General features: G+C 43.8%; 3 protein-coding genes across 15 annotated transcripts; all 3 read right to left on the reverse strand.

The window, feature by feature from the left end:
* Positions 1-63,216: 63,216 nt before the first annotated feature.
* Positions 63,217-430,494, reverse strand: DISC1 (DISC1 scaffold protein). Of its 9 annotated transcripts, XR_009352717.1 has the most exons (15): positions 430,106-430,474; positions 376,366-377,372; positions 368,381-368,450; positions 317,776-317,926; positions 304,367-304,496; positions 300,118-300,353; positions 280,145-280,199; positions 275,805-275,907; positions 263,477-263,665; positions 144,487-144,547; positions 92,183-92,459; positions 77,514-77,632; positions 68,131-68,270; positions 67,597-67,660; positions 63,217-65,562 (listed from the first exon to the last, which is right to left on the reverse strand). XR_009352717.1 is itself a non-coding variant. In XM_059170453.1 (14 exons), the coding sequence occupies exons 1-13, from the start codon at positions 430,161-430,163 to the stop codon at positions 68,132-68,134; spliced, it is 2,595 nt and encodes an 864-aa protein (XP_059026436.1). In that variant the 5' UTR covers positions 430,164-430,474; the 3' UTR covers positions 66,632-67,660; position 68,131. The 9 variants fall into 9 exon arrangements, 6 of the variants coding, with proteins under 6 accessions (XP_059026436.1, XP_059026437.1, XP_059026438.1 ...); XM_059170453.1 differs by lacking the exon at positions 63,217-65,562 and having other exon boundaries at positions 66,632-67,660; XM_059170454.1 differs by lacking the exons at positions 63,217-65,562; positions 67,597-67,660; positions 263,477-263,665 and having other exon boundaries at positions 67,706-68,270; positions 430,106-430,478.
* A 38,090-nt stretch (positions 430,495-468,584) lies between these two features.
* On the reverse strand, positions 468,585-469,122 carry LOC131830349 (large ribosomal subunit protein eL32-like). The gene has a single exon (XM_059172636.1). It carries the CDS (start codon positions 469,045-469,047, stop codon positions 468,640-468,642), a length of 408 nt encoding a protein of 135 aa, XP_059028619.1. The 5' UTR covers positions 469,048-469,122; the 3' UTR covers positions 468,585-468,639.
* A 24,097-nt stretch (positions 469,123-493,219) lies between these two features.
* Positions 493,220-528,215, reverse strand: TSNAX (translin associated factor X). 5 transcript variants are annotated; one of them, XM_059170462.1, is made up of 7 exons: positions 528,012-528,210; positions 527,730-527,757; positions 527,441-527,545; positions 524,824-524,938; positions 521,789-521,919; positions 498,837-498,964; positions 493,220-495,077 (listed from the first exon to the last, which is right to left on the reverse strand). In XM_059170462.1, the coding sequence occupies exons 3-7, from the start codon at positions 527,454-527,456 to the stop codon at positions 494,700-494,702; spliced, it is 768 nt and encodes a 255-aa protein (XP_059026445.1). In that variant the 5' UTR covers positions 527,457-527,545; positions 527,730-527,757; positions 528,012-528,210; the 3' UTR covers positions 493,220-494,699. The 5 variants fall into 5 exon arrangements, 4 of the variants coding, with proteins under 4 accessions (XP_059026445.1, XP_059026446.1, XP_059026442.1 ...); XM_059170463.1 differs by having other exon boundaries at positions 527,730-527,784; XR_009352720.1 differs by lacking the exon at positions 527,730-527,757 and adding an exon at positions 495,954-496,118 and having other exon boundaries at positions 494,939-495,077; positions 527,997-528,215.
* Between the last annotated feature and the right edge of the window lie 48,501 nt (positions 528,216-576,716).

Here is a 576,716-nt window from a genome sequence, read left to right on the forward strand (position 1 = left end):
ACGGCGTTTCTTTCCTGGAAGTGTATCATTCATTTAATGGCCTCACATTAACGGAAATTCAGGTTGTTCCGGGCATTGGCTTTGACCAGGTGGGGCAGTGAGCACCTTGACACGGGAAGTTGGTGAATTTCCAGCCCCGGGATCATTTGCGTGTGAATGGTGAATTGACTATCACCCAAAGGCATTTGGAGTCCCACCAACCCTCACCCTGTGAGCACTGAGAATTATGTCTAACTTACCTTTTTAAAAATTGTGGTTCAACACACATGACTTACACTTTACCATCTGAAGCATGCGTAAGTGCACAGTTCAGTGGCATGAAGTCCATCCAAATTGTCGATCTACCAACATCCACTCCCCATCCTCAGAACTGTTTCAGCTTGTGAAACTCAAGACCGTACCTGGCTAACTTCCCATCCCCTCTCCCCACAGCCCTGGGCCACCACCATTCTACTTTCTGCACCTATGAATGTAAGTCCTCCAGGGACCGGGTATAAGAGGCATCGAACAGTATATGGCCTTTTGTCGTAGGTTATTTCACTTGGCACCGTGTCCTCAAGCTTCCTCCATACTGTAGCAGGCGTCAGTTTCCTTCCTTGTCAAGGCTGAGTAATACTCCAGTGGTACGGCCATGCCATTTGTGTCTCCACGGTCACTCGTTTAATGCATTTTATTTCTTTCTTTATTTTAAATTTTATGTATTTATTGTAGGTAAAGAGAATGAGTGAGTGGGGCAGGGCAGAGAGAGGGAGAAAGATCTGAAGCAGGCTCTGCACGGCTCATGACTTGAGTTGAAACCAACAGTTGGATGCTTAACTGACTGAGCTACTCAGAAGACCCAAAGACACCTGAATACTGACTTCACAGATAATTTTCTGATACGTTAGTACTCTAAAATGGATAAATTTGAGAAAACCATATACTACGTACATAATTACAGGTCTATCATCCCGCCGCCTGCCCTATGCCCCATCCTTTGCCCAAGGAAGTACCAGAGGCAAACTCTTCCCCATCAGAAAGGCCATCAGCGCCCTCCTCACTGAACCAAAGGATTCTCCCTTCACCCCAGACCCACATGGTGGGCACAGTCCTTGCCACTGAGCCAAAGGAATTCATCTGGGGCATTGTTAAAACTCAAGAAGAAGCCACTGGACGGTGTGATTATTCTGGTATTGTCTTCTGCATTTCTTTTTTAACTTCCATGAAACTTTGCAGAGAAATTGAAGAAATGTAGTCAAAGCAACTGCAATTATATGTTGAGCCCATGGTCTGTCTTTAGAAAGATGTTGTGGGTTTAAGCTACCCCACGACTTTGTCAGCTTAGTCTTGGGGATCTCATTTTGTCAAAATTCCTGTGGGATTTTGTCTGAATAGATCATATTGAGGTTTTTTTCCCCCTAAAACTTTCCCTCCCAAATAGTGACCATTACATAACACAGAATCTTGATTCCTTTTTTCTTAGTGCCCCCAAACTCCCAACTCCACCTCATGGTCAGACTAAGAAATGGCAAAATGAGACGCAACACAGATTACAAACATTCCAGCTCCTGTGAGATGGGAAACAATACATCTGATTTTCAAATAAAGGAAAGAACATTGTATTTTTAGCTATAACTGAATAGAAAGAGAGTACTAGTTAATTATATTTATCGTCCTGAAAGCTCACTCTGTTCTATAGATAGCAGCTCAAAACCTTTTTAAGAGTACCCTGAAATGGATAAGGTACATTAGGGCCGACAGAACCTTTGAGGCTTTGGACAGCACCTGGTATAGAGCAGGAAGCCACCAGATAACTATTTGCCAAAGATAAAGGTGAAATGCATAACATGTCACATTACAAACTATCGAAATTATTTATTCTGCCATTCGGTAAGAATCTCCATATTTAAAGTCACAGGCTTTCTTTCCTGCATATCCATTTTGCCGGAACAGAAGACTTACAAGTAGCTAAATAAGTTCATTAGAAACAATATATAAAGAATGTTCCTAGAAGAGAGCCCTCCCGGCACATTAAAAACATGACTTCATATAGTTTACATAGTTTTTCAGAAATGCTTCTAGTACCCAGAGCAGTACACAATGACACCGCATTTCCTTGCAGATGGTTTCCTGTTCTTGTACAATTTTTTTCTAGTTACCATTTTAATCTCTTATTTAAAGTTTTCTTAGAAAAGCTGATGGTCTTTCTTTCAGGGAAATGAACAAAGTGTACCTTTTTTTCTTTTTAAAGGGCACAGGACTTTCTGGTGAAATTAGGAGTATTTATTTAGATACATGAGTAGAAAAGAAATCCGAAAATTACAATGAAAATGGTTTTCAAGGTCCTCAGGGGTTGGCCAAACTGAGTTAGGCAGAAGGTGGATAAAACTGCTGGAGAGGAACCTGCCAAACACCACAAATAAAAAAGGTATCAACAGACAGGGTCCCTTTCCTCAGCTGGTCAACCAGCAGGCACCCGCGTGCACACGTGCACACACACACACACACACACACACACACACACACAGTCCCTCTATGGCTTTGATACTAGGGATGACTTTGCAAAGTAGTTCCAAAGACAGTGGCCCTTCCACACCGAATGGAGGCAGGTGAGGGAACAGTGGGGGATAGAGGGAACAGGGTCCAGGGTTCTACAGAAATGATCCTGCAAGCCAAGTCCTGAAAACAAAAGAACTCTGAGGGGCACCCACTTAGTAGAAAGCCCCACCAACTTATTTTTGATGGCAGCTGACTCCTCCACAGGGTAGTGAAAGGACAGAGGAATGGGAAGGCACAGCCTATTTCTACCCCCGTTGCAGCAACTAACATTTGCCCAAGTAAACTGTTAAAGGCCATTATGAAAATGGACTCGAAGGCTTCTGTTCTTGCCTACATCAGGGATGGATCGAGGCATTCTTGTTTTAAGAGAGGGAGAGAATCCCAAGTAGGCTCCACACCCAGCATGGGTCCCAACGTGGGGCTCAATCTCACCACCCTGAGATCATGACCTGAACCAGAAATCAAGAGCCAGAAGCACACCCCACTGAGCCACCCAGGTGTCCCAAGGCATTTTTTAAAACAAAACGAAGACATCCAATGAAATTCAACAGATAGGTCCTCTTGATCTCTAGAAGGACAGTCTTTGGGGAACTGTCATACCCAAAGAGAACACCTTATATCCTATCAGAGGGGTCAGGCAGAGGGGCTGTCCATGGTCAGTGGCGTCCAGGGCAGAGGCCACACAGCAGGTGGCATGCCCTCACCTCCCTATGTCCTCCACTGACCTGGCTCTCTCTCCAGTCCTCCCAGAGTGAAGGCTTCCACTACCTCGTCTCCAGAAGGATTTGTTTTCTTAAACCCTTAGGCGTCCTGTGTGTGCATGGGTTTGGGTGTGCGTCTTGCTTCCCTCCTTTAGTCAGGAGCCTTTGCTTAGGATCTGCTCCTGCTCACCAAGAGCCGAGGAGCAAAGGGGATCTCCCTTCCTGGCCAGTGCAAGGACATGGCAGCACTTCCGTGTAGCTGGTGACGGCCCCAGTGATCATACACTGCTCTTGATGGCGATTGCTGGAAATAGTAGGTTCAGGAGGCAAGACCCACCCCCACCACAAGTCTGAAAGTCCAGCATGGCAATCCCAGGGACAGTAATTATGGTAAAGCTCCTTGGAGGGAGAGTAAGACCCATGTAAGCTACTGGCCCAGCAAGTCATCTGCCTGCCTCCCCATCCCCCTCTTTCTCCCAGGATAATAGGAAGTGATTTCATTCAGCACTGGCAACACAGCTCCCCTTGCAGGGCCTGCAGAACCTGATCTCCCAAGAGCCCATCACCCAGGGCAGGACTATAGCTGTGGGTCTCCCTGCAGGGACTGAGGCTGTGGGACTCTGCCACCCCAAGTCCCAGACACCGGTTCTGTGTGACGCTCAGGGGTCAAGCCAGGACAGCAGAGGCCTTCTTAATGGTGGTCACTTTTGCTTAAGATTTTTTTTTTTTAAAGATTTTGTTTATTTATTTATTTCAGAGAGAGCGAGAGTGAGAGAGAGCACAAGCAGGGGGAGCAGCAGACAGAGGGAGAGGGAGAAGCAGACTCCTCGCTGAGCAGGGAACCTGATGTGGGCTGGATCCCAGGACCCTGAGATTGTGACCTGGGCTAAAGGCAGAGGCTTAACCGACTGAGCCACCCAGGCACCCTTTAAGTTTTTATTTCAGTGTTTTATTTGCCTCTCTGGAGAATATCGTATTAACTGTGTTTTTTACTTTCTATATTCTGATGCTCTGACATCTAGGGCCTTGCTGACCCTGGAGGGACTGTCTCTCCCGAGGTTAGGCAGTTCCTGAGGGTAACAAACAACTGACAGGGGAGCAAGGGTTTCAAATACAAACTACCAATCCGTGATCTACACCCCAACTCCCTCCTCCACAGGGTTCTGATTTGGGGCCGTAATCCCCCTGCCCAAATCACCCAGGGCCACGTACCGGACAGTGAGGGGCAGCCCCACACCCAGAGGCTGCCAAAATTATCCAAACCAACCAATCCCCAGCCTGCTCGCCCTCCTCCACCCGTTCCTTCCCGCGGAAGCCACAGTACAGACTCTTACTCGGGAGTCCGCCAGCTCCCTCTGCCTTCCTATGGCACCGGGTGATGCGGCGGGAGCCCCTCCTCTTGGGAACCGCGGTAAACTATCTTCTCAATGGCAGTCATCTCCTGATGTGTTGGCTCTACTGTACCTCATTTTTTTAATTAATATACTGTAATTTAGAACAAATATTAGCCAAAGTACGTCCCTGAGGATGGCTGACGTGTTTCTACAAGAGTCGTCTAGTCTTGGTGTGCCTGAGGTTTAAAACCTGGGCTTCCGCACAGACAGCAATGGAAAACCACAAAAACAAAGCTCAGGGCTGAGAATCAAGGCCCAGCACGCAGAAGGGGCCCAGGGCCAGCGGATCTGCTCACCAGTGCCCAGCCCTGTGAAGGCTGTTCCGTCTTGGTGTCAGAAACAGAGAATGGAGTTGGGGGAAATCGGAGGAGGAGAGGAAGCATGAGGGAGTGTGGACTCTGAGAAACGAACGGAGGGTCTTGGAGGGGAGGGGGGTGGAGGTTGGGTGAGCCCGGTGGTGGGTATTATGGAGGGCACGGATTGCATGGAGCACTGGGTGTGGTGCATACACAATGAACTCTGGAACACGGGAAATAAATTAAATAAATAAATAAAGGAACCTTTTGGTTCATGGGGTCCAACCTTCTCTTGATGGTCCTGGGCTCCCCAGCAAAATATTCCAAAGGTCTTTATTATTATTATTCATAAAAAAGTGTCTTATTATTATTTTCACATGGGTTTATATGAATTTGGTGCTTGGTTCACTATTGTTTGCTTTGGATGTTTGTAAGTCAATTTGAGCATCCCTCTGATGTTTGCCATGGCTCTCTTAGTTTGATTTCCAGATTCACCTAATTAGCGCCTTAGAGGCTGCCTCCTTTCTTTCTTTCTCCCTCCCCTTCTGCTTTGCTTTCTTTCGAACATTTTTCCCATTTTTGAAAACCCTAAAAATGTTAGACAAGTATAGAAAATCCCAAAACAAACATCTGAGTGGCTTCTTCCTAGATTAGCAGTTATTATTTGCAATGTTTGCTTTTTCTTTTTTAGAGATTTATATATTTATTTATTTATTTGAGAGAGAGAGAGAAGAGGGGCAGAAAGGCAGGGAGAGAAAGAATCTCAAACAGGTTCCATACTCAGCGTGGAGCCTGATATGGGGCTCGATCTCACAACCCTGAGATCATGACCTGAGCCGAAATCGAGAGTTGTACCCTTAACCAGCTGAACCACACAGGCACCGCTGTTTCATCTGAAAAAACAAAAAACAAAAAAACAACAAAAAAAAACAAAACAAAAACCCAGAAGAAATGAAACATTTGCCAGCAAAACTACAGATGTCAGGACCCCAAGATCATGACCAATCACTTCCCTTCTTCCTGAAACTAACCACTGTTATCAGCTGGATGTGTTTTTCTAGCCCAGTTTTTATTACTTCATATTGCATATACAGGAATCCCCGATCAAGATAAGTATTGGACTATCAGCTTTTACATCAATGGTTTCAGGCTGCAAGCAGTGCTCTACAGCTTGGTTTAAAGATCTGAAAAACAATCTAAGGGTTTTGAAGAGGTGGGGGTGGGAGGTCTGGGAAGCCAGGTGGTGGGTATTGGGGAGGGCACGTATTGCATGGAGCACTGGGTGTGGTGCAAAAACAATGAATGCTGTTACACTGAAAAGAAATAAATTAAAAAAAAAATCTAGTCTTCTATATCATCTCTCTCCGTAGTTTTGAATGATCAGGTTGTGTTCCGTTAGATGAACTGCCACATAGACTTAGACAGTCCTCCACTGATTCTGCAACAAAAACCCATCTGCATGTCTCACAGGCAGACATGCCGGGGCTTCTCTGGCACCGTCACAGAATTTGAGTTTGCCGGATTGGAAGTTACACCATTTAAAATTTCTGGGAAGCCTGTCAAATTTCTCTCCAAAGGAGTTGTGCTGGTCATTTCTGTGTCCATGACATCTCTTCAAGGTAAATGTCTATTTGAAGGAGGCTGTTAGGCCTCCAAAGTTTTTAGAAAAGAAAGAGAAAAGCAAATGAGTTTGTTAAACTCCAAAGTTTTATCAAATACCGACACAAACATGAATAAGTTACTATTACTGGTGTTTATTATAGAAACCTGTGTCCAGACACAGTGCCCCTAGGGTTTGAAGTTGTACAAACACATAGCACACTTGTTATTCTCTCCAACTCTTACCCACAACCATGTCACTAATGGCTATCCTTTCAAAGGAAAAATCCTTTCTTTTTCCATTCTCGATGTTCTATGTAGCATTTGCACACCCGAGTTCTCACACATATACACAGTATTGGTTGTTTTAACTCTTGGCCACTCAACAAAGTAGGCAAAATATTTGGAGTCAATCAGACAATGACTTTTTTGGCATATATGTCTACATGAATTAGATCTAACCAGAGAGCTTATATTAAAGAACAGGACCTTCATAAGAAGATCAAGAAGCTTTTGATCTATGGATCTCTCTCTCTCTCTCTTTTTAATAGTTTTCTTTTAGTGTCTTTACAAGTGAGGGAAGGGATCAACTTTCCTGTTTTTTTCTGAGACTTCTTTTTTATTTTTTTTTAAAGATTTTATTTATTTATTTGAGAGAGAGAGAGAGAGAGAGCATGAGAGGGGAGAAGGTAAGAGGGAGAAGCAGACTCCCTATGGAGCTGGTAGCCCAGTGTGGGACTCCAGGATCATGACCTGAGCCGTAGGTCAGTTGTTTAACCAATTGAGCCACCCAGGTGCCATTTCTGGGTCTTCTTGAAGAGGTTCCCAGGATTTTCAGTTTTAAAACTGTTAAAGATTCAGGCAAATCAGAATGAGTTGGTTGCTCTATTTATATGATTGTAAATGCAATTAGAAGGTATGCTGCCCAAACCCAACACAGTTCAACTTGGGGATGATGAAAGAAAGTAGGTTGTCTTAAGGCTCTCATGGGGTACTCAGGTCTGATGAGTACTGTGGTCAGCAGTCTGGTTGTAAGCTCCAAAGCAAGATCAGAAAGTTTGGAGAATGATTAGTCAAGATGGAGAGGGAATGAGAGTCAAGACCAGATATGAGCCCAGCTGTGCCCAAGGTGTCAGCAAGAAACCCAGCATCAAAGATAACATGATACCCTTCCATACCCAGGTTTTTCTTTTTCTTTTTCTTTTTCTTCTTTCTTCCTTTACCTGAGGACATGCTCTCAAACATCTAGAGTGGGTAAGCCAGGTGGGCTCACGTGGCAAAGGAAGATTGCTGGGTAGGGAGGGGGATGGGTTAAATGGGTGATGGAGGTTAAGGAGGCCACTTGTGATGAGCACTGGATGTTGCATGTAAGTGGTGAAGCACTGAATTCTACACCTGAAGCTAATATTACACTGTATGTTAACTAACTGAAATTTAAAGAAAAACTTGAAAAAGAAATAGGTAGGGGCACCTGGGTGGCTCAGTGGGTTAAAGCCTCTGCCTTCAGCTCACGTCAGGATGTCAGGGTCCTGGGATCAAGTCCCACATCAGGCTCTCTGCTCCATAGGGAGCCTGCTTCCTCCTCTCTCTCTCTCTACCTGCCTCTCTGCCTACTTGTGATCTCTGTCTGTCAAGTAAATAAATAAAATCTTAAAAAAAAAAAAAAAGAAAAAGAAATAGAAAAAAAAAAAAGGAAAATTGCTGGGCAATAATACACCAGAGCTAGGTTGATACAGTGTATTATACTGATTCATTCTTGGAAAATGAGAATTTATTTCTTGTTGTCTCCTGTAAGACTCTGCCTAGTCTTCCAAAATCTTGGACACATTGAGGTTAGGATGATCGAGGGCTTTAACAATTGGTAATCCCTTACATTTGCCGAATACTTCTAACTCAAGATGGTTTACATTTGTCTTCTTCTATTATTTTCTCTATCACTTCAGGAAGTAGGTAGAGAATTATTAATATCTCCTTTTTGTAGATGGAGCAAAAAAAGACAGAGATGATGATAAACATTATCCAAAACTCAGGACTGCAAACAGAAGTGCCATCTCTGTTTCCTAATTCCTAATCTCCTACACTGGGCTGTGCCTTTGGGAGAAATACAGAAAATAATTTTTTTCACCAGAAAAAAAAATAGAGAGATTATTTAATTCAATGGTTTCAAACTTTTAGATTTGCAGGTTTCAAACTTCTAAATCAGAATCATATTGTCAAATAAAATCTTACATGGGACTCAAATATGTAAAAACACCTAAAATAGAAGCATCTTAGATTGGCATAGGCCAACTGGAACTTCCTCCAGTTCTCCTTTTCCCTCCAGGAACTTCTTCCAAACTCTTTGGAAGTCAGTTTGGAAACCACTGATGAGGTCCAACCCATTCACTCGCCAGATGAGGAAACAGCCAGAGAGAAGTTACTGGGTGGGATGTGCCTCAGGTTCCCAGCCAGGTACAGCAAGAACTCAGATGAAACCCTATGGCTCTAGGTTCTCAATTCATGTCTGTTCATTATTGCTTGCATTTTTTAATATTCTTCCATATCGAAGCAACGATCACAAGTTGTGTTCTTGTTGTTTAAATTCTTTTATTTTCCTGGCTTCATTTGTAATGGTTTATTTTTCTTGTATGGCAAAGCTGGAAAGGTAAATAAGCAAATGACTGCACAGTTCACTCTTTTATTTTGTTGATGGAGCCTTTTTCAGACATTTAAGCAATCCCATGGCTAAGTTGCCATAGTGACTCAAAATATACTGGGCAATATGAGCATATCAGTATCAATACATAGAACAGAGAAACACTTTATCAAGAAAAACATCATAGAGCGTTGTCAGCAAAATGGGAGAGTAGGTGGTTCCAAGCTTGCATCCCTCTCCAGAAACACAGAAAAGCAAGCGGAAGTGCCAAAACCAACTTTGACAAAACTCTGGAAAACTCTCAGAGTTTTACTGAACCATGTGAAGGCTGAATCAAGAAAAAGGCAATTTAGGGGCACCTGAGTGGCTCAGCAGGTTAAGCGTCTAGTCCTCCAACAGGCTCGGGGGGGATCCTGCTTCTGCTGCTCCCTCTGCTTGTGCTTGCCTCTTCTCTTGCTATCAAATAAGTAAATAAAATCTTAAAAAAAAAAAAAAAGAAAAAGGCAATTTAAAAATGGTGGGAAAGTTTTGTGGTTTTGTTGTTGTTTTTGCCCTTATTCTACTTCCTCCCTAGCTTAATAAACATTTCAAGTTGAAGGTAGGATGTATGCTCAGAAAAGACCTAAGGTACTCCTAAAATTCAACTTTATTTAACACCTCGGCTCAGTGCAAGCAGGAAAAGAAGGCTGATGCAGAGTTCTGAAAGAGTGTGGGTAAGTATCAAAAGACTGTGTTGGCACAGAGCCATCTGCAAGACCAGGAGATGTGGGGATGGGGGTCTTGGTTTATGTTTGGTTTTGTTAAGTTTTGGTTTGTGTTTGTTTTAGCTCCTGATATTCAAGAAGATCTCTATAAAAACCCTAGCTGAAAGCTCAAAGAACAGAAATTTCAGGGTCCATACACAACAAAGAATACAGTCTTTGTAAAAACAACTTGAAAGAATCACTAAACAAACAAATGACTGAAACCTCCAATAATCAAAAAGACTATATCCTGAGGAAAGGAGAAATTCTGATTTCAAAGGTTACAATATTATACATTCAAATATTACAGTTTTGGCAAAAAATTATAAAGTGTATAAAGAAACAGAAAATTCTGACCCATTTGCAGGAAAAAAACTAACAGATACAATATTTGAGAAAGCACAGTCATTGGAATTACTACACAAAGACTTTAAGTCAAGTGTCTTCATTATTTTCAAGTAGCTGTAGGAAATCATGGACTAAGACCTAGAAGAAATCAGAAAAACAATATATAAACAAAATGAGTATATCAGGAAAGGCATAGAAATTTTTAAAAGGAGCTGACAAGTAAAATGGCTTTGATTAGAGAGTCTTTTTTTTTATTAGTGGGGGTTCTCTAGAGAAGCAGTACGTAAGTGTAACAGCATAATGGCTCATGCAATGATGGAGGCTGAGAAGTCTCGTGATTGGTGGTGTACAAGCTGGAGACTGAGAAAAGCCAGCTGTGTAGTTGAAGGCCTAAGAGCTAGAGAACTGACAGTGTAGGTGTCAGGCCTGAGAATCAGGAGCACCAAGGGCAGGAGAAAGATTGTTGTCCCAGCTCAATAGCCAAGGACAGGACAATTCAAACTTTCCCACCTTTTTTTTTTTTTCTTTTAATGGTGCCAACCCACACAGGGGAGAATCATCTACTTTAATCAGTTCATCAACTCAAATGCTATTCCCTTCCAGAAACACTCTCACAGATATCCCCAGAAATAATGTCTGGTTGAATATCTGGGCATATCTTGGCCCAGTCAGGATGACACATGAAATTAATGGTCACAGATTTCAAGAAGAAATTAGAGCAGGCTAAAGAAAGACTCAGTGAACACGAAGCCAAGATAATTGAAATTATCCAGTGAAAGAAAAAATGGAGAAGAAAGTAAGCAGAATAAGAGGATCTATGGAGACCCTTAGGCATGTCTCAAAATAAAAGCAAGACAGAAAGGGGCAGAAAGAATATTTGAAGAAATAATGACTGAAACTTTGCTGATGAAAATTTGATGAAAGGCACAAATCTATGTACAAATACAAGAAGCTCAACAGATTCTAAGCTAAATAAACTCAAAGAGAACTCCATCAATGTATGTTATAATAAATCCGGACCCTAAATATACAGAGAGAAACTTGACACAAAAGAGAACCAATCTGGGGTGCCTGGGTGGCTCAGTGGGTTAAGCCTCTGCCTTTGGCTCTGGTCATGATCTCAGGGTCCTGGGACTGAGCCCTGCATAGAGCTCTCTGCTTAACAGGGAGCCTGATTCCCTTCCTCTCTCTCTGCCTGCCTCTCTACCTACTTGTCCTATATCTCTCTCTTTCTCTCTCTCTCTCTGTCAAATAAATAAATAAAACTTAAAGAAAATTAAGATACCTGTGCTAGTGTTAAAAAAAAGAGAGAAAGAGAACCAATCATCAAGGACTAGGGACTGTCAGTAAGTTCAGCTTGTTGGCAGCTGATTTCTCATCAGTTGTCCTGGAGGCCAGAAGGCAGTGGAATGACATAATTAATGTACTGAAAGAACAAAATAACCCTGTAAATCAATAATTTTATATAGAGCAAAACCACCTTTCAGAAATGAAGGAGACATCAGGGCATAGTCAGATAAACAAAAGTTGAGTTTGTTTCCAGTTGACACGTCCTATGACAAAGCCTAAAAAGATTCCTGCAGGTTGAAAGAAAAAACACCGAACAGTAACTCAAAACCACATAAGGAAATGAATATCTACTGTAAGAGTTACTACACAGGTAAACATAAAACAGGTATTACATTTTTTAAAAAAAGATTTTATGTATTTATTTGACAGGCAGAGATCACAAGTAGGCAGAGAGGCAGGCAGAGAGAGAGGAAGGGAAGCAGGCTCCCCGCTGAGCAGAGAGCCAGAACCCTGGGATCATGACCTGAGTCGAAGGCAGAGGCTTTAACCCGCTGAGCCACCCAGGCATCCCAGGTATTACATTTTTTATTTGAAATGACTTTTTGTTTCCTATAGGACTTAAAAGACAATAGCATAAAACAGCTATAAATCTATATTGATAGGCACACCATATATAAGGATGTAATTTGTGGCAATAACACAAAGGGAAATTGTGGTATATAGGAATGGAGTTTTTGTTTGCAATTAAAGCTAAGCTGGAATAATTTCAAGGTAGATTGTTATAAATTGAAGATATAAAACTTGATCACCATGATAACCACTTATATATTTATAAAAATATACACAAAAGGAAATGAGAAGGGAGTGAAAATGGTACTTTATGAAAAAATTAGCTAAACCCAAGGGAGGCAATAATGGAGAAAATGAAGGATATAAAGAGGATAAGACATACAGAAAACATGTATCCAAATGACAAAGGCATATTATATTTTATTAATAACAACTTTCAATGTAAATGGCTTAAATTCCTCCATCAAAAGGCAGAGACTGGTAGATTAGACTTAAAAAAATATGATTCAACTATGTTCTGTCTTTAAAAGACTCGTTTTATTTTTTTAAAAGATTTTATTTATTTATTTGACAGAGATCACAACTAGGCAGAGAGGCAGGCAGAGAGAGGGAGAGGGAAGCAGGCTCCATGCTGAGCAGAGAGCCCAATGAGAGCTCGATCCCAGGACCCTGAGATCATGACTTGAGCCGAAGGCAGAAGCTTAGCCCACTGAGCCACCCAGGTGCCCCTATAAGAGACTTATTTTAGATCCCAGGACACAAATAGGTTGCAAGTAAAGGGATAGAAAAAGATACTTAATGCAAATAGTAATCAAAGGAGAACTGAAATGGAAATTAATTTTTAAATTCTATTTATAATAGCATCAAAAAGAAGAAAATACCGAGGGATAAATTTAACCAAGGAAGTGAAAAATATACACTGAAAAGTATAAAATACTGTTGAAAATTAAGAAAAACTAAATAAAGGGAAAGGCATCCTGTGTTCATGGAAGACTGAATATTTTTAAGATGTCTGATTACCCAAAGTAAGCTGTAGAGTCAATTCAATCTTATCAAAATTTCAACTTCATTTTCTACAGAAATGGAAAAAAATGATCCTCCAAATTCATATGGAATTGCAAGGGGCTTGAAATAGCCAAAATGATTTGGGGGGGGGGATCAAATTTAGAAACCTTATATGTCCTGGTTTTCAAACCACTACAAAACTATATAGTCATCAAAAACAGGTGTGTCGATGGCATAGGATAGACATAGAGATCAATTGAATAGGTTTGAGAATTCAGAAATAAACCCATCTATCCCATCTGACTTTCAACAAGGGTGCCCAAACCATTCTATGGGGAAACAATAGTCTCTTTAGCAAATGTTGCTTGCATAAGTGTTTATCCATGTGTAAGAAAGTGAATTTGAACTTCTGCCTCAGGCCATATACAAACTTCAGCTCAAAATGAATCAGTGGCCTGCACATAAGAGCTAGTACCATAGAACTCTTGGAAGAAGGCATAAATCTTTGATCTTGATCTCAGGCATTGGATTCTTAAATATAACACCCAGCGCACACAAGACGAAAGAAAGACTAGATAAATTGGACTTCATCAAAATAAAAAAAAACTTTTATGACATCAAGAAAGTGAAAAGACAACCTATAGAATGGGAGAAAATATTCACAAATGATGTATCTGATACAAGTTTAACATCCAGAATGTCTTAAGAACTCCTATAATTCAGCCGTCAAAAGACAATGCAATTAGAAATCAAGCAATAGACATTTTTCTAAAGAAGATATACAAATACACACAAAAAAATGTTGAAAATCATTAGTTGGATTTGTGACTCAAAATCCACAGTGTGGTACTACTTCACACCAACCAGGATAGCTGTAATAAATTTAAATAAACAAACAAATAATAAGCATAAATACACCATAAATACACAATAAAAATAAATACACAAATACACAGATAGATGATGAAGATAGATAGAAAGATAGATGATACAAAACAGCAAGGTTGGTATGGGGATGGAGAATTAGAACACGAATATATTGCTGATGGGAGTGTAAAAACAGTGCAGCTGCTATGGAAAAGAGTCTATAAAAAGAGATTAATAGGGCACCTGGGTGGCTCAGTGGGTTAAGCCACTGCCTTCGGCTCGGGTCATGATCTCAGGGTCCTGGGATTGAGTCCCGCATCGGGCTCTCTGCTCAGCAGGGAGCCTGCTTCCCTCTCTCTCTCTCTGCCTGCCTCTGCATCTACTTGTGATTTCTCTCTGTCAAATAAATAAATAAAATCTTTAAAAAAAAGAGAGAGAGATTAATAATTTCGTGTTTAGCTGGCTAATGTGAACAGCTTGGTGGTTTCTCCAGAAGTTAAACATAGACCACACCATTCCACTCTTATGTCTACACCCTAAAGAATTGAAAACGGATGGTCAGGCAAGCACAGTATCTGTACTTGCATTCTCTACTTAGCCAGTGAGGACATTATCTGGTTATTTGGAGAATATATTCTTCCTGATGTTATGTGGGACCCTAGTTGACAATTTTGATGAACCAGATGACTGTGATGGTGGCTGAATCTTGACAGTAATCAAGCATTCCCATATGTACTGGGTTTTGTGGATGTTTACAGGGATTTCATAGAGTTACTTAGACGGCAGCTGCCCCATCGTGTCTTCTATTTCTCTCTTAGTCTGTCAGGTCTGGGTAAGTGTAAGGCTCAAGGTAAGTGTAATCTACATCTCAAAACAATTATCCAAACCAGGTGAATGCACTAACCATGTGCCTTTTCATTTCTGGTGAGGTCTTTTGGGAATTTAGTTATTGTTTCCATCTGTCCTCTCTAGACTTTATTTGCTACCTGCTATCAACAGAGACATGTCCTAACTTTATTGTAACTGGTGTAACACAAAGCAGAATGACCTCGACACATAGTCGGACTCTTGTATCTCCCGCATTTGGTCACCCCATTCTGAACTTGCTTTGCTGTGTCTGTTGAGCGTTGAGTTAATGCCATTGCCAAACAAGGCAGAAATTAGATCTTTTAAAATGATAACCCTTCAATTCCCTTATGAACCAACTGGTCTTCTCTAATTATTTCCCTACGAAATGTCCTAATCACATTCCAAGTAGTGGAAAAACAAAACAAAACCAAACCCTGACCTAGTAGCCAAGAGGCTAAGTGCAAGTTGTATTATTTATGGAATGCAAGTATCATACCAGGAGTCAAGAGGATGAGAGTTTGCTCAGGAAGTGGTGGTGAATAAAAATGCTCAGCAAATTACCTGGGCTCATCAACTTGGTTGGGAACATCTGGTAGGAGATAGTAGTAACGATGATGACCACCACGTATTAAAGTCTTACTTCACGCTGGGTCCTGGGTTAAAATGATTTATTCCACATAATTCCATCTTACAGAGAAAGCAACAGAAAGGTTAAATACTTTACTTTTATGTGGCAGATTCAGGATTTGAACCCAGGTTGGTCTGGCTCCATAGTCTGAATGCTTAACTACCACCAGGTTCCAGAACCTCCCAAACCATAACATTTCTGTTAGCCCCCGGAGAGGTCAGGCATGAAATGCAGTGAGATCGTCTCTTTAGCCAATTTCAGTTTCATTTAAGGAAAGATCATTAGCAACTGAAAGGGCACTTTGTGCAACTAGCTAGAACTTTCAAAATTATCTCAGAGATTCCTCACCACACTCCTGACAAGGTACGGGTAAAAGAGGAAACAAGATCTTTAACATGCTATTAATTGAGTCTCACATTTATCAAGGGTTTGACCTTGCAATGTCCATGGGTTTTATTTGCAGTCAATTTTGAACCATCCCCTGTCGGTTTGGGGTATATGGGCCTGTGACGTCTCAGTTGGTTGAAAGGAGAGAGCTTCAGTTTAGTTTAAGGTTTTAGGTATAGCCAGAGGGCATCTCGGATCCTTGATCAGGTAAACAAATGTCACCACTCTAGCATTTCTTTTATGAAACCACTGAAGAGGGGGATCTAATTCTCAATGCACCTCAAATCCATCCTTATCTAACCCAATTCAGCAGGCATTCACTGTGCCTGCAACAGCTTGACGTCATGTGGAACACAGACATAATAAGGAAAAGGTCTCTGAATTCAAAGAACTCACAAGCAAGTGTTCAAGACAATGAGTCAACATGAATTCCCCTCCAGGAGGCAGAGGCTGAGACAGAGGAAGGGGTACAAAGGACAGGCTGAGTTGTTGATTCAACTGGAAAAAAAGAAGGGATTTCCAGAGAAAGACCTCACAGAGCTGAGTTTTGTAGAATAAGTCAGCCTTCATGGATGGATCCCTCACAGGCCTGGAGGGACCTAGTGCCAAAATACGGCAGGTTGTTCAAGTAAGTAGTTCTGGAAAGGATCCTATTCACAGGGTCCTAACCCATCCCTGTGCCCTTGACTTTGAACTACCTTCTACTGCCTCTACATCTGCAGCTACCATAGTCCCTTCCTGGCTTAGTTCACCCATGGTCATTCACACCCACGCAGAGTGTAGGAATGAATTGGTAGAGACCCAGGGCTCCCAGTGTGGGGCTGGAGAGACTGGGAAAATCTTTACGTTCTATTTTTTTCCTGACCGAGGGAAGATAAAAAGTCTTTCCCAGCAAGATATTATTATTATTCTTGGACAGTTTTCTATTTTTAAAATTTGGGCCAGATCATGCCTTTCGCTTTGGAGTTGGGTCAACTAAGATCATTCTACTTCCCAGACCAACCACGTTATTTTTAAAATCTCCATCTGTACTGAATTTGAACTTGCGCAGGATCTGTTTCTGAGATTGTCTCATGATGGTTAACGAAACTCTGGTGTCCTCTTGCTTTATAGCGGTTGGCTTATTGGGTGTGCTGGTAGGTTGAAAAGCTACCTTTTCGGACTTTTCATTTCTGCAGGTTCTTATCCCTGAAACTCAGGGCAAAAAGGGGTAAAAGTGTCCCAGAGAGAAAGAAAAAAAAAGAAAAGAATAGTTTATTCATCTCAATATGCTTAGTCTGAGAGCAAATAAATATATTTGGTGGGAAGGGGGTGAGAGGAGGATTATACTGTGCACAGAAACATCTTAGCCATCTGTCTGAAACTTCCAACATGATTACATCACACTGTGGCTGATGGCTGGTTGTTGATCGAAATATTTAGAGAAGGAGGCGCTGCCCTCCTGGGATGTCACAGCCCATCCGCTGTCTCCTGCCTCTTGTGGCTTACTGGTTCTCTATCAACAATCAGGATTAGTAGAGAATCCAAGGCTTTCACTGGGATAAATAGTTTCTGACTTGGTAAGTTAAATTAGCAATTGAAGAGGTCTCAAACTAGCAATCTGCAGTTTCAAGATTTCCTTCTTAAGGTAGTGGGAAACAAATTCAACCTGAAAAACACAAGGCCCAGGAAAAACTTAGAAGTGTCTTCCATGACAGCAAAGAGCCATCGTTAAACGCCAGGGTTTACACACCGCGAGCCTCAGCCCGTCTCCTCAGTTTGTTAACAATGAAATGTCCTTTCCCTGCCATCTGCCTCAAAGAAGAAGAGTTTGAGTTTTAATCAGATAGAGTTAAGACAGGAAGAGAGCCAGACTCTCAGCTTTTCCCCCTGGAATTAAAGTCACTTTCTCTGTTCACCTTCGAGACTCTCTGTGAGGCTTGCTACCTCCTGAACTATCTATTGGGCTAAACACCCACCCTCATCGCTACCCCCTTGGCCCCAGAAATGTGAAAGGAAAGCAAGTGAGCTAAATACTCCTAGTTCCTCTGCCTCATAAGAATCCCGCACTCTGGCCTGACCTCCTCACAGCGAAGTTCAGCGTATTATCTGATCATCTTCATCTCTTTATTGACAACTGACCTTATCTGAAATGTTTCTCCCAGGTGAAATTCCTCGTAGTGAGTCAATGAAAGGCAGGGGGCAGAATTTCAGCCCTTTCCAAAGCTCCACTGCCCAATCATCAGGTCACCCTGAATATCCCCCCATGCATAAACATAGGCACAGCATGGTGTGGTGTTGGTGGTAAAGCGTCTTTCTTTCCTCACCCTCCTTCTAGGTCTCTGGCTCTTGACCCACAGCATTCTGCAGTACGCTGGAGGGATTCACAGATAGGACCTGGGACTGCTCAGATGGCCATGACATGAAAAGGGAAGGTCTCCCAGATGTCCCACTGTCCACTCAACTCCTTCTTCTCCACCCCTCTGGGGTATCTTGCCCAGCACACACTCCATGGGCGATGGCAACAGACAATAGTCACCATCACTGCAGATGGTGACCACACTGGGCGGCCACCACATACATGCTTGTGAGAGGGACAGCTGGTTGGTGATGGTGAAGAGGATTGACGTTCTCCCCTTAGAATGATAGAGGAAATGGTCTTAACCCCTGAGGGGAGTGATCACAGCTATGGGTCCATCCCCTTACTCAAGCCAAGTTAGTGGTGCTGGGGCAATAGTGAGCCCAATTCAGTCCTGCTGTCATGTTCTTTCTTTGGTTGTGCTTTGCGCTGCTAGGTCTGAGCTGTGAGCATCATTCCCTTGGTCCATATGGGGTCCAGATGTACGTGGTCAGAAGGAATTGTTGTTGTTTTTTTTCTAGAGACTTTGGGGGGGATCGAGAAATTGCTTCAGATTCCAGTATATTATTTATATGCATTCTTTAGCGCTCCACAATAATGTGATGGGTGTCCTGGGATTTGTGAGTAGAGTCTGTAAAGGAGTGGAGCGGACTCAAGTCAAACAGACAGACTGATAAAAATCCTGAAGGCCCGACAGAGGGTAGACAAAGAGGAGTAAGGAAGAACGGACAGCTGAATTTGGTTGGACCCTTGGTTTGGTCAACTGTTTGTAGATCAGCTCAATGAGAAAATGGGAAGAAAAACATTCTCATTGATTTGAAAGGACTCCATCACTCTGTAAGGATATCCATCCATCAGGTCCTCCCTTCCGGGGACAGTGGCAGCAACAGCAACCTTAGAGTTAAAATAAAAATTTACATTTCCTTAGAACTACTTTCAAAGGGGTCCTTTCTTCTCGTTTCTGTAGACTTTCCCCTGCATCGTCTCCTTAGCATCTTCCATCCTCTGACTCCCCCTCAGAGTTCCTGGAAAGGCACAGAAGGAAAGGGCTGAGAATCAGAGAGACCTCGGGACAGATCTCCACTTTGTCACTTGCTACTTGGGTAACTTGGGGATAATTACTTAATCCGACCTCTCCTGTGTTGCCTCATCTGTAAAACATGGGAAAAACAGTGTGCACTCCATGCTTTGTGGGAAGGTTTTTTTTGTGTTGTTTTTTTAAGTAGACCCCATGCTGGGCATGGAGGGCTTGATGGCTGGGCACGCCCAAGGATGGGCATGAATGTTGGGCTTGAACTCACCATCCTGAGATCAAGACTTGAGGTGAGATCAGGAGTAAGAAGCTTAGCTGAAGGAGCCACCCAGGTGCCCCATTTGGAGGTTTAAGAGGGCAATGCATGGGCACTCGCCAAATGGTAGCTATTAGTTTCTAACCCCATTTTGGGCATGAGGAAATTTATGTAACACCCCTTATGACTCCATAATCCAAGCCAACACTGCTCACTGAGATCTGTTGTCCCCAAGCCTGTGAATTAAAGCAAAATGTGCTCAGAGAAACACTGAAGTATAATTGAATGTTTCATGGTGTGCAGTGAGGAGACCCTGATTTGTCCTAGCTCTTGAAGTGTGTAGAGAATTGAGATAATTCACATAAAGGACTTGCCAGGGCCTAAGAAGGACCTGAAACACAGTCTCTGAGTGTTCTTATTGCACATTCTGTTGGGTAGAAATTCTGTTGGTTCTACCATCTAGATAATCATATATATGTGTGTGTATAAACGTATATTCATATCTCTACACGAACATATGTAAAACTATACATAAATATATTCTAACCCCTTTTCACCACCCTCAGTACAATCATCTGGTCTAGATTCTCTCCTTCTCTGCCCTGTATTATTTACTATAGTCTCCTAACTGGGATCCCTCTATGTTCCCTGTCCTCCTCCTACCTATACTTACTGGCCAGTATAACATTTTAAAACATAATTCAGACTATGCCATGCCTTTCCATAGAGGATTCCAAAGGTCCCACTGCATTCAGAGTAAAACCAAAATTCTTTAACATGACCTACAAGGTCCAGCCTATCCTACCTCCTGCCTTCCTCTCCCCTCCCCACCCGACCTACCTCTGGCCTCTGATCCACCTCTCCCTACCTTCACTTCTACCTCCACTCACTCTGCTGTGGACCCTGGACCTCCTGGCTGTTCTTTAGGTCCATTTCCCAACAGGATTCATCACTGGCTGGTCCTTCTCCCTGGGTCATCTCCCACCCATATCCCCATGGCTCATTCCCACACATCCTTCATGCTCTTACACAAATGTCATCTTGTCAAGTGACCTACCCTGACCACCCTCTTCAAAATACTATCTGCCCTAACTCATAGCATTCCTGATGGCCCTTAACCTGCTCTCCTTTCCCCATGGCACTCATCACTACCATGTGAGTGACTTAGGTATGTATGTATGCATTCTGTCTCCGTACTAAAATGTCAGCTTCATAAAGGTAGAGGCTATTGTGGTCTATTGTGTTCACTGTTATGAACAGTGAAAGAGTGCCAACACACAGTAGGTGCTTCATAAATGCTTACAGAATAAACTGGTAAGTGGTCATCTTTTGAAAGTCTCAACCCTTTGAGTGTTATTAATTCTTTTTTTTTTTTTTCTTCTGAGAATGTGATGGGGAGGGAAATAAAATGAATGACTTCCAACATTTATTTCAGCTCTGGAAGTCAGTTAAAATTTATTCACACATTCATGGATTCATTCATTCATTCAACAAACATTTATTGAACATTGACTAAATACTGGGAATACAAAAATGTTAATGCCATAGATTCTGTAATATCAAGAAATTCTTAGTTGAGGGGCACCTGAGTGGCACAGTCTGTAAAGCATATGACTCTTGGTTTCACCTTGGGTCATGATCTCAGGGCTGTGGGATCAAGCCTTGCATCCAGCTCCACACTTCAGGCAGAGTCTGCTTTCTGCTTGGAACTCTCTCTCCTTCTCTGTCTGTCCTGCCCCTCCTCCACCACGTGCACACACACTCTCTCTCTTTCTAAAATAAATAAATAAAATATTTTTAAAAAAGAAATACCTAGTTTAATAAGAGAAGCAAATTTGTAACCCAATAAATGAAGGACATTGAGGTAGGTGTTACAGAAATGGACGTACGTGGATTCAGAGAAATAAGTCCCTAATTCTTTTGGAGTGAGATATGAGAACTGAAATATGGCGGAGGGGAGAAGAATCAATTTAGGAACACTTCACAGTGGGGTGCCTGGGTGACTCTGTTGGTTAAATATCTGCCTTCAGCTCAGGTCATGATCCCAGGGTCCTGGAATTGAGTCCCGAATTGGGCTCTTTACTCAGTAAGGAGCCTGCTTCTCCCTCTCCCTCTGCCTGCTGCTCCTCCTGCTTGCGTTTTCTCTCTCTCCCTCCTCTCTGGGTCACATAAATAAATAAATAAATAAAATCTTAAAAAAAAAAAAAAAAAAGGAAGACGTCCCGGGCACCTGGGTGGCTCAGTGGGTTAAGCCTCTGTCTTCAGCTCAGGTCATGATCCCAGGGTCCTGGGATCGAGCCCCACATCAGGCTCTCTGCTCGGCGGGGAGCCTGCTTCCTCCTCTCTCTCTCTGCCTGCTTGTGATCTCTCTCTCTCTGTCAAATAAATAAAATTAAAAAAAAAAAAAAGGAAGACTTTCCAATGGAAATTTATCAGTGGATATTGGAAAGATGAGTAAGTTTATAAGTTGACCAAGAGGAATAACATCCTGGGCAAATGTATAGAAGTTCCTGGAACAATGATGGGGGGCGGGGGTAGAAAGAAGAGACTATGGGTAGAGAGGTTGCTGAAGCCACTCAGCCACTGGCGGGAACCCCTAATTCATTTTAAGAAGGGCAGTAATGTGATCATACTTAACTTTCTGATAAGCTACCATGTCAAGAGAGGTTGCAGATGGTGGGGTTGAAGACGGCAAGCTACTGCAATGTGTGTATGTAAAAGTCTTGAGACAGGTGGCCAAGAATCAGAGGCTAAATATACTAAATATATTGTCTTTAGCTTTTCTTTCAGTTAGTCTAAGCATCCTTTTCATGTCAATAGATAGAGACAAACACCACTCTCACCCTTGATAACTGCACTAGAGTCTATCCTCTGGTGTATGTAGTACATTTAACAGGTACCCTAAATCACATTAAGGTATTTTATGATTATTTAAAACATTTATACCTGTATTTTTTATTTTGCTATAACTGTATCAGAATAAAATCTAAGATAGCTAAGATAGTTGAGCTAATTTTGACATCTAGCAACTTGACAATAATTCCTTGAGGTAGGCACCATTTTCTTATTTAATAGACGTAGCAATGAAGGTTTAATGAATAAGTCCTTTGCTTAAAGCCATGGAGTTGCAGATGACCAAGCCAGATTCCAAATCAACCTAACTTTCAAGCTCAGCCCATTGGATTAACATTTAGCAGAAATACTCATGAAATTCTGTACCTGGAAAATAATTTCTAATCATATAATTCATTCTCACCCCAATGCTCTTCATAAGTATCTAAGGATTCAGACCTTTTGTACATTGCCTTTCTTTGTATCTTGTCCTCGTGACCAGCCTGGGGCACCTCACCCTCAGTCTGATGGGAGCTCTGGCCTACAAAGGCTTCACAAAACTCACAAATTTCCTTCAGTTTTCCTCAACAGCTCCTCTGGCTGCACAGAGATGTGCCCAAAAGCAGCACAGACCGGTGGTCTAAAGCAGAAACCAAGAATTCCACGGTATAGGGGCACCTGGATGGCTCAGTGGGTTAAGCATCTGACTCTGGATTTCAACTCAGGTCATGATCTCAGGGTGGTGGGATGGAGCCCTAAGTCAGGCTCTGTGCTCAGCAGGAAGTCTGCTGAGATGCTCTCTCTCCCTCTCCCTTCACCCCCTCCCCCCATTACACATGCACACCTGTACATGTGCTCTCTCTCAGTCTCTCTCTAAAATAAATACATAAATCTTTTTTAAAAATGAGATATTATAGTTATAAGGAAAACATAGTGACCTGTGAGGCCTTGATCCTCAAGCCTGGAAGATGCCTGGGGAGGGGGGTCTTATCACGCAACCTCGCTCAGCCGGACCACTGTTCTCGCACGTCCTTTCCAGGCACAGTTCCTGGCACACACCATCCACTCCGAGCTCCACCATCCAACCCCCGACCACCCACAAAGTGTTGTCAGATGAATTATTCCATCTGATCTCAGCCGGCATCTCGGATTTGAAAACTAGAACTAGATGACATCACGCCTTGAAACACGAGAGGGAAAAGTCAATTTCCATCCACTAAATGTCAAGCAAGCAGCTTGACTGATTGTTTTTGCTGACTTGACCGATCGACAGGCTGTTAGGTTGTCAGGTCATCGCTGACAGAATCGGCGCCGTTGGATTCGGAGGGAAGAAGGCAGGTAACAGTAGGCAACGTTTAAGCAGGGAACATTCTAGAGCTCCTGTGTGTTCAGTGGTCCTCCTGCCTCTTCAGATTCTCTTCTGACCACCACTAACCCTGTGCCGTAGGCACCCTTATCCTGCCTATTCTACAAGCGAGGAATGGGAGTTTGAGAAGATACCATCTTGCCCAAGGTCATCCAGGTAGGGATTGTGCCAAATTGGAGCCCAGTGCTTAACGGTTAGACTCAAGAGCTGTCACTAACTTCTTGGAAAAATCTGCAGGTCCTGTTGCTTAGTGGAGACAGCTGGCTCCTTCCCCCCACCTGCCTTCCAGGTAAGAGCGGGGAAGGAGCCAAAACCTTCCCTGGGTCCTCTAGCGACAAACTCTGATTCATCGGTCAGACCACATTGGCTGTGCCTTTTCTTTCGTTACCTAGCAACAAAAGAGTATCCTGGAAGTCCCACACAAGTCGGAGGGGCTTTATTTATTTGGATTTTCAGTGGTTCAGTGCTTTGAGGCTGGAGGTGTGGGATAGAAGAGTCACAACACTCGCTCTGCTGGACGCCTCCTGGGGTGTGTGATTGTAAATACTTATTTCCTTGCCCGTGTCAGAATCATTTGAGCCCCCATGCTTTGTACTTGAAAGGAGCTTCAAAGGGCGACTTCTTCTCAGAAGTCCAGACTTCAAGCTTCTTTTCGTCTGCCCTTTCTCTGGTTGCCTAACATCACCGAGGGTTTAGAAGGATCATTTCTTCTCCCCCTACTCCATCTGGGATCCAGCTGCTCTGGGAGACCCGGTCGGGCTTTGCATCTGCTCCAAGTCAGACCGTCCCCATGTCCTGTAGGCTTCAGCGGAGGGAGAGAAAAATGATGTTGACATTTTGGAGTGAGCCACTTGAAAATTTTTAGTTACCTCTTCTTTGCTCACTGTTTCTATTGCAAAGTGCAGAGACCTAATTCTGTTGATGGGCCAGTTGCTCTCTGATGTGCTATTTATCTCTCTTCCATCCCCTGCAAAGTTACATTCAAGGAGGAGGTGAGAAAGAGGCTAACCATAAAGAAACTGAGAGGACAACAATTTTTCCAATAAGAATGGGGTTCTAGTGTTATTTCTGCTAATTAGGAAGTCCAGTGCCAGGGAAAGGACCACAAAAAGGACACTCCTCTGAAGTCTGGGGGGACTGCCTGGAGGAAACCTACTTTGTTGTACTGTAACGAAAGAGGGAAAGCCACCTGTGCCAGGAACATGGCAGGATACAAAATTGATGTCTTGCCAGCGCCTTGACAGGGAATAGTGACAGGTGTGACAGCCGGGGAGCATGAGAGGCAGTGGACTGTGGTAGGAATGGTCATGGACGAGGAGACAGAAATCCTGGATTTTAACTGGGGCTCAGCAGTTCCTGTGTTAGTTAAATGCGTGTGCAAACAAGATCAAAGACTGTCAAGAATTTGGTAGTTGAAATCTAAATAATAGTCATCATCCCTCCTTCATGATTATTCTGTGGTTTTGCATTGCATTTTATTTGCATTCTGGGGACTCAAGTGTGGGTAGGTGGCAAGCAAACTTTTTGATGCCTAAGACAGCTAGAGGTCCATCTTGCCCAAACGTTATCCTGGAATCTGCCACTATCCGTGTGATTCTGGGCAACTCCATCCATCTCGCCGTGGCTCGGTTTTTTTCTTTGTTGTGGACCAAGGTTTCAGGAGGTCAAGGAGATGGGTGGAGGTCAGATAAGTTTGAAACTTCCAAAGTAGAGGACCCAATTAGTTTTGAAGGGGTCCCCAATAATCTCGTATGCTTCCTCCAAGAAAGATGACTGATACTTGACTGACTAAAAGGAGAGCCCTGTTCTAGAGGATTACACTGAAAATTTTTCTTCTAAAATCCGTGAACCATTTTAACCTCAGACAGAGGCAGCTTGGTTGGAATTTGGAACCCACCAAGTCTTCAAAAGGGAAGAGAATGGACCTAACCTTGGGAACTATTATTCCCAGATATCTCTTAACACCTCCAGCTGGAGATGTGGGAATGACACTTAAATATTTCCTGTGAGAACTTCCTTGTAGGTTCAGGTCTAGAAAACAAAAGAACACTTGAAAAGAAGACACAGGCCCACAACTGAGTCTCTCGAGTATTGCTATCCTTGTCAAAAAAATACATCAGAGGACCTGGGTCTCCCAACACTTCCTTCAGCAGTTGGGAGAGCTGCAGCTCTTGGTTACAAATGAGACAACTGATCTGGAACGTGATGGAAGAAATTTCTCCTTCTCATGGCCTTATGGAAAAGACTTCAATCTTCATTCCTTTAAAATATAACTTCTGGTATCTTATACACAAAAGAAACAAATTTATGCCAACCCTTTTGGGTTGAACCTTGGAGAAAAGTGAACCCACCTCCTCCTACTTGTCCAACTAGTCAAGGAGTCCCCACAACAGTCAAGAACCCACAAAAAGGATACTCAATAAATGTTGGCTCTCCTTTTGTTATTATTAAACAAGTTAGCTGACATGAGGGAAAGCTACAACAATTGCCATGTGAAATTCCTTTCTCTAAACACGGTGCACTGTTGCAAGGTCTATAAAACCATGGACTTTCTGGGACTGCTGGTCTTTTCTTACTGTCTCTCTTCACACTGAACACTCCATCTTGAACACCCCAGTTTCCTATTTCCCAAGTATGAATTTGATCGTAGCAGAGCAGGACTACCTTCTTGACTCTAGGAAGTTTGTCCCCTGCCTTTTTCGATCGCCACAGAAACACATGTACAGCGCTTGGCAGAAAGTCCTCACAGAGCTCATGGGGAACAATTTTGGTAAATGCTACCAAAGCTAATTAGAACTTAGATACCATTCTCTGCATCATTTCATAATTGTCTCATGTATTTAATCTTCTCTTCTTTACTGGTTTCTATGTTCCACAAAGGTAGACATTTTTTATCCCGTCTTAGGTCCATCTTATGAAGTCCATTCTCCATACCTAGCAAATGAGATAAAACTCTTTATCCCAATGTCCTAGACTTACCATGGAAATGCTCTTGTTCTGTCCTGGCACTTTAGAAGAGATGTCTTCAAATTTACCAGCTCACTGAAAGAATTCAACTGGCCTCGACTTTCGAAAGCAGATCAAAAGCCTTCTACCAAGCCACTCCCACTCCGTCACTCTGTACTCTGGAAGCTGCATTTACTTGGGGTCCGGCTTTAGCCACAACTCCATGTACAATAACTGTGGGCATGCCATGGCAATATATCAAGTAAAGAAATGGGGAAACTGAGGTAAATCAGAAGTCAGAAGACTAAATGCATACGTGACTTCCATCTACACCAGGCACTTGGACTTAGCTGTAGTCTGAGCAGAAGACCAAGGGACAGACCCTGTGCTGTAGGGAAACCTTCACTATGAAGTTCCAGGAGAGAAGCTTCTGTCCTCTTTGGAGATGTCCCCTGCCCACAAAGTACTATGAATGTAAGCAGAACTGAGGCCACTCCATCGTGGAAATACTCACTACTGCACCAGTCTGTTCTCAGCAGTGTGTCTTTATCCTTTCAAAAGTCCCACAAAGTAGGTATTATATTTTTTAAAGATTTTATTTTTATTTATTTGTCAGAAGGAGAGACAAGAAGGGGGAGGGAGAAGCAGGCTCCCTGCTGAGCAAGGAGCCTGATGTAGGGCTTGATCTCAGGACCCTGGGATCATGACCTGAGCCGAAGGCAGACACTTAGGTCACACTGACCTGCCAGATGCTGTCTAACGCATCGTAAGACATCCAGGTCGTAAGGTTAGTACATGTGGGGATGAGGAATCCACCTGAGCCTCCGTGCTCTTTCTAGTCTTTTCTGTCTACCTGTTAGTTATCTCTGCTCAGTCAGGCATCCACTAGGGAGCTTTATGAAGGGGAGGTAGAAAGAGGCATGCATCAGTGTGTGCTCCAGTGTCACACAGGAGAGGACCCAGTCACTGACCTAAACCTATGTTGAAACATGCTGCAGGAGAAAGGTAGCACTATAATTTAGAGGTAAAGAATGACATTTTAGGAGAGGTGCTGGGATGATTGATTATCCACGTGGGTTCAATAAATTTTGAATTCTACTTCACACAATGAAGTTGGAGACGTATTAAAGACCAGACATGAAATATATAACTTGAGGGGCACCTAGGAGGCTTGGTGGGTTAAGTGTCCAACTTCCAGTTTCAGCTCAGATCATGATCTCAGGGTTGTGAGATTGAGCCTCGCGTTGGGCTCCATGCTCGGCAAGGAGTCTGCTTGAAGTTTCTCTCTCTCTATCCCTCCACCTCTCCAAAGAAATAAATCATTTTTTTAAAGGAAATATATAACTTGAAACTTCTGAAGAAAAGAGATTGGATTACAAAAGTGAGATATTTGATCAATGCTTCTTTCTTCTTTCCCGGGTGTGGCGTTGCAGATTCTGGAAAGGATGATACCTGGAGAACGCAGCAGGCAGCCTAACCAGCCACCTCCAGGCAGACAGGAGACACCTGCTTTAGGGGCTAAAATACTGAGGCCCCTCCTAACCTGTGAAGTTTGGGGGAATCAATGAGGTTGAATTGGCTCCCTTGTAGGCACCCCTTCAGAAGCAGCATGGAGGGCACTGGACCCTCACGATCACAGCCACATCACCAGCTCCCTGGTGCTGACGGTGCTTTCTGCATGCTCCTCCTGGTTTACAGTGTGTCCAAGGTCCACCATACAGGACTCGACAGGGACTCAGGGCGCCCTGAGAGGCTGGTAACACTGACTTGAAACTCCCAAGCCTTCCCTAGACGTTCCTCAGGTTTTTCAGATGCTTTGCCCTCAAGGCTGCATTAGACTCTCCTTCTTAGGGCCTCGGTGAGGCATCTTTTCAACTCTGATTTGGAGCCCAAGCTCTCACTCATTTCCCACAAGCAAGCCTTCTCTCTGACACTCCCAGAGTGGCCAGCGGTGGACTAGGCTAACTGAGGTTTGTGGAAAAGAGAGGTTGACCTCCGAGCATCAACCCTTCAGAGGAGAAAGTTCTCTGTGCCTTGGGCCACCCATCCCTGCCCAGATTGACTCCCTCTTACTCAGTCTGTTCTCCCCATCCATCCTCCTCGCTTTCTATGTCCCCTTTTCTCCTCCATTCAATTCCATTTATCTGTGTCTGTATATATGTGTGTATAACATATGGGTTTTTTTTTTAAGATTTTTTAAAATTTATTTGACAGAGAGAGATCACAAGTAGGCAGAGAGAGAGGAGAAAGCAGGCTCCCCGCTGAGCAGAGAGCCCGATGTGAGGCTCGATCCCAGGACCCTAAGATCATGACCTGAGCTGAAGGCAGAGGCTTTAACCCACTGAGCCACCCAGGCGCCCCAACATATGGGTTTTTAATTTATTGGGTTTTTAAAAATTTTTTAATTGTTTAATTTTTTAAAGGATTTATCCATTTATTTGAGAGAGAGAGAGCATGTGCACATGCAGGGGGAGGGGCCAAGGGATCGCAAGAATCTCAGGCAGGCTCCCCCACTGAGTGTGGAGCCGACATGGGGTTCAATCTCACAACCCTGAGACCATGACCTGTGCCAAAATCAAAAGTCAGATGCTCAACTGACTGAGCCACCCAGGCATCCCGGAGGGGTTTTTTTTGTTGTTGTTTGTTTGTTTGTTTTTAGCAGTTTTAGGTTCACAGCAAAATTCAGCAGAAAGTATAGTTGCCCTATACCTCCTGCCCCACAAATGCACAGCTTCCCCCATTATCCACATCCCCTGCCAGATGGGACATTTGTTACCATGGAAGAACCTGCACTGACACATTTTTATCACCCTAAGCCCAAAGTTTACAGCAGGGTTCACTCTTGGTGGTGTATTTCTATGGGTTTTGATAAATAAATAATGGCACGTATCCACTACCATGGTCTCCTACAGAATAGTTCCAGGGCCCTAAACATCCTCTGTGTCTTGTCTGTTCATCCCTCCCTCTCCCCAAGCCCCCGGCAACCACTGAGCTTTTCACTGTCTCTGTAGTTTTGCCTTTTCCAGAAGGCCATATCGCTGGGCTCACACAGCATGTCGCCTTTTCAGATTGGCTTTTCTTTTATTCAGTAATACACATTTAAGGTCCCTCCATGTCTTTTCATGGCTTCACAGCTCATCTCGCTTTAACGCTGGATGATATTCCATTGTGTGGGTGGACCCATTCCTCTACTAAAGGACATTTTTGTCACTTCCAAGTTCTGTCAATTATGAACAAACCTGCTCTAAACACCTCTGTTACTCAGTTCTTTATTAGTAGAAAAATATCAAATAATTCCCCCTTTCCTGTGGGGAGCCCCTTCCTTTGTCCTCTGGAGCCTATGGACAGAGATGTCTCCAGGTCTAATCCCTCTCCCATGTGGGCTTTTCAATAATCTCCTTGAAGATGCCCGGATGCCCTTGGAACCTCTTCACAGCTACTTGCTTCTAAATCCCAGCTCCTGCCCGCTCTGCTGGTCTGGGGAACGCCCATCCCTTTGGAGGGTCCTGTTGGCTCTCGGGAGCCTTGCCCTGCAGAGACCCAGAGGCACCTGGGAATTTTATGTCTCTCCTCCCTTCGGGGGGGAGGGGCACTCAGGGTGACTCTAGGGAGGACCTCAATGAGTTTGGAAACTAAAAGAAAAGAAAACTGACTTACCCGGTAAATGACGTCTATCAAAAACCTATTAAAAAACTTCATGTGGATCTTTTGGACTTCAGAGACCAGGAAGACAGAGACCCCCTTATCACCAATTCTAATGAGCATTGTCCTTGGAGATGTGACTGTTCCAGAAAAGCAGGGGAAAAATACAAAGTAAGAACAAGAAATAAAAAAGAAAAATACTGTCCTTATTTTCGGGTACAATGTCTGTATATGTCATCTAAAGAAACATTAGGGGACCTGGGTGGCTCAGTGAGTTAAGCCTCTGCCTTTGGCTCGGGTCATGGTCTTGGGGTCCTGGGATCAAGCCCCGAGTCAGGCTCTCTGCTCAGCGTGGAGTCTGCTTCTCCCTCTCTCTGTCTGCTTCTTTGCTTACTTGTGATCTCTGTCTCTGTCAAATAAATAAATAAAATCTTTTTAAAAAATTAAATAGTTCAGCTGAATTAATACAAGAGTCTGGTAACACGGTTAAATACAAAGGGTCAAATGTCACCCGCCAGGGAACCCAGAAAGTGATCTAAACGCACCCTGAAACACGACATAGCACAAACAACACTGTAACTTCCAGAATTGTTTTTTCTGGAAAGGTGCTGAGACGACTCTCCACGGGGACTTAAATAAATTTAGATCTCCTATCTCACACCATGCAATCCTAAATATATTAAAGACCAAATATAAAACATACAACTTTCAATTTTTGAAAAAAAAAAAAGGAACATTTTTGTCATTTCTGAGTAAGGAAGTGTTTCTTTAAAACTTTTTTAAAATGAGATATTTGATAACATTTAAAGAGTTTAAATATATTCATAGCAAAAATCCTCCTAATTAAAGTAAAAAGACAAAGTCTGTCAGAAGATATGGCAAGCTATAGAACTGGCAAAGAATTAGTATTTAAGATAAATATACATATATATATGCATGTCTGCACACACATATAACTTAATATATACATAAAATTCAAGATACATAAGTATTTAAGATATATAAAATTAGTTTAAGATTCATGTATATAAGTGTATACATAATAAGAAATGAACAAACCTCATTAAAAAAAAGGGGGGGGGGATAAAACAAAGACTTCACAGAAGAGGAATCCTGAATGCCATGAGGATGTAGAGAACTAAGAATTGGGATGCCCGGGTGGCTCAGTCAGTTAAGTACCTGCCTTCAGCTCAGGTCATAATCCCAGGTCCAGGGATCGAGCCCCACAACCGTCTCCCTCTCAGAGGAGAGCCTGCTTCTCCCGCTGCCTCTGCCTGCCGCTCTCCCTGCTTGTGCTCTTTCTCTGTCAAATAAATAAATAAAGTCTTAAAAAAAAAAAAAGAAAGAGAAAGAAAGGAAACTAAGATGTGTCATGCATGTACACCAATGAATTGATACGATGTTACTCTGGAGAGTAATTAGGCCTTCCTCTAGTGATCAGTCCTGGTTCTCCAGAGAAACAGAACCAATAGGATACAGATATACAGAAACAGAGAAGAAGGGGGAGAGAGACTTACCACAAAGAATTGGCTTATGTGATTATGGAGGCTGGCTGACAAGGTGGGCACCCAGGAGAGCGATGGTACAACTCCAGTCCAAGCCTTAAAACCAGGGTAGCTTGTGGTGGGGGTTTCCATCAGAAGGCAGAAGATCTGTATCTCGACTTGACCTATTGTTTCAGTCAGGCCTTTGGTGGATTGGATGAGCTTTGCTCACGTTGAAGAGAATAATCTGCTTTACTCTATTACTAATTTAATGTTAATCTCATCCAGAAACATCCTCACAGACACACCCAGAATAATGTATAACCAAACATCTGAGCACCTGTGACCCAATCAAATTACATGCAAAACCGACCACTGCAAGTCACCCCCTTGTCAATCTGGTACCTGCTTGATCTCCAAGTAAATACCGTGACACGGTCATAATTGCGCCTCCCATGATGCAACTCTCTGTACAATGAGAAATGCACAAACCCCAGTCTCAGGAGAGGAGGCAAAGTCCTTGAGAGACGTTTACTCTTGTCCTTAATACCCCATAACTTAAATACTCTAATCTAAAGTGAATATATCTTAGGTTACATGATAAGAGAGAGGACAAAACAAAGATAATATATTACATATAGATAATATTATACGTCATAATACAGGATACACATGTGCAAACATGTTCATAAGAAAATGACTCAGCCTATATGGGTGGTTATAGAAAATGTTTGCACATATGTGCAAAGAGACATGCCCAGATTTGCATTGCAGCACTGTTTCTGATAGAAAATCACTAGAAACAACCTCAGTGCCCATCTTCCAGAGATCACAGAATCATCTATGCAAACAGTAGAATCCTATTTAACCATCAAAATTAATAAACAGGCTAAAAATGAATAAATAGGTTAAATAAACTCCCAAAAGTTGAGAAATGTCAAACACTGTATGATACCCTTAATATAAAGTTTAAATAAAGCAAAACATCACAAATTATTTTTGATAATTTCCTATGAAATAATAATATAAAAACCATGTGGAAGTAACAAATAACAAATTATCTTGCTTCTAGGGAGCCAGATGGAGCGTGGTATCTGCAAATGGTAAACAGAGGCTTCAACTTTGTTTATGATATTTTACTACTTAAAAAAAACCCTAAAATAAATATAGCAGAAAAAGTTGGAGGATGGATACCAGGTTTTTATTTCATTATTTTTTATAGTTTTCTGTATGTTTTTAAGTTTTCAAAAATAAAACCAATTTTCCCACACCCTCATACAATAATCTCCTGTGTCCCTGTTACTATTGCTACAAAAAAAAAAAAAAAATCATTTTGTTCTGCTCACAGATTTTGGGATCAAGAATTCAGGAAGGCCACCAAAATGATGTCTTGCCTCTGAGCCTTGATGTCTGGGATCTCCGTGTGGAAGACTGGAAGGCTGGGGTTGCCTCAGGGACGGACTGGATTCCCATGAAGGAGTCTTCACTCTAGTGCCCGTAGCCAGTGCTGGCGGTTGGCCATGTTCCCGGTCATGTCTTCTAACACATACATATAACCTGTCCCTGTGGCCTGAGCTCCTTCACAGCATGGTGATATCATGGAGCAGGCAGACTTCTTACATGGTAGCTTAGGGTTTCAAAAGTGTGTGTTCCAAGGTGCAATATCTTTGTGAGCTCTTCTGACCGGCTTTCCGTTTTGTAGCATCATTTAACCTGGTGTCCACTCCGTGCCCCCTGGTTCAGCCCATATTTACCAACAAGGGACATGGATCTCATCTCAGTGGGAGGAGTGCCAAATAATTTGGGAACGTGCTTTAAAACCAGCAAAATTCACTCTCTGGACAGTAATCATTTACATTGCTTTCATGAGGCAGAGATGTTTAACCTTCTCCCGAACCTTCCAGAAAGTCTCACCGATGTGGCCCAAGGCTCAAGCTTGGATCTGAGATCTCATCATCCAAGTCAGGTCCGTGGGCAGGCGGGTCTCCACAACGTGCGCCTCCTCAGGTTGAGCCCCTCAACCTCAAGTCGGGTTCCTCTCCCCCTAAACACCTGTGCACTTAGGAGACAAACCATCCCATGGGGCCCACCCAGTCCAGGACCACCTCATCTTAACTAATAACATCTGCAACAACTCTCTTTCCAAATAAGGTCACATTCTGGGGTTCTGGGGTTAGGACTTCAGCATATAAATTTTGAGGAGGACACGATTCAACTGATAACAGAACCCTAGGGGAAATTACCAGAGAAGGGACGCCTGGTGGCTCAGTTAACTAAGCATCCAACTCTTGATTTTGGCTCTGATCCTGACCTCAGTGTCCTGAGATCAAGCCCCACATTCGGCCCCATCCTCAGCACAGAGTCTGCTTGAGATTCTCTTTTCCTCTTCCTCTGCCCCTCCTCCCCCTAAAATAAATAAATAAAACCAAAACCAAACAAACAAAAGACTATTTCTTTTTTTTTTTTAAGATTTTATTTATTTATTTGACAGATCACAAGTAGGCAGAGAGGCAAGCAGAGAGAGAGAGGGGGAAGCAGGCTCCCCGCTGAGCAGAGAACCCAATGTGGGGCTCGATCCCAGGACCCTGAGATCATGACCTGAGCTGAAGGCAGAGGCTTAACCCACTGAGCCACCTAGGTGCTCCCAAAAGACTATTTCCATATGTGGTTGTGTTCTGGAGTACTAGAGGTTAGAACCTCAACATGAATTGGGGAGGGGGGTGCAATTCAAGCCACAAAACTTCCCAGGAGTGAATTTCTCCAGGTTGGATACTAAATCCAATTCACCTATGTCTTCACATTCCTCACACAGTTTGGACCCGTGATAGATTCACAATAAATATTTGCTGAATTGACACCCGTCACTAAGATATGATTTTTCCTTGGGCCAAGTGGCGATACTTCTTTGATTCTTTCTTCCTGAATGGATCTGTAAGCATTTGGTTTGTCTGGATCACTATCTCACTATTCATTACTTTGAGAGATAAGATGGCAAAGCAGAAAACTAACACAGTAAAAATCACCAAATGTGCACTGTTTTAAGGGAAATATGATATTACATAAAGTACTAAATTTTACGTCAAGAGTTTTGCATGGTCGAATTTACTTAAATTTTTTCCTATAATGATTATAACTCAGCTATAAAACGCTGTGAACCTCAAGAACTTTGTTTGAATGGAAAGTGAGAATACAAAGTAATTAGCCCATCTCTGGTTTCTATAGGGTTTCTAAAAAGTTTGTTCTCCCAATGGGCCGGTATTGTTTTTCTTAAAGGTGTAAATATCAAGAGCTGAACAAAACCTTGCTTCTGCTATCCTTAGAGTTTTAACTAGGATGTTGCCAGAATTATTCACATCCAGACATAACAACTGGTGTGGAACCACTACAAGGCAAAGTCCTACTATAGAAATGAAGACGATTAAAATGTGGTAATATCCCATTATTTCAAATCCTACTGTCATGAGATCAACAAAGTTAGGTTCTTTTTTTTTTTTTTAAGATTTTATTTATTTATTTGAGAGAGAGAGAATGAGAGAGAGAGCATGAGAAGTGGGAGGGTCAGAGGGAGAAGCAGACTCCCTGCTGAGCCGGGAGCTCGATGCAGGACTCTATCCTGGGACTCCAGGATCGTGACCTGAGCCGAAGGCAGTCGCTCCACCAACTGAGCCACCCAGGTGTCCCGCAAAGCTAGATTCTTATTGGCAGGCTAAGACTTTGATGGAGGACAGAAAAAAAAGAGGGAATGTAAACTAACAAAAAGAATGGAACTATTAAATGAAAGAATGGAGGGCAAGAGTTGGAGAGGAACAGAACAAAAGAGTAGAGAAAATGAGGAGGAGAGAGAAGGGAGGGAGAAGCAGTCGCTGAAAGACGATTATAAAGGAGTCAGAATTATCTGGCAGTAGGTTCTCGATCTGCATCCATGAGACAAGAATTCACGTTTCAGAATGGTCTTTGTATTAAAATTAAAACACGATCCATGTTCCTGTGATGTCCCCTCAGAAACATTCTCTGGAGATAACAGTGTATTGGACTAGTGAAACCCACGAATCCTCTCCCATCGACAAAGTATCTGGCAACAGATAGCCTCAAAAGACAGTCAGCAATCTGATATTCCTCCATTAGCTCCACGAAAGGGGAGTCTTTCAATTAGCGAAAGGAATTACATCTGTGTGCCTGTGGGTTGTGTTCACAGCGTGGAAGTGACTACAATACAGTATATGTCCCTGAAAGCTAAATGATCTGCTCTTTTTAGTTGCTGGTATCAGAAAAAGTAGCAAGACGGTCCAACAGATAATCCCCAAATCATGACAAGTAATAAATCTGCCTGCTGAAAGATCTTTAAGAAAATTTCCTCCAGAGGAAAGGAAGGATGTGGGAGGTAAAAACCACATGTGCAGAGTAGCTGATATCAAAATGGTAATATTGCTCCCAGCTCAAACTTCATATTTCATCCTTGTTAACATATGAGACAGGACAATGTTGTGAAGCCATCTTTATCAAACTGGAATTTGTAATGTGTTCTGGTCTGGGAACGGGACTGAAAGAGAACAGCTGGAAGCCGCACATTTCTGGGCAATTTTGTTTTTGAAAAATAGTGGAAGTAATAAGACATCAAAACGGTCTTTTAAATTTTGTCTTCAGCATGAAGCTTCCCACCCTGGAGTGGGGAAATAGAAAACTCCAACAGACTTTGTTGATTAATGGAAATTTATAATCGCACAATGTCATCCCTAGGAAGAACGGGCACCGTTCTGCTGACGGCAAAATGAAGGTTCGGTCGACCAAGGGGAGGCAGCTTCCTGCCACTTACCTGAGGCACAGGGGATGCTTGGTTGACAGATACAAAACCGCCCTTCTGTGAGTCTCCATCCTTCTGTGAGTCCACCTCAGCTACTTCCTGACTCAAATTTGGGGTTGGAGAGGGAACGTGGAAAGGGAACACTGTCTAGTGTTTGACCTTCCTGGATCATCTCAAGAATCACATGTTTCCCATGAGGTCCTACAGGTCATTCTTCTGTTTCCCCTTCTAAGACAACTGTGAATTTTTAGGTGGATTTGGACTATGTCTATGATTCCATCCATGTTAATGGACAAGTCTCAAGCTTCAAAGAAAAGAAAATTCAAATGACCATGTCTGTCCTTCACTCGCCACCACCCCACCCTACCTCTCTCAGAAACACTCCAAAGCTGAAGGTTCTCTTTAAGTCCTCTCCTCCAACTTTCCCACCATTAACCTCTTCCCTGGCTCCCTGGAGGCTGCCAGAGGAGTCACTTGCCATGTCTTTGAATGTTTTTTTTGTCTGCACCCAACTGAAATCATCCCCTCATTCTTTGAGTAAAATGGAACCCCCAGGAGGACGTAGTATATCCAGGCTGCTCATTTGAATTTTCCAGATGCACTGGAATATCCACCTCGAGCCTCCATGTTGTAATTTGAAAAAAAAAAAAAAAAGTAGATATAGACAATCATGTATACTACACACTGCTAAAAGAGACCTAGACCAAGGTACACATGACAATGAAAATTCCCACAGTTTTCTGTAAAATTTAAGTAAATAGAAATTCCATAAGTGAGTGAAATGAAGAATCTCCAAATTTATAAACGTTTCCCAGGATGGTAGTGGGTCCAGATGCATGCCAGCAAACCCCCATTCTGAGCCCCAGACACAACCGGCTTGAATGAAGAGTGTTCCTCACTGCAGGAGAACGGGAAGAAGTAATTACTTTTACTTTTGCTTATTTTATTTTATAATGTTCATTTACTCCATAAGGCCTATTGAGCCTCTGTTTTTGCCAGGCACAAAAATTCTTGTATATCCAACAATTCTTCTATTATGAGAATTTTCTTGTTTTGGGAAAAAATTGCAAATTTATCTGAATTTGCCAATTATTTTTATACATGAGGTGAAAGGCAGAATTTAAATTAAATCCATGAAGATGGATTTATGTATCCCCCCTTCCCTGTACACACACATCTATTCTCTTCTAATTTTTTTCTTTTATGGGGAAAGATGGGTAGGATAAGATCCTCGAGAGATGACATGCTGATGTCAGAGATCATTCCAGCAAAACAGTCATAGAACCACTTGCCCTGGGGAGAAAGGAAAGGCATGTCTGCATCGTGCAGCCTTGGGCTCTGCCTGTCCCCTAGACCTTTCATTCCATGTCTCTCAGAAGATGCCCCGCCCAGATCTGAAGGGGAAAAAATGAGTTCAGTTACTCTGAGGAATAGCATGAATTGTAATTCAGCCCCAAATCCTACAGAATGCATTCAAAGTCTCTTCCATGGGTTTATTTCAACTCTCCCAGGAGTGCATGATAACAAATCAGAGGCTGCTCCGGGATCTGCTGTTAATTTGGAGGGCTAGGCACTTTGATTTTTCCAGGAAGCAATGGAGTTCCGTTCTTCCGAACCATTTATCATAAAGTGTGCTACAAGAAACTGCTTTAACAACAGCAGATCTACAGGCCTGGAGCAGGCTGAAAGGGGGAAGGAAAAGCAGTAGATGAGGTGGAGAGGAGCTCAGGGGCCGGACTATGAGGGCCGTGGTCAGGGCTTTGAACTTGAAGCAAAGTGAGGAGGTACAGGTCCCGAGGAGGTATTACTGGTTTGGACCAAGGTGGCCACTGGCGATGGGGAGAAGAGGCTAGATTTGAGAGAGGGTGCTCCTGAGCTACTGGTGAACTGGGTAGGAAAGGGTGACAATGTCAGAAACCAGTGCCTGGCTTTGAACAGCGAATGCCCTTGAAGAGAAAGGGGAGCACAGTCTGTTAGTCTCTATTATGCATGTAGCTTGGAATGAGATGCTTCACCTCCCCGAGTGGGAAGGGCCTTGGGAGTCAGGCAGCCTTGGGCAACACCCCAACTGTCCCTCTTACCTGCTGCGTGACTTTCAAGGAGTCGGGCGGCCTCTCTTGGCTCGGCTTCTCTTTTGCTTAAGGACCTGGACACAATACCTGCTGTGTGAACAATGTGGTGGGAGGCAGAACACTGTGGCTCTCGGTCCACGACTTTAATCCCTGTGTAGCAGCACTTCAGGGAAGGCGATCGTTCTATGGCTTAGATAGAAAAGTAGAGTGGAGCATCAAGGAAGACACTCTCTCTCTCTCTCTCAAATAAATAAATAAGATCTTAAAAAAAAAAGTCTTCTGAAGTTACTTCTCAAAGAACACATGCAAATGGCTATTATGCAGTTGAAAAAGTACAGGAGTTCATCTTTCATCAGGGAAATGCAAATTCAAACTGCACTGAAATTCCACTGCACACCCATTATATTTGCTAACAATCACCGAACGATGACCGAAACGTGGGACAACTAGAATTTTCATAGTTTGCTGGTGGGACAGCAAAGCACTTTGACCATTCTGGAAACCGTTCTAGGACTTTCTTCTAAAGTTAAGTGCATACTTACCCTATGCCACCTTTTATTATTTACCTAAGATAAATGAAAATGTATGCTCACAAAATGACTTGTAGAATAATATTCCTGGAAACTGTGTGCAAAATTGCTCGACACTGGAAACAATGCAAAGTTCTGCTAACAATGAATGAGAAAATAATTGGTAGTACATCTCTCTGTAATATAAAGCTACTTAGCACTAAGTGGAAACACAGTACTAATACACAGCAACTCAGACAAACTTACTAACATCAGTTCTTGCTATTTGCTGTAGTTATGATCTATTAAGTTGCCGTGAACAGTGAATTAGCAAAAACCAAATCAGTTTTAGGGAAAATTTAAGGTTAGATCCCTGGGAGCCTTTGGTCACAACATTTTCTTCCCTATCTCAACACATAACCTTGTCTTATATGCGCAAAACACCTTATGCAATATATATTGTTGATTCATTAATATTGAACTCGTGTGGTGTCTGGGTGGATCAGTCGGTTAAGTGTCTGTCTGTGGCTCCAGTCATGATCTCAGGGTCCTGGAATCCAGCCCTATGTAGGGCTCCCCACTCAGCAGGGAGTCTGCTTCTCCTTCTCCCTCTGTCCCTCCCCCATCTCTTGTTCTCTTTCTCACATAAATAGATAAAAATCTTTTTAAAAAATTGAACTCATGGTCAACAGCATTGCAACTCATGAAAGAAGCTTTTCTAACACATATTTTCTTCATAAGCTACATCACAGCCTCCTCGCACTTAGGGGCACTAGACAGCATTTCAGCATGACTCTTGGGGACTATTCCAAACAACAAAATCACAAATGCAGAATGCAAAGTGAAAATTAAATAAAAGGTTCTTGTTTACACTAGGAGAGATGAAAATAGAAGGCAAGTGTTGCCTTGTTCCGTCACAGCTGTGAACATGTGTCTTAGCTCAACCCAGATTTTTTTTTGCTACTCTATGTATGTCCATGAATGGCTGCAAAAGTGACACTAAAACTACAGCATTTGGGGGTTACAAATGCATTTTTGAGTCAGAAAATTCACAAATACATAATCCACAAAAAGATGAGAATAGCCCACAAATGATTTTACATACACAATGTTCAAGGAGAGGCAAAGCTAATCTCTGGCAAAGTAAGCAGACAGTTGTTGCTTCTGGGACGATGGGGACCAGGGACTGGCTAAGAAGTGTCAGGAAAGATCTTTTGGGGATGGTGCAAGTATTTTATATCTTGATGAGGTTTGTGATTCAGGGGAATATGTTGTTTGTCAGAAATCATTAAGACCTGTATGTATCATCACATGTAATTAAACCCCAGTAAAATAATAAACCTACAAATAAGGAAACTTAACACTCTCTATACAAAGAGCAAACAACAAAATAAAAATGTATCGAGGTTAAAGAAAAATTACAAATTAAGAAAACTACTAGTAAGCATGTAAGAGAGATAAAGAAGTCATACCCTTTTCATGTAAATAGATGTAAATCAATAAAAGCAAACGCTGTAAAAGAAGAAATGAGTAAAAGATATGAAAAATCAACTTACCAAAGGGGGGATACCATATCCCTATGGTGAGGTGACTGTCTCAAGCTCACACAAGCATTTAGTGGAAAAACAAGGACTGAGATTTTGATCTCCTGAGTCATTTTCTATTATATTAAGGGGAGTGCAGCTGGCGAAGGTTGAGAACATTTGAGGACAGGAGAAGACTAAATATGATAATGCTAACCATTCTATCCAAGTGAATCACATGGTTATGTAATATCCATAGAATTGTCTTCTCTTCTTACAGCACAAACAAGAAATTCTGAATTTGATCAGAACAATCCACATGAAAGAATATGGAGACAATTCTGGAAGAAAACTGTAAGAATTGGCAGAGGGCAATGAGTTAGAGACACCTTACAGTGCAATTATAATGAAAGTGTGCTCGTACGAGAATGTACCGATAAGTTCTTGGGATAGAATACATACCCTCTTCGTATACAGAATTTTAAAAAGGAAGGGGACTATTGGTTAATAAGTTGAGTTTGGATAAAAAGTACATAATTTGGGGAAAAAATCAATTTAGAGTCTTGCCACACTATACACTAGTGTAAATGTTTGGCATAAATATTTTAGAGTGTAGAAAACTAGGAGAAAATAGTATCCAATATAAGCAAAATTTGGGGGCGTGTTTAACATTCTAGGCACAGAAGCAATTGAAAAAAATTCTTTATGTAGCATTCCTGATTTGTTAGATTATGATGAGTTCCTGCTGATTGCTCATAAATTCAAAGATGAGAAGACGACGCAGGTTTTGCCATGGAAAGTCTTGGGTTTTTTTTTTTTTTTTTTAGAGAGATCACAAGCAGGCAGAGAGGCACGCAAAAAGAGAGACAGGAAGTGAAGCGGGTTCCCCGCCGAGCAGAGAGCCCGACGTGGGGCTGGATTGGGATCATGACCCAAGCTGAAGGCAGAGGCTTGAACCCACTGAGCCACCCAGGCGCCCCGGAAAGCCTTGTTTTTAAGAAGATTTTGACTTTGGGACACACCCACATGGCTCCGTGGGTTAAGCATCTGACTCTTGACTTCGTCTGAGGCCACGATCTCCTGGGACACAGGATAGAGCCCTGCACTCAGTGGGTAATCTCCTTGAGATTCTCTTCCTCTGGGCCTCCACCTGCTCTCTCTCAAATACATAAATAAATCCTTAAAAAGATTTCAACTTTAATTGAAGGGAAACTTTTATATAGAAAGATGAGCAAATCGTAAGCACACAGTTAACCTCTACTGGAAAGTAAGTGATACTCCAAGTTCTAATACCATAGATTTGGTTTGACCATTTGTTATCTTTATATACATGGAATTATATAGTATATATTATCGTATGGGTGACTTATTTCATCCAACACTATTTTTGTGAAATTCTTCCGTGTTACTGTGGATAGCAGGAATTCATTCATTTCCATAGGTGTGTGGTATCCATTCTATGATTCTCAATTTTCCTGTATTAAAAATAATGCTGCTGGGGCGCCTGGGTGGCTCAGTGGGTTAAAGCCTCTGCCTTTGGCTCAGGTCGTGATCCCAGGGTCCTGGGATTGAGCCCCGCATCGGGCTGTCTGCTCCACGGAGAGCCTGCTTCTTCCTCTCTCTCTCTCTGCCTGCCTCTCTGCCTACTTGTGATCTCTGTCTGTCAAATGAATAAATAAAAATCTTTATTAAAAAAAATAATGCTGCTATAAATAGTTTTGTACTTGCATTTTGTGCCTATATGCATTAATTTCTATCAACATACATCTAGGGTCGAATTGCTGATTTATACAGAATATACAAGATCTGCTCAGATATAGGCATCGAACAGGGTAACAGAGTCTCATTGTTCTATACCCTCTACCTGGCATTTCTGCCATTCAAGAATTGGGTTGGGGAGTCGGGCATGTTGTACTACCTTGTGGTTTTATTTTCCATTTCCTCAGTTAATAATGATGTCGAGCTGCTTGGTATCACCTTTTGTAAATTGTCCATTGAAGTTTGGAGCCCCTTTTTAAATCAGTTCTCTGCCATTTTCTTAATGATTTGTACGAGTTTTAAAAAATTCTCTGGACATGAGGTCTTCGTCACTTACAAATGTTGTATGTATGTACAATACATGTCAGGATGCATACATATCCACGTGTTCAGTGGATATCTCTTTTCACTCTCCGGTCATCTTTTTTTTCCCTCTTATCTTTTGATCAACAGATTGGGTTCTAAATTTCCATGAAGGCCAACTTACCAGTCTTTTACGCTATTTTTGTATGTGTGTCCTTTAAAATCTTTGCTGTGCCCTGGATTATGAAGTTTTTCTCCAGTTTTATTTTTCTAGAAATGTATTGTTTCACCTTACACTTTTAGACCCACAGTTCATCTGGAACTCAGTCTTTATATGGTGTCAAGTAGGATTCAATTTGGTGTGTGTGGGACAGATATTTTTGTTAACAGCTCCCCCCACACACCTGTACAGACTCACTGAAAAGACCCTCCTTTTCACTTGAGCTGCAGAAGCATCTGTGTCATAAATCAAGTGTCTGTATATGTATACGTTTTTTGAAAAGACTAAATCTAGGGGCACCTGGGTGGCTCCGTCGATTAGGCATCTGCCTTTGGCTCAGGTCATAATCCTGGAGTCCCTGGATCGAGTCCCGCATTGGGCGCCCTGCTCAGTGGGGAGTCTGCTTCTCCCTCTAACCCTCCCCCTTCTCATACTCTCTCTCTCTCAGGTAAATAAATAAAATCTTAAAAAAAAAAAAAAAAACTCATCCATCTCTTTAGGCTTGAAGATTTAGTCCATGAAGTTGTTAGAAACTACCAAAATGAGTTTCCCACATTATCCTAAAGTGTCATTTGTTCATATTAGCCCCTATTTCTGCTTACATTTGAATAAAAATCCAATTTTTATTATTTTAATTTTTTAATTATTTATTCAATTGAAAGTTCTAATGGCCTAGCATCGTTCATTGTTCCAGTTTTCCGGAAATGTGAATTCATCACCTAGTCCGAAAAGAATCACTGAAAAAGAAATACTTCTTCTGGTGGGGGAAATGAACTGAGGGGTGGGGAAGAGGAGAATAATCCAGAATAATCCAGAAGAATAATCTCTAGGTACAGTCAGAATAATAACTTCATAAAAAAGTAACTTTGAATTTTCAAATACTCAGAATTGGAAGTGACTTATTAAGTCCAGTATATTAACAGGTGCCAATAAACGTTTCATTCCTGGGGAGCTAAAACATTTTCCAATCCCTCTTCATACCCCACATATGCAATCCAGTCGTTTGTACCTCAGTGTCTACTGTCCAGCATGATCACAGTTCCTTCTCTTCCCAACTCAACTGGCTGTTGACTGGTGTAAGCCCAAGACATATTTTGCCAAAGCTAAAGGTTTGATGCTTTGGGCCCATCTGAATGCTGTTTTTATCAATTCAATCGATCTTCTTTTCTCTGGAACTTCTAGTCACCTGTCTGTTTCCAGTCACTTTGTAAATTTCAAAAATAGCAAAATACAAAATGATGATGATGATGATAATAATAATAATAATGTTCACAAGCAAGATCGATGAGCAAAAGACAGCAAAGTTGCCCACACGGAACCCCTAGTGAACGGATAGCATGCTCACAACACCACCCCTTGAGGGGCCCCGTTTTCGGCCAGTGTGACCTGGGATGGTCAAGGGCATTGCTTCCAGATTGCTTGGAAGCTGATTTTGCACCATTTAAAGTTTCTATGTAATGATGTGCTGTGCTGCCTGGTAAAACTAAGCATCTTCGTCTGAAGTTGTACAAATAGGAGAGGCATGGGGAGCCGCTATATAAGTCCAGGTTCAAAAAGGAGTAATTAGTAGAGAGAAGTATGTTGAGGTAAAGAGGCAGAGCAAAGAATGTGGCAGGAAATGGATTCTAAGCCTCCCGAGAGGAAGGAAGCCTTCCGCTCTAATTTAAAAGGAGGGAAGGGGGTGCCTGGGTGCCCAGCCAGCTAAGCGGGCGACTCTTGATTTCAGCTCAGGTCATGATCTCAGGGTTGTGAGATCAAGCCCTGTGTTGGGGGATGGCTCAGTGTGGAGCCTGCTTGAGATTCTCTCTCTCCCTCTCCTTCTGTCCCTCCTCCATGCATACACACACACACGCACACATGCTCTCTCTCTCTGTCTCTCAAAAATAAATAAATAATTGGAAGGAAAATTTTTATTAACAATGTCTATATAGTTGTACATAGATACATGAAGATAAACATTTATTATGTGTATGTTTATGTGTATATATACATATAAACTGTCTACATAGCTGTATATGTGTATATATACATATAAACTGTCTATATAGCTATATATAGATATATAGATATATGAATATATGATTTGATTATATTATAAATATAATGTATTATATGTAACATGTTTTATACATATAACTGCAAGCACATAATTGTTATATATAAATATATCAATTATATATTATTCTATATAATAAACAACATATATATCAGAGATCTATATATAATATACATAATATATATCTCAGAGAAAGAAGAGAAACTATTTTCTCCATAGCTACTTTATAAGTCAATGTATCAAACTGTTAAACGATATCCCTGGATAATAGAAATATACATGGGGTACTTTCCTCCCCCCCCTTTTTTTGCCTTGAATTTTCTAGATTATGTACAGCAAACAGGTATTACTTTAATAAGAAGAATGCACATAAATTGAATTATAAAATTATTGACCAGGAAAATGAATCTTTAGGGAGTGTTGCTATGTTTTGCATCAGGGAGACTGTATTAGGAGTGGAGAGACTTTCTTTCTTTTGGTAGTGACCCTGGAAAAAGTCTCACACAGAAAAGCTTGGCTATCACAGGGCACCAACAGCTAAATGTTGGCACTTTACTTAATTTTTTTTTTTTTTTTCATTTTCAACCGAGTTCTGTCTGGTTGTAAGTTTTCAATTTGTCAACTTCAGTAAAAGATCCGATCTCTACCATTTTTCAAGAACCCTTCCCTGCTTCTGGTCTCCTTGGGATTTTATAAGACCTTCCCGGCTGACACAGCCCGGGACACTAAAAAAGGCTTTCTGGGTTTCAGGGCTCAGTCTGGCTGGGGATGTGAAGCTGGCCAGCGGGCCCCTCCACCCTCCCTTCCACCCTCCCACCGTCAGACTCTGCTGTGGGGACACGGGGACCACCTCCTGCACCAAAGGGACCATCCAGCTGGAAGCTCAGCCATCTCCCGAGCACGAGAGGAGAAACCGGAAACTGATGGGAAACATCTCCCCAATATTTTAAGGTTGGCAACAAATTTAACTTTTCACATGCATGTAGCCATCAACGTGCCCAGGGGGCGAGTTCAGAATCCAGAGCTCAGATCCCAGTAGCCAGCAATCCCTCCCATAAGGATGAGGCAAACAATTCCATGCTTTCTCTCTCTCTCTTTCTTTTTTCTGCTGAGTCAAAACAGCAAAAACAACTACTCTTAATTTTTCAGTAACTCATCCTGTTCTAAAAGGCAGAATCTGGCTAGCTGGGAAGGTTCGAGGTGCCAGGGAATGCTGGTATCATTCATCTCTGAAATGGGAGTAAAACCCTTGCCTTACAGACTTTACAAGGCTGCCAGAGAGTCAAATGAGTTAAGAGGTGCTTAACAGCCCTCAGTATGTAAACATACTGTACAAATTTTGGATAGTACCTGGCAGAAGAAAAGGACAAAGGGCATGGGGAAAGCCGGTGAATGCCTCCCTCTCCTGCTGTTCCCTAGAGCCACGCTTCCTTCCTTCCTATTTAAAATAATCCCTGGGGACAGTGCACTGCCTGCTCCTGTAGTGTAGCAGGAAAAGGACAGTCCCTTTCCATGTCATGTAGCTTGGAAAGAATTGCACCTACATAGACACAGACCCCAATCTGCATTGCCCAGAAAGCACAGAGCAGTCCCATGGGGCAGCCTCATGCTTGGTGGAAGAAGACAAAATCATGGTCAGCGCTCTCATCCGACTCAGAAGCTGGGTTGGCCAGGTTCGTCCATTGTCGGGTAGAGTGCACAGGCGCAGAGATGTGTCCTTGTCCCCGCCGCTCAGGTCCCGGGGGTCTCACTCAGGGAAACGAAATGGAGCTGAAGAGACTATGAAAACAGATTGTGAGTGTCATACGCACGGACACTTTGCATTTTCCTGTTCGTCTTTGTTGTTGTGCTAACATTATTTATTCATGATCGCAGGTAATTAGATTGTGTCCTTCAGGGCCTGCTCAACTGATGTGAAGGGAGGAAAATGTGATTCTGTGTGTGTGTGTGTGTGTGTGTGTGTGTGTGTGTGTGTACAAATGCACCTAAAATATGTATGGCATGTGAAAGCTTCTCAAGTCACACCCAGAACACTTTATAGGTTTTACAGAGCCTTAAAAATTTCAGAGAACTTTCTTGGGTGTCTTTCCATAAATCTTGCATTTTGCTGAACATCGTTAAGTCGATGGGGTTGGACAAGGGGTCACACAGGTGTTCTGAGGTCCCGGGTCACAAGCACAGGCTAACGGAGTTGAGTCTTTCTTAAAATGGCCACGCGCCCCCCCAGGACTCCCGTGCTGCTTCTCCCCACAACCCACTGCAGCCCTACACCGCCCGCCTCCCCCGAAGGCATAGGCACCACACCCTGAGAAGGGCGGCCAAGGATTAGACAGTGTCTCAGAGCTGCAGGGATGAGCAGGGCAGTCTGGAGACAGCGGGATGCTGATCAGCAGAGGCACACAGAATGTCGCATCCCCCAAGTGCCCGGAACTGCAGGTGGCCAGGACCAGCATCACGTCTCGCCAGGACAGACACAAACAGCTTGTTGGAAATGGGCTGATTGTGCCAGAGCATGCCTCATGCAAACCAGGTCAGCCGGAGCCATCTTCCACCCTCCTCTTCACTTTACCCCTCCCACGAACACGCCCAGACAGACACGGACACGCTCACAGATACACACACATGCAAACCCGATCAGGGCCAGTGTCTTCGCAAAGACTCACCCGGTGTGGACAGCTGGCTGGCTCTCAGGAGGGAGATTCAGAATAGAACAGAACAGATGCTAGCCACGGGAAAATGTGGAAGGAGAAACACAGAAGGACATGCCCAACCGGAGAGGGAGGAGGAAGGAACTTTAGAAACTGCAGTAGCAGTCATGAAGTGGTACCTGAATTTGGGGTATACACCAGCTTTCTGCCAGAGAGCTCAGAGGGCTTTACCAGCATCACCGGAGAGGGCTGTCACTCCTCTTTTGGCCAGAGGGATGCCTTAGGGAGAAGAACTAGATCCATTTGACCAGGAGCAATGAGTAATCCCCGTGGGGAAAGCACCCAGGGTACTTGCTCTGAGCCCTCTCCGTTAAATTAGTTCAAGGGGCTGGGGGTCCCTCCCGCATGCTGGCACCATACACCTCCCTACTCTGGACACCCTAGCACACCAGGCTGTAGAACTTTCCCGTCCTTCAATAATGAATCACATGCCAGAGGAACGGGAGGTTTCCAGTCAAGGGCTCTGTCTGCAGACCTATCTTGCTTAGCATTTCTGATGATTTTTGCAAAACAAAACCAACCTGGCAATCAAATTTGCAGCTTCCAAACATTGGGGGAGATAAGTCACAGCTTGCATGACAGAATTGTATATCCCCACAAAAGCTTTTTTAAAGCTGAAATGGTGGATCCCCAAAATAACAGAATAAGGTTTTAAAGGAATTAATGCAAAATGCTAAAGTCGGGTTCAGAATGTCAATGTCACTGGCATATGACCTAAGAAACCAATAATAGCAATCTCTATGGAAGGGGTCTTACGTGTTCAGTTGACACCAATGTTTCTAGAAAAAGTTCCAAGACAGCTAATGCAATCAAAGTCACATTTGTGGACATATATGATTGTGCAAAGAAAATTATTGATGAAGGTTAACTAGAAGTCATTTGACCTACCTTCATTACATGATGGGACTGAAGTCTTGAGGTTATATCAATGCGTAGATAGTATGGATATAAGATGGGTTCTATCTTGGGTACAAGTGCTATTGAATGGGAAGTCATGGCCTAGAGAACTGATTTTGAGAAGAATTCCAAATCCATGTCTGGGCTCAGCAGAAAGAAGGGCTGGGTGAAGGTTGAGTGGTTCTGCCATGGTCTGGAGAGGGAGCCCAAGGGTTACTGATGCAGGCCATGCTGAACCCCACTCCCTCAGCCCTGGGGAGCCCACCATTCGAGTGTGTTCTGCATTGGGTCCTGCTACAGCACCTGCTTTCTCTGCCAAGCACTCCCTCCTCGTCTTCCCCGGGGCAGGCTGGAATGCTATGAAGTAAGTCCCTCTGGCAGATGAGAGCGGAAGGATAAGTATATCCACTTCCATGCCTGTTGGGGCTGTTCTCTACTCTCCATCCCAGAGTCCGCAGCCAGTATGATCAAGTCTCAGTTGCCCATGGTAGTAGCCTGCTTATAGTATACCTCTGACAGATTCCTTCCTTGTGTGTCTCACCCCATCCCCTACAGGTGCCGCCTGAAATCACATCCCAGATTAACCACCTGCCCTCAAATCCTTATCCCAGGGCCTGCTTCTGGGGAGCTGACCTAAGAAAACCACATGGTCCACGTCCTGATGGAACAAAGGAAATAATGTCTACCCCTCTACCAGTCCATTGACCCCACAGAGTAGAGTGCTGGGGACCAGATGACTGAGGGACAGGACGCAAGCTAAGGACAGAGATCAGGATGGTGGTTCTGGTGTCCCCACCAACGAGGCAGGGCTCAGACAAAAGAAAATGTTGAGGTTGAAAACAGAGATAGATCTTTAATGACACGGAGGTCATTTAGCCCTGAAGTCATAAGCACTGGCTTTGGTTTCAGAGTTCTCGTCCACCTCCTAGCTGTGTGATCTTAGATGAGTTTTTAAAATTTGTTTAAGCTCTATACACTTTATTATCTTTATACTTTAAACTTTAATATCTCGCTACCTTTCCTCGGGCCCCTTCTGCCAGCTCTCTCCCTGACTTCCCTTCCAAGGCCCTAGTGTGTTTAAAATCTCCAGGGACTCCTTTGTTTTCTTTCCTTATAAGCATATTTCTTGCAAATACTAATCTCAAGAGGCTAATTTGGTGCCATCTGGAAACAGCACTTCCGTCCTCCTCGGCCCTCCACCTTGGAGACGTGTTCAAAAGGAGCCCCAGGCAGGAAGCTCGGCAGCACAGTTCCAGGGGAACATATGGTGGAGGGAAGCCACCCACGGGCTCCTCGAGAGAATCTGAGAGAGGACTTCCTTTCTCCAGTGATCTGCTTGTGAACAAGAGGTTGAAGAGCAACTCGTGTGGCGGGCTTGGACAAAACTAGTGTTGGACCGTCGCCACACCGTGAGACCCAGACTCTCGGGACTGGGCAGCTGGAACTGCCCATACCAGCAGCAGGAAGTCACCTCCCTTCCTCCACGCAGTCTGCCTTCATCTCTCCCCTCCCCCCACACCCATGCAAGGCCATCACGTTGTTAGACTGTGTAGAGCAAGCCCCCACCCAACAAGCTGCTACTTCATCAAATGATCTGAAATACAAAAAAAAAAAAAAAAAAAAGGCTTCATATCACACACAAGATACTCCCAACCACGTCAAAATTAGCAAACATTTATTCACATGACATTGTGTCAATCCTATTACACAGTTATCTCTCATAAAAATAGACTGTAGAATATCAAGCTTTACAAGTTCTTGGTAGATGCAAGGATGCTGGACGAAACACAGCCGACCATACACCAAAGGCATTACCTCCAGTCAGCCATGCTTCCGGCCAACGAGCTCTCTGGACGGTCTGCACGCAAGAATTGTTTTAGGTGCTAGAGATTCAACCTTGAACAACACAGACCAACTCCTTGCCTCCACGAAGAAATTCTTTCAGACATAAAATAACATTCAGTGTGGGGTAAAGTTGCCGAACGACGTGGGTGAAGTCTATTTTGAGTCAGAGTGTCTGAGCCCACGGAAGTCTGGACACACCAGCCTTGAGCACTGTCTTGGCCACTTTGCCTGTCGCTGGCTCCAAACTGAGAAGTAGTGGTGATGCATGTTTCATCCAGCAGACGGCCCCTGGAGGGGCGCAGGCAGAGTGAGACATGGGGACACCTCGGAGCAGATGAGAGATCTCATCTGGAGGTGGGGCTGAGCTTGAAGAAAACCCCAGCCTTTTCTTGAAAGTCTTGCCACCCTACTCACTTCCTGTGGTAGTATCTTCACCGAGGAGTTTAGAGTGTGGGAATAGTTCGGATTATTGCCCTGGTGGTAAGAGGTGCTAGAATCCTAACCCTATGAGAAGGTAGTGGGGATTTCTCCAAAAGAAGGATACAATTTTTATTACTTACAATAGAGGACAGTGGTCCTATTTCTGAGGAACGGGGGCAAAGTTCAATGAGGAGGCACACCCCTCCCCTTCAAACACATTAATTTCTTTATCTACTCTCTTAGATGCCAGGAATAGTTGGATTTAGCATCCAGGGTAACTTTGAGCTCCCACTGCCATTGGATTCCCCTAACCCTAGGCTCCCACATGCACAGACTGGCACAGGCGAAGTCCCAGGGCTGAAGGTCGCTGTGTCCCTCCCTCCTCACACCGTGCAGTGTTGGTCTCTGAGACGGGTTCGGGTGATGTCTTTACATCGGAGAACAGGGTAGGCTTTTCCAGGTTTTTGATTCTATCTTCAGGTCTTTCAAGAGTGCTTTCAAGTTGTCCTCACACAGGTCTTACACATTTCTGGTTAAAATACACCTAAGTATTTTATATGTCTTATTATTGTAGATGAAGTTTCTAAATTATATCTTCTAATTGGCATCCTACTTCTATTCTATTCTATTCTATTCTATTCTATTCCTCTCTGTGTATCCCATTTCTGTATATAAAGACTAGTAAATTTCTGTATGTTAAGTTGTTGTCCAAAACCCCAAACACAATGTGAAATAGTAGTGCCTTAATGCTTCTGACTTTAGCAGGAATGTCCATGTTTCCTCATCTAATACGATGCATAAGATGCCAGTTTGGGGGCTGAGGTATTGAGATATTTGTATACTTTTTAATGTGTAGGGAGCTATTTATTTATCAGACTTCTATTTATTTCATGTTTTTGAATCATAAATTTTATGCACGAATTTTTCAAACACCTTTTCAATACCTACAGAAAAAGTCCTATGTTTTTTTTTCCCCTCTCAGATATAGTAATATGTCAAGTTAAATTAATGAATTTAAAGATATTTAACCATCCTTTCATTACTGGAGTAAGAACTACCTGGTCACAACAGATCATTATGTATTCTTTTTTTTTTGTTTGTTTGTTTTGTTTTATTTGTCAGAGAGAGAGCCAGCGAGAGCGAGCACAGGCAGACAGAGTGGAAGGCAGAGTCAGAGGGAGAAGCAGGCCCCCCGCGGAGCATGGAGCCCAATGCGGGACTCGATCCCAGGACGCTGGGATCATGACCTGAGCCGAAGGCAGCCGCCCAACCAACTGAGCCACCCAGGCGTCCCACCGATCATTATGTATTCTTGAAACTATTCCTTGGTCATATATTTTTCTGGGAACAAACATGAAGAAAGGTCTATGTGAACTTACCCATAATACCAAAATAAAATGGAAAAAAAAGGGGGGGATGCCTGGCTGGCTCAGTGGGTTAAAGCTTCTGCCGCCTTCGGCTCAGGTCATGCTCTCAGGGTCCTGAGATCGAGCCCTGAGACAGGCTCTTTGCTCTGCAGGGAGTCTGTTTCTCTTCCTCTCTCTCCGTGGGTCTCTTTGCCTACTTGTGATCTCTGTCTGTCAAATAAATAAATAAAATATTTTAACAAAAAGAAACAAAAGAATTAAATGATAATTCACAATATTTTTCATCCTTTACATGCTAGTCCTTTACCATGTCCAAAGATTACTTCTAGGAGTTCTTGGAAAACTGCTGCCAGCCCCTTGAACAACCTAGGGTGTAAATCATTGGGTCTTATAGATTTGAGGATATTCAATGAACCCGAGCAATTTTTAACAATATTCTTTCCCGATTCATTGTATATGGAAGCCATACAGTCGTTTTTGACACTTCTTAGGTTACTGATAACACAGTGGGTCTTTGGAAAACTTCTATATTTTCAGCCCCCCAAAATCCTTTCCTAAGAAAAGTCTTTCCTTTTAATCTTTTCATCTGTCTAATGCATAAACTGATGTATTTCTATTTTATGCCTCTTGGACAATGCTTTTCACTTTTCAATTTTATTATTTATGTTGCTTCTTGGGTTAGTTTCTTTCCTTACCTTCCTCTTCTTTCTTCTTCATAAGCTATTGCAGGAGATTATTTTATGTTTTCCAAATATTGATCTCCCCTTCGCTATATTGCCCACTCTCTAGGACTTCTGTGCCTCCCATGTGTTGAACTTGGCCATGTGGTGTGCTTGGATCAACGGGTTGTTGTAAGCAGAAGTGACATAAGCCATGTCTGTGCCGAAACTCTGAGTCGTTACAAGTTCCATAATTTACACAGCCACCAAAGCGGTACTGACTCTGTGGGAAGCTTTTTATTTTTTCTAGTGAGGCTGCTTTAACGCAAAGCGTTTTTGAAACTTCTCTTTCTGGAATCACCTCCAGAGTCACTTTTGAAGATCTTTGAGTCAGAGCTTTATTTTGCTGACGGCACATTTACTCTTTGAGAACCACCTAAAGTCAGTCACGGCCAAGGACATCGGAATGGGGAAGAGCGAGAGTTTAGATTAGGGCAAACCTGTATTCAAATCACAGCTCTGCCCTTTTGTTTCTGTTGCAGCTTACTCAGTGGGAGCCACAACAGTGCCAGCTGTTTCTGGTAACTGGCGTTCATTCCCACTGGCTTGCAGTCCCTATACGGTATCACAGGAGAGAACGCCATTTCCCAGTCTACTTTGCCTGCAGGCACCTGAAAGGAATGACATATTCTCATGTGAAATTTGGACAGGGAGGCAGAATCGGTGTTACCTCCCTGGTTGTGGGCGCAGTGCACAGACGTGTGCCCAGGATCTGTGAGGCTCTGGGGGAGTCTCCAAGTCCTCCCCTCCTCACCCACTCCCCGGCATGCTGTAGGTGGACTGTGATATTGGTGGCAATCCTCTGTGGTATCCTGAAGTGGGCTGTAGCAGCAACCTCCTGATTCCCTGAACTGTAGTGGGGGAACCTGAAAGCTAGTGGTGACCTTCTATAACTTCTTCTCCACTAGCTCTCCTAATGGCTCATCTCTTAGAGTAAACCACAAAGTGCTTGGAATACTTCGCAGGGGATTGTTTTTCTGACTGAACCCTAACTGATTTGTCATAGGATTGCTGAGTATATTAAACGATCCAATGTACTTAAAATGCTAAAGATGTTGCCATAAAATAGTCCATAGATATTGTTACTGTTCGGAAAGCGGTCGGGGCACCTGGCTGGCTCAGTCAGATCACGAGACTCTTGATCTCAGGGTCATGAGTTCGAGCCCTATGTTGCACAGAGATTACTTAAATAAACAAAAACTTTTTTAAAAAAGAAGGTGATCAAAACTTTCCCTGCCACTGTCCATGTTATCCTAGAAATACCCTTTGCTACCCTCTATCTGTCTAGGCTTTAAGATCTTATTTAGGTCCTGACTCCTTTGTGATGTTCATACTCCAGCTCCCACCCTGCCCTGTGTAACCCTGCAGTCAGCTCGACTCAGTGCTGACTTGACCCTTCCCACCTGTACTGATCTGGGCTGTTGAACAAACTCTAAGTACCCGTCTTACTTTGTTTGCTTTGCTAGAACAAAAACACCATAGACTGGGAGCTGAAGCAGAAAATATTTGTTTCTCACAGCTCTGGCAGCTAAAAGAAGAAGAAGAGGGGGCATGAGGGGGAGGGGGAGGAGGAGGAGATGAAAATGGGAAATATACATTAAGTCAAAAGAGAAGTGTACCTAGATGAGATTGGTATTCACGCGCGGCGTAGAAATTGGATCTGAAGACAATTTCGGCAGGTGGAATTAAGCTCTAAAGTCAGACCACCTGTCATCTCCTAGAAACCCTACCTTTTAAAGAACAATAGTCACTTTTATGGACCAGTTTTGCTAAACTGATCGCTATACAATCCATGAAGTGTTAATCGTGCTTTGAATTACGCTGCTCAGATCTCCCGTCGATGCTGGAGAACAGACAGACTGTCAGCCAAGGGAAGATAAGTATTTCCTACCACCCCATTGCTCTTCCTCTCCTCCTCCCCCGCAAGACCCAGGCACAGGGAAGAACTGAAGTGATTTGTATCTTCTATTTTCTGTGATTATTGACTTCAGACTCAACAGCACCAGACAAAGATCCAACTACCACTTGCACCTCAGAAAGGGATTTACATCATATTTGATGCACATGCGCAGGCTCCCCAGACAATGAGGAAGGGGTTTGGGGAGCAGAGTTGGCATCATTACGGGCAGATTAGGCTTTCAAGTATCTAGAAATGTGGGGCATCAGAGAACTCTGATCGAACCAAGGATTGAGCACTTGGGTTGAGGAACTGAAGTAACAAAAAAGGAGAGAAAATAACAAGGAAGAAAGAAGAGGGGCCGTAAGAATAAACTTTGAGGGAGCTGTAATCTTACCAGAGATGGGCTCTGCCGCCAAGTACCCCTGCAACTGTTTTCCAGCTGACAGTGGGGCCCTCATGGGCTCCTGTTGTCATTATCGTTTGGGCAACCGCAAATCACTGAGGGGTCTTGAGACTGATCTGACCCCTGACTTAGGAAAATCACTTTGACCATGAATTTAACTAGTGAGAAATCACACGCAGAGAAAACGATGATAAATCTATCACAGGAATTCAAGTCTGTATGGCAAGAATCGGAGCTAGACAGTTGGTAGAGAAGGAGAGAGATAAAATTCTCAATGCTAAAAGCAGAAAGACTCGCTTGATTGGGCAGAGGATGACGAAGGAGGAGGAGCATAAAGCAAACATGAACGTTCCAGTCAGTGTCTCTTGGAGGACGGAAGTGCCTGATGCCAGGGTAAAGAACAGCTGATCGGTAGGTAGACTTCTAGAAGGGAAAAACAATGAAGTTGGTTTCAGACATGTCGAGTTTGAGATGTCTGAAGTGGAGAGAGAGGAATGTCTCGCAGAGTCTAAAGCTCAAAAAAGATTGATTTGAGAATGATTTGAGGGTACAGAACCATGCACAATTTTTAATTTGGGGTCTCACCTAGTAGCCAAGGTATAGCGGGTCCTCGATAAATATTGCCAGTTTAATCTCGTGCCTTTGGGAATAATCACTATCATCATCACTATCAGATTGTTGGAGCATATGAAATCGCCCAGCGAGAAAGGAGATCTTAAGGACAGGGCCTTGGCATGTCCCTTTTCTAAGCCAGAAAGAGGACGATCATGCAGGAGGACTCCTGGAGGATGAGACCACTGGGAAGTGGGGTGTCATGGAACCCAGGAGAGAAGGGAGGTTTGACGAGGAAGAGATGTGCTTCAACACTGGACATGGTCACCAAAATGAAGAACAGAATGAGGGCAGAGGAAATGCTGTTGGATTTGGCAGATCACGTGCCGGAAGATGTTCAATGAATTGACGGAAACAGGAGCCCCACTGCAGAGGCTGAGGAGTGAGTGTGGAACAGGAGAGCCCCATGATACCCTGTCGTCCCAAGTCCTGTAAATGACCGTGGATATCTCCATAGCGGAGCTTCATGGTTGTCTGGTAACTGTGTGGACATTAATAAATCTTCTAGTCCTTCCATCGATGCATATAACCCTTTGTTATGAGCCTGTGAAATGTGCCAGTTATGACCGTTCGCTTCCGCTCTCCATCACGGTTCAAAACCAAAGCGTGAATTTCACCCCAACAGCCTTGTGTGGCTTTGCGGGGGGACTCACGTGTCTGCCCCAGGAAATGTCCGTGGGGATAAAAGCTTCCATTTCCTGTGCCTTTGTAAATGTTGCTCCTAATTTAGAAAGCCTTTCAGCAGCTTGAGAAAAATCCTTTTCTCCACAGGACGGAGAGATCTCTTTATGACTGAGAAAAAAACATCCTGGTAAAGTGAGCCGTGTTCTCCCGATAACGTAAGAGAGTGAAAAATAAGAACTAAGCAGGTTGAGAGAGATTCTAGTAATCTTCTTAGTGGCTGTGCCATCACAAATGAAAAGATGATTTAACAAGAAAGAGGTTTAACAAGAAAGGGAGAATGGCGTTGGGGGTGGGGTGGGGAGAGATTGGTCCCTATCCCCCCCCACTTGAGACGCTTGGAATTCCCCACGAGTGACTCCTGTATCACCCTGGGGTCCTTACTTCAGGTCAGTCCTTCCACTGGCCTGTCCCTGCCTTTACAGTTCTTCCCTGGACTCCTGACATAGCCAAGACCCTAAGGGCAGGGACCAGCCAGACCTGACGCCTCTACACGGCCCAGCCCAAGGGCTCGCTCCTCTCGGGGGTGGGGGGATTGGGCGGTCACAAACACAAAAGGACACTGACCACCAAAAAGCAATTTCCCTGGGATTTTGTGGACCCTCTGAACCTCTCCCTTATAGCTGAGACATGCCTGTGGTGCACCTGTCTTGGTATGTGAAAGGATTTAGGATCTTCCTAGCATCAAATACCCAGACGCCTTTCCTCAGTTCGGGCTCCTCAGAGTTAAGTGTCTCTCTGGTAACTGCCAGCTCCTGGGGTCAGGAAGAGACGCCTTTGCATACTTGCCCTTAAAAGTCAAAACCGCACTTAATGCGACAGCGCTTGGTGCCAGCCCTCAGCGTTTCCGAACCCGGCTGCAAAGCCATGCATCAGAGATCGTCATCCGTGCATTGCGTGGCCCATGCCACTGCACAAAGGACTGCCACATGTCCTTTGCCGTCTCTGGCCTGGTGCATACTCTCTTACTATCTGTCTCCTTCCTCGTAAGAGCTCAGTGTTCTACTGTCCCCTTCATTTCCTTGCACATCTTTCTCGGAGCCCAGAGTGTCATTAGCGACTTCTCCCCGGTTCTCTGGCTCCCCAGTCAGGCAGCTCTTATTCCTTCTACTTGTAAAGGACGGAACTCTCCGGGCCCGCACAAAGCATCAGACGCTTCCATCCTGGTCAAGAGAGCCCGCGGCGTGGGCCTTTCATTGATTGATCAGCTTCCAGGAAAGCCGAGCGAAGTCTCTGAGCCGGTGTCCCCAGCTGTGTGGCTGTTACAGATGTTCCCGTCCTGCTGAGAGCGGGAGCCCCCGCGCCACCGAGGAGCTGAATGCCGGCTTCGATGTGAGTAAATGAAGAGGGTGCTTTAGAATCACGGGGAGTTCGCCCTGGAGCTCTCCAGTAATCAGAAACTGCCACTTTTTCTTTCCCTTCTAAAGAGGAAATGCAAATAAAGGAAGTAAGAAAAAGGGGCTGAAGTAATAAAAACACCAAGTGGGAAGTATCGGTGAAAATGAGGACAAGAGGCCATCGACGCTGGGTGTCGGTAAAAGGGACCAGGGACTCAAGGGTCCTGGTTTTGCCTTTGGCAAGAAGACCAAGGTCTGGGGTAACCTGCGGGGGCCCAGGGTCTGCATTCTTATGTGGCTCCAGGGCCAAGGACGAGAGAGGGGTGGGGAACTGGGCTGGGACAGAGTGCACCGGCTAAGGCCATCGAGAGTCGAGCTCAGGTTGGCACAGGATGCCGCATGTAGGGGGAGGACGCTTTAGGAAAAGAAACACTTTGCAGGGCTGAGTAGATGAAGTGAAAGTTACCCAAAGCAACTTCCCGTTGAACAGGTCATGTTCTCCCGAGTGTCAGAGAGCACCATGGAGTCGGGGGCTGGAGGGAGGAAGGACAGCCAGAGCCACAAATCCAAGACGCTCTTTTTTTCACACGAACAACCACCACCACCCAAAGCCAAATCCATGCCAGGGTGTACTTTGGGATGGGCACTGTGGTCTGGACTGAGTGGGGGTCCCCCTTCCGTTCCTCCTGCTCACGCCCCTGCTAGAAATCCTCCTCGTTTTCAAATGCCTGTATATGTCACGTTACTTTTCAACCATCTTTGCACGGGGCATGGACCCGCAGGAGCAGGACGGGAAAGGGTCAGCGACATACAGCGGCGGACAGAGTCCACACTGCTCATTGTATGTTTTATTTTTTAATTTAAATTCAATTAATTCACATAGAGTGTATTAATCGTTTCCGAGGTAGAAGGGAGTGCTTCATCAGTCTCATATAGTGAGCACCGGGGGTTCGGTTAACACCGCTAGTCTGCAAATGGTGGGAACTGTCCGACTGCGGCCGGCTTCATGGGTTACTGTGGACACGTTCGTGATGAGAGGGCGCTCCACAAAATCAATTAAGCCGATCGATACCAGTTGGGAATTCCCAGGACGAGCTGCTCGCAGGGCTGTTTATCATCCTGAGTTCACTCCCCAGTGCCAACTTCAAGTCAACTTCCTACTTGTCTTGTCTCCTCACTCCTGGGAATTTTTCCTACAGGCATCCTTCAAAGGCAAGAAAAAGCTATGTGCATGAAGATGTCATTGCAGCTTTATTTATCACAGCAAAATATTGGAAAGATTGAATGCCCAGTGACACAGGAGTATCTAAGTTATGGTCGATCGATGGGAGAGACTATTATACAGCAATAAACACAATGATGATAACGATCATGTAGCAAAATGGGAAACACCATAATAGGAAACATAAGAAGCGGAATAAAAAATACGCTGGCTCTAGTTTGGGGAAATGTGTCTTTTATGGACGTAGATTGGAAAAATGAAGATAATGGCTTATGCATGAATCTTTTTAAATAATTTCTTCTAAATGTTGTTTTTACAAATAAAAAATCATACAGGAAACAGAAAATAATAAAGAACCATTGTTCAAGATTAACTGACCCGCTATTGAGTGTCTGTGTGTGTGTGTCTGTGTGTGGTCTAATCATTTGTTTATGTAGATTGAAAACCAAGGGTCCTATGAATCAACACTCAACCCATTTCCAGTACTTGCGGGATGATTTTCACTAAGACTTTTAACCCCTTGTAGTTGTAAATTCAGTTTACAGGCAGAGCAGTGTTTGTAGTAGACGCCCCATGAGTGTTTCTGGAGTGAATGAACACACACGCCATGGGAGAAACAATAGACATGAGGTTTGTTTCTAGCGGATGCTTTTCAAACCCTTGGAAAAGAGAGCTGTCGTGTCGAGATGTTCTTCTGTGTTACTGGAATAACGAAAGGAGGTGAAGGGCTTCTCCAGACTGTACCTCACTCCGGTGTCTGTCATAGCTTCCTTTCTACGGTACGAGTGTGTTTTATACTCGAAAGCACACCTATTTAAACAAAACACTGACTGTGCGAGCAGCTCCCCCGAAGGGACAATGGGGGCAGATATGACTGCGTTTCCGCGCTCCCTACTCTGCGCACACAACCAGCCCACGGGGCTCTTAGGTCTAGTGTTTAGAGGAAGGTGGCTTTTACTGAACTCCCTAACTCAGGACAAGAACTAGGGTCCCAGAGGGGGGCGGAGATTTTGGTAACAAACCACTGACCATAGAGAGTTGTCCAAGAAAATGCCAAAATAAAATTCATCTCTTGTCTTTAAAATGATAATAACTACAGTGATCATGGCAATGACTTTCCTTCCAATCATCGGATCATAAGTCATAGCTGTCCTCTTATGCTGGGCTCACGGTGGGCACTGAACAGGGGATGAACCTTACCTCAGCAACATGGAGACCTGAGCCTGTGTGCCCTGGTCTCCCTAAAGGTCTGTACTCAGCCTCCATGACTTACGGTGTTTTCTTAAAGAAATTATTTTATTTTTCAAATAAGTAAATATAACTTATTTTGCAAATAAGTAAATACATCTGTTAGTTCTCTTAGGTTTTCTAGCTTACAATTACATCACCTAATGTTTCTAGCTTACAATTACATCACCAAAACTAATGTTGTGGAGCACCTGGTGGCTCGGTGGTTAAGCGTCTGCCTTCAGCTCAGGTCATGATCCCAGGACCCACGGATCGAGTCTCACATCGGGCTCCCTGCTCAGTGAAGAGTCACCCTTTCCCTCTCCCTCTGCCACTCCCCCTGCTTGTGCTCTCTGTCAAATAAATAAAATCTTTAAAACAACAACAATTAATGTTGTATTTCTTCCTTCCCAGAACATACCCCTCATTTGTTTGTCTTACTTTACAGAATTAAGCAGGGTCTCCAGTCAAATTTTTCAATTTGTGGTATACAAATTTTTAATGAATAGCAGTATACAAGAAACATTGTCTCCTTGCCATCCCTCAAGTCACCTGGGTCCTCCTTCGGTGGTATCTCTGTAGATACCAGCATATGCACATAGAAAGACTTTGGGGGATGCCTGGGTGGCTCAGTAAGTTAAACATCTGACACTTGATTTTGGCTCAGCTCACGATCTCAGGGTCATGGGATCAAGCCCAATATTGGGCTCCACGATCAGCACAGAGTCTGCTTGTCCCTCTGCCCCCTCTCCATGCTCATACTTTCTCTTCCTTTTCTTTCTTTCTTTCTCCCTTTCTCTCTCTCTCAAATAAATAAGTAAATAAATAAATGAAATCTTTAAAAAAAGGGAAAGAGATTTTTTTAAACAACTTCAAAGTGTTCCATAGTGCAGATTTATCTTTAAACAATTTATTATTGACTCAAAGTTAGGTTGTTTCTCATTGTGGCTCTCACACACCATGGTACTGTTAAAAAATAAGCTGAGGCATATTAAAACATTTTAAGAGTTTGAGCAAATATCCTTTCAAATTAAGCAGCCCCAGAACGGACGTGGTAAGTAGAGGGGATCTCTGGAAGAGACATTTTTTAAATTAATATATAATGTATTATTTGCCCCAGGGGTACAGGTCTGTGGATCGTCAGGCTTACACACTTCACAGCAGTCATCATAGCACATGCTCTCCCCAGTGTCCATCCCCAGCCTCCCCCATCCGTCCCATTTTCCCCCTCCAGCAACCCTCAGTTTGTTTCCTGAGATTACGAGTCTCTTATGGTGTGTCTCCCTCCCGATCCCATATTTCATTTTTTCCCTACCTACCCCCACCTGCCTCTCAAATCCCTCATATCAGAGAGATCATATGATAATTGTCTTTCTCTGATTGACTTATTTCACTTAACATAATACCTTCTAGTTCCATCCATCGTTGCAAATGACAAGATTTTGGTTTTTGATGGCTGGATAGCAATATATATATATATCTATATACAGATATATACCACACCTTCCTTATCCATTCAACTCTTGATGGACATTTGTAGAGAAAAGCCAAGGGGCACCTGGGTGGCTCAGTCGGTTAAGCATCAGACTCTTGATTTCAGCTCAAGCCATGATCTCAGGGTCATGAAATCAAGCTCCCTTGGTCCCCAAGAACCCCACAGTGGGCACGGAGTCTGCTTGAGATTGTCTCTCTCCTTCGCCCTCCATTCCTCCTCCTCTTTCTCTCTAAAAAAAAATAAAAAGATGGAAACGTAGCTTAAAGGCTAGTTTCATGATTGGCTGTCCTAGGTTTCAGTGTTGTAACCTTGACACATTTTCAGGTCTAGATTTTGGTCTGTTTTTGTTGCCTCCGTGGTACATGGGCCACATCAGTCTAATGGCCTCTCTGCTTTATCTATCAACACTGTAATCCATTCTGCACACGTGTAAGCATATCTGAAGCCTGAGTACCCAGATGAGGAAACTTCTAGAAGGGATGGAGCAGAGTAGTTATTGGGGGCTATCTAGATGTCTACGATTCAATTGAGATCAGATAATATCAATGAACAAATTTACAGAAATTTGACAATTTCTGATAACTTCCTGTCCAAAGGTTCATGTATCTGTATATTCAGGTCTTCTCTTGTGTCCTTCATCTTCAAATTTCCTTCATCTAAGACTTAGACATTTCTTACTTAATTTGATTCCTGGCTGTTTTCTCTTTATTTCTGTTCCTATTAAAAATGTGGTCTCTTCTTTATACTCTATCTTCTGGTTATTGTGTGTATATGCAAAGCGCATGGACTTTGATGTGTTAATTATTTATTTTTTTAAAGATTTTATTTGACAGAGTGAGAGAGAGATCACAAGTAGGCAAAGAGAGGGGGAAGGCTTTAACCCACTGAGCCACCCAGGCCCCCCTGATGTGTTAATTATTTAAAAACGTTTCTGTTAGCTCTCTTAGGTTTTCTAGCTTACAATTACATCACCTGTAAAAACTAATGTTGTGGAGTGCCTGGGGGCTCAGTTGTTAAGCATCTGCTTTCAGCTCAGGTCATGATCCCAGGGCCCAGGGATCAAGTCCCACATCGGGCTCCCTGCTCAGTGAAGAGTCACCCTTTCCCTCTCCCTCTGCCACTCCCCCTGCTCGTGCTCTCTGTCAAATAAATAAAATCTTTAAAACAACAACAGCAACAACAATTAATGTTATTTCTTCCTTCCCAGAGCACACCCCTCATTTGTTTTTCTTGCCTTACAGAATTAAGCAGGGTCTCCAGTCAAATTTTTCAAGCGGGTACCCTTGTCTTGTTCCCCCACTTTAGTGGTAATATTATTTTCAATCTCCCCAATCAAGTAGTCCAGAATAGAAAATTCCATTGTTTTCTGATTTGTTGAAACCGAAACACATACACACTTTAAAGCATTGCTTTATTAGAAGTATTTTGTGTGATGTAAGTGTACAATCAATCACCTTATAACAAAGAGATGAAATGGATAAACCTGATAAATTTTTCTATCATCTATACTCGAGGCCAAAAGAAGAAAAAAAAGTTAAAGGTGCTCCATGGTTTAGATATCAGCTTTAATTTCATGTAACAAAAGTAACATTTATGAAGCAATAAATTATATGACAAAATTCAAAGATGAGATAAGGTGCGGATATTAAAAATGAAAGTACTGAACCACTTCTACAAGGAGGCATTGACTAAGGGGTACAGTGTTGCTTTGTCAGATGTTTTTTAAAAAAAATCAAATGGGGATTTTCAAGAAAATCTGCCCATTGCCAGGCAGTAAAAGGCCCCTCCTGGAGTGGCTTTCGTGGTAGATTGGGGATGAATGGTCAGTGAAGACAGCATGCACGTTGGTCACGGGGGGCGGGTGTCTGTTGGAACCTGTCCCAGTGAGCTAGACATCATGACTGCAGCATAGTGGGGCTTAGGTGGGAGCATGGGAAGCCGAGGTTTCCCCAGCACGATCCCCAAGGTGACCATGTTTCCTTAAGTGAATAAGCTTTGTGGCTCGAAGTCTCAGAACGACCCTGAAGGCCCTTTAGGATGCATTCATTCCACTGTGTCTGACCCCTACTGTCACGCCACCCCTTCCCAGCTCTGAGCCTTGAGGAAAGTTCGTTGGTCTCCTAAGGCTCTGTTTGGTCATCTACAGACACCTACCTCATACGGCCGATATGAGAATTCAATGAGATGATGATTATAAAGGTCTTAGGACAGTCCCGGTGCACAAAGGGGGGCCCTTCCATGCTCCCGGGCTGGGGAAACCTGCCTCACCACAGAGGATGACAGGTTTGCAGCATTACATACTAACGTGATCTGAGGGAAGATCATTTTGATCTTGAAATTTCAGGAAGTTGGAAGGCATAGGATGGTTACTGAGCAAGAACATGCCCTACCCCAAGCTGGTGGAAGATGAATGGGCAGCCGTTTGAATGCCAGCCTTGGGGTGCCTGGGTGGCTCAATCAGATAAGCATCTGCCTTTGGCTCGGGTCATGATCACAGAGTCCTGGAATTGAGCCCCGCATGAGGCTCTCTGCTGTGCGGGAAGCCTGCTTCTCCTTCTCCCACTCCCTCTGCTTGTGTTCCCTCTCTCGCTGTGTCTCTCTCTGTCAAATAAATAAATAAAATCTTTGAACACCAGCCTCTCCACCCAGTGGGCAGTGTCATCTGCGATTCATTCTCTCACACTGCGTCACGACAAAATCGGACTCCACGTTGCCATTTTCAGTCGGCGCGTTGGCTTGCAGTCTTGACTGTCTCCATAAAAGCTTCAGTTCGTATTGTGGTTTGGTCACTTTTAAATTCAAGCCCTGACAAAAACTGCCCCATATTCTGGTTTGGGACCCACGGTCCTGGGTTTTCTGAGGTCACAGTGGCTGAAGAGGGGACTTGCCCTGAGGAGGCTGTGTGGCCAGATGATACATCCTGGCCTTTATCAGGCTTCCTGGATGACTCTGATGCCAGCATAGACCAGGGAGGGGTGGTAGCATGTGGTTAAAGCATCATTCACCTACCCCGATACTTAGACCTGTTCAGGCGTCTCAACAAGGAAACAAACACACTGCCCAGCCAAAGGTACCAGAGAACTCTCACATGGCGTATACCTACAACTCTTGTTAGCTTCCAAAATGTTCCAATACATTATGACCTCAAAGAAGTATTCATGATGGTGTCTGAGTCACACAAAACACTGGGTTAGTGACCGTTCGGCTGTCTTGTGTCCAGGGGCCTTTTTAAAAATGGTGTATATCAAAGTAGACATTTGTCATTTCTAATACAGTCAGTCCTGACTCTTGCCAAGTTTGGCTCCATTGGAATTAATCCAAGGATTCGAAGATTCCAAGTGCCATGTGACCAGTACATAATATTTTTGAGACATGATTATAAATAATTCACTAATTTGGTCCATTATTTAAAAAAACAAGAATTCCTAGAAATCAACTACACTTATTATTAAAATATATACAGTATGTATATATATATGTATATATATACATATATATATATATATATATATATACTTTTTTAATGCTCAAGATAAAACTGATGAAACACAGGCAGCAAATTCACATGCTGTGCTTTTGCTTTGTTCCCTGGATGCTGGCCAGCTGCCGGCTGAAGCAGGGCATCTCTTTGAGGACAGAAGTACTGCCCAGCACGGGAGACTCAGCAAAGCACCAGCTGCCTTCTGGAAACAACAGCGTGACTCCAGGAAATGACAAGAACTGTCCGGGGTCCAAAGATCCTAAGGAAAGCAGGACCATCACTATGCTTATAAGAATAAATGAGACAGAAACAAACAAAACCCAATAAATCAATTAGCAGCACAAACAGTAACGTAGCTATTAAGCTCGACACTGTGCAAAAGCTCGAGTCTGGTTGCTGTCACACATGGACACATGATGGAAATCTGTATTTGGACCATTACTTCCCCAGAGAATGCAGGGCTGCATAACACAAGATTGGTGGGATATTCATAGGACTTACATAAAATCTACGATCCATTGAACTTGGGAAGCCTGGGTTAGATAAAAAATTTTAAAAAATCAAGTGGGTTTCTTTACTGAGATCCATCCCAGTCTAATATGCTAATGGGCACTGTGACAACCTGGCCAGGAATTATAGCATGCCAAGTTTCCCTAACGGATTTGACCAAGGGAGACCTGGTCCCTGGTGAGCACCTCTTGGAGGCTGCCTTCCTCCGCCCAACTTGGGAAGTGCTGCCTAATAGAACATGGGCTGTTCTCTAGATGCCTTGGTAGGGAGGGCCTGCAATGCCCCACACTATTGAGTACCCACTGCCGTCCTGGGTACGCACTGCCGTCCTCCTGAGTACTATACTGCCTTCCTGTGTACCCGCTGCTTTCCTGGGTACACACTGCCATCCTGAGTATGCGCTGCTGTCCTGAGTATACACTGCCGTCCTGGGTACTGCACCGTCCTCCTGAGTACTATACCGCCTTCCTGTGTACCCGCTGCCTTCCTGGGTACACACTGCCATCCTGAGTATGCGCTGCTGTCCTGAGTATACACTGCTGTCCTGGGTACTGCACTGTCCTCCTGAGTACTATACTGCCTTCCTGAGTATGCATTGCCTTCCTGAGTATGTGTTGCCATCCTGAGTATGCGCTGTCCTCCTGAGAACTATACTGCCTTCCTGAGTACGCACTGCCTTCCTGAGTACACATCGCCATCCTGGGTACTACACTATACTACCTCCTGAGTACTATGCTGCCCTCCTGAATACGTGTTGCCTTTCTGAGTATGAGCTGCCGTCCTGAGTATGAATTGTCCTCCTGAGTACTATACTGCCTTCCTGAGTACACATTGCCGTCCTGAGTACTGGCTGCCTTCCTGAGTACACATTGCCTTTCTGAGTATGTGCTGCCTTCCTGAGTACAGCACTGTCCTCCTGAGTATGTGCTGCCTTCCTAAGTACTGCAGAGTCCTCCTGAGTACTACACTGCTTTCCTGAGTACGCACTGCCATCCTGAGTACGCACTGCTGTCCTCAGTACTGCACTGTCCTTCTGAGTATGTGCTGCCTTCCTGAGTAGTGCACTGTCCTCCTGAGTATGTGCTGCCTTCCTGAGTAATGCACTGTCCTCCTGAGTATGTGCTGCCTTCCTGAGTAGTGCACTGTCCTCCTGAGTATGTGCTGCCTTCCTGAGTAGTGCACTGTCCTTTTGAGTATGTGCTGCATTCCTAAGTACTGCACAGTCCTCCTGAGTACTACACTGCTTTCCTGAGTACACACTGCCATCCTGAGTACGCACTGCTGTCCTGAGTACTGCACTGTCCTTCTGAGTATGTGCTGCCTTCCTAAGTACTGCACAGTCCTCCTGAGTACTACACTGCTTTCCTGAGTACGCACTGTCATCCTGAGTACGCACTGCTGTCCTGAATACTGCACTGTCCTCCTCAGTACTCTACTGCCTTCCCGAGCATGCACTCTCTTACTGAATACTGCAGTGGACTGAAAGAACGTTTTCACATCCACGTCCTGCCCGGCACTGAGTGAAACATGTTAGGCAGGAAAAAAGGAGAGGCCCAGAAGTTTGAACTTGTCATCTGACCCCTTTATGCCCCTGCTCCCACCCCGCTGTCATTGTGGGCAAATTTCGGGATGTCCTGGCGAAACACCAGGGACCCTTTCGGTAGAAACAGGAGTTGCCGTAATAGGAAAATCAGAAGACGGCGCCTCACTGACAGGTTGTTACTTTAAAGCAATGTCTTTTGGAATTTTTCCTATGCATTCTTCTGAGATTATAGTGACTCACAGGAGAAGGTGAAAAGCTGTTAATTCCAGATCCTGGGGTTAATTAGCTCCCTTAGATCATGCGCCTGTAGGAAAGTATAACAGGTACAGTGAGAGACACTTACGTTCAGTTTCCTCTTAACAAGTTCTTAAAACGGGAGATATTTTAATTGCAGCAGAAAGCAAGATGGTACAGGAAGAGACATTTTGCGAGCAGAATTCAACCCCAGCTTCTGTCGAATGGGAGCGGAGACGGGAAGATTTTCGAGTCCGATGCAGGATCTCCCATGAACGACACGGGAAAAGTGCCCCCAGCTGACACGTGGAAGGCAGTCCGGTGGACTGTCCCCCAAAAGTTCATCGTGCTGTCTCCCCACTCTCAGCCCCAGGACAGAAAAGAGGGACCACTTCTCTATGGGGAGCCCTCGGGTCCCTGTGTCCGTAACAGAGTCGGGCACGTTGGTCAGGCTGGGGAGGTGACGGAGGCCTCCCGTGCACCCATATCGATGACGACGACGTAGCCACGCGCCCTCCCCCGCCCCCCATCCTGTCCCACCTCAGGCCTGCACCTCCCGGACGCCAGCTGTCACACAGGATGCCGTAGCCTCTCTCTCTCCCGCCTCCTTTGCCGGCTGGAGCTGCAGGCTCATGGCCTGCAGAGTTTCCTTCACCATCTGGAGCTCCCTCCTGAGAGACTGTGCATACACGGTTAAGGAACACACGCGAAGGTGAAGGGCGGACCTCGGCAGCCTCCGAGGGAGCTAATAAGAGCACGTGCATCGGCGGGAAGCAGATGGGCACTGACATCTAATTGCAGTTTCAAGTTCTTCCAAATTGTAGGAATTAAATATTAATACAAATTTTACACTTCTTGTAAGAGTGATCGCCATCTCCATGAGGCCTGAGGTTATGAACTACCTTAGGTAAGGTTTCAAAAAGGAAAAGGGAGAGTCGGCTGGTAGACCGAGACAGATGGCGAACTGAGAGGCACGATGATAGAGGGTCAGTGTGACTGGAATTCCTGTGAAGCCCCAGACGGGGGCAGCTTGACAGCCACATCTAAGTGCCCGGATGGCCCAGAGGGCAGAGGGCTGGACCTAAGAGCTTCCTCAAGAATTCCAGTATTGGGGGCCGCCACAGGTCCGGACTCAGAGTTGTGAGGGACCAGAGTCCCTATTGGCCGTCAGCCAGCCTTGTCACCTTGTGCAAATCACTTTGAACCTCTGTTTTCTGTGAAACAATGATTTCTAAACTCCCGTAGTTTCTAATCTGCTGTCCTAGGTTATTATACTTCCCAGGGACTTGTAAAATAGCCAGGCAGGGTGCTCAAGATTTGACGGAGTTCAGGGAGCTTGCCCTTTTGGGCAGGCTGGTTGGTTTTTCCTTAAATAGTTGGGTTCTTAAATCCCTTGCCTTTAAAGTTATTTCTTACCTAAAGAAAACCATCACAGAGAACTTGGCAAATAATCATATGAGATATATAAGGCTGTCATCTTCTCAAGAAACGAGCCTTTTTCTGTGATGCCATTTAACAAATGGTGCTTTTTCTGTCCATGGTCAGATCCCTGTTTCCTTGTGTACCTCTAGTCAGAACAACTCAAAGATAAACAGGACGAGAGACAGATTGAATTCTTTGAGTTTCATAAGCAAATTAGTGTCACTTCATCCAAGAGCAGTGAAGGGGAAGTATGGAAATACGGTACTTAGACATCACGTAAATACTGTTAAATCGTCACATCAGGTCAGACCACTTAAACATTCGTAGATCAGATATGGACAAAACAGGAAGAGAGAGAGCTTTGGGAAAAGCAGCTTGCCGAGATCTTAGCACTCACAGACTGTCGAAGCTACAATATTGTTTTATTTAAGTACAATGTCAATGCAATGTCAAGGGAAAAAGATACCCCCAGGATATGACTGTAGAAAGCTTTCTCTTTCTTTTTTAAATAAAGAACTCCAGAGGATCCTGGGAATTATGCAAATGAACTTCTCCTAAGCAAAATTGCTGAACCATCCTGAAAAGCTTTTGGCAGCTTTTCATCTCGAAGCTTCACCGGACTTCATCATTTGTGTAATTTACATTCATTTACTAGGATGGTTCACTCCTTGCACTTGAACTTGAGGGGAATGAAGGTGGGAGTGAGTGGGTGCAAGGAAAGAAAAAAATCCCATATTTACTTCATTTTTCCTTAAAAAAAATAAAGTCTTCATTTTCCTCCATTTCTCTGGACAACTCTGCTAATCTTTAGTGAAAACACATACGACTTTATAGGAGTAAAAACATACGGGGTCCCAGACTACATACCAAGCTGCAATTTAATCACAAAGTTATGTTACATTTATAAAAAGTAAGCGTAGAGCTTAAGTAGTTTATGAATCCTGACAGATGCCTAAGATTTAATTACCTTTGACGTGCAGCCTGGGACTACACTCCCCCATTTGTAAAAATTATTGCTAAAAGATGACACAGGTTTTTAGAGAGAGGATTGAGCCAAAAAAAGATGCTTCTTAAAGAACTTGTGCAATTCCTGACCCTTATAGAACACACTGAAAGGTTTTTAAAAGGAGACCCACAGAGGAAAAAGACTAAGTTACATAATTAAACTAACGCATCAGCCCTTCATAGAACATTCTGCATCACCCCACGGAGGAATCAGAAGACAGGGATTTAAGCAAATGATCACCAGCTAGGGAAAAGTGGCAAACCACTTGACGCTTTCATTGTCTCACTTGGAAAATGCATAATTTCAGGAGCTTGCCTCCACTAGCTAGAAGGGCGCTGCCCAATTCATGAATTGTTTAATAAAACCAATTAGATCTTCGAATACGTAAAATAAAAATAGAAAATAAAAATAAAGTGCATATTCTCATACCTTCTTCCCAAGGCTAGAGCCAAAAGAAATATTTCTTTGCTGTCAGCATATACGGTCTTTTGTGAGGCGTTATGAGACTTAAGGTTTATTCACTATTTTTTTACTATTACTGGAGCCAACAGCCTAGGTTCTGCCTACGCAGAACCAGACATCAGAAATCCTGGAAACCTCATTTCATGAGCCTAGAGTAACGATCAGCAAAATGATTAAAATCATGTTTTTATTACAAGTGTTGACAAAGATGTGGAGAAAAAAGGAAGCTTCGTGCACTGTGGGAGGGAATGCAAATTGGTGAGCCACAGTGGAAAATAGCACGGAGTTTCCTCAAAACATTAAAAATAGACCTACCCTAAGATGCAGTAATTCTACTACTGGGCATTTACACAAAGAATATGAAGACACTAAATAGAAAAGATACATGCATCCCTATGTTTATTGCATCATTACTGACAACAGACAAATTACGGAAGAAGCGTGAAGTGTCCACAGATAGATGAACAGACAAAGAAAAAGTGGTGTATGTATTATTTATATATATATGTCATATTATATTTATATAATGGAATGCTACAACATATATAATATAGTAACATTCCATTATATATATATATAGAGAGAGAATATAATACTAAGTGACATAATATGATAGAGAAAGACAAATATCATATGATTTCATTCATATGTAGAACTGAAGAAACAAAACAAACAAAAAATATCTTTTTTTTTTTAAAGACTCTTAATATAGAGAACAAACTACTGGTCACCAGGAGGGGGGGGATGGGTGAAACCAGTGATGGGGATTAAGATCACATTTATCATGATGAGCCCCGGGTGATGTATGGAACGGCTGAATCACTATTTTGCACACCTGAAACTAGCATAACACTGCACATTAACTACACTGTAATTAAAAAAAAAAAAAAACCTGAAAAAAATCATGCTTTTATTTACAAAATATCTCTCTCTAACCAGCCTGTCTGTAGGATGCCTTATGAATGTAAGTTCCAAAACACTTTGAATGTGCTGAAATGGGAGAGAATCCAGGATAATATGTGCAGTGGGGGTGGGGAGGACCGAGCAGCAGAACAATTTATATGGAATGAAAAACCGAGTATTTCTGCTAGAAAAGTGCCTTAGGAGGACACAGTGCTTCTAGGTATTGATCCTGGGAGGAATAGGCAGCCTTTTATTTTATTTTTTTTTCATACCTCTCTAGTATTTAAATGGGCATGCATACTTTTATATTTAGATCAATATATTTATAAAAGAAATCACTGGATACATTTCACTGTTAAGCAGTTGGGGAAATAAAAGAATAGTAAGAGACCCTTGTTCTTTCCTTCATACATTCAGATATTCAAACACTTCCTGAGCTCCTATTGTGTGCTAAGAAAGGTTCTGAAAAAAGAAAAGCAAAAGAAAGAGAGAGAGAGAAAGAAAAAGAGAAAAAGAAAAAGAAGAAAAGAAAAAGAAAAAGAAAGAGAGGAAAAGAAGAAGAAAGAGAAAAAGGAAAAAGAAAGGTTCTGGATGTAGGAAGCACAGAAGTGAACAAAGTCATGGCCATCCTGGCATGTAGTGTCAGTGAGGGGAACAGGAAGTCAACTCACACCGGCATGTATGCAGACCGCTAGATGGGGTGGTGGAGGGTTTGGAGCAAGGGAGTGACTGATTACTCCGGCCACTTTCATCACTGGAAGGTTCAAGGCAGGGGGCAAAAGAAGAAGCAGGGAGATGAAAAGAAGTGGTTGCCATCATCCAATAATCCAGGGAAGAAAAGATCACTGAACCCGGCTAGGGGCCATGGAGGTGAGAGGTGAGAGGTGACCAGATTCTGCATATGTTCTGAAGGTCAAGCCAAGGGCATTTGGTGATAGACCAGATGTGGAATGTGAAAGAAGGAAAAGGCATTGAGAATGACTCCCAGATTTTTTATCTAAGCAAAGAACTTGCAGTTTATCAAGGAGAAGACTGAGCACGAGTTGGATGTTTTTGAGGGTGGGGAGGAATTTTTGGAAAAGCCCATTTGTCAGCAGAGGGGAGATGTTGAGTGAGGAGCAGACAGGGTTGTGAGGTTTGGGGTGAGATCCAGCCTGCTGATATGTACTTGGAGGTTATGTCAAAAAATATATTTTTTTAAAAAGTCATACTTCTCAGTTTATTGCATTTGCCACATCTAACCAAGATCTGAAGGCTATTTCATACAGTAGGTCTAGAATCAGTGTTTCTGATTGTTAGTCCAATAAACTCAACGTGGAAGCCCACTGACATATCTGACCTTGGTTTTTATCAAAGCACTGAGCAAATAAAGTACAACTCCATCACTGGATTTTAGGTAGATGTGACAGAGGTGCTCACTGCATCTAAATATAAGAGTAGGTCTCAAAGAGCTGAGTGATTCTGGTGATGCCTGGGCCATTGAGACCTCTCGAGCTAATTATAAAGTTCCCCTGTAAGAGATATGCCACCAGATATCTGTGGCGTCTAAGAAAATGAGCACATTAATTATAATAAAGGCACAAGGATTGACATGCCAACATCTTTAAAAACACCTTTGGAGCCCAAGACTATTCTTTACCACCTTGGGACAGACTAGTCACATACTAAGCAAGTGTGTAACTTCTCACTAATAAAATTATGCAAGCTGGGTTTGCAATTAGTAAAGGGGTAAGGCAGTAAGACAACATTCCCAGATGTCATCCAGGCATACAAAAAGACAACATCACCACTTCGGACAGCTATTGGCCAAGACCCTCAAATTCTTTCAAGGAGGTCTTCTGTTTACGTATAAAAACCACTGAGTGTTTGCCAGTTGGGTTTCTTAGCAATCCTGTTCGCAGCGTAGTCAAAAGTAGATCAGCTCATCAGGTCTGGTTTGGTTCAAGAAGAAACAACAGTATGCCTCTGAAAGGGCTTCTCATTTGCTAAAGTGTTTCTTCGTATCAACAGTGATGCCTTCCCAGGCAGTGAGAGGAAGTTTACCTTCCGGAGAGAGCTGAAGGCGAAGAACGCAGCTGTTGGAGAGCAAGGAGGAAAGCCTCATGCACACACATGACCTGCTTGAATGCCTATGATGCTTTCATAGGGCACTCCTTGGGATGCCCACCTAGTGCCGAGTTTGCATTGTGCCAAGCCAGCAGCAGGACAGCCCGGGGTCCACACCGCCTCCCAGGCTTCCTCTCCCTAGCTCTCTCCCTTTGGCAGAAGACAATGGAAGAAATCCTGGCCACCATATTTGCTTCAGCCCAGCACAACAACCACCTCTCCCGGTCTGTTTCCTTCTCTTTAAGATTTGTTAAGTAGAGTTCTGTGATCCTCATGGCCCCTCTTCCAGCGCTTTAGCTCAAGAGTGGAAAACATGTCCAAGAAGGCACAGCAGCCATCCCAGACCGCTGCTACCTTTGTCTGCTCAAGCCACACTCTGGAAAGTTGAACCAGACAAGGGATCTTAAGGGGACGTGATGTTCGTGCCTGTGCCTGGATACATTCATAGTATTTTCATGCCTTCCAGCACCACCAAAACTAAACGACTGGCCGCCATGCATTCCAAATAAGCAGTGAGAACAGAATTCCACAAAGGTCTCCTGGACATGGTTGCGAGTAGAACCACAAATAGAAGCGGTGTGCCCACATCTGCTCTGCGACCCCGAGGCAGGCAGAACTGTCCTGCAGGCTTTGAAATATGCCCAAAGCGTCCCAATCTTACTTTTTCCCTTCTTTGAAAGTGCGATGTAGAAGTTGAAGGAGGAAAAAAATAAATGAGAAGAAACTTGCTTAAAAATTCACCTCACCTGTATGGTTTTCAGTTGAAGCATTTGCATGAAGGAACCATTCAAAACGGTTTTCGAAACACGACTGCTAATTAGGACCCAAATGACTGTGAAATTGTGCTGGAGACTCAGACTGATGCTCTTGGAAACCCCGGCTTGACCGGCAGGGGAGTCGCACCTCCTGTCCTCTCCTCAGACAGCAGGTACGGGCCAGCCCTCCGACGCCGGGGCTTCCAACTGATGGCTCGGACTTCTTTCAAACACTTGCTACCACCACAGCTGATGGCTTTGTGTTATTCTTTGGTCATGCTACACGTAATTTAGTGAGTCTGTTGGGACGATGAAGAGACACGGGCTGTTTTTTGTGGCTTCTTGGATCTGTCAATCCAGTGTCTTCTTTGTAAAAGACAGGACACTCTCCACAGGCTGCCCATAGCCCTGATATCCAGTCAGGATGCCTAGAGGTTCTGTTGGAAGCTTATCTCCATCCCTGGATGAGTGGTCCACCCCTGACAACACTTCCTCCCACGCATGGCTTACACAGAAGCTCGGTGCCTTCCGCACGAGGTGTGAGCGTCTATAGCCCCCAAGGTTTGAATCTTCTGGACATCTATGTTCATTGTGGACTCACGTTCATCGTGCTCAGGCTACATCACAGGCACTGTGGGCTCTGGCAGAGTGCTTAACGGAATCAAACAAAAATGCGACACTCGCTGTGTAATTCTTTTGTGTTATCGATGGCAAGCTGTTTCTTTCAACCATACACGGCTTTGTATCTTTGATCAAGAATGGAAACACAAACCAGTCAGTTTGGCTGGAGGATTCAACAGCCTCTTTGAAGGGCTAGATAAGCTCTAATTTGAAACAAGGGCTTTGGTTTGTGTGGGGAGGGAGCCTCGCAGAGTCTTGTAACTATGTCTTTCTGTCTTAGGACGCCACGTTCCACTCAAATCTAAGTGCTGTTCTGTAGGAGTTCAAAGACTTGCTTCAGTGTCTTTGCTCTCGATCAGGGACACAGAACAAAGCCTGGGAATCAGAGGAAAGTTTAGGTTGAAATCCATATTGCGGGGCAGATTTGCTTGGAGGGAAGGAGGGTGTCTTCTGTACCTCGTGGTTTTTCAGTCCCGGTCTGACATACCCCCAGTATGTCTCTGCTTAGCTCAACAAGGATCAGCCAGAGTCTCAAAAACAGAACTTCAATAGGCTACTTTTATTATAGCTTAAAACTTTTAGAATAACTGTACATTTCACACAAGAGGCCTGTCCACTTATTTGTAGGCAAAGCTGCTTCCCAAAGGAGCCAACAAGGACCACCCAGCTTGCCACTCATCAGAAATGACCCTGGACCAGTCACTTAATTTCAGTTTTCCCAACTATATCAAGTAGAAAGAACAATCCCTATCTATCTATAGCTGTTTTGTTAGACTTAAATGACATTTTTACATGGGCCACTGTGGGATTACGGATGGACTCATTCAAGCATCTACTACAAAATAATTGAATAAATCTATCTAAATGGGATGTGGCTGGATCTTTTGACACAAACAGTGAAAATGTTGAGTCAAATGGGCTTGGAGAATGTAATTTCTACCTAAAACCAACATCTACCATGTACAAGTCTGTTAAAGAATTTTCCAGAATACAGCCTCGTGTAGTCCTCATGAAAACCTTACAGATCCATGTCACTGTCCACTGTTGCTGAGGAGGAAGCCGAAGGATGAAGAGCCTCTATCAATTGTCCACGGTCCTCCTGCCCCCAAATCGTGAACTGGCTGTGGGGCCACTAAAGGGGGCTTATCTACACACAGCTCTGTCCCCTGTCAGCCTCCTCCCCTGCCCAATTCCCTAGAACCAAACTTGACTAGAAAACTTAGGTCCGGAGACCAGCACAGACCCTGCCTGCAGCACAGACCCCACAACCTGACTCCAAGGTGGCCTGAAGTGTGTCCTACTGGGAAGAGCCCCTGCTTGCTGGGCTGGGGAACCAGGAGCCCCTCTGCATTGCATTGCTCCCAGATGCCCATGCCCGGACAGCCACTTGCCCATTTGCTGGAGCCCCATGTCCCCTTATAAGTCCTTAAATCTAGGTGATTCATGAACATGGAATAAACAAAATACAAGCTAAGGATTCTTCTGCTGTTTCTATGGCCAACTTTGTAGCAAGAGTTTAAACACCAGTTTTGTAAGGGGCAGGAAATTATGAAGAACAGAATGTCTGCTTTTAAAAATCTACCTTGAGCAATGTGAAAGGAATTGCTGATTAAGCTAAGAAATTTCCTGCTATGTTTAATAACCAAGGTCTAAGATTATAAGGTTATAATGAGGAAGGAACAGTGCTGAATCCATCATTAAACTACTGTGGATCTGAATACCTATGATTAAGATTAGTCCTTGGCCATTCAAAGCTGCTTTTACACACACACACACACACACACACACACAGTCACTCAGGATTAAGTGTAAAAAGAAACAAAATTCTGAAAAGTAAGACAGTGATGAGAAGCAAAGACTGGTATAGCTACATTTCCCACCAGCTCCTCTAGGAAGAGTCACACTACTGAATAGAAAGGATGAATAAACGGAGAAGTGTTTTTATCCAGAGACATGTCCACTTCTGATTGAATAATTGAAAAGATACAAGCCGGGGCTCCATACGCCTTCATCCGTGTGCATACCCAACCATTTGCCCTTGAAAGAACTAACCAAAACTGAGTACATCCACGAATTTGCACTGGATGTGGACATGTATGGGAGGTAACAGGTTCTCAGGCCATCTTGCTCAGTGGTGGTTGGGGTTGAGGAAGACATCTGCAAGTGTGACACCAAGTTTATAGAGTCTTGTACAAGAAGAAATTGAAAAGGGATGAGCTGAAGTTTTATTAGTTATGATACTCGACTGCTCCTTCCAGGGCAGAGAGAGAGACAGACAGACAGACAGACAGAGAAAACCCCTAGAAAAACTAAGCTAATCTAAATCCACAACCATCTATGCCCCACAAACCTAGCTTCACGCCCCCTTGAAACCTGCATTTTGTTTTGGCCTCCTATGCATGTCTGAACTTCATGGTGCATTTTTAGTGGTCAGGCTTAATAATCAAAAATGCTAGATTACTTACCAAAGGCTAGAGAGAAAACACTACATACAAGATAATCTTCGAGATCGAAGGTGTGCTATGCTATAAAAAACAGCAGTATCTATTTGTTTCCATCTGCTAGGGCATGGAAAAATTGAGTATATTTTTAAGACTTGCTCTTACAAAACAACTAGCAGGTACTTAACCTGCGGGATGAAAAGGATATGAATGAGATCTTCATCATGGCTGTGGATGGCTGTGTGAAGCTGATCTTCCAAGTACAGTAACTTCTTGTTTATGGCTTCACATTTTTCTCCAAGTTCCGAAGAAAGGAGCCAAGATTCCTGGCCAGAGAAAAATAAAAAGATCGCTCGTAAGCTATCGACTATTTCAGGACCATGAGCACATCTGTAGTGTACCCAGTGGTGCCCAGGGGGGAGATTAACCAGCAGAGTCCTCCCAGCTTCTGCACGCCAGGAGAATCATGCCAGAACCTTAGTCTTCCCTGGAGGTCATTCTTGAGAAGACATGAACCAATTTCAGGTTATTACCGAATGATGAGCTCCACGGGTGACCTCCCTTATCCAGGATGTGCTATTTCTAGGATGTCAACTCCTAACATCAAATGATCAAAGGGGAAGCCTGAGTGTCCCAGCTGCATCCGTGGGCAGACTCACAATGTAATAGGAATTCGAAACGAAGTTGGGTTGGGGCGAATCATGGGAGCAACCCGGTTGAACCTACAAGAACAGAGCTATTCCTTTAAGGACACAGGAGCCCAATAGGGCAGCAGGCGTGTCTTCACACAGTAGTCACAGTGCCTGAAAGTTAGAAATTAAGGAGACTTTAAATGCCACGAGATGGGCTTTAAACATAGAGTTGTCATTGCTACTACCACAGGTGTTAGGCTGCTCTCCCTCACAGCAGAAGCCCCAGAAGAGAAGGACTGCTGAATGACAAGACCCCATAAGAGCAAGGTGGATGGTGGGGTCCAGAGCTCCGACACATGGCAGGCATGGGGTACTCACTGGTTCCATGAATGAACATCCAAGTCTTGGAGTTCCTTCCTTCTCAGATGCTCCCCCTTCCAACTTATATCCCACACATGAACCCCCAAAGTGGCCTATCCTGTTTTCCAGGACAAAACCACCCGCAGAACAGGGTCCAAACTCGGCCCCTTCACAACCAGCCAAGGGGCTCACACCCGTTGTGTCCCCTCACATGCAATCTGATTTTGGCCAACAGGATGGACCCACTGCCTTCAGTCACACTATTCTTCCAGCCATTCTGATATGTGTTAGGTTTTCATGAGTGACAGTAAAACCCTTTAAAGGCATGGGCTAGCCGTTCTTCCTGTACCCTCAAGCACAATAACTGGATTTAGAAGCCCACGGACATGGAAAAGAAAAGAATAAACAAGATTAAAAAAGAAAAAAAAAAGAGGCAAGGAAATAGGGAATCTTAGAACAAAGGGAAAGGGAAAAAGCAGCATTATGCTTAGTGAGATAAGCCAGCCAGAGAAAGACAAATATTGCATGGTATCACTTCTATGTGGAAGCTAAAAAAGCTGAATTTGTTGAAGCAGAGCCTCGAATGCTGGTTACCAAGGGTTTGGGGTGTGGGGGTGGGGAGATGTTGTTAAAAGAGACAAACTTGCACCTAGAAGAGGAATGAAGTCCTGGTTATTATCTAATGCACAGCACGTGATTATAGTCAACAACACTGTAGTATAAACTTCAAAAATGCTAACGGACCAGATAGTGACCGTTCTCACCACAACAAAGAAATGATAATTATATGATGTGACAGTGGTGTTAGCTAAACCAGGACGGTGATCATATTATGATATATAAATGTCTCAAGTCAATACACTATACATCTTTTGAGAGAGAGAGACAGAGACAGAGACAGAACATGCACATGGGCAGGAGTGCAGGTTGGAGGACGCAGAGGGAGGAGGAGAGACAGAATCTCAAGCAGACTCCACTACCAGCATGGAACCAGACATAGGGCTCGATCTCATGCCCCTGAGATCATGACCTGAGCCCAAATCAAGAGTCTGACACTTAGCTAACTGAGCCACCCATGCGCCCCAACAAGTAGTACATCTTAAACTTACATCCTGTCCTATGTCAATTATATTTCAGTAAAAAACCATAATAAAAAGATAGATAAATTAGCAGCAAAAAGCAAGTCATTAAAATTTAACCAAAAATTTTTTAAAATAAAAATAAATACATACATATACATATACATACATACAATGTAACCAAATGTAAAAGTAGTATTTTCTCAACCCGGAGTGAAAGGCTTAGAAGGTATACCAAAAGTAATTTTGTATGAGGGAAAGAATTAAGATATATATTTAGATTAAACTTCAGGGTTACTACAAAAGCTGTAATTAAGACCCAAAAATACAACAAAATACCCAGGTGTGGTGATATTTTCTGTTAAAGAGGCCTTAGAGATCACAAGTTATGTAATATTATAATTGGAGGCCAAGAATAATCATTAAATCCAGATATGTAATTTAATATTCATTATATTAACTCCAGAATGTTTTTTAGTTTATATCCCAATTGGTAAACTCTATTAGAATAGAACCATGCTAAGGGGAACTATAAATAACTATTGCAAATATTGGAGAAGCCTTTTCTATTGCAGGTGAATGTATATACAGAAGAAAAGCATTCACTGACAACATCAAACCATTTCAAGGACAAAGGAACACAAACAAAAAGGCCCAGGACGCGCACAGTGATGGTTTGCCCATCATTGACCACAGCGGTGATGATGAGAAGACAGAGAATATATAAAAATCACATACGCATCCTTATTTTCCTGATCCTAAAAGTAATCACATTATCACTCAAAGATGCAGACAAATCGCATGGAAGCGGAGAGAGTGGACAGTGGGCATCGCCACCGACATGCGGGAAGTAAACGAGACGCTTCGAATTAGAACATCTGTAGGCAAATGACAGGCGGCTGTGAGACCACAAGCCGTACACGGAGGAGAAAAGCATCATGTTCGGGGCGGGGGCTGGAATGCAAACATCTGAAAACACACTTGAAGAGAGGAAAAACACAGGCTTGGAAATCAGAACCGAGGGACTGAAAGCACTTAAGATACAGGCAAATGACTTAATCCTCCCAGTCATGCTAAAACAAATAGAAATTAGAGCTGAATTAAGTTCATTTAAAATTTACATTTGCCCCCTAAACTGATAAGCCACACCTGTTTGCCTTGTAGAATGATGTACAGGTCACCAGTGATTGTGTGAATTTGGGAAAGTGATTTCAGACCATGTAGCAAAAACTAAATTTTTCATAGCCTGGAATCCAAGAATCCCACTTCCTGGAATCTATCACAGAGAAATACATTTTATTTAGATTTAAATAATATTTATTAAAACTTTCTAAATAAGTATAGAAAATGTTACTTACATATGTTAAATAAAAAAGTATCTTAATAATGCAAAAGTATTTACACGAAAAGCATGGGAAAGAAGAAATAAAATGTCCAACAATAAAAGGGGTGATTAAAATAAGTTCTGGTATATTTAATTCATATTTAGCCATTAAAATCATCTTAAGGCAGGAATATACAATGGAAAAAGCACTAAAATATTGACTATTACTATTTCGAGGGCTGGTGTTATTGAAGATTTTTATTTTCTTCTCCATACTTGGTTGTATTTTCCACCTCTCTAAAATATAAGAAAGAAAAAATTTACCGAGGATACTGATTCAAGCCATAATGGATGAATGGAAAAAATACACCTGAATATTGTTTAAAAACGATTTTACAGATTAAAAAGACATAAAAAGGCAAGAAGAAACAAACTCAAAGAACTCATGGTTCCGTGACCACTAATGGGAGACCTGACTGGCCCTCTGCCTCCGGGCTATTTCCCTAATTCATAGAATTTCTACGAGGCTCCTGAACAAACCACAAACCAGACTTCTCTTGGTGGCCCGACAGACTCTGCTCCTGAACTGGTCCTGCATGTGACCCAGGTGGCCGTTATTTGAAGAATGTATGGAATCTTGGGAAGCGAACTCATTTAAGCCCTCACCTGAGCAGTGACAGCCGATGAAGGTCAGATTTATGTATTTCTACCAACCTGCTGAAAAATTCTGCCCTGTCCAAAGGAATCCTATGTGTCCACAGAGGCCAAGGTGGGACCAGTCATGGGTGTAAAGTGAACACAGTTGCGGAGGTCCTGCCTGTTAACCTTAACCTTGAGGGACTTGGCGGAACTTCCTTGTGTTTTCCATGCTATGCCCAGGTATGGCAGAGTATGTGTGTAGCCACAGCAATACAGCCTTCCAGAACCTTATCCCTCTGCTGTTTGTTTCTCCTCCCCTTGAACCTGGCTGGGCTGTTGAGAATCCTTCAGCGAGCAGAACACAGCAAAGGAGACATGCCTGACTTCCAAAGCCAGCTCGTAATAGATGATATGTCTTTTTTGATCACTTGCCCTTGAACCTGGCCTAAGCCCAGAGCCCACAGACAAGCCACGTGTGGGTATCTTATTGACCTGCTGAAAGCCAGGCACGCTTGGGACTTAGTCTTCAGATGATTCCAAGCTCCACGTTCAAGTCATCCTGCTAATAGCCAAACACTGTGGGGGCAGGGACAGCCCTCCCTGCAGTGTCCCATCTGAATTCCTGACCCACAGATCCATGCATATAGTAAACTGTTGTTCCAAATCCCTAAGCTGGGATGATTTGTTGTGCAGTCATAGTAGCGAGCACAGCAGGCAGACAGGTCATACCCTACACAGGATGCTGCGTGGGTAGATAGGACCGGTGCAGAATGCTAGCATGAAGTACACTCTCACTGGTCCCCAGCTAAAAAACCAGCAAGACTGACTAGACCTTGAAGAGCAACAACACGCTAATGCCCGGGCTTGTCTCAGATGGGAAGGTCCCCGCCGTGCTGGAAACTGTGGCTCGGAGCTAAAGTGTGCAAGGAGATTTCCGTGAGCCGCCATGGCCACCAGTGCCTGGTCCCCAGATCCCTGGTTCCTGGCCAGATGTGCAGGCAGGGCTACGGAACAGTGCGGACGCATATTCTGCAATATACTTCTACTTGCAATGTATGTATTTGCAATAAGACCAACAGGGCCCGACCTCCTTCCACCTTTGGGAGAAATGACTCTTTCTTTAGCAGACAGCACAGCAAGGTGCTTCCGCCACAAGAGGCAGAAGGAACAGGCGGGTGGATTTCTGTGTCTCACACTCGTCTGGGGGCACACCCTCCGCATGGGATAAAGGACCATACGGCTGCTCCAGATAAATGGCCATGTCCTTTGCGAATGTGAGTGCGCACTCTCTCCAGTCACAGAGGAAGGCAGAGCCGCTGCAGGGAGCACCAAGTGAGATTTCTCTCTTGCTTTGGGGACCCCTTTTCTGAGTGTGTACTTTTAAGCCAGCAGGTTTTAGGCTTTCCTCTGCAGAGATGCCCTTGGCAGAAGAGCAGGGGGCTTGTCCATAAGCTATACCCCAATTTCTGATTTTATCATTTTCTTTGACTAAGCCATGATGGAAAGCTAAAAACAAGTAAAGGAACGGGAGCTATTAAAGGGCTTTTGTTTGCTTGCTTGTCTTAAAACAAAGGAACCTTCTTTCAAAGCAATTGTCCTTCCATGAAAGCTTTGGCAGTTCTGGCATTTCGGTTAAGTGATCTGTAAGTCAGCTATGAGGGTCAGGAGTCCCCAGCTTGGGATGTGCATAAAAATGAAGCCTCTCATTTGACACCCACCTTGTTTCCCAGTTCATCAAATGCAAGCTTTTATAAAAGGCCACCTCAGGGAGGGCCACTAAGGAAGTCATGAACCCTTCCCCAAGGATTTTAATACCTAGAAGCAGATAGAATTAGAGCTGGCAGGGGCTCGGGAATGATCTGGTTCAGGTCTTCCTTTTAAACACACAGAAAAGCCTCTCAAAGAGTCCTGTGTCTTGCTGAAGGTCACACACTGAGAAAGTGGCGGGCTGGGGTCTGCGACACAGGTCTCCCATATCGAGCCGGCTCTTCCCTCCAGGTCTGACTCAGCCATGCTGAGGGGAAACACAGAAAGGGATTTTTGTTAGGCTGGCCCAGGGTGGGAGTGAGGGAGTCTACAAACTGATGACAGAAAGAGATCAGAGAAGCGGGCGGTGCCTGAAGATATCCCCTCTTTCCTCCCTTCCACACCGGGACTCTGCGAAGTCTGCTCTGATTCCTGGAGGGCTCCGCGTCATTAAGGGGCGTATGCTCCATGATTCAGGTAGGGGAGTGTCTACTGGAGTGGGCAGTGATGGGCACCAGGACCACCCAGCTGCCGTGGGGAGCTGGGAACCTTTGATCCGATTGTCCATAAAACATAAGGCTGGAAGCAGAGGAAAGCAGGTGAGTCACAAGGGAAGGAAGCGAGTTTCTCCTTTCTGAATCAGAATAGGAGAGCCTTGACCTCTCATCTCTTTTATCACCTTGGCAGATGCCAAGTTGAACTCTTCATGCGCCGAGCTTCTCTTCCTTTGAAATCTGTAACCTCTGCTTCCATTTTTATTATTAAAGTAAATGTGGCGGAAAAAACAAAAACAAAAAAAAAAAAAAAAAAAACCAAAAAAACAAAAAAAACTCCAAAAAAACAAAAAACACCATACCAAAAAAACCAAAACCCCACATGAGCACATGACGGACCCTTGGTAATAAAATATCACCCACTACAAAGTCTCCGGTGTTCCTAGCTGAAATGGAATTCTGTAGGGTTGGCAATTCTGAACAGATAAGGTACAGGTTGTTTGGCATTTCAAAGTGGCTTTGAAAACTCTCCAGGAATTTGTCGCTTCAGCAATTCAAATTATGACTTTTGCTTTCCGTACCTCCATCCCCTCATTTAGCCCTAGGAGTATTGTCCCTCTGGGTCAGAATGAAAGAAACGTCACCAGGTAAATGGCCCCATAGCTGAGCGTTTCCCCTTCTCCTTCCGACTAATACCATCTCTCTCTTCAAAACCCCTCAGATTCCACTTCTTCCAGGAACGCTTCTGGATTCCTGTAGCACCGGGGCTCAGTTAGGGCCCAAGCACCGTCCTTCTTCACGGGGCACATACCTTCCTGTCTCTGCTACCAGGAGGGGGCATAATGATGCCCTGTCATTCCTCTACCCAAGTGACTACTGCCCCCGGGGAAGCTATGCTGTTTCTTAGGTTGCATTCCCTGTGGCATCATCACAGCAAAGTGTGAAGAGTCACACTTTGTGGGGATCCAGGGCTGTGAGCTGTCCTCTGTGCCCACCACAGCATTTCCATACGAAAGCGTCCTTCGTGGCCCTTCAGAAAAAGCCCTACATCTTTCCTACCGTCCCTCCACATGGGTATGGTCTGGGAGCACTAACTTGGCCGGGTGGCATTTCATATATAATTTGCCCACCTCACCTTATAATCAAAACCTGGAGACCTGAATGTTTGGGCAGAAATTTTCCCATTAAAATGAGTTCGACAACTCATTACTTACACTCATTGGCAACCGCTGATACTCAGATCCAAACACGCATTCAGGGGCTCCCCCAGACAGATGCCTGAAGTTGAGAGTCTGGTGACAAACCGTCCCCCGCTCCGTGGCCAGGGTCTCCAAGGGCTCTTTTCCTTAGTGATATTTCCCATAAACAAGGCTAAGTCCTCGCCTGTGACATTTGTAGAATATCGACATTTAACGTTTTTAAAACTAGAGCCCATACCCAAAGGGGAGGGAGTGGATTACATCAGAGTAATTGTTTGGAAATGAGCAAGGATCTGATAAAAATATCCCTCAGGCTATCCTTGGAGCCATCAGGAAATCGTATTGGCTATTTTTATGAACAGAAAATACCTACAGAACAGAAAGTCATATAGATTAACTTGCCAGTTACCAGATAGCGCTGCCAACTTTACTTATGAAAGCCTCTCACACCTAACAGAGCAAGCATTTCCAGAAGTGTGGGTCGTCACTGGTGATCTGCACCCATGTGAGCAGATGGGCTACACCTTGGGATGAGTCAGTGGATCGAGAAATTTAAATAGCTGACTTTTTAAAAAATGCTGTCAACAGGCGTTCCCAAGAGAGGGGCGGTGTGATGTTGGAAAGGCAAAAACCTCATAACTGAACGAAGAATTAGTGCTATGATTTTACAATTAACCCGATACGATCAACAAGAACTCTTTAGGTCTCTACTTCAGGTGGGCAATACATTGCACTGGGTGCTCTATACACTCTGAAGTCATCAACGGCTTCGCCCCTTGCTGGGGAATGAGATCCATGATCAAAGGCCAGCAGCTTCCACCTTGGAGACCCTATGTCGTTGCTCTAATTCAACCAGCTTACTTATATCCCTGTTTTCCTTGGCCATGTAATAAGGCATCGGCAATAGTTGCCTATCCATAAAAATATTTAATTCCTGCAGTAAAACTCACAGTCCACATAAGAATGGACAGGTGATAGAGCAGTCTGTCCTTATAGTTGGCAAGACATCTGCATTTGCAGATTACTTACACCATGGCAATATTTACATTTAAAAAAAATTTAACCCCGCACCGCACATATGCATACCAACAAAAAAAATGGGACTTGGTCTCATGATGTTTGTTCCACTGTTAAGTTTCATTCCCTCTCCTATAGCTTGAGGCAAACCAGATGTGATTACCACCATCCATGAGCTGAGCTGATGCATTAAAGCATTTCCTTAGTTCGGTATTAAAATCACAGCCTTAAGTCTGTTCCTTTGGGCTGTTTTCCAAAATATTTGCTTGGCAAATACATTCCCGGAATGCTATATGGTTTTCTTTCTCTTTTTTTTTTTTTTATTTATGGTCCACATAAAGACTATTTATCTACGACAAACTCCTGTCCACACCACAAATAATACCTTGCACATCTACCTGAAATAGACTTCATAAGCACTTGTCTTTGCACATAAACACTCATTCTCTAGTCATTAATGTCAATGAGCAGAGAGGCATGAATGAAGACATGAAAGACATATCTTTACTCCTCCATGATACAAGTATTCCTCCAAATTCCCAAGTTATATGGCTACGCCCTGAGTAAGTGGGTATTTCTTTTAAAAGCATCCAGATGTTGTGAGTAGTAAGGAAAGCATGTGAAATATTTAGATGTCTCAGGGTCAGAGTGAGCAGTAAATTGTCTTCACGTATCTGTCCACTTACTACAGAGGAGGTGCTGGGAAACACGGTTTACACGGAACCATTTAACAGAACAAAAAAATTGATAAAAGAAAGAAGTGGCCGAATTCTAATTTGTATAGGTTAATTGGCCTATGGTCTCTAGTTTATATGAAGGGCAATCTTTGAAATGCTCTATTTTATATCACTTGATCATTCACGAGACCTTGGGTTGTTTTCCTTTCGGCACACATCAGTTGAACATCAAAGTCACATAAGGCCAAAAACCCTATTAGAAACTCCGAGGAAAAATCTATGTGTAACTAACAGTCATATCCACTAGCAGGTACTTAAATAAGCTCTATTTAACATAAGCATTCAGATTTGGGGGGTAGTGACGTCAAATCATAAGAGCCCTTTTGTAATAAGAAAAATGAGAACGGAACACAGCTGGGGGAGTTCCACATCAGGAGAATGGGCTCTGCAAGCTGTTGGTGGCTAAGAACTGCTGAACCACAAAAAGGAAACCAGGAGAACGGAATCAAACGCCAACTTGCATCTGTGTTCATTTTAGATGGAAAGAAAAATTTTGGCGTTTGTCAATATTTTTTGTAAGCTATGCAACTATGAGACTACCAGAATTCTTGTTTTTATTTTTAGTTGTTTTAAGATTTTATTTATTCTTTGACAGAGAGAGAGACACAGGGAGAGAGGGAATGCAACCAGGGGGAGTGGGAGAGGAAGAAGCAAGCTTCCCGCTGAGCAGGGGGCCCAATGCGGGGCTCGATCCCAGGACCTTGGGATCATGACCTGAGCTGAAGGCAGATGCTTAATGACTGAGCCACCCAGGCGCCGAATTACTGTTTTTAAATGCCCGGGTTTCGTCCTGGTTCTGGACTTCTACCCTCCACAGGACAGCATGCTTTACGCTCTAAACACATCCAGGCTTTCTACCAGTGCGAGCGAAAACGGGAAGTGCTGGCAACCAGCTTGTGGAGTACAAGGACGTTCGGGACTTTAACTGCCCCAGCCCCCAACAGGTGAGAGCATCAGATGACAAGGGGGCAGAGGATTCATTTGTTTACCAGAAACGTGAAACCCTGGATTTTAAAAATCTCTCGGCTACTGGGAAGCAACGCCTGCGCCTGCGTAGTCATCAGATAAAGCCTCCTGTGTTATAAATGGCCTAAGTGACTCCTTGACAGTTCTGCGGGGACAATTCTGTATTGATCCCCACCCAGTGAATGACAAGGAATCTCAAGGTGAAAGTGTCTCCAAGAGCCCCTGGGCAGGATTCCTCGGAAGCACTGACCTATTTTTAATTAGTGAAAGAAATGCCACTGTTAGGTCCTGGAGCACAGAAAGTGGTTCCATAATTTTCAAAAAGTAGGGAAAGCAGAGGTATGGCATGGGAAGAGTCCACTTCCTTTCCTTGGGCAGGTGAAGGAGGCTGACAAGCTGACAGTGTTAATTAACTGAGAGAAGCAGCAGGAGGCTGCTAACTGAGCACAGAAGGCCGCCTCCTCCCTACCTTCCAGCTCGCCCTGTGGCTCTGTGGCCTCCCTCGACCTGCAGGACCAGGTCCAGGGCCAAGGCCAGGACGGAGCCCTGGGGAGCCTGCACACTTCTGCTCCTATATGGTTGTGTCGTGCCTATGGGTTGAGTTGTGTTTGTTTCTAATCCTATGTATGCCCAGTTGTACCTGAAATTCTAATGACATGATTTAAACAAATGCCACGGAAAACGGTAAAACGTTCACATGAAAGAAACTCCCTGTCTCCATGTATACCATGTTGAAAATCCTGGGGAAACTCAATAATATTTGAAGGAGAGAAGACAGGACCCGGGGGAGCATCGTTTTTCCAAATGCTCTCTGTGCTTCGGGTCCCCTTTAAAGAAACCCGCAGTGGCAGCTGCAGGAGATGCGCAATTGCTGAGGTTTCTGCAAGATGGGCCCTGTGAAAATGAACGGAGTTTTAGAGACACCTGTACCCTGGAACAAAGCTACACCGTCTGCTCCTGAGTCTTATTGTGAATGTCTTTCACGGCAGACAGCACACTGGCTTTTCTGATGCTGCACAAGATCGCTCAGAGCTCTGGCCTTTTTTTTTTTTTTTTTTTTTGGCCCTTTTAAGCCTCTTTGGTGGCAGCTACTGGCTTGGAAAGGAAGCAGCTGGAGTTAGGGGAGAGTGATCCTGTCCAGGGAACTCCATGGGAGGGGAGCCCACTTAGCAGGAAAAACAGAAAGCACCCCAGCAGGACAGGCTGCAGACAGGAAGGAGAGAATTACGCAGGCATTAGGGCCAGAACAGCGAGTACAAAAGGGCAACTTCACCGCAGAGGAAGCGGGCTCACTGATTTTCCCAGCTCCTGTCTGGCCCCCGTGCAATTTCTGCACCGTCTATAAACCCCGGCCAACAGCGGCTGATTGTTTCCAGAGTCCGCGGAAAAGCACAGAGTTCTTAGGATCCGAGCTAGCTCCTGCTAAAACTGGGCCTGGGCCCTGTTGCCAACTTCCTCCCCAGCCAAGCCCCAAGCAAATGACTCTGCCTCCACGGGTCCAGCTGTAAAATGGGGGACATGGCGCGGAGCAGCCCGGGGAACCATCCACATAGCAAAAGCTTTAATGAAAGATGGCTCATAGCAACAATGTGCCGCGGAAACGCACAGAACCACGTGGGCCACTTACCAAGTCTCTGAGAAGCCGTCTCCCTGGGGACCTCCTTAAGGAGTCAGCAATTTCTCATAGGAGATTCGGGTTATAAAGAAACTGCCTGCCTTCGGGCTGTCATGCTTCAATAGAGAAACCGGTGTGGGACGGCCAGACCCGGCAGGGAGTTCCCAAGCAAAACCAACTCCCAGCTGCAAAGCAAAGAGACACTTTGCTTTGGATAAACACGCAAGGACTCAGACTTCAAGGACTCCCCGGCAGACTGAGGCAGCAAAATGAAGACACCTTCTAATGAGACCCTTGATTATGGTTTCTCTGAGTCTTCGGTTGTCAAGAATCCTCCATCTAAATATGAACCAGATTCTTTCTTTATTAAGCCTTTCTTGTCTGGGATTATCTCCCATTAATTCATTGCTCGCTTCTGCTTCTTGATAAGGAAAGCCAGGCATAATCTCTTTAAAAGGTCTTAGATGTATGTGATTGCCAGAAAGAGTGCTAACACTCTCCCCCCAAAAAATACGAACCCAGTTTTTCAAGCCTTTACTATGTGTTTTCTTAAACCTTTAACTCACTTTTAGATGTGTTATTCTATTTAAAACCTTATAACCTCATGAGATCGATTTTATTGTCCTTATTTGGGGGTCTGGGGGTGGGGGTGCTTAGCAGATGAGTAAACGCAGCCTTCAAGTGTCCTAACTAGGATCTGAGCTCCAGGCTCCTTTTGCCACACTATACCGCCTCCCCATAGCCCTGAGCCAAGAACCACTGATTCCAACATCTATGGCCTCGATCTTAAATAGGTGCGTGTTATTTTTAAAATTGTAGTCACCTTTGTAAAGCAATAAATAAAATTCATTCTGGTGTAAAGTTACAGATCTATGCACACAGTTGTGTAACTACCACCGAAACCAAGATACGGGATGGTTCTATCACACACACACGCACGCACACACATCCAAAGCCTTCATATTGCTTTTTGTGAACAATCTCTTCCCTCACCCCAATTCGGGCAACAACTGATCTGTTTTCGGCTCCCATAATTTTGCCCTTTCCAGACAGTATCTGCTATCTGAACATTTCCACCACTGATGAAGTCGAAGGGTGTTCACCCTTCTCTGTGACTAGAAACCCAGAAAAGCAACGCAGGAACAGTAAGTGGGCTGAGGCCTGCCACAGGACACAAGACAGCACCGAAAGCTAGCGAAAGCTTCAAAATACCCTCTGGCTCTCCCACCCTGAAGGAAGCAGCAAAAAATTGTGGGAAAGCTTCAGGGTTTCAGTAGGTGGAGAGGAGGTGGGGGTTGGGGGCAGGGAGGCCCCGGAACTCAGAAGCAGCCACTGTCACTCTACTACTCCCTGGGGTTACAGTCTTGGCCTCCTCCTCACCAGAAAATTCAAGTATCATTCTATGATAAGGTTCTTCGCTATTCACTCTTGACTTTGCATTTCCTACTTCATAGCTGTTTTCCTATAGTCAGATGGGCAGGTGCTCCTAATCCTATGGGAGAAGAATAATACTCTTAGAGCTGGGAATGTCATCTGCCAGAGAGCCTGGAGGGACAATGGGCATAGAAGGGAGGGAGGGAGGGAGACTCCCCCAACAGGTGGAATTTGCTGAATCAGTCCTGACCCATGTCTCAGCGGACCCTATCCCATGCCTGGCTTGGCTCCTGCCTTGGCTCCTGGCTGTCCTGGTACTGAGTTTCTGGAAGCCCATTGTGGACAGTCAACCCTACTTTCAAAGGCTCAGACCCAGGGCCCGCAGTATTTTCAGCCCAGAGCTGTGAACCCCTGGCTTAGGTGGCACTTCACTCCATAAGAATCTTCTTTCCTGCCAGCCAACTGCAACAGGCGGTGAGTTTTCAACAACTCCACCAACAGGGCTGGTAGCCAGCTAACAAAGGACTTGCGACCATCTAGAGCTCAATTTAAAGCCTAACTTAGAAGGCCAGCAGGATTCTAGGGAGTGACAACAGCCCTATTTCTCATAAGGTTATTCAATTCAAATATGGGATCAAGTATCAATTTTCCAAACAATCCAGAAGGCATTGACTGCAGCCCACGTTGCCAGTGAGTGTCTGGTCTTACAGATAGGACAGGAAGGCCTGCCTGGGGGAGTCGGGGGGCAGGGATTTGTGGCAAAGGTCCAGGGAGGGGGGGGCCACATCTAATGTCACATGTGAGCCGTGAACATTAAGTGATATGTTCCTTCAGCCTCACCAGGATTTTGTTTCCTTTTAATTTAGAACACCTGAGTACCTAGTCAGGAAAAGAGCTTGGAAGCCTCCTGGTGTGGTACTAAAATTAGGGGGGGAACAAGTTGCCAAGAGAACGTTCATTGAAAAGTGTCTTATTAGGGTTGGAGGAGAAAGTGGTGGGGGGAGAGATGGCCCAGGGAGAGAAGTGGGGGGAGGGTGGGAAAAGAGGGGAGCAGAGGGAGGCGGGGGAGGGGGGGTGGGGCACTTCTCTGTTCATTTAGGCCGCCTTGGAGTAAAATGTTAATTAAACAAATCCACATATTAATTATATATGTGATATATACATATGTATATATCATAAGCCAAGTATCAGGGTTTTTTTTAAATGCAAAGAGTATAATATAAATATCCATTACGACATTGTTTGGGCCAAAACAAGGGGATGCATACATACATTTGAATGTTTGATTCTAATCAATACTAATATAGAGGGAGATATTCTAATACTGATATATAGATTCTAAACATATAATTAAGTACACATGTGACACATATAACAGTATACACAACAATGTGTTATATACGGCACATGTGCTGAATGCTATATATATTAATTATATACCAGATTTCTATTCTAACTCTAGCCATTAAATTAGAACATAGAACTAAGTACACCAAAAGTGATTCTTTTTGCTCTTTTTTAACTTCCACAAAAATTCTACATTATTTTGTAATCGTATTCCAGGATTATTAAAACCTTCAAAAGGCTGCACGGTTTGATGGGTCTCCCTCCCAATATTTCCTGTTCCCATCTGCAGCGTGGCCCCAAAATACCCCTCTGAGGGGGCCTCTGTGAGGCTATAGAGATGGACAGACCTCTTTCTGTTCGCTGCCAGCAAAGTACAGAGATGGACTCGGGTGAGCCTTCCAGTCTTCGAAGGCCTGCAAAGGGGTCTTCCTTTCAACTTCAGAGTGGATCCTGGGGGATATGGCAAGAGTGGATGGACAGATGGTTCCCACTAAGTCATCTGTCTGCTTCTCGTCTTCCGCAGACAGTGTGCTTGTGGCCTCCTGGAGCTGTAGGCTCTGGATAAGCAACCGACAAGCTTCCAAGTCAGCTCCCCACACTTTTCCAAGGAGTGGACACTTGCAGCTGAAACAGAGGGGAAACAAAGGCAGGAAGACTTATTCTGTGATGTTTTATCTTACCAAGTCAATAGCCTGTCTACCTGGCTAAAAGTGCGTCATCTTATACCTAACAACTTAATTTCATATACTGGTGGATTGTTTCAACCAGAAGATAGAGAGGGGTCAAATCTTTATACCAACAAGTAGCAGTGAAATAACGAGCGGTCCTTCTTAGCTACTGGTTCTGCAAGGACATCCAAGATCTGGTGTATTTTTCTAGACTCAGTGGTCCAGTACAACACAGCCCCTGCTCCTGCCTGTGCTCCAGCCCAGCTGGCTTCCTTTGAGTCCCTAGACTTTTCCAACTCCCCCAGCTAAGTGCTTTTTCATATGCCTAGGCTGTCCCTCCCCACCATGCCCACCTACCAGTACCTACTCACCCAGGTAACTGAGTGCAGCAGTGCATGGGTAATACAAAGCCTAGCACCAGACCAGTAGCTTCAGTGACAGAAAACAACAGAGCAGAATGGACTCTGGCTAGTAAGAAGAGCATACCCATTTACAAGGAGCCCTTCATCAGCCCAGGCCAACTACAATTTCAATTCCAACTAAAGGAATACAGGTTTGATGTTCACCAAAAAAAATTGTGATTTTTCATGAAAAGTAAAAAACCTGGGATTTTATAGGAAAATACACATTTTTCGCCCATCCATTCAGCTTCCAGCTGGATATTTTCTAGACATCTATCTTCCTTTTAACAACCCCTCCTTCTACTATGTCTAATCTGCTGTTCAATTATCTATTGTGTTCTCAATTTTAGTTACTTTAGTTTTCAGTTCTATAATTTTTATTTCATTTTTTTCTACATTTCAGTTCTATGGTGGAATTAATTATCCATCATGACCTCTAGCTACTTAAACATATTAATCATCATTATTTTAAAGCCTATTCATTTATAAATGATGAATTCAGGAGGAAGAAGAATGAGACAGAAACAGCATTATTGAGATATGAATGAAGGATGTTAAAATATTGACAAGGGACATCAAACTACACATTCAGAAAACACTACAATTTTAAAACAGGGGAGGAAAAAAAATCAAAGAAAAAAAAAAAAGAAATGCACCTGCATCATCCTAGTGAAAACACTGAACACCAAAGAAGCAGGTAGATAAAAGAAGGCATTAACTTCAGAAGAACAATAAAATGAGTAATAGAAGCCAAGAGACAATAAAACAGCATCTTTAAAATGCTATAAGAAAATAACTGTCAATCTATAAATTATACAATCATTTTCAATTTCCTTCAAAAGTAAAAGTAAAATAAAGATATTTGCAGATAAATAAGAACTGAAAGAATTCCTTGACAACACATCCAGCATAAAATGATCCCAGCTGAAAGCAAGGACGTGCATAAAGAAACAAAAAACAATGGGAAGAGTAAACATGTGGATAAATCTAAGTAAATGTAGATGTAAGAAACATCAGTAATTTCTTTTGCAGTCTAAAATATGTGTCAGATTAAAATACAGGACAACCAGCACAAAAGGAAAAAGGGACCTTGTGTTGTCCAGAAAGCAAAAGAGTGCTCATTTATATCAGACTTTAAAAAGTCAAAGATTCAAATGTAATCCTCTATGATAATTGTAAAACAGAGAGGTTAAAATAATGTATAACTGACAAGCTAATATGAAGGAACATTTTAAAAAATAAACATACTTAATTTTTAATCAAAGCAATAAAGGAGAGAGGAATGAACATGATACAGATGGGAAAAATGGTAAAAGTAGAAACATTTATGCCCAAACATATTAAGATTTACATTAAATATAAATAGACAAATATTGTATTTAAAAGGCATAGTTTTTAGACTAGAATTTTAAAAAACCAAAATGTAATTATATGTTGCTTACAAAAGGAATACATTAAATATAAGGATACAAACTGATCACAAGTTAAAGGGTAAGAATGATACATTATGAAATCATTATTAAAGACAATAATTGTCTTCAGTGGGAAAAGGACAGTCTTTTCAATATACTGTACTTATGTCAATAAATATCACTATAGGAAAAAAAATCAAATCATGATTACTGGCTCACTTTACAAACATCAATTTCAGGGGCGCCTGGGTGGCTCAGTGGGTTAAAGTCTCTGCCTTCAGCTCAAGTCATGATCCCAGGGTCCCTGGATCCCTGCACTGGGCTGTCTGCTGTGGGGAGAGCCTACTCCCCCCCATTGCTTCCCTTTCTGTCTACTTGTGATCTCTGTCTGTCAAATAAATAAAATCTTTAAAAAAATCAATTTCAGGTAGATTGTAGATCAAAATGTGAAAGTTAAAACATTAAAACCTCTAGAAGATAATATAGGATAATATCCTTATGATTTCACAGTAAGCAAAGCTCTTTTAAACAGGATATAAAAAGGACAAGCCTTAAAGAAAACAAATGGTAAATTTGACCTCAGTTATATCACAAACTGATATATTCGTGAAAAAACACCACTGAGTGAATGAAACCATAAGCCACAGAGTTGGAGAGATTATTTGTAACACACATAACCAACAAAGTACTGGTTTGAGAATATAAAAGGACTCCTACAAGTCAATTGGAAAGAGACAGACAACTCACTTTTTTAAAAGGGCAAAGACCTAAAAGAGACACTTCACAAAGAGGGCATCTTTGTGGCCAATAATAACTTATGGAAGGATGCTTAACCATTAATCATCAGGAAAATGCAAACTAAACCACAATACAATATACTACACATCAACAAGATGGCTGAAATTTCAAAGTCTTACAATACCAAGTGTCAGAAAAGACACAGAGCTGTTAGTATTCTCATATGCTGATGGTGGGATCGAGCACGAATGCAATGTCTTCGAAATCTTTGTAATGTCAATCTTTAAGACCTAGCAATGCAACTCTTAGGTATATACTCAATGAAATACATACACTGTCAATTCTCATATCCATAGTAGTTATGTTCTATAAAGCCTCCATGAGCACTGAACCAGCTGGTACTAAACAGTTGCTCCCCAGGGAAACAGAGGGTCAAGTTCCTGCCAGCCTCTGGTCACAGCATTTTCATCAACCAATCACTCTAGAACTTTGTTATGCATGCTTCTGCTTGAAGACACCTTATTTAGACTGTGTCATTGATTCACTGATGCCAAACTTTGCTACAGCACTATACCTCATGCCTGGCCATACATTATTTTCTCCATCCAGCACGTAACAGCCTTCTTGCCTGTAGGAGAACTAGATAGGTCCTCATCACCAACTTTGGGAATCATTTTAAATAGTGAAGTCCCCAAGAAAAAGTAAAAACACCTAAAAAACATGACACTAAATGGAGGATGAAAATGACACTTGTTCGTAATATGAGAACTGGACCAAAGCAGAGCATTGCCTTACTTGACCTCAGCAGAGAACATGCACATCAGATGACTCAAATTTTTCATCACTGCATGTGTCTAAATGACAGCAAAACCTCTGTAGGTATTGATTTTGGGGTTACAAATAAAATTTAGTGAGCAGGCAAATTCACAGAATCCATGAATAACGAAGATCAAATGTAGATACAATCATACAGTATTATTTTAATGATCGAAACCTGGGAGAGAAAACAAACATCGGTGAATAGAAGAATGGATAAATTGTGTAGCATTCATTTACTGGAATATCATACTGCCAAGGAGAAGGTGAATAAGTTACCACCATCTGCAACAGTATGGTAATCTCATAAACATAAGGCTGGGCAAAAGAGGAGGCACGATTCCATTTACTTTGTATCTGAGAATATGCAAAACTAATTCATGGTGTTAGAGATCAGGATGGCTACTTTGGAGATACGGGGGGTGGTGACAGGGAGAGGCAAAAGGAGGGTTGCTAGCGTCCTGAAAGTGGTTTATTTTTCCATGGTGGTGATTTATACGAGAGCACTCGTTTCGTGAAAATTCATCAAGCATACATACATGATGTGCGTACTTTCCACTTAGTGTTATGTGGCTATCTAAAATAATAAAAAGAGAAGACAGATTTTCTGAGCCATGTTCTGCAGCAAAAGAACTGGAGTGGAGTCTCATCCACACCAGAAGCGACAGTCTTTAGTGATGCATGCCAGACTCATTTTCTACCTTCCCCGTTGTAGCCAATCTGACAGGTGTAAAGTGGCATCTTGTTCAAGGTTGCAACTCTCCACTGGGCCATTCATGGCCCACTCAGATCATCTCCTGTGAATTGTCCTTTCATATCTCTTTGCCTGCTTATTCTTTTCTTGAGTTCCCCATGCTTTTTCTGAGGCTTTTATAAGACATGTTTTATTACCATTTCAATGTCTTTATTTTCATACTCCACCTAAAATTTTTATTTCTTCTCGGGTCCAATTTAACCCCTTATTTCCTTTATAGAAATCAACCCATTTTCTAATGGATTTCTTATGTATTAGAATGTTTGTTCCTGATTTTTAAAGCAACTTGTTTTCATGCATAAAGGCAATTCTCCTTTTCATTGTGTTTTATGTAGTACTCTTCTTGATTTGTCTTGTTCAGTCTTATCAGAGGTTGGCTATCTTATTAATATTTTCAAAGAACCACCTTTTGTTAATCTTTGATATTGATTTTTGTTCTCTATTTCCTTGATTTCTAATCTTCTCTTTCTATTTCCCTTTTCTCATTTCTTTGGATTTATTATCTTTTTATTAGCTTCCCTTGTTCAAACTTAACTTATTTGTTTCCTTTTATTTTTTATCTTCCTCTCTTGCCACTTTAATTTTCTAGTAAATATATTTAAATCTCTAAATTTTGTCTGAGTCCTACTTTAACTATGCCTAAAATATGTTTAAGTTTTAAAACTATTAAACATTTTAAATGTGCAGAGAAATACGGGAAATAATTTAGCAAACATTTCTAGACCTACTGTCAAACTTACTGATTTTTAATATTTTCCTATAATTGCACCAGATTAACTTCTGGAATTTACAACTTTATTGTCCCACAAATTTTATAGTTAGACTTCCATTGTCTTTCCTCATGATTCCTTTTAAATTCAATGACCACTAAATAGTATGTTTTTCAATTTCTAGAGAGACAAGGTTTTTTCCAGCTCCCATTTCTATTAGGCTGATATCTAATTGTATCGCATAATGGTCAAGAATAAACTTTATAAAATTAGACAAGGTTCCCTCTATCTCCTGCCACTTGATTGCTCTTTCTAACTGTCCCACATGTATCCAAAAGAAATGAGTGTTCTACTGCATCTAAAGTTAAGGCACATTATTAAAATTTTTTATACGTTTGCTTTTTTTCTTGTCTGCTTCATCTACCAGTTTCTGAGACAAGTGTTTTAAATTTCCAACTGTAATTCTCTATTCATTTATTTCTTCCCACCATTCTACTGATTGGTTTATGTATTTAGGATTATGATGTTGGACATATATGTTCCAATCATTACATTTTCTGCTGCTTCTTTTTAGTTTATGATGACCTTTGTTAGTATAATATTTTAGCCTTAAAAACTGTTTAGTTTGCTATTATAATTGTTACTCCAACTTTCTTTTAGTTCAACTTTTTCTGGCTTAGATATTTACCACCTTTATCATCTATCTATCTATCATTTATCTATCTTTTTTTTTTTTTTTTTTTTTCAAAAATCAATCCAGGGGTGCCTGGATGACTCAGTCAGTTAAATATCCAACTCTTGGTTTTGGCTCAGATCATGATCTCAGATTCATGAGATCAAGCCTTGAGTCAGGCTCCATGCTCAGTGGAAAGTCTGCTTGAGATTGTCTTTCTCTCTCTCTCTCCCTCTGTCCCTCCTCTGTTTGCATGCATACTCTCTCTCTCTCTCTAAAATAAATCAGTAAGGGACTCCTGGATGGCTCAGTCGATTAAGCCACAGCCTTCGGTTCGGGTCATGATCCCAGGGTCCTGGGATTGAGTCCTTCATCAGGCTCCTGGCCCAGCAGGGATCCTGCTCCTCTCTCTGCCTCTGCCTGCCACTCTGCCTGCTTGTGCTCTCTCTGACAAATAAGTAAATAAAATCTTTTTAAAAAGTCAATAAATCTAAAAAAAAATAAATAAATCCAATACAAAACATCTTGCTGAATTTTATAAAAATCCTTTCTGGGATTTTATTTTGGGATTGGTACCATTATTGTGTAATTGTTGCTATTTTTCTTATTAATTACAACCAAGATTCTTGATCTTTAGAAAGTTTTATATCTTTATTTCTTTTTTTTTCCTACCTCCCTTTTTCTTTTTATTTAGTTCACATATAGTCATGAAAAAAAAATACAGAGAGATCTCATGTACTTTTTATCAAGTTTCCTGCAATGATAACAGGTTGCAAAACTATAGTACAATTTCACAACCAGGGAATAGACATTGATCCAATGCACTGATCTTACTCAGCCTTCCTCTCATGTGTGTGTGTGTGTGTGTGTGTGTGTGTGTATAGTTCTATACAATTTTGTCACTTGTGTAAGTTTGTGCATCCATCACCACATTCAAGATACAGAGCAATTCCACCATCAGGAGGATCCCTATGCCCCATTTTATAGCCATGCTCACCTGTTCCACCTTGCCCTCCCATCCCTAGACTCTGGAAACCACTATCTGTGCTCCATTCCTAAAAATTGTTTTCACTTCAAAAGAGCTATATAAAGCTATATAAATGGAATGATAGAGTGTGCAGCCTTTGGGACTGGATTTTCCATTCTGCATAGTTCCCTAGAGATTCAGGTACTCCTTTTCATTGGTGCGTAGTACTCCATGATATGTTTATGCCACAGTTTACTTAACTGTTAACCTGCTGAAAGATACCTATGATGTTCCCAGTTTGGGGATTTTATGAATAAAGCTTCTATGAGCATTTGTATATGGGTTTTTGTATGAAATTAAATTTTGATTTCTCTGAAATGACCAAGAGTACAATTGTTGGGTTGTATGGTAATTATGTATTTCGTTTTTTAAAAACTGCCCTATTGTTTTCCAGAGGGACCATACCATTTCACATTCCCTCCTGCAATGTATGAGTGATCTAGTTTCTTTGTGTCATCCCTAATATTGGAGGCTATTATTATTTTTTCAGCTATTGTATAGTGATAGTTCACTGTGATTTTAAGTTGCATCCTCCTCAAGTAAAACAGTGTTGAATCATCAGTTCAAGTGCTTATTTGCCACCTGTACATCCTCTTTAGGGAGATGTCTATTCATAAATTTTGCCTATTTTCTAACTGCATTGACATTTTTTGCCATTAATTTTAAGAATATATTCTTCCTTTATCCTAGACACTAGTCTTTTGTCAGATACATGGTTTGCAAATATCTTCTCACAGTCTGTAGCTTGCTTTTTCCATCCTCTTTACATAGGATTTGAATGAAGTCCAGTTTATCAATGTTTCCTTTTAATGAATCATGCTTTTAGTGTCAAGTCTTCAACATCTAGCCTAACACTACTATATTTTCCCAAAACTTTCATACCTTTATATTTTACATGTAAGTCCATGATCAATTCTAAGATAATTTTTATATAAGGTATGAGATTTAGATTGAAGTTTATTTTTTGTCTTGTGGATATTGAATTTGGGGTTGATTGTTTTCTTTCATCACTTGAAAAATGTGCCACTTCTTTTGTTTATTATGGTTTCAGATGAGAAATCCGCCATTACCCAAAACAATGTGCCCCTGCAAGTAATACATCATTTCTGTCTGGCTGCTTGACCAAGGTTATTTCTTGGTCTTCTAAGTTTTCAGAAATTTAATTCTGATATGTTTGGTGTGTATTTTTTAAAATTTATTCTAAAAAAGGATGTTCTTAGCTCTTGAATCTGTAGGTTTGTGTCTTTCACCAAATTTTGGATGTATATAGCCATTATTTCTTCAAATAATGAATTATTTCTTCACTCTTCTCTTTCTTGGATACAGTGATATGTGTTAGATTTTTTATTATTGTCCCACAGGTCTCTTGCACTCTAACTTTTTTCAGTCCATTTTCTTTTGTTCATATAAGGTTAATTCAGTTGTTCTGTTCTCAAGTTCAGTGATTCTATCCTCTGTCATCTTCACTCTACTATTATATCTTTCCACTGAGATGTTCTGTTTTGTATTTCCAGTTTTATAATTTCCATTTGATTCTTTCTTATAACTTCTCTACCTTTGCTGACATTTTCCTTTTTTGCACTTATTTCAGTAGAATTTGTAATTGCTTATGGAAATTTTTTTTAACTTTTTTTACTTATTTGAGAAAGAAGGGGGAGAGAGAAAGCATGCATGTGTGAGCAGGGGAGTGGGGCCACAGGGAGGGAGAGAGAGAGAATCCTCAAGCAGACCCCCTGCTGAGAATGGAGCCCAACATGAGGCTCAATCCCAGGGCCTTGAGATCACGTCCTGAGTTGAAATCGAGAGTCAGACACTCAACTGACTGAGCCACCCACATGCCTCAGAACATTTTTCATGATGGCTGCTTTAAAATCTGCATCACACCATTCTAACATCTGATTCATCACCATGTTGAGGTCAGTTATTGTCTTTTCTCGTTCAAGCTGTGCTTTTATATTACAAGGGATGGTCAATTGTATTCTGAAAATTTGGGCCATTAGGATATTTTGAGTCCTATTTAAATCCCTTTCTGAATAAATTTAAATTTATTTGAGAAGGCAATAATCCTGTTAGGTTTATCACACAGGTCCCATTCTCTTTTTATGGGCTATGGTTAGAATTACATTTTGTATATATTTTGAGGTTATATTTTAGTTCTAGATTTTTTACTAAAACCTGTTTTGTTTTTTTCATAAGTTTTCTATTCCATCAACAGTAAAATTTACTAAGTTTTTTTTTCAAGTCTTCTTTCACATATCTCATACTGTCCTCCTGGACTTATTTTTCATCTTGTTAAAACACTTCATCTAAGAATGTTTCAAAGAATATTGAGTATGGAAAACCTTTTAAAGACTTTCAGTCTGAGAACATTTTTATTTCACATTGAAACACTAAATAAAAATTCATCTTAATATTCTGGATTCAACACTCTGAAAATATTACTCCATGGCCTTCTTGCAAACTATGTTGCTATTGAAAAGCCCGAGTCTAATTCTTATTTTTTTTTTAAAGATTCTATTTGTTCATTTGAGAGAGAGAGAGCACGTGCACAACAGAGAGAGCACAAGCAAAGGAGAGGGGCAGAAGGAGAGGAGGAGAGAGAAGCAGAATCCCCACTGAGCAGGATGTCCAAAACAGAGCTCATCCCAGAACCCTGAGATCATGACCTGAGCTGAAAGCAGACACTTGACCAACTGAGCCACCCAGGTACCCCTAACTCTTTTTCTTTTATAGTTGATCTTCTCTTAGGATTTTCTCCTTGTCTTTGTTATATATAATTTTTAACTAAAACCTATAGATGTTCTACCTCTCACCCTTTTCCATGCTATCTATTTGTTTGGTACTCTGTTAAGCTCATTTGCCTAAAGCTCTATATCTTTTCCTTCTTCTCGCCAACTTCCAGTGCCTGGTCTCTCCAATATTTCCTCCCTCTCCTCTACTGCTTTCTTTCCTTCTGGGATTCTTTTCATATGAATGTTGATCAAATACCTCTATTCTATTGCTTAATTTATTTTTTTTATTATTTTCCTTCTCTCTGTCCCTGATACATCCAAATGCCTTCTGATAGCCGCTGGTTCACTGAATTCACGGAATTCATTAGACTGCTCAACTCACTTACTGAGAGTTTTTCTTTTAAATTTTATATTTTGCCTTCTCCAAGTTGCCAGTTGGGTTTCTCCTTGACTTCTTGTTTTACTTCATGTCTCCAATATCCTCCCTTATCTTTGGAAAATATTTAATATGTTAACTGAACATTATGCACCATCACAGGTAAGTCCTTCTGTTGCTCTTTTAAAGGAATTACCCTCCTAAGAAGTCTCATTTATTTTCCATATAAGTTCATATTTCCTTGGACATTGGTTACTGATGAGTCTTTGGAGAAGAGGATAATGTCAGTGCCCTGATTTCTGCCCATCCTCATAAGGGTAGGTGGCAGGTGGGCGGGACACCATCTCAGGGAAAAGGTCCTCTAGTGGAACATTCTGTACTCCTGTACTTGCAGAAATACATAGACTCCCTCCATTTTAATTATCCACCCCTCAGGGAACAGGGAGGGCTAGGGGAATTTTCAAGATCCAAGCTATCTGTCTGATGCCCTCCCAAGGCAGTGCTTCTCTGATGCCGGTTTTCCAGTCCTTTCTCCCTGCCTCACCAGCTGGCAGGTGCTTGTCTGTTTCTAGAAGCGATGGGGTAGTCACCGGCCTTCCCAGGCAATGCGTCTGGAAGAAAAGGGCATGTCTGAAAGCTTCTTCTCCACTTTATCATGTTTCTTCCCCACATGGGGCCCAAATCACCTTCAGCTGCCTGACAGGTTCTCAGTAATTTTTTATTGTTAACTTGACAGATCCATCAGCATCTTTCTGACTTCCAGTGGTGAGGCCAGGGCTGCATTCAAGGGACAAACCCAGTAGCCCAGCTCTCATAACTAAGGAAAAAAGTTTGCTGCTTCAATCAACCATTTCCTACATTATAACAATTTGCATATTGTAAGTTCATGTCCATTTGCTATTTGAAAAACTATATTTTGTGTAGTTTTTGAGTACAAGTGGGCTCATCCTGAAATATCTCTGAGAATGTGCACATCAAAGTGTCAAAATCTATAAGCCAATTTTAGAGACTCCTGCTGAATGGTGAGTAAATCACGTAGATGTAAAATTTCAGGGCTTTCTTATGGCCCCTATAATAATTTCATCAAGCTTTAGATTTTTAAAATATCTTTTTATTGATTTCATTTGCACCAAAGAGAATAATGGTTGATTTCAAAGTCTTGAGATGCTTTGCCATTCCTGCTCAGCAGAGTAATTAGGTCATTAATAATAATTCCTTAAATGAATGACTCACAGCTACTTGAGCTATGTGAGATCTTTGGTGATGTTTTACAACCAGTAATGAGGTAATTTAAAGATACAATTTCAGTGTTTGGGGGGAAAGTTCTTGAATACAGAATTGAGATTCATCACTTCTGTTCCTCCAGCTGGAAGTAAAACGAGGTCTAAGAAAGCATCTGATCGTGGCTTGAATCCTTACAGAACCAAAGCATGTGTGTGTCATTTATGACAAATAATAGTAAGAGAGAAGACAGATGGGAAGTTTGCAGGCAAGCTTCTACCCATTTTCAGAATGGAAATAATGCATTCTAACATAGACACCAATGGTTTCAACTCTTGGCACCAAACTTTCTTTCTTGACTTATTAATATTTTCACCTCAAGTGTATTACCATTTTACCTAGTTCTTTGGAAACTTTAAGAATAACCAAGTCTTCTTACAGAATCATAATGGAATAAAATATCAAACAAGTATGTGAATACCCAGTGGTACTAAACTGTCACTGCAAATTGTTTAAACACTTACAGTCCTCATGCTTCTTAAATCTTTTTTTTTTTTTTAAGATTTTATTTATTTATTTATTTATTTGACACAGAGAGAGAGAGAGAGAGAGAGATCACAAGTAGGCAGAGAGGCAGGCAGAGAGAGGGGGAAGCAGGATCCCTGTTGAGCAGAGAGTCTGATGCGGGGCTGGATCCCAGAACCCTGGGATCATGACCTGAGCTGAAGGCAGAGGCTTTAACCCACTGAGCCACCCAGGTGCTTCTGAAATCTTAATCTCTAATCTTAAAAAAATGTTGTTATTAGAAATATGTAAATTTTGCAGGAAGGAGACAGGATGACAGAGAAGTAGGAGGTGCTGTTTCAACCGGTCCCCTAAAATAGGCTGATTATGTACCAAAGACTCTGATCACCCATGAAATCAGCCTGAGATTAGAATTATACACTTCTGGATCTCTACGGGGACATAAGATGCCAGTAGACAGAAGCAATCCAGGGTGCACCTTGCCTGCACTATGGGTGATACATTCAGCTACACATCCCTTCAACCACCTCTCACCAAAATGACTAGGAGGAATGCCCAACAGAGGAAAAATTCAGAGACTGTGCCCTCTCCATCAGAGCTATTGGATATGGACATAAACAGTATGTCAGAAAGGGAATTCAGGCTAACAATTACCCAGGCAATGGCTAGGTTTGAGAAAAACCTTTAATGACAAAATGGAATTGATTAGAACAGAAGCAAAAGACACCAGGGAAGATGTTAACAATGCTCTAAATGAGTTCCAATCTAATCTAAATTCTCTAACAGCTAGGGTAACTGAGACAGAAGATAGAATTAGTGATCTAGAGGAGAAACTGATAGAGTAAAAGGATCAGGAGGAGGCCTGGAAGAAACAGCTTAGAAGGCATGAAAACAGAATTAGGGAAATAAATGATGCCATGAAATGTTCCAACATCAGAATTATTGGAATCCCTGAGGGGCAGGAGAAAGAAAGAAGACCAGAAAATATAGTTGATCAAATTCTCCATGAAAATTTTCCCAATCTGGTGAATGGAGCCAGTGTTTGTGTCCTAGAGGCAGAAAGGTCTCCCCTCATGATCATAGAATCTAGAAAGACCTCGAGACACCTGATTGTGAAAATGATGAATCATAATTTTAGACAGGAGCTCCTGAAAGCAGCTAGGGGGAAGAGATTCCTTACGTACAGAGGAAAGCCCATCAGAATAACATCCGACCTGTTCACAGAAACCTGGCAAGCCAGAAAGGGCTGGCAAGATGTATTCAGGGCACTAAATGAGAAGAACACGCAGTCAAGAATACTTTATCCAGCAAGACTGACATTCAAAATGGATGGAGAGATAAAGAGCTTCAAAGACTGGCAAGGTTTAAAAGCATATGTGACCACCAAGCTGACACTACAAGAAATATTAAGGGGGGTTCTATAAAAGAGAAGAAGGCTTATTAATAAGGTTTATTCTATAAACCCAAGAATATCATTAAACAAAAATTTATGGAGACAATCTATAGAAACAAAGACTTCACAGGTAACACAATGTCAATAAAAACATATCTCTCAATAATCTCAATGTGAATGGCCTAAATGTGCCCATAAAATGGCACAGGGTTGCAGATTGGGTAAAATGATAGGACCCATCCATATGTTGTCTATAAGAGACCCATTTTGAACCTAAGGATACATCCAGACTGAAAGTGAAGGGGCAGAGAAGCATCTTCCATGCCAATGGGCCTCAAAAGAAGGCTGGGATAGCGATTCTCATATCAGATAAATTAGATTTAAATTAAAGACTGTAGTCAGAGATACAGAAGGACACTAAATCATTATTAAAGGGTCTATCCATCAAGAAGATCTAACAACTGTAAATATTTATGCCCCAATATGGGAGCAGCCAATTACATAAGAAAACTGTTAATCAAGATAAAGAGTCATATTGATATGAATACATTAATAGTAGGGATCTTAACACACCACTCTCAGTAATAGACAGATCATCCAAGCAGAAAATCAATAAAAAAACAAGAGCATTGAACAACACATTGGACCAGATGGACCTCATGGATATATACAGAACATTCCACCCTTAAACAACATAATATTCATTCTTCTCAAGTGCACATGGAACCTTCTCCAGAATAGACCACATACTTGGTCACAAATCAACTTATACCAAAAGACTGAGATTATTCCCTGCATATTCTCAGATCACAATGCTTTGAAACTGGAGCTCAACCACAAGAAAAAGTTCAGAAGGAATTCAAACACCTCTAAGCTAAAGACCACCTTGCTTAAGAATGCTTGGATCAACCAAGAAATCAAAGAAGAACTTAAACATGGAAACCAATGAGAATGAAGACACTTCAGTCCAAAACCTAAAAGATACAGCAAAGGTGGTCCTAAGGGGAAAATATATAGCCATCCAGGCCTCCCTCAAAAAAAATGAAATATCCAGAATACACCAGATATCTTCACACCTTAAAGAACTGGAGAATCAACAACAAATTAAGCCAACTCCACACACAAGAAGGGAAATAATCAAGATTAGAGCAGAGATCAATGAGATAGAAACTAGAGATACAGTAGAACACATCAATGAAACTAGAAGCTGGTTTTTTGAAAGAATCTATAAGATCAATAAACCACTAGCCAAACTAATCCAAAAGAAAAGAGAGAAGACCCAAATTAATAAAATTATGAGTGAAAAGGGAGAGATCACAACTAATACCAGAAAAATAGAAACAATCATCAGAAATTATTATCAACAGTTATATGCCAATAATTTAAGAAACCTAGATGAAATGGATGCATTCCTGGAAAACTATAAACTTCCAAAACTGAATCAGGAAGAAACTGACAACCTGAAAAGGCCAATATCTAGTAACAAGATTGAAGCAGTGATCAAAAACCTCCCATAAAACAAGACCTGACAGATTCCCTGGAGAATTCTAACAAACTTTCAAAGAAGAAATAATATCTATTCTCCTGAAGGTGTTTCTAAAAACTGAAGCAGAAGGAAAACTTCCAGACTCTTTTTATGAAGCCAACATTACCCTGATCCCCAAACCAGCCAAAGACCCCACTGAAAAGGAGAATTTCAGACCAATATGCCTGATTAATATGGACGCTAAGATTCTCAACAAAATCCTAGCTACTAGGATCCAACAGTACATTCAAAATATTACCCACCATGACGAGGTGGGATTAATCTCTGGGTTGCAAGGGTGGTTCAACATTCACAAATCAATCAATGTGATAGAACAAATCAATAAGAGAAGAGAGAAGAACCACATGGTCCTCTCAATTGATGCAGAAAAAGCATTTGACAAAATCCAGCACCCATTCCTGATTAAAACGCTTCAAAGTATAGGGATAGAGGGAACATTCATCAACTTCATAAAATCTATCTATGAAAAACCCATAGCAAATATCATCCTTTTTCCAATGGGGAAAAGCTGATAGCCTTCCCTTTGAGATCAGGAACATGACAAGGAGGAACAGAAACATGACAATCAGGAATGTGCCCACTCTCACCACTCTTGTTTAACATTGTACTAGAAATCCTAGCAACAGCAATCAGACAACAAAGAGAAATAAAATGTATTCAAATTGGCAATGAAGAAGTCAAACTCTCTCTCTTCGCAGATGACATGATACTTTATATGGAAAACCCAAAAGACTCCACCCCCAAACTACTAGAACTCATTCAGCAATTCAGTAATGTGGCAGGATACAAAATCAATGTACAGAAATCAGTTGCTTTCTTATACACTAAGAATGAAAATACAGAAAGGGAAATTAGAAAATCGATACCATTCACTATAGCACCAAGAACCATAAGATACCTGGGAATAAACCTAATCAAGGAGGGAAAGGATCTGTACTCGAGAAACTACAGAACACTCATGAAAGGGACTGAAGAAGACACAAAAAGATGGAAGACAATTCCATGCTCATGAATCAGAAGAAAAAACATTGTTAAAATGTCTATACTGCCTAGAGCAATATATACTTTCAATACCATTCCGATCAAAACTCCACTGGCATTTTTCAAAGAGATGGAGCAAATAATCCTAAAATTTGTATGGAATCAGAAGAGACCCTGAATTGCTAAGGAAATGTTGAAAAAGAAAACAAAACTAGGGGCATCACGTTGTCTAATTTCAAGCTTTACTACAAAGCTGTGATCACCAAGACAGCATGGTACTGGCATAAAAACAGATACATAGACCAGATATGGACTCTCAACTCTATGGTCAAATAATCTTCGACAAAGCAGGGGAAAATATACAGTGGAAAAAAGACCATCTCTTCAATAAATGGTGCTGGGAATATTGGACAGCTATGTGTAGAAGAATGAAACTCGACTATTCTCTTACACCATACACAAAGATAAACTCGAAATGGATAAAAAACCTCAATGTGAGACAGGAATCCATCAGAATCCTAGATGAGAATATAGGCAGTAACCTCTTCAACATCAGCCACAGCAACTTCTTTCAAGATATGTCTCCAAAGGCAAAGGAAACAAAAGCAAAAATGAATTTTGGGGACTTCATCAAGATCAAAAGCTTCTGCACAGCAAAGGAAACAGTCAACAAAAGAAAGAGGCAACCCATGGAATGGGAGAAGATATTCAAAACTGACAATACAAAGGGCTGATATCCAGGATTTATAAAGAACTCCTCAAACTCAACACACACAAAACAAATAATCACTTCAAAAAATGGGCAGAAGACATGAACAGACACTTCTCCAGTAAAGACATACAGATGGCTAAGAGACATATAAAAAAATGTTCATCGTCACTAGCCATCAGGGAGATTCAAATCAAAACCACACTGAGATACCACCTTACACCAGTCAGAATGGCCAAAATTAACAAGAGAGTAAACAACGTGTGTTGGAGAGGATGTGGAGGAAGGGGAACCCTCTAACACTGTTGGTGGGAATGCAAGTTGGTGCAGCCACTTTGGAAAACAGTGTGAAGATTCCTTAAGAAATTAAAAATGGAGCCTCCCTATGACCCTGCAATTGCACTGCTGGGTATTTACCCCAAAGATACAGATGTCGTGAAAAGAAGGGCCATCTGAACCCCCACTGTTCATAGCAGCAACCGCCACAGTTGCCAAGCTGTGGAAAGAACCAAGATGCCCTTCAATGGACGAATGGATAAGGAAGATATATACTATCGAGTATTATGCCTCCATCAGAAAGGATGAATACCCAACTTTTGTATCACCATGGATGGGACTGGAAGAGATTATGCTGAGTAAAATAAGTCAAGCAGAGAGAGTCAATTATCATATGGTTTCACTTATTTGTGGAACATAAGGAATAACACGGAGGGCATGGGAAGATGTAGAGAAGGGAGTTGGGGGAAATTGGAGGGGGAGACAAACCATGAGAGACTGTGGACTCTGAAAAACAATCTGAGGGTTTTGGAGGAGTGGGGGTTAGGTGAGCCTGTTGGTGGGTTTTGCATGGAGCACTGGATGTGCTGCATAAAAATGAATTCTGGAACACTAAAAAGAAATTTGAAAAGTAAATAATAATTTTTTAAAAAGAAATATGTAAATTTCATTCTTTGGTCTTCTAGTTTCCAAAAAAGAAAAATTAACATAATTTTTCCCCAAACAAAGATATTTGGACATTTTAGTCTTCTTCCCAAATGCAATATGACAAAAGCAAATGTAATATACAAATGAGCGTTTATCTAGGAAACTGTAGTGGACACTGCTGTTTGCTAAGCCAACACCCCTTCTTATTTTCATCCTTCCTAAAAGAACTCAGGTAGTGTTCAGGTAACCAACCCTCTCCCCTTAGATCATCTTGGATGGTGACCCCTCCCTAGATATTCAAAAGAGTGTAATTAGATGAAAGCAATCAACCTATGACATTCTACCAGACAAGCCTTTATAGTCCAGAGGCTGGTAACACAGATGGCTGAGCTGAACTCAATCTAACCATGTCTTGTCATCCATGCTGGGATGGTAGTCAGTGGGGAGTAGATTTTCATTCCCTCTCCCAACAGCAGTGAATAAAGAAACCACCGTATCTATCTTGTGACTCTAATGAAGCCAGCCTCTAGACAAAGCTACTGCATTATGAATGGAAATGGTTAAAAAGATAAATGGAAAAAATCTGGTTTTAAGTCTGAACTGCTGAATCAACCAACCCAAATGCCCATCCTACTCTTGTTTAAGCCAATCAGAGCTGACGTTCCTATTTATTGTGACCAAATACATAGCTGATTCAACCAAAGTCACATGATTCTGATTGGAGTTTAGCCTCTGCTACAAAGTTTGATGACCTTTGGGAAATACTTTATCTCCATTTGAACTTCTACATTTGTAATATAACATCTCATGCCTCTCGCAGAGTACAGATTATAAAAAGAAAGCTGCAAATTATATATACCACCTATTAAAGATGAGTAGTAGTAGAAAAAGTACATAACTCCTCAAAATCCTGAGTTGTAGAGGCACTAATGAAATGAAAATCACTTTAAAATGTGCATGGTAGGGCGCCTGGGTGGCTCAGTGGGTTAAGCCGCTGCCTTCGGCTCAGGTCATGATCTCGGGATCCTGGGATCGAGTCCCGCATCGGGCTCTCTGCTCAGCAGGGAGCCTGCTTCCTCCTCTCTCTCTGCCTGCCTCTCTGCCTACTTGTAATCTCTCTCTGTCAAATAAATAAATAAAATCTTTAAAAAAAAATGTGCATGGTATATGGTGGCCAAGATGTAGCCGCTGTGGTCCTTACTACTTCATGATTCTTCTATTACTATGTTAAAAATAAAGACTGGATGAGAACAATGATTAATCCCACCCAAGATTCAACCCGCCAACAATAATAAAAGATATTTTGCAGAAGGGTGATGCAATGACTCATCACCATCAACATTGTCTTCATCACTACCACTACTGCCACCATCACTGTCATTAATAGTTATTGGTCAGGAGCTTTTCTAAGGATTGTTAATCCTCAAAACAGCCTTACGAAGTAGGTAGCACTGCTATGTTGTATAAGTTTAAAAACATAATTCAAATTCTTTGACATTCCCGTAGCCCGGAGATTGAGTCTACATGCTCTCCTTTTGATTCTGGTCTGGCCTTACTGACTTTCTTGTTATCAATGGATCGTAGAGAGAGGAATGCCAATAACTTCTGAGGCTAGGTCAGAAAAGGCCATATAGCCTTCACCATGTGTTTTGGGACCCTTGCTCTGAGGGAAGCCAAATGTCATGCAATAAGTCTACCCACTCTGAAATCGCCAAATAGGATAGACTGTCGTCAGTCACCTGGTCAATGGCATTGGGTGCGATCTCAGCTGAGGCCTGCTATCAGCTGCCAACCACGTGAGTGGGCCACCTTGCCTGTCCACAGAGGAGCTCATAGAACGGCCACATCAGCCTCACGTCGCAACCCCGAGCGAGGACTGCCTAATCAAGCCCAAGTTATGACCCACACAATGGTGAACAAAGGAAAACTGCGCTGGGACAGATTTCTGTTTTGCCAGGTGAGAAAATTAAGGTAACTTCAGAAAGCAAAGAGCTATTCTGATCACCAGCCTCATCAGCTTCCTTTTCGTATTGTGAATGCATCCGACAGCCATGGATTCTGGAGGCTAAAATCCACCTCTACAGCCTATTTAAAACTCTAGGTAACAAGTTACTCTTTTCCCCTGCATCACTCAGTAGTAAACATCGGATGAAGGAGGAACAAGAACACTACCAGAAATAACTAGAGAGATAATTACCTGGAACAACTACTGAACACTCCGTTTTAAGACCTGAAGTCAAAGTCATCAGGGATCCCCATCACACCGCTCCTCCTCTTAATTTCCCTACTTATATTCACATTTTCTATTTCTGTCCCACCAACTGCTCTCTTCCAGGTGGCTCACAGAGTGTGACACACACTGGGCCCTCATGTGTTATAAGAGTGAGTTGAATGAAGGCCAGAAAGCACGGTCACTTTCTATATGTTTCTTTTATTCAATGCCCATGTCCAACCACAGACTCTATGTTGAGAATATTGTTCGGGTCTACATTTCCCCTTTATGACTGCTACCCCAAATTAAGCATTTCATTTCTTCACCCCCAGGGAAGTTGCAAAGAGTGATGAGCTTTTCTGCCTTCAAATATTTCACTCTTCCAACCTGTTCCTTCTCCTATCACTCCAGAAATGTTAGTGGTTCTCATTGCTTGCTAAATGGAAAGTAAAGTCCTTCGAGTTCTTTCCCAAGATGACCTCAGGCCTGCCTTGGGCTCCTTCCCCATTGTTCTTCTCTGCGTTCCCAGATGTCAGCAAAGTGGACCACTTGCTCTGGCTGGGATAAATGTACAAGTTTCACATTACAGATGACCATTGTTCATGCCTTTCTTCAGAATTGTCACCCATTAAAAGCCAACCAGTTCATCCAGACCCATCTCAAATGTCACTCTAATAAAGAACTCTTCCCTGATCCCCACACTGTATGTAGTCTCCTCTCTCTGAACCCACAGGGTATTTTGCCATACTCGTAAGACCCTCATTACCCCATGCCTTCATGTCCAGGTTGTGTGTACAGATATCTTCTTCTACTGGCATACTTACTGAGGTTTCAGAATATTGCAGACTCGTTTTTTTAATCCTGTGAAGCATCTAGTTTAGCAAGGTATTAACCACAACCGGAGCTCAGTAAGTACTTAATCATCTGAATGAACTTTTAGGGAAGTTACATTTAAAGGACTCCTCCAATTTGAAGCAAAGAAAACAATTAGGTTTAAAAAAAAAAATCCATCCTAATAAAGATTAACAAGGAAAAGCTTTCTTTGATAAGTGATCCCAGTGGACTGACCACATGAAAAATTAAAGTCACGGGGTAGGTCTCAATATGCCACTGTGATTGTGTAGGTCTCAATATGCCACTGGCTTCTAAGTTGTTTAGTAGCTGAATGGAAATTTTAAATTATTTGACTACATTGAAGTGGGGGAAAGACTTTCTAAGCAAGAAAAAAACCTTGAAGTCAAAAAGGGGGAAAAAAAAAGGTGATAAATCTGAAATCATATAGATTTCTACTTCTACTTGGCAAAACTGCCATAAATGAAAATCAAACTACAAATGGCCTATTAGGAAAAAAGTATTTCTAGCATATGTGGCATAGTCCAAGAGTCAAATTCTTTATTTAACCTTCAAAGGGTTTTGAAAACCAGTAAGAGAAAAAGCAAACATCCCAAGAGAAAACGGGAAGAATGGGCAGAAGAGTAACCCAAGGGGCCAAGAAACACATGACAAGATGACCGGCCACATTCAAAGCAGATATGTACCGTCTGGGAAATGAGAGTCTCCACACGGTATGGTTTGCTCTTTTCGGGGTGGAGGACAAATCAGTGCCCCTTTTTAAAGAAAGTAATTTGGTAATATTTATCAAAATTAAAAGTGCACCTGGTCTTCGAGCTGGTTCTTCCACTTCTCAGCATGTGTCTTACAAATATATTCAGACATGAGAGAGAGAGAGAAAGAGAGAGAACAGTAATTGCATCAAGAGAAATGATGGGAAAACAAATGGAAAAAACTAGAATTGACCACATTCACTGTTGCATACCACGAGACCATTGAAAACAGAAGGCTAAGCTCTATCTCTTACAATGGAGAGATTTCCAAGAAAAAATTAACGGAAAATAAAGCACAGAACAAATAGGATTCTTTCGTGATCCCATTTGAACTTCTTAAAAGTCACAAAAGGCAGGCATATGTATCCAAACACGCTTATGCATGCAAGAGCAAGATATTTCTGGAGGAATATACTTATTTCCTCATGATTGGGGTAGGGACATGGAGTTTTTAATTTTTATTTTACCCCTTTCTGTTGTATTTTTTTTCTTTCAAAAGAAACCACACAAATCCTTTATTTTGATAACAAGAAATAAATGTTAAACTTTAAAAAAAACCTATCCACTTCTTGGGGGCACCAATTATCTGTTTCTTGGCTGGCTCAGTCGGTTAAGCAACCAGCTCCTGATTTCGGCTCAGGTCATGATCTGAGGGTTCTAAGATCCAGTCCGGGGCCTGGGTTCCATGCTTTTGGGGGAATCTGCTTGAGATTCTCTTTCTCCTTTTCTCTCTGCCCTTTTGCCCAACTCACACACTCTCTCTTCCTCTCTCTAAAATAAATAAATAAATCTTTTTTCAAAAGTCATTTACTTCTTTCCCTTCTGCCATTTTGCCAAATTTGGCAAAGTCAAATTTGATGCTAAATTTCCCCCACTTTGCAGAATCCTTGTCATGGATTGTGGGGCCCTGCTTTGATCCATGCAAGCTGGAAGTCAGGGGCGTGGCTTCCTAATCAGAGCCTCTGTGAAGCACAGGGGCCGCATTCAGTCCCAAGAGGTGCAGGATAAATGGAAGCACATGCCCGTGCTGCGGGCAGCCAAGGAATTTTAAAGGGAAACAGGAGCGAGACAAGAAGGCGAGAGCACGCCTTGTAAATCACCTCTCCGTGTACCTCCTGGGTCCTTTCCAAGAGTGCAACTCAGAATGAAAAGGGACGGGTCCGACCAGACCCGGCACTGCAGGTGAAATATCTCACCCTTCCTACCTCTCAGAACATGCCACACTCCAAAGAGAGCTCAGTCATAAGCGCAAGCAGAGCAGATGGAAGATGGACCTGCTGGAGAGCTCATGCCCCAAGTATTTGATCTGATGGGCGTGTGGACCAAAGCGCTAGGGAAGGGAGGATTCCGTGCAGCTGAGCAGATGCATCTATCTAGCTGCTAGGAAAAGAAAATACAGAAATGTCCCCAAACTATCTCATGTTCTAGACAGAAGGGGTTCGCATGCTGCTCTGCGGGTGTGAACCAGCCTGGCCAGACTGGCAGCACCGGGTTGAATGGCAGGGGTGGGGGCCAGGGGAAGCCGCCGGGCCATCCTCTTATTTCCAGCATTGTATATGTGCTTTTCCTGGTGCCTAGACAGAGACGGCAAGGTGGTACCGTTCCCTCCAGTAATCGCGGCTCAGGAGACAGCAAACAGCTGCCTGCAAGGGACGGAGCCTCGTTTCCGACTTTGACGAAGGATCCGCAGCCGGTGATCTTCAACTTCAACAGGCGTGTCTGCAAGCTGAGCTCGCACCCCAAAATGAAGATGGGATCAGCGTCTACTTCCGGCCGAGGGAGCTCAAAAACAGCTTCCGCACAAGAGACGGGCAGGCTGCAGGTGCGAGAAGCAAAGAGCAGGAGGGAGACACTGGTGCTCCAGCTGCCAGCACATACCACAGGTGGCCGGGCAGGGAGAGGACCGCGACGTCGAGGAGCAGGTGCATACCAGCACATCTGCCTTCCTCCCAAACAGTCTTGCCTTGAATGCCTCCCTTCCACCCACCACAGGGTTCCCGTAGCACCAATACCAGTCCCGGTCCTGGCTGGACTGGGCAGGGAGCATGGTGCATGGCGAACTTTGTCCATCAGGCTGCGCTGTGCAATTGCTCTCCATCGTCATTTGTCAAGGCCCTCACTGTCACTTGCCAGGGTGGGCCGGGCTCTCTCCCCTGCTGTGGTGTGGCAGGCTCCTCCGAAACAGAAGGGGAATGCCTGGTGCAGGGTGTGATCAAATTCCCGCACAACAGAACCACCAGACAGCCCAGAGAAATACCCATTTCTCTTTCCCCCACAGCTCATCAGTCCCACACACACACGTGGGTCTATCCCATGCAGACACATGGTGATTGGGGCCGGCTGTTGCACTGATGCCATGAGAACAGTTGGAAAGACAGAGGTGACGGGGGAGGGGGCCAGCAGCTCCCTTCCCAGGCCAGTGTTGGCTGCAGGCCGCTTAGCCAGGTAGGGGGCTCTCTTTGTAGGGGAGACCCGTGCAGGGGCCCCTGGATGGGTTAGAAACCCAGCTTTACCACATGCAGCTGTGCAACCTTAAACAAGCTTCTTAACCTTGCTGTTCATGCTTCCTCATCCATCAAGGAAGGATTATTGGATGGCAAGGACAGCAGTTCTGGGCCGGCCCCATAGCCCACAGCAACAATATGCAAGCTTTTCTGTCTACCTGCTTTCTAGCTGCCAATCACACAACTTCCTCAACTTGACATTCCCAGCTCTGGTTTCTAACAGTGACCATTGCCACAGCCCAGGTCTCAGTCACTGTCATCTTCATCCCGTGAATCCCAGCTCATATCCACACCTCTATATTCACACGTGTCATAGGGTGTAAGCATCCCCATATATTTACTCCCTCCCAAAGCAAGGACTCTTCAAGGTCAGAGCATACCCTTGACAAATAAGTCAGTGAGCGAACAGATTTCTCACAGGGTTTCACCACCAGGGATTAGAGGAAATCAGAGCCCATGGCGGGACTGGAGATGAGCACGGCATTTGGGGTCTCCACCAGCTGTGCCCTCCAGCTCCCCTGCGTGAAGGATCTTACTGAAGTCCGTGGAAACTGTGCTTGCTGGAATTAGATGCAAGATCATGCATTTCGGTGCACTTTCACAGACGCAGGCCCTACAGATTTTATGAGATTCTAAAAAAAAGGCTTGTGATTTAAAAGAAAGAAAAGAAAAGAAAAAAATGATTAATGTGCAGCTGACTCCCTCGGGGAGCTTGTTAAAAGGCAAGTTCTGGTTCCTAAGCCAGGGCAGGGCATGAGGCTCTGGGCTCTAACTGCATCCACGTGATGTCCGTGTTGCTGGTCAGTAGCTCACACCTGCAGCCACAGCCAAAGTAGGAGCCCTTCCTCCTAAAGCCTATGCATTCCCAAGCCGCATGCAGCCACAGAATTCAGTGTGACACAAACTGATCTGATTTTAGCCCATGTGACAACATATACAAGCTGCAGGACAAGCTTGGGCAGGTGTTACTGGCACTTTTTAAGATCCCTTTGGAGTTCAGGACTAGCTCACTACAGTTGGGACAAACCATGAGAACGCCTTCCATCCCCGCCTCAGAAAAGGAAAACCAGGAGTCCCTAGTGTCCGAGCCCTTCTTGTTTGTTCAGACGGAGATTCAGCAAAGCAAGAGTTTTCCCCCTTCTGGCTTTCACCTACCAACTCTGGGAAACTGTCTAGACAAGCGAGGATGGTCAGGTGAACTCACTGTCTTTACGGAGAATTTGTGTGACACTGAATATTTATGCATATAAACATCAGAGTAAATCTTCGCAGGCAAATGGAAGACTTGGTGGCTGCTGGCAGCCGGTTCCACTAAGCACGACTTAGCCCTCTGGGTCTGGCCAGGCTTGAGCCACCAACGGGGATGGTGTGAGGGAGTGCTGCTAAGGTCTGATCCGCGAAAGGAAGCCTACCAGGGGCGGCAGAGAGCGGGGTGTCTTACAGCTGAATTGTGCATCAACAGCTCTATCCCCAGCACACAAAGTATCATAGAGGCTGAAATCCAAATTGAAGTCTAAAAATAGCACAATAAAATTATTTCCTTCTTTCACTCCACCGGAGAGCAAAGCGGCTGACACCAATATCCGCAGGGCACAACTGACTTCTTAGCGTCTACGTGGAAGGAACGATTACACAACTGCCCTTTCTCACCAGCAGACCGACTGCCCCAGAAAATAAGGGAGGGGAAGCAATTACCCTGTTGCCAAAAACCGATAATGGATATTTGATTATGATTATTAATGGAGAGAAACGGAGACAGACCGCTGAGCAGAGACCAAGCACTCAGTGAATCTGCGTGAGATTCCAAGAAGGGGAGTTAATTTTTTTGTTTTCTTTTCACCTCTCATCCCGTCATTTGGATGTGACACCAAACTTTAAGCATGGCCTGTCACATCCTTATCCATATTCAATACCACTGCACTACGGCCACATTATCTCCCCTGGAACCCAAGTGACAGGCTCCTTGCTGCGGGGGATGGTTTTCCCTTTGCCTCTAAATGTGGGGTGGATGTACCAGGGAACTGACTTGTCAGATACAGGAAATTAACTAATTTTCAAGACACCAGAAAGACATTTTGTAGCAAATATTTACTTCTCTGTTTCTTCCCTACTGATACTGAACATACATTATCTAATCTGGAGGAGGCTGGATTTACAGTCTCTGTGAACAAAGGGATGTTACGGCTCATCGTAAAGGAAACAGCGCCATCAATTCCCTCAGCCCCGCGTGAAAACATTAGTGCAGCACGAAGTGCATTTGCCCCGGAAGAATAAAAGAAACAAGAGAGCAAACAACAACAAAGATAAAAACAGATTCATAAATAGAAAGAACAAACAGGTAGTCACCAAAGAGGAGAGGAATGAGGGGACGGATGAAATGCAAGAAGGGGACTGAGAAGTACGACGAGCTTTTGCTATAAAATAAGGAAGTCGTGAGGATGAAAAGTAGCACAGGGAATGTAGTCTAGAGCACCGTAACACACTCGCGGCGAGCACTTTTTAATGCTACATCTGCTGAATCACTATATGGTACACCTGAAACTAATTTAGCATCATATATCAGCTATAATTAAAAATAAGATTTTATTTATTTATCTGACAGAGAGATCACAAGCAGGCAGAGAGGCAGACAGAGAGAGAGGAGGAAGCAGGCTCCCTGCTGAGCAGAGAGCCCGATGCGGGACTCCATCCCAGGACCCTGAGATCATGACCTGAGCCGAAGGCAGAGGCTCAACCTACTGAGCCAGCCAGGTGCCCCAAGAGGGTTAGAGGGAGGGAGGGAAGTAAGCAGTTTCTCTGACTTGATACCACACCCTGAAAAACAATTCCCCTAGGTTGCCTTACCCATCCATTGAGTTTCCAGTTACTGTCTGTCTCAAGGTTCATATAAACATGATCACTTTATCCCAATTTGGTCACTGGCAATTGAAGATCCCCGTAGGGGAAGGCTGGGAGCAGGGAGGGCTGAATTAGAAGATGCTGGGTGAGGTAACAGATGTGGATCGCCCTCTCTGTGCCTTGCAGAGTTCTAGGCACTTTTCATGGGTGCTTTCCACTGTGCAGTTTCACTTGAGGTGAGTACGGTTATGCCGATGGTCTCAACCTTACAGATCAGGACACGGGCGCAGAAGACTCCGGTGTGTGCTCAGTTACCTACCTAGCTAGTCCACGGAGCTCAGCTTGCCTCCCATCCCCATGACAAAAAAACTATGATCGGATGGCACCAGATTTTCACTCATCTTAGGAGAAATATTTAGTCTTCTTGCCACCTGGAAACACAAATTCCTAATGTATATTGAAACCAAACAAAACACTTAGGAGAGTAGGTGACTGACAGCAAACACACAGCCTGAGACCCACAAAGCCACCATCACCTGATGATTTTTTCATGGTAGATCTCAGTCATTTTTGTGCAAATGTAGGAACATTTCTCTCGTGACTGCGAAAACACCAATAGTTGTTGTAAACAGCCACAAAATAGGCATTCATTATTATGTGCAAAATTGAATATGTCCCTATGCTGCCTGTTACCAAAACAAAGGCTTCAACTGGAAACTATTTCAGAATTCTACATGCACACACACACGCAAATGTACAGCATGACACAGTTTATGTCTAATCCTTACTATTCTTCCCAGGACTCTAATCTTCAGCCTCTTCCAATAATATAGAAATAAAAAATATTATTATTAAGTATTCTGTATCTTAGTATGATAGGGATAAAATAGTACACTATTGTAAATAATAATGATGATGATGTCATCAAACACTCACAAGTCTGTGCCTTTACTGGTGAGAACACACTCTACATATCTCATTTAATCTGCATAAAAGCCTGGAAAGGAGGGAACTATTTTATTTCCTTTTATAGACAGGAAAACTGAAACTCAAGTTAAATAATTTGCCCAAGGCCACAAAATTAGGAAGTAGAGAGGAGGCCACAGATTTGATAATCTGACCCCGATCCCATTATTCTTGGTCTCATATTACCCTTTTTCCCCAACTTCCTATCGGGCCAGGTCCCCTCCAGTTACTGGCTTGTACTGGCCCTGAACCGACAGGGTCCTCCTTTCTCCTGCCATCTTGGTCAGCTCCTCATCTGACTCAAATGCTTCCTTTTCTTGGCACTATCCCTTGACCTCTTCCGTGGGCAGAAAGAGTTGCTGTTAGTGGCAGCCATAAGGCAACAAGGTCCTTGAAAGGCCACCACGCTCCCCAGCACAGTGCGTGGTGCAGGGTCAAGTCTCCATACAGAATTGCCTAGAAGCCTATCCACTGGGTGCATGTTTCCACCACTCCCCCCTTCCCACCCACCAGCCCTGATTTAATCAAGAACCTCTGAAAGTCCTCTCTCCACACCCACGACCATGTGTCTCGAACTTGCTTCTCCTGTTTTTGTGAAGCTAGAGGAGCCCAAAGTCCCTGAAACCACACTCAAAATATTATTTCCTAGTATTCCCATCACGTCAATTACCCAATCTTTCCACCTTTCCCTAGGCTACTTAATGTTTCCTGGTCCATTTGTTCCTTGCTTTAAAAGTTATTAAGATCTCTGAATGTATAAATAGTGGAAATGGAGGAAGCTGGTCTGATCACAAGAGAGCTGACTGCAAAGCCCTTTTAGGTACTTCTCTTTCCCGATATGCTTCTGTGTCTGTTCAAGGATCGGTAGTGACTTGAGAGTCTGGCGGCAGATCTGGAGTCAGACTGCTCTGTGGGAATCCTGCCTCCACCCTCGCTAGCATGTGACTGAGGGCAGGGGACTTTGCTTCTCTGCATCTCAGTTACGTCACCTGTACGTGGGGATGATGACAGTATCGACTTCACTGGGTTACGATTATAAACTGAGTGAAAGTATGCAGAGCACCAAGACCAGCACCCGGACATGACAGATACCACCCAGAACTCCTGCCATCACCACTCTCACCGCCACGACCAGGGCCCTGATCACTGAGTCAGGCCCATTATGAGGTTATTTCCTTTCGGCTCCACATTGATCCCTCATCGGCTCTGCCAAAATCTAGCTGGACCCTTTAAACAGTCTTCCTTTGCCAGCTGGCCCAGTACTCAGTTCTGTCAGTGGAGGAAGCTAGAAAGACATGGCCAAAGGAAGGGGGTTCCTTCCCGGTTCCTGGAAAGGGGCTGGTGTCTCACGGGTTCCCTCGTGCCCCGCTCCAGCAGCACAGATGGTTCCGCCAGCGTTTGGCCTCTGCAGCATGGGGCTCACCCAGGGTCTGGCTTCTGCCGTGTGGGCAGCTTCTCTAGCACAAGCCTCTGCGCCATGCACAGCTGGGCCAGCACCTGAATGTCAGCTGCTCGCAGACACCAGCACTGTCCCCCAACACCCCCTCAAGCAGTTTCTTAGAAGACTGCCTCTGGTGAGACAACTCCCTAGGAAAAGTCTTTTTTGGCACCCTGGGAAGTAGATTCCAAAAAGTTCCAGAGAGAGGACGTCCAGCGAGGTACACAGGTTTGCACAGTAGCAACTTTTGGCCTCTCTTGCAGCTGGGGTGCCCTATCTTAGCCCTGTGGGTGGTGGCTGCTGCTTATACTTGTGCTCCTGGACTCCTTACTGGTGATTTCCTCACTATTCCAATCCTCTGTCATCATGAAGAGTCCTTTGTATTATATGGTCTCTGTTCAAATTACTGTGTGGACTCTGTCTCCTGATCAGACCTTGCCTGAAGCAGTCTCTACCCTCACCTCCTTGCCGTTAGTAGGAGCCCTCCAGGACCCTCGGCCTTCTCTGTGCTCTTCACACACTCCAAGTCAATTCTTGTCTTAGGATAATTGTGGGGTTTTTTTCTGCCCAGAAATGCCATCACATCTTCTCATGGCTCGTTCCTTGGACACTTCCTCTGAGACACTCTCCCAGATTTCTAATCAGAGGTAGTCCCATCCAGTACCTATGACCTCAATCACCACATAGCCCTGTTTTACTTCCTTCAAAGCATGTATCACTCATGAATTATCTTGTTCCTTCCTCTGCCTCTCTCCCTAATTAAATACAAGTTCTGTGAGAGCAGAGACTGTGCCTGGATTGTTTGCCACTGAAGCTACGGAGAATTGTTGTCAAATGTGAAAGCACTCGATCCACAGTCATATAAAGAATTGAGAAGGAAAAAGAAGAAAGGTAGTAAGGTTCTAATCTAGAACCCAATCCTAGTGCCGCCGATGCAACAGTTCCTTTAATGAAAGTAATCTCCCAACCGCTGATGCTTAAAACACCGAACTCAGCACTCTTAGTTACACTCCACACTTACCACAAAGACCCACAGAGCTTCCTCTAAACTCCTCCTTATTTTTGCTCCTTCTTCTCCAATGGTTCCATTGTTCTCAAACACAGACATCAGTCCTGTCTCCATGAACCATGACTCTCCCACCTGAACAGCCTCCCTGCTGGCCTCTCTCATCTCATCTCTTTCCCCCTTTTTAATCTGCTCTGAATAATGCTGCCAACCAATCTGTGCCTTTTCATCAAACTCTTCCCCACTTCTGTACACACTCTTGTTCCCCGTTTCATCAGCCCCAATGCATCTGTCCACCTTCTAAGGCCTTCCTACCTAGGCCGCGTGCTTTCTAACAAGCAGTGCTGTCCATAACCCTCGACAACCCATGAATGAGTCAAACCACCCCCGCCCAGGGCCCTTCACTCACAGGCTCTCTCTCCCTCCCGATACTCTGGAAGGGGACCGTTCCCACAAAGTCCCCACTGGCATCCCCAGTCCCATGGATCAGCTTCTTCCCTCAACTCCCATGCTCCAGAAAACAGCTGGATTTCTTTTATACATGTATGTTGTCTCTTCCTCATCTGATCAAGAGAATGTGTATGCTCCATAGTTTTCTGTTGGTTCAGGTCTGGTGCTGAACAAGCAAGGGGAGATGACATGATAAGCAATGGACAGCCTCCTGGAGAAGGATCAAGATGAGCTCTAGGACCTGGAGGACCTGTCTTGTGGCGCTCTAAGGTCCTGTTCCACCAGAACGCTCTAAGACCATCATTTGTCCCAAATCACCATCTTTCTCATTATTCATATACTGAATCGGATATTGACATATCTTGCATGTATCTTGTATGGAAATTTTACTTTAAATTAAAAAAAAAGAAAAAATGAGAAATTTTCACAAAAAATTTTAATATTTTATCTCTCTATTTGGCAGAGAGAGAAAGAGTGCATGAGCAGGGGGGAGGAGAGAGGGGAGAGGACGCCGGGCTCGACCCCAGGACCCCAGGATCATGACCTGAACTGAAGGCAGACGCCTCACTGACTGAGCTACCCAGGGGCCCAAGGTGTTTGTTTACTCAAAAGGGCCTCCTCCCGGCTATCTTCATCCCTTGTACTTCCCATATTTTCTTTCTCTTGAAAGCATTAAGAAAGAAAAAAAAAAAAAGACTTTCTTTACAATTAAGTGAATTGTAACATATACACTCATGGGAACATTAATCACTACTAAAATTATGGTTATAAATATCTTATGGTAACATAAGAAGAGTATTTTTTGGCACACCACCTGGTTGAAAAAAGCAATATTTCCAAACTCAGTACATAAAATTAATTATAAGTGTCGTAAGGCCTGAGAGATCTTAGAGAGGTATACTCAAAGTTTGGGGAGTAGAATACAAATGTCAGCACAGACTGGGTCACAGAGTTCTGCAAAATCAAACCCTAATCTAAATCCAAAGTGGATTCGGGCTCCCAGTTCTTTAGGACATGACACTGATGGGCTTACAACGAGAAGGTGACATGATGGGTTCTGGTTCCTATGCCTAGCAAGGTTTACATTCAGAAGTCATAGTGCCAGGTGCAGAACAGTGTTTTCAGGACTGCACCTTTCATCTAAGGGGGGATAGGGAGTATATATGGCTAGGTTATTAAAAAGCAGTGAAGAATAAACCCTAATTGAATGAAAATATTTTCCTATACAGGAGAGAGGGAAGGACAGCCATATGTCTCTGAAGTTACCTTGCTTTGCACATTTGACTTTAAACCATAAAAAGTCTGTGTTACATTATTTCTAGAAATAGCAACCACTGCCAAATAAAACAGACAATAAATGTGCATTGAGCTAACCATGCATTGAGTGGACAGATAAACTTTACCAAGGGAAATTCAAGTGATTTTAAAACTATAATTTCGCTTTCATCCTTACAAGCAGGAAGAACTGCAAAGAAGTTCTAAGTTGATTTTCTTATTACATTATTAGTAATACTATCAATATAATTATTTTGAAACTATTTATATATATAAAATATGGATATACTAAATAGACTATTATATATAAACATACTATATACATATACTGTACACATACCATACATCCCATGATATATGTAGTCAAACATACTCTTCTCTCTCTCTATATATATATGGATAGATAGATAGATAGATAACTGGCAGATTAAATAATTATATAGTAATATTAGAAACCAAAACTTTCAGTGTCTGAGAAAAGAAATATGAATATTAAAGAATATTAAAGAAGTTAAGTGAAGCCATGTAATCCTAAATTTGGACTGGAAATAACAGTGTGAATCTGTGATATAATTTCTTTGTCTAAAAATATCCTGTGTCTACTGAAGAGGTTCAGAAATAATAACCAACCCAGTATCTATGAGCACTCCCAGGACCCAGACTGTGGTCTCTAAATATTATTTCCTACTGAAAGTAACAAGGACCCCTTGCAGAAAATGCTGATTCCAGATCTGGGGCAGGAAATGTATATGATGGACCTGAAGAATCTTGTTACATCAAAAAAAAACAAGGATGTTAAAATATCCAGGAGTTAGTTGGAAAGGGCTCCTGGCCAAAGATGGGTCCATTTGAAAAAGAAAGATTTCTGCAAAGAACTGAAACATAACAAATATGTTCAAAATCCATGACCTTGTAATGATACACACACACACACACACACTCACACACACACACACACTTTTTGTCACCTTTGGAGCATGCTAGAAAACCAAGTATTACTTTGAAAATTGGTACATCCAGAGAAATAAAATCAAATATTTATCTTGTCTTTCTTTCACAAACTGTTCCTCAGGACAATTAACTGGAGGTTGAAACAAAACTTTTTCTTTTTTTAAATTTTGAGACACGTATCTACTTTCCCTCATCACCCATCATGGGTCACTGTGAGTGAACTGCATGGTGGCCACGCCTAGAAGGAACAGGAAAACAGCACTGTTGAGTTCTGAGGCATCCCATACAGAACTGCAGTCTTTGGTCTTTGGTCACAGTCTTAGAGCTCCTGGTTTCCCAGCCCCACAAGCTGCCTTTCAAATGATCTAAAGAGTTTTCTTCTTTTATAGAAGAATTCTAGCTAAAGAAAATAATGAGGACAGTGTTAGAACCAGAATATTACGGTTCTGAAACCCACTGGTGAAATAACAAATCCAATCAGTAATCACCAGTGAAGGGAAAAGCTGACAGGGAACTTGATACAAAGAGGGTAGAACTCCAGACACCTGAACCCAGGAATCAAGCTCACTGCCTCACGAGAACGACCGCAGTTAGTACTGGCTTCCCTACATGATTCAGCACAAAGTTAAAACACTATCAGTGAAGGTCAGTTGACAATAAAATCAAACCTCAATAAAATCAAATCTCTAGGTTAAACTACCGGGTTATGGGAAATAACATGGAAAAAAAAACATGACAATGACCACAGACACAATCAGACAAATTCTGCAGGGTAGAAAACTTGGTTTCTTCAACAACAACAAAAACAGGCAATGAAAGTAAAAGGAGAGAGAAACTTCAGATTAAGAGAAACCTAAAACACATTTCTTAATTTGAAGAGACAACCTGTTAAAATAAAATCATAAGAGGGGCACCTGGGTAGCTCAGTGGGTTAAACCGCTGCCTTCGGCTCAGGTCATGATCTCAGGGTCCTGGGATCGAGTCCCACATTGGGCTCTCAGCTCAGCAGGGAGCCTGCTTCCCTCTCTCTCTCTCTCTGCCTGCCTCTCTGCCTGCTTGTGATCTCTGTCAAATAAAAAAAAAAAAAAAAAACCTTTAAAAAATAAAATAAAATCATGAGAAAATTCATGGACACTGGAACACTGACTGGGTATCTGGTGATAATAAGAAAGCCTTATTAATATTTTTAGGTATGATAAGGGTGTCACAGTTACTTTTTAAAAGTCTTTTTCTTGTTGAAGATAGGAACTGACATATTTATAGATTAAATAAAATGTCTGAGATTTGCTTCAAAATATTCCTTTTGGGGACTGGTGGGTGTGGTAGGTGGAGAAATGACTCCCCCAAGATGTCCATGTTTTCATCTTCAGAACCTTGGAAGGGGACTCTGCTTCAGGATGGGGACATTATCTTGGGTAATCTGGTTTGGCCCAAAGATGTCTCCACTCTGGTCCTCCCTCATCAGGGGGAGGCAGAAGGATCAGAATCATGGGAGAAGGCAGTATCATGAGCAGCAGAAGATGCATGAAGGGGCCACTAGCAGCTGAAACAGAAAATAAAACCGAGTCTCCCCTTGGAGCCTCCAGTACGAAGGAGCCTAGCCGACCCCTTGAGTTTAGCCCGGTGAAACCAATAATGGACGTCTGAAAGAGAGTAAGTTTGTTTCAAGGTACTAAGCTTGCGCTCATTTGTTTCAGCAGCAATAAGAAACTACCAGAGTGGGAGAGGGGATGGAGGTAGAGCTAAATCAGTTTGGCCACATGTTGAAAATCGTTGAATGCGTGTGATTCGTACATGGGGGCTCGTTATCCTTGTTCATTACATAATTTCTCTGGTTTTGTATAAGTTTGAAATTTTTCATAGTAATTAGGGTTTTTTTAAGTCTTACTAATTAAACCAAAAAGTCTATTTTTAAGATACTATTTCAAGTCTTACACATGTGGCTCATACCCAAGTCCAAAATCTTGTGCCAACATCAGTCGTGAAGAGTGGAGGTTCTAAGGGGGGTTGGAACAGACAGACCCAAACAATATTGCCCGTGGGACCTGGGCAAGATGCTTTTTCTCCCTGAGCCTCAGCTGCCTTATATATTTCAGTTAATAACTGAGCTTCCCTCTCATTGGGTTACTGGGAGGCTTAAGTAAATAAATCATTTAAAGGATTTTGTGGATGATCTGACACAGTATCTCTTCATAAAGGTTAGCTCCCTATTATCATGGCATGTCATTTCCAGCTTCCCAACAAACATCTGAAAAATGTCTCAATCTGTCTCCATCATCATTACCGCGGCCCTCTCAAATGTATCGGTGACATAAATGTTTAGAGCCCATTTGAATCACCCGAATTGCATTTTAAAAGCTCTTGTCTCGGTCTGATGGCTCTGCTCTGATAGTCTCCCGAGATCATGAGCGACACAGAGCCAGGGGTACCGAGGGAAGCCCAGCGGGGAGGCTGTAAAGAAATCTCTATCCTAGGAAAATAACTAGCGGCCTCGCAGGTTCCAGATACTCTCTAATCTGTTCCCACAGGATGAATGCCTCTGCTCCGGGTTATCCTTCAACATAGAAGTAAGAATCGGAACTCTCATGATCCTGTCTAAACGGAAGGGAGAGCTTCCTTTTTCTGTCCCAAAGTTCTCTCTTCCTCTGAAGCAGCTGCAGGAAAGGTCAGACAAGCTCTTTTAGGAACAAGTTTGCACTTGCTGCTCTGAGCCCAGCCCCTTCTCACTGAGTCTTCTGCTCACTGCTCATTGCCCACTGCCGCGGGCTCCTCCGGGGCTGAGAGCTGGAGTCTATGGGCTGAGGCCCAGAGGCTAGCAAATAACCGGCATTTTTTAAAAACACCCCTTCGGGGCGCCTGGGTGGCTCAGGATGTTAAGCCTCTGCCTTTGGCTCGGGTCATGATCTCAGGGTCCTGGGATCGAGCCCTGCATCAGGTTCTCTGCTCAGCAGGGAGCCTGCTTCCCCCCTCCCTGCCTGCCTCTCTGCCTACTTGTGATCTCTCTGTCAAATAAATAAATAAAATCTTTAAAACAAAAAACACCCCTTTCCCTGAACACTGATGTCTCAAGCTCACTGAAGTCCCTGGAGTCACACACACAGATAGAGACGCAACTCACAAGCCCATTCAACACTTTTGCACCAAAATAGTTGGGATGTTGGCTCCCGGGAAGCGGTGGAGGGAGGCAGGCTAGAGACACCAGCAACCTGGCCTCCTCGCGTGTCACAGAAGTCACAGCACTTTGGAGGGACAAGCACTGACCGAGGGAGGGTTGTTTCGACATGTCATAAGTACACTGATGAGCAAAGGCTCCAGTATTTTTTAAATTACCTGATACGCCTTTGAATTTCTTGAAGAAAAGGACAACGTAGATTGGTATTGAAAGACCCGCGGATCCCCTTACCCAAGAATCCAACACTGCCACTGGATGCAAACAGCAAGAGGTTTATTGTCACGCAGGTACCGGCAGGTGGTCGGCAGCTCCAGCTAACCGAGCACACCGACCGGAGTGAAGCAGGGTCTTTTATAGGAAGGTACAAACAAGTTTTGGGTGGGGCGCAACTGATTGGTGGACAGTTTGAACTTTTGAAAAAGGCATACTTGGAGTTTGCGGGTTGGCTCCAGGGACCCGCGCGCGCGAAGAGAGCGGCGGGGAGGGGGGAATAAGCTGATTGGTTATGAGGGCCCGCGCGCTCGAAAGGAGAGGTGGGGAAGGGGAACAAGAAGGGGGAAGGGAGGAGTGCCATCATGGCGTCTCTATTATTTCTATAAGCCACGCGGCTAGAGAAAGGTAAGAGAGCAATTCACACAATTGATAACCTAATTTCATACCTAAAAGCCAGCGGTTTACAGAAAAGCAAACAAGCAGTTAGTTATCCTATCTATCTACTAGGGGAGGGGTCTATCTAGGAGAGGGGTCTTTCATTATGACCCCTTCATTTTATTATGGACTGGACTAAAAAGAGCCATCAAAACAAAACAAAACAAAAAAACCTCCTGGGTGACCAAACGAAGTGTGGCTGCCACTCTTCTCCTAATGTCACCCGGTCTGCCTTGGGCTTCTTGTTACGGAACATAAGACAGAAACAGCCACCAAACTGTGGACACGAGTTTTCCTTAAAATCCATGCAGACTTGGCAGCAATGTCTGCTACCAAGTTTTCATTCGGCTCATTGTTCACACTTTCTGAGGGCCTCGACATAGGGGATGATATTTATGTCCCCACGTAAGAAAAAAAGACCAACAAAATGGTCTAATTGGAAAATGACCAAGAACGTCGATTTTATAGATTATTGGCCTCATTTTACGTGGCTGTCATGGCTGGAGGGTCCATTTTGTTGTCGCTCGTTGAAGCTCAAAGTCGAAGGCAATGCAGAGGCCAGACCTGCAGGGGGAGGCTGGCCTGTGGGACTCTGAGACCACAGGAAGGCTGGCCGAGTGCGCACGAACACGCGGCTTCCCACCCACCCTACAGACGCCGAGCCCTGCTGTCACTCCACTAGACTCTGCATGGCTGTGAGCCCTGAAGATGCCGCCAGGGTCTACAGCTGCAGGAAATACCATTTTGCAGACATAAACATCCACATCTGGTAAGGGGGACAGGCCACTACCAACTCAGAACCACTGAAACGGTCTTAGCTTCAGAGGAAGAAAAATGTTTAGGTTGGGAGAGGAGTAAGGAGGGTCCTCCACGTGGTGACTTGCCTGCCAGGGTTTAAGCAGCTGGCGTGCCTGGCGTTTCACCTGTGGAGCCCTGAAAACACAGAATACGGTCTAGAGGGTCTCACTGTTATTGTTATTAATACAACTGTATTGCCACACAGATGCTTGGCTTCCAATCTGAGTCTCAGTCTCCGCTGGTGAGGAATTGCTAACTGCACAGTTTGGGGCACGGAGGAGCGCAGCTGTGGGACGGGAAAGAGTGTGACTGTATGTGGTTAATACAGATCTGAATTCACGGTTTCAAGAGGCAAGAGAAGCCGACTGTTGTCGATGCCGAAGCGGGTTGTTGACGATGATTATAAATCATGTCCCCAGAGCTGCCCATTCTCCTGTGTGGAAACCAGATTGGCAGTGTCCATGATCTACGTGATGTGGCAGGTTTGAAGGGCATTGGAAAAGGCTACCATGACTGAAATCACTCCCAGACCACCCATCCCTGGCCCCAGGAACTCCTGCTTTTAGACCTTTGAATAAAGTGACACTTGGGTGGCTCAGTCGTTAAACGTCTACCTTCGGCTCAGATCCTGATCCCAGGGTCCCGGGATTGAGTCCCCGCATCGGGCTCCCTGCTGAGTGGAAACCTGCTTCTCCCTCTCCCACTCCCTCTGCTTGTGTTCCCTCTCTCGCTGTCTCTCTGTCAAATAAATAAATAAAATCTTTTTTAAAAATTAGTTATTTGGGACGCCTGGGTGGCTCAGTTGGTTAAGCAGCTGCCTTCGGCTCAGGTCATGATCCCAGAGTCCTTGGGATCGAGTCCCACATCGGGCTCCTTGCTCGGCAGGGAGCCTGCTTCTCCCTCTGACTCTGCCTGCCTCTCTGTCTGCCTGTGCTCGCTCACTCTCTCTCCGTCTCTGACAAATAAATAAAAATCTTTGTTAAGAAAAAATTAGTTATTTATTCTTCCCTAAAAGAGTAGGATGGTGACTTGGGTGTCCTCACAGTCTGTAGTTACAATTGACTAGGAACCATCCCATGAGGGGCGTGAGGCCAGGTTGTTGAGGGGGCTGGAGAGGGGTGTGAGCAAAAGACAGAGCCCAGTATCACAGCCTCACATTGGAAGTAGGGCCCACGTGCCCTCCAAGTGGCATATGGCCACTGGCCCCTGAGCAGCTTGTCTGCTTTTCCCTAAGCCTTACAGCCAGACTTTTCTTCTCTGACTCTTGGGCTCAGGTAGTGAGCATTACCTGTGACAGCAACTGGCTGGTACGTCGTCACCATTTTCTTTATCCACCTCCCAAATCCTCATGTCCTGAGGTCCTATGGCTGTTATCAGGAGTCACAGGGAGGGACGGAGACCAAAGTCAAATGAGTGGCCATTTTGCTCTCATGAGACCACCCCTCAGGGTGTGAATCTCTCTGTGGATACTGTCCCACTGACTCTTAGAGAAGACTCCTTCCTCCTAGATAGACTAAAGCAGCCTGGGACAAAGCCACACTCCCACCGCGCAGCTCCTCTGGAAGGGTCTAAATGCTGACAACTTGGAAAACAAAGTGGGACCAAATTCATTCTGAAGCGTACAGTTATACTTGACTAAACCCTTCTAGTGCGGAGCATTCACAGACACTTCCAGAATCAGGTAACGCATACTTCCCACCAGGCCCTGCCCCTCCGGCAAGCAGGAGGGCAAGGCAAACCTACAGAAACACATTTCCCTTTCGTGCTCCAATAACCCACACGAAGCACCGCTCTAGAACAATTTCCAAGAGCGAACAAACGCCATCATCGAAACAGAAGTAAACTACACTGAATGGCGATACGTCGAGAACATTCCAGTGACAGAGCGTCAACCAAAAGAGACAGACTTGAGTTCACCGACAGAATAAAGAGGTGCAGTGCTGTGACCCATCTACACCAGGGCAACACATCTAACTAAGAAGGGCATTTTGTTTATTTTTCCACTTCCAGAATAATAGAGGAAATCACTCTGTCAAATTGCTTTTGTCATTGTCACAAGTCATCATCTCGGTGATTCTTTTTGCCTCCTTAGGCCACGGAATAATTTCACAATTTCTTCAGGGTTTTGTGTTTTTGTTTTGTTTTTTTAAGAAGCACAACGAAAAGACGCCGTTTTCGTGATGAATGGGAGCTACAGAATTATCTTCTGAGGCTTAGCACACAATTCCGTCACAATAAAATTCTCCTGGCTCAAGAAATGTCATCTTTACATCAGCAGCAACAGAGGGAGGAAAAAAAAACAAAAAACAAAAAAAACCCTGCTTTCTGCCTGAGGCAGTTGTGATAAGGGATTTAGAGCCAGTCCTGGTGTGAGCTCCTGGAGATAATGAGAGGCAGAGAGCCCCGAAAGTGTCTGCCGCTTGCTGCTTTCCAGCTGACGCGTGCACACAGCTGTTGCATGACTGCGGCTGGGGGGGCGGGCGCCGGCTGGGGAGGAACAGGGAGCAAAATAGGTCACAGAAAATGCTGTGTGTCGTATTTTGTCTCACCTACGTTTGCCAGGTCTACTGCAGACCCAGCATCCCGCTCTCCGCAAGATAAGGACACTGAGCCGAGTCTTAGAAACGCCTGCGCGCTGGAAGGGAGTGTCGGAAAAATTCCACGAGGAGTTTCGCTTGCATTAATCATACGGCTGAAGCTAACAGGTTCATACCGTGTTAGCAAATTAAACTATCGTACGATCTTGACAACGCTTCCCTGAATCCTTAAAAGTCTTCTCGTTTTAATTAATGACAAATTGGATATCTACCTACTGGGGTTTCCATTGATACAGCAATGAATCTTTCTTTAAGCTTTCTCAACTCCCTGCCAAAAGGCATCAAAAACACTCAAGCTATAATGGTTTCTCTTGAGTTTGCAAAAATCCCCTTAGCGTGGACGTTCCCTATTGATTCATTATAATCGCCTTTTTAGAAGTGTGACAGGCGGTCTGACGGCGCACACACCCTGAAGCCTGCGGGCCTATCTGGGGGGCCAGCAGGCACAGAGGCTCATGGAGCCTGTTGGACATCACCTCTGTCCAGTGTCCCCTTGTGATCACAAGTCTTGCCTCTCAGCCACCTAAGCCTAACAGAGGCAAGAAACAGGAATCACTGGGCATCTGGCCAAGCCTCGAGCCTCCTTGAAAACTGGTTGATTTCTTAATTGATCTCAGTGGACAGAGTGATCCTATCACATGCTGAAAGCAGAAGAACTTTGGCTTGAGCTGCGCAAACCACCGGAGTACCTGCTGGCAGGTCCTTCTGTTTGAAATTATAATCAATCTCCTTTCTATTCTCCACTCTGTTAGTCAAAATCACAGTCGTCCCTTTGTTGGTTTGTTTTTTTCAGGCTACTTTTGAAACAGCGCTATGTCCGATGAAGCCTGGACGCATCAGAGACAAAGATGGGGCTGACAGGTGTCCGTGACCTCCTCACAGGTATGCCTGTGTTCTTTGAGCTCTGAGAAGGCCATCAAAAATCTGTCTTCTCGTGTACCATGTCGCTCTGCTCCCCAGAGTCTTCCTGCTGCACTGAGAAGTGAAAAGATCCCACACCTCTCCAGAGCCCCTCATTGGACAGGCCCAGAGGGCTTCTGTTCATCCTTTCTCTTCTTCCCTTCTGCCACCCCCTTCTCTAGTGCAACATTGTTGCTTGCTCAATGGAATATGTCAGAGGGAGAGAAGCAAGTATATTGGAGTTGCTTTTCTCAAAAAATGCTATCCCTGAGGTGATTGGGGCACGAGGTCCCACAGAGGGTCAAGGCGAGGTGCCTTGTAGTTCCATGAATTAAAGAAGGGATGGTAAATTCTTCCCAGCCTGAGCTCTGGAGCCTGGGAGCTCAAACCTTTCTAAGTCTCAAACACTCCACAGCCAGCCAGACTGATTCTAAACACAGAAGTTTGCTCCAGGATCCTAGCCACTTGGTCACAGAAACCATGGGAGATTCTAAACCTTTGTCACGGCCATTAACAAGAACACAGCCACCTCATTGCTTTCCCTCCTCACCCCCTCCAGGAGGTCCTAACAGCTGGGTAAGGGGTAAGCGGCGGAAAACAGCTAAGTTTGGGTGATAAGCAAGGGTTGGTAGACCCTTAGTGGAGGCTATTAACTGTAAGCCAACACCTCCCTTCTCCCCATAAATTTACCAGGAAGATAACGGACTCTCTTCTGGCTTCATAAAATAAGGTTGTTTTTGTTTATTTGTGTAGAGATAGAGCATGAGCAGAGGGGGAAGAGGGAGGTGCCGAGGAAGAGGGAGAATCTCGAGCAGGCTCCGTATCCAGTGCAGAGCCCGACACAGGGCTCGATCACGTGACCCTGAGAACGACCTGAGCTGAAATCAAGAGTTCCATGCTTAACTGACTGAGCCCCGCAGGCACCCCTAAAATAAGGTTTTTTTAATGTAGATTTTCTTGGTTTTATACTTTTTAGGGTGCCATAGCTGCTACTAAGCTAATAATAGCTAGTATTTATTAAGCCCTTACTGTATGTAAGCAACATTCTTTATCTTTCTCTACTACCGGTCCATTTTAATAACAGAAAATTGGATCTTGAAGAGATTTCTTGACCTAGTGGCAGCCCACAGCTCAAAAGTAACAGCAATCAAACCCAGATAATAGGGTTGCAGAGCCCATACGACTTTATGACCCAGCAATCACACAGCGGGGAAATCACCCAAAGAATACAAAACACCGGTTCAAAGGGGTCCAGGCACCTCTATGATTATAGCAGCGTTATTTACAGTAGCCAAGATATGGGAGCAGCCCAGATGCCCACCAATTAATGAATGGATAAAGAAGACACGGTGTGTATAAACAATGGAATATTATTCAACCGTCAACAAGAACAGAGTGTTGGCATAGATGGAGCTAGAGCATGTGAAGCAAAGGGAAATATGTCAGTCAGAGGAAGACAAATACTGTAGGGTTTCATTCAGATGTGGAATTTAAGAAACAAAACAAACAAGCAAAGGGGAAAAAATAAGAGAGAGAGAGAGACAAGTTGAGAAACAGACTCAACTACAGAGAACAAAACAAATGTGTGGTTCCCAGAGGGGAGAGGGGTTGGGGGGGATGGGTGAAACAGGTGTTGGAGATTAGGGCGCGCACTTGGCCATGACAAGCACTAGGTGCTGTGTGGAAGTGTTAGGTCACTATATTTCATGCCCGAAGCTAGGGTCATAACACGGTTAACTATGTTGCAGTTAAAATAAAAATTTTGAGGGGCACCTGGGTGGCTCAGTGGGTTAAGGCCTTCGGTTCAGGTCATGATCTCAGGGTCCTGGGATCAAGCCCCACATCGGGCTTTCTGCTCAGCAGGTAGCCTGCTTCCCTTCCTCTCTCTCTGCCCGCCTCTCTGCCTACTTGTGATCTCTCACTGTCAAATAAATAAATAAAATATTAAAAAAATAATAATAAAAAATAAAATAAAAAATAAATAAAAATTTTGAGAAATTTTTAAAAATTGAAATGTCTCAGGTTATTTATATAATCGTCGAGAGAGAATGTTTGAGGATTGTTTTCACAGTCTCCGGGGCAGGGAGACCCTCTGTGTTAATTCTGGCTTCCGGGGGCTGCTGGTCAGTACACGTAGGAGGAAAGAGTGGGTTCTGGTCTCACTCTGTGGACCGGGTAGAGTGGTCAGATGGGACTCAGGTGGTGGCAGCTTTTCTTCTAGCCCCAAAGAAAAGACACCAGATCGGAGGACTTGGGTTTCTAGAGGCAAGAGCTCTGCTCTCTCTTTCCAAAGAACTGTGTTCGGGTCTTTTGCAATTGATCTGAGTGCTTGGGAAACTAATTTCATCATAACAACATTTCCAGGGGAAAAGTTATTTCTGAGCAAAAATTCATTACTAGAGTTCTCAGAAAGTGGAAAGTATGGTAATGACTTGTTAAGGCAAATGTAGACCCACCAGGTTTATTATTAATTACACCATTTACATATACTTATAAAAATGTGACTTCATTTTAAAGACACAACAGTCTTCCTCAGCTTAGTTTCTAAAATAGTAAACTAGGTTGCTGTAGACTCTAATCTCATATAAATTTTTTTAAAGATTTTATTTATTTATTTGACAGACAGAGATCACAAGTAGGCAGAGAGGCAGGCAGAGAGAGGTGGGGGGGAAACAGGTTCCCCGTTGAGCAGAGAGCCCGACGCGGGGCTCGATCCCAGGACCCCGTGATCATGACCTGAGCTGAAGGCAGAGGCTTTAGCCCACTGAGCCACCCAGTGTTTCCCTATCCTTGTTTTTCCGTCTTTTTTTTTGACTGCTCTTTTCAAATTCATGCCATCTTGTTATATTTCGTGTATTATTTTTTCTGTATGTGTGTATCTTCATGTATTTAAGAATTATTATTTTAAATATATTTAAGATTTTTCTGGTATAAGATGAAGTAAGGCTAAAAATTAAGTGTAAATAATCAGGGATTACGTATTAGATTGATCAGGGATCATTGCTTCTCCTGGAAAGTGAGACTATAGGCCAAATTGCTCCAAAATTTAAACGTAGGTGAATCCAATAATGAATTATTTTTATAATGGTTTGCATGTACAGTTGACCCTTGAAAAATGCACAGCTGAAAATCCAAGTAGGAGTTCTGACTTCCCAAAAACCTAACTACCAATAGCCCACTGCTGCCTGAAAGCCTTTGTGATAACAAAAGCAGTCAATATGGGGCGTCTGGGTGGCTCAGTCATTAGGCGTCTGCCTTCATTCAGCTCACGTCATGATCCCAGAGACCTGGGATCAAGCCCCACATCTGTGGGAGGCCTGCTTCTCCCTCTCCCACTCCCCCTGCTTGTGTTTCTGCTCTTGCTCTCTCTCTCTGTCAAATAAATAAATACAATCTTAAAAAGAAAAAAAGTCAATAAACACGTATTTCGTATGTTAGTGTGTATTTGATACCATATTCTTACAATATAGTCTGCATCCCAGAGGGGTTGGTAACAGCCATATGAAGAATGCTTTTGCATTGGTCATGAATGTGTTTATGAGGACTTTCCAGTATATTCTCAGAAAAACTACCTTTAAGGGGCGCCTGGGTGGCTCAGTCGGTTAACCATCAGACTCTGGATTCCAGCTCAGGTCTTGATCTCAGGGTTGTGAGTTTAAGTCCCACGCTGGAGGGGGGAAACAGCACTAAGAAAATCTTAAGGAGGGATACCTGCGTGGCTCAGCCGGTGAAGCAGCTGCCTTCAGCTCAGGTCATGATCGCAGGGTCCTAGGACTGAGTCCCACATCGGGCTTCCCACTCATCAGGGAGCCTGCTTCCCCTTCTCCCTCTGTGGGCCATTCTGTCTACTTGTGCTCTTTCTCTATTTCCCTGGCAAATAAATAAAGTATTTTCAAAAAGAAAATCATAAGGAAGATAAAATATATTTACAGTACTCTACTGGATTTATTGTTAAAAAATCCACATAGGGATGCCTGGGTGGCTCAGTTGGTTAAGCAGCTGCCTTCGGCTTGGGTCATGATCCCAGCATCCTGGGATCAAGTCCCACATCGGGCTCCCTGCTCAGCAGGAGGCCTGCTTCTCCCTCTGCCTTTGCCTGCCACTCTGTCTGCCTGTGCTCACTCTCTCTGACAAATAATAAATAAAATCTTTAAAAAAAAATCCACATATAATTGAACTTGCACAGTTCAAGCCTGTGTTGTTCAAGGGTCAGCTGTGTAGGTGTGTAGGACCCATTTATGTGTTCTTGGAAGGGAAATGTGAGCTTGCTACAAATGTATCAACTGATGGGCAAAGTCCTGAGTGTTTCCTGAGCAGGCCATGGAGATGAGAAGGCAGGACACACACAGTTAAAATGAAAACTCCTGTCCCCAGGCAGTGCCATCAAAGAGCAGGCAGGAGAAAGCCAGAAGACAAGAGAGGAGCCAGAAGAGGGAGAAACTGCTGTGGGCCACATCGACACCAAGAAAATCAGAAAGGACAGACACGGGTCAACCCAGCAGACAGTCTGTTCATCAGGCAGGGATGAAAAGTCTCCTGCTAACGAGAGACCAAGCTGATACTCACAGCCCCCAGCGAGGAATGGAGGTGGATGCAGGAGGGTCACGCCTCATCAGGGGAGGGGAAGGGAAGAAGCTGAGAATCTCCTTCATTCTGAGACAGCAGAGGCAAAGCAGAAAGGGGTCAAGGCCGTGTGCAGAAGCAAGGAGAAAGGCACCGAGCTCACCGTGAGGAAGTGAGGTCCGTGGAGACCTCCTCTGACATGTATCCGTTAGGAAAGAGAGCAGGAAGGCGTATAACAGCCACGGAATGAGAAAGTACGAAAAAAAAAATGGCGGTGTCCACGTGGAGTCTGCATTCCTTTCCTTTGGACCGAGATGGGGGAGGGGGTTCAGCTGCCATTTCTTACACTCATTTCCCTTAACAACTTTTGAAATAAGTTCAATATGGTTGAGAATGGATTGTCCCAGGTGCACAGGAACTTCAAAATTACCTTGCATAATTTGGCATAAAGGGCATTCTATGTGGGATCTAAAAGAATTCCATTCATTGTTCAGGGCGCCCTGCCGCCACGCCTCCCGTGAGAGCTAGTGTCGCTCCGTGGGGTTTGGAACACACCCCTAGGATAAGGGGACTCTTGGGCTTTTAGCTCTTCTACCGCTAAGGGCCAGGCACCTGAATCAGGCTCAGGAATTCTCACCTGAAGTCCCCGCTCAGCTGCCACCACATTTTAGATTCCCGCTTCTCTGCATATTCTAACCCTTCCTTCTCAGTCTCCATGCCCTGCTCTCATCGTCTCTGGGAAGCCTCAGTGCTGACCCCTTTTCTTGTAGAATTAACTCCCTTTTTCCTTCGTGGATGGAGGGGGTGGACGTCTGCCCAATGTGACCTCTGGGAGTGGGGGTAAGGTGAGCCTGGTGGTGGGTATTAAGGAGGGCACGTGTTGCATGGAGCGCTGGGTGTGGTGCATAAACAATGAATCTTGGAACACTGAAAAAAATAAAATAAAATAAAAGAAAAGAAAAAGAAAAGAAGTAGAGGAAGATTATTTGGGGCCCTGTCCCTAATACTTCATGTAATGCAAGCACGAGCAGGCACTACAGTATTTGTTTCAGAACTTGTGTACACATTGCACTACGTACATATAAAACAGTTCAAGGACGAGACTGCTTTCAAGGACAAAAGTTAAGTTGGTAAAATGAAAACGTAAAATCGAATTCTATGATGTGCTTCCCACACCCAAATGGACGCTCGTGTGTGCAGTGGGTAGAAACAAGGGCCCCATCTTCAGCTGGGATTCCCATCCTCATTGGATTGTGGGCAGTCGGTCGCTCATCAGCTCTTGCCCTTGGCCATGACAGACAGGCTCTGGCAGCCGTGGGTGGGGGAACAGACCTTGGTCTCTGAGGCACGCCTGAGAGCGTCTTCTGCACACTGCCTTACACAGAAGGTCGATACCATTTTGCCAGATGGGTACTCCGAACTCCAGCTAGCTGTCTGACTCTCAGCTTCTCCTGACTTCTGGCATGAAACCAGAGCCATCCACACAAGCAAGCTGAGAGGTAGTCAGGGGTCCAGGTAGGAAACCAATAGGACTTCTCCCACCCTGCTCACCTCTGCCAGTCACCTCTGGCTTTTCGTTAGCAGATTGAGTCCTCCCAGCCACCCCTTCCCATCAAACCATCCATATGGAATATTCAAGATAAGTAGAAACTAATCATTAATTTTTTAAAAAAGAAGTAGATCACCTTGTGCAAAATACCAGTCTCTAAATTTCAAAGTACATTTCAGATGAAACCGGTGTGTGTCTGACAGTCCTTTCTAAAACTAAGAAAGCCTTCCAAGATGTATCTAACGATTTCTATATTCAAAACAAATTTCAATGATTTTTCTGTTTTCTGATTACAAAAGTATGATACATACTCCAAGGGGTCGGGGGGGGAGCATTTAAGAAAAAACACGGAAGAGCACGAGGAAACAAAAGTAACCTATAATCCCCGGAACCACACTGACAAAGCTTTCATAGTCAACTGCAGGGGGAAAAAAAAAAGTAGCAAGAGAACTGGAGGAGGCTAGAAGAAAGAGACAGTTTCCCATTAGTCATGCATAGGAGAGATTCCACGAGGTTAAATGGAACCACTGCGCCGTAGCCATAGGGCGGAGCGCTTGGTGCACACCAGCCAGGGACACAGGTTTGCTATTGGACAACAGTGACTTTCTCCAGCACAAAGCTTAGAGAGAGAACATATGGTCAGTAAAAGATGCAACCCATCTATACAACTTTTTAATATTTCTTTTGAGTCTTCGGGTAAGACAGCTAACAGAGAAGATGTAATAATGGAGACAAAGGAAATTAAAGCAAGATTTGACCACAAGGGAAATCATCCAGCCCAAAATAGCACCCTTAACTCTCAACCTCTGGAGACAATAACCCTGAGGGAGTAAGAAAAAGTGAGGAAAGCTCTTTGAGAGTAGATCTGTTGTTGTTGTTCTCTTCTGGTATATACCATTAAGATCTGATGGCAAGACCAAAGGATTTCTGGGGCATTGTACCTCCTTAGGCTGCCTTAACTTTTTGCATCTAATAGTTGAAAATAAAGTATCAAGATACAATTGCTATTCAGCCATTCCTTCCTGCACTAACTGTAATTTTCTTGGATGTTTACCACATGCCACACAGCGTGCCAGCCCCTTGGAATACAAATCATGTACGGCATGGAAGCCATGCTCCAGGACCTCACAGTCTAATAGAATCAGACAGAAATCATTGCAACAAATTGTCCTAAGTCACTCCCACTGTGCATGCCAAGAAGGAAGCAGGAGAAGGCCATAAGCTTTATAGAGAAGGGGTATTGTGCTGAGCCTTGAGGAGAAAGGTGCACCCAGGGGCTGAGGAGAGAGGGCTCCCGAGTCAGAGGCGGTGGCCGTGGGAACGGAGAGGAAAGCCGCAAGGGACTGGGCCTGGCCTTGTGATCCTGGGGGCAGTCACCCTCCTGCCCGTCCAGCGAAGAGAAGGAAGGAGGAACATCCTGGAAAAAGCTGAGCAAGGAAAAATCCTCAAGTAGTGTCTTGTCTGCAGGAGGAGAAACAGGGACATACATGTATCCGACTTATAACTCAGACTTTTTTTTTTTTTTGCTCAGTTCATTTTCTTCTGGAGAACAAGGTTTATTTGCATGTTAATGTCTGCCTTTCGCTGACATAGAGAAATGGTCAGCCATATTCTCCCCAGCGCCTACATCATCCCCTAATAGGAAGGTTAAATATTAAAGGAGAGAATGTGACCCCCTCTAACTGCATAGACTCTGCATAGACTTCCAGTCAATGCATTGTTGCTAAAAGAGAATTTTCAAAATAAATAGAAAAACTAAGAAATGTATTTATTTTTCTATTGCAAATTTGTGTGTTTATTTATGTGTGTGTGTACATGTACATGTATATTTATATATATGTCTATATATTATTCTCATGTGTGTTAAATGAAATGGAGTTTATGAGTGTAATTTACAGATACATGATTTTACTATTTATCTGTTGACAATTACACTCGACTGACTAGGTATCCTAAGCGTGTAAAACAACATAATGATTAAAGCGCCTTCACTATTTTCCAGCTTTAACATAGTTTGATAGCAAATAAAGCCATGATCAAAAAACAAGTTTTGAAAAAAAAACTTTGTGAATTTTTATAAGCATTCAAATTCAGAAGAGAATTTCTTTTCTCCTTATTTTTTTAATTGAACTCGGACTGTTAAAAGGCAAATCTTTGTTTAAATATAGACTAAAAGCCCCTGTTGAATATTTGCATGCTTTGTTTTGTCCCGTGCTGGTATCCCCTTGAACCGCTAATGGGATCAGGTGCTTCCTAATCCCTAATTCACTTGGCTTTCTTGATGGAGAGTGGGACATTGAGTCCACCAGCCTGTCTCAGTGTGTGCTGAGATAGTAACAAAAATATTGCTGTCCCTTAGATTTGTCTCCCAAACCACAACTGGCGCGATCCAAATCTCGCTAAAGCACGGATCATAAATTGTGTCCTCCATACACTCAAATTGGGAAATGAACATTCTTTTCAGTTCTCAGACACTTCCTTTTGAAATCCCCGGAAGACCAAGAGAGGCCATAGGCGAGTAAGCAACAAAGACTTCCACCGGCCTCTCGTCTTGCTCTGGCCTATATCCCGCAGTATTCACTGAGCCCCCACCATGATGCAAACTCTTCGGTGCAAAAAACAGGGTTTGTGTTTTAAGATGCTGGTTTTCATGTTAGAACTGGGACTGTGATGGGATCATGCGACCCTTGTTCCCTGGGCCAGTGGGGAAGACGGTTCTATCGTGGGTGGCGGAGGGGGGGGCGCTGACCATTCCCACCCTTGCCATGGCATCCAATCTGGCCTCCTGCTCTAAGGCAGCGGTAAAGCTCCCTGCACACACCTTAAGGCTCACCTAGCCTCTGTCTGCAACTCTGCCTACAGCCTACTGCCTTCCCTCCAATCCCAGTGTTTCTAACCACACCGGTTCAAGCACATCTGCACCAGATCTCTTACAGCTTCAAACAGCAAAGAGTCCTCAGGAAGTAGGCTGTAGGATGGGTCAGCTGCCTCTCTGGTCATTTGAGGCTGTTGGTGGACCCTGAGTGATGAATGCATGCGATTCAAGCAGCCACGTGACCAGAAGGGCAGGGAAGGAGGCAGAAGATGATGCAAGAATGGACTGGAGTGGGGGGCTATGAATTAGTTGCGTTCACTCAACCATGAGCTCACCGTTTGTTGGATACCCTTACTCTGCTCTGTACCATCACATCACAGAGGATACATGCTCAACAAGATAGACATGACCCGTATCGCTCATTCCGCATTTTGAAAGGGAAAAGAATTCAGGGCAAGCACATTTCTCAGTCTTGGGGAGTCAAGACTCCCCAAGGGAGGCTCCGAAGAGGGTGCAGCGAAAGCATGAAGGGTGAAAAGATGGAGACAGATGTGGGCCATTGGGGGCAGAGCCGGCAGCAGCCACTGGGGCACATGCAAGGGGAACGGTGAGAGGGAGTGTGCCACCGGGAGGACACAGGCCAGGCTCCGGCCAGAGTGTCTGACCCTCCCGAAGTGACTCCAAATCCCTAAATATTGGGTTGAGCTGCAGGAAACCGCCATCTTTCCAGTCAACGTGATCTACTGTCAGTAATTTTCCATGGCTCACCTGGATACTTCCCTGGGTAACAACCCTTGGCCACTCCCCTGTCTCCACTAGTCTCTCCACAGGAGAAAACACACAGTGGCCTTGGGAAACGTACCAGAATCCGTACAAGCGAGTAGGAGGGTGGCAGGGTGATGACGGGTGACACTGACAGACACACAGAGGCCACATGGAAGAGTGCAGGAGCCACAGGTAAGGTGTTTGGGCTTTATCCTTAGGATGATGGGGATGACCAAATTTGTACTTTAACATGCTCCCTCAAGACCACCTGGAGAGTGGAGTGGGAAGGGCAACACGAGACAGAAAAACATAAAAATCTGCTCTTATGGTGGTTCAGTGAGAGAGAAGACAGACCCACAGGAGCAGGGCCAGGTGGGAGGGCTCCAGGGCACCCAAGAGGCCAGCCTGGCAGGACTCGGTGACCCAGAGCAGGAGGTGAGGGCTGGGGGAGGGGAGCCTATGTGCCACCCAGGCAGCAGCCAGGTGCAAGGGCCCGACCAAGCGGGTGATGAACAGTTCTCTGGGCTGGATACCCAGCAGGAGGGGCTGGCATGGAGGGAAATGAATGAGTCTTGGGCAGGACTGTTCACTCCGTTCGATGAAGAGGAGATCGAAGACCAGAAGCAGCAGGAAGCGAAGGGAACAAGTGTTTGCTGACTGTCCGCTAGGTAGCGGATTTATCTCTGCTGCTTATTAAAATCCACACCAACTCCAGGGGGCGGGGACCTGTCCTGCAGAGAGCTGTGTTCTCAAGGGGCATCTTTCCACCGATGCCCAAGTTCCTTCACCTCCGACCTGCCAACCAGCATCCCAGTGGAACATGTGGTGTGTGCAGTGCTCGTGGCTAAAAATGTTAGCTGGATGAGGTCAACAGGGAGATGCTGAAACCTGCCCGAGCACCCAGGGGAGAAGGGGAGCAGCAGAGCACCTGACCCAGATGAGTGTCCTATTTTCGAAGGAGGGGAAACATTCTTTGGAGGATGCTCCTTCCTATGTCCCCTCCTTACCCCCCACTCTCTACGGCCCACCTTTCTCATGGTTCCTCCCCATGTGTATGGTGCCAGAAGCAGGGAAATAGGCAGTGAATGGTTGGAAGAACGTGCTTTGCAAGCTTGAGAACAAATCCCACAGTACCTTCCCTGCCCTACAGAGCAGAACTCAGCAAAGCATCCCATCTCCGTGTCTCTTAAAGCACAAGCATTTTAGCCAATGGCATCATCTGAGCCCCTAGAGGTTGAAGGCATAGCCTAGTTAAAGTGTTATTTAACAATTCCAGAAGAGTAGCAAAAACAGTCCATAAAGCTAAATGACTCCCGGGGAAGAAAGTACACATTACATTTTCATACTTGTTTCCTTAATTAGGAACAGATCCTGGTGGCTGGGATTTATTTCCATGAGCACACACATCCACAAAAATGAGAAACATCTTGACATGCTACAACATCCGTAATGTTTCTCCAATCTGAATTCCTAATTGGGTTAAAAAAAAAAAAAAAAAAAAGGCAACCGCGAATTTTCACGCTGGTTTTGATTTGGGATTCAAAACAGAACCTAAGATGTGCAATTTTTTTATATTGCTCCAAAACACGTATAAGCTGGGTCAAAATCTGTAAGACCCACTTCAGAGTTTGAAAAGAAAAAAAGAAAAAAGGAAAAAACAGACCAAGGCATGAATTCGGAATTTAACATGGCACAGAAGATCCGTCTTATGGAACATGAAAACTAACTTGTGATCTCGCCGAGACACTTCTCAACATCGTCACCTATTACTTTCTATAAAGAGGAGAAAAGAATCGGGTGGGGGAGAGGATGGTGTTTATATGGCACCTGCGTGAATCCTGTCACGGAATTCAAAGGACTCCTTTTTGTGTGTTTTTCTTTGTTCACTTATTACAGAAACTGGCTAGCCTTTCTCGTTGCGGTCACTAAATTCCGTTCCAGTCAAGAACCCGGGCACACGGCGGCGTCGGTCGCGAAGACATTGTGATCCTTACCTACACAGCTTATCCTCGAGCATCTCCATGTACTTCAGAGCACTCTCCTTCACACTCATTTCTGTGAAAACAAAAATCCAAAGTTGATGCAAAGACGGAACAAAACCCAGGAGTGCTCCACTACAAGCCAAACACCAAAGGATCAAAGTCGGACTGGTAGTAAAGATTGCCTCCCTGGTGTGGAAAGCAGGCGAGTTCACGGGGCGAGGCGGGGTGGGGGCTGCCTGGAGGAAGGTGCTGGAAATGCTGTGAGGCCCCCCAGTGCCTCCATCTGGGCACTGTGCTTCCAAAGGAAGCTCCCTGGGTGTTGGGCGTGGACACCGCTTCTCTCTGTGCCTTTCATCTTTCCCAACTGGTAGCCAAGAGCTTGGTGGCAGAGGATGAAAAAAAAGATCCAAGTGGGAAGCAACTCCCATCCTAGGGATGAACCAGAAGCTCACCGGTACAGGAGTAGGGAACTGCAAACCCTTCCACTGAGACCCACATGGAAACGGGATCCTGACAGGACTTGAGTTCAGTTGACTTCAGTGACTCAGTTTCCAAAGCTGGGAGGTCCGTAGCCCCTAGCGATGAACTTGGAGCCTCATAATCACCAAAGGTGGAGGAATCGATGATTTGTGGTGCCCCCGTGGATCAGAGAGGCCCTTCACTCATAAAAACACATTTGGTCTTTTATACGTGAAGAAAATGTTAATTTTTTTCCCCCTCTTAATAGGTTAAAAAAAAAATCAAAATGTTGGGTGCCTGGGTGGCTCAGTCGGTTAAGCATTTGCCTTCGGCTCAGGTCGTGATCCCAGGATTGGCGGGGAGCCTGCTTCTCCCTCTGCCTCTCTCTTTCTATCTCTCTCTCTCTCTCTCTGTCTCACATGAATAAATAAAATCTTTAAAAAAAAAATCAAAATGCTGATTTGACATTGTCACTTTTTTTAAACAGAGGGAATAAGAGGGGGAACTCATGCTGTTTTACTATATAAGTATTTTTATGTTAAAGAGCAAAAGAGAGATTCGGTGCCTTCTGGACAAGTCCTGATAGTCTCTGTTTCCTCCTCTGGAGGAAGAAAACGCCATCCTCTCAAGGTGACCGCCGACTGAGAGAGGACGATGAAGTGCCCAGGAGAGCAGGTGGCATCAGAGCAGTCCCCATCAGAGGGTGGCTGTAATTAGCAATGTTGCTGCCATTTCTACCCTGACCACTATTATCACCACTGTGGAATTTATTAGTGTTTTTATTCCAACCTGTATTCTCAGAGGCAATTCATGCATTGACATTGGGATGTGTGGGGAGCAAAATCCACGCTGTTTGACTCACTGCCCTGAGCCTCTGCCGAGGGGGCTCTCAGGACCCTGTTTTGTCACCATGTACGTGTTAGGGTAAGGGACAGGGCGGTATAGTTGGAACTGGAAAAAGGACCTTGAAATTCCTCATAAAGAAACCAAATATGGATGCAAAAATTAAAACAGAAGTTCTTGTTCATCAGTTCGTAACAGATAAAAACAGAAATGTACCCAGTGAACGCAACTCTTTAAGTGGGTCCCTTAATCTAGTTGACTTGAGTCAACCTCCTTTACAAGTGAAGTTGTGCTAATTTTTTTTTCTCCAAATGTGTGTTTTCAGCACCTACAGTGCATTGGGTACTGCGCTAGCATGGGGAGTAAGGTGTGGGTACATGGCTCCTTGCCACTGAGACCTGTTCCCTGGTTTATCTGGAGCAAGGATTACACATTCAGAATGTCCCAACCGGAAGCACCCTGTTTCATACCCAGAACATACTTTTGTATGCCGCACACCATGATAATCCCTTGGGATAAACCTGTAAACAGAAGCAATAAAGATGCCTGCTTTTGTAAAGCTTCATTCTGGTAGGGACAGGTAGTAACGAATAAACAGAAGAGTCCCATAGAGTACCAGGAGGTTATAAGTGCTACAAAGCAAGAGAAGGGGATCAGAATGGGGCTGCAGAGGGGTCGGGCATCATTGGGAAGGTGACATCTGAGTAAAAGCATGAAGAGGGCCAGGGGGAGCACAGAGCAGCCTTCCTGGGAAGAGCAGGGTGGTTAGAAGGACGAAGCAGGCTAAAGGTCCTAGGGCAGCAGCACACCTGACTACTCCAGCAACATCTGGAGGAGACATTCTCTGGGGAAAGAGATGAGGCAGAGGAAGAGCCCAGCCCCCATCATGCAGGCCACTGTGGCAAACTGTATTTCCAAAACTCGGCCACAGTAATATTCTGGGTCCCACACGCTATTCCAGAACTTGGCCATTCCCCATCAAGCAGTGAATTCTATTTCCTTCCTCTTGAATCTAAACAGGCTATGATATCACAACCAGTAGAGAATGACGGGAAGGATGTTTTTTAATTTCTGAGGCTGGGGTCCAGCTTCTGCCTGGCTATTTCTACTGGGTACCCAGCCTCTGTGTTTGAGGAAGCCCCAGCCACAGGGAGAAACCATGGAGAGATGTTCTGGCCGAAGTCCCAGGTGAAGCTCTCAGCCAACAGACAGATATGGGGGTGAGCAAGCCTTCAGATGGTGTGAACCACAGAGTCCAAGGGGCCCAGACGTCAGGAAACAGAGACAAGCCATCTCGGCTTCTCTGGACCTAAATGCCTGATTCACAGAATGGGCGCACACAACAAACAGCTGTAAGTCATTGGGTTTGGGAATGATTTGTTACATAGCTGTAGTTCCTGGAAAGCCATGCCAGGGTTTTGAGCGCTCCGAGAGAAATGGGAAAACACTGGAGAAAAAAGGCAACAAACTGGGTCACGGTCGCTCTGTTGGACTGGACTCTAGGAAGACACGAGAGACGTAGAGAGAAGCAGGAAGATTAGAGCCATCCTCCAGGACGAGGTAGTGGGGACTGAGACCACGGTGTCACAGGAGTGGGGGATAGGAGGCAGATTTTAGATCTATTTTTATTATTTATTTTTTTAAGATTTTATTTATTTATTTAACAGAGAGAGAGATGACAAGCAGGCAGAGAAACAGGCAGAGAGAGAGGGGGAAGCAGGCTCACCCCTGAGCAGAGAGCCCGATGCAGGGCTCGATCCCAGGACCCTGGGATCATGACCTGAGCTGAAGGCAGAGGCTTAACTCACTGAGCCACCCAGGCGTCCCTAGATTTACTTTAAAGATAGGGACTGCAGGGGTTCCTGACGGATTGAATTCAGGCGTGTGAGAAAGAGACCCAGAAAGAATGACTACATGGGTTTTGCCCTGAGCCACCAGAAAACAGAGTTGCTATCAATGGGGATGAGAAGAATGCATGTGAAACCAGTCTGAAGAGACGAGCAAGCGTTCAGTCTTAGATGGGAATTTGCTAAGATGAGTAGAACTTCAATATTCTCACCAAAAAAAAAAAAAAAAGTCAAACGTGTACGGTGATGGATGTGTGAATTTACCGGATGGACGGGGAGGTAGCTCTTTCACAACGCACTCATGTATCAAATCGTCACGTACCTTACAATTTCATTCATCGATTCTACCTCCAAAAACTGGGAAAAATAAAAGCGGTTGAGAAGCTTCCAAAGTTTTCAAGTTTGAAATCTGACAACCTGGAGTTTATGAGCCGCCCCGGGGGGACGTACAGGACAAAGCTGGGCACGTGGGTCAAGAAGAGGTCTGCGTGCAGAGGGGCACTTGGAAGACGCTGGCGTGTGGCACGAGGAGACACGATGTGTCTCTCAGGGAGTGAGGGTAACGGAAGCAGCCCATGGCGACCGTACGTCCCTACAATTCTATCACGATGGCATCTTTCATCCAAAAGACAAAAATGCACCGCACCTCCCTTGAGGACGAAAACCATATCCGTATGTTTAAAAGTAATCCAGGTAGATTCCATATTAATGATTTTGCTCAGAAATCACTACACACTTGTCTCATCTAAGCATCTGAGGCTCTGGGTAGTGACACGCCTGGCGCCGCACAGGGGCACCCAGGCAGCTTCCCGTGCTTTTCCGCTCGCCTGGAGGCTGCCCTCTGACATGGACACTGCACTGAAATCCCACCTTCCCTAGATCCTGACCCGTCCCCCAGCCAGGCAGCCTGAACTGCCTTTCATGCCTATGAACTAGGTTGACTTACAACCTTCCGGAGAGGCCGGGGCTGTAGACAGGGAGTTTACGTTTTCATCTTCCTAAATAATATGCCCAAGTGGGGACGCTTGAGTGGTTCGGCTGGTGGAGCGTCCAACTCTTGATTTCAGCTCAGGTCACGATCTCGGGGTTAGGAGACCGAGCCCCATGTCGGGCTCCACACTGGGCCTGGAGCCTGCTTAAGATTCTCCGTCTCCCTCTGCCCCCACTAACTTCCCTCTCTCTAGAGAAGGAGATGCACTGGGGAGAGCTCATCTTTTTTTCCTTCCTCATTGTCCCTCTGCTCGTTCCTTTCCTAACCTGACGTTAGAGTGGACACCAAGAGAACGGTAGTGGCATTGAGGCAAGCTTCCAAGAATCGAAAACGTTGCTGCAGAAAGCTGATTACTCCAGGTCGATCGGCCTCCTGACCGGGAAAATGCAGAAACGCCTCCTCTCCTCTCCATTTGCTAAGGGAATCTGACATCCAGAGTCGGGCAATATTCTCAGAATGGAACTCATATAATTAACTTCATGAATCTAATTAAGCAAAAACTGATTGATAATTAAATGCAGTAAATCTGTGAAAACATTAAGGCAAGTGCGAGGTGCAAACACAAATCAAAGTTACAGGAATTTACCCTGGGCCCTACTTCGCGCCAGGCACTATTTAAATCTAAGAGACATGGCTTCGAGGGTCACAGAGAGAGCGGTGGGGCCACCCTCTAACTTTGATGTCTCCTTGGAGCGCCCGGCAACATTTGCCGTAAATTTTCACGATAACCGATAATCCACAAATGGCCCAAGGTACCTGATGAAAAAACACTACCAATTTACCCAGCAATACCCTTTTCAGCACAAACAAGGGAGGTAAAAGAACGTTGAGTTGGAAACAGGGCTGACTAGGTTTTGGTGGATTAGATCCTTTGTTTGTGTCGTAAAAGGACAAAGAAAAAGCAATATTTGTGATGATAATCATACAGGAAATGAGCCACACCCATGCAGAGTTGCAGTGAGATTGAATGAAGCAGCGGCTACTAAGAGATTCAGCCCCAGCGTCTTCTATCGATAAGGGCAGCATCCTGGGGTGATTACGGTACCACCTCAGATTCCACAATGGACGCCAAAGGGACCCCATCAGTCTAGCATTCATCACAGATTTTGTCTAACACTGGCCGTCTTCTTGGAACGTCCCAGTAACATAGTAATTCTAGTAACATAAGGCTTGGCCTCACTTGACGAAAACAAGTCATCGGCTTTCAAGGTTCATTATTCAAGTATCAATTTCAACCCAATTAACTCCCATTAGTAAAATCCTCCCAAAGGAAGATGTGAAAGACAAAGGAGAAAATGCAGAATTCTGAGAAGTTTTCGAACATCTAAAGTATTATTTTTCTACTGCAGGGAATGAAAGAATTTCTGTTTATTTGAGTCATTAAACCATGCATGGGGATGAAGTAGTTAATACTGAGCCAAAAAAGACCCAGGGAAGTCAACAACACAGGAAAGTGAACTTGTGATTTGCTTGTCTTGATATGTGTGATGGACTGGTATTGTCTAAGACCTTGAAAGATGGTGGAATCCATGAAACAATGCACTACACAAGTCAACTTTTTTACCAGAGGACAAGAGGGAAACACCAGCCATGAGTCTCTGCTGATACCACAGTGAACCTGTCACATCGGAAATTCGCTATGAGAAAACCTGATCCCAAGTTAATGATATCAAGGACATTTCCTTGATCCCTTCCTGTGTGTCAGGAACTGTTCTAACCACCTTGTTCTAAATGCTAAACAATGATACTGCCCATGAAGCTGCTCTATGATTATCCTCATTTTGCCCGGATGACACAGAGGGGCGGCAAAGACCAAAGTCACAAAGCCAGTGAGAGATCATCCCAGACCCCATTGTTGTGGAACCCAGGACTTCCATTTTCAATAACCCAGGGCTTCAGGAAATGCACATTGAATAATGCATGTGAAATTTTAGCCACCAACAACATGAAGCTGGAGTTCACAGAGAGAGTAAATTAAAGAGAGACCAAAGACTTCTGTAAAAAGTCAGAGTGGCAAAGAGCATGGACAATTGCAAAGAACAATGCCATTAACAAATGGAAACTCGGGCGCCTGGGTGGCTCAGTGGGTTAAGCCGCTGCCTTCGGCTCAGGTCATGATCTCAGGGTCCTGAGATCGAGTCCCGCATCGGGCTCTCTGCTCAGCAGGGAGCCTGCTTCCTCCTCTCTCTCTCTCCCTCTCTGCCTACTTGTGATCTCTGTCAAATAAATAAAATAAAATCTTAAAAAAAAAAAACAAAAACAAATGGAAACTCGATTGTATGTAAATTGTAGGGGAGAGTGCTGCTAAAATAAATTACCATTGTGTAATATACATGCGTATGTGTGTGTGTGTGTGTGTGTGTGTGTGTGTGTGTGTGTGTGTGTAAAGGGGATAGGGCCAAGGTGATTTCATAGCAGGTCGCACGAGAAGATGATTAATAATTCTCTGAGGCTCATATTCATGTTGGTTCCCTCCCAATAATAAGACACCAGCTTCATGCAGCCTCACAAACAGATTATTACCCGCATGTATACGTTTGTTTATTTACGTCATTTCCTGTTACCACTATGCGTGGTAGTCATTTGAATAGAATCCCAAGCGGAGATCCTGAGTTAAGCTGGAGACAATCTGTGCGGGGATTTAGACAGGCCATTGTCCATTCCCTAGGGTTGGAACCAAAGAAACACACCATCACTCAACTAGCAATGGCTTCGCGTGCCGCTGGCGGGCCATCATTCAGTGTGGCCTTGCTAATTTCTCTCTCTCTTTCCCTCTGACGTCGATAGGAGATTTGCAGAGAGAAGACAAATGGCCAGATACGGATTTGACAGAATTAATAAATGGGACCAGAGAGCAGACTTCTCTTCAGGGGTGCCTGCTTCTCACTCATACATCCATCTCGCGTCTCTTAAACGCCTACCATGTGCCCGATTGCGTGTTGAGCACTGAGGCTGCAGACAGGAGTCAGACGCGGCCCTTAGCCTGGAGAACACCTGGTTTGGGGACAGAAAATGGTCACATAAACGTGTGGTGAATAAAAGCAAGGAGCGGAGTTCCGTGATTGGAACTTAAAGCAGCAGTCTCTTCTGGGACGGTCGCAGAAGAGCCTCTGCCCAGCTTGAGGGGCTTGAAAATGAACTTCCTGAGGAAGTGAACGGAGTAGCTGTCTTAAAGGATTTTCCACACTGGCTAAAGCCCGAGGAGGCATGGGTAATCCAAAACAGCAGTTGCACATAAAGTAAGATTCATGTTTCTGAAAATCGGGCATTTAATGTCATATTATTTTACCCTCTCAGTAATTTCTGAATCATTTTCCCCCCTCAGCTTACATTAAGATTAGTCGATGTGGGCCGGGATCCCACAGCAAAGGAAGGCAAGGTGCCTGCAGGACATGGGCCAGTCCCAAAGCCCCGGATCTGAGCCGTCACAGCCACACCTGGAACTGGACATCCAGGGGTCCTCCTCGGGGGATCTGAGTGAGAATGCTGTGTTGTAATGACCTCACACCAGCAGAGGCACCCAAAGGTCAGAGGGAGGAAAGGCTTTTTCAGAACTGGAGCACCGTCATGACTCCGTCATCCACAAGGAAAGTAAAACTAATTATTCTGAACTATGTTTATGCTTCGCTTGCACTGTTCTGCCCCCAGTGCTGGTGTGCAGCGGCGGCTGTCCCTTGTGGGGCCGCGAGGCTGCCCCGGGGAGCCCCGCCCCACAGCCCTTGAACCCAGAGCGCATCTCAGTGCCTTGTGTCCCATCTTGATCCTCATGTCTGTAGAAGCCACACCTGAGTGGATGGGTAGAGATGGTGGGCAGGTGGGAAGGAAGGAGGAAGGAGGAGGTACACGCCACTAGGTTTAAAAATGTTGCCTCTACAGTGAGAGATTCCAGTCCATAAATGATAAAGCCCGAGTTCCAATTTCCCCTGCTGTGCTCGTCACGAGTTAATTGGGTATCATCTGATACAGTAATTCTCACCTTCCCGGTTCAGACCTGCTCCAACATGCACTCTCCCAGTGCCCTTGACGCACACGGCCTAATCAGCACAATCCCATGACTAGAAGAGAAACCGAGCACGCGTGGTATGGAAAGCAGATGGGGAGAAAAGATAGCTCGGGACGCTAGCAGCCCCAAGCAGCCTCACGCCACAGTCCCAACACATGTGTCCTCGCTAGCCAAATGTTTCCACCAATGGAAAGGCAAGCGCCTCTCCCCAGCTCTCCCGGCAGACAGCAGCCGGCTCAGGTCTACCTTCTTACCTGCCAGTGCGCGTAACTGAAACAGTGGAGGGGCGCCTGGGTGGCTCAGTCGGTTGAGTATCAGACTCTCTTGGTTTTGCCGCAGGTCACGGTCTCAGCTCAGGTCATGGGCTCAAGGTTGTGAGAGCAAGTCCGGCATCAGCTCCCTGCTCAGAGGGAAGTCTACTGTCTCCTACTCTCTCCACCCCTCCCCCTGCTCACGTGTGCTCTCTCTCTCTCTAAAACAAATAAATCTTAAAAATAATAATAATAATAATAATAACTGAAAGAGAGGGGACCTGGAGATCCATTTACATTTTAAAAACTGCTTCAAATATCTACTTACTTACGTTGCCTCATACGGTCCATTCGAGAACACGCACTTCTGTTCTTTACCTCTTGCTCCCTGTTCCCCTCCAACATGGACAGCACATGCAGACACACATGGGTGCACACGGGATTTACTTCTCTTCTTATTGACAGAACAAGGAGTGGAACGTGGGGCTTGGTTTTTAAAATGGAATACTAGTTTGTTACACAATATGTGTTTAAAAAGAAAAAAAAGCCCACATCCACATTGATCTTCGTAAGCGAAGGAAAATGAGCTCACGGGGTGTCAGCGTGATGTACGCATGTGGGCGCCTTATCGCGTTTACAGTAACTCCCTAAATCCTTTTTGAGGATACGGAGGCTGAGGTTGAGGGGAGATCCAGTTCAGTTTTACGACAAAGTCGATGTGTTCTCAAATACATAATCCTGCTGCGCAATTATCATGAAACGTAACTGATGGATTCCACTCAAGGCGCGGAGCGTTTCACAGAAGGAAGGGAGTCCCTTTTCCCTTAACTGTTAAAGGTTTGAAACTGACATCTCTCGGTTGGACACAGAGCACCCGAGGTCTGGTCTGAGTTCTTGCCCTTGGAAGAGAGATCCTGGAATGCTGGCAGGACAGCTCTGAATGTCCCCTGGGGCAAGGAAGGGGAACCGTCTGAAGGTCGTCAGATCCCCAGCTCTCCACGTTGGATGTCCCCTCAGCGCTGTCTGAGGAAGCAACAAAGCAGGCAGCCCGGTTCTGGCCTGCTGCCTGCACCTAGCAGACTTCGGCAGGGTCGTGCTGGGGATACAGAGGGGAAGATTTTAACATCACCAGCTACTCTGCTTCTCAGTCCTACAGGAGAGCGACCCCTGTCCACCACCTCCAGCAGAGGGACTCTCTGCCCAACACCCTTTCCTTTGGAGGTGCTAATCACCCTCCTCCCAGCCCCTGGCTAGCACAGCCTAGCACTTCCTCTTGGCTGAGACTTTTCCCGGATGGAGGAGACAGTCATATAAGCCAGTTGGCTCCTCGCTCCAGAGTTTTCAAACACGCACGAACTGAAGGGGACCTTCCCTCTCCAGTGCCAGCGCTGAAAAATGGCTGGGAGCCGCCTGCAGCCACAGTTTGGTCCCCATGTGAGGGCAAAGCTGAGATGGGTTGACAGAGAAGAGGCGGCTTCCAAGCCCCTGGGCCCAGCATCCTGCTGCCCTCCCACCCCCACTCCCACCTCCACGGTGGTGATTTGAGCCAATACAGCGCCTCTTCTGACTCCTGACACTCTTGCCTCTGCTCTGATGTTTCCTCTGCCTGGAATAGCCTCCCGAAATGTTCTCTGCCCTCCTACCCACTAAGATACTGAGGGGCTACAAGACCCTGCTTTCTTGCCATAGGTCCCCTCTTCCCATGGTGCTCTCACCTCTTCTGGGCGTCTGCAGACCCTTCAGACCTTCCTATAGCCATCAAGTTCATAGCCATCAAGTTCATGTAGGACATGGCTGATCCTCTCTGCTCAACCCTTAGTGCCTAGCGCAATCCTGGGCTCGGGGAAGGTGCCCAGTACGTCCTGTGACACCAGCTCTAGGCCAGGTCCTGTGCCAGCCACCAGGGAAGCTTCAATGAAGACCACATGGTTTCCCTTCCCAAGTGACCGACACCCCGATAAGGAGATGGAAATCAGAACGGAAGATCAGGGTGCCAAGTGCCTGCAGTCATCAAAGAATAACTCGCAGGAGGGTGCAGGAGAGACACAAATGCAACCCAGGCTGAGGGGAGAGGCACGGCTGTGGGGGCTCCCTGGAGAAGAGGACCTGTGAACCGAGAAGGGAATGAATACGCGGACATGCTTCAGCTTCTATTACAAACAGAACAAAGCACACGGAAGACGAGAGGGGGAGGTACAGCGGGCAGTGAAATAAAGACAGAAGGTTGAAAACTCCCACCCTTAGATGCCAAGTCCTCAACCAGGCGTCCTGCAACACAGAGGCGTCAACCTCCTGCTCAGCCATGCTCCTCAAGCTAGTTGGTGGGCGCTCGAACAGCACCAATCCCCGATGAAGCTCACAGACTATCCCGACCTCTTACAGGCTATGACAATGTCCAAAAGTGAACTGGCCTTTTTATCCCCCCCCCCCAAATAAAATTCATTTAACAGCCACCTCCAAACAAAGGGCATGCCTTTACCAAGTAGGAGACATGACTTCCCTCCAAGGCAGGAGACATGATCTCCCTCTGAGGCAGGAGATATGACCTCTCTCTGAGGTAGTAGACATGATTTCCCTCTGAGGCAGGAGACATGACCTCCCTCCAAGGCAGTAGACATGATTTCCCTCCAAGGCAGGAGACATGACCTCCCTCCAAGGCAGTAGACATTATTTCCCTCCAAGGCAGGCGACATGATCTCCCTCCGAGGCAGTAGACATGACTTCTCTCCGAGGCAGGAGAACCACACACTCAGCCCAGAAGACGCAGCTCACAACATCCCCAGCCTCCCCCGCACCGTGCACTGAAAGGAGCAAGTAGATGCCGGCATAGCAATAAGACGCCCCCAAGAAGACAAAATACCTGTGAATGGAAGATCTACGATCCTACCTAGAGTTGTTTCATTGATGTATTCTCTCAAGCCTTGTACAGAAGCGGGGGGAAAGGCCAGAGGAGTCACACCGAGGCACCTACTCAGATGGGAACAATTTTCCATTTGGGGACAATTTCACAAATGCATGAGTGCAGCCGGCTATGAGGTTCCTGCCTCCTACTGACAACCCCCCAACAAACGCACGCAAGTACACATGCATGCAGTGCCCACATCTGGGCCCTCGCTGTCACCCCAACATGGCCCCATGACCAGGCCACACAGGACCAGGTACCTGTTGCCTGTGGACCAAGTCCTCAAGAGGCCCAATGTAAACCAGTGTGCCTCCCTCTCCTTCCACACACGGCCCACGCAGGCACGGGTCACCGAGCCAGGATGTTGAAAAAATGAACAGAGAAAAAATTATGAATAGTTTGCAAACCAGCTACCTCAGGACAAACATGCTCCAGGCGGGACAAACCACACAATATACAATTTGAATGATGCAAGCCTCAGTGCTAAGTGGTGGACAGAGGTTGGACATGCCAGCTAGGGGGTCCATAGGCTTGTATGTGGGGCACTTACAATGAGAGATGACGGAGATGGCAAAGAAGGGAGGTCGCCCTTGAGGGGGGCTAGGGCCATAGCCAACTGCTCTGCAGAAGATCCTGGCACAGATTCCAAGGGATCCAAGAATTCTCAATCCGAACCTAGTCTCCAACCATTAAGAAGTTAAATTGGTCAAGTGTATGAATCATGTTTTTACTTTCTATTTTATTTTTTCTGTTTGTGGCTACTTATGTATTTAATTGATTTATTAATTAATTTTTTTAATGAAAGTACAGTTGACATGCACTGTTATATAAGTTTCGGGTAGGGGCGCCTGGGTGGCTCAATGGGTTAAGCCTCCGCCTTCGGCTCAGGTCATAATCCCAGTGTCCTGGAATCGAGCCCCGCATCGGGCTTTCTGCTCAGCAAGGAGCCTGCTTCCCCCTCTCTCTCTGCCTGCCTCTCTGCCTACTTGTGCTCTCTCTCTCTGTGTCCAAAAAAAAAAAAAAAAAAAAAAAAAAAAAAAAAAAAAAAAATCTTTAATATAAGTTTCAGGTATACAGCACAGTGGTTCAACAATTCTGTACGTTATAACCCTTGCTGGTCCTAGGACTGACTGCCCCTCCCAGGGCTAGCCAGTTCCTAGAGATAGTCAACACCTTGCCTGAGAGTAAGACTTTCCTATGAAAACCAACCGACCCAGAGCCCACCTCCTTCACCCTTACCCTTCTCACCCAGGTACCAGACAACTAGAGGCAGCCTATGCCCCAGAACCCTGAAATTATTCAAACCAGCCAGTTCTCAGCCTGCACACCTGCCACACCTCTTCCCGCTCCCTTGCCCACATTTCCTGCTTGATCCCTCTGCCTCCGGACAGCCCGGCACTTTCCTGCGTGGCCCCCAAGCCCGGGACCTGTGAGCTACCAACTCTTTCCAAGGACAGGCGTCTCCTGCTCTGTTGGCCTTACCATGCCTGAAAAATAATAAAACCTATACTTGAACACCTCAACTTTGGACAACAGAACCTGCTACATTCAGCCATCGACCAGCTAGATTTATGACTCTTAATATTCAGACACATGGTATCTATGCCTCGTGGTGTACCTCTGCCCCAGCCCCATGGGTATTAGAGACGTGCCTGCTCTCACCAACACGTGCCGCTAATTCTATAACAGACAAGGGAAAAGAAAGAGACAAGCCTTATCAGCAATGAACACGGCATTATGAAAGAGCTGAATTCCAGCCTTATCAAAGCAGCCACCAGGGAACAGAATCCTTGCTCTTCCACAGCCCAGGCAGCCGTGTGCAGTAGGAGGCTCCCGGGGCAGCCGTGCCAGGAGAGGCATCACAGATGCAGGCCAGGCAGGGTGCTCATCACGGGGGTGGTAGGGCCAAGAGCGCCCACCCCGGCTGCCCTTCTAGGGGTCCGCCGTGATGCCCTGAACAGAGGTCTGGCCCACCTGGCCACTGTATTTTTCTACTTCCGCTTCGCAGAGGAGACTGGCTGCAGAACTCAGTGGAAACCCTTAGGACCGTCATCGCCGACCCCGCAGCTGGGCCCTCGCCCAGGGAAGGGGCCTGCGAATCCCAACCTCTCCACAGCCGCCCTCTCCCAGAGAAAGGCCAGAGAACCTTGCTTAACACCCTGTGTTGGCTTCCCTTCACCCTTGGAACCAAATTGAAACCTCTCCACGAGTCCTGCAGGTGTGACAGGGTCGGTCCCCCATCTCCCCATCCACACCTCACCCCTGGCACTCTGGCCTGGCCTCGTCCCCTCCACACCAGGCTCTTTGCCCCCCCTCCGCCTGGAGCCCCTGCCCTGCTCCCCGGGCTAGAGGGCAGCACTCTGGTCCTTCATCCCCAGCTTCCATGCTAACCCTTAAAGGGCGCCTCCCGCCCCGATTATTTTCTCTCTGATCCTTGATTGCTGCCTTCACAGGCCTTACAACATCTGGTGCTTATTTTATTTATGGGTTCATTTCCCTGGTGGTGGTGGTGGTGGTGGTAGTAGTGGTGGTGGTTTTTTCTGTTTTTATTTTTCTGTCCCGCCCACAAGTTTCAGGAGAATGCCCTCGCCCCACCTCGCCCTGCGGGGGTTCTCTATGCATCTGTTAGATTACCTGTTAGCTCTGTTACAACGTGCGTCTGATTTCACATACTGGGCGCTGCTGCTGAGTCTCACTGTGGCTTCATAAAGCAGAGAATGGCACACGGGAAACATCCCGACCATGGGCAGGGGCAGTGAGCATTCTGGCATCCCTGGGGAAGGGGAAGGCCAGCATGTGGTAGGAGCATGCGGTAGGAGGCATAAGGGGTTGCTGGTGCCTTATAGGTTCAAGTTCAGTGGGAACGCTCAGCGCCAGCCCCCCAAGGCATCTCCAACTCCCACCCTAGGAGAGCAGAGCAGCTTGATATAGGAAAACGTGAGAGCAGGTTGTGTGCCAACTCTGGATGTGAGAATGGGGATTTGGGACTATTGGTGAAGGGCGCACCTAAGCTCACCTGTTGTCGTGGGTGCCTAGGAGAGCGCAGGGTATGTAAGTCAGGAGGTCTGTGCCCACTGCTGATGCCAGCATCTTGATCAGCTCCCACCTGCTGTCTGCTGTGGGCATGGCGGAGACAGGGGAATGTGTTGGCTGGGAAGCAGAAGCAAGAATGCTGGAACTCCCCACTGTGACTCACAGCGCAAGCTGGCCCTCGCTGCAGTTGGGAACGTAGTGCGGCAAACGCTGCGGCGGAATCCCATTTTCTGTCTTTGACTTTGGAAATTGTATTTGGGGTAATGCTAATGTGGAAACTGAGTGTATTAAAACAAAGTACAATAATAACATGGGGCATTTCTAACAGCTTACAACAGACCCCTCCCCCCCGCCCTCCCCCCTCCCCCTCCCGCCCACCTTCCCTCCCTTCTTCCCCCTCAAACACACCCTAAAGAGCACAAGATCCATGAGAATTTAAAAATAGCCTAACATGGGTTTCAAGTAGAGTAAACTAAATGAGTCCAATTTTCCATGCCTTTCATTTTAAATTATGCACTAAGTGTCTAGAAGCATGAGATGCCAGTGAGGAGGATGGGACATTCAAAATCTAATTTTCAAACATTGGGTCCTAAGGCCGAACAGGGAAAATGCATTTACACATATAATTGTGCCTGCAAATCAATACCGGCAGAACGAGTGCCCCTTTGGCTGCTGAGATCGCCTGGCTTGGGTTCATCAAGCCCCAGGAAGCCAAGTCACCGGTTTGCCGGGGACGCCCCGAGCCCCTGCTAGGTACCAGCTGGTGCGTGCCAGGTGCTGAAGGAGATCACGTGCTCCACCCAGGGGCCTCAAGACCTTTGTGAACCAGCGAGGGAGTGACAAGGGTAAAGAGGTCTTTGCCGCACATCAGGGGAGGGAAGGAGAGAGGTCATGATGGCATAAGCTAGCGAGCACGGGCACTTCCCAGGGTGGAGATGGGTGGAGGTCAGGGAGGTGTCCTGCGACGGAGCCGCTCAGCTGAAATCCAAGCACAGTACAAGGACCAAAGCAGGCAGCATGGCAGAGCGACCAAGGGGGAGGACCCATGGGGCCGGCCAGCTCGGAAGTCAAGGGAGAAAGGGCGCATTGGGGAACGAGTTCAGGTGGCTGAAGATGAATGCATGAGGAAGGAGGAAGAGGGTAAGGCACGTGGGTAGAAAGGAGGGCAGAGGGAGGAAGCCGAGGCACGTCAGGAAGGGCCTCCTCTGTCCCTGTGGGAATATGGGCTTCGTCCTACCAAGGGGGGCCATTCCGGGTTCTACAGAAGAGCTTGACGGGGCAGGTTCCTTGTCCGTGAACACAATGTGACTACACTGCAGAGTGGGTCGTAGGGGAGAGGACTACACGTAGGAGGGTCTCCTGAACGCTACGGCGGTAATGCAAGGGGACTGGACTCAGGATGCGTTCATGGGTTGGACAGAGGGGGCTGATCCAAAGGACAGTAGGGAAATAAGATGAGCAGGAATTAACTTCAGGTTGAATTCATTCATTCATTCTCTCAGCAACTACATATGGCCAACTTCCATGGGCTGGGTGCTTGCTAGTCTAGAAGCCAGAAATACCACAGTGGAAACAAGAGGGTTTAATAAGTGGGTATTTGTACAACTGCTCAGAGAGGTGCTTGATATTTGGGAACCACAGGGTTACTGCTTTCGACAGAATGACTACAATAAAACAGACACGGAGCCTACATTCCAAGTGGAGAGAAAGAGAAGCAAAGAAGTGAGTATAATACACCAGATGTTGATAAGTACACAAAACAATGTGGGGGGCACCTGGGGATCGCAGTTGGCAAGAAGTCCGACTCTTGGTTTCAGCTCAGGTTGTGATCTTGGGGTCATGAGATAAAGCCCCATGTTGGGCTCTACACTCAACATGCAGTCGGCTTAGGATTCTCTCCCTCCGGATCCCTCTGCCCCCCCCCCCCCACACACACACTTTTTTCTCTCTGTTGCTCAAATAAATAATCTTTCTTTAAAAAATTACTTATTTGACAGAGAAAGAGCACAAGTAGGGGGAGCAGCAGGTAGAAGGAGAGGAAGAAGGCAGCTCCCTGCTAAGCGGGAAGCCCAATGTGGGGCTCGATCCCAGGACTCTGGGATCATGAACTGAGCTGAAGGCAGAGGCTTAACCACTGAGCCACCCAGGAGTCCATAAATAAATCTTTAAAAAAAAAAAAAAAAAAAAAAAGACAGTGTGTGTATTGGGGGAGGGCTGCCATCTTAAACAGGGTGATCAGGGGAGCCGTCCTTCAGACTGTTCAACAAGGACCGGATGGAGGTGAAACCACACAAGCAGCAAAACAGAAAGAATCCAGCCTAATGTCAGGTCTCCGGGTTTGTGGATTGGCAATGGAGAAGCCCAGAGAACAAAAAAAAAAAGATTTGAGGGGGAAGAAAATGAGTTCACTTTCTAACAGGTAGGGTTGGGCATGTCTTTAAGATAGCCAAGTAGAGTTGCCCCACAGAAGGCGGTCCTGTGGGGAAGGAATTCAGCAAGGGGGGGAACAGAGATCTGCTGTCCTTTACCCGCTGAATGAAAGCTGGGAGAGTAGATGTGACCATTCAGGGCGGATGTGTTCCTCTCCTACGGCCGCTGCAACAAATTGCTACAAAGTTAGCAGCTGAAAGCAACACAGAGGTATTACTTCACAGTTCTGCAGCCAGAAAGTCTAGCACAGACAGCAGGGATGGCTGGTTCCCTGCTTAGAGCCTCACAGGATGAAATCCAGGTTGGCAGCAGAAGCCAGATCCGTGGGACTCAGGTCCCCACCTCCTTGCTGGCTGTCAGCTAGGTGCGATTCTCAGCTCCCAGAGGTTGCCCACCTTCCCCAGCGGCTGCCTGCCCCCATCCTCAAGGCCAGCGGTCACTCTGCTTTTCAAAGCTCTTGTGATTAGCTTGGGCCCTCATTTTTAATCCAGGATGTTCTCCCCATCTCAAGATCTTTAACCTTGCTCACATCCACACAGCCCCTTTGGCCAGGAACATCACATACTCACCGGTTCTGGGGATTAAGGCGTGAACATGTTGAAGGTCATTACTCTTCCAACATACTAGCCATGGAGCATGGAAAGAAAAGGTGGCCGGAGACAGAATTCCAAGGAATAAAACCTTGGGAAGATGGGCAGGGAAGGAGGAGCTGGCAAAGGTAAGAGTGGGAGAAGAAGCAGGACCTACGAAGGGCCAGGTCTATAGAAGCAAATGAAAAGTACAACGTTTCCGAAGCAGTCAGCAGGAGTAGACGCTACCAAAAGGGCTGGAAAAGATCTGTGGGTTTGGCAATGAAAGGGTTATTGATGATCTACAACTGCCTACACACACACACACACACACACACACACACACACACACACACAATCTCACAAACCACAGCCGGGACATCCCAGGACCTGGCCTGCAGAGCTGCACGGAGGGGACAAGGTTTCCATGTTGTCCCACTGGCTGGGTGCCAGCACCTCATCCGTCAAACAGACACATGCCTGGTTCAGAAATAGCCATCCTGACTTCAATCCCACATGCACATTCTCCCTCCCGTGGAACAAAATGAGAGCTCCCTGGCCAGCAAAGACTGGAGCCCCCTCCTCATCCATCTGCAGAGACCAATCCCCTGACATGCAGAAGACGCTAAATGCCGACGGAAAAATCTATTCTCCAATCCCCACAGTGTCCTGGTATTTGTTTTAAGTATTTAAAAGGCATTAGGCTTGACACGAAAATGGTTAATAAGTTAATGTCCTAGATATTTAGGAGGAGGTAGGTATAAACTTATTGGCTTCAAATGATCCCAGGGAAACCATTTCTTCTGACAAGATCATAAAATGCACTTTCCTGGTGAGTCATACATAACTGACTCACGTCTATAATAAAATGGGGATGTGGGTTTAATGGAAGGCAGAACCTGCTAGACTGTGGATTTAAGGGTAATTTTTTTCTCACATGGCCGGACAGTGGAGGGAGAGATCCTGGTACCTTCTTCCTGTCATCGGCCTCAGAGATAAGCGAGCTGCCTCTCCTTATCACAGGCCACGTTATACATACGGGAGCTGGACGGTGACCCCCTGACCAAATGGAAAAGAAAAGAATGGGGAGGCTAAGCTTCATGTTTGATTTTACGGATAACCTCAGGAAGGCCCTGTTTCCACCTCAGAATCCCCTTAGGTCTTTTCCAGGGAGTTACTAGTGTTCAGGGATTGTGAAAATAAGTTCGTTTTGTTTAAATATCAGAAGATAATGTGGCTGGAACTCCTGTCTGTGGATAGGTGCGGGCGTCCAGAGCCATGAAGACAAGTGGCCTCGGTTCCTGGTACAGACGCAGCTGCCAGATCTTTTGAGACAGGTTTGGTCAGGCCTGGGGGAGGGGGGGTTCTCAACTGTACCACTGGCCCTGTGCAAGTCTTAGAGTCCCCTGCCTCCCACCAGTGAAAACAGGAGAAAAGTCCCCGAAAATGAAAAACGCACTGCTGTCATCTCACCGCTGTCCACGGCACAGTGGCAGGGAGGACGGAGGGACAGACAGATCCCACAGAGCCACATTTGGCCCCGTGGGGCCCAGAAACGAGTCACCGGACTCCTGGACAGAGCGAACAGCTCGCCCTGCAGCGGCGTCCCCACCTCCACTCCCTGTCAGCTGGAGAAGGGGCAACAGCCGAAGTGTCCACGGGGGGTGGGGGTGGGGAGGCAGCTAGTGTGTATGAGGGAGTGGAGCTGAGGGGGCAGGGCTGAGAGCCCGAGGGGACAGTCGCAGCTGCCATACATGCAGCTAGGGGTGCTCTCTATTTATCCAATACTGGAAAATAGACTTCTAATTATGAATTATATTGTTACTATATATCATTCCACTAAGTGTTGTATTGTACACTCATACACACTCAAATTAGTGAAAAGATCCATTTATATACACACACATATGAGATACATATATATATATATATTGCATTTTATGTATTGTATTTTATGTATTTATGTATTTTATGTATTGTATACTGCATTTTATGGGTTATGTAGGAGCTATGCAAGAGAAATTTTAAATACGCTTAAATTTTCACCTTAACTTTACCTCTGGAAGCCAACCCCTATAAAGGTAAAAGTCCCTCTACTTCCTGACTGGCTCTCTACGGCTGCCTGTTTAACACCGGGATTGCACAGGGGTGCAAGTTGTCTGAAGGGTGTTTTCATGACTTTCCTCAATACAGGCGTCATACTCACTCCGTTCTCTGAAACCCGCTGCCGCGGAACGATGCTATATTGCGTGTGAAGAACAATGTGTGCATTTCGAGACATTCCCAACCTTCATCGAAACGTTCCTGCTTTAGAAAATTCAGAATCTGAATTTTGAGAACCACTTTAATAAAATAGAGTGTTTCCCCCTCCCTTTTGTGGATTTATTTCTTTTGTGTTCATGAGGTTGTTAAAAAAAAAAATCTATGTTAAAAAGGGTGGGGGCACCCAGCATTGTTCCCAAGTGGCGTGGCTTCCCCTGGTTGACGCCACTTGCACACTAAACCCTCAGGATAAGCCACAGTCCCCTGAGGCTCGGCTCAGCACTCCCTATAAAGCCCAGGGAACAGACCGGATCACCCTGCTTTATTAAGATGTCCCGAACCCTCTTTAACACAATCCTTCCTTGTCCCGTTTTGGCAAGAGCTCCCTCTGAATGTGAGCACACGAGGGCTGTGTCATTTATCTCTCTGGCTCAGAGCCAAGCACAAGTTAATCCCTGCAGGCTGTTCAAACGAGAGCAGGAAACTCCAAGATAAACCCCTTCCTCTGGTTTCACCAAACCTCTCTCTAAACCAGCTCCCGTGAAAGCAGTACATCTCGCAGTAACCACTGCGCCTCATACAGAGCAGGTGCGGGGACCCCCTTCACTGCCAGGAAGGAGATCACCTGTTCAGAGGTGGAAGTCAAGCCTCAATCGTGAAACTGAAGAGTTTCTATCTGATCAAAATAAGGGACTGCATATCTTCTGTAATTTCATCAGGCAGGTCATTTATCTAATGATTGATTCAGCAGCTTTTCATCCAATTGGCTAATAATACATAAAACGCACCTTTTCCAGCTGAAAGCAGTGTACATATAAGAAAAATCAACACTAAAAAAATTTTGACTTCTACGTTTAATATTTGTATGGGGATTTGTGTTCCTTAAGAAAAAAACAATTCCTTAATCTTGCATCTATCTGTGTATGCGGTGCCCACGAAAACTCAGCACAGACATGCTAAGCGCCCCGGTGCCCGACTGCAAAGCCCTGTCTCCACTAGCAGAGCCTGCAGGAGATGGGCATATGCTGAAAACCACTCCCAGGAAACATAATCTAGCCGAGTGGCTACATTGCCACCACGTTTTTAAAGTAGTTTAGTTTACTCTTGAAGCAAGCAAGGGAGAAGTAAAGGCTGGACCAAGGACAGGAAGAAGATGGAGAGAGAAATGGTGCCCCAGGGCAGAGAGTGTGCCTGATGCTGCTGCGTGGCCCTCACAGCCGCTGTTCTACACAGCGGTTCCTCCTTTCTCTCTCCGTCTCCCATTTGCTTTGCGGTCTCTTGCCTCCATCTTTCCTTCCAGAAGCACCGTGGGATGAACTTCAGCCATGCTGAAGGTTGACAGGACAGGTTGATTGTGGCTGCCCTGCCTTCTGCCTCTTTGTCCAGCGTCATTTCCAACCACTGGAGCTTTGTAGGGTCTGGGCTGTGGAACCTCAGGAGGGATGTGGGTTGGCTCTTCCAAATGGTGCACGTCCCATAGGACGTTCCCGGCAGCCCGCACTCACTCAGATTTCAAGAGAGTGGGAGGCCAGGAGGCTGGCTGCTGAGGGAACTGCTGGATTTTGTCCCCAGCTTTTGGGCTATAACTATATCCCTGCTTAATTTATGATACCAAGTCTCCTCCACTGTCTTAGTCTCTTTGGGCCACTGTAACAAAAATACCATAGTTAGGACAGTTCATAAACAACAGAAATTTGTTTCTCACAGTTCTGGAGGCTGGGAAGTCTAAGAGCAAGGTGTGATCAGGTTCAGTGGCTGGTGAATGTCTGCTTCCTGGTCTTTTCACTGTGTCCTTACATGGTGGAAGGGGCAAGAGATTTCCCTGGGGTCTCTTCTAGAAAGTCACTAATACCATTCATGACGGCTTCACACTCATGGTCTAATCATCTTCCAACAAACACCATCACATCAAGCATTAGGACTGAACATATGAATTCTGGAGGGACGCAAACATTTATCCTATAGCGTCCGTCAGTAATACGCTTGATAAAAATACATTTAGTTTTAAAGGAAGCCCGGTGAAAATGAGATTAGAGAATTTTTTTCTAGACATTCATGAATTATTTTATGAAAATCTGAGATGCCAGGCAATGTCACAAAACTAGGTATAAGAATGAATGTTTTGGGGCTCCTGGGTGGCTCAGTTGGTTAAGCGACTGCCTTTAGCTCAGGTCATGATCCTGGAGTTCCAGGATTAAGTCCCACAGCAGGCTCCGTGCTCAGTAGGGAATCTGCTTCTCTGACCCTTTCCCCTCTCAGGCTCTCTCTCTCTTATTCTCTCTCTCTCAAATAAATAAATAAAATCTTTTTTTTTAATGAATGTTTTTAAGAAGATTAGCTGGTGTGCCACAATCGAAAGGACAGACCCAAAATTGTGTGAGAGATGGCCATAAATGACTAGATTTATTTCATGCAGGATCATTTTTAGAATCATTACTACAGCTACTTACTCGTGTTTGCTTTCAAAGCAAGAACCCAAAGCTCTTCTTAAATTTGAAAGATACTAGAGACTAAATGGTTAAGAGCAAGCCTGTGGATTGAGGCTAGCCTGGGTGAGCTCGGCACCTCAGCAGCTTAGTCAACTCGTGCAAGCTAATTCGTGTCTCTAGACATCATTTCCTCATCTGACAGTTGGGACAACACTTGTATTTCCCTCCTAAGGTGGCCATAAGGAATCCAGGGAATAATGGAGACTCACTAACTCCTACCTTCCATCTTTCCCTGCCTTTGCTATCATCATCAGTTTCACCATCACCATTACTGACGGTGCTGTTGGGGTGGTCCAGGGCCATTCCCTTCCCTTTCCCATATCATTACTTTTGGTTTTTCTTCTTCTCCAGTTTTATTAAGAAACCATAGACATACATCCCTGTGTACGTGTAAGGCATACCACATGACGCTTTGAGTTACGTACGTTGTAAAATGATCATAACCAGCATTTTCTGTAGATATAATATTTAAAAAGAAAAAAAAATTATCCTTGTGATGAGAACTCTTAGGATCTACTCTCTCAACAAGTTTCCTGTGCCTCACCAGGCAATACGAGCCACAGTCTCCGTGCAGCACAGGACAGCCCTTAGGGCTTGTCTACCTTTAGAACAGGAAGTTTATACCTCTTGACCCCCTTCCTCCAACTTCCTCACCGCTCACCCTCCTGCCTCTGCTAACCACATACTTGATCTCTCTTTCTATAAGTTTAAGGTCTTTTTTTTTTTTTTAAATTAGATTCCATGCATAAATGAGATTACACAGATATTTGTCTCTCTCTGACCTGCTTCATTTAGCATAATGCCCTCAAGGTCTGCCCAGTTTGTCACAAATGGTAGAATGTCTTCATTTTTTGTGGCTGAATAATATTCCCATGTGTGAAGTGAAATAACTGCTCTATTTATTCATCCATTGATGGACACTTAGGTTGTTTCCATTCTTGGCTATTGTAATTAATGTAATGTAATGTAATGGTAAATAATGCTGCCTGAACATGGCAGGGGGGTTGGGAGTACAAATCTCTTTTCAATGTGAGAGTTTTTGTTTCTTTTGGATGTAGTCCCAGAAGTGGAATCCCTGGGTCATATGGTATTGTTATTTTTAATTGTTCAAGGAGCTTCCATACTGTTTTCCACAGTAGCTGTACCAGTTTACATTCCCACCAGCTGTGCACAATGGTTCTCTTTTCTCCACAGCCTCGCCAGCATATGGGATCTCTTGTCTTTTCGATATGGCCACTCTGACAAGGCATAAGCTGATATCTCATTGTAGTTTTAATATGCATTGCCCTAAGGACTAACAACGTTGAGCATCTTTTCATGTGCCGCTTGGCCATTCACGAGAAAATGTCTACTTAGGTCCTTTACCTATTTTTAAGTTGGATTATTTGCTTTTTTGCTATTGAATTTTATGACTTCTTCACACATTTTGGATATTAACCCTTTATCAGATATGCATTTGCAAATATTTTCCCCATTCTGTACAGTGTCTTTTTACTTTGTCTTATTTTTTTTCTGTGCAGAAGCCTTTTAGTTCGATGTAGTTCCACCTGCTTATTTTTAATTTTGTTGCTAGTTCTTTAAACAAGCTTTCCTAAAAATCATTTCCAAGACCTCTGTCAAGGAACTTTATGCCTACATTTTCTTCGAGGAGTTTCATGGTGTCAGGACTTACATTTAAGTACTTGACTCCCTTTGAGTTAATTTTTAGGAGTGGTGTAGCAGAGAGGTCAAGTTTCATTCTTTTACATGTGAATAGCCAGTTTTCTCAGCACTGTTTATCAAAGAGACTGTCTTTTCCCCATGGAGTATTCTTGACTGCCTTGTCAAATATTAGTTAACATCTAAGCTTGACTTTATTTCTGGGCTCTCTATTCTATTCCATTGTCTAGATATCTGTTCATATGACACCCTGTTTGGATTACTGCAATTTTTATAGCAAAGCTTGGAATCGGGCATTGTGATGTCTCCTGGTCTGTTCTTCATTCTTAGGATTTCTTTTGCTACCTAGGGTCTTTCGAGGTTCCCCATAATTTTTTTTCCCACTTATACAAAAATGCCCTTGGGGTCCTGATAGAATTGCACTGAATCTGTAGGTGGCTTTTAGCAGTATTGACATGTAATGATATTAATTCTTCCAATCCATGAACACAGGATATCTTTCCATTTATTTAGATCTTCTCTGATTTCTTTAATCAGTGTCTCACAATACTCAGAGAAGAGATCTTTTACCTTTTGGTTAACTAAGTATTTTATTGGTTTGATGCTTTGTAAATGAGATCAGTTTTTTATCTTTCAGATAATTCATTGCTAGTGTATAGAAGTGCTACTTCTATACACTGATTTTTATATGTTAATTTTATATTCTGCAACTTGACTGAATTCATTGATTAGTTCTAAAAGTGTTTTGGTTGAGTCTTTAAAGTACTTTGTATATAAAAATCCTGCCATCTGCACATAGAGACAATTTTACTTCTCCCTTTCCAATTCTGATGACTTGTATTCCTTTTTCTTACCTGATCACTCTAGCTAGACATTCCAGCACTATTTTCAATAGGAGTCGTGAGAGTGGACACCCTTGTCTTATTCTCGATCTTACAGGAAAATGTTTTCAGTCTTTCACCACTGAGTATAATGTTGGCTATGAGCTTGTCATATACAACCTTTGTTACGTTGAGATATGTTTCTACTCTGCCTAATTTGTTAAGAGTTTCTATGGTGAATGGTTGCTGAATTTTGTCGACTGCTTCATCTGTGTCTACTGAGATGATCATATGATCCTTTTCTTTCACTCTATTAATATGATGTAACACATTGATTTGCATATGTTGAACCACCCTTCTATCCCAGGGATAAGTCTCACTTGATCATGATGAATGATCCTTTTAATGTGCTGCTGAATTCAGTTTGCTAACATTTTGTTGAAAAGATTTTTTCTAATATGAGTATTAATTTATAGAGCAGCTTTACAACTTGATCAGTGCTCTCCAGGGCTGAGAATCAGAAGCATAATAGGATTTCTCACAAGTTGTGAGAAGAACAGAAATTTTGAATTGCAGTGTCTTAATGCCAGATGAATGTTCAATACATGCAGTAGAGATAAATTATTCTCCATTTCAGAATTATTTCTAGCCTCAATCACCCATTGGGCTTAGAATACTGAACAGACATGACACGGGCTCCTGGGGAGGCAATGGAGCACAGGAGAAAGAAGACAGCTTCATGTTTCACAATTTGAAAAGCACTGTGCATATGAACTATAATGGGAATGGTGTCCCTGGATTTGGTGGTGTCACTGAGGTTCAGAGAAACAGCATAGCCTTTGAGGTCAGATAAAATGGGATTCAAGCCCAGTCCCATAGATGAGGGCAGGCATGTTACCGAAATTCAGATCCACTTCCTAACATAAAGTGAGAAAGATTATTCCCATATGTTAGATTACCTGAGAATTAGAAATAATAAATATGTAGGGCATGGCGTGTGTGCAAGAGGTGCTCAATACAGAGCAGCTATTAACATTATCATAACTCATCACCTCTATCATTCTATTTAGTTCTAATATTAAATGTGGGACAAATACTTGAGTCTAGATCAGTAGTTTCCAAGTGTTTCCTATAAGCATCTTTCCTCTAACCATTTAATTAGATGGTCCTGCCCGATCGTACAGTGCTGAGAGAAGACAAAAGGCTCAATGTCATTTGGTAGTCTGGTACATTCCCAGGTGGGGTTACCACTCTGCATAACTCCAAGGGCGCCATTCTCATGGAATGGCACACCCTGGTACTGTCACTGCACATGCACCGTGCTTGTAATTTAAGACATTGCCACCAGGGGTCAGTGCTGAGTAACAACCACAGGATACAGACCTGCTGCATCTTCACAGCCAGAAGCCATAGATAATACAGGTTAATGCTGAAACTGAGCCAGACAGTGGGTCGGTTAATCATGAGTCAGTACAGTACAGACATCCTAATTGCTCTGGAAACACTTCTTCGCAACTTTGTTTCACTCATTCGCTTACTGAATCAACAAATATTTACCAACCTTGCCAGGAACTGTTGCGTCAAATTAAAGTTTTATGAGCAAATTTTCTCCTGGTTGCTGTGTCATAAGAAAGTCCCCAAGGCATCTTGTGTAGGTTTGCACCCCAACACAAATGCATCAGGAAAGAGAGGAGCTGTTGGGACTCACGCCTCCACCTGACCCAAGGATGAATCATCTTGAGGAACCCGGGCTGGCTTTGGCTTTTCACATGTGATGGACCACCAGGAAATCAGGATGAATTTAGAGCAGGCAGGAATGGTCTGGCTGTACTCTGAGAGATGGAGAACTGCCTTGTCCTGGGGATCCTCCCGGAACAAAATATGAACCCAGGAGTAAGTAAGTCTCTACAGCATCGCCTTGTTTGAGAGCTGATATGAGAAGTGGACCCAAAGCGGACACCTAAAGGAGAAGCAGCTTGCCCAGTCCTGAGTTTATCAAGTGAGGGACAGAAGGGGGATGGGAGGCTATTCAAGCCACAGGTAGGGAACTTATACTAAATCCAAGTGACCGCCAGGTTTCTGGACCTCTGCCCAGACTTCTGCTCACCAGCAAACCCAAAACCAGACTTGCATCTGGCCTGTGATCTCCTACATTTAGTTCCCCAACCATCAGCACTACATATGATGTCATTCTGTTCTTCTTCCGCCAAACGAGTTCCCGTGGCCCCTCGGTGCCCGCCTGTGTGGGTGGGTGCCTTCTCTCTCTCTATCTGGAACACACATTTCCCTAGGGATACAATGTTATAAACGGTAGTTAGGATCTCAGACAAGCCACCACAACCTGCTTAAGGCTAAGCAGGCCACGTGGGGTGGCAGCTCACGGCAAGGCCCCTGAGGCTCACGTCCCAGCTCTGGTACTCTGGGCAGCAGACCGAACTTCAGGCCCGTTGTGGATCAAAGTTATGACAGCAGCCTTCCACCATCGTGGCAAAGATCACATGTGTTCACATGTGCAAACCATTTAGAGCCATGCCTGGCACACACAAACACTCAGACTGTGTTAGAGAGAAAGTCTTGGAAGAGCCACCAGAAGGACAGGACCAGCCCTGGGCTCCCTGTAAACTTGAACCTTAAGCTGCCAGTGAATTTCTTTGACCTCATATCTCTTATATGTAAGTTAAGTGGTTAAATTACAAGAATGGTTAAATTACAAGATCTCTGAGGTCCTTCCAGTTCAAAAACCAAAGAAAGGCAATATTGGGAATGTTTTGTGAATGTGTTTTCTGAAATTCCTTATTTCAAAAAAAAACTCTTTTCTTTTCACTTTCTTTTCAGTGATGTTGAGAGTGAGAGAGCCTGGTTGATCTCAAAGTCCCTGGGGTGTAACAAGTCCCAGTGGCTTCGAGGCACCCTCTCATTCTAAGTTCCATGCCCAGAGCCCACAGTGGGCCCACGGGCCCCTTTGTCACCCAGACTCCTAGCACCATATTAGCAGTCAGGTGTGATCAGCCGCTTCCCCTCCCATGCTGGTCTCTTGTCCAAAGCCCTTTAGATTACAAGATTAGGGGAAAATCAGAAGTAGTTCTTCCAAAAAAAAAAAAAAAAAAAAGGTGGCGTGTCCTCATGGAGAACAACTTTCTCCAGTCTCAAGAGAAAACCAGCCTTACCCTTCATTGCTTCTTTCTTCCCATCTGGGTTTTAAGCCATTAAAAGCCCCTTTTCTGCCCCCTGAACTCCTGGATCCATACTGGGCTATGTGAACCAGATCAGCTAGAGAATGGCCTGCAAACACACATCTGTTTGCTTGTCCTGAGCAGCCTCCCCGTCATGCACTCGAGGAAGGCTGACGACTTGCACATTTGGAGAGCCGGACTGTCTTTGCCTGAAGCCCGGTGCTGTGCTCGCTGCCACGGGGGGCTCATGAAGCCTGGGGAAAACAACAACACAGCAGCAGACTAACAGACGACAGCGTGAATGATTTAAGCCATTTTCGAAGTCTCGGGGTTAAAAATACATTCTCTTGGCTGTGAGATGGCGCATTGTGATCAAGACTGCTTGGGGACAGGATTTCCATACTTTGTGAGGAGTAGGGGAGGCGAGCAAGAGAGGAAGGATGAAGAGAACAATAATGTGACTCGAGGCTGGCTCTGTGAAAGACCAGCCCGTCGCAGACAGGAGGGCACAGCCTTCCACCCTTCGGAAACAAACAAAACGTCATCCGCAGTCGCCGCTGTCCTTTGCGCGACACCACGTACATCCTTGACCTGCATCCTGAGAAGCTTCGTGTAACCATATCGTCCCTACCTTTGCTTGGAACTGCTTCTCTCGTTTTTTGCTTTTTGGTTTTTTTTGTTGTTGTTGTTGTGTTTTTTTTTTTTTTTTTTTTTTTAGATTTTACTTATTTATTTGACCAACAGAGATCACAAGTAGGCAGAGAGGCAGGCGGAGAGAGAGGAAGGGAAGCAGGCTCCCTGACAAGCAGAGAGACTGACACGGGCTCGACCCAGGACCCTGGGATCATGACCCGAGCCGAAGGCAGATGATTTAACCCACTGAGCCACCCAGGCGCCCCTTCTCTAGTTTTAATATCCTAAGAGAGGGTGTCTTCACCTAATAGGTGCTTTCCCTAACTTAAATGAATAAATGTAAGAATGGAATGTTAGACAGGTGGTACAATCAATTTCCTCTCAAGAAAAAAAAGGAAGAAAGAAACCGTTTCCTAACTCAGAGCCCATACTCCTGGGCCAGGTGGCTTGGATAGAGACCCATGAGACAATGACTGAAGGGAGTTCAAGTAGGCAAGGCGGGTCCCAGTGTGGGACTATAAAAGGCTGGAGTGGCCTGGAAGGGACAGGAGCTACACCCCCAGATTTCAGGGAGACCATTAGAGACATTGAAGGAACATGAGTCCCCTCAACAGGGCCCATTACCAAAGGGGTCCGGCTTTTAGAAACCAGCTCCTAGACCACTTGCCCGTCTTCTCTGTTCCCACAGAAATCCACCTACATAGTTGCTATCACATTTTAGGAGGGCCATCCACTTATGTCTATGTTTTCTCTCCATCACTCGCCTCCTTGCGTCCTGAACGTTTGGCTCAGGTCTTAGTCCAGAATGGTTCCACATGAGTGGAGGACGAGGAAGGGTAAGCTGGGGGCAGGAAATGCTGGTGAGGCACGCAGTGCGGGGGGAGTTTCCAGGAAGCCTTCTCCCACGAAGAGCCAGAGCTCTAACACAGGAGAGCGATAAAGCAAGAATGACACAGCTTCCTAATTCTTGGGACACCAGACATGTTACCAAGATAGGATTCGATATCCAGAACATGACAAGGTCCCAACCACTTCAGCTCCCGTGGGTAAAAAGGAGGTCTTAGGAAGCTGAAGCATCATATTACGCAGAGATCTACCAATAGTGGAAAATGACCTGATTAGCACGAGTTGTAATGTTCCTAACCTAGAAGTGTACATATGTGCCTCGTGCTTTGGATCGAGTATTGGACTTGGACTTACAGGCTAATAAAGAGCTATCCTCGGAGATCATGTGGCCCCAGCCGCAGCAGAGGAAAATCCAAGCAGGGAATACGGATGCTGAATTTTTCCCTCCTCTCTGTCTCAAAGGAAAGGGCACTCTCCTTCGTAGCTGGAGAACATCGAGTTGGAAGGACAATCAGTAAGCTATCACCAGCCCCAACAAACTTGTGATTTGCTTACAGGAACACACTGCAATGAAAACATTGGCCATGACATTATTGGGGAAAAAACACGGCCTTAAAAACGTATTGTTGGACTCTCTGGAATTCTAAGTAAAAATTCCAGGAAACCAGTGGGCTTCTGAGAAAAGTGCATGAAGCGATGAAGACAATGTGTCATCCCCTTGGGAAAGCCTCGTTCCTCAAAGCTGGCCTTCCTCAAAGGAGGTCACGAACGGAGCATGAGAACTGAATTCACATCTGAACCCCGTCTCTAGCAGCCTTTCAGTCCTCAGATTTACTGGAGGATAAATCTCTGCCCCTGCCTTGAAATCCAAAGAGCTTCCTTTCCCTTTTGTTCCCCTTGGCTTTCCTCCTACTGTGCGTGAAAGTGGTCTCACTCTCTCAGCTCGCTCTGTGGTCTGATCTCCGAACATTCAGACTCAAAGGTAACCACTGAAACTGGGTCAGGTACAGACAGGAGGGCCTGCGACCGATCACCAGGTTTAGAAAAATTGTGAGTCGCCACAGCTCCATCTCCAGATCCAGCTGATGGGCACCATGACATAGAAGCTGCTGGAACCAAGGACGCGTGGTAAAGACAGACTTCCGGTAAAGGCTTTGTGCCCCACACACCACTGTACCCGATGTTGTTAACACTTGATCTGGCATTCTGAATTTGACTATCCTGAATTTATTATTATTTTTTTAAGATTTTAGTTATTGCTTTGTCAGAGAGAGAGAGCATAAGCAGGGGGAACGACAGGCAGAGAAAGAAGCAGGCTCCCCACCAAGCAGAGAGCCCGATGCGGGACTCGATCTCAGGACCCTGAGATCATGATCTGAGCTGAAGGCAGACACTTCTCTGACTGAGCCACCCAGGCGTCCCCTGGATTTCATATTCTGGACTTCATGTGGACAACACACTGGTGCTTTTTATGGGTTTGGAATGTAGAGATATTCTACTACCCCAAAGGTATTAATTTGCTCATCCCTAAAGGAACAATTCCTGTTCTCCTAAGTCCTTCCACGAGCTGGGTTTGTAGAAGAGCTTTCACCCTCAGTAAGTCAACTGACAACACCAACCAGGGTTGGGAATGTTCCTGGAAGGGGGAGAATGGATTCCCTGCAGAACACACAGACCCGGGGCCGCCAGTCCCTGCAGCAGCAGCCGGCACAGCCAGCCGGCACTGCCGGCTTCTTGGGGGTCAGGGATCGCATCCGCTTCCCCAGGCTGCTGGAACAGTGTACCACAAGGGCCACTGAAAACAACAGAAACGTGCTGTCTCACAGTTCCAGCAGCCGGACGTTCCAACTCATGGTGTGGTGGGATGGGTTCCTTCTGGAGGCTCTGCAGGAGAGCCCGTCCCCGCCTCTCTCCTAGCTCCTGGCAGTTGCCAGCAACCCTTGGTTTACAAGTGCATCACACCAATCCACTAACCGCACGCAGCCTCCCCCTCTGGATGTCTCTGGGCCTCAAGTCTCCCTGTCCTTTCTCTTGTAAGAATGCCAGTCACTGGATCGTTCAGGGTCTCCCCTAAATCCAAGACAATCCCATCTCCAGATACTTAAATTAATGACGTCTTCAAAGACCCAGTTTCCAAATAAGTTCACATTCACAGGTACCAGGGATTAAAATTTGGAAATACCTTTGGGGGGGGGGGGGACCGTTTACCCTGTTTCAGGTATAACAGGAGGCACTTCGCTTTGTGTTATGTCACCGATGGGGGAAGCCTTTGGGGTCATCTTGTCCCACAACCCATGAACATTCTCGGCACTCGGCCAGGCACCAGCCATTAGCGGCAGTTTGACCATCTCCCGAGCGAGAGGACTCTCAACTCTGGGGACAGCCATGCCAGCTTCAGACAGCTCTAGTGCTCCAAAGATCTTCCGAGATGCCCCATCTCACCACTGAGTTGCTAATTCTAAGAAACGAGGCCAGAGCGGTACGTGACCTGGTTAAGGTTGTGCAGAGTGAGCTGGGATATAGGCTCCGCACCTTCTTACCTACCCCGAACCTTCCTACCTAGAGGCAAAGCTGCCAGACAAGTTCCCCATAAAGATGAACCTTGAAGTCCGGAATAACCTTGCCGTGTATGATGTCATCCCTACCACACCTTTTCCATAAGACAAATGTTGAACCACCTGGTGCCACAGCCCAGTCATCAGAGCAGAAGAATCATTAAAAACAAAACAAACAAGACCAAAAAACGCTGTTGCAAAAGTTGTCATATCCACAGAGCGGTTGCTTTTTCCTTCTGCTTGGCCGTGGACATCCTCATGCGCGTCCCCATAAGGAAAATGAGGAATCCCAATGTCCCCCCTTCTCTTTCCTCCCTCGGACAGCTCATATTATTCTCCTCATGTCACCCACACACGCTGCTGCACATCACACAAACGTTGGCCGTCGATTTTCCGGGGAAATATTTTTGTCCCAGAGCTGCGGGGCTCGTACACGTCGTCTTTGACGGGAATGCTCCTTACTCTTCCGGCTCCCACATGTGAACAAACCCACAGTCTCGCTTGTGTGTACAGCTGCGTGTGCTCCACCGTGAAGGGCCCAGGCACGCCATGAGTGGGCATTCCCTGCGGGGACAGATGACCCCGCGGGAGCTAGGCCTTCCCTCTGTTCCTTCTCCTGGTGCTTTCCTTTTTTTTTTTTTTTTTTTTTAAGATTTTATGTATTTATCTGACAGAGATCACAAGTAGGCAGAGAGGCAGGCAGAGAGAGACAGGGAAGCAGGCTCCCCGCCGAGCAGAGAACCCGATATGGGACTCAATCCCAGGACCCCAAGATCATGACCTGAGCTGAAGGCAGAGGCTTTAACCCACCAGGCGCCTTTGATTGACTTCTGCCCTTCCTCACCCAGGGGGAGAAAGGCCATCTTTGTCGCTTTTCATGTATTTACTTGACAAGCTCCTTAAATTCTGTGACTGAATTGTTATTGAGCTTTCAGAGAAAATAAAGAGACAGCAAAGGAAGCAATGCTTCAGCTCAGAATACAGGAGAGAACAGGGAAAGGGACATGGGCAGGACTTGTCCAATGACTACCAGTAAACGCTCAGATCTAGAACTTTAGAAACCAAACACCTACACCCTCAGCTCCCTTCAGGCCCGCTCGCGTGGGAACGGTGCCCTTGGTGCAAAGACAAAGCCACGCAGAGCAGAATTCTCATTCCTAGCTCCCGGGCTTCTCCAGTTTGCTCCTTCTGACACCCTATCTGAAGTTACCAGGAAGACCTCGTAAGCCAAAGCCAATGGCCAACATCCTTTCCACACCGACGCAGTGCTGGAAATACATCCTGACCCAACCCGCACCCGCCCCAGTGATGCTCTGTTGGGTGCAAGCCCAAGAAACAGCCCGAACAGGCTCTCCACAGGGTGAGTCTGGAAGGGTGTGGGGAATTGGTGCAAAGCTGGTCACTGAAGAAAAACATACCAGGTGAGGTGATGTCTACAGCGGTCACTGCTAAGGGCTCCCTCCAAGGTCCCAAAGCAAAACACTGCAGGAGGAAAGAAAGATGAGGCCAAATTTTCAATCAGAAGTTGGAGCTGCCAACGCCCTTGAACACCTGGTGTCCGGGCGGGGGGGGGGGGGAGGATGAAGCGGCCCCAGGAAACCAGAGCTCAGGAGCGCCATGAGTCACCTGCTGACTTCAGAGTGGAGGCAGTGTCGGTAGATGAATACCACCTTGACTTTTGTAAAAAAAATAAATAAATACTGCATTTCCTGAAGCTTGAGTGGCTTGAGTCCTGGGTGCCACTCAGGTGATGTTTTGTGAGCTGCTTTTCTGAGGAGGCTGGAAGCACAAAAGGTGTTCTGGAAAATGCATCCCAGCTGAGGGCTGGGCTCAGGGGGCTTGAAAGGCATCTCCGAGGAAATTCTGAAGGGAGGGACCTCCAGGGTTGTCCTAGCTGACCCGGGGTCCCCTCCTGCCTCCGTTCCCCGCATGCGTGTCTAGACCCTGTGTTCTTTCCAGAAGCATCATCTCACAGGCTGACATGCGGCTGTGTGTCAGGAAGGCGACTCAGTCTGGAATGAGGATGTCCTGAGGCCAACCCTAGTTCTGCCCAGACTAGACTCGCTTCTGGGTAAACTAAGCCTCTGTGCTTCCCATGCCTCACCTGTGAGAATAGATCATAGTGAAACAGGCCTCCTGGGCTCAGTGTAAGGATTAAAGGCAACCCTACACGGGAAAACTTGAGGCTTGTGCACAGAACACAGTGAGCGCTTAATAAAAGTCAGTAATTGTTGCTATCTTTGTGCTACCAAAGTTTCACCCCAGCTCCACAGCTAAGTCTAGCTGAGGACCTGCCCTGTGCTAGGTGTCCCCAAAGCAGGAGCTGTAGCTCTATTCTTTTCCTTCACCTCTTTAGGTGACACTATTGAAGAAGAGGTCAAAAGACAAAATTCTTTTATCATAGAGGAGGAAACTGAAGTTGAGGTTACGTCAGTGCTTTGCCCAAAGTGAGTGGCAAAGCCAGGGTTCACCCAAGTCCCTGTGCCTCAAACACAAACTTCTAGGTGGCCACACTCAACTGTCCTCGATCAGGTAAGAAATATCTATCAAGTGGCTTTCTCTGGGTGGGTGGCAGGAAATGCAAGAGAGGTCATTTGAAATGGAGACAAGTAGCCAGTAAGGATCCCAACTTGTTTCTTTAACTTGACCCTTCGAAGAATCCAATCATGCTATTATTTTCTCTGCAAACACCTTAATAAACATTAATGTACCAGATAAAGTGGGGGAGAAGCAAACCAAAAAGAAAGGTCAACAGTTGCATGGCTTTTCCCCCACTGAGAGCCAATGGTTGTTGACTCACAAAGTCGGAGGAAGCAACTGCTACGGTACCTGCATTGTTCTGAACAGTGTTCTGCACATGCTGTACTGTGCTCAAAGTCACCGAACAGCCAGGATGTCCACACGCACATTGTATGTGGCAATCCCAAGCTCAACTGCTGTCCATGCCGCCCCAAGCCAAGGCCCTTGAGAAAGGAAGGTTGTGCCCAGGTCATGGTTTTCAACAGGTAGAATTACCCGATAAAATAAAAGACAGGGTGCCCAGTTAATTTGATATCAGATGAATAATGAATAATGTTTAATATAAGTCCATTCCAAAATTGTATGGTATATACTTATCCAAAAAATATCATTCCTAGGCAATACGGTTCCCAGCAGCATTATACACAACAGGCAAAAGGGGATAAACAACCCTACAGGTAAATGGATAAACGAATCGTGGTCTATCCTTACAACAGAGTATTATTCAGCCTTAAAAGAAAGGAAGTTCTGATCCAGGCTACAACACGGATGACCCTCGAGGACATAATGGTGAGGGAAATAAGCCAGTCCCAAAAGGAAATACTGGGGGCTCCTGGGGTGGCTCAGTGGGTTAAAACCTCTGCCTTTGGCTCGGGTCATGATCCCAGGGTCCTGGGATCGAGCCCTGCATTGGGCTCTCTACTCCGCAGACAGCCTGCTTCCCCCTCTCTCTCTGCCTACCTCTCTGACTACTTGTGATCTCTGTCTGTCAAATAAATAAATAAATTCTTTTTTTTTTTTTTTAAAGGACAAATACTACAGGATTTCACCTATACGGGGCTCCTAGGGGAGTTGAATTCATAGAGACAGAAAGTAGAATGGCGGTTGCCAGGGGCCAGGGAGGTAGAGATGGCAAGGAAGTGGAATGTACTCTTTCATGGGTGCAGAGTTTCAGTCTAAGAAGATGAAAAATTTCTGGGGATGGATGGTGGTGATGGTGGCCCAACAAGGGAGTGTACTCAATGCCGCCAAACTGTACCCTTAAAAATGGTGAAAAATAGCAAATTTTATGTCATGTGTATTTAACCACAATAAAAAAAAATGTATAGTTGACTTGAAATTCAAGGGTGTGGTGCATAAACAATGAAACACTGAAAAAAGTAAGTTAAAATTTTAAAAACAGTAACAACCAAAAAATAATAAGTTAACTAAATTAAATTTAATTTAATTTAAAAATATTTAAATTCAAATTTAACTGGGCGTCCTGTGTTTGTGTTTGCTAACTCTGGCAGCCCCATCCCCAGGGACGTTTGGCAAGGGACGTAAGGGACGTTTTTGATCATCATGACTGTGGAGAGGATGCTATTGGCATTTAATAGAGGCCAGTGATGTGGCTCAACATCCTGTGGGGCTAGATGGCCCCAGACGGCAGGAATGATCTGGTGAGGAAGGTCCACAGTGCAAGGCTGAGAAACTCCATCCCCGAAGGAGACGCAGGGAAACCCTCACACATCTTGCCCCGGGGCCTGGAAATGTCAACCCCAGCCACATCCCAAACAACAGACGGCCTCAGGGAAACAAAAGCACTCCTGTCCTATCTGCAGTAAGGCCTACCTAAAAATTATTTGTGATCACTTTGCACATCATTTTCATACATGAAAGTCTGTTTGCAAGAGAGACTGCAATCTGTCTCGTACATTTAAAAAAAAAAAAAAAAAAAAAAAAAAACCCTTACAGAGTTCATCCTGACTCATTCCAATGAAGGTGAAGAGGTCTCTCTGTCCGGTATCAGCGTCTGAAAGTTTGGTGAGGTACTTTAGCCACAAAAACAAAATTAGGAGGTTGGCTGAGAATGAACTCAGAGCAAATCCCCATCGCAAAGTTCCAAGCATAGGCTGGAGGACAGTCACGTAGCCCACTGTGACAACAACACCCAAGTGTGGAGTCTGCGTGCTGGACAGAAGCTTGGCTCTCCCCATTTAACCTGAAATTGACTTGCTAACCCTTTCAAGCATTTGAAGAACAGGAAATCCACCAAGAACTTGAAAACAAGCACGGCAGAGTCTCAAGCACATTTTTCACTATTATTGAAGAGAACACAAAAGGATGGTGTTTTATTAATGCTGAATTAAGAATCAAAGACAAAGTAGCAGCTCATTGTCAGAGCTGTCTTAAGAACAACAACAAAACAAGATTCGTACCACTGAGTTTTGTATAAATTACACTCAGGATCCATCAAGAAAATCAACCAGTGAGGGGGGAAGAAATGGTACTTCTGCTTCTTGAAAACCATCAAGATTCATCCATCAACAAAGACTTCAGCACAACCAAAGAGGAACTAAACTAAATGTCATTTAATGTAAACACTAGAATGAGAAGATCTTTAACATTGAGGGGCTTTATGGAAAGTTATACCAGGGGGGGAAAAAAAAACTTCCCAGAGAACGGAATGTAGAAAACATATAAATAAGAAAGGAAATCTATAACCAAAATTAGTCACAATGGGACAGCTGTGACTGAGGTTTCCGGAGGACGAGCTGGTGCACACCACCTCCTGGATATGGAACTTGGCTTTTGTCTCCTTCTTGATGCTCCTCTTTTTCCTTCCCTCCCGAAATGTCTCTTCCTTCCTGCTGACCTAGGGTCTCACAGACCTTGCAAGGATTCAAAGAGCCATTAAAATATTTCTATATCAAGGAAGCCTCAGACCCAAAGAGAGAGATTTCTCCTAACTGAGGGTCCTACAGGATAATTATAGGTGAAATACAAACTTGGGTTTTACAGATGCTGTATTCCAAAATAACACCAGCTCTGTACCACTCACTTAGAAATGCACGTATAACATAGACGTGCATGCATAGAGGCACCGTGAGGGCTATGCGCTCACTTAGTTAGAACGCAACCCTCAACCAGCTCCCGGGACCTGGAATCCAACCCAGAAGGAGGAACCGAATCGGAACAGTCCCTTTGGAACCAACCAGGGAGGTCAGAGTTTCCGCGAACATTGCTGGCGGGCTACCACTCGGCATTTTTTCCTTGCCACACATAAAGATATAAACCATCCTGCTCCTCTCATTTCTGAGGTCCTAACGGATGAAAACAAGCAGATTAAAAAGGAAAGAGCTGAAATAGACGGGAACATTGCTTGCACAAATACAGCTGGTAGCCCGGATGGGGAAGAGAGGGGCTAAGGAAAATGACAAAGAGAAGATGCAACTCGAGATTCAATGGCAGTCCCCCTGGCCGTTGACTGACAGGGCCGGAGGCCATGCACCACTCCACAGACCCTGAGGCTGTGCGGACTGTCATGATCTTGGAGTTCCGTGTTCCAGTTCCAGTTCTAATTTTTGCTGTTAGAAGTATGAGCACAAAGACCTTCACCTCTTTGAATCTTAGCTTCTTGGATCATAAAATGAAGATAATCACATCGCCCTTCCCGATCTTTTAAATATGAACACAGTCTGAGAATTAAAGTGTGATACAATTGAAGATGATTTCACTAATAATTAGTAAACATAATATTAACCCTAAGGCATCAAGAAGAGGTTAAACTGCTGTCTGTGTCTGGAAATCAAATGCTCTACCTTTTATAGCCATGCAGAAAGGCTGAAGGGGAGGCTTATCTTTCTGGGGTCAGCCACCGTGCCCTCCACCTGCCCTCTCCCATCCCAACTCCTGCCCCATCCCCAGCTTCCTTAGCTTGCAGCATGCTGGAGGAGAAAGCCTTCAAGACCAGGAGTAGGAGGAAACACATTCATCCCTGGTGTTCCCTTGTCTTGCATAATTCAGGAAAGGGAACAAAAATTCTTTATCTCAATTTTCGTCGTTATAAAAACGCCTGCCAGGGCACCTGGGTGCCTCATTGAGTTGAGAGTCTGACTTCAGCTCAGGTCATGATCTCAGGGTCCTGGGATGGGCCCCCCACTCAGTGAGGTGTCTGCTTGTCCCTCTGATCCTCCCCCAGTTCATGGCCCTCTCTCTCTTTCTCTGTCAAATAAATAAATAAAAATCTTTAAAAAAAAAAAAAAAAACAAACAAACAAAGGGGCACTTGGGTGGCTCAGTGGGTTAAGCCTCTGCCTTCGGCTCAGGTCATGATCCCAGGGTCCTGGGATCAAGTCCCACATCGAGCTCTCTGTTCAGCGGGGAGTCGGCTTCCTCTCTTTCTCTCTCTGCCTGCCTCTCTGCCTACTTGTGATCTTTGTCTTCCAAATAAATAAATAAAATCTTTTAAAAAACAAAACCACATTTCTACGGGCCAAGAGGTTGAAGCCACACGTGAAGAAGCAAGAAAGCAGCAGTGTGCTGTGGATGAAACTGTGAGGTGCCACGACAGGGCTGGCATTGCCAACCTGGGCATAATGTGAGAAAACCGATAAGTCAGACCTATTGGAAGAACTATAATTAATGATTATTTGGGATTTTATGTCTAGTTGAACCTAATGCCAACTCACATAAGGTCAGAAACAAGTGGGAGAGAAGAGACAGCTTGAGGTGGGTATTTTGTCAAGGTAACAATACTTCCTCTTTAGAGAGAAGAACCTACAGAATCTTACTAGAGAGAACAGAAATGTTTTTCAACTACCAGCCCCGTGGTGCCTTATCTGTGCCAGTCTTCTCCCCCCTCTTCTGCAGCCAAGCCGGCCTCCTGACCACCACCAGAATCCTATGCACAGTTCTCACACTCTGCCTTCTCCCTCTCTTGACAGGCCTCTCCTTTTGCCTTTGGCCATATCTGCTTCTCTGGAAACCTGACACAGAGATACAGGGAGCCTGTAGCAGCGACCCATTCTCCTCTGTTGTCCTGCTCTCAAGAAGCCATCCGTCCCCCCACGGCAAGGTGAGGACAAGAGGAATAGCTTGTGTCCCCTGTAATCACAGGGGCAGCTGTGCCACCCAAGATAACCAGAGCCCTCCTGAGACTGACATGCAGGAACTGAAAGGAAAAAGGTTCCTCTCTGTGGTGGGCACCCTAAGGCAGGGGATGTAAGTCGGGCCAAAGGCTGTCCTGACAGCCTTTTTCCTTGTCATGTGGTATGACATGGTTGAGGCAAAGCAGAGCTGTGACAAAGACCGCCTGTGACCCACTCAATAGCTATTCTCCCATCATAACCAAGCTCTCACTGGGGATGGCAATGTCTAAAATCAAATAAAATAAAAACAAAACAACAACAAAAGAAACAACACAACGCAAGAAAAACTCTATTTCAGATTTTCTTGCAGATTGAACTACTGAAGAACACAGTAGTGACCAATGGGATATAAGAAATGAGCACCCTTGGGTGCTGACCCTGTACCTGCACCGCCCTGAGAGTGATGTCCCCTTAAATTCTATGTTCTAGCAGCTTCCATGCCTCACTCTCATCCTAGCCCTGCCCTGCTGCAAGCAGAGGAGAAAGGATGCAAATGTAGCTCTTCCAGAAAAAGCCCTCTGTCCAAAGCTTGCAAGACAAGGTAATCAGGAGTCCCATAACTTGAAGCCATTCACGGCTGAAAAGCCAATTTCTTCTCTACCCCAAAGTAAAGCATTAATAAATGTTAGCCATAAAATGACAGCCTTAGCAAGAGATCACGCTGGTGTCACACCAACCATAAGGGGCAAGCTTCCTACCAAAAATGGGAGGTTATATATTGGCTTGGGGGACTGACAAAAGCACAGAAATAAAAGACAAGATCCTTCAGGCACAGGCACAAGAAACTACTTCCAGATAAAATGTTTAAATACAGTTTTTCACTCATGGGATTGACTGGAAGGAAATAAAACAGAAGCCCACTGCTTTTTTTTTTTTTTTTCCTATTTGTGCTTCCTGTTTTCTTCCCAAATACATACACAGCTCCTGTTTGCCTTCAGGGAGCCAAATATAGTTAATAAACATGACCACGAGATCTGCCAAAAAGCATGGTGGAAAAATAACACCAAGGCACCATCTACCTCAACGAGCTTTAGAGACCTGGCTTATCCATTGCAAAGCTCGAGGAAGTACCTCTCTATCACCACAGCTCAGCTCAGACCAAAGTCAGTGGTTATTTTGTTTTGCTTTGTTTTTGTCCTTGTGTTTCACGACCCACCATCCCTACGGAGGGCCCACATTCATCTTGACCTCACCCCATATCGCAAGTGGAGGAAGCACCAGGACCCTGGAATATTTCGAGATTTCCAAACCCACACACACATGTGAGAGAACTTAGTAGCAGTAGGGATGCTAACCTCGAGAATAGGCCAAATAATTAAGCATGGTACCTGCATTTCTTTTACTGATTCATGGATCAAAATTAATGCCCTCCATTAATTTATTTTAAACAAACCCACAAGTTTCAGGAAAGTTGCAAATACAGTACGAATTTTTTTTTTTTTTTTTTTTTTGTCCTGAGCAATCTGAGAATTGTCACGGCCGACCAGATGCCCCAAGTTTCCTGACTAGTTTGGTGGTATTTTCCTACAAACAAGGATGTGACTTATATAACTACAAGACAACTACCAAAATTAGGAAATTAACACTGGTAGGTTACTATCATCAATTCTCAAGCTTCAGCAAAATTTTACCAATTGTCCCAATAATTTTTTTTTTTTTTTTAATAAAAGCCTTCCTTAACCCCTTGGGTAGCACACCACAGGGTTCTGATGTCTCTTTAGCCTCCTTCAGTATGAAACGGCTCTTCAGTCTCCCCTTGACTTTCATGACCTTGGCACTTTTGAGGACTATAGGCCAGTTATTGTGCAGAATGTCACTCTGTTTGAGTTTGTCTGGTCTCCTCGTGAATAGCTTCTGGTCTGCATTTTGAGTAGGAATATCAGATTTGAGGCCACGTTCTTCTCACTGTTTCCTATCAAGCGGCACAAGACTTAGGAGTTTTCTGATGATGTTAACTGTGATCATTCGAACAAGATGGTGCCTGTCAGACTTTTCCACTCTAAAGCTGTTCTTTTCATCTTTGTATTTACTAAGTACTCAAAGGGAATATCATTGAAACTATGGAAATATCCCATTCCTCCAGAAACTTTTCAGTGTATTTATTTGTCTGTATATGGACTCACTCCATTTTATCCTTGGGTTTGGTCCACTGGTATCATCTTCATTTATACTGATGCTCAAATTGTGGTCTGTTTGGCTGGAGGTAGCAGGAGCACGGAGTATACAAAGTAAATTCTGGGTCCTTTTGTCCCACCACTGGTTTTCTACTGAAAACCCTGAGATGGTTTCCCATCTTAATCTAAGTGATCTGTCCCTTCTTCCCTCCCTGTCCTCACCTCCCACCATCCTCCCCTCACTGAGTTTCTTCCACACAGCTCACCCGGCAACTTCTCAGATGCCCAACATGCTCAGACCTCGAGGTGTTTCCTCTGCCTGGAAAATCCCTCCCCAGAATCCAGACTGCTGTTCTATTCCTTTAATTTGGGTCTCTACTCAACTATCACCTTATCAGAAACGCCTTCCCTAACCAAACACTCTAAAATAGAAACACACACACACACCCCACTCCTGTGCCTTGAGGTTGGTTTGGCTTCTTAGTAATTAACATCACTCACATATTAGATAATTATTGTTTATCTATCTTCCTCCACCTCAAGCTATAATACTGTAGGCCTCATGAGTGTAACTGGCTGAGCTGTGTGCCCCAAAAAGATATGTTGAAGTGCTGACCCCAGGATCTGTGAGGATGGCCTCATTTAAAAATGAGGTTTCTGTACAGATAATTAGTTAAGTTACGATGAGTCCATACTAGATCAGCTTGGGCCCTAAATCCAATGACCTATGTCCTGATCAGGGGGAGGGGTGCCTGGGAGGCTCAGTCAGTTAAGCCTCTGCCTTCAGCTCGAGTCATGATCTCAGGGTCCTGGGATCCAATCCCGCATCAGGTTTCCTGCTTCTTTTTCTCCCTCTGCCCCTCCCCCACTCATGCACGTACCCTCTCTCTCTCTCAAATAAATAAATTTACCAAAAAAGAAGAGAAAGGGACACACAAAGACACACAGATACACAGGGAAGAAGAGCATGTAGAAACAGAGACAGAGATTAAAGTGGCATCACTCAGCCAAAGAATGCCAAGGATTGCCTACAGCCACCAGAAACTAGGAGGAGGCAGGGAGAGTTCTTATCCTAGAGACTTCAGAGAGAGCAAGGCCCTGCTGACACCTTGATTTCAGACATCTAGCCTCCAGAACTATGCGAGAATACATTTCTCATGCTGGTGATTTGTTAAGACAACTCTAGGAATCTAGGGTAACTGTATTTGATCATCATTGTGTCTCCAACTGCTTAGAACGGTGCCCAGTACATACGAGGCACGAAGAAAGTAACTGCTGTATGAAGAAGTGAACGACTTTCCAAACCGCCCTGTCACTCATTAACTCCATTGACTCCTCCAGGACCACTGCTAACCTAGGTGGTGCCTACATCAAGACACTTCACTTTTTGTTGAAAAGTTTCCATAACATACTGGATTTATCAGGACAAGACCTAATACACATAATACATGTAATATGATTAATAATTAAAATAACATGATAAGGGTAACAAATAGTCAGTGTGGCCAGTATTGCATGAGATGTGGGGCTCTTGTTCACTGGAAAGCCCGAACAGCCATACACAGTAGCCCTGATTTAGGTCAATCACACTCTGTCAGTTACTTAAGGTGGAAGTAGAATTCAAACAGAACATACAGGAAATAGAATTCAAATAGAACATACAGCCACACCCTCTCTTCTCTTTTATCGGTGAGACAAAATAAACATGGGATAAACTATGAATAGTATTAAAACAACATACTGTGGGATTAAACACATGATACAGTTTGGAAAATAAATGCACAGGCGAGCCAGAATAAAAGGATCAGGTGACGGCATCATCGCCCTGGGGTCAGAGGAAGAAAAAAACACTATTCATCAGTGTCTACCATGTGCCAGGCAAATCTGATTCCATTCAAGGATCACAGAACTCAACGAGCTAAAGGTTTACAACACTGGCACCAGTGTTCTTGCCGGTGAAAGCAGTAAGGCTTAGTAACTTGCCCCAAATAAGGTAGCTAGGAAGTAGCAAATACTGAGATATGAATCTGGATCCAACTGGCTACAAAGCCTGCACTTGTCATGCATCCAGCCACCATATTTGAGCAAGTTTTAAGGAAATTATGAACAAGCAAAATCAGTGAAATGGGAGTTTTTCCAAATTAAGTCTACACAACTTTCAGTTCTGAGTAGGTACAATACATTGACCAATGAATGGATAAAGAACTATCCATGTGCATGCACGCATACACACAGAGAGAAAGAGAGACAGAGAGAGAGAGAGGAATATTACTCAGCCATCAAAAATGAAATCTGTCATTTGCAATGATGTGGATGGAACAAGACAGTATTATGCTAAGCAAAATAAGTCAATCAGAGAAAGAAAATTATCATATGATTTCACTCATATGTGGAAGTTAAGAAACAAGACAGAAGTTAATAGGAGAAGGGCAGAGAAGAGTAAGATAAGTGAAATCAGAGAGGGAGACAAACCAGAAGAGACTCTCAACCATAGGAAACAGATTGAGGGTTGCTGGACGGGAGAAGGAGGGAAGGATGGGGTAATTGGTTGATGAGCATTAAGGAGGGGACTTGATGGAATGAGTACTGGGTGTTACATACAAGTGATGAATCACTAAACTCTATCTCTGAAAATAATAATACACCCTGTGTTAATTAATTGAATTTAAAATAATGAATACAAAAAAATACAAAATAAAATAAAATAAAATAATGAATACATATGTGGGAAAAATAAATAAGAATAATAATGTATAGATAGGCTTTTCTGCGTACTAGTTATCTTCATATTCTGTATCTAAATAAATTTGCAAATTAGTTTTTACCTGATAGCCAGCATGAAGACAGTCAGCTATTTGCAAAGGGAGGGGTTCTCGGCATGGCTTAATGCACACCATTGTAAATAATAAAATTTGAGAACAATTTTGGCATTTGCTACCAGTTGGTTCACTCAAAACCACTCCAGGCCCACCAAACACATTCTCCTCTGCAACAGAGAGCTAAAGGATAATTCCCATAAACCCTCATCAGGAAGGTTCTGCCAGTGGTTGACTTCCGCCCACGGTCATACCCATGGGACCAGGAAGTGACGAGGAATATCCCGAGGCAGCAGTCCCAGGCTCTTCTAGCAGCATGGTTAGAGGTGTCTAGCATTCCTGAAGCAGCTTGGGCATAATACTCTCTGCCCAACGTGTGGCTCTGCAAGGTTCAGCAGCAGTGGGCAGTGGCACACTGCACTGCCCCTTCTGCATGGTGAGGCTGCACAGAGTCCCCGGCCAGATTGCTTCTGGGTGTGAAGCATCCAAGTTCGGTTCTCTGGACCTCATCAGAATTCACAGCAAACTAACATCCTCTAAGAAATCTTTCTTAATGAGCCAGAGTACACTGTGTTGCCTGCGTCTAAGAACATGTATCTATATTTAAAATTCTTCCCCTTACCTACTTGGATAAATGAAAGAAGAATGGTTCTGAATTTCATCGGGAATTACTGTAGGCCTAGAAAACCATTTTTCTAGGTTTGTCTCATTGTATGTCCACCCTACCCTTCAACTCTCACCCCAAGAGACCAGCAGTAACATCCATGAACAAAATAAACTCATCTGGCATGCACAGTCTTTCCCATTTTTGCAGAAGTGACTCTCTGCAAGTCTTTACGAATAAGCCCTTGATTCCGTCCCGAAGAAAGCAACAAAAGAATGTGGCTGTAGTGGAAGAGAATGGATCCCAAAGCCATAATTCTTTACCTGGTCACATTACGAGGTGACCAGGGTGATGACCAGGTGATGCGGGGTTTTAAGTCATTTAGCAAACTAAAGCCTCTAAAGCACACCCCTTGTCTTATTTCTGAAAGGCATAAATGAAAGATCTTCTATTACTAAAGCATGGAGACCATTGAAAAGTATTATTTCTAGACTTCTCCCAGTTATCTGACTGTACCCACTGGTACTGGAGATAACACTTGTTTCCAGCAGACCAGCGGCGGTATTTTCCCCTGTGTGGTAGATGTGTGGTAGCCTGCCCATGGACAATGTGAATGTGAGCTAGCATTTTTAGGAGGTTCAGTGTTAGCTGCTGATGGCCATCTCCCATCGTGAGGCAAGGAGGAAGACAAAGATTTGCCGTAGTCCCTGATGAAAACAGATGTGAAAGGCAGCCTGGGCAAGAGACACTTAAATCCCAAACACACGCTGGACTATTTGGAGGAACACATCTTACGTTAATGCTGTAATAAATTTTTTAAAATTTGTTTTCATTGCAGAGCTTCAGAAGATTTTATTCTGGGAATAAAATCTTTATCCTGGAGACACTAAAATCACTTACATTCCTGTATAAATAATGAAAATCCAATAAATCTAGTCTTATATATAATGTATCTATTTGGGGAAGCAGGAGAGGAGTAGGAAGTACAAAATAACACAGAATGGGAAGTCTCTACATTTGGCCACTGTAGGCAAACTTATTTGGTACAAAACGTACTTATCTCTTTTATTGGAAATTACTGGAACATATGACAAACTCAACAGAAAACAATAATCAAATGTTCATGCTTAGATGCTAAAAATAAACCCGGGTGATTGTGATTTTTTTATATCTAATTTCAGCACTAATGATGATTATTAAAATATATGTATAAAGAAATCAAAACTCAGGCTTTGAAAGGGAAGGGAGCAAAGATCTAACCAAATACTTCCTCCTATAAGAGTAATTCTGTCCTCAAAATTAATCAGACCGCCCAGATGCAGCATTTTAATTAGGTAAAACCTACAGCCATGTTGAATAATGAAAGGAAAGGCACAGATCAAGAAGTAGACAAGATCCCCATACACAGTTCCATTTTCCCAAAGTTCTATCACTACTGATGAGAGTCAAGGGGGTCAACGCAGGAACCTGGAAGTAGGTCAGGGGCCACACCACCTAAAAGTGGTGGTTCTCAAAATGTGGTCCCAGACCAGCAGCATCAATATCGTCTGGGAATTTCTAGATACATACATCCTCGTATACCTGTGGGGTCAGAAACTATGAGGGCCCAGCAATCTGCACCTAACAAGCGCACCAGGTGATTCTGATGCACACTATAGTTTAAGAACCACTGCCCAAGAGCTTCAGCTCTCTGAAAAATGGCGGTGGAAATTTGATCGGAATGGCATTAAAAGTATAGATTGCTCTAGGCAGTATAGACATTTTAACAATGTTTACTCTTCTGATCCATGAGCATGGAATGGTCTTCCATCTCTTTGTTTCTTCTTCAGTTTCTCTCATGAGTGATCTGTAGTTCCTCGAGTATAGATCCTTTACCTCCTTGGTTAAGTTTATTCCCAGGTATCTTATGGTTCTTGGTGCTATAGTAAATGGAATTGACTCTCTAATTTACTTTTTTGTATTTTAATTGTTAGTGCATAAGAAAGCCACTGATTTCTGTACATTGACTTTGTATCTTGCCACATAACTGAATTGCTGTATGAGTTCTAGTAGTTTGGGGATGGAGTCTTTTGGGTTTTCCATATAAAGTTTCATGTCATCTGCGAAGAGAGAGAGTTTGACTTCTTTGCCAATTTGGATACCTTTTATTTCTCTTTGTTGTCTGATTGCTGTTGCTAGGACTTCTAGTACTATGTTGAATAACAGTGGTGAGAGTAGGTTGTCATGTTCCTGATCTCAAAGGGAAGGCTGTCAGCTTTTCCCCATTGAGGATAATATTTACTGTGGGTTTTTCATAGATAGGTTTTATGAAGTTGAGGAATGTTCCCTCTATACCTATATTTTGAAGCGTTTTAATCAGGAATGGATGCTGTATCTTGTCAGATGCTTTTTCTGCATCAATTGAGAGGACCATGTGGTTCTTCTCTCTTCTCTTATTGATTTGTTCTATCACACTGATTGATTTGCAAATGTTGAACCATCCTTGCATCCCAGGGATGAATCCCGTCTGGTCATGGTGGATAATCTTTTTAATATGCTGTTGGATCCTATTAGCTAGGATTTTGTTGAGAATCTTAGCATCCATATTCATCAGGGATATTGGTCTGAAATTCTCCTTTTTGGTGGGGTCTTTGCCTGGTTTGGGGATCAGGGTAATGCTGGCTTCATAAAAAGAGTCTGGAAGTTTTCCTTCTTCAATTTTCTGAAACACCTTCAGGAAAATAGGTATTATTTCTTCTTTGAAAGTTTGGTAGAATTCCCCGGGGAATGTGTCAGGTCCTGGGCTCTTGGGTTTTGGGAGGTTTTTGATCACTGCTTCGATCTCATTACTAGATATCTATCTATTCAGGTTGTCAATTTCTCCCTGATTCAGTTTTGGGAGTTTATAGTTTGTCCAAGAGCTTCAAACAGGGGCCATAAAGCAAAATTCTATTCTTTTGTTGACTTCTTAGAAATGAGTCTGAAAAATCCACAGGACACAAGCAGTTTGTGGAGGAATGGTGGGGAAAATCCACACTGCTTAGCCAGTGTTAGATTTTTCTGGTAATATTTGTCACCTGGTCCTTCCACCTGGTCTAGCTGTTTACCGATGTAGAACCGTCAGCAACTCTTTCCAACTTTCCTTGTTGACTTTCAGCGTCACGTCCCAAATCACATTTTGTTTTGCTGTGTTCTATTTGCTCCAAAACTTTCCATGGTGAAGGAGTAAAAAGCCAGGTTTTCCTCCTCTTTCCCTTCCTTGCAATGGAGTTAAAGAAAATCTTTATTCAGTCAAAGTATCCTTCACCCTGCCCACTGTAGACCCGTAGACCCCAGCCCTTCCTGGCCAACCCTCATCGTCTAGACAATTTCTCCAGTTGAATGACTGCAGGTCCCCCTCCCCATGAAAACATTGGGAAAACAAGAAAATGCCATTTTTTCTTTCTGAAATCTAAAATATATATTTTTTTAGATCCTAAGGACATAGATATGTCTGTGGTTGGATTATTATGTGAGATTATAAGTAATTTTATCATTGCCATTATTTAACATTTACTGGGGATCGAAGTCATGACTGACCTAAATTGAGTATATATAGATTCAACCCTTTCTCTGCTTGCACTTGTGAGTACCTTTTATAGCACTTTAACTCACTTGATGACATCTTGCTATTTTATCTAATATGTATGCATATTTCCCCATGATTCTATTTTAAGTCCCTTGAGGGCGGCAACCACGCCTCCTACTTCTTATGAAGTAGAAGCACTCACAATGAGATTCAACAAACACTCACTCTATAAATTTAATCAAGGGTCCCCTCCCCCACTCCCAGTCCCAGGAATAAGCTGCGGAAACTCTACTTTGGTGGTTTACCACTTGGAACTCAATTTTTGATGATTTTAGGGGGAAAAAAATAGAACACCCTTGGCTTAAGCTAACTCTAAAGGTACAACTGACAGATGAAACTCTACCCACTCCCAAATAAGCCGGCGATTGGTGTGATGTAAATACCATATTATAATGCACCAGGGGGCCTGGTTAACATATCCGGACATGGTCACCAGCTCAAAATCAGCCACATAGCTTTGCTTTCAAGCACGGACAGCAGCCCAAGGCAGCAGACTGTACAATAAATGACTGCCAAATGTCCCTGCCAGAAAGTTTCTCCGGTGCTTCAAATAGGCTGAAAGTTGTCATGGAAAGAGGAAAGGAGAGGACAGTTTAGCCAGCGCCATATATTGGAAAGAAATATATTGGCCTTGTCCCATAAATGATAACTGAAATACAGGCCAGACTGGTCAGTTTATCACAGGAAAATAAAACAATCTGCTGCTGTAACCCAGAAAGGAGAAAAAATAAGGATAAAAGATGAAAAAGCTCCATTCATTTCAAAGAAAAGACACAGTGACAAAGAATCTAGAGCAGGGCTGACTATTAATTCAAGACCGCTGGGGACCCTGGCAGAAGCACGTGCACATCAGTTCTCCACGGTCTGGCCGCAGAATGCCCTCCCTCCCCCGTGAGTGCCCTGCCCCACACCTCCCGTCTGATGAAAGTCCACTCTTCCTTCAAGATTTGTGAAATGCTGTGGGGCAAAATGAATCCCTCCCCCCCCCACCCCCGCTCCCACTGCCCTCCTGATGCTGCACTGTGATCCTGGATCCCAGTCAGTGATGCCAGAAGGCTAGAGACCACTGCTCAGTCCCCTTTGTTTCTCTCACAGGACCGGACAAAAGGCCGGGCACCCAGAAAGTCAATGCTCCAGAAATCTCTTGAATCATTGGACAGAATGATAGACAGTACTTCAATTCCCAGTGGAGGGAACTTTATCTGACGTGTGTTACAGGCATAGCATTTATTGAACAATTCCGTGTGGGACACGATGTTGGTGCTTTACCTCCTGTGGTCTTTAATCCCCCATGTCCATCCTACAAGGAAAGTGGTGCTCAGGAAGAGGAAAACAGGATGCTGAGACCAGGACACTGAGACCCAAACCAAGCCTGACACGGGGCCCATTTTGCATCTCTGTTCAACTACATGATCATATGTACCCCAGGCCACTGACACAACCTCTGTAAGCCTCCAAGTCCTCCTCCATAAAACTGGGATGATTCCATTATAGGGCTCTGGCCCACTTTCTACAAGGGCATGAGGAAGACCAATGAAATCCCACCATTTATTGAAGACGGGAAAACAGTGAAGAAGATACACTAAAATGGAAAAAAAATATATGCCCTTAAAATAGTTATTTTCCAAAAGTTTTGGAAATGACACGTTACCTGCATCTCCTGAAGGCCTAGCTCTCAGTAGAAGCTAGACCTCAGAGGTACAGCTGCCTCTGTGAAGACACAGCTTTTAAATGGGCAGATTTTTAGACCAAATATTTAAACATTTTATCCCTCTTGTAAAAGTCTGCTCTGGATCCCAACTTCAGGAAAAATGCAGAGAATGTTAGGTTGCTGCATTTGCAATGCCATACGCATGACCATTCCCTAAATGTTCTCCATCTAACTAGACCTCAAATCACAACACACAGGTAACTGCATGAAAAATGGCAGTGAGGAGCTAGCTGTTAACAGACACCACTGCGAAACTGAAGCACCACAGGAAGCGGGAAAAGGGTGGTAGAAAAGCCGCCGTGACCCAATACCAGCCAGTACCAGCAGTCACGTGACATCACTTCAGCTTGTGTGATGCTAGAGAAACCCTTGGAAGGAAATAATTACTAAGTTGCTAAAATGAGCCATGAACGGTTTCATGTTTTAGGCATGGGATGTGTGTTTTAGAAAAATCACCACACAGTGGCACATGGACTTGGAGGTAGAAGTATAAGATAAGATGAGAGTAAAGGGGTAAAAAACAGCTCTCAGGCTACTGCACTAGTCCAGGTGTACAGTAGGATGGTTCCCAAAGAATATAAAAGGATGGACATCCTCCCAGTCATGTCGTGAGACTAGTATAATCTTGATACCAAGAATGGAAAAAGCTAGTATAAAGATACAAAATTATAGTTAATTTCACTTATAAATACCAATGAAAAATGCTTTAAAATTAGTAAAATTCCAGCACTGTATTAAAAATAATAATTTATCCTAGGAAAGAGAACAATAATTTAATTTTAAAGCCCTTACTGATTAGCGCTTATAACATATGTAAAAGAAAAAGAATAATAATAGCTACATATGAGTTGTATATATTATTATATATAAATATATAATAATAAATACACATTTATATACATATGTATATATACACATAACTTGGTATAATACTGTTTTAATTAAGACTATTAAAGGTGCATTGTATAAATACCCTAGAGCAACCAGCAAGGAAAATAAAACGAAGTTGGATAATAATAATCCAAGAGCAGAGATCAAATAGAATATTAAAAATAATACTCAATTCTAAAGGAAGACAGAGATAAAAAAAGAAAAAATTACATACGGGGAAAAATAGAAAACAATAGCATGACAGTAGACTTATACTCAAACATATTAGTAACTGCACTAAATGTAAGTGAATTAAAGAGTCCAGTTAAAGAAGGAGATTATCAGCCCGGATAAAAAAAGCAATATCAAACTATAGTATGTTTCCAGGAAACCCACTTGAAACATCAAAGACGTAGATAGGTTAAAATGAATGGGAAAAAAGTTATATCATGCCAGCAGTGATCATAAGAAACCTGAAGTAACTATTTGTAGCAGACAAAGGAGACTTCAGGAAAAAAAGAGTATTGACATAAATAAAGAGGAATATTTTATAACGATAAAGTGGGTATGTAGACAATCCTAAATGTGTATGCTTCTGATAGAGCATGAAAATACTTGGAAGTATCAAAATAGTTAAATAACAGAGAATCGAAATATATTATTTGACGGAACTGAGAAGAGAAACATGTATCTATTAAAGAAATAGAATTTGCAATTTAAAACCTACTTTCAAGAGCTCCATAGTAAAGTGGCTTTACTATTAAATATTATCAAACATTTAAGGAAGAAAAAAATATCAAGTTTTACACAAACTTTCAAGAGAAAGGAATACTTCTCAAATGGTTTATGAGGACAGCAGAAGATTGATCTAAAACACAGGGCACTTTCTCTCATTCGTACTTCACCAAATAGTAAGTAAATCAAATCCAGCGATTTGTAAAAAGTATATTTCATGATCAGCTATAGTCTATGCAGGAAAAAGATGTTACTTAACATTTGAAAATCATCAGCGTAATTAGCCACATTAACACAACAAAGGACAAAAGCAGATCAAACAGACTTCATCAGAATTAGAAACTTGAACTCATCAGAAGACACCATTATGAAAATGAGCAGGAGAAATGTTCGGATGCAGTCAGCGGCTGCCTCGGCGTGTGTGGGAAGACGGCCGAGCAGGTGCGCACCTCAGTGCTGCTGCTGGGTCTGGGCAGCATCTGTCAATCACTCACTGCAGCAGCGATTTTCAGAGAACTTGTAACTGATCAGAATGTTTTGGATACATGGAAAGTAGACAGTGCCACAACATCCAAGCATGAAACAGAAAACCCTCCTGATTATCAAAGGCACAATGGCATGAAGGGGTACAGTACTGCCATGAATCGCGTTGTCCAGGCAGGTGACCAAGAAGACTTTGCTACATTTGATTATATTTTATGTATGGAGGAAAGCAATCTGAAAGATTTGAATAGAAAAAGGAAGCAAGTTAAAAATGGCAAAGCTAAAATTGAACCACATGGAGCTATTATCCATGAAAGTGACATATCAGGGAAGATCCCTATTGTGAGTGACTCCAGCTTCAAGACTATCTACAGCAGTGTACATGGTGCTATAGAACGTTCCTGGAGAAAGTGTGCTGACACTGCATCCGTTCCTTGATGCAGCCAATGGGGCTAGTCCCCCCAGCCTCTGCATCTCCCACACCATGTGTCAAAGTGCAAGACCATTCCACAGCTCAAGCCCACAGCTGTTTCTTTAGTTGACTTGTGCTTTCTTAAAAAATAATTAAAGATGAAACTCAGGCGCTGTGTTTCGCAAAAGAACAAATAAAAATGTTTGATCTAGACCCTGTACGGGGTATATAAAGTCTTCTTAGACTAGCTGAACCTCCTACTCTGCTCCAGTTACAAAAAATGTTGGAACCAACAAAATAGGACATGATGAAATGATTAAGACCCAGTTCAACATCTGAGCCCACGGAGGCTGATGAGTCTTCTGCTCTACTACAACCCTAAGGACAACTTGGTAAGGATGAATGCCCCCTGTTCCCCTGTACTACCTCCTTATACCAGGGCCTTTTACCATGCATGGGAGCTCACAACCTAGACAAAAAATGTTAATTCACACATATTCATAGTGCACACCTGTGGCTGTGGAATTAATCTTAACCTTTTTTTATACCACCTTACACCAGTTAGAATGGCCAAAATCTTAGCACTTTTAATAATCCCTAGCTTTGGTTTATTTGGTTTACTTTATAAGGAAATCGCTTATTTGCTCCCATTTGAACCCCTTTGCCCCTGGAAATTTAATCCCATCCAGAAAACACACTTGTATGCTGGTTTATCGCCTGGTCAGTTTGCAGAACGTGTCTCCTTTTAGTTGTATATATAACCCAAATGTCAAAAATAAATTAGCTGAGGAGGGGAAAATAATTAAAAAGTTAGCAAAAAGTTCTTTTACATTAGAATACCTAAATATTGATATGTGAATAAGCACTCATCAGTGCTTAATTTATAAGCACATATAGGTCATTGTTGTGTACTGTGAGTTAATTAACCTAAAATTCATTTGGATCCATGTCAGAAAAGATTGTTCTCCAAATAAACTGGAGAAATTACAAAAATATAATTTTTTAAAAAAGAAATGACATCTTCCAAGTAGGAGAAAATATAGTAGGAGTAATAATATATACCTGACAAATGACTTGATTCCAAAATATATAAATAGCTCCCCTACAACTTAATAGTTAAAAGACAATCCAACAACAACATCAAAAAAGGGAAAAATATCTGAACAGAAACTTCACAAAAGAAAAATGCGTAAATGACTATTTTTTCATGTGAAAAAAAGGACTTAAAAAGTACTTTCATGTGGGAAAAGTACTTAACCATTAGTCATCCATTCATAGGCACTAGAATTGCTAAAATAAAAAGGAAAGACAACATCTAATGTTGATAAAATATAGAACAACTGGGATTCTCCAACAGTGTGGATAGCAATAATAAATGGTACAGTTTGGGGAGTGTCTCATAAAGTTAAACATATGCCTGCACTACAATCAAATAATTACACTTTCATATATGAACCCAAGTAAAATGAAAACACAGAAAGACTTATGACAAGAATGTTCATAAAAGCTTAGGTCATATTGGTCAAAAACCAGAAACAACCCCCATGTCCATTAAGAGGAAAATGAATAAACATATTATAGTACATTTATGTAATGAAATACTACTTGGTAATAAAAAAGAAATAAACTGCTGATACCCACAACAACATGCTGAATAGAGGATGACAGACGGAAAAGAATGTCTATAGTATAATTCCATCTTTCTAGGGTTTCTAGAATAGGCAATATTTACCTATATGGATAGAAATCAGACTGATATTCGTCTGGCCAGAGAATGGAGAAGAATTAACTGCAAAGGATACCCTGGATGGAAGACATTCCACAGCTCTACAGGGTGTAAATTACATGGATATATACATTTCTCAAAACTCATGAAACAGTACATTTCAAATTTGTGTATTTCACTGTGTGTGGATTATATATGGTCCTATACAACAGAATTTTAACTGTGATTTTAATTTACATTTCAATGTGTTATATGAAATGCATTTAAGTATATGTATAGATAAATACATATACAATTTAAAAAAATTTTTAGAGATTTTATTTATTTATTTGACACACAGAGAGAGATCACAACTAGGCAGAGAGAGAGGGGGAAGCAGGCTCCCTGCTGAGCAGAGAGCCCGATGCGGGGCTCGATCCCAGGACCCTGAAATCATGACCTGAGCCAAAGGCAAAGGCTTTAACCCACTGAGCCACCCAGGTGCCCCCCCAAAATAGTTTTACTGCAATAATGTATCTATCAGATTTACAAACATCATGCATAACAGTCTAACCTTAGGATTTTACCTTTTAATATCAGATAAAACCCAAGGACATCAGGTATCAATGCATCTATGCAATAAGACAAGGGGGAAAGTAATAAGAAGAATAAGAAATAGAAAGAAGAGAACAAAATGGCATTATTTACAAAGGGCATGATTCCTCTATTAAAAAAAAATCAAAGAGAAGCTATAAAAAACTTAGACAATTTCAGCAAAGTTGCTGGAAATACGACCATATAAAACACAATGTAAGACAACAAAAACTGATAGGGAGAGGGTTTGTTTTTTGGTTTTGGTTTTGGGTTTGTTTTTTTTTTAGTTAATTAGCATTTGTAATAGAAAAAAGATTCTGAACTGTACATAGGATAAATTTAACAACAACAACAAAACTGATAAATTATTAACATTCCACAAATGTAGTCATAGGAAGATGTTCATGAAGGCGAAGATCAATAATATAAATTTGGCCTTACTCTCCAATACTTTATATATAAATTCAATGCAATCCAGTTAAAATCTGTCCAGATGCTCCTAAAGGACCATGAATAGCCATGACAACTTTGAAGACAAAGGATGATTAGTCCCACGTGGGGGGAGAAGGAGCAGGCAGAGGAGAGGAGGGGGTTAAGTCCTAACACACATCAAAATGTACCATAAACCATAAAGCCAGAGCAAGTGAGACGAGTGGTATTAGAGCAGCAGACAAACAGATCAATGGAACAGTAGAACAACCTATAAAAGAAGATGCAGGTGTGCGCGCACAGACACACACACGTGGTGCGCACACACACGCGTGGCACACACACACACGTGGCGCACACACACAAACGTGGCACACAGATCAATGGAGATCATGATGCCACTGGATATTCATATGTAAAAAGACAAAATTAGGACTCTACTTCAGGCCGAACACAGCAATAAATCCCAGCTGGAAATTTTAAAAATGTATTTTAAAAAAAAAAAAAAGGTAAAGAGCAAAACTTTAAAACTTAAAAGAAAACACAGAAGATATTTACATGACATGGAGTAAGAAAGAAGGTATTAAACAAAAAAATAGAAAGAAAGAACGATCAAGGACAAGATAAAGTCATCTAATTTAAAATTTAAAACTCTGTGTGACAGAAGGGGGAAAACAAACAGACCCTCTACAGTGCAGGATGTGGTACTTTGGTGTATATGTAATTTTTTCTTAATTAAGAAAATCTTTTTTTGAAAAAATAAAACCAGAGGTTGATGTGAATCAAATGTGGTAAAATGTTGCCCGGGGACCCAGTATGCATGTGACATCTCTATGGATGACCGCAAGGCTCGGGGTTCCCCACTCTCCCTCTGCGTCCTGACTGATCCTGGAGCGTCCGTGGGTGGCCTCAAGGCATGGTGTGCCCCAGGGATCTGTGAGTCACAAAGTATGTTCTCAACGGTTGTTGTGTCATGGTCTGTCGCCCTGACTCTACGTCCCCTCTTCTGTGACTACACTGTACTTGAAGACAGCAGAAGGCAGATCTCCCCTGAGCCAGTGGACAAGGAAGCAGCAGTGGAGAGATGCCCTTCAGCTTCCAGAAGGCTTCAAAGGGGCTGTCAAGCAGATGGCGGGAGATGAATGCACCCCACTTAATTCCTCCCTTTGTCACAGAAGGAAATGTGACATAGCCTTAGCTATTTAAAAAAATTAAAAATCCTGAACATAACACCCAAAGGAAAAGAATAAAAACTGTGTTCATTATGGAAAGAGAATGCATTCTCAGGTGGGATTCTCAGTAAACAGATTTGTCTGAAAATCAGCAGGATAAAGTGTCCTTTCTAATTTTTTTTTTAATTGGGGTAAAATGTATAACATAAAATTGACCATATTACCCATTTTTAAGTGTACAGTTCAGTGGCATTAAGTACATTCACACTGTTGTGTACTGATCATCACCAAATGTCTCCAAATTCTTCATCTTCCCAAATTGAAACTCTGTACCCTTTAAACACAAACCCCCGTCTTCCACTTCTCTCCAGCCCCTGGGAACCCCTGGGAACCACCATTCCACTCCTATCTCCATGAATCTGACTATTCTAGTTTCCTCATAAAGGAGGAATTGTTACAGTGTTTCATTTTTAAGGAATTCTACATTCTCTGTGTTATTGGTTAAAAATTTTAAAAAGCACAACTGATGTGCCTTCTCTCATTAACTTTGACTTCTGCTTCATGAAGCTGGGTTGGTTTGTGCCTGATAAATGCTAATATAGACAATGCTGCATTGTGTATGCTCAGTCCTGAATTTCATAGGGACTTCACTGAAAAAGAACTTTCCATCGTTGTGTTGCGGCAGTCGCTATGCCCCTCACTCACACAAGATCAGAGCCATCCAAGGCACAGATATCACTCCCATGGACAGAATTAAAATATGCATGGTTTGTATTAAAGCTCCGTGCTGTGAAGGGCAACGGTACGACTTAACGGGACTCCTTGAGAAATCCATGAGAGGAAATCAAATTCTTAGCAAATCAAAGAGAAAAAGCACTCCCTAAGCAAATGCTGGAATCTGGGAGAAACAATTTCTCATAACAACAGTTCCAAAAACCAAAAGTACTAGAATAATAACTATGGAACAAACCTCGGCTCCCTTTAGCATTAGCCAATTTTATTCAGTCTTTTGAGCACAACCTGGATTATGGACCACATGTGACATCCTCTTCTAAAAAGCTTCAGGGAAGGTAATTTTCAGAAGGAGCTCCTGGTAACATCTTCTATTACAGCCCCTCCTTGCTTTACAGACTCACTAAGGGCCACAGGCGGGAAGGAAGACAGAAGAAAGAAGAAAGACGGCACAGAGCAGAGCAGGTGCGTGTACGGTGGGGGAACTCGAGGCTGAGAGCTGGAAATCCAGTGGTTTTGCTGCAGTGATATCACTTCCCCACACGCTCAGCCAAGACTTTTGCCTTGCAGGGTCTCACCTACAGAGCAGGAAAGGGCGCTCCTTAAGCTTCCAGGGGCAGGGTGGCCTTCCTCCCTAAAAGGAAAGCTCATCCTTCATAAACCCGCACATTGTCGGCATTCTTTCATGAGCAGGGACTCTTGATGTTTTACTGCACTAACAATGATATGAAAATGGTACCCTATACACAAAATGCTCTGTTCCCTGGCTTTGGGTTCATCTCTGTCTCTTTCTTCCCCTCCATCTGATGTGTGTCTCTGCACTTATAAATACTCCCAAGTGTTGCACTGCTTCAGCCTCCGTCCCGGCGGCGTGGAGCCCACAGTCAGCACGAGGATGGCTCATCCTGCCCATGTGCCCATGTCATCCCACCTTGCCCGTGAGGACGCGGAGTCTGGCGAAGGCCAAACAGCCATCACAGGCAGACCCAGAATTCTGGGCCCTTGCAGAAAACCCATGTGCTTTCCAGCAGGAGCCTGGAAGCCTCGACTCACTGAAGTCCACAGAATTTGCCACCCGACCCGTCCTCCTACTGTGGGGAGAATAGTCAGGACACCATAAACGTGGCCCTGGGGCTCCGACAGCCAGGATGAGAGATGGGGGCTGCCCTGCCTCCCCAGAGGATCCCACGCAGGAGCGGAAGGCTACAGGCTGCGGCAAACTGGCCTTCGCTGGAAATCTGTTTTCTAAACCACAACTCATCACACAGGTTGGGCCAGGGAAGGAGAAAACAATTGTCTAGGCTCCTGAGAGAGCCGTCCAGATGAGGGGCACAGCAGCTCAATAGGGTTGGGGGACCGGGGACAACACTCTTCTCCAAGCTCCCTGGGTCAAGGCAAAGCTGCCTGTGTGTGGACTGTGAGCTCCCCAGGAGAGAGAGAGTTCCTGGCATTTCTCCTCTCCTTCCTCCACCGGGAACCTGCCTTCCCTGACCCCTGTTCGAGCTCCCACACCTTCCCCATCCACGGCCACCTCCCTGTGCCTGGGAGCCTAGGGCTGGCATGCCAAGACTTGGCGGGCGCTCTTCTCTTCTTGACTCACAAATCCATCCATGTGCACTCTCAGACCTTGCCCATTGCCACGGTTTTTCTCTTCTTTAAATGTGTTATGCAACACTGACAATATACAAGGAATAAAGACTGGAGGATAAACACCAGGGACTGGTCATCCTATCTATAAAAGAAAACTTTACTGATCCTGTCAAAGACCCTCAGATCCCATCGCACCCACTGCCTGCCCCAGAGGTGATGATTTTTAGGTAGTTATTACTCCTATACACCCATTGATCCTTTCCCTTGCTATGCGTGCCTCCTTGAAACGCAGAATGATGTTTGGCATGTCTTTAAGTCAATAGCTGGTATCATACTGTACGCGCTCTTCTGGGACTTGCTTGTCTTGCTTAGTTTTATCCACCTTGATATGTGTAGCTAAGGCCCCGCTCACTTTCACCACTGGATAGTATTTTGTTACGTACATAACATATTTGTGTTCTTGTGAAAGAATATACTGTGTATTTGTGAAAAGAAATCCTCCAACCATAAAGCAAGGGGTAGTTCACCTTTGTATATATGTACTGGGTCCTCAAATAAAAATGGAGCAGATAGTAGTCACCAATCCCTGATTTGTACCCACCCCCACACTCCTTCACATGGATTTGATACCCATGATTACTTTAAATGCAAAGTAAATTCAGTTACGTCCATCTCTAGAGTGATGACCTGAGAATAATCCCATGTTTTAAACAACAGAACGAGGTATTCGTGTTACAACACACAGAAGCCAGACCAGTGGCCAGGTCACACGTGGTACTGTAGATTTCACAGCATGACTCACAACATACACGTCTGAGAGAGGAGCTTGGGGAGCAGGACTACACATTGAGTTAAAGGATGCCCCAGAACTCAGATATTCTGCAAAAGGAACTCTTTACATGAATGGAGCAAATCCATCTGTCAATGAATGCAGTCACCCAGTCTGGCACCTTATGTTCATCTTTCCATCATCAAGTGGGAAAGAAACAGTCAACTCTAGATATCTGCTTGGTGCCAGGGAGAACATAGGTTGGCAAGGGAAGGAAAGGAGGCACTAAGAGAAATGGGGGGAAATGGCAGCCATAGGAGAAGCCAATACTTTGGGCAACGGTTGGCCCATCTGTCTTCAAGAGTTGCTTCAAGAAGGAACCAGCTGTCTGATACTGGGGGAAAGTAGAATAAGAACTTGTATTTAAAATAAAATCATATTAGAAAGCAGGCAGGTCTGTTCCATTTTGCTTGTTTCCAAATCACGACCAAAGTCTTCATTCTGTTTTATTGGCTTCTGGGGATGAGCACTGGGTATTTTAGATCATTTTGCAAAATTTAGCTAAGGAGAATAAATTGCCAAAAAAAAAAAAAAAAAACTTGAGAAATCTATATTATTTGTATTCCATAAGACACATGTCTGGAAATACACACGCAAACTTGGACGGACTCGACTGCCATATTCAGTGCCTGGAGGAAGAAAGAAAAAGAAAAGGCCATTTTGGTGGCCTCTGTGTTTGTATTCTTTTCTTGAAAACTCGGACACACCCTGCCTTCCTGAAAGTCCTTTCCTTCACGACTAACCTCACCTGGAATACTAAGCTCACAGAAACCACCCAAGGGTTCTGAAGGCTTAACACACGCAAATTATAATGAGGAAGTCTTGGCAGTGTTGTTTCAGGAGTACAGTCACCGCAAGGGCATTGCGCTGAGGGTAACAGTCATTTGACTCACAGTCTAGGTTCCTCTGACTTCACACAAACTCCCCACAGTTCCTTCTTTTGCTCTTCCCTCTTCCTTTTGCACCAAAAGAGAGATAAACCCTCAGAGGCTCATTTATGTGTATACTGATGCATTTGTAGATTGACCTCCTCAAGAAAGACCCAGAAAATGGTGAGACAGCCCATGTGCTTAATCCCAGGCCGTCCACATGCAGTAGCATGGGAAGGCACTCTTTGAAGCTTTTGAAAGAAGGGGAGCCCAGAATAATCCTGTGTTTTCAGCTGAGGCTTTGCTTCCCCGCCAGCTTGCTCTGGATAGACTACATCAGGCTTGGGTTTTCAGACAAACAAAAATTATCCCTGGAAGATGGCAGGAACGTACTCTCCCGCTGTGCTCCTTCCCCCCGTTTTCACCCAATAGTTCAAATACTAAAAATATAAACTATGACTCAGCCTTTAAAACTTCTGTGGTCTTGTCATCATAAGAGTGGGCCAGACGTGAGGGGGCAAGAGAGAAAATCCAATTAATCCTACCCCCAGGGGCAAACAGCCATATCAGACGTTTTACTCTAGCCCCAGCAGAAGTTTTGCATGAAAGATCCCACCTGTCAGTTTTTCCTTTGTTTCAGCACAAAATCTCTGAGGCAGCATTTTTAACTCAGAGGCGAGTTTTATTAAAAATGCCTGCTCCAGCCAGCTGCTGTCAACCCGTTGGCTTGCTAACCCGGCGTCGACTGAAGAGGCTGCAGTTCTGTTTCGTGAAGGTGAGAGCTGCAAACTGTTAACGCCGACTTCCAGAGCTGGTGTCCCGTGGGCCAGCAGACCAGGGAAGGTGGGGAGGTCTGCAGGAAAGCGAGGGAGCCTCCCCTTTCACTCCCTCTCAAGTCACAACTTTCGATCTTGAATACACCCTTTCCTCTACCCTGGACTGGTTCCTTCTGCAAAGGAACCGCGCAAAGCCACATCTCAAGATGACATTCCGGCTTTCCAGTTGTCGTATTCACTCCATTAGCATAACATATGCTATCAAGCACCAACAACATACGTGTCAGACACAAAACGGCCTGGAAGGACTCAGGTCCTCCACACCCAGAGGGTTTGCACAGAACAGCAGGCCTGGAGAACCCATCAACCCAGACCTCGGCATCCTCGATGGGTGGTAGGGACAGCAGGTGTGGAGCAGCCTCCCCGCCCCAGAGGAGACCATATTGGTCACCCGTCGAAACCTGGATATTGAATCCAGAACGGCCCTTCCCCTACCACACTCCCTGGACAAGGGACCCTCAGAATCACACACGCTTGGTCTCCTGGTGTTGTCATTTATTTGGCTGACTGTCAGCCATTGGCATTCCTGAGGCTCTTTTAGGACAGGAGGACTGGGCTGGTGTCACTGACAATTCCAGTCCCAAGACTCAGAGGGCCCTGGTACCGACCAAGTGGATGTTGTGGAAGAGCACCAGACCCAGAGTCATCCATGCCGGGCTGGAGTCCTAGCTCTCCATATACTGTTTTTTAACATGTGCAAGACTCCGTTTCCTTTCCTTGCAATGCAGGTGTTAACAGTGAGCCCCTTGCAGGCGGATGACATTTAATGTTTTTGACTGAACACGCTGCAAGCCAGCTTCCACAAACCCCCGATGCCCTCTGATATGGGTTCATGCTTCCTTGGTGGTAAAAAGGCCCTCCTATTTCTAGTGCTCTTAGGGGAAGCCAGCAGAATCCTGGAATTCACAAGCAAAGTCCCCAAACCTGCACTTGTCACATTTTGCAGGAACTGACATTCTTCCTCCATCCTCTTCCTCCGTCACTGAGTGGAAGGCTGGAAAGTGGGAGTCATCCTGGAATCCTCTTTCTTGCCTTGCCACTCCCAGGGATCCAACACAGGGTCTCACTCATAATCCTTCCCTAGCATTCGCTGCCGGTGTCCACACCGGCCTCTCCCCGCCCTACCTAAGGCTTATGTCCCGAGGGGGCTCCCCGCCCGCACCCTGACGGTTCTACCCCGAACACAGCTCTCAAGTGCTCTAAGTCTGAGAACATGAACCCCCGCCCCAACCTAAAATCAGTTAGTAGCTCTTCACAGCTTTCAGCAAGAAATTCACATTCCTTGGCTTGGCACACAGGCTCCTCTTTGGGGACTTGGCACCTACCTCCCCTTTGACCCACTCCGTAACCACTCGCACCAAGTTCATATGGTCCCTGCGTCATGGCCCGTCCCACCTGGATGTCTGGTACAAGGATGCGAGCTCCCCAACGGGCAGAGGATGGAGTGGGAATGTTGCAGGGCAGGGGCTGGTTCATTGTTCTGTTTCCTGAACCCAGCACCGAGTCTGATACCTCAGAGCCAAAACCTAGTGAACACGTGACTGATGAATAGCCATTCGAGGCTCAGAGGAAGCACCCTTTTCCCATGGGAGCATTTCGTGGTTCCTCTTCAACAACCACGGGCAATGCTGCATTTGAGTGACTCTTTTGGCCTCATCCCCTGCGTTGCCTGTCTTATAACTTCCGCCGCTCAGTGCCGACGGCTCAGCCGCCCGTGTGTGCTCGGCACTGCGTCCCTGGCCTTGTGAGAGAAGAACTGTCTTGCGTTGGCTCTTGTTCTCGCTCTGTCTCTCCCCTCTTTTTGCCTCTTACCCAGTTCTCTCCTCTCCTGTGTGCCTGATCCAAACAACCACATACCAGGCCCTGCCCCCGGGGAACTGGCACCTCAGCGGGCCCATCATTAGGCTCAGTGACAAACACATAACTGGCCACCCTTCCATTTTAGACCATTCCACATTCACACCCAGAGAAGGACTCGTTTTTCCTGGCTAACCCACAGGCCCAATGTTGCCAAGGACATGGTCAAATACACTCCAGCCGTTCAGTTCCATGGTGCACCTCTGACGGGAGACAGTGACTGTGCCTTTCCTGGCCAGAAATGGGAAACCACCTCATTGTGTAGACAACCAACAGTGCACAGATTACAACACACAAGCGCCACAGTGAGATAGGACATGACAAACCACACCTCCTACTCAACACGTTTCTTTGTTTGAGCCATGTCTGAAGGGTTTGTGTGAGGAGAGAGAGACAGACTCACTGAGGAGGTCAACGGGAAGCAGCTGCTACAGGATATAGACCAGGAAAATAAATCAAACACATTTTCTTTGCAAGATCCAAATCCAATTCCCGCCGAGGCTGCCTCTCTTTATTTCATGAAACAACATGACTGGGGAGTTTCTGGAGATCACTCAGTTTGAGAGGATGGGACCATCACCTTGTGCTTCTTTATCTGCTCCCTTCTCAGGGGCTTGGGAATGTTTACAGATCGTCTCTTTCCCAGCTGTAGGGACCCTGACTTACTAGCTCAGCAAATAAGTCAGCCTGAGTTGGGGAGAAGAGTGCATTCACCCCAAAGGCTACAATTAACGATTGTTGTGCCAATATTGGCTCCATCCAGCTAAGTTGTATTTGTAGAATCTGAGAGAAGAGCAAAGTCCCCCATGTCCTCCGTGGCCTGAGACTGCAGCAGGAAGGGGGAGAAGGAGCCACGGGCATGGGCGCCCGTGCTGAGTCTCCACCGACACAGCGTGTGGCCTGAGGCCCAGCTTCCTCATCGCCTCCACAAGCAGGGAAATAACATCTCCCTCACAGGACAGTTGTGAGGGCTCGGTGTGAATTTGTGAGGATCTGAGGGAAAGAACCTGATCCACGGTGAATGGGGTGATTATTATTATCATGGCTTTGCTTCAATTAAAATGAGGTCATGAGGGTGTCCCTAATCCAATCTCACTGAGGTCCTTCTACGAAGAGGAGGTTAGGACACAGACACACATAGAGGGAAGGCCAGTGGAAACACAGGGAGAAGGTGGCCGTCTACACACCAAGGAGAGAGGCGTCTGAGAGAACCAACCCTGCCAACACCTTGACCTCGGACTTCTGGCCTTCAGAACTGGGAGACCAGAGATTTCCATCGTTGGAGCCTCCCAGTCTGTGACAGTCCCAGGGAACTCCTGCAGAGGACAAACGGATACCCCTGCCAAAAAAACACCACCCTGGGCCACTGTGATATTTTACAGAAAACACAACATGTTTCCTGGATCTCCCTATGACATGGTATTACCATCTCTAGCATCCTGAATAAGCCATTACCTCATCATCTTCCACTTAAAGAAAATTCAAGTTTTTTGAATTTTATAATTCAAATACTAAATTTTGTAAATGTTCAAAGGTTTCATCTAAAAAACTGCCCTGAAACTAAGAAATCATAGCACTTATTTGGATCTTCTCGCCCCAGGCACCTTTCCTCCCCAAGGCTGCTGTGAGGACACCGTGTTATTTGTCCACTAGACTCTCCTAAGTCCAGGCCTCCATGTCTAATTGCCACCCTGATTCCCACGTGGATGTCCCTAATGCACTTCAAAACAGAATGTCCAAAACCAGAATTCGGACCCACCCCTCCCCATCCCTGGTCCATTGTTCAGACAAATACCACCGTCTAACCAGCTACACAAGGCAACGATGTACAGTCTTTCTGGTCACCTCTCCTCTCTCCTTCACCGCTGGTGGATGCCTGAAACCACAGATAGTACTGAACTGTATACACACTTACATATGATAAAGTTCATTTATAAATTAGTCACAGTAAGAGATGAACAACAACAGTTAATAATAAAATAACAATTATAGCAATATACTATAAAAAAGGTTCTGTGAATGTGGTCTCTCTGTATTCACCCTTCCTGTGATGACATGAGATGATAAAATGCCTCCATGACGAGATAAAGTGAGGTGAATGACAGAGACATAGTGATGTAGCATGAGGGTACTACTGATCTTCTGATGGCAGATCAGGAGGAGGATCCTCTACTCCTAGTTGACCACAAGTAACTGAAACCATGGAAAGCTAAACCATGAATGGGGGGGATACAGTACAACCCCTAAAACCAACAACTTCTCCCCCACTACTGTCTCCTGAATCTGTGTACTTCTTTCCATCTGAGCTGACTTCACCCTCTCCCCATCTGCCCCGACCCACTGTAACAGCCCCCCACAGATCTTCCCAGGAATTCCCGCCTCTCCAGTTCATTCTCCTCATAGCAGCCCACGTGGTCTTTGAAAAGCCCAGATCCGGTCATGTCGCTGTCTGCAGAAAATCTGCTAGAAATATCACACACTGTGGGCAAGGGTGCAAATCAGAAAGGCCACCTTAGAGCACGGCTCAGTGTGATCCATGAAAGTTAACCTTACGTATATCTAGACTCCCAGAAACTCCACTGTGAAAACACCCAACAGAACGGGGAACCAGAACACCAAGTAGTTCCTAGTATTACTATTCTAAAAACAGCAAAACACAGGAAACTACCCAATTGTCCATCGACAGCAGAACTGATAAATATGATCAGTTATGTTATATTCACAGAAAATTACTGCTACAAGGAGCAAATGGACTCTCACGGTGTTAAGTGTAGGAAGCCGAGCAAAAAATATAAGAGTATGACTCCATTTACGTAAAGTTCGGAAATAAGTCAAAATTGCTCTACGATCCTATGAGTTAAAAAAGGGGTCTCCCTGGGAGCATGCTAGTGACTGGGGCAGGATCCAGAGGAGTTCTCAGTTGTCAGTAATGCTGTGTCTCTTGAGCTGGGTGCTGTGGGACCAGTCCTAAGCTGATTCACATGGGCACTGGTCCGTATGCACAGGCGTGGACTAAATATTCGTGTCCTTTCCAAATTCATGTGCTGAAACTACGCCCCTAATGTGATGGCATTAGGAGGTGGGGGCCTTTGGGAGGTAATTAAGACTAGGTGAGGGCATGACAGTAGCCTCATGAATGGAAATAGTGCCCTTGTAAGAGGCGAGCGGGCACTGGCTAAGGCTGTGTGAGGACATGACAAGAAATCAGCCGTCTACAAACAGGACCTTGACCTTGACCTGGTCTCACCAGACCTTGACCGCACCAGCACCATGATCTCGCACTTCCAGCCTCAAGAGCTGTGAGGAACACATTTTTGCTGTTTATAAGCCACCCAGTCTGTGGTATATTGTCACAGCAGTCCAGATGGACAAAGATGGCGTGTTATACATAGTAAAAAAAAAAAAAAAAAAAAAAAAAAATTTTAAAGTAAAAAGTAAACAACACGGACAACTTTTCATCCCTCTTTTTTTTTTAATTCTTTTTCAGCATAACAGTATTCATTGTTTTTGCACCACACCCAGTGCTCCATGCCTCTTTATATAAAGATCAAAATCCTAACTTGCTTCAAGAACCATCCTGGCTTGGTTCCTGCTGACATTTGAACCCAGGACATCCACTCCCTTCTCCCCATCTCTGAGCTCTGGCTGTACTGGCCTCACGGATCTCTCTGTCCCTCAAAGCCACCACCTCCCTCTGGCCTTGGGGTCTTTGCACAGACTGTTTGATCAGTCCCTCCCTTCCCCTGCGATTTTCTACTTATCCTTCCAATCTCAACTCACACTTCACTTTGGAGCGATTGGCCCCTGGCCACTGGCTGCAGACAGATCAGGTGTCCGTGTTACACTCTCGTACATTCCTTCGTGGCACTTGTCACAGATTATGACATGTTTGCGTCTTTGATCAATGTCTGTCTCCCCCACTAGACTTAAGGTCTGTACAGTCAGGGTCTCTGCCTGTCTGTTCACCTGCATACCTGCCCCTCCAAGCCCAGCACCTGCCCAGGGTATAAGCTCAATAAATATTTATGGGCTGAAAGAGCGAGCCATCCTAGGACAGCAGTGTCATTTCTCTGCGTCAAACATCTCGAAAGACGAGCGCTTCCAACTTCTGAAGCTTCCTTCCTAGTGTCTAATTCCTTTCTGCTGCAATTTGAGTTCATTTATCTTCCTCTTGCCCTCGGCGAATATGAATTGAGATACTTACCACTAAATCTCCATTCGCCATACACGCTTTTTACATCTTTGAAGTTAGCTGTTAAGTCACTTTTGATTTTCATCTGTTCGGTCAAAATAAGCTGATCCATGCAGATCATTTTTTCCTATTCTTTCCGAGTGCTTTTGCTTAAATGTACGCTCAGCCACGCGGAGTTACATGGAGGGAAAAAAGTGGATCTGAACATGGATGTTTGGCCAAGAACAGTGGGCATCTGCATCACATAAACTCACGGAGCGTATCCAAAACAAGAATAATACGTATCACCCACTGAACACCAAGCAGATGAAGACGAAACTCAGGGCACTCCAGGAATGCATGGAAAGTAAGCCAGCTACTGAGATCCAGAGGCAGGACCAGGAGACAAGCAGCCTAGCCTACACATCTCACCTCTACTCAATGAGAATACAGTACAACTTCTAATTTTTTCCCCACCAATTAAGGAGCCATACAAATACAGAACTTTGAATCACTGCATCTTGACTTTTCTTTAAACAGTGATGGAGATATGTTATAGTCCCAGAATACATCAGATTTAGTCATTAAATTTATGATGATTCACTGAGTAGAACACGATCTTATCCCTTTCATGCCCAGAGCCAAACACGACTTATCCATAACCTAGATCGGAAATACGATCTAGGATGGAAAAGACACCTGGGGCCACCCCACGGATCCTCCCGGGTGTAGGAGTGTGGGCTCTGCCATCAGAACTGCTTCAGCCACTCCTCGGAATAGCAAATGTTACAGATCTCTTTTTTTATCTTTATTTTTAGTTTTCTTTTTATGTCAGCATAGTGAACATACAGCGGCATATCAGTTTTAGGTGAACAATATAGTGATTCACCAATTTCATACACGACTCAGTGCTCATCAAGGTGAGTGTCACAGACCTCTTGATGAGAAAGGGCACTGTCACACTAAACTAAGTGTCCATCCCCTTCTCGTTTTTAATTTATCACCTGTGGGGAAGATTTCTATGTGACTGTTTAACTTTCTGCTGGATCACGTAACCTCCTGTCCGCTCTCCCTCCAGAGGGGCCGTTGTGCTGGGTATAAAAGCAACCCCTATCCCATGGCTCCCACTGGCACTATTCTCCACCCACACGGGACCAACCCCCTCAGCTGGCAACACCCTGTGCACACTCCCTCCATTTCCCTAAGTCTTCCCACTTCACCATTAACAATGGGGGGAACAAAGAGAGGTGGGAGAGATCAAAGAAGTCCACACCCCAGCTCCTGAGATAGCATCAGGCAGAAAAGAATCACAGAGCCATGACTCACCACAGTTGCCTATGTACCTTTCTGGCTTCAGAAACAACCTGTTATTGCCCCCGAAAACCACAGGCCCTTGAGACACTCATTCGCTACACATAATTCTAGATGCTGGAATGCCAAAACCAGTGCAAATGTTCAGACACAGAGCTTTAAAACCCAGACAGCAGCTGCTGTAGGTCAGTGACACCCATACCATTCCTGCAAAAGGCATGTTTGCTTTTCATGGTTGCGAGGACAGCTAAGGTTCACAAGTACTGGTACACAGAGTTAGGAACCCAAGATGCTAAAAGATACACAAGGTAAGAGAAGGTCCTTCAGGGTACCCTCCAACACAGCAGGGCTCTCGGGCCAGCTGGGGACCAATGACCCAGCCATTTACGTACCTTCTGGAGTTGTTTGCTATATTATTTTTCCCCTTTGGTTCTATTGATTTGTGGTCCCGCTTCTAAACCCAAACTAGATTGGGGAATGATGAACTGTCTAGATTCTCCAACACAGACCTTAAGAGGAAGGTAAAAGGAAGAAGCCCAGCATGGGCTATTGTGATAGAAGAGAGAAAAAATGAGCATGGGGTCTTCACCCTTATGTATGGAGTGAGAACAGTTGAGTCACACCAACACATTACATTTAGATGATGACAGATGCATATGAGCTGCGGGAGGACTGGCGCATCATCTCAGCCATTCTACTCATTCACAAATGGGAAAAGAATGAGATCGAGACCATGAAGCTGCCCATGACCCCTCTGTTTGATGCTGTTCACAGTATCAAAGCTGCAGCCTTGGAAGGCAGCTGGCCGTCACCAAGTAGACAGACATCCAGCTGGTGCCCCCAGGCTCCAGTACGAGGTGTCTCCGGTGGCCAATAATCAATGGCAGGTGGCCTTCAGACATCGAGGCCCACAGCCGGCTGCTGGCTTGCTTCCCCCACAGACTTAGCTGCAGCAATCTCTCTCCCGACCACTAAGAGCACCCTGGACCATCTCCTCTAAATATTAGAGCTCTATGGGTTTATCACAGCCTTAATGAAAATTCAGCTTGCCACCACACAGGGCAGACTGATTTCTCTACGTGTCTACACCCAGGCACTAGAGAAGTTTGAAGTCAAAGCGAGGCCAACAAGAACCAGTCTCCTGTGGTCCCATCAGATGATGCTTTGAATGGGCCCTGGGAGTGCTGCCCCCTAGATTCTGATAGAAACCATTTTAGGGCCTTCATTTGTATGTCATTTAAAACTAAATCCTTAGGGGCACCTGGCTAGCTCAGTTGGTAGAGCATGATACTCTTAATTGAAGGGTTGTGAGTTCAAGTCCCACACTGGGTGTAGAGTTTACTTCAAAATAAAATAAAATAAAAATTTCTTAAAATTTAAAAAATACAGAAAACTATATCCTTAACAATTCAGATGATTATTAAAGGGATGAATTGTGGTGTGTGTGTGTTTAATTGGAGGGCTATAGAAAAAAAAGGTTTTGAGTGGGAGAAATAAAACCACACGAGTTATTTACTGAGTGAGTTACTCACTAAGTCCTCAGCTGGGCCATACAAAATGATGCTCAAAGCATCAGTGTTTGAGATTACTTAAATGCTCTCTTCCAGTTGTAGAAATAGAATTTTGGCATTTCAGTTACATTTCCTCACAGAACCCTCCTGCAACATTTGATTCCAAGAGCCCATCTCACATGAAGAGGGGACCACTGCCTTTTCCAGTCTGGCTCTGTAGGAAAGATCCGACTGTGAGGTTGAACCAATTTTCCCTGATAGCTTGAAATTTATTATTTGAATTTTCCCTAATGGGTCTCTTAACATGCTTCGGTAAAACTAGCTCTTGTAACTCTAAACACTTCCATTTCTGTTCCTTAGGTGAGCACTCCACAAAATCCCATGAGTCTCCACTCCCTTTAGTTTTCAATCCACTAAGGGACTATCACACAAGAACTGACCTGTGGGGCCGGCAGAGGGACCGGGGTGGGGGGCTGGGCAAGGGGCACCACAGCAAGGTGCTGGGACACAAGCCCTTGGATGGCTCACCATCCAGAAGCAAAATTCAGTTTTCTTCTGGCCTAGAGCCCTATTATAAATTGCTCACCTGTTCTTGGACTTAAAATCATAACCAGTGGTGCAACTGACCAGGCTCAGTGGGTTAAGAGATTGACTTCTTGGTTTCAGCTCAGGTCATGATCTCAGGGTCTTGAGATCAAGCCCCATGTCAGACTCCAGGCTCAGCAGGGAGTCTGATTAAGGCTCTCTTTCTCTCTCTCTCTCTGTCTCCTTCTCTCTTTCTGTCCTTCTCTGCCTCTAAAATAAATAAAATAATAATAATATAATAAAATAAATAAAATAGAAAAGATAACCAATGTATGTCAATGATATTTCATTTTTTCTAATGGTTAAAATGATTTTTAAAAAATCACCATCAGTAGCCATAGCCAATCATCCTTCTCCCTCTCTTCAGTCCTGATGAGAAAGGACACCCAAATCCTAAATCTTTCCCGGTGACCTGATATTGGATAATGAGCTCTGACTCCTTAGGGCTCTTTAAAACGGCAATTTACGGCTGATCTGGCCAGGATCCAGAGCAGAGAGGGTATCTGTGGGATGGGGCTCTGGGCATGAAGTCCTTTCCATGGCCACATGTTAAGCATGTCAGAGCCCCTCCCCCAGTCTTTTTCCATAACCTTCTCTGTGTGAAATAAACGGGACTTCATGCGGGGGCACCTGGAATGCGTCTTTATGTGCAGTAGTGGGAAATTACATGCAACAGGAGATTATTTTAGAATGTAAAAGGAAATATTAAAAACGAAAGCACATGTCAAAACCAATTTCTTCAATAATTGCTTATCTGGGGTACAAGGACCCTGCCTCAGAAATGTGCCCTTATCTTGAAATGCGCAGTCACCAACAATAGATCGTCTATGGGAAAGGAGTTGAGTAGATGAGTAATTTACCAAGAATTTTCTTCCACTGGTTTCCAAAGCGTTGTCAAGATTGCGCTCCTGTCATCTGGATTGGTTTAAAATAAAACTCAGTTGGTTTTGTTTTTTTTTTCCAAGAACAGATGGAAAGAGGGACATGAAGGCAAGCAGTGTGCAAACAACAGCAGAATTTCAAACAGGAGTGGGTAAAGGAATGGAAAATAAACATACGTCTAGGAAACAGCTACAACTTCCGTCCTAAGAAAGTGCTTTCTGACCTGGTGTGCAGTCGTTTTCAAGAAGAGGACTTGTCATTCCGCCTTCAGTCAACACATCAGACGGCAGGCGGGTCAGGAAACCAGGGTCCTCGGGGCCCGACACGCGGGAGCCGGCCGTCCAGAGCCAGACTTCCAGAAGCTTTTCGTATAGTTAAACCAATAAGGAGAGCAGAGAGTGATAAGAAAGAGAATTTTCAAGCAAATGGAGAGAAATCACCTCACAACGAGAACCTTCATGACACATACATTTTTTTTTCATTACAAGGATGAGAATTTTTTCTTTTTTAAGTGTGAAAGCAAGCCAGTGTTGAAGAGAGTAAGATACCTACGTAATTCAGTAGAATTGATGATCAAGAACCAAAGCAGAATTCTCATTTTTGAGGCATCAGGAGTGATCTGCCCAGGCAATAGCATCTGCATGTACCCCATCAATCAGGAAAGTGGGGTCTGGGGAAGGCTTCCCATGCAACCCCTCCCCCTGCCACAGAGCTACTACTCCAGGGAGGGCCTCGCATGGCCCAGCCCCACGGGAAAACCAGAGGAAGCCCAGGTTGTCCTTTTAGTCGTGGATCTTTTCAAACAATCGGGGGCTGTCCTTTTCCATAGCTGGGAAGGGGGAGACCACAACGAGCAGGCAGCAGCTACCATGGGCAGGGTTTGGTCATGGGGCCGCCAAGGGCCCCGGCCACAATTCCGAATTGCTCACATACCACACACATGCACCATGTGCACATACGTGTACACAACGTACACAGCAACACACACGTGTGCAGGCACACACCACACCTAGGCACATACACGTGTGTGTACACCCTACATGACACACACATGCACACAGACACACATGTCCCATGGGGCACACATATACCGCATACCCCTTGAGATACCACCGCAACCGTTACCTACGACACAGGGGCATCGGCCCCTGTCTAGACGCCCTGCTCTGCAGGAAGACAAAACGCCCCAGGGGTACTCTGGCTATACTAATAAGATGACGTTTGAATTAATTACGAATGGAAGGCTCATTAAGACAAGCCCGGCTGTTCAGATAGATGGAAGGTGGTCATGGACGATCCAGAAATCTTGTAAGGGATTGCTCAGATGTTCTACATTCATATAGTTGATACTGTAAAAAGCTGCCTTTCAGGAAGAGGGTGGTGTAGGAGGGACATCTGGTCCCCCTCTGCTAGCCTTTGTGACTATGTCACAATTATTACTTTCCAAGTGAATGCTAGAATTGAGGCCGGGGTCAGGTGAAGGTGGGCAGCAGGTGCAGATCCCCTGGCAGTCCCAGATTTCAAGTTCAGGAGGCCACCTTGACTGGATCATTCCTAGCCAGCAAAGCCAGGACCCACCTGGATGATGACTGATCTCACGAGAGCAGGGCTGGCCACAGCAGCACACGTGTGTTCAGCCATGTTGCCTAGGGTACAGGGTCATGGGTCAAACAGCTCTGGGCGGCTAGGAATCCGTGAAGTCAGTCCTTGGAGAAAGGTTCTTGCAAAAACCACGTGAGGAGGTGTATTCAGGGCAAGACAAATTAGGGCTCAGGCTCCCCTCCTTGAGCACAGATGCCACCCCGAGGGTCAAGGCTGGCAGAGCCAATGCCAGAGTCAAGCAATGGCAGCGGGGAAGCAGCACGTGGGCTGCACTTAGTCCTTCACTCAACGGTAATCAGCCGGACCAGGCTGTGGGACATTCCTTGTTCGGGAGACTCAGCCTCACACGAAGGCTTGCCCACTCCCCAGCAGGCTTGCAGTGGGCACCCCCAAACAAAAGAGACAGATAGAAGAACCATTCTGACACAGCAAGAGACTGGCAGTCTGTGGGTCAGTGCTGATTTAGGCATCAGGGGTTAGTTTAAGCACAATGACCCCAGATATAAGACTATTTCAGATGCTACCCCAAATGGGGGAAAAGTGCCAGGCCAACACTCCTTGCCACAGAGGCTGGGCCAGAACAGAAGTTCAGGAGCTCAGCCGATGTGGGCAGGTGGGGACCAAGTCATCACCCAGGGGACACCAGGCTCATCAGCTGCCGAGGGGGTATGCAACCCCAAGGACAGAGCATTCAGAGATGAAACGAGAAAGTGAGGCTGTCATCAGGGAGGCCACCAGGAGGAGGAGGGTGTGGTCCTGGTGAGCCGACAGCACGAGGTATCCTCCAACTGGGCATACCAAATGTGGGGCCCCAAAGCAGAAGCCTGTTTTGATTTCTGCTTGCTGATGGTCGAGAGAAAGAGAACATCAGCCAGCGGAAATCAGAATGGAGTCTGAAGGTGCGGACCCCCCGGACATGAGACGTGAAGGACACGGTGACCGCAGTTTCAAACCTTACGGCGGACCCAGAGACTGTGGAAAGTGACCCCCACAGCAGACAGGTTGGCCTACAAAGGCTGCAATTTGGGGTCGACCATCAGGCAAAGAGGGGAGATTAAAGCACAGGCAGCTAACCACGGTAGAACCTGCCACGGGAAGGGACCACCAGCCACAAGTCATTTAGGTTCAATGGCAGTGGACCCTCGAGCAGCATGAGCGTGAGGGGCACCGAGCCCCCGCGCACTCGAAAAACCAGGAGGAACTTTTGACTTTCCAAAATTTTCACTACTCCTAGCCTACTGTTGACCAGAAGCCTTACCGATAACACAAACATATATATTCTATGTTGTATCCTTACAATAAAGCTCAATAAAATAGGATCAATAAAATCACAAGGAAAAAAATACAGTTGGGGCACATGGGCGGCTCAGTGAGTTAAACATCTGCCTTCGGCTCGGGGCCATGAGTCCGGGATCCTGGGATTGAGCCCCGCATCGGGCTCCCTGCTCGGGGGGAGTCTGCTTCCCCCTCTCCCCCAGCCACTCCCCTGCTGTGCTCACTCTCTCTAATAAATAAATAAAATCTTCAAAAAAAAAAAACATTTAAAGGACTGTACCGTATTTATAAAAAAAAAAAAATCTGTGGTAATTGGACCCACACAATTCAAACTCATGTTGTTGAAAGGGCAACGAATACTTCGGCACAAATGGCCCGATTCTGGCCAGAGAGAGAACCACCTCACAACCACCTCCCAGCTGCGGGCAGAAGGGCTGTTAACCAATGGCACCGTCCTGAGGAAATATGAGAGGCAGGACAGGGTGACTGTGTTCCCCCTGGGAACCGCTTCCATAGCCATCTCCCTCTCCCCGACTGGGTCTCCTTTAAAAACCCAGAACTTTCTATTCTTCTCTTACCCCCACCAAGTCCTGCCCTTGGAACCTGCCAAAACTCTGAGGTAAAAAGTGACAACCAGTCAGCAGCCCTGTGCAAAGCAAGTCCAGCCCAATCCGAAGGGAACCTGTGACTCTAGACTCTCAAGGAAGATGGCGAGGTCCTGGGCTGGCTGCAGCCACGTGGGGAGTCAGCTCTGAAGCCCCCGTGAGGAGGCAGGCCCAACCCCCACCCACCCCCAGCAACCAGAGGAAGAGAAAGGTCAGATACGCATCATGAAACCTGAGATTCAGGTTTATTCTCAGAAACTCGATTAGTGGAGCTAAATTAAAGCCACAAACTGCTAAAAATAACTCTGACAAAAATACTTATTCTTTAAAATGTAATTGAGGGACGCCTGGGTGACTCAGTGGGTTGGGCCTCTGCCTTCAGCTCAGGTCATGATCCCAGGGTCCTGGGATCGAGCCCCACATCGGGCTCTCTGCTCAGCAGGGAGCCTGCTTCCTCCTCTCTCTGCCTGTCTCTCTGCCTACTTGTGATCTCTGTCTGTCAAATAAATAAATAAAACCTTTAAAAAAAATTTTTTTAAATGTAATCCAAATCACTTTTTTAAAAATCAGTCATTTCACTGCTTAAAAAGACCACCAGGCATATCTCAAGCTTATGGGGGGAAGACAACGGCATAATAATCTAGGGGGGGAAACATTAATCACTAATCTTTAAAATCAGAGTTTGCAACAAATGAATATGACAGCAGAAGTGAAAACACGTCTATCATTCTTGTTTGTCCTCTTTAACAAGTGTGTGTAGCCCTTTCACTGCCGCCGACTTCCCGAGCTCCTGACGGGAGACAAGTCCGTGCTGCTACTGAGCAAGCTAGAGCTTTGTGGGGCCTGGGCGAGCCACAACTGGCCAACACCACCTGGTCCAGCCGGCAGTGTTCCCAGCATGGGTTCAAGGTCAACAGACAGCTCTGGCCCTCAGAATAGCAGGTTGCAGAAGACCAGCCCAAGCTGGGCAGCTACTGAGCACAAGATGGTTAGATACAGAGCAGGACCATTACCCGTGGGATCAGGCACATTAGAGAGAAAAGAAGGGAAGATGGATGTCTGTAACTAGAACTTTCTGCCTAGCTGAAAGACTAGGACAAAGAAGGGACTTTCAGATGGCAATGGTTGGTCAATGTTTTATAGTGACCATGACATTGGATGTCTATGGAGCCCCATATCTGTGGAGCACCATGTCTATGGAGCCCCATTTTTCAGGCTGGTTCTTACCACTGTGAAGACAAGGGACGATCCTACCCCTTTAGTGATCAGAGCCCATGTCTTTGACACTGTGGAGTCCTGCCTTGGGAATGATGTTCCCACAGCAAAATGGCGGCTGGGCGTTCAGACGTCTCCTGTGCCTTCCCCATATTCCTTCTCTTCTTCCCACCCCCTGGCAGAAACACACCCATGCCCAGACTCCCAGAGCCTCTGGGCCTCCTACACCGACCCTGTATGACTTATGTAGTATCCCCTAGAGGTTGTTCCTTTTCTAACTTTTTCCTTTTCGAAAGTCAGCATTGCGTTCAGCTTGTCAGAGGTGAGCTCTCCTCCAGGAACCAAGGACATGGTACAGATTTCACCCAGGAAATGTGGTGACAGCTGAACAAGGTAGGACCCCTCTCGGGAACAAAGGCCCAAACCATTTCATCTCAAGATCTTTACGAAAAGACTCGAACACTGAAAATTCCCAGGCCTCTGGTTTACACAGCTCTTCTCAGGGGCATTTTGGACCTTTTTCACTCCATACTGGAGACAACCAGCAATCCTGCTTCTGAGTTAAGAAGTGTCTATGAACGTGGATAGACCTAGAGGGTATTATGCTTAGCGAAATAAGTCAATCGGAGAAAGACCACTATCACATGGTCTCCCTGATATGAGGAAGTGGAGATGCAACGTGGGGGGTTTGGGGGTAGGAAAAGAATAAACGAAACAAGATGGGATCGGGAGGGAGACAAACCATAAGAGACTCTTAATCTCACAAAACAAACTGAGGTTGGTGGGGGTCGGGGGGTTATGGACACTGGGGAGGGTATGTGCTATGGTGAGTGCTGTGAAGTGTAAACCCGGTGAGTCACAGACCTGTACCCCTGGGGATAATAATACATTATATGTTAACAAAAAAAAATTTCTTTTTTTAAAAAGTGTCTATGAAAACGAAGATACTCCCCTGTGGTCATACACCTTGCAGACAGCTGATCCACTCAGGCCCAACCATCTGCTTCCTTCACTACTAGTATGTCAGTCACTCCTCCCACCCCATTCATCCCACCAACCTGATACCTTGAGTATTTGGCTTCCTAGATCCTTCAAGATCAACACTGTCCCTACTAACCTAAAGGACGTCCGTCAGGAATCCAACACTACTGCTTCCTCTTTCCCATCGGGGGAGGGGTAGGGAAGGCAGTACATACCTCGGCTCTTGTCCTAATTATTTTCCGGCCCCCATAGCATTTCCCATTACTGGTTCCAAAAATGCATGACTGCTTGCCCTTCTAAAGGCAATAGTGTGTGTAGCCCTGGGTGTGGTTTCATGTTTTGATCTCCCCTCTCTTGCAAAGTTCGATTACGCTAACAGGTGCCTCGAGGCTGTTCAGTGGCGAGAGGCTGACCTAGGCCTGGCCAGGAGCTGGGGAACACCCAGGAGAGCTAGCCTTGCAGCTCCCATCAGAAAAAGGAGGAGAAAAGAGGTAAAAATGCAGGAGATGGGACAGGGAATCAGAGCAGCAGGGTCTGCAGAGAGGAGGGTGATGTGCGGTAGCGGTAGGGGGCGGGTGCTAACCGGCGTTCCCGTGCCCACCAAGGAGCACCAGACTGCATATACGTGGCTTTTTCAAAAGTGGAGACAACTACTTTTTATTCTTCCAGAGATGAATATCCTCTGGGTTTATTTGTTTTTGTTTTCATTTTTTTCCCTGCCTGCCAGCCAGCAAAGCAAAAGCTTTAACGCTCACTCAGTACCAAACCCCACTCATTGTCAAACAAATGGAGTATCCGCAGTGCTAGCCCGGGAATGCTAAGGGGAGGCTGGGGGCTTGCTTCTCTGCCTTCCCCAGAGTGGGGTTTCCAGCATTCTGCTCACTTTCTAGAGACCGCCTTCACCCCAGGAACGACTCAAGACTCAGTGGGTTAAAAGGAGCTCATGCCCTCATATGAAGCCAGACACAGCCTTCTGACTGTTTCCTAACCAGCGCTCCCAGGCCATCAGTTTCTGTTCATTTACAAGGACTTCACGTCTTTTTCCTAAACAAACAGAAGTGTATGGAAAGATCTGGTCTCTGTACCAGCACCCTAGGAGACAAAAGCAGCCAAATGATGGGGACACGACAATACCCCATGGGCCAAGGGGCTGGGTGCCAGAGCCTCATCTTCTCACAAGGCTTGAGGATCATTCCTGCTGTCCTGCACGCCCCAGACGGTTCCCCAGCAGCCTGACAAATCAAAAGCATCTCTCCCTCTGACAGGGACACTCCTAGGTCTTGAAGAGGTGCTCACTGCTTCTCCTGCGTACCCTGCTACTCCCTCTATTACTATCATTTTAAACGTAGTTTCAGCTTGGGCAGAGAGAGCCTTCTCCCAAGCAGCCCCAGCTAGTCCACGCTGCCTGTGCTTATCTGAAGCAAAATGGGAACATCAGTCGAATATTAAACAAGTGCTTTCTTTAAATCTGTCTCACGTCCTGTCCCAAGGAATGGCAGTGTGAAAGCAAGCCACACATGTGAATAAGTAATGAAAGATTAAAAAAAAAGCGGATTTAAATAAAATACCCTTCATTACCGTGCTGCATTCCATCTGCGGCTAAGAAGACAGCCTTCCGGAGCATTACAGCAAGGTGGGCTTAAGAGGCACACGCGCGCCCTAACGTGCTAGGGAGCCAGAGATTGGAAGGCAGGCCGGGGGAAGATGGGTGATGACTATCAAAGAGGAGCATGATTGCGTTGATTTATCTGCTATTTATTCTCTGAATCTTACAGGAATGATGTCCGGTTAACCCAAGTTGATCAATGAAGTCTCGGAAATGCCGTATTTCTTCGGAAGTTTGTCCCGGGCAGCTGTGCCCTTCTCAGGCAGAGGATGCGCAGACCGTAAGCTTTGCCACAGCGCCCTCTTGTGTCCCAAGGACCACAACGACGCTCTTCCCTAACCACCGCTCCCCCAACCCTATTATTATTTTAATTACAGATTAATTACACCCTTTCATCAAGGTTAGAAAAAGATTCCACACAAAGCATGACGGCTAGAGAGTCGAAGACATGCTTTGTGCTTTTTTTCTTCTTATTGTGACATCATTTCGTTTCAGTGCTCTTTCGGGTTGGCGTTTGAAAAGTGGGCTGTGGGGTCAGATGCTCCGTGTTCAAGTCACCCATCTCTGGCTTCCAGGCTGTCCTTGGACAAGTTACCAACGTTAAGGCAAAAGACTTTGAAAGTGTCTGGAAACTTACCAAAAAAAAAAGTTTAGCCAGTGGGTTACTGTTGTCATTATTGATAAATAAATCAGAGAATTATGTTTGTGCTTCAAGTGACTTTGGAGATAAGTAAGTCCAATCTCCTCATTTTGCAGGTGAGATCCAGTTTGCAGGAGCAAAGAGACGTGCCACAGACACCTCTCCACTTTACGGTAGAGCGGGAACAAGAATTCAGGCTTCTGGTTCTAAAAAATCTGAGTCCTTGATCTCCTCATAGAATGGCTCCTTAGAAAGTGTTCCCTTTGCTCTGAGTGTGCAGGGCACACACTGCTGGAGCAGGGCATGTGCTGGGGTCACATGGAACCCATAAGACCAGTACCGAGCCTCACTCAAATATCAGGCAGAGGACTGAGCACAGGAATAATGGGTAATCTACCTGTCTACCTTCTATGAAGATGGTATCAGGGTGCTGAGATCTATCATTGAATATGGAAAGAACTGTGAACTACAGTTTACCCAGGAGTACTGGCCTCACATACTTTCAGGGAGCCTAGTACTAGATTCCCAGTCCTCCACATCTTCTAAGAGAGTATCAGACTCCAACGGGGAAGGTCCCAGAGAGCCTTGTATGAATGTGGAACAAAGAAGCATGTTGGCTGTGGAACTCACTTCTCTCAGTGAAAGTTTCTGCTCATTTTGTTCTTAAAGAAGACACTATACCACAAAAGGACAAATGTGGGATCCCATTCATATGTGGTACCTAGAACAAGCAAATTCAGAGACAGACAGTGGAACAGAGTTGGCTAGAGGCTGGGGACAGGGGGGTGGGGAGATAATGTTTAATGTCTATGGCTAATATTGCCAAGGAAATGTAAGCCAACCTGCAGATTGGTTAGTTCTTAGCCTTTTACATCACAACCTGATGTTTATTTTATAGGGGTAAAGATTCCTGTATCGTGGATGAAGACTTATAATACCACAAAGACTTAATGACGCAACACAACCTCCCCTCAAGTGAACCTCTGTGATTTCTTAACTCCCTTTTGATTTTCTAACAGACCTAATGCTGATGTATAATCACAGGTGTAAACACAATTACTGGTCGATGTGTTTGGCAGTTTGGGGCAAACATGGCCATTAACGAAAGTTACCAGAAAACTCTGTTCTGACGCAAAGATGTGTGAACTCCAAATTTCAAGTATTAGTCTATAGCCATTACCAGATACAGCAAGTCAGCATGTTTGTAGGAAAAGACAAATCGACGTGGGAAGACCAGGTAGCTGACCCAGCTCACCCACTCACTAGCAGTAGGGACTGGGCAAGGAGCATGACTTCCCTGGGCCTCACCTTACTCCCCTCTATGCAGACTTGCTGCGTGATCTCCAAAGGCTTTCAAGTCATCGTCCTGTGATCTGGGCCATGGTTTCCATGGCCATAGTGCAGAGTACTCCCCACAGCTCCATATGTGAAAAACTTCCAGAAAAGATCCAACCGTATTAAGGTTACAGTGTCACGCATCAACTTAAAAAAAATTCTTCCTTCTCTGAATGGAATAATCCGCAGAAAGAAAAATTGAATATAGGATTTCACAGATCAAAACGGCAAGAAAGTTGGAGGAACAATGTACAAGATTTTTGTTTGAGATACTCTCCTTATGTCTACGGCCATAGCACCCTGAACGCGCCCGATCTCGTCTGATCTCGGAAGCTAAGCAGGGTCGGGCCTGGTTAGTACTTGGATGGGAGATACTCTCCTTAACACCCACTGTTCTTTCTAAACACTCATGCATACGGTCCAGTGCCACAAAAAATGGTGTTACATTCCCTCGGGTTTTGGGAGAGTAGCAATATGCAGAAAATAGAGGCAACTCTGGCGAGCCACAAAAATGAAAAACCAAGACTTTCACAAAATCCAGACTGGAAAGCAAGAGCATGATGCAGGGGGGAAAGAATGAATGATGCTAAAGTTTCTATCCGTTTTCATCTGAAATTTTCCCCTCAGAAATCAGATTAATGGGGGCACCTGGGTGGCTTAGTTGGTTCAGTATCTGACTCCTGATTTTGGCTCAGGTCATGATCTCAGGGTCGTGGGATTGAGCCCCATGCCGGGCTCTGCGCTGGGTGTGGAACCTGCCTGGGATTCTCTCTCTGCCTCTAACCCATCCAGGCAGCTCACACACACACACACACTCTCTCTCTCTCTCTTTCTCTTTCTCTCTAAAAAATTAAAAAACAAAATAGATTTTAAAAAAAGAAATCAAGGTAATGAAAAATTATGAGGATCATTTTGGAAGCATGGTGAGTTGAGGTCATTTTGTATGGCGAAAGCTACGTTTGAGCTCAGATATTCGTATCTTGCTGGCTGGTTATGCTCTACCAACAGATGCATGAAAAAGGATCTTCATTTAAAAAATCGACAGAACAAGCCATCATAGTCCTTTTGTATGGACAGGCACCAAAGCCAGAATCCCCCGACACAAGAGCGGGGGCGGTCTTCTCTTCGGGGTATAGTGATGCCCCAAGGAAAGGAAGAACTGAATCCCCCCCCTTTGATTCTGAGTCTGCTCTCATGGATTTCTGATTCAGAGCAGTTCTTTCCCTCCCCACTGCGCCTCAGAGGACTGGCAGAGCACTCGGCACCGGCAGCAGCTTCCTTTTCTTCTCACCGAGAGGAGAGACAAGGGATTCATTACCCTACTTTCTTAAAAAGTCCAGGACAAAGAAACAAATGAACTCGTCTAAGGATTCTGGTATCGGAAAGAAGTTGTGATCTGCCTCCTGACAGTTTTATGAGTTTAATCTACGCAGAGGGTCTGAAGGAAACCATACCGTCTTATTAAAACGTAATGGTTCAAATCTATCTGAAATCCACCCGAAACTCTACGCCTGTTGAAAGAATTTGTATAAACTATGTCTATCACAACTGAATTATTTTATAACTTAATTTTTATTAGTCCACTATTTCCGAGTCAATGAAGTTGCAGGCCCCGTGGACACATCATTCCCAACTTTGTACAAGCTGCTTCTTGACGCTTCTTTACAAGCTAATGAAGATGCATCTGTCATCTGTTATCCCTTATCAAAACGGGGTGACAAACTTTGTCATATGGAAACCACATGCATCTTTTGGAGTCGGGCAAAGCTGGTTCAAATGCTAGTTCTGTCACTCATGAACACGGGCACGTCCTACCCACAGAGACCTTGGCTGCAGCAAACTGCATACATTAGTGTCCATCTTCAAGGAGAAGCAAACGAAATGCTGGGCACACAGGACTCCCGGCTGGGCCTGGCACACAGGTCCCTGGTAAATGGCCGTTGCTGCCATCATCCCCCAACACTGCAAGTCATTACGAGATGATCCCGTCCGTGTTATGAAAATACTGCCCGGCAAGGTGTTTTTTCCAAATGCAATGAAAATGTCCAGATGTTTCCCAGGTCACGCAAAGTGACTCAGGGACATGTATTAAGTCCTCTACAAGGAAATAGGAACGAGGAAGTACCACTGGTTCTGCTTCTACAGCATTGAGGAAGGGTTGCCTGAACGCTGCCTTCAAGTAGTAAAATAGTATCGGACAATCAGACTCAAAATGTGAAGACAAAAATGATGTCCAAAGACCAGAGAGGGAAAAATCCACCAAGCTTTTTTATAAGCAGGCTATGATGTGCTAAGGGTACTCTCAAATAGCTAAAACCAAATAATTTACTAAAGCAATGGAACACTAAATAATCATTTCTAAGTCATTTCTAAGAGGTGCACCTCTTTAGAGTTCAAACATGACGCCATGAAGGGATCTTCACAAGGGGAAGCAGTTGCCATGAGGGACAAAGGCGCCGGGAAGGCTCCGCTCAAAGGCAGAATCCCATTCCCGCTCTGCTACTGACAGCCACCAGCGCTCCTTCCAGTCAATCCTTCCTCCTGTCGACGGTACTCACACAAGGTTATCTTGTAAATCAGAAATGAAATCATGATCAGACAGCATGATTATCTGTAAAGTTATAGAACTATTATTAATCACTGTGTTTTAGAGCCTACTCATACTACCCAGTGAGAGACGCAACTGATAAATCTTCAAGAATTTTTTCTTAAAGATTTTATTCATTTATTTGACAGACAGAGATCACAAGTAGGCAGAGAGGCAGGCAGAGAGAGAGAGGAAGAAGCAGGCTCCCTGCTGAGCAGAGAGCCCAATGTGGGGCTCCATCCCAGGGCCCTGAGATCATGACCTGAGTCGAAGGCAGAGGCTTTAACCCACTGAGCCACCCAGGTGCCCAAATCTTGGAGAATCTTTAAGGCTAATTATTAAACCATGGGTAGCTTAAAGTTAGCCACAATCGGAGCATTTATACCATGGAAATGGCAGACGTTGCAAATCAATGTTTTGTTTTGTTTTGTTTTTTCATTTTTTCTAGAGAGCTGGTTATTAAATATCTACCAACACACCACGGGTTCTAGTTAATATTATAAACACAGGAACTTTCCTAAGCCAACAGATGAGTGAGCAGAAGTCCAAGGAAAAGGAATCTACTGTGAGGTGATAAATGTCGATCAGATCCATAAAGAAGCATTGCGCCAGAGAGAATGGACATGGGGTAACCCATGATTAGACATGTTAAATCAAAAGGTGAGGAAAAAATACTCACTTTATATGAAATGCAAGTAATATGAGAACATGCTGCAAGGTAAAAATGGAAAAATAACACAAGTTAGTACAATCTTTCATACCTCTTATGGTCTGAATTTGCCTTTTTAAGTTCTTTTAGAATATTACACTGCCATCAGAAAAGATGAATGCCCAACTTTTGCATCAAAATGGACGGTACTGGAGGAGATTATGCTGCGTGACATTAGTTAAACAGAGAGAGTCAAGTATCATTTGGTTTCACTTACTTGTGGAGCATAAGGAATAACACAGAGGACATTAGGAGAAGGAAAGGAAAAGTGAATTGGGGGAAATCGGGGAGGGGGGATAAACCATGAGAGACTGTGGACTCAGAAATAAACTGAGGGTTTTAGAGGGGAGGGGGTGGGGGGTTGGGTGAGCCTGATGGTGGGTATTAAGGAAGGCACATACCATACAGAGCACACACTGAGTGTGTTGCATAAACAATGAATCTTAGAACACTAAAAAAAAAATTAAATTAAAATGTTTTTAAAAAGATTTTATTCTTTAAGTGATCTCTACACCCAACATGGGGCCTGAACTCACAACCTCCAGATCAAGAGTCACATGTTGTACAGACTGAGCCAGCCAGGCGCCTTGGTCTAAAGTCAATTTTGAGTGGCATCATCAAGTTGCATAATCATTAAAGATCTACCAAAATGTAAGACAAGTTGAAAAAAAAATAGACAAATGTTACACAAGACTTAGAGATTGCTGCTGTGAAACCAGGGGCTGGAGAATACAAAGAAGTAAATAAATACTAGGCTTTGAGAATGACTCAGTAGGGATGCCCTTTCTGGAAAAGGAGCTTCCAAAGCAACAACAAAAAACTTGTCAAGAACAATATCAGGAAAGTCTCTTAAAGACACCAAAAATGTAAGAAACCTTTCACCTGAAGGACAACCACATCACGGATCTTTGTCGGACAGATGACTGTCTACGCCCTGAAGGATCGCCTTTCCTGCAGGGTCTGCCCCAGAGAGCCCGAATAAAACCCCTAGTGCTGATGTCGGGGGTTAGCACTTAACATGTGCGGACACGAGGAGGAACAGAGGAAATACAGGTGTGACTTTGGGAACGTACAAAACGCAGGAGAAAGACTGTTTTCAGTACTACCATTCAAAGGCAAAAATGCCCTTTGGAAATTGCTGACGAGGTGCAGACCGTCTCCAGAGGCTTGGTCCTCAAACGCCGTCTGGATTTCTGCTAGACTCGTGCTGCATCCTGCCGTCTGCCCTGTTGGGGGGGCCAGACTTAGACCCCACCAGCTCTGCGCCAGGCACAGGTGACTCCGCATCTATGTCATGTGGCAGGGAGATGTCTACGCTCAGGAATGTTTGCCCGATTCAAGGAATGGACAGGTGAGAAATAACTCTCACTCAAGTCAGACTTCAGTTTTTATAAGTACTCCTGAAGACCACAAAAATGAGGGATGAAAGGGACATAACATGCCGGGTAGTGATAAGTCTGAGGAGAGAAGTGAGCTTATTGCCTTCGGTCGGCCAAAATGGAATGACTTGGAAGCAAAGACAAGAAAGAAATGTGAACTTTTCGTATCTGCTCGAGTCTGAGAAGGTTGTTAACAAGCCTCTATCTGTCTCTCTCACACACTTCACAGGCAGACAGACACACACATGCACACACACCCCACAGAGATATTACCACCCCCTAAAAAAATCATTTTTGGCTCTATCATTATGTTGAGTGTGTCTTCGGGTGACAGTACTATACATTCTTAATAAACTAGAAAAATCAGTCAGATGTCAGAGTCCTTAAAGTTTTAGTAGTCTTATGGATTAACTTGCAATAAAAATGGGAACTACTTATAACCCGTTTAGTTTGTAAACATGAAATAGTCAGGAAGGAAAAAAAAACCCACTACCTTTCTTAATGTAAGCACTTACATTCGGGTTCTCTAAAAATCTTTTCTGTCATTGTTTTTGACAATTTCTTAAAGACACCACTACACGGTACCCTTGATTGCCAGATTTCAGTGGCATGGATAGAACATGGCTCCCTAAATCCAGGTGAAAGCACAAAATACAATTTCCTTCAAGACCAAGTCTTTTATAGCTGATAAAAGCAGGGGGTCACCTTGCCATAGGAACCCACATGCCCTCTGACTGAAGTTGGGGGGCTAGATGATGAGATAAAGGGAGGATCCCCAGCTCACAGCCCCTCTGGATCCCCAGACTTTGCCTAACTCAGAATTGGCAGGAGAGCCCCTGCTTCCTGCCTCCCCAGGACTCAGAGAGTTCCACCATCTGATGGTGCTTCTTAAGAAGAAGAAGAAAAAAAAAAAAATCAAATGCAAAAGAACAAATAAATAAGAGGTACGCAGAGATCTGCTTTTCGAGCAAGCCAGAAGAGATTTTAATGCAACAAAAGATTTTGAAATCAGCATAACATGGAGAAACACAGAAATACAGCAGGGTAAACAGACTTAGGGAATTGATAAACAAGCAGGAATATTCACATAGACACAGGGAGCTATGCAAAAGTCTTGGGCAAAAGAACTGTAAACAGAAGGTTGTTTTCAAGCTGAAATTTCTGAAGAATGCTGGTCTCCAGAATGTGTCTGGTAAAAAGATGCAGCTTGCAGAGATGAGACAGTGAGCTCAGACACCGTTCCCCAGGGTCCCTCAGGAGTGGGTTACAAGAGTTAGAGAATGTGTTTTAAAATAGAAAGTGACTTCTGGACATTGAAGGCTTTTCCTGAAAACCACTGACGGATCAATGCCATGCATCAAGGTCACCCCGCAACCCCTCAGTGTCTTATATCCAGGACTCTCTTGCAGGCATTTCCACTTTCTCCAGATACCTGGCAGGAAAACATGCAAGGAACCGCGCAGGAGGCATGAAACTGCCAACAAGGCCAGGGGCGTGAGAGTCAGGCAGCGCCTGCTGTATTCCCCGGAGAACTTGAACATGAGGCGGAAACTTGGACTTTGAAGCACTTTTTTTTTTTTTTTTTTTTAAATAAATGAGAAAAGAGAAATGACAGGACTCGGCTCCAAATTCTAGCCTCGGTTGAACAACAAAAAAGCCACGTGACACGGTGAGTGAGTGGAAGGGGAAGTGGGGAGGCTGGGAAAGAACCGGGAGGCCGGAGCCAAACAGCCAAGCACAAGGATGGGACCTGGGCCACCGGCTCTGCACAGAAATCAGGATGCGGCCCTCTTCCCCAGACTTAATAGTCAAATAGAGCCCCAAGAAAAGTAGCCGGATTTACCCAACTGAGGTTTGGTGATCAGCTGTAAGTTAATTGTCAGCGAGCTAGACCTCAGAGTCATCTGGCGAGCTCTGACAAAAGTGCCAAGTCCCACCGCCAGCCTGGAGCACAGTGCTGCAGGGGGCTGGGCTGCGCCCCGGAACCAGACAGGAGCGTCCAGCAGGCGCTATGTTACAGGGCAATCAAATCACTGATTGTTCGTAAAAACCTGAGCTCTTTTCATTCTTTGTCAAAACAGCCGAATTGGCACAGATGGTTGTTTGTTTTGAGATTTTGCAGGCTCAATGTAAAGGCGCCGAGTGCACAGTCAGACCGTGGGAATGCACTTCTACCCCTGGGGTCTGACCTGGGCCCATCAATGAGCCTCAGAAAGACTTTGACCTCAAAAGGGGGCGCAGCAGGTGCCGGGCACCGAGGCTCCTCTCCATCCACCTTCTAGAGAGCACTTGAAAGCTACAAGCTCAGAAACAGAGCAGCGTTCTTGGACGTGAGGGGCAACCTGCCCAGCGGCCGGGTCTCTGCCTCCCCGTGGACCATGAGAAACCACTTCTGCCCTTGGGCTGTGCCCATTCCAGAAGAGAGGAAAGAGAGTCCAGTCGCCTCCAGGTTCCAGCTCAAAGTTCTAGATTCCTGTTGGCCCATGTGAGCCATAAACTCACAGCATCACCAAATATCACTGCCCAGGTCCTTGTGGAAGATCTGATCCAAACCCTTACTTTTGCTGTGAGAAGACCTAGGTCCAGAGGTTGAAACCCCATGGCAAGTGCTGCCTGGCTGGTTAGGGGTTTAGGGGAGCAGAGCAAGACCCACATGTCGTGGCTCGGCCCTCCCTCCTCCCTCCCCCGTGGACCCTCCACCTCCCATGAAGGAATTGACACCACACATTTCCCTTTTTGGTAGTGGATTCAGTGACAATCATCCGAGTAATCAAATATAAAATTTTAAAATCAATTACATAAACCACGGTTTTCCCTTGAGGCCAGCCTCACTCATTTGGTCCGCAAACAACTCTCGGAAAGCTGTAGAATAGTAAGAGTGCTGTTTTCATTTCTAAGCCGGACTATACTTAAAAGGCTGTGGCTGACCGCGGAGACCCTGGGTCACGGATCGCCACTCGGTGAGGACATGTGAAGGGAAACACCCTGTCTTCAGCTCCCCGCCGAGCAGAGCCGGGCACCTCGAGCACAGCCCGGTCAGAACGTGGGCAGCTCCCCGGGTCGCATCTACTCGAAGACCCCGCAGCTTCCATGGGCTGGTGTCCAGCCAGAAGTTCTTGCCTCCGAGCACAAGGAATGAACCCATAGCAGGAATGCAGGAGGAAATCAATGCATGGGAACTAACCAAGCATGCACTAACTAAAAGAACATATGAGTAAACCATCACTAACATAATGAAGAAAGATGGCCACTGAGTTGCTGGAAACACTGATTTTGAAACAGCCTCTGCATTACCCATAGCACTGGACTCAGTAACCCGGAGAAGCAGGGGGCAGGCACGGTGAGAAGGATGCTGAATGGTCCCCACGCTCCCAGAATCGTCACCCTCTTCTCCCCTCCCTATTCACGGCCCCGAGTTTCCCTCCCATCTTTTACCCTCCCACGGGACAGGACTCAAAGAATTTCAATACACTGTGGCCCATAAATATGGGATCCAGCTAAGAGTGCATAAAGGTCACCCTCCAAATGAAGCAACCCACCTCCCGCCCGATAATTCTAGCAACTAATGAACTGTTTAGGCTCACACAATCTCAACAAACATTGGTATGAATTTAGGTCCTCCGAAGCCTTCACATGCACGTCAAGCCAAAAAGAAAGCTGTAAGTGTGGTAGCTGGATAATTCTAAGCAGAGTTACGGTTAGGTTTGCGATGCTCCCATTCTAAGGGCAAGTTCAGGATTGGACTATAAACAGGGGGGTAGCTGTTTGATTTGGATATTACATCAAACAAATGGCTGACCTAGTGAGGAGGATCTCTTTCAAGAATGTGTGCATGAAGGTGTCCAGTGAGAAAAGATGCAGCCTGGGTTTTGCAGACTTTGCACCAAGTTCCCAACCTGGGAACTTGTGTGATCTGTGAAATGGATCAATCAGAGAAAAAGGAGGAAAAGAGGCACATTTCTTTGGACATGATCATCCATAAGATAATCTCATAGCTAGCAAAAGAAATCATAGTTAGGAATAGAGAGCATACAAGAGTTTTGGCTTAAGGACATGAATCACACCTCAATTTTACTCATATTCCTGACCCCTGCCTTCTAGGACATGTGGCTTAAGGGTTACACGCTGAATACAAGAGGGAGTGCTTAATGAAGTGGGAGCAGAAGGATAAGGGGAATTTCAAGCTTGGCGGGGGGAAAGATCATTTTCACAAAAATCAAGTTTAATTGCTTGTATCAAATGAAGAACATTTTATCACTATGGTTGAAATCACTCAAGCTCATTTATAGAAAAGCACTATTTAAATATGACTTTCTTCTGTGATTATTTACACTCCAGTACAAAATTAATGAAGAAGCCTAGAATAAGGTATGAGGTTTCAGAAGTATCATTCACCAGTTGAAGAATTTGGAAAAAAAAATTAAAAACAGAGCTACCCTATGACCCTGCAATTGCACTACTGGGTATTTACCCCAAAGATACAGATGTAATGAAAAGAAGGGCCATCTGTTCCCCAGTGTTCATAGCAGCAATGGCCATGATCGCCAAACTGTGGAAAGAGCCAAGATGCCCTTCAACAGAAAAATGGATAAGGAAGATATGGTCGATATATACTATGGAGTATGATGCCTCCATCAGAAAGGATGAATACCCAACTTTTGTAGCAACGTGGAACAGGACTGGAAGAGATTATGCTGAGTGAAATAAGTCAAGCAGAGAGAGTCAATTAACATATAGGTTTCACTTACTTGTGGAGCATAAGGAATAACACAGAGGATATTGGGAGATGGAGAGGAGAAGGGAGTTGGGGGAAACTGGAGGGGGAGATGAACCATGAGAGACTGTGGACTCTGAGAAACAAACTGAGGGTTTTGGAGGGGTGGGGGTGGGGGGCTGGGTGAGCCTGGTAGTGGGTGTTAAGGAGGGCACAGATTGCATGGAGCACTGGGTGTGGTGCATAAACAATGAATCTTGGAACACTGAAAAAATAAAATTAATAAAATAAATAATAAAAAAATCTAACATGTGACAAACAAACATTGCAAGTTAGAAGTAAAAAAAAATTTTTAAAAAAGGAAAGGAAAGAAACTGCCTTGACGTTGAAAACTGTAATTGTCCCCAACATTAAAAAAAAGAAAAACCCACTCAGGAAATGCCTTTCCCCATCTAGAAAATTTCTTAGATGCTTCTGTCACATACACCAAGTAAGTGACATACCCCACACAACATGGAATTACAGAAACAACTTTGAAGTCTAGGACGCAAAGCTGAACATAAGAAAATAGAAGACGGTCCTGCAAAGATTCACAAAAGGATGAAAAGCCAAGAGCAGGTGGGATACACAAAAATTCATAATTGCAGCCGGGTGTTTCATTGGGAGTTTCACACGTGTTCGTCTGCATGTTACGTAAGAGAATGACATATATGTAGTAGTGTGACATCACATATATGTCATTGAACATGTAATACGGGTAACAGTGGGTACGCATGCGAGGAGTTACACACAGAATTCACAATCAAACAGGCAACCTCTCAAAAGTTTTACACATTTTACAGTATCCTACATTCTCATCTATACGTCTACATTCTCGTCTATACGCCTCAGTTACTCCTCTCAATGACCGTGCCGGGCTCGCCTCAGTCTATCGGCGTGGGATCTGAGGGTCAGAGAGGAGGAAGTCGGATGACGAGACGCCATCAAAAGACCAGTGGGAGCCTAGCCTGGATCAAAGCTCACTCAGGTCCAGCAGGCAACGAAGCCCGTGGGCAAACTGACCTCCTGCACTGCCTTTATTTCTTAGTTCGTGGGCTGCTTGTCGGCCCAGGGCAACGATCCCCCTGGAGGCTCTGTGGGACCCCACATCCAGCACTGCCACCACCACCACGGGGCTTGCCATGCCAAACACGTGCATGGGTGGCGTGGCCCCTTCTCCGGGGTGCTGCTACACTCCTCCCAACCCTCTGCATTAGATGGCAGATTATTATTGTCCATTGAGCTGTAAAGGAGGTAGTGAAGGGAGGCCTCTCTAGGCTCATCATAGCACTGGGCTCCCCAAACTTCAAGCTCTACCACAAAAATCAGGGACCCAGGCAAGGAAGACACAGAGCCCCCCACCGCCAGCCAGGACAGGGAAGCCCACCTTCAGCCCACCAGCTCTCCCATGATCGGTCCCTCGTCACTCAACCACCTTTAAAATAAGAAGTTAGTGTCTGTTCCCTCCTCACACTCTGCGCTCAGAGGCATTTCAATACTAGTGTTTGATTATTTTGTCTCTGACAAATATTCTTCTCACCTGTCCTTTTCCCAAGGACAGCAGCATTTTATTAGAGAAGTCTAAACACCCCCAGAAATCATGCTAAAGGAAAATATCAGCCAAGATGTCTAGCACGGCTTTCTTGCATCCCCAAACAGCATTACTCTTAAAAGCAGAAAGGACTGGAATTAATCCGGCTCTGTTTAAAGATCAAATCCGGAGGGCATTCTCCAGCGAACTACCGTCTAATCTCTCAGAGTTGCTATAAGGTCAAATATTGGGCCCAAATCCAAAACTATCTGGTATAATCCCTTGTCATTTAAGATGGGATTTGCACAGTGGAGAAACTTAAATTTAGTTACAATTCAATTTCCCTTTCATATAAAAAAAAAAAAAGTGTGTTCTTTCCAGTCGTGGTGATCTGTAGTCTGCAAAAACATGCTTCCCATTACTTCTGACGACCCCAGACGGGAGACAGAACAGGCGGCTGTCTTTATTATGACCAAGCTAATGGCTAAATGCAGCCCCGTATGCTAACGCCAGATGAGCCAAGAGGAACCTAAACTGAAAAACAAATACGGCTGACGTTCAAGTTCAAATCTCAAGCCTGAGACTTAGAATTAGCCCCTCTTGCCCATCCGACCCCTGACTTAAACAAGAGCAGGGGCGCATCACTTCCCCGAACGTCAGAATGTGAGTGCCTTCCAATGTATTAGAAAAATTCATAACGACGCTGACTTGTTGTTGTTGTTGTTAAAGCGAATGCCTATGAGGAAGGTGCCTAGAAAAGCTGTGTATGTTTTTATACCCAGAACCCCTGCTGTATCCATTCCTATGCTAGTGCTATGGTCTCGTCCCTTATGCAGAGAAAAGTGAAACCAATCAATAGATTTTGAGCGCCTTCTAAATCCAAAACCTCAGCTAAATAAAGCTCAGCAATCAGGATCCGGAACAATTGAATAAATGACCAATCCCAGAGGTAACCTCCGGACATTGTGAAATGGGATGTCCCTCGTCTATTCCAGAAGAAAGGTAAAACAATCTGAATTTTTTTTTTGCCAGTCAAAAAAAGGTTCTACCCTTTCCTAGCTGTCAGATCTTCAGCAGCCTCCCTAAGCCTTGTTTTTTCACTACTGTAAGCAGGAGTAAGATCGTGCCTTTCTCATCCCGCTGCTGCTACCACACCAGTAGGATGCCCTGCGCAGGCCGCACACCCTAGAGGAAAGGGTCTCTTCCCAAGCATCCTTTCCAACATAGGACGACATGGCGGGTCCCTGGGAATCACTTGCATTTTCTCCTCCACAACTGCCTTTAATCAGTCTTTTCCCGGGTTACACTGTGTTTCTCCCTCTTCTAACACAATATCTTGATTTTATATTCTAAGCCTTCTGTAAATGGGGGCTCAGAAGACCAGGGGACACCACTCTCCCCGGATGCTGGTCTGAAGGAGCATGCACCCCTGCCGCTGCACAATGCTCCCCCTCTCAGCCTGGCCGGGGCTGAGTGCTCCTCTTCTCATAATCTCCCTCTTCCCTCGTCCTTCAAAACCTATAAAATGGGCCTAACTGGGTTGGCAGACCTTTCTTCTTACCAGTTTGCAGTTCCAGTGGAGGTAGAAAACGGTCATGTTCCTGCCCACTTCGAAGATGGGGGATGTCTCCGCAGCTTGGGTTTGGTGACATGAGGAACAAGGCTCTGTCACCTGCTACTTGGGGATGATCCCATTTTATGCCAGGCTTTGCAGCACACTCAGCTTCCTAGGGGTGAGGAAGGGTATTTCTCTGTGCATTCCCAGTGATCCAAGGACACCGAGCCTAGAGAAAGATGTATACTGGCCGCTCAGAAGACTTGTGAGTATAAAAGCAGAAAGCCCCGCATAGAGAGCTGTCTTAGAAAGATGCTATTCAGGGGCACCTGGGTGGCTCAGTTAGTTGAGCAGCGAACTCTTGGTTTCAGCTCAGGTCATGATCTCAGCATCGTGAGATCGAGCCCCACGTCAGGCTCTGTGCTCAGTGGAGCATGGGGGGAGCATTCTGCTTGGGATTCTCTCCTTCTCCCTCTGCCCTTCCCCCTGCTTGTGTGCCCACTCTCTCTCTCTAAAATAAATAAATAAATCTTTAATAAAAATACTATTCACAAACGTACTCAGAGGCTCTTGTGATCCAAAATACCATCGACGCATTAATATTTAGGTAACAACTACAAGATGAAAATACAAAAACACAGGGAAAGGCAAAACCAGCACCCAGGAGTCTTGCCCTGTGAAAAACAGGGCCCCTTGCAAAGCTGGGGCACACGCAGACCTCACCAGACATTCTGTTGGGAAGCAGCGTTTGACCTTGCTATGACCTTCGCACACCATCATGCCGGTTTCCCTGCAAGGGTGTCTAGGATGCCGAGGGGACAGCCTAAGGAAAGGAGCCTAAGGAAATCTCAAATTAAAACAAGGAGCTATTTGTGGCTCCCCCTCCTACTGACGGCTGACTGAAGTGGAACGAAAAGCCAGGGCCTCCATCAGAACAATCCAGAATAAAAAAAATAAACCGAACTTGCCCCTTTGAAACAGAAGTCTCCCTACTTTTACTGTATTTAAAACAATTCTGGTATATTCCTCTTTTACAACTTTATAAAAGAGAGCGGAAGATCTTTTTTTCTTCTTTAATGAGTGACAGTGAGCTTTTTTGCCCGAACAGTACCAATATCGCTGCTACTTATTTCGGTCCCCATGTCACCATCCAGTCACGTCAGCCTATTCCCTGATAGGGTCAAAGCAAAGGTTCTCTTTTGTTTCTGCACAGCCCTGGAAGGTTTTCATCACCCCAAAGACACAGGAGAGAAATTTATGACTCACTGGAATTTTAAACAACGCAAGTCTGAACTTGCTCGGGACGGGCATTTCACAGATGGGCAGGTCTTTCAAAAGGCAACAGATTTAGTTGAAGGCAAACTCCCTAAGGACTGTCTGTCATAGGATAATGCCTAATGCCTCCGTCTGTCCCTTGATTTAGCCATCAGTGATGCCCGTGGGGACAGAATAAACACGGCGGCAGGGAGCGCACCTCCACCGCCTTCAAGCACCTGATGATTATCCCTCCCTGGATTCCCCCCGCCGCCTCTGTGCCCTGCCTAGAACACCCGGCACGCACGAACAACTCTCGCTCTCCGCAAGCTGCCAGGGTCCTCTGATGTGGGGCCTGGTCCTCCCACAGGCATTTACCCTTTCATAGAAAAACACCATAAATCAAAATTAATCAAGACAGAGAAACCTCCAGCACCCGGAGTTTTGGTGATCTTCGACCCCTTACTGAGCGCTGGGGAAGGAAGGCCTTCGGGTACAGAGGCTTGCCCCCGTGCTTCCCCAATTCTATCTCACTCAAACCGCACGGAAGCCATGATCAAGCACCGCAGGGAATAGGACGGAAAATCAAACCCAGGCCTTGCTCTTAAATAACCTGCATCCCATTAGAAGAAAACTGCATGTGTGCCCACGAGAACATGAACTCAGTAGCTGGAGAGAAGATGGATGGGCTGCAGTGGTTAAAAGGCTCCATTGTATTAGGGACCAAAGAAGGATCTGGAGCCCTGGGCAAGCTTGTAGTTAAGAGCCCGGCCAGCTATGGGTGCGCGACAGGTGGTATCCATGCCTATCTAGACGAGGGTCCTCAGGAGTGGCTCCTGAAGTTCAGGAGGGGCTATCACCTGGTGGAAGCTGCATGTCACTTGGGGACAAACTGGTCCATAAACCCAGGTCTTTTGATGACAGGCCGGTGCAGGGTACTAGTTCTGATCCTGCACAAAGACCATCTGGCCCACACACCGGAGCCCCATGAAGCAAAGGGAGGGTGCGAGGGCCGGCAACAGCGGGATCGCCTGGAAGCTGCTAGCAAGGCAGGCGCTCGGGCTTCTTACACCCCCGTGATCCAGAATCAGCATTTTCATCATTCACCCGATGACTGACACACGTTACAGTTTGAGAAGCATTGCCTTAGGGGATCTTCAAGAGACTGTCCATTCTTACCATTTAACTAGTCACTCATTTATTCATTGTTTCTCTCTGCAAACATTCACAGCAAGCCTGCAGACATTGTAGGGTAGGAAAACAATCTATTCCCTGCATCACAGAATACAGACGCACCGGTAGTTTAATGCTGCCCGGAATTTAAAGCAAGGCATGATATGAAAGGGGGTGCAGAAGAACCGGGGCATTCATACACGTGTCTGAGCCACACGTGTACAAAAAATGTCATCTGCTGGTTACAATAATCGTGGTCACAGAAGGCAAATCATCTAGGCCAGACCAGCCCCAGGACTGTCTCTCCCAGGGGTAGAACTTGGCCAAGTTGCCCACCCAAGATGGGTCTCACCTGAAGAAAGCATACTCAGACTTTAAGAACTCCTAGATTCAGCCCAGCTTTCTTAGTTTTTTCCTAATTTATCTGATTTTATTTGTTTGTTCAGCACATACCTAAGTGATACCATCTTCTGGGGATAGCGTGGGTGCTGGGAACACAGTGGTGACAGGTAAATGAGGTCCTATAAGATGGTGGTAAGGGTTATAGCACCAGCAGGAGCAGGTAGTGAGATCATGTGCTGCTGGGAGGCAGCTGCAGCGGGTGAGCCAGTCAGGGAGGCTTCCTGGAGGAGGAGGAGTTATGCCTAGACTTGAATTGTGAAAACAGACCTGTGTACGACTAAGGGGGAACCAGTTCTGGACAATGGAACAAAACCTGAACATGCAAACAGGCTCAGTGGATCCAGGCCTATAAGACCGAAGAAGGTTCTGGATGAAGAGGGCAGAGGAGGGAGAAACGTGGGGTGCAGTCTAACAGCCAATGAGGGGTCCCTGGCTGCCTGAGTCTGGGCAGGCAAGGTAAGGAGCTGGCTTATTTCCTGTGTGTGACCGGAAGCCCAGGGGAATGTAGGCAGTGATCTGATGTTAAATTCTCTTACTACAAAATGTACAATGGAGTCACATGTTATGTGGATTGCGTACCCTCTCCCCCCAGATTCACTTGTTGAAGTGCTGACCTCCCATACCCCAGCATGGGAGACTATATTTAGAGACAGGATCTTTAGAGAGGTCATTAAGAATAAATAAGGTCACTGGGGTGGGCCCTGGTCCAGTAGGAGTGGCGTTTGTATAAGAAGAGACAATTAGAACACAGAGACACACAGAGGGACAACCCTATGAGGCCACCTGCCCAGCAAGGAGAGACGCTTCGGAATGAGTCAACTGCCAACATCTCGATCTCAGACTTCCAGCCTCCAGAAGTGGAGGAAAATAAATTTCTGTTCGTTCAGCCCCCCACCCCAGGCTGGGGTACTTGCTACGCCAGCCCCCTGAAGACTAACACACACCCAACGTAAATTTAAAAACCACCATCTTTACAATGACATAAAGGAAGCCACACATTCTCCTGCCTTATTCTGTGACTTTGAAGTTGGCCACCAAATCCTCAGGTCAATGATCTAAACTCCTGGTTCTAATTCCCAAGAGTCCTTTTCCAGCAGCTCCTACACGAATCACAGGGAATGTGTGAATTTGCCTCTCAAGTTTTCCTACCACAGTTTCTCCCAGCTAAAACAGAAAAAAACAAAACCTCAGATCTTTCCCTCTGGTTTTAGTTAAAATTGTGTCATTGTTTCAGTTACCATTGCCTAAATTCTAATATACACTTTTTTTTTAAAGATTTTATTCATTTATTTGACACAGAAAGATACAGAGAGAGAGGAAACACAAGCAGGGGAGTGGGAAAGGGAGAAGCAGGCTCCCTGCTCAGCAGGGAGCCCAATGTGGGCCTTGATCCCAGGACCCTGGGATCATGACCTGAGCCGAAGGCAGATGCTTAACAACTGAGCCACCCAGGCGCCCCTAATATACACTTTTTAAAAAGTTTTATTTATTTGAGATAGAGAGAGAGAACATGCACACTGACAGAAGGGCAGAGGGAGAGGGAGAATCTCAAGCAGGCACCCCACTGAGCAGGGAGCCTGATGCGGGGCTCAATCTCATGACCTGAGATCATGACCTGAGCCGAAGGCAGATGCTTAACTGACTGAGCCACCCAGGTGTCCCTAAGATACACCTTTTCTTCCTTCCCCAAAAAATCAAGAGGCAAACTGTAATGAAAGTGAACATCAGACTTCGTGTCTGTGCCCCTGAAAGCCACCATCACGTCCGTGGGGCATCTTACAACCACCGGCATCATAGTCATGAAAGAATGCAGAGACCGTCTGTTTCTTTCATAAAAGTCAGTGAAAAGCCAGGACAGAAGCCACTCCTGGCAATTCTTCTGTATCCCACTGCAGGTATCTCCAAAGTGACCCCTGCAAACGTCCCCTCATCTCAACCCTCCACCCCCGTGACCTTCCTCCTCTTTCATTCTCTTGCTCACGCATTCATTCCGAAACGACCGTGGAGCGGATGCTGAGCCCAGCCTGGTACTAGCACTGGGCCCCTGCTCAGCCAGCGATCTCCTTTTTCTGCCTTCTCCCCGTGCCCTCCACCGGCTCGCTGCCACTAATATCTGAATGTTCCCAAACTATAGCAGCTGAAAAAAAGAGAGAAACAGAGAGAGAAGGAAGAGAGGGAGGGAAGGTGGAGACAGGAAAGAGAGAAGAAATCCCTCACCCCGCTCCCTCATCCCCATTTCCTTTTTCTTTCCCTTCACAACTAACTCAAAGCACTAGTTTTCCACTCACTGCCTCTTCTGCCTTTCCTCCTCACTCTCCCGCCCCGGACCGGATTCTATCCTGCGCCTCTCCCTGGACCCACATGCTTCTGCAGCCCGTGGACACACCCAGGCCCAGGGCACCTTCTTTCTCTGCACTATTTGCCATCACCGTTCTCCTTTTCTTAAATAATATCTTCCTTTCGCTTCTCTATCAGTCAGAATTCTTTCATTGCAGTATAGAACGCTGAAAAAGAAACAACATCACAGCCCAGCTCAAACCTACTGAAGCAAAAATGGATCTACTGCCATTCAAACTGGGAAGGATAATAGGGTCATTCCGGGGCTAGAGGCAAGAAAAGGTTAAGGGCCCAGATTAGTGGCTAAAAGGAGCCAGAGCTTTGCAGCTGCAGGGACTTTGCACCTCCCCATCCATCTCTCATCTCTGCTTGTCTCTTCATGGCTTCATTTTGCATGTGACCTTTCCATGTGGCAGGAAAATGACCCCCCATGAGCCCCAGGTTCTCATCCTCCAGCTTCCCTTATTCCGGCCAGGAGTGGGAGGCCAGGTCCTGACGCACCCTGCTCGGGTCCCATTTCCAACACTTGAACAACCCTCGCTGCCTGTGAGTGATCTATGGTTGCCCACGCCGGGCCACGTGCCACAGCAACGGACATAGTGTTGATGACTATGGCCACAGTCATGCAGGAAATGGGAGGAGTGAGTCCTTAATAAAAGGGAACCAGACAAATAAAAATAACCTGTGCTCCTCACAGCTTCTAGGATGTACCACTCCTGCCTGTTCTCCCTCTTGTCTAACCACAGTCCTTCATGCTTCTATGTGGTTCCCCTTCCTCTGCCTGTCCCCTAAATGTTAGTGTTCCTTAGCATTCTCCCCTATGTTTCCTTTTCTCTGCACTTGCTTGTCCTGTGGTCTCTCCTCTATCCCCATGGCTGTGTCAGCCATATGACGATAACCACCCAGACCCACGCGGTCAGCCCAGCTCTCCTTCCTCAGCCTCACAACCAGCTGTCTGTTGGACCTCTCTACTTGGATGTCACATGAGATGTGCAAAGTCAACTAGCTAAAAGGAAATGTGTGATCTCTTCCCAATATTCTGCAGTCAAATGCTCTACCACTGAGCTATACCCCCTCAATCTTCTGTTCTTATAGCCTTGATTCCAATGAATATGGCCCACCCGTGAGACAGGTCAGGAACCTGACCTTCAAGGCCAACGCCCCCTTGTCATCATCCTGCCACTCCCATCTCTAAATATCCAATACCGCCCCCTGTTGGTTCCAACTGCTAACCATCTCTGCCCTCTACCAACTCCTCCCAGTCCTCACAGCCATTGTCTTGTTTCCAGCCACCTTCCCCCAACGCCTCTCCAGGATACATCCCCCATGCATCTCCCTGAGGAGGAGGGCCTTCATGCCCAGTGTGGATCCCCTCTGCAGCCTGCAGCCAAACCTACTGTGGGCTTTATTTTTCATTGTTTTTCTTTCAGTGCAGATCTAATGAAATCACCCCCTACTTAAATCTATTCAGTTGTTCCATGTTGCTCCTCTGATCATTCCCAAGCTCCTTCAATGGTACATGAGCCCACCTGACCTTCCTTAACTCTGAAACCTAAGCCCTCTCCACTCCTCCATCGCATTTAATAAGTACAAGCATGCTGAACTTCCTACCGTCCTTAATGCCTTAAACCTCCATGCCTTGCTCTTTCTTCTGACTCAAATGTCCTTTCTGTATTTTTCTCCGTTTTAACCTTTCCATGCCCTAAGTCACAGCTTAGACATCATTTAAACCAGCCACCTTGCCCTGGCCCTGCAAGCTGGCCCATCAGAGCACTTGTCACACTGCAGTGCAGTTTGTCTGTTTCCTGCTGGATCCTGCCAGTAGTTCCTCCATCTCTGGAGCTGGGCACCTAGGGGCCCACAGCAAAGTCAGTTGAAAGCCAGGAAAGATTTACAAGAAATCTAATGACACATATGCCTCAGGGCCACTCACCCTCATGGATCCCTTCCAAGCCCTATTACTAATTTTGATTCAGAACTGTATGTGCTTTTTTTTTTTTTTTTTTTTTTTTTACATAAGACCTATCTCCAAATTGTAATAGCTTCAGGACCTATAAACTGTGAATCCACCACTGGTTATATGAGTAAATTGGACATAAAATGAGACTCGCAGCAGTTCAGCATCTACCCCATGCCATGTCCCACTTCATGACATGGCACTACTGGATCTGAATTTGCGTGGGTCTGACCACACAGCTCTACTCTGTCTGGTGTGCAGGCTGAGAAGTCCAGCCCTTCCCTCCTGGCCTCAGTTTCCTCCTTCAGGAAGGAGGATATGTGCTTCACGGGATTTTAAAAGTAATTATTCACATAGTATCTCTAAAAACACCTACACAAGACTTGGCACATGGGTGGCTCTGAATACAGGACTGTTAGAAAGAATACAACACGTCACAAATTCCACTCCGCTCTCCAATTCGGGATCCATCTTATTCGGCAAGCCTTCTCTAAGCCTTTACTCTACATGCAAAGCACAGATGGGGGCGGGCGGATACAAAAGATTAATGGTCTCAAGAAGCTGTTAAAGTGGTTGGGGAAATAGATATTTAAACAAACAAGTATTAAAATATGCAAAAAGAATTAAATTTCTTCCATCTTTCTTACTGTTTCTCTTTATTTAATATCTTGCTCTTTTTCTCTCTAAGGAGTTATCTTCTACCCTGTGGTCTAAGGTTGAGTATGTTAGTTAATTAACAGCTCTACTCAGCCACAGAGCTGCCTTGGGTTACAACCTGAACGATATTTAAGGAGACTAAGTTGAAGCTGTGAAGGGAACAAAAATTGAACAAGGTTTTCGCGGGTGTCACCATTCAAAGGCCCTCTGGGGAGGTAGTAGTTCCTTGAAATGAAGCCAAATTTAACTTAGCCAACAGTACCAGTTAAGAAGTTGGGGATAAAATATGCAATCGTGAACTCCTGTCTGAGACTAAGCATATAGAAAACTCATTTACAACCTTTGCCCATTTGTAAAATTTGAACCACAGGACACAGAGAGACACGTCCACAGGACATGGACGGATCAGCTGGGGAACTGGGTCACTGGGGAGCAGCCTGGCCCAGAGGCCGGGACAAGTGGCTCCCACCCCCACTCCCAGTTCCTTGAGGGGTGGCGTGCAATCCTATGGGCAGGAAAGTAACACACACCTGGCTTGTGCCAGGCTCTGCAACCTTGCACCAAACCTTATGGAATGTCAACATAGTCAATAAAAACAACAGTGGATAATAGAACAGTAGAGAAAAATAGTAACGTTAACCTCGGAGGGCTAGTGGAGGCTTAAATGAGATCGAACAGGATGCAAGATCTGAGCTATAAATTCCAGAGTTCTTTAAACTCTTTCTTCTTCATATACATATAGTAAAATTTACGTTTCCTTTTTTTCTTTCTTTCTTTTTTTTTTTTTTTTTTTTTTTTTTTGTGTGTGTGTGTGTGTGTGTATAGCTCTAGGGGTTTTAATACCATGGATGGATTTTTGTAACCATCATCACAAACAGGATGAAGAACTGTCTCAATGCCTCTCCCAAGGAATTCCCTCCTGCTGCCCCTTTGTAGTCAGACCCTCCCCCAACCCTCTAGCCATGTCCCTAGAGGCCTGCCTTTTCTACAGTGTTAATTGAATTGAATCACACAGGATCAAGCCTTTTGTGTCTGTCTTCTTTGATTCAGCACAATGCATTGGAGATGCATCCGAGTTGTGCGCATTAATAATCCATCCTTTTCATTGCCATGTACTATTCCACTCCGTGGATGTCCAACCACTTGCTGCTATTCCCGTCACCCACGATTATGAATCGTGCTGCTATAAACATTCATTACACATTTCTGTGTGGGCAAAATTATTTCTCTAGGATAAATAAATATCTAGGAATGGAATCTCTGGGTCCCCGTGGCAACAGCATGTTTAAGTTTATGAGAAACTGACAAACTGTTCTCTAGAATGGCTCTGCCATTTACACGCACCAGCAATGGAGGAGCAATCTTGTTGCACTTCTTCTCAACACTTGACGTCGTCAGTATTTTTTACCCAGCCTTAAGAGGCACGCAATGTTAGTTACATTTTTTAAGAGAGAAACATTGATCCATGGATGTAAGATTGTAGGTAGTCATCTATTTTATAAAGTAAGAATGTTCAGGGAGGTTCAGTGGTTACAGCCTCTGCCTTCAGCTCAGGTCAAGATCTCAGGGTCCTGGGATGGAGCCCCGCATCGGGCTCTCTGCTCAGCGAGGAGCCTGCTTCCCCTATCCCCTGTCTGCCTCTCTGCCTACTTGTGATCTCTGTCTGTCAAATAAATAAATAAAATCTTTAAAAAATAAAAATTAAGAATTTCAGGATAGGTTGAGTTTACAAGAACCAGGTTTCTTCAATGACTAACCACCACCTTCAAAAAACCTTGACAACCCCAGCATGGCAAAGAGGTCTCTCATGGTCTGGCTTTTCCCCACTTCTTCAGCCTCACACTCTACCCTTCCCACTCTCGGACCCTTATTATTGGACCTATTATCGGACCTACTACTGGCCAGATCAATAATAATGTTCAGTGAGGTTAATTGAGTCCTTATTACAAGCCACGGGCCAAGCCCCGTGGATCCCACGTGTTATCTCATTTCAGCCTCTCACAGCTCTGTCTAATTACAGTAAGGTGGCCACATTCCTGTGACAAGAGAGGTGACACTGGTGCCTAGAGACATTGGAAGCCTTATCCAAAGTCATGCAGCAGCTATAGGGCAGGGCTGGGATCTGGTCCCTGGTCTCAGCATGTCCCAAACCTGCCTACTCCCCTGACCTCGGCGCCAAACTCTTCTCCAGCCTGGAGGCCTCTAGCACCTCAGCCCTCATCCACCTCCAAGCCACAGCCCATGCCTTGCCCTCTCTGTGAAGCAGTCCCAGGTCTTTCAGGACACACTTAGCTGTCCTCCTCTCTGTGCTCTCTTCACCTTTGTTTCTTTATTTCATCCCTCCCCACACGGAGTTCTGTTTGCTCTGCAGGCCTGCCTCCCCCACCCATGACCGCAAACTTCTCCAGACAGGATCCAGATCTTTCCACCCTTCTTTCCCGGTGCCTGGCACCCAGATGGTGCTCAACACCCGCTGAAGCGTTGAGTGCCAGGTAAGGCTTCGGGGCGACAGACCAGGCAGGTCCTGCGAGAACCAGTGTTTCCCCTGAGCCGACGTGTCCTGCAAACACCTCCATGTAAGGGCATCTTAGACTGAGTCAAATGCACAATCAAAAGAAGCCCGCTACACAGACTGAGACGGACTCCGACAGCCATCCCCATCAGCGTGTGGGTTATAACACGAAATAACAACAGAGACAGACACCCAATGTTAATAGCTTTAGGCCCAAGAGGAAAACTGGAGTGGAAGAAAGAAGCCCTTTTCATATTCATGCTACCATTTTTTTCCTTGTTTACATAAGCATTGTGATTTTTTTTTTCCTTCACTTATGTGTAACAGGACTATTAAAATTGTTTACCCTTCTCTTTCTAGCATTCTCAGTTAACAATGATCATTTTTAATAGTAAAAATAATTAAAATCAGTTCATTTGCCTGGAAATCACCTTGAGGGATGTGGACTAATTCAGTGCCTCTGGCAAGTCTGACCCAAACTATTCTAGATAGACGGTGTGCAGCCACCAGAGCTCAAACCCAAAGGCTGGGAAGAGACATCTATCTGTAGTGTTGGCTGTCCATAAATATATGTTCAATAAATCAATTAATTTTTAAAGCTGAGGCATTCAATTATTAGATGGCAATAATCAGGTGTTTCATGGGCCACAGAATCTTCTCCAGTATTCCCAGGCAAGAAATTTGAAAACTATGGAGACCATAGGCATGTGTGAATGAATCCAAGATGTTCTTACCTGCTTTTCTTACCTCTTGATAAATGTTTGTAAATTCTAAAGGCTTGAATACAGAAGTTTGGTCTGTCACAATTCAGGCAAAGAAACTTGGGGAAAAAGAAGGAAAGGGGGGCGCCTGGGTGGCTCAGTGGGAAAAACCTCTGCCTTTGGCTTAGGTCGTGGTCTCAGGGTCCTGGGATCGAGCCCTGCATTGGGCTCTCTGCTCAGCGGGGAGCCTGCTTCCCCCTCTCTCTCGGCCTGCCTCTCTGCCTACTTGTGATCTCTGTCTGTCTCTCTCTCTGTTAAATAAATAAAATATTTTTAAAAAAAAGGAAGGGAGGGAGGGAGGGAAATGAAGGGGAATTTATACATAGAAATATGTTAATATTTCAGCTATGGCAACCTAGTTTGCTATTCCCAAGCCAGATTAAGAACCGCTGTCCTCCAGCATCAGCTCCCAAAACCATCTCTTCCAAGGATCACCTGCTTCAACGCTAACACAGATTTAGCCTTCTACAAGCTCCGTAAGAAACCTGCTACCCTGACTCATGGCCACCTCCTCACCTTCTCCCCATTCTTTCATCCAAGTTCAGAGGTAGAGAATTAAATACGATGTTATTCCCATCCATTAATGCAAATAAATAATTTTTTAAGCAAGGCAGAAAAAAGATCAGAAACAAGCCAGTGTCTTTATGGCAAATTTCTCTAACCAATGTTTTAGGGGACCCATCACAGCATGCTTAAGGGATGGGGGTTAAAAAAAAAAAACTCACATGATTTAGGCACTGAGAACACAGAGGAGAATTTGCTTTGGAAGTCTCCCTTTCTATGTCCATATATGATGTAAAGTCAAAAGAATAGTGTGTTCCATGTTTGGTAATTAGAGGTAAACTGCTACACTTTGGGATAAGAGGAATCATGTCTTCCCCTTGTATTTGCACACAAGTGCCCTCGTACATCCTGCCCTGACAGCCAGGAGCTGTTTTATATATCTAACAGAACCTGGCAAGACAAGATGACCTTTCTAATTGTCGTTATGAGAAGCACAATTGCAACTAACTTTGAAACATATGGTAAACTTCATTATGCTAAAACAGAATAGCTTCTACTTTGAGGCTCATATGAATATTAATGTCAGAGCTCCTGAGAAAAATGTGCTTTAAATTTTATATTGTATAAACCCCTTTCAAGACCAGAGAGAGTGTTTATTTATAGTCTTCAGGCTTCTTCATAGACGCTATTACATATTCCACTCAACATGGCAAAACGGAATGAATAATCACAGAGCATTAAGGGAAGGATAATGATCACCTTCGCCATCTCAGGCTAAGCGCCAGGCAGGGGGAGAACAAAATGGCGCAAGGAGGACACGGAATGTATGTATGGGAGGGTCTGTGGGTTCCGCAGCAAGAGTAGTTGAGACACAGATGTCACGGGAAGCCAGTTGTGGGGAGATGGTGGGGCGGAGTCACACACTTCATCCAGAGCACATGGAGACCGAGGGAAGTTCAGAGGGTCAGGGGGAGGGACAAGGTGAACTTAGAAGCAATGTAGGGAGTGGGTGCATGGGTGGATAAGGGCATGGGATATTCCAGAGGTGGAGGGAAGAAACCAGAAAAGCATGGGGAAGCCAATGGGAGCAGCAGAAAGCCGTGGGAAGACGTGGTCTGAGAGGCGGGAGCCGCTGATGCCCCATAGCTCCGACAGGCAAGAAGCTGCCTTCTTGAAGCCCAGATCATAGTAATTTACACATCATCCCCGGAAAAGGATCTGTGACTTAATACCCAACGCCGCCTTTTGTCTCAGGAGAGAAGGGGAGGGAGCCCTGGCCAACGCAACAGCTCTCTACGAAAAGCTGGTGACAGTGTAAAAGGTCATCCCATCTGACATTTTCCAGGACAGGGAGGCCCTTTTTCTGCCACGGCCTTTCCCTCTCTCCTTCAAACTGTCCTTTACCGGCCATAGACGCTCTCCCTCCGTCTGTGAATCAACAGCGTGGTTTGGAGGGAAAAATCCCTTACACTTAGAAAATATTTTTCTAATGGATCAATTTAAGAAAACAGAAAACTAAAAAAAAATGGGGGGGGGGTGCCTGGGTGGTGCACTCAGTAAAGCATCAGACTCTTGGTTTCCGCTCAGGTTGTGATGTCAAGGTCGTGAGGTCGAGCCCCATGTCAGGCTCCTTGTTCAGCACAGGTTCTGCTTTGAATTCTCTCTCTGCCTCTCCTGCTCGTGCTCGCTCTCTCTCGCTCTCTCTCTCTCTCCCCCACCAAATAAATAAATAAATCTTAAAAAAAAAAAAAGTCAAAGACGGTGAGGTACTACACATCAGCTGTATCACAAAGGAAAAGGAAGAAGGTGGGTAGGAAGCTGGACCCCCTCACAGTTTGTGTATTTTAATGGATGTAAACATGGAAAACAATGCTTCCCCCAGATGCATTGTAAAAAGTGAAGCCTATTCATTACGGTCCCAATTGCAGCAGTTCCCTAAATGTCGCCTGAGTTTTAAAGGCCAGGCCCAATGAATATTAATGCACAGAGTGGAGACAGACAGCCTTTCCTGGGGAAGACCTGTCTCTGTCGCTGTTTGTGACATTATTTGCACCTGGATGCCTTAAGAAGCTTCAGAATTTATCAGCTCAACATGGTATCATTGTTTGCAAAAATTTCTTCTCTTGCTCTGTTACTAATTATTATATGGGGTTAATTTTACACATGTGCATACACACAAAGGAAAAAATTATAATAACCATATTATATTAAGATGAGGAAACCATCGAGTTCCCTTCCCTTCCCCCCAAGAATGGACAAAGTGCATGGATAAGAAACTGTGAAAAAAATTACAAAGGGACAAGAAGAAGCGAGGTCAGCCTTGCCAATGGTCAAACGTATGCAGAAACAAGGCATGAAATAAATACTCTCTAATTATTGTTGTTACCCTAATAATCTTTTAAGAAATGACAGCAAGTATGGGAACAGATGCATTGGTAGCATCAAGTAAACCGGTATAATTCTTCTGAGCGTCAGTTTGCAACATGTCCTCTGCCAGAAAGCAAATCATACTCTTTGGTCCAGTAATCCTGAACTGGCACTTCATCTTTAGAAAGGAATTCATAAAAAAGATCACAAAACACATCAAGATAAGGACTAAGCAAATCATGGTATATTGAGCCTTGGCATGTTAAAAAGACCATAAATAAGAAACTGGCATGCTCTGTCGCAGTGTGTGTGACGAGGAGCATGGCTCTGGAGCCGGAAGGTCTGAGTCTGAGTCCCACCCGACCGACAACTCCCTTAGCTCACTGGGCCTCAGTGTCAGCATCTGGAGAATGCTGACAAATTTATTGCAACATACAGTTGTGAGGCTTGAGTGACGTGATGCTTTCATTACTGCCACACAAGGCTAATGGCAGGGAGTGAATTCGCAGCATGCAAAAGGGGTGCGCATGCTTCAGACACTGGGGTGACACTAAAAATGAAACCAGGAGCTCCGTTATAGACACTGTATGATGGACCTTTTCTGTTCGGCTTTGAATATTTGTTTTATGCTTATGCTGTTTTGTGGAATAAATTTTAAAAAAAATTTAAACCACTAGAGTAACCCCAAGAATGTGATAAGCTTCACCTTCAGAGGATTCTTATATAATCCACAGGGGAAATCTCTTTGCCTCCAAAGGTCGATGCACTGCTCGGATTCCAGACCACTAGGGAATTGCAGGGTTCGGTGACCGTCTCAGGGCAGACGTGCAATCTGGTATTCAGCCCCTATTGCGCCTCAGTCGCTGGGGGGATGGGGTTTGGTGAAAGGCAAGCAGATATTTGCCAAATTCCAATTTCCTGTCTTGCCAATACAATTGGGACACACGGACCAAAGCCAAACGCTGGGTCACATACAGAGTTAAAGAAAAGCTCAAGACTGCAGTTCCCTTGCTGAGCAAGACCAGGTTTCCTCTCACTAAGGACCCCCTGAAATCACAGTCTATTTACTTTAGGTTCTTCTTAGTTAGGGAAGGGCGATACAGCATTTGGAGATACACGAAGTGTAAGCCAGCCACAGTGACACATACAAAAAGGGAGATCTTCAAATTAGACTAAAATAGCCAAAAGTTAAACATCATTTGGATAAATAAAAGGAGAATTAAAGGGGCACCTGGGTGGCTCAGTGGGTTAAAGCCTCTGCCTTCGGCTCAGGTCATGATCCCAGGATCCTGGGATGAAGCCCTGAGTCGGGCTCTCTGCTCAGCGGGGAGCCTGCTTCCTCCTCTCTCTCTGCCTGCCTCTCCGCCTACTTGTGATCTCTGTCTGTCAAATAAATAAATAAAATCTTTAAAAAAAAAAAAAAAAGGAGAACATAGAAAGGTTGGTTATAATTAAATCTCAAAACAAAGTTTGCAACCAGTTGTTAATGAGTTATGAAGACTTTGGAAAGTATAATGTCAGGACAGAAACACAATTACATTCTGCAACTATGGGGGGCATGAAAAATACAAGCGTATCTGGTTTATAAATTTTTGATACTGTCAAGTCAGTAGATCTTTAAGCAACTCTTGATGGTTTCTGCCATGCTATAAATATTAAACCAGTGCATTAGCTTAGGGTTGTCCGTGGTGATCTAGCCCTCCCCGATTGTCTAAAAATCTGAGGGAAAGCAGATGAGACAGGATGTCTATCCCCAAATACAAACGTATGGTGGGCCCCAGGCAGTCAACAGCAGGACAACAGAGCAATCAGGGAAACACTGATGAGCACACCTCCTCTCTTTTACAAGAGCTACGAAAACCCGAAAAATCAAATTAACAACAAATAATGGTCTCTCAAAAAAAGTATTCCCTCTTGGGTTGCTAAACATATGGCAGCTTCAAAGAAGAGGAAGTAGCCGGGGAAAATGGCAGGAGGCCATGACTCATGGCAATGTCGAGGAGGAAAAGAAGAGATTTCATACAAATTTAATCACTGGGAAAAATTGTGACAGCATAAAACATGTCACAGCACCAATAAAACTGAATTCTGGAAAACCTCGCAAAATTGGACTCAGCTGAAGGAAAAAAAAAAAAAAAAAAACAGTCCTAGTTCCTGAAAGCCCTGAATTACAGAATAGGTTAAACATTTTATTTCAAGTGCAAAAACTCACTCAAAGAAGCTTAGAAAGAAAACCATCACATTCTGTAAGATGGATTCCTTGGGATCAACAGGCTGGCATAGCAGTAAATTCCTAGCAAACAGGGCTTATGGTAGCCAGAAACCCTGGAGAGTATGTCATCCTACTTATGAAGGCCTGTACTTACAAGAACACAGAGGAAAACACTGACATTTAAGCATTTTAGAACAGGAAGCAGAACGATCAATGGTTCTTTTAAAACATATCAAAACGTGGTTTGGAGTTGACCAATGTGTACCCAACTGAAGTGTGATAGTTCAATTTTTTCCCCTATTTTTGTAGAATGCAAGGCCCCTTCCATGACAAAGGATTTCAGTTTTAATACAAAATATGTTGTCATCATAACGGTGATAACCTCTAGGGCCTCCTACCGAGTGAAATGATCTATCTGGTATCAGGATGTTGCAGAGAGCAGGTCACTGTTTCAGGTAGGAAATACAGAAAGCATACTTAGAAATTTCAAAAGTGGAAAAAAAAAAAAAAACACCCAACAGCAAATCACCTATCTTTTCAGGGTATGCAACATCCTCAAGAGATGATTTCCAGGAGGCTTTGTTTTCATGATCGTGACCAGGAGGGCAGGATTTAGGCGGGGTGGTGAGGCCAAGGGATGCATAGAGAAGTTCATGCTACAAGTCAAGTTCACAAGAATCGTGCAACTGCAGAGAAGAAGGAATCAAATCCGGGCTCCTACCCCGCCCCCAGCCACGTGCCCTTGGACAGAGCCTCAGCCTCATCATCTATAAAACGGAGACGGGGCTGGAGCTGGCCACACGCTTTCCGGAGGATTAAGCAGCTATATAGGCATCATGACTCAGCTCAGGGCCTGGCGCAGAGGAAGGGCTTGAGAACAAAAAGAAAAGGAATCCGCGTCTGTTACTGAAGAGAACGTGACAACATACAGGGGATCACTCCCTCCTCTGCGAGAACGTGGTAGACCCGCAGCACCCAGAGTTAATCTGTGCATGCAGCAAGGGGTGCGGTAGGTACATGCTGGACGTCTACAGTGAAAGAGCAGGGGGGGAAGCTTATGAGGACTCATTGTTAAGCCTCTAAGGATCTGTATGAAGTCACAGGAACGCCTACATGAACACCTTCGCATTGAGTCCTACAAGTACTGAGCTCTAATAGTCATAATAAGAACGATACGTTTTCAAGTCCTAACATAAGGTTGAAGTCATTCAGTTAAATGAGGGGGCCACTGCTCCCACCCGGGGACATTTAAAATCGAGGGCAGGAGGAAGAGTCTCACAAAAGACAATGACCCAGACGTGACGCACTCTGCCGTCCACGGTAGGGCCTCTCGCAACAGATCAGCCCTCACCCAACCACAGCCAACAGACGCTCCTCAGGGATTGTGGCCTTCCCACTAACCACTGTCCTTAGCTTAATCTTCAGGAGGGGGCATGTGAGCGTGAGTGTGTGTGTGTGTGTGTGTGTGTGTGTCCATCCACAGGCAAGGGTGAACCAATGTCATTGAAAGCCCAGAATCCCGATGAAATCAAGAAAGACTAGGAAGGATGCTGTTTCCAAGAATGATCCACAAAAATGTCAGAGTCACACGCACGTCCCATCACACCGAATCCTGTTCCCCACTCCAAACCAATCAGCACAAAAAAACTGGGTACAGCGGCTGGGTAGGAAATACAATTGAAATCATCACTGCCTTCCCAGCTAGGGGTCGTGGGACTGAAGTGTTGGGAAGGGAGTAGAGAAAGCAAACGAGGAGACAGGCGGAAAAGAAAGTAACAAGGAAGGACTTCTCGAGTTCACCGGAAATGGCAGAGAGCAAAGGAATGGACTAAGTCTGGGGGCAACTGTGGGAACGTGAGACCAGAGGGACTAGTAAAGGGAGCCTCAGGGACTGTCTGATTTACTCTGGACCACGAAGGCCTCCCACAGAGGCTGGCGTACTGTAAGTGCTCAATAAATGCTCCGAGAAATGACGCATGGGTACAGGATGGTGCTGCGTTGTACGTGAAGCGACTGAGGAGCACGGAAGATACAGTGCCTTGGTCAAGGTCAGTCATTCGTCAAGCCTCACGTGGTGACACCTCTCCATGTCAGGAGCGGCACAGAGGACAAACAAGCAACCAAAGGGAGAGGAAACTAAGGCCTCCTATGTCTGAGCACAGGCTTTTTACACTGCTGGGAAGCAGCCTCCCAAAGGATATCCCAATTTTTTGATAAGAGAGGGAGGAAGTTCACTGTCAATGTCAAGTGCAGAAATTGGCAGGCAAAACGGGTGGCAGAGAAATAACCACACTGACAGAGAGGCAAGGATATAACCAGAAAAGAAAAAAAAAAAAGGAGAGAAACTTAATATGCAAATATATATTTAACTGATAATAATAGTAATAATAATTTTATCAGTAAGATTCATCAGTGATAAATAGAAATGTAGAAGTTCAGTCCATGGAAAAACCTGAGAAAGATTATGGCATTTTTTTTTTAAAGGAGTTCTTCTTCCCTAGTTCGTATTGTCTATGTTCTCAAAATTAAACAAAGATTTCTAATTTAAGAAAAGCAGATGCAAATAGCATATTCTTCATGTAACAATCTAAGTTCTGCCACATACAGAACCCGCAACACCCCTCTAGTTCCAGGACAAACAGCACGGTCCTCAGTCATCAAGAGCTCGATCACTGTTCTGGTCTCAAGAGAGCAAAGTCTCCTACGACACAGACCTTCCTCAAAGCTCAGAGGGAAGAAGGGACCTTCAGTGAATATTCCACATCCCTATTCTCATGTTTGAATCATGTCAGATTACTGGAAGTTTCCATACTTACACATAATTAGCCCAAGCCCTTACTAATTCATCCCCATGGTATTATTATCATTTCATGTGTTTCTCAAAAATTGGGGAGATTTTAGAATGGCTCCTTTCCAAATCCTTTTTGCCAAAACACTGAGTCAGAATTTTTGTGGAAAAATATGTACACACCCACACATCTAACATCTAAGATATGTATACATTTCAGTCTCCCCATGAGCCCCTGCTTGGAAGGCACCCCCTTTTCCAGGCAGGGAAACATGGAGAGCGTTTGTGCATCTGTTATGAATCTGTCCGTGAGGACTTCCCAGTATGCTCTCAAAAAAAAAAAAAAAAAAAAAAAAAAAAGCCTTCCAGGAGCACCTGGGTGGCTCAGATAAGCATCCGACTCTCAATTTCTGCTCAGGTCATGATTTCAGGGTTGTGAGATCAAGCCCTGCGTCTGGGACTTGAGATTCTTTTTCTCTCTCTTCCCCTCTGACCATCCCCTCCCCCATTCACACATGCTCTCTCTCTCTCTCTCTCTCTCTCAAAAAAAAAAAAAAAAATGCCTTTAAGAATTTAACACCACTCCACATTCCTGAAAACTTTGTGCTTTTAGCTGCTTTTGAGGAAGATGGATGACGCTTCAGTTGTCTTTTTCGCTCTGGTTCCTGGGAAGCTCATTATCACATGTTCTCAGCTAGAATAATCAACACTTGTCATTGACTTTTCTTCCATCTCAACTTCCAAATTCTATTTTTGTTTGTTAATTGTGCTGTTTACATCTCCGTTTCCTCCCCACACACACACACACACTCACACACACACACACACACAAGGCATGCGAATTCTATTCTTCTGTTCTAATTTTTCTTGAAAGTTTCCTCTAAAACATCTGATAGACGTGGAACAGGAATTGTTGCCTACACATGCAGATCGTGCAAAGCACAGGATCTCTAAACTGAAGGTCTTTTCATAGTGGGGGAGGTGACTTCTGAAAGAAGTGTCACCTGTGGACTTTCAGAGTTAAAGGAATGCATGTCTCACTAGAGAATGTCCTACTTCCTTTCATCAGCTCTTTCAAGCTCAAAAGTTAGGGGGTAACCCAAAGGTCAGGTCAGGATGGCATCAGCATGGGCCTATAGCCTTTCTAATCTAAAGCAAAAAGCAGGTATAGCAGTTTTCTCTTATGCACAGAGGATGTTTCCAAACCCTCATGGATGCCTGAAACCACAGAGTACTGAGCCCTATGTATTCTGTGTTCTTTATTATACATATAAACCTATGACAAGGTTTAACTTTCAAATTAGGCACAAGAAGGGATGAACAACAATCACCAGTGATAAAATACAAGAATTACACTGCGAGAAAGCTTTCGTGAAGCTGGTCTTGCTCCGTCTTTCAAAATACCCTGTACTATACTCACCCCTCTTGTGATGGTGTGAGAGGGTACAATGCCTACATGATGGGAAGAAGTGAGGTGAGTGACATAGGCGCTGTGACGCGGCATCAGGCTGCTAGCGACCTTTACAGGATTCATTGGGCACCATCTTCCCGATGGGGGTCGATGGTAGGCAACCGAGACTGCAGAAAGCGAACTGTGGATAATGGGGAAGTACCGAACTAGCCCCAAACCATAACTGAAAAATGGACCCCCTCCAACTTTATTACACTTAAAAACTGCTCCTTGTCTGCCCTGTTCTTACTCACTAAAAGGCAAATGAGTTCAAGCTGAACACAGACAGCCATCACTCCCAGTAAAAATGAAATCCTGCCATTGGAAAGCCGCACAGAGAATCCCTTTATGTACATTACGGAGCCTCTACACGAATTCCTGACAGCTCAGTGGGCCACAGACCCTGCCAGATTTTTGAGCTACATCTGCAGTATCTTTTCTATTCAGGCAGCTGGCATAAAGTGGGAAACTTCATTAACATGCTAATGATGTCCTATTTAAAATTCTAGCCCTGATTATTCTGTGATTAAATCTCTCCCCTTGACGTCTGCTTCCTTTATATCTGAGTTATAGTGCGAAATCAACAATATTAATGAAGTACAATACAGATTACCAACGTATACACAAGAGATGGAAGAAGTGATATATTTCTCAGGGTTGTCTTTTTGCTGAAAAACAGATAGAGCAAACTAAAAAAGTTACTGGCTGTTGGTGTTTTTTTAATTCCAGCCTCCCTTAAAAAAATTGAAATCCACAATAATTAAAGGTTTATAGTTAATCTCCATAATTCAGGGGTTGAAAGCTTTTCATTCTCTTTCACTGTGCTTAAAGTTGCTCAATTCCAACGTGTCCTCCTGAAGTCTTACAGAGAGCTGATACAGGTTGAAACACACTCCCTTCTTGCCTCTTCACAGAGGCTGTGTGTCACTGTGACAAAGTCAATGGATTCAGTGATGATTTCTGTCTTCCTTTGCCCTTGATTGCTCTGGCACATTTTGGGACTTTTTCATCATTTTGTTCTGTCTGCTGACACCCCAATACTAATATCCCACTCAGATGACTCAAGCATCTTCCACAAAAGACAATCAAATTTACCTCTGGTCTCACGAAATTAGAAAATGAATTTGAAGAATTAAAAAAGAAGAAAAAGAAGATCCAAGGTCTGGGTCTGTAATTCAAAGTAGAGGAGTAGAGGAACAATATGGAAATAAAGGAATGTTTCGTTTTTAACAACTGGTCCCAGATGTTATATTTGCTATTTTCAAAGACACCATGCTGGACACTGTGACAAAACAAACAAAACATAAGGACAGTGCTGTTCCTTGATCTCAACTGAGCCAGCCACAGAAGAGGTAATAATGCTGTAAATGATCAACAAAGCACCTCCCATTGGTAAGAGTTCTCTGTATAAGAGATACTGCTAACTGCTTCCCAAAACTACAAATCTCTCCTTCCACTATGGAACCAGAACCCTGGCTGCACTTGGATATATGTGTGGCTGGGTCCGCCGTCTTTGACCAAATGTCACCTGTCGAAGGACACAGATGAACACAGGAGAAGGGGGGGGGGGGGTCGCTGTCCATCATGGAGTTGCCTGTCCATTCCCAAATTACCTTCTTCCCATGTGCCACAATCTGCAACTATTGCTGAAAACCAAAATCGGGGGGGAGGGTTAATAATTTTTATTTATTTTTTTTTCTTTTCAGTGTTCCAGAATTCGTTGTTTATGCACCATAGACAAAATGGATGCATTCCTGGAAACCTATCAACTTCCAAAACTGGGTCAGGGAGAAATTGACAACCTGAATAGACTGATATCTAGTGACAAGATTGAAGCAGTGATCAAAAACCTCCCAAAAACCAAGAGCCCAGGACCTGACACATTCCCTGGGGAATTCTACCAAACTTTCAAAGAAGAAATAACACCTATTCTCCTGAAGCTGTTTCAAAAAATTGAAGCAGAAGGAAAACTTCCAGACTCTTTTTATGAAGCCAGCATTACCCTGATCCCCAAACCAGGCAAAGACCCCACCAAAAAGGAGAATTTCAGACCAAAACCCCCGATGACTATGGATGGTAAGATTCTCAACAAGATCCTAGCAAACAGGATCCAACAGCACATTAAAAAGATTATCCACCACGACCAGGCTGGATTCATCCCTGGGATGCAAGGGTGGTTCAACATTTGCAAATCAATCAGTGTGATAGAACAAATCAATAAGAGAAGAGAGAAGAAACACATGGTCCTCTCAATTGATGCAGAAAAAGCATCTGACAAGATACAGCATCCGTTTCTGATTAAAACTCTTCAAAGTGTAGGGATAGAGGGAATATTCCTCAGTTTCATAAAATCCATCTATGAAAAACCACAGTGAATATCATCCTCAATGAGAAAAGCTGACGGCCTTTCCTTTGAGATCAGGAACAAGACAAGGATGCCCACTCTCCCCACTCTTGTTCAACATAGTATTAGAAGTCCTAGCAACAGAAATCAGACAACAAAGAGATATAAAAGGTATTCAATTGGCAAAGAAGAAGTCAAACTCTCTCTCTTCGCAGATGACATGATACTTTATACGGAAAACCCAAAAGACTCCTACCCCAAACTACTAGAACTCATACAGTAATTCAGTAATGTGGCAGGATAAAAAAATCAATGCACAAAAAAACAGTTGCTTTCTTATACACTAACAAAATCTGGTTATTTTTAAAGAATTCTACATACTGCTTATTTCTTAAACAGTTTTATTTTAAAACATTTTATCTAAGAACAAGAAGAGTCAGCTCATGACACATACATGTATGGACATACTACTCCTTTGTATTTGGTCTACATTTAAAGCTCTACATTTAGAGCTCCCTCTAAATCTTTAACTCTCAAAAGCCAACAAATGGCAGACTATGGACTTTGGCCTAGTTTTACTGCATTCCAAAAGATAAAAAGCTTTAATCTACTAAGGAATTCGTTATTTATTTATTTATGTACATATTTATTTATCTCCCATTACTCTCATCAACCCAAGATTATTAACTTGGTTGACCTGAGGCCAAGTCACCTCAGATTGGTTAAGAATTACCGTCAGCTTAAAGCACAGGGAAAAGGGTAGCTGATCAGCAAAATCCAAGTCTAAGACATAAAGAACGCACTCGCCACAGTAACGAGCCGTCTGCAGCTTACAATCACTGGTGGTAACAATCTCTCATCCCATTTGTTTATGTTTTATTCATCATTTTGGAAATACTTAGTAAAGTGACAAGGATGAGATTCAAAAAATACTACATAGCTCTTTTTTTTTCTTTTTAAGAGATATTTATGGCTTTCAAGAGCTCAACTGAAGCTGGACTAAATTTGCTGGACTAAATTTGTCCAAATTGGTTGACATATTCTTTATTCTTAGATACTATGGATTCCCCCATATTGAGCCAAAAGTTATATAATGAAAACAAGAGAAATTTCATAGTGTTTATTGTTTATACATTTTAAAAAGTCTATAGCTAAAATTCATTTAAAATATCCAATGATTTTTGCTATCGTGACTTCATAAAGCACAGCATCCTATCTTAGGAAAAAGTGTTGTTATCCCTCAATACCCTAGTTACATAGTCAGACTCAAATGTAGAGTCTCTACATATTTGGCAAAAAAGAAGCCTTGACCTACAGAAGGGGGGAAAGAAAGATAAGAAGCCCTCGGTTGTCTAGCCAGGTTAGGCCTGCCCATTGCGAAGGAGACACAACCACTTGTAACATTTTGAACCGTTCTAAACAACCGAACATCCCATCTGTGATTCAAATAACTGAAACCTCTTTTTACAATTGAGTAGGCCTTTCAAACAAAATTTATTCATAGTGAAAAGACACCTAATTTCTGCTAACTAATTTCATATTTCTTTATTTGGTTTTGAATACTAATCTTCATTTACTCCAATCTGTGGAGTATTTTCAAATAGCCATATTTCAACTGTGGCTACCTAACAACCCATTCTTTTCTTATTTCTTTTTAAATAAGAATGCTTTGTAAATATAATTATTTATTAGTAGATCGATCTTTCATTTTCCTAGTAAACAGCATTTATTACGGACCATGATATTCTACGTATGACCTCTAGCCTCTAGCAGCTTCTACTTCTAGAAGAAATGCAAGAAGGCAGACACACACACGTGCACACACACCTTAAAAATCTGTGTAAGTTACCCCATTTACTCTGTATCACTCAATCAGCCTATGAGCTGGATATTCTTCTCATTTTACCAGTTTTTAAAAAAACGGGTTCTAGCATCTAACATATTTTAAGTCTGCATTTATTTCTCAGGATTGCTTTCTTCAGATTAGAAACTGAATCACTGTAAATTCTTTACACCTTTTTTTTTTTTTTAAAGAAATAAGTTTTCACTTTATCAGTTCAGACTGAACTAAGACTTGTCCCTCAGGGAGCAATCCTCAAGGTGACCCCAGCCACAATGGGAACAGAAAAGAACGCCAGAGTAAGGTAAGCGCTCCGACAGCCAGAGACTTCGGTCAAGGCAGCATTGGCCGCTCTCGTGTCACTCTTCCTGGAGAAAGAAGCTCTCAGGAAAAGCTCACACACAGAAGAGCCACTTCATGGTCTTCATTCCGTTTTCTGAGTCAGCCGGCTCTCGTCTGTGATTGTGCAAGCCAGAAGACGGAGCCAAGGAACTAAAGGAACATAACTGTCGAACAGAGAATATTCTCAAGCCCTGTGCCAAAGGAAAGATTGCTCTAAATGATCGCAAGGCTATTAGCACATGGAGGGTAGAGGAGGGGACAAAAGACAGCAAAGACAACGCATGTGGATAGTGAAACAAAAGCCGACAGGTAATTCTACCCCATTTGCCAAGGTTCTTGCCAAAAAACAAAATCCTCCAGGAAGAGTGTCCCATGCTCCAGGATGCCCTTCACAGTGATCTCACACGGGGCCCAGAACATCCCACCGGGCCACACAGGACCATCAACAGCGTGAATATTTCACCGGGCCACGGTTGTGACTGCTTACCGTAGGCGGTCTCCCCCTCGTCCAGCTGTCTTCTCAGTCTGCTGTAATCTTCCTTCACATCACCCAGCTTTTGGACATTCCTGGAACTCAGTGCCCGAAGCTTGTCCAGGAGTCCCTCCAGCGCTTCCCTTTCTGATGTTAATGATCTAATCTCCTCAGTGAGCTCCTTGGCTGTAGAGAAATGGTTTCCTGTAGCACATTGCAAGAGAGAAGGAGGGAAAACAAGTTTGACAGCATCCCCACACATGGAAGATTTAGCAGCAGCGAGTGTGCACCGGCAGTATGGAGAAAGAGGGCTGAGCTTTGCAAAGGCATCCAACTGCAGGGATAGCCTTCCGTGGGAAAAAAACACTGACTGTTCCGCAGTGTCTCTTTATCACCTTATTTTTTTTTAAAGATTTTATTTATTTATTTGACAGACAAATCACAAGGAAGCAGAGAGGCAGGCAGAGAGAGAGAAAGGGGGAAGCAGGCTCCCTGCTGAGCAGAGAGCCCGATGTGGGGCTCAATCCCAGAACCCTGAGATCATGACCTGAGCCGAAGGCAGCGGCTTAACCCACTGAGCCACCCAGGCGCCCCTATCACCTTATTTTTGTTAGGTCTGTTTCAAAGCTTCCATTAGTCAGTTCATGTCCTTGTGAAGCACAATGACACAAAAACATCCAAGTGAAATCCAGGGAAACACATGGTATGACCCCATTCAAATATCCCAATGTCAAGGAGGTGAAATATTACAGCAGAATGGAAAGGGACTAGCCATTGGAGTCAGGCTAGACCAAAATTCAAATCCTAGCCCTCCTATTACTCAACCTGCATGACCTTGAGCAAAGAAATTAACAGGGCAAACTTCTTATAAAATACGGTTGTACAAACACCTGCATCACAGGTGGCTTCAAGAATAAATACGATATTCCATAAAGCACTAAGCAAAATACGTCATGTGTTGTGTCTAGCAAGGTTGTAGGATACAAGGGCAATATACAAAAAGCAATTCTTAAATATCAACAGCAAATAAGTAGAAGATGTTTTTTTAAAATACTATTACAAGATATTTTAAGCTCAAAATACTTAAGGATAAATTTAAAGAAACATGTGCAAGACCTCCACACACAAAACCATTTTAAAAACTTCTGGGAGAGGGGCGCCTGGGTGGCTCAGTGGGTTGGGCCACTGCCTTCAGCTCAGGTCATGATCTTGGGGTCCTGGGATCGAGTCCCGCATCAGGCTCTCTGCTCAGCAGGGAGCCTGCTTCTCTCTCTCTTTCTCTGCCTGCCTCTCCATCTACTTGTGATTTCTCTCTGTCAAATAAATAAATAAAATCTTAAAAAAAAAAAAAAACAACTTCTGAGAGAAATTTAAAAAGACTTCAGTAATCAGAAAGACAGAATACTATATATACATATATTGGAAAACTGAATATTTTAAATATTTCTATCTTCCTCAAACTCATCTATTCATTCAAATCAATTCCAATCAACATCTCATAATGGTCTTTTGGAGAAACCAACAAGCTTATTCTAAAATATAAAAGAAAATGCACAAGGTCTAGATCAGCCAAAACAAAAACAAAAACCTTGTAAGGTAGAATGAAGAGAACATATCTTACTTGATTTCAAACTAATGCAGAAGGTATAGATCAAGATAGAATGACACTGGCATTAGACAAATAGATAAACAGATCAATGGAGTAGAACAGACAGTCCAGGAGTGAACCACACTCACACAGTCAACTGATTTTCAACCAAAGTGCCAAAGCAAGTCGATGAGGAAAAGAGAGAACAACTGACCACTGACCACCACAGGTTTGAACGATGCGTGTCCATGTGTATGTGGATTTTTTTAAAATAAATACAGTACAGTACTGTAAATATATTTTCTCTTCATTATGATTTTCTTAATATTCTCTCTTTTTTTAAAGATTTTATTTATTTATTTGACAGACAGAGATCACAAATAGGCAGAGAGGCAGGCAGAGAGTGAGGAGGAAGCAGGCTCCCTGCTGAGCAGAGAGCCTGATGCAGGGCTAGATCCCAGGACCCTGGGATCATGACCTAAGCCAAAGGCAGAGGCTTAACCCACTGAGCCACCCAGGTGCCCCGATTTTCCTAATATTTTATTTTCTCTACCTTGCTTTATTGTAAAAATGCAGTAGGTGAAATATGCAATACACAAAATATGCATTAATCAACCCTCTGTGTTATTGGTAAGGCTTCTGGTCAACAGTAGGTTACTAGCAGCTCCATCGAGGGAGAGTCAAATTTTTGACCCTCAGATTTTTGACAGTGTTGGGGGCTGGTACCCCTGACCCCCACATTGTTCATGGTTCAACTATATTTTCAACAAATGGTAATGGAACAACTACCTACAGAAATGGGGAAATTTTAGCTTTGATCCATACTTCAAACCCTACACAAAGTTTAATTAGAGATGGATCACAGAATTATATGTGGTAGCAAGAACTATAAAGCTTGTAGAAGAAAGCATAGAAGACTTTTCTAACTTTGGAATAAGCAAAACTTTTGTTAGAACCCAGAAAACACTAACAACAACAAAAAATAGATAAGTGGACTTCGTCACCATTAAAAACCTCTATTCATCAAAAAAATACCACTAAGGAAATGAAAAGGCAAGCCACGGACTGGGAGAAAATATTTGTACATAAATCTGACAAAGGAGGGGCGCCTGGGTGGCTCAGTGGGTTAAGCAGCTGCCTTCGGCTCAGGTCATGATCTCAGAGTCCTGGGATCAAGTCCCGCATCGGGCTCTCTGCTTGGCAGAGAGCCTGCTTCCCTCTCTCTCTCTCTCTCTGGCTGCCTCTCCGTCTACTTGTGATTTCTCTCTGTCAAATTAATAAATAAAATCTTTAAAAAAAAAATCTGACAAAGGAGTCAAATCCTATAACCCAATAATTAAAACCCCAATGACCCCGTTGAAAAATGGGCAACTGGTTTAACAGGAATTTTACAGTGTAAGATATACAAATGGCTGGTGATCATATGAAAACTGGTTGGTGGTTATTAGCTGCCAGAAAAATACAAATTAAAGCCATAGAGATTCCATGACAAAACCCTTCCAATGGCTCAAATGAGCAGACTACAGCTGTCGGGCTGGCAAGGACGCAGAGCTATGGAGCTCTCGTACACAACGGGAGTATCGATGGCACTTCTCTCTGTTTCTCCTCAAGTTAAATACACACCTGTCCTTGGACCCAAAAATTCTATTTCCAGGTATTTGTCCGGGAAGAAATGAAAATATGTAACCAAAAAATAGTTGTACTCAAATGTTCATAGTGGCTTTACTCGTGATAGTCCAAATGAAATCTAATGTCCACCAAGGGGAGAAAAGCAGAAACAATGGAAGACTATTCTGCCGCAAAAGGGCACCAGCTCTGCACATACACAGTGACATGGGGGTAGCTCAAAGAAAGAAAAAAGATGTAGAAGAATGCATACCACGTGAATCCACTGATACTCAGTTCTAGCACAGGCAAAACTGATCCGTGGTGAAAGAGATCAGAACGGAGGCTGGCTGGGGATTGGGGGTGATGACTGGGAAGGGGCACCAGGGTGATGTTTCTGGAGGAATGAAAATATCTTGATAGGGTCGCAGACCAAAGGTGTCAAAATTCATACTATTGGGCACTTAAGATCTGCGTGTTTCATTGAATAGAAATCATACCTCAATTAAAAAGGGAAAATACATTAGGGGAAATTTTAATATGAAAGTTACACCATAAATGAATAAGCTTATCACAGTAGTGAGTGCTCCATAAATAATAGTTATTGTTATCAGGGGGCTCCATGATGTTTCCGCGATAGCAGCTATGAAACCTTTCTCCTCTACCTTACCAGCATCCTAGGAGGAAGCTATGCCCTATGTTAACTATTCTGAAATGCACCTTTTACCCCCCGTGTTAACCTCTCTGAGATGGAGATGTGTCTTGCAATTGCCATCAGCCGGGAGGTAGTCAGGATGAAGCTGTTACTACGTGACTGTCATTCTCGGTGGCTTGGTGGACCGTCAGCAAGCCCCTGGCGTTTCAAAGTACACTATGGAGTATTATTCCTCCATCAGAAAGGATGAATAAACCAACTTTTGTAGCAACATGGACCGGACTGGAAGAGATGATGCTGAGTGAAATAAGTCAAGCAGAGAGAGTCAACTATCATATGGTTTCACTTATTTGTGGAGCATAACAAATAGCATGGAGGACAAGGGGTGTTAGAGAGGAGAAGGGAGTTGGGGTAAAATGGAAGGGGAGGTGAATCATGAGAGACTATGGACTCTGAAAAACAATCTGAGGGGTTTGAAGTGGCAGGGGGGTGGGAGGTTGGGGTACCAGGTGGTGGGTATTATAGAGGGCCCAGACTGCATGGAGCACTGAGTGTGGTGAAAAAATAATGAATACTGTTTTTCTGAAAATTAATTAATTAATTAAAAAAAAAAACATTTCAGGATGACTGGGGTCCTGGCCCTTGTCTGAAAACCCCCTGTCGTGATGGTTTTGTAAGATCAGGAAAGTACCATCAGTTAAGACTTGAAGAACCGTGTTGCAGCTTGGCAGAAACTATAGAAAACAGTAGTTCATTCTCGGAGGCGGGGGGGAGGGGAGTTGCGTCACCAACAGTTTCGCGGATGCGGAGGGTGATAATGGATGAAAAAACGTGAGTTCTGACTACTGTGAGTCACATCGTGTTTCAGAACACTCAGACTCCAAATACGAAGACATTTTAGGAAAGCCTTGAGTGATTAAGTCTCCTTTCAAAGATTTTTCAAAGGCCCAAACACATCTAAAAGAACTACTTCAGTAAGTGTAAAATAAAAATTCTCAGCCACAGAAAGAATTATATCATTGTTTAATTGACAGCGATTTTTCTTTCTTCGCAGTGTATACAATAATGGCGCCTTTTATGTTCACTGAAATACATGTTGTTATTTCTGCTTTATAGTGGAGAAAACTGAAACCTAGAAAAAAAAACATCTTGGGGGGTTACATAGCAATAAAATGAAAGGCAGGTTTCCACCTCAAACAGAACTCCTGAATCCTTCTTAGGTTCTAAACTATGCTATTTACTTCTTCATTATTATTATTTAAAAGGGAGATTTCAACCCGGTGTAAGTGGGAGAAATATGACAAAATGTTTTCCCACATTAAAGGCATTCTGGACACCTAGCACATAATGTTTCTGTCACTGAAATGCACAATTCCCAATTCCATGCCTGGATAAGTATCTTTTGAGATCCTGTTTATTGTCTATCACTCAAGTGGGCAGATACAGGGGAGAACTAGTCACTACCCTGCTCTCCAGGAAGCCACCATCAAATAAAGAAGAGAAGACGTGTTCTAAGAAATGGGCAAATTCACTCTAGGAGACCTCAGAGAAGGAAGACTTTTCCAGAAGGGGAGACAGAGGCAGGTTTCATGAGGAAAGAATGTAAGGTTTCCAAAAGAAGAAACGGAAACCTGATTAGAGAACAAAGGGCTTGTCTTCGGCGGGAGGCAGGCATGTGGCCGAGGTGTGCATGAGGCCCACAAAGAAGGTGGATCCAAACAGGAGGGGGTCCAAGATGCCAAGGTGATGGGCTTGACCCATTTTGGAAAAGCCAAGTCCAGAGAAGGAGAGCGGACTGGACCTCCTCAAGCTTTGAGCTATAAATAGCAACACAACTAAAACATTTCCTGGATCCATGGTTCCTTTCTTGTACAATAACCAAGTAGGGGCTGCTATGGAAGGAGCCCCCATGGAGGGCTACCAAGTACTTCAAGTTTGATGGATTCAGGGTTTGGGAAGAGGAGAAAGGTTCTGGAGGTGGATGGCGGTGATGGTTGTATGGAAATGTGGATGTACTTGACACCACTGAGCTGTACACTTAGAAATGGCTACAAGGGTAAATTTAATGTGTGTATATATTTCATCACAATAAAAAGATGTCCCTTAAAAAACAAAAAAAGAATTTCAAGGGACATACCGCCCAGGATGGTTTGGGGAAGACCAGCTCAGAGGTGTGACTGCCTCTAGACAGGGCAGCCACGGGCACAATGTGATGCCTTCTAATGTCCTTTCCCTGCCTGGTTCAGGGAGCCCCAGCCTTTCTGCTGGACCATATTTTCAAGCAAGAGAGGTGATCCCAAGTGAGGTGGGCGCCAATGGTGTCTCCGGGGACACAAAGCAGAATACACCACAGTGTGCAATCTCCTTCTACAAACAGTTCAGAGAGAAAATAAGTCAGAGGGGGCACCTGGGTTGACAGTCGGTGAAGCGGCTGCCTTTGGCTCAGGTCATGATCCGGGGTCCCGGGATCGAGCCCCATGTCGGGCTCCCTGCTCAGCGGGAGTCTGCTTCTCCCTCTGACCCTTCCCCATCTCGTGCTCTCTCAAATAAATGAGTAAAATCTTTAAAAAAAGAAAATAGAAAAGACTACCTAGGCAGGGAAGTGCCTGCACAGAAGGTTTGCTGGGATGGCAGGAAACACGTTCTCAGATGCCCTGCAACTCACAGCAAGCTCTCGAGGCCAGGACCCTTAATAAAACATGAGAGAGATCATGAGTTAAAACCTGGGTCCCTTCCTTGATCCTGAGGGAAAATGTATAGTGAGAGACGTGCACATTTTATATATGCAGAAAGAGTGCAAATTCCCCAAGAGACAGTTACTACCACACCCAAAGCCATGATGAAATGCTACACTGCCCCCGTTACTATTTCATAAGCATTTGGGGCTCTATTCCAAGCCCATGAGGTAAATCATGGCTTGATTTAGTCCTCCCTGATTACTGAAACTGGCCAAGAGCTCTGTGATGAAAATACAGAAAAGTAAACACTGATCCCTGAAGGAAGTCCCATCAGTAACACCGTGACCCCAATCTCTGTGACTCTAATGGGCCCCTTCCTAAATGCCATGGGAGGATTTGTGCAGACGACTGTCCTGCCTTTGCCAACATCCCGCACCTCCACCTGCCTGCTCTCCAGCAAAAGAACCCTACCTGGGCCTGCACAGAGGCTCTTTAAAACACCTGTCAAAATATTTTATTCCACAAAGGCCACCATTAAAACCCTCCAGCTAAAAATTCTAAGGCCAACACTGATTTTATCCACTCTGTTCCTTCTAATTTTATCCTTCATCATGAACTCAAATCTCTCCCTCCTCCACTTCACAATGTCTGGGCTTCCTTTTCTGAGGTCATTATTTGAGAGTCTGACTTGGTTGATAATGGAGCTCTAGTTAGAGCAATGGTCTCACTTGGCCCTTCCAACAAGCCAGGATGGGGATCTTATAATGATTGTCCTTGATTTCCAAGAAGAAACTAAGACCCAGGGAGTCACCCTCTCAAGGTCACAAAGTTTTGGAGTTCTAAGATCCCACATGAGGTTACTGAACTTGAACTGGGTTTTTCCAACCTCGTGTTAGGTGCTATTCTACCAAATACAGCTCAGGAAGTGATTTGTCACCCATAAAGGGAGGGAACACGAAGGGGGTTGGGGAAGGAATCCTGCACCTGGGTAGGCTGTGTCACCCATCAGTCTCCAGAACTCACTATGACTTTCATCTAGGGGGACATGCCACAAACATGCACATGCACACACACTCACACACACACGGTATACTGCAGAAGTCCACAGACATCTCCATCTGTAACGATCCTCCTAAAATCACTCACGTTTACACCCCCAAATTTGAGCTAACCTTCTTTACTGGAAAAAAAAGAATGAAAGAAGGAAATCCAGTACTAAAAATCATCAAACTCCAAAAATAACAGAGTCCTGACTCTTTTTTCTGGCATAACACCGTACCTTTGAGGAACTCCAAGCTCCAGTACATGTGGTTAGGCAAGACCTCACGTTCTGTCACTCAAAGCCTCCCCCTCAGCCATATCAAGGCTCTGTGCTAGGAGCTTGTACCAGCAGAACAAACACAAGTGACCAGCCCCTGGGCCAGCACTCCCCACACCATGCCGCCACCTCGCCACAGAAGCTCTTCCGGCTGGAATTGGCCATTTTCTGTCTGTTTTGTTGCTTTCTTCCCATCACTATGATTTCCTGAGAGAGCAAAAAGCATTTTCTGTGAGCAGAGCCCTTTTGAACATCAGGCATTTTAGATGGCCACATATTTCACAGAGAAGACGGGGAACAAAACACTCAAACACACGGATTTTACGTAAAACACAGACTGCCTCTAACAGTGTGAGAAAGTATGGTACCTAGTGAGAGATAAATGACAATGGCCAGATCATCTCTACAAATTGCACTCTGACCAGCAACCTAACACAATCCTCCTGGGGGACATGAACCCCCATATCTACAAGAACCAGTCCAGGAAGCCAGCCTGCTCCAAGGCAGTCCCTAGGAAGAAAGATTGTTATTCTAGTAATAATCCAGGAAACTGAACAATCATTTCTATAATAATTGGTCCAAAATGGCCAGGATTTTATTAATAACTGACAGCTTCCCTAATTTTTGTCCCTGCTTCCAACTTAGCACCAGCCAGAAAAAGCCAAATACATTCTCTGAAACGATCACACGGGATGCTCTCTAATTAGCCTGCCTCTCACTTCCCCAGCCTCCCATCAGAACATACCTGAAGCCTTCCCCTTCTTCTACTGCAAAGCTTTCCCACTTTTCTGCCTGCCTTTGAGTCTCTGCCAAAACACGGGTAATGGTGGCTGACTCCCTTGCCACCGTAAGTTCTGAAACAGCTTTCACGTCTTCTCATTTGGTGGGTCTCATTTATTTCCACACTGGACAGACATCATCTTTGAAAAATCTCTGCTGGGCATCTCATCACCTCCAGCCATTGATGTAAATTTTTTAGAGAGAGGGAGACATTCTGAGCTTATCTAGAAAACCTTGTTTGTGCCTAGATACGCTTCTATGTAGACACTAAGGTATTTGAATTGCAGCTGATTTTTATTCTCTGTAAAGAAAAATCAAATTGGATAGAACCATCATTTAAAAAAAAAAAAAGAAATTGGCTTGGAGTACCTGAGACATCTTGGTATGCTACTTAGGAATAAATGATGATCTGAACTGTTTGTCCCTTGGAAACAAATGACAGGAAGCAGGTGGGCAAGGAAATATACCACAAACAGAGGGATGACCCAAAGGAAGTATGAAAATAACAGATTCTAGGGATCAGCAATCAACAAATGAGGTGCATTTTTTCTTAACATAATTACTCTTATTGACTGTCTTCTGAGTGCCCAGCAAAGCCAAGGGAAAAATAGCAGAGTGACTCAACAGATGGACGGCATCAACAACAGTGGGTGATCCAAGCAGGGAAAGGCCGGAGCCAGAAATGAACACACCATGTCAGTATCAGGGCAAGACCAGAAGCTGGGCATCAGGGAGCCAGGCTTGGAGTCTAAGGGACAGGAAACAGTCAGAGCGAGGGCAGGCTGCCTGCAGATGAAGACTGGGACACTCATCAGGTTACAGAGCCTGGGTGGCTCAGGCAGTTAAGCATCTGCCTTTGGCTTAGGAGATGATCCCAGCGTTCTGGGATCGAGCCCTATTTCAGGCTCCCATTTCAGGCTCCCAGCTCAGCAGGAAGCCTGCTTCTCCCTCTGCCTCTGCCGCTGCCCCCGCTCCCCGACTCATGCTCTCTCTCTCACTCTGCTCTCTCTCTCAAATAAATAAACAAAATCTAAAAAAAAAAAAAAAGAAAGAAAGAAAGAAAGAACTCACTGTTAAACATAAATGAGCTAGGACTTTGTGAATCTGACTATAAAACCATCTCTTATTCCCAGTCTCTGCAGATAGTAAAGCATTCTTACATTAAGAGAAGGTCTCAGTCTATAAACCAAATCAAGGAGTGAAGCGAAGAAACTTTCAGAAAAAAGGCCCTCTGGGAATCTTTTTTTTAAGATATTTATTTATTTATTTATTTATTTTATTTGACAGAGAGAGACCACAAGTAGGCAGAAAGAGAGGAGGAAGCAGGCTCCCCACAGAGCAGAGAGCCCGATGTGGGGCTCGATCCCAGAACGCCGGGACCATGACCTGAGCCAAAGGCAGAGGCTTTAACCCACTGAGCCACCCAGGCGCCACCCTGCTCTGGGAATCTTAAAAGAACCCTCTAAGACCCTCTTCAATCAAGAGGGCGTCCAACCTTCCTGAGGGCAATGCCCCTCAGCGTTTTCGCAGGCTGACCAAATGGGAAAAGGCTTCTTTCTCTTGGAGAGGTTTGTCATGGCTTTTGTCTAACGGAGTGAGGGTTTGCCATTCTGAACTCACGAAGATAGGTCTGTCAAGACCCGACAGGACGTGCCTTTTCCCTGCTCAGATCCTCCCTGCTGTGGAGCTCAGCTCAAAAACAAACAGAACGCACAATATGTACAGAATGATACCCACTCTGGCACTGGCATGGCCCACAGGGACAGCCTGTGACTGGAAAGCCTGTTTGCCAACAGCCTACAAAGTAATCAGGAACTAGCAAGGTGAAGGGGGGAGTTCTCATCCCAGCTAATTCAGGTCACCCCTCCTCCGATCAGGCCTCACAGGTGCTCTCAGCGGATCAAAGAACTAAACATGAAACACAGGCCCCATAGGCAATGTACCACCAGAAGAATTTTCCCTGGGATTCTTTTTTTTTTTTTTTTAAGATTTTATTTATTTATTTATTTGACAAACAGAGATCACAAGTAGGCAGAGAGGCAGGCAGAGAGAGAGGGGGAAGCAGGCTCCTGCTGAGCAGAAAGCCTGATGCAGGGCTGGATTCCAGGACCCTGAGATCATGACCCAAGCCGAAGGCAGAGAGGCCCAACCCACTCAGCCACCCACTCAGCCACCCACTCAGCCAACCCACAACCCAACCCACTCAGGCACCCCTTCCCTGGGATTCTAAAAGGAGATTATTCACATTGGAGAGAGGGTTTTCTGTGCTACCTTCATGACCATCTCCTCCCTCAGGCTTAACAGAGACCCATCCACCTGTGTTCCTCAGGAAGATAAATGGATTAAGAAAGGCAAAAACACTAACTCAGAAGCAAGATTACGTTCAATCTTTTTTTTTTTCTCTTAGCAAATGGGGCCATAATTTCAAGTAAATGGCATGTGAAGCTGTTGAGAGCCGAGCCCCACACTCTCATTTCGATGTTGCTCTGGTTGTAAATAACATGCCCGACTGCACCAGGAGCCAAATTGCTCGTTAGCTGCCAACATTAGTTGTTTAATGATCTGGAGAGCAGAAGCTGCCAATTATTGTATTCCTTCTTAAAATGCCATTTAAAACCCATACATGTAATTATTACACCTTTTTGTTAAATTTTTTATGATGCTTCTGAAGCCGATGAGCTGTAGGGTCACTCAACCTATCGAAGTCAGGGAATCCTTGGAGGATGTCACGACACAGCTGGATTAAGAAGCTATGAATCGGGGGCATCTGGGTGGCTCAGTGGGTTAAAGCCTCTGCCTTCGGCTCGGGTCATGATTCCAGGGTCCTTGGATCGAGCCCCGCGTCGGGCTTTCTGCTCAGTAGAGAGTCTGCTTCCTCCTCTCTCTCTGCCTGCCTCTCTGCCTACTTGTGATCTCTGTCTGTCAAATAAATAAATAAAATCTTAAAAAAAAAAAAGAAGAAGAAGAAGAAGAAGAAGAAGAAGCTACAAATCGCCTGAACGTGAGCCCTTGCTCTGCCACCACTTAGCTAACTGAGTGAACTTAACCAAAGGACACATCCCAGGGCCTCAATCTCCTAATCTGTTCACTGGGACCCTGCATCTCTTCCACCTACCTAACACAGCTGTTACGAAAATGAAATAAAATAACAGCACAGGGTACGATATTATTTTCAGAGACCTACTAATGAATGGGAAAATGTATCCCTAAGAACTACCAGATGACAGAGTGATGATGATACACCGAGAATCCTCTAGGAATCTACCATCTCCGACTGGGATGGTAAATTAAGTGTATTACTTTAGCTCCAGTTACTCTCTCTCCTTATAGGAAGGGGCAACCACACCCAACAACCTGCGAGCCTCTACAGACACACATGGCAACTACGTAAACATCTGAAACATCTGCTGGGATTACAAGGTCTCCAGAGCGCCTCTCCTGTCTTCAAGAAACAGAAACCAGAAGTCCAAAATAGGATGCAGATAACTTCTTATTTCACTACATGTGCATACACAGTTTTAATAGTCTTACAAGGAGGCCATGCTGCCCAATCAGTCCATGAGTTTTAGGGAGACTTCCCACAAACGCTCTGAAATGTCCAAGTATGACCTAAGTAAGAGGTAGAACATTACTCGAGGTTGAAACCTGGAGACGGAGGCAGCTGGCACTATGCCCCTCCACCGTTTCAGTGTCCCCCACTCCCCTCCACAGCCAGTTACCTGAGACGGCCAGCATTTTGGCTTCAAGCAACACCGGGAGTTGGTCTTCAATGTCACTCACTTTTTTCCTGAGAGTGCTGCCGAGTCTCTCGCTCATACACACCTAGGGGGAGAGGAAGAGCCAGGACACGTCATTTGGTCAGGTAAAAACCAGAAGGCAATGGGGCGGCCCGTCAGGATTTCTGGGTTTAAAAGCAATTGAGGGGGTGATAAAGAGTAATGGAGGGGAGTTATTTAAAAGTAGACAAGGATGGAAGGAAGGAAGGAAAAAGGAAAGAAAGAGCGAAGGGGAGGGAGGGAAGGAGGGAAGAAGGAAGGAGAGAGAGAGGAAGGGAGAGAGAGAGAGAGAGGAAGGAAAGATGGAAGGAGAAAGAAAGAAGAGAGAGAGAAGAAAAGAGGAAAAAAGGCAGGAAGGAAGATGAAGGAAGGGAGGAAGAAAGGAAGGAAGGAAGGAAGGAAGGAAGGGAAGCAGAGACGGAGGGGGACGGCGGGAGGGAGCGAGCACTGGCACACTCCAAGCCTCAGGTCCACACCTTCACCACACCCACCCACAAAAATGACAAGAGCTAACAGACCAGAGCACAACCACAAACCAGAAAACCTCCCCACCCTGCCTACGCCCTCCCCAGGGTTACTCCCTCCGCCTGAAACATTCTGGCTCCAAGTGTAATTAGCCCACTCACACCTTTCGGGGCTCTGCTCAGACGTCACGTGGGAAGAAAGGCCTGGCCGGTTACCCATATAAAATAGCGGGCCCCTCAACCCTGCCTCCCCTTCCTCCCTCCCCTCAAGGGGCCTTTCCCCACATGTCTATCTGTTTTATTCTTGTTCTCCTAGCATCTCTCTCCACGAGGATGCAAGCTCTGCGTGAACAGGGACTTCACTCTATTCCTGGCAAGTCAGACTTGAAAAACAGACAAGGAGACCTCAGCGAGGTTGACAGGTTTTATCATGTATTTTTTCAGGACACCCAAACACTTCCTACATTTTTCTTCGCTCTTTCAAAAATAGCAAAACTGAAATCCCACTTTTCTTTTCCAAATGTCTTGGGTTATCTTTTATTTTGTTTGAAACCAAAACATCACATTTTTTTCTTTTGTTTAAAGCAAAAACCTCATATTTGATTGCTATCTACACCCTCACTAGTGAGCTACCTAAAAAAACATCCAGTTCAACAAAAGCACATAGCTCAGTTGAATAACAACAAATGTGTGTATGGAGACTTTTGGGGTGGTCTACAAAGGATCCCTCTTTTCTTCCTAAAAATTTGATTCCATTCAAAAACTAAAATTAACCCAGTTGGGTTCCTAGAACCCAGAGAAAATGTAAAATTCAATTTCCCCAGAAGAATATAGATCTTAATAGATACCATCAAGTAGAATTGTTTTGCTTATCACAGACAGAAAATGAAATTATTTTTGGAATCCAAGCAGACCTCACCCATCCTGACTAAAATGTTATACTATTTCTTTCATGGCCTTAAATATGTTCTTTTCCATCAAGCAGCTGTAACTTCCCAGATCACAAAACTCATTCTCTGGGTCAAGACCACAGTGTGATGGCCTCCACGCCTCAGCTAACATCAGCAGCGATGAGTATTCCCCTGCCCCAAGTGAGAATTCCAAGACCCTCTAAATGGTCCTGAGATTTGTCGGAAGTCAGAACACCCACATTTGGGTGTTAAAAAGAAGAGGCTCTGGAAACTTCCCCATACCACTGGGTCTTGGGTTGGCCCAGGGCCCGACGGCAGGCCCATCCCCTTCCATCCGTGTAAGAATGTCACTGGATGTCTGAGAACACTTCTGCTAAGCCTGTAACACCACCCATAATTCTTATGTCTCATTCAATGTATGTTCGGTCTTCCTGATTTTAGTTAACAGCTTCTGTTAATCATAATTGGGTCAGCTTCTCCTTTGTTGAGCAAATCTATCCTTCAAGCTGTCACTATTAATAGGAGACTGTCTTTCTAAATCTTATTAAATTGCAATGTACATTCTTTCAAGCACTGCTGGATGTAATCCAGTATCTACCAATCTCCAGATACTCCATTTATTTCCAGCTATTTCTTCCATCTCATTTATCCCTTAATTACCTGGTTTGGGGAACCAAAAGCGCCAAAGAAATGTAATGAATGAAGGAGGGTTCCATCTCTCTTTGAGGGAAGAATCTAAAGAGTATCAGACCTATGTATTTAAGGTCATGAGTCATGAGTCAGTCGAGTCCACAGTATAAAACTGTTTCTGTGTGACTGGGCAGTCGTAATTCTGTGTGGACTAATATATGTCCCCAAACACACACACACACACACACACACACACACGTGAGAGAGAATGCACGCACACACACACTCATGTCTGTACGGACATACACACCCACTTAAACACACACATACATACCCCCCGAAAATCTGCATCTCCTTTATATTTCCAGGTAAAATGGGACCCTGAGGAACTCATTATCAAATGAAGCTTTTAGATTTACATTTTAAAATCTTAGCTATGAATTCCTTAATCCCCTCAAAAAGCAAGGGAATTAGGAGTTATTCATAAGTGCGTTAGAGAAGGTATGCAAACAAAGCCAATCACTTTTGGCATTTGGGCAAATCCAAGAGATTTAGCAGTAGTGGAGATTATCAACAAATCCCACTATCGTGTGCATATGTTAATATATGTGTGTGCATAATATAAAATGTCCTAGAAAATACACTCCCATATCAACACCACACATGTTCTGTACAAGGCACACCTCTCTGCTCACTGCTGGGACAGGGACTCGTTTAGATCACACACAGCATGTTCTTCTACTCAACAAACCCACACGCCAGAGTATTTCCACAAGTTAATTGTGTGTAGCAGTTGGGATGCACCAGATAAATGGCACATGTTTACACCAGAAAATACAGGAGAAGGAATACTCCTGCCCCTGTCCCAGGCAGGAAGCTTTGGTATCTCCAAACCTCCTCAGGGGCTCTGCCTGAAGGTCACGTGGCAGACACCACAGAACATGAGTACTAGTCGGTGACATCATTCAAACATACTGAACAGAAATTCCAGTATGCCCTCTAGCACTTCCCCTCCCGCTTCATGTGACAGAAGGGGTAAACCAAGTCAGTGTCTCTTGAGCAGGGAAGAAAGTCTCTAAGCCCTGTGCAACGGGAGAACCCATGACAAAAGCCCTTTCCTGAAGCCCTGCCTGGGGATTCTGCTCCTCTTGCGGCTCTGCAGAAAGCCGCCCCTTGGATCTCGTCTTGCACGTCTTCGGGCAAGTCTTCTGGTGGGACATCACTGCCTCTCAAACTGCCACCGTATGACTTTGTAGTACAATCATTTAATGTTTTGCTTTGTTTCGTTTTTCAGAAAATGGACACAAAAACTGAAAAAAAAGGGCGAGGAAGACCTGTGGACACTTTTGCCAACAACACAGCCCCAGTCTCAGCCCAGCTGTGGTGACACACAAGCCCGCTGGCAGGTCTCCCTGATCTCACTCCTGGGCGCTGGGGGAGGGCAAGAGAATATTCCTTCCAGGCCAGTGGACTCTCGCCTGCTTTGCTCTCCACTCAGACACCTGTTCTTGGGTACATCCTGACCATCCTATAACCAGCCCTGGCTCCCAGACCTAACATAAATAATTAACGATTCATCCCAGTTCTCTGCTGCCCATTCGGTGATTCACAGAGTAACTGATCCTGCTTCTCAGTGTGTCAATAACTCGCTCACACAGAACTATCTCTGCAGGGAAGAATTTTGTTTTGTAAACTGTGCTTATCCTAACTAACCATGACATTGGCTATTTAATTGAGTTGGCTATGTGTTCCCGGGGAATAATGCAGGAGTGCGCTATCTGTATGCAATCCAAGGTCCTGGCATGAAGTATAAATGGCAGAGAATATAGGCAAAATGATTCTGAAGTCAGCTTAAAACGTTTATAAAAACTCCTGCTATGCCTTTTCCAAAACCTGTTTGTGAGGATCCCAGGAATCTGTCTTCCTGGAAGAAAAACAATTAATGTTTCAGATTACTCCCATCTGCAAAGCCTTTTCATGCAAAGGCATTTGATGGTACCCGAAAGCACTCATTTTCCATTCCCTAACACTGGCAGCTCCGGGGAGGCAAAGGTCGAACCAGTCAATTCCTGGGGGACCAGAAGCCAGGACCTCCACCAGGGCAACAGCCCCCTAACCAGCTCTTTGCGCTCATTGCCTGGCCTGTCGAATGGCTCTATAACGTCCTCACTTCTTTCATAGCCATGAGCTAGCCTGAAATTTCATGCGAGCTAGACATGATATTAAGTCAAAAGAAAACTTGAAAGACTTTAGAAAATGAGAATATAAATGTACTTACCTTAGCAGTGATTTCCTTAAGGGACAAGTTGAGGGATTTTATCTGTTCCTGGAGGCTAGAAGAATGAGAAAGAGGACATCGGTCTTCTTGCAGTCATAGTTCCATACCACAACATACAGAAATACTGTGAAATGGTGAACTTTCCATCAGCGCAAAGGCTGAGGAACAGTGGGAATTTGACTTTGGAATTAGCAAGTTGCTAGGAAGCAGATTTCCCCTTCCTAATTATGCTCCACTTAGGCTAGTACTTAAATCTGTTCTTTCCATAGTAAACATCTCTATAGCCCATAGATAGGGAAAGGAACAACTCAGATGTCCCAGAAGCAAAGGGTGAAAATTTTACATTCTTATAGCCCTACCTTCCAAGAAGGATGGTCTACACAGGGTAGCATTTCATGAGCAGTAATCAGACATTGTCTATCTGGGCCCACTGTTTAATCCAACAAATGTGCACTGAGCGCTTTCCGGGTTTAGCAGCAAAGTAGAGCATATAGGAGATACGTATACTTGAAGTATAGAATATCCTCACTCTCCTTAGGCTTATCCTTTCCTCCTTTTTCTCCTTAGCTCTATTCACCTTGACACATTCATTTATTCAGGTAATTTCTCTCTACCCCACTGGAATGTAAGTTCCATCACTGTAGCAACCATCAGTTGGGTTCACTCCTGTATCCCTACTGCTTAAGACAATTCCTGCAGCTTATAAGGAGGCACTCAGTCAAGATCTACAGAATGGATGGGTGGACGGATGGATGGACAGATGGATAAAACTAAGAATCAGATCTTATTCTCAGTGTTGTTACCTAAAAGAGAGGAAGTACACACAGACAATCAACTACAATACAAAGCAAGATGGAAAAATTACTATCGAGGATAGGAACCCAGTGTTAAGGTCAAACTGCTTCCAAAAAATTGTTACAGGCAAGGGCAGCTGGGTGGCTCGGTCAGTTAAACATCCAGCTCTTGGTTTCAGCTCAGGTTATGATCTCGGGGTCATGGGATTGAGTCCCACGTGAGGCTCGACACTCAGTGCAGAGTCTGCTTGAGATTCTCCCCCCCACCACTCCTCCCCTGTTCAGGCACTCTTCTCTCAAAAATAAATAAATGAAATCTTTTTTTAAAATTTTTTTTTAATTTATTTAACAGAGATCACAAGTAGGTGGAGAGGCAGGCAGAGGGTGGTAGGAAGCAGGCTCCCTGCTCAGCAGAGAGCCTGATGTGGGGCTCGATCCCAGGACCCTGGGACCATGACCTGAGCCGAAGGCAGAGGCTTAACCCACTGAGCCACCCAGGCGCCCCATAAATGAAATCTTAAAATTAAAAAAAAAAAAACTATCACAGGCAGATACTGTCTCCAAGGGCACAGGGGAAACAGTAAGGTGGGTAACAATTTAGAAAACTACGGTATTAGTGGGAGAGCTTCCTGGAAGAGGTGGAAAGTGAATTGGGTCTCAAGGGAAAAGAAGGAATAATGAAAGTCCAGAGAAAAGAGGAGTCCAGCTGGCCCATGTGGCTCACAGAGGTGAACTGTGATGGACAGGAAGGGGAAGGATTGTTTCTAATGGGAAGGGGGAAGTGGGGGGCAGGGATAGAAGGGAGAAATCAGTCCACATCTGCAGTGTGTGCTCGTTTATTTAGGAAAATAAGTGAAGGAAATGCTAATATTTGTTTAATCTCAGTGGTGGGTAAATGAGTATATGTTATATTTTTCAATGTGCTTAGAATATTTACAATCAAAACAATTCTTAAAGGAATATCAAGGGCAAGGTAGAGTCAATATTGAAGGCTGGGCTAAGCAGTTCTGAGCTTTATCCCACAGGCAAGGGGAAATCACTCTAGTTTTGTGCAGGAAAGCAATAGGAAAGAAATGGGGTATTTCTGGAAAATTACTTGGTCAGCACTACGGGAGGTGACTTGGAGGAATCAAGCAGGCACCTTCAGCAGAAGCCCAGCTGCAAGGCCCAAAGCAGGCACAGAGGGACAGAAGGCAGGAAGGAATGGAAGGTGGTGATCCTTTCATTATGTTGATGCTGAGAAACAGTGGAAACATATGCTCTGGATCTTCTTATTCATTCATTCATTCATTCTTCACAAACTCATTAATTCTTTCAACATTTCCTGGGTACCTAGTAAACTGGGAACTCAGAGCATAAGACCTGGTTCTTGCCCTCAACATCTCATTGCTTCAAACAGTAGCCCAAAAGAAAAACATTAAAAAAAAAAAAAAAAGGTATAGGTACTGGAAGAGAAAAGGTTACTTAGCAAAATGGAGAGCTGCAAATACAGGGAAGGTCAGATTTTCTGGGGTCTGTGGGGATTGAGGTCAGAAAAAATTTCTTTGGCAGGGATAACAAAGTATCCAAGGGAGGTGGCCAATTAGCACATTGCTGCTGTTCTTCAGCTGTAAGAACTGGTTTTGAACATCATCACTTCCACCAACTTATGACTTCTGAGTACAAGCAAATTCATTTCCATTCCTTCCCTGAAGCTAGGGCAGGCCCCTTCTATTTTTTTTTAACATTGCAATTTTTCTCTTTAATTATAAAACACTACAGATATACAGATAAAGGGCTAGTATCCAAAATCTATCAAGAGCTTATCAAACTTAACACCTAGAGGACAAATAATCTAATCAAGAAATGGGCAGAACACATGAATAAACATTTCAGCAAAGAAGACATCTAAATGGCCAACACATGAAAAAGTGCTCCACGTTGCACAGGGAAATACAAATCAAAACCACAATGAGATACCACCTCACACCAGTCAGAATGGCAAAAATTAACAAGTCAGGAAATGAAAGATGCTGGTGAGGATGTGGAGAAAGGGGAACCCTCCTACACTGTTGGTGGGAATGCAAGCTGGTGCAACCACTCTGGAGAAAAGCATGGCAGTTCCTCAAAAAGTTGAAAACAGAGCTACCCTACAACCCAGCAATCGCACTACTGGGTATTTACCCTAAAGATACAAAATTAGTGATCCAAAGGGACATGTGCACCCGAATGTTTATAGCAGCAATGTCCACAATAGCCTAAATATGCAAAGAACCCTGATGTCCATCGACATATGAATGGATAAAGAAGATGTGGTATATATATACAATGGAATACTATGCAGCCATCAAAAGAAACGAACTCTTGCCATTTGCAACAACATGGATAGAACTAAAGGGTATTATGCTGAGCGAAATAAATCAATCAGAGAAAGACAATTATCATATGATCTCCCTGATATGATATGGAAGTTGAGAGGCAGGGTGGAGGGTTTAGGGGGTAGGAAAGCAAAAAATGAAACAAGATGGGATTGGGAGGGAGACAAACCATAAGGGACTCTTAATCTCAGGAAACAAACTGAGGGTGGCCGAGGGGAGAGGGGTGGGAGGGATGAGGTGGTGGGGTGATGGACACTGGGGACGGCATGTGCTATAGCGAGTGCTGTGAAGTGTGTAAGCCTGATGATTCACAGACCCGTACCCCTGGGGCAAATAATACCTTCTATGTTAATAAAAGATAAATAAACAAACAAATAATTTTAAAAACTGCAGATATGTAGAATAAAAATAAATATAAATATAAGAGAATCCTGTGTACTCAGCATACGGATTTCACAGATGTTAGTATTTGCTTTCTTTTTTTTTTTTAATTATGTTATTCACCATAAAGTACATCATTAGTTTTTGATGCAGAGTTCCAGGTCCCTTCTAAACTAGTCATCCCCCCTTCAGACGAACATTCAGCGGAAGAGGAGCACCCCCTCGAGCTGACATAGACCAGGGCACGCGGCAGCAGGATGTTCTGGATTCAGGAGTCACAATAGGACCAGCCCGAGTGTGCTTGGTGGGAGAGGTGAGAACGCACATCCGGAGTCCTGCCTGGAGAATTCTAGCCGGCGGCATGCAGGCCAGGTCTTTTGAGAGGATGTAAATTTGAGCACATGGGAGCACGGAGAGCAGGGAGTGGACCCAGCCACTCAAGATGCTGGGGGGAGAAGGACAGAAGGTGTCGAAGAGGCACCGGTACCGGCTCTGCCTCTGATTCTGGAAGCGGCACTAGCTTCATGCTGCTAAGGTCTGCCGTCCATGCTTCAAAGTCCCCGCAGTTCTGCAGAAAGGCACTTTCCCTTACCAGGCTGATGGGAGTCCCTGCAACTCACTGCTTTGCAGGAAACAGTTCACCACAACATCAGTCCTACATCATGATCACTGAATAGTGTTTTATGAGTCGGTGTGTGCGGCCACACACAAGGACTAGTTCGGGCATTAACAATGAAGAGGGACGGATGATGCGTCCACTTACTGCCCCGGAAAATTCAGCGGACCAAACAGCGGTGCCTTTAACTCATGCTCCATAGGTCGAGAACCAGCCTCCCAGGGGCGGACACAATTCACTGGTCTTGGCGGGCTCTGGTCCTGACCCAGAAAGAAAACGAGTCTCCTCTCCAATATCTATGTTAGAGCAGGGAAGCAGTGATGCAGATAATTGAATGCATTGTTTCATATTTGATTTGATTTATATTTAATTTATTTAATTTATGCAGTATTACTTTTTGCAGTAGATTTACCTTCTTAATTATGTTTTGCTCAGGCTAATATTAACATTAGTTGCATCCCTGGGGTATACACGGAATGAAAGCAATGGGGGGCAGAAAGATATGAATAATGTTCATAGTAGGCTAGTGGTTTTCAAGCTATTTTTAGCAGCACAACTCTTCCGGACAAGTTTCACATACAACTGCAACCCCATATATAAAATCCATGACAAGGGGTCCACTCTGACAGAGGGTGGGTGTCCGGCATGGGGTTCCAGCGATGTCACACTGAACCCACACACTTAGTACCCCCCCACCACCCTATGGCCCATGAACCAGAATTCCAGGAGCAGAAATTCAAATTGAAAACCACAGAATTAGGTAAGTTAAATGTTTATTTAAAAAGAGAGAGAGAGAGAGAGAGAGAAAAGGGCTACATGCACTTCAATGATTAAACTAGTCCCCGTGTTTCTTTTAGGCTTGTGTATTATTGATGATAAATGGGACCTGTCTCCTCGGATCGAATACACCGACGCTGGAAAGCACATACACGGTCTCCACAGATAATATTTTAACAAACAGATCAGCCCTAATTTACTCAAACTGAGTATTTTTGTGCAAAGTGGCCATCCTAGGAATCACAGTGTAAAACATTTATTGAGCACTTACTGTGTACCAAATCTCTTCTATATTCCTAATGGACGTGAGCATGTGATAGTCTCACAACTCTGTGAGGTAGGTACTGGCATATCTACATTTTCAGACATGAAAACTCAGTCAATGACAGGTTTAAGTAATTGCCCCAGGGTTACCCAGCTGGTGATGGGGTAAATGTGGACCCAGGCGGTCCTGCTGTCTGTTTTCCTAACCACTCACCGGTACTGCCTCTCCTGGCGGCTTTGTCCTTACTCAAAGCATGCTCTCCCTGTCCAGCCTGCCTTCTAGAATCCCATTTTAGTATTATGTTAAATGTACAGTGCAATCACTATCAGTATCTGTATGCCCACTATTCCTTACTCACAAACTGGTGTTTAAATCATACAACCGACATGTACCTTCAACAAACGAAACCTTAGGAAAACCAAGACCACTGACCAGAATGTGCAGCCAAGAAAGCACATCAGGGGCAGGGGGGCCTGGAGCTGGTGGGCGCAAAAGGACTTGAGGGCAAAGGAGTCACCTCTGAGTTGATTGTGTCCCTCTTCCCTGGATTCATGACATTGATGTCCCAATCGTGGGACCTTATTTGGCGACAGAGTCTTTCCCGAGCCAATCGGGTTATAAAGCAAGGGCACGGTGGGGAACCCTAATCCGACATGGCTGGTGTCCTTATGGAAAAGAAAATCCAGATATAGACACACGCACACACCAAGGGAAGACCATGTGAGGACCTCCCCTGTGAGGACACAAGGGCAGACAGCCCTCACTAAGCCAAGGAGAGGGGCTCCGGAGGAGCGAAAGCTGTCAGTGCCACCTTGCTCTTGGACTTATAGCTTCCAGAATGTGAGCAGCAGATTTCTGTTCCTGAAGCTGCCCGGCCTGCAATACCTTGTTACACTGCCCAGCAACCCAACCCATGGGGGGAACTTCTCAATTTTCAACTGAAACTAACATGCAATTAATTATATGTGCTATTAAGATCCTACATACTGGTACTCTAAGGTCCAACCCTCCCCCCAATAAAAGTCACTTCTCCATAGCAGCAGGCGAACAAAGGACAACACACGGCTCCTTTGTTCACTTCAGACTCACAGACGGTTCCGTGTGCAACCCACCCATGCGGCTGATGGAGAGGCTACCACAGACATGTGCAGAATGGCGAACGCTCTTACTGGTAGCGTGGGGGCTGTGGATTCGAGGGACGGCTTTAAGAAAAGTTTGCATAAGGTGGGTGGCTCAGTCCATTAAGCGTCCAATTCAGGATTTTGGCACAGGTCATGAGATCTCAGGTTTTGAGATCGAGCCCCGCGTCAGGCTCCATGCTCAGCGCGGAGGCTGCTTGAGATTCTCTCCCTCTCCCTCTGCCACCCCCCCATCAGCTCACACTCTGTAAGTAAATTAAATAAATAAATAAAATCCCTTTAAAAAAAAGTTTACATAAAAATGTCTTTGATTTTAAAAACGAAATGAGTATGGGACCCCTGGTTTCGTATAGGAGCGCACAAAGGTCCAAGCCTCAGGTTAGGAACAAGAAGGGCTCTCTGAAACAGCCCCACAGTATGGAGAGAATGCTACACTGCTGTCAAAAACTCTAATAATAAAACATTCAGCTTGGGGAGGGACAGACTGCTTTTCAGCACTAATGAGAAGGGAAGGTGGGGTGGAAATCAATCATGGTAACGAACCTGGTCCAGAGCCAGAAGGAGACCTGCGCAAACACTACCCTCGCTTTGCCCTCACCACTGCTCAGCTCAGATTCGGCTCCAGCACCCGCGGGGAAAGCCGGCGATCGGCGCAGCCAACCTGCCATCAGGTCTCTGGTCGCCTCTCCCACAAACCCCTTCTTCTTGGCTCTGTCCTGCCACAGAGGCCTCCTGACAGTGCCCCCAGTCTGCCTTAGGGGGCACAGGCCCCTCTGCCTGGATGCTCCCCCTGCCCCTGAGACATGCACCAGGCCAGCCAACCCCCCTTCAAGTCCTTGCTCTCATCTTACCCTCTCAGGCAGCCCAGCCTGACTGCCCCATTTAAATCTGCACATTCGTACCCTCTCCTGTTCTGTCCCCACAGTGGTCACTACCTACTAACCTACTATGTGGCCAACTTGGTTATCACATATATTGTTTCCTTCTGCCTCCTCCCCCCAGACAAAAAGCTGTCAATGGCAATGATCTTTCACGGAGAAGATGCCGGCACATCGTAGGTACTTGAGTAATATTTGCTTCCTGTCTTCTTCCTAAAGAATACAGTAGCCCCCGCCTCATTTGTGGTTCACTTTCCATGGTTCCATGGTGTCAGTTACCCGCAGTCAACCAGTCTGGGAGCAGATGATTTCCTGAGCTGTCATCAGAAAGTCAGTTGTCGCCTAACGCTATGTCATATGCCTCCATCATTCACCTCACTTCATCTCCTCCCATGGGTGTTCATCCGCTCACATCGCCCCAAGAAGGGTGAGCGTGGTACCATGAGATGTTTTGAGAGAGAGACCACATTCATGTAACTTTTATTATAATACGTTGTTATAATCGTTCTATTTTATCATTAGTTATTGTTGCCAATCTCTTTCTGTGCCTAATTCCTAACTCAAACTTTATCATAAGTGTATTTAGGGAAGAGCACAGTATAGGTGAGGCTTGGTACTTACTCCCTGTGGTCTCAGGTATCCATTGCAAGTCTTGGAACATTCCCAATGGATAAGAGGGACCTGCTTTAGGTGAAGCATGGTGGACCATCCCCTCCTCTATCGGAGGCACGCTCAAACCACAGGATGGTGGGAGGCACCGTCCCTGTCCCCACCTCCCAGGACTGTCCCAGCACCAGTGAAAATTAAAGGCCATGACTGCTCTTCACCATCTTGCTGTAGGCAGAGCTTTAGATGAGGAAGAAGAGATTAAAAACTTGGAGTCTACTCAGTAAGATCTCCACTCCTTTTCCCAAGTGCCATCTCTTAGAACTCTGCCTCTCTTTGACATCTCTTTTGGCTAGTTTCTCTTCATAGACTCTGTATTGGCTGAACTGTATTCCCCCAAAGTTTGTCCTAACCACCCCGCACTCTGCATCTCAGAATGTGACTGATTTGCAAATAGGGTCATTGCAAATGTAGTTAGTTAGGAAGAGCCTATAAAGGTGGGCCCTACTCCAACATAACTGGTGTCTTTACAAAAAGAAAAATTTTGATTCAGAAACACACATAAAAGGAGGAAGACAGTGGGAAGAGACACAGGGAGAAGATTGTCACCTATAAGCCAAGGAGAAAGACTTGGAACAGATCATTTCCTTCAAGGTCGTCAGAGGGGTCAGTCCTGCCCATACCTTGATCTTGGACACCTAAACATGACAAATGTCTGTACTTAAGCCACCCATCCACAGTACCTCGTTATGGCAGCCCTAACAAACTAATGAAGACTGCATGGGGAGGGAGACGTGTGGAGAGCCAGAAGGTCAGAAGTAAGGACCAGGACTAATCAAAGGGCAGCCACAGGTGTCCGCCTGGAGCCTGTCTCCAGCCAGTGCAAATGAGTCCTCACTGCTGCCAAAGCCAGGGCCACAGGGCCACTCTGTAATATTCAGAGTGACAATGCTTAGAGTATCTTGCTCATCTTCCTCAATGACCTACCACTGCTTTCGGTATCTATTTATTTGAAGACCCCTACACCCCAGTCAAATAGCAACCAACCACTAGTCGTTCCTGTTTCTCCAGACTCAGAGAAGCATAACTCAAAATCTTCATAAGAAACTTGACTCTGTACCCTCTCTTAGTAATTCTTTCAATGGTTCCCATAGGTCCAGGGCCCTTTGATGATCCTCTCTACTCTTGGAGTGAAGCATCCACTGGGCCAAAGATGCATGCCCAACCCGATCTGGACCAGACTGCCTTCCCAAAGAGACAAGAGACTGCTTCTGGACAGGGCTCCTCTCCGGGTGTTCCTCTCCAGGGTGGAACTCCCTGCAGTGGACATACCTGCAGGCCCGAGCACTGGTCAAACAGCAGCTACTCTAAAGGTGTGGATATTTCTTGGACACGCAGGCCAGGTGTCTGCCCATCAGAATCCCAGGGCAGGAAGGACAGATGCCAGGGTGGGAAGACAAGGTCAGGCAGAGATTCCTCTTCCTTTGGGCCGCAGATGTCAGGTGGGCCTGAGCTGACTCCTTTGTGTTCATGTCCTAGAGAAACTCTCTCGTGCTTTATGTGGTCTTCCTTTGTTCTTTATGCTTCCTTCTGCCACTACCACTCTTGGTGCCAGCCCTGGCCCAGCAGATTAGTCCACACCCAAGATGCCAACCGCACACCTGCCCCAAAGACGAGCCTTTGAAGAAGGCTCTCATCTGACCTTTGCTGAACACAGGAATATTAATGACTCTGAAATTCCACCACCCCAACAACTGTCTGCAAGACTCTAAAGAAGTCACTTCTCTCTGGAGAAGAGACTTTCCAGACCCACAAAGTGAGGCAGTTGAGCCAAGTTATTTCTAAGAAACTTAACAATCCTACCATCCAAAGTTCTTTTACTATTCTGCCATTGGAGATTCTCTTACCAATATTATTTTATCTGAAGAGAGCTAGAGAGGCTAAAAGACACATAGACACATAGATTATATAAAGTGCCAGGCGATGTTGGTGATAGAGGCAGAAATAGAGCCCAGAAATCTGTCATTTTTCTAAGTGTGGCACAATTTTTCAGCCCTCAGAACAGAGTTGTGGTGAAAGTCTGCTGTCTGTTGGCAGCTGCCTGTCCATCTCCTGCCTGTGTACATGTGGCCTGATGCTCAAGTCCCATTTTAGCAAAAAGCTCCGGAAAAGGAGGAGTATCAATTTCATCTTCAAACAGTCTTCTCCCTGCTCCTCTGTCTCTCTCCCCATTTGTAGTTCCATCACATGTGTTGTTTAGTAAAAATAAGTTTAAGAAGGAGAGATTGCCGGGGCACTGGGGTGGCTCAGTGGGTTAAAGCCTCTGCCTTCAGCTCAGGTCATGACCCCAGGGTTCTGGGATCGAGCCCCGCATTGGGCTCTCTGCTCAGCAGGGAGCCTGCTTCTCCTTCTCTCTCTGCCTGCTGCTCTGCCTACTTGGGATCTCCATCTGTCAAGTAAATAAATAAAAAATCTTAAAAAAAAATGAGAGATTGCCATTGAAGCAAGTTAGAAAGGACATAAAGGGCAAAATGACAGCCACCCTGGAACAGGTATTATTTGGCTCTTGAATTAAAAAAAAAAAAAAAAAAATACAGGAATCTGTTGACATTAACAACCTTGCCAATTACTGCTTAGTCCTTTAACCTTTGGTCGGGGCAAGTGGTTCAGAAAATGACAGCAAAAGTGAAATAAGTCAATCAGAGAAAGACAATTATCATACGATCTCTCTGATATGAGGGATTTGAGAGGCAAGGCAGGGGGTCGTGGGGGGCAGGCAGGGAAAAAAGTGAAACAAGATGGAATCAGGAGGAAGACAAACCACAAGAGACTCTTAATCTCAGGAAAGAAATCGAGGGCTACTGGAGGGTTGGGGGGAGGGATGGGGTGGCTGGGTGATGGACACTGGGGAGGGCATGTGCTATGGTGAGTGCTGTGAATTGTGTAAGACTGGTGATTCACAGAACTGTACCCCTGAAGCACATAATACATTATATGTTAATAAAAATGACAGCAGGGGTGCCTGGGTGGCTCAGTGGGTTAAGCCTCTGCCTTTGGCTCAGGTCATGATCTCAGGGTCCTGGGATCGAGTCCCACATTGGGCTCTCTGCTCAGTGGGGAGCCTGTTCCTCTCTCTCTCTCTCTCTCTGCCTGCTTCTCTGCCTACTTGTGATCTCTGTCTGTCAAATAAATAAATAAAATATTTTTTTTTAATGACAGTAAAAATAGCTTCAGGAAATACAGAATTTTATCTACTTCACCTTTTTCCTTCTTTGGGCCCTTCTTGGCTCACAGATGATAATGTCACATGCTACCAGTAAGACATGCATGAGGCACAGACAACAAAAATGCCAAGAATGCCTCCAGACTTCAGATGATCTCGAGGAGACATGATAGGACACAAAGACTCATTGGGGCAAGCCATTCTATATGGCTGGAAAAGCTCTCGAGCTGACTACCTGAGACATTGGCTCTTGGGGAAGCCTGCATAATGCAATGGGGGAGATTCGTACCAAGAGCCCAGAGCCCTGGCACCCCGTGGCCATCCCTGCCACAAGCGTGATGCGGTGTCTGCTCATGTAACAGACACTCATACTCATCCCAGGGATCTTGGCTGGAATGATTTATAAAAAGGCTTTTAATAAAGCATTCACACACATAACCATAACTGTATCAGAATGAGAAAGTAGTTTTGAGTAATCTGACAGAAACGAAGCACATGGGTTTTTAACTAGGGTAAATATAGGTGATGTTTCCCTCTCTGCCCCAAGCCGAAAAGATTAAATGAAAGAAATAAGGGAAAATAGGCCAGAGAAATACTCAGACTTTCAGCCCTTTGATTCACTCTCTGGATATGGATGGATCGAATTAGTGACTCATCTCCTTACTGAGGCTTTCTCTGAATTTCAGGGATCCTGAGTCTGAACTCTGACTAAAATACTATACTCAGCTACTCCAGAGTTTGGTGGTGAAGTCCCACTCCTCCAACTAACTCAGCAGACTGTGATTGAGATGTCACATTCTTTAAGACTACAAATTCCTCTTAATAAAATACACCCACAGGGTGCCTGGGTGGCTCAGTGGGTTAAAGCCTCTGCCTTTGGCTCGGGTTATGATCTCAGGGTCCTGGGATCGAGCCCTGCATGGGGCTCTTGGCTCAGCGGGGAGCCTGCTTCCCCTTCTCTCTCTCTGCCTGTCTCTCTGCCTACTTGTGATCTCTGTCTGTCAAATAAATAAATGAAATCTTAAAAATAAAATACATCTCCGTGGCTTGTATAAGTACTTCCACAGGGGATAGCAGAAAGAGAACAAGTGAGAGTGTGTGAGGATTTCCAGCTTCCTAGGAAAGACGTCCTGTCGTCGGGGCACTGATGTGGGAATGTGGGTAGAGGGAGTGAGTTCTAGCACTGAATGGACTGGATTTGCAGTCTTCCAAATTTGATAGGGATCAGACAGAGCACACGTGCACACACACGCACACCATCGTCCCGCTGTCTCTTGCCAGTTCCCACCCCCACTGGGAGACTGCCCGACATCACACGGTCATACCTTGCCTCTGAGGCCAGTTCTATGAAGAATCACAGCTTTATTTTCAACTGACTAACTTGGCATTTGGCTTGCCCAAATATTCCAAGTGTTAATTCCAGCAGACATCTCCGCGTCCCTCAAACCGTCTTACTCCACACTGTAACTGTAATTCGTATGCCAGAAGCGGTCGACTTGCAAGCGTTTGTCCATAAGGGATTTTAAGCTGCCCGATGAAGAGGAAATGAGAGTAAGAGTCACAAATATCCACAGCCTCACGTTCAGATCGTAAGTTCTCTGCTCTCTCCACCCCTTCCTCACAAGTTATTCAGGGATACGTATCCACACACAATGGGGAAACAAATTCCTGGCCTCTTCTTTTTCAAAGACTGGTACCCAAGTGGGCTCCACATGTTCAACTACTACCATAACCCAGATGTATTTAAACATCGAAAAAGATTTCAACTCTGGGCTATAGAGCTTTTCTCCAGCACACTCCCGTGAGGCTAATCCTTAAATCCCTACAATTTAATCCGAGGGGAAAATGAAGCTGCCTCTAGGTTTACTCTGTTAAGTGATCCAAAGGCAATTTCAGATTTCCATGTCAATCACTAATTCTGTTTAATAACAAGTAATGTCCTGCTGGCCCAGAATATTTTAAAGAACTGCCCTGAACTGCTTGCATTTCCTCTTGATAATCCAATATTTTTTAAATGTATGTTGTTTTCCTAAATGTATAAACATGTATACTTTCCATAACTATGAGGTTTGCCCAAAAGGTTATACTTTCTGCTTTGGGTCTATGATGCTTTTCTGAGTCATCTTCAATTATTTATTATTTGCCTAAGAACAAGTACAGCAAAACCTACACAAACAGTTTAAACTTTACATTTCTCTCAGGCTCTTGCAAAACCTGCTGACAAAGCAACAGTTCAGTAGGATTCTTGAAACTGGAGAATATTATATATTGCATTTCCTAAAATGCTTCAGTGAGTAAACTAAAGATTTACACATTTTGCTGGAGAAAGACTGCAAAAATAGACCGAAGCTGAAAGAAAATGAATGAACACCGGGGGGAGGGGGGTCTAGTTTTCTACACAAGTAGCTGAATAAAGAATCAAACACCAACATCAATACAACTCAAAGAGGAAGCTGAAGAAATCTGCCCAAAAGGGTGTACAAAATAGCAATGATATGTCAGCCAAGATGAACGAACTAAGAAAAATGTCCCCAGTGTATACGGCACAGCACTCTCCCCAGCCCCGCAAGCATCTACGGAAACCTGGAGGTTCTGGCTCAGGTCATCCCAGCAGCCTAGGAATCAGCACAAGATGATTCATCATCACCCCTTAGCGCCGTGGGATGGAAGTGTTCTTAACTAACTAAATTCCCACTGAGCAATGAACTGGCATTTCCAGCCTGGGGACAGTCCCTGCAGTCCCTTGAAAAGGTTCTGTCCGAGCAGAACTGAATTACCTTTCCCTGGAGGAGCTCTCAACCTCTGGCTCAAGGTCTAGAGAACAGCCTAGTGGTGTCCAATGAACATTGAGGAGTTCGAGCCGGGAATAGGGACACACAACCTACAAACAGGGAAATGTTCTTGGAACCCATCAGGGATAAGAGAATTTAGTGACAAGGAATAGAAGAATGTAGAAGATACCCAAATAATGCAGCACTGAGGTACGCAACAGTTCTCAAAGTGATAATTATGGACAATAAAAAAATGAAATTGATTAGAGGAACAACTTTTAAAATAAGCCACATGCATTCACGGGTGCCGAGAGATTGCCCACAGCCGTAGTCTTAGAGGAGCTGGCTGCAGTCAGTCTAAGATAATTATGTCCCATCGTTAAGAAAGCCTGGGGCTCTAGCTGAGAACAGTTCATCCGATCCCTAAATTATAAAAGAAGAATGGGTGAGTCTACAATTTACAAGTCTTCCAAGAAGAACCTACCTGAATGATCCCAGACCCAAGTTGGAAACTCCTTGAAGGAAACAACACAGAGAATTTGTAGAATTTGTAAATTTGTAAACTCAATCTAGCACAAAATGACATTTTTTTTTTTTTCTAAATCGGGAAGGAAAAGGAGAGTCCTTCATTAGCACTGCCTCGCCGAGGAAAGACAGGACTCGAACGTCGTGTCCCGCAGATGGTCACAGTCTGCTCAGAGACCTCAGCTAGGGAACACATCTGGTGGCTATCAGGAACGGAATGACTGTGTTTTCAAGCGATGTCTTTTAACTGATTTCACAAAATCTGAAAGTGCAAAGTGTTCCAGATCTGGAAGGAACCTTCAACATCGCCTGGCCCAACCGTTTGTTTTATAAATCAGATTTCCAGTCCCCATAGCGCCAGGCCTGGCTTTCTGGCCATCTCCCCTTCCTCCTACATCCTTCCTTCGGAACTCCCCCAGCACACCTGTCTGACCCGAAGCAGCTGGCTGCCTGGGTGTAGAGACCCGTTGGCTCTGAGCCCTGTCAGGTGACCCCAGGAGATCTGTGGGGCACAGAGACAACCCTTGCTGACCTGGAATGACACCCATTCTCTTCTGCTTGGACCCAAAGACCCCTGCCCTGACTAGAGGGACTTCTTTCCATTCCCTGCCGGGGCATTGAGTTTGAAGCCCTGGTCTCTCCTGGGCTGTCAGCCTTAACCATCTCTCCCCCTGCACGGACACCCCGAGATCAAAAATTAGCCAAAGATGTCAACACTGCTGCTGTGTGACTTGGGGCCCTCAGCAGCCTCATCTGCAAAATGGGCATAAAACCAATATGCTGTCCAGGATAACTCATAGGATTATAGTGAGCAAAATTTAGCATTTTAAACAACAGGAAGGTTAAAATTAATATGTGGTTGTTAATACAAATCTCAGTAAGAAAGCAAGCCATGATCAACATGAGACTTGGGAGACGCACCTGCAGAGCGGTGCCCAGAACCTTGGACAGGCCTAACAAGGGGCTCTGCCTAACACGGCTGCGGGCACACATAGGCCTGCGCCCGGGGACACAGAGCTGCCTCTCTGCACAGACTGTGAGGGTCGCCCTGGATGTGGGGGCCCGTATCCCAATGCAGACCTCGCTGCGTTCATTCACGGTGCCCCCTCACTCCGTAAGATATGGATCTGAGGGCAGAGTGGGAATACTGATTTTGCTCCAGTCAATGGCGAACTGCTGAATTCCATTATTTCACCTCTGTCTTGAAGGGAGCCGTGGTATCGGCCTGGGCTGCTCCCTGTGGGCTGAAGACACCTGTGACGGGCATGGTTGAGCTCCTGAACAGTTGGTTGCCCTCCCTGGGGTGCCGCCAGCCGTACACAGTGGGGAGCAAGGAGCAGCCCCCGCTAGCTGCCCGTGCTGCTCGGTCGTGCTGAGAGCAGTCCCGGACGCGGCCACCACGGTGCCGCCAGCCTCCCTGTAACCTTGGGTTGGTTCCACAGTTTGTGCCAACGGTTTGTAAAGCAATGTGACACGTCCCTTCCAAATGCGCAACAAGAAACAATTCATCCGTGAGCTGTCAGCGCACATTTCCCATGAGGCATGAAAGATTCCAGGAGCTGAGGGATGCCGAGGTCAATCACAGGCTAATAATACGAGCCCGTCACTGGCGTCTGAAGAATGTTACGGAGGCTCACTTCACAGTTGGCCATGTGCTGCTGGACAGGGTCCAGCCCGGCTAGCCCCTGGAGTTCAGAGGCCGGGGAAGCCGAGCCAACGGCACTGGAGAGGGACGAGGTGCAAGTCACACCCTCCCTGATTGATGACATGTAGATGGAAACTCACACCCCACAAGCAGGGACGTGGCCCAAAGAAAACCCCAGAACCCGTCACACCCTTCCTCTCTGTGTCCCATCCTTCCCCACCCCTCACACCCAGTCCTATTATCAGAGCGGAGTCAGTATGGGGCGGAACGAGGAGCCTGGGTTAATGCGGAGGGAGGATCACGCTCCCTGGATAAGAGCGTCCGTCCAGAAAAAAGCTGAGAGGAAACAAAGAGTTCGTTTTAAGGCTGAAGGATTGGAATCCCCCGGATAAAGGAAATTCGAACAAACACATCTTTCCGGTGGCCCCTGTCCTTTCTACGTCACTGCCCTGTCAGCTCCCACACTGTGGAGTTCCAAAAATGGTCTCTTGGTCATTGGAAGAAAACAATGTTGACTCTATCAAGGGCAGCTAGGAGATCTCGGGACAGGAAGCTCTTCGTTCTATCCTGCTAAGATAATTGATCCAAAACAGACACCAGAAAATCCAAACTGCTGCTTTGGTTTCTACTATCATGTCCAAATAAAAAGCCATTGGCTCTCTCCAGCCCAGCGTACCACCTCGGACCTCCAGCCACTCTCCAACACCCACCAGAGGATTCCCAGCGAGCTACAGTCAGAAATGATGGTGCCACGTAAGCACAGAAAGTCTCCACCAGTGATCCGCTGAGAGGGGCCGAGTGCTATTAGGAAGTTCCTTTTCAAACTGAATAGTTATCCAGGGAAAGAGGCATATCTTCCCTTTCAACATGCGCACTACCAAGCTGAGTAAATCAGAAACACCTTCTCCCGAGACAGCAACCTGAGCTTAGAGCTCGTCTCTAGGAAGAATCTTTATGGGTGACGATGATAATAATCGTGATGCTGAGTGGTCTGTTTTCCACATATCTGTAACAACACCAGTCTCTACAACCTCTCTTCATAAGGCTTCCTGATTTGCCAATTTCATTATTTGTCAGGATCTCTCCACCCGGTCTAAGAAGAAACCATTCTCGCAAACAACAAAGACGTTTGTCAGCAAAGCTATTCACGCATATAAGATCCAGTCTTCTGGCTGGGGCATCTCTGAGATAGTCCCCCAAGTCAGCAGCTTCTAAAAGAAAAACCGGCATTGCCTAGGAAAAACTCAGTTAATGCACAATTAATTAAAAGCACTAGACCAAGCAATCTCTGACCCATCGAGCCCCAGGACTCCACATTGGTTCTTTCAAACCCTCTATTTCTGGGCGTCCATGCTGCGGCCCATCAGCTTGGAAAAGGTGTGTCTTCCTTCTTAAACGGGAAGCCCACATAATAATAGTGATTTTTTCCAGCTCATATTTCTGATCAGGAACAGCATGAAGCTTTATCTCCCTAGGGTAGAAGAAAGGCAGCGGAGCTATCAAAACCTGCACCTGCACACCCCAAACTTCCCCAAAGCTGGGAGGTGCCTGCCTGCATCTCTGAGTAAATAAAGGAGATGCCAAAGGCCACCTGTTGCGGGGTCACTCAGACTGTGAGATGTCCCGGGGTGGGGACGGGGTCACTCAGACTGTGAGATGTCCCGGGGTGGGGACTCTCCCAGCAACACCAGACTCCGCTCCGTGCTGTTAGTGCTCTGCTCACCCTAACATCCCCAGCTGAGAACATCGGTGGGATAGGACTAGAGGTGAGAGGATCCAAGTTCAAGGGCCCTGCCCCCTCAGCCTACCACACCGCAGAGAGATCCTTGTTTCAGCCTAAGAGAAAAACTTCCTCGGATCTCCCAAAAGAAACACCCTTTTGTGGGTTCAGACCCAAAGGCAGCTGTGGATGCATACGAGAAGGCCTCTTCGTAGCTGCTTCACCAGGAAACCCTCCTGAGTTTTTGTCTCCTCATCTGTAAAATGCAGACGAGGAGACCGGCCCGCCTGCCCCCCCGCTCCAGGCTGCTCCGAACGCCACGAGCTGGACTGTGAGAAAGCCCGGCTTCTCTGTAGAGCCCAGGGCACACCTGCAGGGGTACTGCCCACAAATTCAGTTCAAAACCCCGAGGCTTTGTGAAACACTACAGTGGATTCTAAGTTAAGCATGCCCTAGCTTTTCCCCCAGCAAAGAGCCGTCACCTGGAGCAAGAGATGAGAGGCGTGTAACAGATCTCTGTGTGGTGAAAAGAAGAAGGAAAAAGAAGTAGGACACATCTGGATGGCAGGACGAAAAAGGGATCGTTTTAAGCCTCAAATGTAAATACACGTATCTGTAAACAGAATAATAAAGTCACGTGTATGTTTCATCTTAGGTATTCCACATCGTATGTATATAAAAATACAATGCACGTTACACGGGCATGTGTCTAATCCTGAATGACAAAGTCTGCGAGGCACAGCGACACTTGTACGTGTGGGTACCTGGGTACCTGGGTACGAGGGTGCGTGGGTGCACATACAGCTGTAGAACGACTTCCACGGGCCAGCTCAGGATGCAGGAGTGGGAAGGAGCCGCAGAGGCAGAGGCAAGAGTATAAGGACATGTCATATAGCACCGCAGGAGAGCACAAGTCGTATCCAACGGTCAGTGTCCTCGGCTGAAATCTGGCAACAATCCAGATCTCTTCTCCTTCCCCCAGGCACGAGCCATGGGATTAGATTGAGGTCAGGGCTGGGAAGGGCATGGGAGGAAGTCCTAAACACCTCCTTAGCCCAGCCTCCAACCGTGGCTTGCTTTCTGTGGCAGGATAGGATATGCTATGTGGCTAAAAGGACATATTCACTCAGTGGTCTAAGACCCATCGGGACAGGCAGTCTGAAGGCCTCAGGAGACTGGGATCCCATGAGAAAAATGACAGGCAGCAAGCAGAGCAAAGTACTTACCACCATCCCGGGATATATATATATATATATATATATATTGACCACCGGTCCACGAAACAGCCCTATTAGCATCATTCCCTCCCCCACATAATAAGTGGTTCCCAGCTGTTCTGTGGCTGAGCAAATCAGGTGGCAGAGCCCACGTCCGCAACCATGGCAGGTGGGAAGTATTGTCTTTGGCACATAATGAAGGAGAATGTGAATCGCTCCCGCAGTCCGTACGACCCGTCTGCGTGTTCATTCTGTCACTCCACAGCGTTTTAGCTAACGTGCACACACATGTTCTGTCTTTCACCAAAACTGGACCATGATCTCCCAGAGAGCAGGACACAGAAGTGTATCCTGTGGATATTCCACAACACAGAGCATCAGGATCCTAGCTTCTCACTCCACAGTAAGTTGATAAGAAACTAGGCTGAGAAGTAATGAATGGGCATTTAAGCATCAATTTTGCCTCTTATTGGGATGGTGGGCAAATTACGAACCTTCTTAAACCTTCTTCTCTTCATCTATAAAATAAATATAAGAGAAGCAACTCATAAGGCTTAGCACAGTGCCTGGCAAAGAGTAAGCACTCAAAAAATGCTCGCTATTCTTCTTAATCATTCACTCTTCCTGATGGACACACGGTGAGTGACTGAGTACCCCCTCGATGGCTCAGCCCCTCCATCAGCGAGAGGTGGCTCCCCTCTTCCCAGATGGTAGTCCTCAGCAAGGCTGGTGTCAGAAACTCTAGCCAGTGGAGCTGCAACAGATCTCAAAGGGAGAGAAGGTGCCCCTGGGAAGGAACTGGAAATGGGGGTGTAGATAGTAGAATGGAGAGGTATACAGGCATTGGGTAGGCTGGGTGGCCAGGATATAATATATCTCCCAACACTCAGGACTGCCCACCCAAGGACAAACTTTCTGGCTCAAAATAATGATGGCGCTTCCATTGAGACACCAGAGCCCTGCTGGGAAAATATTTGTGGCCGAGGGACAGCCAGTAACATCAGTCCCGTGAACCGGTCAAAGAGGTGAGCAATCCCAATTCAGTTAGGAAATCAATACCTCGTGAGAGTTTCAGGCAGTTCTGCACGGAGGGGAATCTGGCTGGCTAAGGCCAACGTGTCCCGCAAGGCCTCGCTGACTTCCCGCAGCTCGCTGGGGGACAGCCCGCACACCAGGGCGGGCAGGTCGCAGTCCTCCCATCGGAGGAGGAGCTCCTGCTCTTCTATGTCCCTTCTCAGCTGCTGGTCTTTTGCTTCCAGCACGGACATTCTTGCTTGGAGAGCTTCGATCTCTTTCTGCAGAGAACGGAGAAACCAGGTTACATAAAGGAACCCTCCTCTTGGCAGACTGCTCTGCTGGTAATGAGCCCTTTAAGTGAGAGCCAGCCACGTGCACGAGCGCCATGAAGTTCCCTTCAGAGGCAGGCAGATTTTTGGAGGTTTGCTGGAGTGGAAAAACCACGCCAGCTTTGTATTTCTGATGTGCTGACATAAGGAAAAACGTTCCCTCCCAAGTACTAAATAACTATGGGGGGTGGGCCAGGGATCTGACTTGGAAGAACCAAGCAAATACATAAATGACTTACTTCGTTTGCAGGCAGAAGACCTGGAACATAGGGAGAAAACACCCTGTGCTTGGGGTACAAGCCAACCAGGGAACGCAGGTCATGAGCTGACAAAGAAAAGCAAACAATCCTCGGTTGGTCTGTCCCCAAACGTGAAAATGCAGTGTGTAGAGAAGACGAAAATCACAGTTTCCTAAGTCTACAAGATCGAAAGAGCAATGGGACGCGGCAGACAGTGCCATGCCGTGTACAGCTCATAAAAATATTAAATAAATTCCATTTTTACTAATGCAGCAAACCAAAATCTGAAGAATCTATAGAGTATCATCCAGTCTTGAGGCCAGAGAATAAAACACGCAGCAGGTTAGTGAACGCCCGTTGTGTGCGCCGTGTAGGAGCAGATGATCATCTCACTGCCCGTAGCATTCTGAATTTAAAATGAGACTCTTTCAATCCCCACACTCCCGAGTCCCGTGCATTGGTTTCTGGCTGACAAGAGCAGAGCTCAATCCCGGGGGTTTCCCCATCTCTTATCTATGGGCTCTCAAACCCAAAGTACAGATCACCTCCAACTTCTACCTCCTGACCCCACTTCCATAGGGGGTGGGGGATAGAGACTGGGGAGAGGCTGAAGATCCAGCCCTGAGACACTCCAAGAAGAAGATAATAGGTCTCCCATCGGCCCAACATTATGATATCAGCACGGTTTCCCCACCTTCACCTCTGCCCACGTCCCATTCTCTCCTTTCTTTCTTTATAACTGTGGTAAATACACATACCACAAAATTCACCATCTTAACCATTCGTAAGGCTGGTTCCATGGCATTAAGCACACCCACACTGCCACACAACACTACCACCAACAACTGTCCAAGACCTCTCCATCTTATAAACCAAACCTCTGTCTCCGTGAAACTCCAGTTCCTCGTGGCCCCTCCTTCCCCCAGGCCCTGGCAACTGCCATTCCACTTTCTGTCTCTAGGAATCTCTAGGAACCATAGTATTTGCCCTCCTATGACTGGCTTATTTCGCTCAGCATGGCGTCCTCAAGGTTCATCCACGTTGTACCACGTGTCACAACTGCCTTCCTTCTTAAGTCGGTGTAATACGCCATTGTGTGGTTGGACCACATTTGGTTCATCCATTCATCTACAGATGTGCACGTGGGTTGCTTTCACCTTTTGGCTCTTGTGCATAATGCTGTTTGGGACACTTCTCTGAGGGCTTGACCTCAGTTCCTGTAGGCGTATACCAAGAAGTGGAATTGCTTTATGGCGTGGTCATTCTATTTTTAATGTTGTGAACACCCACCATGTTTTTCTCTTCCACGGGGGCCCTATATCCTATTCTTTTTTTTTTTTTTCAAGATTTTATTTATTTATTTGACATAGAGAGATCACAAGTAGGCATAGAGGCAGGCAGAGAGAGAGAGAGGAGGAAGCAGGCTCCCTGCTGAGCAGAGAGCCCGATGTGGGACTCGATCCCAGGACCCTGAGATCATGACCTGAGCCGAAGGCAGTGGCTTAACCCACTGAGCCACCCAGGTGTCCCCCTATATCCTATTCTTAAACAGAAGTCAAAGTGAGTCTTTAAAATGTGGTCAGATCATGCTACTTCACTGCTTAACATGGCTCCACAGCCCAGTCACAGAGAAGCCCGAGTGCTTGCTAAAGTGTGCAAGGCCCTCCAAGACCCCTCTTCTCCCTAACCTTCTCCTCTACTATTCTCCCCCACCCTGGCCTGCTGAATGCCCTCCAAATGCATGAGGCACATCCCCACTGCAGGCCTTCACGTGGCTCTTCCCTCGGCTTCCATCTCGATGCACAAGGAGTTGATCTAAGCCTATGCCTTTGGCTCCTACTGCCCTACAACATAGGAAGGTGATAATTTAGGTATTAATTATGTTTGTCATTTCTCATCTAGCTCCCCACGCCCACCCCTACTAGAACATCAACTTCACAGAAATCCTTGGCCTTTTAAACAATATCTGGCACAGGGGAGGCATTCAAATACCTGCTGAATAATGAATACCCACCTTCCCCCAGAGTTCTGCCAAGAACATCCCCCTCAAACACGAAAGATCCCAGGCTGGACTTACTTTCTGTCCACTCTGACATCATCGGGAATGATGCGGACCTTTAACTGGCAAATATCGTTCAAAACCAAAACCAGACTTTGCATTTTCAGCTACCCAAACTGATGTGGAGAACAAAAGCAAAAGAAATGTAGAAAAAATAATCCAATTTCCTTTGCAGCCCACTGACAAGTACTTGAGACTGGCAGGGTGACCTTCCCCCAAGAACTCAACTTCGTCAGTGTGAATACTTTGCTGGAGGCAAAAGGCAACCTTAGCTTGACATTAGCCCCACTTGCAGGATCCTGCAAGTCTTTAACCCAGAAAAATCCCTTTGGAAACTTTCTTTATCTCTCTACCTACACTGCACCCCAAGATATATGTTAGCAATCATCTTTGAAACATATGGCCTGCTGATATACCTCTGAAGGGCTCCTGACTAAGAGTTTAGTAGATAGTAGTAAATGACCTCTCAAGGTCCTGGAAACCTTGCTTCCCGATTCCTTAGAGACTTACACTATCCCTAACCCCTCCAACTTGAAAGTATATAATCAGTCCCTCTTCAAACCCAGTGCACCTCCTTCTGCCCACAGGTCCTGTCCCTATGCTTAAATAAAACCATCTTTTTTGCACTGCAGACATCTCAAGGATTCTTTCTTGACCATTCACTCCCAAAAGTCATACATCACATCACAAACTTTTATGATGATACTCACTGAATATATAAAAGTGTTCAGTTTACTGGAGAATATTTTCCAATTGTGATGACTTTTGCCTCCCTTTGCCACCTTGCTCTTGTGGGGACTTGGGTGCAAACTCAGATAATAAAATACTCTGCACGAGGAAGTAAGGATGGGAGGGCAGTCCACCAACTCATCCAAGCCCCACAAACCAGTCTAAATGCATGCCATTGTTTAGAATTTAAACCAAGATGTTCACTTGGGTGTTAAAGACCTATGCTCTTTCTGGAAATCCCGTTGCCTTCAACCGATGCTCCCTTGTTGTTCCCTATTCCTGCTCCCAAGCCTCAGGCTCCAGCTGGTGTGGACCCAGCTTCAAGGATCCCTGCCTCTGGGGGAGGGGCCCCCCTCAACTTCCAGAGCACCCAATGGCCTCCTGCCTTTAAATCGGTGCTGCACCTGGACTTCTAGCCCCTGACCGGTTCCCACCAACTGTCACCCGCTGCTCTGGGCCAACCTGGAGCTCCCAGGAGATGTCTACCAGTTTTTCCCAGACCGCGAGCCTTGCCCAGTCCACACTTAAAACTCTGCCCCTAACAACTGCTCCTTACACTTCAACTCTATGCAATCTTCCATTAAGGTTTTTCACAGCACAGATTTCTTCCCGCCTTTCCAAAGAACCTCGTAAACGGTCAAAATGATAAAGAGGTGACAAATTGGCCTGGCAGACAAGGAAAGCATATTCGAAAGGTAACGAGGAATATCAAAAACAGGCACAAACAGCAACGAGCTTTCAACCACTGTGTGTAATGAGATTCCTACAAGCCCTCCAGCAACCTCCACCCAGCTCCCCCTTTCGTACTTCACGGGTGGACGGCCAAAGCTCTAATTGCTTCACTTGAGCCGAGCAAAGACCCCTCCCCTGCTGCATTTGGCTTCCATGGGTAAGAAAACACTGGCCTAGTTCCTGAAGGTTCTTCACCTGCTTACCTGCAACTGCTGCTTCTCCTGAAGAAGCCAGTCTCGTCTGGTGACGGACACATGCAGGCTGTCCAGAGCGCTGGGTTCCAACAGCTTCGGCTCCCCCCTGGGTGGGGCGTGGGCGTCTTCACCGCAGGCCCTTAAAGTAAAACGTGCATATGGGTACAGATGTGGAGAAACTGAAATCCTCAGAGCTACGAAAATGTTAAGAGAAGAGTGCCTGGGTGGCCTGCGGAGTCCCGGGTTCAAGCCCCAGGTCGGGCTCCCTGCTCAGCAGGGACTCTGCTTCTCCCTCTGCCACTCCCCCTCCCCACCCCACTCCTGCTTGGCTCTCTGTTTCTCTCTCTCTCTCCAATAAAGAAATAAAATCTTTTTTAAAAATGTTAAGAGAAAGAAATTTCACAAAGTGGCCACCAGCTGTTCTCATCCTTAGGCGGGCCGCACGGATAAGGTCCCTAACTTACGTTTCTGTTTTAATTAAGATCTGTTGGGGCTTTCACTTTTCCACAGAGCCGAACTGCTAATTTTAGGCCTGCGCTGTCCAGCCCCGTGGCCCGTAGCCACATGTGCTCTAGATGTGCTGAAAGTGCAAGATACACACCAGATTTTAAAGACTTCGTATGACAACAAAGAGCATAAAATATCTCAGTATTTTTTATGTCCGTTACATGTTGGAAAGACAATATTTTCGATATATTGGGTTACATTAAGCAGGCTTGTTAAATTAATTTCACCTGTTTCTTCTTCCTTCTATTTAGTGCGGCTACTGGATAATTTGAAATCATGTCTGTGGTTTGCACTACATTTTACCGGACAGCACTGCCTCGATCATCCAGACACAACCAAACGCCAGGGGCTGATCTTGGCTGCGGAGATTAAAAAGAGGTCATGACTGATTCACAGATGCTTGGGTCACAGCTTCTCAGAAAGCGTTTGCTAAAAGACTGTCAAAATCCACTTAAGATCTGGCTGTGTCTTATTCTTGCAGGAGTCGGCACAACTGGCCAAAGCAATGCTGGGGAAATGCAGCCCAGGCTCGACGCTCTGCAGGGGTCTTGTAGACATTTACCCTTAAAGGATGGCAAATTTGTCATTAAAGATGAGCACAGAGGTTAGCTACAAAAATACCACAGCTTTTCTTAGTAGCCACAAACTGAAAACACACAATTGTGGTCCCAAATGAGGACCAGAGCTGTAAATCATGGCACAGCCACACAGCCACTAAAATCAGGTCACCAAAGATGTAGCCACTGATCTCTATTGTTATTCTCCATTGCTAAGTGATCTCTACTTGTATTTTTTCAACCAGCTACGACAATAATAGGTATACTCTGAAACAACTATTGTAAAAAAAAAATTGTGTTTAAAAAATTTTGATGGATCAAAATGTTACCAGCTCTTCCCTCCGGGTGGTAGAATTACTTCTTTCAGCAAATCTCTGATTTTCTAAGTCTTCTTAGTGAGCATATATTATTTCCAATATTTAATGGAAATGCTTTCTGCCACCTACACTAGGTAGCTATACTATTCACTTAAATAATTTCACATAGCCGAACTACTATAGCCCTTGGATAAAACAGGCATGTCTGCATTTGAAACAAATCACATATCATATGTTAATGATCCACGGCCAAGCAGGTGTCTGTAGCTTCTGTCCTCTCCCCTCCCCCACCACCAGGATCTCCTCACAGACAGCTGGAACTGGGCTGCTGCGTGCATGGACGTCGGGGCTCACCAGACCAGAGCATGAAGCTGCGTGCTCTTGTTTGTACATTCACAAAGGGTCTCACTCCCTCCACGTTTCTCACAAAAGAAAATGGGCAACTCATTTTTTTTATTTCCATTTATGAGTAGAATTGTACAGTATTTGTCTTTCTCAGTCTAACTTATTTCATTTAGCATAATACCCTCCATGTCCATCTACTGTCCCAAATGGCACAATGCCATTCTTTTTTATGGTTGCCTAATATTCCCCTGTGTGTGTGTGTGTGTGTGTGTGTGTGTGTGTGTGCGCGTGTGCGTGCTCGCACGCACACATGCACGCTCATGCGTACCACATTTTCTTATCCATTTGTCTATTTATGGACACTTAGGTTGCTTGGCTATCGTAAATAATGCTGCCATAAACACGGGGGTACATATATCTTTCCGAGTTAGTATTCTCGTTTTTTCTGGGTAAACACCCAGTGAATGAATAAACCAAAAGCAGCGTTGGACCTATAAATACAATAAGAATGAACTGATGGTTGCCAGAGGAGAGGGGTGGGGTGTTGGGCAAAATGAACAAAGGAGAGAAGGAGGAGCAGCCCCCCAGTCATGGAATAAGTAAGTCACAGAATAAAAAGCGCAGCATAAAGGACACGGTGGAGGATATGGTACCAGCCACCTGACAGGACGGATGGGAACTACACTGCAGTGAACACAGCCTACTGTACAAACTTGTCAGATCACTGAGTTGTACACCTGAAAGTAACATAACGTTGTGTGTCTGCCATATTCAGGATTCTGGAAGAAGGAAGGAGCGGGGGAGAGAATGAGTAACTGATCTTAACACGTGTTTGGGCTCTGTTCATCTCCTTTCACTTGTACCCCATTTCATGGATTCATTTAGAAAAAGAAAACACTATTACGCCCACCTAAGATGCGCCGTCGACAGTGCCCTCTGCTAGGGACCCAGCAGTAAACAAGGCTCGGTTCCTGCGCAGAGCAGGGAGGGGCCAAATACACCACAAGGAAAATACAAGGCAAAGGACAAATGCTCAACCCGAGGCCCAAAGCAATTACTGGAGTCCCAAGGTGGGAGTGAGTCTCCCACTTCCTAAATCTTAACGTGGCATTTATAACTGAGCGAGCCAACCAACCATGGCAGGGAAGCGGCCCTTCTAGTTTTAGAAACAACGGTAGAAACTATGTTCCCTCAGCTCTTCTCAGCCGGAAAGCTCGCTTGTGTTCCTGGGCCTGACACAGATTCGGATTCTCTGAATATTCTCGAAAAACACTTACTTATTGTAACAGACCATGCAATTTAGACATTTATTTTAAGACCTGGGACTCTCTGATTCGTGTGCGTAACGGCAAATCCCAGAAGGGGTTGTAATAAAAATGCTTAAACTGATGATAATGAACGAGGATGAATGGAGAATTTTCTGTGCACCAGACACGATCATTTTTAGCACGCTCGCTTCTCATGGCATACCTAGAGGCCCATATTATCATGACAGTTTTGTCACTGAGGAAGCAGTGGCCGGGAGATTCAGGGACTCGCTCTCGGTCACCCAGAGAACCAGCAGCACAGCTGAGGCGTCAGAGATGTGTCCCGCTGAACCTCCCTTCCCCGCCCTTTCCTGGACACCCTACGTCATTTGGGCTCTCAGCAAGATTATAAACTTCTGTTTCCTCCTGGCTCCTAGTTCCGTGCCTCCCACAGCCACGGATTAAAGCCCCTTGCTACCTATGGAGCCGAGCCATTGGGGAATGACAGGGAGGGGTCAGCGTGGGGAGGGAGGTGACCATGGCTTGGGCCCCAGTCCTGCCTTTCTCTAGCTACGTGTCCTTGGACTTAATAATGCTCTCTGAACTTACCTTCCTCGTTTTTAAAATGAGGAAGAATGCTGATGCCTTCCCGGTGTGGCTGATGGGGGGTGGGGGGCCATTACCAGTTTATTTGACAAATGAGCACGGTGCACCTACTGTGTGGGCCCCCCCTCCAGTATGAGGGACCCTCTGACCTCCAGGGGCTCCCTGTTTGTCACCCCTCGTGTGTCCATGTTTGCATCAGGAACGTGAGCTCTGTGTGCATGTCCAGTGGACACGACGTCCTACCCAGGGTAATGAGGACTAAAGAGGAAATGTCTCTGGGGATCTTCACACGTATCAGAAGAGGAAGTGTCTGGAACAAAACCAGCATCGGCTATGGTCGTCAGTCAGAAGGGAACGTGCTTCCCCCTCTGGGCTCCAGAGCCTCGGCCTGTCACACAGACACTCTCTGCCGACTGAGAGCCTTGGGAAGGGAGAGACTGAGCTACACACTGAGTAGGGGCTTAGCCCATATTTGTTGAATGATTAAATGAGTCCGTGGCCTAGAAAATCCGGAAGTCGTTTACATTCAGCTTTCTGTTGCATTGGATCATTTCTTTACACTAATTTATTTCCCCATTTGCTTTGCTTATGCAAATATTAAGAGTTTCCTGAATTTCCTAAATAGATACCATCTGGGTCGGGTTGGGAGTCATTGAAGGAAATCAACATAGAATTGGAAATTAGCTACCGAGGAGCTACAGGTGGGGAACTGGGAATTCTCCATATTATTGTTAATCACATTCATTACTTAATCCATAAGAAAAGCCCTAGCGATTAACCAAAACTCTTCTCTCCGTCTTGCACACTGTGACTCGGGGTGTAGAAAGCCATCCACAGATGGCTGAGTGGTGGCCCCAGGACACACCGCGGCTCAGTAATGGCACAGGGGACAGGTTTCCGTCGCTCAGTCCTCTGAGTCATGCTCCCTCTTCCTTCTGCCATGCTGTTTGCTGTTCCCTTTATATTTAATAATTCTCGGTGTGTAATCCCTAATGTCAGTACAAATTAGCATTGCTGCTATAAACTAATCAGTATGTAAAACGAGCAAATCCCTCGGGGGCCAGAATTAAAAACACGAGCGTTGGAATGTTAGAACAGCCCTGGGTACCCACGGGGACTCGGAGCCTCGAACACACTGCCCTCGGCCTCCCAGTGTCACGTCGGGGCTGCACAGTGCTGGAAATACCCTGGCCTTTCTATTTTTGTCTTTTCCCCCAACCACAGAAAGAGGGAAGAATCTGTAAAATGGGATCCTACAGCATTGAAAGCAGCAAGAACACTCCTCATCTCAAGGACCCCACACACCATGGGACTTTTGTGAGTGTGCTGTTCAGTATTACTGGGAAAAGAAGGAAACGCCCTCTGGGCATCGACGTTTCCAGAGCCAAGTGGTTAATGAGTGTGTGCCTGAGATGAACCCACAGGGCTGCCTCCTCCCTAGCAACACCCAGGGACCCAGGGCCTGCCAGCGCCCTCCTCCAGCTCCGAGAGGGGCCTACAGAAGCCGTGCAGTGAGAACATGACAGGGCCGAGGAGATGCCAGACAGTGCCCCCTCTTTGGGAAGGTGGTGAGAAAGAAGTGGTTTGGGCCCATTCACAGAATCGCAGAAGTGCGGCTTAAGTCTAGAAACAGCTCCCTCATCCAACAAAGTGTCATACATGATCAAGGCCACCATGGTAGGACGAGTCCTGTAAAAATGCCGAGTGTAACACCGATGACTTCACGGTTCTGCCTTTGTGCCTGTCTGTGATGTGGGTCAGAAGCTTAAGGGGACTGGAGGGGAGGTCATGTTCCCTAGGAAACGAAGCAGTATTGTTTTATAGAGTCTTATGCCACTCAGAAAAATGACTGCCCCACAAGAGGGGCATGTCAAAATTTCCTTGGGTTTTAAAGTCAGTTATAAACATTTATACTTCTATGTACATAAACACATATACATTTAGTTGGGTTATAAAGTCGGTTATAAGCAGTGATGCCTGGCACAACCAGCTTCAGGACAGACTTCAGGGAAATTTGAGCCAAAAGGATGGCATGGGGGACCTTTCTGTGGAAGAGGTCACTCACAATCCACTAATTCTAGAACAACCTCTGAGGAGTCCTCTATGGCTCACCCCACCTGCTTTCCTCCTCTGTTCCCATCTTGAGGTGAGCACAGGGCGTCAGCTGTGGGTCTCCTGGGAGGGCGGCACAGGCCGTCCTACTAACACTGGCTCCTGACCTTGAACCTGGATTCAGGTTCAGAAACACGCCCTGCTGTGCTTCGGGGACAATGACCATCGTTACATCCTACCACGACGTAGGCACCTCGAATTCTACCTCCGGTTAAAATGGGTTAAACGGTCACTTTCTCGTCTTATGCAGTGTCTCTCCATGCCGGGCGGTGAACGTAGAGCTGGCTGTCTCTGAATTCCATGGTGGGATGCTGCTGCCCCTCGGAACAATTTGTTACTTAAACTGTAACCCCTGGAGGACTTACTAGTTAGCACTAGTAAATGTGCTTTACTAGTAAGCACATTTAGATATGGCCTTAAGAAATACATATACTGGCAACAGGTCTTTGGGGAGAAGAACGATATACGACCGTGAAGCTGGGCAGCTGGGGATGCCCGGCTCTCTCAGGGCGGAACGCCGCCTGCTTCAGGGAAGCCGAGCACCCGGGAACGCCCGGTCAGCTCAGGGTGGAACGAAAGCCGCCTGCTTCCCTTTTTCGTTGTCGCTCCTTTCCCTTCCCAGAAGCGCCCGTTGTTAGTTAGATGAGTCCTTTGAATGTGCTTGGTTAACTATAAACTTTACCCTCCTTCTTGCTGGCCTGCAAGACGTGACTAACGTTTGACCTTCATCAGTTCTTCTGTTGCCTATTGTTTTCTATCTAATAAAAGTGAGACTGTGGAGTTGCTCGTGGCCGCAGTCCTTTTCGGCTGTTGTCCCCTGCTCCCAGTCTTTTGCAGCTGACTTGTATGTGCCTAATTCTCTCGTCGCCGACTGGAAGCGGCAGTGGGAGGGTCCCAACATGGCAACTAAACAACAATAAAGAATCACGGGGTTCAAAGGGAACAGAGGAAGAGCTGGCCGGAGGAAAAATGACTCAGTCCAGAAGCATCATGGACTGCTCCCACCTGAACGGAAGTAAGTGAGCAGGAAATATTTGGACAGGCAAGCCACAGCTCTGCCTTGATAAGCCCCATGGAAAACCATTGTCTATCTCTGTTTTTAAACATTGTTGTATTTTGTCTACTTGTGTTTTAAGTTATCACTGGGCAAAAGTCTTTGATAAAGGACATTTTGCACACACACACCCCTCCGCCCCACATACACACATTTTAAGGTGTAAGAATGACCAATTTTAAGGTGCATATTCCAACGGGAAAATACATAGGATCGGGGCACCTGGATGGCTCAGTGGGTCAAGCCTCTGCCTTCAGCTCAGATCATGATCTCAGAGTCCTGGGATCAAGCCCCGCATTGGGCTCTCTGCTCAGCGGGGAGCCTGCCTGCCCCCTCTCTCTCTCTGCCTGCTGCTCTACCTACTTGTGATCTCTCTCTGTCAAATAAATAAATAAAATCTTTAAAAAAAGAAAAGAAAATTCATAGGATATATAGTCAGAGAAATGCAAGCTATTAATGAGAAAATGATCAGTCGTCTCTGTGGTAGTCAGCCAAACCTCTCTCTTAGGAGAAAGACAAAAATAACTCTTTTATTTTAATACAAAGTCTGAGACAAGGATCTGAGTTTGGGCTGTTTTCTGTAGAAGTGACCCAAGAAACTACAAGTGAGGGAGTGAGAAGCAGGAAAGGTCAATAAAGGGCACAAAAAACAGGTGGAAGGTACCTCAGAACGGCCCCCTAGAGGCTGGGTAGGCTGGCACATTCATCCTCCAACTCCCACCCCAGGGCTTGACCATGGCCTTCAGGGCCATTTCCCACTTCTGGTTCTCACAAAGCTTCAGAGAAAGCCCCGTGGTACATACACCGGTTGGGTGCCTAAGGTGGACAGGAATGTCCATGGCTGGAGCGGAAATCGGGGAGAGGCCAAGGGACTGGGACACGAGGCATGAAGTATCTGTTGCAACAGACGTTCAGATGGATGAGGAGGCCCTCAGCAGGGACAAAGAAGCTGGAGAGCCATGGCAAGGCAGAGAGGGTCTGCAAAGGGGCGGCCTGAGCGCCCACCATTCAGTGTGACAGAGATAGGTGCACTTCCCACAAATCAGGCAGTTATCTTCCCAAAAGTGTGCCCATGGTGCAAGAGGGCCTACAGAAAGAGGCGGAGTGAGATCTGAAAAGGGGTGGTTGCATTTCACATCAGGATCTGGGCAGTGTGGAGGGCCTAGGCTGTTGTCTGGAGAACCCACACCTGACTGCCACAGACAACGGGCACACCAGAGCCCATGAGCACGGTAGCGACAACCAACAAGACAAAGGTTACAGACACTGGACAGGGAGAGATCGGAAGCAGATCTATAATGGAAGTTTCAAATTGGACGGAGCTGGACGAACATCAGTAACTAAAAATGACCAAGACTTGCGTCTTATCCACCCAAGATAGCATTAAACACTGGGAAGATGCATTCAACAGAGCACAACAGAGGCTGGAGAAGAGTAGAACCACGGTGTGTTTGCACCTCCACGGATGAGAGACACCCCCATGAACGAATTGTCTTCCTGATACTGAATCAGTATCTTCTTTACGCTGAGCAGCCCCATGGGACCCACAGCCAAGGCAGGGCACCACACCACATGAGGGCTGGTGCCCACCGTTAGCAAAGCCTACTTAGCCCAGGAAGGTAGCAGCTGAGACTCTCTGGGCTACAGGAGGGACCCAAGAAACTCAGTGTGACTCACAGTGGCATTCTACACAAGACTCCCAGAGCCATGCCCGATCTTAGCCCAAAAGCCAGGAAACGATGAGACTCAGAGAATTACACGGTGGTTTTTTAAAAAGTTGAACGGCACAGATTATTAAGAACAAAACGACAGTAAAAACTAAAAATGAAGTATCATACCAGATTGTACTTCGGTATTTACATTTCCTTAAATCTTACTCTAAACCACTTTCTTAACCTGAGATCCAAAGACCCACCCCCGAAAAAGCCAAAGACCCCCACAAAGAGTGAACGGACAAGCCTCTGAAGACTTTGAGTCTGTTGAAACCGCGTGCAAGCCTTCACGCGGTCGTACACAGTGGTTATCAGGATCCCCAGGAGGCACTCATTTGTATTATTCATTAGTACTGGAAGTTTCCCATGTCAATACAACTATTTCACTTCTGTAGGAAAAGTATCATCCTTTAGAACGTATCCCTGTTTCCTCCTTGACTCAGAGAGAGCCTCTGGCCTGCGAGAAACTTTTTTTTTTTTGGTTCCAGGCCATGTGAGCTTTAGCTCCGACCCGTGGCCCCCTGGTGGCCTCTGTGAGAACTGCAGCCACAGCCCTGGGTTTGGGGGGAAACCCATGAGTCCAGGTGACCCCGCTGATGACAGCCTAGATGGGCAGCTGGCACACTGAAAGGCAACTTTCTGAAGATTATTATGAACTACATAATTCTGTTCGTATCCATTAGAAAAATTTAAGAAGTTGATTTTGAGTCACTATTACCTAATTGCATCAATAATAGGACAGGTATTTTGGCAAAGAAAAGCCACAATTATACACATATCACTGAAGTTTGGAAAATAGTGATCTCATTCAAACCCCTCATTTTCTGATGAGGAGAGTGAGGTGTGGAGAAGTTAAGAAACTATACCAGGTCCTACATAGCTGATTAGTAGAGAAGTCGGACCAGAACTCAGGCTCCTGACCTGTAATCCGCGGTTCTATCAAGAAGAACTGTAGAAGTCCTTGCCAGAAGCATCAGAAAAAAGGCTGAAGGAGCATTTTCTCTAGGGAAACTGAGCCACATTAGAGTGCAGGTTCTCTCTCTCTCTCTCTCAATAGATATCACATATACCTTTCACATATGACCATATTCATTCATTCAGTGAATATTTATGGAATATGTATTTGGGATCAGCCACTGTTCTAGTCTCCAGGAATAAAAGGATAAATACAAACATGGTCTTGTCCTTGAGCTCACCATCTGAAGAGCAGACTGATAGTCCAAGACACAGACTGATTTATTGGAGACCAAGGCAGGGGTGAAGTCATTGAAGGTGCTCCAGTCATTCAAGGGGGGAGATGGTGTGATTTCAGGACAAGGTTTCACAAGGAGGGCAGCTGAGCTGAGTCTCGAAGAATGAACAAGAGGCGGTCACACTGGGCCATGTACAAGATCACAGAATTCAGACACATTACAGGATGCGGGTGACTTCTAAGACTTCAGTGTGTGCGGACTGCAGGGGTTGGTGATGGCTGCTTAGATTCTGGGCTACTGAGAAGCAGGGCAGGAGCTGGACTGGAAAAGCTTTGAACGTCATGCTAAGTAATCAGTACAGATCTCATCTGGAAGATGCTGAGAGCCATTGGACATACACAATTATTACTATCTGTGGTGCTGAGGAGGGTGAGAGACAATGATACTGGAATCAGGAGCACCAGCAAGGGGACCATTGCAGTAATCTAGATGAGAAAATCTGAGGAGCCCCTGGTGGCTCTGTCAGCTGAGCACCCAACTCTTGATCTCAGCTCAAGTCATGATCCCAGGTTTGCAAGATCAAGCCCGAAGTTGGGCTCCAGGCTGAGCACAGAGACTGCCTAAGGTTCTCTCTCTCCCTCTGCCCCGCCTCCAACACTTGTACCTGTGCCACACTCTCTCTTTCTAGAAAGAAACAAACAAACATGAGTGACATGAGTGAGCAAAGTGAGTGGGAATGAGATAAGGTCAGACAGTAGGATCAACAATGAAGTTGGAAGTGAGGCAAAAGAAGGCATCATGTATGTCTCAGAGTTCCCACCTGGGGAACTGGGTCAGTGACGTAAGTGACGTAAGTCATGGAGATTGGAGATATATTAGAAGGGGCTGACAGGGGAGAAGGACAGTAAATCTAATAAATAGTTTAAAGATAAATTTAGTAAAGGCAAGGAAAAAAAAGACAGTACATTTTTTAGGATAAAATAAAGATAAAGAAATAGTAAACTTGTCAAAGATAGGGAGATGCTCATTAAAACCCAAACGGTAGGTTGGAACCCTGGATAGGGATCAGGGCTAAGGACAGAAAAGTGAGGGAAATTAGAATGTTAATAGTACCTGAAGCAAGGGAGTATTTCGTGTCACTATATAAAGTGAGAGACAGGACGGGCTAGAACAGAAGACAGAGGAACATGCATATCAAGGAGACAGGGAGAGGAAAAGGAGCTCACAAGAGATTGCAAAGAACGGCCAGCAAGATAGCAAGAGGACCAGGAAAGGATGAGTCGTGAAAGCCCAGGGGAGAGAGAGTCTAAGGAGGGAATGTGATTGATTAAAAATTCCAGACCATGCAGTGATACAGAGCAGAATAAGAATTGAAAAATGCCCTTTAAATCTAACAGAAAATAACTGCTGACTGCAACAGTGATCGAGATGGAAATCAGAGGACAGATGAAAATCAGGTCAGAAATCAGATCATAGAGGTCAGATCCCATTCACCCCAAAAGTGGACAAGAACTAAAAGGTACAGCATGCAGGTAATCCCTTAGGGAAAATGATAAGGGGATAACAGTTAACAAGGGAAGCCGACAGCTTATATTGGCTTAATAAATGGTTAATAAAGGCCTATAGTTTTATTTAAAGTAGAACTCTATGAAGCTGCCTTCTTCATAAGACACAGTCAGATAGAAGGAATGTCAGATAGTGTAACCTGAGTGACAATGGGTGATACTATGTTCACTGCGTTCCGTGAGAAACTCAGCCAAGATCATAACTAAAGCATCGCTTTCCATTCAAATCACATGTAGGTTAAAGAGATAGTCATTGAAAAGCCTTTGCCAGCTCTGACTCAGGCAGCTCAGCAAGCGAGTTCCAAGCCGGGACTCACGCCAGACCACCAGCCCTGTGTCCGGGCTTGGCACCCACCTGCTGGGGGTTCTGCATGAGCCCTTTAACCTCTCCTGGACCGAGTACAAATATAAATACAGATGACAATGATGGTGACCTCCATGTAGATTATATATAGTACTTCTACCTCCTAGAATTGTCTTGAGGATTAAATGAGTTCCTTCCTGTCCATCGTAGGAAGAATAGGTAAGCAAAATGTGGTCCCTCCTCACAATGAAATAGTACTCAGCCTTCTGAAGGAAGAAAATTCTGACCGACGGCATGATGTGGGTGGAACTTGGGGACATTATGGTCAGTGAAAGAAAGACAAATATTGTGTGATGCCATTTATATGAGATCTCGAGAAGAGTCAAAATCAAAGGGACAGAATGTAGAATGGTGGTAGCCCAGGGCTGGGGACAGGATGGCAAATGGGGAGCGCATGTTTGGTAAGGACCGAATGTCAGTTTGGGAAGATGATGAGAGTTCTAAAGATGGATTGCGGTGATAGCGGCACAGAGCTATTGTGTCTCCAACCTGTACACTTAAAAATGGTTGAAATGGCAAATTATATGTTACATATACTTTATCACAATAAAAATGGAAAAAAAAGTAGTTAGTTTCTAAAGCCCTTGGTAACCATTATGCGAACGTTGTTAAATAAATAGAAACACATTTATTGTGTTTTAAATCATTAAAACACCTTTATTTATTTTGTAACACAACACATCGGCAGATGCTAACCATGACCCAAGACGGGAATGAAGGACCCCAAAGAACAGGAGAAAGAAAGAATTCAGTAGAGAGTCTAGTTGGGAAGGACTCCAAGCGAGAAATGGAGAGCAAATGAGGACACTTCAATGCCGGATAAAATAACGAATAGAAACAGAGAGGTGCAATCCATCTGCCCTTCAAGAAGCCCAGAAGAAGTTCACTCAACAAATATTTCTAAGGAAGCACCTGCCAAGGGTCCGGCACGCAGCTATGAGCTACCAGCAAACTGCAGGGCGAGAATATGCGACAACAATTGGCATCGCTGTTAAGACAGGCTGTAGGGGAGCACAGACTGAAGGAATGATACCGTGCACACTTAACAGGAAGAAGCCAGACAATCGATCTTGCGATTTTCGGGGTTCAGAAGAAGTTGGAAATAAAATGTAATTGCTGTGGCCGTGTTTAAACCTATGCAGAAACAGGCCTGACCTGTGACGAGGCTGCTGGCGTGGGTCACAAATGCCTTCTCTTGAAAGCTTTTACCCCAAAGAGAGGCAACAAGCAGGTGGATGAGAGCAGGGTCCCCAGACTTTCCAGACGTGTCAGTGCCTGGGACCCACCCCCAGAGAGCCTGATCTGGTCGTGTGTGTGGAAGCTGGACATTTAAAACCTCTCCAGGTGATTCAAACAAGCAGCCAGGATTGACAGCCACTGCATTAGAGAGCTCCGTCATGCCTGCAAACCAGCAGTCCCCGGGGACCCCTGTGTAGCAGGAACAGCCAACAGTGATCAGAAGCAGGAAGTGAGTCAGGAGGAGCAAGTGCTCTCGGCCTTCAGGCAGAGACAACCACCTGCAAATCCGGCAGGCTTCTCAGGCAGCTCCTAACAAGAGCGAATGCACCCCACCTTCTGAGAAGCTCGGCTTCCCAGGGCAAGCTTGGCACCCCGACCCTCCGGGAGGGTCTCTCCCTGTCCACGAGCAGAAACGGCTTCACAGGGGAGCGAGACCCACACCAGGCACTCACTCGGGAAGGAGCCCCCACCTGCCCAACCAACCAACCAAAGGGCACATCCCTGGAAAAAGCGACTGGGGGTCTCCCTGGCTGTGTCACGCCCCACTCTTCACCATGTGGGAGCCAGGAGAGGAAAGCGGGGGCGAGGGTGAGTACTCACGGCGGAGTGGCCCTGCAGTGCTCGGCGGCTTGGACCTGGGCGTGCAGGTGGCCCAGCAGGCTGCAGAGCGCCGGCTGCCTCGACGGGAGCTGGAAGTGCAGGTTGCTCCTCTCTGTGTCCAGCTCCTCCAGCCGGTGTCTTAACGCCTCGGCTGGAAACCCAGAACGTGAAAGAGAGGAGTCAAGAGCTGTGACACTTGAGATGGGGAACCCAGCATCCCAGAACCCTGCCCCCCACCGCATTCATCCTAATGACCTAACATGACAGCCCCTGCGTTCACAGCCGCCACCGCTGTCTCTCAGCTGCTGCTTTGAAAAATCTTCTTACCGAGGGCGCAGCCTCCCTGCTTTTTATTCTTCCTAGTGTTAGAATGCACAGTTTATTGATTGTTTCTGATGTCGAAGAGGTTCCTGCCTATGGTCTCCTCTCAGATGTTGACAGATTCCTGTCGCACACTGAGGTCTTTCATCCATTTAGAGTTTACCTTTGTGTGTGGTGTAAGAGAATGGTTGAGTTTCATTCTCCTACACATAGCTCCCCAATTTCCCCCGCACCGTTTATTGAAGGGACTGTCTGTTTTTCATTGGATACTTTTTCCTGCTTTGTCAAAGATTAGTTGACCAAAACCAAAAGGCAACCCACAGAATGAGAGAAGATATTTGCAATTGACATTACAAATAAAGGGCTGGTATCCAAGGTCTATAAAGAACTTCTTAAACTCAACACCCAAAAAATACATAATCAAGTCCAAAAATGGGCAGAACACATGAACAGACACTTCTCCAAAAAAGACATACAAATGGCTAACAGACACATGAAAAAATGTTCATCATCATTAGCCATCAGGGAGATTCAAATCAAAACCACATGGAGATACCACCTTACACCAGTTAGAATGGCAAAAATTAACAAGGCAGGAAACAATGTGTGTTGGCAAGGATGTCGAGAAAGGGGAACCTTCTTACATGGTTGGTGAGAATGCAAGTTGGTACAGCCACTTTGGAAAACAGTGTGGAGATTCCTTAAGAAATTAAAGATAGAGATACCCTATGACCCAGCAATTGCACTACTGGGTATTTACCCCAAAGATACAGATGTAGTGAAAAGAAGGGCCATCTGTACCGCAATGTTTATAGCAGCAATGGCCACGGTCACCAAACTGTGGAAAGAGCCAAGATGCCTTTCAACAGACGAATGGATAAAGAAGATGTGGCTCATGTATTCAATGGAGTATTACTCAGGCATCAGAAAGGATGAGTACCCACATTTGCATCAGCATAGGTGGAACCAGAGGCGATTATGCTGAGTGAACTAAGTCAAGCAGAGAAATATAATTATCACATGGTTTCACCATGCTAGGAATAGCATGGAGGACATTAGGAAAAGGAAGGGGGAAATGAAGGAGGTGGAAATCAGAGGGGGAGAGGAACCATGGGAGACTATGACTCCGGGAATCAAACTGAGGGTTTCAGAGAGGTTGGGGGGGAGGGGGAGGGGGATGGGTGAGCCTCTTGGTAGGTATTAAGGAGGGCACATATTGCAAGGAGCACTGGGTATTATACACAAATAATGAATCATGGAGCACTACATCAAAAGCTAATAAAGTACTGTATGGTGACTAACATAATATCGTAAAAAATATACAGTTCATGTATTTATATCGTGGTCTGTAAGAGGATACATATTTTTTTTCAAGATTAAATTTTTTTTTATTTTAATTAATTTATTTTTTTCAGCATAACAGTATTCATTGTTTTTGCACCACACCCGGTGCTCCATGCAATCCGTGCCCTCTCCAATACCCACCACCTGGTTCTCCCAACCTCCCACTCCCCGCCCCTTCAAAACCCTCAGATTGTTTTTCAGAGTCCATAGTCTCTCATGGTTCACCTCCCCTTCCAATTTCCCCCAACTCCCTTCTCCTCTCTAACTCCCCTTGTCCTCCATGTTATTTGTTATGCTAAGAGGATACATATTAATTATTTTAAAAATCATGGTCTTCACTTGGGAGAAAAGTTACTAATTTTGATGAGTTCCATGTCTTCAGTTGAAAATGTTAATGCCCAAGCTTGGATTTTAAGAACATTTCCTTAGAAACTGCCCATCAAGCTAGAACCGTTGCAATTATTAAAATCATAAAAGCAATGTTCCTGTTCTATGTTACAGATGATTATATATCCACCTCTGTTTTGGGTCCTATAATTTTTTTAATGAACTTAATTTTCCCTAGGATGAGGGACAAACACAGAATCACTGTAAAACAATTCTTCTCTAATAAAGTAAACTTCGGAAATTAGAATCCCCTCAAATAAGAATTCATCTTCATAACCAAACACCTAAAGAATTGGAAAGGCTCCCATAAAACTATTTTTGCAGAAATATGAGGACTGGGTTTAAAAATACCATTCATCAGATCTTCCCTCCTACTGGTCCTTGCCAGGCGAGGGGCAGAAATTTTGATGGGCTCCACATTTGGGCAGTAGGTGGGCCTTGGGGGCTCCCAAGATCTCAAGCGGCCACCCTGGCATGAACGCCTACTGCCTACCCTGGTGTGCAATGCAAATGTTATCCTCTGTGTGTGCGGTGGTGAGAAGATACTTGGAAACTCTACCCTAGATCACATTCCTGTATGTTTCTATGCCCTACAGACCATTTTCCAAGTAGGCCTTTTCTATAAGACCTAATTTTAAATTAAAACACTGTCTCCAACAGGATTTTTTTTTAAAGATTTATTTATTTGAGAGAGAGCATGCAAGCGTGCGCATGAGAGAGAGAGACAGATGGAGAGAGCACATAAGGAGAGGGGTGGAGGGAGAGTGAGAGTGAGAATCCCCAGCAGACTCTGTGCTGAGCACGGAGCTAGACACGGGGCTCAATCCTAGGACCCTGAGATCATGACCTGAGCCGAAATCAAGAGTCAGATGCTCAACTGACTGAGCCACCAAGTACCCCCAAGAAGCTTGTCATTTTTAAAACACTTTGGAGGGATGCCTGGATGGCTCAGATGCTTAACCATCTGTCTTCAGCTCAGGTCATGATCTGGGAGTCCGAGATTGAGTCCCATATCAGGCTCTCTGCTCAGCAGGGAGCCTGTTTTCTCCCTCTCTCTGTTTACTGCTCTGCCTACTCACTCGCTCTCTCTCTCTTTCTCCATAAAATAAATAAAATCTTTTTTTTTAAACACTTTGGACAAAACTTTTTGTCTTCACCCGCAGAGGTCACTGCTAATGCAAGTGCAGCCCTTGACATGACAGTTCCCTCCTGCTGGCCTCCTCCTAAGACACACAGCCTCAGGCATGGTGGGCAGCAACCACCTTCTCCATTAACTTGCCATATTCACTGGGACCAACAGCCAGGAACATGCTAAGAGAATTTTCCAAGGATTCATTCTTATAGCACCAGAAAGGGTCATTTACTGACTTGAAGACCAAGTCACAGGTAACAGCCAAGGGCTCTCAGTCTGTGCCACCTTCATCAGTGTGAGAGCTGGCGCTAATCCAGACACACACCTACAACACACAGTGAAGTCTGGTCTGGCAGTTCTTCCAGAATAACACCAAAACACACCTCTTCCCTTACACTGAGCTTCAAACATCTTTTTAAAAAATATTATCTTATGGGGCGCCTGGGTGGCTCAGTGGGTTAAGCCACTGCCTTCGGCTCAGGTCATGATCTCAGGGTCCTGGGATCGAGTCCCGCATCGGGCTCTCTGCTCAGCAGAGAGCCTGCTTCCTCCTCTCTCTCTCTGCCCGCCTCTCTGCCTACTTGTGATCTCTGTCTGTCAAATAAATAAATAAAATCTTTTAAAAAATATATTATCTTATTTCATGTTAGTTCATTTTTTAAGTTTTAACCCGTTAATTTTACTACCTAGTTATTTACTTAATCCGTGCTCCATAAAATCAAACTGCCATGAAAAGCCATACATTCTTACATCATGTGCTTTAGAATAACATATTTGTGCTTTCAGAACGAGTGGTAAAGCGTGTCGAGACACTGTTACGTAGGAATGGGGACAAAGCCCGAGTCTGCGTCTCTGCCCCACTGCTCCTAGCTGACCTTCCAGCTACTTAACCTTTATACAGGTTAGTTTGCTAATCTGTGGAATCAGGGCTAATAATAATATCTGTGTCCCAAGGTTTCCTGAGGATTAAATGAGATAATCTACTGCAAAGCGTGTAGCGCCAGACCCCGCACACATCATGTGTCCGAAGGGTTGGCTAATGTTAGCAGGGCCTTGAGGTCGTGGCCTTGGAGTGTTGGCGAAGCCGCTAGACACCAGCCTGGCCTCTAAACAGGACCCTCCCAAGGGCCGGGGAAAGGCCCTTGGGCACCTCAAGCCCACCTAGCAAACCAAACCCTGGAAACGGTCAATGTGATGTGGAACATCACATTCACAATGAGTTTTGGGGGAAATACGAATTATCCCAGGAAATATTTGTGATTCACTGTGCTCTGCATTGCCACTCACCTTTGAAAGGATGACCTCAAAAGTTATTTCCGTTTTATGACTGGAAAGGTGCACCAGGACAGTCACTGCGCATGTGAGGGCTTATTGTCCCCAGTCTCTAAATGGCCTCCTATCCCTGCTCCTCAAATGGCTCTCAGCTACCTGGGGTTTCACCTCACACGCTGACATCACTTCTGCCCAGCATGAGGGTGCATTCTCCTAGTCCTCCAACGTGTGCTCCTGTTCGTTAATTCAATATTACAGGCAGAGGGCGCTCCCAACCAGGGCAAAGGCCCTGAGGCAGCTACTGAAGGTGAGTGGGGGTTGGAGTGGGCTTGGTCATCACTAAGGACGGTCTGTTGACCTGGTGGGTGAGGGGAGACCCTGGAGGGTTTTGAGCAGTGGAGTGACATGACTGACTCTTGCCTAACAGGCTAAGCTGGGGGCTTCCCTTGGACGAGACCACTGAGAGCAGAAGGCCTGAGACCAGTTGCACGGTTACTGCAGTTCCCCAGACCTAGAGTGAAATGGGGCTGGTGGGAGGTGACAGGATTTCAGATATTCTCTGACAGATGGAACACCAGGAATGGACAAAGACAGAGGTCCAAGTGACCCCAGTCTTGGTGGCCCGTGAAAAGAGTTATGGACGTGTCTATGTTTGAACTTACATATATTTTCTGTCTTTACCCACCAAGAAAACCTGGAAGCAATGATCCCCAGTAGCAGTGAGGATACCCAGCACACAGACCTGGTTTCCAAACACCAACCTCTGTGAAAGGAACCAGAGCCCTTTGGAGAAACAGCTCATTTTAGGCCTGAAGATGGGCCAGACTCTGAATATCTTGTACCCAAAAATGGGAACATGCTCAAGGACTGACGGAGACATGGCCATTGAATACAAGTCCATAAAATAAAAGGAGCTCCCTCAGATGCAATCTTGGATCATTTGAGAATCAAAAGAGTCATCCTGTTAATGAAGTATAATCCACTGACTAGAATACGAACCCATAATCCACGCTAATAAAATGCCAACTAATAAAGAAGAACGGAGGGAGGCAGGCAGGGGATGGGCTAAATGGGTGATGGGCATTAAGGAAGTCATTTGTGATGAGAACTGGGTGTTGTATGTAAGTGTGAGTCACTAAATTCTACTCCTGAGACCAGTATTACACTATATGTTAACTGACTAGAATTTAAATAAAAATTTGAAGGGAAAAAAAAGGAATGGAGGTTTGGTTAGGTGCAGTGGAATCTTACATTATCTCCCCACAAGACACTAATCAATTTGCAAAGGACAAATGGTAATTTTGTGGTGGAGAGACGGGGAAAGCACCAGCACAACCAGATGGTCAAGGCTACCATCAGCAGTGGCGGCATGACAGGTCTACCTTGTGTGACATCGAGCGAGATACATCAAGAAGTACTCAGTTCGATTTCCATAACGTTCTTGTCAGGGCAGCATGACCTGGACCTCAACATGAGGAGATATCAGTGGATCCGGGTTGAAAGTCATCTGACAAAATGGAAGGCCTACATTCCTTACAACTTCCAAGGACAGAAAAGACTTGGGTGTTGAGAATCATTCCAAATCAGAGTAGACTAAAGAAACATTCCTGCATGCAATGTGTGAACCTTTACTGAACCAGAAAGACAAAAGGAACAACCGTGGCAACGCTGTCGAAATGCGCAGGGTCCATAGACCGGATGGGAGCAGTGTATCAGTGCTGCAACTTGGTGGCCTGTGATTGTCCTTCTTTGGGGGGATAGCCAAGTGCATACGCAGGCCTGAGAGGGCATCATGTCTGCAGCTTAGGCTCAGCAGCTCGGAAGGGGAGAGTGACAATGGCTCTGTGGTATCTGCTTGGGGAATCAGAGCGAGGGAGATATTCAATTCTTTGTACCAGACTCACAACTTTTCTATAAGTGGAAAAATATTTTATTATTTTTAAATTTGTGTTTTTAGGGGCACCTTGGTGGCTCAGTTGGTTAAGTGTCTGCCTTCGGCTCAGGTCATGATCCCTGCGTCCTGGGATGGAGCCCAACATCAGGCTCCCTGCTTAGCAGGGAGCCTGCTTCTCCCTCTCCTACTCCCCCTGCTTATGTTCCCTCTCTTGCTGTCTCTCTCTCTCTCTGTAAAATAAATAAATAAAAATATTTTTAAATTGTATTTTTAATAATAATTTTTTAATATTTATTTTTTAATTATTATTTTAAAAAATAAAGGGGTGGGTGCCTGAGTGGCTCAGTCAGTTTGGTGTCTGACTCTTGGTTTCCACTCGGGTCATGGTCTGAGGATAGTGAGATTGGGCTCCGTGCCGGGCTCTGCACTCAGCAGGGAGTCTGCCTGAGACTCTCTCTTCCTCTCCCCCTGCCACTCCCTGGCTCATGTGCTCACTCTCTCTCATATATAAATAAATAAATAAATCTTTGTTAAAATATGTATAGATGGATAAATAGATAACCACGGCATTACTAAATGCTGTGTTTGTGACTATCATATCCCTTTATTCATATGAATCCTGCTGGGTGTTTAAGATTTCTCCCATCGTTCTATGTGGCCCCTTGGTTGAGGGAAACACAACTCACTTTCTTGGTCTTTTCTCTCTTTCAAACCTCTGCGAGCTTTCTGCCCACATCGCTCATCTGATGTCAGTTTGCAGCTCAGGATCTGAAGCCAGAGCACAGCAGGTGCTGAATAAAGGCGGGCTGCTGACCCTCTGACTGATAGAGCAGCGATGGTTCTAGAAATTTTGGTGGCATTTTGTAAATACAGCTGAATAGTAAAAACAAACAAATACAAAGTAGACCACAGAAGACATTATCATGTGCTAAGCAAAATGAGACATTAAATGATAGGTCCTAATTGAGCCAGTGTATTCTATTTACAGATCTAACATGCCTTACTCGTAGGACCTCCACAATAAAAATGCTAACCATCATCTCATTCCATTTTGGACCAAGTAAATGCATTTTTTGATACCACTACAACATATTTATTAATGTTTAATTGAGGGTCAGTGTTCATCTGTCTTCCTTAGCACATCAGTACTAAATGCTTGTTACTTTGGGTCTATAATTTGGAAACAGAATGAAAGAAAAGTACTTTGTGCATCTATGAATAAATAAGCAAATAAGCATTCACAGAGCAGCAAGAAATCTTCACACATAAAGACATCCTGCTAATAGATTCAATTTCCGCTGCCCCGCTCTGTCTGCAGGATGACAGAATATATGGTGTGAGCCATATTCTTGGCTGAATGGCCATTCTACATTCTGAGGAGGCTCTTTAAAGCAAAGAAGCAATCAGTGTCTCCATAAGTCATTTTCCCTTGGTTTTTACATAATGGCCAAGAAATGCTATTCATTGGGAGCTGAATATTCTAATATTCCCACATTACCATACACATCATGAGCAGATGACCAGCTTACAAAGGAAGCGACTGTAGTAAAGCGTATTTCAGACTAACCTGAGCACATCTGAGACAGTCTCTGACATTTCGTGACTCCGGACTTTGTCGGATTCATTATCATAAAAATCAGCCCCTGTTGGGCACTGAAGACTTCAGGCATAATCGCTTCCGCGCATCTGCTGCACACCCCACACTCTGTGTACGTTATTCCTGACCCTCACAACAACTTGTAGAGCAGGAATGCAAATGCAGGAACTAAACCGCAGAGAACTGGAGGAAGGTGCCCAAGGCCTCAGAACGAGTTAGTTCAAAATCAGAATTTGAACCTTGATCTTGTCTGTGCTGAACTTTTTCTGTTCTACTGCCTGGGAGCCTTCCTTGAAGCAGCACCTGCTCCTAGAGCTTCCCCAGTCACACAGGGTTCCTGTCTGTCTGTTCATCTGTCAGGGTTCCTGGAGGCCAGGGGACCCACAGGGCAAGGTCTGAGCCTCATTCATCTCTGCCTCGCCAATATCTAGAGTTCAGTGCTAGGCACATAACAGGTACTGCATAAATACAGAGCAAATAAATGACCTGTTTCTTCTTAGGAGAAGAACAGTGGAGACACAGAAGAACAGTGACCATATTATGAGCACTGCTATGTACCAAGCACCAACCATTTCATCCTCAGAATGATGTCACGAGGAAGGCAGGGCTGTTCCCACTCAGCAGATCAAAAGACTGAGGCTCATGGAAAGTTCATGAAATTTTTCTAGATTAGTCCTATAGCTCTGCAGATCCAGAAATAAAGCCAATATCCACTGACTCCAAAACCTGTGTTCTTTATTTTTTTAAAGACTTTATTTATTTATTTATTTATTTATCTGACAGGCAGAGATCACAAGTAGGCAGAGAGGCAGGCAAAGAGAGGGAGGAAGCAGGCTCCCTGCTGAGCAGAGAGCCAGATGCGGGGCTCATCCCAGGATCCCAGGATCATGACCTGAGCCAAAGGCAGAGGCTTTAACCCACTGAGCCACCCAGGCGCCCCCAAAACCTGGGTTCTTAACCCCTGTGTCCTTCGGGCCAAATCACATCCTGTCTTGCTCACCATACCCTCAAACACACCCCTGAATGCGTGATATGATACAGCTGCAAACTCGTCTGTCAACTCACCGGCTGCTTCATCCCCCTCTTTCTCACTGGAAGCTGTCAGTTGCCGAAACAAACAAACACACCGCGAAAGTGGAAAGCAGCCTCAGATCCAATTTAAGGCACATGGTTAAACAAGTGCCTATCGGCTCAGGAAATGGTACGTAGCAAGTCAAAAACTTGGGGGAAATATTTTCACAGTACCAGAGAAAAACAAGATACAAAATTGTATGTAGAGATGATCTGGACATTTGTGATTACCAATATGTTTTAGAACAAACAAGCTTGGGTAGGACTGAGTCTGGCCCATCAGTCAGTGTGGCTGTGGGTGACTTTCTTTCAATTTCTTTTCTTACAAAATCAGCTGTGAAATCTTGAGGTATTTATTATTTAGAAAAGTGCTGTATTTTTAAAGTTGCCTACGGCTTCCTTATTCTACCCTTTGATTTCTGCTTAAAAATAGAGATTTGGTTTCTCGAATCTTTAATGCTAAACTGCTTAAGGTAAGCTTGGTTTCCCGGGGTCTTCGATCTTTTCAGTGTACACCAAAAAGGATTTCTAGAAACGTTGTATTTTAAGCCAGCCAATGTGAAAAAGACTGAGAAATCACACTGGTTGTGGAATAAAGGGAAAAACAAACATGCCGGGGAGGTAGAGAAATTTTGACAAGCAGTAATTTCACTGCGGATACGAACGACTCAGCCCTTAGCCTGTCACCTTGTTCTTAATACACATTTTTTTATTTGCTCTGAAATATTTCAGTCGAACATTTGTTTTGAAGCATCTGTTCTTCCCCAGCAAGAATTCACCAAGCAAAATAAACTCTGTGTTGATCAAAATAACAAAAGTTATTAAAGTTCCAGGTTTGGGTGTGTCATATGACCAGCAAGCTCAGTGTGTGTGTATGAGTGTGTTCAAGTGTGCACACGTGCTGTCCATAGGCTTGAAAACAGGGCTTAAAGTGCAGTATTCACACGCATCAGAAAACACACAAAATTCCTCAGGATCAGGAGTTTCTGAAAGGATGAGTGGTTATGGATCATTCCAAAATACTGTCTGCATCAGCTCCCAAAACTAAAATCATAGAAAATGTTTGTTTCGTCTGTCACCAAATGTCCTAGGGAAATAACTGACCGACTGAATTTTGGTTACTTTTTACACAGGCTTCCTACTTTTAGAACTAGAAAACCTTCTCTAAAGTATGCTTCCACAGGTATTGTGGGAAATCACCATATACACGAGGTCCATGTTCACTGTTCCAAAGCTGGAGTGGCTACTCTCCTCGGGCAATTGTCAGTCGTCTACTTCTTTTTAAGTGTCATAGAAGGTGCCCCACCAAACCGTCTACCACTGCCAACATTACTCCCTCCTCTTCTTCCTCCTCCACCGCGACCTCCTCTCCCACCACCATCACCACCAACTCCTACCACGCAGCCATCATCTCTACTGATTATATTAGGAGGGAGAGCCATCCAACTTTCCAGTTGCTTGCTAGGAGATAGGAGTTGAAAGCACTTACCCAAGAAGAAGGAACATTCTTCAGATCGTTTCTAAATAGCCACGATGAAGAGAACCCAAAAGAAAGGACAAGAGAGGAAAAGCCACTGAGCAGCACAGTGAAAAATGTCAGAAAGGACATACACCAAAATAGTAACTGTGGCCATATCTGTGCCATGAAAAGAAAGATGATTTTTATTCTCTTATTTGTATTTCTGAACTTGCTAAATGTTTTTACAGTGATCATGTATTGCTTTAATAATTGGTAAAAAAAGTAACTATTTTTAGAAAAAAAGCAATCATCAGCTAATGCACTAGGGGAAAAGCAAGTGGGGTTCCTACCTGGAGTCAGCTAGCATGGGTTATGAAGTCAGACACTTGGATATGATTTTTTTTCAGCCACGTCAAAATGTGTAAATTCTGAAACAGAAACTGTTATTTATAAAGGAATGGCAGATCCTGCCATATGAAACAATTTTTTTATGCCATGTTCTTTATTTGAATTGAATTTAGATGTATGATCAATCATTACCAAAATGGGTTAATCACTGAAACAATTACTAACTCACTTAGCAATCAGGATGCACAGCTGTTAGCTGAACCAGCCCGGTTCACTAAATATTGAAGTTTATTAGGTACAGTCTAGTTACGAGAGAAATGAAAATAATTCTCTTATAGCAGACATTATGCCAACGAGGCCAAAAAATATTTCTGGCAAGCTAGAATACAACTTAAAGATTTGGCCAATGATTCTTGGGCCTTTTCCACATCAACCATAAACCTGTAAAATGACACCACTGAAAACCCAAATAGCCACTTGAGTTTTTCTTTCAAGAACTCCCTTCTTCTCCACATTATGTGAAAGGGCCTTGGACCATTTAATAGACTGAGGTGCCTCTCAGACATGAGAACGTACCATTGGCACTGAGGCTATTTTTAGGAGTCATACAAATGGAAGACTTCAACTGCCTATTCATTATTTCTCTCTCCTTGTTTTGGCCGCACTCAGTTTTCACTATTAAACTGGACATGGCATTCAATTAGTTCCTATGAATAGACTTTTCATGAGTGATTTACTCTGCTAGTGTTTTCATAAAAAATTAGCTGGACATATCTGTTTGCCGGTGCTCAAAAACCACAGGCTCTCCTGCCTTTGAATGGTCATCATCGTGACCTGCTATCTTTTAAGACTTATCTGTTCTTTGTAAAACATCTCTTAACACATTTACCTCTAATAGAATTCACGACATTAGGGGTTCACTGTTGAGCAACTGCTATCATCATTATTTTTTTTAAAGATTTTATTTATTTATTTGACAGACAGAGATCACAAGTAGGCAGAGAGGCAGGCAGAGAGAGAGGAGGAAGCAGGCTTTCTGCTCAGCAGGGGTTCGATCCCAGGACCCTTGGATTACGACCTGAGCCAAAGGCAGAGGCTTTAACCCACTGAGCCACCCTGGCGCCCCATCAGGATTATTTTTTAAAATGTAACGCAAACCACACTGATGTACATGCTGTCTGCAAAAGACAAACGGAGCACACCAGTGTCGCGACACTCGGCACCAAGAGGATTTTCCTGCATTGATCTCCAACAACATGGCAACACAAACAGCTTAAATTCTTTGAGTGGCAGAAAGGGATCTAGGTAAAATGGCATATTCCAAAAGAAGACTAAGAAGATTAAATAAATTATTTCCACCAGCTGAAGCCATTGCAATTAGGATGAAATCCAATCAGAAGGAATAAAGCACGCTAGAGTATTAGTTCCTTGGCACAAAGTAGAATTAGGCTGTTTTCTTTGAGCAGGAGAACCACAATACAAATAAAATAGTGACCTTCCATTCAAAAGCGAAGTTAATAGAGAGAAATCACTAGACAGCAGCCAAAGATAAGAATGACTAATAAAGAGCATGCTTTTAGCATGCTGCGAAGCTGCATAGGCACTGGTCTCAAGCAATGTTTCTATAAATAGAAATAAGCTAAAAAAAAAAAAAAAGAAGAAGAAGAAGAAAGAAAGAAAGAAAAGAAAAGAAATCAGAAGGCTCTGCAGGATGAGTTTTAAAAGTATCTTCCCAGGTGGGAGGAGTCAAGATGGCGGAGAAGTAGCAGGCTGAGACTACATCAGCTAGCAGGAGATCAGCTAGATAGCTCATCTAAAGATTGCAAACACCTGCAAATCCATTGGCAGATCGAAGAGAAGAAGAACAGCAATTCTAGAAACAGAAAAACAACCACTTTCTGAAAGGTAGGACTGGCAGAGAAGTGAATCCAAAGCGACGGGAAGATAGATCCGGGGGGGGGGGGGGGACCGGCTCCCAACAAGCGGCGGAGCAGCGGAGCACAAAATCGGGACTTTTAAAAGTCTGTTCCGCTGAGAGACATCACTTCAGAGGCTAAACCGGGGCGAAGCCCACACAGGATCAGCATGGCCTCAGGTCCCGCAGGGTCACAGAAGGATCTGGGTGTCTGAGTGTCGCAGAGCTTGCGGGTATTGGAACAGGAAAACTGGCTACAGAGACAGAGCTGACAGTAAGATCACAGCTCGGGGTTACCGTGAACCAGCTTCAGGCTTGGTGAGCTCGGAGCACGGCCAGAGGTCAGGCAGACAGGAGTTACTGGGCGCTGTTCTCTGAGGGTGCACTGAGGAGTGGGGCCCAGGGCTCTCGGCCCCTCCGGGCCAGAGACCAGGAGGCCGCCATTTGTATTCCTGTACTCTGGAACTCTGCAGAAAGCGCTCAGGGAACAAAAGCTCCTGAAAGCAAACCCGAGCGGATTACTCAGCCTGGCCCCTGGTAAGGGCGGTGCAATTCCGACTGAGGCAAAGACACTTGAGAATCACTACACCAGGCCCCTCCCCCAGAAGATCAACAAGAAATCCAGCCAAGACCAAGTTCATCTACCAAGGAGTGCGATTTCAATACCAAGGAGAGCAGCAGAATTCCAGAGGAGGAGAAAGCAAAGCACGTAACTCATGGCTTTCTCCCTGTGATTTTTTAGTCTTGCAGTTAAAGTAATTTTTTTCTTTTTCATTTTTTTTCTCTTCTTTTGCTAAATTTTTTTTTAACCTTTACGCTTTTCCTTTTTAACGTTTTTTAAATAGTTTATCTAATATATATATATATTCTTTTTTTTACTTTTCTTTATTTGTTTTCTTTTTTTAATTCTTTTCTTTTTTTTTTCCTTTCTTTCTTTTTGAACCTCTTTTTATCCCCTATCTCCCCCCTCACGATTTGGGATCTCTTCTGATTGATTACAGCATATTTTCCTGGGCTTGTTGCCACCCTCTTAGTATTTTACTTACTCCTTCATATACTCTTATCCGGACAAAATGACAAGGCGGAAAAATTCACCACAAAAAAAAGAACAAGAGGCAGTAACTGAAGGCTAGGGACCTAATCAATATAGACATTGGTAATATGTCAGATCTAGAGTTCAGAATGACAATTCTCAAGGTTCTAGCCGGGCTCGAAAAAGGCATGGAAGATATTAGAGAAACCCTCTCAGGAGATATAAAAGCCCTTTCTGGAGAAATAAAAGAACTAAAATCTAACCAAGTTGAAATAAAAAAAGCTATTAATGAGGTGCAATAAAAAATGGAGGCTCTCACTGCTAGGATAAATGAGGCAGAAGAAAGAATTAGCGATATAGAAGACCAAATGACAGAGAAAAAAGAAACTGAGCAAAAGAGGGACAAACAGCTACTGGACCACAAGGGGAGAATTCGAAAGATAAGTGACACCATAAGACGAAACAACATTAGAATAATTGGGATTCCAGAAGAAGAAGAGAGAGAGAGGGGAGCAGAAGGTATACTGGAGAGAATTATTGGGGAGAATTTCCCCAATATGGCAAAGGGAATGGGCATCAAAATTCAGGAGGTTCAGAGAACACCCCTCAAAATCAATAAGAATAGGCCCACACCCCATCACCTAGAAGTAAAATTTACAAGTCTCAGTGACAAAGAGAAAATCCTGAAAGCAGCCCGGGAAAAGAAGTCTGTAACATACAATGGTAAAAATATTAGATTGGCAGCTGACTTATCCACAGAGACCTGGCAGGCCAGAAAGAGCTGGCATGATATTTTCAGAGCACTAAACGAGAAAAACATGCAGCCAAGAATACTATATCCAGCTAGGCTATCATTGAAAATAGAAGGAGAGATTAAAAGCTTCATTTATCAAAAAAAAAAAAAAAAAAAAAAAAAAAAAGCTTCCAGGACAAACAAAAACTGAAAGAATTTGCAAACACCAAACCAGCTCTACAGGAAATATTGAAAGGGCTCCTCTAAGCAAAGAGAGAGCCTACAAGTGGTAGATCAGAAAGGAACAGAGACAATATACAGTAACAGTCACCTTACAGGCAATACAATGGCACTAAATTCATATCTCTCAATAGTTACCCTGAATGTTAATGGGCTAAATGCCCCAATCAAAAGACACAGGGTATCAGAATGGATAAAAAAACAAAACCCATCTATATGTTGCCTCCAAGAAACTCATTTTAAGCCCGAAGACACCTCCAGATTTAAAGTGAGGTGGTGGAAAAGAATTTACCATGCTAATAGACATCAGAAGAAATCAGGAGTGGCAATCCTTATATCAGATCAATTAGATTTTAAACCAAAGACTATAATAAGAGATGAGGAAGGACACTATATCATACTCAAAGGGTCTGTCCAACAAGAAGATCTAACAATTTTAAATATCTATGCCCCCACGTGGGAGCAGCCAACTATATAAATCAATTAATAACAAAATCAAAGAAACACATCAACAATAATACAATAATAGTAGGGGACGTTAACACTCCCCTCACTGAAATGGACAGATCATCCAAGCAAAAGATCAGCAAGGAAATAAAGGCCTTAAATGACACACTGGACCAGATGGACATCACAGATATATTCAGGACACTTCATCCCAAAGCAACAGAATAAACATTCTTCTCTAGTGCACACAGAACATTCTCCAGAACAGATCACATCCTTGGTCCTAAATCGGGACTCAACTGGTATCAAAAGATTGGGATCATTCCCTGCATATTTTTGGACCACAATGCTCTGAAGCTAGGACTCAACCACAAGAGGAAGTTTGGAAAGAACCCAAATACATGGAGACTAAACAGCATCCTTCTAAAGAAAGAATGGGTCAACCGGGAAATTAAAGAAGAATTGAAAAAAAAATTATGGAAACAAATGATAATGAAAACACAATGGTTCAAAATCTGTGGGACATAACAAAGACAGTCCTGAGAGGAAAATATATAGCGGTACAAGCCTTTCTCAAGAAACAAGAAAGGTCTCAGGTACACAACCTAACCCTACACCTAAAGGAGCTGGAGAAAGAACAAGAAAGAAACCCTAAGCCCAGCAGGAGAAGAGAAATCATAAAGATCAGAGCAGAAATCAATGAAATAGAAACCAAAAAAACAATTGAACAAATCAACGAAACCAGGAGCTGGTTCTTTGAAAGAAATAATAAAATTGATAAACCCCTGGCCAGACTTATCAAAAAGAAAAGAGAAAGGACCCAAATAAATAAAATCATGAATGAAAGAGGAGAGATCACAACTAACACCAAAGAAATACAAACTATTATAAGAACATACTATGAGCAACTCTACACCAACAGATTTGACAATCTGGAAGAAATGGATGCATTCCTAGAAACATATAAACTACCACAACTGAACCAGGAAGAAATAGAAAGCCTGAAGAGACCCATAACCAGTAAGGAGATTGAAACAGTCATTAAAAATCTCCAAACAAACAAAAGCCCAGGGCCAGACGGCTTCCCGGGGGAATTCTACCAAACATTTAAAGAAGAACTAATTCCTATTCTCCTGAAACTGTTCCAAAAAATAGAAATGGAAGGAAAACTTCCAAACTCGTTTTATGAGGCCAGCATCACCTTGATCCCAAAACCAGACAAGGATCCCATCAAAAAGGAGAGCTATAGACCAATATCCTTGATGAACACAGATGCGAAAATTCTCACCAAAATACTAGCCAATAGGATTCAACAGTACATTAAAAGGATTATTCACCACGACCAAGTGGGGTTTATTCCAGGGCTGCAAGGTTGGTTCAACATCCGCAAATCAGTCAATGTGATACAACACATCAATAAAAGAAAGAACAAGATCTTGGATATCAGCCCTTTGTCTGCACTGTCATTTGCGAATATCTTCTCCCACTCTGTGGGTTGCCTCTTTGTTTTGTTTGCTGTTTCTTTTGGTTTTTGGAAGCTTTAAAAAAAAAGAAAGAAAGAAAGAAAGAAAGAAAGAACAAGAACCAGATGATACTCTCAATAGATGCTGAAAAAGCATATGACAAAGTACAGCATCCCTTCCTGATCAAAACTCTTCAAAGTGTAGGGATAGAGGGCACATACCTCAATATCATCAAAGCCATCTATGAAAAACCCACCGGAAATATCATTCTCAATGGAGAAAAACTGAAAGCTTTTCCACTAAGGTCAGGAACACGGCAGGGATGTCCATTATCACCAATGCTATTCAATATAGTACTAGAAGTCCTAGCCTCAGCAATCAGACAACAAAAGGAAATTAAAAGTATCCAAATCAGCAAAGAAGAAGTCAAATTATCACTCTTCGCAGATGATGTGATACTATATGTGGAAAACCCAAAAGACTCCCCTCCAAAACTGCTAGAACTTGTACAGGAATTCAGTAAAGTGTCAGGATATAAAATCAATGCACAGAAATCAGTTGCATTTCTCTACACCAACAACAAGACAGAAGAAAGAGAAATTAAGGAGTCAATCCCATTTACAATTGCACCCAAAACCATAAGATACCTAGGAATAAACCAAACCAAAGAGACACAGAATCTATACTCAGAAAACTATAAAGTACTCATGAAAGAAATTGAGAAAGACACAAAAAAATGGAAAAATGTTCCATGCTCCTGGATTGGAAGAATAAATATTGTGAAAATGTCTATGCTACTTAAAGCAATCTACACATTTAATGAAATTCCTATCAAAGTACCATCCATCTTTTTCAAAGAAATGGAAGAAATAATTCTAAAATTTATATGGAACCAGAAAAGACCTCAAATAGCCAAGGGGATATTGAAAAAGAAAGCCAAAGTTGGTGGCATCACAATTCCAGACTTCAAGCTCTATTACAAAGCTGTCATCATCAAGACAGCATGGTACTGGCACAAAAACAGACACATAGATCAATGGAACAGAATAGAGAGCCCAGAAATAGACCCTCAACTCTATGGTCAACTAATCTTCAACAAAGCAGGAAAGAATGTCCAATGGAAAGAAGACAGCCTCTTCAATAAATGGTGTTGGGAAAATTGGACAGCCACATGCAGAAAAATGAAATTGGACCATTTCCTTACACCACACACAAAAATAGACTCAAAATGGATGAAGGACCTCAATGTGAGAAAGGAATCCATTAAAATCCTTGAGGAGAACACAGGCAGCAACCTCTTTGACCTCAGCTGCAGCAACATCTTCCTAGGAACATCGCCAAAGGCAAGGGAAGCAAGGGCAAAAATGAACTATTGGGATTTCATTAAGATCAAAAGCTTTTGCACAGCAAAGGAAACAGTTAACAAAATCAAAAGACAACTGACAGAATGGGAGAAGATATTTGCAAACGACATATCAGATAAAGGACTAGTGTCCAAAATCTATAAAGAACTTAGCAAACTCAACACCCAAAGAACAAATAATCCAATCAAGAAATGGGCAAAGGACACGAACAGACATTTCTGCAAAGAAGTCATCCAGATGGCCAACAGACACATGAAAAAGTGCTCCATACCACTCGGCATCAGGGAAATACAAATCAAAACCACAATGAGATATCACCTCACACCAGTCAGAATGGCTAAAATTAACAAGTCAGGAAATGACAGATGCTGGCGAGGATGTGGAGAAAGGGGAACCCTCCTACACTGTTGGTGGGAATGCAAGCTCGTGCAACCACTCTGGAAAACAGCATGGAGGTTCCTCAAAATGTTGAAAATAGAACTGCCCTATGACCCAGCAATTGCACTACTGGGTATTTACCCTAAAGATACAAACGTAGTGATCCAAAGGAGCACGTGCACCCGAATGTTTATAGAAGCAATGTCCACAATAGCCAAACTATGGAAAGAACCTAGATTTCCATCAACAGATGAATGGATCAAGAAGATGTGGTATATATACACAATGGAATACTATGCAGCCACCAAATGAAATGAAATCTTGCCATTTGCGACAACATGGATGGAACTAGAGCGTATCATGCTTAGCGAAATAAGCCAAGCGGAGAAAGACAACTATCATATGATCTCCCTGATATGAGGAAGTGGTGATGCAACATGGGGGCTTAAGTGGGTAGGAGAAGAATCAATGAAACAAGATGGGATTGGGAGGGAGACAAACCATAAGTGACTCTTAATCTCACAAAACAAACTGAGGGTTGCTGGGGGGAGGGGGGTTGGGAGAAGGGGGGTGGGTTATGGACATTGGGGAGGGTACGTGCTTTGGTGAGTGCTGTGAAGTGTGTAAACCTGGCGATTCACATACCTGTAACCCTGGGGATAAAAATATATGTTTATAAAAAAAATTTTTTTTAAAATATCTTCCCACAGTTCTCAGATATGATGCAGATACTAGAAATAAAACTGGTGTTGGTGGGAATATCTTCCCAGAGCAGGAATGGAGGAGAAACAGAAACACCTCGGGTCCTCTACAGAACCAACTGAATTCCCCATGTGGTTCCAGATGGCTTGAAGTCACGGTCCCTTGCCACTGGGATCTTCACTGGTTAAGAACATAACTCCAAAGACAGAGCTCTAAAACCCCTGAACTACGGAAATAAGAGCAGCAGACAGCTCAGTGACCCTCACCTCCATTGGGTAGAAAAGTCGAACTCCTGGACCCAGATGGAGATGGGTGACAAGTGCCTTCCCATAGCAGGAAGACTGTGTTGGAGGCTCCTGAAGGCAGAAGACGATGTTGTCTTGTTGGTGGCAGTCACCCCAGTACCTGATGCGGTGTGTGCTATAAAAGGCACTTACTTAATCTGTATCTATTGGAATGAGTGAATAGTGCTATAGGCAAGCAGTCAAAGTAAACTTTGGCTTTATAATTGTGAAAACTAGAATCTTAAAATAAACACCATAGATTGCATAAGATGGCATCCTAAAGAAAAATATCTAAACACGTGTAGAATAATCACATAAACAATGTAAAGGGACATCTTGTAATTCTCTCTGTGTGTAACAGCCTCTAGTGTAGGAAGAAAATCAACATTTTAAAGCAACTTATTTGCCCAGCTGGGAGCCTGCTTCCCCCCTACTTCTCTCTGCCTGCCTCTCTGCCTACTCGTGAACTCTGTCAAATAAATAAATAAATAAATTTTTAAAATAAATAAATAAATAAACATAACTCAAGGAAATTGCTGGGACAGCCCTACTTGTTGACTCAGATTTAGATCAAGTCAAATGGTGTCACTTTAAAATTCAGCATGCGTTCGATGGGGCCCTGCACCTGGAAAACCGTCAGATCCAGAGGTGTTTCTAGCCAGTCTAACAGCGTCCTGTCCCTCCTCCTGGCTCCCGCCGAGTCCTCCATCCACACATGTGAACAGCACAGGCTGCCTTTAGCTTCCTGGATGCAAGTATTTCTGAACCACCCAGGAGCCACAAAGCCTTTTGAGGGAGGCCATGATCCACTGATAATCCCATCGTACGCAAAGCAGCAGCACCAGAGACAGAAATACCTGGAGGTAGGTAACGTACAATTACAGGGAGGATCACAGGTATCTACGAAGAAAAGAGGCAAAAGCTTTAAGACTTAGGCATGATGAAGAGTTTCTGAGTTTTCCATGATAATCTTGTGTATGTGCTCGTCTACTGTATTATCTTACAGACACAGCAAAAGAGTGGGAGCCGGCACCGATGCACGGGTGCTTCAATAAAAAATTATAAGGTCGTTAACTATGAAGTGCTGACTACCTTAAAGGTTGATTCTACTCCTGGGTTGATTCTGTTAAGGTTGAAAGTCCTCTCTTAATTAGCAATCCCGTATAGTTGCACGCCGAATTCTTGCAAGGAGGGTAAGAGCTCCCTGTTGACCCTGATCCATCAAAGGCTAAGACAGGAGAGGTCTCTGATATTCCCAGAAGGATTGTGCGGTCCTTCCCTTTTCCTTCTCTTGGTGTTGTACTACCACCTCCTGAATGAGGACACAGCTGCAGAGTGACATGCTTGAGACCACAGGATACAGAATTGCCACTAGAGAATCTTTGGGCCAAAATGCATTTTAGAGTGATACCAGCAACCTGCAAGCACTCACCCCCTGCTGTGTAGACTGCTTTCACGTTATGTAGGGAGCCCTCCCTACTTACTCCTGGGTATCCATGACAAGGGTTTGCTTTGCTGGCCCATCCCTCACACCTGCCCAGGCAGATGGAGTAAGTCTCCTGGTTGGTGAGTCTGGGAGCAAGACGGAACAGACGTAGCTCAGCCCCTCACTCCCTCCTCTTTTGCTGGAGGCCAGATGACCTTGCAAAGCACTCATTCTTCTCTGCTCCTCCAAGAACTCAGGTTGACCAGAGGAGACCCCCCAGTGAAAAGGAGCCCACAGCTGGGTGGGTTTGGTATTCGGAGGCCCCTTGTTGCCACAGACCGAAATTCTACACATTCTGCAGGATCCATTTAGAGCTGATATTCGGATCTCCATCTGCTTTACCCCCTGCTGTTATCTCTCAATTGGCTCATAACGTGGAAAACCAAGATGTCACCAGAGCGCTGTGCCAGTCATTAAGCTACTGTCTCACTGTCACCCAGCTCCCATCTTTTACCTTCTGCTCCGTGCTGGGCCGGGGCCTCTGCAGACCAACCCCACTTCTGCCTTTGCCGCTGGCCCTGTCAGCCTCTGCCAGTAAAAGCGGCTAGAGAGAGGTGACAGGCTGGCAGGGGGAGGCACTTGCTCCTTTCCATCTGCTCCCTGCTGTCGCCTTCCTCTTCCTGACTGTGATGACACGTTAGCAATTCCAGGCTACGGCGTTTCTGTCCAGTAGCTCCGGGGAGCAATCTTCCCATGATCACAGGACCAGCCTCATCCCCTTGAAGACACCAGCCCCCATGGGCCAGTACCAGCCCCTCAGCCATCTGCACACAGGAACCCTTAGCCAGCTCAGGCAGCGCCAGCGTGGCTTGTCCCAGCGCACTGGGAAAACATCACCATTACCCTAGGATGTGTTTTGTGGATGTAAAAAAAATGTGAGAATTACCGGAGTCAATACTTGGAAAGCCTCGGTTGCCCGTGACTGTGGCCTCTCCATGGAGCCTGGTCACAGGGGACTTCACTGTAGTCAGCGCAACCCTGGGGAACTCCCCAGCCCTGTTTCTGCATCACTGTAGCCCTGTCTGAGGTCGCCCAGGGGCGAGACCCACGGCAACATGGGTGGAGGGTCTGGTGCCAAAATTGGCCATTAGGGACATGACTCACTGCTTCAAGAAACACACAGCGACCCCAGAAGCAATAAGGATCATGGTGAAGTGGACATGGAAGAACACTAGTGGATGGGAACCAAATTCTGTACAGAAAACCAAGTGGCATCCGGTTTTGTAGCAGCTGGCCATTGGGTTTGTAAAAACAAAGCAATGCTGGGCGCTTGTCACTCAGAGTCAGCTCGGTGACTAGACCAACCAAGCAAGAGCGAGACTCAGAGTGAGTGTCAGACGATTATCATCAAGAACCTTTCCTTCTCGGGGAGAGGTGTAACTGTTCTGAAGAACGTCAAAACCATATCAGAGGTAGGCCACAGTTAAGAAGAAAAGAGATGCAGAGCCTCATCTTTAAGACCAGACTCTGGAGCCACTGATCCCACCACAGACCTAGGAGAAGGAATTCCAGAAAGCCTTCCCGAAAGTCCATACACCAAAGACTAAAGCCAGGAAGTCGGGAGAACAGATTGCCTTTGGCAGAAGCACAGAACTCGAGGCTCCCCGGGGATGCGTGTCCTCTCCTCATCTACCCGGTAAGAGGCATCACACGGTGTTTGTCTCCCCACGGTCAAGGGCCTCAAGGAACCTGACTGCAAGATGGGATGTCTGAAAGAAGGGTCAACTGCATCTTGTTCAGTGATGAATATTTGCCAGGTTCTAGAGCCCACAGGCCGTTCTGTGAGAAGCTTTCAGGGTGAAAGCAAGGAGCACGGGTGGGGAAAAGGCAAAAGTTTCTCCTGGAGCCCTGCCCTTCCTGAAAAGCCAGGGGTTTCTAGGTCTCCCAGGACATTGAGGCAGCCCAGGCATTCTAGGAGACGGCCCAAAGAGGCAGCACTGTCCCAGTCCCAGGCAGAGCATTCAAACTCATCGGGAGCACCAAAGCAGTTCTCTTCCAAATTCTGGCCCAACTCATGAGGGGTGGAAATATGGACTTAAAGGCTGGAGACCAGTATTTACTATTCCTGAACTAGAGCAGAATGAATACCAAGTCAGAGTGGGCTGCATTTTTGTTCCGGGTACATATAGGATCACGGTGTATTTCTTAGTGTGGGTCACTGTCGAGAGTGTAAAAGCCACTGATTTACAGAATTCATCGTGGCGATATCAGCACTGGGTAGACAAACTTGACACGAGACATTAGAAGTTTCTCGGGTCAGGGGATCCAGCCCTTCCCACCCCACTCCCAGAGCCCCCAGAAGAGGGAGCAGAAAGAGGAGAGGATGAAACTCCAGTTCTTATCCTCCTTCCCTGGAGTCTCTGAGTGCCAAGAGCCCAGCATAGCTTTGCTCTTGCAAACAAAATGACCAGCTGCCGCTGAATCGGCCATGGTTGGTTTTCTGTATGGACCATGCAGAAATCTCTCTGTAGGGGGAGGAAATGAGGGGAGGGAGGAAGCCTGGGCTTCCTGGGTTTGAGAATAACACTGAACAATGACTGAGGGTATAAAATAACCTGATTGATGGGACAAAAATCATCAGAGCCAATTATACATAATAAAGTTATGAGCCAGAATGAGACCTTTTCTTAAATGTCTGCTCTGAGCCAACTCTCAGAGCAATCTGATATCATAGACATGTTAAAAAGAAATGTGACCTCCGCTGGAAGTGTCCAAGTGCACAGAAGCAAAGTCTCTCACTTCGGCTGCACCAGAAAGAAGTTCTATAGAAACAGTTAAGACCACGGCCAGTGATCTGATGTCACAGCAACAATTCTGGAAGGGAGGGACAAAGCCTATCATCATGTTGCAGACCTGAGTTTGAAGGCCAGGTGACTTCTTGCCCACATTAGTACATACAGTCACCAAGGGGGAATGGGTGCTTGGTTATGGCCCAAAAGGCCCCAAGAGTTGCATTACCCATGACTGACATCAGTCATGGAATATTTTTCCACTCCCTTTATGGTGGGGTTCTTTCCCTACAAAAATCTAACTGTTCAAACACAGATGTTGAACAACAGTGTTTTTCGTGCCGTGAAAGAGGATGGGGACATTAATGAGACAGGCCTTAGGGTGGGAAGAAATGCCCAAGTGACTTTTCTCCAGCCCATGACTGGCATCCAAACAACTGTTATCCTGAAACAAAAAGAGAGAGCGAGAGAGCACAAGAGAGAGCGAGATGGCACCCTTAACTTCAATGAGCATTTTCCCCCACCTGAATCCTCTTTTTCTTTTTTTATTAATTAATTTATTTTCAGCATAACAGTATTCATTATTTTTTCACCACAACCAGTGCTCCATGCAATCCGTGCCCTCTCTAATAACCACCACCTGATTCCCCCAACCTCCCAACCCCCTCCCACTTCAAACCCCTCAGATTGTCTTTCAAAGTCCACAGTCTCTCATGGTTCACCTCCCCTTCTAATTTCCCCCAACTCCCTTCTCCTCTCTAACTCCCCATGTCCTCCATGATATTTGTTATGCTCCACAAATAAGTGAAACCATATGATAATTGACTCTCTCTGCTTGACTTCTTTCACTCCGCATAATCTCTTCCAGTCCCGTCCATGTTGCTACAAAAGTTGGGTATTCGTCCTTTCTAATGGAGGCATCATACTCCATAGTGTATATGGACCACATCTTCCTTATCCATTCATCCGTTGAAGGGCATCTTGGTTCTTTCCATAGTTTGGCGACCGTGGCCATTGCTGCTATAAACATTGGGGTACAGATGGCCCTTCTTTTCACGACATCTGTATCTTTGGGGCAAATACCCAGCAGTGCAATGGCAGGGTCATAGGGAAGTTCTATTTTTAATTTCTTGAGGAATCTCCACACTGTTCTCCAAAGAGGCTGCACCAACTTGCATTCCACCAACAGTGTAAGAGGGTTCCCCTCCCTCCACATCCCCTCCAACACATGTTGTTTCCTGTCTTGCTAATTTTGGCCATTCTAACTGGTGTAAGGTGACATCTCAATATGGTTTTAATTTGAATCTCCCTGACGGCTAGTGATGATGAACATTTTTTCATGTGTCTGATAGCCATTTGTATGTCTTCATTGGAGAAAGGTCTGTTCATTTCTTCTGCCCATTTTTTGATATGATTGCCTGTTTTGTGTGCGTTGAGTTTGAGGAGTTCATTACAGATCCTGGATATCAACCTTTTGTCTGTACTGTCATTTGCAAATATCTTCTCCCCTTCCGTGGGCAACCTTCCCATTGAGATCAGGAACAAGACAAGGATGCCCACTTTCACCACTCTTGTTCAACATAGTATTAGAAGTCCTAGCAACAGCAATCAGACAACAAAGAGAAATAAAAGGTATCCAAATTGGCAATGAAGAAGTCAAACTCTCTCTCTTCGCAGATGACATGATTCTTTATATGGAAAACCCAAAGACTCCACCCCCAAACTACTAGAACTCATACAGCAATTCAGCAACGTGGCAGGATACAAAGTCAATGTGCAGAAATCAGTGGCTTTCTTATACACTAACAATGAAAATACAGAAAGGGAAATTAGAGAATCGATTCCATTTACTATAACACCAAAAACCATAAGATACCTGGGAATAAACCTAACCAAAGAGGTAAAGGATCTGTACTTGAGGAACTACAGAACACTCATGAAGGACACTGAAGAAGACACAAAATGATGGAAGACCATTCCATGCTGCTCTTCGATCAAAAGAATAAACATTGTTAAAATGTCTATACTGCTTAGAGCAATCTATACTTTTAATGCCATTCCAATCAAAATTCCACCGGAATTCTTCAAAGAGCTGGAGCAAATAATCCTAAAATTTGTATGGAATCAGAAGAGACCCCGAATCGCTAAAGAAATGTTGAAAAACAAAAATAAAACTGGGGGAATCATGCTACCTGATTTCAAGCTTTATTACAAAGCTGTGATCACCAAGACAGCATGGTACTGGCATAAAAACAGACACATAGATCAGTGGAACAGAGTAGAGAGCCCAGATATGGACCCTCAACTCTATGGGCAAATAATCTTCGACAAAACAGGAAAAAATATACAGTGGAAAAAAGACAGTCTCTTCAATAAATGGTGCTGGGAAAACTGGACAGCTATATGTAGAAGAATGAAACTCGACCATTCTCTTACACCGTACACAAAGATAAACTCAAAATGGATAAAAGACCTCAAGGTGAGACAGGAATCCATCAGAATCCTAGAGGAGAACATAGGCAGTAATCTCTTCTATATCAGCCACAGCAACTTCTTTCAATATATGTCTCCAAAGGCCAAGCAAACAAAAGCGAAAATATCTTTTGGGACTTCATCAAAATCAAAAGCTTCTGCACAGTAAAGGAAACAGTCAAAAAACAAAGAAGCAACTCTTTTTCTTTTCATGATGTCCAAAGACCTAGTAGCTGGCTCCGTGTTGCTATCTGTTTTATTACTGCTGTACTAAATTTAAATTTTGTTTTATTTTTCTTATTTAAATTTAAATAAGTATTTATTGTTTTATTTGTTTTATTTAAATTTAAGGACTTGGGTTAGTAGTTCAGATTGTTGAGGTTCCCGTGGTGGAACCAAAGCAATCGGTTCCAGTCGCCAAGAAGAAAATGAATGCCTCTGAGTGGACACAGAATAATGTCCCTGATTGGAACTCACAGTGTCTGAAGCACGCCGCCGCTCCTGCTGGAAAACCACGCTCACGGGAGCAGATCAGAGCGTTTGCTCCAGTGGGGCTAACTGGAAGGATCTGCTTCAGAGCCAAGCCCGCCAGACAACCCTGCCCTCCCCATCTGGGACTGATGAGAGGCAAACGCCATCATCCTTCTAGGCCGTGCACTTCTAGTGGACTGCACGGTTTTGGTCACCCAAAAGTCAAGCTTCCAGGCAACAGCTCCAGAATCTTCCCCTTCTCCATATGGTTTCAGAGTTTCTGGGGTCTCATTTTCAAGTCTTATGGCAATTCTTTCCAAGTACTTGTCTTTGGTTGTTTTTGTCTTGCTCGAACCCTTTTAAAAGATGCAATCTTACTAACAACCAAGCCAAGACACTTGGATACTTGGGATCGTACTCCCTTCCAGCTCCCCTGAAAGATCCCTGTGACCCCTCAGAACAGGGTCTGAAAAGCAGTCTGCCAGCGTTCTGAAAAAAATACACAGATTCAAAACTGCTGAGGAGCTCTAAATGCAGCCGAACCCCTGGGGATAAAAATATATGTTTATAAAAAAATTTAAAAAATTAAAAAAAAATTCAATAGAGATGTTAGAATCTGGAAGAAAAAAAAATAAAAGAATATCATTGAAAAAAAAAAAGAACATGAGGCCAAATCCTCAGCTGTGGGACTGAAGGCTTTTTGAGATTTCTGACTTTCCAAAGCTTGCTGGGGTTTTTTTTATGTATATATTTCCTTGTAATTTTTCCTATTTTTTAAAATCTTATTTTTTTTTCATGTGTAGTATAGGAATGCCTAAGCAGCAGAAAGCATTATATAGCTCCCCAGCCAGAAGCAGGCCTTCCTGTTGGCAGAGTTGGCAGAGTTCTTTCAATCAGGACACTTTTCCTCTTTAACATTTCCTTTGTTTCTCAGATGAGCTCAGCAAGGCAGACAGGGCACACATTACTGTACCCACTTAGCAGATGAAGACAGGATCTCTCACATCACGGCAGATCCGGCTCCAGAATGGCATGCCCACTTTCTACTTGTAATTTTCATGATAAGTCCTAACAGTTTCCATCTACTCCAAATAGAAAATGGAATCTTTCCAGAGCACCTGGGTGGCTCAGTCGGGTAAGCATCTGTCCCAGGGCCAGGGTCCGGAGATCGAACCCTGCGTTAGGCTCCCTGCTTTGTGGGGAGCCCATTTCTCCATCTGCCTCTGCCTTTCTCCCTCTCACATGAATAAAATAAAAATAAAATCTTAAAAAAAAAAAAAATAGAATCCTTCCTCTGACTTCCCAAAGAGGAGAAGTAAATTACCCGTGATTATATGGATATGCACTTAGTATCAGAACTAAGGCTACAACCCAGGCCAGCAGATCCTCAGAACCGATCTCCTCAACCAAACCTGCGAGGCTGAACAGCAACACATCTTCTCCGTTTCCCCGAAAATACTTCTGCACCCACCACTACCTAGGAAAAGGAGCAAACTCAAAAAATTCACATTTTAAAACTCCAGAGAAAAACCTCAAGGGAAAATACCCTGCAGCAGAAAACTAACAGGAAGTAGTAACGTTTACAGAAAGGCAATCATGAAGCAATAGGAGAAAGATTGGCAGAAAATATCCTGCGCGGTTGGGGCCAGGAAGAGAGAAAGAGAGCTAACAAAGACAGGAGAGGCGAAAGAATAGGCTCTGGCCCGTGTTGGGTAATCAAGTCCGTGGCAATAAAGATTCATTATGAACAAATCTCATTTAAAAACAAACTCCCAGAGGAACTAATTACACTAAATGTTCTGGCAGTGACTTAGGGAGTGCTCACTTCTAAGCCACCTGTGGGGATGGGAAAGTCACCACGTTCCGCAGCACGTGGGGCCGCTGGAGTGCCTCTCTCCCGCCAGACAATAAGCTTCTGTCAGGTCCGTGTTCTATCAAGCCTGTCACTTGTAACTTACTTTGTGTCAGGAGACGAGCTGGCATGCTGTAGAAAGGTCAAGTGGAAAACTGTCCCTTCTGCTACATCACTGTCATCAGCCGATAAAGGTCATTCCACCCAATACATCGCCATGACGGAAAATAACTTTGTTTGTCTACTGTGAAATATTTAAAAAGTCCCCTGCTGTGGGCTTTCCGGTTTCTCTCTGCTCTCAGAAGGTATTAACCTAGGCGCTCCAAGGTATTCTGCTGCTGATCTGACAACAACTTGCTTACAAACAGGAACAGAAAAACACAAAGACAGCAGATCCCAAAGACTAGAGAGACTCATAATATTTAAACATTTCACTGGTGATTGTAATTGGAGCAATCATATTCAGCATAATATACAACCCAGATACTCAGCAGGTACCATCGCATTAAATCACAAAACAGCTCTGATATCCCCATTTTACAGGTGGGAGAGATTGAAGCTTGGCAAGATCCTATGATTTGTCTAAGCTTTTGCAGCCAGTAAATGGCAGAACCTAACTTTGTTGGCAGGTTTGTAATGATGTTGACCTGGAAGGTACTCACATCTTATGACCGGACTGTTCGTATAGTTATCAAATACTAATAACAAGATAACAATGACAATCATCACTTGCAGATAAGATTTGTTTTGAACATTCCTTTGTTCATTCAACAACCATGTCTTTTTGTTGTTGTTGTTGTTGTTAAAGATTTTATTTATTTATTTATTTGACAGACAAAGATCACAAGTAGGCAGAGAGGCAGGCAGAGAGAGAGAGGGAGGCAGGCTCCCCACTGAGCAGAGAGCCTGCTCTGGGGCTTGGGATCCTGGGATCCCTGGGATCATGACCTGAGCCGAAGGCAGCAGCTTTAACCCACTGAGCCACCCAGGCTCTCCTGAACAACCATTTCTTAAGAGCTGACTTTGGAGGAACTACAGAACACTCATGAAAGAAATTGAAGAAGACACAAAATGATGGAAGACCATTCCATGCTCTTCGATCAAAAGAATAAACATTGTTAAAATGTCTATACTGCTTAGAGCAATCTATACTTTTAATGCCATTCCAATCAAAATTCCACCGGAATTCTTCAAAGAGCTGGAGCAAATAATCCTAAAATTTGTATGGAATCAGAAGAGACCCTGAATCGCTAAGGAAATGTTGAAAAACAAACAACAACAACAAAAAAAAACTGGGGGCATCACGTTACCTGATTTCAAGCTTTACTACAAAGCTGTGATCACCAAGACAGCATGGTACTGGCATAAAAACAGACACATAGATCAGTGGAACAGAGTAGAGAGCCCAGATATGGACCCTCAACTCTATGGGCAAATAATCTTCGACAAAACAGGAAAAAATATACAGTGGAAAAAAGACAGTCTCTTCAATAAATGGTGCTGGGAAAACTGGACAGCTATATGTAGAAGAATGAAACTCAACCATTCTCTTACACCGTACACAAAGATAAACTCAAAATGGATAAAAGACCTCAAGGTGAGACAGGAATCCATCAGAATCCTAGAGGAGAACATAGGCAGTAATCTCTTTGATATAGCCACAGCAACTTCTTTCAAGATATGTCTCCAAAGGCCAAGGAAACAAAAGCGAAAATGAACTTTTGGGACTTCATCAAGATCAGAAGCTTCTGCACAGCAAAGGAAACAGTTAAAAAAACAACGAGGCAACCCACAGAATGGGAGAAGATATTTGCAAATGACAGTACAGACAAAAGGTTGATATCCAGGATCTATAATGAACTCCTCAAACTCAACGCACACAAAACAGGCAATCATATCAAAAAATGGGCAGAAGATATGAACAGACCTTTCTCCAATGAAGACATACAAATGGCTATCAGACACATGAAAAAATGTTCATCATCACTAGCCGTCAGGGAGATTCAAATTAAAACCATATTGAGATGTCACCTTACACCAGTTAGAATGGCCAAAATTAGCAAGACAGGAAACAACATGTGTTGGAGGGGATGTGGAGGGAGGGGAACCCTCTTACACTGTTGGTGGAATGCAAGTTGGTGCAGCCTCTTTGGAGAACAGTGTGGAGATTCCTCAAGAAATTAAAAATAGAACTTCCCTATGACCCTGCCATTGCACTGCTGGGTATTTGCCCCAAAGATACAGATGTCGTGAAAAGAAGGGCCATCTGTACCCCAATGTTTATAGCAGCAATGGCCACGGTCGCCAAACTATGGAAAGAACCAAGATGCCCTTCAACGGATGAATGGATAAGGAAGATGTGGTCCATATACACTATGGAGTATGATGCCTCCATTAGAAAGGACGAATACCCAACTTTTGTAGCAACATGGACGGGACTGGAAGAGATTATGCGGAGTGAAAGAAGTCAAGCAGAGAGAGTCAATTATCATATGGTTTCACTTATTTGTGGAGCATAACAAATATCATGGAGGACATGGGGAGTTAGAGAGGAGAAGGGAGTTGGGGGAAATTAGAAGGGGAGGTGAACCATGAGAGACTGTGGACTTTGAAAGACAATCTGAGGGGTTTGAAGTGGGAGGGGGTTGGGAGGTTGGGGGAATCAGGTGGTGGTTATTAGAGAGGGCACGGATTGCATGGAGCACTGGGTGTGGTGCAAAAAATAATGAATACTGTTACACTGAAAAGAAATAAAAAATTTTTTAAAAAAAGACTGAATACACACACACACACACACACACACACACACACACAAAGGTGACTTTGACCAGGCATGATGCTAGGTGCTGGAGATAAAAAAGTTAAAATAAATAAAAAAGAACAAGGTCTTGTTCTCTCCTCTCCTGGACAGCTTACCATCCAGCCAAGAGGACATCCAGCAGCTATATGAGAACATAGTATGGATGGGCTAGGGGAATGTGCAGAGAAGCTGAAAGAAGGGACACTGAAACCAAGACTTGACAGTCTAACAGGATCTAAGGAGGAGAGGGCGGGAGTGAATGCAGGCAAAGGTAAAGAAAGTCCAGAACAGACGTGCTGCCTTCAGGAACTACTGAAGCACGGAAGAGAACGTTACTGGCAGTGGGAAGGAAGGGGCAAGAAAAGAAATTAGCAAGCTGGGCAAGGGCCAGGGTGAGATGGGGCGGCTGCCGGCGAAGTTTACCGGTTATCCTGAAAGTGTCCCCACAGAGAGAAGTGAAGCAGGAGCACGATCCTGTAAGCATCAGAGAAAGAAGACTGGCTACAAGGTGAAGCGTGGACGGGAGCCAGGGAAGAATGGAAGCAGGCACCCTGTTCGGGACGAGTGTGTTAATCCAGGCGAAACCCAGATGGAAGGAAGAGATGCCTGGGGGTGAAATCCACAAGATGCAGTGGCTTAAAGTCCAGGGGGAGGGGAGTGTCCGGCAGGACTCCCAGTTTTTCTCTCTCGGCGCCATCCATTGCAGCAGGAACCACAGCAAGAGCAGCTGGGCTGTGCCAGAGATCAAGAATTTCTGGAGGAAGGGATGGATCTTAGGTTTTATACAATGATATTGGGGGTGGGGGGAGAGTGATGTGATGATTGTGAGTCCTTTCCCTTATTAATGGAGAGGTCTGACTTTAAGGAAACAAAGGTACCCTGAAAACCATTCTCAATCTAGAAGGAGCAGGCAAACAAAGCATGGCAGTGGCAAAACTGCTCACAGAACACATGGCGTTTTGTGTTGTGACACTACTCGATCCCCACACTCAAGACGTGCGCTGCCACTCTGTCTACCTAGCCTTGTCAGCCCTTGTCCAAACAAGGCATGATCTCTCACTAATGGCTTGGGGAGGCAGAGGGAGCAGAGAGAGCTGGTTCAAAACTGTGTCGAGGATCCTTGTCATGACCCACGGCCACCAACACCAAAGTCGAGGTGAACAATTACCTCTAGAGCTTTCTGCTCAGAACCCCCGGGATGTCCTTTGCTTCTCCAGAGTTGTCTGCTTCCTTCCCACTGAAGACCATGCAAGATAAACAAAGATTTTCTTTTCCAGGTCTTAAGAGGAAACTTATTCGAATCTTCCTATATAACTTTCTTAAAAAATGGGTCACGATTCCTCTCGAAAAAGCGGGGCCTCCGGAGCCACTGAAAGACCCACACCGTGCTTCCAGCCCTTGCTAATTCAAAGCAGGAGCAACCGCCAGGGAGAGCCGCGGAAGACAGAGTGCAGAGCTTGTTAAATCTGGAGGGAACAGTCATTCAAGGTCCTCTTCGGGTATGACTGTCTGTCGTCCAGAATGCTGGCAGTATATTCATTGTCAATTTCTTATTAGACAGGATGTAATGCCTGGACAATTTGTAAAAACTGAATAACTGTTCCACAAGAAATCACCAGCACCAAGAGCCCCAAGTTGGGACGGGGGCCCTGTAACGTTGCCATTATGCAGAGGAAAGGGTCACCATGATTGTAAACAACCATTCCAAATGGACGGATTAAGTAGTTGTCGGGAAATGGAAACTTAACCCTCTCTGACCCGGGGGGGTACAGGTCACAAGGCAGCAGAGACCCACAGAAAAGTGGCCGGAGCGCAGAATCGATCTGTCTTCACTCTTGCCTTCGCCCTCCATTTGTCTCAATTTCCTCCTCCTCCACGTTTTTCCCACCCACCCTCAAGACCAGGACACCCAATTTTCTCAAAGCCCAAGTAGAGTCTCCATCTCATTTTCTCAATGTCATCCAATGTTATGCTACAGAGAATGAGGAAGAGAACGAGATTCAAGGTCACGAAACTTGCTGCCAAGAGGAAAAATAGTTTGCCGCGGAAGACGTGAAGAGTAGTCAAGGCTTAAGTGCCTCATTATCATTTGCATGTTTTAATATGTATTGCTTTACCTCATTTCGGAATTTTTTGCAGCTGGAAAGAAACCAGGCTATGTGCAAATAAGCTTCTTTCTGCCAAATAGAAAATAAGAAGCCAAATCATCCTATCTTATTTCTTTGCAGGGTACCGCGGCTAACTCCGGGCAGAGACTGCTCAGAAGAAGCCACACTTTGCACGGCGTTTTCAAACCTGTGCACCAAGCTCATCCCAGACACATTATCACCTCGAGCCTCCTGCCCACACAGCATTCCTGTTCCTAGTTTATCCAGGGGCCAACTGGCGCTCAAGGACAGATTACAGGACAAAGGAGTCTGTGGCACTGATACGGAGTCTCCTCCACCCTGTCCTGGGACTTTCCACTCCTGCTGCTGAGCTGACCTCACGCAGAGGGACAGAAGGGCTCATTGTTAAACATTTCACAGCTCCTTGTAGGTAACTCTATCGCAACTAAATACATACAGAAAATTAAAACTAAATATGTAAATAAACACTTGTTAAATCTTCCACAGCTCCCAAAGGTGTTTTTAAGCACTGACTATCCCAGGTTGAATAAGAGCTAATTATTTCTAAGTGCTACTTTGTGTAGAAATAGAAGGGTTAATCCTGCCGGTTGAATTCATCCATCAGTAGATTCCGTGACTGGACGTGGGCCAATCAGCCCCATAAAAACCCACGGAAGGATTGAACATTTCCCTAATCTAACACAAAGCCCCCCCCCCCCCACCCGGACTCTGCCACAGTCAGACACAAATCAAAGGTTACTTGGCTCCCTAGGGAGGATTAGACAAAAGTCCCTGGAAAAATCTCTAAACAAGAGGCAGTCTCCCAACTAATCGGGGACAGTTGGTTTGGGCCGGGGAAGGGCCGTATTAATTCAGCACAGTTTCCCAGCGCCCAGCAGAGTGCCAGGACACAGCAGGCATTAGGTAAGTGTTTCCTGACTAAATGTATGAACTTGTACAGCGTGTTTCCGTGTTCATCTTCTCGGATATTTTTAACATCCCTCATTTTGAAATTCATATGTTGCTCTCAACCATTCTTAATGACTTCGTGTGTGTGTATCTCGTGAAGCAATCAGTGAACTAGGTTAACATGTTTATCTGCTCGCCACCAATTCCCTCATCTCCTCGGCCCGACATACCCACCTTGTCACAGAGGCAGGCAGGGGAACACGCTTGCCTCAGGAAACTGCTACAGCACCCAGAGCTGGGACCTGCCCCCCAGGCACACCCTGAAAGTTTTCATACTGGAGCCATGGAGCAAAGTCCCCTTTCTTTCTCGAGTCACAGGTACTATGAGTATAAGAGTCTTGAATTGCCATGTGGGATAAGGTGATGTGATAGTTCTTAAAAACATTCCTCTGTCAAAAAGTGGCCTATTCTCTGCTTGAAGACGGGCTAACTTCAGTGACTTGCTTCAAATGCAGCACGTGGTGGAATGAGCACTATAGTTCTTTAGATAAAATCAGAAAGGACAAGAGATTGTCCTCTGCCTCTCTCCCTCTCCCCCTCCCCGCCCCCAGCACAGTCACCATCATGCTGTAAGGAAGCCAGAAGGCCACAAAGGGGTGTGCCCGCCACATTTCTGGCCGACAGGCAGTATCAACTGCCCGACACAGAGCAGCCCCAGATGACCGCAGCCCCCCTTGTTCCGGGCGCGGCCCCAGTTACAGCCCAATGGAGTGAAGAACAGTTGTCTCTGCGGAGATTCCCCCAAACTCTAGATTTAGGGGGACAACAGATGTTGTCATTTTGATAAGCCCATAAGATTGGAGGTCATTTGGGGTGACTGGGTAACTCAGAGGGTTAAGCACCTGCCTTTGACTCAGGTCATGAATTCAGGGTCCTGCGATGGTCCATCAGCAGGAAGCCCGTTTCTCCTTCTCCTGCTCCCCCTGCTTACACATGCATTCTCTCTCTCTCTCTCTCTCTCTTTCTCTGTGTGTCAAGTAAATAAATAAATAAATCTTTAAAAAAAAAAAAAAAAGATTCTAAGATGTGGAAAGCCATTTGTGATGACACAGCAACAGATAGCAGGAACCGATCTGGGTGCCATCGTGGGGTTCTCCCATAACAAAGCCCAAAACATGGGGCCACAGACTTGGGACTGGGCAGTCCACGGAAGCTGGAAGGGGCCTAAAGACACAGGAAGAGCACGACTGCTAACGACTTCCAGGAGAGAGAGGAAAATGTCATCTGCAGCTGGACAAAGTAGGAAAGTTTGAACACTTTCCCCCAAGGTGACATGGCAGATCCAGAGGGTACCTACTGAGCCAGGTGGCCTGGCTAAGAAAGTCATTCCCAGGCAGAAGGCTGAAGGAACCACCTGGCTTCTCCTTACTAGCCACAGTGCAAAGTAAGAAGAGAGAAAGAAGCTAAGGAAATGACTTTCTATAGAGAATCCAGGACTCAGGTTGAAATTAACCTGGGCTTGAATTTAAATCTGAAATCAAGCTGGGCTTGAAATGAACACTGTTCCTTATCTCCAGCCTCTTTGGATAACTAACGGTGCTAACTTCAGATGACTTTGGCTTCCCGGCAAAGATCCAAGCCAGAGTGCTGCCTGGAAAATGTGGTCAATGATGAGGCCCAAGTCCGTAGACCGTAAAACCCTTCCTCAGACCTCGGGAAGGTCACGGACCCTTTCAAACAGTCAAAAACAGCCCTGTGAAGAATTTTAGGAGCGTTGTTCCCACCCTACCCGCTGCGAGCCGAACAGAGTGCCTGGAAAAGAGGCACAGCTTTCATCTGATGCAGTTGATTATAAACTGATGTGTATGAAACCAGAAACGTTTTGGAAAGAATTATGTCAACTTGGAAAGAACGCGGACAGTACAAGATGAAAAAAGACGTTTAGACTCCCAAACTTGTAGGGGCGGAAAGCAGGTTGAGAAACTACTTGGCTCCAATTCAGGCTGCTCTCTATGGACAGAGGATGACGGAAGACTGCAGAGCCAGGAGCCCACAGGTCGGAGCTGAGGGCCCTGAAAAATCACTCACAGGCGGTAGGGATAAACCGTAAGGGAGGAACCGATGACAGGGGCCCAGCTGCGTTATCAGAACTGTCCAGACCCGTGGCTGCCGTGTGCCTCCCACTTCCCCAATTTCTGAACAAGAAGCTACAGCAGAGATGCTACAGCTGTCCCACCATCACGTGTCGGGTCCTTGGGGGTCCACAAGCTGTATCTTCAGTGCACAAGCGCTCCAATAGGACATCAAGAGACACTACCCACCAGGCTGTGCTCAGAGAATCCCACCCGAGAAGCCCCACCTGCAGCAGCACCTGAGTTAGACCTGGAGCTCCGGGACCGCAAGCTTGAACCTGGCGCCATAGTGTGTGATGCTGTTGAGGGGTCTGAGAACGGATGCAAAAAAGAATTTTGCAAATGGCAAGAATGTAAAAACACACAAGAAAAAGGGGCAGTCTGTGGCGGACTCAAAAGATGCTGACAAATTCTTTAGCCACTCTTCCCATCAATAGAGGGACGACTACCCTGCCCTCAAGTACGGGTGCCATCACCCATAGGGACTTACATCTAAAGAGAAAAGGCAGCAGTGCTAGGAATCCTTCTACCCAGCTCTCCCAGGATGTCCTCACCATACTCTGAGGAAGCCAAGCGGCCACGGGTTATAGGTGTCCCAGCCCGGCCCCAGCCACATACCCCAGTCAGCGTCAACCAGAAGCCACAAGAAGTGACCCACAGAGCAGGTGATTCCAAGCCCCAGCCTTCCAGCTGCCCTGGTCAATACCGGCTGTGCAAATGAACAGCACCCACTCATCCCTCCCCAAAACGGGGACCCACAAACAAACGAAATACTGTCATCATTTTTCTTAAACAGATTTGTCAAGTGTAATTCACTTTCCATACAACTCACCCATTTAAAGCATACAATTCGATGGGTTTGGGTACATTGCATTAAATTTTTTAAAATTGTGGTAAAATATGTATAATGCAAAATTTGCCATTTTAACCATTTTTGAGTCTATAATTCAGTGGCATTAAGTACATTCACAATGTTGTGCAACCATCGCCATTTACCATTTCTAAAGCTTTTTATCACGTCCAACAGAAACTGTGCAACTATTAAGCAGTAACTCCCCAGTCCCTTCCCCTCAGTCCCTGTTAAACTCTCATCTACTTTGTTTCTGAATTTGCCTATTGTAGGCATTTCATGTAAACAGAATCATACAGTATCTGTCCTTTTGTGTCTGGGTTATTTCACTGAACATCATGTTTTAAAGATTCATCTATGCTGGGGCACCTGGGTGGCTCAGTGGGTTAAAGCCTCTGCCTTTAGCTCAGGTCATGATCCCAGAGTCCTGGGATAGAGCATGGGGGGGGGGGGGTTGTCTCTGCTCAGCAGGGAGCCTGATTCCTCCTCTCTCTCTCTCTGCCTGCCTCTCTGCCAACTTGTGATCTCTATCTGTCAAATAAATAAATAAAATCTTCAAAAAAAAGAAGACTAATCTATGCTGTAGCATGTATCAGGACTTTATTCCTTCTTGTGGCTGAAGAATATTCTATTATATGTATATTCACAATTTGTTTATCCTCTCATCTACTGATGGACATTTGGGTGTGTTGCTATCGTGAGTGATGCTGCATGAACATTAGTGTACAATTATCTGTGTCAGTCCCTGCTTTCAATTCCTTTTGGGAACATACTTAGGAGTAGGATTTCTTGATCATGAGATAATTGCATGTTTTAGTTTCTAAAGGAACTACCACACTGTTTTCCATAGCACTGCACCATTTTACACTCCTACATTGATGTAGGAACGCTCCAGTTTCTCCACATCCTCGCCAACACTTGCCATCGTCCTTTTTTTGGACAGTAGCCACCCTAGTGCGTGTGGTTTGGGTTCACATCTACACCTCAGCCTTGTTGAGGATGTTGGCATCTATATTTATAAGTGATATTGATCTGCAATTTTCTTTCTTGTGATGTCTTCACCTGGCTTTGGTATCAGGATAATGCTAGCCTCGCAAAATGAAGTAGTAAGTGTTCTCTCCTCTTCTGTTCTTCACAGGAATTAGAGAGAATTAGTGTTAAATTCCCTGAAATTGTTGGTAGAATTAACCCAGGAAAACCATCTGGTCCTGGACCTTTCTCTGTTGGGAGGTGTTTGTTTGTTTGGTTTTTGTTTGTTTTTAAATATTTTATTTATTTATTTGACAGACAGAGATCACAAGTAGGCAGAGAGAGAGGGAGAAGCAGGCTGCCTGCTGAGCAGAGAGCCCGATGCGGGGCTCGATCCCAGGACCCCGAGATCATGACCTGAGCCGAAGGCAGAGACTTTAACCCACTGAGCCACCCAGGCACCCCGGGAGGTTTTTGATTACTAATTCCATCTCTGACTCGTTCTTGAGTCAGTGTGGGTAATTTGTGCTTTTCTAAGAATCGGACCATTTGATACAGGCTATGCAATTTGTTGGCATACAGATGTTCATAGTATTCCTCTCATATTCATTTTTATTTCATATGTTTGGTAGAAATGTTCTCATTTTCATTTATAATTTTAGTTATTTCCATCTTCTTTTTTTCTTCCACAATTTTGTTGATATTTTCAAAGAACTGAATTTTTATTTTATCGATTCTCTCTATTGGTTTTCTATTTTATTTATCTCTGCTCTAATCTTTATTTCCTCCTGCTAGCTTTGGATTTAGTTTTCTCTTTGTTTCTGCCTCATCAGTGTGTAAAGTTACTGATTTTGAGATCTTTCTCCTTTTTTAGAAATAGGTACTTACAGGGGTATCTGGCTGGCTCAGTTGGTTAAGCATCCAACTCTTGATTTCGGCTCAGGTCATGATCTCAAGATCGTGAGATTGAGATTCTCTCTCTCTCTCTCTCTCTGCCCCTCATCCCACTCTCTCCCTCTCTAAAAAAATAAAAATAAAAATAAAATAAAATAGGTATTTACAGCTATAAATTTTCCTCTGAGCTCTGCCTTAGTTGCATCCCAGAAGTTCTAAGATGTTGGGTTTTCCTTTTCATTCATTTCTAAATGCTTTCTCATTTCGTTTGAGATTTCTTTTTTACCTATTAGTTCTCTAAGAGTCTGCTTCCTAGTTTCTAAATATTTTATACCTTTTCCAATTGTCCTTCAGTTTTCATTTCTAGCTTCATTGCATTGTGGTTGGAGATGATTCTCTGTATAATTACAATCTTTTAAATTTATTGAGATTTCTTTTGCAGCTTAACATGTGGTCTATCTTGGAGAATATTCCACGTACACTTGATAAAAATGTATTCTGCTGTTGGGTGGGGGTGTTCTATGCCTGTAGGTCTAGTAGGTTTATAGTGTAAGTCAAGCCTATACATCCTTCTTGATTGTCTATCTAGATGTTCTTGCATTATTGAAAGTGGTATATTAAAGGCTCCAACTATAATGGAGAACCATTTCTCCCTTATATTCTGTCATTCGTTTCATATGTTACTTTCATTCTGTAATTTGTTTCAAATATTTGGGGGCTCTGTTATTTGGGGCATATATGTTTAAAATTATTGCATTTCCTGATAAATTGACTCTTCTATCAATCTATAATGCCTCTTTTGTCTCATAACAATTTTTTACTTAAAGTCTACTTTCTCTAACATAAATGCCCCAGATTTCTCTTGATTACTATTTGCACGAAATATCTTTTTCCATCCTTTCACCTCAATCTATTTGTGTCTTTCTGTCTGAAATGAGTCTCTTGCAGATAGTATACAGTTAGAACATTTTTTAAATCCATTCTACCAGTTTCTACTTTTTGATTACAAGGTTTAATCCATTTAGATTTAAAGTAATTACTGATAAAGAAAGACTTAGCTCTGTCATTTTGTTATTCATTTTCTGTGTGTCTTTTTTTTAAGATTTTTATTTGACAAAGAGATCAAGAGTAGAGAGGCAAGCGGGGGTGGGGGAGCAGGCTCCCTGCTGAGCAGAGAGTCCGATTTGAGGCTCAATCCCAAGACCCTGAAATTATGACCTAAGCCAAAGGCAGAGGCTTAACCCACTGAGCCACCCAAGCGTCCTGTGTGTCTTTTTTTTTTTTTTTTTGGGGGGGGGGGTACATCACTGCCTCCATTATTACCTTCTTTTGTGTTTAATCAATTTTTCTTGTACTGAATTGTATTCCTTTCATGTATATTTTATTGACATTTCCTTTGTGGTTGCCATGGGGACTATATCTGCCATTCTAAAGTTATGACACTCCAGTTTGAATCGATACCAATTTAACTTCAATAGAATATTTTAAAAACCCTGCTCCTATACAGTTCCTTTGTTATTGCCATCACAAATTAAATCTTTTTACCCTGTGCACTCAAGGAACATTGGTTCATAATTTATAAATTATAAATCTCACGCATTTGTCTTTTCAATCATTTAGAAAATAAAAAGTACAATTATAAACCAAAAACAGAATAATGCTGGCCTTTATATTTGCTCATCTATTTACCATTACTGAATTATTTCTTCATATGGCTTCAAGTTATTCTCTAATATCCTTTCATTTCAACCTGAAGGACACCCATTAACATCTTTTAGAGCAGATCTAATGGTAATGAACCCCTTTATCTTTTGTTATCTGGAAATTTCTTACTATCTCCCTCATTTTTTGAAGGGCATTTTTGCTGGGTATAGAATTTCTGATCAATAATTTTTTTCTTTCCGCACTTTAAATATACCTGCCTTCTGCCTTCAGGTCTTCATGGTTTTGATGAGAAAATAGCTGTTAATCTTACTGAGGATCCCTTGTATGAATGTAATGAGTTGCTTCTCTCTTGCTGCTTTCTTTGACTTTTGACAATTTGATTGTGCTTCCCTTTGGGTCCCTTTGAGTTTACCTTATCTGCAGTTCGTTGAGCTCTTGAATTTGTAGATTCATGTATTTCACCAAATTTAGGACACAATCAGTCATTCTTTCTTCAAATGTTCTCCTGTTGTTCTCTCTCTTCTCCTTTTGGAACTCCCATAGGTATATGACAGTCTGCTGGATAATGCCCCACTGGCCTCTGAGGCTATCTTCAATTTTCTTCATTCTTTTCTTTCTTTTCATCAGACTAAATTATTTCAATTGTCGTATCTTAAGTTTGCTGATTGCTTTTCTGCCTGCTCAGATCTACTGTTGAGCCCTTCTAGTGAATGTTTAATTTTAGTTATAATTTTCAGCTCCAGAATTTGATTACTTGTTATAATTTCTATTTCTTTATTGATACTCTCATTTTGTGCATACATTGCTTTTTTTATTTCCTTTAGTTCTACATCCCTGTTTTCTTTAACTATTTGGACATCATTAAGACAGTTTTTCTAAAGTCTTTAATAAATCTCATGTCTGGGTTTCTCCAGGGATGGTTTCCATCCATTCGTTTTTCCTCATTCAATGGGTCACGTGTTTCTGTTTCTCTGTATGCCTTGTGATACTTTGTTGAAAACTGGACACTTAAATATGATAATGTGGTGACTCTGAAAATCAGATTCTCTAAATCTCCCAGTTTTCTGGCTTTTCTGTTGTTTTGTTGTTGTTTCCATCATTGTTGAAGGCTGTAGTGGTCCATCAGTTTGGTACTTTTCCAAAGTATTTTTGCAAAGACTGTATTCCTTGAGGAATGTGGTCACTGGAGTCTCTGTTCTTTTAACTTATGTTCACCCAGTGTTTAGACATAGATTTCCTCTGATGCTGGGAGAAAAAGAAAAAAACAGAAAGGAAAACACGGGCAGGGGGTGGGTAGCAAAAAGGAAGAAACACACAGAGACACAAAAAAACAAATTCCTCTCCCAGTTTCTGCAGTGCTGGGGCATCCCTTCAGCTTCCTCAGGATTAGCCTGAGCTGAAACTCTTCTCTGTTCTCTTCTGAGTATGTACCTTGTCCTGAACAAATGGTTTCTAAATTTCTATTTATACACAAGTGCTTTTGAATTTCCCACAGATCTCCCCCAGCTATTGCTCCTGGGCATTAGACAGCCTGTTGTATCTCTCAACCAGTAACATCTGTCCCAGGTGTTTTCAGTTTGTTAGCTTACCCTGTCATGGTTTCAAGCAATGCCTGCCATTTTCCCAGCCTGTCCTGAGTTAACCAAAAGAAAGACAAGCACTTGATGCCAGTCCTTTAGGTAACCCCAGACAGGTTAGAATAGACTCACATAATAATTTTCAAGTACAGTCTGCTCTGTTCCCCCCTGGAATCAGGGCCAGAAGTCCCACACCAGGAATGTGAGCTGTCATCTCCAATGTCAATGCTATACTGGGAAGGAGGAGGACAAGGGCAAGTAAAAATACCACTATTTTCAAGTTGCCTTTTTCTTGGCTCAATGTTTGCTTGGTTGCTCTGAAATTTAGACTAGTTTCCAGAATTCTGAAAATGTTGGCTCTGACAATTTCTACTTCTCTTTTGGTGTTTCTGTGGGGGAATGAGTGCTTGGAGTTTCTTACTCTACTACTTTACTGAAGTCACTCCCTGACATTATTCTAACTACTAAGGTTTATGATTTTTTGTTATGCAGTATATTAGTTTTTTTATGGCTACTATAGCAAATAGCCATGAATTTTGTAGCTTAAAACAACATAAATTCATTCTTTCACAGTTTTGGAGGCTGTAAGTCTGAAATCAGCTTTATGAGGCTGAAATTAAATTGTTTTCAGAGGTGTACTCCCTCCAGAGGCTCTCAGAAAGAAACCATTCCTTGCCTCTTCCAATTTCAGTTGGCTGCCAGCATTCCATGTCTCGTGGCCAGGTTTCTTTGTGGACAAGGAAAGGAACAGTCAGCCCACTCATGTCACAAAATTCTGCTTTTTTTTTTTTTTTTTTTTTTTTTTTTTTTACCTATTCTATCAAATGTCTGCATGTGACAACAGAATAGTCAAATCACATTATTCAAACTTTTACAGAAACATCTGGATGTTCATTAGTATTTAGTTCTTCCCTGAGTCCATTAGGCTCTTATTATAGGCTGAATTGTGTCCCCTCAAAATTCCCATGTTGAAGTCCTAACCCCCAGTACCTCATAAAGTGACTATACTTGGAGATAGAGTCTTTAAAGAGTTATTAAATTAACATGAAGTCATTGGGGTGGGCCCTAAGCCAAAATGACTTGTGTCCTTCTAAGAAGAGGGGATTAGGACACAGACATACAGAGAGATGACCATTTGAAGATACAGAGAGAAGATGGCTATCTACAAGGCAATGAGAGAGGCCTCAGAAGGAGCCAACCCTAGGGGTGCCTGGGTGGCTCAGTGGATTAAGCTTCCCAGGATCCTGTGATCGAGCCCCGCATCAGGCTCTCTGCTCAGCGGGGAGCCTTCTTCCTGCTCTCTTTCTGCCTGCCTCTCTGCCTGCTTGTGATCTCTCTCTGTCAAATAAGTAAATAAAATCTTTAAAAAAAAAAAAAAAAAGAAGAAGAAGAAGAAAAAGGAGGAGGGGCCAACCCTGCCGACACCTTGATCTTGGACTGCCCCTTCCCAGAAGTATGAGAAAATAAATTTTTATTTTCCAAGCCACCAGTCTGCCATACTTTGTTATAATAGCCTGAGTGACTAACACTCTGCATCTCCCATTAAGGGGAAATCAACAATCTGTACCAAAAACTGAGACATTTGGGTCCTGAAATGACTGTGGTGGGAAAATTCAGTCACATTTAGGCTTTTGTCCCTGATCCCAGGCACGCCCCTTCCAGTTCTGTTATCCATTTCTCTGTCTGTAGAACGAGGGGAAGCAATCCTCAAAAATGTTTGATAAATGAAATGAAATTGTTGACATTTCTGAAGTCCTATGTGCCTTCACAGAAAAGGTGATCACTGTATCCCATCAAGCCAGCCCCAGACAATCTCAGTCACTGCTTTGTCCTGTCTGGCTACCTGGAGAGCAGCTGAGTTCCTCGGGCCCAGAAGGAACATCCCCCCCGGTGAACTTGCTCTCCTGGGATCCCAGCTGGCCTCTCAGCCATTGGAGGAGGGTGTCAGGAGCACAGAAAACCTGTGGGAGCCGCTTCAATATCAGTCTTCTAAGCGGGACTCCTGCCCAACTTCCTGCTCCATTCACCAGACCCTACAGCTTGAGAAACTGTGTCACCAGTAGAGTCTCCTAGAAAGATGCTGCATCCATTATTTGCACAACCACCTGCTAACACTCATTAAAAATGTGCTACAGCTCAGCCAGCAGGAAAGTATGTCCAAGCTCCAGCTAAGTACCTAATTAGGGGAAGGGGGTAGAGAAAAAAAGGTATTTTTGTTTGTCCCGGTGTTTTGTGTTGGGCAATATGTCTAGGCTTGGCCATCAGATTTCATTGTGAATAATGTGCTACATTATTGTACACACATGGAGTGTGGCAATTACACTCCACGTAATCCCTGCAGGACTGACTTCTTCGGAGCCAGGAAAAGCAAGGCAGAGGCCCATCAATGTGGGGAACGCACTGTGATGCGGCCACTGACAGAGGACACCCAGTCCCCTGTGCTTCCACCTCCAAAGTTCTGAAAGGTCTAATACATCCCATATCTTGACACCGCGAGGGAGGAGTGTGTCGAGTGTGCACCCAGCCGGAACACCACGGAGAAAAGTTGTCACACTGAAATCACATTCTGGGCTACCAATGAAAGGGAAGTTTGTTGTATGCAAATCAGCCAGCGGACTCTGTGCATAAAGCTCACATCTGAAGTAGGTGTCACAGGATGTAGTACACGCATGAAAAATGCCAATACACGAATTGCAAATATGAACAATGACCTGAAAGCCAGCATTGGCTGAGCTCTTGGACCTTCACTTACAGAATCAAACTCTCCTGTAAACAGGAAAAGAAGCTAAGACAATGCAGCTGAGTGATGTACATGGTGTTGGTCCACGTTCTCTTTCTACGGTGTTTGTTTTCATGGATAGCTCACATCTTGATTTTTAAGTTTTTACTTAAAATAAGAGGAAGCAGACACACAAGCTTTTGCTCTTGTGAGAATAACATTGAAGGTTAACATCAAGATACTCCAAGTGCGAATTTCCTAATAGCCTATGGCTTTAGATAAAATCATGGAAAGTCTTCCTGGTGCATCCCAGTGTGGAGCCCTCCTCGGTCCCTTCCCTGGGTGTCCTGTAAAGAAGAATTTCCAGAGTCCAGACACTCCCTAGCTAGGTTTGGTGCCTACAACTCCAAAGCTCCATTTTCCACATCGGGATATAACATGTTTGTAGACCCAGCGGGGACGGGAGGCAAAGCAGATGGGCGGCCAGAGCACACAGCTGGTACCCTCCGACCAGCTTCTGTGGCCTTGCCAGAGAAACTGGGGCAGTACCAGCTCCTCCCACAGTGATCCTAGAATGTGATCCCGATGTGTGGGCAAGTACCCAGCAGGGAACAGATGTGCAACAGTGCAACATTAACATACACACCACACACAAACCTCCCCTAGAGAAAGAACGCATGGCAACTGCCACATACTTCACTTGGTTGCGTTGCCTTAGCTTTTTTCCCCTGGTACTAACTGCAAGCACCCCTGGGAACAGGAAGGGAGACCCCGGTAGATAGCAGGACGCAGTGTGATGTTTCCAAACCCTGCAGTGCAGGGAGAAAAGGAAGTGTATGAGTGGGAGGAATGCACCACCATTCATATCTGTGCTCAGTGCGGCTCTTTTTGTCTTAAGATTTTATTTATTTATTTGTCAGAGAAAGGGAGAGACAGAGAGAGAGCACAAGCAGGGGGAACAGCAGGCATAGAGAAAAGCAGACTCCCTGATGAGCAAGGAGCCCAATGCAGGACTCAATCCCAGGACCCTGGGATCATGACCTGAGCCGAAGGCAGATGCTTATCAGACTGAGCCACTCAGGAGTCCCAGTGTAGCTGTTTTCTCCATAAATATCTCAACGACCAGTCATGTGTCTCTGAGCAGACACCAACTGCTGCCTACGTTTTCAGTAGGAACACAAAACAGTACAGGCTGCCAAGACTGGCATTTCTGTTCTGTGGACCCCAAATGGCACCTGGCTCCCTTTTTCTTTTTTTTTTTTAAGATTTTATGCATTCATTTGACAGAGAGAGCGAGAGAGCTCCAGCAGGGGGAACAGGACAGGGAGAGGAAGAAGCAGACTCCCCAGTGAGCACAGAGCCCAACGTGGGACTTGATCCCAAGACCTTGAGAATACGACCTGAGCCAAAGGCAGATGCCCAGCCATCTCAGCCACCCAGGTGCCCTCAGCTCCCATTCTGCAAGGGCTCTGTCACATCCACCGCTATGAGAAAAGGAAGCAAAAGCAAAACTTCTGGCTCTAACCCTGTGACTCCAGGAAGCCACTCAGACACCAAACCCTAAAGGAGATAGAGAGTAGGGTCCCCTCCGAAAGACAGGGCTGTCAGCTTGGATGACTCGCACACGCTCACCAAAGAGTAATTGTGGACAGACCAATCTCACTAAAGAGAGAAAAATGAAGATTATGGTAACTTAGGCAAGAGCTAGTCAGTCTCTAGACTGGTTTTATGCTTGGCTTCTGCCATCATCATTCCTCCTTCCAATGTCCCACGTCATACTCACGTTTTGTCGTGATGGATATTGCTTAAGACAAAGGATAAAGCAACCAATTCAGGGCTGGCCACGTTTTGCACCGAGAAAGAAATCCTCAACCAACAAGGGAAAGCCAGCTGTCATTGAAATGGTGAATTCCTGAAACTGTCCTCCTTCTTCCCCATAACGTCACTCCATTTGCTTCAGAAGTGAGCTGTGGCCATGGTCATAGGCGGGGGGGGACGTTCTAGGCCACAGGCCAGTGCAGGAATGGGGGAACAGCAACCACACTGGACATCATTGCCCACGCTGTCCTTCTCTCCCTCCCGTCACAGACCCTGACCCCCCATCTTCCATTTCTGGATGGCAGCTTCTCCTGCTGCAGGACTTGAGATCCCACCACTGCCCCTCAGCTGACCACAGACACGGGACAAGTACTAACGGGATGAAACCAGCATTTTGAGCCTCCGCGGAAAAACTCGAAGCCAGCACCAAATGCTATTACTCTTTTCCTGCAAAGCTCTCCCAGCTCTGTGCGAGAATATAAGGAATTATTAACTTTACTTCCCAGGCGAGGGGGAGATGTAATTAGAGCCCTGAGGTTTCCCCACAAGGCATTAGCAAGTAAATTTGCCAGCACGTTGATGAGATAAAACCTGGAACTTTCTATTCTGTGCCAATTGCTCCTTTGTCGGGAACACAAAGTCGTTTTTATGCGTGAAACTAGAAAGAAAAAGGGAAAAGTAACAAAACCAAGGGAGAGCCCTCCAAATTTTTGTGGCAAAGCTCGTGGGCTCCAGCAGCCGCCTTCCCCGAGACAGAGCATGGCCCCACAGCTGCTGCGAGCACCGATGCAGAAGTGAGTCCACCCGGAGACCGTGAGGGCTGGGATAGAGAAAGTCCCTGTCCTTGAAGCAGTCACTAGTAACCCTTGGTAAACCAAGGGATGAAGGAAATGGTACCCAAATCCTGTTTCGACACGCCGCATTACAATGAATGCTCTACCTCGACATGGACCAAGCCTCCCTAATGACGTGGCTAGCGGTTCACGAAAATTCAGGGACCAGCTGCAGTGGGCCGGTCCCCATACTGGGCCCTGTAGGGATCCATTTCAGACGACGACCAACGCCGCATCCGTGTCAAGACAAGCACGCAATGGCACGGTGGCTTTCACACCTCTCCGCGTTCTCTTAGGTGCCCTTCTAGATGCATCTCCTTGCCCTCAGAGGCCCAGGTCCATTACCTCCTCCTCCACGGGGCTTCCGTCCTACCCACTCCATCTCCCGCAGAAGCAGCTCCTCCAGGGGCGCCGGGGTGGCTCAGTCAGGGAAGCGTCTGCCTTCACCTCAGCTCATGATCCTGGGGTCCTGGGATTGTTGGAGCCCCGCTGAGCAGGGAGCCTGTTTCTCCCTCTCCTTCTACCCCTCCTCCCTGCTTGTGCCCTCTCTCTCAAATAAATAAATAAAATCTTTAAAAAAAAAAAAGTAGTTTCTCCTCTTTTGGAACTTTCTTCTATATATTCTAAGGGACGTGTTATGTGTAACTTTACTACCACTATTCTGTTCTGCCCGACTGCCCCTCCCTGGTCAGAAACTCCCTGAGAAGAAAATCCTAAGGACAGTGCTCGGTGTGTCTTTTAAAATGGCCTTGTGTCCGGGCACCTGGGTGGCTCAGTCAGTGAAGCATCAGACTCCTGCTTTTGGCTCAGGTCATGATCTCAGGGTCGGGACATCGAGCCCCACGTCAGGCTCCATGCTCAGCGGGGAGTCTGCTTCAGATTCTCTCTCTCCATCTCCCTCTGATCTTCCTTTCATTCATGCTAAATAAATAAATGTGTGTGCGCACGCGCGCACACACACATAAATAAATGAAATCTTTAAAAAAAAAAACCCAAGTAAATAAGATGGCCTGTGTCTGCCTTGTATCCCCCCAGCTCTCCAAGGGCCGTTCTCCAGACAGCTGCAGGAGCGTCCTTCAGGATCTTACTGGAAACAGAGAGTCTCGCCCCAGCCCAGACCTACATGGTCAGAATATGCGTTCACCACGTTAGCGGTAGGTACCATTCAGCAGCAAGCACCTTCTTGTCCATCACAAAACGCTGACTGCCCGCCTGCCTCCTACAGGCCAGGCCCTCCGCACATTTCACCAGAACCTTTACCTCTCAACATCCTGAACCAGGTTTGCAGGTTTGGGAGTTTAAACAGACTCTGTGCTAAGTGCCCCCCAGGGTGCTTGTCCCCTCCACAGGCTCCGGGTGGCTCTGGGTCAGGAGGGGCAGAGCCCGGGATGGGCTCCTCACCCCCATCTGCCCCGCCGAGCCAGGATTCAGCTGGCCAGGTCTCCGGGGAGTAAAGCCCTGTGTCGGTGTTTTCTCACAGCCCAGCACATCTCCCGACCGCTGGGAGCTTGAGAAACACCCTGCACAGCCTGCCCCGAGCTTCTCAACCAGGAGACATTCTCATGCCTGACACAGAACCAAGAGAAAGAACTCAGACAGAAACACTAAATAAAGGTGTCTTGCTTCCTTCGGCTTCCCTGACGGGGAGTATCTTATCCAACCTTGTTCTCTTGTGTGTCTCAGAAATATCTGGAGAAAAGACTAAAGAAGTGAGGCCCTTGTTCAATGAAGTTCACTGAGAAAACCAAGTCCAGAAAGTTCCCCAGGCCCGGATCAAAAAAAGAGGGCCTGATTTTCCACCTGTGTCTTCAGCTCACATGTGTTAAAGGACCAAGCCAGAGAAAATTAATCTGGCCAGCGACGGGGAACCTCAGACCTAGGCTCGGTCATGCTTCCCAGACAAAAGTCGGCATTGCTCATTTGCTCTCTGCCTACAGCTGTGCCCCTTCACGGAGCACCCCTTGCCTCAGACTCGCCTCCTCTCTCACAGGCCTCAGCCGTCACCCAGTGCACAGAGAGAATGGGAGAGCTGAGAGTTCCACCTCCGTTCCCAAATTCCTCCCCTTCCCCCCACCCCACCCGGTCATGCTTTAACCCCCACATCACCTCAGTGGTCAGGGAAATCACAACACTACACAGCACCAGCTCCGGGAGTTTCTAGAAGAGGATTTGCAACCTCCTTCTGGAATTCACCCCACTCCTGTAGAGCCCAGTGCCAACAGCCTGAGTATTCACTGGGAATAAGAAAATACAGGTGAGTAAGGTTGAAGACGTGAGCCTCAAGGCTAACCAGCTTCCAGAAGAATCCTCAAGTCTACATCCTATTTCCAGACCCATTCTGAGTGTGCTAAACCTCGTTATCACCAGGACTATCTATCAATTTCATTCGTGTCTGGGGGAAGCTGGAAGTTGTTTTAAACCCTCTCTCTTCCCCACATCTAGTAGAAATGGGTGTGACGTGTGACAATCAGCATCCGAAGTCCCGAAGACTCCTCCCAGGCCAACCATACCTGCAAGACTTCCTTTGACCCCGTCTGCCCTGTGTGCACTCAGCTGCTGTGTCGGTCCTTGTCTGCCACCCTGCCCAGCACATAGGAGGCAGACGACAAATAATTTTCAATGAATGAATAAATGATAGATATGTCACACGTTAGGCAGGAAGGTGGTAAGTTAATGCAGCTTTCATTGTGCAAAATCTTGGAGTATTTCTGGGTAATCAACAAATGCATAACCCAAACAATTCATGTTCATAAAGTGCTTTGAAATCCACAAAATAACGGAGCCGTAAAACAGTTCACTGTTATCAAGTGGAGGTGACCAGAGGAACAGAGCACACAACTCATTTGGGGTGTAGAAAATAGACACGAATAAGGGTAAAACAGAAATGGAGCATTGCAGGGAAAAGAGGAAATAATCAGTAAGCAAAATAAAACTCACCCTTATCATAATCATCATCCTCAACTGCCTTTTCTTGAAGTTTCTGAAGCTTTATTCTTAGGGATTTTACCTATGTCGGTTTGAAGGGGAAGAAAATGAAAGCCAAATTAGGATAGCATTCAAGCAAACTTATTTTTTTTTAAGCTAAAAACATTTAGAAATGATTTCGAAACTGAAGTTCTTTATTCTCCTTTAAAAAAAGAACCACAAATGTACATTTTTCCAATGCCAGATGCATTAGTTTCTCAAAAAAAAGTTATATAAAGAGAAAGTGTAATTTGAGCATAAAATCCACAAAAAGAGCTAGAAAGTTATTTTAAACAAAAACATCACATTGTACCCTTATCTGCATGAAAAAAAAATTTATAATAAAAAGAACGCAAACTTCCTGACCTGACCAAATGGTCTCCCTTCCCAAAAACCACATTAAATTATGAAGAAAAACACACTAAGACTAGAAGAGAAGCCAAGAGAAGAGCGTGAACTTAAACGCAGCAGGGTGTCAGCCAGCTGGGTGAGATTGGCAAGAAGAACCTCACAAAACCCTTCTAGAAAAGGGCACCACCCTATTTAATCCACATATGGACATAACGATCTCACTGTCTGTAGAAGAGTTGCCAGTACTCATTTTTAATTATTTTCCTTCTCGACAGGAGGCCCGAGATTTTCTGAAGATAGATTCTTGGCCTATCCATGAATGGATGTGGACTTTCTCTCGGAAACACAGCTTCCTCCCATCTTCTGCCTGACACCCCCACATCCTTCAACACCCAGCTCAGGGGCCATCCCCTCAAGTCTGTGTGAAATATCCTTCCTCTGTACTGCCGTGTGACCTGTGCGTGCTCCTATTCACGTGACCCATTTAGCAAATATTTACTGAGCGTCTCCTCGGTGTCAGGCACCGTCTGAGGTGTTGAGGATACAGCACAAAATTCTTAGCACTCTCTCTTGATGACATTCTTGAGTAGGAAGACAAAAATTAATATAATAAGTACATTTTATGGAACCTTAGAAAGTTATCAGTTTCGTTGTTGTTGTTGTTGTTTTTAAGATTTTCCTGATTTATTTATTTGACAGAGAGAGACACAACGAGAGAGGGAGCACAAGCGGAGGGGGTGGGGAGAGGGAGAAGCAGGCTTCCTGCAGGGCAGGGAGCCCGAAGCAGGGCCTGATCTCAGGACCCCCGGATCATGACCAGAGCCAAAGGCAGACACTTAACAACTGAGCCACCCAAGCAACCCGAGAGTGATCAGTGTTAAGAAGAAAAACCACAGAGCCCAGTAAGGGGCATCGGGAGTGCTGGTAGGGGGTAGGGCTGTGGTTTTAAATAAGATCTCACTGACATCTGAGGAAAGATTTGAGGGGGAACCCTGAGGCTCCTGGAGAAAACGTTTCAACAAGAGAAGAGTCAGTGCAGAGGCTCGGGCAGAGGCGTTGCTGGTGTTGCCAAGTAAAAGCAGGAGGCCACAGGGTCTGGGGAGGTTTGATTAAGGGGGGGATTGTATATAATGAGGTCAGAAAGGTGATGAGGAATGCATCATGACATGAAGAGGACTGAAAAGTTCTCGTTACTCTGTGGGTGACAGTGGGCAGTCAGAGGGTTTTGAGCACAAGAGTTCATGATCTGATTGAGGTCCAAGCAGCTTCATTCTGACCACTGTGGCCAAGGGCAGAAGTCAGATGGCAGGGGAGGACATGGAAATGACCCAGGATGGAGGTGACCATAGCCTAGATGATCCTGGGCACAGTGAAGATGGTGAGAAGGCAATCCGATCCTGGGCACATTCTGAAAATGGCGTTGAAGGTAGAACCAACAGGATCTGCTCATAGATTGTAGGTGGGGGTGAGAAAGTCAGCATGATGCTGGGGTTTGGGACTGAGCTGCTAGAAAAACATAATTGTAAGAAATTGTAGTACTTGCAAGGCCATGTTACAGCTATTGTTTTATTTTGTTATTTTTGTGCACTCCATTCACACTTGAGTCTCTTGAGGGCAAGAACTCTATTCTACTTGTGTAGAAAATGGCAGGGTGCACCCTTACTTGGCTCCCCACTGCTCTGGGCACACAGAAGGATGACACTTCCCTCCCCACCTTGCTGTGGGTCATGGGGTTAGGGTTAGGGAGTAAGAGTTAGCGGTCACTTCTGCACTGAGCATTTCATTGCTTTTGTAGGATCCCTTACTGTTTTCCTCCTTGTCCCCTTGACCGAGGGGCCGTTTGCTCTGATGCTATAGGCAGGGCTCCTGAGTGACCCTGTGGAGCAGATCTCCCAACCACATCCATGGGACTCGAAGCATTCAGCAAGAAACAAGACCTTGTGTGCGCCTGGGTGGCTCAGTCGGTTAAGCGGCTGCCTTCAGCTCAGGTCATGACCCCAGAGTCCTAGAATCGAGTCCCGCATCGGGCTGTCTGCTCAGCGGGGAGGCTGCCGCTCTCCCTGTTTGTGTGCTCTCTCTCTCTCTCTCTATAAACAAATAATATCTTAGGGGGAAAAAAAGAAAGAGAAAAGAAAAGACAGAAACACAACCATGTCCTTTAAAGGCTGTGATATGTCACTGTCTGTTACCTCTTCTTTTTTTTTTAATTTATTTTTTAATCTTTTTTATTTTATTTTATTTATTTATTTGAGAGAGAGAGTGAGAGAAAGCATGAGAGGGGAGAAGGTCAGAGGGAGAAGTAGACTCCCCACGGAGCTGGGAGCCCCATGCGGGACTCGATCCTGGGACTCCAGGATCACCTGAGCAGAAGACAGTCGCTTAACCAACTGAGCCATCAGGCCCCCTGTCTGTTACCTCTTCTAATACAATCTCTAAAGCCAGGCACAAGAGGTGCATAAATACTTTCTGAAAGAATGAATGTTTATATTAGCCCCTTTATCCTTGAGGTTGCTCCATATTACAGGTGCAAACTGTACCAGGAACCTAGCTATACATATTAGGGACAGAAGAAAGTCTGTATGGGTGGGTCATTGCTATTACCATCATCACACTGGAGCTTACTAGAGCTGAAGCAGAAGAACTACAGGAAAGAAGGCCACAGAAAACTTCATGCAGAGCCAACAGCCACCCCACCTTCTCCCCCTCATCCAATGATCCCTCTAGGTCACTGAAGTGATACCCCAGATGTTTGAATGTCTATCTGTGCTGGAAGCAGAGCCACTGATGGTCATGACCTATCCAGTGACACAACCGTGTGAGGCAGGCAATTTCTCTCCTTCTCCTGCAGGTTCCACAAGCCGAAGTGGGGCTCACTTACAAGATTCTCCCCGCTTCCCTCCTCTGCATACCCAGTTAGCATTTCCTTCCATCACGACTGTCTCAATCCCATGCAGTCCCCGGCAATGTCCCTGGGTGGCTATTTCTAAAGAGCATAAAATACCCTTTCCGCTGATTCTCATTCATGGCAGTTGTGTTCTAGAAAGTCACTGGAAATGCTCAGTTAGCAAACACTAAACCATTGCTTCCAGGGGAAACAAGCGTTTCCTATTTCTCATTCAGAGATGGGTATGTGATTCTGGGATTCTTTCCCACCAATAAAATTTATGGTGTTTCTTCCTAATCTCTCATTCCTATTGAAACAAAATCTGCCTTCCTATAAATCCTATGCCCCGGACAGAGTCCCTCCCATTCGAATTATCGAAAATAGCATCGTGTTTTCTGCTGTCCCGGTGTTAGTTTACCATAAACAAAGATACTTAAACTATAGATAAATGGTGTCCAGATCCTATTACTTGAGACAGGATATGAGTTTAATTTGAACCCCAGGGAGAAGGGCGAATTTGGTGATTTTGGCCCAAATTCACTTATTCTGAGCTCATTCTCTGGTGATAATAATGACCAACATTCCAGGCACTTGCTCAGTGCCAGACCCTGTCTGAAGCTCCCAGCAAGTGCTGAGACATTTCATCCTCATGAGACTCTAATGAGACTCTAATGAGGTGGGTACCATGGTTTATCTCCATCTTCTAACAACAGCGTCTTGACGCACAAAATGATTAAGCAAATCACCTAAGGTCACACAGTCGGGAGAGGAAAATGCCAGGCTATCACCCGGACAGTCCCACAAACCTGCCAGACTGCAGGACATCGTGGGATCACAGGCACACGCACACACACCCCAGCACACACGCACACACACAGGCAGCAGAGCTGACCGCTTCCAGAATGCCCAGGGTGAACCGGCGGCCACTTCACCCTTCTTCCACAAGGAGCACCGCTCTCTGGTGGGCTCTGACCAATCAGTTCTTTTAAAAGCTGCATTAGGGTGATAAAGGTGAAAGGAAGAGATATCTAGGGTTGGTTATATTTCTTAAAACTAAAGATCCGGAAACCCAAAAGGTAAGGCAGGGTGGCCTTCTCCAGCCAGAGCCCCTGGAATGCTGAACTTCAGGCCCTGTGATGACCTGGTGGCTGGGGGGGCTGGCAAGGGGAGCCCGAGGCGTGACTGGACCCCAAGAGACGCAACTGGTTGGGGGCTCACAGACTCCAGTTTGTTAAACAACGAGATTCTCAGGAGGCTGTGAGTTCCCTGCAGGTAGGAGGAGGTAGAAGGCAACCCAAGGAACAGAATCATGGGGACTGCAGACAGATCACTGCCAAGGTAATTCCTATTTGGCTGTTTGGGAGGGAGAGCCACTGGTCATTAGAACGGCGTTCTACTTTTGCTTCACATGCGTCAAAACTTGAATTTTTGACATGGAGAAATACAGATCTGTGGTCAAGATTTTTTTAAAAGAGATCTTGGAAATGAAGTGCTGAATACTGGTATTTACAGTTGGAAAAGGATGACACAACACTCTACTTAGTGCCTGGGACCTTGCAATTCATAATAAGAAATATGTATTTGGTCTTTGTTCATTTCTGACACAGAGAGCCTAAAACCCTAGAAATTTCCTGTGAAGAGGGCAAGAAAGGGGTCTTTTGTTATGTTAATAAGGCGAGTCTTGGAAGACACCTAAGGATGAGGGCTGGTTGCCAGGGGAACCAACCACGTGATTAGAGGACAAGAAACTTACAAACCCATCCCCCGACCTCCAGGGAGGATACAGGGGCTGGAGGTTGAATCAATCCCAAATGGCCAATGATTTAATCAGCCTTGCCTATGTAATAAAACCTCTATAAAAACCCAAAGGACCAGGTTGGTACACATCTTGCCCCATGCATCTCTTCCATTGGCTGTTCCTCAGTTATATCCTTTTGTAATAAAGGTGTAATCTGTTAAGCAAAATGTTTCTCTGAGTTCTGTGAGTCATTGTAGCAAATTAATCGAACCCAAGGAGAAGGTTTCTGTTGGCACCTCTGATCTAGAGCCAGTGGGTCAGAAGCAGACTGGACCTGCAGGCAGGCAGTCTTGGGGGGCTGAGTCCCTCCACTGTGGGAGTTGATCTATCTCTGGAGAGATGGGGTCAAAACTGCCTTGAGTTACGGGACAGCCAGCCAGCACTGGAGAAATTGCTGGTGCGGACAAACACCTCTCCGAGGTTAGGATTGGTGACGAGAACCCCTTCACGCTTTGCCTATCTGTGTCTCTGACTCTCTTCTTTTGCCTTAGCCCGCCAGTCCAAGAAAGCTGTCAACTAGTGATCTGGGGTCCCTCTTCATAAGATGCATCATTACACTAAAAACAAAAATGATCAAGCAACAGCAGAGGGCCAGGATGGATGCAAGACATCAGGCATCCAAAACCATCTAAGAGATGTGACCTCTCGTTATAGAGCTCATGGTCAAGTACAGAACTTGGGCCCACAAACAAATGATTATTACATGTGACGAATGCTACCATGGGCCATGTCCAGAGCACTACGAGAGCAACATGGAAGGAGGGATTCATCTGGACCAGAGGGGGTAGGAGATGTCTAACAAGGAAGTGGCTTCAGACCCATACCAGAGGAATTACAGGAGCTTGGCAGGTGGAAACGTGTAGGAAGGTCGTTCTAGGCAGAGGGAGAACTGTAAGCAAAGGCCCAAGGCACAGCTTTCCCTGGCGTCTGCAGGTACAGGAAGCAGCACCAGATGGCTGAGCCAGCAGGAGTAAGGCACTAGGGCAGGCTGGAGCGGGTTGGGAAAATCTCAATTATCAGGATAAGGAACTTGGATACCATCCCGAGAAGAGCAAAAGGTTTCAAGCCGAGGAGTAACACCATCCCACTGGCATTCTGAAAGACAACTCTGCTGGTCATTCATGGGATGAACTGGAGAAGAGAGACACTGAGGAAGGTAAATAAGCGGAGAATCTCTTACAAAACCCAGGTTAAAAACAACCAGTGTTTGAACCAGGGCAGAGGCCGTGGCCACGAGAGGCAGGTTAGCTGCTGGACTAGGAGGGCCGACCAGATGTTGGGAGTGAGGATGGGGGAGGTGTTGAAGACATCTGCACTTTCTCTAAAGAACTAAATGGATGCTATTAATTAAAATCAACAAATGGGTATGAAGACCAGGGTCCTTTAGAACAGGTTTGGTCGGGGGGCGCCTGCGTGGCTCAGTCGTTAAGGGTCTGCCTTCGGCTCAGGTCATGATCCCAGGGTCCCGGGATCGAGCCCCACATTGGGCTCCCTGCTTGGTGGGAAGCCTGTTTCTCCCTCCCTCCTCCCCTGCTTGTGTTCCCTCTCTCACTGTGTCTCTTTCTCTGTCAAATAAATAAAATCTTAAAAAAAAAAAAAAAAAAGAACAGGTTTAGCGGGGAAGACAATGATATCAGCTGTTCACATCGAATTCCAGGTTTCTGTGCATCACCTGGGAACGGAGAGCTACAAGGAGATCGTGAGAGAGAAATCACATAGCTGGGCTGGGGTCCGCAAGGGCTAAAACAGGGAGATCAGGGCCAGGGCCAGGAACATGAGACCATGTGTAAAGAACAGAAAATAAATGAGCCCAACTGCTGGGAATGAACATGACCTTCACATTTTCAGGTACTTCCGCCAAGTGCCTGATGAGTGGGTGTTCTACTTCCTTATGCACTTGTACAACTGTATGCACACAAACACACACATGCACACTTATACACATACACACACATCACATGCACACACCCCAGAAGGAAAACACAGCCTTTCCGTAGGATGAGCCAAACCGCCCAATGGGGTCAGCGGACCACCTCTGCCTGGGTTTCTCTGGGAACTTTGCGGGTAGAACAACACTGCCTACTCATAGTTATACCCATCTCTCAGGTAACTGGGTGGACAGCACCCTCACGACGCCGGGTTTACATGTATGTTTACATCCTAGCTTCTCACTGCAGCCACAGAACAATCCCAAGCAAGGCTTCCATCTAAGTAAGAAAACTGAGGGGCTCCTGGGTGGTTCGGGGGCCTTCGGCTCAGGTCATGATCTCAGGGTCCTTGGATTGAGCCCCGCGTCGGGCTCTCTACTCAGCGGGGAGCCTGCTTCCTCCTCTCTCCCTGCCTGCCTCTCTGCTGACTTGTGCTCTCTATCAACTAAATAAATAAAATCTTTAAAAAATAATAATAATAATAAGTAAGGAAACTGAGAGCCCAAGAAATGGAACGACCAGGAACAAAGTCTCCTGGCTGTGTCAGGCAGTGCCCCCTGAGCGGGATGACAGACAAGGGGTAAATGCAAATGAAACTCAGCATCACCCCCAATGGGGGCATCACCAACTTCACACCCCTCAACCGCACACCAGCCAGCACCAGCTCCCCTGCCCCTCAGTTTCCTGTTGCAGAGCAGAGCTGGGCAGAGCTAACCACACGTCACTTAGGGCAGGAACCGCAGAGGAGCCTGTGGCCGGAGGGAGAGCAAATCTGAGCATCGAAGTGACAGAGAAGAGGAGAACGGGGACAGATCTGCATTCACCCTGCGCGAGAAGAAACAGAGGCGCAGGGACATGTTTTTGCTGCAGCTACAAAAGGAGCTGCTTCAGCTTCCAGGGGGAAGTCGGTGGCCCTCCCCGAACTCGTTTCCTGCCCTCTGCCCGAAGCGGATCTGAGCCCGTGATAATCAGGGTCCCGGAGGCTGGGGACACTGACCTCCAGCCGCCTCTGGTCGCTCAGCAGGCAGTCCAGCAGCACGGGCTCACACCTCCGGACCAGCGTCTCCCAGCGCTGAGCGTCCCCCAAGCTGCTGCCCTCAGACCCAGAGGGGCCCGGGGAGAAGCAGGAGACGGTGTCCACGTCCAACAAAGTCGGCATCTCCCTCTCCAGCCTGTGGCTGCCCCCTGCAGTCTGGGCAGAGTCTGCCAGGCGCTGAGTAGTCTTGAGATAGAAGTGGGGAGAGAGAAGTCGAGGGTGTTCGTGGGGCCTGTCCAGGCTGGCAGCCTTGGCTTCCATGTCCTTGGGGCTCTGACAAGGGGCCTCGGCCTCTCTGGAGGGCGGGCAGCCTTCCGCTTCTCCACGCTCCCCCGCAGAGCCAAGAGAGAGCCGTATGAAGCTAAAGCTTGAGGTAAAGGTGTCCTGAGAGCTGCCCGGGGCTGAGGGGACCCTGGGATCACTCCCGAGGCCACAGCTGTCACCATTCACCTCCTCTGGGAACAGACGACCTTTTGTCCAGGTGTCTTTTGCTCTTTCACCGCCACCAGCATCCCAGCCAGTGCCGGGGGCCTCAGAACTGTCCATGGACGGGAGCTCGCCCTGCCACCCTGCGTCCCCAGGGCCACACGACCTGGCCGGCCTGGCAGGCAGTGTGGTGCCAACTTGGAACTGAATCCCGAAGAGCCCTGAGGGTCTTCTTGCAGGCGTCCTTGCCAGGCCCCCGTATCCCACAGGGGTCGGAGCTGAGGCTGCTGTGCTCCTAGGAACAGGGCTGCCCACCGAGGGGCCTCGCCACTGGCCTCCAGGATCAAGGCCACCCCGTCCGGCCCTGGACTCAGACTGGTGGGACTCCTCACCGCACGCCCCTCCCTGGGCACGGAGTGCAGTGGCCACTGCTGGGTAGAGGAACCCAATCCGGGGCCCCGCTGTGCTTCTCATGTAGCCGGGCCTCCGCGCCAGCCGCCGCCGCCGCAAGGATGCCGCAGGTGGTAAGCAATCCTGGCCACCTGGGAGGAAGAGAGAACACAGCACTGTAAGCGCGCATTGCTCAGCAGCTCCGAGGAACTGCATCTGGAGAGCATCCTGGACTAGAGGCCACTGCTCTGTGCATTTGTCAGAGACAGAGGCCAGCTCAGGCGTCATGGGGCCAACACAGCATGGAGATCCGAATGGTCCTGTCCCAGTGTTGGCCTCGAACATGTAGCAGCAGCTCAGCGTCTCTGCTCCTCTGCTCAGCACAGCAGCCACGGGGCTGAGTTACGCCAACACGTCCCAGGCCCGTCGGAGACACGGCCTCAGTGACCCCTTCGGCACCCTCTGGCATCTCGCCGGTGGGGCTCCTGGGCACATCAGCATGCATCTCCCAGACTGGGCCTGGAGAGCGAGTGACTGGAAGGCAAAGGCCCGCATCCTCATCCAAACGAGAGCCAATCACTCATTCCAGCGACTTACTGGACAATATGCAAGTTTCCATTATCCGAGCTATCCATGTCCCCCACTCACGTCCAGAGCCTGGAGGGCTGGCTGGAGCACAGCTTATATCCATCAACTCCTCTCACACAGCAGCCCACAGCAGGCCCTGTCTGATGTGCTCTATAAACCAGGGGCTGTGTCCCTCGCCCAGCTACGCAACAGGAATAGAAACAACAAAAAATGCCGATAGCCCTTGGGCAGGTTTGTACAGCGGCTGAGAGCAGGGTCTGGCACTTCACGGCCAGGTTCAAGCCCTGGCTGCCCCATGGCTGACTGTGACCTTCCACACGTTACCTGACCTCTCTGTGCCTCAATGTGCTGATCGGGAAAATGGAGACATGACCAGTACCTCTCACCCAGTGTGGTTGTGTACATTGAACCAAATGAGTCGTGGTGCATAGACAGCCTAGAACAGTGCCTGGCACTCATAATCTGTGTGCCGAAGATGTGAGTTCTTATTTCTCTGTGTCACAGCACATCGTTACTAAGAATATGTGCATAACCTATGCTCATTTCACGTGCTCACTGCCAAAATCATGGGAATCGCCCAGACCAGGAATTGTTTCCTTCTACAGTTAAGAAAACTGAGGCTCAGGGAAACTGAGTGACCAAGTCTCCTGACTCTCCTGGCCCACACAGCGCTCTCACAGGTGCACTCTGCCACACCACGAATCAGATGAAATGCAAAGCGTGCAAGGAAGACCAGGCAGCACTGAACGTGGCCACAGGTACGCTACAGCCTCTGGTGAGGAGTGGAACAAAGCTTCATGCCAGGACCACACATCCCGCTGTGTCCCCAGAACATGAAGGGGCCCAGGATCTTTGTCACAGTAAGTGGAAAGCACTTCGTTTTTGGGGGCCTCCTGTGTTATGATCATGGCACACAGCAGTCTTCAGAATGGGTGTCCATGGTAATCCTGGGGAATGAGCAGTGACCCATGAGCCACCCGTTCCCAGAATTTGAGCATCTAAGGACAAAAGAGCCCAAGACAGGTTCACACAGTGGCCTTCTCTTGCCAGCCGGGCGTGCCGACTGCCTGGTGCCAGGAAAGGGTTAATACCACCCATGTACATAGAATTCCAGAAGCTGGCAGTGGAGGGAGGAGTGAAAGTAAGGGCTATCACGGGTGGGAGAGGAAGTCGGGGTAAAGAAAGGGAGGGAGGTATATAATATACAACCCTAGGCGCTTGCTACCATTTCCACTTCACAAATAATAAAACTAAAGCTCAGAAGGTTTCAGTTTGCCCAAAACTCCCAGATGGTAGCTTACCAAAGCCTGTTTTGGTAAGCTCATAGCTCACCCAAGCTCATTTCAGGACAATAAACCAGCATAATACCCTCCTGTGCCCCTAAGTGGCTTGATAAATGATGTATGAATGGATGCATGGATGGGTGAGGGACGGATGGATGAACCAAGGCCTATCGATTCCAAAACACATGCTCTTCCCGTACCCTTGGCCTCCAGGTGTATCCCTGAGGATGATAACTTGAAATGACAGGAAGTCAGAAGATTGATTTGTCTTATTTCTTAATGACAGAGGCCATGCAAAGCTGGAATCAGTAGAAAAGGACAGGATTAAAAATGTACAGAAGGAATTAACTACTTAGTTAATAGTCCAAATTGGACCACACATTTAGACAGTTACTATCAAAAAAAAAAAAAAAAAAAACCCAGCAGTGATTGAGGAGTGCACTTGTGATGAGCACTGGGCTGGAAGTGTTGTATGAAAGTTTGTACACCAGGAACTGATATTACATTATATGTGAACTAACTGCAACTTTTTTTTTTTAAGATTTTATTTATTCATTTGACAGACAGGGATCACAAGTAGGCAGAGAGGCAGGCAGAGAAAGAGGGGGAATCAGGCTCCCTGCTGAGAAGAGAGCCCGATGTGGGGCTCAATCCTAGGACCCTTAGATCATGACCTGAGGAGAAGGCAGAGGCTTAACCTACTGAGCCACCCAGATGCCCCACTAACTGGAATTTAAATAAAAACTTTTAAAAAAAATTAAGACATTGAAATCAAAATTTTTAAACAGAAAATAACAAGTGTGGATTAGAATGCAGAAAAATTGAAACTAGTGTGCATTTCTTGATGGGTATTCAGAGTAGCTGAAGAGAGTACAGTAGTTCTTCAAAAAGCTAAAAATAGAATTATTACATGGTTCAATAATTCTACTTCTTATTGTATACCCAGAGGTATTGAAAGCAGAAAAAATATCTGAGATAATTGTGCATCCGTGCACAATCACAGCAGCGTGATTCACAACAGTCAACGGTACAAGCAACCCACATGTTGGTCAGTGGGTGAATGGATAAACAAAAAATGGTAAAGTCATACAACGGAACATTATTCAGCCTTAAAAAGGAAAGAAATTCTAACCCAGGCCACAACTTGGATGAACACTGAGGACATCATGCTAAATGAAACAAGCCAGCCAGAAATGGGCAAATATTGTATTTATGAACATGTATACATTTATATAAGGTATCTAGAAGAGGCAAATGCATAGAGCCAGAAAGTAGACTGGTGATGGGCAGGGATGGGGTAGTTGATGTTTAATGTGGACAAAGTTTCAGTTTCAGAAGCTGAAAAAGTGCTGGAAATGGATGGGGGTAATAGTTGTATAATAATGTGGATATACTTAATGACATTGAATTGTATCCTTAAAAATGGTTAAGAGGGTAAATTTTATGTTATATGTACTTATACTGTAAGGACCTATTTAGCCAGAGCGACTCCATCTTGGTTAAAAGCCACTGTGTTGTTTGTGCAGTAAAACTTAAACTGACCATGCGCCCCTGCCCAGAGAAACTTACTTAGAAGCAAGTCTGAGAAACCAGTAAAATATGGTCGGTCAGTTCCTAACAACAGAGCCCAGAATACAAGGATGAGTCAGGCCAGGTGGAGACATCCAATCAGTAAAAAGTACAGATACTGTCTCCCTAACCACCGAAGAATGTAAACCCCGCCTTTTGGGCGCCAAACTTGGGCACCAATTCTGACCAGAGTGATAGGTTAGTTCAAACAGCTACTATAGGGTAAACTGTAATTCAAGTGGCCACCTGCGTATGACCTAACCTGACTATGCAATGTTACAATCTCATTGGCCACCTATGTGTGGCCAGGCTTTTGCTCTATAAAAGTTAGTCTGTGAGACTGGGAGGAGTCACTCTCTTTGGAGGCAGCCCTGACCAGTCAGTCAGTCAATTCTTGAGCTTGTAAGCTGGGGGTGGTAGCTCTCTTCAGAAACGGCCCTGGCTGTTCAGTCTGACTTCTAATGCTAAGCAAAGAATAGAGCTTTGCATAACTTTCACCTTGTCTCACTCTCATCCCCCTGGCCGATCGGTCTAACTTCTAATACTTATCAGAAAATAAAGCTTTAAATAACTTTCACTTTGTCTCAGTTTCGTTTTAATAACGGACCTAACAATCCCAATGAAGATTTTTTTAAAAATCTTGAAAAAGGTCAAATTGGGTCACCATGCTATGTGATCTGAAGGACTCTGCCCTACCCTTTCCCTCAGGGGTTTCACGACCTGAGGGTGTCTCTGACATCAAGGTCCCAACCACAAAGAGAACCAATGTTCTACTGGGCTTCTGGTAAGATGTCCTTGGGCCACAGTGCTGCTGAGCAACAAGCCAAGAACACCAGGCGTGAGAAATATGTTCACCAAATGTGGGACGAGAAAGAAGGGTCAGCTGTGTGGACGGCCCAGCTCCTGCACCCACCAGACCCCTCACACGTCCCATCCCCTGGCGTGGGCCTTCCTAGAAGGTCGCCCAAGGGGCAGAGGCAATCACACACTATTAATCCTAACCCTCAGGAGGGACAGAACTGACAGCTGGATCTGGATGGCACTTCTGGAATGAGCTAGAAGGAATAGAAGAAACTCATATTGGGCAGATGGCAGCTCAGAAATCTCTAGAAAGACTCCCAGGTCCCTATACCCCAAATCCCCCTTTATCAATTTTTTTAAATTTTTTATTTTTTAAGGAAACTTACAATAGCCCTTCTGACCAGAAATCAATTATCACTATCTCTCCTGCCTGAAATCCTACCTCTTAGATTGGTCCAAACCCCAACCTGCCGTCACGCCCTGCAGTTAAGGGTTATGATGCATTCCGACCTCAGAGGGCAAATTTCCTTCCTGACTGATGCATACCCTCAGGGTTGAGTGGGCAGGAAGGACATGGCGAGTTTTAGAGATTTGAGAGCTGACCGGGAAACCAGCTGTGCCTTCTGCTCCTTATAAAACTCAGAGATGGTTTCATTCTGCCCATCTGGCCCTGGAGAGGCTGAGGAGGGAGGCTTGCCTCACGCAGCCTCCTCCATCCCCTACAGCCTCCGGCTCCGGAACAGACTCTAGGGAGAGGAGAGCAGACCTCCCAGTCCGGGTTATGTAGGATCCCCACCTCCACCGCCATCCAGCCCAGTGAGCTCCGGGACGGCAAGGGGAGTGAAAGACAAGAGCTTAGAATAGACCCAAATGACAAAAGACCTCTACACGCAGTCCAGATAAGGTGCCCAGAAACATGTGCTCATCTAACTTATAGAGAAAATTAAGGGAAACCCATGTTAACCAGCAAATATCCTGTCTGCCTGCCTCTAACCTTCTTCTTCCAGACAAATCCTTCCCATCCTTCGGCTTCCAACGCCCTTCCCCATCGGCTGCCTTGTCCTGATGGTGCAGGTCCCAAGTCTCTAAGAACGATCCACACCACTCCTGACCCCCTACTTACTTACCCAGCACTGCTAGCCATTGTCTTCCGTGTATGTAAATTGTTCCCCACTTACGCTATACGTGAGCTTCTGGACACCCTCATCATTTTCCAAAAATCCTAGTATTGGAAAGCATTCCAATACACGTTGGCCAGTAATATTTATTTTTAAATAGGAAATCTTTTAAATCTTTTAAATAGGAAATCTAAAATATGCAATTTTTAAAAACATGATATACATGAATCTACTTGTAAGAACTTAAAACCAAGACACAAAGTTCAAATCTACATGAAATGCCCATGTGGGCTGGGGGAAGTCACCTGGCCACACGGTTCCTCAGTGATTCATTTGGGGAATGACTCATGTGGGGAGAGCATGTCTGTCTCCCTCAGGGCCGCTGCTGAGAACACACAGAATAGTCAGGAAAGAACAAGCACGGAAGACTTTGCAGAGCACAACTTGGATATCAATGTATAGAGAAAGCATAAATGAATGTATTCTTCTCATGGAAGGAATTTTAATCCTATTTGTCATGGTCGGAGCAAAAGTCTTTTCTAAAACATTCAGGTTAACCAAAGATCCTGAATCGTAAGAAAACCGCACATCCCCGTGGATTAACTTGTTTTCAAAGAATCAGGATCCAGTCGAATTCCTACAGAGCATAAACGCTGAACCGAGCACAAGGTCCTCTTTCTCTGACAGTTCAGAGAGCACCTGAGGTTCAGAAGTGGCTCAGGTCATGGTCGTAGCATGGAGCAAGCATGGCGGGTGCTCGTGAGGAATAAATCAACATTTATTGTGTTTCCCTTTAATGCACCATCTGTTTTAATAAAACGACTCCTTACGGAACACTAGCTGCTCCATGGGATGCGGACACAAGCGAGACGCCGTCCCTTCCCCCAGGGGCTCGGGATCTGGGAGGGGACACACGGCGCGCACACAAAAACCGTCAGAGGGCAGAACGGGCTACTTTAATCACAGAGGAGGAGAATTCGATCTGAAATTAAGTGAATGGGGTATTCCAGTTGGCTCTATTGGTTTCCCTCACAGTTCTTTGCAAAGCACAGACTTCATGAGTCCCAGAATACTCCCGAATTTAGGTCACCCCAAAAACGCACCTCTTGGGATTGAAGGGAAGAAGGGTGACAAGACAGGCCTGTTCTGGGGGACCCGGGACGCCTCTAACAAGCAGGTCTGCGCTGTGATCGGAGGCCTCCTTCTCATCTCGCTGGCCGCTCCCCTGCCTTGTCCTGCTCCCCCCTTTATCCTGCACGGGCATCCCCCTCCATCAGCCTCTTGCCTGTGTAACTCCGCGTCTGCCCCTCAGAGAACCCCAACTGTGTCCTAGAAAGAGTCCAGCCAGCAAGCACAGGTGGCCTGCCCGCTAGGGGGTTGCCGTCGTGGGGGGAGCAGAGAGAGGACGGAAGCACACACGCAGGGAGTCCCGCCTGGGTGGTGAAGGACAGGCGCGTGGGGCCGGGCCGCACAGGGCAGGGCACCTGGCTTTGTCTGGCGGGGTCTGGCTGAGCTGCACAGCCGAGCGAGGGTTCGAGAGGCCCCAAGGGAGACTGCAGGACGGAGACTTAGAGGAGGGAAGGAGGCCAGCTGGGGGAGCGGGCTGGAGGACACCGCTGATGGGCCGGGCCAGGATGGAGCCGGAGGCCGCAGGGCGTATGGGCCGCACCAAGCCTGGATCTTTGCCCTGAGCCGGACGGACGAGGCCCTTGAAGGACAGGAAGTAGAGGCGGGGCATGAGCGGATGGGCACGTTTTAAGAGCTCACTCTGCGGAGAACAGACCCCAGGGAGTGAGAGAGGACGCCAGGACAGCAGTTAGAAGGCACCCAACGGAGGCAAAAGTGAGGGAAGTGCGCCTGCTGCAGGCACAGTCAGCCTGGTCCTTTCCCGGGTGAGGTCACGGGGCCAGGAGGCGTCCCATCGCTCGGGCCATCTGTGTGTGTCCTCTGCTGCACACCTCACGTTGACTCTGGGTCTCTTATGTGACAAAGGGCAAGCAGCAGCTCTCCGTAGCACTCTGGACGGCCTCCCGCCTCCACCGCCCTCCCGCAGGCAGTATTTACACACACAAAGATCTGGGGCCAGAAGAGTGATATTCTCAATGAGTCTCTCGGCCAAGCAGTCACCACAGGCTTGCGGATGTGTCATCTTCACAAACGGACACTCTCTGTCCCTCTGAGAGGAAGATCGTTCTCCTAGACGTGACTGCTCACCATGGGCCTTGGTGACCAGAGCCACTTCCTCCCGATCTGGTATTTCCATAATCTTCAAAGCCACAACACGCCCTGTGAGTGTAGATGCCCACAGGTCTGCAGAGCACGGCCCTCTGGCCAACCACCGGCAGTCCCGTGAGAACAAAGCTCTGTGGTTTTCTATCAGCCTCCCGGTCACCCAAACGCAGAGCTCTGACTCCTGGGCCGCAGATCTCACTTCCTCAAACAGCTTCTCCATTGAAAGGGACGCCCCACGCTGAACAGGGGCTTCACTGGCTAGTGTCAGCCCCGAGTCAGGGAAACCGGAAAGACTGTTCTGCCTGGAACACACATGACATGTATGGGCTAAAGGTACGTAGAAAAGAGAAAAAATAAATAAATAAATAGCGCAAGCTGGTCCAGGGAGGAGATGCTGTTGGTGATGGAGGTCAAGGGTACCGGTCATCACTCAAGTGGGTGGCAGGTACATGGCGCTGATAGTCTCTGCAACCTGTGTGTCGGACGAAGTTTATAACTGGGAGATAGTCTGTAAGGAGTTTTCAGAGGCACAGGCCCTGCCCTTAAGGAGCTCACAGCGGTGGGAAAGGGAGACGCACCCGGAGCCGATCCCGCAGCTGGACCCAGAGGTAGAGGCTACAAAGCCACAACGGAGGGGAGGTCCCTGCCCGTGGAGGACGAGCAAGTACACAGCAATGGAAGTGATAGCTCCAAGAGGGCCAAACATCCGTGGCCCAGGCCGGCTGGGCCCCTGCGGATCATGCAGCAGACGGTGGGTCATGAGGAAGCCCAGGAGGCTGGCGGGGAGTGGAGGGACGGCACATGGGGTGCAGGGACAGGCAGAGGCAGGGCCCTGCACTAGAGAGAAGACAGCTGGAAACACAGCTGGCAGGCGGAGATCCTGAAGGGCCCAGGATGCCCCCGGTGGCGGAGAACTCTGGAAGAGGAGGAGGCCGGGGAAAAGAAGTGACAGGAAATGACCCGAGTAATCACGTGTGCTTCCCAGAGGTGTCGCCTGTGGGATATCGGCCTCGGGACATGCAGCCCGAAGCGTCCAGTGTCATTCGTGGGGTGCGGACCCTTGTCACCTGCTGTCCTCCGCGTTCACATTCCAACGGCAGCACTGAGTGGGTCCCAATCATGGCTGCCCGGCAGTCACCGGGGTCTCTTTTCAAAATGAGGAACTCGCCATGCTGGGTGGTGGGACTCGGCACTTGCAAGGTGATCCCAGGGGGATGCCAGGGTTGGGAACGTCTGCTCCAGGTTAGAGTCCTGCTGAAGCTCCTGCTGTGCTCGGAATCTGAGTGCATCACACGCAACACTCATGACCTTGCTGAGGCTGCTGCTTTGCAGAATCTTCTCTTTCCCCTAAACTTCTTTGTTTCTTGAAATGTGGCTTTTCATGGAGAACCTCTAGGCATGGACAAAATGTGGCCTGTATCTACAATGTGTCCCCATACATCTGTTCTGAATCTTCTAGCCTGCATAAAGTTTCCGCTTTTAGTCAGACAATGGGAGTCTTGGGCCCCACAGCACCACCCCCTGGGGAGTGGGGGGCCGGGGGCAGCCGGGAGACAGGCTGCTGCTGGGCACGGTCTCACTGCCCTAACGTGCACGGAGAGGAACGGGGGCCAAACCGCCGGCCAGCATTCAGCACCCTTGGGAGTTTAAGAGTCAAAACCCGTGCGTGGAACAGGTAACTGGATCCTAGAACAAAGAAAAACTATTTTTGGGAAACCTGGTGAAATCCAGGTAAGATCTCTAGTTCAGTTCATTGTGCCAATGTTCATTTCTGAGCTGTCGTAACTGTGCCACGATTACAGAAGCTGTTTGCGGGAGGGGAAGCGGCAGGGTGGGTGGGGGAAGGAACGCTGCCGCATCTTTGTCGCTTTCTATGAATCTGGAGGTATTCCAAAATAAAAGGCTTATTAAAAAAAACAGGTACACAGGAACACCTGGGTGGCTCAGTCAGTTAAGCATCTGACTCTTGGTTTCAGCTCAGGTCATGACCTCGGGGTCGTGGGATCAAGCCCTGTGTCGGGCTCCACACTCAGCACAGAGTCTGCTTGGGATTCTCTCCCTCTCCCTCTGCCGCTCCCCCTGCTCTCTTGCTCACTCACATCTCTCTCAGTTAAGAAAAAAAATCTTAAAACAAAAGCACACGCCTGTGTGCTCACACGATTTGTAGACATGTACTTTGTACTAGAGAAGGGTGTGGACCTGGAGACGGATTGCCTGAACCTGACACTCGGCTCTTCCTCTCCGTAGTGAACGCCGCTGAGTTCCCTGTGACACTGCTTGCCTTGTCTGTTACAGGGGACTCGGGTTCATAGCAGTGCTGGAAAGACAGGTCAGAGTATGAATTTCACTGCCCTATACCGTGCCTGGCACAGAGTAACTACTCAAAAACAATCTTATTCTCAATTCAGGGATAAAGACAAGGATATCACCCTGAAGCAAAGACACCTGCACACGGGCACCTGGAGGCAGAGTTCAAGGCAAAGCGTAACCAAAGCAGCCTCGGGTCTGACTCACAGCCTTTTCCTGTACTAATAAGACTCCTGGAGGCCAGTAGGAATCTATTCTCTCTCTGACTCTCTCTCTGACTCTCTCAGTCTCCCTCTCTGACCCTCTGTCCCTCTCTCTCTGTTTCTTTCTCTGTTTCTCTATGACTCTCTCTGACTCTCTGACTCTCTCCCTCTCTGCCACTCTGCCTGTCTCTCTCTCTCTGTGTCTCTCTCTGCCTCTCTCTAACTCTATCACTAACTGTCTCTCTCTCTCTGCCTCTTTGTCTGTCTCTCCTTCTGTGTCTCTCTCCTGCACCAATCTCTCTCTCTCTCTCTCTCTCTCTCTCTCTCTCTCTCACACACACACACACACGCACACATACACACCCCATCCATCACAGCATCACAGAGACAACCTATACTCTCTTGTCTACCCAGCCCTTCCCATCTCTCTAATCCAGTTTTCTGTGTTTTCTTTCCTTTCTAGGCCTGGATCAACCTCCTGCTCAAGCAGGTCATTGAGGAATTCAGCAGAAAGAGATTCACAGACCACGTGGACATGTTTGCTCTGAAATCACTGGACAGCCTCTCTCCATGGTGCTATTAATTCTCATAAACGATTGTCTTTTTCTTTTCATGTAAAGTGCTACTCAAAACTCTGATCGCCATCTGAACCCCCCTCAGAGTGCTGCTAGCTACAGATGGGTGTCTCTAATGAATTTTTTAACTGCTGCCCTAATAAAATATGGATGAACCAGAAGGAGCCCTCTCTCTAGCTGTTATTTCCAAATAACCAAACAACTTAAGTTCCTGCTCTTATTGCAGCAGCAAAGAGTCGTAAGCTCTCATGTCCACCCTAACAAAAGACAGCTTTTTTCATGCCAGTCCATCTGCAAAGTTCACAGTTACCTTTTTTAATGCCATATTTTATGCATGGGCTTATTTTCATGGCTTTCTAAATGCCCCACTTTGTGTGCCAAATATGAGATGTGTTTATTAAAAAATGATCCCAAATTGTCAGCACTTCACACAGAAGTAGTACCCTCGAGACGGCAGCATCTTTCAAGAAAGTCCCTGCTTTGCACTAAATTTTTATAATACTCAGAATTTAAGCCCACATCAAAGGTTTGTGCCACTTTAAATACCTGACCTTAAAAATGATACAGTGAGAGCATCGCAAATGTACTGCTCCATGGCCCTATTAGAAAACAAGAGGAAATTCAGTACATCCCCCCACCCCGCACTCTAGTATGGAAACCTGGTGCACTGGTCCAAGGGAATAAGAAAGAAATCAGCATCATACGCCTCCTGTGTGAGAAAGATCGGGACCCCGTGACACCATACGCACATGGACAGGCGGTCAGGGGACCCATACCTCGGCTGGATGTGAGATGGAAGGGGACATCCTCTAATAGATCATGACGGTCTTCCGTCCCTCATTTGTACAGCTCCTCGAGTCTCACCGTCTATTGAGGTATAACATATGAATCCCAGTTTTAAGAGGCCACGACTCTATCTAGAAAGCTCAAGTCTCTGACCGATTCAAACCCAGCTGGCATCTGGAGTTGATGACATGAGGCAGGGGTGAAGCGGAGGTAAACTTCGGACTGACCAGCACAGGCTTTGTCTCAACAGTAATCCTTTCCTGAAGATTACCTCAGGGAATACTTAGGGTATTTAAGAGAACAAACTTTTTTCAAGGATCCATTTACATTCATACAGTGAAAATTAATTTTAAGAAATTCCTGTCTCTTCTTGCTTTCATAGTGCCTCCTCACTGTGGAATGATCTCAAACAAAGCGATACATTTCACTGTTAAGAATAAGCCCCCGCAGAAGCTTTGATGTGGGAATGTCTGAAGGGGCTTTGGTTACAGCAATATGTTTCCTCACGATGGAAAGCAACTCATCGCCCTCACTAAACTCCTTTTGAAAGCTTTTGTTCCCAAAGTGGCATGTTTTATGATTTTTAAATTATTAAAATGAGATGCTAGTGTCTCCAGCAGCCACTACTCTGGGACAGACATCACACCCACACTCAGATAGGGGCCATCTGCCAGAGGAGGCCAAGAGCAGGAGGGCTCAGCCTCTCCCCTGGGACTGGAATTCAGAATACGGGGAGGACACACTCGAAGGTGTGTCACAGCCGGGCTCTGGGCCAGAAACCACACGCGAGAGAAATTGCTCATGCCCTCGGAGGCCCTGCTTACGGAGAGGTGGGTGTGCATCAGCGAGGGACGGATGCCCAAGGGCGCACACCTGCGCTGGTAAGCTCCGAGCGCCTCACTCTGTGAGGTCAAGTCCCTCGCGGGACCTGGGGTCCACAATCAACTATCCCCCAGAAAAGAAGCGACTGCCATATATCCCAGGGTGATATTTGTGACGTCCCCAAGAGCGTTGTGTAGTTGAACTGGGTTTCAATGTCCCTCTGGCCCTCTTGGACTTGCCCAAGGGTACCTACCCTGAGCCTCAGCATTCTCATCTGAAAATGTTCCTCATCCCTTCCTTGTAAGGAACGAGCCAATTGTCCACACCACCTTCTCTCGGTGTTTCCACAATCTCACCGCTGCTGGCATCAACCACGCAGACGGAGGGCTGCCTACTGGTTCTCATCTCCCTCCCAGGCCAAGCAGGGCAGAAATGACACCTTCTTCCTCTTTGCCCTGCTGTTCCTGGCTCCATCCCGACCAGCCCCCTCTGGCAGTGCTCCTTCTTCAGATAAGACCAGTACAGTGTTTTCTAGTCAGTTTTCCCATTTACAGTCTCACTCCAGGGCTGCCTGGAAATCACACCAAATCCACCCGGGAGCAGAGGACATATACCGACAAGCCCCGAGTTACCGCCAGAGATGACTCATTTCGTCTATTACGGATGAAGTTCAACAGCTTAATATTCCGAGAGGGGGTTCAGCGGCCCGAAGGAAAGCGGGATCTTGATTCTGTCATCTCCCGTCTGGGTGATGCTGAGCAAGCGGCTTAGCCCGCTGTGTCTCAATGTACTCATGTGTTAAATGGGCATAATCCCCACACCTTGAAGGAATGTTCTGGGGATACAATAAAGTCACTATCCTGTATTTGCAAAAGCCCATCGTAGCTTGTGGCAAGTGGCAATCCAAGCTCAGTAAATTTTAGTTTCTTTCTCTAAGTTCTTCTGGGCATCTGAAGTCATTGCTGAATCCTGATAACATCTTGGAATTTCCCTAGACAGTCTTTAAAAGGAGGGAAGAGCTATCAATTTTCTCCCTTGCCCTCCTTTACATACATGTGGGGTTTTTTTTGAGGGGGGGAGGATGGAATTTGTTAATTGGTTCTGGTATCTTCAACAGTCTGCTTGAAAGCTAGTGTTGTTTGGGGTATTTTTGTTTCTTACCTTTCTAAGACGGTAGAAGACAGAGAAAATAAATGGGTGAGCATAAAGGCATAAAAGTTCATGGGGAAAATAAGTCCAAACTATCAAAAAAAAAAAAAATACCAGACAATCTTTAAGCAATTTCTGACAAATAAAAGAAACTTATTAAAATTTTAGCAGATCTATATTTTTCCCTAAAGCTACAGAAATCCTCTGCATGTACATTCCTTGACCAAATGGTGCTTTGAACATTTCCTCAGTTTCCTTTAGGGAACAGTTAAGGGGGAAAGTGACATTTCACACACTCTAAACACTCAAAATCAGGAAGTTTTTCCCCTCTCTCTGTTTACCTTTCCAGTCTCTGGAAACAACAACATCCAAAGAACTATTTCTTTTTTTAAAAAAAGGTTTTTAATAGCTAACACAAACTAGATACGTCTGGGTTATTTTTTTTTTTTTCCTAGAATGGGCTTTAAAACTTGAGTTAGCTCTCGCTAAGGAAATAGAACTTCCTTTGTACGCAGCCTATTTTGAAATAAATGAGGCAATCCTGAGTAATAAATTGGCTTTAATTCACTTATGCTGGAGGGAGGTGAAAACGAGACTGGGAAATTGCCGTGGTGGTCTCTGAGGGACCCAGGATGATAGAGATATGTCAGCAAACGAAACATACGACTAACCTCCCAGGTTCTAAAATAGGAACTAGGTCCTTCCTGCAAACTGTGGTCCAGTAATTGCAAACCAACGAGCATGACACAGACACCTGAGAAGTTTCTGAAGATTAATAACAGGACATTTTGTGGGTTCTTAGAGATGAAAAGGGCCTTCGTGGGTTTATGCAAAATGGATCATGTCAAACTAACTGTATTTCATTTAACCAGGAAATGAGAAAGAAGAAAAACAATAGCATTTACTGAGAACTCTACTATATGTCAGGCCTTGTAAGCCGCAGGGAGGGTTCGAGACGTAATTATCTGGACTTTACCCAGAGGATCTGGGAAGGCCTCTGCCACCTGCCCTGTGTCCAAGCAGAGGCTGAAGGCAGGTCTGGCAGGATAGGCAGATGGATTCACCGCTGGTGAATGACGATTCCAAGCCAAAAGGTTCTGGAGCCTGAATGGAAGACTGGCCAGAAGGAGGGTCCCAGGCAGGGCTCTTTCCTGTCCCCTTGGCTGACAGTAGCAGCTAGACCTAAAAATGTCCCCGAAAGGATGACTCCTATTCATACACAACTGTTACAATTGATGAGAAAGGAGAAGTCATTCAACTAAACAATTAGAGAAAAGGGGAGGGAGCTATGATACACAACTAGCAGGGAAGGGGTTCTAGCTCATTGGGAATGATGTCACAAGAGGGCAAGGGACCAGAGAAGGGTCCTTAAGATGGAAAACAGAATTAAGACCAAGTAAATGCTCAACCAGTGGCCTCGGAAGGAGGCAGCCGATAGCACGCACAGACCTCTCTGCTGGTCTCCTTCATGGCAGCCTCATTAGGGAGGCAGGCGATGGCACACAGCCACCTTGAGAGACCCACTAGCCGGGGAAATTTTGAGAGTAAGTGTGTGTGTAAAGGAATGATTTATAAAGAGTGTATATGTCTGATTATAAAAGGAACTGTTTTATTGGGGTCAAAAATCAACCTACAACTGTTTTCCCATGAAATCCTCCTCTTGTCTAGTTCCCTGCCTTTGAGAATGAGCGTGAACAACCACAGAAGCACCAGAACAAATCTACAGTAGGAGTGTGCGAGCATGGGGGGAAGAGGCACAAGGAGGACCTCGGGGCCCGGCAATCATCCAAGGGGAAACAGATGTGTCATTTTTGCAAGATACACCAAGACGGTGCCACGCTTTATGGTCAGGAGTAACCAATAAGCAGGATGCACAGAGATGCACGTTATTCCACAGAACCTCTCCCACCCCCGAGCTGTATGCAGAGCCTCCAGGATCTCAGCTTTTCATTATCAATATCTTTTAAGATTATTTATTTATTTGACAGAGAAAGATCACAAGTAGGCAGAGAGGCAGGCAGAGAGATGGGGGAAGCAGGCTCCCTGCTGAGCAGAAAGCCCGGTGCGGGGCTCGATCCCAGGACCCTGAGATCATGACCTGAGCCAAAGGCAGCGGCTTTACCCACTGAGCCACCCAGGAGCCCTAGCAATATCTTTTAGAGAGATTGTTTTCACCTGCTTACGGTCGGAACTCTCTGATCAGCTTTATTTTAAATCCACTGATCCAGAAATTGTCTGTGAGCATTTTTTCAATTATACAGTGAATCTTGACAGAGAGCCAGACAGCATTAAAATGAGGGGGTGAGTTTGGATGGGGGTATGGCAGGGTGAAAATAAAAGGGCATCAGGGACACCATATAAATCCTCACCCTCCAGAAGGTGAGTTTCAAGGTCAGTTTTGGAATGTTTGAGGTCATCAGGCATTGTCATTATACTGGCTATAAATTCATGTAACTATGTTCTTAAGCAGAACTAAATACACATGGCCACAAAAGTTCAAAGCTCTTTTTTTTATAACTGCCTATGGTGCTTAGCATAGTACTAGACACTCTATGTACCCAACAGGGGCTCTAATATGCCACAAAAAGCTGTGTGATGTCATTCCAGACCACCAATCTAATTCTGCATTCCAGGGTCAGACCCAGCCTAATGAGGGATCATAAAGAAAGTCAGTAGCTTCTCTGCACTGCAGTTTTTCTGTACGTTTAAATGAGATAGGACATGAGAAAACACGTAAGTGCTACAGAAATGAAAAATCTTATTAAGGCTGATAGCCCAGTCTTATCCCAGTAGTTTATGGATCCAATATTGTTTCTGTAACAGCCCGGTTACTGCCCACGATATTCAGTCCACACTACCTTCCCCCCACATTATAAGGCTTTATGATAAACCTAACAGATGTGATCTAGAAAGCAACTCAGAAAGCAAAGATTTGAAAATAAACATCAAAACCTAGCTTGATGAATTTGACACAATTGATGTTTATTTACTCATCCAAAATTCACCGAGCATCTACTAAGTGCCAGGCACAATCTAAGCTCTTAACACATGTTTTATGTCATTGAATCCTCACCACAACCTATTAAGGTAAGGGTTATCATTACCCTGTTTCTATCATAAGATTGTTGAGGCTTATGGAAGAGAAGTTAATTTGTCCAAAGTCACACAGTTGCCTGATGCTGGAGCCAAGACTAGAGCCCAGGAAAACTAGCCTTCCTCTCAGCCTCAACCCTTTCCTAAAGGCAATAGATACTGACTTTTCTGTATGAGAGTCTGGGATAAGTTGAGATCTCTGAGAGCTTGGGACTTAATTCCTAAGGAGTCTATATGACCTGTTTTCACATTTGTTGAGTTTCAGATATAATTCCCCCGAAGGGTAACTGTTCCAAGGTGTTTACTGATTATCTATAAAATATTCCAGAAAAAGTACTAGGAACTCTAAGAGGAACACAGCACAGCAAGAATGTCCAAACTTAACTACCTTATAAAGCTCTTTATGAAAAAGCTTTCCAAACTAAAAATGTACTGAAGCCAATCTGGTCTCAAGCAGAGGCTCATTATGAAAGATCTTCCCCAGTGAATGGCACCAGATTTAATCTGACAGCCACACAACATGGATCCATTACATGAAAGGGAAGGAAACCTCTGGAGAAAGTGACCACGTCACTTTCGCCCCCCCCCCCCAAAAAAAAGGTCTGGGGTTAGTCGTTCTTACCATCAGGCAACAGCACACCAGAGATAAGCTGGAGTAGGAATAAAGCACTAAAGCTGTGAGTCATTTAATTTGTTATAATTAGAACAGATTCAAGTTCGCACTTAATGCTATGTTACTCTCATTCAGTTATCTTTCCTCAACAGAAAAGGAGGGGACAGAATTAAAGCTGGCAAGCCAAGAACACGTGGCTGACCCCTGGGTGGTTCTGGGAGAACCCTGTGTTCACTAGCACCCTCACTGAAGCCATGAGTGAGGAGAAAGTGAGGAGAAAGTTCAGGAGTTTCTGTTTCAGACTAGCTGGGCTTGAGAGTGATCTTGGGATCATATGCATCAAAAGCACCCAAGAGGTCTATGAAAACGCAGATTTCTGAGCCTTTTCCCAGCCCTCCCAAACCAGAATCCCAAGCACAGGAATTAGAGGAACATATGCTTTTGACAAGTGCCCAAGCACTGAATATGCTCGCACAATAACCCCAAGGCAGGCAAAGTGGGTAAGGTAGCTCCAAGTACTTCCCAGACTGCAAGGGAAGCTGTCTGAAAGGTAGAATGTTCCAAGGGCATGTGGACAGATGAACAGAAGGGAGAGTTCCAGGGAAGATGGCAGAGTAGGAAGACCCTGAATGCCCCCGTCCCATGGATACTAGGTAACACTGACGTCATGCAAATAACCGAGAACATGACCTAAAGCCTGGCAGAACAAACCGCACAACTAGACGTAGAGAAGAGGCCACACTGGAGAGGTTGGAAGGGCAGAACAGAGTGGGAAGCTGAGCACCACAGCTCTGGCCTCCAAAGGGAGGGAGCCATTGGTGTGGAAAGGGGTGAGATACTGACTCTCACACCAGAAAGCCTGTACTAAGAGAAATCCCCATAGTATCTGGCTTTGAAAATCTGAAAGGCCAAACTTCATGAGTTCTTTTTTTTTTTTTTTGAAGACTTATTATTTTATTGGTTTCTGTCATCTAACATTAAATAAATGGATGTCTGTCACCTAAACAGTAAATCCTGGACATCTGTCTCGGTCAATTCAAATAGATCTGTACAACTTTGTGTAGTGGCTTTCACTCTCCCAACACAGTCAAGTCTTCATGATATAAGACCCCTGACCAATGCTTATGCACACTTTCAATTTTAATAGCTTCTGTCAAATTACATTAAAAAGAGTAGTAATACTGCAATGCATGCAACTCTTTAACCACACTCTCGATAGCATGAATTTCTCACTGGAAGAGGAATGCTTTAAAAATAATGTGATTGCTTCATTGCAAAAGGATAGGAGCTCGTTGGTAAAAATCTCTAGATTCCCAGTAGCCAAAGGTGGTCAGATCAGCACCTGTTTTGATATTTCTTTAGGGCCATTGATAAATGTACCAATACTCTTGAGTGGTATCACATTAAAATAGCTATTTTTTTAACCTGCTTTTAAAACTCAGCGCTGTGTTGTGAACCTCTTTCTGGGTCAACAAATGGACATTTGCACCATCGATGTACTGGTGCAACGGGGGTACATGTATTCTTCCTTCCCTCACTTTCTGTGTACATGCGTTATTTCCCACCCTCACTTTCTGTGACACATTTGTTCATACATATCCAGCTCCTGGAGGTACTCTGTTTTAGGTTTCTTTTTTAACAGATTAAAAATAATTACATTTGAAAATATCTAAAACTATTTCCTTTTCTTTGAAGATGTGAACTACTGTTAAAGCAAGAATTTGGATCTTTGAATTATTCATTTTTTTCAAAAGATTTTGTTTATTTGAAAAAGAGCAAGCAAGCAAGAGCAGGAGGGACAGAGGGAGAGGGAGAGAGAAAGCCAAAGAGATTCTGTGCTGAGCATGGAGCCCCATGTGGGGCCTGATTTCAGGACTCTGAGATCAGATCTGAGCAGAAACCAAGAATCAGACACTTAACTAACTGTGCCATTCATGCACTCTTTAATTATTCATTTATTAAATGGAGCTTCTGTTGTGCTTTATTGATTTCCCTTAGTTTTTAGGTCTGCAACATGTCCTATGTTCATTTTTTTTAATTTGGAAGTTATAGCATTTTTTTGATAACAGTCAAGAAAACAAAGAGGCAACCCACAGAATGGGAAAAGATATTTGCAAATGACAGTACAAAGGGCTGATATCCAAGATTTATAAAGAACTCCTCAAACTCAACAGCCAGAAAACAGATAATCATGTCAAAAAACAGGCAGAAGACATGGACAGACACTTCTCCAAAGAAGATATACAAATGGCTAAGAGACATATGAAAAAATGTTCATCATCACTAGCCATCAGGGAGATTCAAATCAAAACCACATTGAGATACCACATTATACCAGTTAGAATGGCTAAAATTAACAGGACAGGAAACAACAAGTGTTGGAGAGGATGTGGAGAAAGGGGAACCCTCTTAGACTGTTGGTGGGAATGCAAGTTGGTGAAGCCACTTTGGAAAACAGTGTAGAGATTCCTCAAAAAATTAAAAACAGAGCTACCCTATGACCCTGCCATTGCACTACTGGGTATTTACCCCCCAAAGATACAGATGTAGTAAAAAGAAGGGCCATCTATACCCCAATGTTCATAGCACCAGTGTCACAATTATCAAACTGTGAAAAGAGCTGCGATGTCCTTCAACAGAAAAATGGATAAAGAAGATGTGGTCCATATATATAATGGAATATTATACAGCCATCAGAAAGGATGAATACCCAACTTTTGTATCAACATGGATGGGACTGGAAGAGATTATGCTTAGTGAAATAAGTCAAGCAGAGAAAGTCAATTATCATATGGTTTCACTTGCTTGTGGAGCATAAGGAATAGTACAGAGGACATTAGGAGATGGGGAGAAGTGAGTTGGGGGAAATCGGAGGGAGAGACAAACCATGAGAGAATAGATTCTGAGAAACAAACTGACAGTTTTGGAGGGGAGGGGGTTGGGGGTCAGGTGAGCCTGGTGGTGGGTATTAAGGAGGGCACGTATTGCGTGGAGCACTGGGTGTGGTGCATAAACAATGAATCTTGGAACATGAAAAAAAAAATTAAATTAAGATGTTAAAAAAAGAATTCTACTAAAAATTTTAAAGGTAGATTTAAGGTTATTACTTACTATTATAAAGGTAGAACCAAATTTCATGAGTTCTTAAAACCAGCTCTAAAAATCAGCATCTCTGGGAGAGCCTGGAGGATGACAGGAATCTAAGCCCCCACCATTAAAGAAAAAGCACAACAAACTGCCCATGAAGATACAGCTTAGAAGCAGCAGTTCAAAAATGCCTGGGGCATACAGGAGAGAGAGTTAGTCACTAGTCTCAGAATTCCTTAAGGAGGGGTGCCTGGGTGGCTCAGTGGATTAAGCCGCTGCCTTCGGCTCAGGTCATGATCTCAGTGTCCTGGGATCGAGCCCCACATCGGGCTCTCTGCTCAGCGGGGAGCCTGCTTCCCCTTCTCTCTCTGCCTAGCTCTCTGCCTACTTGTGATCTCTCTCTGTCAAATAAATAAATAAAATCTTAAAAAAAAAAAATTCCTTGAGGAACTTCTCCAGGAACAAAGGAGGTGTCAGGTTAATTTCCCTCTCCTGCCTCAGTCACAGGCCTGTCTCAGTCTTGGCACTGCGGATCCCCTCCCTCAGAACCCTGCACAAACCTTGCCAACACTGCACCTTCCAACCTCCTGCAGAGGATGCACACATCTTGTTAAAGCTGCAGCCCCCCATCCATGCACACTTTGCAGAGCAAGCTCAGCTACCCCTGGTCTCCACAGCAGCTGCACATCCCCTCTGGAAGATGACCACTGCCATCTTGTTAAAATTGCATGTCCCACCCACTACTTTCAAGGGCAAGACACATAGCTGACTTTCCTAACACAGAGAAGCAGACACAGTTAGGTAAAATGAGGAGACAGAGGAATATGTCCCAGTGAAAGAATAGAGGAAAAAATTATAGCAAAAGACCTAAGCAAAACAATAATATGCCTGAGAGAGAAGTTAAAGTAATAATCATAAATCTTAAAGATATCCACTGGGCTTGAGACATTTAAAAAAAATCAGAGATAAAGAACACAATAATTGAAATTTAAAATACACTTGATGGAATAAATAGAAGATTAGAAGAAGCAGATGAACAAATTAATGACCTAGAAGACAGAGTAATGGATAGCAATCAAGCTGAGCAAGTGGGAAAAGAAAATTATATAAAATGAGACTAGATTTAGGGAACTCATTGACTCCATCATGCATAGTACATTCACATTATAGGGATCCCAGAAGAAGAGAGAGAAATGGAGACAGGAAAATTTACTTGAAGAAATAATACCTGAAAAATTCCCTAATCTGGGGAAGGAAACAAATATTCAGATCCAGGAGGCACAGAGATCCTCCAACAAAGTCAACCTAAGGAAATCCACACCACGATACATAGCAATTAACATGCCAAATAGCAGTGATAAAGACAAAAATTTTAAATCAGGAAGAGAAAAGAAGACAGCTACATACAAAGGAAACCCCCTAAGGCTATGAGCTGGTTTTTCACCAGAAATTTTGCAGGATAGAAGGGAGCAGTGTGATATGTTCGAAGTACGGAAAGTGACAAATCTGTAGCCAAGAATATTCTATCCAGCAAGGCTACGACTCAGAATAAAAAAGGAGATAAAGAGTTTCTCAGACAAACAAAAACTAAAGGAGTCCATGACCACCAAGCCAACCCTACAAGAAATATTAAAGGGATACTTTGAGTGGAAAGATCATAAGTAAGAGTATGAAAAGTAGGAAGTAGTAAAAATAAGTATATCTGTAAAAATTAGTCAAGGGATTCACAAAATAAAATGATATAAAATATGACACCATATTCTTAAAATGTGGGGGCAGAGGAGTAAAGAATGGGTTCAAACCTAAACCGCCATCAACTTCATAAAGATTGTTATATATATGTTATATACAAACCTACAAATCAAAAACCAGTAATAGATATGAAAAGAATAAAGAAAGCCATGGGCACCTGGGTACAGTAAGTTTAGTGTCTGACTCTTGGTTTTGACTCAGGTTGTGATCTCAGGGTCGTGAGATTGAGCCCCGCACTAGGCTCCATGTTCGGTGCAGTCTTTTTGGGATTTTCTCTCCCTCTCCCCTGCCTCTCCTCCATATGCATTCTCTCTCTTTAAGATTAATTAATTAATTAATTTAAGGAAGGAAGGAAGAGAAGGAGGGAGGGAGGAAGGCGGAAGGGAAAGGAAGGAATGAATGGAGGGAGGGTGGAAGGGGCAGGAATGAAGGAAGCGAGGAAGGGAGGGATGGAGGGAGGAAGGAAGCCAACAAACCATGAAAGAGAGCAAGGGAGGACAGCATCATGGGAAAACTACAAAAACAACCACAAAACAGTAACAAAATTGTAATAAATTCATATCTATCAAAAATTACTGGGTGCCTGGGTTCAGCTCAGGTCATGATCTCAGGGTCCTGGGATCGAGTCCCGCATCAGGCTCTCTGCTCAGCAGGGAGCCTGCTTCCTCCTCTCTCTCTCTGCCTGCCTCTCTGCCTACTTGTGACCTCTCTTTGTCAAGTAAATAAATAAAATCTTTAAAAAAAAATTACTTTGGATATAAATATACTAAAAATGCTCCAAGAGACATACGGTAACAAAATGGACAAAAAAATAAGATTCATCTATAAATTTCCTACAAAACTCATTTCAGGCCTAAAGACACCTGTAGATTGAAAGTGAGGAGATGGAAAAACTCATCGTGACAATGGTTGCCGAAAGAAAGATGAGGTACCAATACTTATATCAGACAAAATAGATTTTTAAACAAAGACTGTAACAAAAAAGACAAAAAAGAACACCATATGCTAATAAAGGGGACAATCCAACAAGAAGATATAACAATTTTAAATATGTATGCACCCAACATGGGAGTACTTAAACTCATAAAACAGTTAGTAACAAACCTAAAAGAACTAATCCATAGTAATACAGTAATAGCAGAGGACATTAAAAACCCCACTTACATCAATGGATAGATCATCCAAAATTAAAATCAGCAAAAAAATAGTGGCTTTGAATGACACACTGGAACAGATGGATTTAAAGACATATTGAGAACATTTCATCCTAAAATAGCATAATACACATTGTTTTCAAGTGCACATGGAACATTCTCCAGAATAAATCACTTATTAGGCCTAATAGGCCATAAAACAAGCCTTCACAAATTTGGAAAGATCAAAGTCATACCATACATCTTTTCTGACTATAATACCTTGAAAGTAGAAATCAACCACAAGGAAAAAAACTTGAAACAGGGGTGCCTGGTTGGCTCAGTCGTTCAGCATCCAGCTTCAGCTCAGGTCATGATCCCAGGGTCCTGGGATCAAGCCCCGAATCAGGCTCCCTGCTTGGTGGAATCCTGCTTCTCCCTCTCCCACTACCCCTGCTGTGTTCCCTCTCTCGCTGTGTCTCTCTCTGTCAAATAAATAATAAAATCTTTGGGAAAAAAAAAACTAGAAAGAGCACAAATACATAGAGGTTTAATAACATGCTACTAAACAAGAATGGGTCAACCAAGAAATCAGGGGCGCCTGGGTGGCTCAGTGGGTTAAAGCCTCTGCCTTCAGCTCAGGTCATGATCCCAGGGTCCTGGGATCGAGCCCACATTGGGCTCTCTGCTCAGCAGGGGACCTGCTTCCTCCTCTCTCTCAGCCTCTCTCTCTGCCTACTTGTGATCTCTGTCTGTCAAATAAATAAAACCTTTAAAAAGAAAAGAAATCAAAAATTACACGGAGACAAATGAAAATTAAAACACAATGGTTCAAAATCTTTGGGATGTAGTAAAAATGCTTCTAAGAGGGAAGAGTATAGCAGTACAGGTCTACCTCAAGAAGCAAGAAAAGTCTCAGGGGCACCCGGGTGGCTCAGTAAGTTAAGTGTCTGCATGATCCCAGGGTCATGGGATCGAGCCCCACTTAGGTTCCCTGCTCAGCAGCAAGTCTGCTTTTCCCTCTGTCTGACCTTCTGCCTGCTTGTGTGCATGAGCTCTCTCTCTCTCTCTCTGTCAAACAAATAAACAAAATCTTTAAAAAAAAAAAAAAAAAAGCAAGAAAAGTCTCAAATAAACAATGTAACCTTACATCTAAAGGAGCTATATATAAAAAAAAAAGAACAATCAAAATCCAAAACTGGCAGAATGAAGGAAATAATAAACATGAGAGCAGAAATAAATGATCTAGAAACTAAAAAGACAATAGAACAGATCAATGAAACCAGGAGCTGGTTCTTTGAAAACATCAACAAAATTGATAAACCTCTTTCAAGACTCATTAAAAAAAAAAAAAAGAAACAGAGAGGACTCAACCAAATAAAATCACAAATGAAAAAGGAAAAATAACAACCAACACCATGGAAATAAAAACAATTATAAGAGAATATTATCAAAAATTATATGCCAACAGGAGTGTCTAGCTGGCTCAGTTGGTAGAGCATATGACTCTTGATCTTGGGGTCATGAATTCAAGCCTCATGTCAGGCATAGAGCCCACCTAAGGGGAAAAAATATGTATATACACATATATGTATATATACACGTGTGTGTGTGTGTGTGTGCGTATACAGAAAAACCTAGAAGAAATGGATAAATTCCTAGAAACATACAGCCTACCAAAACTGAAGCAGGAAGAAACAGAAAATTTGAACAAACCAATTACCAGCAATGAAATTGAATCAGTAATCAAAAAACTCCCAACAAACAAAGTCCAGGACCATATGGCTTCACAGGTGAATTCTACCAAATATTTAAAGAGTTAATACCTATTCTTCTCAAGCTATTCCAAAAAATAGAAAAGGAAGGAAAACTTCCAAATTTATTCTATGAGGCTAACATTACCCTGATACCAAAACCAGATAAAGACACTACAAAAAAAAAGACTACAGGCCAATATCCCTAATGAACAGAGATGCAAAAATTTTCAACAAAGAATTAGCTTGTTGAATTAGCTTGAAGAATTACCTTCAAAAGAAAAAGCTTCTACGTACAGCAAAGGAAACAACCAACAAAATTAAAGGGCAACCTATGGAATGGAAGAAGATATTTTCAAATGTATAGCCAACAAAGGGTTAGTATCTTAAATATATAAAAAATATACACAACTCAACACCAAAAACTAATAATAATAATAATCCAATTTAAAAATGGGCATAAATACAGACATTTCTCCAAAAGAGACATACAGGTGACCAACAAACACATGAAAAGATGCTCAACATTACTCATCATCAGGAAAATGCAAATCAAAACTACCATGAAATATCACCTCACACCTGTCAGGTAAAATAAAAAACACAAGAAACATCAAGTATTGGCAAGGATGTGGAGAAAAGAATGCTCATGCACTCTTGGTGGTAATCCAACTGGTATAGCCACTGTGAAAAACAGTATGGAAGTTCCTCAAAAAGTTAAAAATAGAACTACCATATAACCCAGTAATCACACTACTGGATATTTATCCCAAAAATACAAAAACACTAATTTAAAGGGATGAATACACTCCCATGTTTATCGAAGCATTATTTACAATTGCCAAATTATGGAAGCAGCCCAAGTGCCCATCAATAAATGGAATGATAAAGAATAAGTGTTATATATATATATATATATATATATGTATATGTATACATATACATATATATATATATATATATATATATATATATATATATATTATTCAGCCATCAACAAAAATGAAATTTTGCCATTTGCGACAACATGGATGGAGCTAAAGAGTATAATGTTAAGTGAAATAAGTCAAACACAGACAACTACTATATGATTTCACTCAAATGTGGAATTTAAGAAACAAAACAAGGGGAAGACAGAGACAGAGAGACAAACCAAGGAACAGACTCTTAACTACAGAGAACAAACTAATGGTTACCAGAGGGAAAGTGGGTGGGGGAATGGGTGAAATAGGTGATAGGAATTAAGAGTACAGTTATCAAGATGAGCACTGAGTAATGTATGGAATTGCTGAATCACTATATCATACCCCTGGAACTAATATAGCATCATATGTTGACTATACTGGAATTTCAAAACTTAATTTTAAAAAGATAATTGGAAGGGGCACCTGGGTGGTGCAGCTGGTTAAGTGATTGCCTTTGGCTCAGGTCATGATCCTGAAGGCCCCAGGATCGAGTCTCACATGAGGCTCCCTGCTTAGCAGAGAGTAGGCTTCTCCCTCTAACCCCTCCCCCCTTATGCTTTCTCTCTCTCTCTCTCGTATAAATAAAAAAAATCTTTAAAAAATAAAAATAAAAAAGATAAGCATGAAAAAAAGATAAGCATAAAGGAAATAACAAGGAATAAGGAAGGACAAAGGGGTCACAAAGTGGATGAGGAAAAAATCAAAAGTACTGAAGATGAGAATGAGTTACACCTTCTATAAATATGGTAAGGACAGTGAAGGGGTTCAGAACAGGTGTCCCCAAAATATGCCAATTTAGCATATGGGTTATTTTGAGCTCAAGGCAATCAAGACCCAACAGAGTCAAGAAAAATTTTAACCTCTCCCTTAACTGCCTGAAAGAATTTAGACAGTAGGCCTGGTCCAGGAAGAGAACTATCACCAGAGGTAACTACAGAGAATTAGGGCTTGGTTGTGGTAAGCTGGTGGGAAAGTGGGCAGGACCTGGAGATCAAGTACTTCTCTGTGTCCCATTGATTCTGCATGGCAACCTATGAATGTGTCTTCCATCCCTTTGTGGTCCCAGACCCCCATCCCTTTCCCCTTAGCTCAGAATGGCATATAAGCTTCAATTGCCTGATTGCCTGTGGGTCTCATATTCTCATGTGACCCCCATACATACATAATTAAATTTGCTTTTCTCCTGTTAATCTGTCCTATGTTAATTTGATTATTAGATCAGCCAAGAAGAATAGAGGAAAATGTACCCCTCTGCTCACAGGAGCAAAAATTTGTGTTTCAAATGAAAAAACAAAACCTGGGAAAGAAAGATAAGCAGGCAGAAACAGGCTCCCAAATTAGGGCAAAGGTAACAGATAAGAGAGAAGACAGGGCAGAATTACACAGCTCAAATGTTCAGCCCTCACTTCTATTAAAGAAAATGATCCCCAGATTGGAAAAGATAGTGGTAGCATAAATTAGGAGGAACTGAAGCCCACAATAGGCAAAAAGACGGAAAGAGAACACCTAGCCACCTCAAATGAGTTCATGTCCCCAAATGAGGTCAGATAAATTATGATCCAGTACTAACAGAACTCATGGACATAATAACAGAAATATGTACAGTGGATTTTGAGAAATCATGGTCCTACTAAGGACCAAAGATTGGCATGTGCTCTGGTTTCAAGAAAGGAAAAAGTAGAATCTAAGAGCTATAGATCAGTCAGCCAGACAAATATCCTGGATACAATTCTAAATGAATGTTCGAACAAACATGTTATGACCAAAATAAACCAGGCAACCTCTGGAACAAGAGAATGGAATAAATGCAAGTTAATCACACTTCTGTGAAGCCCACTAATATTTTAGTGAGAAGTTGGGATGAAAACTTTAATAATACATGGCGACATGGTGTATTCATTTAGTTGGCCCTTGTAAGGTGCCTATTTAACATTTGTGCCAGGAACTGTTATCAACATTTTACAAATATTAATTCATTTCATTCTCATACTAGCCCTATGAGTATCCTCCTTCTACAGAAGAAGAAAAGCAAGCAATTGAGAGGTTAAGTAAACTTACCCAAGCTCACATAGCTAGTGACTGGCAGAGCAGGAATTAAAACCCAGAGAGTGTACTCCAGAATCATGTTTTAACACTAGGCTGCTTCTCAAAACTATGAGGAGTATCTGCCAAATACTGCAAAATTTAGATGACATTAATAGCAGACACCAAGATTAATACATTCCTCTCCAGTCTTGAGAAGGAAAGTATTTTTCCAAGAAACTGTACTCAGAAAATTGAAGAGTGCAGGCATGCGTTTGTAAGAAAGCAGCTGCTGTCCAACTGTTAATTTGAGAAACATGAACATTTTTAGAAAACAATAACCTAAGAAGATTTCCCACCCGCCAGGGATGCCTGCCTGGGTGTTCTGTTCAGTTCATTCATAAAACAAAGTCATCTCAGCAGAAACAAGAAGTGCAGCTCCATTTGAAAATTGAGTCAATAACTTGGAATACCAGCTTGAGTAAATGACAAAATGCAAGGGAAAAGGGAAAGAAAAAAATAATTAAAGAGAAGACATTATACATACAGGGCAACAAGCATGTGGATGGTAGGTGTCACTCAAGAAGACAAAACAAATAGATATAATCAAAGAAAACATCAAGGAAGTAAAAAATAAATAAGCAAACAAACAAAAAACCAACTAACTGTGCAGATAAAAGGTATGCACAGCACACAAGGGGGAATAAATGGAATATTATGACCAACACCAAGATACCTTGGTAAAATCACTGGACTTCAAAGAAAAACAACAAATCCTATGAGAATCTCGGAAAATTCAAGTCACATATATAAAAGGCAAAACTCAAGTTGATTCCCAAAGTAACACTCAATACTGAGTGACACTGTTGATATAGTTTGGGGGCACGGGTGGGGGCACTCAAGAATTTTATACCCAGCCAAGTTGTCAAACATTATAAAGATGATGGAAAGTCATTGTTCAGTTGGCATAGGTTTGGATACAATAACCACCATGGGCCTCCTGATAAAAATCTCCAGATGGTGAAATCCAGACAACCAAGCAATAAATCAAGGTACAGGACTCAGAAAATGGCAAGGCCTTTCTATTAAATACTGGGGGCTGGAGTCTTTTAAATAAAGCACTAAAGACTAGAAAACTATGAGAAGTATTTTTCAAAAGATTTTATGTATTTATTTGACAGACAGAGAGAGATCACAAGTAGGCAGAGAGAGAGAGAGGAGGAAGCAGGCTCCCTGCTGAGCGAGAGCCTGACACAGGGCTGGATCCCAGGACCCTGAGATCATGACCTGAGCCAAAGGCAGAGGCTTAACCCACTGAGCCACCCAGGTGCCCCCTATGAGAAGTATTAATGCAAAATAGAATATAAATGTTACAATGCTGACAATATCAATTAATAATAGACCTAATGCATAAACAACCATTTCTGATATTTGCAAAGCACTTTTGACTTATTAAAGCCTTTCCCATGTAACCCCTCATTTAATCAACTGAACAGTCTTAGAGATGAGAAACTTTCAAGCTCAGAGAATCGAGCTGCAAAGACACTCCTGCAGACTTTCCAACCCAAATCACCACCTGACATGAGTATTTCAATTTCATTCTGCTTACAAGCCCTATTTTGTGCACCAATACAAAGACACCTGAGGATACAGATACCCCTCCTGCATCTCTACCCAGTTGTTCCTCCTAACAGTTCACAGGCATCTCCCTCACTGTGAATCTTCTTTCTGTGTCATTGCTATCAGTCTCCTTTGAGCCCTGGTCTACCTTTCTCATCTCGTCATTTGAGGAAATGCTCCCTTCATTCAGAACAAGGACTGCTTGAAGAAAGGAGGAGGAGGACAAGGAACGGGGCGGGGGGGAGGATGAGGCAGAGAGGGAGAGGGAGGCGGCAGCGGAGGAGGAGGAGGAAGGGGAGGAGGAGGAGGAGAATCAGGACTGTTTTCTATACACTCTACACATGATGAACAGGGAGCTTCCCAAAGAGAGAAATGGACAGATTCATGCACACCTAGGGTTGGGGGCAACATACATGGAACATGGGAAGAACTGGAAGAGGGAACTCTTTCCTAGGGAAGGAAACATGAGTACTGTCTTCAAATCCTTAAGACTGCCATGTGATACAGAGTAAAACTTGTGTTGTGTGTATCAAGGGTAGCACTTGGATCAATGGCTCATCTCTCAGGCACCACAGAGAGCCATGTGTCCCAAACATCACCCAGTCTACACTGCTTCATGGTGCTTGTTATGGCAGAACACCACCTATGCAACTGATAAACCACTAAATTCTACCTCTGAAACTAATAATACACTATATGTTAGCTAAATTTAATTTAAATAAAAAGTTTAAAAAGAGAAAAGAACACCACCTATAATAATATTTCCTTTTACTTTTGCTTCAACTGACTTGTTTCTTTTGCTTAAACAGATGTACTTGTAAAGAATATTTTTATGGCATTGCCCATAAATGGGATATGAACAACCAGTTGCCATAATTAGAAGGTAAGCATACAAATACAGGCAGTGGAAAAACGCCATTTTTTGTTGTTGGCCAAGGATTCTGGGGACAGAAGCCCACTCAGCTCCATCTTTATTACAAGGGAAATTAGTTTTAGAGAAGGTTAAAGACACACTAGCTGCAAACAGACTTCCTCCTTGGCAGAAGGAAAATGTAAGACTGTGAGCTTGTACCTTTGGGGGACACATCCTTTACCTGTACAGGAATGAGTGCATGAGGTGAGAAATGTTACTAAGTGATTTACAAAATTATTCATTCTAACTTATATTCACAAAAAGCAAGCTAGGAGCTCAATATGAAAACACATGTTATAATAAGCTGGCAACAATGGAAGACGCATCTTTATAAGTGCTAGTAATAGTTAATATTTGTTGATGTTCTACAACTTATAAAACTCATTTACATTACGCATAATCTATTTAAACTATCAACTATTCTGTCCCCAGAAGAGCTCAACAAAGCATCGCTCAGGACAGATGACAGCTAAGACCCCTGCCAACAACCACAGGCTCAGAATCCGGGCTGCCTTACCAACCTGGCCAATTTGAATTCCTAATTTTTAAAAGAAGAGGAATTTTAAATTAAAACTTTAACCTATGGTCAGTTTGAAATCTGAATTGGATTTGCCGAAGAAGAAAGCAATTTGATCTTAACTCAGCAAGGATGAGGCACATTCAAGCGAAGTCTGAATGGCAATTATTTTGTGTGTGTTAATATGACAACAGATCATACAAGCAGAATAACTTCCCTGAAGCTTATCAGGGATGGGAGGGCAGAGGGAAGGTCACCAAAGGTAAGGAAGCACTGAAGCCTGATTCTGCCATTTCAGGAGAGGTAAACTCCAAAGGGGTCAGCCAGACTGCAAAACTCAAGTGTACAAATTAAAATTTTCTCCCTCCATCCCTTGACAACCTTTGGACTGCCCCAAATTTATCTAAACCAGAGAGAATAAGACCTCCGTGGCCCTCTTGGGTACCTTGAAGTTAATGGAAATAATCTTGCCAATTGCTTTCCTCCTTCTTTTAGGAGGCACTAAATCCCAGTTGTTCTATAAGGACATCCTTCAGGATATGGGCTCCTGTCTTTGCTCAACCAGGCTGTGCAAGGGGACTATGCAGGGGAGCTAGCTGGTTCACCTACTTTGGAGATACTGTATCTTAGCTACATTGTTTGAAATATTTGCATAGGAATACATAAACATTTAAACACAAATTCTGGGAAGTCCAGAGGGTTTGGGCACAGCTGTTCTGAATTTTAAAGGAAAGAACTGTTCCCTCTTTGAAATTCTCAATAACCTCAGCACCCTCCTTTGCTGAAGTTAATCCTGAATTCCCCTCTCCAGATTCTCAGGTTCCCAGGCATCCTCTGGGCCCCTGACGACTGGGCAGGGATAAAAGCCTTCTCTTTTCCCTGAGAGCATTTCTCTTTACCCTTCAAGCTGGCAATGTCACAAATGTTTCACGGAGTGAAATGGCTGGAAGATCCTATGTCCTCTCTAGAGCATGTGGGGAGCGGGTGGGCAGAGGATCCTGTGTCTGGGCGGTTCCACCCATCTCTCTGATTCTCTCAGCTTCTTTTATACCATCCCACTATTTGTTTAAAATATAATAATAATAATAACATTTCCATGCAATACTAAAAATTGAGATTCGATTTTTGCTGAGGGTTTCTTAGCTGACACTGACTGTCATATTTTATTTATGCACCAAAGCGAAGTGCCCACAGCCCTTTAACTGGCTTAGCTCTAGATTTGCAGTCTTTCTTTCAGAATTCCATCTGCCTCTCCTCAGTAGCCCCACCTTTAAATCTTTCCCTGGGGAGATTAATTCCATATATTTTTTCCTTCCTTGATCCAAAAGCTACATGAGTCAGGGTGGGAGATAGTCTACAAGATGCAAAAACAATTCCTAATGTCTCCTGTTTTAATATTATGTGGGAAAACGGATGAGTTGTAGTGAACAGTAAACTCAACCTGAGTGGCCATGTGATGTGATGTGAGCCTCAAAATTAAGCATTGTCTTGGCTTACACTGAAGGGACCTAACATTCAGATTAAGGAGCCAGGAGACCTACTGCTCCCTGTGCTGCTAAGAACACATATGGACTATTCTCTCCCTTTCTGGGCACCACCTTTTAAGAGAAAATAGCCAGAAAGGCCACAAGCACTGCACGGCCTTAAGGAAGAACCTTACCACATCCTCAGAGAGCGATTACCTAGTGGTGACACAGGGCTCTAGAATGTGACTTGGAATGACGGCAGAGGGAGGGAGAGATGTGGAGGGAGAGGGAATTTTAGAGAACTAGTTCAGAAATCTTCCAGAGAGCAAGGAAAGCAGAAAAACGATTGTATTAGTCTCCCATTGCTGCTGTAACAAACTACTGCAGACTTACTAGCTCCAAGTAACACAGATGTGTTCTCTTACAGTTCTGGAGGTCACAAGTCAAAAATGGGAGTCACTGGGTTAAAATCAAGGTGTCAACAGGGTTACTTTCCTTATGGAGGCTCTAGGGAAGAATCTGTTTTCTGGACTTTTCCAGCTTCTAGAAGCCCCCTGAATTCCTTGGTTTACAGACTCTTCTCCCATCTTCAAAACTAAGAGTTGGGCATCTTCAGATCTTCCGCCCATCCTTCCTCCCACTTCCACTTAAAAGGACCCAGTGATTACACCGGGCCCACTCGGATAACCCCAAATAGTACCCTCACCTCAAGATCCTTCACGTAAACACATCTCCAGTCTCTTTGGCCACGGATGGTAATGTACTCACAGGTTCCCAGGATTCGTAGGCAGAGATCTTTGAGAGGCCATTATTCTGCCTACCTCACCATAATGGGGGGGGGGGGGGTTAATGAAGAGCGTGACCTTAGATCACAAGCAAGATAAGAACTTAAAGGACTGAATGGTAAGTATTTGTGGATCTTTAAAATAATAATAAGCAAAGAGTCAGGGAGATGTGGGCTCAAAGTCTAGCTCTTCCATTTATGGAATGCATAACTTTGGCAAGTTACTCAGTGTCTCTGGGCCTCAGTTTTCTCATCTGAAAAATGGGGATAAGAACAGTACCTCCTCTTTAGGCTGTTATGATGGTTATGTAATAGCCTTCACACAGGGCCTGACAAACATGGTAGAGGCACAATAAAATAGACCCCAGATCTAAAATTTAGGAAACTGGGACTCACAAGCTTCAGTAGCTTAGCTATGCTGCCCAACTTAATATCTGTGATGCTTCCGTTAGCTAATGCTTAGGGTTAAGATTACTGTTTGGGCCTAATTTAAAGAGATATCTGTTGATTCAGTTAAAAAAAAAAAAAAAAAAAAAAGCTTCTGCATCCAGGTTATGGTGTTAAGTGCCAGGGACTAAAACAAAAGCATTAGCCCCCATGGAACTGAAGATTTGTTTGGGGAGACCAACAAATAGACAACGTATAAATTCAAGTGTCAAATATCGAATGTAACCTGCTAAATGAGTGATAGGGAGGACGCATTCAATAGGCCAAGGGCAAGTGATCTAAGTCATTAATATGGGCTTGTTCAGAAGGCTTGCTAAAGGGGACAGAGTCTGGAGGAAAGAGAGGCCTCTGGACAGGAGGGCGGGAAGTGATACAACCAATGTGGGGATGCTCATCACCATGTCATAGGGGCAGCACATCTGAGGTCAGAATTCACACCAAGTACAGGGACTTGAAAGATGGTGGATATGGGAATCACGAAGGAGGCTGCCCTAGGTCACTTGCTGCATCACCCGAGCATTCTACTCCAGAGCTACTTCTCCCTTCCAGTCTGTCCATGTTTGCTTTCTGTGTTTCAGACCTCTGACATTTGGTGCATATATAACTATGCTACTTCTTGGTGAATTGAGCCTTCTATCAATATCTAATGTCCTTCTGTTTCCTACAACACTTTTTTACTTAAAGTCTATTTTGTCTGATATTAGTTTTAGCTCTCTTTTGATTACTATTTGCATGCAAGATGTATCTTTCTCTACCTTTCTACTTTCTTTTTTTTTTTTTTAAGATTTTATTTATTTATTTGACAGACAGAAATCACAAGTAGGCGGAGAGGCAGGCAGAGAGAGAGAGGAGGAAGCAGGCTCCCTGCTGAGCAAAGAGCCCGATGCGGGACTCGATCCCAGGACCCTGAGATCATGACCTGAGCCAAAGGCCGAGGCTTTAACCCACTGAGCCACCCAGGCGCCCCTACCTTTCTACTTTCAACATGTTTGTCCTTAGAGCTAAAGTGTCTGTAGCCAGCATGTAGTTGGATCATGAGAGGTTTTTTTTTTTAAATCCATTCTGCCAATTTCTGCCTTTTGCTGAGTTTAATCTATTCACGTGAGAAGCAATTACTGATAAGGAAGGGCTTACTTCTGCCATTTTGCTATTTGTTGTCTTCATGTCTTATAGTTTGTTTTTCCCTCATTTCCTCCTTCACGGACTTCCTTTGACTCTAATTGACTTCTTATAGTGACACATTTTTATTTCCTTCCTGTTTCCTTTTGTGTGTACTTTATAGATGTCTTCTTTGTGGCCACCATGAGGATCACATCCAATATTCTAAAGTTATAATAATCTAATTTGAATTGATACCAACTAAACTTCAATACAAAAACCCTGCTTCTACGCAGCTCCGTCCCTTTATGTTACTGATGTCACAGATCACATCTTTATACACTGTGTACTCATTAACACAGACTTATAATGATTTTTTTTGTGCATTTACTGTTTAAATTCCATAGAACCTACCATTTTCAATGTGGCTTTTTCTTGACTGGACATTCACTTAGTTGCTGTAGACCTCTAACTTTTTCCAGAGCTTCTGTGAAGTTATTTTAGCCAGTCTCTGATTGTTTTTGTCTTTTTGAACATCTCTGTGGGAGAGCAAGGACCTGGAGCTACTGCACCATTTTGCAGACATCACTCCACTCAGGCATTCTCGGTCCTGTAAAGGAGGGAGGGGCCCACATTCCCTTCCTCCACCCACCCACTGCCCCCCCCTCAGTTCTCCACTCTGAAAAATGCCTATTAGGAATCACGAATCATGGGCATAAATCAGATTGGAGCACTGTGAGGGCAGGATTAATGCTGCCACAAATTTTTCCTGTTTTCCTGTTAATCTGTACAATCTTATAGTCTTCTAAAGGATTTGTAATTTTTATATTTTTACTTTCATTTATCATTTTCTGTTTTTAGTTATGTTTAACCTTTTTTGCATGTGGCATTGGGGAAACTTCTACAGGCATACCTCTAAGACCTTGCAGGCTCAGTTCCAGACCACCACAGTAAAGCAAGTATCCCAATAAAGCGAGTCCAGTGAATTTTCTGATTTCCCAGTGCATACAAAAGTTACAGTCACACAATACTGCAGTCTGTTAAGTGTGCCTTATGTCTAAAAAAAAAAGTACATACCTTAATTTAAAAGTACTTTAGCGCTAAGAAATGTAATCATTATCCGAGTTTTCAACACATCTTAATCACTGTTCACAGATCTCCATAACAAAACAACGAGAAAGTTTGAAACATACTTAGAATTACCAAAATGTGACACAGAGACATAAAGATAGCAAATGCTGTTGGAAAAACAGTGCCCACAGACTCACTTCTTGCAGGATTGCCACAAACTTCCAATTTCTTAAAAACAAAATGAACTAAGAAAAAAAAAACTGTATATGCAAAGCACAATAAAATAAGGTATGACTGTATTTTCTTGGTTTTGAGCCATAAATGTATTCTGACTTACTGAATATTGAGTCTTGAGTCTCCTTTACCTTTCTTAATATTTTTATTTTCACTTACTTAACATTTTTCTTTTTTGTAATATTATACTACTTTTTCATTTCCCCTGGGGATGCTTTATCTCAATTTACATGTATTTTATAAACAACTTTTTTCTTTATTCTCCAATTTTTTTATTTAAATTCTAGTTAGTTAACATATAGTGTAGTATTGGATTCACATGTAGAATTTAGAGGATCATCACTCACATACAACACCTTATGCTCATCACAAGTGCCTTCCTTAATGCCCATCCCCCATCTAGCCCATCCCCCACCCACCTCCCTCCAGTTTGTTCTCTATCAATAAGAGTCTGCTTCTTGGGGGTGCTTGGTGCCTCAGTCATTAAGCATCTGCCTTCAGTTCGGGTCATGATCCCACAGTCCTTAGACCAAGGCTCACATCGGGCTCTCTGCTCAGTGGGAAGCCTGCTTCTCCCTCTCCCTCTTCCTTGCTTGTGTTCCCTCTCTGGCTGTCTCTCTGTGTCAAATAAATAAATAAAATCTTTTAAAAATAAATAAATAAGAGTCTGTTGCTTGATTTGCCTCTCTCTTTTCCCCCCATGTTAGTTAGTTTTGTTTCTTAAATTCCACATATGAGTGAAATCGTATGGTATTTGTCTTTCTCTGACTGACTTACTTCACTTCACATAGTGCTCTCTAGCTCCATCCGTGACTTGGCAAATGGCATGATTTTATTCTTTTTGATGGATGAAAAATATTCCATTGTATATATACACATCACATCTTCTTAAACTATTCATCACTTGAGGGACATTGGGCTCTTTCCATAATTTGGCTACTGTAGGTAATGTTGCTATAAACATTGGGGTGCCTGTGTCCCTTTGAATTATTACTTTTGTATCCTTTGGTAAAATACCTAGTAGTGCCATTGCTGGGTCTTGGGAAGCTCTATTTTTAACTTTTTGAGGAAACTCCATACTGTTTTCTACAGTGGCTACACCAGTTTGCATTCCCACCAACATATAAACACCTTTCCTTTCATTTCTACTTTCTTTAATCTTTCTCCTTTATGTCTCATCTATAGCATCTTATCCTTATATGACATTGAAGGCTGTGTATCATTCTTTTAAGTTTCTATCTCTGCTTCTCAATTAGTTATTTCTCTTTATTTTATGTAGCTTTTGAATTTATCACTCCTAAATCTCACTTTTTAATCTTTGAATCTGTGATCTTCACCTTTATCATTTTTATAGTTCACTTTTATGTTTCAACGGTATTCTAATTTTATCAGTATAGAGTAGTGAATAAGGCTGCAGGCCCTGAGCTGAGGGACTCCTGACTCTACCACTAGTAGCTTTGTAGGCTTTGGGGAGCTTTTTAACCTCCCAGTGCCTCAGTTTCCCATCTGTAAAATGAGGATATCAACAATCTCTACCACAAAGAATTAAAGGAGTTCATATATGTAAGGCTCTTAGAAGAGTCTCTGCCACCTAGGTACCCAAGCAGAAACATAAACCTGTTCACCAGCCCATTTCCCTTTTCTCCTGAACACACAGTTGAACTACATTTCCCAGTTTCCCTAAAATTATGTGTAGCTATGAGTGTGAGTGAAAATGGAGTGAGTGAAAGTGGAGAATAAAAGTAATGTCTTCCGGGCGCCTGGGTGGCTCAGTGGGTTAAGCTGCTGCCTTCGGCTCAGGTCATGATCGCGGGGTCCTGGGATCGAGTCCCGCATCGGGCTCTCTGCTCAGCAGGGAGCCTGCTTCCTCCTCTCTCTCTCTGCCTGCCTCTCTACCTACTTGTGATCTCTGTCAAATAAATAAATAAAAAATCTTAAAAAAAAAAAAAAGTAATGTCTTCCGGGTGCCTGGTTGGCTCAGTGGGTTAAGCCTCTGCCTTCAGCTCAGGTTATGATCTCAGGCTCAGGTCATGATCTCAGGGTCCTCATCGGGCTTTCTGTTCGGCAGGGAGCCTGCTTCCTCATCTCTCTCTCTCTCTCTCTCTCTCTCTGCCTGCCTCTCTGCCTACTTGTGATCTCTCTCTGTCAAATAAATAAACAAAATTTTTTTTAAAAAAGTAATGTCTTCCATTTTCAGGCCCGGCCTGGGAAAACCTCCTTTGCAGTTGTTCCACGCTCTTTTTCCTTCTATCTACTGATTGGATGTTGACCTTCTGGGTTACTTTGGAAGCCATGTGTTGAAAACAGAGGAAACCTGTTCCACTTGAAACCCTGAATGAATAAATAGAGTGAAACTCCTACCCTCTACCACCACCAACAACAACCTGGCTTCAAAGTGTAATTTATATGAGTAAGATACAAACCCTAAAAGTTACATGCCTCTAAGAATTTGGGTTTTACCTCACAACAGCAGGTGCCTTACATTAAAATGAGTGGACTGGCTTAGTAATCAGGCAGTGAACAGCAAGGAAACTGACCTTAGAGGTTGGAAAGATGGAGGCCCAAGTTGTGCAGTGGTAAAATATTTGGTAAAATCATCACCTGCAGTAACTAAAAAAGCAGACCTATTTCCACCATCCTTGTAGCTCTAGGAAAAGAGTTGGTAAGTAGAACATAGGTAATAAAATCAAAGAAATAGTAAATATTATAGTAATATTTTTAAAAAGAGATATGCTCCATCAAGAATTTATTTGCAGGGCATCTGGGTGGCTCAGTCAGGTTAAGCAGCTGCCTTCAGCTCAGGTCATGATTCCAGGGTCCTGAGACTGAGTCCCACATCAGGCTCCCTGCTCAGCATGGCATCTGCTTCTCCCTCTGCCTCTGCTCCTCCCTCCCACTCTCTCTCACTCTCTTGCTCTCTCTCAAATAAATCAATAAAATCATTTAAAAAAAAGAATTTGTTTGCAAGCACAAATGAAACAGGATAAAATGCAGAAATGTGTGTGCTTAAAGTGTTGGAAAGGGCTGGAAGCTGGCTGCTTCTTAATCTCAAACAGTAAGAAATAAGACTGAAAAAACTTGAGAGTCAAAGGCCCAAAACCTCAGCATTGCATTCCCGTCTGAGCTTGAGGGCCTCAAAGTAATCACCATTTAGTTGAGAAAGAAGGGCATGGGGCGATAAAGTAGTGCAATAAATCAAGCTGGATAATAAAGCCTGGAGGGGCAGGGCGAACAACTCTGGGATTAGCTCTTGGTATAAGGAATTTAATGGAAGAAAACAGAAGAGAACCCTACTAAGTTTTTGACAGAAACATATAGCCTGAGAAACCATGAGCTTGAACTTAAAAAAATTAAAAAGTCTGTAAGAGCCTGAAAAGACCTCGGGGCATCAAATAGGACAGCAAAAGCTATGCACTCCCTCATGATGATGGCAGACTCCCCAGCAACTGCTTGAAATGTTGCCATGGAGAATAAAAGAAAAGAGGAACTTGGCAGGACAGACCATGGAGACCAATCAATAAGAGATTTCCTCTCAGAAAGCAGAACCAAGGTCTAATGGAGAAAGCTCTCCCACCCCCTGGTTAGGGGGCCTCCACCTGGCCTACCCAATGGCTTTCATGATCGCCTTGTACCCATGGCTACTGTGCATACCCTATTTTATATTTACCCTGTTCCAACTGGGAGTTTTTGGTGCTTTTATGCTGGCTCTGCCCCACCACTGAAAGCTGAGAGAGGCTGGAAGAAGGCAAGTATTTTTCTTTCTTAATTTGCAAGTCACAGAAACGAGGACCCTCATTTCGATGCGGAGAAGACAGTGCATCCGCCAGAGATCCTGAAGGGTGATCCTGACGCAACGACTGCGTGGGACCTCCGGCATCTCCTCTAGGGAGGGGTGAGTCGAAATGTCACGGAAGAGTGAAACAGGAGTTTGGTGACCAGCAGAGAAAGCTATGGCGGAGACCGGCCACCGTTCACCAAACCTATTTCCCTTGCCTCCCGCATACACAGCTAAGGGACATTTCCCAGCCACCCTTGCAGCTGGGTGTGACCACGTGACTGACCCTGGCCAATGAAATCTGGGCGGAAGCAACGCCCACCACTTCCGGTTCTGGTCCGTAAAAATCCGGCGTGCGAGCTTCTGCTTTCTTTTCCTCTCTCTGCTAGCTGAGTGGCGAAGGCTCCGGCAGCTTTGGAAGCCTCCTGCTGAAGGTGGTGGGGCCTCTGTCGGGCCAAGCCCCTGAATGGCCGTGGAAGGCAGGGCAGCCCCTCCAGCCGAGCCTGGTGCCCCGACCCCCAGTAAACGGAGGGAGAATCTGCACTTTGCCTCGAGAGAGAGACACGTCTGACGTCTTCGGGTGCCAGCATCTCAGAATCTCTGTTACGGCACGAGCACCCCTTCAATACAAGAGCTTAATCAGAGTTAGCGTGTTCTAAAGGGGGACAACTGTAAACATTGCAATGTAGTGCAACCGGATGAGCCAATCGTGCTAGAACAGGCAGTTACCGTGTAGCCGTTCAAAGTGATGACGCAAAGCCACGTTTGTTGACATGACCGCGTTTCTGTGCGGTACTCGTACGTGGGACTAGAAGTGGGTTAAGAAACAAGATGCAGCAGGACCCGATTTCTATAAAACTCTGTGTGTATGGGACAGAGGCTCTGTGAACCTTCTGGAAGGACGTTCATTAAAGAATTAAGTGAGGAAGGTGGGACTCCAGTGATCATTTCTTGATGTATTTTTCAGGCTTGTTTGATTTTCTTCTTTACAATGCCTGTGTTTTGTTTTTTTACGTAGAAACAACAAAGCTATATTTGAGCATGAACTGTATTATATTTCTTCCAGGCGACCCTATCATGTCCTGTTCATTTCTTTTAAGAGGAAGGAGAACAGACCAGGCTTTGAAATCTTCCTCACACCCGTGTGACCTCTGGTGTGTCTGTCAGCTAACTGCCTTCTTCCCAGGCAGGGTGAAGGAAAGACCCTCTGACCACCCAGACCTCTCCTCTACGAGGCTTGCAGAAGAGGTGTCCCTGGTAATGATTCCCACCATTGGGGTCTAGGTCACAGGTGACTGTATCTTTGCTAAATGGCTGCCATCAAAATTGTAGAGTTTTGAGCAGAGGAGTGAGTCAGGTAACTAGAGTTTTAGGAAAATTAATCTGACCAGAATGTCCACTGTGATTAGGAAGAGGCTAGAGGCTGAAAACCTATTTTAAACCCCAGCACAGTAATCCTGACGTGTGATGGAGATGGAAACAGAGGAAGGGCCCATGTGCTCTGAGATCCTAGGGAGTGTACCAGCCCCTGAGCACCCCACAGATTTAGATCCACAGAAGCCATACGTTGAGTAGGAAAACTGAAGCCACTCCAAGTACACCAAACAGAGAACTTTTTTTTTTTTTTTAAGATTTTGAGGCACCTGGGTGGCTCAGTGGGTTAAGCCTCTGCCTTCGGCCCGGGTCATGATCTCAGGGTCCTGGGATCGAGCCCCACATCGGGCTCTCTGCTCGGCAGGGAGCCTGCTTCCCCCTCTCTCTCTGCCTGCCTCTCTGCCTACTTGTGATCTCTCTCTCTCTCTCTCTGTCAAATAAATAAAATAAAATAAAATAAAAAGATTTTATTTATTTACCGGACAGACAGAAATTGCAAGTAGGCAGAGAGGCAGGCAGAGAAGGAGGGGAAGCAGGCTTCCTGCTGAGCGGAGAGCCCGATGTGGGGCTCGATCCCAGGACCCTGAAACCACAACCCAAGCCAAAGGCAGAGGCTTTAACTCACTGAGCCACCCAGGGACCCCCCAAACAGAGGACTTTTAATCTAGACTGCTGGACACAAAGGTGTGGAAAGAACTGGAAGAGAATGAAGGAGAAGGAAAGGCAGGAGCAAGGAGGAGGAAGGACAGTAGCTCAGGATGAGAGGCTGATGCTCCCGGGCTGCTCCGGAGCCTGCCCAGTCTGCGGCAGTGGAAGAGGAGACTGGAGCTGGCTCTGGAGCCTGGGAAGAAAGGCCCCTTGGCAGGGCTTCAGGAAACCCGAATTCCCCAGCCTTGCCACGGCTCCAGCTCATGTCTGCAGCTGCCCCACTGAAAAACCCAGAATCCAGAAGCTTTTCTCTTCCTCCTGCCTCTGGCAGGAGGCCTCAGTAAGGGCCTCTTACTGGCAGAATTTAACAGGAAGGGAGCCGGCAAGGGAGCAAGAGATGTGCCGTTTTCAGACTCCCAGCCTCGGCAGTAAAGAGCAAAGCACAGAACCGGTGGGAAAGGGGCCAAGAATCAACCACCAGCACCCAGCCTACACTCCGACCCATTCTTTTCAACCTGTGTTAACAAGTGTCCATTCCGCAGGACACGTGCAGGGCAGTGGTGAGGTAGGGGGCCTGGGAAGGCAGAGGAACGACTGCCCTTGGCCTCAAGGAAAATTCTAGGGAAAATTTAGAATTGGGGAAATGGCAAAATTGTTGCTCTGACCATGGTAACTGTCACTGAAATTACAGTGAAGTGAGCAAGACAGAGCCAGGTAAAGCATGCCACACACTCCCAGAAGGCCCCGTCTGCTACACTGGTAATAGCGCCTTGCTCTCGTCAACAGGACCACTGCTGGCACATAGGGTACCACTGGACCAGTTTTTAAAAAGGCACCTCCTTGGGGGTGATGAACTATAAAAAGATATCCCCTCTGGGAAACCAAATTAGTAAAAGGTAGTCCCCCTGAGCTGACGAGTTGGGAAAAGGCAGGCCTTCCTCACACAGGGGGCCCAGCCTGGATGTTGGCCCCACTCACCCCTCCAGTAGGATGCTGGCCAGGAAATCACCTGACCACCTGAAGGCTGCAGCCCCCCTATTTTAATTTGCCACTGTTTTCCTAAGCCCTTTGCATATATTATCTCACGGAATGCTCAGAAAGGCCCTGCGAAACAAGCATCATCACCGCCCAGTTTACAGATGAAGGGAATACATGTAGTAAGTGGCAGAACTGCTGTTAGAGATTTGAAATCTAATAAGAGCCCATCAATAACAACAGTAGTAATAATAATGCAGGTACCTACGATGAGACAGACACTGTAGCCAGATCTTTACTCATATGACCATAGTCAATTCTCATCACAGCAGGATATGGCTATTTCCCCTTCAGTTCACTAGCCAAGAGCTCACTGCTCAAAGAACCTGAGCACCAGGGTCGAAGGCGATTGTCTGACCTGCGTGCTAGTACACACGGCACGTGCACTTGACCCCCAGCATCCCATCATTTATTTATTTTTTGTACAAGTTACTGCCTCTCTCAGAGGAAGCCCAAGCCCAGTCTGATCTGAGCGAACAATGAGACTGCACAGGAATCCCTGAAGCTGGGATTTCCTGTGGGTTTTTCTGTTGGTAAAACAAAAGCCCCTTTGACTCTGGCTCTTTGGGGGTTCCAGGGAACAAGCTGGCATTATCTTTGCACTGAAGGGCCTTTGACTCCCACACTCACTGCAGACAATGCTGAAAGGACACCCAAAGGACCAGCCAAATGCCCTGCCCACTCCCCAGCCTCACAGAAGTTCTCCCTCCACGAAAACAGCTCCCAGGGATGGCTCAACAAATGCACAGGGCAGGCAGCGAGGCTCGATGGGGAAGCAAGCAGCCAGGTCCCCCGCTCTGTCCCCATGTGCGCCTGGGTTCCTTTGGCTTCCATAATGGTTTTATTAAATAAATGTGAACCGTGACTATTTCTTCCCTGGAGCCAAAACACCTGAGAAGCCAAGGGAGTGAGCAAACTCTTGAGTTTAGAGAGAAAGGCAATGGAAGGCACAGTGCTGAGCTGAACTTCTTTTAAGGTTAGAATGCCCTCTTTGGGTATGAAATGATATCAGCAGGAGCAGGAAATTTTCTACAGCAGGAGAGGAAAACCATCAGAGAAGAAACCAAAACACAGTGTCGTAATGGAGAATCTTAGAGAGCTTAAATTTCACACAGATGAAAACTTAATAAAGACAAAACCAAAATTAAATTGCACCTTGAAAAATGCAAACATTGATGGGATCAGGACCAGTGTTCCCTTTGCGGAGCCAGCTCGACATGCTCTGTCAAGCAGCCTTCACTCTCCATGATACGTTTGGTATTAATCACCCTTGGGAAGCCTTATCACAAGCAGCTCTAGTGTGCTTGGAGCCCAAGGCAGCGTCGCACATGCCAAAGGACCCACTCCCCTTGATTTCAGGCGGTGGGCATTTCAGGCGGCACCTTGACAGTTTCAACTCTCTCCCCAGCAGGTCTGTCAATATCAGTGGTGGTCCCGTGCTCCCACCAAGACAAGCAGAGTCTCTGGAGCCCAGGGAAGCATACAGCCTAAGGTATCATTTGCCCTTGGGCCGCAAAATGTGGCAATAAAGGATTCATCCAAGAGGCAGCCTGAAAAGAGGAATCAAAACTAGTGCAAGGCAGTCTACACAGCCTGGCCGTCCCAAACTGCTAGGCGAAGCATAAGAATCCAAGTGTCAGACCAAGGCCATGGAGGCGTGGAGCACGCAGTCTGGGAAGCTGAGTATGGGAACCTCCCCACCCCCCAGAGCAGACTGCCAGTGCTCCCTTGATGAGGGGCCATCTGCCCTCCTGCTCTGGAAACGTGCTCAAGCCAGACTAAACAAGACACCCTCCGTACAATCTTATTCCCGTCCTCCCTGTGACACCTCTCACATCCCTCTGCCTGCTGACCGCTTATCAGCAGCCCATCTGAGAAACAGTAGAGACCACCTAATGGACTAGGAATTGGAAAGAGAGGAGATAGGAGGGGGCAGGGGGAGACAAAGAGAAGCTACAATAACTATTAAGTACAAGTTCATGATGCATCATCTAGGATTCCAAAACCCAGGAGTCTCTGTCTGAGAACCACAGGCTTTCTCTCCATCTTGCAGCCGTCTGATCTGACGGAACTCATATGGTGGCAAACCACGTGTGCACAGACACAAAGCGGTCTAGGGTCTTTATTTATTCCACTTAGTTCTGGGAACAAGCATCTACTTGGCCACAGAAACACTGATGTGATTCAGTTAAGGGATCCGGGACCCAGATGAAGGTACGAGGAACGAGCTACAGGGTGAGCGGAGATCACAGGTAGGACCAATGTTAGAAACAGTTACAACAAAAGCAATTCTATGCACACACATATACAGATTGTGATGAGCTCTTCGAGAAATTATTTGACCACAATTCTGCACTGAGGGCCTGATCTCATTCCCCTCGTTTCCAGAAGGGAGGATACTGAGATCCAGAGAGATTAAGGGACTGGCCTGGGTTCTGACCCCAGTGGAGAGCCCTTTCCATCTGGCCGCCTGACCAATCATGGCTGGCCATCACTGTATGCACAGCAACAAGTAACCTGAAGCATTCTGATCACAGCTTAAATGAGCTTTGCCTTGGCAATGCACTCCGCGCACCCATCTGATGTTTCAGGAATTCACAGGAATTCACGGAAAACAGAGACAATATCGTGACAAGGGCAAGGGTTGGCTTCGGGGATGCTGCAGCACATCCCCACCCCCGCACCCACTTCTCACCGTCTTCTAAAGCCACTCCAAATTATAGTCGTGGCGATGTGCTTTGATATGGGCTGCTGACATTTTTCTCTTATGAAATGTGTGAATGGAAACACCTTTAGAGGTTTTTATCATTTGTATTGACATAGAGTTGTGCCTGCATCTAAAAGCAACTTTAATTCTTTTTTAAAAAATATTTATTTATTTTAGAGAGAGAGAGAGAGAGAGAGCGCATGCAGGGGGAAGGGGCAGAGGGAGAGGGAGGGAGAAACTTTAGCAGACTCCCCGCTGAGCACAGAGCCTGACCCAAGGCATGACTTGGGGCTCTACCTGGGGCTCGATCCCATGACCTTGACATCATAACCAGAGCCAAAACCAAGAGTTGGAGGCTTAACTGACTGTGCCCCCTGGTGCCCCCATGTAAAACCAACTTTAAAACAAATTCCCTACCCTCTCCTTGCTAATGCAGCCTTGGTTAGGAAGCAGTTCTCCTGCCATGTGGGCTAGGATGCACATGGTACTTTAAACCAGTGCCAGTCAGGAAGTCCCTGTCCTACCTCAGGTCTAACAGAAGTCATAAAAAGATAAATAAGACTAGGTCTGCCCTCAAGAAATTGAGCCCAGATGAATGCAAAGGCATACCCAAAGTATTTCTCTATAGTAAATTCGTGGTTGACTCACCCCTTCCCCAGGTCTGTAACGATTAATAATTGTTCATTTTATTGGAAAAGGCAGTCTCCAAATTTGAATGGAATACTGTTTAAAGGTGGTGGTGGTGGGGGGGTGGTATCATTTGTTTGTTAAAAACAGGATACCAAATTTAAGAGCAGTGTCACTATAAATTCATCCCAAGATTAGCCTAAGATAAGGCAACCCCCTTGGAACATCTCACTTTATTTCCACTGAGCCCTGTTCTACCTCAGTGAAGTGGGAGGAAACAGAGACAGTATCAATGCCTTTTCTTATAGATCACGTTATGCTTTTCAAAAAAGTTTCTAAAACAATATTTGAATAAATGTGCTAGATAATCCCAAATCAGAGAGCTAAGAAAATATAACAGTTGGATTAGAATTATAGAATTTGTCCATTTTTCCATTCACAGTACTACAGAAGTCACATAAAGAAAGACGCACAAAAGCCACATGGTTGGGAAATAGCTCAGAACTCAACTTAACAATCCCCAAGGCCAACTGGCTCTCCGGGTAGAGGGTGAGATCATGCGTGCTGCATCAGTGTGAGACTGCATGAGACGGTCCCCAGACAGCTGGGGGCCTCCCCCGGCCTGGGAAGTGTGTGTCCTCAACCACAGGGCTGCCTGAGAAGAGAAGGTCGACGAAATTCAGCAAACACAAGACCACAACCAGGAAATGAGTGCAGTTTCTACGGATGGAGAACTGTCTGTCTCTTCCTAGGGGAAGAGCAGCACATTTTCTATATAAGCATGAGAACCAATACTTTTGTAAATTATCTGCTTGTGTGCCTGCTCTCACTGTCTCTCTGTCAAATAAACAAATTAAATCTTAAAAAAAAAAAAAATTGGGTAGACAGAAGGAAGTCCTGAGATGCTCTCCAAAGAAGCCTCCTATTAGTGGCTGCTAAGCCCCAAGCATTGTCTTCCATCACTTGGAAAGAATCCCAGGCTTTTCTACATCTTCCCTCTAGACTGGAGGGTCCATGAGGACAATCTAATACATCTTTAAGCACCATGCTGTGCACCACACCGTGCCATGTGCAGAGTACATAAAATAAACATTCTTGAGTTAACAAATGGATAAGCTAATGTCTATAGAAGAGAACTCTGTAAGCAGACAAGTGGAAACAGAAGGATTGATAGTCAAGGTAGATCTTAAAAGATCTTAAAAGTATATCCTAAAAGTTCTCATCACAAGATAAAAATGTTGTAACTGTGTGGTGAGGATGTTAACTAGACTTATGTGGCGATCGTTTCATAGTATATACAAATATCAAATCATTATGTTGTACATCTGAAATTAATGTAGGTCAATTCTATCTCCAAAAAAAAGTCAAGGTAGTTTAAGGCCTCCAGATCTATTATTTGAACTGAATGCAAATTATCTCTGCCCAAGCACAGCTGTTTCATATTCCACTCTGCCTGGCCTGTGGCTATAAAGAAAAGCATTAGGAAAATATCAAGACTCATGCTGAAATACACAAACCTTTCTCCATCAGAGGATTTGGAATTACAAAACAGCTTTTCCAATTCTAACTGTCCAGTTTATTTGAAACCAGAGAACCCCAATTTACCTCCAAATTTACATCTTTTCTCATTTGACCCCTGTGAAGTGGTCCTCCTCTTCCCATCAGTGCTCGAGTAAGATCGTGTAAGATGGCGTTCACTTGTAAACGCCAAAAACATGCATTCTCCTGTGTCATAAACCAAGCCTAATACTCATGTCAAATCATCTTATCAATCCACTCACAAATTAAGAGACAACAACTGTGAAAAAGAAGTTAGGTTGGTGTACATGTCACAAAACTAAATTTAACCTCAGGTTCCACATTCAGGATGCAATTCACTCATTAAACTTGAGATATTTCACCTTTCAACCTAAGAAAACAATTAGTCTCCATGTAGGGCCACCTGTGAAATGCATGTTTCTATTCCTGGTCGACTTGTTTGCCTGGATGAACACGATCATGTTAACGATTAATATCAATCCTTGATATGTGCAACCCTGGGGAGTTAAAGTAAGTATTGCATTCGGGCAGCTAACTGCAGGGAGTTGTCTAGACCTCTTGAAATGGAATCACCTGGGAGGTTGGGGGGCTCAAAATACGTAATTTCAGTGAGCGGGGAATAGAAATTCACACAGTAGCTCAAATCCTCTAGGACAAAAATCACAGAATCCTAGATCTATGAGGGTTCCCATGAGTCACCCAATCCAACCTTCCTCCCTACAGGCAGACTCCCCCACTGCATTCAACCACAGAATCACCCAACACCAACTTAAATGCTTCTGATGACCAAAAAAAAAAGACAAACAAAACTCAGTGCTTTCCAAGGCAGCCTATTCCAAAATACATAAATCAGTAAGGATTTAATTTGGTTCACTCAATATTTGTAAGCAGTGATGAATTATGCCAAACTATGGATTGAAGCAAAGCTTCATGGAAACAGCTTTCAGTGAGGGAAGACCCAGATTCTAATACTCACTCTCCTGCCATTCCTCGCCTTTTCCACTGCAATCTAAGCAGGCCTGACTCTGTGACCTCTATTTCCACTCAATGTCAGTGCGCCCTGATGGATGACTTACCCTCCAAGATTGCTATCTCGTACCTCCAGGAGGTTACTGTCTTAATTGCACTCCTCTGAAAGTTCAGACAGATCTGCAAATAAAGGAGGGAAGTCCTCCCATGACAGGCAAATGTTAAGAGTTGAACAGGCAGAACTTTGTCCATGTATTTTAAGAGGATGAGCACAATGCCACGTGGCTGGGACACTAACCTGAAGCTGAAAAGTGACAGACAACCTAAGCCTATTTATTTCCATTACTTCATTTGCGACCAGGTCTCCTGCACCCATGGCTACCATCCTACTGACCAAATATATACTTTTCAGCATTTGCACTTGCTAAATGCACCTCAGTGTCTCACCTGCCAGAACTCAAGAGGTTTAACCCATTAATCTTCGGAAATGTCATCCAGCAATAAGCTCTGTGATTCTGTTTTTAACACCTGACCACTAGGGACCCTCGTGGTCAGAGGAAGCCCTACGATCTCTGCTAACCATTTCTGATCGTGTGAGCTGCGCAGCACACCAGATGGCCTCCCCACTGCCTTCCAAAGCCAGCTATCTCTGATAGTCTTTGGTCAGCCACAGTCCTTCCCTTTCACTTGCTGTGAAAACCTGGAAACTGACTGCAAAGTCTGCCCAAATAAGCAGCTGGTAAACTGATTTCAAAAAAAAAAAAAAAAAAAAATGGATTCAGGATGGTCAGAGCATCTGTGGCAGGCGTTTTAAAAATTGCATGATGGTTGCACAAAAGACATTCACTAAGGAATTTTCCCCACAAAGACATAAACGTCAAGAACAAACACTGTAAGTCTCCCTAAGGCTGAAAGTCTTACATTCCTAAATGGTGCTGGTTGAAAAATGACTGGCCACAAGTGGCCCAGGCTGTGCCAGAGGGGTCGGTCCCCACCCCCTGAGTGGCAGCCAAAGGCATCTCTGGAAGCAGGGCCCTCTACTTGCTTTGCAAGAACCCAGCACATAAACTGAATTCTTATCATCACTATCAAAACAATGATTCTAATAAATCTAATCTAAAATGTTACCTATTTTTATACTCAAAATTTTTGTTCTATGCTGGATTTTAGATATTATTTCAAGATCACTACTAAATCCTCTCTTGGTTCTAAAGTTCTTTCATCGAACTTTGGCCAAAACCACACTCAAACAACAGCAACTTAATTTCCAATCTTTTTCCAATCAAAATTTTCAGATTTACTTTAAAGGAAAAGTTTTAATGCACCTAATACATTTTGGCTTCTTTCCTAAATTGATGTCTGGATGCTTGAGCATTGAGCAAGTATTATTTTTGTCATTCAACAAAAAATAATAGTTTGCATCCCATTTTTAAAATAGATACAGACGAACACAGCACAGAAACGGTTTACAAGAACAGAGATGTGAAGCTATTTGCCTATATTGATGGGATTACAGTGATTTTTTTTTTATGTTCTTTTTCTTGTCTAGTGTTTTCTGTGCCTCCTGTAATGAGTGTGCTTTGCTCTTGGAAGAAAAAAAAGAACAGGAGAACTTCATTTAGGAAATAAAGGAATTTGGGATTCTTTCTGCAGCAGAGAGACGTGGGATTCACTCTCCCTCCGGTGCACAGACTTTCTCAAAAGGCCCGTTTCCCTCTGGGGTTATCGAAGGTGAGCAGTGAAGTCCCTGCAGAAATATGGGAGGGTGGGGGGGGCCCAACCCTGCATGATCCCCGTGACATGGAAAGCCGCAATGCCAGTTTACACCTCCTGTACCACCCTAAGAGTTCCGGCAAACTTAAAGCATTAAAATAAAACGTGACTTCAGATTTCATATAGTCTGACGGGATACGTCCTGTCAAGATTTTAATACTTTTTCTCTCTGCAAATTTTCATTGTTTATTTGTGCAAGAAAGTAGTTTAAATGGGATTTTAAAACAGGGATTAAAAAAATTAGATTATGTCAAAGTCTCATCTGCCAGGGCTAACAATTCACTCATACACACACACACACACACACACACACACACACACATATAATGTTTTTTAAAGTAATCTCTGTGCCCAGTGTGGGGCTTGAACTCACAACCCTGAGATCAAAAGTCGTATGTTCTACTGACTGAGCCAGCCAGGCACCCCCTCTCATATTTTAGAATCTGTAAATATGTTAGGATATACAAGCCCCTATAATCTAACCCAGGTCTACCCTGAGCCACAGCTCGTCTCCACAGCTTCAGCTTGGCCAGTGGTTGAGAACACACCAGTGAGAGGCACCCACACGAGGGTTCTCATCCTGGCTTTACCTTAACTGCCACGTGACCTTGGGAAAGAGGCAGGCTAGCCCTGCATCTCAGCTTTGTACAGGGAAAGCGAAGTTTCAAAATACCCACCTCGCGAAGGTTTAAGGCGGGTGGCATCAAAGGGATTCCTAAGACATGCCTGGTACAGTGCAGGCTCTGAAAAACGGCAGACATTGTTATTCCCTGCTGGTAGCCGTGATGTCTTACGTTTACAGAGCGACTCATGCTCTTCAAGACTCTTTCAGATCTTTTACCTCATTTGATCTTCGGGCGGCTCTATCAGCCCCAAAAGCAGTAATTACTGCCCCCACTTTTCTTGTCTTTGGTCTTTTTTTGTAACGAAACGGGGAGGAAACTGAGGCCCAAGGTTACAGAGCTCAGAAAGCAGATCCAGGCTGTCTTTGAACAGCAGCATAGGTTCACAACTAAACCTCTGAAGGCTTCAGGTGCCATGCCTGAATATAATAAAATTAAGTTTCTTTTAAGATACTCCATCACTGGGGCCCCTGCGTGGCTCGTTAGTTAAGCATCTGACTCTTGATTTCAGCTTCAAGTCATGTTTTCGGGGTAGAGAGATGGACCCCCCACGGGCACCTGTTCAGCAGGGTGTTTACTTGGGATTCTCTCCCTCTCCCTTTTCCTCTGCCTCCTATTATTTAAAATAAATAAATAAATAAATAATGTTTTAAATAAATAAAGTACTCCTCTGTTTATACCTTAATCAAAGCAAACTGGTATTTCCACATCACTCCAAATTATTTAGGTTTTGCTTAGTAAAAATAGGAACTAAGGTTACTTAAAGCTTACTATCTCAGGCACTGGACTGTGCTTCAGAGCCACTGCCCCACTTAAACCCCATAACAACCCTACGAGGTAGGCACTGACACCATCCCCACTTTACAAATGGGGAAACTGAGGGATGACTAAGTCCAAGATTGAGATGCAGGCCGACTGTCTCCAACTCCCAGCTCCTAGGACTCTGATATTATCCAAACTTCATGTCTTAACTGAGCACACACTAAGCGTCCCCTTTCACATTTGAGGAAACCAAGGTTCCAAGATGTTAAGGGATGTGTCTAAAGTCACCGGGCCCTCTTCTGGCACAGCTATGACACAACCCAGCACCCAGACTCCAAATCCCACTCCCTTCCGAAAGTCTCAAATTCCTCTGCATATGTCTGAACTGTGCGTCGGGAAAAGAAGCCCTCTCATTCTTGCAAAGCAACAATCCACTTAAAGCCCTCGGTGTCAGCACAGAATTGACAGCGTGACCCGCGCGCAGGGAGGTGGAAACGGAGCGGTCTCTCCAGAGCCGGGCTGTGGGCGTCGCCGTCGCCAAGTCGGAAGTGGGAGGTGAAATTGTTCGCAGAGCGGCCCCTCGGAGAGGTGCCAGCACTGTGTTCCCTATCCCAACCCCAACCTCCTCCCTCCAGGTCGCTGGTCGGGTGGAGCCCGAGCTTCAGCTGAACCTCAGGAGGAAGGCGAGTGTGAGGGTCCCCGCACCCAGCCAAAGCCCGAGTCCTTGACGCCTTCGTCCGCCGCCAGGACCGGCGGATCGCAGCCGGTCGGACGAGAGCAGTTTCGGGAAACGGCCGCTTGCCGGATCCTGGCTCAGTCCTAAAGGAGGGACCTGACAGCCCCAGACCCACTCCTCTCTTACCCCGGCACACCACGCGCCCTGCCTCGGTTTCCTTCTCCTCGAAATGGGTGCGCTGAACCCAGAATGGGAACAGAGGCACAACCCCGGACCTACACGATTTCCAAGGGGCAGAGCGCGCCCTCCCGGCCTGGATTCCTCCACCCGGCACCCGAGCCCCGGCCCCGCCGGCCATCGTGTCAGCGCCCCTACCTGCACCGCGGCCCCCGCCGCCACCGGCCAGGGCGCCTTGGGGTCCCCCGCCCAGCATGCGCCCTAGCTCCTCCAGCTCCTCTGCGGTGGGCAGGCTCCGTGCGCCCAAAGGCCCGCGGAGGGGGGAAGAGACAGCAAGCTGGACGGGAAGTGGGGAGGGGGGCGACGAGGAAGGGGGAGGCTCCTTCCTTCTCCGCGAGGCGGCCGGTTTCCTTTCCAGCCTCGGCCCCTTACACACTCAGGCGCGCGCGCGCGCACACACACATACACACACACACACGCCCGCGCGCGGCTGGGGAGGGCAGCGCACAGCCTGCCTCCAGGACCTCTGAAAGTTTGCAGTTCGCCCTCTGGCTCATTGCTGAGCTCACCCGCGAGGGGAAGTGGCGGTGGGGGAACGGGTGTACAGGAAAGGAGACTGGCAGCCCACTGGGGTGGGGTCTGCGAGGCACCTCCCAGACGCATGATTAGGGAAGTGACCAGAGAGTTGATGGAAGAGATGGGGGGGGGGGGGGTAATGACAGGGTGGGGAGAAGGTGGGAAGAAGACCGGCCACACCAGGAAAGAGATGCGCAGAGCAATTGCTCAAAAATGAAACGGAATCCAACTTTCTGAAGCTTCCAGCAGCAGTGGACCGCTGCCAGAGCTCCTCCCCACGCTGGGCAGCCAGCCCAGGAGGCAGACTGTGGTCCATGCAGAGCTCTTGGGCCCCCTGACTGATCTCTTTCGCCCCTTCTGTTTGGTTCAGTCAAGGAGGCTACTGAAGCGCCTCGCCAACCCCACCTGGAAATGCACCTGCCAGAAATGATTCTTGTCCGTAAGGAGCTCACCATCAGCTGGGAACAGAAACCAAATAACAATATACATGCCGAGAACCAGGGCTTGGCTGTAAAAAAGTGTTGCAGAATTTGGGGGGTAAGAGAGTATTTAAAGAAGTGTCAGGAAGCCTGTCTGGAGGAAAGGGAAGGATCTGGCTACAAATAGAGGGCCAAGGTGCTTCAAAAGAGAAGACCCTTGTGGGTGCAAACACATAAATGTGCTTGAAAGTAAATGTGTTTGAGGACAGAATGAATATGAGCATGGATATTAAGGATGTGGGGAAACAGTGGAAGGAACATAAAGTTTAATTTAATGAATTTAATGATACAGAAACCAGGGGTGCCTGGGTGGCTCAGTCATTAAGCAGCTGCCTTCGGCTCAGGTCATGATCCCAGGGTCCTGGGATCGAGCCCCACATCGGTCTACCTGCTCAGCGGGAAGTCTACTTCTCCCTCTCCCACTCCCCCTGCTTGTGTTCCCTCTCTCGCTGTCTCTGTCATATAAATAAATAAAATATTTTTTAAAAGAAAGAAAAAGAAACCACTAAACCAGAATCTGAATTCAGTGATTTAGTTCAAGAGATTAGAAAGGGCCCTCAGAGTTTGTTCAGTTAGCTGACTGAAACATGGACCAAGAGGTAACCTACACTAAATGCTAGGGGTGGCAAGGCCAGACTTGTCTTGGGACACAGTAAAGGAACTATCCAAAGGCTTAGGGAAATTGGAATCTGGAGTGAAATTATCATATAAGACCTGTCACCCTCTGGGAGGGTCATGAGGACACCGCTTTCACCATGACTCTGGTAAATAGCTTTGTGACCCAGCATCCTTGGTCACTCTTCTCTGTGGGTCAGGAATTACAGTGGACACTGCAGCTACTGAATGGGGACCCTTCAGTGCAATGGGGAAGACTGATCCCAGGGTGACAGGGTGAATGGTGGCAATGAATCACCAAAGGTAAGGGGGCGGGGGTTGATCACGGTCTTCCTAGAAGTCAAACAGATGGGAAGTTTACTAAATTCTTACTTGATCTGGATAAGCAGAAAAGTTCTAGTGCAAGTGAACAAAAGCTTAACTCGCTTTCAAAGTAAAACAGAGAGACTCGGGCCTTCAACCAATTCCCAGACTTGAGTCAGTTTACAGAAACAGAATTCCTCCAGTGAAGGAGGAAAGACCTGGAACACTGCTAAAAATCTCTCCTGGTAATCCTTCTTCTAGCCTTCCCCAAAGGGACATATGGCCTTTTACCAGAGTGAACCTACATTGAGGAAAAGGAAGTCATCGGCCCTTTCAGGAGTGACTGGAAACTGGCTCTGAGCCAACACCAATTTTGGAGAGCCCAAACCACTGCTGGATTCCACCAATCACAGTAGGGGTTATGGAGGTCAGGTGGCCAGAATTTTAGACACCCCTCTCACAGCAGGTGTCTGATCCATCCTGTGGTCATGTCTTCAGTTCTAAAAAGCATAATCAGGACAGACATATTCAGCAACGGGCAGTGTCTCCACACTGGCTCTGTGGCCTCTTGCAGTGAGGGCTCTTGTGATCCAAAAGGCCAAGAGGAAGTCGCTACAACTGCCGCTGTCTAGGAAAAGAGTCAGCCCAAGCAATGCTGCATTGCCAGAGGGGCTGCAGAGATTAGTGCCACCATCAAGGACCTGAAGGAGGCAGGGTGGCAATTCCCAACACACCCCCAATCACCTTGCCTGTGTGGCGCGAGCAGAACACAGATGATTCTGTGACAATGACGGTGGATTCTCAGAAACGTAACCAGGTGGCGATGCCAACTGCGACTGCCATGCCGGATGTGGTTTCATTGTTTGAGCAAATTAACACATCTCCCAGCTCCTGGTATATGCAGCTGTTGATCTGGTGTTTTTTCTCCATACCTGTGAGTAAAGACCTCCAAAAGCAGCTTAATTCCAGCTGGCAAGATCGGCGATGCACCTCACTGCTCTGTCTCAGGGGTGTATCAATTTTCCAGCCCGACAGGAGACTTCAGTCAAGCAGGGACCTTGATTGCCTTCCCTTCCCCAAGACTTCATGCTGGTCCTGTGCGTCAGTGACATGATGCCGGCTAGACCTAGTGAGGGGAAGTAACAACTCTAGACTTATTGGAGAGACATTTGTGTGTCAGTCAGTGAAAAACTAATCTGCCAAGAGTTGAGGGGCCTTCTATCTCAGAAGGGTTTTCTACAGATCCACTGGTGTGGGGCTTCCCTTCTTAGGTGAGGGGAAGCTGTATTCAGCCTTTCCTACAACAACAGCAGCAAAAACAAAAAGGTACAACATGGTCCTCTTTGGGCTTGGGAAACACCGTACCCCTCAGGTGAGTGGGCTCCTCAAGTCCGTTGGCCAAGTTGCTAGCTCTGAGTGGAGCCTGGAAGACAAGAAGGCTCTACAACAGGTCCAGGCTGCCGTGCACGCTGCTCTTGGGCCAGAATCCAGCTGATTCAGTGAGTATCCAGCAGATTGCATGATGCTTGAAGTGTCAGTGGTAACAGAGAAGCAGATGGAGGCTTTGTCAGGCCCCTACAAGTGAGTAACATCACAGACCTTTATTTTGGAGGAACACCCTGCCATCTCCCTGGATAACTACTCTCGTTTTGAGAAACAGCTTCTGACTCACTCCGGGGCCTTCACAGACACTTAGCCTTTAACCATGGGCCACAGTGTTACCATGCAACTTGAGCCACTCATCATGACCTAGGTGTGGTCTGACCAACAAGCCGTAAATCTGGGCATGCATGGCAGCATTCCATCATCAAATCCAAGTGGTATATATGATACTGGGCTCGAGCTGGCACCGAAGGCACAAGTAAGTCCCACGAGGAAGTGGCCAAACCCACGGTCCTCACCCTGCCACATCACCTTCTCTTCCCCAGCCTGCACCTGCCTTATGGCAAGTTCCCTGTGATCAACTGACTGAGGAAGAGAAAATTCAGGCCGGTTTACAGACGGTCCTGTACAATAGTCAAGCACTACCCAAAAGTACACTGCTGTAACACTATAGCTCCTTTCTGGAACATCCCTGAAAGAGAGCGGGAAAGGAAGATCCTTCCAGTGGGCAGAACTTCGAGCAATGAACCTTGTCGTTCAGTTCACTTTAAAGGAGAAATGGTCAGAGGTACAAGTGGCTGCCAACTCCCGGACTGTGGCCGGTGGTTTGACTGGGTAGCCAGAGATTTGAAAGGAACATGACGGGAAAATTGGTGACCGGGAGATCTAAGGAAGAGGGATGTGGATAGACTTCTCTGAGTGGGCACAAAGATTTAAGATATCTGTGTTCCAGGTAAATGCTCATCAAAAGGTGATCTCAGCAGAAGATTTCAATCATCAAGCAGGTAGGATGACCCGTTCTGGGAATGCCAGTCAGCCTCTTTCCCAGACATGCTTAACATTGCCCAGTGGGCTCATGAACAACGTGCCCGTGGTGGTAGGGGAGGGAAGTTCTGTGCGGACTCAGAAACACAGACTTCCACTCACCAAGGCCAAGCTCAGTATGGCCAGTGCTGAGTGTCCACCCTGCCAAAGACAAATGATAGGGCATCACTCCCCACGGTGACCAGCCAGTTTGCTGTTTGGTGGTAGGCTGATCACGCCGGACCTCTTCCATCACGGGAGGGGCAGCATTTTGTTCTTACTGAAACAGAGACTTGCCCTGAAAACAGATTTCCCTTTCCTGCTTCTGCCAAAACTACTATCAGAATTCCTACCATCTTGAAGTGGCTGGCTTGACAGAACAATGGAATGGCCTTCCGAAGGCAGTTACAGTTCCAGCTCAGCGGCAATCCCTTGCAGGGGCTAGGACGAGGTTCTGCAGGATGCTGTCTGTGTATGTTCTGAATCACTGTCCAGTAAAGGGTCCTGTTTCTCCCATAGCTGGGATGCATGGGTCCAGGAATCAAGAGATAGGTATGAGAGTGGTACCTCTCATTAGCCCTAGTGATCCACTAGCAAAAAATTTGCTTCCTGTTCTCTAACAGTAAGCTCTGCTGGCCTAGAGGAATCCAAAGGAAGGAATGCTTCCACCAAGAGATGCAACAATTCCATTTAATGGGAAGTTAAGACTGTCACCTGACAACTTTGGGCTCCTTGTGTCTCCGAATTGATAAGCAAAGAAGGGAGTTACAGTGCTGGCTGGGTGACTGATCCTGGAGGACATTGGACTGCTCATCCTCAGTGAAGGTAAGGCAGAGTATGTCTGCAATACAGGAGATCTCTAGAGGCATCTCTTAGCATTACCATGCCCTCTGATCGAGGTCAGAGCAAAACTATACCAACCCAACTCAGGCCGGGCTACTAATGGACCAGAGTCTCCAAGAAGAAAAGTTTGGGTTACAGTACCAGGCAAAGAACCATGACCAGATGAGATGCTTTCTGAGGGCAAAGGGAAAGGCAGAGTACGTCTGTCTCTCTCAGTTACGAATACCAACTATGACCAGTTGGAGAACCAAGGACTATAACTGTCATAAAAATTTCTTTCTTGTTTTGTAGTGACTATGTTTATTTTTGTTTGTTTGGGAAATAATCATTTCAATCTACACAAGCATAATTCATACCCAAGTTTCTTAAGTTCTGCCAAAGTTTTGGCCTTCATGATGTTTCTTAATTTTAGTTTTCTTGGTGAGCTCTGCACTGCCTCAAAAAGTAAACTATCCTTTAATGGGCTCAATTAGCATAAATAATCTAATTATGATTAGATTATTTTAGATTAGATTATTATTAGATTATTTAGATAATATTAGATTATCTAAATTTGTGATACAAACTTATCTAATGAAGTACAATTTATAATCAACATTGTATCACCTAGGATTGTCAAACTGTTCATGAAAGCCTTAAAAAAAATCCAAAAGAATCAAGCAGTTTGGGGTGCCGGGTGGCTCAGTGGGTTAAGCATCTGCCTTCGGCTCAGGTCATGATCTCAGGGTCCTGGGATCGAGCCCCACATCAGGCTCCCTTTCAGCAGGGAGCCTGCTTGCCTCTCTATCCCTGCCTGCCTCTCTGCCTGCTTGTGATCGCTCTCTCTCTGTCAAATAAATAAATAAAATCTTTTTTAAAAAAGAATTAAGCTATTTTATTAAACATGTAACAGATATTTCTCATAATGCAAAGCTTTATTTAGTTTTTGGATACCCTAATGTTTTTCCATAAGTCTCTAAGTCTACAATTTTATAGATACAGTTTTCTACCAGGGAAGCCATATACATATAAATACAGATAGATATATTTTTTTTTCTCTTTACATGCGACTAATTAAAGATTTTAAGAGGATGTTGTAATGACTATGTGTAATATGGATTAAGGAAGGAAAGAAAACAAAGATATTTGACATTATCTTATACTTTATCTTTGTTTTCTCCCCTTCCTTATCTACTTATCCTATAACAAAAGATGCATTAATAGTAACCAAATGTACAGTACACTCTTGAAGCTATAGTTTATGAAGAACAGTGAATATCACCTCAGGATTAGACATCTTCTTCCAGGGAAAGGATAGTGCATTTTTGGTTGTACTCGTCATGGTAAGTGGAAGTATTTTATTCGTGTCTTCACTCGGAAATTAATAATGGTTTAAGGAGATGTGAATGGGTGTTAAATTGAAAAGATGTGGATTGTGATGTATGTCTTGTGTGTTAACATTGCTAGTCTATAACAGCCGGCCATCTAATCAAACACTAATTTAGGTGTTTCTGTGAAGGTATTTTGGTAGATGTAATTAACATCTACAGTCAGCTGACATTAAGTAAAAAGGACTGCCCTCAATAATGGAGGTGTGTCTCATCCAATCAGTCGAAGTCCTCAAGAGTGAAAACTAAGAAAAAATTCTGTCTCAAGATTAAAGCCTCAAACACTGCCTGAGTTTCCAGCCTTCCAATCTGCCCTACAGATTTCAGACTTGCCAGCCCCAACAATTGCATGAACTGCTTCCCTAAACTTTGTCTTTTTCTCCTATCTATCTATCTATCTATCTACTTCCCATCTATCTATTCCTGACCTCCTCCCACCTGCCTACTCCTTCCTTTGGGACTCCTTCATGGGCTTCCCCCTCTCTCCCCACCCCTTATGTTAATCCTCCCAGAACTGCATCCTTGGCCTTCTTTTCATCTTAAGCAGACCTCACACTTGACCTAGCCCATCCACTTCCAAGGCTTGGACTCCCTGATGCAACTCCAATCCCATGTCTGACTGCAACCTCTCTTCCAAAATCCAGATTCAAATTTCCAGCCTAGACACTCCACTGGTCTCTGAAATTGGATACCTTCAGAAGGATTCTGTCTCTGCCCACACATTACCTGTGTTGACCATTTTTCTCAGGCAGGTTTACCCTCCCCTCTCTCCTTCCCCGAAAGCTAGAACCCTGAGAGACAAGGCCACGTACTCGTTCATCTCATCCTTCTGCATTCAGTCACTAAACCCTGTCCATTCTAACTCAGAATTGCCTTTTGTGTCCATGCTTCCTCTCTACACCCACTACCCCTGAACTACCCTGGGCCCCATTGTATTTTCAACTGCTACCTGAACATGACTAGCTAGCTGTGTAAAAAGCCACTCAAACCAGCCAAGTTCAAAGCCATTACCATCAACTCCCCCTCAACCCCGTACTTCCAATGCTGTTCCCCATCTCACGTGTTGGTCCTACTATCCGTCTGATCAATCCACAGTACAGTTCAGAAGGCATCCCAGCATAAGGTTAGGAGCATAAGCCCTGCACATCTGAGCTCCACTACTTCCTAGATGTGAACTTTGGGAGGTTATTTAATCTTGTTAATCCTCAACTTGCTTATTTTCATAGAAGAATTAATAATAGTAGTACCACATAAGGTTGTTGTACATGGTTTGACACATGGTCTGGGTGGGGCACAGGCACTGGGGTTTTTGAAGGCCCCTCGGTGATGTGAAAGTGCTCTCAGGGTCAAGGCCACTGACCGAGTGGGTATTCTGGATGCGTCTGTGGTAGATTCAGAAAGACCATTTAGAAAAGAGGCAACAGTCCAGGTAAGAGCATTTGTAATGAGGATAGAGAAGAGGGGCTCACATTCAAGAGATACTTTAAGAAACAAAATGATACAAAACTTGGCAACTGGGCATTTAGAGTGAAGAAGAGAAAACCATCTAAGATGACTCTGGTTTTCACCTTGGTTGACGAGGCTCAGTGGATGGTGGTGCCTTAAAGCTGTGCTTCCCAAACATGCTGGTGCACTGTACTCACTAGGGGCATTTTTTTACATTTTCCTAGTCTTTCATCTGATTGATTGGGCTGGATTATATATCCCTGGTCTATCAAAGACCGGAGCACGGGACTGTTTGATTATCAACTTGATTATTCTGGGAATTCTATGTCGCAGCATCCTCTTCCTAGATAGTTTCTAGCTGCACTTAGCCAAAAGCATGCTGTCTGGGAAGTGGCAGTGAAGGCGTAGCAATCTGGCTTGAAAGGTCACTGTTGGTTAGAGGCAATGGAGATAGATTCAGACGTGCTGGTGGGCTCTAGTGTGTCCTTTCTATTCCCTGTGCAATGCCTGGGTATCCTCCTCAACTACTAATCCTGCTAACTAACAGCAACCCCAGGCTCCCCACCAGATGCTTCTCTACACACTCACAGAGGCAGTATATGTAAGATACTTCAACCTTCCACAGACTCTGTGTCCGGCCCGAGCACCATCCCACCAACAGCCGGACACGCATGGCTTCCAGAGTCCTGGCAAGCTCCGATTCATTTACCCAGGCTGGCGCTGGTTAAACACTTCTCTCAGATTTCCCAGCTCCACCCCCCCCCTTTTTTTCAGACCACTGCTTCACCGGCAGCAACCACAATTGTGTAAGCTCGAATTTCTACGAATTCGTTATTCCACGATATCCACAGAGCTTCTGCTTCTCCAGCTGAACCTTCGCTTATAGGACTCCTGATTCCAAATCTCTGGTCTGGATATTTATGGAAGCCTCCCTTTAGTCATGATGGCAGCCTCCCTTTAGTCATGATGGCAGCGTTCTCATTCCAACACAATGCAGTGTTAATTAAGACTTCGAATTGCAACTAAACCAAAACCAATATGCTCAGACTCCAGGAATAAGAATTTTCACAAGGATTTCACAGATTCCAAAGGCATAATGAAGTTGGTCCTCTGGAAAGACCAGAGTCCGCTTCTGGGAAACCAGCAGGACCCTGGCAGTCTCGCTCCTCTATGCCCTGCACACCTGCTTCCCACTGCTCCCAAGTTCACACATTTCTAAGTCAGCCCCATGGAAGGGCTTGAGCCTCATGGATCCAATTCTAAACCTCTAGGAATGAGATTTTCATTGATCCAGACTAGGTCATGGCATTTCTCATGCCACCAAGTATAACCAAGGAAGTGTCACCATATAGGAAGAGAGGATAGGCAGCCCCTGCAACCACCCTGAATGGCCAGCAGGGGATGATTGTGAGCAGGACAACCAACCCAAATGGTGTCATGGTGAAGGTCAGGCCCCAAGAATTCTGTGATTGTCAAGTGACACCTTTAGTTTCCCTTTGCTTTTAACATAATTTCCATCATGGCTTTTACTTCATAGTGTTGGCCATGGAGGTAAGTTGTTGTTTTTGTTTTTTAAGTAGCCTCCATGCCCAGTGTGGGGCTTGAATTCATGACCCTGAGATCAAGAGATGGATGCTCTACCCACTGAGCCACCCAGGCACCCCTGCTGTGGATATAAGTTCTGAATACTGAGGTGTGTGAAGGACATCTACAGGAAAAATAACTGAGAGCAAATAATGAAGTGATAATTGTTCTGTTGATCTTTTTGAATTTAAAATTTTGGAAAGCTTTCCTTCATGAATACTACCAAAATCTCCCTAAGAGCAGAAGTGGAGTAACATCACAGATGCCGGTACAATCCAAGGTCACAATCTTGACTTCCTGCATCCTTAACAGAGCTGGCAGCCTTCCTGTTATATCAACACGATGCACATCGACAGGTAGCACTCACAGAGCTGATGAACACTGAATCCTATAGGTATAAATTTGCAGCAAGCAACCAGGAGCTCAGGGAGAAAAAACGTACAACCCTTTTGCCAGGACAGTGAATTTCAAAAATTGTGTTTAAGGATATGGGAATGTGGGGCACCTGGCTGGCTCAGTGGGTTAAAGCCTCTGCCTTCGGCTCAGGTCATGATCCCAGGGTCCTGGGATAGAGCCCTGCATTGGGCTCTCTGCTCAGCAGGGAGCCTGTTTCCCCCTCTCTGTCTGCCTGCTGCTCTGCCTACTTGTGATCTGTCAAATAAATGAATAAAATCTTAAAAAAAGAAAAGGATATGGGAATATCTAAGGAGTTTGTTAGTAATACTTACTGTTTTTTGGACACTTACGACATGCCAGACACTGGTATACAGAGTTTAAACTTGTTAAATTTATTTCACCTTTGCGACCACCCAATTATTATACCTATTTTCAGACTAGATCGTTGAGGCACAGAGAGGTTAGAACTAACCCAAGATCATGAACACAGTAAGCGGCAGAGGAGGGATTTGAACCAGCATTCCAGCTGGAGAGCCCACATTCCTAACCACCATGATACACTTGTCTCTCACTAGATAAAAATGGTATTCTCCAGTGCCTGAACACAAATTATCACTCTCCCTTCATATAATGAGACTTATATTTAGGTAATCATTCATTCATTCTCCTGCATTTTCATGCGTAGTATCTTCCCTCCACCTAAACACACACACACACACACACACACACACACACACACACACACTCCCTTAGGCTCATTCCCAACAGTCAGTGAGAGGAGAGAAGGTAAGATAGAACAATTCTTCCTTCTATATAAATAACGTGTCTTTTTATCTCCCCTTCTAAAGTGCAAGTTCTTTGAGGGCAAATGTCATGCCTGATTCATCCTTGCATCCTCTGGCCAGAAGACTTACTAGAATGAATGTTCTAAATTGGGATGCTGCTACAGGCTAACTGAGTTATTTCCTAGGTCTCCTGCAAATCCTTCCAGTATGGCAATGATAGATATGCATGAGAATTCCCATCAAGTTACACAGCTACAGTTCAATAGGAAATATTCTCATTGAGAACAATAACAGTGCTTGAACAATTCTGGGAAATTTAATTGTCTAAAGGAGATCTTTTCTTTAAAAAAAATAATAAACTTGAATGAATTGGAGAAAAGAAATCTGTCTTAAACTCAGGAAATAACTTTAGACAACATGAAAACTCTCATTTGTTAAAGCCTGGAAATAGGAAGTTGGTTCAGTTTCAAATACCATCAGATAATGGCCATGCCAAAGGATGTTATCATAGCTTTAGGCTAAATATATAATATAAAGATCCTTCCTTTTGCAGCCCATATTGTCTAAAAGCTATGATATGAGATACTACATGGGAAAGCGTAGGCTCTCCTTCTAGACATGCGATCCTGTGACCCACCCCCCCTCCCAACCAGTGGCACATCTTGATCTCCCAGTGATGAGTCTCTGCTGGAGAGTCGGCATTCGAAATGGGTTTGGATGAGCCAAGAAGAAAGGGTGCTCTCATTTTGTTCCACGTAAGAGCTACCGCCCAAGGTTCTTTACCTGTTCTTACCTTGGTTTACCGTATCAAATGTAGGCACAGCTAATACTGCTGACAAGAATCTCTCCAGATATTTATTCATAATTATAGTTCGTTGTAGGAGAGCCAAAGGGCGTTCCTCTCCTTACCACTCTCTGCTTTGAATACTTTGATCTGTATTAGAAATTCAGGATCTATACTTTTTCGAAGTTTCACCAAGAGCCACTATCCGTCTCACAGACTCTCATTAGTCTTCAGTTTAAGGCTGCGCCATGTCACCATCTCTACCACGAAATAGGCAGCACTCCCCCCCCACCCATCCTCTTTCCGTCTGACAGATAACTCTGTGGCTCTCACAGTTCTCATTCAAAATGGACAACATCAATCCCCATAAGAATACACGGACAACCTCACTGTCATCAAAAAGCTCAATGACCTCAAAGTTTCTTCTCTGATTTTCAATATTGCCTCTCAGTGATGAAGAAAACTTTGGCCAACCAGCTTCACTGCATTACTTCTCTAATTCTCGCACAGTTGATTTTGTGATCTGCGTCCATTCCTGGCTTTCTTTGGAGGAAATGTGACCCCCTTAGCGGATGTCCACTACAACCACGAGGAATCTGTAAATACTCCAGTTCAACAAAGTTACATTCGTACAGAACAGTTTGGCAAGTTTTAGGAAGTGAAACAGGCAGGCCCAACATGGACCCACTTATGTAGACGACTGTCCAAAGTCACAAGACAGTCTCCTTAGTAAAGGGAAGCTACCCACAAAGCATTTTCCCAGTTGGCTCTTTCTTTCCATACATTTCAAGGTGAGTAAAGCAAATGTGTTCTTTCTTCTTCTCTGGCAAATACTGTTAATGGCCAGGTCTCTACAGAAATGTTTCTGGGGAAGAATGTTCACACCATTCAGCCAACTTGAAAATTGAATCCAAAAATCCATTGAGGATTCTTTTTGCAATTAGATGCATGTGTTTGGAGGGTAAACTGTTTTATTTCCTAGTTTTCGTCTTTGAAAACAAGAGGGAACCAAATGGATGGTTTTTAGACTATCAGATTTCCCAGGTGGTTGATTATTAAAAAAAAAATTTTTTTAATTAAAGAGTCAGAGATAGAATATTACTAATACTTTATTTTGCCAAGGAAGTTTTGTGTTTGTTGTTTTTTTTTTTTTTTAAGTCTACTAACTTCCATTACCACTATTTCATTAAGAAAAGACTTTTTCTCTTTTTGGATTTTATCTATTTATTTGACAGAGAGAGAGAGAGAAAGGGCACAAGCAGAGGGAGCGGCAGCAGAGGGAGAGGGGGAAGCAGGCTCCCTGGTGAGCAGGGAACCTGATGTGAGACTCGATCCCAGGACCCTGGGATCACGACCTGAGCCAAAGGCAGACACTGAACCAACTGAGCCACCTAGGAGCTCCTAAAGAAAAGCCTCGGTAAACTCAAATAATAAAGATGTGATATCAGAATTAAGGGCATTCTCTAAAATGGAATAAGTATTTACTTTATTACCTTATTCCAGGTTTGTTTTTTCCCTCTCTCTCACTCTTTCTCATTTTGCCTTGATCCGATGACACTTCCATTGTAGGTAGGAACTGTCTCCAAGCGGACTCTCAGGGGCCACCTAACAAGTCCACCTCTGAGCCCAAGAATCTAGAGAGCCTCTCTCTGATGTACAACGCACAGTTTTACAACAACAAAGCCATGAATGTAATTAGTCTTTATGTTACGAAACTGCTTGCCTATTTGTCAGGGACAAACCTGCTCATAAGGTTTTGATCTTTGGAACCGGGCGTTCCAAGGACAACACTGGCACACAGGGATAGGAACTAGAGCTCAGCTACTAGTCGCCGTAGTGGCGTTCACCAGATATTTCTGAGTTGCTGTCTTCCACACCCACACTGGGAATACCCTTCCCAGTATACCCAGAATACCTCCCAACGAAGCTGCCTCTGGCCACGTGATTGCTCTGGTCAGTGGGGTCTGAGTGAGCGTGGCAGACAGGCGCCACATCTGGGTCGAAGCTTTAGAAGCCTAAGCTTGATCCATGGCCCTTTTCTGCGATACCACTCTGAGATAGTGGAAGCGTGCCTTGAGCTTCCGTCAGCCTTGATTCTCTTACTGGAGATCCCCCATCTCCTGAAGTTCTATGTAGGTATGAAGTTCTCCCTGAACAAGAAAAAAAAAATGTACAGTGAATTAAGCTACTGAGATTTGGCTGTGACGGGATAGCTGAGCTCACTCTGACTTGTATGCCACAGTGCTCTCAATCCTGAAAGCCCTATGACCCGATAGCAACATGATGTCTCAGATCATGGGTTTTAGAACCGGAATCCACCTTCCAAGTGTCACCAACAATACTCATATTCTGCAGTTGTGTGGCTCTTCCCCACATTCTAACGGAACTGGTTCTAGTGTATAGCAAGGTATGCCTCCAAGAATGAAAGGTAGATCTTGGCCATAGCAAGAACATGGAAGAACGATCCCACGACAACAGTGGGAGGTAGGGAGTGCACGGAGAAGAACCCCCATGAGGACCCCCTTGCTCTGTGCTGGGTTGACATGCAAAGGTTAAAAGAATCTGATATGACAGTGTTTTATGGGACTTTGAGCAAATCCCCTAAAAAGGGAAAGGAAGCCCTTCTTTTTTTTATCCATCCCACCTCCTTAAATAAGGATGTGATGGCTGGAGCCTAGGAATGGATGGCAAAGCAGAGAAATGAAATTATTCTGGTTCCCCGACTACTTCGTGGAGTTGACATTTCATCCCTACATTGTCTTCCTTCAGATTTCCTTTATGTGATAGAGGGAAAATGTTATCTTATTTATACTACCAGTAGTCTGATTTTCTTCTTATAGATACCATAACTTTTTAAATTATTTGAAATTTACTTTATTTGAAATTCTTTGAAAAATACTACATATTTCATTTTTTTAATTTTTTTAGGATTTTTTAGACATTTTATTTTATTTAAAAATAATGTATATAATTTATTTTAAAAGAAATAAAAATTGCAGTGCCTGGGGGGCTTAGTCGGTTAAGCCTCTGCCTTCAGCTCAGGTCGTGATTCCTGGGACCAAGCCCTGCGTTGGACTCCTGGGGAGACTCCTTTGCCCTCGGCCACTCTCCCTACTCATTCCCTCTCTCACTCGCTCTCAAATAAATAAACAAAATCTTCTTTAAAAAATAAAATAACAAAAAAGAACTATACGAACTTATTAAGGAGATATATTCTTTTCATTAATGGGTAAAGAGCTGGTGCTTGGAACTCGTGATGTGGCAAACAGAGCGTGAGGAGTCACCTAGGTTCCAGACTGTTCTCCTGCAGGTGCCAGAGGTTCAGCTCTCTCCTGAACAGGGCTGGGCGAGGGTGGCTACGCAACTTCAGTTCTGATCATCCTTGTTATTACCCAACCCCCTCTTCTCGGCAGACTGGCATCTCCCAGTCTCTGGCCTGAAACCTCAGAGGAACTGAACCCCATTTCCCTCCCCACAGGAACGACAGAGAAAAGGCAACCTGTGGTTCTCTTGCTCTGACTCTGATTAGCCTTTTGTGTTTTCTCAAAGACCAATTAGTCATTAAACTTTAGCTGGCCTTCTAGACACCTAGAGGTTTTTTTTTTTTTTTCTTTAAAGATTCTATTTATTTACCTATTTGATAGAGGGAGAGAGACAGCGAGGGAAGGAATACGAGCAAGGGCAGAGGGAGAAGCAGGCTTCCCGCCAACCAGGCAGCCCAAACCCAGGCTTGATCCCAAGACCCTGGGATCATGACCTGAGCCGAAGGCAGACGCCCGACAACTGAGCCACCCAGGCGTCCCTAAACATCCAGAGCTTAAACTGAAGTGTGCATAATATGCGTGTGTAGCAGATAAGGACGCTTAGAGCTCTGAAAAGATCTTATGTTAAATTAATAAAACCTTGAAGCAATATTAAGCAAATTTCCATTTTCATACTTTGGAATCTATTTAGCCTCTAGACTCTAACCCCTTTGAGATATAATTTAATGGGCAATCACAGCTTCCCAAGCACCGCTGAGGTGAGCAGGGACTACCCTGGTGGAAAGGCTGAGAAGGGGCTTTGAGGCCGTGTTACAGAGGGAGAGTCCTGAGAATCTGCGGCACAGACAAGGCGCTCAGGAGGATAAGGGAGACTAGAGACCCAGTGATGTTCACACAGGAACAGCTTCCAATATCATCAAACATTTTCCCTGCTCCTAGGTCACCTTCCACCAGCCACCTCCTGGGGTTTGCTTAGAGACTGACAGTGGACATTATTACCAACCTTGTTCACATGGAATCAGTAACTCTGTAGCTGCCCACCCTCTGTGGAAACAACTGAATGTGAACTCTACAGCCAAGGAGACATTTTACAAGACTATCTGCATAAAAGATTCCTTCCAGTCACACGTCTGTGCAAGAACAGATTCCAACGACAGAAACTATCTGAAGCACGCAGCACGCAGTAGCCAGCGATCATTGCTGGTTCCTACCTTCCTGTTGCCTGGGGGGCTGTCACTTATTCTCCAAATCTAACCCAGAAATAAGAGAGTCCGGCAGAACTTCACATGAAGTATTAGAAAGCAAATGCCATCTTATCAGCAACATATCCCAATCTATTCATTCTTCAAAGGAAGTCATCCTGAAAAATCAAAATCATCCATTTTCTTTAACTGCCTTACCAGGAAATGACACTGAGCAAGCTAGTGCTACTGGGGGACTGTTGCCAGATTTCGCTGCTGTTTTAGAAACAGGCTTTGCTTCATGCCTATAGCATCCGCTGGGAGCCACTCAAGGGCCCCCTGCACCCACTAAAGCCCTTATTGAATAAAGTGTGTGCTCACTGACACTCCAGCAGCTCCCCTGGGCCATGGCCAAGGCCAGGAGCTCATCTGATTGGTGTCTTCACTGGGCCCTTGAAATAGTGAAGCGCTGACCATAAGCAAACCACAGCCCTTCCCAGGAGATGCTGACTACAGCACTTTACTTCTCAAGAAGATTTTGTCCTAATCCACACCTTGCTCATAAAAAAAAAAACTGCCTGAGAGGCGGTGCCTTGGTGGCTCAGTGGGTTAAAGCCTCTGCCTTTGGCGCAGGTCATGATCCCAGCGTCCTGGGATCAAACCCTGCATCAGGCTCTCTGCTCAGCGGGGAGCCTGCTTCCTCCTCTCTCTCTCTCTCTCTGCCTGCCTCTCTGCCTACTTGTGATCTCTGTCTTTCAAATAAATAAATAAAATCTTTAAATTTAAAAAAAAAAAAACTGCCTGAGAATATCCTATGATCCGCTAGAGACTGTGGTTCCAGAAGCAATGCCAGAGCACACGAGGAGTGTGTATTGCTATCCAGACAGATATTAACTCCGTGGTTTCATCCCCTTGGTTACTGTTACTATCAAACACCCCACACATACATAATTAGCGCCTTTGGGATACACAGCCCAATACTAGACACTGTGGCCGAACATGAAAAGTAACAGGCTACCAAAGGGAGGGGAGGGGAGGGGAGGGGAAATAGGGATGAGTAGGTGAGACCCCGGGGAACTCTAGGGCAGTGAAAGAACTCTGTATGACACAGTAATGATGGATTATGCATTTGGCAAACCCCAAAGAATATACAGCACAAAGAGTGAACACTAATGGGACTCCGAAGTCTATGAACTTCAATTAATTATAGTGTATCAATATTGGCTCGCCAGTTATTATAAATGTACAGCACCAATACAAGACAGTAATAATAGGGAACCTGTTCAGAGAGGGGGAGGGAAGAGTATACAGAAACTTTACTTTCTGTACAATTTTTCTGCAATCCTATAACTCCCAAACCCATCAATTTAAAAAGCGTTAACAGACTGCTTGAACAGACAAGCAAAACAAACAGGACAGGCAAGAAGGCCTTACATACACAAGTATGCAGTGACAACGTTCAGGCAGTAAGGGGAACATTGTTTCCACTTCTTGTGATTCTTTGTAATTCTTTGGATTTTAAATCTAGGACTATGAGCTTTACAGTAGCGAGGACCAACTAAGAATAAGCCTACAAAATTGGCCCAAGAGCTTTCAAACACAGCACCTATATAAATAAAGTTAACTCAGTATGTCATTTTTAATCCTAACTTGGGGGAAATGGAGAGGAGCAAGCGAGAGCCAGGAGAGAGAGGCATGGAGGCAAACACATCCACCAGTTTGAGAAAAACCCTCAACAATAGAGACCGTTTGGCAGCGGTGGCAAATGGGGTGAAGCAGAGACGGATTATCTGTATCTCACGGAGGCCTCTGATAGTGAGAGAAAACACTTGAGGGTGTAGCGTGCCTCATGGGGCCACACGGCAAAGAGAACCATCCTTAGGACATGTGTCCAAGATCCTCAGGTTCATGGCGTGGAGCCGGTATGTGTTGTTAGCTGAGAAACAGAGCCGCGTCCTTGAGCATAAGCCAGACGCCGTGACAGATGGCAAGAAGCTGCTTCTCCCAGGCACCAGTCATCGGAGCAGAGCAGCAGAAGGAGCCGGGCTCCCTGTGCCCAGCTGGTAATCTTCTTATGTCCTGGGGCTTACGGAGTGATAGCTCTTTGCGATTGTTCTTGCCAAGCAAAGCTTAAAGCTGGGCAAGTCTGCTTTAGACCTGTTTGTAGCAAGAAAGAGACAAGGATCCACTGACAAGGAAGGAACTGAGGAGTGATCTGAAATGGTAATCAACAGCTGACATTTGTATATATCCCTGCGGTTTCAAAGCATTTTCTTATACTTTAGCTCTTTTAATTATTACAACAGCCATATGAGAAAGCAGGAAGGATCGTTCCAGTTGTATTTAAAAGAAAGAAAGAAAGAGAGAGAGAGAGAAAGAAGGAAACTGCAAAGCAGAGAGCTGTCCACCATTGTGGTGAGAAAATGGTGGTACATTCGGAAGTCCTGTATTGTCCAAAACACTTTCTGCAACCAGGTAAGATCCACGTTCTGCTTGCAGGGGTCTTAGCTTTTTGGACACCCTATACACAGACACACACACACACACACACACACACACAAAGAAAGAAAGAAAGAAAGAAAGAAAGAAAGAGGGAAAGGAAAGGAAAGAAAAGAAAAAGAAAAAGAAAACGTGATTTAGAAGTTCAGGGAGGCAGAAAAGCACCGTGGGCTCAGATGGCTGGGAAGTGTTAAAAGAGAGGACCATTTTAGTCCCCTAAAAGGGGAGGGGACCAGTGGGGAGGGAGGGCTTCCCAGGCACAGGGAAGAGAGTGAGAGCAAAGAGGGGCAGCTTGCTTGCCAGAGAACCACCCCCCTGGAGCTGGGTGTTCATGTGGGTGAGGATTTGGAGTCAGTAGCTTTAGAAATGGAGGATAAGGCCACATGATGAAGAGCCTTCAATGCCAGGCCAGGGCTCCCCCCCCCCCCCATCAGCAAGAAGGCACCGTTAAAGATTTTGGAACAGAGAGTGATCTGCACAAAGCAGATTTGGGGGTGAAAGATGGACCCGGGGTTCAAAAGAGGCAGCAGAGTGGGGAGCATGGGCAGGAGGCGGAAGGGCTGAAGTCACGGAGCTGAGGGGGATGGGCGGCATCGAAAGGAAAGACCGAGTGCTCAGACAGGTGAAGGAATAACGCCACCCTGACATTAAGTTGCAGATGGATGGGGACATGGCTCGAAGCCCCTAACAAGTGATAAGAGATGAAGGAGAAAGGCTACGGGAGAGTTACCGGCATAGGTATGATAACGACGCCTTAGGAGTGAAGAGAAGGGAGAATGGGAACAGAACACTGAAAAGGGTTCGACCTCTTTTAAGGAGTGGGATCAGGAAGGAGAGCAAGAAAAAAGGTGTAAGAAGATGGGTGCCCAGGTGGCTCAGTGAGTTAAGAGTCCAACTCTCAGTTTCGGCTCAGGTCAGGATCTCAGGGTTGTGCGATCGAGCCCCGCATTGGGCTCCGTGCCCAGAAGGGAGTCTGCTTAAGATTCTCTCCCTCCCTTTACCCCTCCCCCAACTCACACATGCGCCCATGATATCTCTCTCTCTCTCTCTCTCTCTCTCAAGTGAAATAAATAAATAAAATCTTTAAAAAACAAAAAGGTATAAGATGGGAAGAGACGCAGAATGGAGTGAAGTGGTCACTCCCAGGGAGCCTTCCCAATCAGTCCCCGGCTCCAAAGGCACCAGCAGTTCCTCTCCTAACAGGGACCTGCTCCCACACAACCCTAAACTGGGCACGCCCCCCACCCAGGCACAGAGTCAGAACTGGGAGACCCTCTGCACCAACTGGGCACACTGACCAGACCGTGACAACCCAGAGAGAGGTCAGCAAAGTCAGAAAAAGAGAGCTTCAGAAAGCAGGACTCGAGCAATTGACGGGGGGCGAGGTGGGGGGGACCACAGAGACATTAGGGAGCATGAAGACAGAGAAGGACTGGCGGGAGGGACCTATTTCGAGGACAGCTGCAGAGGCAGGACCAAAACGGGAAGGAGCGCAGGAAGGGGCGGATGGCACAGAAACTGAAGCCCAGCACACAGCCTCCTCTCTCAAGAAGTTTGCAGAGAAGAAAGGAAAATTTAGGGGGGGAAATCTTCAGTGGGATGTGGGAAAAAGAGAAGGTTCATTCAGAATCCGGTGAAAGTGATCATAACCAGGCAGAGAGGGAAGAGAGAAAACAGCGGCTGAAGGGAGGAAGAGGGAAGAGGCTGGGAAAACAGAGGTGAGGCACACGGACGGGCGGGCGGTGGAAGGGGGCGGGGAGGGGGTGGACAGGAAAGACCAGAGCACCCTGGAGCCCAGCAAAGCTGTGCAGGCTGGGAGCTGTGCTGTCCACTGCCAGAGTCCTCCCTCACAGGGTGGGGACGAGGTGGAGTGGGGAGCGAGGTGACATTAGCCATCCGCTGTCCTTTCTCAGGAACACCGCAGGGGTAGCCCAGTTAACTGCAATCATCTGGACAAGATCTCCCCCTTATAATTAGATAGCTGGAGAGCAACAGGGACAGGGAGCACATAAAAAGAGTAGGAAAAACTGACAGACGTGAAAAACATATGCTTATGCTAAGGGCTTTACTTTGACCATTTTATTCAGTCCTCCTAACACTGCTCTATGTTTTACAAATCGGGAAACTGAGGGTATAAATAAATACCAATAAATACCATGGCCATACCCAGGACGTGGGCAATGGAGCTGGACACTGTGGGACTCCAGAACCAAGATCCCACCTGCTGTGTTTGGAATGGTTTACTGCCTCACAGGTGAGCTGGAGTGACGAGAGAGACTGGAACCAGACAGGTCAGTCCAGAAGCATTCCCTGAAAGTGGGGAGTTTAGGACATGCGGTGTTTTGGTTCAAAAGGAGGACAGATTTCGGGGAAGAGGGCATGGGAGGGTATCTCATTAAAGGGGGGTCAGGTGCACAACGGTGTTGAGGCTAGAGGAGACTCAGTATGAACATACAAGATCCTGACTGGCTGAATGGCACTTTGATCCAATATAGGAAACCCCTATATTCTGCTGTAGGTGCCTCCCAGTTTAAGAAAATCTGGCATTCCAGGGCACCTGAGTGGCTCAACTGGTTAACCCTCTGCCTTTGGCTCAGGTCACGATCAAGCCCCAGGTTGGGCTCTGCACTCAGTGGTGAGTCTGCTTCTCCCCCTCCCTCTGTGATCTCTCTTGCTTTTGCTCTCTCTCAAATAAATAAATAAATAAATAAATAAAATCTCTTAAAAAATAAATTCTGGTTAGTTAACATATAATGTAGTATTAGTTTCAGGGGTAGAATTTGGTGATTCATCACTTACAAAAATTACCCTGTGCTCATCACAAGTGCCTTTCTTAATCCCCAAAACCAATTCCCCCATCCCCCACCACCTCCCTGCCAGCAGACCTCAGTCTGTTCTCTATAGTTAAGGATCTGCTCCTTAGTTTACCTCTCTCTCTCTTTTTGCCCGCTATGTTCATTTGTTTTGTTTCTTAAATTCCACAGAGCAGTTTTAGGTTCATGAAAACTTAAGATATAGTTACGGGGGTGTCCGGGTGGCTCAGTGGGTTGGAGCCTCTGCCTTTGGCCCAGGTCGTGGTCCCCGGGTCCTGGGGTCAAGCCACACATTGGGCTCTCTGCTTGGCGGGGAGCCTGCTTCCCCCCTTCTCTCTGCCTGCCTCTCTGCCTATTTGTGATCTCTGTCAAATAAATAAATAAAATCTTTAAAATATATATATATATATACATACAGGGATTCCCATATGCCCCCTAAACCCACACATACAGCCTCCCCCATTATCAACTGCCCTCACTGGCATGTTATTTTTTTTAATAAAAGATTTTATTTATTTATTTGACAGAGATCACAAGTAGGCAGAGAGGCAGGCAGAGAGAGGAGGAAGCAGGCTCCCTGCTGAGCACAGAGCCCGATGTGCGGCTTGATCTCAGAACCCTGAGATCATGACCTGAGTTGAAATCAGAGGCTTTAACCCACTGAGCCACTCGAGCCCTGCCCCCCAGGTGTTACATTTCTTACAATGGATGAACCTACACTTCCTCATCATAATCACAGAATCTGTAGTTTGCATCACGGTTCATTCTTGTGCTGCACATTCTATAGGTTTGGACAAATATGTGATGATGTAGATCTGTCACTACAGTGTCATGCACCATATTTTGTTTGCCTTAAAAATCCTCTGCCTATCCATCACTCCTCCCCCTCCATCCGTCTCCTGGCAATCACTGATCTTTTTACTGTCTCCCTAGTTTTGCTTTTTCCAGAAAGTCATACAGTTGTAATCACAGACCATGTAGCCTTTTCAGATTCATTTCTGGCATTTGGTAATATGTGTTGAAGTTTCCTCAGTGTCTTTTCATGCCTTGACAGCTCACTTTTTTTAGCACTGAATAATATTCCGCTGTCTGGATGGACCACCGTCTGTTAACTATTCACTTACTGAAGGGCATCTCGGTTGCTTCCAAGTTTAGGCAATTATGAGTAAAGCTGCTATAAACAATCGTGTCAGTTTTTGTGTGAGCATAGTTTTCACCTCCTTTGCATAAATACCAAGAAACAGAATTTCTGCATCATGTGGTAAGAGTACACAGAAGTGGTTTCATAACAAACCCCTGAGCTGTGTTCCAAGCAGCTGTACCATTCTGCACTCCCTCAAGCAATGGTGCGAGTTCCCATAGGTCCCCATCTCCACTGGCTTTTGGTGTCGTCAGAGTTCTGAAATTTGCCCATTCTGATAGATGTGGTATCTTGTTGCTCTAATTTGCATTTCCCTGATGATCTATTATGGGAATCATCTTTTATATCCTTGTTTGCATATGAGAATCTTCTTTGGCGAGGTATCTTTTAAGGTCCTTGGCCCATTTTTTAATTGGGTTGTTTGCTCCCTGATTGTTGAGCTCTCCTATTTGGATTTTTAGTAGGACTTTTTTCAACTTCAAACTTCAAATGCTTATTATAAAAGTATTATACACACATGACAATAAAAAGCCAAACAGCATAGAGGAACAAGCCAAATAGACAAGTGACTGCCCCGATTCCCCTCTCTGAGCACCTCTCATTTTTGGCACTTGCAGTGGTTACTTCCCTTTGTGATACAGTGGTATTTTGCTCCTAATATCCTTAAAGAAAACAGGGATTGAGAGTTACAAATGTCTGCCTACATGAAAATACTTTTAAAAATATACAAAGGGGAAAAGAGCTTCTCTGAAACGGCCACTAGGTGGCAGAAGCCAACTAAAACACGCAACACTTTAAGTGATGCTCCAGGTAACTTTCTCCTTTAGCAAGGGGTTCATCCCAGCAAGACAGGATTCTTCCAAGGTCCTGACAAGTGCCTGACAGATCCAACATCCCCTCCCCCAGACTGCCTGTGGCCATCTCAGACTGTGCAGGAGTGGAGACAGACCAGCATCTCACCTTCCCTGAAAGTAGGTCGAGGCTACAAAGGCAGCTCTTTCAAAGCGAAAGGACAAGGCAGGCACGCCCTGTCACGTTCAGGGTATCCAGATGTCTCTGTGCCTCCATATGAATGATGGCCTTCCCCTCTGCTTCAGCTTCCGCATCCCAGCCTCCCATGCTACCAAGGGAAAGGTGCCACTAGTGGGAGATTAGGTCTTAACGCAGACCCACCTCTGGCAGGACGAAAGGAGGAAACTTCTGAACAGCCTCTGGCCTAGGGAAGAGTGAGTTAGCTCAAGGCAACATCTCTAGAATCTTTTTTGTGTTTTTGGTCTGTGTTCATTGCACATAGTAAATGCTCAGTAAGACCTCGAGTTTTGACTGGATCTCAAAACCACACTCCTAAAACACTGAAGGAGTAAATTTCCATTCATTAGATGTCCCTTTAGTTAATACAAGTGCTTAAAAGGCTTTACAGATTTGAGGACATTCCCTATACTTTTCTTTATGACCAAGATATTTCATGATTTTGAAAAACTGAGAACCAAATAGCCAAGCAAGTAAAAGGGGGCGGGATGTTTAAATAAGTAAATATGAACAATAGTTTAACTCAAGAATTTTACTCCCAGAAATTTATCCTAAGAATATACTTCAAGAAAGGTATAAAACTACAAACAGAAAGGAAAAAGTAGAGCTACAAACATCAATATCTAATGACTGAGTAATAGTTAATTAGAACATCTTAATTTACTAGATCATTATCTATAATGAAAGTCATTTTGAAAAGTGATAAAGTCATGCATTACAGGCTTGCACTTTTCTTAGACATGAATATAATCAGGCTCACTAAAGGCAAAGCAGACTAAGCAAGAAAATGTTTCTCCATCACAACAGGCCAACAGTGAGACCCAGAAGTTAACCAAAGCACTGTACTTTCCTAACAATTACCAAAAACTCAATCTCTGAACCCCAGTCTCATGTTACCCACAAAGGTGATGTAATGTCACAGTATTATTACCTATTTATTGCCTTTGTGTTTTAGATTTGCCATAGTAGTAAAATTTATTTTAATAAAATTATTAAATTTTCCTTTACTAATTAAAGTATGTCTTATTCATTTCAAAACCATAACAAGATAAATTTACTCTCAACTCTGTTACCACAGTGTTCACATCCTGCTTCAAATTGTTAGTCTGTAATAAAGCACCTATAAACATATAAATGTCCTTCCCACACAAGATAAAAGGCTGGTTTACCCACAGAAGGGTCCAGGTTCTTTTGGCAGCCATAGGATAGAGCATGATCCCAAGGAGAAAATAAGCTATTTATGCCAGTGTTTATATGAGGGAATGAGTGACCCTCAAATTCATACTTTAAAAAAGAAAAGCAAAAAGGGATAACTCCTCTATCTAGGGATATTTCACATGGATTTTGGCAAGGAAACTGAGCTTCCTTGGACTGGGTCCAGAACCTGCAATCCCAGGACCTCCACAAAGACCAAAGGGCAGCAAAGGTTGATGAAGCCCCACAGAGAGATCTATTTCCTGGCTGGCTCACAGACAAGAGTTTCTGAGCACGCAGTCTCCCAGCACATGCGCAGTCGGGGGACTAGACAAGTTTTGCTGCTTAGAAGAAATGGGCGGACAATCCTAAGGGGTCCTCTGTGCCTTTCCTGCACAGCAGAGGACTGACAGGGATCATCGTTAGATTAGGAACTGAAAGGGGACAGAGATCCCATATCTTTACACGCAACTCTGTTCATTCTACCCTAAAACCTTTTGCTCTAAAACAAAGAGATATAAATATATAGTTCTCAAATAAGTGTGTGGGAATTTGTAATGAGACTGCCCATCAGAAGCTTTGTGATTATCACAGAATGAGGTGGAACTGAGTCAAATTTTGCTCTTCCAAGATAATGGACCATCACTGATCATCGTAAACGCTCATTTTAAATTTATTTTTTTGTGTCTGGTGTGCAACTGATGGTGTGCCACCTCTGAAACTAATAATACACAAGGGCTAATTAATTGAATTTACATTAAAAACTTTTAAAAGAAAAAAAGCTCATTTTAAATTCTTAATTTTTCATCTCCACCTGTATCAAAAGAACATGATTTTAAATACAATGAAAAAGGAGTGTAGAAAAGTATGTGGATATGTAGTAAAAATATGGGAGCTGGGCAGAAACTTTGAGTTTTGTAGGGTTTTTTTTTTAAGATTTTATTTATTTATTTATTTGACAGAGATCACAAGTAGGCAGAGAGGCAGGCAGAAAGAGAGGAGGAAGCAGGCACCCTACTGAGCAGAGAGCCCATCTCGGGCCTCAATCCCAGAACCCTGGGATAATGACCTGAGCCAAAGGCAGAGGCTTTAATCCACTGAGCCACCCAGGCGCCCCTGAAACTTAGAGTTTTTAAGGATAATGCATTAATTTGGGGGAAAAATGTAAATTTAAAAAACAGCACATGTTATTATAACACATTTCCTCTTATAATGCCTACGAATTTAACATGAAAGGGATATTTAGTACGTACTTTAAAGCTTATTTGAGCCGGGCAGATCTTTGCAAATGGGAATCAGAAGCCAGGTGCCTATTCCAGGAAAGAGATATCTGTATTGAGAAACAAAACAAAACAAAAACAAAGGACTTATGTGCAAATAACTAATCACCCATGTTAAATCGAGGGGTCAAAAGCCAGTTTGGCAGCTGGAACAAAGACAAATTTGTCATCACGACTCTTTGGCCCTTCTTTCCTAAAGTAAATTTGGAGCTAATTAGCTTTCAAGACTTTTCCGGGATTTTTTTCCCCAGTGACAAGACAAAGAAACACACTCAAGACAAAAAACAGATGTTGAAGTTCACTGGTCATTTGTCCATGTATATTATATATCTCCATGTCACTGTGAACGCTGAGGTTTGGCCAAGGTCCAAGCATATTCAGTGAAACGGACACTGTGGACCGTACTCTGCATCGAGCACGGCCGGACTCGACCTGGGCTGAGACCCATTCCCTGACATGTTGGATGTTCTTTATCGCAGTTGCCTTTGAGTATTGCGTAAAGATTTTCAAAAATCCGCAAGGACTATAGAACTGACATGGGGTCTCTTACATGGATATGGGGCCTAACCACATTCATCACACCATCCCCTCCTTGTCAAATCGAGAACTTTGGTTACCCTGCTCCAAGAATACAAGAAGAAAATAGAGTGATAATTTCCCCTCACGATGTCAGAGAAAACCCAACAAAAAGAGAAAGGAGAAGATAAGCAAAATATACCTACATTTTTTAAGGACCTATATACAATTTCTTCAGGTTTCTGAACCTGTGTTTACCTTTGGTTGCTAAATAACGAAGTTTATACTCCCTGAAAACAAACAAATGCATTAAAATATATGGTCTCTATGCAGCTAAGAGCTCTGGTCAGCAGCTGAGTTATGATCCCAAAATACTAGAGGTCCTTGAGGAGTTGTGGACTAGAAAGAAAGGATAGAAATAGAGTGTTTCTAAATAAAAAGGTACTGGAGGGGCGCCTGGGTGGCTCTGTCATTAGTCATCTGCCTTGGGCTCAGGTCAGGATCCCAGGGTTCTGGGATCGAGTCCCGCATCCGGCTCCCTGCTCAGTGGGGAGTCTGCTTCTCCCTCTCCCACTCCCCCAGCGTGTCAAATAAATAAATAAAATCTTTAAAAATAAAAAAAATGGTACTTGAATCAATGAATTTGTATTTGAATAAATATATGCATCATACAGGCAGGCCCTAGACCTACCGTGACTCAACACTTTCAACGAGGGGCAACTACAAGGCACTACAGGACAATTCTCCTCGTAAGCCGCCGAGTTATATACAAACAGGCCCTCCCTTTAGACACCAATCGGGCTCCGGAGTGTTTCTGAGGAACAACAGGGAACCCCACAGAATCTGAGCTGCGTATCATGCAGTCCTCCAAACAGAGAGATGATTCCGTTTTTATCTTCTTGTCCAGTTCTCTGTCTTCTCACAGGAACCCGTCCAGAGTTCCAAAATACACAAAGTCGGCAAAACTTAAACCGGCTCGGCTCTGCGGGCACCCGTTCCCCTTAGTCTCCAGGAGAAAAGATGCTGTGATTTCCCCAGACCCTGCCGGAGACTCACGGGCCGGGCCCTCCGGAGCGCACCCGAGGCTTTGGGTGACAACCCATCCATGCACCGCCGCCCCCGTATCCGCAGGGGATGCGGCCCCAGACCCCCGTGGACGCCCCGAACCGCCGGGGGCACCGACCCCGGCGAATATTGGGTTTATTCCCACACGTGCGTGTGACGAAGTCTGACCTATGACTCAGGCACCGCGCGAGATCAACACAAGAAGAGGAAGAACACGGGACAATTACGACACTATGCCGTCACAAAGGTCACCCGAAGCTGGTCTCTTGCTCGAAATCTCCAGTTGCTCCGATCTCACGCCTCTCAGGAGGAAGCGGGCAACGACGTGCCTCCCGGGGAGCTGGAGGGAGGGGACGGACGCACATCTTGACGTAGCGAGTGACACAGGAGTGACGCACATTTTGACGTAGCAAGTGACAGGGCGTCAGGCTGCCATGGACTTCCGGCAGATTCGGCGGAAGGAGGAGCATCTGCTTCCGGGTGGCCTGGGCCGCGCCTCGCGGAGACCACAGATGAAGCAAGGCTGCCGGGCTCAACGTCTGGCGTATTGTTCAAACTGGGAGGAAAGATTAATCGGAATACCTTTCTTTGGTCTTCTCTTTTTCCTAATTAACATATAATGTGTTCTGTGTGTCAGAGGTATGGGTCTGTGAGTCAGCCTTACACACGTCACAGCACCCACCACAGCACATGCCCTCCCCAGCGTCCATCCCCCGGCCACTGTCCTCCCACCCCTCAGCCCCAACCCCTCCATCAACCCTCAGTTTGTTTCCTGAGATTGAGCCTCTCCTGGTTTGCCTCCCTCTCCGGTTTGTCTTCTGGACTGCGTTTTGCCCTTACGAAGTGTCTCCGCAACGATCTCCCGTGGGGGCTGGGGAGGTCTTGGTGGGTAAGCAGGAATGCTTTACCTGGAGCCTCGTGTCCAAGCAGCTATGCCGGAGCGTTCCCTTCGGGCCAAGCCAGTGAGCCATGACCTTCTTTCCCCACGCACCTTCCTGCACCCCCACCAAGCTCCAACCCCCATCACCCCCATCCTCTCCACACAGTCTTATGCTGCCGCGGGCCCCCGGCTTTCCCAGGTGGGTCTCTTGGCCAGGACTTCTACAGGCTCCAGACAGCTCTGGCCACCACTGTGGTCAGCAGGAAATACTCAGGAATCCTTGGTCTCGATGTTCCCAAGGCAGCAGCAGGCGCCTGACTCCACTCCTGGCTAGTGAGCCACCCCTCACCCTCGGCATTTCCCAGGAAGGCTCAAGCCCCCTCCCAAACGTGCCCCAACTTCAGCCATCCCATGGCGCTCTCGGAATGACCCCAGGAAAGCTCCTTTCCCCAGCCTGGGGCAGGCGAGGGGCAGGTGTGGAGATAGTGCCTGGGGTAAATCCCCCTCTTCTCACAACACTGTCATCCCAGTGTGTGTGTGTGTGTGTGTGTTTTATTATTGTAATATAAAAAAGATGAAATACACCATTTTCAGGAATACAGTTCAATTACATTCACGTTCTTGTGCAACCATCACTACCATCTACCATCTGCCTCCAGAACTTTTTCATCTTCCACAACTGGAATTCACTCCCCATGAAACAGGAACTCCTTGCCCCCCGGCCCTCAACCCCTTGCAACCGCCATTCTGTTTTCTGTTTCTATGAATTAGAAACTCTAGACACCTCTTGTAAGTGGTGTCAGACAGTATTTCTCCTTTGTGCCTGGCTATTTCACTCCTTTGTGCCTGGCTATTTCACTCAGCATAATGTCTTCAGGGTTCACCCACGTTGTAGCCTGGGTCAGAAGTTCCTTCTTTTAAGACTAAAAAATATTTCATTGCATGGGTAGACCACATTTTTTTTTAAATTTTCAGCATAACAGTATTCATTATTTTTTTTTGAAATTTTTCATTTTTTTATAAACATATAATATATTTTTATCCCCAGTGGTATAGGTCTATGAATTGCCAGGTTTACACACTTCACAGCACTCACCAAAGCACATACCCTCCTCAATGTCCATAACCCCACCCCCTTTCTCCCATCCCCCACCCAGCAACCCTCAGTTTGTTTTGTGAGATTAAGAGTCACTTACGGTTTGTCTCCCTCCCAATCCCATCTTGTTTCATTTATTCTTCTCCTACCCACTTAAGCCCCCATGTTGCATCACCACTTCCTCATATCAGGGAGATCATATGATAGTTGTCTTTCTCCCCTTGACTTATTTCACTAAGCATGATACCCTCTAGTTCCATCCACGTCATCGCAAATGGCAAGATTTCATTTCTTTTGATGGCTGCATAGTATTCCATTGTGTATATATACCACATCTTCTTTATCCACTCATCTGTTGAAGGACATCTAGGTTCTTTCCATAGTTTGGCTATTGTGGAAATTGCTGCTATAAACATTCGGGTGCACGTGCCCCTTCAGATCACTACGTTTGTATCTTTAGGGTAAATACCCAGTAGTGCAATTGCTGGGTCATAAGGTAGTTCTATTTTCAACATTTTGAGGAACCTCCATGTTGTTTTCCAGAGTGGTTGCACCAGCTTGCATTCCCACCAACAGTGTAGGAGGGTTCCCCTTTCTCCGCATCCTCGCCAGCATCTGTCATTTCCTGACTTGTTGATTTTAGCCATTCTGACTGGTGTGAGGTGATATCTCATTGTGGTTTTGATTTGTATTTCCCTGATGCCGAGTGATATGGAGCACTTTTTCATGTGTCTGTTGGCCATCTGGATGTCTTCTTTGCAGAAATGTCTGTTCATGTCTTCTGCCCATTTCTTGATTGGATTATTTGTTCTTTGGGTGTTGAGTTTGCTAAGTTCTTTATAGATTTTGGACACTAGTCCTTTATCTGATATGTCGTTTGCAAATATCTTCTCCCATTCTGTCAGTTGTCTTTTGGTTTTGTTAACTGTTTCCTTTGCTGTGCAAAAGCTTTTGATCTTGATGAAATCCCAATAGTTCATTTTTGCCCTTGCTTCCCTTGCCTTTGGCGATGTTCCTAGGAAGATGTTGCTGCGGCTGAGGTCGAAGAGGTTGCTGCCAGTGTTCTCCTCAAGGATTTTGATGGATTCCTTTCTCACATTGAGGTCCTTCATCCATTTTGAGTCTATTTTCGTGTGTGGTGTAAGGAAATGGTCCAATTTCATTTTTCTGCATGTGGCTGTCCAATTTTCCCAACACCATTTATTGAAGAGGCTGCCTTTTTTCCATTGGACATTCTTTCCTGCTTTGTCGAAAATTAGTTGACCATGGTGTTGAGGGTCTATTTATGGGCTTTCTATTCTGTTCCATTGATCTATGTGTCTGTTTTTGTGCCAGTACCATGCTGTCTTGATGATGACAGCTTTGTAATAGAGCTTGAAGTCTAGAATTGTGATGCCACCAACTTTGGCTTTCTTTTTCAATATTCCTTTGGCTATTCGAGGTCTTTTCTGGTTCCATATAAATTTTAGGATTATTTGTTCCATTTCTTTGAAAAAGATGGATGGTACTTTGATAGGAATTGCATTAAATGTGTATATTGCTTTAGGTAGCATAGACATTTTCACAATATTTATTCTTCCAATCCAGGAGCATGGAACATTTTTCCATTTCTTTGTGTCTTCCTCAATTTCTTTCATGAGTACTTTATAGTTTTCTGAGTATAGATTCTTAGCCTCTTTGATTAGGTTTATTCCTAGGTATCTTATGGTTTTGGGTGCTAGACCACATTTTTTATCCGCTCCTACACTGATGGACACTTGGGTTGCTGCTACCTTTTGGCTATTATGAATAATATTGGCACGAACATAGGTATACATAGGAACATAGGTATCTCTTCTGATTCTCCTTTTATATCCTTAATCTTTTCTAAATTTTGCCCATGTCGGACTCAGTCTCACATTTATGTTGGCATTTTATGTCCATTACATTTGTGTGTCAGTCGGAATTTAGACAGGAAGAAACCCATCTTCACATTCTGCTAGAATAACACCCAAAGATAACCATAGGGCCTATCTAAATTCCTGTGATTTTAATTACACCAGGAGATCTTGTATCTCAGAGTTTTCCCCCAGACAGTCCTGACTTAATTTCCTAGTGAAGGTTTCAATACAGACTGGTCCAAGTAAACACCTTAAAAATGTAATCCAAATGTTAACACAGAGTGAACACATGACCCAGGAATTTAACTCTTTTAAATATAAATCTTGGATAAAAGAAAACAACTCCACACAAAAACCTGTAGACAAGTGTTCATACCAGCATTATTTGGAATAGTTGATAATTGGAAACAACCCAATTGTCTGTCAACTGATGAACAGATGGACAAAATGTGGTATATCCAATCCATGAAATACTACTCAGCAATAAAAACAAGGAAGTAGTGATACAAGCTATAGTAAGGATGGACAACAAAAGCACAGTAAATGAAAGAAGACTAATGAAAAAGCCAACATGTTGTTGGATTGCATTTATATGAAATGTGTAGAAAAAGGCAAATCCATGGAGTAGAAAGCAAACTAGTGGTTGCCAGGCTAGGCAGTGGGAACAGGGACTGACCGCAGATGGAACAGAAGGCTTCTTTCTGGGGTGATGAGAATGTTCTAAAATTAGATTGTGGTGATGATTGCACAATTCTGTAATTTCACGAAGAATCATCTACTCAAAATGGGTGAATTTTGTAATATACCAATGATACCTCAATAAAGCTGTTTTTAAAAATATTTAACAAATATAGTTCATGACAATCAAAACACGATCTTAATTATTGCATAGAATTAAAGCGTGGACATTTCTAAGGCAATGTGCTTATAGTGACTCTTTGACCATCAGACTACATGATTCTTTGCTTTTGCTTATTTCTTTTTTAAGATTATTTATTTATTTATTTATTTGATAGACAGAGATCACAAGTAGGCAGAGAGAGAGGGGGAAGCAAGCTCCCTGCGGAGCAGAGAGCCTGATGCGGGGCTCGATCCCAGGACTCTGGGATCACAACCTGAACCGAAGGCAGAGGCTTTAATGAGCCACCCAGGCGCCCCATTGCTTATGTATTTTTTAAGTTTTTTTTCATTGGACTTATGACTTTCCTAACAACAAAAGTAGTGTGTAGATTTTAAATTAAAAGCATGGGAAGGCGCCTGGCTGGCTCAGTCAGTCGAGCATGCAACTAACTCTTGCTCTCCGGGTCATAAATTCAAGCCCTACATTGGGGGGTAGAGATTAAAAAATTAAAACATTAAATCTTTTTAAAAAAATTAAAAGCATGCGCAAATTTATTTACTTTTTTACTTACTTAGCGCATTGGAGGAGGCTTTTCATATAAGCCCCAGTTCTCCAGCATCCACGTCCCCCAGAGCAAACTTGCACCTGCGGTGGGACGTGTGCGGCAAGCGTGGGCTATGCGCACGCGCAGGGGAGGACCGCCAGGGAGCTGCCTTTGCACGAGAGACCGGGGGCGAAGGGCTACGGGGCTTCACCCGATCCCTCCTCGGGTCGCTTAGAAGTTCCTTTTTCCTCTCTTGCATTGATTTGTCTGTCTGTGCCAGAATGTCTTACCCACGCCCACCCCCCAACGGGTACCTCCTGATAGAAGTAAAAAACAGGTGCAGAGATGGTGGGGCCCTTTTATTTTGCCTGTGTCCCATAGTGAGCAGGTGTCGCTTTTGTTATAACAACCGTTTAAAACGATATATCACAGATCTAGGCCAATCCTTACGACGGCATGCTGTCTACTGGATTCTAGAGAATTTCCAGCCAGTAAGCGTGGAACTTCTCCCCACGCACAGAACAGAAGAAGGGGGAACGCAAGGGTGTGACCGGTGCGGCGCCTTTTCTGGCACGGCTGCACCTTTCTTGGGAGGCAGGGTTGGGGCAGAGGGGCCTGAAGAAGGGACAGCGAGGGGAAGGAAAGACAAAAGAGGACAGAGGGGCTGTGCGTGCTCTGGGGTCTGAAGGATATTCTGGCCGTGTCTCTTTCAGCAGTCCTTAGAGAATTTTCCGCGGACCTGCTGTCATCTCGCTGATTCGTCATTTTCTCATGCGGCGTCAATAAGCGCATTTACCAAGGAAGCCAGAACAGGTGTGGTGACGCGGCCTCTGGTGCCAGGCACTAGATGGCTAACGTGTGACTTTGCAGTCAGACCCTCACTTCCAGAATGGCCCCAGGAGGGAGACGTTCGCCACATCTGATTGGGGCCCTTGTGGCTTAAGCGTCTCCAACCGTATCACTGAGTTGCTCTTCTGTCAAAGTTCTGACTCATGGGAGGAAAGGAGGAAAAAAATAAAAACTGTTGAATTCGGCTTAGGCTTCGTTAGGCCACTCTTGCATAGGCTCCTGTGGGTGAACTTGACTCCTGCAAGCGTTACCTGGGGGGTCTTGCCTCTAGACTCCGCTTTGGCCATGCCCTTCTGAGCATTTGCTTCTACAGAGGATGAGTGCTCTGCAGTTCCGCTCTGAGAACCACAGTTTACTCAGTTTGGAGGGTGTACATGAAGGAGAGGGACCAGGGCACAAAGAGAGGGAACTGGTCCCCTTTCTTTAGCTTGCTCCCCATTCCGGCCTCCTTTTAACACAAAGGCAGGTTGTGCTGGCAGACGTTGGAGGGGACATACTGAGGTCCTCAACTTCTTGATTCCAGGTCGAACGCTGTGCAGCCTTTATTGGGGTTTGTCCAACAACCTCCTATGCTCATCTTTTTTTTTTTAAATATTTTATTTATTTATCAGAGAGAGAGAGAAGGGGAGAGAGCGAGCACAGGCAGACAGAATGGCAGGCAGAGGCAGAGGGAGAAACAGGCTCCCTGCTGAGCAAGGAGCCCGATGTGGGACTCGATCTCAGGACACTGGGATCATGACCTGAGCCGAAGGCAGCTGCTTAACCAACTGAACCACCCAGGCGTCCCAACTCATCTTTTGACCCAATGCTTGCCCTTGTCTTTTGTGGGTCCCCCCTGCATTGTCCCCAGGCCTGGTGATGCCTCCTCCTAGGTCACCTTCCAGAGGCTCTCCCATGGGCTCCTGTGTGCCCACAACGTCTGTCCCTCTAGAATCTTTCGACATTTCAACTGTCACCATCTCAGTTAAGCCCCTTGAATGTTACACCTCCACCCTTGGGACGTAATAATCCAAACAATCGGGCTTCTTTGGAGGGTCACCATCAAATCCCGACATCCTGTAGCTCCAGGAAATCTATGCTTTCCCACCATTTGTTGTTAGTAAAAACCTATGTTCCTGTTGGGGAATTCCAAACAAGACTAGCATGATTCTTGCTTTCAAGATGACACACAAAAACCAGAGAATAATTCAGAATGACCTTTTAGGGCAAGATTTTTAAAAGTTATTTTTAAAATATGATAAATGGTAATTAAACAACCATGTTTGAAAAGAAGACTATTGTGGTACATCTTAGCTAAAAACTGGCCAGAAACAGATACCATTAAAGGACTGGGTCTTCGATGAACAGGGGTCCAAAGATGCCACCAACACTGGAAGCACTAGAGCATGATCATCGGTGTGAATGAGGGCCGGCTTCCATGTTAAAGTTTCCATGGGACCAAAGAGTTTATAGACCAGTGGTTCACAGGTTGCTGAGGCTCTGGCCAGGATAGTCTGTTGAACTTCGTGACTGAATGAGATCTCCTGCACGGGAAGAGAATGACGAGAAGTTTTCTCTGGAAGTAAGCATGACAAAGAGTCAGGGAAAGATTCCTTCCTGGGATTTTTGAGAGAGTGTCTTGTGCAGACAGGGTCACCAGGAAAAGTCCACTTTCCTTATGGTGCTTTCTTACTCAACATCACTGGCTTCCCATTGCCTAAAGCAGCATTTCCAAAGTGGCTTCCACAGCACAACTACTCTATTCCGTGAAGAGGTTCCATGGGTTAAACCAGCACTTCTCAAACTTTTATGTGTTTATCAGCCAAGTTGGGATCTCAGTAAACAAAGGTTCTGAGTCTGGGTCAGAGCCTGAGAGTCTGGGTTCTTAACCACCTCCGGGTCTTCCAACCACACTCTGCGTTAGCAAAGCGTCACAGATATATTTTTTTTATAAGGAACTTTGATGCCTCTAATGGGTTTATGCGCCCTGCAAATCTCTAAGAGGGGTAAACGGAATCTAATGTTCCCTAAACAAATTTGCTCTTGGGATCCTTTTCTCGTGGAACATCTGAGGAACACATACTTGGAAATGCTAATCGAAATGACAGAGTCCAATTCTGGCCTACCAGGTGTGTGTGCGCTGCTCCCTACCTGCCCTGTTCTCCATCCCTGCGGACGCCCAGTTCCTAACTAAAGGCTTGGAAGTGGTCTTTCTTACATCGTTCATCCCTGCCTGCATGTCCCCTTTTCCCTTCCTGCCTCCCAGTATGACTCCCCATCCTCTCCTATACTCCTGCACTCTGGTACGTGTTAAGAATTCCCCCAGAGCTCATGTAATGCAGATTCCTCGGCCCCAGGGCCAGAAACCCTGATTTAGTAAGTTTAGAGTGCAGCCTACATTTCCAACAGGCTCCTAGGTGACACTGATGCTGCCGGCCGACAACCTCACTCTGCTGAGCATGGCCTGAGAGGTAGAATCTGCCTCTGCAAAGCCTCCTTGCCACTCACCTTGGACTTGCCCAATACATGCCAGGCACTGGATGATCCTCTGATTTTTCTTGAATATGTTTTATTTCCCCGTGAATCTGTAAGCATCTGAGAGAAGGAACAATGGCTTGTTCTTTTTTCCTGGATGTCTAGTTGAGCATTTTGACTAAATGAACAGCAAATGAAGGCTGCCTCCTCTGAGATAGACACCTGAGTGCTGGGGCTCGCGGTAGTGGCTGTCTAGTGCTGTGCAAACCTGCGACCCCTGCTCCAACCCGCTTCTCCTTCTCCCTCCAACCAGGGCCTAGACAGGCTGCACTTACGGATCTATTCCTGGCCTTCACAATGATGCAGGCTCCCTGGGAAAAGGCAGCAGCCTGGTGCATCATCAAGTTAGCTCCTTTCGCTTTGGATGCCCGTACTTGTGTTGCCCAGATAGACCCCTGGCCTGGACAAAGACCTTTGCAGAGGTATTTTGCCCCCTTGCCATATATCCTGGACACTGATGCTTGGTCTTGTTATCCTGCTTATGTCCTCCCTTCAACTCTTGTAGGATCTCTGTCCTCTGAACACAAGCATTAGGTTTTGGGATGTTCTTGTAATTCTAACCCTCCTAATCACTGCTTGGGTGGCATCTTTCTGATGCTCTGGCATTAGGCTACCTATTCAAGTCACTAACACAGAGTCTTCCCTGACTTTTTTTTTTTTTTTTGAGAGAAAGAGGGATAATGAGGAGAAACAGACTCCCCTCTGAGCAGGAAACCCTGATGTGGGGCTAGATCCCAGGACCCTGAGATCATGACCTGAGCTACAGGCAAACACTTAACTGACTGGGCTACCCAGCTGTCCCTTCCCTGGCTTTCTGATAGCCATATTTTTTAATTCCCATTCTATCTACTCCCCACACACACACACACACATACACTCTCTCCCAGCCATGCCTCACCCCTAGCCGACGCCATGAAGTAGACTAACACAGCCCTGGTTCTCAACCTGATTTCATATCCCAGTCACTTTGTCCTGATTCCTACAATGTATACAAACTATGTGAAGAGTATATGCAGATAGTTCCCTACAAAAAGTCTGGATTTGCCTCCATTTTAATAAAATTCTGCCTCTTGCCATTTGGAGTGCATAGCCCAACCTGGGTGCCGGAGGTAAGCATAGTGAAAAATACGCAAGACCCCTGACAAACATTTACCCATCCTCTGTGCTTGGCACTACAGGTTATATGAAGAATGAGCCAGATTTCAAAGACCTTACAGTTTACCAGAGGCAAAACAGATAACCACAAAGATTGTGATATATTCCATGACTAAACATATAAAAATAAGCAGTGAAAAAATTCAAAAGAAGGATGGGGCACCTGGGTGGCTCAGTGGGTTAAGGCCTCTGCCTTCGGCTCAGGTCATGATCCCGGGGTCCTAGGATAGAGCCCTGCGTCAGGCTCTCTGCTCAGCGGGGAGCCTGCTTCCTCCTCTCTCTCTGCCTGCCTCTCTGCCCACTTGTGATCTCTGTCTGTCAAATAAGTAAATAAAATCTTAAAAAAAAAAAAAATTCAAAAGAAGGAATTTTATGGGTCGACCTATGGTTCCTCCCCAGCTCTTCCCCAGCAAGATTGGTATGTTGAAATTCTACACCCTAGTACCTCAGAGTACGACCTGATTTAGAAATGGGGTCTTTGCAGATTAAGATGAGGTCATACTGGAGTAGGGTGGGCTCTAGTCCCATAGGACCACTGTCGTTATAAAAAGGGGGAATTTGCAGACAGACACGCATGAGAGGAGAAGGCCAAGAGAAGATGAAGGCAGAGACTTAGGGCGATGCTTCTACCTGCGAGAAACACCAGAGCTTGCCAGGCCATCCTCAGGAGCTAGAAGAAAGGCACGGAACAGACTTTTCCTCCCAGCCCTCAGAAAGAACCAACCATCCTGACCACTCAATCTCGGACTTGTCCAGTGAATCTCAGCTGCTGAAGCCTCTGGGTTTGTGGTACGTTATGGCAAACCAGGAAACAGGGAGATTTCTTGTCGGGGGCTATGAAGGAAGATTTCCTTAGAAATGAAGATGAAGAAATGTGAGCTCAGCCTTAAAGAAGGGCATTCAAGGAGAAGGAAAGAGCATTCGGAACAACAGAAGGCAGGAAAGCGTTGAGGGTACTTGGAAACCTGAGAGCCTACAGAGCATCAAGGGGAGCAGGCCGAGGGGACGGTAGAGAAAGAGGATGAGAGCCGTTTGTCAGAGATGAGTACAGCAGGTTTGGAAAAATATATTCTGAGTCAGGAAATTGTTTCTGAAATTCTATATATAAGGCAGCCAGCTGTGTATGCCTTGTACGTAAAACTTCTATAAAATCTTACTTCTGGTACAGAAGAGAACGCAGCTGCTGAACCCAGAGGTGAGTAGTTTACTACTGAATTTCAAACCTGAACGTTCACAACTTTAGAGCCACTGAATAGAATTTGTGGTATCAGAATTAAAATTTAGGACTTAAAATATAAAAACGAGATCACTGCAGAACAGTTTCCCTACTCACCTATCAGTGATATTTACAACTTTTATGTAGTTTTATGGTTTTGTTAACACAAATATGACGTGCACAACAAGCTGTCTATTCATTTTCTTCACTGCACAGCCTGGCATTGGGATTGGTGACTCTAATTGCCAGCTGGACTGCTCTTTCCACAACAGCTTTGCGGTTCTTGGAGGAGACGTTGTGAGCAATCTCTGCACAGTAAGATCTGTTACACATCAGCAGCACTTCAAGCTCCTTGACGTTGTGCACTAGGAACTTCCTGAAGCCACTGGGCAACATGTGCTTTGTCTTCTTGTTGCTCCCATAACCAATGTTGGGCATCAAGATCTGGCCCTTGAATCTTCTGTGCACCCTATTGTCAATGCCTCTCGGCTTCCGCCAGTTGCGCTTAATTTTGACATATCGGTCTGACTGGTGCCGGATGAACTTCTTGGTCCTCTTTTTAATGATCTTGGGCTTCACCAAAGGTCTGAGGGCAGCCATGATGCCCAGTAACAGATGGCTGCCACCTCCGCAGGCAGCGCCGAAGAAGAGAGCGGCTATTTACAACTTTTAATTCTGTCTTATGGGCTAACATCAGAAAACACAACAGGAGGGGCACCTGGGTGGTGCCGTGGGATTAGTGTCCAATTCTTGGTTTCAGCGCAGCTCATAATCTCTGGGTGACAATCTCAGGGTCGTGAGATAAGAGCCCTATATCCAGCCCTGCGTGGAGCCCGCACGGAGTGTGGAGTCTGCTTATCCCTCTCCCTCTGCTCCTCCTCTTGCTCACTCTCTCTCATAATTTTTTTTTAAGTCTTTAAAAAAGAAAACACAACAAGAAGAGTTCTGGGATGGATGTCAAAGGGCTTGGATTCAAGTTAAGAGATCACTTCAAGTGGTTCTAAAAGTGGCAAAACCACTGACCCACTGCCTCCCACCCCAGTGCCTCCACTTCAATATATGGAGTCATATATAGAGGAACATCTCTGGCTTTTTTATGATTCAAAAATGTGGTGAGGGTGCATGAGGTGAAATAAAAAGATGCCCAAACACAGAAATACATGTTTTACTCAAGTTCCTTGCAGCAGAATGAAACAGATAGACTACACGATCTCTAATATCTCTTCCAGTAATAACATCCTGATTAACAGAAGTGAAAAATCAAAACCCAGACACAGGCTTAAGAGCAATGGAAAGTGTGTGTGTGTGTCATCTATGTACATGCACATACATATCTCTATCTACATTTGTGCCATTAGATGGCAGCAGGAAGCTAACTCGTAATAACAAAGTTGGCTTCAGCCGAGTTTCTCCCTCTGTCAGACAAATTTCCCTTGGCTTTTCCTTTTAAACTCCAAGTCTCCACAGGATTCTCTCTCTCTCTCTCTCTCCCCCCGCCCCCACCCCTAACTTAAAAATCACCTTTTTATTAAATTATGAAACATGCCAAGTGTTCACAAACCCATCATACACAAATTCGGCAAGTTTTGCCATCCTTCCTGCGACTGTCCACCCATGTCTCCTTCTCCACTGAATTTTTTTTTTTAATTTTTTTATTTTTTATAAACATATATTTTTTATAAACATATATTTTTATCCCCAGGTCTGTGAATCACCAGGTTTACACACTTCACAGCACTCACCAAATCACATACCCTCCCCAATGTCCATAATCCCACCCCCTTCTCCCCAACCCCCTCCCCCCGGCAACCCTCAGTTTGTTTTGTGAGATTAAGAGTCACTTATGGTTTGTCTCCCTCCCAATCCCATCTTGTTTCATTTATTCTTCTACCCACTTAAGCCTCCATGTTGCATCACCACTTCCTCATATCAGGGAGATCATATGATAGTTGTCTTTCTCTGCTTGACTTATTTCGCTAAGCATGATACGCTCTAGTTCCATCCACGTTGTTGCAAATGGCAAGATTTCATTTCTTTTGATGGCTGCATAGTATTCCATTGGGTATATATATCACATCTTCTTGATCCATTCATCTGTTGATGGACATCTAGGTTCTTTCCATAGTTTGGCTATTGTGGACATTGCTGCTATAAACATTCGGGTGCATGTGTCCCTTTGGATCACTACATTTGTATCTTTAGGGTAAATACCCAATAGTGCAATTGCTGGGTCATAGGGCAGTTCTATTTTCAACATTTTGAGGAACCTCCATGCTGTTTTCCAGAGTGGCTGCACCAGCTTGCATTCCCACCAACAGTGTAGGAGGGTTCCCCTTTCTCCGCATCCTCGCCAGCATCTGTCATTTCCTGACTTGTTGATTTTAGCCATTCTGACTGGTGTGAGGTGATATCTCATTGTGGTTTTGATTTGTATTTCCCTGATGCCGAGTGATATGGAGCACTTTTTCATGTGTCTGTTCGCCATCTGGATGTCTTCTTTGCAGAAATGTCTGTTCATGTCTTCTGCCCATTTCTTGATTGGATTATTTGTTCTTTGGGTGTTGAGTTTGCTAAGTTCTTTATAGATTCTGGACACTAGTCCTTTATCTGATATGTCGTTTGCAAATATCTTCTCCCATTCTGTCAGTTGTCTTTTGATTTTGTTAACTGTTTCCTTTGCTGTGCAAAAGCTTTTGATCTTGATGAAATCCCAGTAGTTCATTTTTTCCCTTGCTTCCCTTGCCTTTTGCGTTGTTCCTAGGAAGATGTTGCTGCGGCAGAGGTCGAAGAGGTTGCTGCCCGTGTTCTCCTCAAGGATTTTGATGGATTCCTTTCGTACATTGAGGTCCTTCATCCATTTTGAGTCTATTTTTGTGTGTGGTGTAAGGAAATGGTCCAATTTCATTTTTCTGCATGTGGCTGTCCAATTTTCCCAGCACCATTTATTGAAAAGGCTGTCTTTTTTCCATTGGACATTCTTTCCTGCTTTGTCGAAGATTAGTTGACCATAGAGTTGAGGGTCTATTTCTGGGCTCTCTATTCTGTTCCATTGATCGATGTGTCTGTTTTTGTCCCAGTACCATGCTGTCTTGATGATGACAGCTTTGTAATAGAGCTTGAAGTCCGGAATTGTGATGCCACCAACGTTGGCTTTCTTTTTCAATATCCCTTTGGCTATTCGAGGTCTTTTCTGGTTCCATATAAATTTTAGGATTATTTGTTCCATTTCTTTGAAAAAGATGGATGGTACTTTGATAGGAATTGCATTAAATGTGTATATTGCTTTAGGTAGCATAGACATTTTCACAATATTTATTCTTCCAATCCAGGAGCATGGAACATTTTTCCATTTCTTTGTGTCTTCCTCAATTTCTTTCATGAGTACTTTATAGTTTTCTGAGTATAGATTCTGTGTCTCTTTGGTTAGGTTTATTCCTAGGTATCTTATGGTTTTGGATGCAATTGTAAATGGGATTGACTCCTTAATATCTCTTTCTTCTGTCTTGCTGTTGGTGTAGAGAAATGCAACTGATTTCTGTGCATTGATTTTATATCCTGACACTTTACTGAATTCCTGTATAAGTTCTAGCAGTTTTGGAGTGGAGTCTTTTGGGTTTTCCACATATAGTATCATATCATCTGCGAAGAGTGATAATTTGACTTCTTCTTTGCCGATTTGGATGCCTTTAATTTCCTTTTGTTGTCTGATTGCTGAGGCTAGGACCTCTAGTACGATGTTGAATAGCAGTGGTGATAATGGACATCCCTGCCGTGTTCCTGACCTTAGCGGAAAAGCTTTCAGTTTTTCTCCATTGAGAATGATATTTGCGGTGGGTTTTTCATAGATGGCTTTGATGATATTGAGGTATGTGCCCTCTATCCCTACACTTTGAAGAGTTTTGATCAGGAAGGGATGTTGTACTTTGTCAAATGCTTTTTCAGCATCTATTGAGAGTATCATATGGTTCTTGTTCTTACTTTTATTGATGTGTTGTATCACATTGACTGATTTGCGGATGTTGAACCAACCTTGCAGCCCTGGAATAAATCCCACTTGGTCGTGGTGAATAATCTTTTTAATGTACTGTTGAATCCTATTGGCTAGTATTTTGTTGAGTATTTTCGCATCTGTGTTCATCAAGGATATTGGTCTATAGCTCTCTTTTTTGGTGGGATCCTTGTCTGGTTTTGGGATCAAGGTGATGCTGGCCTCATAAAATGAGTTTGGAAGTTTTCCTTCCATTTCTATTTTTTGGAACAGTTTTAGGAGAATAGGAATTAGTTCTTCTTTAAATGTTTGGTAGAATTCCCCCGGGAAGCCGTCTGGCCCTGGGCTTTTGTTTGTTTGGAGATTTTTAATGACTGTTTCAATCTCCTTACTGGTTATGGGTCTGTTCAGGCTTTCTATTTCTTCATGGTTCAGTTGTGGTAGTTTATATGTTTCTAGGAATGCATCCATTTCTTCCAGATTGTCAAATTTATTGCCGTAGAGTTGCTCATAGTATGTTCTTATAATAGTTTGTATTTCTTTGGTGTTAGTTGTGATCTCTCCTCTTTCATTCATGATTTTATTTATTTGGGTCCTTTCTCTTTTCTTTTTGATAAGTCGGGCCAGGGGTTTATCAATTTTATTAATTCTTTCAAAGAACCAGCTCCTAGTTTGGTTGATTTGTTCTATTGTTTTTTTGGTTTCTATTTCATTGATTTCTGCTCTGATCTTTATGATTTCTCTTCTCCTGCTGGGCTTAGGGTTTCTTTCTTGTTCTTTCTCCAGCTCCTTTAGGTGTAGGGTTAGGTTGTGTACCTGAGACCTTTCTTGTTTCTTGAGAAAGGCTTGTACCGCTATATATTTTCCTCTCAGGACTGCCTTTGTTGTGTCCCACAGATTTTGAACCGTTGTATTTTCATTATCATTTGTTTCCATGATTTTTTTCAATTCTTCTTTAATTTCCCGGTTGACCCATTCATTCTTTAGAAGGATACTGTTTAGTCTCCATGTATTTGGGTTCTTTCCAAACTTCCTTTTGTGGTTGAGTTCTAGCTTTAGAGCATTGTGGTCTGAAAATATGCAGGGAATGATCCCAATCTTTTGATACCTGTTGAGTCCTGATTTAGGACCGAGGATGTGATCTATTCTGGAGAATGTTCCATGTGCACTAGAGAAGAATGTGTATTCTGTTGCTTTGGGATGAAATATTCTGAATATATCTGTGATGTCCATCTGGTCCAGTGTGTCATTTAAGGCCTTTATTTCCTTGCTGATCTTTTGCTTGGATGACCTGTCCATTTCAGTGAGGGGAGTGTTAAAGTCCCCTACTATTATTGTATTATTGTTGATGTGTTTCTTTGATTTTGTTATTAATTGGTTTATATAGTTGGCTGCTCCCACATTGGGGGCATAGATATTTAAAATTGTTAAATCTTCTTGTTGGACAGACCCTTTGAGTATGATATAGTGTCCTTCCTCATCTCTTATTATAGTCTTTGGCTTAAAATCTAATTGATCTGATATAAGGATTGCCACTCCTGCTTTCTTCTGATGTCCATTAGCATGGTAAATTCTTTTCCACCCCCTCACTTTAAATCTGGAGGTGTCTTCGGGCTTAAAATGTGTTTCTTGGAGGCAACATATAGATGGGTTTTGTTTTTTTATCCATTCTGATACCCTGTGTCTTTTGACAGGGGCATTTAGCCCATTCACATTCAGGGTAACTATTGAGAGATATGAATTTAGTGCCATTGTATTGCCTGTAAGGTGACTGTTACTGTATATGGTCTCTGTTCCTTTCTGATCTACCACTTGTAGGCTCTCTCTTTGCTTAGAGGACCCCTTTCAATATTTCCTGTAGAGCTGGTTTGGTATTTGCAAATTCTTTCAGTTGTTGTTTGTCCTGGAAGCTTTTAATCTCTCCTTCTATTTTCAATGATAGCCTAGCTGGATATAGTATTCTTGGCTGCATGTTTTTCTCATTTAGTGCTCTGAAAATATCATGCCAGCTCTTTCTGGCCTGCCAGGTCTCTGTGGATAAGTCAGCTGCCAATCTAATATTTTTACCATTGTATGTTACAGACTTCTTTTCCCGGGCTGCTTTCAGGATTTTCTCTTTGTCACTGAGACTTGTAAATTTTACTATTAGGTGACGGGGTGTGGGCCTATTCTTATTGATTTTGAGGGGCATTCTCTGAACCTCCTGAATTTTGATGCTCGTTCCCTTTGCCATATTGGGGAAATTCTCCCCAATAATTCTCTCCAGTATACCTTCTGCTCCCCTCTCACTTTCTTCTTCTTCTGGAATCCCAATTATTCTAATGTTGTTTCGTCTTATGGTGTCACTTATCTCTCGAATTCTCCCCTCATGGTCCAGTAGCTGTTTGTCCCTCTTTTGATCAGCTTCTTTATTCTCTGTCATTTGGTCTTCTATATCACTAATTCTTTCTTCTGCCTCATTTATCCTAGCAGTTAGAGCCTCCATTTTTGATTGCACCTCATTAATAGCTTTTTTGATTTCAACTTGGTTAGATTTTAGTTCTTTTATTTCTCCAGAAAGGGCTTTTATATCTCTCGAGAGGGTTTCTCTAATATCTTCCATGCCTTTTTCGAGCCCGGCTAGAACCTTGAGAATTGTCATTCTGAACTCTAGATCTGACATATTACTGATGTCTGTATTGATTAGGTCCCTAGCCTTCGGTACTGCCTCTTGTTCTTTTTTTTGTGGTGAATTTTTACGTCTTGTCATTTTGTCCAGATAAGAGTAAATGAAGGGGCAAGTAAAATACTAAAAGGGTGGCAACAACCCCAGGAAAATATGCTTTAGCCAAATTAGAAGAGATCCAAAATCGTGAGTGGGGAGAAAGAGGATAAAAAGAGGTTCAAAAAGGAAGAAAGAAAAAAGAAAAAAAAGAAAAGAAAAGAAAAGAATTTTTTAAAAAAAGAAAACACCTAAGAAAAATGTAAAAAAATATATATATATATTAGATAAACTAGTAAAAAATCGTTAAAAAAGAAAAAGGTAACAGTTTAAAAAAAAATTTTACCCGAAGGCGAGAAAAAAAAAAAATGAAAAAGAAAAAATTAAATTAACTGCAAGACTAAAAAAAATCACAGGAAAAAAGCCATGAGTTCCGTGCTTGGCTTTCTCCTCCTCTGGAATTCTGCTGCTCTCCTTGGTATTGAAACCGCATTCCTTGGTAGGTGAACTTGGTCTCGGATGGATTTCTTGTTGATCTTCTGGGGGAGGGGCCTGTTGTAGTGATTCTCAAGTGTCTTTGCCCCAGGCGGAATTACACCGCCCTTACCCGGGGCCGGGGTGAGTAATCCGCTCGGGTTTGCTTTCAGGAGCTTTTGTTCCCTGAGCGCTTTCCGTAGAGTTCCAGAGGACGGGAATACAGATGGCGGCCTCCTGGTCTCCGGCCCGGAGGAGCCGAGAGCCCAGGGCCCCACTCCTCAGTGCGCCCTCAGAGAACAGCGCCCAGTTACTCCCGTCTGCCTGACCTCCGGCCGCGCTCCGAGCTCACCGAGCCTGCGACCGGTTCAAGGTAACACCGAGCTGCGAGCTTACTGTCGGCTCTGTCTCTGTAGCCGGCATTCCCGTTCCAATACCCGCAAGCTCTGCGACACTCAGACACCCCCGATCCTTCTGTGACCCTGCGGGACCTGAGGCCACGCTGACCCCGCGTGGGTTTCGCCCCGGTTTAGCCTCTGGAGCGATGTCCCTCAGCGGAACAGACTTTTAAAAGTCCTGATTTTGTGCGCGGTTGCTCCGCCGCTTGCCGGGAGCCGGCCCCTCCCCCCGGGGTCTATCTTCCCGTCGCTTTGGATTCACTTCTCCGCCGGTCCTACCTTTCAGAAAGTGGTTGTTTTTCTGTTTCCAGAATTGCTGTTCTTCTTCTCTTCAATCTGTCGATGGATTTTCAGGTGTTTGCAATCTTTAGATAAGCTATCTAGCTGATCTCCGGCTAGCTGAAGCAGTCTCAGCTTGCTACTTCTCCGCCATCTTGACTCCTCCTCCTCTCCACTGAATTTTAAAGCAAATCCCAGACTTCATGTTGTTTCACTGCTTGTACTAACAAGTACACATTAAGAAAAAAAAAAAAGGTGCTTATTCTTACCTAATCATAATGCCATTTTGAAACTTAAAATTAATTTCTTGGACTCGTACCATGTCTCTTTTCAGTGTTTTTAAGCAACAATAATGGCAATATTTTACATAATCTACAACTTAATAAAACATGATACTTGAATAATAAGCCAATTCTATTTTAGAGGTTTCTGATATAACACCGTTAAAAATGGCCTTAGGAAGGTATCGCCATTATAATTGTTATACTTGGAAGCTGGAAGGCCTGACGACTATTTTCCCATAAATTTTATTCCATCTCAGCACTGTTCTATGCCTCAGTTCCAAGAACCCCAGAATGATGCTGTTACCTGAAGCAGGGCTCTCCTGGAGATTAAAGAAACAGCACCCGTTAATCTCATTAAGTTCACTGAGGCAGGATGAAGCTGGGTGCCGGTAAATGGAGCAGATAAATGTGAGGCATATACACATTTTTTTTCATGTTGAAAAGTAATCATAGAGAGCCCTGTCTCCTTCAGCGCACGTACCGATACTTCAGAGCACGTGTGACACATGGAAATCCTATTAAGCGTGAGAGGGTGGAGGTAGGTAGGAAGGTCATGCCAGAAACCACCTCTTAGGAACCTTGGGAGAAGCCTGTGATAGGATGCCTACAGTTCTGGGAAGAGATCCATAAATATATGGCCATATCATTTCGATCTTCGCTCTCTGGGGAACAAGGATTTAGAAAAAGGAGTGGGGTTGACAATTATTCCAGAAGAAAACAACTCAATTTGTCAGTAAATAGCAAAAACACTCATATTAGTCAGCTACCTCTACTTTGAAGTTTCATTGCACTCCTGTCCTTGTGTGGTACTGAAATCCATGCTCCCGGTGTTAGTACCCATTGCTGGGTCCTCCCTATACTGTGTCTGCAACAATGAGCATCGTCGGTTCACGTGCATGTTTATTTCTTTGGGATAAACTGCTGAAGGTAGAGTAGCTGACTAATCAATGGGGAAAAGATAAGGTTTTGAATCCACATAAAAAACTAAGGTAACTTTTGGGCTCCTGGGTGGCTCAGTGGGTTAAGCCTCTGCCTTCGGCTCAGGTCATGATCTCAGGGTCCTGGGATCGAGTCCCGCATCTGGCTCTCTGCTTAGCGGGGAGCCTGTTTCCTCCTCTCTCTCTGCTTGCCTCTGCCTACTTGTGATTTCTCTCTGTCAAATAAATAAATAAAATATTAAAAAAAAAAACTAAGATAATGTTTCTTCTCCATACTACATACTACATACACATCGTACACTGGAATGCCAAAAAAAAAAAAAATAAGAATAAACATAAAAATACATCCAGATTTATTCCAAACCTAAAAAAGAAAACACAAAACTTTAAACTTCTAAAAACTTTTAGACAAAAATACGGGATAATATATTTATGACCTCATGGATGAACTTCTTAAATAAGACCAAAAAAAAAAGGCAAATCATGCAGGACCACTAAATTTGAAGGCATTAAAATAAAACATTTTTGTGTGAGGAAAACAACATATTACCAGCCACAGACCAGCAGGAGGTATTTACAAAGATCAACAAAAAGAGGGAGAGATTACAGGGCATTTAGGGAAACAATCTAACAGAAAAATATAAAAAATATATGAACAAGTAATTTACAAAAGAAGAAATATGAATGGTACAGAGTTTAAATTGTACAAATATTCACTGTTAGATCAAACCACATCAAATTACCAATATTTACTAGTTTTTGGCAAAAATGCAATTTCATACAGGTAAAACTATCAGTGAAAGGTCTACAAAAATTGAAAGATACCATTTAAAACCTGATTGGTCATCAGGATTAGCAAAATTAATGGAATCACAAACTTCTACACAGTTGCAAAAGAAAGCATAGATTGGTCCAAGCACTTTGGTAATATCTGATAAAATGGAACAGGCATAAGCCCTAATACCAAGCAATTTCACTTCTACATAAACTACCTAGATAAATTCTCACACATGCTCCCAAGAAGATAACCTCAGAATATTATATTCAGATTCTACAGAGAAAAAGAGCCAATCGGGTATGTGGTAAGGAGATTTATTATAAGTAATTGGCTCATGCAATTATAAAGGCTGAGAAAGCTCAGAATAGACAGTCAGCTAGCTGGAGACATAGGACAGCGAATGTGCAGTTCCAGTCTAAGTCTGAGGGCCCGAGAACCAGGAGAGCCCATGGTGCAAGTTCTAGTTCAAAAACCAGCAGACTCGAGAACCAAGAAGAACCAGAGTTTCAGTCTTGCGTCTGAAGGCTGGAAAAGACCCACATCTCAAGCTTTTGGGCAGGAGGAATTCCCTCCTCTTTCCGTTTAAGTCCTCAGTTCGTTGGATGAGGCCCACATTAGAGAGGGTGATCTGCTTTACTTGGTCTACCAATTCAAATATTTATCTCATCCGAAACCACCCTCACAGACGTACCCATTGTAACGCCTGATCACCTCTCTAGGCTTTCCGCAGCCCAGTCAAGTTGACAGGGAAATTAACTATCACAGTCATTACAGTATCATCTGTAATAGCTAACTTGAAAATAATCTACAAATATTCTATTCTACAAATATTTTATTTTATTCTACAAATATTCACTAAGTACCCATTGTTTGCGTCTAGCAATGAGCCGAAGAGACAAACATTCCTCTTATTGAGGAGGTTACTTACTAGTTAAAAGAAATAAATAATAATATGTGAGTTATAATTACTCAGGTAATAAGGGAATGCTACTTTCCACAACTTCAAGACAACATTCATATTAGAGTCTATGAAATGCCACCTTCTGAAAATGTGTAAGGCAGCAGTAATGAGTTGGGAGTCAGAGGCAAATGGCGATCTAAATTAGAGAAAGGTGAGCCCCACTATGAAGGTGACATAGTAGCACAAGTTTAAAAGTGATGAGGAAATTAACAAGCAGGGGGAAATGAGCAACCAGACAGAAGAAACAGACCTTGGAAAGATCCATAACCTGGAGGTCAGTGAGTCAAAAGGAAAAAATTTAATTAAAATGAAGGGCGTGGGGCACCTGGGCTCAGTGGGTTAAAGCCTCTGCCTTCGGCCCAGGTCATGATCCCAGGGTCCTGGGCGCTCTGCTCAGTGGGGAGCCTGCTTCCCCCTCTCTCTCTGCCTTTCTCTCTGCCTACTTGTGATCTCTCTCTTTCTTTGAAATAGGTAAAAAATCTTAAAAAAAAACAAATAAATAAAATGAAGGGCAGGAGAGTGGGCACGGACAGATTGCGTAGACTCCTGTGGGCCACTGCAAGGACGAGCATGTTTTAGTCTGAATGAATTGGTAGCCACTGCTGGGATTTTAACAGAGAAGCAAAAGTGATCTGACTGCATGTTAAAAAAATCACTCTGGGAACAAGCAAACCCCAACTGGCAAAAGTGACGTTCAATCAAGACTGGAGGGGATGCGGGGGCTCAGTCATGGGGCATCTGCCTTCAGCTTAGGTCATGATCTCAGGATGCTGGGATCAAGTCCCACATAGGGTTCTGCTTCGTGGGGAGCCTGCTTCCCCCTCTCCCACTCCCACTGCTTGTGTTCCCTCTCTCTGTCTTTCTGTCAAATAAATAAATAAAATCTTTTAAAAATAAATAATAAAAAAATTTTTTAAAAAGATCACTCTGACTTCGAAAGGGCGGAAAGCAAAAGCTTTTCATAATCCAGGCATGAGAGGGTGATGGCTTGGACCAGGATGATAAAAAATGTTACATTTTGGATATATTTTAAACATAGAGCCTACAGAATTCCTGACCAATTGGGTGTGGAGTATGAGTCAAAGAGAGGAGTCAAGGATGAGTATTACTATACCTCATGAACTAGAAGGATAAAGTCATTATCAATTGAGAATCAGCAGATAATGTATAGAGCAGGTTTGAGCCGAGACCAGCTAAGCTCTGGACATGTTAACTTGGACATGTGTATTAGATATTCAAGTGGAAACGCTGAATTGGGAATTAGACATATGCATTGGGAGTTCAAAAGGGAAGTCTGGGCTGGAATCGTCAGCGTACAAAGTATTTAAACCCAGAGGCTTCCAAAGACCACGAAGGGGGTAGAGTGGTTCAAGAAGAGGTTCAAAGATGGCACCTTGGGCGGTCCAGTGACAGAAGGTTAAGGGGATGAGAAGGACCCAGTGAAGGAGACTGAGGAGCAGCTAGTGAAACAGGAGGAAGACCAAGAGTGTGATGGCTGCGAACAAGTAGAAAACCTGGACCAAGGAGCCGAGAAGGGTCACCCCGTCGGATGCTGCTGACAGGTAGACGAAGAGGAGGACAGAAGTTCACACACTGGACTACACGGTAGGAAGGACGCCTGGAGAAGAGCGGGTCTGTGAGATGCCGGGGACGAAAGTCTGAGGATGGTCAAGAGAGAAGACGAGGAGAGGAACCAGATTCAGAAAGTACATATGTGTCTTTCGGAAAGCAGGGATAAAGAGGTTTTTGGTTTTTTTTTTTTTTAAAGATTTTATTTATTTATTTAGCAGAAATCACAAGTAGGCAGAGAGGCAGGCAGAGAGAGAGAGAGAAGCAGGCTCCCCGCCGAATGGACAGCCTGATGCGGGGCTCCATCCCAGGGCCCTGGGATCATGACCTGAACCGAAGGCAGAGGCTTTAACCCACTGAGCCACCCAGGTGCCCCCAAGAAGACTTTGTTGTTGTTGTTAAGATATGCACAATAAAAGCACGTGTGTATGCTGATGGGCAGCTCCAGTATGAAGGCAAAAATCAGTCTTTCAGGACAGAGGCGAGAATTGCTGCAGCCGTCCTTGCACGGGGGAGAGGGAACCTACTCCCCACGTGGGAGCGGAGCCCAGAGAAAGACCAGACAGCAGGAGGCAGGAAGGCAGTGCATGTGAACCTGCGTGCTGGCTGAGAAATGATGAGCCTGTGGAAACTCTCCTGCTTACTTCCATTTTCGTCGCCACTGGCCAAGAGGGAGGATCAGGAGGTGATAGGGGAGTTCAAGGAAGGAAGGGACATTGTCAAATAGTCATCCATGAGAGAGGAAGAATGAAGGGAATAAGAAACACAGTAGGACTGCCACGCAGTATTAAGACCCCCATGAAATTCATGGTCATAAACTTGAATTGAGCCGTCAGGGTGGTAGTCTGCCTTTCCTGTATTCTTTTCAGTGTCGTAAAGGTAGGTATGAAGTAGTCAGAGATGGATTTAATCTGGATTTAAGTTTTGCCAATGAGTATGAGGAAGTAAGAGAGGAACAAGAGCGCTGACATTGTCTGCAGGGGAGCAGTAACAATTAACAGTGAAGCTTGAGGTGGGAAATAAAGGAAAAGAGGCTACGAAGCAGTTAATGAGCACTGGAAAGTTAGCTGGGTTGATGGATGGAAGGTCCTGGGGGGCTGTAAGAATTGTCGATACTAGAAACAGATAAACTGATAAAAAGGACAAGCGGTAGGTAGACACTGGGAGGCAGACAATTGAGAACAGGAGTTAATAAGGACACAATGGTGGGAAGGTCCTGGCGTAACCGTGGGAGTGGACATCATCGGATGCACAGTGGAGGAAACAAAACCGGAAGAAAGAAATTCAAATATGTGAGAAGCTAGTATATTAAATGTTATCTTCAGGGGCACCTTGGTGGCTCAGTGCCTTCGGCTCGGGTCACAGTCCTAGGGTCCTGGGATGGAGCCCTGAGTCGGGCTCTCTGCTCACTGGGGAGCCTGCTTCCTCCTCTCTCTCTGCCTGTTTCTCTGCCTACTTGTGATCTCTCTCTCTGTCAAATAAATAATTTTTTAAAAAGTTATCTTCATGTATCCTAAACTTGCCATTGGATTAAAAAAAATGGGCCTAACATTAAAGAGAATGAGAGTATACCAGGACCTAAACTCATTAAGAAACAAGGAGGAGTGGGCTGGTGTACAGCAGATTATAGCAGAAGGGAAATGGGTAACTGGTTTATCCTAAAAAGTATAATACCAGGTACCTAAAAGCTAAAATGAACTAGAATTACAGGTACTGCTGTACATAAATTTCAAAACCCTAATATAAATGAAAAAAACCTAGCTGCAAAAAGATACATACACTATGACACTGTTGGCATAAATTAAAAAAAAAAAGTTTATGGATCAATACATATATGGTAAAAACAAAAATACACATCATAAGAATATATATATCAATCTTGTGGTTGGCAGTTATTTGGGGGATGGTGAGATAGAGGAAAACTCTGTAACATTTTAATTCTTTAAAAATACCTGGAGCAGGGGCACCTGGATGGGTTGGTCAGTTAAGCAAGCAAACATGGTTTTTGTTCTTTTTTTTTTGATGGGGGTGCAGAAGGAGGTTGAGAGAGAAGCTTAAGCAGCCTCTATGCCCAGTGCGGAGCCTGAGGCCGCGCTCAATTCCACACCCGAGATCATGACCTGAGTTGAAATCAGGAGTTGACGTTTAATCGACTGAGCCAGCCAGGTGCCCCAACAAACGTGGCTTTTTATTTTTATTTTTATCATTTATTTATTAATTACAAGCATGGTTTTAAAGACTGTAAATCAGAGATGTCTGGATGGCTGTGGGTAGAGCCTGTAGCCCTCAATCTCAGGGTCGTGAGTTCAAGCCCCACATTGGGCAGGGAGCCTACTTAAAAATAAATAAATAAAAACAAAAAGTGTAAATCAACTAGTTGTGCAAACTCAGAAAACAGGGCTTCCCGTGTCTTCTATCCAACTCAGGACCAAAAAGTGATTCTAGCAGCTATTCTCAGTTTACCCAAAACAAAGTTTCCAGCTCCTCTGGTCTACCTTTTCGCAAACCATGTCCTTTTACATTTCAAATCTTCCTTAGAGTAAACTGAAACAAACTTAATAAAAATAATACCAACATTATCCTTGGTTTTGAGCTCTTTATGCGATAAAGCCTATAAATGGCCACTATTTTTTTCTCAGCCTTGCTCACTACTTCCTGTGTGAAAGGTGGGCACCCAGCAAGAGCTGTTGTCACGTTGTGTGTATTTTTTAGGGGTATTCTGTGCATCGATGAAAACATAAACGTATTCTTTTCACTCTTTCCCACAATAGTAGCATATTTACATCCTGCTATTATCAGTTCCTTACCAGTACCCGCCACACGGCCTCCTCTTTAACGGCTTTATGGCACTTAATTGTATAGTTGTACTGTAATTTATTTTAACTTGGCCTCCGTAAAAGAACACTGGAATGAGTATTTTTTGAACATGTAATTTCATAAATGTAAGAATACTGATCACTGATCAGTATCAATTTCCATTTTTCACAACAGCAGGAGTACCTACTCTCGCACATCCACAGTATTACCCATCTCAAATCTTAGCCATTCTGGTTAAGTAAAAAGTGGTAAGTGGTAGCTTTAGTTTGCATTTCTCTGATAAGAGAGCTCTATGATTGAGAACCATCTGTACTTCATATCCGAAAACGGTCTCTATGAGTCAGCACTGGTCAGGAGAACAAAAAGCACTCGAGGTATTACAGGCAGGAAAGGATTTAATACAGGTGCTTCCAAAACCTTGGAAGGGCTGGGTGAAAGGGAGGTCAGGGAAAGCTGCCAGCAAATTCAGGAAATCCACAAGTCACAGGAATTGCAGGAAACCAGGGCTGATGATCTCAGCGGCCTGCTGAGTAGAAGCAGATGATTAACAGAATGCAGAAGCTCCTGCGAAACCTCACGTCTGCCATCTGAAGGAGTCCGCAGACCTGCCCCCTGATGCTGAGGGAACAATGCTGGCTGCTGGTTCTCTTTTGTTTTTCAGATGTTACTTGAGCCTCTCCTTGTTGGACTCCTTGTAGCAAGAGAATCACGGAAATGTGGTTTCCAGGCCTTAACCCCTGCAACTGGGAGCGGGTGTTTAGAAGGCAGGTCTAGCGCCAACAGGTGGTGCCCTGCACAGTCCTCTCTGTCACCGGGCAGTCACGTACATCCTGCTTGCTAGGTTTCAACCTTCAGACACCAGCATGCTTCCAGCCAACGTGAAACAACTACTTCCACGCAGTTAAGGTGTCCTCACCGTGTTCCTTCATCTCTCTAATGAAGACTGTCCAACTCCGAGGCTCATTCCTTTCAGTTTAATACCAAACCTTGGCCATCCTATAACTTGAAAACTAAAGTAAAAGATGAATCACCAACAACAGACCCTCTATAAAATAATGAGAGAAAAGGAGAGGAAGGAAAAAAGAACACAACCGATTTATAGTATCAAACACAGGAAACAAGGAGAAAACATGCACAGTCACTGAAGTCTTTGTTCCTGCCACTGCTCTTGAGGAAATCATTCATATTTGTATTTTCTTCTACTACTCATCCTATGTTCCCTGTATCTTTGGCCCAAACCTCAATTAACGGAGATTCTCTACCTGGTGGGCGACCTGAATCTTCATTCCTGAAGAACCTGTGGCATTAGGGTTCTGCCTCTTTGATGCTGCTGTCACCTTCTATCCATTTTGCCTCCACATGTAAGTACTAAGAGGTGTTCGGAAACCACTGTGGGGTTGCGTTTGCATGTGTGATTGTACTAGACAGGCAGTTGGTTGGGGAGGCTTTCATTTGTGTTATGAGTATGGAAAAAAGTTCTGGACTTTGAGTCCTGTGCTCCTGTAATGCCTAGATACTGTTCTGTCATGGTTCCTGAAGCAACACTTGTGATCCAGCATATGTAACTGCATATACTATTCAAAAGATCATCAAGATGGATTACAAACCTGGTGTTTCCAGAAAAAGTAGACCAGTAAAAATAAATGCTTTTGATAGTAAAAGCACAGGTAACAAAAGCAAAAAGAAATGAACGGGACTACATCAAACTAAAAACTACTGAAAAGAATCAACAAACCAAGAAGGCAACCTACTGAATGGAAGAAAATGTTTGTAAATCATGTATCTGATAAGGGATTAATACATAAAGATCTCATACAACTCAAAAGCAAAAACACAACTTCTTAAAATGGCAGAAGGGAATGGTTTTCTAGAGAAAACATCCAAATGGCCAACAGGCACATGAAAAGATGCTCAACAGCACTAGTTATCAGGGAAAAGCAAATCAAAATCACAATGAGTTACCACCTCATACCTGTTAGAATGGCTATCATCCAAAAGACAAGAGATAACAAGTGTTAGTGAGGGTGTAGAGAAAGGGGAATCCTAGTGTATTATTGGTAGGCATGGAAACTGGTGCAGCCACAATGGAAAACAGCATGGAGATTCCTCAAAAATATTAAAGAACTACCATATGATCTAGAAATCTCACTTCAAGGTATATATCCAAAGAAAATGAAAACTGGATACTGAAAATACCTTACCTCCTAGGCTCACTACGGCATTCACAAGAGCCAAATATGGAAACAACCTAAGTGTCCACCAATGGGTGTATGGATATAGATGTGATGTACGCACGCACGCGCGCACACACACACACACACACACTATAGTATTATTCAGGCATGAGAAAAAAGGAAATCCTGCCATTTGCAACAACTTGAAAAGCCCTTGAGGGACATTATGTTAACTGAAGTAAGTTGGATAGAGAAAGACAAATACCATATGATATCACCTTTTTAATAATCTAAAAAGGACAAGGAGAATAAAGTGGTGATTGAGGAGCGGGAGAAAGAGAGATTGCTAAGAGAGTACACAAAGACTAACAACTAACTATATACATCATGGCGATTATAGCTAATAATATTGTTTCATATACTTGAGTGTTGCTAGAAGAGATCTTAAATGTTGTCACCACAAAAAAGAAATGGTGTGTAACCACGTATGATAATGGATGTTAAAAAAAAAAAGGTAACTGTTACGGGATGGAGGTGGTAGCTTATGCTCTGGTGGTAATAATTTTGCAATTTATAAATGTATCAAGTCAACTTCTTTTTTTTTTTTTTTTTAAAGATTTTATTTATTTATTTGACAGAGAGAGATCCCAAGTAGGCAGAGAGGCAGGCAGAGAGGGGGAAGCAGGCTCCCTGCTGAGCAGAGCCCCATGCGGGGCTCGATCCCAGGACCCTGGGATCATGACCTGGGCCAAAGGCAGAGGCTTAACCCACTGAGCCACACAGGCGCCCCTCAAGTCAACTTCTTACACCTTAAAATTACAGTGTTGCCTGTCAATTATATCGCAAGTGGGATAATATCAAATAATAAAGGTAAAAACAAAAGGGAAAACTCTTACCCTAAAATTGGAAGATGACTAAAAATTAACTATGTATATTACTTTATTCCACAAAAGCAAAAAACCTTTCTCTTGAGACACCAATTATATGAACATGAAGAACAGTCATAATAGGTAAGAATGCCTGACTTAAAATATCAATGTGATTCTACAAGTAAGAACTTTTATTAGGGGACAGCTTTGGGACATTAATTCAACAAAACTCCATTTATTGTTTAAAAACAAATGACTGGGGTGACTGGGTGGTTTAGTTGGTTATGCATCTGCCTTCAGCTCAGGTCACGACCCAGGGTCCTGGGATAGAGTCCCAAATCAGGCTACCTGCTAAGTGGGGAATCTGCTTCTCCCTCTCCCTCTGCCCCTTCCCCCACCTTGTGGTCTCTCTCTAGCTCTGCTCTTCCTCAAATAAATAAAATCTATTCTAAAAATTAAATTAATAAGAATAAAAACAAATGACCAAAAGGAAATCTCATTATTTCCTAATTCCTAAGCAGCCCAAGGCTGGTAGAGAGGTTTAGGCTGGCCCAAGCATAATGTGGGGCCAGTGCCTAGGCCCTGCCCACCCCTCCACAAGTATATTGCTAGGGGCTCTGGGGATGAGGGCCCCAGAGGCAGGGAAGAGGCCAAGGATCAAGGGAGTGCAGGCCTATGGAGACGAGGTCACAGCCCTCCCACCCCTATGGTCCTCAAAGTCCCCCTTCCCTCCCCATGCACCTCCCTCCCCACTGCTGGATTGGGTATGGGTGATGTGGCTACAAGGGCTGGGATGTGGCTATAGTTTTCTGAATAGGCTTTTGAAAAGACTGTATGGATACTAAGAGGACTGATTTTAAGCTTTACTACAAATCTGTGATCACCAAGACAGCATGGTACTGGCATAAAAACAGGACACAAAGACCAGTGGAACAGAGTAGAGAGCCCAGATATGGACCCTCAACTCTATGGGCAAATAATCTTCGACAAAGTAGGAAAAAATGTAGTGGAAAAAAGACAGTCTCTTCAACAAATGGTGCTGGGAAAATTGGACAGCTATGTGTAGATGAATGAAACTCGACCATTCTCTTACACCATACACAAAGATAAACTTGAAATGGATAAAAGATCTCAACGTGAGGCAGGAATCCGTCAGAATCCTAGAGGAGAATATAGGCAGTAACCTCTTCAACATCGGCCACAGCAACTTCTTTTAAGATATGTCTCCAAAGGCAAAGGAAACAAAAGCAAAAATGAATTTTTGGACTTCATCAAGATCAAAAGCTTCTGCACAGCAAAGGAAACAGTCAACAAAACAAAGAGGCAACCCACGGAATGGGAGAAGATATTCGCAAATGATGCTACAGACAAAAGGCTGATATCCAGGATCTGTAAAGAACTCCTCAAACTCAACACACACAAAACAGATAATCACTTCAAAAAATGGGCAGAAGACATGAAGAGACACTTCTCCAATGAAGGCATACAAATGGCTATCAGACACATGAAAAAATGTTCATCACTAGCCATCAGGGAGATTCAAATCAAAACCACATTGAGATACCATCTTATACCAATTAGAATGGCCAAAATTAACAAGGCAAGAAGCAACATGTGTTGGAGAGGATGTGGAGAAAGGGGAACCCTCCTACACTGCTGGTGGGAATGCAAATTGGTACAGCCACTTTGGAAAACAGTGTGGAGATTCCTCAAGAAATTAAAAATAGAGCTTCTCTATGCCCCTGCAATTGCACTGCTGGGTATTTACCCCAAAGATACAGATGTAGTGAAAAGAAGGGCCGTCTGTACCCCAATGTTCATAGCAGCAATGGCCACAGTCGCCAAACTGTGTAAAGAACCAAGATGTCCTTCAACGAATGAATGGAGAAGGAAGATATGGTGTATATATACAGTGGAATATTATGCCCCCCTCAGAAAGGATGAATACCCAACTTTTGTATCAACATGGAAGGGACTGGAAGAGATTACACTGAGTGAAATAAGTCAAGTGGAGAGAGTCAATTATCATATGGTTTTGCTCACTTGTGGAGCATAAGGAATAACATGGAGGACATGGGGAGATGGAGAGGAAAAGGGAGGTGGGGGAAATTGGAGGGGGAGACAAACCATGAGAGATTGTGGACTCTGAAAAACAATCTGAGGGTTTTGAAGGGGCGGGGGGTGGGAGGTTGGGTGAGCCTGGTGGTGGGTATTATGGAGGGCACAGATTGCACGGAGCAGGGTATGGTGTATAAACAATGAATTCTGCAACACTGAAAAGAAATTTAAAAAAATAAATTAAAAATTTAAAATAAATAAATAAAAATGGGGAGAAAAACAATAAACATCAGCCAACAGAAGCTAATCAGGCAACTACCTAAGTCCCAAATGGTAGGGGGAGACATTTAGACCTTAAAACTAGGAGATCTGGTGGACCAATCCAGGGCTATAAAGAAAGTAGACTAGTCAAGCATCATATCTTACTAATATGCATTCCAGGAGCATTTATTGATATGAATTTTAAAAGCCAAACAAAGTTCAAGACTCAGAAAAAAATTTTAAAAACCTAAAGAAGAATGTAAAAAGTACTATAATTAATATTAGAACATAAACCCAAAGAAAGTAAATAATAAGAGTATAAATCAAGGAAACAGAAAACAGACTATGAAAAACAAACCCAATCTTCAACAAACGGAGCTGGGAAAACTGGACAACTACACTTTGTAGTTGGACCACTTTCTTACACCATATGCAAAAACACACAGATTAAGGACCTAAATGTGAAACCTAAAACATAAAAATCCTAGAAGAGAGTACAGATAGTAATTTCTCTGAGAGGCAGGGGAAATAAAAGCAAAAAGAAACTACTGTTATATCAAAATAAAAAGCTTCTGCACAGCAAAAGAAACAATCAACAACCTAAAAAACAACCTACCGAATGGGAGAGAAGATATTTATAAGAATACCTGAAAAAGGGTCAGTATCCAAAATATATAAAGAACTCCTACAACTCAATACCAAAAAAACAATTCAATTTAAAAATGGGCAGAAGACATGAACAGAAACTTCCCCAGAGACATCCAGATGGCCAATAGACACAGTAAAGATGCTCAACATCACTCATCATCAGAGAAATGCACATCAATGAGATAACACCTCACCCTGTCAGATGGCCAAAATCAAAACCACAAGGAACAACACATGTTGGCAAGGATGTGGATGAAAAAAGAATCCTCCCACATTGTTGGTGGGATTGCAAACTGGTGAGCCACTGTGGTGAAACAGTATGGAGGTTCCTCAAAAAATTAAGAAAAGAATTACCATATGATCCCAGCAATTTCAGTATTGGGCATTCACCCAAGAAATATGAAAACACTAATTCAAAAAGCTATGTGCACCCCCTATGTTTACTGCAGCATTACTTACAACAGCCAGAGTATGGAAGCGGCCCACGTGTCCATCGATAGATGAATGGAAAAAGACTATTGTTCAGTCATTAGAAAGAATGAACTCTTGCCATTTGATACAGCATGGATGGATCTGCAGAGTATAATGCTGAAGTAAGTGAAGTCAGAGAAAGACAAATACCACGTGATTTCACTCATATGTACAATTTAAGAAACAAAACAAATGAGCAAAGAAAAAGGAGATAAACCAAAAAAACCTTTTACCTATAGAGAATAGATAGTTACCAGAGGAGCAGAGGAAGGGAGGACGGGGGAAATAGGTGACAGGGATTAAGAGTACACTTATCACGATGAGCACTGAGACATGTGTAGGACCGCTGAATCACTGTACTGCACACCCGAAACTAATATTAACTGCATGTTAACCATACGGAAATAGAAATTTTAAAAAACGAATAAAAAACAAAAGGTAACTTTTGAAAAGACTAACATAATGGAGATACATCTGGCAAAATGGACTAAGAAAAATGGATACAGAGAGACAACACAAATATTTAATATGATATAGCCAGGATATAGATGTAATACTAACAACACTTTGTATTAAAAATTTGAAAAGATAAAATGCACTAATCCTGAGAAAAATATACCTTATTGAAACTTACCATTAAGAAATGATAGAAGCTTGAATAGTCCTATACAATTAAAGAAACTGCACAATTTGTTTTAGAAAAAAATCCTCCCACAAGCAAAGTATTTTACCCAGTTTCACATTGCTAGGAAATGGTGGGAAATTGCTAGGCAATTTCTCCAATATTTCAACAAAGCAATCAATCTACTTTTACAAAGCATTAAAAAACTAATACAAAGATTCGATTCACAAAACATAAATTTCACCATCTTAAAACGTACAATTCAATAGGTATTAATATATTCACATGGTTGTGCAACCATTCCCACTAATTCTAGAACATTTCTATCACCTCAACAATAAATCACATACTTGCTAGCAGTCACTCCCAATCCCCACCCCCATTCTGCTAATTCGGTTGATCGTTTCAAAGAACCATATTTTTGGTCTGATGGCCTCTATTTTTCTATTTCCTACTTCATTTATTTCTATTCAAGTATTTGTTATTTCCTTTTTCTAATTTGTTTTGTAGTTTACCTTACTATTCTTTTTCTAGTTTCTTAAAGGCAGATTTAATTATTTTCACTTCATTCTTTTTTTTTTTTTTAAGATTTTATTTATTAATTTGACAGAGAGAAATCACAAGTAGATGGAGAGGCAGGCAGAGAGAGAGAGAGAGAGAGGGAAGCAGGCTCCCTGCTGAGCAGAGAGCCCGATGCGGGACTCGATCCCAGGACCCTGAGATCATGACCTGAGCCGAAGGCAGCGGCTTAACCCACTGAGCCACCCAGGTGCCCCTACTTCATTCTTTTTAAATGTAGGGATTTGAGGGGCACCTGGGTGGTTCAGTCCTTAAGCATCTGCCTTTGGCTCAGGTCATGATCCTAGGATCCCAGGTTCATCGGGTTCCCTGCTCAGTGGAAAGCCTACTTCTCCCTCTGCCTCTGCTGGTCTACCTGCTTGTGCGCGCTCTCTCACGGTCTCTGTCAAATAAATAAATAAAATCTTTAAACAAAAAAATGTACAGATTTGAAGCTATAAAATTCCTCTGAGAACCGCTTTTGTTGCATCCCATCAGTATTTTTCATTCCTCTTGAAATATTTTCCGATTTCCCTGTGATTACATCCTTTGATTCACTGGTTACCCAGAAATATGTTGCTTAATTTGCACCTATTTATGAATTTTCTGCATTTAATTCTGTTATTAATTTCTAATTTCATTCCATTTGTGGGGTCACATACTTCGTATGGTTTCAATCTTTTCGAATGTATTGAGACTGGTTTTGTAACCTGACATTTTGAGGATTATGTTCCACACACATTTGAGAGAACTGTGTCTTCCGTGAGTGGTTGGAGTGTGAGTCTGTGTGAGTCTAAGTCCAACTGGTCTATAGTGCTCTCCAAGTTCTTGATTTCGTTACTCATCGGTCTTATCCTTCCAGCTATCACTGAAAGTGAGGTATGGAAGCCTCCAACTACTACTGTTCAATTGTCTATTTCTCCTTTGATTTCTGTCAGATGTGGCTTCATGTATTCTGGGGCTCTGTCATTAATGTGTGTGAGTCTGTGTTTGTAATTGCCATATATTCTCGATAGAGTGAGCCTTTAACCATTACAGGTTTTTCATGTCCCCAGCAAAAACAAAAAAGTAGCCTTAAAGTCTATGTTGTGTACCTCTCTTTTGGTTACTATATGTATGAAATATCTTACTCTTTTACTTTTAATCTATTTGTATATTAGAATCTAAGGTGAGTCTACAGAGTGCAAAGAGTCTGAATCAAGGTTTTAAACCCATTCTGCCAAATGACTCATTTACACAGCCAGCATCTTCTTTGAGGCACCCTCAGAAAGCCCTGAGGCTCTGCAGTGTGGATTCTGAAACCCACTGATTTAATACGTGCAGGAATTACTTATGAAGGAAATAACCCAATTTTATTTCAGAATTCTGTCAGTAACTTGCCATGTAATCTAGAACCAGTCTTTTTATAATATAGATGAAAAATATTACAATAGATGATGCTACCAGACCAACTATTTTAGAACTGAGGAACATTCAGGATATACTTAGGATGCTCTACTATGAGTGGTCCAAGACCCACCATATTAGTTTAAGATGCAACATGGCAGTGCATTAACAGCAATGGCACCAATCCACCTGTGGTAAATACTACTGAATGCCTACCCAAAGGCCATTTGCCCCTCCTCCTATGATGACAATGCCCTAATTCGGTTTCTTGTGTCTCTCCTCCTCTCAGAAGAAAGGTATGTTGGCCTATCCAAGTGATCTCCTTCTTTCCACTGACTGGTTTAGAAAGATGAGAATGTCACCCAGTTTGGGTCAATGATTGAAGAGATGTCCTTCCTGAAACTCTATCTCTGGACTTATTTTAGGAAATAATAAATCTCCACATTAAGCTAGTCTACACTAGGCTTCCTATTTAGGCCAAAAATTCTACAACAATTTGATTAAGTATTTCTCAATATGATCAAAAAATAAGCTTAACTTTTATCTTTCCATATTTTATTTAAAGACTTCAGTTTTAAACATCTGTAAGACATTCATCAATCCATTTATTATTTTACTTTTAACATTATAAATTTAACTTTAAGTGGCAAAAGAAACAAAAATATGTAATGAAACTATATTTTAGCAATGTCCTCAAGTAGGAAAACCAAAACACTTATCACCACCAAAGCAAACCAACCAACCTAATTTATTAGGCATGTCTACGTCTCATTTTCCTTTACATGATATATATGTGGCATATATATTTGTTTTGGGGAAATTTTCACTTTCAAAGAACCAGCCCTTGCAAACAGAGCAGCTAGTCTTTCCACAAATAAAATCCATTATCTAGATTCTCAAAACTCACAAAACCGAATGGAAACGTCTGGTTGTCAGCCAGTAGTGTCATGCTCAAATCAGTTTCACATCACAGGGAATAAGCTATAACTAATTCCAGAAGGCAAATTCCACTTCTAAATATTACTAGAGACTACCACTGTTATTCCCAACTGTGTTGACAATTGTCTTATTGCTGAATTGTACATGATAAATTTTCTTTGGCAACTTTTTATACTATCAAGTAACACAACTGGATAACTATAAAGGTTTGAATTAACTCAGTATTTCAAAAATTTCAAGCTTCATTATAATTATTTAAACGTAATTTCTTATAGACGCATCTATAAGAAACATGCCTAATGTAATACAATGACAATGAAAGAATTGCTAAATAATCATTACTGAAAGATTTTCAGATGTATGTACAATTATATAATTGAACTCAAACACCAGTGAAGATATTAAAACGTTAGCTCCAATTCACTATCAGACTTTCTGTGATAAAGGATAAAAACTAGATGTAAAAACTAAAAATTGGGTGTCTTGTCACTTTTCTGGAAGGCTTTCAAATGGATTCAAAATGGCCTAAAAACTGGCCAGAATATGAATTCTCACTACTATACCTCATAAAATTAAGTCTATTGATAACTTAATAATTTTTCATTCTTGTCCTATAGAATAAGCCTATAGTGGAGGCTTGACAAAATATTACCAAGAAATTTAAACAGGAAGCTCAAGTCCAGACGTGTAACTAAGAAATCTTTTCTATATATAACAAAATCTTCACTTAAATTATAAATGGCTTCCACTAAATATTATCACTCCAAACTTCACACACTGTCAATTAAAACAGGTATGGCAGAAAGTGCACTCTAAGCATATTCACATTACAAAGATAAATGATGAAATTTAGCCAGCAAAAATTCAAATAGGCATATATGCAAATATTTGTATGCAAACTTTCGTGAGTAAGATAAAAAAATGATTCGTCTCGATAATTTATGTACAGGTTGTTTACAATTTAAAACAAGTACAACTGAAAACATTTCTATGTAAAAGCCACAATAAAGTCAAACGAAATACTAAATAACAGTCTTACAAACTGGTCTCTCAAGAGAATAACAACCAAGTAGGGTATCCTAAGAAATGCCCTCTTCTTGATCAATCATTTCTGTTTTAACTGAAAAGACATCTGCCAGCATATGTTTTGGAATTTCTGAACCTCTGACTTTCAAGGCATAACAAGCATTCTCCACTTTGGCCAGACTTTGTTTCAGGGTATACAACTTTTTAGAAACCTCATAAGGTCCCGTATTCCCAATGAATGAGAACCCATCATACACCTGACGTAAAAACTGGCTCACTTCAAAGGGGGTGTCAATATCCCCATTCCCCACACTGTTAATACACATCCGCATCAACTCTCCAGTTAAATCAGCCACTCCCAGCAGGTAATCGACAGGTGTGATTTTCAGTCTCCAAGTGCCAAACTGCTTATCCTGCGCATCAGAGGAGGGCTGGTAAAGAAAACACACACACACACAAAGAAAAAACAGTGTGAAAAAGTGTGAATATGCAGGTATTGCATTTATTATAAGGTACAAAATCAAGAGCAGATGAGTCCTACTAATCTCTAAGTAAAAAGGTCTTTTTTGTTTAATGACCATTTGGGATGTTACAAGAATGCATGCCCTGGGTAGAAAGTTGCAGTAAGTGACTCCAGATAATTTTGTGATCTAATATTGTATCATTTTAAAATCAACTATTCCCAACTTCACTTGACATATGAAGTAAAATGAAAACATTCTTAAACGAAGCCCGGTGACTTCATGGCATGACAGTCACTTACTTATTCAAATGACAAATCATAAAACCCTCCAGGTTTGTGATCCACTCATGTTTTCCTAAGTTGCTTAGTCCCTTTCTGGCCTCTTCTATCCCCACATAGCACTGACCATCGTGATTTATCGCTTTCACTGTCTCCTCCTCAGCTTTTCTTGTTTTTTTCTCCACCTGCCCAACAGAGACACCACCCTGAATCGATATTGAAATCTACTCATGCTAGTGCTTTATTCAAGTGGCTGAGTACCACTGGACTAAAAAAAAATAGTAATCACAACTACACAGAGTTGGTACTGCTACAAATACTCACCAATCCTTTTTACTTACTCCAATAAGTTCTCTCTCCGGTCTCTTCCAACACTATTCCAAACCTTCACCACTCTCCTCAGCCCCCTACACAATCCCAAACCTCTCCACTGCCAGCAGACAATCTTGTCTACTTTCACTGACCTGACCATTTGACAGATCACCTGAAATAAGCTCTCTGAATGACCTTATCCTACAAAACAAAACAAAATAAAAAGCTCATTTGTGTCCCCATCCATCTTTACCTTCTATCCTCCAGTCTCAGATGATGAGTTGTCCCTCCTCTTGTTTGAGGTTAACTCTTCCAAATGACCTTGACCCATCTCCTCCCACCTCTTCCAGGACCTTGCTTCATAAGGTGTATGCCCTTGGGCAAGTTATTTCATCTCTCTAAACCTCAGTTTCCTCATCTGTAAAATGGGATAACAGTACCTACCTCAGAGGTTTATTTTAAGGATGAGATAACATTTACCAAGCTCTTGGCATAATGCCCAACACAAAGTAAATACTCAATAAATGTTAGCTGCTATCACCGCCACCATCACATCCATCTCCTCTCTCCATGTCCACTTTTCCCTCTCTATTGGAACCTTTCTGGAAGAGGAGAGGCCTACATTATTATTAAAAGTCTGTATGAGACATCGCTGAGTGAGGTTGCAGTCATACTGGAGGACATCTGAGGCACAGAGAACTGCAAAGGTGTGCAGGTGAGGGCTGTGTTACGTATTGGAGGAACTCATGAGGTATTTCCTTGGGTAAAGTTTAAAGCAAGTAATAGTACAGGACGACTACAGAAAAAAAGTCACATTAAGGAATGTGAACTTTACCTGTGGGTAACAGACAGTCACTGAGAATTAAGCAAGGAAATGACAGAGTCAAATCTACGTTTTTATTAACATCACTTGATATCATGGAACTCTTCAGAGACCGTCTGGGCCAATCCTTTCAACGCAGATATAAAAAGTGAGGTCCAAGAAATGCAATACGTCACAGAGCTAGTTAATGACATACCCAGATAAGTACCCAAAGTCACAATTTCCTAATTTTTCTGATGCCTCTGAAACAACATTATGACATAAAACTACCTGTCATGTTCTGTTTCTGTTAGGAGAACATCTTTTGAGAAAGGGTACATTATGGGAGGGGAAGTGGGGAGGACCGCATTTTATAGGTTGTTTATAAAAATAACTTTGGCTTAAGCACATAATAATGTTCTTTGTTTCCATCATTAGATGGAAAGAGTTCCCTGGTTATGACTAAGAAGTTGATTTTAGAGAAACAAGCATGTTAAAAATTTAACAAATTTCAACTAATTACCAAGGAAATAAATTCTGCTTTACTGATAATTATATTAGAAACTAGAGAAAAGAAAACTTCTCGAAATGCAATTTTTCAAGATGTGTCTGAAGTATGTAGGGGTGAAATATCATGGCATCTATAATTTACTTTAAAGTAGTTTAACCCACTGGGCCCCTACTTTAAAGTAGTTTAGTGAAAAGTATCTTGATACAGCAAATATGGTAAAATAGTAATAATTACTGAGACCAGGTAGTAGGTACATGGGTGTCCATATGCTACTATTCGCTCCACTTTACTGTATGTTTGAAATTTTTCCTGGTAAAACATTTTTAAAAATTTAAATTTTTTTTGACAATATTCTCAGTAGGCAAGTGAGAACAAAATGCCCTCCCCTATCAAAAGCCCAGAATTTTCGACACCAAGAATCTTGAGTACTAAAAGGAAAAATTATTTATGATGTGGGTCTTAATTTGAAAAGTACACATGAATTATTATGATACCATAGTCATAGAATAATTTACTACCTAAATCCTGAAAACAATGCATTACTCTCAGTTTTTCTTTACATTTTTGCCCTGATTATTTCCATTCTGAATTAGAAAGAACTTGAAAGAGGGTGTGGTAACTTCTCTAATATATTTAAGAAGCAGGATCAAATAGGCTTATTCTTTTCATAATTCAATCTTCACTAAATAAAAAAATCTAAAGGAATTTTACTTCTCAAAAATGAATGTCCTCCTTAATAAACCTCATATAATTTTAAAAACTGAGAATGTACATGGCTTCCTTAAAGTTATATTCGTCATGCCAAATTAAGTCTGACCTTTCAATGTTAACATTTTAGCTAATATTCAAGAAAACATTACTTCTACAGCTTCCTCCAACTTCTGCCTAACCATCCTGGCTGAGTAATGTTTAAAAAGTAATAAAAAATTATGAAAAACTAAGGAAAAACTGTCTAATTGTATCCTTAAGTGTACTGGTATCTCAGGAAGTATCAAATCTCACCTTTCGTTGCCTGAATATTACATTCTAAAACCCAGGGGAAAAACTATTTAAAAGTCAAACTGCAAAAATGTTTCTTTTCTTAATTCGGAATAGCTACATAATTTTCAGATACAAGCTTTATGAATTTAGTAAGTGATTAACAGCTCTCCTATACAGTAACAATTTTATATTAACTTTTACAATGACCACTAGTGAGCACTTATGTGTCATATACTGAACGCGGCCTAAGTGAAAACCTTGAAATCAAATCCTATAAAACACTCCTTTCAGGCAGATACTTGTTACAGGGGTTTCTGTAGCACATTTTGAGAAATAACTGGCAGAGTGGGCAAGGGCACTGGCTTAGATTTCAAAACACCTGGTTTCCAAGTTTAGCTCTGTCACACTTAATTAGCTGTGTGGCTTTTGGTAAGTTATTTCAACTCTCTAAACCCTATTTCCTACTTTGTAAAATGAGGGTGATAACTCTTACCTCATTCAGTTAGTAACAAAATTAAATGAGATAGTGCTTACAAAAGGCAAATCATAAATAACAGTAAAATCAAAACTGGACTTAACAGTAATCACTTGGCAGTGCTTTAGATAAATAGCATTATTCTCCCCCAACACAGCCATAGCTGCTCTTGTTCCATCTACGAGCAAAAATTTTCAAAAGGCCATTTCCTTAATTCTCTGAAATCCTCTGAATCCTCTGAAATCACACTTTAGAAGGAACCCCGCTATCTCAATATTCCTTAGCATTGCAAGACAGCAAATCTCCTAACATCACTATACTGTTATATAAATTATGTAATAAATGTGAAATGATTTTAAATTCTTACGGTCTTATTTTCTTTTCCATATTCTTCTGTTGTAAATATCAATTGTTTATTAATTTCATCCATACTGATTAGTGATCGTGTTTTGATGAAGTGTTGAAAAGAGACAGCCTCCACATATTCCTGCAGTCCTGAAATACCAACCAAGAAAATGACTAAGAAACAACCACTGAATTAGTCAGACTGTCATCAATAAAGAACTTCAAATTACTCATCACCTAGTTCAACAAGAGCTTAATGAGGGGGGCACCTGAGTGTCTCAGTCAGTTAAGTGTCCGACTCTTGGTTTAGACTCAGGTCATGATCTCACAGTTGTGAGATGAAGCCCTGCATCAGGCTCTGCACTCAGTGTGGAATCTGCTTCAGATTCTCTCTTCTTCTCCCTCCCACTTGCTCTCCCTCTCTCTCTCAAATAAATAAAATTTTAAAAAAAAAAAAGCTTAAAGGATGCGGACTCTAACGGTAACACTGGATTCAATACTTAAGACTACATAGAATTACTTGAGATAAATGGTAGGTGTTAGTACTGAACACAACAAACATTTTTGACACTGAACTTCACAGACCACTCAAATATAAATGCACTCAAGCTCTTTCTACTTCACGGGTCTTTATAGTCTTAAAAATCTACACTCCTTCCTACGGAGAAATGTTAAAGATACTTAGGAAAAAAAATGTTTAAAGAATTTAAGAAAATGCTATTATAAGAACTCTTTAAGCTGTAACAGAAACTACACATGGATTGTTTTTTGCTCCCTGAAGCAGCAAAACAAATAATGTTTTAATCAAATGAGGCAAAAATCAAACATAATTTGGATCTTTCTTGAAATTTTAATGGCAAAAAACACTAAATAATACAGAATTAAGTGTCAAAATACTGGTTTTTTTTCCTTCTACTCCAAAATGGATCAAAGAACAGATAACTCTTTTCTGCTTTAGTAATTTAAGTTTAAAAAAACAAACAAAAAACCTAATGACCAATACAATTTTGTACCAGATCTAAGTTCTACAATATTAACACTGAAATAAAAACAAATTTTGGTAACGGTCAAAAAAACAATATTATAAATACTTTCTTCTAGTGTTTTTAAAAAACTAAATTCTCCACCTACAATTTTCAATGTTATTTTATTACAGCATAATCCACAAAGTGATATTTACAGGGAAAAAGTATTTCTTAAAATGACTGTCATTACTGTTAAGAAACTGTCTTAGTACTCTTTGTAAAACCTTTGTTGTAGGGGCGCCTGGGTGGCTCAGTCGTTAAGCATCTGCCTTTGGCTGGGATCGAACCCCACATCGAGCCCCACATCAGGCTCCCTGCTCCGTGGGAATCCTGCTTCTCCCTCTCCCACTCCTCCTGCTTATGTTCCCTCTCTTGCTATCTCTCTGTCAGATAAATAAATAAAATCTTAAAAAAAAAAAAAAAGGCTTTGTTGTAAGAACAAAAAGAATTCTTACTACAGAAAGAAAACTCAGAACTGAGTAGAATCATCACACTCAAGCTGTCTCTCTCACACTTCTTGTGAAGAGCCCTCCCGGCGCTGACACTAAAAGTCAGGCTTGGCAGCAACGTTATTAAGACTCCCCCCACTGGGTATCATCACATCAAATGCCACGTAAGGGTCAAAGAAACAAAGGAAAGTGGATGACCTGGTTTTGATAGCAGTAAGAGGAAGCTACTAAATGAAAATATCCTGATTCATTTTGAGCCACAAGTGATGTTAAAGCAAGGTCAGAGACTGGTGCCTTCAGCAGACAGAACAGGACATGATAGAATAGGACACTGTTTCATAAACCAAAACATGCTGAGAAATGAAACAATAAAGTTAAGTTTAACAGAACAGATAACATCTTTTACATTTACAATAAAAAATATTTGTGTATTCATTTTTGTTTTTAAAAATGGATTTCAGAGTTCTGAGATTAAAGTTTTCTAAATACAAAAAAAAAAAGAAAGAAAAAAAAAATATTTGTGTAAAATTTTCGTTTTCAGAAAAGGTGACCGCCCAATTCTCTTTCCCAAACACAATCTGTACTTCTCATTTCCTTCCAGAAATAACTCCGCGCACACAAAAGGGAAGAACAAAACCGAAGGACCACTCATTGCATCTCTAGATAAGCCCTACCACGGTCAGCTCTTATGAGTGAGCTAAACAGAAAATATGTGCACGAAGGATATGAATATGTGCCAAGGATATTCATCATTATCATTACAGCAAAAAAGCAGAAAAAGTTTAAAAGATCAATCATCGATGTCACTTATCCATTTACTGTCTCTCAGTTCCACTATTTCAGATAACGGAAGTGGACCCTAAACATGTCAGCTGGCACAGTATTAAACTTTGCTGGTAGAGAGCACTGGAAGGAAAGCAAAGGACAAGAAAGCTCTTTTCCCGGTTCTCACGTGCCCCTCCTAGCAGCCTTCTCCATGTTAGGCAACCAGCTGCTTGAGGTGGCCAGTAGCACACATCATTTCCTTGAGAGAAGCTTCCCAATGAGCCACCACCACTTTGGGCAAGGAGTTTGAGAATTCTGGAAATTCTGGAAATCAGCTCAACACCTCAGCAGACTTCTCTGCCATTCAATTGGCCATGCCTTCAAGGGGCGAGGGAGGGTTGGGGTAAGAGGTATAACCCTTCTAGATTTGCTTCTTTTTTGAATGCCCTGCCTTAGCTCTGGGGTAGTGGCTGCCCTCTCTAAGATTCCTATACTTTTTAGAATAGACTTTTGCTCTTATCAGGTAACCCCCTGCACAGTTCATCCTTATATTAAACTTGCCCTATTCAAATTACTGTGCAGCTTGTTTCCTGTTTGGACCCTGGTGAATATAACAGGGAATTAGGAAAATAAATAATGATATTATTTCTCCTTTACACCCATCACTACAGAGGAAGTATTCTATCTTTTGAGACTAGTCGCTATCTCTATGATCAGGATAAAGATGCAACCCCAGCAGGAAGCTTGAAATGGATCCTACCTTCAATGTTCCACCTTGTGTTTTCTATCAGATGCTAATGGTTAGTATTCAAACATGCTCAGATCTCTCCTACCTATTGGACCTCTTTCCTTCCAACTACTGCCCCATCTCTCTTCTCCCCTTCAGAGCTAAATTTCTTGAAGTAGCTCGCTACAACATTTCTCAATAACCTCACCTCACACTTCTCAGTCTACTTCATCCTACCCTGAGCCCGTCTCTACACACCAGCTATCCTGAAGATTACACTATTTAATAAAGTTAAGGGACATTTTCTCAGTCTCAATCTTAGCAACAGTCAGCATTTTGACCACTTTAAAGGAGAAATTATTTATGGTTTTTGTTTTATAAGATTGTATTTATGTATTTGAGAGACAGAGAGAAAGCATGGATGAGCAGGAAGCAAGGGGAGAGGCTGCAAAAAAGACTCTGCACTGAGGAGGGAGCCCCACAGAGAAACTGATCCCAGCACCCAGGAATCATGATCTGAGCACCGAGATCATGAAATGACCCCGCACCCTAGGAGGAATTCTTTAAACGAGTTTCTATTTGGTCCCTCTGATAGCATCAACTCCTAATTTCTATTTTTTCTACCTCTCTGGCCAGATCCTCTTATTCTCTGCATCTATTAGTCCCAGGCTCTCTCAAATTCACCTACACCTGGCTTCAATTACTCCTGCCATCCCTCAACTTTACATCTCTAGCTTAGGGTCCCATATATCCAAATACATACTTGACAATCTCCTCAGAGGGACTTCAAAATCACAATCTTCCTTCCAAACGCAGTCCCCCTCTTTGTTTTGCCAATTCTGAGGCCTTCCCTGCACCCATTTTTTGACCTGTCACCCATTCTCATACCATTGAATGTTTGTCCTTTTAATAAAGAACGGTCACCACATCACTTCCCTGCTTAAAGCCCAAATAGCTTTCCATGGCTCTGAGAATACAGAGCAAAATCATTAACACAGCTCAATAAGACGCTGCTCAATTTTCCCCCACCTCACTACCTATATCAGCCTCAACTCATGCCATAGGCAAATTATAACTCGTAAAAGGTTAAATTTCAAAGATGGGTACACAAACCCGTATTTGTAAAATGTCAGAATTGTTCTTAAAATCCTTAAAAAATTCAACAAATGCACAAGACTTACATGTATTCTGTAATATGAATTTCCCTACAGTTAATATAAATCACTACTTCAGTATTTCTAGGTATAACCTGTTCCCAAATTCCTAGGGTTGGCTTACATTTCAGGGCCATGTTAAGCAAAAACAGCAGTACTTTCAATGTTAGAATCAAACACAAGTGGCAAGGTGCTTATTCTACACATGTTTACTGATAGGGATGGGAGAGAACTGTGACTATAACATGCATCAGTTGAAGGTGGCAACATAAATTTTCCTGAACCTTCAAGCTAAGGCTCTCAATGACATTGCCGAGCAATCATGGTCTTGGATTAATGGGTCTAAGTCAGTGAAAACTTGAAGATAGAGGATAATCACATCTATACACCTATAAACCTCGAGCTGGCTTGATGGTCAAGATATGAATTCCTGGGTGCCTGGGTGGCTCAGGTGGTTAAGCGACTGCGTTCAGCTCAGGTCATGATCCCAGAGTCCTGGGATCGAGTCCCGCATCAGGCTCCCTGCTCCACGGGGAGTCTGTTTCTCCCTCTGACCTTCTCCCCTCTCATGCTCTCTCTCACTGTCTCTCTCTCAAATAAGTAAATAAAATCTTTAAAAAAAAAAAAAAAAAAGATACGAATTCCTATGTGCAATTCAAGGTAGAAGATAACGAAGTGAAGTTATCACTTAAACTGAACCAGCCTCCTCTCTGTTCTCCTATGACAATACTGTACATAATGGTTAATCTTGTATGTCAGTTTGGCTCACTACAGTGATCACTTGCTTGGTCAAACATCAGTCCAGATGTGGTTGTGAAATATTTTTTAGATGTGATTAATATTTAAATCAATAAGACTCTGTGTAAAGCAGATCACCCTCCATAATGGCATTGAGGAGAGGCTGTTCATCCAGGCAACTGAAGGCCTTAAGAACGAAGATTACGTTTTTCCAAAGAAGCAGCAATTCTGTCCCAAAACTGCAACAGAGGAACCTCGCCTTTATTTCCAGACTGTGGAGTTCAGATTCGAGACTGCAACACCGATTCATTACTGACATTCCAGTCTACCAGTCTTTTCTGGAAATTTCATATTTGCTAGCCCCCACAATCAGAAGAGCCAATTCTTTAAAATATATAAATCGATTCCTTACTAGCTCTCTCTCCTGCTTCTCTGGAGAATCTCTAGTGTGAAGTGGTAGAATGGCATACCTGGTAAGGCAGAATGCTTCAGCTGAATGCACCTAACATAAATGTTTACAGAGTATAAAACTTTGGTCATATATATACTATATGCAGTATAGTTGAGTATAAATTAACAAAAAAAACACCAATGGAAAATAGGGAAAACGTGGCACTTAATACAACATCAAAAGGATTCTAACCCCCTAAGCTTAGTGGCTTAAATCATTCTAGTGGGAACAAATATTGCTGCACTGCACTATTTTGCTTATAAACACTGGCAAGGGCAAATCCTGTCTAAGAACTTGATCCTGTTCAAGACTGAAATTCCAGGACCTACTTCATGATGCGTAAGGATAGCACCCCAGAGTAGATGTCCCTTTGTTTAGATTCCTTTAAGGACTGTTGGGACATGCAAGGGTAGACATGGAGCTAAATGCAGAATAGGGACCATACAGCTGAAATGCCTTGCATAATCACAGAGAAATAATTTTAAGTTCCAGAGTTCAGCTACGGAGGGAGAGGGGGGCAAACAGTGAATATAGCAAACCAGTATTATAAAAATTATTCCTGATTCTTAATGAACTTTATTTAATCAAGATGCTATCTACAGGAGACTATATGGTAAAACAACACTCCTCTGTGAATGGAAAAAAATATTTGGCTGAATTCATTAGTTGTCCAACTGTTTTATCCAGTTGAGCTAATCGAAAGCATGGAAAACAGTTCCAGTGAATACATTCTTAAAATGATTTGTAGTTAGCAAAATCCATTAAGTACAACCAACCTCCAAGCCTGCCCTTCAGTTGTAAAACAGAAATACTAGACACAATGATCTCTATGGTAATTTTCAAATTCAGAATGGCAGGAACTATTCTTCCTACTAAAATGTCAAAAAAAAAAAAAAAAAAACCCACAAACACACACACACACAAAAACCCAGTTTAGTAAAACTAAATGATATGGCAATTAAATAGAACGGTCATTTGCTCCTGGAACAAAGCACTGCTGAATGACATAGAGATGAGCAGTGTGCTGTTGCTCAAATGTTTGCATTCTTACACATAAATGCATATGAAATAGTATTAAACTCACCCAATAGGGTAAAAACATAAAACTTCCCATTTTAAGTGGGTATTTTTAAGTGCGTAGTTCCATGGCAGTCATTCACACTGCTGTACAACCATCACCAACATTTCCAGAACTGTTTTCTTACAAAACTGAAACTCTATACCTGCTTTTAAATATATATATATATTTTTTAATTTATTTGACAGAGAGATCACAAGTAGGCAGAGAGGCAGGCAGAGGGCGGGGGAAGCAGGCTCCCTGGCAAGCAAAGAGCCCGATGTGAGGCTCCATCCCAGGACCCTGAGATCATGACCTAAGCTGAAGGCAGAGGCTTAACCCATTGAGACACCCAGGCACCCATGAAACTACACCTGTTAACAACTCTCAATCCCCTTTCCCTCAAGCCCCTAACAACCATCAATCTTCTGTCTCTGGACTGGCCTACTCTATGCACCTCATAGGAGGGGAATCGTAAAGTATTTATCCTATCGTGACCAGCTTACTTCAGTTAGCACAATGCCCTCAGGGTTCATCCATGTGGTAGATTGTGTCAGCATTTTCTTCCTTTTTAAGACTGTATAGCATTCCACGGCACGGCCATGGGATGTTTTGTTTACCCATTCATCCATCAATGGACACTTAGAGGTCACTTCCACCCTTTGGGTATTGCAAATAATGCTGCCATGAACATGAGTGTACAAATACCTGCCGAAGTCCCTGCTTTTCATTGTTTTTGGTGTATATCAAAAGCCTCCAACAAGACTTTCTTAAAATATAAATAAAGTATGAGTAGTAGCTTACTAAGTCCCGAGTATTAGTTATATGTAAGCTAACATAGCTGGTATTTACATCCATCTTTTTCATGTATATTATAACCTCACATGACTATTATCCTTCCCTTGGAGATAAACTGAAGCTCAGAGAACTTTAAAAATTAAGAAATTCACCCATGTCACAAAGTAAAAAAAATATCTAATTCAAAAGTTCATATCCTTCCCACCACCTTAACTGCTTCTTTACAGTCAATTCCATATAAAACCTAATGAATTTTTTTTCACTTTTTCTCCCACTAAATCCCCAGTTCAACTATTCTCCATGCTCTGCTCAACTTTATTCTCTAGTCTCTCACACCACATACTTTCATGACTCCATGCTATTCTGTACCTAGGCTGTCTTCTCTCAAATCCTTTTTACCAATTAAAAAAAAAAAGGTTTAAATGTTCTGATATGCCCAGTCAAGGAAGCACTCATTTCTTCATACCATTTACATAAAACCTACACTTCAGCTACATGTTTCAGCCAGCTCTGAGTTATGAACCCCTATTTTTGCACCAGAGTTTTGAAGGAAAGAATGACACCTTTACAACCTTCTCCTTTCCCCACTCCCAAAAGTACCTTAAGAGATTCAAATGTTTAGAAAATACTTTAAAATAATTTCTCTGTGGTTCTTCCTCACTAGTTTGATGGAACTGTAAGTGCTATAACAAAAAATATTTTAAAATCTGGTGTTCAAATGTTCAGAATAATCTAATTATACTAAATTTATAGTACTTTGGATTTAAGTCCTTAATGGAAAGAAATATTCTTACAAGATTGAAGTTCAAACTGATGGAAGTTCAGAATCAGAGGTCTTAAAGTTTTCTAATTTATATTTTATGGGAAAAAAACGGCAGGTATAGAATAGCCTTCAAAATTCATCTGTGGTGTCAATCTACATAAATATGACAGCTTGTGAACATTCCATTTTCAAGTATATCTAAAGTCATTATATAAGTTGTCTTTAGAATGTGTTTGATTCAAGTTCCTTCAGAGATGAGGTGGCCATTACTGCTCCATGGTAAGTAGGTTTCATGATATAACACACACAAAGTTCAAGGACATCTGGCCCCAAACACTGAAAAGCAGTTTTGGTCACATCTAGGTAAAAGGATGTTTAAACAAGTTATGTTTCAACTTGATGAAAAGGACATCCGCTATTTTCAGTGAATAATCCCCAAGGTGAAAAATTTCAATCTACTGCCATATTCCATCAAACAATGTCTTCCCCTTCTGCTTTTACCTTGGATGAAATCCAATTAGAATTATTTACAGAATCAGCTGCCAGTAAGAGAGAAGTCTGTAGGTTGCTTTTATGTAATTTGTTATTTTTCTCCTTGTTCCCCTATTAGAACATATACAAGGAAACCCAATTAAAGACTTCTGATTATTTTTACTTATTCTTATAATACTTAAGCAATATACATCCAGTCCAAATCTCCATCAAAAACCATATATAGGGCGCCTGGGTGTCTCAGTGGGTTAAGCCGCTGCCTTCGGCTCAGGTCATGATCTCAGGGTCCTGGGATCGAGTCCCACATCAGGCTCTCTGCTCAGCAGGGAGCCTGCTTCCTCCTCTCTCTCTCTCTGCCTGCATCTCTGCCTACTTGTGATTTCTCTCTGTCAAATAAATAAATAAAATCTTTAAAAATATATATATATAAAGGTAAATAGACAAGACAGAGGTTCCATTCTAAATTCAAATTTTGTACTCAACTACTTTTTTCAGGCTTTCAGTGTTTTAAAAAATTGCTTGCCATATGACCCAGCAATCCCACTTCTTGGTATATCCCCAAGAAACTGAAAGTAACAAAGACTTGTAGACAAATGCAGCACTGTTCACAATAACCCAAGAGTAGAAACGACCCAAATGTCCATCAGCTGATGAATGGATAAACAAAATGTGGTATATATGTAATGGAGTATTATTTAGCCTTAAAAAAAGAATAAAGTGGTTGGGTTTTTTTGTTTGTTTGTTTTAAAGATAGCTCTATTTTTTTTATTTGTCAGAGAGAGAGAGAGAGAGAGAGAGAGAGCGTGCACACACTAACAGGGGGAGTGGCAGGCAGAGGGAGAAGTTGGCTAACTGCTGAGCGGGCAGCCGGATTCGGGACTCAATCCCAGGACCCTGAGATCATGACCTGAGCCAAAGGCAGACGCTTAACTGAGCCACCCAGGCATCCCAAGAACAAAGTTCTGATATGTGCTACAACATATATGAGAGCCTTGAAAACATTACGGTAAGTGACAAAAGCCAGACACAAAAGGCCACATACCATATGCTTCTATTTATATGAAATATTCAGAAGAGGCAAATCCATGGAGACAGAAAGTAAATTAGTGGTTGTCTAGGCTTGGGTGTACTGGCATGGGAGAAGGAAGACGGGGAGTAATTGCGAACGGGCAAGGGGTGTCCCTTTGGGATGCTGAAAACACTTCGGAATTAGACAATAGCAACAGCTTTACAACTGTGATTACAGTAAAAACCACTGCATTCTACAACTTAAGTGGGTTAATTTTATGATGTATAAATCGTATGTCAATTTTTAAAACTGCATTTATAACTATTTTTAAGAACACCACTTCAATTTTTTCAGAGGTTAGCTCTATTAGATCACTGAAATGTTAAAGTCAGATCCAGGTTTAAGTCACATGCCGCTCTGCTAAAATAAATCTACCTGCAAATACATGAATTACACACTGAAAATACATCCATAAGCCTTGGCTTTTTAAAATACATGCAATTATACTACCAAGAGTAAAACTTAAGCACAATTTCACTAATTCGAATTTTGTCTAATTTGGATATTGCCATTTCCGCATGGCTTTTACTTTAAAACTGAAGAGTGTATGCTGAAAAAGTATGACAGAGATCTTAACCCAAAATGAAAATAAATTTTAAAATTTAGCATACTCTGAGGTGCCTGGGTGGCTCAGTGGGTTAAAGCCTCTGCCTTTGGCTCAGGTCATGATCCCAGGGTCCTGGGATCGAGCCCCGCATTCGGGCTCTCTGCTCAACGGGGAGCCTGCTTCCTCCTCGCTCTCTGCCTGCTTGTGATCTCTTGTCTGTCAAATTAATAAGTAAAATCTTTAAAATTTAGCATACTGTTACAGATTAATTCTGCTAAATTCCAGAAGGGAAGTAAATAAACATTTGTTAACAGTTACATGCCAAACAAAATAGGAAATGCTTTCCATAAACATACCTTATTTAGTTTTCAATACAACCCATGAGGCAGCTATTCCTGTCCCCACATAACAGGTGAGGAAGCTGAAATTCAGACAGGTTGTATACTGTGCTCCAAGGTTACAAATCTAAGGAGTATCAGAGCGAACACATAAACCCAGGTGTGTCTGACAACACTCTCTTCCTACCTCACCTCAGTGAGTAAATTTTATCTGTTTAAATAGCAAACCTGAATGAGTTGAAAAGCTAATAGTAATCTGGGGATCTTCTAAATCCCTCCAAGCTGACTCTGCTAGTACCAAAGGATCATGGTCTCTTCCTATCTCACTTAATCACTATAGTAATCCCTTAAACGTCTCCTGTCAGCATTTTCAACTCCTTTGTTCCTTGTAGTCATGTTCGAGATATTTTAACAGGAACATAAATGATTATATAAATCCATATTAATCCCAAATTCTAGATAGACTCTTTAATTATCTTACTATATTAAGCTATATTTATTTAAAAACAGCTTACCAAGTGCTGTTAAGACATAAGAGTAAGTTACTTACCAAATCATTTCTTGATTTTTATTTTTTTATTATTTTTTTTAAAGATTTTATTTATTTGTTTCAGAGAGAGACAGTGAGAGACAACATGAGCGAGGAGAAGGTCAGAGGGAGACGCAGACTCCCCATGGAGCTGGGAGCCTGATGCGGGACTCAATCCCAGGACTCCAGGATCATGACCTGAGCTGAAGGCAGTTGCTTAACCAACTGAGCCACCCAGGCGCCCCAAGATTTTATTTACTTATTTGACAGACAGAGATCACAAGTAGGCAGAGAGGCAGGCAGAGAGAGAGAGAGAGAAGAAGCAGGCTCCCTGCTAAGCAGAGGGAGCTCGATCCCAGGACCCTGAGATCATGACCTGAGCTGAAAGAAGGCAGAGCCACCCAGGCGCCCCCATTTCTTGATTTTTAGATGCTAGTTGAAAGGTCTTTTTAATCTGTCTTTCTCTAGCTAAACGAAGCCACTGAGGCAAGATTTGATATTGGGAACATCATCAAGCTCTTCTCATGATTTTCTCCATTTCGATGAGTCATTCAGTGATCAGGGATCCTGTCTATGTGGGGATTCACAGGCCTGCCTCTACCTCTACTCTCTCTACTACTCATCAAATCTCTGTTCCTCTCTCATCATCCTCACTCTAGCTACTGAGATATAAATAAAGGGGATAGAAGGGAAAGAATGAGAAAGGTTTGGAAGTCACTTACTGGGTGGGAGAGGTGTGCTGTCCTTCACTCATTCGATAAGACCCAGGACAGATTCCTTCCCCCAGACCCCTCCCCTACTGCAGAGCCACTCCCCTCACCATCAGAGGGTATGTCTCAACTAAAGCAAAGCTCCCCTGAACCTACCTCAAAGACTATTACTGCAACCTGAGGAAATATGCTTTGCATGAAACACCTGTTTAGATCCCTGCTTCCTGGCAGACTTCCCCCAATGCTATCAGCTGTCCTCTTAGGGCATTTCTGCGGAGGTTTACATAAAGGGGCCACAGCTCAGCTGCACAGCACAAGTCCCCCCAGCTCTACCTCTGAACTTAGCTCAGAGCAACTCCCCCATCTCCCCACCCCGGAATAACATTAATTTTGCACTGTTTGCCCCCTAGCTGCGTTGCACAAAACCAGAAAGCAAGTCATGGGCTAAACTACATACATCCCCCAAATTTATCTGTTGAAGCCCTAACCCTAGTAACTCGGACAATTAATTCAACCTGACCGGGGTCCTTGTAAGAAAAGGAGATTAGCACACGGAGACAAACACCAAGGGGGCGCCTGGGTGGCTCAGTGGGTTAAGCCTCTGCCTTCCGCTCAGCTCATGATCTCAGGGTTCTGGGATTGAGCCCCGCTTCGGGCTCTCTGCTCAGCAAGGAGCCTGCTTCCTCCTCTCTCTCTCTCTGCTTGCCTCTCTGCCTACTTGTGATCTCTGTCTGTCAAATAAATAAAAATCTAAAAACAAACAAACAGGGCGCCTGGGTGGCTCAGTGGGTTAAGCCGCTGCCTTCGGCTCAGGTCATGATCTCAGGGTCCTGGGATCGAGTCCTGCATCGGGCTCTCTGCTCAGCAGGGAGCCTGCTTCCTCCTCTCTCTCTCTCTGCCTGCCTCTCTGCCTACTTGTGATCTCTCTCTGTCAAATGAATAAATAAAATCTTAAAAAAATAAATAAATAAATAAATAAAAAATAAAAACAAACACACACACACACACACCAAGGATGCCCATGCGTGGAGGAGAGACAATGCGAAGACACAGAAAGACAGGAGCCATCTTTAAACCAGAGAAAGTCCTCAGAAAAACAACAACAATCCTGCTTATTGGACTTCAAGGCTCCAGAAATGTGGAAAAGTAAATTCCTACTGTTTAAGCCACCCAGTCTGTGGTGCTTTACTATGGCAGCCCTAACAAACTACTGTAGTATCTTGGATCTATAGTGTTTGGCTTATGAGATACCCCAGATATGTGGAAATTTGTATTATTTATTGACTTTGCTACTCACCACAGTTGGTAATACACTACTGACCAACAGACAGTAAAAAGTATTCTTTTCACAATCAAAATGGCCATAGTCTATTGAGCTGAGTATCTTGTCCTACCTCTCCCATTGTCATCTGCTGTAACTAGTTAGCAAAACCCTAACCACAAATTAAATTTTTACCTCATTCACTTATATTGCTACATAGAAAAGATCAAATTTACTCATCAGGTAAACTTTCAGAAATGATTAACAATCACAATAAGATCTGGTTAAGGTCCCACTCCCATTCCCCCTCACAGTCCTTCTTTTATCTTCAGTCTCCCATCAATTCCAAACCACTGCCCCACCTCCCATCCCTCCTCTCTTAGCACACAACTGTCTACCTCCCTATCCATCCTTAACTGCCCATCTCCGAAGAGGTGGCTGTCCTCTCCTTTAAGGTATGTCAATTCACCTAAGCTCTAGATCTCACCCTCTCCTGATTTTTCTGGGATCCAATTCTGTCAAATATTCTAACCCCTTTAGTTAAAGTTCCACAGGATCCAGTCTTTGATTTCTTGCCACCCTATACTCTCCTTGAACAATTTTATTCATGTCTGTAAACCCAACAACAGCTTATAAGCCGATGACTCTGAGGCTGAAACTGAAGATCAGTCCTGCATTGTATCATCAGCTCTCTAAACCCTATATCCAATTGCCTATTAGGCAACTACTTGGATGCCCCATAATTTCAAAGCATTCATCCAAAACCCATTCCACATTCCAGTTTTCTTCTCTTAAATAATGCCCTCAATTCAACCAGCTAGCCCAACCAGAAACCCAAAGGTTGTCCTGAGACTATTTCCTTCCTCTTGCACATTTAAAAAACCATATCCTAAAAGCATGCTCTTTTCTTTTCATCCCCATGACTAACACCAGCTTGGGGGCTCTGTTCATTTCACACCTAGAATGACCACCACAGCCTCCTCACTCACCTCCCCGCTTCTAGCCTTCTTCCAAATAAATTATGAGGGTGGCATAAAAGAAAGGCACAGACCTGAAATGAGGCTCACAAGCTAACTCAGTCTCATTGGCTGTGTGAACGAAGGTCATTTATTAACTTTACCGCACTTCAATTTCTATTTGTGAAGAACGGATATCTACCTACACTGCAGGACTTATATGGAATAATGCATCAGTATTGGGACAAGGACCCTCTGAAACTGCTAAACTAAACTGAAGTGAGAATAACTAAAATAAGAATGAGGGCATTATCTTTGAAAAATAAAGTTCACAATGCATCTTCCATCATTTATCTTTAAAAAAAAAAAAAGAATGAAGGTGATTAATTTTTGTTAGACAACATTTTCTAACTTCTTTAAAGAAATCAGTGGTTTCTCTGTTACTGTTTTCTTTGCAGTGTATTAACTCATATTAAAAGAGGCCATTCTTTTGAAATGTTACCCTGGCCCAACATGCTCTATAATTCTAAGTAATGACAAATTATATTAATGGAACACGACCGTTTATCCTACTAAGGCATATTAAATTAAAATGGTCTGCCATGGAATAAGCAGCTTTTTGACTTGGTGCATTCACACAAAACTAAGAAAGAAGCTGTCCCTTTCATGCTCACTGCTTAGCTCCATCCTTATCAACTGACAGACCTCAGCTCAAAAAAGGAGCTTTCTCAAAAGGATTTCAGAAAAGCAATAGGAATGAATGTTCAAAGGTGAAAAGAGAAACTATGCTAGACGACCTCATACTTGGACAGTCCAAATTGTAGGAACCAGACATTTATCTAAAAGAATGTTTACATTATAGAAACAGAGTTTCTATAACCATGAAAATACCTAGAGATTTTTCTCATGGTCCTACTATTCACCATAGGGGTCTCACACTACAATATACACACTTACTAAATTGTGATTTTGTTTTAAAAGATTTTATTCACCCATTTGACAGTGACAGAGAGCATAAGCAGGCAGAGCGGCAGGCAGAGGGAGAGGGAGAAACGGGCTCCACACAGAGCAGGGGAGCTCAATCCCTGAGATAGTGACCAGAGCTAAAGGCAGATGCTTAGCTGACTGAGCCACGCGGGTGCCCCTAAATTGTGATTAAAATAGTCAGGAAAATGTATACTGAACCATCTCACATTTAAATGCAAGTTTAAACTGTATCCATTTTACTTACACATATAGGTAAAATTAAAGAAGTACCAGTATCTTTACCCAGATATAGGATCTGAGATACTCAAGTAATAGTCTTTGGCTTTGGAAAAAACAATTATAGTAGATTATTAGTAGTATTATTATATTAGAGTATTATTATTATAGTAGTAGTATTATAGAAGATTATTATAGTAATACTAGCTATCAGAGAAGAGGTGGTCTAGCAGAAAATGTATCAGCAGATAAATCAGATTTCAATTCCAATACCATCACTAAGCTCATTTAGAAAATAAGGTAGCAGGACTAGGTATCCTCTAACCATTCTTTCAGTTATAAAATTATTCTCAAATTAGGTAAATGAATGTTTTCAAACAAAATTAAAATATATTCAGAAAAATATTTAAAATCCATCATCATGCATATATACCCAGATTTTCCACTAAACCAAATGGACATCAAACTGCCATACTGGGTAGGAAAAAAAAATGGACTATTCACCGAACACATATCATTACCCTGGCATAGGAAGAGATCGTATTTCTCATTCTCCCTTGAAGTTAGATGTGGCCATGTGACCCACCAAAAAAATGTGGGCAGATGTGATCTATCTTTTGCAGGGATAAAAACCTCAGGGATCACCCTGCACCCTTCTTTCCCATAACCCACAGGCTTTATTTTATTTTGATTCCTCATTGTGGAAACCATGTATTGATAATACCAGAGTCCCCATGATCCTGGGTCCCTGAATGACTAAGCTGGCAGAGCTCACGCAAACTAGCACCACAAAGCCTGGACTTTACAGTGAGAAAGAAACAATTTCTGCTTTGTTAAACCACCAAAACATCATGGTTTATTCATCTATTTCAGTTCTTAGCTTTACCTTAACTAACATCTCTAGTATAATGAATCTCATGTATAAACAGATAAATTCAGCTTTCAGCTATATCTTTCCCTTCACTAAATTGTTCTTACTATCATTCCAAAGGCTTATGACTCTTTGTATCCTGGTTCATTTCTCAGTGAGCCTTCTGAATTCTGCTAATGGGCTGAACCTGTATCAAATTTCTCTGTACTGATAAAACAAAGTTTAGGATTTCCTGAATATTAATACCGATCCTATTTCTACTATCACGTGTAGGTAATAGCCACTGGAAACAGGTTTTCTTCTGGAAGAAACAAAAAAAGTCAAGGAAAAATTTCCAAAAGTAAATCATCAGATAAAGGATCTGGTTGAACAAAAAAAGAAAAGCCCTTTGAAAATGGTTTTGTTCTTCATTCTGTCAACTTTTATCAAAACCTGTTATTAAACTTTTATAAAAATTAATTTTTTAGAAAAAATTGTATATAAAAATTTTCATAAAATATTATTTTTATTAAAAAACTTTTGTAAAAATTAAACTTTTATAAAAACCTGTTGTTCTGGGGTGCCTGGGTAGCTCAATGGGTTAAAGCCTCTGCCTTCGGCTCGGGTCATGATCCCGGGGTCCTGGAATTGAGCCCCACATCAGGCTCTCTGCTCAGCAGGGAGCCTGCTTCCCCTCCCCCACCCCCCCCCCCCCGCCCACGGGCCTGCCTCTCTGCTTACTTGTGATCTCTGTCTCTGTTAAATAAATAAATAAAATCTTAAAAAAAAAAAAAAAACTGTTTTTATCCAAACCTGTTGTTCACATCTGTGAACAACAACAAAATCTGTAGAGACGTGTAGATTCCACTTTCTAATACAGGAAAGAGAGACACTATAACATAAAAAGAAACTTCATAGTTATGTCAGAAGGTTTTAAGTGCTATGGACAAAAAAGAGCAACTAAGAGCTATAATGTGTGCTGGATTTGTAAGGAAAACCCTAACACTGGGGGGAAAGGGGACTTAAAGTAAGACTAACCCTTTACTAGGAGTGAGGTTCTAAAGTCAATAGATTAAATTAAATCCATGTGGTAAGAAACCAATGGTACCACTTACTAGTTTATCTTGAGCAAGTTGCTTAACTCCTGTTTAAATCAATTTTCCCACCTATTTAGCAGTAAGAATAACATCTATAACTTAGGGATATTGCAAAGGTCATAAAGAATAACAGCTTAAAAAAAATGTCTAAGTGGCCCAAAATACCCACTTAACCATCCTTCACATTCCTGAATAGGAGAACTAAAATATTAGCTAGGGTCTGAACTTAGTTATGTGCACCAAAACATCTCAAAATTAAATAATTTTTATCATTATCAGAGCGATATAAACTAAACAAAAAAAATTTTTTTCTTTGAGATGAAGAACATTTTCCCCCAACTGTTAATTTTTCAACAAGAGAAAAACACAAAACAAAAACATGACAGAACCCAACATTTTTTTAAGTGACTTATTTCAAGCAACTAATTATTCGTTCATTTGTTTAACCATCCCTTGGGACAATCTGTAATCTACTCCGATAAGAAATGTGTAGAAAACAGACCTTTTTGTTGTTGTTCAATTATTAGGAGGATACTCTACGTTTGAGCTCACACAAGTATCCCTTAGGGAAATGCTCTGCGTGCCATTAGCACTATTCTTAATGAGGAAAAGCACAGAACTCCTTTAGTTCAATGCCAGAATTGTTTTATCTTCAAGTCAAAAGAACAACTATTTGGAGTAACACCAAAACAAGCATTTAACAATTACAAGCAGCATGCTATTCATAAACATCATATTGTTAATGCTACTCTAATTATAAGTAACCTTATTTTACCAAATAAAATACCTGTCAGCAAAATTTTAAGTCCCAGATACCTCTTTATCTAACTGCTTTATTCTTTAAGGGAGAAAAAAAAAAAAACAAACTTTATTGTTTAGGTTTAAAGAATCTCATTTTATTTTAAGGGCTTAACTAGAGAAAAGTGAGATACAGGGAATTCTTAAATTTTTAAACCATGAATAAGCAATCTTCACAAAAACTTACAAAAAATAGATAAAAGCCTAAAATGGAACTGGTGCTTCCAATAATCCTCAATGATACACTGGAGGGAAAATCTGAAAATTGCTTCCATTTTATTAATGCCCTATCTAAACTCTCTCCAATAGTGCAATGTCTCCTTCCTAAGTGATATTCTATTGACTCAATGAAATGTTCCTTTGTCTTTTTTCTTCATTTCTCCATTTTGTTCTAAAAGCCAAGAGCAACTTTCTAGGTTTCTTTTTATGTCACTACCCATATGGTCCTCGGTCTTGTTTAAAGTCTTTCCTTACCCTTTACTCACAGACGAAGAACATACAAAATAGATTACTAGGAGAAATAAAGCAAATCTACACTGCCCTACCAGAACTTTAAGTTATGAGGATTGGTAGGACTTAACCTTGAACTAATATGAATTGAGACGTTTAATCTAGACACATCATATGACAAAGCACCAACATCGTGAGGAACATGTATCAGTTTTTCCAGAAGTGTGAAAGTTTTTTAAGGACGGACTAAAGTCTAAAGTGAAGACTACTACAGCCACCTTTTACTGTATGTATTACATTGTCATTAAGTTTTTATAAGATAAGTTTATTGCATGGTGTGACAGAAAAACAATCAAGCTATGGAAGTTACTCAAACTCTTGCCTTTAGTTACCCAAGTTGATGGGATACTTAGAAGCCACAGAATATGATTTGTTCACTTTGACGCAGTAAAGACATTTAGACCATACTGCTCTTCAGATCAAGGACGTTCTAGAAACTGGGAGACCCAACTGCTCCCCATGAGTGGCCCTTTGGATTATACATGCATACACAGTCATACGTAGCAGGACCACTCTGACTGAAATGTACGTCTGCCACCGATCTGTCTCTAGTATGGTTCAAGCTACTTCCAGCTCACGGGGAGAAACAGCAGCAATGTCCCCGGGATTCCTCATGGCAGTGTAATACTCACGTATCAAGAAATGGTAACACCACTGCTCCTACTTACTGATTTTTCTTAAGTAACCTCTACTCCCAACATGGAGCTTGAACTCAGGAGCCTGAGATCAACAGTCACATGGTTTTCTGAAAGAGCCTACAGGAACCCCAATACTACTCCTGATCTATATCCCTGAAAAGATCTATAACATACCTGCAGCCTAGACATGCCACTTTTGGATTCCAATCAACCCTGAGAACTAACAAGGGGGAACTGCCTGGATGTTCAAGCTCACCTCCTTCCCAATCCACTTCCACTAGAAGAGGCACATAAAAATTTCAGATCGGGCCACCTAGGTAGCTCAGTGGGCTAAAGCCTCTGCCTTCGGCTCAGGTCATCATCCCAGGGTCCTGGGATCAAGCCCCGCACGTCAGCCTCCCTGCTCAGCTCAGCCGGAAGCTGCTTCTCCCTCTCCCTCTGTCTGCCACTCCCCTTACTTGTGAACATGCTCTCGCTCTGTCAAATACATAAATAAAATCTTTAAAAAAAAATCTGCCCTGGGACGCCTGGGTGGCTCAGTTGGTTGGACGACTGCCTTCGGCTCAGGTCATGAGCCTGGAGTCCTGGGATCGAGTCCCACATCGGGCTCCCAGCTCCACGGGGAGTCTGCTTCTCTCTCTGACCTTCTCCTCGCTCATGTCTCACTGTCTCTCTCTCAAATAAATAAATAAATAAAACTTAAAAAAAAAAAAATCTTCCCTAACAAGTGGAAATGTCAGGCTACCCAAGAGAAACCTCATCAAAAGGATTCTGACAAAGAATATCATCAATACGAATGACATAGCTGTTTTCACTGAACATGGCACTTATTTTCACCACAAGACTGCCACGAAGAGATTTATTTTTGTTTTATTTATTTAACTAGTCTCTACACACAACATGGGGCTTGAAATCACAACCCTAAGATCAAGAGTCACATGCTCTTCTAAAGACAGCCAGGCACCCCTATACCATAAAGAGATTATTGATATGATCTCCTGATACAAAGAACCACTCTGAGAAAAGGAACTAAGAATTTGTCAATAGTGACTTTGTTTAAAAAAAAAAAAAAAAGCTATAATTTATATAAAGTACATAAATCTTACAGGTGTAACTCAGTGAATTTTTAAGCATGTGTACACTCTGAGTATCACCCAGCTAAAAATGCAAAACCACTTCTATCACTCCAGAAGGTTCCCTCATGCCTCTAATCAATAACCCCTGCCCCCAACCTCCACTCCCAGATAACCACTATCCGGCCTTTTGGCTCCTTAGATTAATATTGCCTCTTTTTCAACTTCATTTAAATGGAATTATACAGTAGATACTCCTTTGGGCCTGCTTATTTTGCCCAACTGAATGTATGTGAGATTCATAGATGCTGGTATGCATGCTTATAATTCTTTATTGCTATACAGCTATTACACTGTACAAATATATCATAATTTATTTATCCTTCCTCCTGTTGATGGACATCTTGGGTCATTTTTCAGTTTTAGGATATTATCACTACAGCTGTTACCAGCTTTCTTGCATGTCTTTTGGTGACATAAGCCTCGTTTTTATTGCGTACATACCCAGAAGGGATCATGCAGTAGACACATATTTTTAGCTAGATACTGCCAAAGCTTTTTCAAGTGGTACTGTCAGTCTTTATAATCTAATCTTGCAGATGAGTAAATGGTATCTCATTTGGCTTTACTTTGCATGACTCCAGTAAATAATGTTCAGCACCTTTTCATATGCTTTTTTAAAAAGCCATATGAATATTCATTTTGAGGCCCACTGATGTTTTTTGTCCCTTTTTTTCTAAAGCAATCTCTACACCCAAATGGAGTTTGAACTCATGACCCAAAGATTAAGAATCACAAACTCTATCCACTGAGCCAGCCAGGCACCCCTGACCAATTTTTAAAATTGCCTGTCTTCTTGGTGATCTCTAGGAATTCTTCATAAATTCTCTGCGTGAGTCCTTTATCCAAGGTATGCATGTGTCTTCTCTCAGACTTAGGCCTACCCTTTCATTTAATGTTGTCTTCAGACAAATGACGTCTTAAATTTAATGAAACCCAATTGATCCATCTTTCCTTTACCAGTTAATGCTTGTGTCCTTTCAAAAAAAATCTTTTCTACTACAAGATCACGTATATATTCTCAGGTTTTCTTCAAGAGGCTTATTTTAGCTTCCCCTTCACCCTTCTCAACAGCAGTTACATGTTCTCTCGCAACCCTGCCAAACCTGTCATGTCCAAGGTTTTGCCACGTGACAGCACAAACAGTTCATTAAACCTTGTTTATTATGTGTGCTATTACTTAAAAAAACAAATCTCTGATAATAAATAATAAATGATGATGGGAATGGATCACTTTTGGAAATATACCAGAATGAATCTTCATACAACTGAGTTTTCATTTTAGTTTCTAATAACATACTCCAGCCTTAATTTGCTTTTACTGATTAGTTAAAAGACATTTTAGGTGGTTGTTGAAGGTGGGCACAAATGGGATGTAATGCACAGCATGGTAACTATGCTTGATAACAGTAATAACAGATCTTAAAAGTTCATCATAAAAATACAATTCTGTAACTATGTATAGTGATGGATGTTAACTAGACTTCTTATGGTGATCCTTTCACAATATATTCAATGTACACCTAGAACTAATATAACTTTATAAGTAAGTTATTCCTCAGTAAAAAAATAAATACACACACACACACACAAAGTAACAGGTGACCCCAGAACACCACAGGTTTGAACTGCAATAATCCACGTATATGTCAATTTTTTTATATAGTTTAGTACTATAAATGTATTTTCTCTTCCTTATAATTTTAGGAACATTTTCTTTTACTTTACTGTTAAGAATACTGTAAATACACTTAATACACAAAATACGTGTTAACAGACTGTTCATATTATCAGTACCACTTCCAGTCAGCAGGAGGTCATTGGCAGTTAACTTTTGGAAGAGTCAAAAGTTTTATGTACATTTTTGGCTGTAGGAGGAGTCAGCACCCCCAACCTTTACCCATTGTTCAGGGGTCAACTGTATATATAATTACTAAGCAACAACAAAAGACATCTGAATATTCTACAGGTTGACATTTCTGCAGAACAAGTTGAAATTATAAATGTTCACACTAAAACTGGACACACTGAGCAGATATCACATAAATTCAATTCTCATGATGAAACGTCCAGAGTTCAATGGAATCAGCTATTTAATAGAAACAGAATTTCCATATACTTCTATAAATATGAATCAACCTTTGACTTTATCTTTTTGAACTATCTGGTATCTCTCCTGTCAATGAACTCACATTAAGAAAAGGATGAAAAGAACCAAGCACTTCAAATATTTATGTGACTGATTTGTATATATATAAAGTGATTTGTATTTATATAAACCCAGTACTATCCTAAAATTCCAGTATGGAGTCACATCACGAGATGTTTGGTCCACCTGGCTGGGTGATACATTCTTTTTTATGAGCCTAATTAAGCTGAATATCAGAGTCACCAGTGAGATACACCCATACTGGGAAGTGAGATGTACCCTGTGTGAATACGCCCTACACGCTCAAGAATAAAGTTCCTTCTGGGGCGCCTGGGTGGCTCAGTGGATTAAGGCCTCTACCTTAGGCTCAGGTCATGACCCCAGGATCCTGGGATCGAGCCCCATATTGGGCTCTCTGCTTGGCGGGGAACCTGCTTCCCTCTCTCTCTCTCTGCCTCTCTGCCTACTTTTGATCTCTGTCTGTCAAATAAATAAAATAAATCAATCTTTAAAAAAAAAAAAAATAAAGTTCCTTCTGTTAGGTCTGTTTTTTCAATGACTTTATTAAAATCTATCATTGACTATTCTACATAACTGGAAAAATAAAGCCAATTATTGTTTCTAGGTTATCTTTATATTATTATTCCAAAGTCCCAATAACCTTTCACCAAGTGTCAATTAAAATCTATGCAACTCACACATAAATCATGTAACACATTGGTTTTGTTTTTTTTTTAATGTTACCGCTGAAGTGAACCAACACTTACCTGTAGTAATGGCTCTATGAAATTGATGCATATCTTCTCCTGAGAGCTCTTGGGCTACTTGCAATATCTTTTGTCTAACACCATCCAATTTAATTTCTGATTCAGTCAATATCTCTTCCATATCAGGAGCACTATAATCAAAATATTGGGAACTTTTAAGAATATCAGCCAGATGCTTTGTTAGTGAAAAACTTGAAATAATATGGGGCACCTGGGAGGCTCAAAGGGTTAAGCCTCTGCCTTCGGCTCAGGTCATGATCTCAGGGTCCTGGGATCCAGCCCCGCATGGGGCTCTCTGCTCAGCAGAGAGCCTGCTTCCCTTCCTCTCTCTCTGCCTGCCTCTCTATTTGTGATCTCTGTCAAATAAATAAAATCTTTAAAAAAAAAGAAGTAATCTGGGGCGCCAGGGTGGCTCAGTGGGTTAAGCCTCTGCCTTCGGCTCGGGTCATGATCTCAGGGTCCTGGGATCGGGTCCCGCATCGGGCTCTCTGCTCAGCAGGGAGCCTGCTTCCCTCTCTCTCTCTCTGCCTCCCTCTCCATCTACTTGTGATTTCTCTCTGTCAAATAAATAAATAAAATCTTGAAAAAATAAAAATAAAAATAAAAAAATAAAGAAGTAATCTAAATATCAATGAACACAGGGCTAAATAAATATTGTATCTGGATGCCTCTAACTTAAAACCACAATCCTATTTTACTAAAAATATGTAAAAGCAAGGGCGCCTGACTGGCTTAGTTGGTAGAGCATACAACTCTTGATCTCAGGGTCATGAGTTTAAGCCCCACACGGGGCACAGAGCTTAAAAAAAAATTTTTTTTAATATATATAAATATATACACACATACATAAAATTTGTGTACGAAATATGAAATCTGCTGACGGTAGCTATCTTTTGGTATTGTGACTGACTTCTTTCATTCAGTATCTTTACTTTTATACAATTTATTATTTTTCCTAAAAATTACTACTTTCTAAGTTTACTATAATACCAATGCACATTTTTGGTGGAGAAATACTTACAATATGACTTCATACAATAATATGGTTTTTTCTAAAATATTAAGATCTCCTGTCACAGTTCTATTATTTCTTTATACTGCTGAATATTGATGTCAACTCCTTCAAAACTGCAACTTTTATTGAAAAAGTGTTCATAATTAGTCAAAACAGTGTTGCTTCTTTCCATAATACAAGCTCAAGAATAACTTAAAATTTTTCAGAAATGTAAGCTGAAAACCCATTAAAAAAATAAGCAAAAACTAATTTTAGAGTCAGGTGATAATATAACGTTTACAGCCCCACATTCCAATAAATCTATGTATGGCAAATACACTTCCACTTAATAGAATAAAATAAATAAAACAATAAAAACTAAACCACTAGTATGTCATCTTAAAAACTATAAATGAAAAAAACTGTCAATGAGTGACTAGAATACTTCAGTAATATTTTTTTGAAGATTTTACTTATTCATTTGACAGAGAGCAAGCACAAGAGAGCACAAGCAGAGGGAGCAGCAGAGGGACAGAAAGAAGCAGGCTCCTCGCTGAGCAAGGAGGCAGATGTGGGGCTCCATCCCAGAACCCTGGGATCATAACCTGAGCCAAAGGCAGACACTTCACTGACTGAGCAACGCATGTGCCCCCGGTAATATTTTTCATAATAAAAAGACCATAAATTATATCTGGACTTACTTAAACACTTTATAAAATACATACTGTAAATCCTTCTAGAGACATTTGTAGTTTTTAACAAGAGTCTCTCTTGGGGAGTTACCGGGTGGGCACTTCCTAACCTCATGTAAAACAGAGAAGCAAAGAAAGCTAATTAAATGAAACAGGAAGGAAATAATGAGGCAAAGATGGAAGAGAGCGATACCTAGCTGTATTCATAAGATACTCCTGAATCTTTATAATTTGCCTCCCTCTTCTGCTTAGGGTAGTTTAAGCTTGTTTCTTTTTCTTTCTTTCTTTCCTTTCATTCATTCATTTGAGAGAGAACACACATGCACATCAACAGCAGAGGAGTGGTGGGCAGAGGGAGAGGGAAAGGATCTCAAGGTGACTCCACACTGAGTGCAGACCCAACACAGGATATGATCTCTTGACCCTGAGAGCATAACCTAAGCCGAAACCAAGAGTTGGATACTTAACCAACTGAGCCACAGAGGCACCTCATAAGCTGGTTTCTTTTATTTGCAACCAAGGAATCCAGGATATATACAGATTACCTAGAAAAATAAAATGAAATATTCTTACAGAGAGAAATTTCAAAGAAAAGATGCCTCAGAGCTGAAGCAAAAGGAAGTTCCAAAAAACAATTAAGCAGTCAATGCGATCATATGCTATAAAAATGTAGAATAAGAAGAGTATGTACTAGATTTAGCAATATGAGGGTAACAATAGTTGTGAGGCGGAAAAGCAGATTGCAATGAATTGAACACTGAATGGGAAGATAAAGCGGATTTCAACACTGATCTAAAACTAAAATTCTGCATGTATCTTCCAAAGAAAGCTTTAATGTAACAAGCTCTAATAAACCATTAGAAATTTAATATTTACACAAACAACATCTACATCACTGAGGGATCTTAACACAAAATCCCTATCTACTCTGAAAATAAGAACTTTCCCTTCCTATATTGATTAAAATATTTCTTAAAATCTACTTGCTAGTGGGATGCCTAGGTGGCTCAGTCCATTGGGTGTCTGACTCTTGATTTTCGCTCAGGTCATGATCTCAGGGTTGTGGGATTAAGCCCCGCATTAGCTCCATGATGCGCATGAAGCCTGCTTAAGATTCTCTCTCCCTCTCCCTTTTCTCCCTCCCCCTCAGCTCACAATGGCTCACTCTCTTAAGAAAAAAAAAAATCTACTTGCTGCTAACATCTTCTGATCCCAGGGTTTAAAGAAAAAATCACAGAATATTTTAACAGCTAGTTACTGTCTACTGAGGTATAAAGAATTACAAAATACTATTGCAATACATATCAAACTGTATGCAACTGTAACAAATTTTAAAGATATTTACTCACCTTGTAATCCTATGGAGGAGAAAAATTGTCCTTTTACTTTCAACAGTTATATCCCGACTAAGTTTCACAAGTCTCTCATATTTGTCATGTCTTGCATCAAGTTCCTGCTGAAATGCTAACACATTATTACAACCATAAGAATGCATGTTCTATGCTGCAAGCCTATAAAACAACACCATTAGGCACAATAAAGCAACTATTATTTACTCTGTAAAAATGAGCATACCACCTCATTCATTTTTAAAGTACTGGAAATCAAAGACTACTGGTAACCAAAATACTATTTCTTTAAACACAGGTATGCTTTATGTGGGTTTTACTACTTACATCCTCACAGTAAGTTATACATATTGTAAAAAAAAAAAAAAAGAAAAAAAAACCTCATCTAGTAAGCATGAGATCGCTATCACAGAATTATCACAGGACACTTACAAAAATTACTTCCAACTACCTAAGTTACATAACTTTTTTAAAAACCACCCTACCAGGGGCACCTGGGTGGCTCAGAGGGTTAAAGCCTCTGCCTTCGGCTCAGGTCATGATCCCAGGGTCCTGGGATCAAGCCCCGCATCGGGCTCTCTGCTCAGTGGGGAGCCTGCTTCCTCCTCTCTCTCTCTGCCTGCCTCTCTGCCTACTTGTGATCTCTGCCTGTCAAATAAATAAATAAAATCTTTAAAAATAAAAAAAATTAAAAAATAAAATAAAATAAAATAAAAATCACCCTACCACATGCAAAATTATCTCCCCCCAACAAAAACCTGGATTTTTTTTTTACTAAAAGTTTATAACTTTTAAGGACATCAACTTTCTGAATTCCAAGCCCCAGTCACTGAAATACCCATAAACTACTTAACTCTTAATCACCACTTTATTTCAGAAGCATTGCCATGCCAACGACCTAGCAAACTGCCTAATCTGTAGGGAGCACAGAGATGTATTTTGCATGAATTAGAAAAACCCCAGAACTTGAATAAACTATTAATCAAATTAACAGGTTGACAAGGACCAAATACATCTGCTCTTTTATTACTGAGATAATAATTAAGCTGGTATTTTGCCTAATATATCAAGATAATCGTAAGCTTTCATTATTTATTATAAATATTAATGACCTCTATGAATTAGATATTATGAATACAAAGTGAAATAAGACAATTCCTATCTTCAAGGCGCTTAGTCCAGTAAAAGACAAAGATGTAAACAAATAAAAAAATACATAATAAATATATGTAAAGGTTCAGGAAAGCACGAACCATATTTTTCTTGTTCACTACTAAAACAGGCTAGAAGAGTAGATGCTCAATAAATATTTCATAACTAAACAGATGAATGGATAATGAATAAATGCAACGTCTATCCATAAATTTGCTTGAGAAAAAAATCAAAAAGGCTTCCAAGGAAGATCACTTGAGCTAGGTCATGAAAACCACAGTTCACCAGATGAACAATGCAGGAGACAAATCAGAAGCAATTTCAAGCTTAAAGAACTATGTGTGAAAAGTCAGACAGAAACATAACAAAAGCAACATATGCTTGGAAACAAGCAGCTCTGTATAGGATACCAAAGTGTAAAGATGGGGAATAGGCGACCCAGTGCAGTTTTTCACTATGCGTGGCGTTTTTATCAACGGGCTCTCTACTCAATCACAAATTGTTTCATACCTCTCTGTAATCCTGTAGATGCCGTGTTGATTTTCAAATTTTATGCCCCGGAATTACTTGAGACTCCCTTCAAAAGGTGGAACCTAATTCCTTTCGGTTTAAACCTTTCTCACAAACAGAATGTAGCAAAAATGACTGCATGATCATGAGGACATAAGGAGATTGTGGTTTCCTCCTAGCTCTGACTGGGGAAGCCAGATGCTGTAACGTTAGGACACCTGAGTAGCAGCACGGCGGCTCCCGGTGAAGACTGAGCGCCGGCTGCTGGCAGGCCTAACTTCCCAATTGCCTCGGATCCTCCAGCTCCGATCGAGCCTTCCAATAAGTGGGAGCTAGACTACAGCTCAGGCCCTCTCGGGTTCCCGAATCACAGAGACCATAAGGTACAGGAGGGTGGATCCAGGATGGCAGGAAGGAGAATTTTATGCTCATCTGTTCTGAAAGGAGGAGCCACTTGAGCCAGTTAAAAGGAGGACTGCGACTAACACATATACATGCGCATACAGCTTATATACGTATGGCATCTGCGTACCATGTAGACGATGTACTGACAGATGAGTCCCCACTCTGCGCAAAGTGCTACGGTCTTCAAAAGTCTCGTGGAGGAAACAAAACCAACACATGCTTAAAAGTGAACTAATTAAATATGTGTGTGTATTTATACACCTGACTTACATACAGCGGATACGTATTTGTACGTCGGATTTCTGATGTGAAATAACTAACGTTTACCTGCAGAACTGTAATGGAGGGGGGTCAACACTTGAGTGATCGCGACTTTAATGGCAGACCCAGCACCACAGCAAACCTCCAGAAGTTTAAAAAAAAAAAAAAAAGGCGCACAGGCACCTCTTCCCTTCCGACGGCTGTCTCTGTGCGTGCACAACGCGTCTAACCATCCTGCTTCCCCCGCTCCGTGCTCTGCCCCTCGCTAACTTCCATCAAGGGAACTTACATTTGAAGGCCAACATCACGGGTGAAGAGGAGTTAACATCCTTCCCTTCTCTCCTCTGGTTATGTGGGAAATTGTCATGCTTCCTTTTCCTGAACCCTCCTGAGCCTTACGTAGAGAAGGAGAAAGAAGTTGGAGAGGCTCTTCCACCACCAAGAGCGGACGCGCGTCCCGGTCGGCTACCCCTTCCTTCCGAACCGGCGCCCGCAGGGCCCTCGCCTCCGAGGCTTTCTCGGCGGACCGCAGAGCATCAGCCCTGCCTTTCTGCCCCCAAACCCGAGGCTCAACTCACCCGGGCCTCCACCAGTGGCTTCCCTGGTCTGGCACAAGGTGGAGCAATTACAGAACTAAGATTAAAAAACACAACTCGAGGATTTAAAAAAAGGGGGGGGGGCGAGGTGTGAACAGGACCACGTGGCCGGGAAATCAGCGGGGCCGCCCCCACCCTCGCCCCCCCGATCGTGCAAGGGGAGCGGGCATCCCTCAAGGGTGAAGAGCGGTGGAAACCCCAACAAAAAGGATGGAGGGTCTCCCCCTTGGAATAAATAACGCCCCGCACCGCTGGGGACGCCACCTTCTTTGCTGCTCATGTCGTCAGGGCCTACGGCGAGGTGAGCGGAGACTGAGAGCCTCGGAGCCAGAGGAGTGCGTAAGGCGCTAGCCGGAGAGCCCGCCGAGAACCCCTTCGCAGCCCGCCGACGTCGACGCCCTGGCCGGAAACGCGCGTCCGCAACCACTCACGCCTCTCCCTCCGCCCTCGCACACTTCCGGCCTGCGTCCCGGCCCCGCCGCCCCTGGCTCCGCCCCGCGCGCGGCCCGAGGACCTCGCGCCCACGCGCCGATTCATGCCTGCCCTTTGCTGTGCCTGAAGACAGGGCGACTCCACACGCTTCACTGCACGGTCTGTTAATAAAACAGATGATGGAGGCGAGGCCTGTGTGAAGGTAGAAAAGCGGCGGAAGATGTACGTGTTTTGTTTTGTTTTGTTTTTCTCTCAAGGCACCTTTGGAACACCCCCATGTTCGCTCAGCGTGGACCCAGCCTTCCGCGCGTGGAGTCTTGGGGGTTGTAGTTCGCTTGCCGGAGCCGGCCTTCTGGCTCCCGGACCAGGCTGAGGAAGAAGCGGGCCCCCGGTCGCCTACGGGAAGGTCTTCTCCGGCTCGAGGCCGAACCCGACGGAGCTGGGAGTTTACATTTCCCATTCCTGGCGGTGACGCTAGCAGGTGAAGGAATGGGGATATGCAAATCAGTAAGTGGATGGCATTAGCGGAGTTCTGACGAAGGTAAAGCCCGCCCTCTCTGGTCCTCCCCCTGTCCCCCGCACCCCTGCTCTCCCCTGCCCGTCTCAGCCCGCGTTCCCCACTCTGCGGCTCCTCCTCCGTTGGGTTTCGCTTTCCTCTGTTTCTCCTGGCTCCGTCTCGGCATGGGTGGGCGACTTGAGGATAGCTGACCTCCGTCCTCAGTTTTCTGATCTGTGAAATAGGGATAGAAGACCTGCGTCCTAGGCTTATTCGGGGACCAAGTGAGTTAATACTGAGGCTCCCTGAAGAGTGTCCTTTCGCAAGGCAAATGTTCAATTAAATATTAGCTTTCGGGGTGCCTGGGTGGCTGAGTGGTTTAAATGGTTTAAGCCTCTGCTGTCGGCTCAGGTCATGACCTCAGGGTCCTGGGATCCAGCCCCACATGGGGCTCTCTGCTCAGCAGGGAGCCTGCTTCCCTTCCTCTCTCTCTGCCTGCCTCTCTATTTGTGATCTCTGTCAAATAAATAAAATCTTTAAAAAAAAAAAAAAAAAAAAGAAGTAATCTGGGGCGCCTGGGTGGCTCAGTGGTTTAAGCCGCTGCCTTCGGCTCGGGTCATGATCTCAGGGTCCTGGGATCCGGTCCCGCATCGGGCTCTCGGCTCAGCAGGGAGCCTGCTTCCCTCTCTCTCTCTCTCTCTGCCTGCCTCTCTGCCTGCCTGTGATCTGTGTCTGTCAAATAAGTAATTTAAAAAAATAAAAATCTTAAAAAAAAAAAAATTTGCTTTGGTTAGCCTTCTCCCAACGTCGAGCTCCAAAAAAGAAGAGCGGGAGGTTGGTAACAACAGGTGTGCGCCACCAAGTTGTGAGCTTTTTACCTGGGGCAGGTACTGCCGTATCTTATTAGACCTCCTACCTTTTATAAGGCCCCGACCCGCACCCGCACCTCACCCCCGGAACCCATAGTGCTTGTAAGCCTCCATAAGTGTTTCTCGAAGAATGAGGTCGAAGGGTAACTAAGTAGCCATCCGACACCTTCTAGATACAGACTCAGGGTAAGGCTTGGTGGTCAGGTAGCCTAGGCCTCGTGGGGAAAACACAGGTGCATTTTATTACGCTGTCTCTGAATATTCTCCGTGTTGTGGGCATGTGTTGTACACACCGTCCTTGTTAATTCCTCCTTGCTATAATTTAGGAACAAAGGAAGAGTAAATGAAAGGGTTTGGCTAGAATCCCGAGGTATTTTCAAGCGGGAGACAGGTGTGTCCCAGAAAGGTTTTCTGCTCTGGCTGGCTGATCTCCGGAGTCTCTCCCAACTCGGAAGCAAGAAGGTAGCCACCACCCACCCCTTTCTTTGCAGCTCTTCCAATACGTGAATTGATTAAACACATTCCTTCTGTATGAAATAGGGTGCTCGGGACTCTTGCTTTGTAGATTTGGGGCAAATAATTCTGAGTTTGTGGGAAGTCGTGCTGACATCCACCAGTATCCCCCTAATTATTGGTTAAATTGTGGGGGGGAAATCCTCTGGTGTAAATAGAATCATTTTCCTGTGACTCCCTCTAGGTCCAAAGAAGCCAGTAACTTGAACATCTTTAGAGTTAGTATTTATTTTATCACAGTCTGAGAAAAGGATATTTTTTCCCCTAATTCTCCTGGAATAGCAGCTCCAAAGACCTCAACTGTCCAAAACCTAGATCAGCCCTATTTCTTTCTCCAGCCACCACTTGCTGTTCAAGTGTTTAATTACAGCCATGTTACTTGAACTGCTTTTCGCTGCTTCCCATACTTGTTAGGATTAGAACACAAAGTTTCATAACCCGTAATGACTTCTTAAAGTAACCAAATGAGGTGAATCCCAGGGACAGTTTCCCGACACTTATTTGCATACGCAGTTTCGAAGGTGATCCATCTGTAGCTGCTCCTTTGTCAGGAAATACCTTTCAACCTCTGGTAACCTGCGGAAGGCATCTCTACCTTGTCTCCTTGTTTTGTGACTTCAGAGGCGCTCACATAGTTTTGGCATTTGGCAAAACATATTTTTGTTTGTTTTTAAAGGAAAACTACCACCCCATGTTGGGAAGCAGAAGGTAAACATTTTCGGTAAGTCCTTACTTTTTGGAAAGGTTCTCCTTCCTCCTCTTGTTGGATTCTAATTGCCCACATTCGACTCTGAATAAAGCTGTAAGCTTTCCAGGCACCTGTTTTTATAAATCCTCACACTTACCACCTTTATAGGAAAAAGAAATCTGATATCAAAATTGGATTGAGGTTTTAAAAAATATATAATCAACCAAGGGAAGAAATACAGCTTCTCAATATATTTCTGTTTTAGCTTTTACCTTATTACATAGTTGTTAAATAAATCCTGGTTGGCAGGGGGAAGTCATAGAGGAAATTTTCAGAATCTTGAGTGACCATTTTAAAAATAAACATAATATTTAGAAGCTATCTATAGGGTCTGAAGTAGTATTGTGAAGTGTACACATACCAATTCACAGATTTATTTTTCAAGCAATTCTAGGATGTAGTAGGAGAAAATGATTTTCCTTCTGGTTCTTTACTGGAGAGGGAACTGTATTGAAGGGGAAAAAAAGGGATGGGCAAAACCACAATGAAATACCACTTCACAATCACTTCACAATTTTTTTTAATAATTAAAAAAAATTTTTTTTAAGTAACAAGTGGTAGAGGAGATATGAAGAAAACGGAACTCTCATTGATGGTAAGAATGTAATATGGTGCATTCACTGTAAGAAGACAGTTTGGCAGTCTCAGGAATTTAAACATGGAATTAGCACATGACCCAGTAGTTCCGCTAATAGGTATATACTTATACATGAAGGTTCATTGCAGCACCATTTACGATTATGAAGAGGCGGAAACCTGGAAACCAGCCAAATGTCCAGCAACAAAGGAAAACAAAATGTGGTAAAGAAATAGCTAAAATAAATGTAAAATTTATAACATAAATGTAAAATTTATTTTACATAAATTTAAAATAAAATAAATAAAATAGGTAAATGAAATAGGTAAACAAAATGTGGACCATTTCTATAATAGAATACTATTTAGCAATAAAAAGGAATGAGATACTATTGATGCTACAATATGAATGAACCTTGAAAACATACTAAGTGAAATAAGCCCATCACAAAAGATCATGTATTGTATGATTCCATTTATTTGGAATGTTTCAAATATGCGGGTCTATACAAAGTAGATTTACAGTTCCTTGGGTTGAGAGGCATGGAGGTGGGGGAAGGAATAGAAGGATAGCTCAAGTATATAGGGTTTCTTTTTTAGGTGATAAAGATGTTCTAAAATTGTGATGATGGTTGCATGTATCTGTGAATATATTTAAAACTATTGAATTTGTCACTTTAAATGAATGAATTGTAAATGAATTTTATCTCAATAAAGCTGTTAAGAAAATTATTTGAAAGACTGATGGGAAACATTCATTTCAAATCCTGTAGGGTATATACATGTAGATATATAGACATACTTAAGTGTCATTATGGAAGAGCGTGAAACAACGTGGCTTAAACTTACTTTTAATAATCTGTAATTAAAAAGATGTAAAGTACTTTAACCTTACAGGTCTGATAATCTTCAACAAATATTTATTGAGCACCCGTCATGTCACAGCTATTGTTCTAAGGATTATGGATCCTTGTTCACATAAAGTTTATTTTCTAGTGAGATGAGACAGACAAGGACAAAAAAAGTATATAGCATTAGAAAGTGATCGTTGCTATCGAGAAAAATAAAATGAAGGAAAGAAAAAGATGAAGGATAAGGTTGCCTGGGGGGAGAGTGAGTTGCCCTTGAAATAGGGCAATTGGAAGATAGCTCACTCAGAAGGGGATGTGTGGCCATAGATCTAATGGAAGTGAACAAGTGGGCCATACACATAGCTGGGGTACTTTCTCTTCCCTGTGTGTGCTAGTAATTCTCCCCTTTCTCTCCTATATTATTATTATTATTTTTCTTCTGCTTTCTACTGCATCATTCCCATCACCATACAAATTTGCTGTCATATCATCCATCTTAAGAGTCTCCTGACCACTTCTACCTCCCAGCCTACCCACCATTTCTCCACCGCTTTGCAGTAAAACCCTTATACTACCTGTATTCCCACTCTACTGATCTATCTTTAATCAGGCTATGGCTGCTTAGGAATTGCTGATGACTTCCACATTGCTAAAACTGGTGATCAATATTTATTCCTCATCTCACAACCTATAAGCAGCATTTAACACAGTTATTCCTGGTGCCACTGCCATACACCACATTCTCATGGCCTCCTCCCCACTCCCTAGCCAATTCCCAATGCTCTGTTGCTCATCCTCATCTCCCCAAACTCAATGATCAATTGCTTAAAAGACTTCCTCTCTGTTACACTGACTGGCATGTTAATTTCATTCTGATGGTTTTAAGAGCCATCAATAACCTAATAAAACCCCACTTAATGTCTCTGCTCTAGAAAATTCATATCCAGTCCAAACCCATAACCCATTATCTTATTCACTTATCTCTTGAGTGTCTAATATTTACCTCAAAATGAACACGTCCTAAATTGAACATCCGGTCCCCCAAAACCCATCTCTTCAGCACTATTCCCTATTTAAGTTAGTGTATATCTCTTTTTCCAGTTGTATCAGACTGAAAAACTAGTCATCCTTGACTCTTCCGTCTTTCATATTCTGCATCCTGTTTGTATGGACTGAATTGCATTCCCCCAAATTGCTTTATGGGAGCCCTAACCCTCAATGTGACTGTCTTTGGAGATAGGGGCTTTTGGAGGTAATTAAGGTTAAGTAAGTTCATGGGGTGGGGAGAGAAAAAAAGGGAGAGAACGATCTCTTTCTCCATGTGCATACACCAAGGAAAGGCCTTTTGAGGACACACACAGCAAGAAGGTGGCCATCTGCAAGCCAGGAAGAAAGGTCTCACCACAACCTGACCACCTTGGAACCCTGATCTTGGACTTGTAACCTCCAGAGTATGAGAAAAGAAGTTTCTGTTATTTAAGCAACCCACTTTATGGTATTCTTTTATGGCAGTGCAAGCAGACTAAGGCACTAATCCCTACTATATCCTGTTGGTTTTACACTCAGCATGTGTTCACCTTGTAGCCACCTCCCCAAATTCTGTTTTCCCCTTTACCCAAGTTACTGTCATCTTGCACCCAGAATACTGCAGTGCTCTTTCAACTGAATATAGATGCCAGTCCTCCTCATCCAGACGTAGTCAGTTTTCTCTCCCCTTAGAACTGAGTTGGCTTTTTTTTTTTTTTTTAAGATTTTACTTATTTATTTGACAGAACACAAGTAGGCAGAGAGGCAGGTGGAGGGGGGAAGCAGGCTCCCCGCTGAGCAGTGAGCCCAATGTGGGGCTGGATCCCAGGACCCCAAGATAAAAACCTGAGTGCAAGGCAGAGGCTTTACCCACCGAGCCACCCAGGCACTCCCTGAGTTGTCTTTTCGGCTTGTTTTGACTAATCGAATATGGAGGAAGTGGTACTGCATCAATTCCAAGCCTATACCTCTAAGACCCAACACATTCCATTCTAGCTCTCTTGGAACCATAAGCTACCATGTAAGACATCTGACTATTCGATTGGAGAGAGAGGCCTGACCAGCTCCATTCCTCACAGCCAACTCAGCTGAGCTGCCAGCGATGTGAGTAAAGCTTTCTAGGACTTTCACCCCCAGCTGAACTCCCTCCTGAATGCAACAGGATGATGACGCCAGCAGTCACCACCATGGAGCAAAAGGACCATGCATCCAACCCACAGAATCATGAAAAACAAAGCCATTTTAAAGCCCTTAAGTTTGGAGCACCTGGGTGGCTCAGTTGTTAAGCACCTGCCTTCAGCTCAGGTTATGATCCCAGAGTCCTGGGATGGAGCCCCGCATAGCATCGGGTTCCCTGCTCAGCAGGAAGCCTGCTTCTCCCTCTCCCACTCCCCCTGCTTGTGTTCCCTCTCTTGCTGTCTCTTTCTCTGTCAGATAAATAAAATCTGAAAAACTATATGTGTAAAGCCTTTAAGTTTTAGGGTAGTTTGTTTTGCAGCAATAAACTGATACTGGTGTCCTGTTTTCAATTTTGCCCCACTTTCAGTATTTTCCACACAGCAGTCAGTGATGCCATTAAAATATAGATGATGTTTTTCCTCCACTTAAAACTGCAAGGATGCTCCTCTACCACAGAGAAAAAGTCAAAGCTGTTACAAGACCCTACCTAGTTGGCCCTAACCACCACTGCATTACCTTGTTCTCATCTACTATGTGCTCCATCCTGTTTGACCTTCTGTTCTCAGCCTAGACGTGGTCCTGCCTCAAAACCTTAGCACCTACTGTTCTCTAAGCATGACTCTTGAGCATGTTCTCTAAGAATGACTCTTTCAATGGATTTCTTCCAGACTTGTTCTTTTCTTCATTTCCTCACTGAAAATGACAACTTCTCATTGGGTCCTTCTGTGGTGACCCAAATAAGGCCCTCCAAAGATGTCCACATCCTAGAAAAGGGAAACCTCTCACACTGCTGGTGGAAATGCAAACTGGCGCCGCCACTCTGGAGAACAGGATGGAGTTTCTTCAAAAAGCTAAAAATAGAATTACTCTACGTATTTACCCAAAGGGTAGAAAAATACAGATTCGAAAGGTACATGCACCCCAATGTTAATGGTAGCATTATGGAAGGAGCCCCAAAAGGCTATCAGCTGATGAATGGAAAAAGAAGATATGATACATATGTACAGTAGAATATCACTCACCCATCAAAATGGATGAACTCTTGCCATTTGCAAAAACATGGTTGGAGCTAGTGTATTCTAAGTAGATTATGTCAGTCAGGAAAAGACAAATACCATATGATCTCACTCATATGTGTAATTTAAGAAAGAAAACAGATGAACATTTAGGGAGGGGGAGAAATAGGAGAGGGAAACAAAGCATAAGAGACTTGGGTGGGTTGATGGAGGGACGTGGGGGGGTAGATTTTAATAAGGGCACTTCGGATGAGCATTGGGTGTTTTATCCAAGTGATGAATCAATATTGAACTGTATGTTAACTAACTAAAATTTAAAACTTAAAAAAGATCAAAGATGTTCTCATCCTAATCACTGGGACTTGTAAATATGTTACTTTAGTGGCAAAGTGACTTTGTAAACATAATTATATTAAGGATCTTGAGATAGGGAAATTATTCTGGGTTATCCAAGTGGGCCCAATGCAATCAGAAGCATACTTACAAGTGAATGGTGGAGGCAGGGGAGTCAGAAAACGAGATAATGATGGTAGGAGAAGTAACAATGCTGAGATTGTTGACTGGAGGTCTTCATCCAACAAATGCAGAAAGCCTCAGGAAGCTGGAAACCAACAATGAAGCAGATTCCTCCCTAGAATTTCAGGAAGGAATGCAGCACAGCAAACACTAGATTTTATTTATTTGTTAAGATTTTATTTATTTATTTATTTGACACAGAGAGAGAGATCACAAGTTGGCAGAGAGGCAGGCAGAGAGAGAGGGGAAGCAGGATCTCTGCCCAGCAGAGAGCCCGATGTGGGACTCCATCCCAGGACCCTGAGATCATGACCTGAGCTGAAGACAGAGGCTTAACCCACTGAACCACACTTGATTTTAACCCAATAAAAATTTTGATCCATTTCTGACATCTGACCACTAGAACAATAAGATAATAAATTTGTGTTGCTTTAAGCCACGAGTTTGTGATCACTTGTTAGAGCATCAGTAGAATCTATCTAGAGACATAAATTCCTAGCAATCCTAACTAAAATAAGAATTTCTTGAGAAAGCAAACCTTTCTGGATGCCTAAGAATAGAAATCACAAGCTTCGGATAGCACAGAAGACCCCAGAAAAGGTATCTGCATGTAGATAACTAATAGACCCAGAGAATTAAGACTCTCAATGATGGGCGTGCCTGGGCTGCTTCATGAGTTAAGCATCAGACTCTTGTTTGGCTCGGGTCGTGATCTCAGGTCATGAGATGGAGTCCCACATTGGGTCTTAAGATTCTCTCTCTCCCTATCCCTCTGACCCTCGCCCCACTTTCTCTCCCTCTCTGAAAGAAAGAAATTAAGAAAGAATCTTACTGATGACTATCACAGAAAACGTTTTTTAAATGTTAATATAACCAAAATGGGTAAGTGGGAGTGGGTGATAACAGGCTTCCAGTTATGGAATGAATCAGTCATGGGAATAAAAGGACAGCATGAGGAATATAGTTAATGATATGTAATAGACTTGTATGGTGACAGATGGTAGCTAAACTTATGGTGAGCCCAGCATAATGTATAAACTTGTTGAATCACTATGCTGTACACCTGAAACTAATGTAACATTGTAGGTCAACTATACTCAAATATATATAGATAGGGGTGTGTGTGTGTGTGAGTGAATGTAATCAGAGTCAGTTGGCAGTATGCTACCCTTTAGAAAATTATCAGTGAAGGCCAGAGTTTACTTCTTTAATGTGTTTTCCAGTGTTTGAGGGAGTAGGGAGATCTAACAGCTACATTTTCAGGATAATTTCTAAGTATGAGGTCATATGACTAGATTTCAAGGTTTGTGCTCAGGTTAAAAGCATCTTCCTCTTATTAAAATTACTCCTTCAATTTAGGAGACCTGTCCAAAACACCTTAACAAATTCCTTTTCTACCAAAAGACAATCGAAAGAATGGGCGAAGATATTCTCAAATGACATACCAGATCATGGGCTAGTATCCAAAATCTATAAAGAACGTATCGAACTCAACACCCAAAGGACAAATCATCCAATAAACAAATGGGCAAAAGACATGAAAAGATATTTCTGCAAAGAAGATAATGACCAACAGACACATAAAAAAGTGCTCAACATCACTCCGCATCAGGGAAATACATATCAAAACCACAATGAGATCACCTCACACCAGCCAGAATGGCTAAAATTAACAAGTCAGGAAACGACAGACGTTGGTAAGGATGTGGAGAAAGGGGAACCCTTCTACTGTTGGTGGCAAGCTGGTGCAGCCATTCTGAAAAATAGCATGGAGCTTCCTCAAAAAGTTGAAAATAGAGCTACCCTACAACCCAGCAGTTGCACTACTGGGTATTTACCCTAAAGATACAAATGTAGTAATCCGAAGGGGCATGTGTACCTAAATGTTTATAGCAGCAATGTCCACAATAGCCAAACTTTGGAAACAACCTAGATGTCCATCAACAGATGAATGGATACAGAAGATGTGGTATATATATACACAATGGAATACTACACAGCCATCAAAAGAAATGAAATCTTGCCATTTGTGATGACATGGATGGAACTAGAGGGTATTATGCTATGGGAAATAAGTCAATCAGACAATTTCATATGATCTCTCTGATATGAGGAATTTGAGAGGCAGGGTGGGGTGGGTCATGGGGGTAGGAAGGAAAAAATGAGACAAGATGGAATCAGGAGGGAGACAAACCATAACAGACGCTTAATCTCACAAAACAAACTGAGGGTTGCTGGGGGGTGGGAGGAAAGGGATGGGGTGGCTGGGTTGTGGACATTGGGGAGGGCATGTGCTATGTGAGTGCTATGAAATGTGTAAGCCTGATGATTCACAGACCTGTACCCCTGGGGCAAATCATGCATTATATATGTTAATAAAAAAAATTTAAAAGGGACACCCGGTGGCTCAGTTGTTAAATGTCTGCCTTCACCTCAGGTCATGATCCCAGGGTCATGGGATCAAGCCCTTCATTGGGCTCCCACTCAGTGGGAAGCCTGCTTCTCCCTCTCCCACTCCCCCTGCTTGTGTTCCCTCTCTCACTGTGTCTCTTGCTGTCAAATGAATAAAATATTTTTTAAAATAAAAAATAAAAATTTAAAAAATTATAAAAATTAAAAAACAAATTCCTTTTCTGATAAACTAGTTAGAATGGATTGTATAGTTACAAAGAAAAACCTCTGATTGGCACAGAAATTGCTATGAGAAACAGTTGCAGGGCACAGATCCTCAAGGAAGTGGTTATTGAACTTAGTGGGACCTGAAGGCACAAAATTAGTGAGAGTGTTTCTTGGGTAGACTATGGCATGAAGAGTCAAGTGTTGCTCAAATTATTACCTCGGCTGACTGTAATGAAGTGCCTGAAGAAGGAATACTGAGTGACAGGTGTCTCGTTCCTTATTTCAATGCTGAAAAACTTTAAAGCAAGCTAGTAACAGACTTAAGATAAAAATTCTTGGCTCACCATAGAGAATCGGGAGCCATCTTTAACTGTACTAAAAGAACTTTTAGGTTCCTCACCTCAGAACTGAGGTCACAGAAAATCAAACTTAAATTTTGATCTGGTGGATTGCAAAGTTGCAAGGTTAAATTGCTTTTTACAGGGGTACCTGGGTGGCTCAGTCGGTTAAGCGTCCGACACTCGGTTTTGGCTCAGGTCATGATCTCGTAGTCATGAGATCAAGCCCCACATCAGGCTCTGTGCGCAGTGGGGAGTCTCCGTGAGAGTCTCTCTCTCCCTCTCCCTTTGCCCTTCCCCACTGCATGCACATGTGATCTCTCTCTCTCTCTGTCTCTTTCTATTTCTCTCTACAATGAATAAATAAATCTTTAAAACAAACAAAAAAATTGGGTATTTGTTTTTTTTTTAACAGTATTACTTATACAGTATCATTCAGTATCACACTGAGTCCTCATGCAAAATTAGGACACTAATTGGAATAGAATGGAAGACCCCAGGAATTGACACAGAGGAGAATTTGGATAATTTCGACTGCTGCACATTCCACTGAGCATTCCTGGCAAGCAGAAGTGTAATCTCTCACTCCACACATCTGATGAAGTTGTTTCTGCTTTGCTTGGAGATCAAATAACGGCCTTGCCTCGGATGGTTACCTCGTAAGAGGTGGCCAAATTGCCTCAGGCCTCTTCCCATCACTTTCCTTTGCCTCTGTGTCTGCAGTTACAGTACAACCCAGCAGGCACCTGGAGTCAATTACAAAGTCAAACCCTAATGGGAAAAGGCTCCCTAAAGGAGAAAGCTCATAAAACAAAAGACTTCTGTTCATTTCTATGCCAAACCCCTGAGGTATACCCAAGTAATGCACTGTGAGAGTGTTAGATTAGGGAAGAGGGAAGAACTTTAGATAGAACCAAATTTGCTAATAGGTGCTCAAGCAGATGGGAGTGATTTTAATAGTTTGCTTACTCAGTTATCTGAAACCTAATTCAGTGGTGACTGACACTAAATGGAACGAAGTTGCAAAAATTCCTTTTTGTAAAATAAAAGGAGATAGGAATGCTAGATTGGATTTGTCAGATGCATCTATTTAATAATGCGTCCTTTAATAATGTTCAGAAAGAGAATTCTAAATACATTTTCCCCGCTACAGCTTTGGAAAGCACAATGGGGGCGCCTGGTGGCTTCATTGATTATACATTCGACTTGGTTTCCTCTCAGGTCATGGGAGGCAGCCTGCTTAAGATTCTCTTCTTGGAGCACCTGGGTGGCTCAGTGGGTTAAGCCTCTGCCTTCGGCTCAGGTCATGATCTCAGGGTGCTAGGGTCGAGTCCCGCATGGGGCTCTCTGCTCAGCGGGGAGCCTGCTTCCTCTTCTCTCTCTAGCTGCCTCTCTGCCTACTTGTGATCTCTCTGTCAAATAAATAAATAAAATCTCCAAAAAATGAAAAACATTCTCTTCCTCCCTCTTCCCCTCCCCGACTCACCCTCCAAATAAATAAATAAAATCTTAAAAAAAAAAAAAAAAAGTACAATGGTAAGAGATGGATCAGAATTTTCCAAGTGCCATAGTGACTGTTTTCAGTAGTCAGGAGATGTAGGTAGGTGATTCTGCCATTGAAATGAGCTCCTTGGTTTCAATGAGTTTAATAGGATTGTAGGCAATAGCCAGAGGAGACACCTAAAAAACAAACTGGGACTGATTCTTATGACTGTAGGCTAGGAGTAATAATCAGAAGGGTTCTAGATCATACAGACCCCAGGACCTAACTGCCTGCTAAGTTCCCAGCAAATAGAAGCCTCAACTGAGTATCCGTGATCAGATGCTTGTCAGACCTACAGGAAATGTTTGCTTTACATTGCTTACGTTTCTGCACTGAAACCACATGTATATGTTTATAGTGAGAACAAAAAAACCTTTAACTTTAAAAATTTTAATGGAAGTATGAATACCACCAAAGCATAAGGCTGTTTATGTCTATTTACATGTTTATTTGGCATTTTAAATCTGTTATATATATTTGGATGGTTTCAAAGTATCTACAATATTTTTTCTAATATATTGAGGAAAATATTATTTAGAAAAAGAGTAACAGTGAATATCTTTGGTTGGTGGAACATGGTGTGTTCCCATCTCTCCATTTTTTTTTTAAGATTTTATTTATTTATTTGACAGAGAGAAATCACAAGTAGATGGAGAGGCAGGCAGAGAGAGAGAGAGAGGGAAGCAGGCTCCCTGCCGAGCAGAGAGCCCGATACGGGACTCGATCCCAGGACCCTGAGATTATGACCTGAGCCGAAGGCAGCGGCTTAACCCACTGAGCCACCCAGGCGCCCCCCATCTCTCCATTTTTTATATGTCCAGGGGCACCTGGGTGTCTCAGTGGGTTAAAGCCTCTGCCTTCGGCTCAGGTCATGATCTCAGGGTTCTGGGATCGAGTCCCGCATCGGGCTCTCTGCTCAGCAGGGAGCCCGCTTCCTCTTCTCTCTCTGCCTACTTGTGATCTCTGTCTGTCAAATAAACAAATAAAATATTTATTTTTTCTAATGAGAAAAATATTATTTAGAAAAAGAGTAACTGCATATCTTTGGTTGGTGGAACATGGTGTGTTCCCATCTCTCCATTTTCTAAATTTTTTGTATGTCCAGGGACACCTGGGTGGCTCAGTGGGTTAAAGCCTCTGCCTTCGGCTCAGGTCATGATCCCGGGGTGCTGGGATCGAGCCCCTAATCTAGCTTTCTGCTCAGTGGGGAGCCTGCTTCCTCCTCTCTCTCTCTACCTGTCTCTCTGCCTACCTGGGATCGCTGTCTGTCAAATAAATAAATAAAATCTTAAAAAAAAAAAAAAAAGATTCCCTCTCTCTATATATCTCTCTCCCCTCCCCCACCCCTACCTCATGCACATGCACACACACACATTCTTTCTCTCTATAAAAAAAATTTTTAGATTTTGCATATATCCCAAACTGGACTTGTATCTGAATATATTATTATGTTATTGCATTATTGTGTTATAATTGTGTTACACAATATGTTATTTTGCCCTGCCCAATATTACTTCCTTTAGGCATTTGTTCTTCTTATTTGTATAATCCTAAATCAATCTATTCTCTCTCCTAGAATTTGACTCTGAAACAGACACGCCCTGGGAGGAAAGGTAGTTTTAGCTGAGTCATTTGCAGGTCCGGGACTTCCCTCAAACTGCACTGGTTCCTATCCTCCCCAAGGATTCATTGTTCATCTCTTACTTATTTATTTTTTTGAGTAAATTCTATGCCCAGTGTTGGGCTCGAACTCTCAACCCCCAGATCTGGACAATAAAATTGCCAGCAAACATGCTGTACCACCTGAGCCAACCAGGCTCCCCTTTGTTAATATTTTTTTTTTAAAGATTTCATTTATTTATTTGACAGACAGAGATCACAAGCAGGCAGAAAGGCAGGTAGAGAGAGAGGAGGAAGAAGGCCTCCCGCCAAGCAGAGAGTCCGATGTGGGGCTCCATCCCAGGGCACGACCTGAGCGAAAGGCTGTGGCCTTAACCCATTGAGCCACCCAGGCTTTTGATGCTGGCTGCTCTCCAGAATCTTGCATAAATTCTTTAATATTGCTTAAATTAGTTTCTATTGCTTGCCACATAACAACTTAGATTTAGAAATCATAACCACAGAGTGGATTACAGGATTTGTAGAGGACACAATATTGGTTATAAGAATGAGAAGCAAAAGAGAATCATTGCAACCTATTGTACATTGTGGCAAAATGTTATTACTTGTGGCCATTGGGCCCATGAGCAGTCTGAGTTGTTCTAGGGGAAACAGTAAACATTGTATTTTTTCCTTTTTTCAGTAATCTCTACCGCCAACATGGGGCCCAAACTCATGACCCTGAGATCGAGAGTCACACACTCTACCCACCTTGCAACAACCCATTTTGAAGGAAATGTAGAAAATGAGTTATGAAGGGTGATATTGTTGTTTTTAATAGATACAAATAATTGGAGAAAATAGTAGAAGCATTTGCTTGCATTCAATAGGGACAGTAGTACACATGTACTCTCCTGACTCAAGGAACTCTTGTTCTTTGCCAACCGGGATTGATGGACTTGTTATTCTCCAGGGTTGCATTCTAATTTACTACATTGATAACGGCATGACAGTGGGACCCAGAGCCAGCAGGCCCCCAAGGTCTTATGTCTGACACATATTTCCAGAATTCAAAAATAAAGATCTTTGGAAATACAAGACTCTGCCCCGTTCCAGAAGTTATGCCTTTAGCGGATAACCGTGTCCTGATATATTCACCCGTTCACAGAAAAGATATTTCATCTTTTGCCCACAGCCTCAGGGATGGTGGGACAACAGTGGGATTTTTGAATTCTGGAGGCAGCATTTTTAATTTCCTATTTTCCTGCTCCAATACATTTTGCCAAGTGGCTGAGAAAGACACAGATTGGATTTGTGTCTTGCTGGTTCAAACTGCAGTACAAACAGTCCTGTTGGGTCCTTGAGCCTCAACAGATCAAATACTTTGCAAAGAATCTGAGTTAACTTGGATGCTGTAAGGCTGTTGCAAGTCCCAACAGGAAGATCACAGTACAGGGCCTGAAGATTTTGAAACGAGATCAAACCTCTTCTCAAACGACTATTTTTCTTTAAAGAAGCCACCTACTTAACTCACAAAAACTCATTCTTCCTTCTCTTAGAATGTTCAAATTCAATGACACAAATATCTTTCTAAGCACCATTTTATTTGTATTCCCCCAAATTTTCATGTATTTTTTTTCTGCTTAAGCATCTTTAAATTTCCAATATGATTTCTTCTTTGACCCGTTATTTTAAATGTGGTTTTAAATTTCCAAACATATGCTATTTTTTGTTTATTTGTCTGTTGGTATTTTATCAATTTAATTGCATCCTGATCAGAACAGGTGGTCTTTCTGAAATCAATTCTAAAATTTGTTGAGATTTATTTTATAATTAATACATCTTCCATTTCACTGTGATGACTGTTGATGAAATATGTTTTCATATGTTCAGTAGTCATTTGGATATTTTCTCATGTGAAGGACCTGTTGAAGTCTTCTGCCCATTTTTAAATCCTGTTCAATATTTTTAAAAATTGCTCTGTAGATTTTTTCTTTTCTTTCTTTTTCTTTTTCATTTTTTCTTTTTTTTTCTTTTTGCATATTCTGCACAGAATCTCTTTGCCAGTTATATGTTTTCAAAGTATCTGCTCAACTCTGTAGACTCTTTTTTTTTTTTTAACTCTTTCAGTGGTGTATTTTTAAGACTAGACGTCCTTATTTTTATTACAGTTAAATTTAACAATCTATTCCTTTATGGCTAGGGTTTTTTTATTTCTCTTTTAAGAAGAGGGGCGCCTGGGTGGCTCAGTGGGTTAAGGCCTCTGCCTTTGGCTCAGGTCATGATCCCAGGGTACTGGGATCGAGCCCCGCATCGAGCCCCACATCAGGCTCTCTGCTCATCAGGGAGCCTGCTTCCTCCTCTCTCTCTGCCTGCCTCTCTGCTGACTTGTGATCTCTGTCAAATAAATAAATAAAATCTTAAAAAAAGAATAAGAAGAAGAAGAAGTGTCTCCCAGGGCACCTGGGTGGCTCAGTGGGTTAAGCGTCTGACTCTTGATTTCAGAGCAGGTCTTAATTTCAGGGTCCTGGGGTATGGCACCCCATCAGACTCTGCACTCAGTGGGGTATCTGCTTGAGCATCTCTCCCTCCCTTTCCCTCTGCCCCTCCCCCCATTCTCACACTCTCTCTCCCCAAAATAAATAAATGGATCTTTCTTTTTTAAAAAAGAAGTGATTCCCTATGCCAAAGTAATGAAGATATTTTCCTGTATCAATTTCTAGAAGCTTTGTTATTTTGCCTTTCACACCTGGAGCTACAATCCACTTGGAATTGATTATTGCATGTAGTTTAAGAGCCAAATTTGATTTTCTTCCCATTCAGATATTCAATTATGCATAATTTATTAAAAAGCCATTCTTAGGGCACCTGGGTGGCTCAGTGGGTTAAGGCTCTGCCTTCAGCTCAGGTCATGATCTCAGAGTCCTGGGATCCAGCCCCGCATTGGGCTTTCTGGTCAGCAGGGAGCCTGCTTCCCTCTCTCTCTCTGCCTGCCTCTCTCTTTGCCTACCTCTCTGCCTACTTGTGATATCTTTCTCTCTATGTCAAATAAATAAATAAAATTTTTGAAAAAAATTAAAATAAAAATCCATTCTTTAGCTACAGCTCTGAATTGTCACCTTTGTCATAAATTATGTGTCCATGTACTACACTGTCAAATGTATCATAATTTTGCATTAAGTCTTGGTATTCAGCATAGCAAATATTAAACCAAGTTTCTCTACAGGAACAAACACAATAAATAAACACAAATTTGTTGAAATCCATTATTGTTTTAGACAACGCTGAATTTGCATTGCTCTTGTTTTGTTTAGGATTTTTGCTTGTCTTCATGAGAGAACATCCTTTAATTTTCCTTACTGGGTTTTGGTTTCAAAATGATGCTTCCCTCATAAAACAAAATTGGGGAATGGTTCTTTTTTTTTTCTTATTCTATTTTTCTGGAAGAATTTCTGTAATATTGGTATTATTTATTCCTTAAATGTTGGTGAGCTGTATTGCTGAAATAAACAGTCCATGAGTTGTGTGTGTATGTGTGTGAAGGTGTTTATATTATGAATCTCTTTAATAATTAGAAGACTTCATATTTGTGCTTCATCTCATGTCTCTTTTTGTAATTTGTATTTTGCCAAGGATTTGCCCATTTATCCAAAATTTCCAACAATTTGGCACAGAAGTCTTCCTGATTATCTTTCTTAATGTCTGTAGGCTGCTTGGTGATGTCTCCTCTTTTATTCCTTATGTTGGTTATTGCAAGTTAGTAGCCCAACCTAATCACCCAGTGAACAGTGAAACAATGTATATATTGAAGTTAACTCCCTACAAATTATCACTTATATGTGGATTTTACCCACACACAAATGTGTGTATTCCTATTAAATTGAACCATTTTGCTTTAAGAAGTGAAATTCTTTATCTTCGGTAGCAGTTTTTTTTTTAATCAACTTTTTATAAATATAGCAGTGAATCAGCGTTCTTCGGTTGAGGGTTTGCATTATCTTTTTTCATCCCTTAGGTTTTCCATACCCTACTTATAAACAGCATATAACTGGGTTTTCTTCTTTGATTAAATGCACCTATCCTTGTATTTTAATTGGACCAGCTAATATAATTACATTTAATGTAATTACTGGCATAGTCACTCTTGTTTTTTTTTTTTAAGGTTTATTTATTTATTTTACAGAGACAGAGAGACAGAGAGTGTGAGCAGTGGGAGGGGCAGAGGGGGAACACTCAGCTGAACTCCCCTCTGAGCAGGGAGCCTGACTTGGGGCTTAGTCGCAGGACCAAAAAATCACGACCCAAGCCAAAGTCAAGAGCTGGCCACTTAACTGACTGAGTCACCCAGGTACTCCTTGATATATCCACTTTAAATTTCCTTTTTTTTTTTTTTTAAATAATCTCTACACCCAACGTGGGACTCAAACTCAGACCCCAAGATCCAGAGCAGCAGGCTCCACTGACTGAGGCAGCTAGGAGCCCTAAGATACTCGTTTTAAATCTACCACCTCTCTCTTTGCTGCTTTTTATTAGTTTCATCTACTCAGTGTCATTCCTTTACTCCTTACGTGCATTCTTTTAGACTGACTTATTTTTTTTTAATTCTTTTCCCCCATCCCTCTTCCATTTTTTGGTCTTGTATTTATGTATTTTAATATTCTGTTAGTGGTTCCCTAAAGATTGCAGCATAGAGGCACCTGGGCAGCTCAGTCTGTTAGGTAGCTGCCTTCCCCTCAGGTGATGATTTCAGGGTTCTGGGATCAAGCCCCCGTAGTCAGACTCCCCGCTCAGCCAGGAGTTTGCTTCTCCCTCTGCCTCTTCCCCCGGCACATGCTGTCTATCTCTCTCTCCCAAATGAATAAAATTTTTTTTAAAAATTACTTTTTAGTTTACTTACATTTTATTTTATTTTTAAAGATTTAATTTATCTATTCGGCAGAGAGACAGTGAGAGCAGGAACACAAGCAGGGGGAGTGGGAGAGGGAGAAGTAGGCTCCCTGCTGAGAGGGGAGCCCCAGTCACAGCTTGATCCCACGACCCTGGGATCATGACCTGAGCCCAAGGCAGACACTTAATGACTGAGCTGCCCAGGTGCCCCTCAAATAAATAAAATCTTAAAAAAAAAAATTAAAAGATTGCATCATTTATAAAAACCTATTGTTACTTGTTACTTTTACCCTCCTCTTGAACAATGCATGTACCATTTTCTTTTTTTTTTTAATTCAGATGCTACTGTTGTCATATTTTAAATGTTTTATATATTTTAAATCCCATAAGCTATTATTAATTAGTATAGATAATTGTATTGATTGGATTAACTAAAATATTTACCATTTTCACTCTTCTTTACTTCTTCTTGCATTTCCAGTTTTCCATCTGGGATTATATTTTCTCTTGCCTGAATAATGGGTGTGGCTCTGTATTCTCACCAGTACTTACTGTATTTTGTCTTTTTGATTCTAGCCACTCTGACAGGTGTAAAATGGTATCTCATGGTGGTTTTCATCTGCATTCCCCTGATGATTAATGATGTTGAGCATCTTTTCATGCGTCTGTTGGCATCCTGTATGTCTTCTTTTTTTTTTTTTTTAAAGATTTTTTATTTATTTATTTGACAGAGAGAGATCACAAGTAGGCATAGAGGCAGGCAGAGAGAGAGAGGAGGAAGCAGGCTCCCCACTGAGCAGAGAGCCTGATGCGGGACTCGATCCCAGGACCCTGAGATCATGACCTGAGCCGAAGGCAGCGGCTTAAGCCACTGAGCCACCCAGGCGCCCTCCTGTATGTCTTCTTGGAGAAACACCTATTCAGGTCCTCTGCCCTTGGTTTTGTTGTTGTTTAACTAGGCTCCACACCCATTGTGGAGCCCAATATGGGACTTGAACTCAAAACCCTGAGATCAAGACCTAAGCTGCCATCAAGAGTTGAATGCTTAACCAACTGAACTACACAGGCTCCTCCTTCTGCCCATCTTTTAATTGAATTATATGGCTTTTTGGTGTTGAGTGCAGGAGTGTTCATGGCCAATTCTATCAATTTTTGTTGGCTCCCCTGCCAAAATTTTTTTGCTCTGTTGAAGGATATTTTCTCTGGATATAGAAATCTAAGCCTGTAGTCATTTTCCTTCAGCCTTTAAGATACCATTGCCTTATATTCTGACTTGCATTTCCTTTAGGCTAGTTGTCAGCCAGTCAAATTGTGGCTGTTTATTTTTTTTTTATAAGTTTTCCTAGAGTCCTTTTGTTTTGGTCTTTTGGAACAGATGGTAGAAAAATAGAACAACAAGCATGTTTACTTGTTTACCAGTCTCTATGTAAGCCACTGGTATAAAAGGAGGCAAGGAAAACACATCTTTTTTAAAAAATGTTAGGAGTTGTGTTTTTAATGTATTGCTTATTTCTTGTTATTTGAAATAATCTTCAAATTATATAAAATCAGCAAAGCTCGTCAAGCAAGAATGTCTCTACTGGTCATATCTGAAGAGCTATAAGAAGGTTTCTTTATTTGTACATCTTTATTTTTTATCTACAAAATACACTGTAGGATTGTTTATTTGTTGAAAAACTGGATTATGTTTGCAGTAGAGTTTCCTGTAGTCTGGATTTTGCTGATTGCACTTCCACGGTATGGTTTAACATATTCCTCTCTCATCATATGCAGTGTTCTGTGTTTTGGTAGTCTCTGAGATTCAGGTTGGATATTTTGGCAAAGATACTTCAAAGATGGTGCTATCTTCTTTCACAAGGAAGTACATAATGTGTGTTTCCTTTTGTGTGATGTTAGCAGCCATCAATGAGCCATGGTAGGATGCATTAATTTATTGCAGATTAATAATATTCAATTCAGTTGTTTCCTCTGCTCGCTTCTTAGCTGGGCTACTTCTCTAAGAAACGACTTCCTCTCATCTATGAGTTCAGAGTGTATATAGGAAAAGCAGAAAAAATGCATGATTCTTTCCCTTTATTTACCAGTTTTCTAAATGATGAATTGCCTTACCACGTCCTCTAACAATAATCTATAAGGAGATTATCTGGGGGAGGGGTGAAGAATTACTTATGAGCTTGTGGATTTAAATATATCTAGTATGTTTCAATATTGTCTGGTTATCTTGGTTCTCAAATTGTCCCAACTGTGTCTTGAATTGCCATCTCCTAATATTCTCTTCTTTCTTAATTCTCCAACAATTTTCCACTAACGTTTGATGAACTTCAGCTTTAATTTTATTCCTTGTTTCATGTGTCTCATAGAACTTGCATTTAGGATCCCGGCAGTGGCTGGTGGAGTGCGTTCCTCCATGGAGGAATGACTGGACAGAAGAAAACAGAGCAGAGCCAAGTCCCACCAAGCACAGCAGCCAGCCACACTTGCTGTGAATCACTTTCATTCTCCATTCTTTTTTTTTTTTTTTTAAGATTTATTTATTTGACAGACAGAGATCACAAGTAGGCAGAGAGGCAGAGAGAGAGGAGGAAGCAGGCTCCCTGAGGAGCAAAGAAGCCCAATGCGGGGCTTGATCCCAGGACCCTGAGACCATGACTTGAGCTGAAGGCAGTCTTAACCCACAGAGCCACCCAGGTGCCCTTATCTTTATTTTTTTAAAGATTTTATGTGTAAGCAGTCTCTTCACTTGGTGTGGGGCTCAAACGCACATCCCCAAGATCAGGAGTCACATGCTCTACTGACTGAGCCAGCCAGACGACCCCAGAATGTCTGTGTTTAAATCCCAGCCCCAACCTGAGCAATTTTTGTAACCTCTTTGTGCCTGTTTCTTCATCTGTAAAGTAGGAATCATAGTGACACCTACCTCATAGGGTTGTGAGAACTTAATCTGCAAACATAGAGCACTGCTTGGTACAAAGTAAATAATACATACATTCCAGCAGCTGTTACTATTATTATTATTATCATTATTGTGTGCTCTATATTTTTCATAACTTTCATTCCTACTTGTTCTTTTTTTCAACCTCTCATACAGCTTCATATGACTAATACTTTCTGTGAGAATATTTGTCATTTATTTGAAATTCACGATCCATCCGTACCAATAATTCTGCTTTCCCAGATTCGTGTGGCACAGGCTATTCAGCTTTGTTGTTTTTCTACGTAACCATATACATGTTAGAGAAGAGCCAATGCCCAGGCTTAATCTGTCTTCCCCTCTGTGACTTTAAGATAATAGAGATGAGCCTCAGGGCAGAGAACCCCAGGTATGAGGGGACAGTCGACCACCCTGTTTTCTGCCACCACACCCGGAAACTCCTGGTTGGGTCAGACTTTGTTCTTAAGTCACAGCAACACACTCCTGTGCCGGAAAGAAACAATCTTTGTGGTGTGTGACATATACCAGTCCCAGTGTTCAGGGTGGGAGTGGCTGTAGGCGTGAGAGTTTAGGGAACCGTGGTCAGCGAGCGCCTCTCTTCCTCTGCACCTCGCCGCACCCCAGCAGGCTTCTGGGCCGCCCTGGTGCCACCCCGAGACACCAGCTGGCCAGGCTCGCTCTTCCACGTGGTACTCCCAAGGCAGTGTGGGGGAGAAGCAAGTAAGAATTGAAAGGCTCTGGTCTGGCTCTCTGGGCCCAGTCCGTTCTCCTCCCCAGGCCGAGGCCCCTGCTCGCCATCTCCCCATTCACTCCAGTATATGAATCCTCCCACCTCTGCTGGGGTATCTCACAATCTTTAGGTTGGAGCCTCAGAGCCTCGCTTCACTCTCCCTTCTGCATTGGGGAGATGGAGCCACCATTAGGTACTCCTTACCAGGAGCCTGGAATCTCCTCTTTGCAGAAATTGTCTAGTTTCTCTTCAGTTTCAAAGATAAACTTGATTGTCAAACCTTGTGATTTTCTTGGATGAAAGGTGCTTTGAAAGATACGGTCATCTGCAAGTGCAGTCTGACTTTACTCTCACTTACAAGGACACCACTGACTTGGGCTCTTTAAAACAAGCTTCAGGGAAAGATCAAACACTCCCCGCCCCAAAGGAGATAATTTTTCCCTTTCTTTGCTTTTTTCTTCTTCTCCTCCTTCTCTTTCATTCACCTCCTGCTCCTCTTCTCCAAGCACAGTACCTTGCATATAATGGCCATTTGATAAATGCATGTTGATTTGATTTGGATCCTTAACTCTTGTCATGCGATGACAATGAATTAATGAATTAAACCATCTGTGATAGATGAAGTAAATGAATTAAACCGTCCATGGTTGAAAGCATCTACCTTTCCTCATTTTAAGTCTGAGTAGCTGAAAATTCTGTTGAAGGGTGTGTACAAGTATAAAACAAATCCCTTATGTGATTAGTCAAGCTACCTGACTTTAAACAAGTTTTATTTATATCTGTATTACTGGTAAACCACTTGGCCTACTTCTCCTTGGCTCTGATCAAGTTTGAGCAACATGTTTAGCAAGGGGAAATTAGTAAATCCCCAAACAAATCAGCCTGTTTGGGCCAAATGAGCAGATCTATGCTGACATGAGCCAAGCAGAAACTTCCCCGGCAACTTTCCTATGAATATGACACATGCTCAGTGTCTCCAGTTCTCGACCACTCCTGTAGGGAACCGAGTCGTACCTGCCTCAGAGCACGTCGAAGTTTACACAAGTTTACGAGCGCGTGTCATGCTGTTGCTTTGACTCAGAGCTAAGTGATGGACAGATTAATGTTACCTGGAGAATATCCAGTCTTAATCTCAAATCTGCCTCTGGTTTTGGTGAGACTGTTAAGAACTCTGAGAAAGAAAACAGAAAAATGCTCTCTTATCTGGCGTGTGAGAGATAAATGAACTGTGTACATTTAATTTTCAACAGCACTCTTTGAAAGCGCATACATAAGCCCATGAAAGAAGGAGTTTCTGCCGTACCCATGCTGCTTTCAAGTCTGCTAAGAATACAGTTTCTCTCACTTGGTATTTCCTTATGAATTATCTTTGGCTTTCAGTGGCGAGTAAGTACCTGTATTAAAAAAAAAAAAAAAAAGTCTGTGGCTCTTGACGGTTCACACACAGCCTCAGAAATTCCCTACTCATTTATAGAGAGCTAAGGTAATTACTGGCAGCCAAAGTATGTTCTTGGATGGCAGAAGGACTCATACTGAGAAGCAGCACAGTGCAGCCAAGTGACAGAGTTCTGAGTATGAGATGAACGTCGATTGGAACCCTGGCTTGCTCTCTGGGCTAAAGCTTCGTGTTTTCAGGGGTGTCACTTCCTCTCTCTGGGCCTCAGTCTCCTCATCCATATATGATGGTAAATAAGTGAGACGATGTATACAATGTGACCCCTAAGAAATGAGCTAGCATTTAAGAGCCATTACAGTTATAACATTGACTTATTTGTTAATATTTTGTGCGATCCCATGCAATTGCCAGGAAAGGATAAAATATAAATGTTCTCCCATGATGATAAACACAAAAGAGTAGAATTATCCTTAAAAAAATACAAATGTTCTGTTTTCAAACTTGCATTTCTCAATATATAGAAGTTCATGTTACATATGTGCATATTGGATTCATATATATTAAAAATATCACATATTTCCCATAAAACTGAAAATTAGAAACTGTAGACTCATGGGCACCTGGGTGGCTCAGTGGGTTAAACCTCTGCCTTAAACTCAGGTCATGATCCCAGGATTCTGGGATCGAGCCCTGCATTGGGCGCTCAGCGGGGAGTCTGCCCCTCGCCCCCTGCCGCCTGACTCTCTGTCTACTTGTGATCTCTGTCAAATAAATAAATAAAATCTTTAAAAAAAATTGTAGAATCAATGAAAATTGCCACTTCATTTTATCAGAGTTTAAATTGTCCCAGATCCGGGGCGCCTGGGTGGCTCAGTGGGTTAAGCCGCTGCTTTCGGCTCGGGTTATGATCTCAGGGTCCTCTGATCAAGTCCCGCATCGGGCTCTCTGCTCAGCAGGGAGCCTGCTTCCCTCTCTCTCTCTCTGCCTGCCTCTCCGTCTACTTGTGATTTCTCTCTGTCAAATAAATAAATAAAATCTTAAAAAAAAAAATTGTTAAATTGTCCCAGATCCTTGAAATGGCCATAACACCAACTGAGTATAAACTGAAGTATGATATAGCCTCTGATTTATCCCATTCCCATGTTCAGGAACACAGTAAATGTTATGACATCTTATTTCATCACTTTTATTCATGACCTTGGTTTCAGTACTTTTTATTACAAGTTTTAGAGACACATGAAATAAATTATTTTAGACCTGCTTAACTTCTTACATAAGAAAGAATACTTTCAGTATTTTAATAAAATTAACGAAATCTTATTACATCAAAATTTCATACAGATAGTACCAAAAGGAAAATAGCCCGAATCTCATTAATAAATGTCACTGCAAAAATTATAAATAACATCCTGTTCAATGGAACTCGGTAATATATTTGCCAAATGATACATGAATATCAGGTGAATTTATTTTAGAAACCTAAAACAGTTCAATATCAAGAATTCTATAAACACAGGTCATTCTCTTAGTATTTAAAAAGTGTCTGATCTTGAGATGGCTTTGTAATGTGTCATCATGGCTAGACTGACTCAAGTTCCACTGAATTCTCTTCCCTTAATTATAAAATAAGTGAGCTGAGGTGATGGAAATATTAACAACCACGAACAATTTGTGCATACACAAGCAAGGACAATTCCTTCACCTGAGTAACAGCCGTAATAAAAGGTTACCAAGTTTAATACATATTCTGATTTCAGAGGTCTTAAAAGATCAAAAAGATATGCATTTAATAAATGACAAGTTAAAAAAAAGATTTCATGGAACAGTTATTTTTTTAAACATAACAAGGGGGGGAACGTTACAAAGGGTTCATTACCTTACCATAAAGAGGATTCTAATAATTAACAAGAAAATGATCAACACTTAAGAGAAACGAGCAAAAGGCATAATCAGAGAGATCTGTGCAAAACAGATATAAATGGACAATAAATTAGTGTTAGTGCACTCAGCTTCACCCTTAACTATAGAAATGCAAATTGGGACGCCTGGGTGGCTCAGTTGGTTAAGCAGCTGCCTTCGGCTCAGGTCATGATCCCAGCGTCCTGGGATCGAGTCCCACATCGGGCTCCTTGCTCGCAGGGAGCCTGCTTCTCCCTCTGACTCTGCCTGCCTCTCTGTCTGCCTGTGCTCGCTCTCGCTGACAAATAAATAAATAAAATCTTAAAAAAAAAAAAAAAGAAATGCAAATTAAAAGAAAATATTCTTTACACTGACCAGATTGACAAAAATTTTAAAGTGTGATAAACCCACCATAGCCAAGAGTAAGGGGGAAACAAACATATTCATATAATATTATTGGTGGAAGTATAAATAGCACATCCTTTTTGGGGACAAATTGTTATGATACGTCAAATTATAAAATGTGTTCTCAAATAAATTGAATTGAAATAAAAATAAAATGTGTTCTCAGCTTTATAGAAATTAATTGATGTCAATGATTTGTAAAGTCCTCTGAAATAGAGCATTTGAATTCAAATTTGTCAGTCACGTGTGTTTTTAATGAAATTAATCTGAATGAAGTCTAGACCTTGGGATTTGTTGCAGGGAAGTTAAAAACCTGGGGCTGCAGTTAGCCATAAATCTATATACTTGAGGGGTTTTTTAGGCCCATTCATAGCTTCTTGTATGTACTTACATACGTTGTTCTGTGAGTCATGGAAAACAGTGCCTATAAATGCTGCTTGGAAATGGGGAAACACCACAGAGCTTGGAGCCAGGCACACTTGTGAACGCCTGTCATTTTTAGCACTTCCTTGTTAAGGGACTTGGGTAAGACATTTTCACTAAGGTTTAGAAAACAATATCTATGCCACAGAATTGTGGTGAGGACAGAATGAGCTAACGGAGCTAAGCCTTCTATGATGTCACCTGATACATAGTATATGCACAATAAATACTATTACTTATAATCAGTTTACAATCTTGGCTGTTGACTAATTTAGAAATGCTTTTCTTTTGCTAAATTTAATAGGGTTCTGGATAAAATGAAGGCATTTGAATTCAGTAATTCATCTGTTGCTCTTCTTGTTGTAGACATCCACATGCTGTTTGTTTTTGTTTTAATTCTTGCCATAAAGTTCTCACCTCGTATCTTTAGTCAACAGTCAGTACTGTCGCAGGCCTCTCTTATCGGACAGTGTCTTTAGGTCAGGACAGCCATAAGCAGAACATATCCTGCATATCATGAGGGTTCAACTGCTTCGTAGGAGCCAAGTTGACAGAAGGGACAGCTAATCCTAAAGAATGTTACAATTTGCTGGTGTTGGAATCTGTAGTTGGAACTCTAGTAGCATCTACTCATAACAGTCCCATGGGTGACATTATGTTTATGTTCAGGAGATTATCTGAGGAAAAGCCACTTACTATTTTTTTGGAACTGAAAAAACTCCAGGTCAAAATCAACTACAGTGAAGTTTTTATTTGTTCAAATATCTAGTATCTTGCTTCGAAATAAGAGAATCTGACATACCAGAGCCAGGTATAAAGAGGAGAGATTTCAGTGGACTGTATAAAGACCTTAATTTGAATCAACCACAAAGTGATGTTTACCTTGGAATGTTTACCTTGGACCTTGGAATGTGTCCATGTCAACTGATATGTGGGTCTGTCCTGTTCTAGGGGTGAGTGGGACCTAAACCAAAGACAGGTATTGTGTCAATTCTATGAAGTCATCTTAACTGATAGGCCTCAGGCAGAAAGAGAAAGTAAATTATTGCTGAGTTAATAAAACAAAAACTGCTGTGGAAAACTTGGTATTAATATGTCTGAATGGAGAAGGCGGGAGCCAGAGGAGATGGTGAGCTTCCGAGAGGGAGACGTTGGGGTGGGGAGCCCGTCCAGCACTGTGCAGAGTACGTGGAAGAGTCGTAAACTAACGTCTTTTGAACTGATAATGTGTTGTATCTTGAAGATGCATCTAGAAGATGCTCTTGGCTGCAAGTAACACAACTCTCCTACTGTGCTAGATGTGAAAGAAAGGAAAGGAAAGATTTCACCAAACAGGAAGTGTAAGTGCAGGACAGGCGCCAGATACAGCATAGTGAAGGCTCTGGCTCTGCTCAATTTCATCGTTCTGCCCTTTGTGAATTAGCTTTGTCCTCACTGTCTTCCACTGTTATTACAAGAGGAGGGGAATGGAGGGGAGGAAGAGTGGGCAGAGGAGAGGAGGAGCGGAGAGAGAACTTTCCCATCAGTCTGATCAAGCGGACAGAGCTCAGGTACCCACTATTGCATTGGTTGTTATTAACACGGACATGGCATCTGCTGGTTGGCTTATGTCATCCCTTAGTCGGTGATTTGACAAGAGGATAGATTAATGTTACAGGCTTAGACCAGATAGAGCCTTTCTCCCAATCTGAGGGTGAAGTCAGCTTCTCTGTAATCACACAAGTTGCATATGAACAAAACTGGTGCTCTGTTAGGAAGGATATGATGGGAGCTGGATGGAAAACGGATGCCAGGTGCACGGAGAGCAGATTTTATGCTGCTTGTACTCCTTAAGAGGCCTTCTGAAATCAAAATTTTAAAATTCACTCCTTAAGCAGCCTTCTGGAAATCAAAATTTAAAAATTCACTGTCCATAGGGCACAAGGTCAGATCACTTTGCCAATTATGATTTTCATAAGTTAATATACTGGTCTCTAGGGCATCTGGCTGGCTCAGTCAGTTAAGCATCTGCCTTCAGCTCAGGTCATGATTCCAAGGTCCTGGGATTGAGTCCTGCATCAGGCTCCCTGCTTAGTGGGAGGTCTGCTTCTCCCTCTCCCCCGACCCCAATCAGGCTCTCTCTCACTCTCTCTCACTATCTCTCACTTTCTTGCGCTCTCAAACAAATAAAATCTTTAAAAAAAAAAATTTAAATATAGATATATTTGGGGCGCCTGGGTGGCTCAGTGGGTTAAGCCTCTGCCTTCGGCTCGGGTCATGATCTCGGGGTCCTGGGATCGAGCCCCACGTCGGGCTCTCTGCTCAGCGGGGAGCCTGCTTCCTCCCTCTCTCTCTGCCTGCCTCTCTGCCTAATAAATAAATAAAATCTTTAAAAAAAAAATAAAAATAAAAAAATAAATATAGATATATTTAAATCATATATATATATATATATATATATATATATATGAATGGTTCAGTCCTGTGGAGATCTTGAGAGATAAAAGTATAAACCCAGATCGATCGATAGATAGATAGATAGATTTATTTAGATAGATAGATAGATAAGTTTATCTTATCTGGGTTTATACTTTTATCTCTCAAGATCTCCACAGGACTGAACCATTCTTTTTTTTTTTTAACTTCTAGAATTAAAAAAAAATTCCAGTATAATTAATTAATTGACAGTGTTATACTAGTTTCAGGGATACAATATAGTAATCAACAATTATGTGCATTACTCAGTGCTCATCAAGATAAGAGTGCTTTTAATCCCCCCAGTATCACCCCTCCCCCACCCACCTCCCGTCGGTATACAGCGTCTGTTCTCTCAGTCTCACACAAAGTTTGTCTCTTGTTGTTGTTGCTGTTCATTGGTTTTGTTTCTTAAATTCCACCTATTAGGGGCGCCTGGGTGGCTCAGCGGGCTAAGCTTCTGCCTTCAACTCAGGTCATGGTCTCAGGGTCTTTGAATCAAGCCCCATACTGGGCTCTCTGCTCAGTGGGGAGCCTGCTTTGCCTTCCCTGCCTGCCTCTCTGCCTGCTTATGATCTCTGTCAAATAAATAAATAAAATCTTTTTTAAAAAATTCCACATATTAGTGAAATCATATGGTATTTGTCTTTCTCTGACTTACTTGCATAAATTACAATTTATAATTACATACATATATAATTGTATATAATGGAATATTAATCAGCCATAATATACATTTATACACATATATATATGTATGTGTCTATGTAAATATATGTGTGTTCATCTATCAATGGACACTTGGGTTGCTTCCATATCTTGGCTATTATAAACAGGTAAAGCATTCTTCCTTTTTTTTTTTAAAGATTTTATTTACTTATTTGACAGAGATCACAACTAGGCGGGGGGGGGGGGGCTCTCAGGGAGCCCCATGCAGGGCTTGATCCCAGGACCCTGAGATCATAACCGGAGCTGAAGGCAGAGGCTTAACCCACTGACCCACCCAGGCGCCCTCTTCCTTTTTTGAAAGATTTTATTTATTTATTTGAGAGAAAGAGAGCAGGCACGTAAGAGCAGAGGGAGGAGCAGAGGGAGAGGGACAGCAGACTCTGTGCTGAGTGGGGAGCCCATTCAGTCTCACTGCCCTGAGATCATGACCTGAGCCAAACCCAGAGTCGGTAGCTTAACCAACTGAGTCACCCAGGCGCCCCCAGGCAAAAGATTCTTAATAATCTATAGGAAAAGTTACAAATGTTCCATTCTCATCCAAATTTTTTACCTAAACATTAAAACACTCTAATGTCAGTTATCAGGGCAGAGCAAACTGAAAAAAAAAATGGTAAAACTAATATTTAGTTTACTGTAATTTAAAAATGAGAAACATGGAAAAGTAAATGTTTTATTTCTCTGCAAGAAGTGTTTATCAAGAGTGGTTTAAATAGTGTTTACCTTCTCATTGTGTGACTTTTCAGCGGGAGTGAGTACCTTCCCTAAGCCTTAGTTCATCGTCATACTCCTTTCAAAGTCTGGATCAATTTTCTATACAATTGAACTTTGAACCTGGTGAGATACCTCTGACAGTTCCTTTAACATCAAATTTTTGCCAGCCTCAATTCCTCTGGATCTTCATCTTTTTCAGCCACAATCACTTTCCTCTTTTATGTTGATAAGAATGCATTCATAACCAGCTACGTCTGCATATGTGGATTTTTTTTTTCAAGTGGTGGTATTTCAACATTCCCATGATGAGCTATTTCTGATGACTATTTATGTGTGATTCGAATTTCACTTTCCGGTTATCCCCTTCCTTCCTTTGTTTCATTTTTATCTTTGTTGGCCAGTTCCTCTTTCAGTTATCCATTTGTGTAAAATATCATGTGGGTTTGTCCCTGGGAGAAGGAGGCAGTGCAAACTATAGGCTTCGCAGTCTGTGCTGAACTGAATAACAGATGCACAGAGACCAGCGTCTTCAAGACTCTAAGCGATGTGAACGGTCACTGATCATGATGTGCGCCTGTTACTGAGCTAGTGCTCAGACCAGAAGATCTAGAGGAGAAGTTTGTATTTTGTGTGATGACTCACGGTTAATGCACTGTAGTAAATGAAACTATTCCCAGATTGTTGGAGGACTCATGTTATTTATATATATAAACTGGAGTACATATAAGCTGGTGTTATTTATAGGTATACCCCGGCATTATATAAACTCCAGTAACTGAAATTCATGCATAATGATACAACTCTGCAGACTGAGGACTGCTTGTAGCGTAATGAATAAATGAATGAGTAAATGACCCCTTGATTGTGGGGAAGTATTTCTTACAGAGATAGCGAGGACCATTTTACAAGGTTTATAAATCCAAAGCATCTATTAGAATCATATGGTGAGCAAAATGGACACAGTTTGGACCCTCCTGAGCTTACATTTTATGGGAGGATTCAGGCAAATAAATAGTTGATCACTATACAGCATGATAAGCTGTATAATGGGAAAATAGTAGAATTGGTAGAATTCACCTGTGAAACCACCTGGACTTTCTGCATTTAGGGGGATCGTTTCTTACTAGGTGTCTCTGTTTCTTCTGTGGAGTTTGATTAAGTCTGAACTCTAAGGGGATCAACTTAGGAAATAGATATTTCCCCAAGAAATTATGCATTTCATCTAGATTTCCAATCCATTTACCCAGAGGTTAGGAAAGTAGTATCTTAACGATTTTATATTTTCTACTGTTTAAAAGGGTTTTCCCTCATCAGTTCTTTTTTTTTTTTAAATGATTTTATTTATTTATTTATTTGACAGACAGAGATCGCAAGTAGGCAGAGAGGCAGGCAGAGAAAGAGGAGGAAGCAGGCTCCCCGCTGAGCAGAGAGCCCAATGTGGGGCTCCATCCCAAGATCCTGGGATCATGACCTGAGCCGAAGGCAGAGGCTTTAGCCCACTGAGCCCCTCAGGCGCTCCCCGCTCATCAGTTCTTATTCTATGCATTTATACTTTCTTTTTTCTTGATCATCTAGTTAGGGATTTCCCTGTTTCATTAATTTTTCCATGAAAAAACCAACAGGATTTTGATGTATTAATTAGAATTACTGTTTTTCTATTCTCTACCTCATTAATTTCTGCTTTTATCATTCTTATTTTCTTCCTTGTGATTTCTTTTGTTTTACACTGTTCTTTTTCTAGGTGTTTAAACTACTAATCTAACTCATCATTTTTGATCTTCCGTTGTTATTGAAAAAGTATTTAGTGCTATTAATTTTCCTTTAATCATTGCTTCAAATGCGTTTCATAGATTCTGATATGTAGTACTTTCATTGCCTATTATTTATTTAAAGTAATATACTTTCAGCTTGTATTTTTTCTTTTAGCAAAGGGTTAATATGAAGTTTTGTTTTTATAGTTCCAGTTTCTTTTATCTCCTTGTGCCTGGTGTACTTTTGTTTATCCCTTTACATTTAGCCTTTCTGAGTTACTTTGTCTTAGGCGTTATCTCTTGTATATAGCATATATAGTTGAATTTAGTTTTGTGAGCCAAATTGAAAATCTTTTCATTTTAATAAATAAATTAAGTCCATTCACATTTATTATGACTAACATATTTGATATTAATTCTATCAAAACTTTTTATTGTATTTTGTTATATGTCCTGCTTCTTTCTCTATGAGATGTGCTCTCTTATTTATAATTTTTTAAATATTTTTATTTATTTTTAATTTATTTATTTGACAGACAGAGATCACAAGTAGGCAGAGAGGCAGGCCGAGAGAGAGGAGGAAGCAGGCTCCCTGCTGAGCAGACAGCCCAATGCGGGGCTCAATCCCAGGACCCTGGGATCATGACCTGAGCTGAAGGCAGATGCTTAACAGACTGAGCCACCCAGGCATCCCTTATTTTTAAAATTTTTAAACCAATTTTTTAAAAGATTTTATTTATTTATTTGAGCGAGAGAGAAAAAGAGCATGAAAGAAGAGAAGGTCAGAGGGAGAAGCAGACTCCCCGTGGAGCTGGGAGCCCGATGCCAGACTTGATCCCGGGATCGTGACCTGAGCTGAAGGCAGTCGCCCAGCCAACCGAGCCCCCCTTATTTTTAATTTTTAAGAAGGTTAATATTTTTGTTTTAGTGGTTACTTTTGTAATTGTACCTTTTTTAATGCTGTTGGTCCCACTTTGTTAAGGTCCCAACTTTTTATTATCTGGTTTACCAGGGTTTTTAATTTGTTCACTATCTTTTATGTATTTTTTTAAAGATTTAAAGTAATTTCTACACTCAACATGGGGCTTGAACACACAACCCTGAGATCAAGAGTTGCACACTCCTCCATCTGAGACACCCAGGCACCACAATTTTTTCAGTATCTTTTATTTTTTTTAAATTTATTTATTTATTTATTTGACAGACAGAGATTACAAGTAGGCAGAGAGGGAGTCAGAGAGAGAGAGAGGAGGAAGCAGGCTCCCTGCTGAGCAGAGAGCCGGATGCAGGGCTCGATCCCAGGACCCTGGGATCATGACCTGAGCCGAAGGCAGAGGCTTTAACCCACTGAGCCACCCAGGCGCCCCTCAGTATCTTTTAATACCCACCTAATACCTATCTAACAATGAGAGTTTTCTATTTTCCTTTTCTCTCTTCCTTATTTTTCCCATTTTAAAAAAATGCATCATTTCTACTCTTTCATGATATAATATTTGTATGTCAGTGGTCCACCCTCATTCCCCATTTTGTTTTTATCTTACACATGTATTTATAGATTACTGAATGCTTACCCTCAGCCCTTTACCCCCCAGTCATCACTTGGTTGGATGAAGTTCATTCTCCAGTAAATTCCTCAAGAAGGGCTTTTAATGGGGTGCCTGGGTGGCTTGGTCAATTGAGTGCTGGACTCTTGGTTTCAGCTCAGGTCATGATCTCAGAGACCATGGGACAGAGCCCCATGTCAGGCTCTGCACTCAGCTGGGAGACAAGATTGTTTCTCTCCTCTGCCCCTCCCTCCATTCACACACACTCTCTCTCTCAAATAAATAAATCTTTTGAAAAGGCAGGGGGCTTACTGATACAGAATTCCTACATTTTGCATGTTGAAACTGTTTTTTCTATAGCTTTAGTATTTGGACAGCTCAACTGAATATTAAATCTTTCATTCAGGGTGCCTGGGTGGCTCAGTCAGTTAAGCCTCTGCCTTCAGCTGAGGTCATGATCCCAGGGTCGAGGGATCAAGTCCCATGTTACCCTCCTTGCTCAGCGAGAAGCCTGCTTCTCCCTCTGCCTCCTCTGCTTGCTCCTCCCCCTGCTTGTGCTCTCTCTCTCTCTCTCTCTATGACAAATAAAATAAATAAATCTTTTTAAAAGAGACTTTAGGGAGGCCCTTAGTATAGAGATAAAAGAGTTTAAAAAACAGAAATGAGAAAAAATAATTGAGATTTGAAACAGACTGGATGCAATGAACACAAGTATAGAAGAAGCAGAGGAACAAATAAGTGCGATAGAAGCTAAAACAATGCCAATCAATTAAGCATCTGATTCTTGGTTTCAGCTCAGGTCATGATCTCAGGGTCCTGAGATCAAGATTCATGTTGGGCTCCACACTCAGTGCAGAGTCTGCTTGAGATTCTCTATCTCCCTCCCCCTCTGCCCCTCTACCCTCTTGCACATGCTCTCTCTCTCTAAATAAAGTCTTAAATAAAAAAGAAGATAAAATAATGGAAAATAATGAAGCTGAGCAAAAGAGATAAAGAGTTTTCCAACACAAGAGTATATAGTTAGGGAATTCAGTAACTCCATCAAATGTAGTAACGTTTGTATTATACAAGACTGAGAAAAAGAAGACAGATAAAAGGAGGCAAAAATTTATTTAAGGAAATAATAACTGAAATTTTTTTTTCTGGAGAATAAATAGACATCCAGATCAAGGAGGCACAGAGAACTCCCATCAGAATCAACAAAAGCGGGCCAACACCAAAACATATTATAATTAAATTTGCACAATAGCAATAAAGAAAAAAATCTTGGGGATGGCTGGGTGGCTCAGTCTATTAAGCATCTGCCTTCAGCTCAGGTCATGATCCCAGGGTCCTGGGATCGAGTCCTGCATCAGGCTCCTTGCTCATGAGGGAGTCTGCTTCTCTCTCTGTCTGCGACTCCCCCTGCTTGTGGTCTTTTTTTTTTTTTTTTAAAGATTTTATTTATTTATCTGACAGAGAGAAATTACAAGTACATTGAGAGGCAGGCAGAGAGAGAGAGAGAGAAGGAAGCAGGCTCCCTGCTGAGCAGAGAGCCCGATGCGGGACTCGATCCCAGGACCCTGAGATCATGACCTGAGCCGAAGGCAGCGGCTTAACCCACTGAGCCACCCAGGCGCCCAACCTGCTTGTGGTCTTATTCTCTCTTTCTCTCTCTCTCTCCCCCCTCTGACAAATAATTTTTTAAAAAATATTTTTGAAAAAATCATAAAAGCATCAGGACAGAAGAAGGACCTTACATACAAGGGAAGACCCATAAAGCTAGATACAGATCTCTCCACAGAAATTTAGCAAGCCAGATGACAGTGGCATGTTGAGTGGGAAAAATCTGCAACCAAGAATACTCTATCCAGTGAAGCTATCCTTCAGAATAGAAGAGATGAAGAGTTTCCCAGACAAATGAAAAATAAAGGAGTTTATAACCATTAAGCTTGCCCTGCAAGAAATATTGAAGGGGACTCTTTGAGTGGAAAGGAAAGACCAAAAATGATAAAGAGAAGAAAGGAACAGGGAAAAATCTCCAGAAACAACAAAACAAATAATAAAATGTCACTAAATACATATCTATCAAGAATTACTCTGAATGTAAATGGACTAAATGCTCCAATCAAAAGGCATAGAGTGTCAGAATGGATAGAAAAACAAGACCCATCTCTATGCTGCCTAGAAGAGATTCCTCTTAGACCTAAAGACACCCTACAGATTGAAAGTGAGGGAATAGGAAGGCTGCGTGGCTCAGTCAGTTAGGTGTCTGTTTTTGGCTCAGGTCATGATCCCAGGGCCCAGGGTCCTGGAATCAAGCCCCACATTAGGCTCCCAGGGAGCCTGATTCATCCTCTCACTCTACTGCTTCCCCTATTGGTGCTCTCTCACTCTCTCTGTCAAGTAAATAAATAAAATTTTGTGGAAAAAAAATGAAAATGAGGGAATAGAGAAACATTTATCTTGCAAATTGATGTCAAAAGAAAGCTGGAGTAGCAATACTTAGACAAACTGGATTTTATTTTTAAGATTTTATTTGAGAGAGAGAGAGAGCACGAGCAGGGATAGGGGTAGGGATAGGGGTAAGGCAGAGGAGATGCAGACTTGTGACCGAGGAGCCCATCGTGAGACTCGATCTCAGAACCCCAGGCTCATGACCTGAGCTGAAGGCAGATGCTTAACTGACTGAGCCACACAGACACCCTTCTTCTGGGTAAATTCTTAACAACAGAAATGAGTTCTTGGGCTCTGAGGAATTTAGAGAAGATTATGAGTTTTTCTATCTGCAGAATGGGTACATAATCCCTTTGCCTCCTCCAGGCAGTCTATAACTAACACAACTGCATTTAAGAAAATTTAGGTCCTAAAGCAACACCATCAGACAAACTAGATTTTAAACCAAACACTATAACAAGAGATGAAGAAGGGTACTATATTATAATAAAGGAGACTATCCAATAGGAAGATCTAACAGTTGTAAATATTTATTCCCCCAACATGGGAGCACCCAAATATATAAAACAATAACAAACATAAAGGAACTAATAGGAAATAATATAATAATAACGCCCCACTCACAGCAATGGACAGATCATCGAAGCAGAAAACCACAAGGAAACAATGGCTTTAAATGACACACTGGACCAGATAGACATAACAGATATTTTCAGAGCATTCATCCTAAACCAGCCATATACACATTCTTTTCATGTGCACATGGACACTCTCCAGAATAGATCACATACTAGGTCACAAATCAGCTCTCAACAAGGACAAAAAGATTGAGATCATACCATGCATATTTTCTGACCACAGCACTATGAAACTTGAAGTCAACCACAAGAAAAAATTTGGAATGACCACAAATACACAGAAGTTAAACAATATGATACTAAAAAGGAAATGGGTCAACCCAGTAATCAAAGAAAAAAATTTTTTAAATACATGGAAACACATGAAAATGAAAACACAGTGGTCCAACACGTTTGGGGTACAACAAATGGGGTGGTAAGAGGGAAATAAAGCAATACAGGCCTACCTCAAGAAGCAAGAAAAATCTCAAACAATCTAATCTTATACCTAAGGATCTAGAAAAAGAATAATAGGCACCTGACTGGCTCATTTGCTGGAGCATGCAACTTTTTTTTAAATGTTATATTTTATTTAGCCTAATATTTCTAAAAATGTTGTCATTTCAACATGTATATGAAAAATATTGATATTTTCCATTCATTTTTAAAAATTTTTTATTAACATAGAATGTATTATTTGTTTCAGGGGTACAGGTCTGTGATTCATCACTCTTATACAATTCACAGTGCTCACCATAGCGCGTGGTCCTCCCCAATGTCCATCACCCAGCCACCTCTCCCTTATGACCCCTCCACTCTCCAATCCTCAGTTTGTTTCTTGAGATTAAGAGTCTCTTATGGTGGGCTGCCTGGGTGGCTCAGTAGGTTGAGCCTCTGCCTTCAGCTCAGGTCATGATCTCAGGGTCCTGGGATCAAGTCCCGCATCGGGCTCTCTGCTGGGTAGGGAGCCTGCTTCCTCCTCTCTCTTTCTCTCTCTTTCTCTCTGCTTGCCTCTCTGCCTGCTTGTTATCTCTCTCTGTCAAATAAATAAAATCTTAGGGGAAAAAAAGAGTCTCTTATGGTTTTTCTCCCTATCTGGTTTCATCCCATTTCATTTTTCCCTCTATTCCCCCATGATCCTCCACCTTGTTTCTCAAATTCCACATATCAGAGAGATCATATGATAATTGTCTTGCTCTGATAGACTTATTTCACTTAGCATAGTACCCTCTAGTTCCATCCACATTGCAAATGGCAAGATTTCATATTTTTTGATGGCTGCATAATATTCCTGTGTGTGTGTGTGTGTGTGTGTGTGTGTGTGTATACCATATCTTCTTTATACCACATATTCTTTATCCATTCATCTGTCAATCGACATCTAGGCTCTTTCCATAGTTTGACTATTGTGGGCATTGCTGCTATAAACATTGGGGTCCATATGCCCCTTCAGAACACTACATTTCTATCATTGGGGTAGATACCCAGTAGTGCAATTGGTTGGTGGTAGGGTAGCTCTATTTTCAACTTTTTGAGGAATCTCCATACTGTTTTCCAGAGTGGGCTACACTAGTTTGCATTCCCACCAACAGTGTAGAAGGGTTCCCCTTTTTCTGCATCCTCACCAACACTTGTCATTTCTTGACTTGTTAATTTTAGCCATTCTGACTGGTGTGAGGTGGTATCTCACTGTGGTTTTGATTTGCCTTTCTCTGATGCTGAATGATGTGGAGCACTTTTTCATATGTCTGTTGGCCATTTGGATGCCTTTTTTGCCTAAATGTCTGTTCATGTCCTCTGCCCATTTCTTGATTGGATTATTTGATCTTTGGGTGTTAAATTAGACAAGTTCTTTATAGATTTTGGATACTAGCCCTTGATCTGATAGGTCCTTTGCAAATATCTTCTCCCATTCTGTCGGTTGTCTTTTGGTTTTGTTGACTGTTTCCTTTTCTGTGCAAAGGGTTTTTATCTTGATGAAGTCCCAATAGTTCATTTTTGCCCTTGTTTCCCTTACCTTTGGCAATGTTTCTAGGAAAAAGTTGCTGTGGCTGAGGTCAGAGAGGTTGCTGCTGCCTGTGTTCTTCTCAAGGATTTTGATGGATTCCTGTCTCACATTGAGGTCTTTCATCCATTCTGAGTCTATTTTTCTGTGTGGTATAAGGAAATGGTCCAGTTTCATTCTTCTGCTTGTGGCTGTCCAATTTTCCCAAAACGATTTGTTGAAGAGACTGTATTTTTCTTTCCATTGGACATTCTTTCCTGCTTTGGAAAGATTAGTTGACCATAGAGTTGAGGGCCCATTTCTGGGCTCTCTCTTCTGTTCCACTGATCTATGTGTCTGTTTTTGTGCCAGTACCTACTGTCTTGATGATGACAGCTTTGTAATAGAGCTTGAAGTCTGGAATTGTGACGCCACAAGCTTTGCTTTTCTTTTTCAAAATTCTTCTGGCTCTTTGGGGTCTTTTTTGTTGTTGTTGTTCCATACAAATTTTAGGATTGTTTTTTCCATTTCTGTGAAAAAAGTTGGTGGTATTTTGGTAGCATTAAATATGTAGATTGCATTAAATGTGTAGATTGCTCTAGGTAGCATAGACATTTTCACAATATTTTTTCTTCCAATCCATGAGCATGGAACATTTTTCCATTTCCTTGTGTCTTTCTCAATTTCTTTCATGAGTATTCTGTAGTTTTCTGAGTACAGATTCTTTGCCTCTTTGGTTAGATTTATTCCTAGGTATCTTATGGTTTTGGGTGCAATTGTAAATGGGATCGACTCCTTAATTTCTCTTTCTTCTGTCTTGTTTTTGGTGTATAGAAATGTAACTTATTTCTGTGCTTTGATTTTATATCCTGACACTTTACTGAATTCCTGTATGAGTTCTAGCAGTTTTGGGGTGGAGTCTTTTGATTTTTCCACATAGAGTGTCATATCATCTGCAGAGTGAGAGTTTGACTTCTTCTTTGCTGATTTGGATGCCTTTTATTTCTTTTTGTTGTCTGTTTGCTGAGGCTAGGACTTCTAGTACTATGTTGAGTAATATTGGTGAGAGTGGACAGCCCTATCATGTTCCTGACCTTAGGGACAAAGTTCTGTTTTTCCCCATTGAGAATGATATTTGCTGTGAGTTTTTCAAGGATGGCTTTTATGATATTGAGGTGTGTACCTTTTTTCCCTACAATGTGAAAAGTTTTAATCAAGAAAGAATGCTGTACTTTGTCAAGTGCTTTTTCTACATCTGTTGAGAGTATCATATGGCTCTTGTTCTTTCTTTTACTATTACATTGTATCACATTGGTTGATTTGTTAATGTGGAACCAACATTACAGCCCAAGAATGAATCCTACTTGGTTGCAGTGAATAATCCTTTTAATGTACTCTTGGTCCTATTGGCTAGTATTTTGGTGAGAATTTTTGCATCCATGTTCATCAGGGATATTGGTCTGTAATTCTCCTTTTTGATGAGGTCTTTGTCTGGTTTGGGGATCAAGGTAATGCTGGCCTCATAAAATGAGTTGGAAATCTTCCCTTCATTTCTATTTTTGGGGACAGTTTTAGAAGAATAGATATTAATTCTTCTTTAAATGTTTGGTAGAATTCTTTAAATGTTTGGTAGAATTCCCCTAGGAAGCCATCTGGCCCTGGGCTCTTGTTTGTTGGGAGATTTCTGATGACTGCTTCAATCTCCTTACTGGTTATGGGTCTGTTCAGGTTTTCTATTTCTTTCTAGTTCAGTTTTGGTAGTTTATACATCTCTAGGAATGCATCCATTTCTTCTAGACTGTCTAGTTTGTTGGCATGTAGTTGCTCATAATATGTTCTTATAATTGTTTGTATTTCTTTGGTGTTTGTTGTGATAACTCCACTTTCATCTGTGATTTTTAAAAATTTGGGTTCTTTCTCTTTTCTTTATGATCAGTCTGGGGAGGGATTCATAAATCTTATGAATTCTTTCAAAGAACAAGCTCCTGGTTTCATCTATCTGTTCTAATGTTTTTTTAAGTTTTTATATTTTCCACCTCTGATTGCCTTTCAACAGTTGTGTTTTCATTTTCATTTCTTTCCATGAATTTTTTTAAGTTCTTCTTTTTTTTTTTTTTTTTTTTTTTTTTTTAAGATTTTATTTATTTATTTGACAGAGAGAGATCACAAGCAGGCAGAGAGAGGAGGAAGCAGGCTCCCTGCTGAGCAGAGAGCCCGATGTGGGGCTCGATCCCAGGTCCCCGAGATCATGACCTGGGCCGAAGGCAGCGGCCCAACCACTGAGCCACCCAGGCGCCCCTTTTTTAAGTTCTTCTTTAATTTCCTCGTTGACCCATTCATTCTGTAGTAGGATGCTCTTTAGCCTCCAAGTATTTGAGTTCTTTCCAACTTTCCTCTTGTGATTGAGTTTGATTTCAAAGCATTGTGGTCTGAAAATATGCAGGGAATGATCCCAATCTTTTGATACTGGTTTAGACCTGATTTGTGACCCAGGATGTGATATATTCTGGAGAATGTTCCATGTGCACTAGAGAAGAATGTGTTTTCTATTGCATTGGGATGGAATATTTCGAATATATCTGTGAAGTCCATCTGGTCCAGGGTGTCACTTAAAGCCTTTATTTCCTTGTTGATTTGTGTTTAAATAATCTGTCCATTTCAGTGAGGGGATGTTAAAGTCCCCTACATTTTTGTATTATTGTCTATGTGTTTCTTTGATTTTGTTATTAATTGGCTTATATAATTGGCTTCTCCCATGTTAGGGGCATAAATATTTACAATTGTTAGATCTTCTTGTTGGATAAGTATAAAGTAGAAGTAGAAGTAGAATTTGGGTAAGTATAAAGTATACTTAAAGTATACTTTAAGTGTGATATAGTGTCCTTCCTCATCTCTTATTATAGTCTTTGGTTTAAAATCTAATTTGTCTGATATAAGGATTGCCACCCTAGCTTTCTTCTGATGGCCATTAGCAGGGTAAATTGTTTTCCACCACCTTACTTTAAATCTGGAGGTGTCTTTGGGTCTAAAATGAGTCTCTTGGAGAAAGCATATCAATGGGTCTTATTTTTTCATCCAATCTGATACCCTGTGTCTTTTGATTGGGGCATTTAGTCCATTTACATTCAGGGTAACTATTGAAAGATACGAGTTTAGTGCCATTGTATTGCCTGTAAGGTGACTGTTACTGTATGTTGTCTCTGTTCCTTTCTGGTCTATGTTACTCTTTGCTTAGAGAAGCTTTTAAAATTTCTTGTAGGGCTTGTTTGCTGATTGCAAATTATTTCAGTTTCTGTTTGTCCTGGAAGCTTTTTATCTCTCCTTCTATTTTCAGTGACAGCCTAGCTGGATATAGTATTCCTAGCTGCATATTTTTCTCATTTAGTGCCATGAATGTATCATGTGAGTCCTTTCTGGCCTAAAAGGTCTCTGTGGATAGGTCTGCTGCCAGTCTAATGTTTCTACCACAGACCTCTTGTCCCAAGCTGCTTTCAGGATTTCTCTTTCTCTCTGAGATTTGTAAGTTTTACTATTAGATGTTGGGGGGGTGGTTCTCTTTGCTTCCTGGATTTTAATGCCCTTTTCTCTCCCTAAATTAGGGAGGTTCTCTGCTATAATTTATTCCAGTACAACTTCTGCCCCTCTCTTTCTTCTTCTTCTGGGATCCCAATTATTCTAACATTGCTTCACTTGTATCACTTATCTCTTGAATTCTCCCCTCATGATCCAATAGTTGTTTATCTCTCTTTCTCTCAGCTTCTTTATCCTCCATCTTTTGGTCTTCTATATCACTAATTCTGTCTTCTGCCTCATTTATCCTAGCACTTGGAGCCTCCATTTTTTATTGCACCTCATTAATAGTCTTTTTTTATTTTGACTTGGTTAGATTTTATTTCTCCAGAAAGGGATTCTCTAGTATCTTTTATGCTTTTTTCAAGCCCACCTAGTATCTTTATAATCATTATTCTGAACTCTAGTTCTGACATCTTACTAATGCCCATGTTGATTAGGTCCCTGGCAGTCATTAATGCCTCTTGTTCTTTTTTCTTTTTTTTTTGAGGGGAGTTTTTCTGTTTTGTCATTTTGTCCAGAGAAGAACAGATGAACAAGAGAACAAAATGCTAAAATGGTAACAATGAAAAAAATACCCTAAACAAATCAGAAGAGACCCAAAAATGGGGAGGAAAGAAAAAAGAAGAAGAAGAAGGAGAAAAATATGATCAGGCCCTTGAATAAAACAGAGTCATATACTAGATTTAGGATATATTTTGGTCTGTTAGAAGAATCTGTATCCCAAAAGTTTGAAGAAAATAAACTTACATATGTACAAAAAAAAAGCTTCAATACAATGAAGGGATAGAATATGACTCTAAAACTGAAAATTTAAAAAGATGTTTAAAAAGCAATTGATAAGAAGTTGGTTGAAAAAGAAAATATAAAAAATTAACTTTGAAAGACTAAAGAATCATGGGTGGGGTGGGAAACCATGAGTTTTATAGACTGCATTTCCCTGGTGCTGGAGTTTTGCTGTTCTCATTGATGGGTAACTTGGTCTTGGCTGGATGTTCTCCCCTCATCTTCTGGGGGAGGGGCCTGTTGCAGTAATTCTCAAATGTCTGTGCCTGAGGCAGAATTGCACCACCTTTTCCAGGGGCCAGGCTAAGTAATCTGCTCAGGTTTTGCTCTCAGTAGCTTTTGTTCAGCCTCCCAATCTCCGGCCCCAAAGGAACCAAGCACTTGGTGCCCCACTCTACAGTGTGCCCTCAGAGGAAAGCACTCAATCCCTCCTGTCTCTCTGGTCTCCGGCTACACTCCATGCTCCCCTGGTTTGTGACCCAGTGTTTCTATCTCTGGCACATGGCCCTGTTTGGAGTCTCCAAACCTCATAGATTCCTATGGTGGGCTCCCAATGTACTTCTCCCCAAGGAGAAAGAGAGTGTCCCTGGTTCAGCCACTTGCGGGATCCCTGCTTAAAGAGCCATGGCCCAGCTGTGCTGCAGATCACAATTTATTGCAACCCCAAGCTGTGAGTCCCTTCCTCAGCTCTCTCTTTGCACCTGGCTTCCTCGTTCCAATACTCGGGAGCTCTGCCACACTCAGGCACCCCCAGTCTCTCAGTGGCATGACTATAGCATGAGACTCTTGATCTCAAGTATGTGGTTTCAAGCCCCACATTGAGTGTAGAAATTACTTAAAAATAAAATCTTTTAAAAAAAAGAACATCAAATGAAGCCCAAACCCATCAGAAAAAGGGAAATAATAAAGATTAGAGCATGCAGAAATAAATGGTATAAAAACATTAAAAACATTAGAACAGATAGATGAAATGAGGAGCTAGTTCTTTGAAAAACAATAAAATTGATAACCCCCTACCCAAACTTATGAGAAAGAAAAGAGAAAGGACCCAAATTAATAAAATCACAAATGAAGTGGAGAAATAACAACCAATACCACAGAAATGCAAACAATTATAAGAGAGTGTTATGAAAAATTACATGCCAACAAATTTGACAACCTGGAAGAAATGGGTAAATTCCTAAAAACATAAAAACTACCAAAACTGAAACAGGAAGAAATAGAAAAGCTGAACAGACTACAACCAGCAAAGAAATTGAATCAGTCATCAAAAAATCTCCCAACAAACAAAAGAGCAGGGCCAGATGGCTTCGTAGATGAATCCTACTAAACACTTAAAGAAGAATTAACACTATTCTTTTAGAGCTATTCCAAAAAATAGAAATGGAAGGAAAACTTCCAAGTTCATTCTGTGGGGACACCTGGGTGGCTCAGTTGGTTAAGTGTCTACCTTTGGCTCAGGTCATGATCCGCATGTCCTGGGATCAAGTCCTGCATTGGGATCCTTGCTTGGAGGGGAGCCTGCTTCTCCCTCTGCCTGCTGCTTCCCCTGTTTGTGTTCTTTCTTTCTTTCTTTCTCTCTCTCTCTCTTTCTCTGACAAATAAATAAATAAAATCTTTTAAAAAGAAATTAATTCTATGATACCAGCATTACCTTGATATCAAAATCAGACAAAGAATATGCTGAAAAAGAGAACTACAAGCCAACATTCCTGATGAACATGGATGCAACAATTCTCAATAAAATACTAACAAAATGAAACCTATAGTTTATTAAAAGTTATTCACCATGATCAAGTAGGATTTATTCCTGCACTGCAGGAGTAGTCAATATTTTCAAATCAATCCATGCGATATACTACATTAATAAAAGAATGGATAAGAACCATATAATCCTTTCAATACATGCAGGAAAAGCATCTGACAAAGTACAACATCCATTCATCCATTCATGATAAAAACCCTCAAGAAAGTAGGATTAGAGGAAACAAAGTCAACAGAATAAGGGCCATATACCAAAAAAACACAGCTAACACCATGTTCAATGAGGAAAAACTGAGAGCTTTTACTCTATATTCAGGAACAACACAGGGATGGCTACTCTCACCACTGTTATGTAACACAGTACTAGAAGTCCTAGCCACAGCAATCAGACAACACAAAGAAATAAAATGCATACCAATCAACAAGGAAGAACTCAAACTTCCACTGTTTGCAGATCATATGATCTTCTTTATAGATAACCCAAAAGATTCCACCAAAAATTGCTAGAACTGATACATGAATTCAATAAAGTCACAGGATACAAAATTAACCTATAAAAATCTGTTACATTTCTATATACCAGTAATGAAGCAGCAGAAAGGGAAATAAAGGATCGATCTCATTTACAATTGCACCAAAAACCATAAGATACCTGTGAATAAACCTAACCAAAGAGGTCAAAGATCTACATTCTGAAAACTATAAAACACTGATGAAAGAAATTGAAGATGACATGAAGAAATAGAACAACATTCTAAGCTGACGGAATAACAAATATTGTTAAAATGTCTATACTACCCAAAGCGATCTACACATTTAATGTAACACCTATCAAAATACCAATAACTTTTTTCACAGAGCTAGAACAAACAATCCTAAAATTTGTATGGAACCACAAAAGACCCCAAGTAGCCAAAGGAATGTTGAAAAAGAAAAACAAAGCTGGAGGCATCACAATTCTAGACTTCATATTATATTTCAAAGCTCTAGTGATGAAGGCAGTCTGGTGCTGGCACAAAAATAGGCACATAGATCAATGAAACAGACTAGAAAAATGCAGAAATGAACCCACAAGTATATGTCCAATTAATCTCTGACAAAGCAGGAAAGAAAATTCAATGGAAAAAAGGCAGTCTCTTCAACAAATGGGTTCAGGAAAATAGACAGCAGTGTTCAAAAAATGAAACTGGACCACTTTCTCACACCACACACAAAAATGAATTCAAAACGAATGAAAGACTTAAGTATGAGACAGGAAGCCATCAAAGTCCTAGAGGAGAACACTGGCAATATCCTCTGACACCAGCCAGAGCAACTTTTTACTAGATATGTTTGTCTCCTGAGGCAAGGGAAACAAAAGCAAAAATAAGCTTGGGACTTTATCAAAATAAAAAGCTTCTGCCCAGTAATGGAAACATCAACAAAACTTAAAGGCAGCCTACAGAATGGGGGAAGATATTTACAAATGACATATCTGATAAAGGGTTAGTATCCAAAAGATATAAAGAATTTATAAAATTCAACACCCAGAAAACAAATAACCCAGTTTAAAAATGGGCAAAAGACATGAAAAGATATTTTTACAAAGAAGACATTCAGATGACCAATAAACACATGAAAAGATGCTCAACATCACTCATCATCAGGGAAATGTGAATCAGAACTGCAATGAGTTATCACATCACACCTGTCAGGGTGGCTAAAATTGTTTGACAACACAGGAAACAACAAGTGTTGACCAGGATGTGGAGCAAGGGAAACGCTCTTACACTGCTGGTGGGAATGCAAACTGGTGCACGTTTGTACAGAACAGTATGGAGGTTCTTCAGAAAGTTAAAAATAGAACTACCCTATGATCCAACAATTGCACTACCAGGTATTTACCCACAAGATACAAAAATACTGATTCAAAGGATACATCCACCTCAATGTCTAGCATCCCAGTAGCAGCATTATCAACAATAGCCAAATTATGGAAAGAGCCCAAATGTCTGTTGACTGATGATTGGATAAAGAAGATATGGTATACTGGAGTGGCTGGGTGGCTCAGTTGGTTGAGCATCTGACTCCTGATCTCAGCTCAGGTTATGATCTTGGGGTCTTGAGTTCCAGCTCTGCATCAGGCTCCACTGGAGCATGCAGCCTGCTTCGAATTCTCTCTCTCCCTCTCCCACTTCCCTCCTCATGAGCTTTCTCTCTCTTTGGGGGGGGAAAAAAGTTGTGGTGTGTGTGTGTGTGTGTGTGTGTGTGTGCTGGAATATTACTCGGCCATAAAAAAGAAAGAAATCTTACCATTTGCAGTGATGTAGATGGAGCTAGGAAGCATTATGCTGAGCAAAATAAGCCAGTCTGAGAAGGACAAATACCATATGATTCCACTCATATGTGGAATTTAAGAAACAAAACAAACAAACATGGTGATTAGTGGGGGGACAAAAGAGAGTCTGTTTCTGATGGTTATCACGGGTGGGTAGGGGATGGGTTAAATAGGTGATAGGGATTGAGGAGGGCGCTTTTGGTGAGCACTAGGCATCATGTGTATTGAATCACTAAATTCTACACCTGAAACTAAATCCTCACTGTATGTTAACTTACTGGAATTTAAATAAAACTCAAAAAGAAAAAAGTATCCTTGTCTCAATGTACTGATTTTGATCATCCTACTGTTGGTTGTGGAAGAGAATGTCCTTGTTTAGGGGAAATATACAATTAGGATTTAGGGATTTTTTTGTACAACTCAGAAAAAAACCAATATGGATGGATGGGTGGATGGATGGGTGGATGGATGGATGGATGGATGGAACAAACATGGTAAAATGTTAACATTTAGGGAATTTGGGTAAAGGATATGTGGGAACTTTTGTATTATTACCGATACTTTTCTGTCAGTCTGAAATTATTTCAAAAAAAGAATGTGAAAGAGTGAAGGCAGCTTCATGGAAGGGGATGGAAAGAAAAGTTGAGTTTGATGATTTATGGAGACAAGGGGAAAATATACAGGAATCAGGGAAAACTACGCAGTAAGAAATCCCAAGACAGAGCATGAGGTGGGACTGAGCCCGGAGAAAGCATGTGGGCTGAAGGTACCTGGCTGACCCAGCCGCATTGGTGGATTTGCAATCAGCTGCTATTGTGAGGAGGTACACAGTGTGGGCTGATGCTACTTCTGCTCTCAGAGATAGAATTACTTGGTTTACCAGTTGCATATGGACTAATCTGCCTTAAAGAAACAGACACATAGCACAATAGGTTGGAATTTTATTCCCATTTCACAGATTGAAAACTGAGGCTTAGGGAAGATGAGAAACATAGCTTAGGCCATGTTGATGATAAGCAGCCAAGGTCATTGTGGCTGAGATGCCAAGGTATTCACCAAAGACCCATGCTTCCTGTCCACAGCTGCTGGGAAGCGGCTGCCTCTCTGGAAACTGCCCCCACCAGGTTCCTCTGCATGTCTGCGGAGCCCTGTGACTATTCTGCCTAACAACGTGGACCAGCAATGCAGACTTCTGCTGGAACTGGCCCATAAAAAACTCCTTCGTGCTCTTCCATAGACTCTTTTGTAATCTGCTGGCTGAATAGAGAGAAGTCCAAGGACTTGGAACAGGGTGAGAGCCATGTCGTAAGAGG

This window comes from Mustela lutreola, chromosome 4 (genome assembly GCF_030435805.1).
Source record: "Mustela lutreola isolate mMusLut2 chromosome 4, mMusLut2.pri, whole genome shotgun sequence".
Taxonomy (NCBI): domain Eukaryota; kingdom Metazoa; phylum Chordata; class Mammalia; order Carnivora; family Mustelidae; genus Mustela; species Mustela lutreola.

Coding starts and splice junctions, on each gene's coding strand:
- TSNAX (XM_059170459.1), bottom strand. CDS start 528,027: ATGAGCAGCAAAGAAGGTGGCGTCCCCAGCG. Junction 524,939..527,440: donor CGTGATGTTGGCCTTCAAAT/GTAAGTTCCCTT, acceptor ATAATGTGTTAG/CATTTCAGCAGGAACTTGAT. Junction 498,965..521,788: donor TCATAGAGCCATTACTACAG/GTAAGTGTTGGT, acceptor TTGGTATTTCAG/GACTGCAGGAATATGTGGAG.
- DISC1 (XM_059170453.1), bottom strand. CDS start 430,163: ATGCTGGGCGGGGGACCCCAAGGCGCCCTGGCCGGTGGCGGCGGGGGC. Junction 377,373..430,105: donor CGGCGGGGGCCGCGGTGCAG/GTAGGGGCGCTG, acceptor TCTTCCTCCCAG/GTGGCCAGGATTGCTTACCA. Junction 68,271..77,513: donor CATGATGAAGATCTCATTCA/TATCCTTTTCAT, acceptor CGTGTATGCACA/GTCTCTCAGGAGGGAGCTCC.
- LOC131830349 (XM_059172636.1), bottom strand. CDS start 469,047: ATGGCTGCCCTCAGACCTTTGGTGAAGCCCAAGATCATTAAAAAGAGG.